The 576716-nt window shown below is 43.4% G+C and overlaps 1 protein-coding gene and 1 long non-coding RNA gene across 2 annotated transcripts; one reads left to right on the forward strand and one right to left on the reverse strand.

Moving 5' to 3' along the window:
* The first annotated feature begins 38912 nt into the window (after positions 1-38912).
* Positions 38913-370527, forward strand: MTX2 (metaxin 2). Its single transcript, XM_069225416.1, has 10 exons — positions 38913-39063; positions 120604-120651; positions 124759-124805; positions 274388-274460; positions 294260-294336; positions 307723-307815; positions 315194-315232; positions 315663-315788; positions 340560-340636; positions 370029-370527. Exons 1-10 carry the CDS (start codon positions 39024-39026, stop codon positions 370273-370275), a joined length of 867 nt encoding a protein of 288 aa, XP_069081517.1. The 5' UTR covers positions 38913-39023; the 3' UTR covers positions 370276-370527.
* Positions 370528-393416: 22889 nt separating this feature from the next.
* Positions 393417-417121, reverse strand: LOC138285466 (uncharacterized). Its single transcript, XR_011201596.1, has 2 exons — positions 417082-417121; positions 393417-396087 (listed from the first exon to the last, which is right to left on the reverse strand). It is a non-coding gene; the product is annotated as an uncharacterized lncRNA (long non-coding RNA).
* Positions 417122-576716: the final 159595 nt, after the last annotated feature.

The raw sequence follows: 576716 nt of genomic DNA on the forward strand, positions 1-576716 counted from the left end.
AAGATTGCCATGGTCATAATATGGCGGTCTTCTCCGCTGGGCCGGTAGCGGTGCAACCTCCACCGTGGCGGTCCTTGGACTGCCAAATTTGTAATGTGGGCCTTTGTTTATATATTTCTGTGTGTCCGTAATGGGGGTGATGTTGAGATGACAGCAGGACATCTCCACTTGGGCTTTTTAGGAACATGGTGTAAGCCACAGAGCAGGAAGGGCAGGGACTTGCAGGGAGTCTGGATGGGTGCAGGGTTACGGTTTTGGGATTTTTTTTAAAGGGGCCAGGGTCAATAATTCCCTTTCACCTTTAGGGTAAGTGCTGGGTGCATCCCAGGTAGCATGAGTCATTTAGTTAGCTTAACTATCCAGTTTACTTTCTTTAGTTGGGTGGTTGCAGTGGTGAACAGAGGCTGAAGTAGGTAGGGCTAGGATAGTTTAAGTGGCAGTAGCAGTGTAGGAATGCAGGGAGAGAAGACCTACTGTTATTTTAAATTCTAGAGCAGGCATGGATATTTTAGAGGGCCCAACAGGTGAGATGGTTGGCAGAGTGGGCAACCGCCACAAACAGAAAATGCTGCAGGAGGGGAAAGGAACAGGAGGAGACTGCAAAAAGAAACGGAGCCTGGGGTGAGAGGCTGTGTCAGGTAGTTTGAGATGTGGCAAGGATGGCAAGAAAGGAGCAGTACACACATTTGAGTTCAATAGGGTGACAGAGGCATCTGAAGTGGAGTAGGCATCTGGGCAGGCTTATTCAAGGTGCCCAACTGACACACCTAACAAGTTGTTGATGTGGAGTGTGGCACTGTGGTGGAAGGCAGCAGTATGAGATTTGAAGAGCAACAAGGAACGATGAAACAAACAGCGAGGCATTTTCCAAGAGAGGTAGAATAGAAGAGTCCATCAAAGGGGCAGGAGTGTAGCTGCAACTGGAAAAGTAATACATGCTTCTTGGTGAAAGGAAATATGGCGGCACATAGGTGGGGTTGTGGCAAACCCTGTGAGAGTCTTGTGTGGCTCTGTTGTCCCAGTAATAAGAGAGGGTTCAGTCAGGTGTGTCCAACTTTATGGCAATGTTGGGCGGTGCTGTGTGAGCGGCGGATGGGTCTTGTGAGGCCTCTCTCTCTAAGACTGTTTCACCTAAGATTCCTATTATTATGTTATATTAAACAGTTTGTATAGTGCACGGCTGCCCCAGCAATGGAACTTCCCAGCGCTAGGTCTGGACAGGATTAAAAAACAGCTGCCACAGAAAGTGCACAAGAGAAGGACAGTGCCCTATAAATTTCTAATGAGAGAAAAGCCAGGTTTTCAGGATCTTTCTAAAGTGCAAATGGTTCTCAATCATCCTAATATTAAGGGGTAGCGAGTTCCAAGCAGCATAAGCCTTGGCTATAAAGGAACGACCTCCAGCTCTTGCTAGCTTGACACTAGGTAACTTGGCTAAAATAAAATCTGTTGAGTGTAAAGTACGGGCAGGCCAGTACGGGAGAACCAATTTCAACAGAATGGGGGCCCTCATACAGTACAGAATTTGGTGTACAACTCACAATGTCTTGAAATATATTTGTTTCTCCACCAGGACCCAGTGTAATTTCTGTATGAGTCCGGACAGTGAGCAAAACGTAGGGAGTGAAAAAAGCTGTGGCATTTTGAACCAATTGGAGTCTTCCAATGACCGATTTGTTGGTGCCCAAATAAAGGACATTGCAATAATCCAGCCTAGAGAGAACTGCAGCCTGGACAATAGTCTGTTGCATGTTGGAGTAAAAAAAACAGAGAATAGGTTTAGGCTCCTCAAAAACCCAAAACAAGTACCGGCCACCAAACTGGCCTGGGTCTCAAAGGTCAGAGAATTGTCCATGATAACACCCACATTTTTTACGGAAGGTTTGGATGTGGGGGAACTCCAGATGGGTTAGGCCACCAATGGTCTTCCCAGAGATGGATGTCTTTGCTTAATAGAAATACTTCAGTTTAATTGGCGTTCAGACGACACAGTTACAATTCATCCATTCTGCCACTGCCAGCAGTCTTGTGTGAAAGTTGGCGCGATCAAGTGATGGGTTTCCTGTAAGAGAAAGTTCCAGCTGCGTATCGTAAGCATAAGAAATTAGTGTCATTCCAGTAGATTCAATGACTTGCTCCCATGGTTGAACATATACATTGAACAGGGTAGGGCTTAGTGAAGACCCTTGCAGAACGGCATGCTGTAGAACGTTTATGTTGGAGTGAAAAGGAGGGAAAATGACCTGAAAAGATTGTTCGGATAAGAAGGAGGCAAACCAGGACAGTGCCGACCCGCCTATCCCAATACTCTGTTGACGTTGTATCAAAATCTTGTGCAACACCGTGTGGAAGGCAGCGCTCAAATCAAGCAATATGAACACAGGTGTGTAGCCTTTGTCTAGAACACTACAGAGTTGTTCTGTGACTGCAAGTAATGCAGAATCTGTACTGTGCCTTGGCCTAAAGCCGTTCTGAGAGACATCTAGGATAGGATTATCATCTAGATATTTCAGCAGTATATTATTCACGTTTCTCTGTAACCTTCACCAGAAAAGGCAGCAACGAGATAGGGCGGACGTTTTCTGGCTAGGAAGCATCAAGAGATGTCTTCTTTAAGAGAGGAATGACCTTAGCATGTTTCCACTTACTTGGTACCTGGAATGAGGACAAAGATAGATTTATAACTTGTAAGCACAGTGGTAGTAGGAAGTTCGCTATCTTGGGAAACAGGTCAGGTTTTAGTGGGTCTGCAGCGGACCCCATTTTAACTTGATGGCAGATAGTGGTCAGCTCCTCCACATCCAAATGGGGAAGGGAGTTAAGTGACATAGTGGAGTTAATGTCCTAAAAAAGATGTTACGTCCTCTAACTTAGTGGAGGTGATGTCCGAGGGGAACAGTGCATAGATGCCCTCTATTTTACAAAGAAAGTATTCTGCGAGCTTCTTGCAGTGTGTGTTGGATGTGACAGTGGAGTCAACTGAGAGAACTGGGTTTAAAAAGCTATTTAAAAGTTTAAAAATTTATTTAGAAGGGTTGAGACTATTTTTTATTTCCTCAGCGAAATGGTCAACCTTTGTTTTAAAAATACGTTTGTGATAAGATTTAATAGCTGTCCTATATTGAACTGTCAAAAAGAGGTCAGACACCTTCCTCAAGAGCATTCCAGGATCTTACACTGCTTCTGCGCTGCAACAAGAGAATGTTTTTTCCTGTTCAATAACTGTTTAGTGGGAATACAATTATCTAAGGCTGCAGTAAGCCAAAATTGAAAACTGGTATAAGCTGACTCTACATTAGATTCGAACAACATACAGTTAGAACAAGTAAAGCCCCCCAATTTTTTGATGTCAAACTTATGCCAGGCACGTTTCCTAATTCAATCCAGAACGGCTGGGCTGGTACGATGTGGCTGGCAGAGATGAGATTTTGGGACAGGGTCTTGGTGATGGTGAAGTGTCAAGCACAAGTGGGGCAGGGAAGGTGTGGCAGGCTTGCCTATCGATGAGGCAGATGCAGTTAGATTATGATGAGGACCATGAGGATGATGAGGATATTGAAGAGGGTCCAACTTTTTGAGCAGGTGAGAAGCCAACACAAGAATGTGGCACGGGAGGAATGGCATTGGTGGTCGGAGTCAAAGCTAATGGTGGTGGCACAGCTGGTGTGTTTCATATGCCCGATATGAGAGCAGCAAGATGGATGTAATTCACAAAGAAAAAAGGGGGTCGTGGATGGATAGCTTTGGAGCGAGGCCCCATAATGAAAAAAGGTAGGCCACTTGTGAAGACGCATGAGTCGCAAGAGTCACAATCAATTGGTGTGGGTGAGGTATGTGAGGAGAACGAGATTAAGTGCAATTGAGAAAAGGCACGTCTGTTGTTGATAAAGGTATAACAGTGGAGAATGTGGCTGTAGTAAACGAAGAAACGGAGAAGAAGGAGATTAAGGGTTTGGAAAATAAGTAAGAGATCAAGGAGAATACGCATAATAGGCCAGTGTACATGGGTAGTGCAAAGCCTTTGAGGGCACATTTGATGGCAGCCATCAAGAAGAACGTTTGGAAATGTGAATAAGTGGAGGTATTTAAGTTATTGCACAGAGACGTTTGAGCGAATTAGGGTTCAAAGGCGGTATAATGAGAGTTTCCTAGGAGACAGAAGGTGTCTGTTATCACAGAGGACTGGATGGCAACGTTTTTTAACTATGCAAGTGTATAATGTGAACATTTTTCAGACAGCAGTGTGATACTATTTAAATGCATCTATGTTATCACAAAGGCACAGCATAGTTTTGGTGGCCTGCCAAGGGTCAGGTATGACGAGGAATTTAGAGCTTGCTTGGCAGAGGATGCAGAAGGTAAATTGGAGGACTTTTTGTACCAGTGGATGGTACCTATGAGACCAGCACCCACAAATGATATGGCCAATGGCCTACCATAAAATGTATTGGTATACTCAGGATCATCCCACCCTGGGAGGGTGGGAGGTGCAAATAGTGGCAAAAACGCACAAGGTGGGGTGAGTTGGGACAATAACAGAGGATACTGCATTAGAAAGGTCTGCAAGGTTAAACATGATTTGAGCCCCTTACCCCTAAAATTAAATGTTGAAATAACAGAATCCCAGCTCATTCATTCCAGAGACACTCCTTCAGTATACAAATGGTTACAAAATCTCTCATATATAGATATTTCTTACTCATTAATTCCAGCCACAAAATCATTAGGTTTTATCATTTAAAGAAACCTAAGTTGTCACATATCCAAACCTTTAAAATGTCTCACTTCAGCAACTATTTAGAAAACCCAAACCCATCATCATTTGAAACTAGTGAAAAACTTCATTCTTTCACATCTAAATGCTTACTTAGAGTCTTTAAATGCATAATTTGCATTATGCAGTTTCACCTAGAGCTCCACCTAAAGTTACTTGATTAGTTTCATTGTTTTATTTTCATCAAACTCAGTCATCTAAAATTTATATCTCATGTGCTACTTCTCACTTTTCCATAATTTCAACATTTCCACTCAATGTTTAACAAAAAAGCAGTAGCCTTTATTAAAACACGTATATGTATAGTAGAATATTTTATGAAGTGTAGTCACTTTCTCAATTATGTTTATAAACATTCAGCTATGTTTTCATAGTATGCCTACATTTTAAAATCAAAAATCTTACAAAGGGTCTTACCCTAAAGGTATCCCTCCCTATATGATGTATGAACTAGTGAAGACCCGGCACACTGTATCCCACATCAGGTTTTACCTACTTTGTAGAACCGTAATCAGACCTAGTTCATTTGTTTTCACTTACATTTAATCTCTTCCTTCTCTTACCCTTCACATTTTTACAACCACAATAGTTGGTTTTACCTCTATCCATACAACTTGTGCAACTCACAGAGATGAGTACACCATTCATTATTACACAAGATAAGAAACATTGTTCGGCGAAAGATAAGCCTCATCCGAGTCTTGCTGCCATCATTGTCTTCTTTCCATTCAATCCTTGCTTTATCATCTTGCTTGCTCAGGCTCTGGTCCATGAGAGACATAAACTGGAAGGGCTAAAGCGTCTGAAGCATGGTACTTGGTAGCAGTCACAGCTTACGAGGATTCCTGGGGTTGGGGGTGGGGCAAGACGGCCAGCCAAGCACACATGCGCTCTGAGGGGAGTGAACAGTGCACTCCCCTCTGCTTGTCACCCCCAATGCCCCTCCCCTTTCACAAGGAAAGGGTAATAAAGGATTTGCAGCTGCTGGCAGGGGAGGAAGGTGACGCTCCTCCGCCCTTATGGAGGAGCTGCCCCTGCTTGGTAGCTGTTTTTTAATCAAGCACTGAACACTATACCCTTTTTTCCACATTTCATGCTCCTTCCTGCTCTTCTCACTGTCCATATTCCATGAAGAGAGCGTAATAGAGAAGGGGAAATAAAAATCTTCAAGTACCTTCTGTAAGGGACAGGTCAAACTGCAGAGCCCTCGGGGAGTTTCTCTTTTTTCAAATACTTTAGATTATGATGCTTAGACAACAGTGTCACACCGGTCTAATATATGCATGTATATAATATTTATAAAGTGCTAATAGAGCTAAATGGCAGTGGACCGCTGTTCGGAGACAAAGGTAAAGATATCATCAAGGAGTGATTAAAAAAGGCTAAGAAGAATAAGTGTTCCCTTAGACGCACATACAGATTTTCACAAGACTGCAGCAATAAATGCCTCATATTTAGTAGAGACAGTGAGTTAATGAGTAGATAAACTCCTGCATATGTTTTAAAGTAAGAACAGATGTGCACTACGAATTGACGAAGATAGCTGGTACTTGCAGATGCCACATCTGAAGGTCTTCTCTTGAGTGCACATAATACAGCATATTCTAGACTTCACAGAAGATCAGCTTCTTGCGAAGTTCCAAATTTAATATCCTTTTTCCGTTCTTGAAATACTCAATACTTCCAATACAATATTTCTACCAGATGGAAGATTGAGGGAAATAATCCATGTGAGTTGTTGAAATTGGAAACTACTGGTTTTAAACACGCAAAGATTTTAAAGTACAAGGGATTGAAATTGTTGAGTCATGATTCTGTGATGAATGTGCCCTATCTGTATCAGTGTATATCACCACTTCATGGACCGCCTTACTCTGTCTAACCACTCATTTTATAATCAAGAGAAAAGGTAGAAACCTGTAATTGATATGGTGGTCAAGTACAAATTTCACACGGGTCTTGGGAACTCACATTTCCATAATATGTTGGAGAAATGAGCAGGGAGTATTGGCTTGGCTGGCTGGGCTGGGATGCTCCTTCAGACTTTAGATATACTTGTTCAAATAATATAGACAATTTCAGAACTAATGGTTAATGGGCAGCGCTAGAACTTATTTGTAATAGTTAATTTAAGGACCTGCCATTCATGCTTGTACTGTGAATAACCATTGTTTACAGTCTAATGTCCACTGTTATTGGAATGATATGTGCTCACAGTTTACTTCTATATAAATGCATTGTCCTGCCCTGTCCCTTTGACTTGAATGAATATCCTAGATTCACCACAACCCCTTGTTAGATGCTCCAGTGGCTGGAATATAATTACGTCGCCCCTCCAACCATCTGCAGCAGTTCACCGGTTGCTTCATATTTGCCTAGTTGTTAGACCTGTCAGCCTTAGGATGGTATTCCCCCAACTTTTGCCTTCCTCCTCCATTTTTTCAGATCTTGTTTTTGTTGGCCTTAGGACTCTGTGCACTTTACCACTGCTAACCAGTGCTGAAGTGCTTTGCCTCTTTCCTCTAAGCATGGTAACATTGGCTTATACCCAATTGGCACATTTAATTTACTTATAAGTCCCTAGTAAAGTGGCACTTCATGTGCCCAGGGCTGGTGGATTAAATTCTAGTAGTGGGTCTGCAGCACTGATTGTGCCAACCACTTAAGTTGATCTCCGGCCTGCCATTGCAGCCTGTGTGTGCAGTTTAGTCTGCCATTAATACATATAAATCATCCCTCTTGAAGGCCCTGGACAACTCAGTGGGCAGGGTGCAATGTAGTTAAAAAGTAGGACATGTGCTTTAAGTTTTTCATGTCCTGGTAGTGAAAACCTCTTAAATTTGTTTCTCACTATAGCAAAGCCTACCTCTTCCATAGGATCACATTGTAATTACCTTATTACATTTTATAAGTGTAATTTGCAAATGGGAACAGGTAACCAGTTCATGTTTGGTGTCTCTGAAATTGGAATTTAAAATCCTAACTTATGGTGAAGTTGGATTTTGAATTACAATTTTGAAAAAGCTGACATTTTCCTGTCTTAGCCATTTAGTGCCTGTAGTCTGTCTCTGGTCACATGTTTGGGTGTAGCTGACAGCTGAACTTTGTGTATTCCTCCTAGGTGGCCACACGCAATACGGAGCTATGGTGTGCCTTACTGCTAGGGTGAGAGGGAGGAGCTGGGCACCGTCCCACGGACATCTGAATAGGATGTGTCCTGCCTCCACCCAAAGTGCTGCATACCTCCTGGAGTTAGTCTGGAGCCAGGACAGGGAAGGTGGAATGCCTGGGATCTTCAAAGGGAAACATCTAGAAGATTCTGCCCCAGTTCAAAGGCACAAGTGGGTATAAATACTGGACCGCAGATGCCACCACTTCAGTACACTTCTGGACATGTACATGCTCTACCAGGAAGAAGGACTGCTGTGCTGCGGAAGGACTGCCACTTTACTGAACTGCACTTCACTGGACTACTGCTTTGTTGTGCTGTCCTGCTAGCTGCTGCCCTCCTGCCTGGCTGAGAAGGACTGGACCTACATCTCTTGAACCCAGAGTGACTCCAAGGGCTAGTTGGCTGGCCTCCTGAACTGAAGGGCCATACTGGGCTTCCAACAACCTTTCTTCTGCACCTGGACTCTAGCATCTCAGAGTTCATTCACCAGATGGTGCCACTGCAGTGCTGGACCTTTGGCAGTGGGCTTAAAGTGCTTTGCCAGCCTCTGTGGACCCAGCGGAACCGACCAATCTACTCTGCTGTGCGGCGCAACCCAGAGCAGAAAGGATGCACCTCTGCTGCTGCATGGATTAGACCCCTTGCAAAAACCTGCGTCACTGTTGCAGCCCACATCATATTTGGAACTGCCACTGCATGATGCATCCTCTGCGAAGGTCCTTGCATCTCTTGTCGATTGCAGCCTCGACAACGGTGCGCTCCACATTGTAGCCTTGCAGCTCCTCTAAACCGACGCATAGCCCTAATTGTGCAACGTATTCCTGACTCTCCACATCGCAAGCCCTCATTGACGGCATCTTCGACAACGATGCAACAGGATCTCGCAATGCAGGTTCGCCGCAACTTGGAACCAACACTTTGCTTCGGCTGGTGATGCATCATCATTGTGGATCTTTGTAATACTCAGTTAACCATGATTGAAAGTACTTTGTTCAGTGGGCCTAACTGGATCCGTGTAGCCGGCCCAAACTTCAGTGTGGTCAGCCTGAACTTATGACTTTGTCCCGGTCCGGCACAACCAGATATACACAGCTGGCGCTTCACACCTTTCTGTGCTATTTTTACTAACATTTTTAAAATCCAATGTCTCCAGTTCTACTGATTGGATTTTTGTTGTTTTGGTCTTGTATTATTTATTAAAAAATACTTCATTTTGTGGGCGTCTTTTGTGGTGAGTTTTTACTGTGTTATTGTTTGAAGTATTGGACAAATACTTTGCACATTACCTGTGAGTTAAGCCTGACTTTTCTGTTCCAAGATATCCGAGAGTTGAGTACAGGTTAGTTTAGGGTTGTGTGTGACTTCACCCTGAGAAGAATTATTATTGCTGCTTGAGACGGGTTTCACCCCATCACCCAACAACCCAATATCTTACAATAGTTATTTTAAAATTGACCACAGCTCCAGTCCATTGTTTAAAAAGGATTATACATGTATGCTACTAACCTATGTGCTTCATCCTTCCTCATCAAAAGAGGCAATGGTGTACATTATAATATAATCATTTCACTTGTGAAATGTAATATTACATACTTAAGTGTTTATTTTTTGTTTATTAATAGTAATTTGTTTTTGTATAGTGACTTCAGCCGTTTCCAAGCTTTACAAATAAAAGAAGTTACTTCTACTCATTCATCTTGTTAATTTACCAACCTGAGAGGGGCATTGAAGCCTGAGTCGGGCTTACCGGAATTTGAAATTGTGACCTAATGATCACTGTTCTGTTGCGCTGGCGAATGGTCAGCTCATTGAACCACTCCCACGCCCCCTCACCCAGCTTTTCATGTAGCACTACACGCGGCGGGTGACCGCCTCAAAGCACCGTAAATTCATACCTTCATTGTATAGGCCATTAGCACACTTGTTATTTACATTTCAGAAATACAAATGACATTTATGTATCATCACAATTACACCTGCTTTGAGGTAATATGGCCCTTTCTATGTCTTACAAGCGCACAAAGCGAGAGAGTTTGAGGAAACAAGCTAATGAGACAAGACTGACAAGGCACCCATGAAAATCAGATTTAATGGCAACTACTCACGGGCTTGTAAAAGCAGGCTCAGAGTGAGTGTTGCTTTGATGTATATTATGTTCTTTCATACGATGCCAGCTTCCTTCTTTCCCCAAGCTCCCCCTCAACAGTAGGTGTGGTGCAGACTTTCCAAAGCCCTTGTGTGGTCCCTATGTCTGCCCTACCCACCGCGCCCCGCAGCCTTGGGTAATTTTCAAACTGTGCTTCACTTGAAGGTGGGTCTCCGAATCCACGAAGAGCGCTCTCTTGTCTGACGGGGGCTGGTCCGCCATTAAGAAACAGAATAATAAATACATGGACTGTCACTGCTAATACCATCAGTCGTTTAACAATTAGGAGTTGGATGTGTCACATGGCCAAATAATTGTGAAAGTGATGCAAGTAATAGTTCTGGTAATAGCTAATTGGGTATTTATTTCCAGTGGTTAATTCAGACAGTTCTCATTTATGATTAGACCTGGCACTAGTCACAGAAATGAATTCTGCCCTCGGGCACCGTGGGTAGTTCATGCCATTATCTCTAATAAGTTGGCAGTTGTTCCTAATGATTGAGCAGTGGTAGCAAACACAATAGGTGGGGCCTTGGTAGAAACAGGCAACCTATAGTTCTCTAGCACAGACATTAGAATTCTGTGTATTTTATGCAAAGGTGACTGTTCACAAGATATATTATTCCTGCTTCTGTTGGCGTCCTTGCTGTTGGACTGGGCCCATAGTTTTGATTTTCATTTAGGCAGTTTTCGCTGAAGCCAGTGTCACAGATTAAAGGTGCGGGTTCATTAGAGATGATCACATTTGTTCCACGCTGTCAGTCAGACTTTACTATGATCAGTGGTAAGAGTGGTTGCTTAAATCTGTGGCATTTATGTAGCTTTGTGCCACTTTATTGTTGTTTTTATACTGAGTGCATGAAGTTAATTCTTTTTTAGGGCTCTTAGTTGGGAAAACCTGTCGGAATTATATGATTTCTGTTGAGATGATTCTGGTCACACTATCTAATATCCCCACTTATGTGGTTCAGTCAAAATAAGCTTTATTCGGTTTTTGAACAAACCATAAGAATGACATCTTAAAATCAATTCATATGCAAATATCAAAACCAAAGGTAATATGCAAAACAGTGCAAATAAAAAACAGTTTTTTAAAACATGAATAGAAGTCATATACACACACACAAAACGTTAAGAACGTTCAGGAAGTACATAAGCAAGCATGTGCCGAATACGGATGGGCAAACACAAATCTAGATGACGTCATTTCTAAATATCATAAATTAATAATCAAAACTATCCCTCAAACTCACAGCTGATTTAAAAAACTGACTACGTATAGAATGATTTCTCCTAGGAGCATTTAAGATACATAAAGGCTGGTTGGACTTGGGTAAAATTTGCGCGCATTAGTATAGGGATAATAAAAGCCTTTCTGGGGACCTCATAAAAGTTGCAAAACATGATGAAATGTACGGTGTCCTGCGGAGACACATTGTCGCCTCTCAGGACCTAAGTGTGTGGCCCTTAGAACTGCCCTGGGGAAATGGTACCAAATAATGCAGCAAGTCTATCCTAAACCTAGTGAGTAGATATTGATCATACATTCTCAGTACAACTGACAGATAAGGCTCCATAGTGGGAACTGTTTTCAGCAAGATTTTAACTTTTCTGCGTGATTAGGCAAAATACCTATTAGGGCTCTGTTACAGGTGTTGAGAGCCAAATGTGTCTCCAAGGTTGTTTACATGAGGTGTGGGGGTATGCCAAGCAGACTGCGCTGCAGATGATGGAAAACATCTTTCTGCGATGGCTCCTATGTGTCCCTCAGTATGCCCCTACTTTTTCAGTGCACAAAGAATTGGGAGTTAGCTATATAACAGACATTATGACATTCCACACTTTCTAACTGAATTCACATCTGGTTCAGGTCCGAGACAAAATTGAACAAAGAGATCATAAAGGATTGTTTGTCCCTTGACCATGCTCTCCACATCCCTTGGCTTAAGTACATCAAGGAATCTTTTCAGAATCTATGTAGGGCTGATCTTTTTAATACACCAGAGTGTACAGTCAAGGCTGATCGGATAGGCTTTAATACCCAGTTCCTGAGGGCTCTGGATAGAAAACAGATGTCTTAAATTTATGTGGCTCATATCTACAATCTGTATGGCGTGTTAACCTGCTGTGAGTTCTGGTTGTTTTTTTCAAGTGTTTTGGGGATTTATCATTGACCATGTGCTTTGTTGTCAATGTATGCTGATTTAGTGATAATCAAAATGTTGAATACATTTTTAAGTGTTGTTTCGTGTTCATTCCTTGGACTGAATGCAATCCTTCCTATATTGGTGGTGTGCCTACAATGCTGATGCATATGCAATACAAGGCCGCTGTCTATTTTATTCTGTTTATTGTCCAATCTTAACTGTATTTGTTGCTGGTCTCATGTAACATGGATGTTTGAAGATTAGCTGGCAAAATTAGTTTGTCTATTGGCTGTCCTTGATGAAATGTTATGCATTTGAGGTTGTCGTATAAACTGACTTATATTTATGCTATGGCCAGGCCCTGAACCCAACCCCCTGCATGCACTCAACCTCTGCTGCACACAGACTTAGGCTGTGGGCACCCAACCGACATGCACTGAATTCTCCCTTTTATTTCTTTTTAATGTTTTTTCGGGCGCTGTGGTTCTCTTGTGGTACCTGGCCTACAAGCTTCCACCTCATGGTAATATGGTGTTGTGCAAGCTTTCTCAGTGAAGCATGTATGGTACCGAGGTATATTGGGGGTGGCACCAGTTTCACACCCAAATACAGCAAAAAACAATAGAAAGGGGACCAGTCAATCCTTGCAAACGGCCTTCCAATGCACTGTAACGTGTTACCACAGTTTTAGTAGCTTTTGCTCCATTTGAGCCAGGCACAACATTTTTTTGTTAAAATCTGCAGATTATATAACAGATGATGGATCATGTCACAAATGCAGCAAATCCATAACAATGCAAAAAATGTTACTGCCACAAAATTTCATAATTCCAATGGCCTTGGCTATTAGGAAAACCTATATATATATATATATATATATATATATATATATATATATATATATATATATATATAACCCACTGGCGGTCACCAGTTGGTAGTTATAGTTAAGACCATGTTTCTATAGGAAAAGTATTTTTTGACTTGCCTATATCTTTGAATCATTTGATGAATCTTCATGAAATTTCCCCCAAAAAGTGTGCAGATGGTTCTTGTTGCGCATGGAAAGTTGTGGGGTGATCCGTCAAGCTGGGGCAGAGAAAAATGGGGGTGGTAAAAAAACGTGTATTTCTGATGTTAATTCCCATAGGAGTTTTGAACATGACTACAGCCTGAACCGCTCGATGGAATTACACCAAATTTGACAGAAAGGTAGCTTTCAGTATGCAGAGTATGCTTTTGCAATTTGGTGCATATCAGTTCAAAAGTTTAAGAGAAATGAAAGGAAATCCAAATTTGTATATCTATGGACACGGATCCTCATTGACGACTCTGCAAATAATAAGAGCTCATGCAGAGATCTGCAGAGCTCTGACTGGATGCCAACAATTCAACCAGGAAGTGTTGGTAGCCATCTTGATTCTCGGCTTCAGCTGAGTCTCTAAAAAAAGTGAAAAGAAGAGAGGGGCCAGGGGTCCAAGGAACAAAAAAGCACTTAAAAAAAAATTGGTGCAAATTTGCGATGTCGTGAATTTGAAGCAAACATAAAAAAAAAGCACAATGTGCTGTGCTTGTTTTAGTAGAGCCTTGGGGGGAGGGCAGGTCCCAGGGGCATGCAAAAAATTAAGGAGGGAGTGCACGGGCCCCCCTTCCAGGGCTTATTTATGCACTGAGGACTGCCACTTTCCCGGTTCTTCATTTCAATAGAATGCAGTGGGGCCGTGTGGCCCACTGTGCCCGGGGGACCACCACCTCCCTTGGCGCAAAATGAGTAAAATGTACTAGGGGGTGTCCTGCAGGCCCCTCACAGCCCTGTGGACCTCCACCTCCCTGGGGCTAATATTTTATGATATGCAGGGGTGATGCGCCCCAACCCTCACAACCCCGAAGACCACCACCTCCCCGGGGCAATTTTAAGAATTAAGGGGGAGTTACACGGCCCCCCGCAATCCTGGGGACCACCACCTCCCCAGGTCTAGGTGAAATGTTGGACGGGGGCTGCCTCCCTTCCCGCTACTGGAGGAGCCAATAATGGCCACACCCCAAGGGCCAGCTTCTGCTATGTTCTGGGACATAGCTGTTTGCTCTGACTTGGCGGGAGCTTTGACAGCTCCCGCCAAGTCAGAGCAAACACTCCAGTTCTAGTAAGTGAGAGCTGACAAACAGCTCTCGTTTGCTGGAAGTGGAGGTTTCCTCTTTTTCCCTGTTCACAGAGATGCGGGCATGGAAGCAGAAGCGGAAACAATTGCTTTTGCAGACAGTAAGCTGCACGTTTAACAGCTTCCTGTCTGCAAAAGCAATTCTGACTCCCGCAGGAGATGGTGACCTGGCTGGGATTGCGGGGTCCTTCAGACTCCCCCATAGTCCCATTGCATTCTGGGTGCCCTGTGGGGCATCCAGGACAGATGGCCGTGCCCCGGGAATGGGGTCCCTGGTGCCAAGATCAGCCGGGGAGATAGGTTGCACGGTCCCCCTCCCCAAAAAAGTAAAAATATATGAAGGACGGGCCATGGGGGATGGGTTCCCCAGGCCCAAAATCGGCTGGGGGAGGGGAGGTCACGCAACCCTTCTCCCCAACACTGGACATTTACCCAATGAGGTAGCACTTACCAATTAGAAAGTGCTCCAGTTGGATAGACATTTTGAGCAAAACTTTGGACTCTTCTTGGATAAACGAGCAGGTGAGCTTCTGTTCTGGCCATGATGCTCATTTCACAGAAAAAACCTCAACAGGAAGCACTTACAGATATAAACATAGGAGGTGCCCCAGTTGAAGCTCAACTTCTGGAAAGGACAAATGATCCTAACTCCTGGGCTTGATGAAAGCAAAGCAAGTGTGTTTACTCTGTGATTCCATATTCAAAGACTATCTGAAATCCTTTGTGGAGATGAATGCATCATTCATCTATTGGAGCGCAATTAGACACTCTCACACCGCCACATAGACCTTCTCACACCCAGACAGACACTCTCACAGCCTCCCTCAGACCCTGAGAATCCCTTTCACACCTTTTCTCACGCCCAGAGAGACATGCCCTACAGCCAACTCCCGCTGTGCATGGCCAAAGGCTGTGCGCAGCGTGGGGTTGGGTGGTTATAGGGGCCAACTCTTGCCGCGCACAGCTGAAGGGCATGCACGGCAGTGGTTGGATTAACGTATAGAAATAGTAATAGAATTACTTTACATTAAAAAAACATAGAAATTCAGCTGTTATAGTTATAATTATTTTAAGTAACTATAACAGATTTAAATTAGGATCCTAAATGGCAACATTTTCATTTTTGGCTGCAGTTAGAGGAAGAAGGTAAATGGAAGTGCGTTAGTTATATGCAGCGCCACTGGAATTATGTGGCAGGAAAAGACACAATTATGAGGCAGGGTTGACCAATTTATGTGGCAAAAAAGTCCAGTTATGAATTTACAACACCAATAGCTATAAATGAAGCAAATGAGAGACCTATTGCATTGTAAATGCTTGTTCTTGTTTGCATGTGCACACTTCCTGTAGTTTAAGTACCACAGTCGTGAAGCCTCACACCAAGTAGCACTCAAACTCTGTGTGCACCGCCTACCTCCTCTGCAGTGGAAGACTTCAGCACCTATGAAGAGGAGTATGTTACCATGCCTGCCTGGGATGTACAAGGGGGCACAATGTGTTACTGTGACAGATATAGCAGTGAGGGGTCTCCTGGATTTTACCTTGTGGTGTTATCAGGCTTGCTTTGAGTTTTGGAAATGGACATAGGATCTACATTTTACAGAAACTTTGCAGGAGACTTGAAAGCGTGGCAAAATGGGTAGGATAACCTAAGGCCTCATACGTAAAAAAATGAAGTTTGCTTCTAGTCTGGAAAATTGGCATAGTAGCTTCTCCAGAGGAAGGATGAAAAAGCATGGATGAGGTTGCAAGATGGGTGAAGTAACCCAAGAACTATGAAAGTCAGCAACATAAATACAATTGTGATGGAGCGGAGGCCAGGTTCTTGATAATAATGGTTATCTGCCACAGCATATTCTCTCTAAACCTGCTTGCCCTTCAGGGGTGGAGACTACAGTTATCTCAATATCATCATAAAGCTCCACATCACTATTGCTATCACTCAGCAGAAGAAATAAGTATTGACACTACTGGATGCAATGGATCACTGTACCATAGTTTGAAGAGAGGAATGCTGATTCAGCCAATCAAGTTCTTACTTAGACTTGTTTGAGTTGCTGAGGAAGGAATTGAGGCCATGTCACTAGAGATGAGATGAACCTACAAGCCCAGGATAAACTGAAATCATCACAAAACCACATGAGCCTTCATGAAAGTTTGTGTTTCGATACCTTCCCTATCTTGACTGAGAATGAATAACCTCAGGGAATAGTCATGGAAATCTACAGGTCTCAGCAATTCTAAGGTGCCAGCCATCCACTTGCATTGTTCCCTAAACTTTCAGTGAGGTCACTGACACTTCAGGAAATGGTTACATGTATTGTAGGCAGAATATAAAGGGCAAGCAAGCTAAGACACGTATGGCCTTGCTCTTCAAAGTGGTAATATATGTATTGTGTCTCTTTTTGTCTAATAGGGTCTATTGATGGCATAGCTTCCATTGGTGCGGCAGGTGGCACAGGGGCCCAGAGGCCTGAGGGACCCAATTATTCCTGGTGGTTATCACTGTATTTTATAACTCAAACAGCAGCCTTGCAGCCATTTCCTTCCTTGCCCTAGAGTCTGTTACACGCTGGCTATTCTATCATATCTGAAATTACGGTTCGAGGCTCTGGGTGAAGAGAAAGTCATTTACTAACAAGCTGCATATAGTAGACAGCACAGTAGCAGGTCAGAGTCAGCAACAGCTGCAATTGTCACAGTGCATGAATATGAAAAGTTGTCACAGTACACACAGGGCCAACATTCAAAGGCTGAGGCTGTGGGCAGCTGACATCACTAACACGATTACATGCCGTCTTTCATTCAAAAAATGATCATGATGTGATATATAAGGCAGGGTCCAAGCTCAGCAGCATTGAACTGATCTCAAAGAGTTAGCTGTGAGAAGTCTTAAGAGAAATTATGTACTTAGAAAGCCCCTCAATGATGAGGTCACTCTTTGCAAAACGAATACCAAGAACCTAGGGTTGGGACAGAAACCTTGGGGGATATTTACAAGGAGCATGTGCCGTTGTTGCATCAATTGTTTTGATGCAGTAGTAGTGGTGCTGTGTTAGCTCCGTTTTTACAATGCCGCACTGTTGGCCAAATGTGCCAGTTTTTTGGAGCCTGTGTAAAAAAAATGCATGGGATCCTGCTGTGTCACAGAGAAATCAATGTATGCAGAGTGGGTGTTCCAAGAAAACAGTGATATTTACAAGATTTTTACTTTCGTTTGGCGCATCTGTCAGATGCATCCTGCAAAGCCTGCAATGCGTCAGAATTCCTATACCTCTGAAACCCAGGTATAAGGACTGACGTAGTGGCTTTAAAACAGGAATCAGACCATTTGAGGTCACTTCATACTCTGGAAGAGGTCTGTTATTCACATCCCCACTAGTTGTAGTTGGTCTGCACATGTGCCAATCATGTTGTAGGACCCTTTGACCAACCTGGGACCATTCTCTGCAGCAAGGCTAAGTAATGCTGTGTATTGCTTGCAAGGGACAGACCAGGATTGTCACTTCTCCATGAAGGAAGGGATCCACACGTCCAGGTATGCATACTCCAAAGGACAACAGGTAAGTACATACATAACATAGGTAATACGTGTATTTCCACATTACATTACACCATATACTTATATTCACTCACATAACACTGTCACTCACTATGTCCCACATACTCAGGTCTCCACATACACTTAGGTAGACTCTGCTCACTGTAATGTGACACATAGCCATACTGCTTACACTACATCCAGGACCAATGTGAGATTGTACAAGGTGCTATTCCACAATTTTACAGTCTTTCCCGTTGGTCCTAACACATTAGGCTACTTGCATCAGTCAGAACTGAAGCAGCACCTCTGAATATTGATGCGTCATTGAAGTTGTGTCACGTGTGAGGCCAAGTTCAGCGATGTGCCACTTTTTGGGCTGATTAGCTACGGGAAAGTTCGCACAGATGCATGAGAATTTCTGACGCACCTTGGGTCCTTGTGCCTTGGTACCCTGTATTGTAAATATGGCGCATAATAGATTTTTGAGCATCATAATTATTTTTGATGCATTACTGCCTCAAGACACAATTTCTTGTAAATATGCTCCTAATATGTATAAATTAAATCTATGAGGTATATTATGCATACCAACGCAGGTGGTTATTATCTGTGTTCACTGTTAGGATCACTATGTTGTCATATTTCTTGTGTCTTATAGTCTACTTAGTAATAGCTTAATATTATGTATCACACAGGTATACCCATAAAATCCCTTTTAATATCTAACATGTGCTGCCAATTATTCAGATGTGGGACACTTTAAAATGCATTATATTATTACTACAAAGATAATAGACTGCTTCAAAGACATCAATGAATAGGCTTTAGCAGAAGAAATCAGAAAGAATTGGTCAGAACAGATGAGCAGCACAAGGTAGTGCTTGATATGTGGAACAACTAGCTAAAAGTCTGATATCCTTCCGATAGTAGACCTCCACCGGCAGTTAACAGGCAGTCCCAGTGTAATAAAGTGTACTTTACATTATGTTATATGTATTGTGAACAACTTACTTCTTTCTGATTTGGGTTGTACATCTACTTCAATACTTACAGAACACTTTAAAATTATATGTTTTAAAAAAGTATTACATTATATGTAAATATTCAGAAAGGCAATAAAAGAGGGGACGTTTAAATTGGAATTAAATTGAGATCTGAGAATATATTCTTACCTTTCACTACCTTTTCTCGCATATAAAGTGTCATCCATAAATCCCAAATGTATTTCAGATTTGATTCTTTAATATGACTTTATCAAAGATAATTTGTTCAAATGTTTGCATAGTCTGCAAGATTGGATAAAGGGGTCTAGTGAGGCAGAGAGCTATGGGCCTGATTACAACCTTGGCAGATATCCCGCCCGGCGTTTTACAAGTTCCATAGGACATAATGGAACTTGTAATAGGACGGAGGTGATATCCGTCACATTTGTGACGGAGTATCCAATCTGCCAAAGTCGTAATCAGGCCCTATATTTTCTAAATTGGCTATTTAAGTCAATTCTTGGGTTCAGTTTAGAATTCCTTTACTTGTTTTCTTTAGATTTGTGTATGTGCTTGTTGTTCCTGGTGGGGTTAATGTATAGTCCCTACTAAAAACAACTACTAGAAAACGTACATTCTTTATTCTGATTAAGGACCGACTGATTACAGTGAACTGGCCAGTTCCTTCGTCTGCTTGCAGTGTGCCTATCTTTACAGTGTTGTTTCCGGGTTCATGGTGCTAAACTGCATTAATTATTATAAAGGTTTAGTGGACAGGTCAAAGTTCCATTCTTTTGAAAACTAAAGTGGTTGTGGTTCTTTGGTACTGAATTTGGAAATGTGATTTAATAATGTTGTTTACCGATACATTTGCCAAATAATGCTTCCATTAGTAATTGTGGTGAACATTTGAGTCATGCAAAAGTTAATTTGTTACGCTGTTAATGCAGTCCTGTTTTTCTTCTGTTTTGTATTAATGGGGAGTTACGTTGATGTTTAATTTTGAAAGGTAACTTAGATGCCCAAACACATCTCCCATCCCACCTTCAAAACTAGTACTTGTCTGTAAGTAAAACATGAGTGATCCATCCATGCTAGCATCTCTGAAATGCTGGAGTGACTGAATAGAGGCAATCACGTGTTCTTGCCAGCAGCACGTACCATATGATTTATTTACCCTCTGCATAAAATAGTTAGGGTGATACTTTGAGTGCCCATGTTGCTCTAATGTACAAACAGCACTGGGATTACAGACATTACGAGCACACAGCACTAGATAACTTCGAATGAATAGAACTGAAAGAACATACACTTAAAACCAGATTAGCTCAGCAAAAGCGAATGCCTGCTATTGAGATCTGTCTATAATATGCATAATGCAGTTTTATTGACTACTTTAATATTGTTAAGGTAAGCATTGCTAAGGAAGTATATGTTTATTGTTTTTAACTCAATATCTACTTATTTTGGCCATGTGTTGGTAGTTGATATAGGTGCCGATCAATCTTAAAACATTGATATTGTGGTAGAACACACAATTCCAACTACTGCAGTGTAATCAACGTCAGCCACCCAAAAAAGCTCAGAGAGAAAACATGTGCTACATCATTTAGCCAGAGTTAGCCTCTGTGTGTAGAAATGGGATCACATAATTCTGACTTGGCAGTGTCTGTTGACTTCCCAGAGGGCTATTCCACTGATGGTTTTGCTCATAGAAATTACAGTGGTGAATTTTCGGAAGAAAGTTCCTGGTCTGGGTATAGGCACGAGGTTAGGTGTTTTCTTGCAGGTCTGGGCTGTGATGGGCTAACCTGTTCTGTAAGACCTATGCACATTTTTTAGATCAAAACAAGAAATGTATTATTCCTCTTTGAACCTTTGGTCACTTTAACTAAAAAGTACAAATATCTCTGCGTATGAAAGTTATTCATAGATTGCAATTAAAGAGGCGAGGGATAATGGAAGAAAATTAGGAGAAGAAAAATGGACTGATATGTGAAAATGCTGATAGCCAATGGCTTTTTTAGTGTACAGAGGATAAAAACATATTTTTTTCAGAGGACAAATAGGCTCTTTGAGGAAGAGACAATTAATTTGACTTTTAGATCAACATCAACCTCTCAAATTGCAGCTAGACAAGCAGGATAATAAGTATGCACCAGGACACAATAGCAAGTGGATATGTGAGATTTAATGTGGCTATGCGCATAGCGATGTATTTCAGAAACAAATATAGCTCAAAGTACAAATAAGGGTAGACTTTGACAGCAAATGTAATGAAAATCATCTGTTGCTCAGAAACGTGGAGCTGCCCAATGTTTATGAATGCAAGATCCTGTGTTACAAAAGGTAAGGAAGGTGTGATGCTATTAATTGTGTTTGTCCAATGACTTTGTGTTTCACCACTGCACATATTAGTTGCTCAATGTTCACCAGTAGCACATTATATGTTTTGTTCAGTTTAGCTGCCTATTGGCTTTGACATAGCATTAGCCATTACATTCTGTACTCAGTTTAGCTGCCTATTGGCTTTGACATGGCATTAGCCATTACATTCTGCATTCAGTTTAGCTGCCTATTGGCTTTGAAATGATATTAGACATTACATTTGATATTTAGGTTAGCTGCCTATTGGCTTTGACATGGCATTAGCCATTACATTCTGTATTCAGCTTAGCTGCCTATTGGCTTTGACATGACATTAGACATTACATTTGATATTTAGGTTAGCTGCCTATTGGCTTTAACGTGGGGTTAGATATTGCAGTTGAGACATTGCAGATGAGCTGTGTTTTTCCAAGCTGTGTTTTTCCACAAGATGGACCAAGCTGCTTCCTTCACACCAGACCTTAGCTGATAAGAGCACGTAGATTTTGTGTTTACCTCGCAATCCAGTCTGAGAACGGGGAGCTCAGGAGAATTGGCCTCTCTCCAAGGTTCTTCGGCTCTCACACTGAGTTTGCTTTTAAGGATGACTCTGGGCTACAGAGAGGTAGATTAAATCTGCTTGACTTCAGACAGGAACTAGACGTCAGTTGCCTGTTTCCCGTTTGGGTAGAGAATCTCTTTCTCGCAGTTGACCGGAGTTATCAACTTGCAGACCCCAGAAAGATGAAGCTGAGCTATAGGCCCTACGGTGATGAAGTTTGACTTTTATGCTTTGCTTTGAAGTTATGCTATAATAAATGTCTTCACCTATATTTGCTGTGTACATTGCAACTGAGAAGTACTTTGATATATTTTGCTTTCATTGCTGTGACTACTTTTGAACGTGTGCTTCCAATCAACTAATTTCGTCTCTCAGGAACCTGTGGGTGGGGAATTAATAACAATACATGTCTTCTTTAAACTCAGAAGTGCATTCCAGAGAGGTTCTGTAAGCTCGGTTATGAGATAAGAGGGAAAGCAGAACAGAAGGTGATGCTAGGAAAGTCACTAAAAGGACTCACTCAGGCAACATTTAGAAATTGGTGACCCATGTTTTGTACAATAAAAGAAAAGCTGTCTCAGACAACAGAAACATGAATTATGAGACGTGCATCCTTGTGAGATTTTGCTCTTAGAGTAAATGAGCCTTGGAGGAAATGAGTTGTTGAACACTTTGAGCACGCTGTATAAAATTATCATGAGAGTAGTTTGTATTGGGCCTTTTCATTTACAGAACAATAGAGATGGGCCATTAGAGCTCCTAGTCAGTCTGGAAGAACAAGAGGTCAATCAGTGTCACAGCAAAATTTGTTACACAGAGTACACTTATATTTGCACCTGTGGTCCAGAGAAGTGACCTCTTTATGATGTGGTGCTTGAATACCTAACGAGGGTTGGCAATCCTTAGTACACATTTTCTGTTTAGACTATAACAATATGTGAATCCTGGATTGTTTGGAGCATGATACTTGCCATAACATGCTCTGTCACTCTACTTTGGGACACATTTGCTTACAATTTCAATATAGTGCTGTTGTTTGTATTCTTTTCTGTTAACCACATCACTTATGGAAATATGAAATATGCACAGAAGTATTAACTAGGTACCTTGCTTGTTTTAAGCCTACAAATATTATAGACATTCATACACTACCTAGAAGCGTTACAAGGCACTGCCTATGGGCCAATTAATCCAAGCTACAAAATTAAGTGACGCTTATGTTCTGTGTGAGTTACGATTTGCCATGCTGGACTGTTTTATGTCAAGAACCAAGGACAGGTCAAGGACATACAGGTACCCCAAGAATCACATCTGCTTGTCAAAAGTCAGATGTATTAAGATCTGTTACTGGCCCTTGATTATCTGGATTACTTTGGTGAAAATCTTAAACGCTGTGTAGCATACCACGCATTTCAAGTTACTTCCTGAGATACTGTCCATGCTTTGTGCTCACTGGTCAATGAGGTCTGCCTTGCATATGGTTCACATTACTGTAGTGTTCTCCATCTGAATCAATACTGATTACAGATTGAGATGCTTAACCTAAGAAAGAGGTGTCTGTAATCACAGGTGCTGTTTCCTCGAATCTATGGGCCTTTTATTCAGATGATTTCTTCAAGTCTGCTATTGTAGAGAAGAAGCGGCATACAAAGTCATCAAGAATATATACAATATCTCAAAGGCCTTTTGAGGTTGTCCTCAGAAAAGGAAGGCAGAAGAGCCAAACAACCCCAAATGGAGGGACAGACAGGCCCTGCAGCTAACATATCTGAATGCCTCTCAACAGGGATCAAATTCTCTTCGGAGGGGTGATCGCAAGTCCCCCAATATGGTTGACGATTTTTGAGGGCTACAAACAACAATCTCAACAGTGGAATTGCCTTTCTTTTAATGGAATAGGGAGCAAATAGCTAATCATCCAGACTTGGAAAAGATGTGCACAAGTAAAAAAACGTAAATCTACCGAAGAAAACACCGGGAGATGATTGCAGGTAAACACTGGTTCTTTTATGTTTAGAACATACAACCTTAGCAGAAGTTACCAAGAATCCCTTAGAAGATTTACAGAATGAAAGCAATCCTCTGGGCATAGGCTGCCAAGGGACCTACAGTCCAAACGTGCTGCTTCGACTCTTTAAGGAAGGCAAAGTAACTTGCACCTACTTGGTGGCAGAGTGTGGATGGACAAGTAATTGCACACAGGATTCAATCCTCTACAAGCAGAAACCTGATCCTTTTTTAAATATCTTTTTACTTCTTGTTGCTATACAGAAAAGTATTTTATGTATGTCAGACCTGCAATATTCTTTGACAGAAAGATTACTTTTTTTTAAGGATCAACAGTCTCCACTTTCCTTTCTCGACTTTTGTGCAGAAACCTTTAGTTACATGAGTGATTTATGGGCAACGCCTTCTATTGGCACTACAAACGTCCTTGCTACCTTAAACAGGGTAGAGGATGTGCGCTGTTATTAACAGAAATTAAAAGCTGTGCCCCAAGCTATAAGTTTGTGGCATTCACTTGTTCGAAAAACTGTACTCGTTTGCCCACTGTGGAAAAAAGACAGTTTTCGATGTGCTCTAGGAAGGATAGTAACTGAGCTAAGATGTCTATGGAGTAGAGGGCTTCATATGTACTCCCCTTACATCTCTGAATGTTCGTGGTGGGTTAAACCTCTATCTTGTTTGATGTTCTCTACTTGATGCTGATACTACTGCTGGGTCTGAAGAAGAGTGTTGTATTCTGTATTTGCAGTTACTGAGTTGCTACTTCTTGAATATTTGCATTTGACTGTGCTTATTGTGTTCTTTGCTACATAACTTCGAATGCCTGTTTACTCCAGAGCTTGTATTTGCGAGTTCCAGGACTGACCATTTGGTCCATTATGATCCTGCCTGCGCTGCCTTCAGATAGGATTTACTTACCAACACCTAAATAAGTGGTGGATGAGGTCCCCATAGCCAAATATGGCCTGAGGTGGGGAAGTCACATGTGCACCTCTCCCCCAAAATATAAGCATTTGTTCCCCCCCGGACCTGGTCCACCTAGGGGGCTTAAAAAACACACAAGTGCAGGAGACCGTGCTTGTTTTTTTTTTAATTTAGCAGTGGATTTGCAAATCCTTCGTGAATTTGTGGCAACATTTCTTTTTTTACATTTTTGGTCCCAGGCGAGGTCCCTCTGGGACCCCACCACCAAGCCTAGCGGTCAGAGTATCCCTACCCCTTTGTATCTTTTTTGCATTTTTTCTTAGGACTGGGGACTCAGTCCCCAGTCCTAAGATGGCTGCCAACACTTTCTGGATGAGGTGGTGGCAGCCAATCAGATCTCAGTTTGAGATCTGTCTGCATCCGTGGTGCCTCTGTGCCCCTAGTTACACAAAGTTTTTGAGCATTAATTGCTCAAAAAGTACTGAATGGGTGTACAACAGAACATAAGCAGCACTCTTTCTGGACCTAGATCTAGCTGTGTCAAATATGGTGTATATCTGTTTAACAGTTTAGACTGTAGCTGTGTCTTAAGTTCCTATGGGAAAATTAATTGGCCCCCATTTAACGGACCACCCTGAAATCTTCCATGTGTACTGTTGGCTGAGGCAGTAATTGTTCTAATTTATATGGAATTAAAGATTTTGGAAGAAAAATAAAGAAGGTACAAGAATCTATGAGCTATTTCTATTGGATGTTTTTCCTTTAGGGTGCATCACTATGTTTGTAACTTTATGTTGGTCTGCTTTGCAGTAGTATCAATAAGCAGCCGATAGCCCAACATGTCTATTTTCTCTCCAGTAAAGTTTTCCGGATTAACATCTGTGGGTTCCAAAGGTGGACCAATAACATTATCAAACTTGTTTTCCCCTAAAGTACGAGCATCATCGCTCGTACTGTAGGGGAAAACAATTTTGGTAATAAATGGTGATCCTGAATCAGCAGCCACCTGAGAAGGAACACTGCTAAAATAAAAAATACATAAAGGTTTGTTCCTATAATGCTGCCTTTGATATTTAGAACAATACTTTTCTTTTTGTACTCCTTGCTAGTTTGCAATTTTTTCCTTCTGATATTTTGTTGGCTGAAGCTTTCCACTTTGAGAAGAAATAACTTTGGCATCCCTTTGTGTAATACATACATTGTCAGCTAGGAATGTCAAAGGGAGGTAGTATGTAAATAGGGAGTTATGTCATTAGTGGAATGTATTAGATCATAGTTCAGTATTCCATGTATAAGTAGGTGAACTCGGAATGTTAGTCATCATTCTACTGGTAGAGGATGCTGCTACCTGCATGCTTAGGGCTTGACAATAAAGACGATATATTCCTGGACATACCTCAATCGTGGATTATTTACAAGACTTTACTACAGCTGACACGAAGATCTGCTGCAGTGAGGTTTCTGCTGTGTGAACTATAAAAGAAGAAACAAGCAACAGAATGGGAGTATCAAGGTAAACTAAATTTTGCTTGCAGATCATAATGTTAGCCCATGGAAGGCCCAAAACCACGGAGAAAAGTAACACCCAACCCTGTTCTGCAAAAGACACTGCCCTTTATCAAGAGAGGCTACCCACAATTCTCAATGACTTTTTGCAGTCTCTTTGTCTAAAGCCCCTACCAGCTGTAGGCAAACCCATCTAGACCTCAGGGGGAATTAGGCCTAGACCCCGTGCTGGTCACACCTGCAAAGGGTTCACAGTTAATGTGGACATTACAGTTTGTCTGTTGGCTATTTGACTAACCGAGTGACTGCTCTGTAAATCCACTTCCACGGTGAAAGTACCACACAGGTGTTTTTTCGGAGTTAGTATTGAATTACTGCAGCCCTTTTAACCTGCATACTATTTGGTTGGTTCCTGTAGCCTAGATACAGACTGTCGCTGATCTTGGACTTTCTTGTATATGCCCAGACACCCGCACTTCTCTTTTACCATAATCATAAACATTTGCAAACAGCACTCCTGATTTAAAAATCACAGGAGTCTTTCCCCTGCTGAGTCACAAAATCACCATCTTGGGAGGGGTACATTGGGCAATTAGAAATGTTAAAACAAGTTTTATTCAAGCGAGGCTGCAGAGATGGGGAGGTGTAAGGCCAAAGCCAGGGGATAACCAGTACTTGATACAATAAGCAGAAAAATGTTTGGAATAGACAGACCTGACTATTGCTTCTAATAATAATTTATGCATAAGCGTCTGTGAAGAAGCATCCAGTTCTAAAAAGAAAATTAGTAGAAATTATTAAATCAATATGAACCTCAGAAAGTACCTTTAGAAAAATTACAAATGTACCTGATAATCAAAAAAATAGAAAATGAAGAATGACTATCAAAGCTGCACTGAAATATTGAATGATATTGTAGCACTTGTATAGAGATTTCCTTCTAAGTGATATGGCTTTAATCCAGTTACAGCATCCAGGACAGTTCCTGCTGAAGACATGAAAGAACTGTAACTACTGTGTCCTACTTCAGTGGATGAAGTTATGGTGCTGTGACAACGCATATTGTGCACTGCCAAGGAATGGATTCAAAGGATGATTGGTAGGTGACTGAGTAGGGTTGGCTGTGCTACCATGCCCTTGGAACTCACAAAACATCGCACTGCAAAAAGCGAGCACCGTAACTTAACTGAACTTTATCAGAATAAGGGCCAAGTTCACAAAAAACTGGTGTAACACACTAGTTGCAAACTGCAACCAGTAAAGAATTTTACGAACCATCCTATGTACTAATAGGTTGGTTCATAAAATTTTGAATTTTAGTGGATTGCAATCCAACCTACCTCATGTATATTAATTAGCTAAGTCATAAATTGCAACTCACTGTGATTGAACACCATCACAGGAAAGGTGGCCTGCTGCGGTCAGCAGACCATAATGTCTGTGAATACTATTAAATTAAGCAAACTTTGTTTTAAAAAAATATAGCTCATTTTCCTCAAAGGAAACAAAAGCTTCCATGGACCACTGCCTATTCCCCACCAAACTTTTTTTTAATTCAGGAAGGGGTGGTGCCTGGGGGATTTCTTCCCTTTTGCAAATGGGTTACCACCCCATTTGAGGTGTTGGTGACTTTTCAGCATTTTACTACATTTGGGCTGCAAAACATTTATACATAGCATACCGATTCATAATTTGGAAGGAAGACCTACAACATGCCCCTTCCAGATACCAAATCGGTATCCGTTCGCAATCCCATTTTAGGAATCAGAAAAAAAAGTCTTGTGTAAATTTCTGAAATACATACGTTTCCATTCTATCCATTTTTCTTTCTTTCTATTTTACCATATGAATTGGCTATCAGATGTAAATGTGACAAAAATATTATGGATGAAAAGGTTATCCCAAATAGCCAGTTTTTTCCTACTCATTTTGTTTTTATTTCAACAATTATTTTCTTTGAGAAAACTTTGAGGGATCTACTCTGACCCTTTGCTGAATTCAGAATTGTGCCTACTTTGCAGGATGTATAGCTTTCTTAGATCCTCCATGGGTTTCACAACTGTTTCTATCACACACTGCAAGTATGGTGAAACCACAAAAATTAGGAAAAATTAACTGCCTCTTATAAAAATGCAAACACTGTCGTGATATTTTTTATATATCTCTGCTTCTTCCTGAAGACTGGGAAATGGTGATCCGGCATAGCAAACCTTTTTTTTATGCCATTATTAGAAGAAAAAAACCTTTCTTGCATAGCACTTTTTCTTCATTCTTCCCGCAAATCCAAACTTTTGCTACATTTCAGCTATTTTATCGGTTCCCTCCAGGAAGCTCTAACATCCCTGGGCATTTTACAGTCTCTAGGATGTTGGCAAAACAGGCACACATTTGGCAAGGATAACGTTTGTGTAAAAAAAGTTATGAAGATTTAAGCACAAGCTACCCCAAACATGCAAAAAAGGGATTAGCATTGTGGTGAAAAAAAGCCCTAGCAGCCAAGAGGTTAAACAAACTATTTTGAAAAGTATTTTTTTTTCTTAAATGCAGACCTGTTCGTAAAGGAAAATAGGTTACGTTAACAAAAGTATTTATTTAAATAGGATCAGAAACCTGGTGGTCCGTTGACCCTTGCAGGCCACCAGTCCTGTAATTGCACCCAATCATAGTAAGTGACAATTTGCAACTTACCACATGAATATTGATCAAGTAGATTGGATTGTAACCCTTTTCAATTTGGAATTTCGTAAATACCAATTAGTACATAGAAATTTGCAAAAAGACAGTGTGAAATTTGCAGCCAGTTTTTGTGAATGGAAATTTTGATCATTATGCCGACTCTCCTGAAGGAATTTACATGTCTTTCCATCAGCAGTTAAAGACTTACCTGTTTAAGTTATATCTCCCAATATATAACACACAAACATCATGCACCTCCTACTAGGACACAGGTCAGTTCTTAAAAATATTTCGCAATTTTTGAACAGTATTTTGTGACCAGATGTTCGAACATTTGTCCCCAAGTTCTTTCAATGCTTTTGCATGAAGGACACATGAAGTTGGTTTAATTAGGTCCTAATTTTCGTTAATTATGTTTATACTTACATTTCAAATTATTTTTACAGTTTCCAATTGCAGTGCACCTGTGCTGATCGCTCCCATACTGCAGCCTTGGAGAATCCACCAGAGGAAAAATCGGCCTGGAAGTCTCTCTGGGCCACTAACAAAAGCAAGAGTCCATGCCCCGGTAAGTCAATTACACGTCTGGTTCCAAAACTAGGATATTGCTCATCAATTTGAAAAAATATAGGTTTTTCTTGGCTGCACTGATTACTTTGAGATATATATATATATATATATACGCACACACACATACACACACATTCTTAATCCTACAGGGAATCAAAACTAAGGAAATACAAAAAGTAAGAAAAAGGACACATGCTTTAGCACATGCCTCTGACCATACATTCTTCTTCATTAATGCTCTCATATTCTTCATCCTTGTCGAAAAGTGACCCACCAATTTGGCACAGTATTTCACCATGCACCACAATTGTGATTGCTCTTTAACCCCTTTACAAACTGCAATTTGGGTTTCAAAACATCAATGCAAATTGTATGTTCCAGATACTCCACTTCTGTACAACAAATGTACATTTTTCCATAGCAATAGTTGATCCAGCTGTTTTTAATATATTACACTCCTCAACACATTATCATATTCTCACAAATCCTTCCCCCTACTAAAATATTGTCCTGGAAGAATGTGACCGGACTCCTCCAAAAACAACCTTTGCATTTTACATTGCAAAACTGCTCATGCAGATGCCAGACCAAATAGCATCCTTAAAAATGTACATGCACCCCCGGTGGGTGATATGCATTTGATAACTTTATAGTGGAAAATACCTTTGCTTCCTCTATAGTACGCAACATTCTGTTTACATTAGGTAACAGATAGAAATCAATCCACATATACACCTGTTTAGATATCTTAAGCCAACACATATTCTCAACTTCCACTTTAAATAACTACAGGCCTAATTTATAAGTTGGCAGACGGCCTGTCGTTCTGCCAGGGGGTCGGAGTAAATTACTCCATCCCATGGCCGATGCACTCCTTGCCACATTAATAAAAGACCGTCAAGCAGGCGGACATTTATAATGCATTGTCAGGAACCGCTGTTACGGTGATTCCTCCCAGTGCATTTTGTTGATTGGTGCAGGGTTGTGGCAGCATCACACAACCCTGCACCCAACAGTTTTCTTTTTTTATTTTCAAAAAGAAAATGCCAAAACTGGGGTTTCTTTTTGAAAATAAAAAATGTAATGCTCCCTTTCCCATTGGAGTCGTCTCCCCAGGAGATGGTGGCATTAACAAAATGTTATTATCCCTTACCTCCAAGGTTTGCCTGACGGTGACAGACAGTAAAAAAAAAAAAAAAAAAAAGGGCAACATGTACGCCCATACTGATTGGTTGGGCAGACATACAGCCATTTCTCTCACTGCCCTTATTCCGTCAAGCCGTTGGCAGAGGTTTGGCTACAGCGGTGATGGAGTAGTCACTGCTGTAGACAAACCGATGGCCCACCCTCATCAAAATTAGATGGGTGGACAATTATGTTGGAGGTAAGTATACGGAGTATCTTTACCGTCAACATATAAATCAGCTCCTTATTTTCTCCATAAAATCTACGGCTAACTCCATCTTCCACATTTCTACATTCCTACCCAAGCCAATAACAATTTCTTCTCATGATTTCTATTCAAAGTTATTCTCAGTTTCTTTTGCTCCCTCCAACCTAAAATGATATTCATACAAAATTCCAGTTTCAACAGACCACAATAAGTAAAGTACAGTTATGAAAATCCATATGAAAATGCAAACTATGGTATTGTTAGAACAGCAGTTTAATTTAGTAAACAATTATGCACAAACAAGGCAGATGGTGGCCTTGAATCAGATACGAAATTGCATTAGGATACGCTCTGCAATCAGATGTTATCACCTTTCTGCATTGCACTAATATTTATTGCTCTTAGCACACCCATTAACCACTTCTTTTTTGTGAAGGTTTTTGACCTATTCAAGGAATGTCGCGGTATCTCTGTTCTAACAGTACTGCATAAAAGATTTGTGTTGATCTTTGCCACATTGGCTTTGGGGACCAACCCCAGTATGTAAATACTAAGGGCCATGTTGAGATTCAAATCAGTATACATTTGCATGTTTGAGTTATATTTCCCTAGTAGTGCATTAGCATGAAATCCAAGAACAGAAGGATTAAACTGTTCTCATAAAAAATTGCACCATCCTCCTTATAGTAATCTGGCATCCAGCATGTTACTGCCCTAGGGGAGAGAAGACAGGGCAAAATCAGAAGTTGTGTCCTATAGGTCAAAGCCTTTGCAGGCATTCCTACGATTTGAATGTTGTTGCAGTGGGACCTCCACTTGGCCTAGTCTCTTGTCATCTCAAAGTTCTCTCCAACATGTGTTTTTATAGGGCTATAGGTAAAGGCATGCGAATCACAGGCTTTTTTCAAGGTTGTATTCATAACTTGTAAGAGGAAGAATTCAAATATAACTGTGCTTCTCTGGTCACTTATGAGTTTGATCCTACATAGAAATTTGAATCCTTATTAGAAGATTCTTTTGGAATATACTCTTTGCTGTCCGCCTCGCCAGGAAGGATTTATTTGATTTCTTCCTCTTACAAGTTATGAATAGAGCTTTGAAAAAATTCTTGGCTTGCATGTCTCTATGGTGCAAAACAAGAGTTGGCAAATCTTGAAGTAGCTTTGTTTGTTAAAATCCTTCTTTCTGCATACGAGATATAGAAACATAAGAAAAATAAAGCATCTTCTTGTGAAAGGCAAATCTTGAAGACAGCTTTGTTTGTTAAATTCCTTCATTCTTCATATAAGATAAAGAACAATAAAAAAGCACCATGGTGTGAAAGCAACTTTATGGAATATATCTATTTTTAACTGAATGTCATCACATTTGGATTTCTATCACGTTTAATCTTCTTGAATTAACTTTATGAACATTTTGGAGGGCACACTCATCACTGTTTTGATTGAAAATAATAGGGAGGTGTTGTTGGACCATCCCTCATGAGTGGCACGTTTTCCTCCTTACTTGAATCAAAGATGATAATAAGGGTACTAACCCGCAGGCCAGGAGTCTGTTGGGCCTTCAAGCAGTATTCATCAAAATTGTGAGTATTGTGCTGCATATTGCCATGTTTCATTGTTAATCTAACTAAAGGACAATAACTAAGGTTTGCAAAAATAGATTACATTAATATTTTCCAATTAATCTGCACACATACAAGAAAGGTCTGAAAGGAGTTCTCTTGGACTCAGCCTATCAATAGGGGCATCACTCAATTTATCAGACTTTTCAGCTATCTCTACGAATAACCGCTCCGCAACGAGAAAATATTTTTTATGGGTTGAGTAAGAGATCTCCCGAATGTTATAAAAATGTTTGATTTGCACCATTTGGTGATTTAGCTAATAAAAAGAAAATGTCTTTCTGTGTACACAATACAATTTTGATTTTTTTATCATTTCCCTAAAATCACTTTTGGTGGTATCATTGATGTCAAATGTTGTGAACATCCGCTCCTCTGATGGCATCAAAAATGCTAATTAGTTCTCAAACCTGAGCGTTCTATTTACTCAATTTCAACTTAGATTAATAGGGAGTTAAATGTCCATTTTTGTTTGCTAAATCTCCAATTTACCTGTTACCAAATCCTACATTTATATTTACAGTTTGCTGGAATCATCTAATGGCCTGAACAACACTCCCAGGTGAGATGGGATTGTGTTGATGGGTGACAATAGACAGCATGTCAAACTACTGTGGGGCATCCCTTTTACATTACCATTGCAAACATGTTTTTGTTTTGTGAGCTGCAGACCAAGGGTGACGTGAGATGTGAGAGTAAAAGTTTTTCTAGCTATCGCGTCAAGAATTTTCAATTCCATTAAGGACACGGAGGCGAGGATTATGCTTTCTCTTTCTTTACTGAAAATTTACAGCAGCCAACCAATGTTAATTGAACAGAAAAACTACATCTCCCAACACTCCTTGTAGTCCATAACATGCCCAATTCCAGGCCTGGTTTCTTGTAAATGTCTCTGCCTCCTTAGTACTTTCTCTTTGTTTGCAATAATAAAATGAAGACAATCTGCCATCCACGAACTGAATTCTCTACGTCCCGACGGGGAACAACAAACTGTAGCCAGTGATTGAACTAGAACAACCATCCATCCTCAAATGCATTTCTAGAGTTTTCATGCGCCATTATTATCCAATCATATGAACGAAAGAATGTGCTAATAAACTGAAAATGATCACATGCATAGGTAAAAAAATAAATACATGAGAACAGCAGATCATGTAAAGACAACAAACTGCTTATCATTTAATCACATAATAGTTTCAAGAACATGAAAATGTATCTCTTGACATGGGTGGGATAATTCTCGCCTCCGTGTTCTTAACAGAAGTGAAAATTCTTGACGCGATAGCTATAAAATGTTTTATTCTATGTCAGGACCAGAGGCTTCGGATTATGCTAGTTCAAAACTGATCCACCACTGCAGATGCCACATCAACAATAGGCTTATGATAGAGACTCTTAAACGCACTGTCGTATGTCCAATCCGCGGCAGCCATAATATCCTCTAAACGGGAACCACCTGCAAAAGACTTAGAAGCTATGGCGCTGCGCACAGAATGCGCTCCAAATGTTGTAATGTCTATACCCGCTGCCCCCAATAACCATTTGACCCATCTGGCCAAAGTAGCTGACAACACTGGAGCAAGAGGACTCTGAAGAGATATCAGTAATTGGCCTTGTGCATCTCTGTAAGTCTATCAAGTACCATCCTCATAAGCTTTTAAACATTTCACAACACATAACTTTTGATTATGAGGAAAAGCTGGATATGAAATGCACGTAGATGCTGTCTTTGTGCATTTAGAAATAGTGAAAGAAACTCCAGAAGTAGTAAATACTCTACATGCCAAATCCAGGGCTCGAACATCAGACACCCTCTGACAGAAAATGAGACACAAAAGAACAGTGAGTTTAGCTGACAACTGTTTACAAGAGAGATCCTCATCACATGGCCAGTTTCTCAGAAAACGCAAAACAACTCTTTCTTGATTGAAGCGCGTTTCAGCAGAGGCAATATCAACTGCGCTTTGATGGAGTGTACTTGGAAACCTAAAAATGTGATACATTGAGTGGGGACTATAACTGACTTGTCCGAGTTTATTAGAAAACGCAGATCTTGTAGAACTTGAATAGTCCCAGACAGGTGCACTAGCATCAACTCCCTGGTTTGAGCCATAATCAAGATGTCGTCTAGATATATAATGAGACGAACGCCTCGTTCTCGTAGGAACTGCACTACTGGGCGTAGCAGTTTGGTGAAACACCAGGCGGCAGAAGACAGCCCGAAGGGAAGAACAGTGAACTCGTACCACTGGCTTCTCCTGCGAAATTGAAGAAAACGTTGATGTGGGGCAAAAACTGGCACTGTTAAGTAAGCGTCTTTGAGAGCTAACCGAACCAGCTAATCTCTGCCTTGCAAAAGATGTCTTAAGAGATGGATACCCTCCATTTTGAAATGATGGTACACTATCAAGGTGCTGAAAGATTTTAGGTTTAGAACTAACCGGTAACCCCAACCTTTTTTCTGCACCAAAAATATGGTGCTGACAAAACCTGCCGGATGGGGAACCGTCAAAACTATTGCTTGTTTGCGAAGGAGAGAAGCAATTTTGTCGTCTATGAAACTGCTCTCTGTTTGGGAGAAACAGAGTAGAAGAGGAAACTCTTCCTATTTGGGACGAGAATAAAACTAGAGTTGAACTGTCTGCAGAACCCAAGGATCCTTAGAGACGCGTTCCCAAGCGGCTAGATGCCACTTTAGCCTGCCACCCCAGAATAACCTCTGAAAAGGGAATAAATCTCACCTGATACTGTGACGTCAGTGGCAATGAAACTGCCTCGGTTCCCACCTCTGTAGGCGACCCCGGCCTCTCCTGGTCCGGGTAGGGTAGAATCCTGGTGCAGTCTGGTAGGAGCCGCAACGTCTCTGGGTATAATTTGAAGAGGCCTGATAGAAGCCTGGGCCTGACGCTCGGTCTCGCTATGGTCCAGCCCTGGTAAAAAGGCTCCTGCTAAACATTTGTTTCATTGAAGTTTGAGCCTTATCTGGGGCTGAAAAGGTGGAGACATATTTGCCCAAGTCTTTGGCAAATATTTTCCACAAAAGGAGGCCATTCACAAGGGTACCTGGTTCCGATGGGGCCAGTTCAGCCAGCTTAGGATCTATTTTCAATAAAAATGATTTGCGCCGTTCTGTGGATATGGTGCAGCTTGCATTGCCCAGGAGGCAAACTGCCCTCTGTGCCCATTCCAAAATAGCTTCCGGATCTAAAGCTTTACTAGAGTCTTTTGCCTGTACTGCCAATTCCAGTATCTTGGTATTGGGTCCTGATATGCCTAGGAGCTTATCTTGGCAGCCTCTCCAGGCCCGATCTAGGCCCTTCTTCAGTCCTTTGGTGAATTTTTTAAGGAAAGTGGCTACACTCAGGTCTAACTCCGGGGAATCTACCACTTTGCCCAGTAGGGAAGGGTGAGGACACTCGGAGCGTAAGGTGTTGCGCACATCTTTATTAAAACCTTTACGCAGGCATTCCTGTACATAGTGTGCGACTTCCATACATGGAACCCATTCGGTAGACCTCGGGTGTATGATGTCTTCCGAATCAAAAAGAAGATTCTTTTCAGAAGTAGATTCAGACATGGTATGATGGCTCTTGCGTTTGGTAGGCTGTTTGGATTCCGTTTGGTCAGAGTCAGAAGTATGTGAAGCGGAGAAATGGGAAACCTCAGTGCGGGGCACCGCCTGGGTAGGAAAAAACTCAGATGGACCTAAAGTGACCCCAGCACCATACTCGTGATCTTTTCGGAAAGAAGTAGCCATTTGCATAAAAATGTATGCCGAGGAAGTAGGCTCCACGGCGGCTCGCTGGGCAAAGCCTGCATCAGGTGACTGATTTTCTCTAATCATCGACTCAGAGGGGGTTCGCCCCATCAGTTCCCTTTGACCAAATCTCACTAGAGGATGAGTAAATGGCTTCAAAGCTTTTGTGAGGGCCTGGTTAACAGAGTCCTGTACATGGTGACCCAGGGCCTGTACTAGTTTCCCCTCCATCTGATGCTCATAAGGCATTTCTGTCTCATCATGGTAAAATTCATCCTCTTCTGCATAGTACACAATGTTTGGAAAAGCAAGAGGAGTGGAGGAGTTCAACAGGGTGGGGGTGAAGCCCCAGCAGGTTAATAGAGGAGACATCTCCTTATTCAGAGAGAGCTGATATCTGTCAAATCGACCTGAATCAAAGGTGGAGGGAGCACCTGCACAATTTCCCCTAGGCAAAAGCCTAAAAATGCTTTTGCGTCCCGTCGGGCGTTCAAGGGGGTGAAAAAATAAGTGTATGAGATGCTGCGCAGCACACGAGAAGATCTCTGCCTGAAATCGCGGTCAGAGAGCAGTTCACGCATGCGCCCGCATAAACAGAGAAAGAGGACAACGTCCTCTGCGTCCGGCACTCGCCCGGCTCCCCTGCGAGCTGGTTAACCTTGCAACACTTAGCAGGATAACAGAGCGTTCCGATTACAGGGGTACTCGGAGGATCATAAAATAGAAGCATGTCAGCACTCGCTTCACTCGACTGAAACCTTTCCTAATTAAAATGTAAACGTAGTCGTTGAACAAGCGTGACGGCCTCCAAGGGGAACAAAACTGTTCTCAAGCGAATCGCCGTTTAAACCCCCACTCCACAGTCATAGATGCAAATAACACAAGTAAACATAAAAGTTTTTTAACAAATAGCAATATAGAAAAGGAGAAATTATCTCTGGCTGCGAGAAGCAAAGAAAGAGGAAGGACTAAGGAGGCAGAGACATTTATAGGAGACCAGGCCTTGGACTGGGCATGTTATGGATTACAAGGAATGTTGGGAGATGTGGTTTTTCTGTCTAATTAACGTTGATTGGCTGCTGTAAATTTTCAGTAAAGAAAGAGAAAGCATAATCCGAAGCCTCCGGTACTAACATAGAATTTCCCTAGGAGGTTCAAAAGAGAAGTGTGTACAAACTACATATCAACCTTTCAGAACTAGTAAGAAAAATCTTCAGAAAAAAATAATCGGGAAACACGTTTCAGAGGAGACAGATTTTAAGCGGGAGAAAAGAAGGAAAATATTGTGGTCAAGAAAGGCATAAGTTTTCTATTTAAACAGGGAGTGTTAGCATGCATGTTATAAAAAACGTCTGACTCGGGAGCTGAGAATAGGACACTCCCATAACAATGAGGGTTATTCTAGTTCCAATGGCATAGTAGTTAGTTATCCAACAACAAGAAAGAGAGGGGCTAAAGAGACATGGGAGGTTAGGAAACAAAGTCCTGGTCCTGTGTATAGTACTCCCATCAAATATATAAATCAAAAGATATACACAGTTTCTTTGAAAGAATAAATTCCTATAATTCACAGGTTCCTGGAAGTCCAAATCTTTTGGAGCAAGAGCCCTCACTCACCATTTGGTGACATGCTTCATCATTGGGCTATGCTCCTAGTCAGGCCAGCACTGCAATGCCTGACGGGCCCCACAGAGGGGCTCTTTACTGGAGATCTTTTAGTGATGGTAAATAGCCGGTCAATGTGTGTACTAATGTAGGATTGGTATGCAAAGGAAATGCTGTTAAAAATGACTAGAGGCAAAACGTAATTTATTGAGATATCTGACCTCTGTCATGATTAAAAACAGGAGTGTGGGGAGGGAATAAGATAAGGTCTAAACTCCCCATAAAATAAACAAAAAAAATTGGTAGTTGTCACTAAAGCTCTAAATCTGGAGTATAGTGAAAGCAGGTACAGGATCCCCTGTACTACTCTTAAATCATGGTCAACATGTTTCTAGCTTGTTAGTCTATAGGATCTGGTGGATTATCCAGGACCAATAAACCTACCTAATCCTTAAATTATATATAACCCATAATCAGGAATATATCACATTAAGCACTTAGTGATTTATATAGTAGTTAGTTAGCCAGTATATTAATATTACTTTCAAGTCTGTGAGTGTCCTAATTTAGTTTTCGAAAGTTTTTCATCCAACACCCGCCCCCGGCAAACTCACTATTTTCGACCTCAGTGAGCCACTATATTAGATAAGTTTAAAAATCCGAAATTCATTTATTTGCATGGAGACGAGCGCTTTCCCATGCGTAGAAGTGTCACATACAAAAAATAGACACGAAAGGTCACAAAGTAATATACTGCAAATATGGAAATGTCACATGAAAAAGGAATCAAAACTTGGCAACGATATTTTACGTCAGCAGTTAACTGAAGCGCAGGATTGTTTGTTAAACGGTTCTCTGAGCATCCAAAGCCGGCAACCGCTTCGCTTCGCTTGCTATGGGCTGTTTCTATTTTCTTCCAGCTTACGCCCTCTACGTCCTCCCTCAGTGCCAGGCGCGCACATACGTCACATTTCTAGCATTTCCGGAAAGGGCGGATTGTAGGCGGGTGAGTTGTTTGCGCTGTGGGCGGTACTTCCGCCTTTGCAACCAGGTTCTGTGACCTCCAGCCTGAGTGATTGACAGCCGTCAGTGGCAGCACCCGGCGAGATGTCCCTTGTTGCCGATGCCTTCGTGTCCCAGATAGCAGGTACTCTTAGTCCCAGTGGCTGCTCATAAGCCAGCGTCCGAAACAGCTCTCCAAGCATCGCTGTACACAAGGAGCATACGTTGCTCCAGCACCTTCTGAATCCTACGTAGGATACGGGATAACAAATCCCGGACACGTGTTGCCCTGCTTGGGGAGGGGCTTAACCTTTACAAGTTGACTTATAGTGACACAAGACACTGTAACATGGTAAAAGCTCTCTTACTGTTCAGGAACAGATTCTGTCTCTTCGTGAACAGACATTCATTTTTCTGTTCAGGGACAGACGCAATAGCATCTTCGGGTATTCCAGAAAGCCAAGCCGAACATCATACCTGAAACCCAAAGATAGAGAGAGGAGCAGCATTTGCACCTGAATACAACATGAGTGCTAAATTCCCAGGCGCTATTTACTTGATATTGCACATTCATTGATTCATGAACCTTAAATCGCATATTTAGCTGTTAGCCAAAAAGTCCGTACTGGTATGGTATTTGTATTAATGTAGCGCTTACTGTCCGTGGCAAAGCCTGCTGTGTGCTGGGTTGGAACAGTGGAGTTTTTAACAACAAAACTATTATGTGGTTACTGATGTACGCCAGTTATATTGTCATTACAGTCCAGTCTTCTTGAATTCACATGCTCAAGGATCACAAAGTAATACCTGGTTACTGCAGTTATGGGCATAAATATACATACGATTGTTGCCATATTTGTCCAAAATCTCTGCCTGAGCCTGTTTTAACATTATTTGTGACTGTGTTAGGGGAGTACCATTTCTTCTCTCACTTTATCAGATGCATTCACCCATATATTCCACTCTGCTTTCCCTTCCCGATAACCTAGCGGTTGTTACATTAGATCATGTTCTCAACTTGTGAGCTTTAATGCAATCTGTGGTTTATGGGCTATAGAGTTTAGTGTTATGGGGTGGATAGAAGCAACGTGTTAGGGTCGTATGTAGGAAGTATGCTGCTTTACATTGACAAACAAGTTTTGCAGGTTATTGTGGAAGTAATCTCAAAGTGTTCCCACAGTGAGCCTCGGAACATAACGTGTCTCTAGATCTGTCACATCTCATCTGTTTTCCTAGACAAACACACAACTCGACTACTTTAGTGCATAGTTTTTTCCAGTTAGTGTTTATAAACGTGCAATGTAATTTTGTTGTATACATTGCAAATTAATTCACTCTCTGTAGTGGTGGTCTACACTTAAAAGTAATCCCATTCCTCAAGTGTAGATTACACAGGCATACACGGTTTCATATGCATCTCGTGTAGGCTAGCATATATTTTTAGGCCAGCACAATTTATTTTAATACACTTCTTAGAGAAGATTTTGGATCATCATCCCCTAGCAGCCAGATGGTTAGATACCACGGGAACACAGTTTAATCCATCCTTATAACTCACTTCAGCTCTCGATCATTGCAATGTTGCTGAGCCCACTTCAGAGTTAAGATACACATCTCTGTGAGACAACCGCAAGGGAAAATATTCTCTCCTAGTTTAGTGTATTCATTTGGCCATTGAAAACTAAGACGTTAACAGTGTAACTCCCAAGGTGCTATTTATGTGTAAGAAAAGTACAAATCCTTATGCATATGTAGTGGAGAAGTTACCGAGACTTCCAAGTTTTAGAGGGTGTAGTGACTGTTCTTATCTACAACGAATAATATTTTTTTCTGAAAAATATATGTCGTTGTATGTCTCTAAGGGACATTATGAAGCATATAGTCCAACTACAAGAAAATCTGCATGAGTAATGTTTGGCCACTGAGAGTATGATAGTCCTAGATGTTCAGAACTCCTGGGAATGTTTGTTTGTGAATCTTCAAAAAGTTGGAACTCTGCTCTGAATGCAAGAGGATATCTGTGCTAGTAGAGTTTTGACTTTTCTTTTAACTGAGCTTTGTGATTTTTGCTGTTAGTGTTCCCATGGTGTAAGGAATTAACCTTTTTATATTATAGAGATAAAATTTAAAAAAGTGTACCCCATTTTCTAATTTATACTATGTGACACATGTCATACTTATAAAGTATATATATGTAACTTCTTTACCCTACTGGAGCCTTCAACTCGGGCCTTTAATGGTGGAGCGAGTCTTTAATGGCCGATATAGCTCTGCTACCGCAGGCTATAAGGCTATTAGAATATTCTGCCTATAGTGGGCAGAGTTTTATAATTACTAAAACAAAGGCCTCACAGAGCCCAAGGGGGTTGAAATCCGCTCAGGCCCTGTGAGGCCTTTGTTCACAGCTGTTGCTCTGAACAACAAACATTGGACTGTTGATGCTTCAGGCTTCTAGAAGCCCAGAGCTACTCCACTGTCTCCAGTGGTGCCCTCAACATTCCAATGTTCTAATAAGAATTGAAGGACATTTTTTAGGAAACTAAACGTGCTGTTCGTCTTACAATTCTAGAGGGGCCTTATATTAGAAATCTTAAGGCTTAACATAAATGTATTCTAAACTCCAAAAATGACTTGATACCTGAAGATTGGATAAACATATTTAGAGTGATGCAAAGAAAAAGCGTGAGAACATTGGGAAAGGAGGAGAAAGGTTGTAGGATGCCTGTACCTATGAGTGCAGGAATTACCAAGTAGTGTGGCAAGGCATTTATCAGTACCTTGTGTGTGGCACAGTTCCTGATTTGGTTGTTGCAAGTGTTAATGTTGGTCTAGACATCACTGAATGCAAGACTGAATGTTTGATCTTAGAGGTAGTCCTACAGAGTCAATTGATCAAGTTTTTTCCCCCATCTATTTCCATTCACAAGGGCAATCTGGTGTTTTGGGCCTTTGTTTTAACTTTTTTTGTATCAGTAAATCATTTATCTCTAATGTATTCACTGAAGAGAATATTGTTCTAAGAATTCCTTACAGTATTTTTCAGATAAGGAAGGTCTCCTGAGTGACAGTCGGTGAGGAAACAAACCAGCAGGGGTGGCCGAGCCTGACGGCACCTCCACCTGGGGGGAGCTCCATGCTGGCTTGGGTCTGACTGCCGGCCGGGGGCGAGGATGCTATTTTGGGTGTCACTGACGATTGGGTCAGCAGTGGGGAGGTTGCCAGGGGCGGTTGGTCGCAACTGTTGCACCTGTAAAGCATCGGGCCTCATGAGACAAGCCAAAGGTGGGCGAGGCAGTGTCACAGAGGACTCTGATTCAGTGGCAAGCAGGGGGACCACGCATTGAACTGCGAAGAGAGATTTAGGTGGTAGCCGTTTGATGGGGCAAGTAAGAGGGATTATCTTTACCTGTGTGCCAAACCATGTGGAAATTATGAATACATGATGGTTTCTGGCCCTATAAGGACCTCCTCAACGTGATGCTAGGCAGAGCTCCTTGTCCCTGACTGTGATTGCTGGGGGTGCGTCTGCTCCTGGGACCCTGCCCCTTGCGTCAGGGATAAAAAGATTCTTGTGGTGCTCATATTTTGAAGATGGTTACGGAGTGGCCCCAATAACTGTTCTTGACGTTGTTCTCTGCTTCAGCTGAACGTTCCACACTGTAGAGCTGGTTTTCCAGTGGAAGGGTTGATTCCGGTTCTGTAGTACTCAGGGTTTTTTACCCTGAGTTTTTGATCATCATGGGCAAGACAAACACTGGGCAGTCTCCTCTGGTATTTAAATTGAAGAAAAATGCTGAGAACTCCACTCCCGATGGTATGCATTGTTCTGACAGAGAAGACACAATTGATGGCAAAACTCTCTTGCTGGCTGACGTTAAATCCTCACCTTTAGACATGAAGTCTAGCCCCATAGCAGTAGACTCAGTGCCACAAAAAGTGAGTGATGTGTGGGACCATCTTGACAAACAGCACACACACATCTAGTCTGCTGACCAACACATCTCCGACATTGAGGATGACCATGCACAACCATCCAAACTGGCGAAGGAGTTGTAGGAGGAACTCTGTCATATATGACTTAAGAATGAAGATTTGGAAGCTCGATCAATGCAGAAAATGTGTGAATACTCAGAATCCAACGCCACGGGCCTCACTGAAGATTACATTGACAACCTGTTGATCTCTCTGTTTAGCACAGGCAGCTTCTCATACACATTTGTGGTTGAGAGATCCTTGGTCTGATACCGGGGGCACCACAGCGTCCCATTATCGTAAAGTTCCTCAGTTATTGGGATCGAGATCAACAGCTGCACATGGTCAGGGAGGCCAAGAAAAAGGAACTTTGAGGGAATGCTTCTCTCTTTCTTCCTGGACTTCATGCAGGTGGTGAAGGATTCTCAAAATAATTTCTCCCAGACAAGAAGAAACTCCAAAACCGGATCATTCCCTATGCCATGCTTTATCCTGCACAACTCAGATTTACCTAGAAGGGCTCAAAACAGGTGTATGTGGACGCTCTTACTTTCCTTCAGTACTGTGTGTCACCTTGCGCATCAGGGTCGCCTCGCAAGAAGGGAATCAACACATCACCCCTGGATGAGGTCGAATGATAACTTCCTCCACTGAACTGCCGCACTCTGCTGTAAGGCATTGATCAAATCCTATCTATCTCTCTTGTTAACCTCTGTTGATATGTGGGTATGACCTTTTTAACTGTACTCTAGAATCTGCACATGGACATATAGCCTGTCCCACTAAGTTTGACACTGATAAATCATCACTTTGTTATGTTGTTAATTGTATATGCATGCTGGGTATTTTCTGCTAAATTCCACTATAAGTTGTTCTTGGTGCCCCCCTTTTTCAGCCACAGTGGCATCCAATTTTGTTATCTAGTCACTTAGCATAGTGCAGAATTTGTGCTTTACTGAGGCACATTTTCTGGATATCCACTGGGAAGTTGTTCCAGGTGTGGGGTGGTAATGGGTAGTTCATCAAAATAAGGCAGTGCTATATTTAACTCACCCTGTTGTATCACAGTTGATTTATACGCTTCTTACTTGGTTTCTTGTCTGTTATAGCTGGTTGCCAGGACCTAGACAAAAGCCATTACCAATGGTCACATGGAATGTGAGAGGACTCAATAAACTGCATAAATGCAGGCAGGTTCTTGCCTATCTAAACAGATATCCTGTGAACCATATATATATATATATTTCTTTTTTTACATGAGATGCACCTACCACCTAGCAGGGGGCACACCTTGGTCTCCACATGGGAGCCTCATAGATACATTGTCCCATATTCCACTCATTTCAGAGGGGTGGCTATGCTTATCTGTAAAACGGTCCATTTTCAGCATATCAGAACTACACTGGACTCTGAGTGTAGACTCATTATACTACAAGGTCTGGAAAATTTTATGCATGTTAACCTTGTACATATGGTCCAAATACGGATAGTCCTGAGTTCTTTCTTACGGTAATGAAACACTATGCGGAGTCAGATCCATGCACTGTTATGGGTTGGGAGGTGGACACAGTCTTAACTTAAACTTTACTCTCGACTGCTCAGATCGGGGTGCTCAGTGACAGACTAGAGCTCAGGAGGCGATTTTGGGGGGTCATGCAGCACCTTGACCTGGTTGATTTTTGGCAATCGAAGTACCTGACAAAATGAGATTACACTTTTCCCTTATCAGTACATAACCCTTCTTCTCGTATTGACCTTTTGAGGGGGTCGCAAGATATAGTAGGCTGGGTGATGGAGATAGTTTATCACCCTAGGACCCTATCGGATCATTCCCCAGTGGTGTTAACCCTCGATATGCCCAGTGGGTAGAGCCAGACATATTTTGTCATCTCCAACCTAAAAATATCTTTCCTGCATTTAGAGAGAAAATACACCAAACCATTGGGAACAATGTTGAGATAACTAGGGGATCAGTTGCAATGGTGGAAATCCTGTGGGATGCCGTTAAGGATGTCGTTCATGGCGGTGTATTGCAAAAGGTTAACAGGATCCTAAAATTGATCAGAGCCAGCCTTAATAGACTAGAGCATTGGTTCCCAACCTGTGGTCCGGGGACCCCTGGGGGTCCGTGAAGCCTCCTCAGGGGGTCCGTGAAGCCTCCTCAGGGGGTCCGCGACTGCTTGGAAAATTAAATAATAATAATAGATTAGGTCCCCAGCTTTCCGTAATGACTCAGTAGGGGGTCCCCAGATTCCAATAATGATTCATTGGGGTCCCCGGGTTCCAATAATGATAAAGTGGGGGTCCACAGATGTAAAAAGGTTGGGAACCACTGGACTAGAGCGCAAATTGCATACCCTGGAACAGCAATGTGATTCCACTCTGGATGTGTCCTTCTTAGCTCCTGTGCAGTCTAAACTGATGGGAGTTCAAGAAGGAGGCAGCCTGAGAGTTGAAGTTTTTGAACAAATACGTGTTACGGGGAGGAGCAGATCAAGTCACATACTGGGTTCGCTACTTAATCCTAATTGGACTGCCTCCCATATCACTCACATATAGACGTCTGAGGGACGTGATGTGCATGCTCCTGATACCATTATAGCCACGTTTGCTGCCTTTTATAAAGACTTACACACTTCCAAACTACAAGTCGAAGCTATTGATGTTCACAAATTCCTGGATAGGGCAACTTTGCCATGGCTGGGGCTTGCGGAACGTACCTTATTAAATCAACCAGTCATGATAGAAGAGATCAAGTCTGTGGTCAGGCAGCTTAGAAATGGAAGTGCTACTGGCAGTGATGGCCTCCCTGCTGAACTGTATTTAGAATACGCAGAGGAACTTGCTTATTTGCTCCTGGAGGTCTATGAAGAGGTATGCAAAGTAGAGAAACTCCCATAAACCATGAGGGAGGTGATTGTTAAATTGCTCCTTAGGCCTGAGAAGCCCCAGAGCAACGCAATTTCTATTGGCCTCTATACCTTACAAATGTAGATAGCAAGATTTTAGCTAAGTAACTGGCAAACAGACTGATGCCCTACCTGGTCTGGCCGGATCAGTCTGGTTTAATTCCTGGAAGATCCACTGGTGATAATCTTAGATAATTGTTTGCTCCCACACATCAATTGAACCCTGTTCTCCAAGTTTCAGCTGTTTTCTTAGGTACCTCAAAGGCATTTGACACTGTTGAATGGCCATTCTTACTGGTGATGCTGGCTAGAATGGGTCTCGGTGGGGCTGTGTTAAGGTGGGTTCAGCTCATCTACACTGATCCCCTGGCCCATGTCCAGGTTAATGGTGGGATATCCCAGCATTTTCTTAGTAGAAGTACGCGCCACGGCTGCCCATTATCCCTCCCTTCTATTTGCTCTTGCAGTAGAGGCTCCAGCCTGCCTCCTCGGGGAGTTCCATAGTGGGCGTGGGCTCCATCTGGGATATCGGTACACTTTGTTTTCCATATGCACAGATGATGCTGTGCTAATGTTGCGAGATCCTGACGTTAATCTGGGCCCTATTATTGAAGAGATAACACAATTTGGTCGGTGGGCGTGTTGTCACATTAATTTATCGAAATCTATTATAGGCCTTCCCACGAGTGCTACCACACAACCCTCCCTCTCTTATCTGCTGCAGTGGCAGACAGGATCTGTCCCCTATTTGGATATGTCCTATCATGTAGACACACAGATAATCCTTATAGAGAATTATGGGAAATATGTTGCTGGGCTAAGTGTGCAAAGAGATAGATGGATCTCCCACCCGCTCTCTCTAGCAGGCAGAAAAGCCCTGATGAAAATGGTAATACTGCTGAATTTACTCTACATGTTTCAGAATATACCCATTCCATTGAACTAGACCTTATTTGGCAAGCTAAATTTGTTTTTCATTCAATGGACCTGGGCGGGCAAACAGCTTTGCCTGAGCTGGAGTAGGATGTGCATGCCTTATGATAAGGGGGATTTGCAGCGCCTTATTTTGAAGTATATTATTTGGTAGCTCAGGTTCAGTTAATGCACCACTGGATACATAGTAGTGACATGCCCTGCATATCGCTCTGGAAAAGGGGCAGATGCACCCTCTTCCTACACAGGAGGTCCCCTACTCCCAGTTTGCTAGACCAGTTCAAAAGGTACACACAGTGAGATGCACAGCCTGGGCCTTGTCTAGGCCGGCTACGCTGTGTGGCATTTCTGTGATATATTTCCTATTAATTCCTATTAAATACTATTGCCCTCTCCAGATGGATCTCTCCTCTGCCATCATGATTCATATTAAGAAAAAAACATATAATTACATTGGGTGATGTGCTCATGAATCATGAATTTAAAACGTATCAGGAATACTTGGGAGACTCAGTGAACATACTCATGGATATCATTGCATACAACACACTTTATCATGCTGCACGTTGGCTTTACCAGACATAGTGTCCATCCTTCTGTCTACTCCATGCCCCATTAAACTAATCTAGCAATTGTTAAGTTCCTGCAAAGGGCATATCTAACCATGGTGATTCTAGCTAAGTATACTGTTATTGAGGACACTTAGTGTAAAAGATGTGATGTGTGGGGTGCGGATTTCCTCCATTTGGTGTGGAGCTGCCCGGGTATAGCCGCTTTCTGGGGCCAAGTCATGAATGACGTTGAGACCATGACTTAACCAAAATTTAGTCTCTCGCTTGACACTGTTCTTTTGGGACATGTTAAAAATATTCCTAGAGCATTCACAAGCTAACTTCCACTGCAGTCTTGTTGGTTAAACGTTGTGTGAGGATGTCGGCAAACCCACAGGTTCTAGATTGGCTTAGAAATATGTGTGTGTAAAGAATGGCCTGAAACTTACTCTGCTACTCTATCCAGTGCTGCAAGACCTAGAGACTTTGATGTTAGTTGAGGGATTTATCTCTGAACTGCCACTTTAGAGTTTGATTATTAGTGTTTCATCTCTGATGAGTTGATGCCGTTATATGTGGAGTGACCCTTCACATTGACTGTTGCCTATGGATTGTTGTATCTTGTACTTTGTTGGCCATTCTCACATTCACTCTGCTGATCTGCTGAATATTTGATTGCCTGTACTGTAGGCTTTATTAGCTATCATGTTTGACAGCTTCGGTCTTATTGCCTTGTACTGTTTTGCCTGCCTCTACAATAAACAAACAATTAAAAAAACTATTCTTTCATACGTAAATAACTTTGAGAATTGGGCTCTTACCATTTTGGCTTTGATAAGACTGCACTGTGCGTCTACTTGTAAAATGTAAAGGGCTATTGATCTAGGACCTGGTATATATTTTCAATTTTGGTAAGCAAGAGAATTGAGGCAGAGTGACAACAAGTAATGTGCCTAAGAATTACCCAATAGAAGGCCAGACTGTGTGTCTTTTGTTGATCTGTAGTTGGCCACCTAAGTTATGGACCTCAAATGTAATCCGTGTTTATTTACAGTAACGCTCTTTTGAAATCAAGTGAATAGTTGAAGGTAAACCTACCGAATCATTGCACCAGAAACGTTTCAGAAACTATTGTAAGAAGCATTTTATACATCTTATACACTTAAAAAATAGAACATCCAGAAGTCTCCTATATCAGAACATTTGGTGTAACAAAGGCGCTGTTATATTCAGCTCAGCTCTGATCAGAAATGGCCCTTACCAGACGCCATTCAGAAAGTAGCCTGTGACTATTCAAATAGTACAACCTGGTATGTTCAGCTTTTGGTATAATTAGAAAACTGGCATAATCAAAGCCTTTCTGATTCCCAAACCTGAACAGACAATTAGCACTGGCATAATCAGACAGTATATCACAAGAGTTCTGATATGACAAACTGGCATAATTTGTCACTTCACTGCATGGTATCAAATGGGGCAGGCTGCTTATTTAGACAAATAGATTTAAGAGGCATTCTGTCCCCTGAATAAGAAGACATTTTACAAAATGTCATCTTATTCATTTTTTTGCATTTATGTAGTACATCACACCCCTGACGAGGCACCAAAGTGCATTGGCGGTCTTGTAGTCTGCTACACCATGCAGGAGGGCTTAGTTGGGAGACTGCGGAAATACAGTGTGGTCTGTGGGAATTATATTTGTGTCATGTGTGACTGTCCATAATGGTTCTCTTATCCAGACTGTGATGGGACTGCATAGACTGCCTGTACTAGAGGAAAAACAAGTGAGGTATAGAACATATGTTCTTTGCATTAAATATAGTGCATTAAATGTATAACATAAAACAACATATCAGAATGCTGCAACGAACCTGGCTCAAAACCAGCAATAATCAAGACAAACTTTACCTACACAAACTTAACAGAATATACAGATCAACAATCAAAAAAGTTAAAAAAAGGTACTACTCAGACAGAATTCAAAATGCTAAATCTGCTAATAAAGAGTTTTATAAAATTCTCAATACATTTTGAGAACCTAAATGCATGGAAGGAACTCATCCCATTACTCAAGAATTCACAGACAAACTGGCAAATCATTACACAACTAAGGCAGACAAATTGGACTCCTATTTAAAACAAAGGAAAACCACCAGCAGCAACCCGTTTCCTAAAATCCCCTCCAGGAGTAAGGCATCCCTGCATCTGCACTTCTTCAAATTAATAGCACAAATTGAATTTATGGATTTCGTCAAAGCATGCAGGCCTTCCGGCAGCCCTTCCAACCCTTGTCCAGCACACATCTTCAAGAACATTCTTTTATCTACTTCTGCTGCAACACCTGTAAGCAGAATCATCAATATTTTGTTAACTACAGGAACTTTTCCTGAAGACCTGAAAAAGACATACTTATATCCGTTATTAAAGAAAGCAAACCTAGACCCACAGGACCCCAACAACTACAGACTGATTACAAATGGACCTTTCCTCGGGCAAACTGATAGAGAGAGCAGTATTCACCCAGATGTCACAATTCATTGACGATAACTCTATACTTTCAGACTACCAAACTGGATTTCACCCAGGAAGAGGCACTGAATCTGCACTCATCGCAATCTGGGATGCTCTTTAAAACACAGTTGACCGCAGACAACCAAACTGGATTCCACCCAGGAAGAGGCACTGAATCTGCACTCATTGCAACCTGGGATTATCTTTAAAACACAGTTGACCGTAGTGGAGTTGCTGCAGTACTTCTGTTGGACCTCTCAGCTGCCTTTGACACTGTTGACCATGACACACTAATAAAAAGACTCCACAAAGCCGACATAGAAGGAACTGCTCTCGACTGGATCACATCCTACCTTCAAAACAGAACAAATGTCATCTGATCTCCCCCTGTCTCATCCAAACTCTACTTCACAAAAACAGGGGTTCAATCATCTCACCTATGCTTTTCAACATCTACATGATGTCATTACCAGAATTGATCAACAAATTTCAACTCCCATGCTACAACTATGCAGATGACACACAAATGCTCCTTAAATTGAAACGCCCCAAAGCCATTTCAAACTCAAAATTTTCAGTTACCTCAGAATCATTGATCACTGGATGACTTAGAGCCATCTCAAAGTGAATGCTCTCAAAAAGGAAATACTCACATGTGGTGATTGGAAAAATTATGACCCACTATGCGCCTGGCCTGACGATCTGGGACCCCCTCCTCTAGTATATAAGGCAGTTAAAAAACTTGGAAGTACCATGGATTCCAAGTTTACAATGAATGCCCAAGTAGACAAATTAGCACAATCAAGCTTCATCCCCTTGAAAACTCTGCAACGCATCTTCCCCCACCTCGGATCTCCACACAAGGTCCAGGCTACTATATCCGTGGTACTATCTAAACTAGATTAAGCCAATGGCCTTTACCACGGATCATCTCTCTCTACTATGAAAAAACTACAACGCATCCAGAACTCGGCTGCCAGACTACTACTACATGTAAAGCCTCAAGCCCACATCTCCAGTGCCTTGAAGACACTATATTGGTTACTGGTTGTCATAAGACACACCTTCAAGCTGCTTTGTATCGCCTACAAAGCAATACATAGAACAGGACCAGTTTTCATCAGGAATAAAATCACCAAATACATTCAACAAAGAAATCTCTGCTCATGATTGGCACCCCAACTTAAAACACCACCATGCAAGAATAAGACTATCAGTGGTACATACTTCTCTGTTCAAGCTGCCAAACTATGGAATTAGTCACCCCAAAATATAGAATCCACAGATAATCTGGTCTTCAGAAGACTACTAGAGAGTTGGCTCTTTCCTTCATAACCACCATATCCGAACAGCAATGGACTACGTGTGCCTGTGTTGGTAAATATTTATAATCTGATTATGTTTATATATCTAGTTATGTGCATGTCTTTAAGAAATAGGAATAATTACTATTTCATAATAATAAAAGATGTACATACTGTTTAAAACTGTTTAACAAATGTTTATTTACTCATGGTTAAATGTATGTGTGTGTATATGTGTGCATTAATGTAAATACAAGTATGTATACAAAGTATGTGTACATGTCTGTATACTATATAGGTGTATATTATTCTGTGCATAACATGTTCATAGGTCATTGCATAGTTCTTAGATAAGTTGTTAGATTAGATACTTATGAATCCCTACTTTCATTTTAGCTATCACAATGAGCAAATGTTATCCTAATTATTTAATTAGCAAGCATTTCACAATGGAAAATTGAGGAAAGGTAAAATAATGCTAGGAAAGTACACAAATAAATTAACCTCAAATATTGCTAATCTTGAAACTCTGTGTTAATACAACACAATTTTAAATCTCAAAATATTATTTCCATTATTATATTCCTTACACATATATTCCCTTACTGTGTATTTACGTATCTATTTATTTATTACTCCTAATGTACAAGAGGAAGAAAACAAAATATAATTTAAAACATTCACTCTTGTAAACTTTACTCTGTCTCCCCATCACCCTTTACCCCTATCAATCTGCCCTCCATCCTCACTCTCTGACTCATTCCAGACCCATTCTACTACGATGATCTCCAAAATATCCCTGCCTAAACTCTTCCCTCCTCTACTGCTCCTGGCTCATCCGAATCTCAGTTTACTACTATGATCTCACAAACAACGCTACTATATTCTCCCATCCCTAACCCCTGTCTACAGACTCTTGCCTCCTCCATCTCTCCTTTATTTATCATGAGCCCCATCCTGTTACTATAAACTCCCAATTAACACTTCTGATTTCTTCCATCCTTCATTCTGTTCAAACCTACTAACAGACTCACATATCATTCTGCTCAAATCAACTCATAGTAATACTGTACTCATATTTCCCTATAGTAATCCACCACTAATCCTTTTGGTTTCTTGAGTAGCGTGCTACTCCACGAAAAGCGCTTTGATGCCTCGTCAGGGGTAGTAAGTGCTATATACATACAATTACAATTAAATGGTTTGAGACTGCGACTTCAATACTTTCGTAGCGAAAACCTCTAGCACACTTATCATCCAACCCATTGTGAATACAACACTCTAGTTGCACACTATGCCCCACTAAACCCCAGGAATAGAAAGCCTTCTGGCTTAAAGTATGTATTATTGTTAAAGACCATACAGATGTTAGCTTTACTATGCTGTTCAACACACGCAGAATTTAGATTACAGAACTGCTAGGGAAATATATCCTGGCACCAACATCCATACAAGTTCTCTGATAGAAAATATCCTAAAAAACACTTTTTTACTCCGAGCATTCCCTTACAACTCAGACCCCGTTTTATTGTTGGTTGTTAATTATGTTTTCTATTTCTCATATTTTTGTTCCTTTTTTCATTTCTAGACTTTGGTTTTTTCTTTTCTCTCTAGGCTTGCAGGGTCCTTTCTTCACATATCACAATCTGACTTGGGTTTATTGGCCTATGTTCTGTTTCATCTTGCTTGGTGCAAGGGATAATAATGAGGTATGGGATGTTTAACCTGCTGATTAAGAGAGATGCATATCTGATGCAGACCTCTTTTAGCCACTGACTAACCTCCTTTAAAACCCCAGGAATTGCTTAAGTAGGTAGCAAAGAGTGAAGAGCCTTCTGTTAATGATGTGTTTTTTGGATGAGTCATAATTATATTAACATTATAAAGGAGATGCACAGCTAAATTATGTCCAGAGATAAAGCAGTTTATCTTATTTTGATTGATTCTTTCCCTGTCAAAATAAATACCTTGTGTTGAAAATACAATTCTACTCGTCTACATTACATAAACCTATGCGTGAATACTGCACATGTGGATTTGTGCAATGACAAAGAAAATAGCTTGTGGTCCTCACGTTGTTTTTGTGCCTTTAACAGTACCAGCACCACGTGGTGTTCTAATATCCTTCTGTTTCATCCAAGAGATGTTGCTGATTCTGACAGGCAGCATTGAAATTTAGCTTTGGTGTTTTTGAAAGAGTTTATCATGTCAAATGTTCCTGCATCTGGTTTGAAGTAACAGTTCACATCATCTTTCTGCTAGGGCTTGCATCACATTTTGGCCTTTTGACTGCATTTTGTCATTACCTATCCTCTGTCATTGAATGGTATTAATAGGGAAATAATGAAACTGGATAAATAATTCACTCTTTATTTAAGCAAGAAAACCTAACATATAAAGTATAGGAAATCTTACCTGGCTGTAGTTGATTGGAGTAGTTGAATATTTGCAATGTGCCTGGCAAAAATATATCCTTCACCTTAACTTTGTAAGTGCTGAGAATGACCGTTGATGTCCTCAGCACTAAGTCTGTAGTGCTGCGGAGAGAGTGAGTTATCTTTGGTATTGAAAAAGAAAATGCCTCCGTTTTTTAAATCTGAAACATTGTTTTCCTCAAAATCGAAGTCAGGATGCTAGCGAACTGCTTCTTTTGCATCACGAGCTGGATTTCTTTGAGTTTTGCTGTAATGCCAGCGTGTACTGCACAATGTATATGTTCTAATGATATAGACCCTAATGACACTGGCGGTAAATTCCGCTTACCGCCACGCTGACGGCCGCCAACTTACCTCCCCGGTGGCGGATATCCATTCACCATATTATGTCACACACACACCAATCCGACAGAATTCAGCCACAAACACAAATCTGCCAGACCAAAGGTCAGTGCCGAAGTGGCGGTCCCAAAACCCATAACGTTAGGCCAACAAAACAACGGCCATCACATTATGACCCACGAATCACCACGGCGGACATTCAGCGGCGGTAAACCATTAGCGGTACATACCTCAGCGCTCAGAATGGACACCCACATACAAAAGAACACTACATTGACCAATATGAAAAATACACACCTGACAACCATACACACACCACACCCACAGCACTATAAAACATACACACACATTACCCACAACCCTTTATGAACAACAATTACTGCCAGGAGACTGAGAAGAAGAGCACAGAGACAACTAGACACACACCATATACACCCATACACCCCTCATGCACTCCGCATCACACACCCCACCACATTACCCAACACACCCTCAACAACACACATCACACAACATACATAGCACCACAAAGGCACCCCCGTTAAGGGTCATGGTGGAGGAAATTGTCAGGGTAGAGCCACAGCTGTTTGGAGCACAGGTACAGCAGATATCTATATCAAGGAAGATGGAGCTATGGCGGGGAATCGTGGACAGGGTCAGTGCTGTGGGACAGCACCCAAGAACAAGGGACAACATCAGGAAGAGGTGGAACGACCTACGGGGGAAGGTACATACCATAGCGGCAAGACACCAGCTCCCATTACAGAGGCCTGGCGGTAAACCCCCACCTACTCCCCCACAGCTCACAGCATGGGAGGAGCAGGTACTGGCAATACTGCATCCTGAGGAACTCGCTGGAGTAGCCAGAGGACTGGACACTGGTAAGTCAACATTTAACACTTATCACCCCCCATACCTGCATGCCAACACACACCCTCACCCTCACTCCCATCACTCCACACCATCCCACACACTGCATCTACACATATGACTAACCACAATGCCAAACCCTACATGTCATACCAATGCATGGACAGCCCTCCCAACCCTGCAAGGATACCCATCACTAAAGCATGCACACCGTAGGGAAACCAACATAACCACAATATGTCACCATACACAAGCAAAAGCTGGCAGGGCAACACCAACCATAGAGAGGAAGCTACGGAAGTACAAATGTCATCCACTTGAAGCATTATACATCATTTACATCCTCACAGGTACCCCAACCAATCTCAGTGGAGAGGAGGTGCCACCACTATAGAGTCCCCCAACAGAAGAGGCCCCCAGTGATGACAGCAACTCTGGACTTATGGATCTGGAGGACCTACCTGGCCCATCAGGGACCACTGGACAGCCGGTCACCCAAGCCCACTCATAGACCACCACAGAGCCCCCCCCATCAGGAACCAACACCACATCACCCACCCAGCGTACCCACAACTCTGTCCCCAGGACACGTCAGTCAGCAGTGTGCCCACCTGTACAGGGACTCCAGGCCACACCTCGCCCACAAGACAGTCGGGGACCTGGGGTCTGTGGCAGCGGGCACACTGTTCAAGGGACAGAGGCACAGGCCAATAGGGACACTGGAAGGACTGCTGTGTGCCAGGGGGAGGACAGGAGCAGGGAACCGGCTCTCCAGGAGGCACTCTCCGAGATCCTGGGAGCCTATCAACATTCCCAGGACACGATGGGCCAGATATTTGACAACGTGCAGGAGAAGAGGTGGCAGCAAGAGGGGACAGTATCAGGGTATCAGGGAGGACTTGCCATTAACACTACCCTGATCTTCATAGCAGGTGTGCTGGCAGACATGGCCAACATCATGAGGGAGGCAACAGCACAGCAGTGGGCCCCTACCACTAGCCAGTCAACTGAACAGCCCTTCACTTCCGCTGCCGCTAGTGGCCAGGAGGCCCCACCACAGGACCCACAGGCCACCAGCATCCCTACCCTTGCAGAAGGTGAACCACCCCGCAAATGTTCTCTGTGACCCAGACAGAAGCCAGAGACAATTTCCAAGCTCACTTTGTGTCCCACTCTGTCACCTTGACCACCTTGAACTGCCATTGCTCCCCTTCCTATGTCCCCTTGGACACTGCACCTGTGCTACAAACAGACTAGAACAATACCTTGGACTTTCCTTCATCATCACCCCATTCCATTGCACTGTCCCCTCTTTTTCTTAGCACTACAATAAGCACCCTTGGACAAAACTCGACTGCTAGTATTTCATGTATTGCAAATTTGTATTGATTGAAACAGCTACATCCATTGTAAAAGAACTGTACATCGTGAGAGCATAGAATGAATGACCTGTTGCTGGCTGTTGTTATCACATCACAACATTGTTGTCATATCACCAACATCTATAAATTGATAATCCTTAGGTGACAGTAAGTAGAGGAAACAAGTGGGTAATGCCAGCATGCCAGTGCCACACAGAATACAACAATAGTCATAGAAATGTGAAGTTGCACTGTCTCACCTGTGTGTCATTGGAAGTACTGACGGATCTCTAATGTTCTGTTGTCCACATCCTCATCCCCAACCTCCTCATCCTCACTGTCCTCAGGGTCCACTGCTGCCACAGGGGCATCTCCAGTCTCATGCAGAAAAGGTCTGACGGCCAGGTTGTGCAACATGCAACATGCCACTACTCTCTGGCAGACCTTCTTAGGTGAGTAGCACAGGGATCCACCTGTCAGATGGAGGCACCTGAACTTGGCCTTCAGGAGGCCGAAGGTCCTCTCAATTATCCTTCTGGTTTGCCCATGTGCCTCATTATAACGTTCTTCAGCCCTTGTCCTGGCATTCTTCACAGGGGTCAGCAGTCACAATAGGTTTGGGTAGACAGAGTCACTTGCAGATATTGAGGGACAACATTTAGCCACACACTACTCCTATTTGGCTAACAGCAGAGGCATATACCAACATATACTGTGTGGGGACCAAGGCTCACCAATAAGCCACACCCTGTGCCTCTGTAGTTGGGCCATCACATTTGGGATGCTGCCATTCCTCAGGACAACAGGCATCATGCACTGACCCTGGATATTTAGCATTGACGTGGGAGATCTACTGGTCCACCAGGGACATCATCTGCACATTCATGGATTAGAAACTCTTACGATTCCTGTACACCTGTTCATTCTGCAGGGGGGGACAAACGCAATATGTGTACCGTCAATCGCCCCAATAATATTGGGGATATGTCCCATTGCGTAAAATCCAGTCTTCACAGTGGCCAAATCTTCCACCTTGGGGAAAGCATTGTAGCTGCACATGTGTTTTACCAGGGTGGACAAGGCTCTTGCCAGTACGATTGAGAACATTGGCTGTGACATTCCTACTGCCAAGCCCACTGTCACTTGGAAAGAACTAGTTGCCAGGAAATGGATCGCTGATAGAACCTGCACAAGAGGGGGGATCCCAGTGGGATGACGGATAGCTGAGAACAGGTCCGGCTCCAACTGGGCATACAGCTCTATGATTGTGGCCCTGTCCAGTCTATAGGTGAGTATAATGTGCCTGTCCTACAGTGTAGCTAAGTCCACCATGTGTCTGTACATGGGGTATGTCTCCATCTCCTATTCAACTGCAGCGGTAGGTATCTAAGGGACACGAGTGAGTAGGCTGTCACAATTTGAACAACTATACCACAACAGCAGTCCACATTGTGCAATCATGTTTTGGGACAGTGTAATTTAATAGTATGTGCCTTTTTATGCTGTGATGCAGCAATTATCGGCCTGTTCACACCCCCTCCCCGAAATGGTGACCGCCTGTCCTGTGTGGAGGGACAGGTGGAAGTGAGGTAATTCTGCCGACATTGTGCGCCGTGGTGGTATGCGGTCGTGAACTGCCGTGCAATTCCTCATTGGATAATATTGGCCCCTATGGGGTAAGCCGGCAGTGACGGTATACGCCGCTGCGGACGTGACTGCCGTTTTCTATCTCAATCCTCACTTATTTCCTGACCTTCCACAGGAGAAGACCTACACTGCATGTGCTGCTGTGACCTATGTCTGGAACGTACCATGGACCGGGGAAAGGGCCCCAGCCTTCACTTCTGAGGAGTTGGAGCGACTGGTGGATGAGGCCCTACCCCAGCACGGACTGCTGTACGGGCCTCCAGACCAACAGGTGAGTACACTGTGGGCACGATGCGTGTGGCATGGATGCATGGAGATGTGTGTGAAGGCATCGTGTAGGGGTGGGTGGGGGCTGGGAGAGGGGATTGTTGTGTACACGTTGTGAGCTGGCCTATGTGTGTGCCAATGGTGTTGGGATTGGGTATGGTGGGCCATGTGTGTGATAGGCTGGACTGTTTGTTTAATGGAGTTCTCCTGTATGTATTATCTCTGCAGGTCAGCACCCAACAAAAGAAGGGATTATGGCGTGCCATCGCCAAGGACATGCTGACCCTGGGGGTCTACGGAAGGCAGAGCACCCATTGTCGGAAACGATGGGAGGACCTGAGATGCTGGGCACGGAAGACCGCGGAGGCCCAGCTTGGGATGGCCTCCCAACGAGGAAGTGGTGCCCGTTGGACCCTGACCCCCCTGATGGCCTGCATACTGGCGGTGGCGTACCCTGAGCTGGATTGGCGCTTGAGGGAATCACAGCAGCCACTACAGTGGGTATCATTACAACTTATGGCTGGTGGGGTGATATCCGGGTGGTGGTTGTGTGTTAGTGGGTGCCCCTAAGGCCAGGCCAGACTTAGTAGCGTAGGTCCTCTGAAGGGTATTTGTTGAATGACAAATACAGGTAACCTAGCTTGTTAGTATTTACTTCAAGGCAGGGCTGCGTGGGTCCCAGGTGTGCTGCAGTTGGCGGTGTGTGCTCCTCATCATGCCTTGGTGACAAGTCATTTCACTGGTAGTGCAATGCATAGTGCGTAGGTCTGTTCCCTGTGTGTGAGGGTGCTGTGTACGCCAACAGGGTGTTGGTGCAGTCATTGACCCAGTGTATCCTTTGTCTCTCTCCCCCCCCCTTTTCTTGTTCTGTCCTTGTGTGCATTAGCATCATCTGGCGGAGTGCATAGGCACCGGCGACAGAGGGAGCTTCATCCTACAGGACCCTGAAGGCAGAGTCCACCGACTCCGAGGGAACACAGGGGTGTGGAATTTATTAAAATATCTACTTGTCCAGGGGACAGGTTGCTTCTCAAATCTACTTGTCCTGTAAAAAGATCTACTTGTCCCTTTGGTGCCATGTAGTGTGGCGACAAATTATGCCTGCAATTAATAGCCTCTCTGATTATGCCAGGGCTACTACCATAGTAGGGCTTGAATACTTGGAGTTTCAATCCCTACTGTAGCAATTTCCTTATTTTGCCACCTTTCTGCAGATCTGCATACTGGGGCTGGAGGAAGCAGTAAGCAATAGTTCCAGGGCTGGAATGCCTTTGAGTCTGCAAACCTACTAACCTGCATGTTTTAAAGATTTTTACCAGCTTCTCTCTAATATTTTCCCATAATAAGAAAGGTTGGACATTTACTCCTGACAATGGCAGAATTAGAACTTCTTCCAGGGTTGGGAAGAAAGTGGCTGGAGGGAAAATTAACTTGCAAATGCTCAATAGATTTTCACATGAGCAAATCTACACATCGTATTTACCCATGCTAAAATACAGTTCACAAATATTTTATAGGGGTACGACATATACCATGGGTGCACTTTTGTGACTTTCTTTAAGAATTTGGGGCCACAAGTAGGTAGGTTCAGATTTGTGACCTGCAAATTGCGAGTCTCAAATCAGAATGTAGGATGGTGTCCTTGACACCATCTGTGATTTGCAAGGGCTTCGCAAATGCCCACATCATGAATAATCATGAGGTGGGTCGCAATTTGCGACCCCCCTCGCGAATGCTGGCCTGCTGGAGACAGCAGACCACCATGTCTGTGACTGCTTTTCAATAAAGCAGTTTTTTTTGTTTTTTTTTGTAATGCAGCCCGTTTTCCTTAAAGGAAAACGAGATGCATAACAAAAACGAAAAATGAAACGTTTTCGTTTCATTTTTTCAGAGCAGGCAGTGTTCCGCAGGACCACTGCCTGCTCTGAAAAAATGTTTACAGTGACATTCACAATGGGGGAAGGGGTCCCATGGGGATCCCTTCCCTTTTGCGAAAGTGTTAGCACCCATTTGAAATGGGTGCAAACTGCGATTGGTTTGCGCCCGCGTTCGTGGTCACAAAACAATCCTACATTGCACTGCGAGTTGCAATTAGGAAGGGAACACCCCTTACTAATTGCGAGTCGCAAACCCGTTTTGTGATTCGGTAACCAGGTTACTGAATCGCAAAACTGGGTTTGTGCATCGCAATGTGCTTTTTGCACTTCGCAAACAGCGAAAGTCGCTGTTTGCGACAGGCAAAAAGCTACCTACATGTGGGTCTTGGTCCCTAATTAGGTCTGGTGTTAACAAAGACATTTTGTTTTTATTAAACTTCTATTTCTCTCTCTTTCGGCTGGCTTTACTGTGAGTGATCGCATTCTGCTCTTCCACAAGGATCATATTGCCACACAAAGTAGTTTTGTTCAGTGTCAGGAACTACAGTGGCAATCAGTGACGTAACGAAACTGGAGGGTGCCCCTTTGCAAAGAACATGGAGGAGCCCCCTCTCCAGACTCACTCAGGGCAGGTGCTGTGCTGAAGGGGCCCCCTGGAGGGCGGCTGCGGGGCCTTTGTTATGCCGCTGGTGGCAACGTGTGCTTTAAGAGTTCAAAAACTTTTTTGGGGGGGTTTGCCAATGTTTGTTACAATGTTGAGGGCCTGGTAGCTCCCACAACAATAAAGTGTTACAAAAGCCATGTCAAGACACGCATTGATGAAACTAAAAGACTTATAAAAATATGTCAGATCAGTTGGCTTTGTCAGTGTTTGTTTATTTTCATGCTTCCCATAATCGTGTTGAAAATGGTTACACTGATTTTCCATTAGAAATATTTTTGGGAAATACTAGCATGCCTCAACACATTTTACTAAATGACACTTCATTTGCATATAATCAGAGAGCATTCTGGGAGCATTATACTTAGCCTCTTAGCCTAAACTTTTCAAACGTGTGTACACGTTTTTTTTTTTTTGTACTGGAACCAACGTCAGTAGTGAAGTGTGACCTTAAAACATTTATTTACAGCACGCACCCTAATAATGAAGGCTTTCAAATAATGAACCATAAATACAAGTTCGAACAGCATTATCTTTTGGAAACACATTACCTCAACTGCAGAGAGTTCCACTCTCTGTAAACAGGCAGCCAAAGGGTTCGTGCTGCAGGGGGTTGGGCCTACTTGTCCCAAGGACAAAGTAAACATAAAAACTTGTTGCCCTTGACCCCAAACAAGATGTCCCGGGCGTCGGGCGATAGGAATTCCACATCCCTGGAACAAGTGGGACGAAGGGTGAGGGGAGCACCACAGCGGAGACTGGAGGGGACAACACAGACTCTGATACCTCCTCCGATGGGTGCTTCCTGGTGGTGGCGGACACCTCTGTGACCACCCCAGCTGCAGGTACAGCCGCCATCCCCGGTACCAGCACCGCCCTCCCAGTAGCCCCTCAGCGAGTTGCCCGTGCCTGCTCACCCAGGAGGGGGGGCATCTCCTTCGCCCCAGGCACCTCAGGCCCTTCCCCAGTGAGCCCTGCGTCCCTGAGTGAGGAGTCTATTGACCTCCTGAGATCCATCTCTGTAAGGCAGTCAACCATTGTGAATGCCATCCAGGGGCTGGCATCCCGAATACAGCAATGCAGTGCATTCCTGGAGGGCTTTTATGTTAGTTTGGCAGTCCAACAGAGATTGATTCAGTCTCTGGCCTCCTCTCTGATGGCAGCCATTGTCCCTGTTTGTACCTTCCCTCCCTCTAACTCCCACTTCCCAGTACAATTATTCTCCTCAACTCCAACCCATCCCAAGCACACAGACAGACGAGCATGCGCACGAGGCAACACACAAAAGTGGCACAGGCAAACACAAGCACCACACTTCATCCCACAGGCACTCTCACAAACAACATACCGTTGCAGACACGACAACATCCACAGCCTCCACTGTCTCCCCCCTCCTTCTCCTCCACCTCCCTCCCAGTTACGTCCACACTCACTGCATGCACTACATCTACATCCACTATCGGCATCACCACACCAAGCAGAACACATACCACACTGGCAGCCACCGCCACAACATCCATGCACACGTCCCCTGTGTCCTCTCCCACTGTGTCTGTTCCCCCCTCGTTCCTGTAAAGGACACAAACGCAAGCAGTCAGACATCCACCAGCCGTCCACATCACATCAGCATACAGCCCATGCACCTGCACCCAAATCCAGCAGACATACACCTCCAGCAACCACTCCCTCATCCTCCACTCCCATCACTCCTCCCTCCTCCCATCAAACCATCCCTAAAAAACTTTTCCTTTCCATATTTGACCTCTTCCTTCCCCTTCCTCCCGTCCTGCATGTATGGGCAGAGTACCAAGGACACAGCCCAGCACCTCAACCAAACGGTCCACCGGGACAGTGGTAGCACCACCTACTCATGGTGGTAAGGGTATCAGACGTACAACACCGAAGGGGAAGGAGCCAGCACCACCAAGGATGAAAGGGAAGAGTCCTGCATCAGCTGTGAGGAAGGGGCAGAGTCCTGCACCAGCTGTGAGGAAGGGGAAGGGGCCTGCACCAGCCATGAGGAAGGGGAAGGAGCCTGCACCAGCTGTGAAGAAGGGGAGGAGCCTGCGCTAGCTTTAAGAATGGGAAGGAGCCTGAATCAGCTGTGAGGAAGGGGAAGGAGCCTGCACCACCAGGCAGAGAGGGGAAGAGCCCATTCACCCCTGCCAGGAAGGGTAAGGGATCCCCGACTCATGAAGAGGAGGAGATGAGGCGCTCTACTTCAGTGGAAGCTGTCAGGCTAACACTGCCACCACCACTAGCTCTCATGGGCCCCCACCACCAGCTGTGGATGTGCAGTCATTAGTGAGTGCAGGGGCAGCCCAGGTGCCTCCTCCAACAACCACCACCATGCAGCCATAAGTGAGTGCAGGGGCTGCCCAGGAGCCTCCTCCAACCACCACCACAGTGCAGCCATCACTGCCGGCAGACGCCATGTAGTCCACACTCCAGGGGCTACTGTACGGGCTACCCCCTCCAGAACTAGTGGGAAAGACACCCACTTGAGAGACTGTGGCCTTGCACTCCCCAGGACAAAGCAATGGGCATGGTCTCCCCGCCAGAACCAGTGGGAAAGACACCCACTTGAGAGACTGTGGCCTTGCACTCCCCAGGACAAAGCAATGGGCATGTTGCCCCCTCCAGAACCAGTAGGAAAAACACCCACTCTAGAGACTGTGGCCTTGCACTCCCCAGGACAAAGCAATGGGCATGTTGCCCCCTCCAGAACCAGTGGGAAAGACACCCACTTGAGAGACTGTGGCCTTGCACTCCCCAGGACAAAGCAATCGGCTTGTTGCCCCCTCCAGAACCAGTGGGCTTGTTCCTGCATCCGGCTGAGGTTCCACCCCCCTCCCCCGAGGTACTTGCCTGTTTGCAAACTGATGCCCCTGCAGTGTTCTATCCAGATGTGGTCAGGATTCGAGTTGGGCCTTAGACTGTGCCCTGTGGCCACGTGGGTCCTTTGAACATTGGACTGGGCAGTGTCCCTTTGTGTACATGTTTACATATCTGTTTCATTGACAAACCGAATTATTAATTTTTATGTTGCTCTGATTAGTCAATTCCTGTTGTCCCTGCATTATTCTGCTGTTTTTTGGGGACAAATTGTTTTTCTTGTGCAGCTGGTTGTGTGTATGGTGTGTGTGTGTCGGGTGTGTGTGATGGGTGTGTGTGTCACTCTCGTTTTTCTCCCACCCTTCCTTGTGTGGTAGGCGGCTGTATTCACCGTCGTCGTTGGTGTTCCAGGTGGAGCATAACGTAGAAGATCATCGGAAGAAAACATGCAGTTCGGGTTCCATGGCGGCATGATTCTCCCCTGTGTCTCCAATGGTGAGTCCTTTCACTTCCGAGCTCAGTTTCCTCCAGGCTTTTGTTGGGGTTGATACCGCCCCGGAAAAGGTGGCAGATTGCAGGGTCAAAATATGGTGGGTGGTACTTTGTCTTCTGCCTGGCTGTTGGTGGCTACCGCCGTGGTGTCTGTTGGCGTGGTTCATTGGCTGTCTATGGGAGTCATCACCGACATGGTCCTAATCTGGTGGTACTTACCGCCAGCCTGTTGGTGGTGTTACCACCACTTTATCACCCACCGCCAGGGTCGTAATGAGGGCCAGGGTCTGTTTTAACGTTTTATTGGTACTGGTGGGATCACTCTGCCCCTGAGTACCAATAATCATGGGTGAGGCACGTAGGAAAATGAACAATGCCCCCTTCTTCTTCCTTTCCATAGTGGATTCATGCTTGGGGATTGCACTGGGCACATGATCCTCCACTATGCAATCAAGAATGAGGCTTCCAGGAGGGTTGCGACCTCTCTGGGCATGGGCATGTTGTGCTCCCTGTCCCCCAGGCTCAGTTATTCATTCTGCTCGTCACTCCTGGGAGGAGGGTGGGGATGGGGATGTTCACTCTGTCTGCCTCCCATGCAATGGGGAACAAGCCCTTTAGGCACCAGAATGTTTATATGGCAGTATTCATTTGGGGGAGGGATGGCTGCTAGACATGGACCTCTGCTTGCTGTCCCAAACCCAGTTAATCTCTATGCCCTCCCTAGTGGCACCCCAAATCTGTCCCCACCTTGGGACAAGAAGCCCACTAGACACCAGGCAGGGCTCCAGAAATCTGCCTTTATATCTTAATCTTGTCACATTTGCTCTGTGTTCCGAGACAGAGGTCAAAAGTCAGTTTGTCTTCTTGCAATGCAAATACTTTTCCTTGTGACTGCAGAGTTCATATAACAATGCTTGGTTTAGTGACTGCAGAGTTCCAGGATTTTGTGATTTTGTAAGGTGAACTGTCTGACCTATGTGAAGTGAAATGCTTTTGGTATCAGGTTTTTCCTAACACACAACATTTGTATAACTAAGTCAACTTTACAAACATTTCAAAATATTTTTCCGTAGCTGTGAATGAACATTTTTTGTACTTATGTGTGATGAAAATGTGTTTTTTAATAGGATGAAAAAAAGTCTTAACACTTTACTTGGTGATGTGCAAATGATAAATATTTTCTGAAACCCAATTCTCACAGCTTATTGTTAATACTCTATATAGTTGTATCATTAATGCTGCAAGTTAGTGGGAAGGTTTTTGGACATTTCCTGGAAATTTACTGTCTGTATATGACAGTGTGCTACCATATCATGCTTTAGTAATTTGGGACCAGATGTAGGAAGGCTTTTGTGCCTCGCAGAGGCGCAAAAGCCCTTACGCGATGCAGAAACACATTTTGCGAGTCGGTACCGACTCGCAAAATGTGTTTCCGACTCGCAAATAGGAAGGGGTGTTCCCTTCCTATTTGCGATTTGCACCGCGATGTAGAGTTGATTTGTGACCGCAAAAGCGGTCGCAAATCAACTCGCAGTTACCATCCACTTGAAGTGGATGGTAACTCATTCGCAAACGGGAAGGGGTCCCCATGGGACCCCTTCCCCTATGTGAATGCTCACAAAATTATTTTTTCAGAGCAGGCAGTGGTCTGAAAAAAACCGAAACAAAAAGGTTGCGGTATTTTTTCTATTTGCAGCTCGTTTTCCTTTAAGGAAAACGGGCTGCAAAGAGAAAAAAAAAACTGCTTTATTTAAAAGCAGTCACGGACATGGTGGTCTGCTGTCTCCCGCAGCCCACCATCCTCGTGAGTGCCTAGACTCGCTATGGGGTCGCAAACTGCGACCCACCTCATAAATATTTATGAGGTGGGTCTTTGCGACCCCATAGCGAGTCGCAGAAGGTGTCTGAGGCACCTTTCTGCATACCAGTTTGCGAGTTGCAAATTGCGAGTCGGAAGGACTCGCAATTTGCAAGTCGCAAATTGATTTGTACTTACATCTGGCCCATACTTATTAAAAGTGAGTGTTTAAACATAAACTGAGAAACACTCCCGCTGTGATAGCAAAGCTATTAGTGAAGTAAGAGACAAGTCATGCATGGATAATGCATACCCTATATGTGGGCTAGATTTATTAAACATGGAGCAAATGTTTAGTGTATTTAATAAAACAAAAGATGATTTTTTTACAGCGGAATGTTGAACTCACATATTTGAAGGTGCACTCATGTGAGAATGAAAAAATAGGCGACTGTAAAATACAATATTTGGCTAGGATCACACAATTTGAGACCAGTTTCTGGGTCAAGTACATTTCAATTAGGTTGAGTAGACTATTCAAGCTGCTCGACCTGCAGGTGTGGTAACATTTTTATGATTTTTCTAGGCCTACCAGGGTTTTTCATGGCAGTAGTTTTTGTTGGGAGGGTGGCTCTAATGGCATGAACATGTGCTTTCCTCCTTCCCTGGACCTAGTAGTCTTTTTGCCCCCTCAGAGTGTGAATGGGGGTGTTCAGCACCACCCTACCCTCCCCCAACCCCCAACTCACTGAAGGAGCAGAAATCCCACTAGATGCCAGGGATATTGATATGGTAGTAGTTTTTTTTAGTAGGGGAACAGCTCCAAAGACCTGGGTTTGGGCTCACCCCACCCCCACACGCACACACATTCTGCGTCAGATTAGTCTTTCTGCACCACTCTTCCCCCATGTCCCCCGTGAGGAGGTGGGAGGGCATGGAGAGGTTCTCCCACGATGACTTCCTTTGACCCTGGTTGAATTCTTTTGTGTCACAGGCTCTAGTGGGGTTATGTTTTTATGTGCGCATTTGGGCTCGGTGGTAGGAATATTGTTGATCCTTCCTGATTCCGCAAGTTTACTTTACAAAAATGCAAGGAAAATGCTCAGTTCTAGGCAAAGTTTGTGGTTTGCAGGGCATTGTGGGTAAAAAAACATTAGGGTATCCACACGAGGCCCTGCACCCTGGACTCCCACAGGTGTCTAATTTTCAGAAATATCTGGGTTTGGTAGAACTCTTTTGGTGGGCACTGAGCCTGGGCCCAAGTACCCCAGCAACCCAATTGCCAAATCAAATCAATTTTTTTGACAGGAGATAATGGTTCCTCCTTAAGTTTTGGGCCCTTTCTGTCACGGGCACTAGGTGCTGTTTTCATTTGGAGACTTGGTGGAACGCTGGCTGATAAGAAATGTGTGGCACCATGGAGATACCAGAACTTTCCATCACAGAAATGTGAGGGAAATGTACTTATATATACAAAGTTTGAGGTTTGCAAGGGGTTCTGGGTAAAACAAAACTGCCAGCCAAGACACACCACTGTAGAATCGCCTATGTGCCTAGATTTCAGGGTTGTGCAGGTTTGGTAGGTTTCCCTGGGTGCCGGTTGAGCTTGGGTACAGATTCTGAAGCCACCAGCATTTCAGAAAATAGTTTGTTTTTATGATCAATTGGTTTTCTCTGCAAGTGTGCCTTCCAAATGTAAGCTAGTGTGGAAAAAGAAAGGCATTTAGGTATTAAACACAAAAATGGATGCTCCTCTTGAGGAAGATGTTGGTCTTACAGTCAACTTACGTAGGTTACTTAGGTTGTTGTACAAGCTCTTACAGTATCTTTGGGTGGAGGCATCATTGACCGGGAAAATTAGGGACATTTGAGATCTAGATATAATTTTTCCACTGTTTGCCTCAAAACTGCTTATTACTTCTTTCTGTAAGGAATTAATACACAGGAATGAAAACCTTTGAGACCTTTGGACATGAGTGACATCTACTTTTGAGTGTGGCTATAACAGAGGAAATAGGGAGCAACACTTTGATATCTTTGCACAGTGTGTAAAAACTGCTGAATTGTAAAAATACTCTCAAATACTGAATCCTCCATCCACTCCGGTTCCCCCTCCAACCCCTGTACACACCGCATCTACAACAAAGCTAGCCCTACCATCGCCCCCTCTACAACATAATCAACTCCTCTTTCGACTTCGCCACCTACCCAGACCCCTGGAAGCACGCGGATATTACCGCTCTCCTAAAAAAAAAAACAAGCCGACCCGGAGATCCTCTCCAACTACCGCCCCATCTCCCTCCTCCCGTTCCCCACCAAGGTTGCAGAGAAATTGGTCAACACTCGCCTATCCCACTTCCTCGAAGCAACCAACACCCTTGACCCCTCACAATCTAGATTCCGCAAGAACCACAGCACAGAAACCGCCCTCATCGCATGCACTGACGACATCAGGACCAAAGTCGACAAAGGCGAGACCGTTGCACTCATCCTCCTAGACCTCTCCGCAGCCTTTGACACCGTCTGCCACCTCACACTCCGCACATGCCTCCACAACATAGGAATCTGCCACAAAGCCTTAGACTGGCTCTCTTCCTTCCTCTCCAACCGAACCCAGAGAGTCCGCCTCCCGCCCTTCCACTCCAACACTACCAAGATCACCTGTGGAGACCCCCAAGGGTCCTTCCTCAGCCCCACACTCTTCAACATCTACATGATCCCCCTAGCCAACATTCTCCGAGCACACGGAATCACCATCCTCTCATATGCAGATGACACCCAACTCATCCTCTCACCCGCAACCCCACCACTGCCAAAACCAACCTACACGCGCTCTTCTAGACACCGCCAACTGGATGACCACTAACCATCTCAAGCTCAACTCAAACAAAACCGAAGTCATCATCTTCGGCCCCAACAAAACCACATGGGACGACTCCTGGTGGCCCAACGCCCTAGGCCCCGCACCCACCCCCGCAACCCACGCATGCAACCTCGGCATCATCCTCGACCCCTCCCTCTCCATGGCACAGCAAATCAATGCTCTAACCTCCTGCTGCTTCCACACACTCCGTATCCTAAAAAAATCCTTCAAATGGATCCCCACAGAAACCAGAAAGACAGTCACCCATGCACTCATCAGCAGCAGACTGGACTACGGCAGCGCCCTCTACGCCGGCACCACACTCAAACGCAAACTCCAAAGAATCCAGAACACAGCCTCGCGCCTCGTCCTTGGCCTCCCCCGACACGAACGAATCTCACCACACCTCAAATCCCTACACTGGCTCCCCATAGACAAGAGAATCACATTCAAGATCCTCATCCACGCACACAAATCCCTCCACAACACCGGCCCAACCTACCTCAATGAAAGAGTAAACTTCCACACTCCCACACGCAACCTCCGATCAGCCGACCTCGCCCTAGCCACAGTCCCCCGCATCCAGCACACCACCACAGGAGGCAGGTCCTTCTCCTACCTCGCCCCCAAAACCTGGAAAACCCTCCCCATCGACCTTCACAAAACCAAAGACCTACTGGTCTTCAGAAAGAACCTCAAGACTTGGCTGTTCGACCAGTGACCCTCCTTACCCCCGCCCCCCCCCCCCCCCCCCCAGCGCCTTGAGACCCTCACAGGTGAGTATCGCGCTCTACAAATTTCTTTGATTGATTGAATGCTCTTTGACATGACTTATGATTCTTTGATCATTTTGCATTGTCATAACTGAAAAAAAATGTGATTGTTATTTAATTTTCTTTTGAAAAGTGGGGCACAAGCACATTCTGAAATGTGTGCTGTTGAACAATGAGCCTATGCGTCGCTAAACTTTACTCAGGTTTCCAGACGCACTGTTCCATCCATTCCCAGAAAAGAAGTTAATGGATGCATTGTTCTCCTTATCACGAAGAGCCTAAATTTGAGGCTGAAAATTACATAAACCATACCCTACCGTGGTTTTGATATCAAGGTGGTGGCAATGTCGGATTTTTTTTCCGAAAGCCTGCAATCACTACAAATAGCCAATGCTTCCAGTTTTAGCTTGAATGCTGCCGAATTAGTCAGGAAAACTGAAGGGGCTTCTGATGATATCCTCCTTTGTTATTTACTGAGCAGCAGGAACTGCTGAGGTAGATTGTGCAGCTGGGCGGTGGCCTATTGTGATACACTAAAAGCTGTATTTCTAGTCTCTTTATTATCAGTACTAATGAACGGTGCTGCTTGTATTAACACCATTATCATTGTACAGTAATATCTCCATCTGTTTACCTTCTAGCTTAGAGTCTGGTCCACATAGTCTTGATTCTAAGCAGTGGCGGAACTGATATTGTGAGTTTGCTTTGAAAGGGGGTACCCTTAATTAAGAACCGGAACCATTTTCCACCTAAGTGCACTCCCCCCCACCCCCCTTTTTTTTTTGAACGAACGAGTAGATTGTGAGTTTGCTTTGAACGGGGGTACCCTTAATTAAGAACCGGAACCATTTTCCACCTAAGTGCACTTCCCCCCCCCTTTTTTTTGGAACGAACGAGTAGACTTGACATCCTTTATGCACATCTAGGAGGGCGTAGAAAGGGTGAGAGTTGAAGCTTCCCCTGGCACCTAAACACAAATGACTGTGCCAAATTCTCTCAAAGTGGTTAGAAACAAGTTGGTTCTCTATGTGGGGAGGCTAAACGGATACTTTCCTGTCCAATGCTCACTTTGATACAACAGAAGAGGTACAGCATTTTATTTTAAAAAAAGGCAGAAAACCATGCACAGCAATCGCAGTCTCTCAGCATAAAGTTGACGATTGAAGAGCCTCTACGGAAGCCAGAATAACGAGAGCCACACCATAATGGGGCGTACCCACTGTTCCTTGTATTTAGTTTACAAACACCATGTCCGTAGTCCGTAAATCTGCAGTTAATAGGATGACATGGTTGGATTTAAGAATAGTGTGGCCTTTTAAAGCACTCTGGAACTGCGGTATTGTGCATCACTCTGCACTAGTGCTTGCTCCTGGGTCTCCCTCCGAGTGGCCTCTGTCTCGCCTGCCTCGCCTATCCGCTTTCCCCAGACGGACCTCATCTTTCTCTTTTAAACCCGTCAGCGATTACAGTGATTATCCGAATTCTGAAGCATAACAGAACCCTCTCCGTTGGCATCCACAGTCATCCCTGGTCTCTGTCCCCTTGCTAGCTCATAAATGATCATCAGAAGTGTGTTTATCAACATTTATTTCACCTTGGAATAAAATATGTGCTATTAACCCAGTTTAAAAAAAATATTTGTTTAGATTGAGTGTCATTTAATGCCCCGGCATCGATTGCTGCATGTCACAGGTAGTCAAATGTGTGAAAGCACACAATGCCTGTTTAATCAGGGTGCTTTTTTGGCTGGGCCATGGGGTCAGTGGCCCTTTAAATTTGCATTTTTGACCCTTGTTAGGCTGATATATTGCTTCACTTTTTTTCTTTAAATTGATCTCTCATTTCCTTTGTGAAATTGATCTCTTCTTTGGTGTAGGTGGGCAGAATTGGCTGCTGTTCAGGCACCATATAATTACTGACTTAACTATACTTCCCCTATTGATCACTACTAATGGAAGAGCCATCTTTAACTGCTTTGCTCCCAAACCGAGTGCAATATTGATGAATTAATCATTGACCATGGTAGCAATATAGTATTCGGTTATGCTCGTGTGTTTTGATATTGAATATATATTTTCAGCACTCTTGCATATTCTGGATGCAAGTTTATAATTTCAGTCATGTAAACTGCTTTGTATACATTTATGGCTGCCGACTCAGACGACTGGAATATAGAGCATTACATATATAAATGAATATTTTGAGCCCATAGGTTAACTTTTTCCTAAAGTCTTAACCCCTGATTTGATCTTTGGGCAATGTAAATTAAAGTATCTAATCAATCCCATTAAACCTTTTCATAGTTAGAGTTTTCACATGACTTGATACTCATCTGCGTTTGCTACCCTATTTCACCCTTTTTAAAAGTATGTATTTTTGTGCACGGGTTCATTTTCTTTTTCCTCCCACAACACATTTTGTAATCAAGTTAAAAAGAGTGTTGCACACATTAATACTGTGGTTGATGACTGTGTATTTGGCACGCTGTTTCAGACATGCTTAGAGTACTCAAATGATGATGCTCTGCTACACTAATGTTACAAAAACACAACTTTGGAGCTACATGTGAGTGTCACCAGAAATCCCAGGTGTTAGACTTTGACCCAATGTGACTACTTGTGCCTTGCCTACTACTTTCAACTACTCAGGGCCATCTCCTGAGTCGTTAATACTCACTAATGTGAAATATGCATATTTTCTCTCCTTTCTTTGATTTTGTCAGGGGATTAAACATGCTTTCCATCATCCCCCTTCATGCATCTCCCGTGCCTGCCTACCTGCCTGTGTGAAAGCCAGTGACTAGGTCAAGCATTCTGCCTCAGAGGCAGGAAGAGAGCACACATTGGCCCCTTAAGACCGGGCTTTCTATTAGACACCTTACTGCCTTTTGTCAAATGCCTATTACACTATGAAGTCTCCTTTTGACCACAGAGAAGAGCTGTTTCCACCACGCCACCCCAGGAAGTAAAGGAGCACTGGTGTTTGCATAGCATTACTTAAATGTGATTGTTCTCGCCCTCATCCCAAACGTAGCTGCTTTCTAGAATACTTGTACATTAAGTGTCAGAAGGCCATGATATTGAGCCACTCGGGACATCGGGTATTAAGCACATATCAAATGGGGCAGCGGGTGACATATGGAGACTAGCAGCCGGTTTTCCCAGGCAGGATCTTTTGATCATTGAGCCATCTGGCACATTGAGTGTCATCACTGACATATAACCCTTGGTATACTGACCATCACCTTGGCAAAGTGACGTATTTTAAATTAGAGAAAGCCATTTGCTCATCCACCAAACGCCCAGCTTTTCTGTTTTGGGAAGAATGGACTCCACGTGGACTTGATTCAAGTAATGCCTAGTCGTTCGTTTAATAAGAACGTTAACCATCATTCAATATATGCTTAATAGGAATTCCTTACAGTCATCCTTTTTTAAATAGAGTATGTAGTATAAATAATTGTTGTTCAGGTTTCGACAGATTTGATCACCAGTGGTAATTCAATGAAAAAGGACAATTTTAGTAATCACTGGATCTTTTGGATAAGGAAATGATTTTGTTCAAGACTCTGTTTTAATCCAGTAGTATGAGTTTTTTTTGCTGTACTTTTGTGTTAGTGAGTTCCAGTATGATACATCTTTAAGATGTGACCTCTGTGCTGATTATTCTTTCTTTCACATATTGATGTGTTTCGACCTCTGGATTTGAGAAGATATTTAGCTTGAGGACTTCAGTAGGAGAATGATCCTGTAGTGTGAGGACATGATACTAGTAGACTCTAGACTAGGGTTCTAGGCAGCTCAGTTGCATTCACCTGCTTTGTCGCCCGCTTGCTGACTTCTGCCCAGTTTATGCACCTCTATCAAGCATCATCTTTGGTATAATGAGCCTCATCCTGGCATGTCGAGTGACACCCATGCCTCATTTAGTAGCCAGCATTGCATATGGAGGAGCCTACAGGTGATCTAATGTTCTATTTCCTTGTAATATATAGCAACATCACTATTTAAACACCATCTTCAGTACTGAAGCAGCAATGTTATATTATTGACAGCACCTGAAATATTGAACATCACTTTTTTACTATAGGCGGAACTCTGGAATAGGTGACCAGCCCATGTTATATATTAGCAGTACCATGTCAAGATGTCATGTACTGACCGCATTATGTATTACGATAATATTTCTGAGGGAAATGTATTTTCTGCTACAAGTATCTGGTGTAGCTTTCCCTAATTCTCTTGTGATTAGCTTTCTATAGCTTTTTACTGGTTTATGTTCGGTGATGTGAAAAATGGAAAACATTTACTGCAGGCACCACAGATATTGAGGGAGGGTGAGAGGTGACAGTAGGGATGCGGTTTTAGGAAGGACAGAGTAAATGACAGTCAACCTGTAGTTTGCCACCTTATGGACTTTAATTTTGTAAACTCTGGATATCTAAACAAGAAGAAAAGCTGTAAATTGCCTTAACTTACTTTATTGGTCACAAGCACACCTCGTTCACAAACACTGTCATATTTACACAGTTGACTTAAAAAATGGGTTCAAATCTGAAGAAGATACACTTGGTTCTGTTTCAGGATATAACTGTGCTCTCAGCAGGAGCATCACAAACACCAGGTTCTGCAAATTCCCCCCAAAAAATGTGGTGTGTAGGTGGGTAGCAAAAACAACAAGAGATGGACGGAATGCTGAACATTGTCAAACACTAACCCCCAGTCATAGATCTGGGTTTAATCCATCGTTCTTTTGCTCACCATGCCACCCCAGTTTGGACCCAGCCATATGCAAATCAGTCTTGACCCTGTTCCTCATGGGAACAGTCCAGACCGAACTGCCAAGCCAGGTCCTCACTGGACCGGAAACAAGCATCCTGGGACCGGTTTCGGGGTTTCACCCCTCATCAGCCAGGCTAGCTTGAATCCAGTGGCATGGGAAGCACGGGATAGGTGGGTAGCAACATTTAATTTTGGCATTACTAGACAGCATCATATCCATTTCAATATCATTTTAATTTCCATTTCGTTTTCCATTGCAGATGTTCACATCTTGATGTACAGGGTAATATCACAGTTAGCTCACAATCGCAACATTTTAGCATATGTATGGTATCCCGATTTAGTACCCCGATTTGTAGTTTCAAGTTCCACGATAATACAAAGTGAATAGGTAATCATAGTTGTTATTGGGACAGGAAAGGAGGAAGCCTACAAAATGTTGCACAGCTGCAGCCTCCAACCATTCCAGTGGTTTGTGGTATTGGCTTTTAAGAAGAAATGAGAAGTAAAATACCCACACAATTGCACACATATAGGAATGATAATCAAATCTATTTCGATAAATGACAGCTGGAAACTTGTATATGGACCATGCATTCAGCCCTCCAAGTACATTTCCTACTTCCTCGTACATAAACATAACATGTTATGTTGTGTATTATTGTAATCTTTTCCATACTCGACAAAATAAAATAATCCTGTGGATTCGAGGACCACTAGCATTTTTCTGTCGTAGCATAGATACTTTGACATTGGGTGTCTCTGTGCATGTATACATTTATACCTTGTTGAACAGCCCTACATGGGCACACCACTCTGGCAAACATTTGGGTCAGTCAGGCAAGGGACAGATTGGTCCCCATCTACAATTGTATGTGGAATTTGAGCTTGTGGAGTACTGAGCAGCCCTGTGTAAAAGAGGGATACCCCTGTCTCGGAGTCTTTTAAACTTATGCCTTCATGTCCTTCGCATATTTTACGCATAGCTGGTTTGCGTTTGTGCAATTTTGATCTCACACAGCAAATGGTGTGCTTATCCGTTTGTGTGTTGTGCATGACAATTCGAAGAATATTAATGGTTTCACCATTCTGACGGGCACATAAAGTAAAGCCTTTTGTGGATCTCGTTTTTAGACTCATCACCCTCCCTCTAAACATCTACTCGAGTGCTTTGACTAATAAACTGCTGAAATAGTGTTAGGGGAGTTGAAATGGAAGTAGTGGGTATGGGTTAAAGGCAGGTACACCTTCTAATAAAACTATCTTTCTACCCCCTTCCTGTATTTTTGATGAAACGCTATCCCTCCTCTTAAGAGGGCATTTCTGGTCCTGGCCATGGGAGCTGCTCTGGGGTAACTTCTAGCTGCATGCCTGGAGATCTAAAATGCAGATTGTGGGCAGACGTCTGAGAGAGGCATGCCTTGTTCAAGGAGGCCTGGTTTCCCAATCCCTTTCTAAATATTCTCCAAGGCACAAACGAGGTATGCTGTCCAGGGGGTGTTTAGGTTCCCCTGTGGTGATCTCTCTATCTGCTCCCAGAGCGTATCTGTGCTGGAGCTAATGGGTAAGGTCCAGATAGAGCGACGCCTTGAGCCAGGGAGCTCTAATCCCTTCCCATTTTCTATTTTTCGCTTGACCAAAAGTGATCCTTGGTGTCCAGGAGGCATTACAGGTTACCAAAAGGGAGCGGATTGGGAGGGAACTCACTAGATCAGCTCTCCCAGGGCAACTGGAATGAAGATGGTTGGTATAGGCCAGAGATAGGTACAATGTGCCAAAAATCTGTGCTTAGCAGTCTCTTTCTATTTTTTTCCCCTGGGGCAAAAATGACCATTGGTGTCAAGTGGCTTTTCGGAGAAGGGCAACACCAAATTATCTGTCCCATCTACTGCCCCCAAGAGGTTGAAATGCAGTGGTGGGTAGAGGCCCTAGGGAGGCAAGTCTTATGTCAGGACCTCTGCCCCCCCCCCCACTCCATTTCCATTTTACCTTGGTGTCTGGGGCCATTTGAGATCCTCCAAGGTCAGCAGGTTGGATGAAGGGGATTTTCTTTCCATGTATCCCTGCAAGGGGGCATGATGGGTAGAGACCAGAAAGCCAATCTTCTGTACTCCATTTCTATTTTTGTTCTTGATCAAAAATATTCACTGGTGCAGGGACTGAATTTCAGGTTCCAAGAGCAGGACAGGCGACCGGCTTTATCTCCTACTATCATCGGGAAAAAGAGGTACAGACATGTCCCTGCCACAAAGAATCCTGCTTTAGGATTGCAGCAGAATTATGATTGCTGAGAAGGAATCCTTTCGCCACATAAGATAAGATACGAATGATTAACGATCCTGCAATGAAAATACATAGTGTACATCCACCAATCTCAATGAATGAAAAAATACTATAAGTATTAACCCCTTGCACATAATCACTCAGGTAAACAAGAGGTCTATGGAAATGCCGTAATCTTTAGAAACCAGCTGCTCCCTTCTCCTCTGGAGGAACACTACTGTCCATCCTTCCTACACTTCCACCTTAATCTCTTCCCAAATACCCAGTTGAACTCGGTTTCAACTCATTGTCACTCATCAACATGAAGCTGTGTAAACCTTCATGATTGTACACTCCTTTATGATCCACATCACCACCCTATTAATGCAATGCTACTTAGCGTTTATTCCACTTATTGCTATTGGTAAGGGCAGTGTACTCTCTGTGTAGCCCTTTCACCCTGGGCCCCACAACTTTAGCAAACCCCCACACACTCTATCATTCTTCACCTTCACCAGTCCCCAACTTGAATACTCTCACACACCTCACTCTTCACCACTCTCCATTTCCAATTGATCCTCACAATTCAGCAACCAAGCTGGAGTCACTTTGGTATTAGGCTTTCTACCCCTCACACTCTCAAAAGGAGAAATCTTAGTTACACTATTTTCCATAGTACGATGAGGCCTCACTCTAGCTAGTATTTTCCACATCACTGCCAGCTTAAATCACTATAAGGATTGTTCCTTTTACCAAGCTTTTAGCCCTCTCGACCATGCCATTTGCCTGGGGGTTGTAAAGAGCTGTGCAATGATGTCTTATGCCACACTTCTCCAAGTATGACTTCATTTCAACAGAAATGAGTTGGGACCCAGCAATTCCCTTAACGTTCTGCGCTCGCAGGTACTAGCTTGAGATCTACATAAACCTGAATTTCTCCTGTGCAACTGTACAGTATCGCGTGGCGAAGTCTCAAAAATGCCAAAAATAAATATTGACTTTTTTTAAATGTTACTGCTGTGCCCTCAGCACCCGTACTCGCAGTCCATTTTACCTTGGTCCACAATGAGTGGCTGTAATGTCGTCCGTCTACTGGAACCATTAGGCAATGGGTTCAGGATCTGTAGCGGCGGCTGGCCAGGTCGTCGCCAAAGAATGTTGTGTCCATAACATGGAGGCAGAGATAAACCTCCAAATAGGTTTATTGGACACAACCTAAAACAAAAAGATCCTCCCAAGCCAGCCACAGAGTAACTGCCACCTCTCTCTCTCCAGGCACCATTAGAACATCATTATAGTTCCACATTCCACCCCTCAATCTACTACATTATCACAACATGCATCCTGTGGGTAGGGAAAATTATGTTTGTGGCCGTGTGAAGCCAGACATTGTACAGTGTGGCTGCTCTGCTGTCTGAAGGTCTTTGATTCAGTGGCAGTCATCCTTGGAGTTTCCAGTAGGACTGCAAGTCCTAACAGAAATAACTCCCACTTAACACTATGGCCTTCCGACGTTTGTGCAGCTGCCTCGGAAATAGGGTCACACTCCACACAGCCTCCAAAGTATTTTGCTATTGGGATTGGGGAGTTAAATTCCAGTATTACCCATAAATGAGAGAAAATGTTGCTGGTTTACATTGCTTATTTATGTATGCCAAAGAAAGTGACTGAAATTGTCGTGCTCCAGTATAGAAGCAGGGCAGAGTGTCACAGTAGGGATTTAAGGCATTTGACTAAGGGGCAGTGTGCAAGCTGTTTTTTACCATAATAATATAACATAAAATACTGTGGAAAACATTCTTCCCTCAAATTTACATAGCGGGAAACACCAGAATTCACTTGCAATGTGCCAATATTATGTACCTGATGAAAAAAGTATCCTACAAGTTTGGGATAGGAAAGGTGTAAAACTCCAACAATCTGAAGTCAATGTAGACTTCACATAGTCAATTGCTGCTGGCTACTAATTTTACTTCTTGCCAGAGCACAAATGTAAGGAAACCATATTTGTCACCATAATGTGATGTGTGCAGGACATTCTGGGTTAGCAATAATGACTTGATCTGGGTTAGCCATCCCATGGGTCACTAGTTTTCTGAAATGCCTTTACTTTGAAGGGTTCCCTTGGAGGTGACTGACCTTGGATCCATGTATTACAACGATCCCTGTAGAAATGGCCTTTTACATCTTTTATTCACAGTTAGACTAGTCATTGCTGTGGCCCCTTTAAGTCATGTATGACCAGCTGGCCAAGAGATGCGGGACAACTCTTTTTAACAGGGTAAGTGTAGGAATTATTAGCATAGCTTCGCATTTTGATGTTTTCATGTGCATTAATGTGGTAGATGTTTATTTTAGCCACAGTTTATTATTGTCTGACGTTTTGAGTAAGAAGTGGTGCGATGAGCACAAGCCATGTTTCCCTGGATACTCGGTTCTCTTGTTTACAGAATTACCCTGCTTGGGAGTGACCTATCCTGTGGCCAAACATGCTAGCCTGCCACTTTGGGAATATTCTGCCGTTTCTCATCTCCAGAATTACACTTGGCATGGTTACTGTTTAAGCTTATAAAAGATCAGAACTATTGGTTGATCAAGGCGTACTGGGTACATTTCTTATCAGATGGGCGTGCAGCTTGATAAAAAAAAATCCACTTATCATTTTTTTTCTTGCAAAGTCTTTGACTTCTTTTTCTAAGTGAATTTCCACAAAAACACCTTTTGCAAAAACACTCCTTATCGCATGGCATTGTGTCTCCCAAAATGTCAACTGGTATGATGACATCTATCCCTAACCCGGCAGCTGTCCCTAACCTAGGTTCTTGGCTACAATTGAAAAATGAAAAAAATAATTGATACTCCGTTTTGATTAATTTTATCTTTCATTGTCCTATTGGTACACAACCATTTATCGTTGTAAGATGCTACTTTCAGTGTTCTCATGTTTTTGATCAAACTATAAATGCAGTATATCTCTGAGCAAAAGGTTCTCTGGAGCGTAACATTATATTACTTTGGTAGATTGCTTTCGATACAGTAATTCAGAGTTATAAACATTGTTGCCTATTCCTTTTTAAGGCAAACCTAGCTATCTTGTTTGCTAACAACATCTTGGGGACGTTTGGAAGGCTTCCCTGGGAATACATTCCACTCATTGCTTAATATTGGCTTTGTAGTTTGTAACTCATATTTGCTTGCTTTCAATTTGCTGCCTTTATTTGTTTTAGGCTGTCCAGCTTGAGTTCTTTCCTCTCCTTGCCATCCCCTATTAACTATGTCCCTCCAACAGAACTGAATTTCTGTAAGCAGGCTTTTAAATCTTGTTCTTATCTTGTTAAATTTACTGTGCATTCAAAGACAGAGGTCAAAAGTCAGGCTCTGTTGTCCAGGGACCTTGGTGTTTACTATTCTTTCTTTGACTTCTAAGTGAGAGGATTAATGTGACAATCATGCTGGCCAGTTGGTATGCTGTACGAATTTACTTTTTTTCTACCACAAAACAATATTTAAATGAAAACTGGGCTGAAATGTCAGAAAATGGAAAGCACAAATGAAACACATTTTTGGTAATTCTTAAGTGTGGTGGAAACAAATATTTTAATGTGGTCAAAACTAATCAATACACTAGGTGATAAGGTTTCCACACATTGTTTGTGTGCTGCATACTTTTATCAGTAAACTTCATGTCTGTGCAAATGTAATGGTCATTTCAATTGAAGATGTTTTGTCTGTAATAGCAGTGCACTATTACGCCATGTGTACTCCACTTTACCCCACTCCATTTTACTCTGCACCACTCCACACTAAGCCACTCCATGCCACTCCACACTGCATCATTGCACTGTACTCCACAGTACACCACTTCACTCTAAGCCTCTCTATTCTACACCTCTGCACTCTTTGCCACTGCTCTCTATGCCAATCCACTATCACTTTAATCTACTCTGCGTCACTGTACTCTATAACAGTGTACTCTACGCCACTGCACTCTCCGGCATTTCACGCTACTTTGAAACAATCTACTCTATGCCACTGCACTGTACACCACTCTATTCCACTCTGCCCCATTCTACTCTTCCCCACTCCTGTATGCAAGTGCAATCTACCCTGCCCTACTCCATTCCACCCTACTCCACTCTTCGTCTCTCCACTCAGCGCTGCTCCACTCTAGGCCAATGACACTACACCATTTTACTTAAAACCAGTACACTCTATGCCACTGCATTCTAAGCCAATCTACTCTGCACCACTTTAATGCATACCACAATACTCTACTCTGCAATACCCTACTCTATGCCAGTCTACTGAACACCATTGCACTCCACTTCACTTTACTCCACACCACTTTATGACACTGCACTCTACGACACGCAACTCTACTCTACATCACTGCACTCTGACACTCTACTCTGCCACATTGCATTCTCTGGGTCACTGCATTGCGTGCTAGTGCACTCTCTGCCACTACACACTACACCACAGCACTCTACATCAATCCACTCTATGCAACTCTAATTTACTGTGTACCACTGCACTGTATGGTACTGCACTCTACGCAACTTTACTCTACGCCTTTCTACCCTCCACCACTCTATTTACACAACTTTACCCTACTCTGTAACATTCTGCTCTATGCTACTGTACTCTACACCTCTGCACTCTACTCCACTCTACTCTGCACCCCTCACCTCTATGCCATTGCAGTCTACTTCACTGCAGTATACCCTACACCACTCTACATGTAGTCCTTGCACTCTACGACACTCTACCCTGCAATTTGAAATTGGTGAATGTTATACATAAAACAGAAATCCTCAAAGCGAAAGTGGCTCTCCCGACACAGCAGGAGAGCCGATACTAGAATATTCACTGCACTCTGGAAAACTCGACCCATAATGCTTTGCAGGGCATTACTTTTACAAAGCATTTTTGTTCATAACTCAGCCTTAGGTGGTCTTAGGACAATGGGACCATCACCAAAACGTTCACAACAATGTGTTCTTTCTGTCTACACTAGGTTAGTGGGGGCTCCAAAATAATACCCCCTCCCACCATTGAGGACTTGTGGTGGCAGTCTGGACCAGTGCAGTGGTCTGCCACCACATTACAACCCTGACGGTCGGACCACCAGGGAACCACCAGCTCTGCTAGGATCTCAGATCCCGGCTGTCTGGAGGATGGTAGGGGTCCTAATCCGCTAGTGCAGCACTGCTTCCATGGGAATTACGATCCCCTTCTCCGCCTGCGGCATTCTTTTTTCATGTGATTATGCTCTCTAAGGGCTGACTGTATGGTTACAGGACCTTGTTTCTTCCAAATGATATTTTTATTGTGGTGTCTTCTAGGGGTTGTTCTGAGCATTGCAGTCAATATACTATAATATTTGTGGCACAAAAACTCGCCCCATAATGCTTTGCAGGGCATTACTTTTACTAAAAAATGTTGCTAATAACTCAGCCTTTGGTGCACCTACGACAATGGAACCACCTTCAAAACCCTCTTCCTGTCTACATCATCTCTGGGTCCCCACACTAGGTTAGTGGGGGCTCAAAAATGATAATCCCTCTCACAATTTAGTGTTTTTTAAGCTTTCTCGTAGTTGTTTTACAGCTGGGAGGAGTTTTGTTTTAAAGGCCTTGTTTGTAATATCATTGCAGTAGGCCTGCCAGCCCTAAAAAAAAAACCCTATAGGGGCTATGTATATGGCTACACTGCACTATTTTCCCCTGTTGTTTTTCATGGGGTTATCCCTTGTAGGGTCTAACAATATGGTTACATGACCATGTTTCTTACAAATTATATTTTTGTTATGGTGCCCTCTAAGAGCTGTTTTAAACATTAAAGTCTAATGCCAAAAGTGTATTTCTGATAATGGTTTATATGATAATTGTATATGTTTTAATAATCTCTCCTTATTACAGTTAAGATCGTAATTCAGGCCAATTTAACATCCTTATTACACTATGACTGTTTGAACACTCTTGATATGTTTGGGTGATCCTTCTGGTTTATTTCTCCTCTGTGGCTGTCTTGTGTCTTTTTTGAGGAAATCGTGTTTGCCAGCCAGCAACTCTGATGGTGAGGAGGTGAAAGTGGTATTCTATTGGAATTAGCATGGCAGATTTAAATTACGATGCTAAATGGTAACATTTGTATATTTTCCTGAAGGTAGAAAAATAAGGTAAATGGAAGTGCTTAGATATATGCAGGGCCACTGGAATCATATGGCAGGAAAAGACAAAATTATAAACTGGAAAAGCCAGTTTATGTGGCAAGATAAGTCCAGTTATGAATTTACAATGCCAGTAGCTCTAATTCAGACAAATGCGATACCTATTGCATTGCAAATGATTGTTTAACTTCTTTCTCTATACCATAGTATACATCATAGTTAGATTCAATTTTAAATCCATAGTCCCCATAAAGGTAACAAAGTGGGTTATCAGATGCTGGGCACCAATAGATGTGCTAGATAAGAGTACTGCATCACTGGCCTAGAGTAAAATAGGGGTAATTCGGGAGCCCACCCTGAGGGCATCTGCATTAATACTCTGGAGGTAATCATCCGTCCCTGCCTAATTCCCTAGGTCACCTGAAATGTAATTGTTCTTTCCCCATTATTCCCATAACAGAGACAAGTGGTTAGAGAGGGATACAACTGGAAAAGGTAACTTACGATATCCTTTGGAGCGCCGATTTCTGTCAACACCTGCCATAATTTAGCATGGTTCACCAAATGAAAGGCGCTAGAGAGGTCTGGAAAACATAGGTGAATATGTCCCTCCCTATCTAATGAATATTTACTAATGATAAGATGTAAATGTATTCCCTGTTTCACTGTGCCTATTTCTTTCCTAAACCCGAATTTTGATTCCGTCAATATTCTTTTTTTCAGGGCCCAAGTTTCCAACCTACCTAAGACCACCCTACTCTTATTTTTAACTGAAGAGTCCAGGAGTGAAATGGGGCGGTAGCATCTAGCATTGCCGCGTTCCCTTCCTTAAAAATGGGGACTATCACACTTTCACTCCAATATCTTGGGTAATAACCATTTGCAGCTGCTTTAAAAATTTGAGTCAAAATTGGGACACATAGCAATAAACTTGCCTTAAAGGTGTGCACTGGGTCCCCATCAGGCCCAGGAGCTTTTCCGTGAGCACTATTCTTTAAAGCTACACATAGCTCCTCCATAGTTATTCACTCCAAAGGCTCAAGAGTAATAGGAGTTTGAGGGCCCTAAGGCACATCCATAGCAGTGTTATCTGGATTGAAAATACTTGCAAAGTGTTGAATCCAATCATTAGGTGGCACAGAAATCCTCAAAGACGAGCTATCCCCTGTTTACTCACTTTCCCTTTCCGTGTCTGCCACGCAATGCAATGCATGGTGGCTACGATCAGAGCATCCGTCCATTTATTGTTATGTAGAGATAACAGACTGCAGCCTTAAGGTATTTTTCATATGGACCAAAAATTCTGTTGCCCATTCTGCAAACCTTTAGCGCTTGGGAAAGGAGCCATTGCTGCAGTGTCTGGTTTCATTAATCAATCAGGAATTTGTAAAGCGCACTACTCACCCGCGAGGGTCTCAAGGCGCTGAAGGGGGGGCAGGGAGAAGGGTGCTGGTACTGCTCGAACAGCCAGGTCTTGAGAAGTTTACTGAAGGTAAGGAGGTCTTTGGTCTGGAGCAGGTGGGTGGGAAGAGTGTTTCATGTTTTGGCGGCGAGGTGCGAGAATGATCTACCACTGGTTGTAGTTCTGCGGACGCGTTGGACTGTTGCGAGGGCAAGGTCGGCGGAACGGAGATGTCGGGTCAGGGTGACACAGAAGGTCCTGCTAAGCATACGGTACTCCATAAGGGTGGTGGTGGCCATGACCGCTGCCCTTCTACCTGACCTGCGGACCATCTGCCAGATTCTAAATGATTGTGTTAGATTGTATGGGAGAACATTGACCAATCAAGTCATATATACTATAGCTGAAATCAAAATTTTGTTTTGTTTGAGAAACTTACAGCTCAACAATGTTTTGCACAGCACATATTCCCAAGTTTCAGAAAAGGTCATATTTTGCCTGCTTTCATAGACTCCTCTATAGTATATTGAAACCCTGGTCATTTTTACGATCCCCATCATATGAGGGAAAAAGATTTAGATTTGACCTAAGTTCCATATGTGGTTGACAAGTTACGAAGGCTTAAACAGAACCTGTCCCAAATGACAAAAAGGGGTGAGCTCTAGTGGAGCTTCACTTAGTAGGAATGAAACAGTATGTAACTGTTGTCAGCTCTGAGGATGTTCCTCTCACTAAAATGATGATCCCCAGCATAAATGTGCATGGAGCTCAAGAACGAAATGATGAGTGAGTGAGTCAAGCTGACAGTTCAAATACACTATGTGGTCAGAACCTTGCAGCAAACAGTATCATCTCACCACTTGCCAAGAAAACTCTTAAAGCCTGATGGACTCTCAGCCAAATATCAGTGAGCCAGCGCTCAAGCCTGTATCTTTTGTTTCTCAGCCATTTATAACTTAATAAGTACATGTTATATAATTCAAGAGCTGCTTTATCAGTGGTGGATCACAGTCTTCATTGTTTTGATTTGCTGTGAAATTCAATAGTTTTAAGTGTGATTCTTTAAAGAATGCATTGCTGTTCATGACTTTCATCAAACTGAAGATGCCCTTGACTCTGGACAGAATTGAGCTGTGGAGTGCTTTACAGTGGCAAGGGATGCCAGAGTCTATGGTCGTGGCCCTATGGTGCCTACCCAAAAGTATAGAGGCCAGGGTTGGGATTGGAAGAGCCGACAAATGTACTAACAGGTGCCCAATTAGCATCAGGGTCCACTGGGGATCTCCGATTACCCCCTTACTGTTTAATTTGTTTGCAAATGTTGTAGTGGCATACTTATATGGCCTTTGCTAATATGAATCACTAATAATAAATGGCAAGATAGCTTGATGATGATTCAGTGCTTCTGACATTCGCAGAAATTGCAATGTATCACCTCTTGACTGGCTTTGAGACCTAATGGAAGTGAGAAGGTTTATTGGCTACTGCAAAAGAGGGCGACCACTGCACTTTGTGGAATCTAACGGCTACTGGGAATAAGAAGGGATACTTCCCTATTGAGAATAATATTGCTGTAGCTGATTGGATTGTGCATTTTTTACGTTCTGTGGTCTTTGACAGGAGGAGACAGTGCTTTACCGGCAGTTGAGATAGGTCTTCTTCTAATAAGCTCAAGTGATGTGACTGGTAACCTGGTGTAGCCATCCAATATGATTCAGGAAGTGAGCTCGGCAATTGTTTCCAATAAAGTGCCTGGGATAGAGGAGATACCGGGTGATCTGTTCCTGGCTGAGATTGATGTTTGGGGCCATACTTGCTATTATGAAAGGGATGTCGACTCCTCCATCCTGGGCCAAAATTATACTAATCTACGAAAAAGGTTCCTCTCTCTTGCCAACAAATTATAGACCTGTAAGTTATTTTGCAGAATCATCTTAGATAGACTGCTGGAGTGGATGGTGGCTAATGACATACCTCCTACAGGCGGGTTTTCATGATAGCACCTCCACCATTGACCAAGTGTTAGGCTCCATTTGTAGCCCTCATAGGGAAAGCTGCTGCACCAGATAGTCACCCGGTTGGATAAACCAAGCGCCGAAACTGGTGTCTTTTATGCTACAAACTGCGTACCTGCTGCATCATATTGAAGTCCCTCGGGTGGCCTCGCGACCAGAAGCACAAATTAAGCACTGAACTTGCGTCATTTTCTGACCACTCTGTTGAAAATACAAGCAATTGGGAGCAGTGAAAGTATGGTGTCCAGATTTTATAAAGGAGCCTCGTCTTAATGATAACCTCATTAAAATAGCTTTGGTATCACATGTCTCTTGAGGTCAAAAATCGTCAGCATTTTACAAAAGGGAGGAATGTGGAAAATATATTTCTACCTTTGTAAAATTTCAAAAGAACCATTGTGGTGGAAAATGAACAATTAATAGTTGTAAAAAATGTCCTTACAGTAGGAATAGAACTGAGAATACTATAATTCCCCCATTTTAGGGTTGAGCTGAGCTAGCATGCGCTTGCGCATGCGTATTGCTTGCGAGACGCTTTAATAGTTAGAAAAGTGCTCGGAGCCCCGTCCATGTCAGGTCAGTGTCTTTCATTGGTTCGTGGGCTTGCCTTTTAAAGTCTGCTTGCTTTCATTAGTGGAAGGCATGCATACATCATGCCTTTTCCGGTGGTTAGCCCTCCTCGAGCGCAGTGGCCAAGTACTGAAAACATACGAGGCTCGCTGTTTTCTGCCCGATTTGTGGACTACTTTTTATCTTTTTTCGCAGCGCGATCTCGCTTGACAGAAGTCGAGCGATTCGCATTAAATCGACCCTGTTACATAGTTAATTGCACTTTTGCCGGTTACGTAGATAATTGCACTTTTGCCGATAGGTTTCACTACGAGTGAACTGTAGCAGCGCAATCTCGCTCTTTTTTTCAATTTCATGTGGCAAGAAAAGTCCGGTTGGGAGTTTACAACTGCTAATAGCTCTAACTCGGAGAAATGCGAGTCCCGTTGTATTGCAAATGCTTGTTCCTTTATGGGACTTCATGAATCGTGCCAAGCACACATAGGGAATAATTTGCATTGCTATTTTCTCTGTGATTAACAACATCTCGACCATCTGTGCTACTTTGCAAAAGGAGGACTGTTTTAATTGTTTATTTTTGTATTTGATTTGTATTATTTGCTTACTAATGCATATGTTTCATATTTATGGTGCATAGGATGGTGCTTCTGATTTAGTTTGTTGACTATGTTTTCATATTTTATGTCCTCTTCACAATCGGTGCTAAACTGAAGCAATATTAAATAAAACAGAATAATTTCAAAAGGCTTTTTGGTGACACAGGATTCATGTTCTTGGTTGCACATTATTTTCATAAAATCGATATAAATTTATGGCTGTTGGGGGCTTCTCTCTGTTTCTTTCCCTGTAGACAAGATAGTTGGTCACAGATGGAGTACACTTTCTGCCAAACCCTCTGTTTGCTTGTCTGATTTGGAGACAGGCAGACCTTAGGTATTCCACTGATTCAATAGGGGCCGTGGAGGAAGGGCATTACCGCTCATCTTATTTAGGATGGATTGTGATCTGACAGTGAGGGGCAGTAAAAAAATCCATAGTGACCTCCACCCCTTAGGAGGAAAATGGGGGGGTCAATGTTTTTTCGTTTTTCAGAAACGAACTTCCACTTTCTTAGTTTGTTTCTGAAAACAAAAAAAAAACTAAAACGTCCAGTGGACGACCGTCAAAACCAACAGTGGCTGTCCACCAACATTTAGTACAGTGAAAAGAACTTCCATGAAGGCGTTTCCTTTCAGTGATCAACGATGACTGCAGGCCCGGCAGTCACCTCCAAATTTGTCAGACAGAGTACTGTTGAGATGGTGGAGGTAGTATCCTCCGCCATCCTGTTGAACACTGCACCGTTTGTTAAAACCTTAATTTGCCAGAAACATGTATTTGCCACCTCAGCTTCCTGGCGCTCCAGGGAATACACCCTATCAAAATAAATATCTACTTAAGACTTTGGAGGGAGCAGAATAGTTCCATAATCTCTGGCCAAATGGAGGAGCTCCATGTATCCAAGTTTGTCGAACTGAGTTTTAAAAAACTGATGGACATCTTCCACTGCAGTGTAATTAGTGCAACCTTGATGGTTTCCAGATGGTAAGGGAGAAGTGGTTACCTGGATGGAAGAGAGCTTGAACATTAGCTAAACATCATCTATGTACATAAAATATTGCACTATTATAGTGTATAGGATAGTAGCTAATGATAAGATAGATCCTAACTAATAACAGGGAGAGGACAGGTCCTTGTGGGACACCAAAGCTGATGTCTGTTATCAGACCTGATGAGGAGAAAAGTCCTAAAACATTTGAGTGCCATTAATGTCAGGCCTGTATCTTCAATTTGGAACGGTGAAGAGAATGGTCTACAGTGTCAAAGGCCACTGAAAGGTCCAAAAGAACCATGTCCCTGGCACCTGCAATGTCCATCCCCTGCGGAGGTCACCCAGCACTGAGGTCGCAAACTGCACTGTGCCGTGACCCATCTGAAACCTGCTTGAAAGGGATGTAATGTAATATTAGCCTCACTAAATGGTTATAGCTTGGCAAACACCAGTTTTCCCTAAATTTTCCTGAGGTATGACTACAACGAAGTTGGACAAAGGTTCATAGGGTCATCTGCAGAAGGAGAGGACCATTGCAGATTTCCACAGTCTTGGAATTTCAGCCTAGTTTAGCAAATGGTTAAACGAGATGACAAGATCCAAGGCTAAAAAAGGGCATAGGTGTTCAATTATTCTAGCTGAGTAGGTGGTAGAAAGAGAAACGTAGAGCCTTGTAGTGGCAATGGTCTCCGTTTTGTCTGTTGTAGTGGTCTTCTTGAAGCAAGACATTTTTGTGTTTTGGAGTGATAGGCGATATTAGGTAAGCCTTGCTTTGCTAAAGGGCAACAATTTGCTTGATCTGAAGCCTGATTTAGCCGATCTTTAAGACAAACAACATGGAAAACTCAATAAAGAGGTTCTGGGAGGGTGAATAAGGGCCTGCTGCGAAAGAAGAACCAAAATCATCAATCACTATGAAAAGTTCTCTTGACAGATTTGGGGCTTGAACAGTATACGATGAGAAGAATTTTTCTTAGCCTGACATATTTTTTATTTGTATATTGCTAGGGCTGTGAAATATGTAGTTGAGTCTGTTCCTCCTTTCTAATCTGTGGGTAAGAGAGCTCAGTTAAGAACCATGAATTACATCTACTCTGTGGTCTATTTTTTAAGCTTTACTGGTACCATTACATCGAGTAGATTGATCAGGTTATGATTTAATGTTGACATAGGAAAATTTATATCACCTATATTGATCCAATTAAAGAATTGCAGGATCGCATTCACTGCTTCCTGAAGGGGATATGACGTGCAGCAGTCTTTTTTTCTAAATCAAGTCATCTGTTTTAGTATTTTTAATCGAATGAGACTTCCAGATGATCTAACCTGACTAAAGGGACACACAGCCCTGGGTCATAGTGAAGAACTGAAAAGGCAAAACGCATAAAAAGGTATTGTCCTGAGTGATGCAAAAAGTGGCTATTTATCAGTTTAAGATTGAATGGCTCAAGATCATTGGAGAATCTCTGTTTAGCCCTTGCCGGCTAGTCCAGCTAGTAATGAAAGTCTCCCAATACAATAATGTTGGTGTTGGGCAAATTGCCTTATCTTCAGTTATGGCGGCAGAAATAGCCACAGAATATTGCTGAGGACAATAAATGAGGAGCAGATTCGGAGCGTTTTGGCCTATTTTACACTCGCATGCTAGCGATTCTTCTGTAGATCTACGAGGTAAAGAGCTTTGTTTGACTTGTAAATTCTAATTACATTGTACGTTACATTGCCCTGCATGTATAAGGCGCATGGCTTCCCCACACTAGCGCAAAACAGTGACAAAACAGCCACAGCACGTTAAATAAAGAGGTGAGTTTTTAGCTGTTTCCTGAAGCGCAATTAATTATTTTCACCTCGCAACAGGATTGGGAGAGACTTCCACAGCCTTGGAGCAAGATATGAAAGTGAATGTCCGCCACACTTTGATTTTTTTATTCTAGGTATAACAAAAAGATCCTGGTCTAGGTCTAAGAAACCTATAAGTAGATAGGATTTGATCAATTGGTGGAGAAGTTTGAGGCCTAATTTATATGTTGCACAATGAACCATGCAAAATGCCTTAAACTGGACTCTGCTGCTTATCGGCAGCCAGTGCAGAATTCTAAGAGCTTCCCTCACTGATTGTGATTTTGGGATCCCTAAAAGAATCCATGCTGCAGCGTTTTGGATAACTTAAAGTTTTCTTATCACCACCTTAGGGCTGCCTAAGTATAGTGAGTTGCCATAATCTAGATGGTATAAAATTATCCCCTGGACCACAATTCTTCTGGAGTCCCCTGGCAGCCACTTCAAAGTTTTTCTAAGTTCTCTCAAAAGACCAAACTGGTGCTAGCAATCGTATTGGCCGGCAAGGCCATCAAGAGCTGTTTATCTAAGGTAAAGCCCTGTTTTTTTACCTCTTCTTTGGGTGATGGATGTTTCACAAACCCAGTGGGCCAGCTGATTTGTTGCCAGAGAGATGGGTTATTACCTACCAGCATCACCTCAGTTTTCTCTCCATTTAATTTCAGGCAACTGCCCGCCTTCCATTCTGCCATCTTCTTCAGACTGCTGTTGAGTTTTGTTGATGTGGCAAAGGTATTGTGGGACAGCGTAACTATCAGCTGCGTGTCAGCCACATAGGACACCATCAAAAACCCAAAGGCACCAATAATGTCTGATAAAGGCTGAACGTAGATATTGAAGAGTGTGGGGCTCAATGATGAGCCCTGAGGGACTCCACATCTCAGCTGCTGAATGGTGGAGTAACATGACCCCTCACTGACTTGGAAGCCTCTTTCACTCAGAAAGGAAGCAAGCCATCTGAATGCACTCCCAGTGATCCCTATTCCTTCCATGCACTGCAATAGAATAGCATGGGATACTGTATCAAAAGCAGCACTTGGATCAAGAAGTATGAGTGCCGCAGATCCACCCTGATCAAGGACCAATTTTAGGTCTTCTGTCGCCCTTAAAAGTGCAGTTTCTGTGCAGTGTCTGCCTGGAAACCGAGCCGGGTCTTGTTCTGGTGGAGGATGTTATTCAGTTTCAGAAACACTGATATATTCCTGTTAATAATCTTCTCCAAGATCTTACTCGGCCCAGGGAGTAAAGAGATGGATATATAATTCTCCACTGCTTCAGTATCTAATGAGGGTTTCTTAAAATAACTGCATGCTTTCATTTCTGCCCGGTCTTCAGTGATAGATTATAGAGATCTGTCAGTGCGGACATCATTACATCATCACCCTTCAATATGATGTCTAGGGGGCCGGATCCAAAGGTGAGCCAGAAGTAATTGATTTAGCCACACCTGCTACCTCTTCCTTGTTTACTTGTGGAAAACTTAAGAGTTCGACTCCCTGAATCTTGGTGCCACTCTGTCCTTCCAAATTATCCTTCACACCTGATGCCAGAGAATCATGGATACTGGTCACTTTCCCGAGGAAATGTGATGCCAGTAGCTCACAGCGCTCCTCTGACGCGGCAGGACCCATATGTATGGAGTAACTTTTAGCAAAGATTTTACAATATAAATCTATTTTGTTGAATTTGAAGAAGAGCTGATCCTAGTGGCAAAATCATTTAATATATCAATATTTAATAATTTTGAATATTTAATTGTCAGTTGTCCCCCTATTTTAGGGCCTCAGTCATGACTGAGAATGACATAATTGGTAAATCCTCAAGTAGATGAACAGATGTATCATTTAGCTTGTTTCTGCTTTGCAGGTTAATTCAAGGTTGATTTGTTTACAGAGCTCTATAGTCTGGAGGTGTTGTTTAAGTGCAGATCTCCCTTTACATAGCATTGGAATAAAAGTGGCACAAAACTTGGTACTTGAGGCCCTCAGCACTCAGAAGGGGTGGACATTTTTTATGATATGTATAGGATCCAATACACCCTTTGCTGTAGGTTATAAGGATATTGATAGTTACCAAGGAGTTCCGTGACCACATAGAGGAAGTAGGCCGAAGGTCAAGGAACTCCGAGGTAACTTGCAAAATTATTATAATGTACAACAAAGGCCATTGTATTCCTTATAATATGTAATCACACCATCAACCCAAAAATTATGTAGCTCAGGATGTTTACAATGTGCAGAGAGCTTATGTAATTTTCTGTAGTGATCTATAGTGTGCAGAAGATAAACAACATATCTAATTTCTCCTGATAAGAGTTTATTTTAAAAAAACGACAGAAGAAAGAAAAGCCAGTTCTCGTTTTCCTTGTTTAAACCGCTGCTCTAAGTATGCTCTGTGACTGCCTTTCACCTTGGCTGCTGGCTCTGGCAGCAGGAGTTATGATTTCATAAGCCAACTCTACGAACTTAAGTAAGTTTAGAAACAAGTTAATTTCCTTACTACAGGTGACTAAAGTCCTAACAACTTAACTATAATTTATGGAATAAAGTATCCTGCCATACATTATAGGGATATGAAATTTACTGAGTAGTTCTGTGATAATATAGAGGAACGAGGTCGAAGTCTGAGTTCCACTGAAAAGGCATAGAAATCTGGACTGTCCTATCCTTTTACCGTTTGGCAGGGGGTATTTTATTTCTCAAAATACATAGTCGAACCGTAATTCTTCACACAGGTCACAGGGATTAAAAATAACAGAAGAATTTGTTGTTCAGAATTAAACGTACCTAAAAGGTGTTACCGATTTGTTGCAAAAAGATATTAGCACCTTTAAAAAATGATGTAGCTCAGAATGCGTGAAAACATGCAGAGGCCTTCTGTCTTCCATGTACTGAAATATATCTTTCAAAAGAAAACCTTTTGCCATTGCTATCGCTGCTGATCGCTCTAAATTTAAAAAAAAACAGATCAAAAGAAGGCAAAGTCTGTTGCAGTTTGCCTTTGTCTAAATTGCAGCAGTAATTTTGCTTTGCGACCTGCCTTTCACACAGCGTACTGGCAGCAGCCACTATGGTATCACAACCTAATAACTTATTACAGTGAACAAACAATGTCATTTTGTTTTTTACAGTTAACAGAGACTTCACAACCTAACTGCAATAAGGACATTAGAGCTGTCTTCTATACAGTTATTGCGAACTCCCATGTATTATAAGGAAATCAGAGATTGGCTTTTATACAGATATTGCAGGCTCCCATGTGTGATGTTATGAAACAGATTATCTGAGCTGATCATAGCTATTGTGGTGTGGGATGGCTTATAGAATGTACAAAGAATGGCACACTTTTCTCTACTTTTTGCGCAAGCAAGGGTAATCATGAGCTAATTAATTAGGTGAGATGGTGGCTCAAACGCCTTTGCTTTTGTAAATAATAATAATGTGACCATTATGGATAAGTCAAATGACATCCAACTAGGAATGACTGTATTAGTGTTCAGGTAACCGCAAAGAATTACAAATATGGTGAAGCATAGATGTGCAGGTGAGCCATTGCACAAAGCAATAATGGCCCCACAGATGTGCAGCTAAATAAGTGAAGGATGCCAGGGCGCGGACAGAACGTCTGATGGGGTGACTTGTGGGGCTCTCACCAGGTTCTGTTACCCAGAATCTTTTGCAAACCTCAAAATTTGGCCATAAAAACACTTTTTCCTCACATTTTGGTGACAGAAAGTTCTGGAATCTGAGAGGAGCCACAAGTTTCCTTCCACCCAGCGTTCCCCCAAGTCCCCCGATAAAATATGGTACCTCACTTGTGTGGGTAGGCCTAGTGCCCGCGAAAGGAAATGCGCCAAAACACTATCTGGACACATCAAAATTATCAAATACAAAGCTACCTGTTTTTGTGGGGGGATGGACTGGAATGGCGGACCTGCTTTTTTGGTCCTGGGCTCAGCAGCCATCTAGGGAAACCTACGAAATTCAGACATTTCTGAAAACACCCGAGGGAATCCAGGGAAGTGTGACTTGCGTGGACCCGCCTGTGTTTTCTTACCCAGGATCCACAGCAAACTCAATGATAGCTAAAAAAAAATCAAATTTTTCCCACATTTCTGTGTGGGATCACTGCACCGTGACAAATGTCCTACCACCCAACATTCCTCTGAGTCTCCCGGTAAAAATGATACCTCACTTGTGTAGGTGGGTCAAGACCCTCTGACAGGGAAGAGCCAAAAACATGTCAAAATTGAGGAGGAACCAAAGTGGGATCCAAAAGGGCAGTTTGAAAGAAAACAATTTAAGGCTAACAAGTGGGGAAGAATTTTTATCAGTATAGATGAGACAATGCTATAGATGAGACAATGCTGGGGAGGGGTTGGAATTTTGTGGATTCTTGCAGATTCCAGAAGGTTCGATCACAAAAATGTGGGAAAAATATATGATTTCCAGCAAAGTCGGAGGTTTGCAGGGCATTGTGGGTAAGAAAATGGTGTGGGTGCATGTGAAGCACAGCTCCCTGGACCCACCCAGATGTTTAGTTTTCAGATGTGTCCAGGTCTCGTGGATTTTTCTACATGGTAGCGCCAAAGACCAAAATGTGCAGCACTCACCATTCCAAGTGGACGATTTTGAGAGTTAGCCAAGCTCTCATGGCCCAAATGTAAAACCAAAACTCCAAATAATCAAATGTCCTTTTGCTTGCCATGGGATAAGATGCTTTAGTGTGTGGGGGGGGAGAGCTGAAAGACTGTTACCCCCTTCGGTTGGGGTGGGGGCATAACCATGCCCATACTGGTTGGTAGCCACCACCACACTATTTATTTTTTTCATTCCCTGGCATCTAGTAGACTTGCTGCCCCCCCGGGGTGTGGATCGGGGGTAATTCCCCTATCTGCCCACTGGTGGGCAGAACAACTTTGTCCCCATTTATTTGGGGTGGGGAAATGTTCATACCCCCACTTCTTATTTTGAAAAAAAATATCTTCCTTGGTCTCTGGTGGGCTTTCTGCCCCCCTTGGGGGCAGATGGGCCTTCCAAAAATAGGCTGATCGTGCGCTGATGTCGTCAGACGTCATAGGGCTGAAGGTTCAGGGGGAAGGGGCGGAAGGGGTAGCGATTTCCCCTTCCATCTCTGCCCAGGTGAGGGGGTGGGTGAGGGCCCCTATGTGCACCTAATGGTTACGTCCTGGGCACCCGAGGGGTTACCAAATGTTAAACTTTGCCAGGGCTAATCAGAAATGAGAAGGAAGCGGAGATCAGCAGGGGGCTTACCCAGAAGTCTTTATTGTTGCATTTCCTCAGGTCCTTTGTCTGATTATAATGGCCCTTCTACTCTGAAATTAGGGTTATTATTGGTGTGCTTTCACTCCCGTAGGGTGCGTGCTCGAAAGTTTTCTGTGCGCTGCAGGAAAACAGCACCTGGGCGGGCGCACAAGGAAGCACGTTACAGGGAACACAGGTTATATCTAGAATTTCCTGATTTTCAGTTAGAACTGATTATAACCAATAAAAGGCCACCGATGACAATATTTGTTTTTTTACCTGAAAATGGAAAACACATATATTGTTGCATTTTACTGTACTTGATGCTCTCTGGTGTCCGTTTAAGTGCAGCCCCTACTTCTCAGCTTTTTTCTGTGATGGATGCTCACTTTGTGTCCCACACAGAAAATTATAAGCCACTTAAAATACACATCACCATCCAAAGGTACCTGGACCCCATGACTTACTTAATTCCTTTTATTGGTAGTGTGGCTCAAGGTTAGAAAATACTCGGCGATAAAGGCTAGAACTAGAAATTGGCATAAAGTTGGGCCAGAGTCTTTTAGGAAAGAATTTAAGTTTGTATTTCCTTTCACAGATACTGATGTAGATAAGGTCCTTTTGGAATATCAGTTAGCCTTAAACTCAGCATTTGATAAAATAGCCCCTTGGAAAACTGTTTCTAATTGTAACCATTGCGCACTTGCTCCCTGGTATACACCTGAATTGCGCTCGGAAGAAGCTCGGTGTAAAATGTTTGAGAGGTGATGGCGCCATTCGAAAAATAGCTCTGATAAAGACGTATGTAAACTAGTTCTGTCTGCATATCACCATAACATAAAAAAAAAGCCTTCCAGGCATATATTTCTCATTAAATAAGTCAGGTAGGTAATTCCTCTAAGGAGCTATTCAAAATTCTTAACATTTTTCTAAACCCTCAGCCCTGCTCTTGTGAGATTGAACAATCTCAAGTCATATGTGGTTCTTTAGCGAATTACTTCAAGAGTAGAATTAACACTATCTATCAGCAGTTCCCTACTTTATCCATTCTTAATAGTGGGTTTGCTTCCTGCGTACAGCCCTTGAATTCGGATCCCACATTTGACAATTTTAAACCGCTCTTGCCAGACTCCATTCAGAAAACTTGGACAATTGCTAAGTCGGGGTCCCCTCCAGATTCCTGCCCTCCCTATATTCTAGTGGCCTTGTCTTCTCAGCTTGCCCCGCCATATGTTCGTTATTCAATTTGTCTATTTCTACAGGGAAATTTCCCTCTGCTTTGAAATCTGCTCAGATGATCCCCATCCAATAAAAGTCCTATATGTCCCTTATGGACCTTTCCAACTATCGACACATCTCCTTGCGTCCCCTGTTGGTTAAGTTGATGGAAAGTTAAATAAATGCTCAGCCTTTGGACTATAAATACTCAGCCTATGGACTATCCTGAAACAAACAAACCGTTGGATCCACCCCAATTGGGTTTCAGACCCATGCACAGTACTGAGACCACTTTGATTGATGTTACTGACCATATACGATGTGCCCTACACAAGAAAATTCCTGCATTGCTTGTATTGCTGGACTTATCCACACCATTTGATACTGTTTCTCATCTTAGAATGCTGCAAAGATTACTAGTGTTCTACATACATAGTAATGCTTTAGCATGGTTCAAAGATTTTCTATCCAATCTCTTTCCAATCGCATCCAGATGATTAACCTAGGGGCTTTCAAATTACACACCTTGAAACTTGAAAAGGGGGTTCTCAGGGCTTATGTCTTAGCCCTACTCTCTTTATCATCTATGTGGCCCCTTGCCAAAGTTATTAAAACATTTGGCTTTGAACCATTGTCATATGCTGATGACACACCGCTCATTATCTCTTGACAAAGATCTGAACAGTGTTAAAGCGCATATCTCAGCCAGAATGATTGCTTTTGCAGCTTAGATGACGTATAACTGTCTCCAGCTGATTGCCAATAAAACATATATTATGCTGTTTGGTGAGGCAGAACAACTGTGGACTCCTGACTCATGGCCATCTAATCTGGGCCCTGCCCCAACTCCTAAACTAGTTGTAAAAAATGTAGGTAGTCTACTTGATCAGTCGCTCACTATGACAGAACAGAACAGGGCCACTAGACCACTACCAGCACTTGATTTCACGTGTTGCGTCTCTTATAGAGAGTCTTTCCTCTTCTTCCACTTTCTGTGAGTAAGACCTTGGTCCAAGCATTGGTTATTAGCCTCTTGGACTACTGCAGTGCTTAACTAGCTTCTTCTAATGAGACAATCCTGAATAAATTGCAAGTCGTTCAAAATACAGCAGCTCATCTTATCAATAATCTTCCAGCCAGGACGGCCTCTTCTGCACTGCTACGTTCCCTCCATTGGCTGCTAATCCCCTGGAGAATTGCTTTTAAATTATGATGTCTTACACACAAGGTCTTAAATGTAAAAGGACTATGCTATCTTTCCAACAAGCTAATTAAATACCAGCCAGCAGGTTCGACAATACCTGGACCATCTCAAATTTAGGAAACTCTTTAAAATAGCGCTGTTTGTGGCCTGATTGATCCATTTTCTTTTTACGGCCTGTGTTAAGCTGACATACCCTTCCGAGGGTGATTTGTGCACATAATAAGTTAAATTAACATAACATGTTGGTTAAACTCACTGTCCCCTGCATGGTAGTGGTCAGCAGGTTCACAGCTGAGCTCTGAACATTGAGTACATCCAGGGTAAGCAACACCGCCATGAAGTTATTATCTTTTGCTGAGAGCATTGCAGTGTTTTGTTTTTCCCAAAGCTCTGGTATCCAGGATTGTGGCATCAAAGATCACTGTGCATATTAATGCCTCCAGAATCAATACCCTATTGTGCCCAGCAATCCTGCCCATTGCACCCAACAATCCTGTTCCTATATTGACTTAATGATAGTCTGAAAAGCATTTCTCTATATAAGCCACATCCTCTCACACAGAAGGATGAGGGGGTCAACATCTTCAGTACCCAGGGGCAGGCCCAAAGGGTGTTTGTGTGACGTTTTTACTGAAATTGTGCTGCTTTTAGCACATACATTATCTCAGAAAACCTGCAAGTTGGTGCATAAGCTGTAGACAGTACAGCTCAGGCACGTGAATAGGGAATCACAGTAATATGTTTCCTAGTATTTACTCCAAATAGGTCAATTTCAGAAAAAAAAGGTGCATAGACTGTACTGTGTCTGATTTGTTCATCATGCAGCCTCAGGATTATAAAGTTGAACTTTAATTCCTGCTTTCTCCATGACAAAGTGAAGCTGAGAATTTTTGGAGATGACTCATGGCTTTTTAAAAAAAAAATTATAAAGATATTTTTATTGATTTCAAACCGGTACAAAACCTAAACATGCGTATCCATCAAACCAAAATAACGGAAAATGAAACGTACAATTGATAAAAGCATTGTGATATGAACTCCTTCCTTGACACTGAACGATAAAACCTAAAGTAAAACAGTATATAATAAAAAAGTGTCAAGTACGAATTATAAAATGTGAGAACCATAAGGTATAATAGTGATTGGGACAACCGTGGTATGACCAGGGACCTGGTTCTTTCGGGGTTAAGTTTTGTGGATGCAAAGTATGCGTGGACCAATGTGTCGTGTGGTGTTGAGTTTGGAAAGCTCCGTCCTGACCTGTGGGTTATCGTCAAGTGAGGTAGAGGGGGTCAGAGGGAGCCCCTGTCTGGGGGTCACCCCCTCTGCGTGGACCCATCTGAGGTGAACCCTCCTCTGCAGCAGTCTCAGTCTCCCACGTGCCCTCCCACTTCCCCCATATCTTGTTATATTTGTTTGGGCATCCTCTGGCCTCATATACAGGTTTCTCTCACATCGCACACCAATCAACCCCTCTCTTCCATTTGGACAGTGTGGGAGCTACTCCCGCCTTCCAGTCCATCATGATGTCCCTCTTTGCCACCAGACACGCCACACCCACAAAGATACGGCCAGCTCTCCCTAAGTCCAGATCCCCCATAGCCTCCAGAAGGAGTGGGAGTGAGACTGCCCCCACTTCCGTTTGTAGAACCCCGGAGATCTGTCTCATTATTATCCTCCATTATGCTGATATAACGGGACAGTCCCAAACCATGTGGAAGAAGTCAGCGTTTGGGCTGGAGCATCGGGGGCAGGCAGCGGTGTGTCGTAGGCCCGCCCTGAAGAGCCTCACAGGCGAGAGGTACGCTGTGTGTAGGAAGAGTGTCTGAAGTACTCGAAATCGGGACGATATAGCTAGTGTCTTAGGGGCCATCAATGCGTCTGTCCAGTCTGAATCCTCAATCGGGCCCACCCAGTCCTCCCATCTCCGCCGAAGACCCGTAAGAGGGGGGGCTGTGTTAGCAAGTAAGGCACGGTAAAGCTGGGAGATCCCTCCCCTACCTAGGTCTCCAATCAGGGTTCTCACCTCCATAGGGCTATGTTCTGGGATGGTTTCCCCTGGTTTAACATGTACCGAGAGCGCATGTCTTAGCTGTAGGTATTTGTGGAATTGAGTGTTATTTAGGGAGTATGATCCCCGGAGTTCTGCGAAGGATCTCATGTGTGAATCCCCCCAGATGTCCCCAAGGGTAGATATCCCTATTATGTCCCACTTTCGGAATCCCTGTAATTTTGGGACCTCGATCAGGTGAGTCCCCCGCCACAGGGGAGTCTGTTGGGTAAGGCGTCCCCAACAACCTGTCACCCTTTGGGCCGCGCGCCAACCCAGCAGTACTATTTTTGTGACATCTGGAGTGTTGCGGGGAACACGACCCCCATATAGAGCGTCAAAGATCCCAGAGTGACCAAGTGACTGAAGTTCACATCTATAGGCAGGGTCGGACCAGCCACCACCCAGCCAGCCGTTGATCACTAGGAGGTGCGAGGCTAGGTAGTAGAGGTATATATTTGACATGCTTAGCCCTCCCTCACAGGTGTCTCTTTGGCATGTGGCTAAGGCCAGTATAGGTCGGGAGCTGTGCCACAGAAACTGATGAGCCACTGTGTCAGCCTCGACAAACCACTTTCGGGGAATTGGGTGTGGAAAGGTCTGTAGGAGGTATAGGAATCTGGGGAGTATCATCATTTTGTAGAGAGCTATTCTTCCCAACAGATTGAGGGGCAGGCTCGTCCATCTCTGGAGATCAGCTCTAAAATTTTTGGTGAGCGGCGTGATGTTTAGTTCCCATGCCTGTTCGGGCAGCAAGGCTATGTGTATACCTAAATATTTGAAGTTGTTCTTACAGATCGGGATATCACTTTGCCAATCGATGCACTCTCTAGAAGGGTGTAGGGGAATCAGGAGAGACTTACTGGGGTTCAGTGTCAGACCCGAGGCCTGAGAGAAAAGGCCCAAGAGTTCCAGGATCCGAGGACCGCTTGTGGCCGGGTTTGAGACATAGACGAGCATGTCGTCTGCGTATAGTGCCACTCTGTCTTCAGGGCCCTCTGGCCATGCCCAGCCCTCTATCAGTGGATCTTCTCGCAACAGCTTCGCCAGGGGATCTATCACAAGAGCAAAGAGCAGCGGGGACAGGGGGCAGCCCTGGCGAGTACCGCGACGAATGGGGAGTAGATCGGAGAGACCACTCCGTTCACCTTGACACGGGCCGTCGGTTTGGAGTAGAGTAATTTGACGAGACCTTGGAACTTTGGTCCAATCCCGTTACGTCGGAGGACTTGTTCCAGGTAAGACCAGTCGACTGTATCGAAGGCCTTTTCAGAATCTAAGAGAAGAAGGGCCAGCGGTGACCGAGACAGGACTCCACGGTGTGCCAGAGCTGAGTGCAGTCGCCTAATGCAGTGTATCGTGCCTCGGGAAGGCATGAACCCACATTGGTCAGAGTGTATTAACGAGGAGAGAACAGGCTTCAGTCTAGTGGCAAGTACTATTGCCAGCACTTTGCTTTCAGTGTTGAGTAGGGAAATGGGCCAGTATGCCGAGCAGTTGTGAGACGGATGCTGAGTCTTTGGAATTACCACAATGGTGGCTTGGTCAATCCCAGATGGGAAGTGGCCCACCTTTTCAGCCTCCTCATACATGTTGAGGAGGTGGGGCATAATATGTCGCTACATCGATGGTAAAGTTCTGACAGGAAGCCGTCCGGGCCAGGGGTTTTGCCTGAGGATAATTTGGTTATTGCCTCTGCTATCTCTGCAAGGGTTAAGTCTGCGTCTAAGACCTCTTGAGCTCCCTGAGAGATCCGAGGAAGCACGACATCCGTCAGAAGGGGAGAGTCCCTCTCTGCCAAAGGTCTGGGACGCTCCGAGTACAGTTGCGCATAGCATGCGGCAAATGCCTGTGGGATGTCTTCTGGGGATCTGACCAGTGTCCCTGACTCGTCCAGGATTTCCGGGATGACCCTGTCGGCTAGGGGCCTTGTGGCCAACCAGTACATGAGCTTCCCGTTCCTGTCTCCCCAGCCATATATACGGGCAGCCTTCGCACTCCAGATATGTTTTGCAGATTCATGTGCTAGGTGTTTGAGCTCTTCCCTAATCTTGGTGAGTTGTCTCAGTGTGGAGGCATGCAAAACTCCTGAGCCCTGGCGTTCGAGTCGTAATGCCCTGGCTTCCAAGGCCGATAACTGTTCGTCACGGGCGCGTTCCCGGATACGTACAAGATGTTTGGCATATCCCCGAAGGGTGGCCTTGCCCGCTGCCCATATCGTGCCCGTGGATTGCGCAGAACCCAAGTTATGTTCATAATATTGGGAAAGGTGTTCTCTGATTTCCTGGGTATATTCGTCCTCTTGTAGGTGCCAGGCATTCAGGCACCACATTGGGCGTCGGGTCGGGTCCAGCCCTCCCAGTCTGACATGGACAGGTGAGTGGTCGGAGACCCCTCGGGGCAAAATCCCTGTGCCCGTGAGGCTAAGCACATCTTGGGCCGGCATAAATACAAAATCTATTCTAGCCTGTGAATGGTGAGCCGTAGAGGTGTGCGCATACTGCTTTGTCCTTGGGTACCAAGTTCTCCACACGTCGCACATACTAAGGCTTTCTGCCCATCCATGCAGGGCGGTTGCCTTTGCGGTTCGAAAGGCCGAGACCCTCCCTGAGACATCCACTGAAGGGTCCACGACTGAGTTAAGGTCTCCACCCACGAGGTTGGCACCCCGGGGTAAGTTCGCCAGAACCGGGCGGAGCTCCCAGAGGAATCTGTTGAGACCGGCCGGGGGCGCATAAGCACAAACAAAGTTGCAGGGAGATCAGTGAAGCAGTCCGGACACCGCCACGAATCTCCCTTGTGTGTCGGATTTTGTAGAAGTAACAACTATGGCAATGAGCGGTGGAGAAGAATGGCCACCCCCCCTTGATCCACACGTAACGCCTGAATGGTAGACTTTATCATAACCCCCTCTCGCTAGCATGGGGCAGTGAGTGCCAAGGAGGTGCGTCTCCTGCAGCAGGACCACTGACGGGGCATATCTACGGTGAGTGTTAAACACTGCGGACCTCTTAATTTTGTCCAGCAGACCATTAACGTTCCACGACAGTACTTGAGTTAGTGTGGGCCAAATCTCCATTCTGTCAGCGCATCAGGGAATTGGGAACCCGGTAAGGGGTCCGAGTTCGGTTGTCCAAGGCAAAAAATTATAGAAAAAGCAAAAACAATAGCAACAACATGCAAAAGGAAACTTAATAAAATAATCTCTCTAAGTCTCTTTGTTAACTTCACACACCCCCAACTCCCCCCGACCCCATACTTTGACCCTGGAAGCATCTGTCGCCCAACTACCCAGCCTGGGTAACACAGCCAGTTGGATTGTTACTATATCGAAGTGATGGACACCTCCATGCAGACAGATTATTCAACCCTTAGACAATGAAAGTTAGTTGTGGCCCAGTGGCCAGAGAGCAGGACGGTGGACGGCCCCTGCTATATGTTTAAATGTATGTCTGGTGGCCTCATGTGAAGCCCTGTCCTCCCAGCAGGCTCCCGTGAGGAGCCGTTAATTATTATCCAAGTATGGGGGATTGGCTCAGGCTGTCGCCGGCTGATGTCTGCACCGGGGAACGAGAGCCCGGAGCTCCCACCCCCTTCACCTCTCACTGAGGGCCTGTCTCCACTCCAAGGTCCCGACCGGCCCGCTCCCAGACCCCCTCTTCTCCCCCTTTCTGGACCTGGTACGTTTGCGACCTCTCCGCGGGTCCAGTCGGGGAACAGGGTCTTCCCAAAAGCGCCCATCCCTGGCGGGCCCCTCCGGCTCCCGACCCCCTCCTCCGTCAACTAATCCCATGCCTCCTCAGGCGAGTTGAAGAAGAATGTTTTGCCGGCCATGATGACCTTTAGGCGTGCAGGAAAGAAGAGCATTTATGAAAGTTGCATCGCCCGTAGCTTCTGTTTGACTTGCTCAAAGGACCGGCAACGGGCCTGGACCTCTGGTGTAGTGAGGAAATACTAAGATCTTATCATTGTTCCAGCAGAGGTTGGTAACCCGTCTGGTCTCTGTCAGGATGTTGTCCCGGTCTTTAAAGTTTAAAAAGCGCGCAATAATGGGTCTTCTGGGGCCTCCAGGAGGAGGTTGTGGGGCCAGGGCCCTGTGGGCCCGCTCGATGGCGAACCATGGTGAAAGTACGTGCTCCGGCATCCAGTTTTTGACCCATTGTTCCAAGAACTCAGATGTTTTGTTTTCTTCAGCGCCTTCTGGAAATCCTATGATTCGGAGGTTGCTGCGGCGGGCGCGATTTTCCGCGTCTTCTGCACGCTGGTGCAGTTCTCCAGTGCGAGACAGCAGCTGGGTTACTTTAGTCCGGAAGTAGGCCAGGTCGTCTTCAGTCTGCGAAACGGCGTTCCTGAGGTCCTGTCTAATAAGGCCGACGTCTTCTCTGACCGCACCAATTTTAGTCTTGACGGCAAGATGCGAGGTCTGAATCGCTTGTAGGATGGCGTTTACCCCGTCTGGCGAGGCGGGATCCCCAACGGGGGATTCACCGCCGCTCCGCGTGGTGGCCGGCGCTGTGAACTGATCAATCTTTGGTTGGGAGGTTGATGGGTGTTTTGATGCTTTATCTTTGCCCATGGCTCAACGGGGGGGCCCCAGGGCCGCACCGGTGCCTCGCGCGGTTCCGCTCCTGAAGTTCTTTCTCCACTGGTTTCCAGGGACTGAGTTGGGCCAGAAGGGCAAAAGTTCAGACCACCAGGGCAGGGGGTGCCAGGTAGAGCAACGAGACACACCGCTCTGCGGTCTCCAGGGTGGACCGGCGGGCCCCGGGATCCCTCACTCCCCCAGAGGTAAGATCAGGGCGTGAAACGGGTCTTGCATTCAGCCCAAGAAGTCCACCTCAGTCCATCTCGGGCCAAAACCCTGGATTCAGTAGGGGCTATCAAACCCTTTCACTCTGAGACTGGATCCACAGAAGAATCCAGGCCAGCAATTTACAAGCCTGGCCCACAGGTTCAGGTAGATGACTCTGTTCCTCTCACTGCATCAGGGCAGGTCGCCCCGTCATCGCCCATCTCTGCTGACCTGATATCTTTTTCTAATCCAAGGGGGGAACCCCCAGTCATCTCACATAGGGCGGCCCCAGCAGAGAGAGGCCACAGTCCCAGGGGCCCCACAGCTGAAGCCCGCCGAGTCGTCCCCAATCCAGGAGAAGGGCGTCACTCCCCTGGGCGCCCCACCTGCAAGGAGCCTTGCGTTGTTGTTTCTGGGGGGCGGCCGATTGCCTCCCCCTTCCTCCAGTGTCTTGTGGGGTCCGCCCGGCCCCCGCCTCCTCTCGTGCGTGTCGGGGCTCTCCCACCAGACCCACGCCCCGGGGGCACTCCACGATGCCCGCGCACCCCCAACCAGGGCCCCCCGATGGCGTTGTGCCGCGGGTCCCAGATGGTCCGGAGCGCCCCTCTCAGGCCGAGGCCACTCTCAATGCAGTTGCGCCGCCATCCGCCTCTAGGTCGTCAGGTGTCAGCCCCACCCTCCGGGGGCCGGGCCGGGGATCCCTCAGTTCGGGTCCTCTCTTACCGGGTTCTGTTGGAGTGCGCCGGCAGAGAGGCCGCGCGCGCTCGCTTTGGCGCTGTTCTTTACTCGTCGTCCCCCGGCGGGGGACCGCCCTTCAGTCACCCAGGCCTCCTCTTGCCGCCATGCCGGTTGCCACGGCCGGGACCTCCCCACGGGATTACAGGCACTCCGCTGCCGCTACAGACGCCGCAAACGCCGCCTCTCATTCAGCGCCGGTCGGGGCATCCACAGGGAGGATCGCGGCCATCGAAGGTTGTCCAGGTACAGCGATTATTTAAGGCGGATGATGGAGGGGTCCAGAGGACTTTCAAAGTGCGGCCACCATCTTGACGCCCGAAGCCACGCCCCTGAATCATGGTGTTTTTTAAATGTTATTTTCATTTTGTGTAACAACCAGACAACGTATAATGACATGTCAATCATTGGCAAGTTACAATGAACGCAAGAGCAGATAGTGCAGGTGCTCAGTGAACATGGCAGTGGTCAGGGTTTATCAAAATACCACAATTGGTAACACACAGCAAGTCTCTGGTTAGCTGCTGTTGCAGGCATTAAAACTCCAGTGACCACAGACCCAGGGGATCTAGTATGCACCCTCCCTGCCAACCTTGCGGCGCAGAGGTTCATTCAGTAACGCCTCTCGGTCTGGCGTCGGTACCACACACCACATCATCCGTAATGTCACACACCAGAGGAGCATCCAGCCTGGCACTCAGGACCATGTCGGTGATGCTACTTCACTCACCCCTGCATCCGAAGATTCAGCCGACTGAGATTGCACAAGGAACACCTGATACGGGCCCCAAATATCTTTCACGTGGCTGCGGAGTGGCATGAGGTTGTGATAAGCATCTGATTGGATGTTGCGTTATACCATATCAGAATGACAGTCTCCCAATGTTAGGAGAGGACCCTTCATCCAACGCATCACCATCCTGAGCTATGCCATTAGTAGCCCCAGAGCAACATCTGCCTGCAAGCCTTAGGAACATCCCTATCATAACAGTAGCAGTGCCAAAAGGGTGGGTAGACCTGATAGCCTCGCCTGTATTGTCCCGCAACTCCACGATAACCACGAGCCAAAAACGCTGCACTCTAGGACCGAACCAAGCTACATAAAAGCAAAGCCCCCACAAGCCTCTCCACAGTGGGTACAGCAGGATCTCTTGTGCAAACAAAAACGAAATAGACGAGCTGGTGTGCTGTACACATGATTGATACACTTAAAATGTATCAGCCGGTGCTGGCCATTCATAAAGACGGACCGGACCACTGAACAGTAGGGATGTATGTCCATTGTTTGTCACTGATTACTATTACTATGTCCGCCTTCCAATCTAGTGTAACGAGCTGAAACATGGCTTGACACTTGGCAATATTACTTGTACCAACTCCTGTGACTACATTTAATGCAAACATACTAAGTTGTGCTTGCTCAATCACCCCAAGATAAGAAATTCACTGGAACTCAGCATGCTGCACTGAACACAAAGGTAAATTGCCTTGTGCCAAAGATCACCACTTTTGTCTTGTCAATGTTTAGCTTGAGAGAGTTGGCTTTCTTCCAGTTAGTGACTTCGGTCATGCAGGCAGTGAACTTTTTTCTTGTGTTAGAAGTCTTGTCTGAGAGGAGTAGGAGTTGAGTATGAATGAGAGTGTCATCTACGTAGGCGAGGCTGTTGATGTGTGCTTGGATGATATTGGCCAGAGGGACCTTGTATGTGTTGACGAGGCTGGGCGATGAGCATTGGAGGACTCCCAAGATGAGTTAGGGGGCTTACGAGGAGCAAGGGGCCAGGCTGACAGCTTGAACTCAATCTGTTCAGAAGGAACAGATAAAATCTGCTTGCTTTCATTAGTCGAAGGCACGCATATGTCATGCCTTTTGCTGTGGCTAGCCCTCCTCGAGCGCAGCGACCAAGTACAGAAAACATGCAAGGCTCGCTTTTTCCATCGGGCTCGGGGACTTTTTTTTCTCTAATTTACGAGCGTGATCTCGCTTGGCAGAAGTCGAGCGCTTTACATACTTGATTTCACTTTTTCGGGTTATGTACATAAATGCACTTTTCCCCGATAGGTGAAAAGTCGGGTTAGGAGTTTACAACACGATCAGCTCTAACATGAGCAAACGCGAGACCCGTTGCATTGTAAATGCTTGTTTAGGCAGTGGGAGCTGTTCTATTTTTCCAGTGTTTCATAATATCCATTTTAGCAACCATTAGGGCGATCCAAAGCAGTATCAGCTGTTGTCCAGATCTGCCTGTGTATGTAGCAGCACAATCTTTGGGTCATTTGGGATACGCCAGCCCAGCACTTTCCGAATTATGGAGAGCACCCTATCCCAAAAGGAGATCAAATCCCAACAGTACTAATCTGTATGTAGCAGGGGTCTCCTGCCTCCCCTCGACATCACAAATACCTCGGTGAGGGCACCAGCCCCCTTTTCCACAACCTACACCTTGTCCAGTATGTGCAGTGGAGTTAGTGCAGCTAAATAAGTGTCGACTGTTTTGCAATTGCCGCCTCCCATGTGGAAGTGAGATCTTATCTTTATTCCTTTTCTTCTAGCTGCCCCAGGTCCTATTCCCAGGCCTTCGCAGTTTCAGGAATGTGTTGGGGTGTTGAATTCCAAGGTTCTGTATTTCTGTGAAATCTCATGAGCATTTTGTAATGGCATGCGTGTCCTAAACCGTGCACATTTTGCTGTGTGCAGTGTCAGTGAGAAATATAAACTCACGATGAAGTTGAAGCCTAGTTGAGACCTACTTAGCGACGTCACAGAAATATAGCAATATACGTCACAACAATTTAGCTTCAATTGTAAGTGACTCATTAATAAACGCGTATAATTCTAACCAGAACATAACTTCCACAGTGTGTCATGTTAATTGCTCTGTTCTGATCTGTTCAGTACCAACCATCACCTTCTTCCACATGTCGTAATCTTGTAAACTTCCGTGATAGTTTTTCGAACCCTGTGCTTCAGGGACGTAGCTATACTCGCACCTCTAGGGCCACTGAATCAATAACGCAAGGCCAGTGACTTCCCAGCCAACATCACGAACTGGACGGCAGGAAGCCCATCATGTTGCCTTGTCCTTTTGTGAGGTTGCTACAGTCCACCCTTTTTCTGCATCACTGTCTTTACCTTTGTGCACTTGCATTTGATATCCCTACGCCAGTACTCTGCCCGGCGTGCAGTGAGTCCCTAGAGCCAACCATTTTCTCCGTGTCCATACAGATTCTTCCGATGCTAAAAGATGGTTATCCAACTACTAACAAATGCCACTAGAGAAGTACCAAATGCAGTAGAACATGTGACATAGACGAATAAAAGTGAAATAATGTCCAAATAAAAAGTTAAAACTAGAGCTCAGGTTGTGTCCAAGGTCACCATGGGCAAGATGTATCAAGAATCCATTTTGCGATTCTCTAATAGCGATTTTTACGAAATTTCAGAGTCAAATGGTATGTACCATATTTGTGATTCGGTAATAGCGATTTCTTAAAAATCGCAAATGCTATTACCGAATCGCAAGTAGCAGCACTGCCTCCATTCGCACCTATGGGCCTATAGGCCCATATTTGCAATTTTTTTGCATTTCTCAAATAGCAAATTCCTAACTGGAATTCGCAGTTTGGGAAATGCAAACCCCAGGGTGCTGGGGGCCTAAGGCCCCCTCTGCTGCACTCCAAAAAATGTTTTTGGACATGTAAGGCGCACACATGCCAAAGGGGCATGTGTGCGTTACATGTCAGTTTTAAAAATGCATTTTTAAAATTTGCACATGGTTACCACCAAGTTGAACTTGGTGGTAATTGCGATTCCTTAATGCCCAATTTGCATTAAGGAAAAGCTTGATACATGTGCTTAAGAAATCGCAAATAAGGATTCCTTATTTGCGATTTCTTATTTAGAGAATCGCGATTTGCGATTCTCTAAACGGGCTCGCAATTTTAAGGAATCGCTATATTAGTGATTCATTAAAATTTCATAGCGAATGCCTTTCATACATACATACTGAAAGGCATTTTTGCATTCGCAAACGGCCATTCGCACAGTTTGCGAATGCAAAAACGCTTGATACATCTAGCCCTATATTCCGAAAAACATAAACTCCTTTTAATCCAGCATATACTAAAAGTCAACTCATTTCCTCATGTTGTATCTTGCAACGCATACTGACACAATCACTGATTCCTCGGTTATTAAAGAATGTAATAAGATGAAAATGATTACAGTCAAACCCGGAACGTACATAATGTAATCTTTTAATAATCCTCTTAAAAAATCCAAAACGAAGAAGTGAAGTTTGGATCACGAATTTCTAAATATGAAGAGCAGGGACCCGGTGCCTATCCAGGGCTATATCCTCGGCTCTAGTCTGCTTAGGACAACAGTCTTAACACTACTTCCCAGTGGAGCTCGCATTAGCACCCATTTCATTCAGCACAAACGGGAGCCTTTGCGGGACCCGATGGAAACACCTAAAATACAAATACACACTGACAGAATGTAAATTCATACTCTGGTATTGTAACATAGTGGGCAAAGGGGAAGTTGGAGTTGTCTTTGATCCCGTTCAGGAATAGGAATGACTCAACAACTCTGAAAGAACCTTTTTTCGTTCAAGGAGTATAGAAGCGCTATATCAGTGCCAATAAAATTAAGAACATGGGCAGCTTGGTGGTAGCACTTTAAAAAAAAAATACCAATATCCTCTTTTTCTTTCTTGTATAATGTATTTGGTGTTGGACCATATGTGCTTTTTGTACCTTGGCTATCTTCTTTACCATTACACACATGAGAACAGTCTGAGAAGCCAACCTCCCATAAACTCACCCTTGGCCTCATCCTTGCCCGGCCTTCGATTCCGAGAGATTTAATGTAACCCACAGTGAGAACACAATCAAAATGCACAGATTCAAATGATAATATATGAACATGATTATGCTTGGAGTATGATTCGGCAACAGTTGCTGCTGCATGTTGTTTTCATTAAAAATTCAGTGCTATGACAGAAGATTTGAGCACTGGAATTACAGAAGAAAATGCCTGTACAAGGTGTAGGTCTGCAGATCTTTCCATGTTATGCCGACAGTAACAAATGATGGTAAACTGCCCCGGTGTCATAAGGTTGCATGTCGCATGAACCCCACACATATCAAGATTGATTGCTGCATTACATATTCCATTCTTGTATGCACATTTAGACTCAACTCTGGTTCTCACTCATGGCATGTATACGGTGTCACCTGTTTTTAATGATGGTCAGTAAATATTTAGCACAGCCAGCATGTGCATCATCCAATGTATCTCTAAAACAGAACAACCCTCAGCAGGCCCTTCAAATGCCAGAGTACCTGTCAGATTCCACTAGAATAAATGTATATATAACAGTCCAAAATCGTTTTTTTTAAATAAAAGTTAAGGATGTTTAGCAATAATTTAGAATATGTTTAAACCATCCTCGCCATTTAAATGATATTAATTGTGTCTGCTATTATTGTAAGTTTTAGTGGGCCAGAGGCATACTACTCATCCCTGCATGCCACTTCACGATTAATCAGAGCAGTTTGACTTTGGAACAAGCCGGTGTGTGGTTAGGCCCAAATCTTCTACGGTAACCATCTGTACCTAAAGATCGGCGGAGCCTGTGTGTGTATTTTAGTTTTCAAGCAGACACTTGGGGGCCTTTTTTTGATTATATACCGAGACTAATTGTGAAAGCAGTTCAGCATGTTTAGGAGATCCTAGGCACTTCACGCTGGATTAATTTGATGTATGGCTGACAGTCAAGGTAATCATCCTGCGTTTATGGGTGCTCATATGTACCACACAAATTTGCCTTATCTTAAAGCACAAAGAATGCATTTACAGTTATGTAAATGAAATATTAAAAACTAAAATTATGGTGTTACAAAATTGGATTTTCTTTTGGCACGGGTGTTTCTAGAACACGAAAAAACGTGTTTATATTTACTAGTGGACAAAATAGTTGGTGGAACAATCTTGATTTATGGAGTTGGATATTAAGGCAGGTGGTCCTAATTGTTGCTGCCTGTATGACATGTAAATCTGTGCACTTACATCTTAGAATAAAAACCCGTTTTCTGCTCCTGAACCATTCAGCCTACATAGAGGGCACCCCGTATGTGTTTTCCGCAGGTTTCTAGTTTTAGTTCCCCATTCATTATTTTCTCACACGCATTTCCTTGGGAAAGTCTACCTTGATTCAGTCGAATAGTACAAATTATATTTTCATTTTGTAAATCGGTTAATACCACACTTGGGACAACTATATGCGCTGAAAATTCCACGTGCCACACAATTAATTTACTGGTGATCTGTTTACCAACCTGAGATGGACTGATGTCTGAGTTTACCTTGATGTGAATCAAACGTGTGACCTGCAGATAAAGCTAATGTAAGTGGTGAGCATGAATGCACTGAGTTCTTGCCAGCTTAGGTTTACTACCTCTCTACCTGGAAGTGATGTCTTTGTTAAAGCTGGGGTGAAATGTCCAATGCCGCTCTCATCCTGGCTCCCAGAATGATGTCCTTCCTACAATGGACTCCATCATTAACAGAAAATATTACCTTATGTTAGCACCGTAATGCATGGTCAAACTCTTTACTCGCTTCACACAAGCTTTGTCAGTACAGTAGTCCTTTCACTTGGAAACTAGTGTGACATTGGCCAAAAGTATAAGTTTGCACATAGTGAATATTGGGATAGGAATGCCTCCTGCATAGTATACAGGCAAATTCCCCTGCTCTATGTGTCCGACTGCATGTGTATCTGTTGTCATGATTGTTATTTTGGCTGCATCATGCTCACACTCATCTGATCATGAGCTCATAATTCGAGGCCTGTCACTTGCTATGCAAGGTCCTGGACCTGTCCTCTGACATGGAGGGGTGCACCAAGCATGCCTCATAATGGACATGGGACTACTTTCCATGACCTGGGTATAGCACAAAAAGAAGTGCTGGTAACATACCATGTTATGAGATATATAGTGTGACTACACCTTTTTATCTGTGTTACTGATGGTGTGGCTTGTTATATAAATGAGCAGAACCTTGAGCTGACATCTTGTCTGTATGTCAAATGCATGTGTAGTGTGCAGGTAGCACTCGTGAAGTATTAGTAGTGCATGCCATTGAATCTGCTCAATGACATACTGAAGCAAGTAGGGATCCATTTTGGGTGCATCGGGTTTGGCATGACACTAATTGGCAGACGAGGACAGCTTCTACAGACAGTGGAAGTGTATTGCCTACATTCCTGCTGGAGGTTGAATATCCAGACACAGAAGTGAGGCAGATGGAGACAGACGACCTTTAGAAATTTAATAAGGATTTTTGATAGCTTCTAAATATTTTTTTTCTAACCAAGACTATTTGGTTGGTAGTAGGGTGAGAGCTGGGCTTGTGGTTTCTATTGAGGAACTTTTTAGATCAGGCCAGCCTTTTCTCTATCCCTGATTACTGCTTTAGAGATGCTGATGACAGCCAGGTACAGAAACCCCACACTTTTTTGTGCCCATGCTGTGGGTCCTTCAGTTTGAAGACAGCCCCAGTGCTGTGAGAAGCATCACTTTTGCGCAGCCTGAGGATAACGTTTGAAACACAACCACTCGAAACTGGTTTTGACATTGATGACACTGAATCCAAATCCCTTATCCAGAACATGCATTTAGTGGAACCCAAACCACCTCATTTTGTTTCAGTTCCAAGACCATCATGATCAAGTTAGGGAGTGCTTCGCAGAGTCCTCGAAGGGCTGCTATATGACCACAGCAGGTGTCTGCCTGTCAGCTAGTCTCCTACACTTTACGCTTGAGCAGCTGAGGGTCTGTCTACTTCCTTGAAGCTAGCATAGAGAGAAAAGGAGCTTGCCTGGCCCTACAGGAGGAGACTAGTATATAACTGGCTGGAGGGACAGCCTAAGAGCAAAACCAAACATGACTTATACTGCAGAGTGTACCCTGGTTTCTCAAAAGCTTACTGGCAGGAACCGTGAAAAAGCCTACGAGAATGCACTGGCCAAGTGCAGCCTGCAATTGCTATGGTGATTATCAGTGGCATGGCTATTATTATAGTGGTGATTTTGTTGGTTTGGTTTGATCTGCAGGTGCTGTGGTGGTAATGTCAGTCCTGCAGCTGCCTTAGTGAACATATCCTGGTCATGGCTACAACTACCCTAACCTACCCTGGTGATTGCATTAGTCCACATGATGTGCCATACCTGCTTTGGAGTCGGCCAGCTGCCCAAAAGGGCCTGCATTATTCTCACCACCAGGCACAACAGTAGCCAAGCCCGTATCAGAGTGGCAGTCACCAATCGATGCTTGACTGAACCCATATCGCCTTGTGAGAAGATACACAAGCCATGCACGACCTTCTTGGTGACTTCCAAGGACTGCCTCCAACTACCATGGTCTATGCCTGTGGGGGTAGACTTAGCCACAAGATCTACACCAGTCTGGCTCGAGAGACTGACATCCTACCTACTCACTACACTACCAGATTTAAGAACACCAAAACCCATGGACTGATTGATATTTGACATCAGAATCTGCATCTAGGCCTGATTGATGATTCTCCATAATTGCTGGGGAACCAAGATCATTAAGGGTCACTGTGGTGGATTATAGCATAAGGGGAGATCAGGGGGTTCAGAGCCCCAAGAAGAATGTGACCAGGAACACTGCCCTGTATACTGGATTCAATTGTATATTACATACTACTGCTGGGGGGTTCAAAAGTACTTTTGTTTTCTAAAAAGACAAGCACTGGTTTGGACATTGACGTTATTGTGTCTGCTGGATGAGTGTTGAATTCTGAGCCCATGCCACCCACATTACCTCCCTGAGAAGCCTGTGACTGTTCGCCCACGCAACTCTCAGAGTCAAGTTCAGGTGTGCTTGTACTTGTCCCAGTTGCAGAGCCCTAGAAGGACAGACCCCATGCCACCAGTGGCAAATGACCTCTACCACCGCCATTGTGGTCCAGTTGCCCGTGCCTGCCCCGTGACCACCCTCCTCCCCCATAAAGGAGGTCTTATTGTGGCTTTTCAAAGTTGTGTTCTTTCATGGTACCTATCACGTGAGGGCTAATCTGTTTGAAAATATCAACTTCCTCCCAGTGTTGTGTGATTGGTAACAGATAAGAGTGGTATTTCAAAGACTTTGTAATGCAAGAGAAACTAATGAACTAAGAGTGCTGAGGAGAAAAGAGATTGTTTCATTTTCAAATTGATAGAAGTATTGTTAATCATAATTTTCACTAATGCCTATTGTGAGCTTATTTCCCAGGTATCAGTGATACATGAGAAATGTAGTTCATGGAGCGATGGTCACTCTGGAACAGAACTGTAGAGTCCAGGACTCGATGGCATGTCTCCTACCTAGACAATCCTATCATAGCCCAGCATCACAGACGTTGATTTGACTTTACTTATCACCAAGATTACTTGTATAGAGGGCCAGTATCCCAACAGCTGGAAGGAGCGCTAGATCAAAGCACCTATGTTCACGAATTGTCAATTTGTGTAGGGCTGTTGGCCCTAGACACAGAGTATTACATCTGCTACAAAACTAAATTACATACATACCTCGTCAGAAATAAAGAGTACCAGATAAAGGAATAGCTCAAAATAAATGTTGGCAAATAAATACTTTATTGCATTATTGATATTTAGTTTCAGAGAGAAGAGGCCCACAAAGGATTATACAGTGTCAAATCTGGTTACCTAGAAAAAAAAATCAGGTGGTACAATCCAGTTTGACATCAGATCTTCAGCATCCTACCTGGTATCTGTTAGCAAGAGAAATAAAGCTTCATGGGGTGGCCGTGGTTTTGTCTACAGAGCTAGTCAGCTGTGGAATAAAATGGCACTCCATCTCCGGAATCAATCGAGTCATCAGCAAGTTTTTAAATTCCTGATTATACACATATTCTCTTCACTAGATTGTATTCTTAGCAGGTCCGGCGAAGGGGCGTTTTCATACTTGCCCCCTTGTAGAAATATTATTTCATGTAAGTTGATATCATCCTTAGAATGCTGTTATAGGTGTGATTTTTTTTTTAGAACCAAGAACCCTTCAGGTATTCGCCCGCTCTATAATTACCGCTTCATTCATTCAATGATTATGATTTTGCAATGGTATAGATTTCTGAATTTAAGGAATGTACTATTTATTTTCCAACAGTGGCCTGGAAGCTAGCAAGTATTGTAGGTTTCTAGATATACTTCTGGAAGACATTTGTGAATTTGCACTTATGACTATGCAAAGTACATTCTACTCCACTGTACGTAGTGTATAATTGTGCATGGAGAAATGCCATTACATTCACTCAGTAGCCCTGGCAGTGAAACATGCACTGGAGTAATATTTATTGTGTGCCTATTGCACTTGATGAAATATTGAACATGAGTAGATCGATTTATCAGTGCAGACTCGCCTTTTGTGAGTTCATTGCACTTATAAACCAAGTCACTTGCACATGTAGTTTGAAATTAAATTTACAAATGGCTATTTCAGTCAGGCCCGATGCATGTAGAGCCTGAGAATGGGGAATATATTCTTGAGGTAAAAAACATATTTTTGGTATAAACTCAACCCACAACACCTCCCCGTGTTTCAGGGTTTAATTTCAGCGCAGCGTGGTTGGTTGCATTGATTGCTTCCTCAATTGCTTCTCTTCCTGCTGGCCAATTGGCTTCACACATTCCTGCGTGCGCCTTCTCCCTCTGTGTTATTCTCTTCATTGGGTGATTCTGTCCCCACCTCCTTGTTGCTGTCTTCCTTGCTTGCTGCTTTTCCCCTCCTCCATTGCCCAGTCCTCCATGTGGTCTTTTGTAACATTCTGCCCTAAAAAAGTCTTATATTTCTATTTAGTGATAAGTGGGATCTGCCATATTTTTTGGTACATAAAAAAAACCCAAAACAAATGGTGCTTGTGCCTCATGCTAGTGCACATGCCCACATGAGTGCATGCACCAGTGGAATGAAGTACTGCCAGCAGCAGTCATGTCATTCTCCCTCTAATTTTTTCTAATGCTGCACAGCTGCAGGAAAGAGCATTTTTCCTCCCACCCCACCCTTTGATGCTGAACTTCAAGCCAAAACGCATTGGCAAAGGCAGTAGGTCTTAAAGGCAAGAAGCATTGGCCTTTCAGCCTCCCCATGTTTTGATTAGTTGAGTTGGATCCTTCTGCTGCTGCCATCATGACTTTGCATTACATTGCATGAGGAAATATTTTCTATCCCTCAATCTTTCTCTTTCCTTGTCCTACTAGTTCTATTTTCTTTCCGGCACCTGCTTTCTGAATTTAACAAGAATTTGCAAAGCAGGCAGGTCTCACCTTTGGGGCCTACCGGCTTTGCTAATACTGTTCAGTGAAGACCAACAACATCAGTGGAAAGCAATTCTTTTTGCTGGGGCTGTTTATTATCGGCAAAAAAAAAAAAATAACAAAAACTATTGGCTTTGCCAATGTACTTTAGCTGTGTTGTTCACCAGTATGGCTGCTGTTCAGCATGCATAAAGGTTAGTTGCATAAAGGAGAGTGACGTGGAGGACCATAGAGTGGAATGCCAAAGAGTAGAGTTGAGTGTTGTAGAGTAGAGTGGTAGAAAGTGTTATGCATTGAAGCGGCATAGTGTGGAGTTGAATAGAGTGGCATACACTGGAGTGGACTGGTGTAGAGTGCACTGGCAGAGAGTGTTGCAGACAATAGTGGCGTAGAGTGCAGTGGCATTGAGTGCAGTGGCATTGAATTCAACATCATACAATGCAGCGTCGTAGATTCCAGTGGTGCACAGTAGAGTAGAGTAGAGTTGCGCGGAGTGGAATGGAATGCCATGAGTCAAGTGGCGCGAAGTAGAGCGAAGTGGCATAGAGTAGAGTGGCATACAGTGGTGCGGAGTGGAGTGGAATAGAGCTGAGTAATGCAGACAGCAGGGATGCAGAGTAGAGTTGAGTGGTATAGAGCAGCATATAATGGTGCAGAGTACAGTAAAGTGCCACAAAGTGCAGTGACGTAGGGTGCAATGGCACAGAGTGAAGTACTGCAGAGTAGAGTGGAGTAGACTTCAGTGGGGAAGAATGCACTGTTGCAGAGAGGAGTGTCAGAGTGCAGTGGTGTAGAGTGGCGTAGTGAGCAGTGGTGTAGAGTAAAATGCAGTGCCAAAGAGTGCAGTGACATAGAGTACAGTTGTGTAGAGTGCATTGGTTAAGAGTAGTCTGTTGTTGTGTACAGTGGCATAGAGTGGAGTGGTACAGAGTAGAGTAGAGTGGCATAGAGTAGATTGTTTTAGAGTAGAGTAGAGTGAAGTGGTGAAGTGAAGTAGAGAAGAAGTGGGTAGAGTCCATTACGTATAGTGCCATAGAGTGTAGTGCGTAGAGTGCAGTGGTGCAGAGTAGATTAGAGTGGCGTACAGTGGATTGATGTAGAGTGTAGGGGAAGAGAGTTGAGTGCTACAGAGCAGAGTGCATTGGCACAGAGTGCTGTGTTGCAGAGTGGATTTGTGTAGAGTGGATTGGTGTGGCGTAGAGTCGAGTGGTGTAGAGCGGGGTAGCAAAGATTGCAGTGGTGTAGAGTAGATTGCCAAGGATTGCATTAGCATAGAGTAGAGTGGTGCAGGGTAGAACAGAGAGGTGTAGGGTGAATCGGCGTTCAGGTCAGTGGCCTAGAGTGGTGTGGTGCAGAGTGCAGTGGCGTTGAATGGGGTAACATGGATTGGTGGAGAGTAGAGTGCAGTTGTTTGAAGTGGTGCAGAGTGGGGTGGCGTAGAGTGGAGTATTCATAGTGTGGTAGCACACTGCCATTACAGACAGCACATTTTCAATTGAAATGACCATTACATTTGCACAGACATACAGCTCTACTAATAAAACTATACAGTACACAGATGAAATTGTGTGGAAATCGCATCAACTAGTGTGGAAATCGCATCACCTAGTGTAATGATCATATTAAAGTATGTGTTTCCAACACACTTCAGAGATAACAAGAAAATGTGCTTCATTTGTGCTTCGTAATTCTGATATATTCTGAAATACTTACAAAGCTCATTTAAATCTTGTCATATGTTAGAAGAAACTTTTTCCTACCACGCCATCCAGCAAGATTGTCACACAAATCATGTCACTTTGAAGTCAGAGAAAGAAAAGTGAACATGTGCCTTTGGAAGGCAGCACCTGTCATTTGACCTTGGGCTTTGAATACACAGCAAATGTGACCAGGTAAGAACAAGATTTAAGGGCCTGAAAACAGAAAGTGAGTTTGTGGGAGAATACACAAAACACGTCTTAGGCAATGGTAGGGATAAACTGACCCTTGCGAGGCTAAAGCAAATAAACAGCGAATTTAAAGCCAGAAAGCGTGAGTTACAAACTGCAAAGGCAATAGTACTCAACTAGCAGAATGCATTCCTAGCTCATCTTTCTGAAAGTCCCCAAGATGTCTTTAGTAAACCAGACAGCTGGGCTATCTGGTAGGATCAACCTAAAAACTGCAAACACTTGGCTGCTTTTGGCTAACATGTTGTTCTCTAGGCATGTGCATGCATACTAAGCATGCCCACGAATACAGAATTGTGCAACATCCTTTTCTGTTACATTTCTTTATTTACTTTTGATTCACAGATGCCAATTAGATCAACTATTGAAAAAATATTTTAAGTGCGGGAAGGCTCTTTTGTGGAGGACCAGCAGCAATTTGCTGCCAGGCCCTCCAAAAAACATATTTGAAAAATATATTTAAAAAAAATAAAAATGGTGGAGGTGGGGACGAGAAAAGTGGATGGTGGTAGTGGGTTGCCAGAAAGCAATGGAATAGTGAGCTGGGGCATGTGAGGGAGAAAGCAATAGGGGAGCTAGTGAAAAAAACACAAGGAAGACAGCAACACCAGGGGATGAGGGAGACTGTAAGATGGCACTCAGGGTAATATGGGGAGAGGAGTACATGGAAGAGTACAAGAGGCATATAGCTAGAAAATAGATGCACTATGATGGAGTGCTTAAGCAAGCAGAAAAAAGTAGTTGCTAAAAATGAGCAGTAGAAGGCACAAGACAACCAGTTGCGGATGGCAAGGATGTTATATTGCTGGGCAGCTGCACATATAAGGGGACTAGGAAAGCCATTAAACAAGAAGCAAGCAAATGGAAATGACAAAAAAGTCAACCAGTAGTAAGCAATGGGCAGGTTCTTCGCACCTGAAGAGTAAGCTCCTAATGTGTTTTTTTTTTTTTTTTTTTTGTAACTTTACAGCTTGCACTGTCTCGTTATCTTGACCTAAAAATGACAACAGCAGTTCATATTTTTCTAAATAAACTTAGAATTTCATCATAAAAATAAAGCTGAATGTTATCATTTTAATAATTACATAAAATGGTAAGCTTTTACCTCATAGATGACATTGCTGCTTTAAGAAAAGTTGTTGGTAGATCACTTCACTTTTTTCGACAATAGACGAGCCCAGAAGAAAAAGGCAACGAAAGTATCCTGGAAAATATACTTACCTCATTATGTCCCTCCTGTTCAGTAACTTTTTGTGGGCGAGGTTTGAGTGCTGTGGTGCTAAATCCTATATGATCCATGGTAATCTGGTCAAAAGGCCCAGTAACAGACAGTACTCCCGACTTTCGGCTTGTCACCAAAACTCTTGATTTACTATGTAGGGCAATTGTGTGAGGACAGTAAATATAAAATTGCGATGCATGTTGTAAACGCCTACTGGTGACTCTCCAGCAAAGGACCGATCATTACTGATTATACTCCAAAAGGTTGGTGTTGCGTACTATATTTGTGCATGGTCCTATTCCCAGAGCCACTGGAATTGTGTGATGCTGCAGCTTTTTCCGCATACATTTAGAATTGCTTGACCTGCCACATAACCCATAAACCATGCCATAAATTGAAGATTTTGACACAAAAATGCCATATGTGTTGCAGCGCCGTGGTGTGTCTCTTTTCAGTTGCAGATTGCTGTTTAGAGATGTTAAACAAGTATTAAGGAGGTAAAGCCTTTACCAAGACAGTGCTAACGTGTACAACTGACAAAATAGTAATGTAATACTGCAACATAATGTGCTACAGTGTGCCTCATAATTTGTTTTCAGGCCTCATAATTTAGTCAACTCTGCCGCATAACTTGGGCTTCCCCTGCCGCGTAACTCAAATGCGCTACCTGAGGGTATATCCATACATAGTAGGTAGATGTTTGTGAAAAGGTAACCCATTGCCCTGGCTTGCAACGTAGTTCTCTCAGTAAGCACTAAACATGTTTTGTGTGAACTGTTGTTGCATTGTTTGTATTGAAATAATTTGTTTTCCGAGGTACTGTGCTAAATTACTTCTTCATAAGCAAATTGTTTGTTTCCACAGCTGCAGAGCCATGGCCTGAAAACGCAGCGCTGTATCAGCCTTTGAAAGGTGGGTACAGTCAGCGGCACATAACGCAATGTATCTCTTTGTTCCTAGAGTCTATTCAGCATCCTCTAGCATAATTACCTTTGGAATGATTGCACATGGCAAGGAGTCATTTTGTCTTTAATCTCTTTTAGGGCATTTTTTGATAAATTGGTGTCTGTCAATAAAAAACCAACCACTCATGCCCCACCGAGTCCTCAGTTTATTATTGACTCATTACACTTGCTGCTGTAGGCAGTGTAGAATGATGCGGTTGTTGGCACAGTTGGCGGATTTACTGTACCAAGAGCTGAGGCAGCCGGCTTTTGAACTCTGGAGGTAAAGTGGGCTCTCAGTATGAGGGAACTCTTAAAATGTATAGGCGAGGATCGTGCAGGCTCCCTTTAGCAGCTCTTCATATATCATCAGATCACATTATGGCCCCCATTTGGGGCTCAGCAGCTTGCTACAGTTGTCAGAAGACTGCAAAGTAATGAAGACTAATAGGCAGCAGTCCTAGTCTTCTAAGCATGGAATTTTTATTGCAGCAAACGTGTCATCTTTCTTTTGTGTGACAGACCTAGACACAGTGTGTGATATTAACTGCAAGTAGGTTTGATATTATTCTGAATGTTTTTACGTTCAGCTGGAGAAAATCTTGCAGAGCGAATTTACTTAATTTTTATTAGGAGAGGATCAGGTCACAAAAATATCAGAAGGTGTTTTCTTTCCAGGCGGGATTTCTAATTTCATATCACTGATAAAAGAAGATGAATGACCTGCAGCTGCAGAGAAAATATATTCTGTATCTGTGTGTGGCTTGCTGGCTCGACCTGCCTTTTATTGTGATTTGTCTCTAGCTGCCTCTGTCCATCTGTCTTTTCTTGTTTCTCGCTATGAAAATATTAGATTGTTTATGACTGTCTTCTTTTTACAAACTCTGCTGTAATGTTTTTGTGTCTCTGAATGAATGAGTCTTCGGTACGTCTGTGTCTGGTGTTGGTTATCTGAATGGCTTTGTCTTTGACTCTTTCTCTAGCTGGATTTGCCTTCTTGGCTGGGTTTGCCTGCCTAGCTATGCATCTGTCCTGACTGATTAGGCCCCCGTGGATTGGCATACTGCCTGACGTCCTCTTTTTTGTCAGAATGGCGCTCTCTGTTTGCATTGGTCTGTCTGCCTTTATGGGTCTGTTTATGGGACTGTCAGCATGAGCCATTTTGTGTACCTGGGTCTACCAGCTGACGTTTGTTTGCCTACTGTATCTGGACAGGGTTAGAACTCTGTGGCAAAATCTCTCTCTGTCTCTTGCTCTGTTGTGCTTTTATGGGTGTTTGTGATCACTTTTTACTGTGACTGAATCAGCATAGGAAGTACTTCTATGGTGTTACTCTACATATTGAATTGTTGTATGGAACATTTTGATTAGGAGGAGAGGATGAATAGAACTTGGAAGAGATGAGTTTATTACATTTTTTTTTTTTTTTTTAAAGGGAAGAGGTGATTTATTTGCAGATGGTCACAGAATAGACATTCCGTGGCCACTGTGGTTGGACTTTGAATCCTCTTCTTCATCTTGAGCTGCAGAAGGATTGGGAGAACGAAGGTATGGGCTTGTGTGAGATAAGACAACGTCCAGGGATTTTTATTTTATTTTGAGGAGGAGTAGTTTTTAGAACTGTTTTAGATGTACTTGTTGGTGCAGCAGCAAGTGGCACAGTGGAAAGCAGTGTAAAAACTACAGGGTTTGAGAGATGGAGTTCTGGAGCTTTTTTCCCATCTACTGCTCTCTCCTGTGTTCAGGAACTACTTGGAGAAGTGGCAATTGGCGTTTTGGTATCTCAGATTGGAATAGACTTGCAAAGTTAATTCAGGAATTGATGCTTCATACTACTGTCACCATTGCCGAGTTGTGCTTCGGGGAGTGAAAGGGAGGATATGTCACCTTAGACTTTGTAAGTGGTGAGTTTGCTGACCACAGATTTCGACCTAGAGACCAATTTAGCTGTCCCCCCCCCCCCTGTTTTTGGTAAAATGAAGAAAGCGCTAAAGTACCTATATTTGCATACCTACATTACTTGGTCTGTCTTGTGGAGTCCAGAGTATTGATCAGGTTATTCTGAAGCTGGTTCCAAGTGTAGACTGGGGGTGTTAAGTTCTGTGATGCATGATCTGGTTGTCAGGTGTGAGGGGATTACGTTTTTGCAACATGTTACATACTTTTGTGCTACAAATAGATGCTACCAAACACACATTCTCAAAATCTTTGGTAGTCATGGAGCTGGCAGCCCCAAGAGACGAAGGAAATTCCCGTTTTGGGGGAAATGAGACACTTGAGGTACACGACAATCTTTGAGATGATTTGATTTAGTCCAGCATGAAGGTTTAGATATCCTCCAGCCATGGTATAAAAGTGAGATGAATAAAGCTTACACAAGGGCTTTGGGTCAAGGATGATGGAAATGGAATAAGGATAAAAACGTGAATATCGACCTAGGACCTAATTGATAGTTTACACTGTTGCTTTTTGTGAGACGTCTGCAAGAATGGGCTCCTGTGTGTAATGTCTCTAATAACTTCATGAGTGTTGCATGTTGTTGTATGTTTTAAGTCCTGAAGAAGGTGGGAAAGAACTTTAACATCACCTAAACACCACCTTTACTTGTAGAGGAAGACCAATGTGAATATGATATTGCTGATGAGGGGATCACATATTGTGCATTGATATAAATGAATAAGATCTTAATTCAAATTGTGTGTGCACGTGCTTTGTGTTTGTCATAGTGTGAGTCATGTGAAATTATTGATATTACTAAATGTATTATATTATCCCACTGAAATGGTGACATTGAAAAAATAAGAGACTTTAAAATTTTTATATACACTATACAATAAAAACGTGAATTTTAATAGTGGTGAAAGTATGTGGTTGGTATGAATACACACTCAGTATCTGGGATTTTCTGTCTATGGATCTTACATTGTAGATGGCTATATTAAGGCAGTAAAGGTGAGGCTGTGCTTTTCTGCTTGATAAGGGGGATTTGCCACAGCGTTTGAAGACCCCGAGCAGTTCAAACTTGTTTTCACCCTTCCTGTTTGGAGATGAGATCACCAAGGATGATAAAAATAAGATTTGTTTTCTTCTGCTTTTAAGGAGAGTATTTGGGTCTGCTACTTGTGGCTTGGGATGAAGTTGTGTAGCGGACTAGGCTGAACCACATTTCTTCAATGTTTATGGGGAAATCTTGCGTGGTTAAGTGTTTTTCTAGGATAATTTGGACGTGAGCATTTTTTGAGACTGAATAGGAATGTTGTTGAGTATTTCTGGGCTATATTTCTCAGCAGTGGTTTTAGCACGGAGTTGTGTTTTGGCGTTTGAGGGTTAATGCCATTTGAAGGAGAATGTGGGTGAGAGAGCTCATGATTAGTTAAAGACTGTGTTCATGTTGGCTGATGTGGCTAAAAGTTGGATTTCTGAAAGCACTCGTTGACTTTTACGTGTCTCAGTTTGTCTCTGGATCTGGCTGTATGTTGCTGACTGTTTTCTTCCTTGTTTTTAAAATGTCCGTCTTTTTTTTAACCTAGTGTTGTTTGGTTGTATTATCTAAAAAGCTGTGTCTACTGCGTTGTCGATCTGGTTAGCTCGGTAACGTCTCTAACGCCGGGTCTGTCTTTCTGTATACACGTGTCATTGCTTTTATCTGTGTTCCTTTGTATACGTCGATCTGGATGTCTAACTGGTTGGGATTGTCTCTCGTTCTAGACTCACTGCATCTTTGTAGCCTGGCCTGTCTTTGTTGATGCACCTGTGTATTGTGTGTAACATGTGTTGCTTGCCCTTCAAGGTAAGTCTGTCACTGTGGCTAAATCCGTGCCCTGTTATTGTGTCCTTCGCACTAGACATGACTGTGTGTGTTTCTCTCTTGCCAGGTGTGTTTTGCCAGCCGCCTGGTCTTTCCACTGGTCTTGCTTGTCCCTTTAGAGAGGGATCCCCTTCTCTTTAGCAAAGTGCTCCTTTCCCTATGTTTATATTCTTGTTTTTTGCACTTCATCTTTGACTAACTGTTTTCTTGCAGAAATCATGGTTTTTGCGTGTTGCAAATATCAGATTTTTTCTTTTTTCTCTTTAGGTGACCAGATCTTGTTGTCTGACAATGCATCCTCTCTTGCTGTGCAGGTAACACATTAATGACTAATAAACAATTGTTGTAGAGTGGGGTTTCACCAAAATGTTCGCCAATTTTATCATCGTAAAAAGTAGGCTTTAAAAATGTTTTCCCTGTTGTATGACCTGATTGTAAAAATGTGTTTTGTGTGAGTAGAATATTTTCTCTGCTGTGAGTGCTTATAAATATGGGATTGGAGAAATGCTCTCGGTTATTCTGCAGTTTCTTGCATGGTACACTTTCTTGCCACCTAGAAATACACTGTGAATTCTCTGGTGGTATTTAGAACTTGGATTTGGTGCTGATTCTCTTACAGTCCTTGACAGTGTTGTGGCATCACACACTCGCGACTTTATCTGTCTTTTTGTGTCTGACTATAGACATTTCATTTTCTAGAGGTCAGTATGTCATTAGTTCCGTAATGATTATAATAGCAAGTGCGGAAGCAGAGTGAGGGGGCTCTGAGTCAGCCTTTTTCAGCCATTGACTTTGTTGTGCTTTCCATAGTTTGCCAGCTTTGATTGGTTGTCCGTCGGTGGCATCCAGTGGCTGGTTCCATTGTCCCATTTGTGTGTCCAGTAGGTTCTGGTGATGGGCATCAAGTAGTCCTTTTCTTACATTGCAGGTGCTGCATGACTTTTAGCTTGTAATTGAAAGCCAGCGTGTGTTGTTTGATTTATTTACTTTGTTGTAATTTTGCATTTTAAGTGTAGATTTACATCTTTTTTGTTAAGAAAGTGTGTACTATTTGAATGTCTACCTCAGCCTTCCATAATAACACACTACTAATCCCCATTGTGAGTTTATTTGTATTGCTTTGCCATCATGAAAATATGTAGGATTTATGGCTTGTTTGCTCACAAAGTAAATATGTAAATGCACGTACACTTTCCTATGGTGGCAACAGAAACACTGCCTGTCAGAAGTACCTACAACGCAATATTTTGCCAGGTATGCTTATGCAGTCTGCTGATGCAGTATTTTATCAAAGGGTCTTACTCAAGGGTTGTTGTACTCAAGATGTGGCTTTGTAATGGGATTTTCTTTCTAGTTTTGGTGCGAGCAACACACACAAATTCACCCATCAAGTACCAAAAAAAAAAAATTTATGAATAGAGTGCCACGCTTACTGGCTTGGTCAATGCTTGTGTTTTGTAGCAAACTGAATTGCCATTCATTTTTTGGATGGATTAATATTGGGTTTGTGGCATTTGCCAGACTTACCTTACTAAAGGCAAACAAACATCTGTTCCTAGTAGTACATCCAGTGAGCCTTAAACCTTCTGGTCATGTGAGAAGTGTTTTATCTTGATGCTTATAATATTTGCGCTATTTGCGGAGACTGCCAACGGAAGTATTAGAGTTAATCTTATTGAGGTTATAGGTTGTATGTAAAGGTATGAGAACAGTATGACGTGTATTTGTATAGCATACGTTCACCCCTTGGGTCATCTTGGCACTGAATAACAAAAGTTTGTTGTTGCCTAACTCGATGTTACTCATTTTATCGAACCCAGAAGGACATAGCCCCATTCCCATGTGATTTTACCAATGCAAAGATAGAATATTATGCCTGGTCGGTCCAAGGGATAAAGTGCTACAAAAATTATCTTGTCCTGTAATCAAATCTACTTGTCCTTCTACTCCCTAAATCATTTAGTTGGGACAGCAACGTTGCTTTACTAATCTGCAGTCTCCGAAGTAAACCTGCCACCTGCTACTGCCCATCAGTAGTAAGCAACTGTGTAAAATCTCTTACAACAACCTATTCGCTTCCACATTCTTCTCACAATAGATGTTTTAACTGTCCCCTCTCCTCTCCTCTCATGTAAAATCCTAAACCCTTCCAATGACCAGGGGTGGATGGAATTTTTAATTCCGCAAGCGGAATTGTAGTAATCTAGTAATTCTGTGTTACTCCTGTAACATGGAATTACTAATTCCACCTTGTGCCAGCGGAATTAAATTAGGACCTCAGCACTGCCACTACACCTGTCAGTGGTCCAGGGAGCCGATAATACTTCTATGACATAAATGTCATTGCCAGCTCTGTTTCTAAGGTCTGGGCTCTGGAATATTCCTCTGCGCCTTCATTGGCTGAAGCACCAGTACTGCCTCTCCCCATCCCCCCGAATGTTGCTATGTGACCTGCCTACCAATAAGCTTTTCCCTGGGGGGGCGTGGCAATGACACCAGGCTGGATGTGACATAGCGAAACACATCATACAGGAGACGTAGAAGAGGGATTTACAAGGGGCTCCTGGAACAGAAAACAGAGCCTGAGCAGAGCTGCGGACTCCACATTCCCGCCAGACCTCTTTGCCTGTGAGCCAGGACTGAGAGGGGAGCTCCCTGGCTGCCTGAACCCCCTCTGCCTTTCTCCCGTTCCCCCGGATGCTCCTTGCCTCTCCAGCATGCAGCGGGCCCCACCCTCTGTTTGTACTGCTCTCTGTCACTAACCGCCGGAAGGGGCTGGTCGTCGGCTATGGGAACAACCCATGCATGCACTGTTGAAACCTGTCACCGACTGCACTTTCCCAGCCGTGCCCCTTGGGTGACTTTTTGGCTTAATTGTATGCGGCCGCCTCTCCATGTATTCACACTTTGCCCATGGCTCACAGACCCAAATGCAATATATCCGCTTACTGCTTGTGGAACCTCTTGCTGCCAAAGGCGTCCGTGGTGTAAGTATATTGAACAGCATTTATTATGTTTTTATGTAGAATTATATGTTACGATGTTGGTGGTGTTGAAGATGGTGGGGGGGTGGGGTGTTTGGAGGAATTTGAGGTGTTTATGTTCTCATTCAGCATCCCCTCTGATTTCATACAGCCTTATATGGAGGCAAACCGTCTTATTACATCACTTGCTGCAGTGTATGTATTGTGTTGATATCTTCAGGATCAGCATGGGACTGTGGAAGGGCAGAGTCTTTCCATGTGTCCAGTCCGAGATCTCAGACTTTGTTTTGACGAGCTCGTTCAAGGAAGGCAAGGGGTGCATTTTTTTCTGTGCAGGAACGCAGCCCCTCGCGTTGCACAACATGTGAGATCTGCAAATTGAATCCCGCTTTCCAGTGCCCACTGGCTTTGCCCCCTTTTGGCAATGTAATTCAGCGGAATGAAACTTGCCAATTCTGCCTACCACTACTCTGTACCACACTGTTTGCAGACAGTGAAACTCTCATGAGAAATACACCACAGAGTATTAAAAAGTATCTTCTAAGAACAGTGTACACTGGCAAAAAATGACACTATTCACTTAAAATAACCAAGGTCTAATGGTGATAAAGATAATACTACTCGCAGCCTTCACACTGTGGTGAAAACGTTATAGATAACCCACCGCCTGAAGCTAAAGAAGCACATGTACATAGACTAATACCTGGTGCACACAGTCCTCTGTGTTAAGTAGAAATTGTAATGGTGAGACATACTATTCTTAGTATGTAGTATGTAGAATCTTTGCCCTATTGCAAACTTTTTCTTCAAAACATGTGTGAAACATGGCAAACACAATTTGTCAACTGTCACCTGCACTCAGAGATACTCTTCAATGCAAAGATTTATAACATGCTCAATACCTCTACCGAGCTATGATATATTAAGAGCACATGCGTTTTGTAAATACATACACTCATTAGCTGGACACATGCTCTACAAAATTAGGTAGAGAGGTACTATGGTAGTACGCGCCATCATGTAAAGTATAAAGCAAACTAACTCACTCATTGGATGACGTCATCAGTGATGACATCAATGTAATTTGAGCTGTAATGAGTGATGTCATAAATGATGTCATAGAACATGTCATGAGTAATGTAATATTTAAGGTCATAAGCAGTGCATGACGGGGCGCAAATTATAGCTAGCTGTGCTAAGTATAACTGATTAATTTCTTTGTTTTTTTTTGTATAAAAGGTTAATGTTATCACCGACATATTCACCTAACTATAACGTTACTTTAACCCTTTCTTTCCAATTAATTTCTACTTTTTTTTTTTTTTAACGTAAAGTAATTTTTGATTACAATACATTAAGTCACCCCCCACCATGCACAACCAAAAGCCTTGTGTGGAAGGGTGATGACCACAAGGCCTAGCCTGCCTTCGGGCCCTGCAGGGACCACACCCCCCCCACACACACACACAGGCTGGCAATCCCACTTTGCAATGGTCTTTGGGTGTACGTACTGTATGGTTACCCGTAAGGTCGGTCTTGCAGCCAGGCCCAGTTACCAACTCCCCACTGGCCGCCAATCCCATGCTGCACCCAGCCCTTAGCCGTGTGCAGCGACGTGCTGGCCACAGGTCTTGGCCTGCTGCCAGGCCCTGTGGCCAAACTCCTTACCACCTTTGGCATGTGCTGCATAGGATTGACCTTCAGGCCCCGGGAACCCCCACCCTGTGGGGCAAAACATACTTATTATTGGGAGGGGGAAATGCAGCCCCTTCCTGACAGTTAATTGGCCCCATGGATCCTGTCCCTTGGGCCAATTACAATTAAAAGGGGAGAGGGGACATATGACCCCCTACCCCAATCCTCCTTGGGCCCCCTGGAACCCATCCCCTTAGGCCAAAATCTTAGTGGAGTGGGGATGCAGCACCCATCCCTTAGCCTTAATTGGCCCCAATGGATCCCATCCCCTAGGGCCATACCAACAAAAAAGGAGGGAGGCATGAAGCCCCATCCCTGAGCCTCATTAGCCCCTGGGGACCAAATCCCCCAGCGCCTTATTTATTTTAAAAGGGAGGAGCTGTGTGGCCCCCTTCCCTAACTGTCACGATACTCTGGCAACCCCATCACCCAGAGACATCCATTTTTTTTTAAAGTGGAAGGGGGCCACCTAGCCCTCCGCCCTAAGCCCCATTTGGGCCCTGGGGCCCCATCCCCACGGCATAAACTTAACATTTTCAAAACAGAGGGGGGCCATATGACCCTCCTGCCCTACCCTCATCAGGCCCTGGGAATTGCATCCATCAGGGCCTTTTCTTAATAAAGAAGAGAGGGTTGCATGACTCCCCTCCCTGAGCTCTATTAATCCCTGAGGACCTCATTCCCCCAGGGCCTTAACTTTTAAAGGGGAGGAGGGGTCACATGGACCCCCTCCCCTAGCCTAATCCCAGGGGATCCCATTTCCCAGGGTATTGTTTTTAATACAAAGAAGGGGTGGGGCAAATTGCCTGTGCCCAGGCTTCATTAGGTCCTAGGGACCCCATGGCTTTTGAAAAAAAAAAAGTTATTTGAAGTTGAGGGTGGCCTTGAAAAGGCCCTGGGGACCCCCTGCCTCCAGGGCTGTGTATATTTTAAAGGCAAGAGGGGACTGCACAGCCCTGTCCTCCTGCAGCCTTTTTTTGGCTCAAGGGACCCCATCCCCAGGGCCAGCCTTGAATATTGGTGGGTGCCCTGGTTTGCACCTAGGGCACCCACCATGCACTTGTTTGGGGTGGTGGAGGGAGAGGTCCAGGGTCCCGCAGCCCAAGGTGGCTGGCATTGCTTCAGCCCTCAGTGAACAGTTATTTATGCAGCTCCCACCAGGCAGAAGCGATTTGTTGATCTGTGCGTTTTAAAGCTCCACCCGCCCCCCATTGGGAGCAGACTTTGTGCTTGCTCCCGTTTGGCTGGAGTTTTTAAAATGCTCCCACTAAGCAGGAGCAAACACAAGTTTCTTTTCACGCTCTGGTGTGGGCAGGAAACCCGCTGTGTCTCTGGTGGGGGACCCCTGGGACACAGCAAGTGACCTTGTCCTGAGGAACGGAATCTACAGGGCCTTTTCAAGACATATTTCAGCCCTGTGGGTGGGCTCCATGCAGACTATAATGGTTCGAGGCTAGGGCCTCGCGTCCCTCTCCTTTAATTTATTAGACTGGACCCTGGGGAATGGGGTCCCCAGGGCCTAAAGAGGCTTTGGGAAGGGGGCCTTTTGCCCCCTCCCATAAAAAATACTTTGGGCCCTAGGGGTGGGCACCCAGAACCTATAATTGAAGAATGCGGCTGTGCCCACCATTTTGTTTTTTTTTTCTTTTGAATTTCAAGGTATCATAGTAAAAAATACAGAATTTGTTTGTTTTTGTGTTTTGGCTCCGGGGCGTCAATATACCCCCTCCCCCCACCCTGATTGGTTGGGGCGTAGGGAGCAGGGTATCCCTACCCAGCCCCTTATATTACTATTTTTTTTTTGTTTTTGTACTTCAGTACAGGAGACTAAGGGGGTCATTCTGACTCCCGCCGGCCGCGGTATCCGCAGGGCCGGCGGGAGCCGCCAGAATACCGCTGCGCGGTCACAAGACCGCCGCAGGTATTCTGGGTTTCCCGCTGGGCTGGCGGGCGACCGCCAGAAGGCCGCCCGCCAGCCCAGCGGGAAACACCCTTCCACAAGGATGCCGGCTCCGAATGGAGCCGGCGGAGTGGAAGGGGTGCGACGGATGCAGTTGCACCCGTCGTGATTTTCAGTGTCTGCATGGCAGACACTGAAAATCATGGTGGGGCCCTGTTACGGGGGCCCCTGCAGTGCCCATGCCATTGGCATGGGCACTGCAGGGGCCCCCAGGGGCCCCACGACACCCCATACCACCATCCTGTTCCTGCCGACCAAAACCGCCAGGAACAGGATGGCGGTATGGGGGTCGGAATCCCCATGGCAGCGCAGCAAGCTGCGCTGCCATGGAGGATTCCCCAGGGCAGCGGAAAACCGGCGGTACACCGCCGGTTTTCCGTTTCTGACCGCGGCTGTACCGCCGCGGTCAGAATGCCCTTGGGAGCACCGCCAGCCTGTTGCCGGTGCTCCCGCGGTCCATGACCGCCAGGGTCGGAATGACCGCCTAAGTCCCCAAGCCCTGTAATGGCTGCCAGTAACATTTTTCTGATGTTGCTGGCAGCCAGTGAGAGTGCTCGCTCCTGTGGGAGTCTGACTCCTGTGGGAGCGAATTGGCCTATGGGTATAAAAGGTCACTGAGCCAATCAGAACACTCCATTTTTAAATTTATGCTTCTACAAGACTATCAAGCCTCTCATGGACCCAAGCGTCCAGATTTAAAAATGTTTTACCCTTAATTTCTAAAAACCCACTGAACGGATTCACTAATCACAAAATGCACAGTTTGTGGCCCAAAATCTAGCTTCCTGACAAATTTGGTGTAATTCTGTTCAGGAGTTTTTGCTGGAGTCCTTCTTAACCTGTTCTGTGCCTTGGATGAGGTGACCTCGTCCAAGGCTACAGTTCCCGTGTGCCTTGGACGAGGTCACCTCGTCCAAGGCACACGGGAACTTGGGGGAGCGCTAGCGCACCCCCCCTGTACACCCCCCTCCCCCCCAAGGCGGGGATGGACGGGGAAGACCTTCCCCTTCCACCCTCGACCCCCCCCACCCCTGTGACAATCGCGCTGGATGGGGGAGGCCCCTGTGACAAATCAGCACGCGCTTGCACGCTGACGTCACAGGGGCCTCCCCCATTGCGCTGGAAGCATTTCTCTTTCAATCACGTGGGGGAGGCCCAGAGGGGCTTCAAAGGGAAGGAAATGTATTTCCTTCCCTTTGAAGTCTCTCCCAGGGTTTCAAAAGCCAGATTGCTTGCAATCCGGCTTTTGAAACCCCACTAGACACCAGGGATTTTTTGTTTTTTCAGAAAGTGACAAAAGGGAGCGACCCCTTGGGCAAGGGTCGCTCCCAGGGGGGGGGGGGGGGGGCATTTTTCGTGAAGGCCTTTTCTGCCCCCCCTGTTTTGTTTTTCGTTATGTTTTTTTTTTTTTTTTTAGGTGGGGAGCGACCCCTTAGGCAAGGGTCGCTCCCCTAGGGGGCAAATTATATTTAGGCCTTTTCTGCCCCCCTTGGGGGCAGATTGGCCTATTTTGATGAGGCCAATCTGCCCCCAAGGGGGGCAGAAACCGCTAGACACCAGGGAGTTTTTTTTCTTTGCATGAATTTCACGCAAGGGGAGCGACCCCTTAGGCAAGGGTCGCTCCCTGGGGGGGGGGGAGGGAGGAATTATTTTAGGCCATTTCTGCCCCCAGGGGAGCAGAAACCTCTAGGCGGCAGGGCAATTTTTGTTTTTGTGTTCATTTTTTTTTTTTTTTTTTAGAGGTGGGGAGCGACCCATTAGGCAAGGGTCGCTCCCCTGGGGGGCAAATTGTATTTAGACCATTTCTGCCCCCCTTGGTGGCAGATTGGCCGATTTTAGGTCAATCTGCCCCCAAGGGGGCAGAAACCACTAGGCACCGGGTATTTGTTTTTTGGCGCCAATGTCACGCAGGGGGAGCGACCCCGTAGGCAAGGGTCGCTCCCGGGTAGGGGGGAGTGGGGGTCAAATTTATTTTAGGGCAGTTCTGCCCCCCCCTGGGGCCGGCTGAGCTAGAGGCCAAAATCCACAAGTAGGCACTTTGCAAAAAACACCTCTGTTTTCTGTGAAAAAATATGTTGTGTCCACATGTTTTGGGCCATTTCCTTTCGTGGGCACTAGGCCTACCCACAGAAGTGAGGTACCATTTTTATCGAGAGACTTAGGGGAACGCTGGGTGGAAGGAAATTTGTGGCTCCTCTCAGATTCCAGAACTTTCTGTCACCGAAATGAGAGGAAAAAGTGTTTTTTCGGCCAAAATGTGATGTTTGCAAAGGATTCTGGGTAACATAACCTGGTCAGAGCCCCGCAAGTCACCCCATCTTGGATTCCCCTAGGTCTCTAGTTTTCAGAAATGCACAGGTTTGGTAGGTTTTCCTTCCAAATATAGGAGAGTATGTAAAAAAGGCATCTATTTGAGAAATGCCCTGTAAATCACATGCTTGTATGGTCACCCCAGAATTCAGAGATGTGCAAATAACCACTGCTCCTCAACACCTTATCTTGTGCCCTTTTTGGAAATACAAAGGTTTTCTTGATAGCTATTTTTTACTCTTTATATTTCAGCAAATGAATTGCTGAAATAATTGGGTACCTGGGGTTCTTCATGAACCTACAAGCCCTATATATCCCCGCAAACAGAGGAGTCCAGCAGATGTAACGGTATATTGCTTTCGATAATCTGACATTGCAGGAAAAAGTTACAGAGTAAAACGTAGAGAAAAATGTATGTTTTTTTTACCTCAATTTCAATATTTTTCTTTTTCAGTTGTTATTTTCTGTAGGAAACCCTTGTAGGATCTACACAAATGACCCCTTGCTGAATTCAGAATTTTGTCTACTTTTCAGAAATGTTTAGGTTTCTGGGATCCAGCATTGGTTTCATGCCCATTTCTGTCACTGACTGGAAGGAGGCTGAAAGCACAAAAAATTGTAAAAATGGGGTATGCCCCAGTAAAATGCCAAATTTGTGTTGAAAAATTGGGTTTTCTGATTCAAGTCTGCCTGTTCCTGAAAGCTGGTGAGTTTAGCACCGCAAACCCTTTGTTGGTGCCATTTTCAGGGGAAAAACCACAAGCCTTCTTCTGCAGCCACTTTTTCCCATTTTTTTGAAAAAAACGAAATTTTCACTGTATTTTGGCTAATTTCTTGGCCTCCTTCAGGGGAACCCACAAAGTCTGGGTACCTCTAGAATCCCTAGGATGTTGGAAAAAAAGGACGCAAATTTGGCTTGGTTAGCTTATGTGGACAAAAAGTTATGAGGGCCTAAGCGCGAACTTCCCCAAATAGGCAAAAAAAGGCCTGGCACAGGAGGGGGAAAAGGCCTGGCAGCGAAGGGGTTAAAGAAGTCTATGGAAAATACATGGGGATTTTGTGTTTTGGACCCTCCTTTTTTTCTCGGCCTACACTTGACAGATCACCCCTAAATTAGTCAACAAGTAGCTCCTTTTTGGACAGTTTACTGGAGATTAATTGAATGGGGCCAAAGTTATTAGCAACACAAAAAACGATTTTCCTATGGAATTGCTGATATAACTATAACTCCCTAGTGGCGACTGCCACTAGGTAAAATTTCTATATATCTATCTATCTAGATTTTATTCATTTTTAAATTTGCTAAACAGAATGTAAATAAAGAACTTGAACAGGATTCATTGTACATTATAGACATCCCAACCTATTCATGTAGTAAATTGAACAGTGAAATTTTTTTCTTACCAATAAGACAATTGTATCTGTCAGGGAGGTCATCTGTGATGCAGCAGGCCCAACTCCATTACTATAAAACTTGCAGCCCTCATCTATAAGTTTTTTTTAAAAATATGTTTTTATTGTTATTCAACAGTGAAGAACAAAAATAAAATTGCAGTTGTATTCCAGGATTACATAATTGAACAATTATTTTCGTATTCCAATGCCAATTCCTCATTTCTCCATACATTCTTAGCAGTGTAGATACGATTATGCAATTGGGTGAGGAATTTTGGAAACATTGTGTTCACAGGAAGTACAATAAAAAAGCATGACATAAAAAATGATAAACAAAAAACTGAGGGTTAAGTGAGAGAAGAAGAAGATAAGGTCGAGATCGGGGCGAGCACGCCCAGGTGGGGAGGGGGTGGGGAGGAGGGAAGGGCAGAAGGGCGCCGCCCGACACCCCCCGTTAACAGAGCCCTTGGTGGCATCTGGAGCAGTGCAGCATGTGCTCTCATTATGGTTTCAAATCAGGGCAAGTGATGGGGGCCCGATAATTGCTCACGCTCAGGGAGGAGACAGAGGAGGGACAGCCTCACAGGCGGGGCATGGCCACGGCAGCAAGGCCATCCAGGGTGAACAGTGTGCCCATGAGCATTCCCTCCCCTAATTTAATTTATTGCCAGAGAGCATCTGTAACTCATTGTGTTTTGTGTCTTGTATTCTTCTAGTTACTACTGTTTCAATTATTTCTTGCTGGTTTACAACTTTATTGCATTAACTAGGGTAGCCAATTGTGTCTATATTTCAAATATGACCTGTAGACTGCTAGGTATTTCCTGTCATTTTCATTTATTCAGGGGGGTCGATTATCATCTTTGCTTTCCATGGTTATCACAAAGGAGTTCCATGTGTCCATGCCTTTGACCTGGATCCCTTTTTCCTGGAGTGATTGTAGTGTCTGTGCTTCTGCTTTGGCCCAACGTAACAGCTCCGCTTGCCACTGATTGATACTTGGTGTGCTAGGCGCTTTCCAATGCATGGCTATCACCCATCTGTACATCACTAGTGCTAGTGCTATACAACTGTGCGTCTGTTTCCGTCTTTTAGATCTCACCCCTATTCCTAGTAGGCATAGTTCGGGCTTGAGAGATAACGGGATGTCCTTCCATTCGGTTAACAAAGTTATTATAACATTCCATGTGTGCAAAATTGGTGGACAGTCCCATGTCATATGGAAAAAGGTGGCCTCTGCGATTCTGCATCTGGGGCACCTCTGTGGTGTTTGGGGGAACATTGTGTGCTAAACAGTGGGGTGATAAATATGTTTGGTGTACATAATTAAACTGGGTCTAGCGGAAACGGGGGTTACGTGATACTTCATAAATCATTTTCATAGCCTGATTCCATGCGTACTGTGGGAGGGGTTCTGATAGTACCCAATCCCATCTATTTTTTGCTTGTTCCTGCCTATGTTCAATATGTGTGGTCAGAATTCTGTATGTTCTCGATACATTTATTGGGGCAGCTATGCTGTCTAGCAGATCATGTAGTATAGGGGCTGTTTTTGGTTCCCTGTTTCCACAGTTCCAGATTGAACGTGCCAAGTGTCGTATTGCACCGAAAGCTATAAAACGTCCTTGTCCCAGGTTATATGTATCAGGCAGTGCCTCATATGTTAGAAATTGGTCTTCGCCGTAGATATCCCCCACCGTGTGTATGCCCTTCTTGGGCCATGTATTCAGGCCTACCTTAGCTGCTATATTTGCAATTTTCGGGATGGCCAATAGTGGGATCTTGTGAGAGTACTGCGTATTTTTTGTCTCCTGTTAGTGCGAAACGTCCCCAGACCCAATGAGCTATGTTCAGTAAGGTGTTCTGTGAGACTTTTGAGCCATTTCTGTTCATCAGGTGTTGTAATATATCAGTGTGACTTAGGTCCGAGAGTATCGTCTGTGTTTCTACACCCATGGGGTTTCCGAGCCATTTAGATAGCCATTGCAACTGAGCGGATGCATAATATAATTCAAATCTTGGCGCCCCCAGCCCCCCTAGTGTAAGTGGCTGGTATTTTTTCGATAGCGCCACGCGCCGCCGGCCATTGCCCCATATTAAGTCTATTAATATGCTATTCAGTGGTCTGAAAAAGGAGGCGGGAAGTGCCAATGGGAGCGCCATAAAGAAGTACAGTAGATGCAGTAGTATTATCATCTTTGCTATGGCCACTCTTCCCATGGGCGAAAGTGGGAGCGAGCACCAGAAAGGCAAAGAGCCCCTAATGGAACTGATCACTTTTCCCAGGTTGCCGTCTTTGAGTCATGATACACATTTATTCCTAAATATTTAAAAGTGGCGTAACACCATTTCAGGTCACCCGGATTGGAGATTAAGCGGTTTATTTCCGGAACCGGTCGCATAGGGAATAGGCATGATTTTGACCAGTTCACTTTTAATCCGTATACAGAGCCAAATTGGTGCAACAGTCTCAGTAGGTCAGGTGGAGATTCGGTGTAATTTCGTAGGAATATTAGTGCGTCATCCGTGTATAGTGACACTATACAGTGCGTGAGTCCGTCCAGGATGCCCCAAGTCGAGGCTAATGTTCGAAGCCTAGCAGCTAAAGGTTCAATGGCTAGAGCAAATAATATTGGAGATAATGGGCAACCCTGTCTGGTGCCTCTTTCAATACTGAACTTCTTGGATATCATGTCACCTGTCTTGACTCTAGCTGTTGGGTTAGACTATAGTACCCTTACCCAGTTAATGTATGTCCTTGTGAAGCCCATGCGGTTGAGAGTTTCTATCAGGAAGGACCAACCCAGCGTGTCGAACGCTTTTTCAGTGTCTAGTGATACTGCTACTTGATTGTATTTGCCCTCTGGGGAGTTTGCCATGAGGCATAGTAGATTCCGTATGTTGATGAAAGTGTTGCGGCCCGGTATGAAACCGGACTGGTCTTGATGAACCAGATCCGGCAACCATGGGAGCAAGCGATTTGCTAGAATTTTACCAAGCAATTTGCAGTCTGTGTTCAGCAGCGATAGTGGCCTATATTAGCGAACATCTAGTGGGTCACGGCCTGCTTTAGGCAGTACTGCTATCAGTGCCTCGCGTAAGGTGTCAGGTAATTGACCGCACTTTAAGGCCTCATTTAGCATTGCTAAGTATGGGGTTAACGTTTGTGCCGGCAATGTGCTATAATACTCTATGGCAATGCCATTGCTGCCTTGTGTTAATTGTTGTAGGGCCTGTTGTATCTCTGCAAGATCGATCGGTTTCTCCAGGTCCGACAACTGAATAGCAGTTAGGCGATTTAATTTAATTCCCCCGAAGAACTCATTTAGCTGTTCTGTTGAAGGAGGGGGTGGAACTTTATATAATGTGCTGTAATACTATCTGAAGGCACTGTTTATTTCCACTTGAGTGTTTGCTATTATCCCTGTATCAAGGCGGATGGCTCCTATAGGGGGATTCCGATGTTCGTTCCTCATAAGCCATGCCAGAAGTTTTCCTGATCTATCCCCTTCTGCATGTGTACGGGCCATATCATGGCGATAACCGTAGTGCCTTAGGCGCCTGTCTGCCTCATTCCATTGTGTTCGTAATCTAGTGAGCTCCGCGTCAGTAACAGTGCCCTCTATTTGTTTGCACTCTGCAGTGCGAACGTCCTGTTCTAGTTTGCGGATCTCTTGCGTCAATGTATGTCGTACTCCTACTGTCATTGAAATACATGTGCCCCTTATAACTACCTTGTGTGAATCCCATTCAATTGCCCTGGAGCTCGTTGTCCCACCCTCATCTATACATAATAATTATATATTTTCATGGTTCTCCAACCATTAAATCTTACATTATGTGTAATGGTCTCATTTTCCATTATTCCTTGGGACATGTTTCCTTTGGAATATGGAATGTGATGAGGTAATGTTGAGGTCAAGGATGGAATGTGGGAGACGGTGGGAGTACGGAGAGAAGGGAGGTTGGATTGTGACTAAGCTGAAGGTGTCGTGATTCCTAATCTTTTATTGAAAAAAATAAACGTACAAGATGAAAAAGGAATTATAATGAAGTGATTATTACATTGGTGACGAGGGACTGCAGTGTGCAGGCGACCTGTGCAGGAGACAGGTCAGGGAAGACACCTTCACTCCTGGATTTATTGAGTAAACGGAAAACCAAAGGTAACAGTTATGTAGGAATCGGTAACAAACTGAACTTCAACTAATAGTAATAATTTATTACTTTTTAAAAGCTATTAATTGAAAATGTTAAGGAGTATTTACGGCGAAAACCTGAGCGTTTTAAAGTGCGTGGAACCTTGAACATTTTAAATTCAACAGTATTTCATCGCGTGCACCTCTCGTGCCAGGTTTTCTGTGAGTGAAGCATCGCGTGTCTACGCTCGAGTCGAGTGCATTCAGCGCGTTCAATTACATTATTACATCGTTCAACTAAGTCCGTGTTATGAACGAATAAACAATTCTAAAGAAACTTTCCGGAGCTGCCAAATGTGAATGCAATTAAAGCGATCCCTTTTGAAACCAGACACAGATAGTGAGGTGTCGCGTGTCTACGCTCGAATCGAGTGAATTCAGCGCGTTTAACTAAGCGCGTGTTATGAACAAGTGAATAAATCGATTTTAAACAAATACCTTATAAAGAAACCTTCCGAAACTCCCAATGGGTACGCAATTAAAGTAATCTTTCCAAAACCGGATGCAAACAGATTGTAGACACTGAAGAAGGACTATATTTTGCAATATAAGAAACTAACAAAGGACTGGATGATAAGGAATAATGAAGAAGGTTACAATTTTAAGTTGTGGTGAAACATAAGAAAAAGAAAAGAAGTAAACATAAAGACGTGTAAATAAGTAATTACAGTAATATATACTACAGCATAAATTAAATATAAGTTTAAAAAAAAAAAATTAAAATAAATAAAATATATATATATATATATTTATTATATATAATAATAGTAGAGAAATGGGAGACCAAGGGATATCTGCACCACCACCGTTTCTGGCAACTCCTGGAGACCCGCCTATTCCCTGGAAGCAGTGGAAGAAGATTTTTAATACTTATATGTTAGCCATAGGTAGTGACCGATATGCTCCCCCAAGGCGACAAGCTATCTTGTTACATCATCTTGGGATTGAGGGCAGAAGAATATATGAAAATTTACCAGAAGTATCTCTGGGAATGGGAGATGGACAACCTACTAATATCTTTGACATGTCTGTACAAATGCTCGATGAACAATTCACACCAAAAACTAATCTTGTATTGCAACGCCATAAATTCTTTTCAAGGGTACAACGGAAGGATGAAGATATTGCATCGTATGTAGCAAGTTTGAGAGGTCTAGCATTGTCTTGCGAGTTTCATCAATTATTAGATTCTCTAATACGAGACCAGATAGTGAGGTGTGCATATGATAAAAGGATAAGGGAGAAACTACTAGTAAAAGATCCGAATTTGGAGGAAGCTATACGAATTGCTAAAGGGATGGAACATGCGGCTGTGTGGTTAAAAGAAATGGAGGAGGTTCCTAAAGAGACAGAACCAGGAATCATAACAGAGATCAGAAAGAAAGATGATCCACGGGTTAAAGTGGAGTGGAACAAGCCGACTAAGAATTCTGAAACAATAAAAGCAAATACTGAGGAGAAACGTAAAGCACAGGAATGGAGAGTAATAAAGTGTTACCGTTGTGATGCACCTGGGCACATAGCGTCAAGTAGAACATGTGCAGCTAGGAATGCAATTTGTCGTACATGTGGTAAGAGGGGACACTTTGCCAAAGTTTGTAGGTTAAAGAGCAATGCAGGAAACAAAACCATACAGGAAGTTCAAGATGTGTGTGAGACGTTGGAAGATATCATTTTGACTGTAAATGAAAGAGTGTTGCCTGGCGAATGTAATGGAACATCTGTTCAAGTGGTAAGAAAGGAGAGTACAGATGTACTGGAAAAGCCTCATGCAAAAATATTGTTAGACAATGTATGGGTCAAGCTTCTAGTGGATTCCGGGAGTTTGTTTACTCTCATATCTAAAGAAGTATATGATTCTAAATGGATGGAATCAGCGGATAAAAACCTATCAGTTCCTGACATAAAAGCTGTGGGTTATGCTGGAAAGAGAATAGATATTGTTGGAATGCGCTGGATGTCAATCTCTTTTAAAGGAAGGACCGTTAGTGGAAAAGTATATATCACGGACTATGGAACAAATCTGCTGGGTTGGCGTAATCAAAAAGACCTTGGCATAATTTTAAATCCCAACGCAAAGGAACCGGTATTACTTACCAGCGATGTAGACATTGAAGTGGTATCGGAGTCATTGCAACATAGCTTGATTGATAAGTTTCCAGAGGTTTTTTCCGGAAAATTAGGTTTTCTAAAAGGATTTTCTCATAAAATCATATTGAAGAAGTACGTTACACCTGTGGTGCATAAAGTGAGAAATATTCCGAATTTAATGAGGGAAACTTTGAGGCAAGAGTTGGAAAAACTGTTGAGGGAAGATATCATCGAACCCATAGAATCTTCTGAGTGGTTAGCTCCGGTGGTTGTAGCACCGAAGGAGGGCGGAAAAATCCGCTTATGTATAGACCTTAGGGATCTCAACAGATGCATATGGGTCGACCGGCAACCATTGCCTAACATTGCTGAAATGTTGTCAGTAAGAGCAAATGGGAGTGTATTCACTGTTTTAGATATGTCTTCTGCATACCACCAGATAAACCTACATGTAGATTCGCGACATTTAACATCCTTTGTAACTCCGTTGGGGGCCTTTCGGTATAAGAGGATGCCATTTGGGCTTGCCTCTGCTTCCGCGGTATTTCAAAGGATGATGGAGCGAATCTTTGGTAACATGACTCAAATATTATGTTTTCAGGATGACATACTGATTGTGGGTGAAAGTGAATCCCATCATGATCTTTTGTTTCTGGAAGTGATGCACAGGTTAAAAGACAATGGATTGACAATCAAGAAAGAAAAATGCCAAATTCGGAAACAAGAGGTGACGTATTTGGGACACATCATAAGTAAGGATGGTATCAGGCCCAAAAAGAGCATAGTATCGGCAATTGAACATGCAACAGAACCAAGTTCAAGAGATGAGTTGAGATCATTCCTGGGACTCGCAGAATATTGTTCAAAATTTGTGAAAAACTTTACTGAGATTGTTGAACCACTAAGAATGCTCATGAAAAAAGGTGTAACATACAAGTGGGATGAGAGTTGTAAAAATTCCTTCCAAGAATTGAAAGATTGTATCTTGAAGGTTCCCACGCTGGGTATATTCGATGTAAATGGCAAGACTTTTTTAACCACTGATGCTAGTAATGTGGGTATTGGAGCTGTATTGTCACAGGTTAAAGAGGGCGAGGAACGTATAATTGGTTTTGCATCTAGAAGGTTACAAGGTGCTGAGATTTCATATTCTGTAATTGAAAGGGAGGCCCTGGCATGTTGTTGGGGAATTAACCATTTCAAATTTTACTTATGGGGCTTACCCTTTAAATTGAGGACAGATCACAAACCATTGACGTATATTTTTAAGGGAGGACGTGGACTTAAAGGTAGCGTTACGCCACGAATTTCAAAATGGTTATTATCTGTGTTGAGTTATAATTTCGTGGTGGAATTTGTGAGAGGATGTAAGAATGTTGTGGCAGATTATCTTTCCAGAGTACCCGAAAATGATGGGGAGCTTGTAGAGGATGGAATGGAAGACATGATAGGAACTGTTTTGGGTGAATTGGCTATAACGGCTCAGGAATGGGAAGATGCTATGAGAACTGATCCTGTGCTAAAGATTGTGAAGGAAAGGGTTGTAAATGGATGGAGGGATGACGGTGTGAACAATTGTGGTGACCTGGTTGAATATCTTAAAGTCAAAAATCAGTTAAGTACAGTTAATGGGAGGTTGCAGAGGAGGAATCAGCTTGTTCCTCCTGCTGGTATAAGGAAACACATTATAGAAATCACTTATCAGGGACACCTTGGAAGGGGAATGATGAAGAGAAAGGTAAGACAATCGTTTTGGTGGCCAGAGATGGACAGACAAGTTGAAGAAGTGGTAAAGGATTGTTTTGCATGTGCCAATAGTGATAAGACCAAGGTTCTAAGACAGGCTCCTCTAGCACCTGTAAAGTTTCCAAGTGGACCTTGGGAGAAATTGGCAGTGGATTTCATTGGACCAGTGTTTAAGTTAGGTGTGAAGTATAGGTACATACTTGTGCTAATTGATTACCACTCCAAGTGGTTTGTCACCAAACTGGTAGATCATGTGAGAACTAAGGAGGTTATTGAGTTCTTTGAAGAGGTGTTCTTGGAAGAAGGAATTCCTAAGTCCATAGTGTCTGACAATGGTGTGCAGTTTACATCATCTGAAATGGTTGACTACTTACGAAGAGTTGGAATCAGGCATGAGAAAGTAGCTCTTTTCCATCCACAAGCCAATGGTTTAGTGGAAAGAATAAATCGATTGATCATGGATAACATCCAATTATCCTTGGCCAACCAACTTCCTTGGAAAAGAGAATTAAACAAAATGATGTGGACGTATAGCACCACTCCCTATTCTACAACAGGATTGTCACCTTTTGTATCATTGAAGGGTAGAGAGCCTGGAGTATTGGAATGTCCAATATGGTTAAAAGGAAATCAAAAAGTGATGGTTGACAGGGAATCTATAAAATCCAGGGTTGAGAAATTCCAGGAGAAAAGTGCCTTACAATATAACAAAAGAATGTGTACTAAACGTTGTCATATACAGAAGGGAGATTGGGTGGCAGTAAGAAAGAGTGGGATTATTGTGAAAGGAGAAAGCAAATATTCTCCTCCGCAACTTGTGAAGGATGTTAGAAAAAATGTTGTGATATTAGAAAATGGCTCTACGTGGAGTATGGGACGCATTTGTAAAGTTAATCGTTAGTAGGCTTATAACGTTGAATGTTATTGCGTAGGATTGTTTAGTTATGTAAAACAAAGTTCAACATTTTTGTTATATTAAAGGGGGGAGGTGTGTAATGGTCTCATTTTCCATTATTCCTTGGGACATGTTTCCTTTGGAATATGGAATGTGATGAGGTAATGTTGAGGTCAAGGATGGAATGTGGGAGACGGTGGGAGTACGGAGAGAAGGGAGGTTGGATTGTGACTAAGCTGAAGGTGTCGTGATTCCTAATCTTTTATTGAAAAAAATAAACGTACAAGATGAAAAAGGAATTATAAGGAAGTGATTATTACATTAGCCTATCTGTCCTACCCAGTTTCATACGTGTTTCCTCTGCAGCTTCCCATCAGCTCATATCTTGCATCCATTCTACCGTTCTACCTCCTGAGGTACATCCCCATTCATTGATCTAATCTCTAGTCACCATCAACCTAACATATCAGTTAAGAATGTTACATTTTTCCCAATCTTATTGTTAGTTAATACAGGCAGAGTTTCTCAAAGCATGCCACTAGTGTGTGTATCAGTTGCAGCTCAACAGGGTTCACAAATCTCTGTCACTTTGGCCCAATGTCCTGCCACTCTGAGTCATTCACAGATTTAATGAAGGAATTCTGCATTAACTGTTTTAGATTTCAGACAAGTGTTTCTCTTTCTAGGGTCTGTTTTATGTAACACCATTGGGATGAATATATGCCCAATATAGCATATAGAATTTATACAATTTGAGCCTGCCATTTTTAGAAGTCACGTATATACTATCACAGACTTTGACCATTCATTAGCCAAGAGTTGCATCCTGCAGTCCTTTCATTAATTCTACTACATGATTAATTTACTTCCTTTCTTGTTTCTCTGTATCCTTCTTTACAATTGTGAAATCAGACCATTCCCCATATTCGTGCCAAGGTTTACGAATAAGGATTTGACAATTATTGGACTTCAGGAGACCCATTCCAGGAGTTCTTGGGTGCTTTCAACAATTTCCCATATTAAAGGACTTTTGAGCAGTTAGTCCTAAAATGAGTCTGTGCCTCATCGTATGTTATAAAACAAATACTCCTGTTCTGCAGGTCTGCCATTTTTAAGCACTTGGCCTGTTTTCATTTAACAAAATGTATTACACCTGAGGCTCAGCTAACTTTCTAGGTCCCCATGACTGGGCACCAGCAGCAATGTGATGTTTTGATCCCCAGTGCTGTAGTCAGTTGAGTGGACCTTTCCATCCACCTCATGATGTTGAATCAAGAATCGATGATCTATCCAAACAGCAACAAAATATAACATTTTCCTATTAGCCATCTGCAGACCCTCTCTTTTGTTCTGGCAGGATCATATAAATGTATTCACTTATCATTGGTATATAATGGGTTGATGTGTTTACTGTTTCTTATATTATTCCTATTGCCTATCATACCTACTCTTCTACAAAAACTTTTGCTAAGAAAAAGGAGACAAGGGACAGTCGTGGTGTGTACCTGTTCCCAATGGATAATGTTACTAGTCTTCTCTGATCTGTTACAAAACTTCCCACCTGACAACTTTTGGACTTCGCTCCATATGTTCAAGTACCTTAAACAAGTACTTCTGGTATATAGCTACCTCTCCCATCACATGGAACAAACAGCCTTTTTAGATTAAATTGTCTGCATACTGCTTTAGCCATAATCTCTTTCTGCTTGATATGTTTCAGGCAATTTATCTTCAGTTTATTGCAGCCTGCCTGTTTTTTCCCCTAGAATCTTACAATCCCAGCCCCTGATATACCTCCGTGAAAAAAATTGTGGTCCATAAATTTTCATTTTTGATTTGTGTTTTTGGATCATTAGAGAAGTAATTTAGCTTGGGTAAACTTTGCTGATCTGGGCCGAATTTTTCTGAAAGATTTTTTTTAAAAATGGCGGATGTTTTGCAATGATGATGTAATATTTCAGGAACCACAAGACCTATATGCCTAATTTTGGTGTCACAATGTAGGTTTTGGACATCCAATAGTCATGTAGAGAGAAAAAAAATAAAACTCCTCAGAGCAACTTTTCTGCCATTTTCCAATATGGTGGCTATAATAGAGGAAGAAGATATATGTATAAATGAAAGAAATAATAATGGTTTTTGATCATTTTATGTAAATACCAAACAATGTTTATGGTCTGAATGTGAAAAAAATAATGTTTATCACTCCTGTTTTAGACACATTTTCATAGTTCATGTTTTTTTTGTTTCGGCAATCGCTCATGGTTCATTTGTAGAATGTTGAACATTTTAGAAGAGCATATCGACTGGGACATCTTTTTGTAGCACAGGATTTGCAAGTACATGTATGTGTGAGTTCTGTGGGCAGAGGACATTTTGTAGGTGTTAGCACCCCATCAATATCTTCCCAACCAAATTCACACAGATCTTTCTCCACATATGCATGATCCAAAATATTTACACATCTTCTGATCAAGCAAAACGCTCTTTTAATGTGTCTACGCACAGAATATGACGTTGGTGGAAGGTCACTTAGCGGGACTGATCTCCTGAACTCACGGTACTCACTGTACCAAGGACCGTCAAATGTGTGACAGTCAGAACTCGTTTTCTACACACGCACAAGGTATTTTTCTACGTCTTTAAAGTCACATTTTTCTTCTGTCTCAGCAAATCTTTTCAGAAACTTCACAGGTTCAGCAGTTAAAGCTCCAAGCTTTGTTCCAGTTTTACACATAGAGTTATCATCCTTTAGAATATGTGCCTTGATAAAAACACTGGCCATCTCTGGGTCAAGTTTCTTGTACAGAATCAAAAGTGGAATTAAGTGCCTTTTCTCGCCTTTTCCATAACGTATCCATAACTCTGACAATCCTTGACTTATAAACATTGCAACAAATCCAAGTAGCACAATAATAACATCTGTGTCATTTGACAGTACAATTACTCAAGTGGAACCGTTTCAAACAGCCCTCTCAACACGTGGCCCAACACGAAGGTCAGCTTCCTCCAATTTGCTGTTAAGTTTTTTAACTTTATGAACCATACCAACTCCTCATTACAATCATTCCACTTGCAATAATTGGAAATTCTAGCATCAGCAATGTTTTGACAAGTTCATGTTGTTTGATTTTGCTGCCTAGATTTTATCAAGTTGCACAGGTATAGGTGTTGAATTTTTGACGCATGCAAACATTGTTCCACTTGTAGACATTCGTCTGATTCTTTCACATTCTTTGTCAGATAGTTCCAGATAACTTTTCAAAGACAATGTGAAGTTATAGCAAGGTGCACACTGACTTTGATATCTGTAAAACAGTCTGAACTACCTTTCCGAAGTTTTCCATGGCCAAAATCTTGACCATTCATAATTGTGATATATATGGAACAGCAACAGCAGTTTTCAATGAGGACACCTTTTCTAAATGAAATTCTTCAGATGAAAGTTTCGAGTTCTTATATGAGTTTGTGCTTTACTGGTTTGATTGCAGTATCTCCATCAAATAATGCATATGTTGGAAGAGGATCATGCAACAGAATGTCCTTGATAAATTTACCCCTTTCTTTTGCTAAATCCATCTCTATGTGCTTGCAAAAGTAGTTTTTTGTAATCTGTTTTGTAGTGGCTGGTTGGATGAAACTCTTGCTATGGCAGTTAAAGCATGGAAGTTTAGTATTAGTGATTATGTCAAACAGCTTTTTCCCTTTCAATACACGTCTTTCCTGCTTCAGTTCTGCTATAGTTTTGATCCATGTTCCAGGGCACCTAGTAGATGTCTTTATATTGTTATCCACATATTGTTTGGTCATGAAGTTGTGTAGTCGCACTGGCTCAGTCATTTCAAAGGGCTTTCTTGTTGCTGCATGAAATAAAGAAGGCTGTCAATATGTTCGTTAAAATGTTTTCCTCTCTTTCCCACAAGTTTGTGATGAGGAACAGTTTCACAATGGTCCATTCATTTTGAATTTGTGATCGCTCTGAAAACATTGCAAATAGAAAGGGCTTCATGGTAAACTAGCTGCCATTGAGCAACATATTTACTTTTCCATGTCTGACCAACAATTCCCTTGGAGCTATTCTTTGATCTCTGGATCATATGTTCTAGTTTCATATCTGGAGCCACAGCATTGCACCTCCCCTCTCTGTCTTTTACCACAAAATGTCTTTGGATGAATTTTCTGTAGAGGTATGGTTTTTCCACCTCTAGCTTCTTCACTGGTAGTTTATGCAGTCGAATTTGCCAAACACAGTAACAAGTGACTGCACAGTTTTTCACGTGCACCTCCAAGTCACCTTCACGATCGGCATGTAACAAGTTTTTCACAAACCTTATCATGTGTACAACATTTCCCAAGTACTTGCAAAGTTCTGATATTTCTTCACATTCTTTGACAAATTCTATGAACTTGGTTTTCAGGTTTTCTGATTTTGAACTGAGTGTATTGAACATTGCCTTGCTTCGCGTTATGTCTTTTAAATGACTTGCACTCTGGGCCTTGTTCACTTCTGAGATAAGATATGCAAAACTTAATTTGTTATTCTTGTTCCAGAAGACATAATGAGTTCTGCTCCATACTGACTGGACAGTTTTGCATCCAAAGATTTCAGCCTCACTAAGTGCATTGTCTATGCCACATCCACTGAGGTAACTTCCTGCACACCACAACACAACTTTTGTCATGTGAAAAGTACCCATCATTGGATAAAGATCATCAAATTCTACTGGATTGCTCATAAAACAGTCAGCTACAATACATAAAACACCTTAATCACAGAAGATTGGCAAGATAGGCTGGTCCTCAAGTTGAGCACACACATTTTTACATTTTCTTAGAGTTGTATATAATGTTGCGTAGTTTGTGACTGGAAATGATATTACTGGTAAAAACAGAACCACCTTCAGTGGGATGGTGTTCTGGGAGATCAGAGCATGAATTCCAGCCTACGGAGAAACTGGCTTTTTCTTCATCCTTCAGTCTGCACCTAATAAGCGTTATGATAAGTTCAGTTAAATCAGCTTTGCGGACTGCAGCATCAGGCAGAAGAAGATCCATGTCCTCAGCCACTTTCAAACTTTCTGGTAGACTGGGATGAATTGATGGCTTGTAGTGATTTTGCACACATTGGCAAGGCAGTTGGGTTATACGTTTGTAGCTTTGTTTGTTTATGCCTAGAGCTGACACAGCTTGTTTTCCAGCAGCTACTTCATTTGCACAGTCTTCAAAAAGCACCATGGCAGTATCATATGCGCTGGATGTTACAGACAAAGAAGAGCTGTCTTCAAAGTGAAAATTATCATGAGCAGCAATTGTAAATCCTTTTTTGGTAAAGTGTCCTGGAAGTGGAGTGCTGTCGGATTCACAAGATTTTACAGCATGAGCTGCTAACAAGTTCCTGCTCCATACTATGTCATTATAAGTGGTTGATACACCAATCCTATTCATTAAAGTGATTAGCTCTCTACTTTTGCACTTGTCATAAATTGCGCAGGCAGTCATCATGTGTAGTGGAGTTTTCTTTTTGCTGTGATGTAATTCTTAAAACATGATTTGGAAAAGATAGTACATTTGCACAGCATAAGCCTGTCAGCTCATGGGATTGTCTTCCAATTCTTTGCTTTTTTCTTCAAAGCTGTCATCAATGTTGTCGGCTTCTGTTCCAACTCAAGTACTTTAGTTTGTAACAGTTATGCTTTGCTGATTTTAAACAAGGATGTGAAAAATGTTAAGACAACATCAGGCATTCTTGTTGACTCCCATGATTTGCGGAGCTCTTGGGGCATCACATAATTTGTCATTAAATCCAAAATCTACATCTTTCAGGACGTTTCTTAAAATGGTTCCTGCTGATTTTACTGATCTTGGCAGAAAGAACTTAAGGAGTTAACTCAGCTGAGAACACCATAAGTGGCTCATTCTTTTTGTTAGGATGTCAAAAACGAATTCTGTCATTGTACAGAAAAATCTTAATTTCATTATTATGGATCGATACAGTTTCATTAATGTTGACCATTATTTCTCGGATCTCACTGAGTGTGAACCCATAGCCAGCACTCAAGAGTGGCTTTAAAACTTAATTTGCTTTTCACAGAGTGCAAACTTAACTGAAGGCTGGCGGCTACATTGCTGCTGGGAGCTCATTGTACACTCATATTTTCGAATGTGTGCATGCACGCAGTTTGGGAGGGTGAACAAATCCACTGCAAATACATTCATCTCGGTGTTTAAATCAGCTACTCGGCTGAAAACTTAATCTTGGAGGAAACTAGCTGCAGATAAAAACATGTTTGCCCTTAGAGACTCACATACTCTGTACTTTGTTCTTTCATCAGTCCCTTTGGGCGTTGTTCTGGCTAATCCACAGACAACATATTGAAGATACTCTGCTTTCTGATCAGTTGTTGGAGGTGGACAAGGGTAGCCATTTACTTTCTGAGTGGATGGGCATTGGGTTTGATTGTCGTCGCTTTCTCAGACGACTTGGATTCTCATTGTGATTCACTGGTTTCTTCTATTTTTTGCCATTTTTTTCCAGGCTTTTTCTATTGTATATGGATTGTAGCACTTGCTGCTACTATGATAAAATATTTGATCCTCCTCATCTATCTGTTTAAATCTTTTGTGAACTTTGTCTTGCTGTATCTCTACAACATCACAAACTCTCTACTGTCCAGCCGCAGTTAATGTTAGCTTCTCTTTCGATTAGTTTGGCATATGACACATTTTTCTTTGTTGAAGAAGTCCTCAGATTTTGTAGTTAGCAGCACTCTGTCAGGAGTTAAAGATCCTCTGCTACCACCAATTTGCTCATGTTTACGAATTCGAATTGACGGAAAACCTGAAACAAAAATATTAAAATAAATTACCAATATGATGGCTAAAACACATCATTATAGAGCTGCCATTTTGGAAAATGGTTGTAGTGTTGATCTGAGGAGTTATTTTCTGCCTCTGTAAGACTACCTGGCCCCCAAAACCTAAGTTTTGACACCAAAATGATTTTATAGGTCTCGTGGTTCCTGAAGTATTACATTATCACTGCAGCACATCCGCCATTTAAAAAAATATCGTCCAGAAAAAGTTGCCCTGGGTTAGCAATGTCTACCCAAGCTAAATTACTTCTCTAATGATACAAAAACACAAATCGAAAATGAAAATCTCTGGACAACAACTTTTTTTACGGAGGTACGTCATGGGGCAAGGACTAAGATTTGATTCCGGGTATATTCTGGACCGGTCTGACTCTTATAAAACTGTGAGCAGCTTATCCATCAGCAGATTTGTAAAATTCTGAAGTCAGTCAAGCAACACCCGTTGTCTGTCCCATTTTTAGAGTTTCTATGGCTTACCTACTTTCTTATCACATCTCCCTCCCAATCTTCCTTCTGCATCTGTTAGCCATGGGAGATGACATGTCGTCATTCAATCACTAATCAGCAAGAGATTCACCATGTGTGAATCTAATTCGTACAGATATTTTAAAATATACTGCATTTAGGTACTCTTGATGTAAATCTTATTGCCAGGCTTGTCCCTAAGTTGTCAATGGGTTTTTACATTGTATAAGTCACAAAAACATTCAACAGGATTTGCCTCCTTCTTGATGTAGGAGCTATCCATACATCATCATCTGCTATTTTTTTTAAGTGTCCTGCATAGTGGTTAAGTGTTGTTGCTCTTGTAAACGCTCAGCGAAGAGAAGGTTTGAGACCTGCATCTAGTTCTCGAGCCTCACCATCATTTCCTTGTTGTGTCATAGGTGTTTTCCGTGACTCTGGATGTTAGCCACTTTACTGAGTGCAAAGTCCTTTATAATAACCTTAATTTCTTCCCTACTAAAAAATATTGCCGATCAATATCATTCCAGACTTCCATTCAAACAGTCGCACAAGGAGAGAACAAATTAGACATACCCCTTGTTTGGCACCAGAGCCATGTGGTTGACTCAGACGCTGTCAAATCATGAGCTGCAGTATCATACACTATATAAATACTCATATAAATGTATAACACACCCTTATGTGGACTGCCTTGCATCATAATTACCATAAATCAAAATCAACTTTTCTGGCCAAGCGGTGGACAGCTAATCACCCATTGCCTAGTCCGTCCTACACATAACACTCTTCAATGATCTCTCAAGAATGAATGCAGTTTGCTTTCATATCACTCTACACAAACACTTCTAAACCAAACATTGAGCAAACTCTCTGTTAATCTCATACAATCAAACATGAATATACAATCTTACAGAATACATTAAAGGACTTCACAATTTCTCAATAATGGCACCTAGGTAGAGCAATTTTTACAATGCTATTGAAATTGTTACTGGTGCTAACCAAATGCGAATAACATAATATAACAAGTAACTTCAGTTCTGCCCACTTTCAAAGAATGTTTTCACTAAACACTAGTTCAACAAGAAGTCCTCTAAAACAGTATCTTTATAAAATAACATTACACATAGATGTGTTAAATTTATAATTTTGGTTTTAGAAAACTCTGTTTTTAAATTAAGCATTTACTCTTCATTGTTGTCTTTTATGCTCTTGTCTGTCCATGACTGCTCTCTGTACAAAGGACACAAACTCCCTGAGACTTCATAAGACTGAGTGTACTAAAGTACTAAATGTATTGGATATGCTGTACAACCGTACAAAATACCTGGATGGTGCTTTATGTGTATTACCATAAATTAGTGATTGTCCCATGATGTTTAGAAGGATGTGTTACCGACCTCATTCCATCAGATTTTTTAGCAAGTTCTTGGTGCAAAGGCTGATTCCCAACTGGTGGTAAATTGACCTTGTCTAATGTGCCCCCTCTTAGCGGTTAATATTTGAGGCTGCATTAGTGTATGAAAGTCTTTAAAGACATCCTTTTTTTTAATACCCATCCCTGCAATGGTTTTATTTTTGATAGTGTAAATATCATTGATGAAATGTAATCCACGTGTTTGTAGCTGCTCTCAATGTTTTAACTGGCTGCTGTTATCCCAGACCACAATTCGCTTTTCAATAACCATTGGCATCTCTATATCTAAAGTTAAACAGTCCATTCGGTATTCTCATTAGTTATGTATGACTCTTACTGAGCTCCTCTACTGCTATGATGTAGCAACGGGTAAAAACAAACATTGTGTCTCACTGTCACTGTTCCTCTCTCACAAAGGAGAGAAGAGAACACAGGTTTGGAAGGTTAGGAAGAGGGTCATTAGTCTGGGTGGTAGGGGGCCAGGTATTTTACATTTGGGGGTGGGGGAGAGGTCATGTTATGTATAGCCCCTCCATTACTCCTTTGCTCTGGTCTAGCAGGGTAGATGATTTTGGGGCCTTGCGTAACATAAAGCTGAAGATGGGGGAAAAGTTAACAACAGCAATCTTTTTCACCTGGTTTCTAAATTACCTCATAGACAATATGAGCTTCACTCCTGTTGCCTATCCCATATGCTGTCACTTAGAACCCCTTGGTGAAAAATATCCCAATTATTCAGACTACCCTTCTATAGTTCCATATATTGGATTCCCAGTTGAGAATTGCACATAACTGAGTTATTGCATTATCCTGTTACAGCCTGTTTGTTATCTCATAGCATGATTCTGACAAAGATGCAGGTGAATACTATATAAAAAATACTATTACATTTAAAAAAAAAAAGTTAAGAGAAAATGTTCTTAAAGTGATACATGCAGTGATCAGGAGCCTTCAGAGAGCTAATGCACTGACATTTTGACAGGCTCAATGCATGTGTATAAATGACATCAAATAATGATAGATAGGAGCATCCATGGGTGCTCAAATAATGATAGATTGGTGCATCCATGGGTGCCCAGTCAGAGAAAGTTTAGTCAGAATTCATGTAGATGCTTATATTCTAAAGAGTCTATGACACTGTCAGATTAATAATAGTATGATGGCATTACGTTAGTGAGATGCAGTCCAGAGAACATAATGCACCAGTCAAATTGTCGGTGATGGACCACGGTAAGTCTCTGGTGGTTGACGCCACAGAACTTTGAAATACCCACACTTGCAAGCAACCATCCTAGTTGAGGGCTCATCTCAAGAGGTGGGGTTTCAGGCTCCAGCAACCAGTTGTGGGGTCTCCAACTCCACTGACAGGGAGAACACCCCACAGTGAACAGCCCTGAATTAATAAAACATTTTGGACGAATGGCGAGTTGGCTTATAGTATGTTATTGGGATTTGTAAAGCACATGGCTTCCCCCTGAAGCTTCCCCGTGCTAATATAACAGTTCAGGGCACACTGGCAGAATTAGAAAAAACAGGTCTACACCTGTTTGTGGAACGTCTCAAAGAACGTACATAACTTTAAAGGGTAGGCAGACAGTTCCAAAGTTTAGGGCCGAGGTATGCGAATGTGCACCCAGCTAGGTCCCACCATCTTGTCTAGCCAAATTAAGAGCTGCTAAGTTCTGGTTACTCAAGCGTATAGAGTGACTGGGGGAAAAGGTCGAACTAAACACCCTTAAAAACTGAGGTCCTGTCTTTCTGCCTATATGCATATAGCACAGCCCTTTGAACTTGATATGCTTGTCTACAGTTAGCCAGTGAAGGTTGGCAAGCTGAGTGGAGACAGAAACCTGCTTAGGTACGTGGCACAGGAGCCGTGCTGGCATATAGGGATGATTCATCCAGCCACTTCAAATCTCCTACATGGAGGTGCTACTAAAGCATAGACACTACATTAACTACTAGTAGGTGTGACACTACACTTTAATTTAAAGTTAGTGTAAGATTTCTTTATTTACTTGCAGTTTTATATTATTGAGACTGGACCTGATTATGTGGCAGAGTGCATTTCATAAGAACAGGTACAGACAAAAGCTTTTTGGGTTTGTTTAAATTGCATTTTGCTAAGATTTTCAGGCACAACCAAACAGCACATGTAGCTTATGATTAATAATTTTTAGTCATATGCATTCCAACGACTATATGATGCAGGTGTAGCAATTTTGCCTTTTTCTGCATGTTCACCCCCACATATCTGCCTTTTTCAGGACCATATTTTTGCTTACCTTAGGACTGTGCACTTTATCACTGATGAACTGTAATGAAGTGCCTATGCTTCCCCTTCAAAATGTGCTATACATTGAAACTCTCTGTTTGGCCTATTTAACATCCATGTAGGTTCTTTGTAAATGGTCCCCAGAGTGCACCAATGGCATTGAAAGTTAAATTTAATATGTGGGCTGCATTGTGTATTTACATCACCCCCATGTGACAAAACCGTATTTCTGCCAGGAGCAGCAGAGCACCACTGTGTAACACATAGCACGGAAAATGCATTGCTGTGCAGGAAAAGCCTATTTTTATATATTCATGACACCTCCTGAAGTGTGCCTTGTTATCCCACAGAGCAAGGTGCTAATATATAGAAATCGGGCACACTTTATGTTGGGGTTGATGTGCCCTCAAAGTGAAGTAAAACCCCAAAACAATTTGCTTTGTAGACCTGTCTGAACTTATCCCTAATAGTTCTAGTTGGAAATAGGATCTTTATTTTCCACCTGTGCTTAAGAAAGACCTAGAAACAGTCGTCAAATGTATTACCTGCTTAGTTTCTAAAATCTGTCTTTATGGTGAAATTAGATGTTAGATAACTTAAGCCTAAAAGTAACTTATCAGGTAGTCGGGGATCTTGGAATGGATATGAACAGTTGGCAGAAAAAAGGGCAACTTTAGCACAACTTCATTTGACTAAGGGATGCCAAAGAGAGCTTCTTTGTTTCATTATTAGATAGGCTCCAGTTGAAGTAGGAGGGAAACAGTTTTGAGCCTGTCAGGTAGGGGGTGACCAATAAGCTGGAGACCTGCCTGGTAGTGGCTGGATCTCATCGTCTTGAAACATTGGTTCCAGGTTAATTTCACAGTAAGGAAGAGGAAGTGCAGCAAAAAGAGGTAAGGAGGGAATTGAGAGAAAGGACTGGGGTGTAGAATTCCTTCAGTCATTGACTAGTACACAGGATAAATATGGCACCTACACCACCACTTCCACAAAATATTCCTGTACCGGGAAGACTCCATTCTCCCAAGAAGAAGGTCCTGCTGGAAGAAGAAGCCACACAGGACTCAAGGACTTGTGACTCACACAGGCACATAGGGACTGGAACTGCTGTCCTAGGATCAAGTGGTTCCTGTTACCTGCTACACAGACACAAAAAAACAGAACAACTCTTGACTCCGCAAGAGTCTAACTGGCTAAAGAGGACTAGATCCTGCAGGAAATCTGGCCGGGGAGAGGCCTGGGACCCAGTAGTTGCCCTAAGGTGATAGGGGCTGCAGAATTGACCAAAAGAAGATTTTCAAACAGTTACAGACTAAAGGCCTGATTTAGAGTTTGCAGGCTGGTTTTTAATGCACTTGTAATATGGCGGACGGGATATTTGAAATGTTTGTGACCAACCAACCTGTCCACCAAACTCTAAATCAGGCCCTAAGTCTAAAGGTAAAACCTTTGATTGGGACAGCCCACTTGGGGTATCTGACCTCCACTCTCTACTCCATTGCGATGGACCTGATATTGCACCTAGGTCCTGGTCCACCACAAGCTGTTGTGTTTCTGCAGAGCTCGAGTTTTTCTAGCCTCTTTTTGTCTTAAAACTTGAATAATCAGTTTCTCTGGTTCCTCTTAAACTATTTAACTATTTTGAGGTTGGTGTCTTTTTGCTCATTATTGTTTCTCTATTTTTCCTAATTTTTGTTTTTTTAAAAGTTTATTTTGAAGTTTTAAAACCATGCAGAACAGTGACGACAAATACACAGTTAGTTTGGCTGCAATTGACTCTGACCGCAGTTTACATCACTAGTGTTGCATAACATAGAAAAGCAGAGTTTAGTGTGCGAACAACAGGTGAATCAGAAGCAGAGCAGTTCATTTAGAGTAGTTCTTTCTAGGGCACCAACAGGCTACTCCTCTTAAATCACCCAGAACCCCATTCTGTCGATCCCACAGTCCATCAGAGCTAGCCCTTGCCCGTTCCACACATCTCTTCAGAATGTCCACCAGTTCCACATCATGTCACGTTTACAGCTATTGATTAGCTTCTTTCATCCATATCAGACCCCACGTCTGTCCTAATGTGCGCCAGGTAGGCCCATGTGTGCATTGTACCTTCTTAGAAACAAATCTCCCTTATTATGTAATCCCAGTCCCCGTAGTGTTTTCGCTGCACTTCCTTCCTGTTCAAGGGGGAACCACATACAATTCTCTAACGTGATTCTAGGTGAGTAAAGGAGTGAACCAGCCCTTCTCTCCAGCTCCCTGTGCCAGGAGTAGGCTGTTAAGTTCAAGGTGTCTAGAACATTATATCGTGAAGTGGGCTTCGTGAACAGTGTCTGAGGGAGTGACAACATGGAAGTGGGGTCTCTTTCAAGCTAGAGGTGTGGTAGATCCTTTGTCCCGTACCACCTATAATGTCCATACATGCATTTCTCAGCATAATAGTACGCCTCTAGGTCTAGGGTGTTCAGCCCTTCCATGTCGCAAGGCAGGGTAAGCGTATTCCCAGTGACTCTTAGCTGCTTCCCAGCCCATGGCAGCCTATTTAGAGTTGTTTGTAAGGTGTGGAACACTAACCGAGGAAACAGGATCCGAATATTGGCAAACAGAAACAAGAAGATTGGCAGCACCACCAGTTTTATTATGGCTATTCGGCCAGTGAGCGAAAGTGGGAACTGTATCCAGCAATCCACTGCTTCCAATAATCTTTGCACTGCTGTACCACTGTTTACCCGTTTGACTACTAACAGGTTTGTGTGCACCTGTATCCCCAGGTAGCGCACCACGTCCATAGTCCACTGCTTTGGGTACTCCATGGGCACTGGTGTTGTTGCTGCAGTGAGGGGAAATGTTAGCAACTTGTCCCAATTTATACTCAAACTGCCAAAAAGCCATACCTCACGGAGAATTGGTGTGTCAGGGTGTGCTCCGAGTTGCATATATAGAGAGTATCAATGAGGTAAGTTGAAACAACCAGGTTGTAATGTGCAAATAGCAGACCCGTATGGCAGTGGTATTCTCTGAGGGCACAGACTAATGGTTCGGCCACCAAATCATATAGCAACGGTAATAGGTGCATCACTGCCTAGTAACTCTGGTAATTTTTATGGGGTCTGTAACCGCGCCATTTATCCATATATGCGCTGTCGGTTTACCCGAACTAAGCACAGAATTACTTCTCCTATGCCTGTACGCGCAACACCGTGAACATGAAGACCCATTGTACTGAATTGAACCCTTTTCTCCGTTGAGGAATACAGCTGCTGCCTTCATTGCTGGGGTCACTCGCACTAACAAACCCAATAAGGTCCGTAGGGTATATGATAGTGATATAAACCCAGACTGTTCTGGGTCCACTATTCCCAGGAGCAGAGGTGCCGGCCAGTGGCCATTATCTTAGCATATATTTTGGTATTAACATTTAAAAATGACAATAGCCTGTGAGATTGACAACTATTTCCTGGTGTACCAGTCTTTAAAAGGGTGACCAGCAGCGCTTCCCGCATCAAGGGTGGCACGTAACTATCCTCAACAATTTCCTCATAAAAGTTATCAGGTGGGAGATTAATTTGTCTTGAGTCGTCAGTTTCCAGTGCCTTACCAACAGGCATAGCTTTTAAAGTAGCTATAACCTCAGCGGGACTCAGTGGGGCCTTGGGGTGTTCTCTGTGTTAGTTTGAGAGTCATTTCATGGTGTTATAAGCAAGGTAGTCCACTGTGGCATCTTCCTCCTGTGCAGGTCTTAAGGTATATAAATTTGCACAATGCCGGCAAAATCGGTCAGATGTTTGGTCAGCTGCAAACAGTGATGTCCCCTGCTCATCACGAATCATCGAGGGCGGAGAAGTGCAACCAAAGTGGCACCCGGTCTCTCTTTCCCCATACACCTTTGCTGTGGCATACATCCCCAAATGATACATTTTGCTTTGTGCAGTGTTGTGATAGTCTCCCAACTTGGCTTGGATGTCGCCAATAGGCTATGATCTGTCGTCTCTAAGTGTCTTTGCTCCAGTTACCCAATTTTTATCTCCATCCTCACTAACCTTCCCTAAAGGGAATGAAGGATGCCTGCGTGTTTAGAGATAGTGACTCCCCTAATGTAAAGTTTAAATGTCTTCCATACTGAGGCAAATTTGGGTACAGAGCCGAAGGCAGGATCACCAGTTTCATTATGGCTATCCAGCCAGTGAGCGAAAGTGGAACCATATCCAGCAATCAACTGCTTTCGGTAATCTTTGCACTGCCGTACCATAGTTTTCCCGTATGACTGCTGAAGGGTTTGTGTGTACATGTATCCCCAGGTAGCGCACTGTGTCCGTGGTCCACTGCAATGAGTACTCCATGGGCACCGGTGTTGTCGCTGCAGTGAGGGAGAATGTCTCTGAAAATCATTGCCTTCCCATCAACTATTACTTGCAGATGTGCTGGATAAAGCATGCTATATTCCAGTTCAAGTTTGAATTTGGCTGTGATGAATTGTTTTTGGGCCTCCTGGACCTGCTGTGTGAAATCTGGATAAAGCGCCAATTCTGTACCCTAGTAGCGTAGCACTTTGAGATGTCTTGCCTTACAAAGGGCCGTTCTGTAGTCCCTATAGTTGAGGAGCCGCACTACGATGGGGCAAGGCTTTGGTCCCGGTACCGGCTGTGGTGCCGGTGATCAATGAGCTTGTTCTACAGCAAATATATCTGAAAGTTTTTTTCCCCAATAATCAGTGAGGAGTTTCTCCAAAAACCTTTCCATGTTGCCTATATTCGTGGACTCCACAAGACCCACTATGTGGAGATTGTTGCAACGGGACCTGGCATTGAGGTCTTCCGTCTTTAATTGCAGGGTAAGTATCATCTTGTCTGATTGTCTCTTTGCCACAGATATGGTGACCTGCTCGTCCTCTGCTTCCGAGACTCGTCACTCGACCATGTCCAGGCACTCAGTATTCTTGGTGAGATGTTCTGACATTCGGTCCATTTGAAAGATAGGGCATCTATCTTACCATCTAGTTTAGAGAGACTGTGCTAAAATGCAGTCAGAATTTGGTGCAATTTGCCACTAGCCTTGGGCTCTGCCTACTCCCGTTCCGAATCCACTGCCATCCTCAAGGGCTTTGGGCATTCTCTTAGTGTTGAACTGCAGCTTTCACTGGGATTTGTCAGTTTTACCCATATTGGAAAGTGTGCAGCAGGCCTTATGCCCAATCTCTGGGAGTTTGATTCTATTGATGGTGTGCAGTCAGTAAGACAGAAAGCGGGGGCCACGGATACCAGCCGGAGCAAGCACTTGCCTTGTCCGGGGTTTAATCATTCCCAATGTGCCTGTGCCTCAAGGCCAAGGTCTCTACTCCTTCCATATAGTCCACAATGATGCAAGTGAGCGGGGGCATGTATCAGGCCTCTAAAGTTGCGTGCCCAGCTCACTAAGTCTCCCTCGTTCGTGGGAGTTGTGTGCCTTCACCCCCTGCAATGGAGGACGCCACTTGAGTGCAACCTGTATGTGTGGATTTTAGGGGTGCCAGGCGCCACTCTCTATTGACCCTGAGCTGTGCCTACATAAGAAGCACTCCAGCTGTCTCACCAGTCGCATGAAGGCCTAAGCGCTGTGCGATATTGTTCTCGTACATACATACTGGCCCACCATTATGCGTGCGACATCACAAACTGAGGGACATGCACCTCCAACTTAGCCTCTCTCAGTTCCCCTTGTGCATCTCAGTCACTTTTCAGGACAGACAGTGTTTGTGTGTGTGTGTACATGTGGGATTAAGCCTGCTGATTTGTTAAAGGGTCAAATGCAGGCCCAGGTCTTGGTTCTTCAGCCTCTCTCCCACCCCTGAGTTGGCCCCCGGTCAGCGCTCCCAGCAGGAGAAGAGGCAGAGCACTCCCAACATAGCCCAACTACCCGCCATCACTGGCTGTGGGCAGTTGAGCCCTCCTCCCCCTGCAGAAGTCCATTCCTTAGTGTGTGGCCCCTAGAAGTTCACACAGCATCTGACCTCTGCGTATGCTCCTATTTCACTGGAGTCTGGGCTTTCAGGAAGCACACCGCACAGTTCTGTATGCAGGCGGGGGTCCGGTGTTCCTCCTCGGCCCCACCTCCAATTTGAGGAGGATGCCACGTGTATCGCCACTGTCTCTGTAGTAGGGCGAGGCTTCACTTTCTCGCATAGGCCTCACTCACCAGCCAGGCTGTGTTGGGCCATCTTACATGATTCTGTCACTGCATCAGCCCTGACTGTATCTGCTCCACAGGCCCCAGGCAGGACTACGGTAACCTCCAGGGTGATGACTCCTTGATGCCCAGACCTTCCCCATTTACCATTGAGTGTGGGCCATGCCTGTTGTCAGCTACGCAACTGTGAGGCCCACCGGCAAGGCTCCACTCCAGTCCAATGGAACAGGGGACAACTCTTCCTCATGGCTAGATATGTGTTCCGTACACAGTGGGCGGTGTGCAGACGAGTTCAGTGATCTTTGAGCTGCATATGGCACCACGATGATTAAGGATAGAATTACGGCTGAAGGATCTTACCTACAAGGCTCTGCCCCCTATTTTTCTCAAGTTGGTTGGGAATTCTGTGTTATTTTCTTTACCTTGAAATTGTTAGTACTGCTTGAACTGAACACACTTCATGATGGTTTGGCTGCTGCTTTGGTCATAGCTATTAGTGGTTGGATATAACTTGTTTTGACCTAACCAGAGTGGTTTATTGAGTTAGTAGGGATGATCTCTCTCCTGAACTAATAACCCCATTTCTGCTCAAGACTTCTAGTCACAGATTCCTCATCTTTTGAGTATGTGGCATGTATCACACTTGAACCTGAAACTTGTCAAAAGTACCTCTGTGCTCCGGTATGTGACACAGTGTTGCTCTGCACTAAGCCGTTCCACTCAGGAAATGAAGTGCAGAGCTTATGTAGGTGCCACTCCTGTGTTCGGATGTCAGTTCTTTTTTTTCCACACTACTAGACATGGGTCTGGAACTCTTTCTCATCTCTGAGACACCTAATATTTTATATTAATTTTTTCGTGGTGCGCAAGGGATGTCACCCCTGAACATGACAGGTTTAAAGCCCTGTAAGAAATGTCCTTCTCAGATCCCCATGAGTTGTGCCTGTGGTGCTTGGGGCCCAGTAACGACTCCACGGCCCGCAGTGACTGCATGTCAAATAACCCGAAGGCCCTCTGGGACCGCAAGGCAAACCTTTGCCTCGCCAAGCACAAGAAGACTCCTTGACCAGTTTGATCTAAGTTGTGGCCGAAGTACAAGGTTTGGTCCAGATCCTGTTCCCTCTACAGGAGTCACTGATGCCACTCCATAGGCTAGTCTTGGTTGCACTCGAAATCTTCTGGCAGTGGCCATGGTCAATAGGCTGTCCAGTCCACTGCCCACCCTCCTTCCAATCCCAATGGCTAAACCCCTTTTGTGTACCCTTTGGACAGCACTGCCACCTGGTGGGAGGGTTTGCTCCATCGATTTTCCCAGAATGGGTAACATCAGACAGGTGGGTCCTGCCGATCATTTGTATGGGATATGCCTTACCCTTTCTGTCCTCTCTGTCGCATCTTCCACCATCCCTCCAGAGACTAACGGAGGACCATAGACCACTGCTTCAATTTGCGGTAGGAGGTGCAAGCCTTGTTGGTCGAAGGTGCTGTCAAGAGTGTGACAGCACCAGAAGTAGGACTTGATTGTTATTCCCACTTGTTTCTGGTGCCCAGGAACAACAAAGGCCTTTGTCCTATCCTAGATCTGTGCCCTCCCAACTCGTTCCTCTAGAAGGAGAAATTCAGGATGGGCACTCCAGCCCAGATCTTGCCTGCCATCGACCCTACAGATTTGATGGTGGTCTTGGACCTGCAGAACATCTACTTACATATACATGTCGGCTGTGGTTGAACAGGAGCATTTTTAGTTTTTTTGTGCTCCACTGTGGTCTCTCCAGCACCCATCAGGTGTTCGTAAAAGAGATGGTGGTAGAGGCAGCATGCCTTGGGAGGTCATTGGTGCCAGTCTTTTTCTACCTGGACAACAGACTATTGAAAGTGGACTCCCCCCAGGCGTTCGTCAACCACCTCCAGAATATGGTGAAATTCCTGTCATCTTTGGGGTTCACTGTCAACATGCCAAAGACACACTTCACTTCTCATGCGCTCCCGTTCATCTGAGCCATTCTGGACACGGTTGAGGTCTGTGTCTTTCCTCTAAAAGGAGAGTTCAGGACATTTTGGCTATGATCCTGATCTTTCAGCCTCTGTCCTGGACTTCAACAAAGTTGACTCTGAAATTGCTGGAAATGGCCTCCTCCATCATGCTGGTCAGGCATGCAAAGGGTCATCTGTGGGCTCTGCAGTGGGATCTGAAGTCTCACTGGGCCCAAGTACCAAGAGGACCTCTCTGACCACAACGGATTTTGGAGAAGACTGCAAAGGTTCTGCAGTGTTGGTTGCTGGCATTTGATTGGCATTTGATTGGGTCAGTGACAGACCTGTCTCCCTACCCACCCAGAGGGGATAGTGTTTATCGAGCGCCACTTCTTGGCTGAGAGGGCTACCTGGGAGAGGCAGAGGTCGGAGGCCTCTGGGCTCCGGTGAAGTTCAGATTCCAAAACAACCTTCTGTAGGCTATCCACTTAGCATTGAAAACCACTGCCATGTGGTATTGCAACAAACAGGTTGGGGTAGGGTACTTGACACTGGGACAGGAAGCTCTGTGCCTCTGGGAATTACTGGAATCACCAAGAGATCTTCCTAGTTGTGAAGCACCTAGCAGGCTTTTTGAATGACAGGGCAGACAAACTCGGCCGTTGATGCCTAGCTGGATCAGAAGTGACAGTTGCACCCAGAAGTGACGCAAGGTCTCTTCTTCCAATGGGGAGAGTCTAGACCCAGCTTCTTAGACACCATTGAGAATGTGCAAATTCAGCAAGTCTGAGCTGGAGTTTCTAAAGTGTCTCTCGTTTGGAGACGTTTTCCTCCCCTCAAGTGGAACTCTGGACTCTTGTATGCCTTTCCACTGATATCACTCATGCCCTGAGTCATGAAGAAGATCAGGAGCGACCGGGCCCAAGTCATTCTAGTAGCCCTGGTTTGGGCACCAAGACTGTGGTAACCAGAGTCCTGAAATGAGCATCTGTCCTCCGATCAGGCTGCTGTAGCAGCAGCGGATCAGGGTTCCCCTAGCCTTCACAAGCTCACCTTTCCTGCTTGGAGACTAAGAGGCAACAGCTGAACTTCTTTGATCTTCCGCCAGAGGTGGTTGATGTAATCTCTGCAGTCAGGCATCTCTTGACAAAAACTGTATACACCTGTTGTTTTGAACTATTTGTTGCTTGGTGCAGCACGAGGCAGATAGACCCTCTCTAGGCAAAGTTATCTAATGTTTGGTTGTGTGTTTGGTCCGTGCCCCAACAAGCTTTACTTTAGGCACAGTTATGGGGCATCTTTCAGCCTTTTTGCGGTTGCTGGATCAGCCCTCTCTACATAAATCACTGTCTGTGATCCGTTTTTTGAAAGGCCTACAAAACCTTTTCCTGCTACACTGGGACTTAAATTTGGTTCTCCTTTACTTGATGTGTTCTCCCTTTGAACTTCTTTGATCTGCAATTAGATAGTGTCTGTACCAGAAAGAGTGTTACCAAAGGTAAGTAACTTTTTAATTAATTCAGCTCTAGTTTAATATTACTGCTCTCTATATTGAACTGCTTTAGCAGAGTTGTTAGATAAGTAGTGGGATGTAGGGAAACCGTTTTTATCATATCAAATGCTTAAAGATGTAGACAATATCAGCATCAGTCAGACTATTAGCCAGTACTGGAGACTCTTGTACTAATGCCAACTTTTGCATCCAGTGAGCGGGCCCAGGGCATAAGCAGGTGGCTTGCCTCTAGCTCATGCTCCCTGTGCCACAGGCTGGAATTGGCCATTTGATCAGAGCCTTGCAGCATTTTTAAGGCTCCTCTTTAGCTCCTGCTTTGTGAGGGTACGTCCAGGCCCTCACGGATAAAGCTATTTTTATTAGTGGCACCCCAGGGTCATGTGAGTCAATTTTGAACAGATGTTTGGAAGAATTTAAATTTGACGTGAGTGCGGCGGCTGAGACACTTGTGAAATGTAAGTAAATGTACCAATTTAACATTGAACAATGCCCCCTGTACGCACACGCCCACTCAACGCCCTGCCACTTCTGCTCACCAATGGTGGTTGGGGAACTTTGACAACAATGAGACATAATGATTGCCCTGAATTTGAGAAAGCAAGTAAGTCAAAGACTTCTTGCAGGTTTCATGGTCAAATGGGTGATAGAGCCAGGAGGTGCATGAAGCATTACTCTCCCGCACAAGACAATTTTGATGTAGGCTTTGACCATTTGGTTGCCCCAAAAATGGGGAGCAAACCGTTGGAGTGTCATTAGAATAGCTGAAAGCTTTTGCCTGTTTGATGACTGTTGGGCTTCAGAAGGAGTTCATTGACTTGTAGTTTTAGGCCATACAGAGTTAGACCCACCATTACCAATGACTGGCATATGTGGTCTGGATTAGAGGTATGGGAGGGTAAAGGGACACACCTGCAGCAAGTGTTCTAGGGTGTGGCAATATCCATTGCTACTGGGACCTGAGTCTTGTAGTTCTTGGATTTTGGAACCCAGTAAGATAGGTGACAAAGGCCTGGGGTGATGCTGTGCCCAGTGAACCACAGCCATGAATCCAAGGATTCTGGTCAAGTTGCAGATTAATTCAAAGGTGCCTGACAGATTTCTTAGAAGCACCCGTAGATGTTTCCTTGCTTCTGGGGGAAAACTCAATCTTAAGCTGGTCCTGAAATGGGGTTCCAATGAAGAGCCTTCCAGACCCGACACCAGATGTTACTTGGAGGAATTCAGAAGGAACCCCAGCAGACCTTGTTGGTGTCAGATTCCATCTTAGTAAATAAAGAAACGGAGATTAACCACTATGGAAAATGTTGCACTTCTAACAGAGAAAAATATCTAATGGTGCCAGGTCCCTTTGTAAATACTCAAGGGGCTGATGGAAGACCAAATGGGAGCCTTTGAAATTGGTAGTGACAATCGTTCATGGTGAATTTCAGTAAATGCTAGCTGTCTTGATGTATCTGGACATAAAAGTAAATGTCCTGTAAATTGGGATTCACTAGAAAATGTCCTTATATTAAAGGAATCACAGATTGAAGGGTAAGTATTTTGAAGAGAACATGCTCATTGAAACTATTTATCCCATTTTAGTATATGAGTGGACAAAGTATTTGTCTGGATTTAGAACCAGGAAAAGAATGGAATGCACTCCCTGACACTATTGAAGTTGAGGTACCTTAATCATAGCACCTTTGGACAGAAGGGATTCTGTTCTCCTCAGGAGAACAAAACTACTATTTTCTACTTTTGAAATCATGTTTTACAGTGACATAGTGATGCTTTTGGTGCTGTTGAGGAAGAAGCTGTAGTTTCTAGAAATTGTCAGGAAGACAGCCTACAGTCATTTCCAATCATTTATTAAGGTGTTTGGGTGGGCAGAGAGAATCTAGAATGAGGAGAGAGCAAAACAAAATGGCTCAGAATCTATTTAAGCTTGAAAGTCTTTTGTATAAGTAAATTATGTTGTAAGCCAAATGGCTTAGAACCTAGTAAAGACAAATTAGTTATGAGATTTTATTGCCCTCCTCCAAGAATCCAGCATTTCTGCCATAAATGGTGGTGAGCGACTAAAGATGCACCTGAAACTAGATTATATCAAATGTACAGTCAGACAAAATCTATGTTGACAAACAGTGATGTAGGGTCCTGTCCTGTCTTAAGGCAGTCAGAAGGAGGTTGAAAGTATTTGAAAAATTACTGTGCAGCATAGACAGCCCATTGCTTTTCAAAATTAGAATCTTTATAAGATTGCTTCAATGATTCTTCCACTTCTTTTATCTGCCAGGTCCAGAAGTCATGCTTCAGCTGAAGTTTAGGAAAAGTAGGAACCCATGCAAAGGAGAATGGTATTCACCTTCGGCATCTGAAGAACTCCTCATAGTTGGATATTAATTAGCAACAATTTGAAATCTATGGAGACCCAGTTTTATAAGTGTCTTTTCACTTCTTTTAGTAAGATTCCTTTTAGAATATGGCAAAAAGTATTGGCGGCGAGCAAGATGGTTGCTGAGTAAACGGTTGCTGGCTCCTCCCCCTGGACACCGCGCAGATGGATGTTGGAGCACAGTGAGCGCGTCCGCACTGGATTGAGCTGCGTTTTCGCGTCTCCCGCGTCTCCTCTTCCCCCTGCTGTTATCAGCAACGGCCCGGCTTTTGGAGGTATTTGCTACATGGACATAATGGCGCACCAAATGAGAAGTGTATTTACGGCAGCTGGTGGTAAATCTTTCTTTTTTACATATTGCAGCAATGCTAACTTTTTAATACAAGTTGTGGTGGCATAGATCAAGAAGTAAAGACATCTGAATGCAGGGCGGGCTCAAGGGGACTCCTGAGGGGGCTAGGTCAAGCCCTGCATGGATACTTAGCGCTGCATTAAACGCGCTGTGGAACTGTTAAAGAGAGAAGTTGGGCATTGGCGAAAGTCGGTACGAAGGATCGGCGAATTGATTGGAGTCTGGCCTTGGTTTACGGGGATAGAAATGGTGCCAAAAAATGTAAGGAATGTGGCAGATAAACCTGAGAACGCACGCCAGGCGCGTATGGCAAACTAGGGCAGCTGCGGCCACCCTGCCGGAAAAAGGGCTACAGGAGGGTCAATAAAGGTAGGCTGCAAGGTCAGTGCTGGGGCTGGGGCCATGAGAGACGGGAAGGATCAGATTAGAGGAGCCCAGCCCGATAATAAGACAAGAGACAGACTACAGAATAAGATACAGCCAAGCATAACTGACTTTCTGGCCTATGGGGACCCCTTTCCCCTTCCTAAGGATGTCCCTACCATCACGGACGCCCCGGGGGGGACAGGGCGCAAGCTGTGGGAAAAAGGACTTATGTGCTGACATAAGGCTTGCTGAGGGTAGCCTGGACTCTAACAACCCACAGGATTGCGGGGAAGGGCAAATAGATGAAGCTTAGAATTTGGAGTGGCAGACAAGGCAGTCTGAAAAACTCACTGCGCACAATAATACACAAGAGCAAGAAGAAAGGGCAAAAGAAACCCACAACTTGGTTAAAGAATGTCCTGAATCGTGGGGCAGAAAAGGGAAAGTGCGGGAGAAGACAAGAATCGCAACGGGGTGGATGTGGATAAAGACTGGAAATTTGAGACCGGAAAGCCAGAGAACGATGGGAGGAATATTGATTGGTCAAAGGATGGGGGGGATACATTTTATTTATTAACGGAAGAGTCAGAAGCAGCTAGCAGTGGATATGATCTGAAAGAGGAGGATGGCAGCGGCTCATCAGAGGCTAAGAGTTTGTCCCCTGCAGCGGGACTCACGGTGAGGCCGCAACGCCGACACCGCAAGCGTATAATGTCCAGAACCAGCTCCGCTGGCATTGCAGATTCTCCCGAGGGGTGCGCGGCGACGCTCAAGTGGGACTACTCAGGAATTAGACTGTTGCAATCTGCGAGAGATCCTAAGGCCCCCAGAGATACGGTTCTGACTCCCAATCTAACCGCGGGTGAAAAGTGCCCAGATGAGCAGATAAATAATATGGCCAACACAGACACAAAAATGTTACAGTTGATATACGGTACTGTAAGGGAACTGCAAACAGAGACACGTGCAGAGAGCCGTAGAGCTTGAGTGGCTACCAAGCAATTACAGGTCACAGTTGGAAGATAGCCAAATCCTGCTCCGAAATTGAAGAGAAACTGAACTCTGTGGAGAGTCGAACCTCAGTGGTAGAGGGAGAGCTGGTGGCTCTGAAGGAGCATGTAGACACTCAAGGTGGACAATTAACAGATGTCATGTGGAAGCTGGAATATTTCGAGAATAGGCAGAGGAGAAATAATCTACCTTTTTTGGGGATAGAGGAAGGGACAGAGGGAAATGATATTAGGGCATTTATGAGTAAGCTGCTACGCAGTGCCTTTCCAGAGTTTGTAAACTGGGACTGGGAGACAGAAATCCAAAAAGTCCATAGATTTCCTTTGGGCAAGCGAGCGGGGGATCACAACCCCGGGTCCAAATACCCCAGGGCTGTCCTGGTTTTTTTTGGTAATTTCTTGCTGAGTCAAGCTATATTTGAGAAAGCTCGCCCTGGTGCCCCTCGCTGTGCCGAGAATATAACCTTCTTTGTATGACCTGATTATTGTCACGCCACAGTGGAGCGTAGGTGGCGATTAAAACAGCTGATTAAGCCTTTTCAAGACAGGGGAGGGGAGGCTTTCTTGTTCGCTCCCGCAAGGTTGAAAACAGTGGTTAATGGGAAAGTTAGGATGTTCACATCTGAAATTCGAGCAAATGAATATTTGATGGATTTGAAAGTATAGGCGGCGCTGGTAAAAGATCAGAGAACTAGAAGCTGGGTGGGGGAGTAAATATGTGTGGTTGAATGAAGAGCGGTTACTCGGGGAGGGGATTTTGACCGGCATCATCAGTTACCATCATTCAGGCCAGTGGTGGTCTGATTGCTCATTTGGCAGGGGGATTTGAAAACTCTCAGGGCTGATATATATTGCTTACAGGAGACGCACGTAGAATATACCAGTAGAGGGATTCTGGGTTCACTTGTCATGAGGATGGTAGTCTGCACTAAACAGAATGTCAAGACCAAGGGGGTGCTGATCTTAGGTCGGAGCAACAGATTAAAGTTTACGAGGCAGATAGCAGATAGAAATGGAAGATGGGTGGTAGCAGAGTGTCATATTAGGAAAGGTTGCTTCACCCTGTGTTCTATAAACGGTGCAGTAACGGATGATCCCGCTGCGATGGACTTTCTGGCAATGGAATTAGCGGAATGGCCATCCCCTTATATTCTCTGCGGTGATATTCATTTTAATGGATCCTGGGATGGGTTAAGAGATTTGTTCGATCCCACTCCTAAGATGTATCATGGTTGCAAGCCTCTAGTATATAAGGCTGTGTTTGGGTTGCAGAAGGAATTCGGGTTAGTGGATGCCTGGGTAAAGTTATGTGCACCGGACCATGGGTATACGTATTATTCGGCTCCTCATGTGAAGTTGGCTCGACTAGATTATTTCTTAACATGCCCTGAATTATCAGGAGCCAGTATGGAATTATACCCACGGTTAATGGCAGACCACAACCCATTAATATTGGAAGTTGATCTAGATGGCTTTGAGCATAAGATGAGGAAGTGGACCGTTTGAGAGAGGGCTCCTTAATGATCCCGAATATTGTACCTATATGAAAAATTGGATAAAGGAATTTTTGGTGTTCAATCAGGGGACTGCTCCACTTGATATTATCTGGGACACCTTAAAGGCTGGGATACGGGGGGAAACACTGAGTTTTAGTCTCAGGAGACAGAGATGTGCTCAAGCTTTGATTAAAGATGCATATATAAAACTCAGACTAGCAGAAAATCAGCTGATATCGGTTACTGAGAGGGGGAAGACACGTATAACGTCTTGGAGCAGATAGTCAGCAATAAATGAAACTTCAGCAAAAAAAATCGCAGAAAAATACCTTGCCAAGTGCACCGAAAGCTAGGAATACGGGGAGAGGTCTGGTCGCCAGCTGGCAGTACGCACATGCCATAAGGCAGCATCTGGGGTCATCCGGGAAATTAGGGATCAGCAAGGACGAATCATAGTAGATACTGACGGGATTAGGGAGGTGTTTCAGAAGTACTATGCTGAGTTTTACAATCCGGCACCCTCATTTTACAGAAGAAGCAAAGCTCGGATTCCTAAGCACTATTAAGATCAGCAAACTCCCGGAAGAAGATCAGTTGATTTTGGAGGAGGGCATCAGTAAGGAGGAGCTAGAGGCAGCAATGCAAGAGCTCTCCATGGGGAAAGCTACTGGTCCCGATGCAATCCCTCTTGAATTTTACAAATGTTTTAAAGCACTATTGTTACCCCTGATGATGGAATTATTTACCCAGGTACAAAATGGTAGTAAAACTCCCCCATCCTGGGATATGGCCGATGTAGTCGTTTTTTTGAAGAAGGGAAAGACACCACAGAACCCGGGCTCATATCGACCAATTACAGTGATGTAAAAATGAACTCAAAAATGTTTGCAGCTCGGCTCTCTATGGTCATCGAGAAACTAGTCGTACCAAATCAACATGAGTTTATCCCTGGAAAAGATACCGCTGAACATATTAGGAGGGTTATTACGCCTTTAGATGCTACGGAGGTGACAGAAGAACCTATGGCTGTCATGCTGTTAGATGCTGAGAAAGCTTTTAATAAGGTGAACTGGGATTATTTGTGGCAGATAATGGAAGACTATGGTTTTGGGGGGAAATTTCTCTCTGCAATTAAAGCCATTTATAAATCCCCTGGTGTACGGATACAGCTAATGGGAGGGCAATCTGATCTACTAGGCAGGGGTGTCCATGCTCCCCATTGCTATTTGCAATATATTTAGATCCCTTGCTTAGGCAGCTAGAAGGGAATTCTACTATTTCGCCAGTTTGCAGGTTTGGATGGGACACAAAGGTCTTGGCGTATGCTGACGCTATAGCCATTATAACCTCCAATCCAGATGTAGCATTGAGAGAAATAGAAGGGTAGACAAGTAAATTCTGGAAGTTCTCTGGGTATTTATTAAATAAAGAGAAAACCCAGCTATTGGTCAATAGACATGAGACCACACAGGATACTCGTCGGGTGGATCCTGTGGTGTATTCAGGTATCTATATTGTCCTGAGGGTAGAAGAGATTGTCAATATAAATCTGGACCCAATATTAGGAAAAGCAAAGCAGGACTTGAACAGATGGAATAATCTGCATATGTCTATAATGGGAAGATGCAATATGGTTAAACTGATCCTTCTCCCCAAACTGTTGTATCTTTTTCGGGCAATCCCACTGGCTTTTGAAAGCTCACAGTTTAAAGAGATGGATCTGTTGGTGATGAGATTTTTGTGGGATATGGCAAATGTAGAAGGGTGAGTAAATTTATGTCTTTACCCAGGGAAAAGGGGGGTATGGTCTCTCCCGAACCTGAAATTGTACCAGCTGGCAGCGGCTTTTCAATATATGTGCCCATTGTTTGGGGGGGAAACACAGTAAGACGGGCAGAATACTGCCCAAATATTTATGAACTACTGACTGGTTCAATAGCTAATGTGAGTTTGTTGGTCTTTATGGAACCTGGGTACTATAAGAAAGTACGGTTTAAGGTACTGGAAGCCGCCTATAAATGCTGGCGACCATGGCGGAAAAAGGCTGGACTTGGGAGGCTTAATTTCTGTACGTTAATAGACAATAACCCGTCCCTGCCCATGATATTTAAAGATTATTATTTTGCAAAATGGGCCCTTCTAGGGATACGAAGGCTAGGAGATTTTTATGATGGGCCCGTGGTCAAGTCATTTGAGGATCTCCGGGAGCAGTTCGGACTCGAGTGGAGAGATTTTTTTAAATACTTGCAGATAAGAGATTTCTTGAACAAAAAAGCTGGAGGGGTACAGTGGTTTGCAAAAAATCCTCTTTTGGATAACATAATTGAAAAGTCTAATACATCAATAAGATCTATCTACTCAACACTTATGTCGGAACAACCCAATGATCTTGAGAAATACAGCAAGAAGTGGGATGGCAAGCTCAAAAAGAGTGGCATCAAGTTTTTCGAATTCTTGGAGCTTGGATATTCTATGTTATTGTCTTCATCATTACAGGCACAGCATTATAAGACATTGTATGACCTATATTATACCCCAGCCCAAATAGCTAAACTGGGTGCATTGGGGGGGGGGGGAATACATTGTCCGAGATGCGGCGTATCTGGAGTAGATATCATACATATGTTTGCTACGTGTGGTAAATTGATCACGCTGAAAGAAGGGGTCCAGCAGGTGTTAAAGGCGGTAGTAGGATATGATATAGAGCTTACCCCTGAAATTGTGGTATTAGGGATTGCAGAGAAAGGGGGGGAAACACATAGGGCTTTTATATTTATGGAAATGCCGGTATACCGATTGTGGATTTCATCTGCATGGCTGGATCCATGGCCCCCTACTTGTCAACAGTGGCTGGGTAAATGGCTATCTGTTTATCATCTGGAGGTTGCTTGTATGAACAGAAGGGAAGGCGCTCGAGGAGAAAGGGACAGGTGATAAGGGCAGTTTCGAGAATGGGTTCGGACACATTAATGGCCACTTGTGGGGTTGTATAAAGTTTTTTTTAAGACTAATCTGAATTGCTATGAATTAGAATATGATTGTTCTGTACTTTTTTATTCCTTTTTTGTGTTGTTTCTTTTTCTGTTTAATTGACTAAATTCTCTGTTCTGTAATGTTCTTGGAATGAATTTTTTTCTTTTCCAAATAAAAAACAAATATAAAAATAAAATTAAATAGAATATGGCAAAAAGGGCATGAATGATCAGGACGGGAGTCCCAGTGTGCATAAAAATAACAAACATCTTTGAGGCTAGAATTTCCAACTCCTGCATTTCTCTGATATGATTAAAAACTTCTCCCTTTGTGTTCCTTGAATATTTACCTCCAAACGAAGGGTCCAAATCCTCATTCAAATAAAGGTGTCTGGAATCATTCTCTCACTAAGGAGTTTCAGGGACTGACTCAGAGACATTTGAAATTAAAAAACTGTAACTCTGTCCTTGATGCAGAAAACAGATGCTCAGAATCACCCACTGCCTGGAGACTGAGTCATTGTAGACATCTGGTGTCTTCTCCGTACACTTTGGCAGTCCTCTCGTGAGAAGTCCAAGGTAATTCAATGCACAAAAAGATGACCCACAGCCCTCACATTCAGAGAATGCACAGCAGAAATTCTGGTAACACCAACTATAGTGGGGAACCTTGACTGGTTCCAGTAGAAATGGAAAGAACACTTTTAATCCCAACTAAAGTACTAAGGATATCTGTCTCAGGGGCAGTAAGCCCCATGCACATTATCACGTTACATTACACTTGTTGCTACTGCTATGGACTCATTAGCTTGTATGAATACTTACAGCTTGGCTACTTTATCTCTATTTCAGCATCCAGCAAAAGTAACCATACCGCTCCCCTTCACTTGTACCATGCTACATCTCTTACTTGTGCCATCTGCAGCCACCTTCATCTGCACAGAACCCTGACTGCCCCAGCACTGCCTTTACAAAAATATTAAAGCACAACACACCTCTTAACACACCCCAGACTATATCACGTGAAGGCCGAGATGGTGGTAGCACTGGAGAAAGTGGCTGCACACACCATGGCAGTGGGTACTGGGCAACCCTTAACTTTTTGCACTCCTGCCTGAGGAAAATTATCAGCTCTTGCTGTTTTTATTATTATAATTATCATTATTATAATATTAATAATTATTATTAATATTATTATTTAAGCACCAAGTCATTGTTTCTTATTAAGCAAACTCTTGTTTACTGGCAGTTAATGTGAGGTTTTCAAGCACTGGGGCACTGGGTACCCTCCTCCTAAGGAAACCTTTGGCCATGGCACTTTTTTGTTTAGTTATTTATTTCAAATGAAGCATTGTAGGCACAATGTGTTACTCTTATATCTTTTCTTTATGCATGGTCAGTGTGAATTTTTCAAGCCAGGAATACATTTGTTGACTGTTACACAGAGGGGTATTACTTTGTAGCATGTTCCTGCACGTTTCCTTCACTCTGGAGTAGTGTGTGCCTCTATTTTGGGTGATCTGTGAAGGTGGAACTGCAGTGGCTGAACCTTACAGCAACAAAAATTAATGGAGCGATTCATTGTTTTATTTGTTTTGGTGGTATGAGGTGATGGGCACCCGGACTTATTTTTTTTCACCTTAGACTTATTTTTTCTCATTAGACTCTGGTCCACAGCAAGAGAATTAAAGGCAGAAAAGGAAAAAAGGAAGAGGAAGAGAAGGATAAACAGTGACAATGTTAGAAAGCAATAATGAAACATAACCTGGAAGAATGAGACCTAGAGACATAACTTTTAGGATGGTGGAAGAAGGATGCATGAGGGGACCAATAAGAGGCCTATCACACAGCCTTGCAGGAGACTGGCTCCTAAGGAAACTATGGGTCCCTGTACTTATTTCTCTACAATGTAAACAGTGGTGTGATTGCTTGCCAACGTCTCAGTCATTTGGGCTGCTTTCCAGTCCATTATTTGTTTGGTGCACACTCAGGAATGGGAGTAATCATATTACAATCATCTGTGGTGCTGTTCCAATAAGAGCAAGGAATCACAAGTTGCCAGGCTACATCTTCTCTTAACTGGATAGTGCAGAAACCTGAGACTTTCTCTCAGGTTTTGCAGGTGGAAATACAATTGTGGTTGTGATGATCTGGTGAATAAAGGTGCAAATAAAAAAAACATTTTTGATTCTTCAGGACTGGCCTCAAAGGAGGCCCCAGAGAGTCTGGTCGGATGAGTAATATGGCTGTGGGTTCCACTGAGCAAGATAACATTTCATAAACATCAGTTTAGCTATTTCCTTGCCTGAAACACTTTTTCAGTTTGCAGTAGATCTGGAATTCATACTGAGTGACAGTTGTGGCAGGCTTCTGCTAATGTAATTCATGAGTGAAACCAGTGCATTGAACCCTGAACTGCACCTTCCTGCAATTCAGAGGTCTCAGACTGTGGGGTGAGTTTTGTGGAAGAATATTTGATTTTCTAGATATCTTGTTCTTGCACCATTGACCTATTATTTACCTCCACACATAAAGGAAGAGCCCAATTTATTATAGTTCGAATTTTCTCAAAATATCTTGCTATTAAGACATACAGCTGAGTGACACATCTTTTCACATGCTGAAAAATCTGCCTACTGAAACTCTGCATCACTTGGAGATCTTCGATTTCTGTCCCACTCATTTGCCATACATTAGTCTACATATTGTTTGCCTGCATCACCAATCAAAACCAAAATTTTACCATATATTACACTATATAGTCCAGTTGTAGAGAACACGGTTTCTTTAGAAGAATAGGCAACCTGTGGACGATCACTCAATACTCTGATGGTTGGCAGAAGACCAGTACCTCGGGGTGAGAGGTGAGGCCTATACCCCCTCCAGCGTGCTGCATTGTAGTGCTTGAAGTGGGCATGTATGCTACCATTGACAGTGCATCTCTATTGCCTTTCACCCATTGAGGCTAGTGGTCAGACCAGCATTGTTATTGGGCCTCAAAGTGGCTCACACACCTGGGCTAAGTCTCGATGCATCCTTTCGTAAGGCCTAATGAGCCAGCCTGATTATAGCAACTTTTTGTAGTGGAGAAAGATGCATGTTCACTGGGAGCCTCCGAACTGTTACATCAGGATTGTGGAGGTGAAAATGGCCTGCCCTCTCTTCCAGGCTGGCTGGCACTGCCCTGTCCTTTCTTTCATTAGAGTATCTGAGACGTGGCTATTGTAGCCCAAGATCAACTCCTTGCATGTGCCTGCGGGTAATGTAGGAAAGTTTGGATGTGAAGGGCTGCTGGCCTTCTATCCCTGGTGCCTTCGCACTGACTTGTCTCCCTCATACTAATCCTTTGCAGACTGTAAATCGCTTCTTATAGCCCTCTTTTTATTAGCTACTATGCTTGGATCAAACACAGTGGTGGATGGGGTGTAGGAGCATTAACCGACCTACTTCCACTTACCATTAAAGTTGACTAATGTTGACCCATGGCATAGTCCTCAATGGAATAGTCATTTCGTGGTTCCCCTTATCATGCCTTTTTGATTTTTCACTGCTGAGACATGGTACATATGCACCAATGACCTAAGGGATGCCCCATTTTTCACTTGTGATTGATTGTCATCTGCATTTAGAAACTTGCCTGGTGGTCTTAAGGGACTAATAGTTGAATTGTTTTCCCCAGTGGAAACTGACATAATCTGGAAGGACAAAGCCGATGGCCAAGCATACGAGGCCAAGATTGATAAATACGTAAAGCTGTCTTAGGATTCATTCAGCATGTGGTCCCTCTCGTCGAGACAGTTGTGTAGGACTTAGGCCTCAAGGTATCCTGAAAGCTATCCATGATACCTCTGTATCCTTATAGGAGAAAATTGACAAAGTGGAGCTTGGCATCTCTCTCCTCAGGCAGAATCTCTGAATTGTGATACCTTATATCATAGAAGCAGAGGGATGCACTTCACTTTCAGAAGACACCGTCCGTGGACTACAGCAATACGTACACACCTGCTGGACATTGCCAAGCCAGTAAAGGAGTGGTTGTGAGATGCGGCAGGGGAGCATGCCATTATAACGTCAGAATTGTTGCTGTGCTTGAGGGGGTAGATGGAGCCTGTTTTGAAAAATCTCTCTTATCATGGTTCACAACTTGAGATCCTTCTGAAAGTTCTATCTCTGTTCTTTATCATTGAACGATCCCATAGGATGCTGCTAGCAAAGTCCCTCTAACCCCCGGTGCTCCTGTCTTGACAAATATTATTGGCAATTCTCAACTTTATGCTATCCTTGGCACAGCCAGCTAAATGAACAAATATTCCAAGACTACCCGTGAGATGCTGTTCCCAAACTATACAAGAGTAATCCAGCAGCAAAGTACCTCGTTTATGTCAGTGAAGAAGACTCTCCAAGCAGTCCATTCCAGATGCATGTTGCTATAACCTGAACAACCGAAAGTAAATCATATTGGGAAAGCTCTTTTTTTTTTATATTTTCAGTTTGCAAAAAAAGAAATAAACAGAAGAATCAATAATTCATACATCTGCTGTTGCCGGCATAGCAACGTGCAACATGCAGTTGTGATCCGACATTGAGCATACAGTACATAGTAACACGGTCCGTGTACATATATTATTATCCTCTCAAAGGAATGCTTTTGTTTTAAACTCTGATGGTGGCTTGAAACTGGCTTGGAAGAGTGAGGAGATGGATGCGATTTGAGCCGGGAGCTGCGGTCATCATTAGGAGATGGTGTACTCAGCAGGGCAGGGGTGCTTCACATGTTGATTCAAATCAAATCATTAATATTTATAAAGCGCGCTACTCACCCGTGCGGGTCTCAAGGCGCTAGGGGAAAAAAAAGGGGGGGGGGTTACTGCTGCTCGAAAAGCCAGGTTTTTAGGAGTCTCCGGAATGCGGAGTGGTCCTGGGTGGTCCTGAGGCTGGTGGGTTGTGGAGGGCTTTGTTTGCGTGGGTGAGAAGTCGGAAGATGATCCTTTTGCTGACTGGGAGCTAATGCAGGTGTCTCAGGTGTGCGGAGATGTGGCTGTTGCGGGGTACGTCGAGGATGAGGCGGGCCGAGGCGTTTTGAATACGTTGCAGGTGTTTTTGGAGCTTGGCGGTGGTCCCAGCATAGAGGGTGTTGCCGTAGTCCAGGCGGCTCGTGGCGAGGGCGTGGGTCACGGTTTTTCTAGTGTCGGCGGGGATCCAGCGGAAGATCTTGCGGAGCATGCGGAGGGTGAGGAAGCAGGCGGAGGACACGGCGTTGACTTGCTTGGTCATGGTGAGAAGAGGGTCCAAGATGAAGCCGAGGTTGCGGGCGTGGTTTGCGGGGATCGGTGCGGTGCCGAGGGCCGTGGGCCACCAGGAGTCGTCCCAAGCGGACGGGGTGTTGCCGAGGATGAGGACTTCCGTTTTGTCAGAGTTCAGCTTTAGGCGGCTGAGCCTCATCCAATCTGCAACGTCCTTCATGCCCTCTTGTAGGTTGGTCTTGGCGCTGGCGGGGTCCTTGGTGAGGGAGAGTATAAGTTGGGTGTCGTCGGCGTAGGAGGTGATGATGATGTCGTGCTTGCGTACGATGTCGGCGAGGGGGCTCATGTAGACATTGAAGAGTGTCGGGCTGAGTGATGAGCCTTGAGGTACGCCGCAGATGATCTCGGTGGGGTCTGAGCGAAACGGAGGGAGGTAGACTCTTTGGGATCGGTTTGAGAGGAAGGAGGCGATCCAGTCCAGGGCCTGGCCTTGGATCCCGGTGGAGCGGAGGCGGGTGATTAGGGTGCGGTGACAGACGGTGTCGAAGGCAGCCGAGAGGTCGAGGAGGATGAGGGTGACTGTTTCACCGTTGTCCATCAGGGTTCTGATGTCGTCTGTGACTGAGATGAGGGCGGTTTCAGTGCTGTGGTTGGTTCAGAATCCGGTTTGTGAAGGGTCGAGCAGGTTGTTGTCTTCCAGGAAGGTGGTCAGCTGTTTGTTGACGGCCTTCTCTATTACCTTGGCGGGGAAGGGGAGGATCGAGATGGGGCAGAAGATGAATGCTGCATTGAGACCGACCAAGAAGATGATTGGGGATGAAACTACGATGCTAAGAACAATTTTGCAATGAACTACTAAACTCTCTAAGCAGATATTGCTCCTTTTCTTAGTGATGCTTTGGCCAGCTACTGTCCTGTCTGCTGTCTGGACATTGAGTTGAGTATTCATTTCTGCTCATGCTGTATTTGCTACCAGCCACTTCTCTGAGGTTGCATAACTGAACGATAATTGTTACTTTACACCCTGTACCTCACTGGCTAAGGGTTTGAATTTATTGTGAACTGTATGAATGTTTAGCCTGTGAGTTATATGCTGAGAATGTGACTCACCGCCTCCAGTGCACATGCTAGTGTGATCGAGGTTCAGAGGCTTTGTCCTTCTGAGTAGGGGATTGACTATGTTATTTGTGGTCAGTATGTTTCTTTGCATTCTGTAACTTATTGCCAGTGTTGCAGGTGTTCTGTGTGCGGCTGGTACTTCTGGGTAGAAGTGCGTGGTGATGAGTAATTGGGGGTGGGGTAGGATGCTTTTTTGTGTTTTGATTCCATGTTGTAGTTCTGGAACAACGGCAACAGTTATTCTCCATGTCATCACCGTATAGCCCACACCGATGAGCAATGCCATTGATGATCCCCAGAGTTTATGACCCTGGATTGTATCTTGATTTAAAAATGGAATGAAGGGGGGTGCTGTCCTTCCGTTTGGTAACCATCACTCTCTCGCAGTCCATGTGTTGCTAATCTAGACTAGATTAGGTTTCCCCTTATATGACCACTTGACTGATTTAAGAGACATATGATTGATGGACTGTTTTGCTGAACTCTATGAACGGAGAAAACTTGTTACCTTTGATCTTTCTATTGAACCTTACTAATGCATTAGAATATGTTTTGATTCAAGTTTTGGTTAGATTATGTTTTGGCACCTTATAATAAAATAATATGAAATTATTTTGATTTGATTTGAATTGTGTTGAATTAATCCTATGATTTAGTATTGTAACAAATAGGGAAATAAAAATCACCAAACGTATAACAAGCTGTGGTTATTCCTGACTGGATGGTCATGGGGTGTTGTGTTCTTTTGATTAATTGCTGATGAATACTAATGTTTATTGAGTTGTATATTGATTATTAGAGTACCAGCCATACCCTAGCTAGGATACTCCATGCAAATCAAAAGGTTCATTGACCTATGCACATCCCTTTGTAAGTTTACTTATTAAGGACCAAGCGCGCTAACAGACTGTTGCTAGACCTTGATTGGGGAAAGGAGATAGATAATCAAGTTTCTCTCTTTGCGGATTACCTATTTTTGTTTACAAAAGACCCCAACTGAACACGTCAGAGCCTTGTGAAAATACTACATTTCTTTGGGAGGGCCTTTGGGTTTGCATTTAACTGAGACAAAACTGTCATGTACTGCATACTGGATGGAGACCGGGGAAATTGCATGGCAGTTCCAAATGAGAGAAGCGACTGATAGTTTTAAATCCCAAAGGGATGCATATCACACAAAACCAAAAACAAATTCTGTGAATTCGATGCCAGTACTGACTTCCTGACATAAAGATCTCACTTGCTGGACTTCCTTTCGATCTTTACGCTTGTTTGGATGGAGCTTTAAAAAAAATAGCTCTACCAACCTGTTATATGTCCTCTAGCATTATTAACTCAGTATTCCTGCATAATTTCTTTAGGCAAATACATAAATGTATTTATATAATTATTTAGACTGGGGGTACACCACTGGAGGCTACTGATAAATATGTCAATTTTTTATGTGATGGAATACTAGCCATGTCAGATATTCAAATATAGAACTAGGCACCCTAGCTGGTGGCGATAAATTACTGGGTTTTCTGCCAGACAGCCCTGCCTTCTGTCTAGAACGGTGGGGCTGTTACGGTATCAACCTGATTTCCTTGCTTTATGGTAATCTTGTGGTCTTCTGCCTACATTTCCCTCTTGCCAAAGAAAGTATCATTGAACTACTTGAATAATGGTTATGTGATGGGTGATATAGTATCATAGGATAATCTACGAGTCGGGGTAATTTTGTTTTTAGGGACGGGGCAGGGGTAATTTTGTATTTAGAGTGGGTTTTTAGGGCTGGGGTGGAGGGTAGGGGTAATTTTGTTTTTAGGGGTGGGGTAATTTTGTATTTAGGGTGGGTGGGGGCGGTTTTTAGGGGCAGGGATGATTTTGTATTTACTGCAGGTGGGGGCGGGGTGGGGGCTCGGGGTAATTTTGTATTTAGGGCGAGTGGGTGGGTCAGGTTTTAATGGGTAGGGGACGGGGGTCGGGTTAATTTTGTATTTAGGGCGGGGGTGAGGGTCGGGGTAGGACGCTGTCAGGTAAGTGGGCCTGGCAGAGGGTTAGGGTAGTGTTTAGGTGCAGGGGTGGTTGGGTTATTTATTTACTTTTTTTTTTTAAATGGCGGGGATGGGGGTCGAGTGACAATGGTTTTTAGAGCGGGGGTGGGGAGTCGGGGTAATTTTGTATTTAGGGTGAGTTTTTAGGGGCATAGGGGGGCCGGGTAATTTTGTTTTTAGGGGCATGGTAGTTTTATTTTTGGGGGTGGAGTCGGTTGTTTTTAGGGCGGGTAAGGGGTTGGGATAGGTTTTAGGGCTCAGGCTGGGTGATGGGTATAGGAGTAATTTTTATGGGTGGATGGAGGGGTCAGGGTAGTTTGAATTTTTAGGGCGGGGTAATTTTGTTTTTGGGGTGTTTTTATTTATTTTTTTGGGTGGGAGTCAGTTGTTTTTAGGGCGGGTGCGAAGGTCAGAGTAGGATTTAGGGCTCAGGGTGGGTGGGGGTATCGGTGTAGTTTTTAGGGGCAGGTGGGAGGTCGGGTAGTTTTATTTTTAGGGCATATAGGGTGTTGGGTAGTTGTATTTTTAGGGCAGGTGGGTGGTGGCATGCGAAAACCACGCATGCTGTCCCACACATGCCTTTACTAGGCATGCCTTTACACATGCGTGGTAAAGGCATTCGTGGAAACAATGTGGTCGTTGTTCCGAATGCGTTGTTCAGGCATGCGTGGTTGGCGCATGCATTGTTCCATCATACATCCGACAGGGCCGTCTCCCCATGCCGTATATGTCGAGAGCAAACTGGAGATTTCCTGCATGTCACGTTGGGTTGTGTAGTTTAAAAGTAATACTAATGAGAGATCTCCAGATTCTTGTTGACTGCCCTGTGGTGATGTATAGTTCTCTCACCTAAAATTTCGATTTTGGAGAGGAAGACTTGAACACAAGGGGACCACACCATTCATATTGTGGGACTGTCGCTCATCAACAGAAATATTTATTAATATAAGCGATCAACTACCCTTTCCTCATCTCCCACTTCAGCAGTACTTGTAGGGCATGGGTAGGTGCTGTTTTTATGAACATATAGTACACAATACCAAGGGATGCCTGGGCAAACATCCTAAAATTTGGGGTTCATGTCCAGAATATTTCACATTTCAGAGAGAAAAGATTGGGACTTACTATTTTAAATTTTTTAGCTATCTGTTTTACCAAATACAAAGTCTGCTCCATTTACATACTTTTCATTACTAATATAATCTCTCTCCTACGTTTACGTATCTATACATGCTACTGCCATTATTAAATGCCAACATAATGTTTTTAGATAAATAAATAAATATCCAAATGATGAAAAGGCTACAAAGTAATAGAGTGTGCATGGTACTTCAGATAAATGTTACTCACTTTGTCACTTTTTGCCAGGCTAAAGGAGAGTCAAGTGCTCCTGTATTTATGAGGATATTTTATACTGTTGTAACACGAAAAAGTCATTTTGGTCAGACTTAGACACTTTTGCGTTACTGTTGAGTTAATTTTTCCTAAACTACAGAGAGCATAACATGCTCTCACTTCCATCCTTAAGGACTGACTAATAAACACATTAAACTTGCACTAGGATCCTTATTGGGTGTGTTATCTTTAAAAATGCGTCCGGTTTCATGGAGATTGTTTTAGGGTATTGTCCCAGCATTGTATTAAATGTAGCCACAGTGTACCTTAGCAGGTACTATCTTCACAATTTTGACTTGCAAACAGAATTATTGTTGGAAAACTTCTGGTGGTATACAAAGTCATCTTAGGGAGCGGCGCCTATATCAACCTGTGAGAACAAATTCAGAGCTGAAGCCCAAGTAGAGGCCTGATGCATGGAACGGTTTTGTCTGTTCTTTATCTATGGTAAAAATAAGTCGATACATAATACCCTAGATTCTGTGATATTAAACCTTAATGAACTAGACTGCCACAGTGGTACCCTGATATACGTAGCTTCTTACCACTTTATTCCCACAATATAATAATGGTATACTTGGTTAGTATTGGATTGTATTTTAAAAAGTATTTTAATTGGAAATTTTTATTCTTCACAACCTTACTTATTTCCCGAGTCGACCTTGCACCCGGTTGCCTTTTTAAGACGTTCAACTTAATAAGTCTGGCAACATGCACACACTTTCTTTGGATTTGTCATTTTTTTATTTACCATATTTTATTTATTTATTTTCACGTTTTGCACACAACAGTACTACACTGGGCGTCACCCAAAGGATACTATTGAAGAAATAGATATTCTAAATGCCAAAGTACTCCCACCAGTGCCCCCCCCCCCAAAAAAAAAAAAATTCTCATGATACTTGTGGGGGCTTCCCCTGTCTTTGTAAATGATTTTTTATAAACTTTGCATATTTGTCACTACTTCTCAATCCTTATTCTCGTTGACTTCCAATGTTTACAAATGTCTCTATTTGCACATTTGCCATCTTTAAGGTTGATGCCACAGCTATTATGCAGACCCTTGCTCTCAGGCAGCCTGTCGTTCAGCTGGTAGTCACATATGATAAATTACGTGCTGCATGTAGATCCCTCCAGCTCCTGGTTCTCCTCTGAGCTGGGGTGGCCATGCCTCTTAGAATCGTATGTCTTCTGCCCCTTAGAATGTGGGCAGCAGCGTGGAGACTCCTCAGCCTCCCCCTTCAGGAGAAGATTCTTGCAGAGGGCTGTGCTTCACGCTAGGCTGGGTGCAAGCACATCTGCATAACTTCAACTCTGTTTATTTTAAGGTGATATTAGGTCAATCTTCACCTCTGCCTTTAATACACTCTCTCCAAAACAATATGCAGTTTCATTGAATCATTAAACCCCAATTGCCAGAATAAAATAAGCTGTGTTTTGACCTTATTTTTTCCATTGTGCTTTCACCTCTAAAAAAACATAAAGTTGTGCTTGGAAAGGGCCTTACTATAAGATAAGACTTAATACAGCAAACTGCTGCTCCTGTGCGTCCTTACGCCTCCACACACTTAAACCGCTCCCCTCTAAATTATAATTTTAAATGCAGACTGAGGTCTCCTCATCCACCAAATAATATAACTTATTCTTATAGAGAGCGAGTTACACCCGCCGTGTGAACTTGTTTAATTTTTGAGTCACGATATCAGTGATCACGAGAAAACCTCTCGTCTCTGAAGTCACCGAGAAGCGGTGCTGGCGCTCAACACTATTCATCATTCCCTCGCGTCCGCCATTGTATGCTTTTAATTGGTAGGCTCCAGATGCATTATTATTTTTCCTGAGTTATTGATATGCTGTTAACTCATGAGCGTCGGAGCGTAACGGAGCAGCACGGGAGTTATGAAATTCATCAATAGCAAGGGGGGCGGTGGAAACAGTGTTTCCTATTCAGCCCATATATTTTCGCCAACCTGCTTGTTGGTTTTAATAGATTCCTCATCCTCGAACCAGAAAATGTTGTTACAAGAAGAATGGGCGCAGAAAAGGCGTTCTGCGTGTGAAATGCACTTCCTTATTTTCGGTTTACTGGCTTGTTAATTGTCAGAAGCGCAGAGGGGAAGAAAGGTTGACATTTTTTCATAGCAAAGACTTGCATTGCTCACTGAATGGGCTTGATTTCCCCCACTTTCCTTTGTCAACGTGTGTCCCCCGAGTTTTACTGGTTTGTTATCACCTTTTTGAGATGATTTCGAAATTAGCGTCACTAGGTTAAAGCTGGTTCGTGTCACCTTTCTTGATCGGCCTGTCAGTATTTGGCCAAGTTTTTTTTTCTCACACGGAAGATAACACAGATTTGTTTTTACTAAACATGGAAGTCACGTTCTTGACCACCAATGCCCCCTGGAAACATGCCACGTATTCATTTATCTGTGAGTAAAGCTTGCAATCTATAAAGCGCAACGGCGTTTTTATTTAGTAAATAAACAAGCATAGTGCAGCCTGGTGGATGGGACCACGCAGTTTCTATACAAAACTATCAACTTCTTTTAATGGTGACACAATTACAAATATTGGATGGGTGGTACTTTGTAAAAACGAGCGTAGGGATATTTAAATAGTCACATATCCACAGAGTTTTAGCACAACACTGGCTCTTTGAGCTAGCTATGTTTCCCAGATTGGATTAAACGGTCAATTCAAATACTTTTTTTTGTCTAAAGTGAGAAAACCTTGACCCTCTAGTAATGTGGGATTGAAATGCACATAGTCATGGACTAGGCTGTGTGTTGTATTTCGGTAAATCGTGAACAATCCAAGGCACAATATGATCTGTATGCATTGTTGTCCAGTTGGCTGTGGATTATATGTGGTTAGCATAGGAATTGGACCGAATCTGAACAATATGACGACGTTGGATAAAGCATCAAAGTCAATGTTGTAGATTATGAAAGAGGGCGAATGCTTGCGGATACCGCAAATGAGGGGCAAGTGGTTGAGGAAATTGTTTGAGGGTTGCTGACAAGGACAGATCAAAGAGGAGGGAGAAGAGCCTGTAAAGCGTTTGTTACTCTGATGGTGAATATTTTGCAGTTGTTGAAGGAAATCATAACGTTTTATACTGTCGGTTATGTCACCATAGCCAGTATTTTGGAGGCAATCAGCTTTTGATCAATCTGTGGAGGGAATAATGTAATGGTCCTGCATCACTGAGAATGTAGTGACATCAGTGATGGAACATTCAGAGATGGTGGGGTTTGGCTTGTATGATAGTTGCTGTACGGTAAATCCATGAATATCTGCGCTGGGGAGTTTGCCTAATAAACTTCACATGTTATGGCAATAGTGTAAATGCGATACTTAGTTTACCACTACTTTGTGGTGACGATTTGACTCCTCGGCGACAGACCCACCAGCTATATGTGTGCGGATACTCAACTTGTCAAGATTGTGCAGGAAGCTCGTGGTCGGTGCCTCTTATCTGCATATGCTTCCCTATTTCCCTTGGGCATTGATGTATTATGTCCTGTGCTCCGGCTGCAACTCCATACATACAACAACTTTCACTGGCTCGGTCTGGAAGCTACGCAAGTGTTTTAAGAGAGCAGAGCGTGCCTCAACCACATCACAATCTCTTTTGCAGGTGCATTCCATAGGAGTTTAGAACATTGGTTTATAGGCGGAATGTGGCAACCTGTATTTTTCTCTGGTGATATTGCCTCATTCAAAATTATACATGCTCATGCAGTGCTGAGATTCACTGTGGGAGCAGCTGCTATCTTTATTGGTATCTGTTGTGCTTGTGTCACTCACCAGTATTTCAGAAATTGGATTCCTTAGCTTGGGGGACTTCTTCACTTTGGAGATTCCCACAGTCCTCATTGAGTAACATGATTGAGTCAACCTGAAAAGAGAACATAAAGATGTAAATGTGTTAAGTTCTATTTCCTCATTTGCACAAGGTATCTACTGCAGTGTAGATCACAGTGACTACTTTTGTTATTTAAGTTTATTTTGAATGTCGAAGCGCAGGCCAACGGTGACTACTTTTTTATTTGTTTATTATTTTCAGTTATGGAATTATTTACAGTATTATATAGTGTATTTGTTTTTAATCTTATTAGATAATCATAACTTAGCAAGATGTCACATAACCTGTCTTCTCCACCTTGTTTCTTATCTTGTCCTGGTGAACCGGTGATGCGTTGGGAGGAATGGTTTTGCAGCCACTTTATTGCATTTGTTGGGTAAAAGAGGTTCTGAGGCTACATCACACTGTCCATGCTGGTCAAGTGCAGGAAGATGTTGATAACCTGTCGTTGTGTGCTAAAAATTAAAACAACGGGACTTGTATTTTGGAAACAAAACGAATAAGATTTTAGAACATTCTAAATTCTTTTCAAGGGTGCAAACAGACGGTCAATCAGTAGATTTGTTCGTGACTGGATGGAGGTAATTTTTTGTGAATTTATGCATTTACTGGCAACCAGGATGAATATATTTGAGATCAAATGATGATGCATACTTCTAAAAACAATATTTAAAAAATTGTGTAATGCCCATAATCCAAAATTATAAGAGTCATTTGCTATAGCTGGAGGAAAAGGGTTGTCATTAAAGAGTGTTCGAGTTATGAATGACGGTAAACTAGGCAGTGATTAATATGGAGAGTTGTTAAAGGAAAATGAGACTAAACCTAATCAGTTTAATGTTGCAACATGGAAATCTACTGCAGGGAAAGGTAGTAGTATAAAGGCCAATAGCAAGAAAAGTCCAAATGTGTGCCAAACAGTAGTTGTGTCTGTGTGGTAGCACTACTCATTTGGCTATGACATATTGTGTCGGGCAAGGAATTATGCACTTATGAGGTGTAGGAAGTTGGATCACTATGCATGTGTTTGTAAAAGCTCTGGATTTTCTAGTAAGACTGTTGGCGTAGCTGGGGAGAGACTGAGAGTGCAGGTAACTCTGATGATGACAGTGAAGCATATTTTCTTGCATTTGTTGATGAGACATTTGTCATGATACCAGTAATGAATGCTTGTTAACCATTACTGATGATGACAAGGAGAGACATTTAAAGATAAAATAACTTAAATGTAAGATTTAAATTAATGACAATGTGTTTCAAATGATGGTGGATTCGGAAGCTCAGTGCATTATAATGTCTTTGGAAGATTTTGAAAGGTGCTGGGCTTCCAAGTCAAAGTGTTTCTATGATCTTGATATTAAGTTGAAAACACACAGGGTACATTTTTTTGATCTTCAAGGTTTCTTTATTGCTCATATTGCTTACAAGAATAGGAAAATTAACAGTATGGTGTATGTTGCTATAAGTGATGTGTCTCTGGATTAATTCACCAAACTGCCATGGGTTTGCAACTCTGTTCTGATGTCGCAGAACAAAACCTCCTTGTCAATTCATCAGTTAAATCTGAAAAGGGGGTTCAGATGTTTCTAAATGTTTTCCATAGGTTGGAAAATTCCTTAGTTCTAAAAATATAATTGTATTATGCAGAGGTTGTCAAAGTAAGAATCATATGGTACCTAATTTGCATTTTGCTGGGAGAGATTCTGCCTAGGCAGAAATTTTAAAACGTATGGATGTTGAGATAAGAGAAGAAATTGAGTTGTCAAAATGGATGGCACCCATTGTGGTAGTAAGCAAACCTGATCAATCCATTAGAGTGTGTGTTGATCTTCTTGACTTAAGTAATTCCATTTGGGTGGATAGACAACCTTTACCCAACATCAACAAGATGTTGATCACCATTGGATAGTGTTATTGGTTTTCCACTATTGACTTATCTTCAGCATATCACCAGATTGAACAGCACCCGTCATTGTGGCACTTGATGTCATTCATCAAGCTGTTTGGAGCATATTGATACAAGCGAATGCTGTTTGGCTTGGCATCCGCATTATCAGTGTTCCAAAGACTCATGCAAAAACTATTTGAGGGTGTTAAAGAAGTTTGTTATTTTCATGATAATATTTTAATTGCTGCATTTATGTGGGTGGCTAGGCACTTTAGAACATATGTATGGGCATACTATTTATTGTAGGGATTGACCATAAGCCGTTAATTCATTTGTTAGCTGCTAAAGGTTCTAGTTTTGGATCACTGATGATTTCTATCTCATTAGCAAATCTTGAGGAGCATAATGTTACCACACAGTATGTAGCAGGGAATAGGAATGTTTTTGCTGATGCCTTATCGAGAATCAAACTATCCAGTACATTTTGTAACAATTCTAGTGATGATTATGGATGGGTAGGAGCCATAGAGTATGTGCATATGAAAACCATATCTTCCAAGGAATGGAATGATGACTTTATGAAGCATGCTGAATTGACATCATTATCTAAATGAATTAAAGAGGATTGGCCACTTCAGGTATATGGGCGGCAAGGATAGATCAATGTAAAAAAATGAACTGTCTGAAGATGAATGGGGTGCGCAACAAGGTGGAAAGTTGATACTTGCTGTACTGTTGAGGAATAGAGTGATGAATTTTGGATATCAAGGTCACTTAGGCAGGCATAAGGCCCAAAGAGGAATCAGGGAGTTATTTTGATGGCCTGGTATGGATAAGGACATAGCAAGGTTAGTCAAGGAATGTTAATTGTAAATAACAGTGATAAAGTTTACGAAATGCATTGTCAATCACTATAGCCAGTGGATTATCCCACAATACCAGGGGTTAAGTTGGATGAGGGTATCATGGGAACAATCATGAATATGTCCAGGCAATGGCTGATTATTCTCCAAGTGGTTTAAGTTTGAGTTTAAGTTTAAGGAGAGGTAACTAGCAAAACAGTTTACGTTTTATAGAGAATGTATATCTTAGTGAGGGGTATTCTGAAGAAATTGTGACAGATAATGGCCCACAATGTTTCTCCCCAAAACTCAATTAAACTTTTATCACAAAGGAATATTGTGCCCTGCAAAATTGTAGTATATAATCCCAGGGCCAGTGGTCTGGTGCAAAGGGTAAACCGTATAATTTAAACAGAGTATTCAGATGACATCAGTTAATGGTATAACAGTTATTGACCTTGTGAAATGAATGATGTGATCATCGAGAACTAGTACTTACTACTGGATAATCACTTTTTAAGTTGTTGAAAAAAAGAAAACCCAATTTGGTATTTCCTTGAAGCAAAGGGAATTGCTGAGAAGTGTGATATTGATTAAACCAAGTTGAACGAAAGAGTTATGTCTAAACAAGAATTATATAAAAGAAATGTTGGTGAAAGGTTTGGATCAAAGGCTTTTATGGTGTCTGTGGGACAGAGAGTTAAGCTAAAGTTATCATGGTGTGTTTGCAAAGGGAGCTGTGTATTCCCTGAAGCTAAAGTGGTGAGGAAAGCTGGAAGAAATTATGTTGAGTTAGATGGTGGCTCAAGATGGAACAAATGTAGGTTGGTCAGGTGTAGTAATGACAGAGAATCTTCTGGTAGTGACATAGAAATAGGAAAAGATACCACCAAGGAATATTTAGGGAGTAGTAGAGAAATTAAATTGCCATCTCAATTCAAAGAGTTTGTGGGTACAAAATAATTAAACGTGTGGGGATTTTAAATGTGATAGGGCTCTATATATCCGTTTGTAAATTCCATGATTGCTGTTATATCATTGATTATTTTCGGTTGTGTATTTTTTTGCATTGTAGATATGTTTTTTGTGTTTTTTTTAGTTTTTTTTTAGTTTAGGTCATTGTGTTTTGTATGTTCAAATCTTATAGTTATTAGTTCTACATTGTATTTGCATGATTATTGTATTTTATGTTTTGGTATATAAATATTTTATTTTATGTGTTAAAAAAGGATGATATGTGATGTTACTGCATCACTGAGAATGGAGTGACATTAGTGATGGAACAATCAGAGATGTTGGCCTTTGGTTTGTGTGGGAGTTGCTGGATAGCGAATGCATGAGCTGCTGTACTGGGGAGGTTGCCTAATAAACCTCACATGTTATGGAGATGTTGTTTGTACCTTACATGGATTACCACAGATGGCCTGGCTTTAAAGGAAAGCAAAGAGTGTGAAGTGTTAAATTATCAGAGATGTACTCTGACAGCCTTTTAAACGATCATGCAAATGATGAGGAAGTGAGAGATAAGGCAGTAATTATGGGAGCCAGGTGGGTTGAGTTGTGGTGTATTCAGGAGGTGGATGATGGTGCCATATTTTTGGTCAGCTTAGTTTAGGCTGAATGACAAGGGTGTTTTGGTGATGTGGGAGAGCACCAGAGAGCAACATTGAGCTCAGTAATGCCTTTCATGGTGGAGTAGGCTTTGATATTAAGGTGTTTTCTGGAGGATTGTATTATTTTCTGGGTGTGGATGCGTGTCTCTCAGAAATAGAGGTGGGTGAGCCACTGGAAGCTCGAGCCTGAACCCGTGCTCTGGCTGAACTTCAGGTCCTATTGGAATCTCGAGTCCATGGCAAGCTGAGCTTTCATATGCCTTCTGCATTCCCCCCTCACTGTTCTACCCTCAAGCACAAAGAGATAAAAGCAAACCATTAGCATTTAAGGTAAAAGGTATAGACAGATACTCATTTAGTGGCTGATTTGTATAAAGTGAAACCAGAAAACCTAGATTAATTGCGACTTCCCCACTTAACCAAACTGTGTGATCTTTGGAATATATTTTATTTTACCAGTCCTTCTTTTTCGCCACTATCTTAAATGACAGCACCCTCAGATAGGTGTGCTCTGAATCCCAGCTGTTCAAAAACTATTGTGTTTTATATAATAGACTGTAATGTTTCTCTATCTTCAAAAATCCGGACCACATACAGGGTTGATGTGTCAATTGTCTTGCCGCATAGTTCACTAATGGCACTGTCGCCAGCGGGGTAGTGCAATCGGTCTAAATACTTGTTCAAAAACAGTTCAGTCCAGTAAGGAATGTAATAATTTCAAAGGTTCCAAATGTAAAAGAAACGCACTTTTTTCAATTTTGATTCGACTTCATAATATTTTATGTGATTTTTGTTGTATGATTTACATAGCAACCATTTTCAGAGCTCGGATTGTGTAAACCCTTGGCTCTTCTCGCCTTGTTAATTTGTTGGTTCTCTCACCTGTAGTCGGTAATAAGGTAGGAAAAGAAGGAATTTGTTTAAAATGAACTCTTGTTTTTTTAAAAATCTTTGTTGGATAGTTTGTTACAAAGGACCTGTGTTGCAGCATTTTGATTTTTGTTGTGCCCGATTGGCTGCTTTTTTGAGAACATAAAATATTTCATTTTGTGGGTTCACTGTTTTCGAGCTTTTGGGAAACAATTGCATGTACATTGTGACATGTTTCAATATTTTGTAAGCACAGGATAATTGTATGTATCTGCGCTTCACCTACCAATTACAGGATGATCGCTATTTGCATTCAAGGGATTTGGTTAAGAGTTTGGCAGCTACCAGTTTTGGTGTGAACATTTAAGCATGTGTTTTTCAAGGGAGAGTACTTTGTATAAGCGAGGTATAAGGTTGTCTAAAACTTAAGTCATTCTGTTAGCTGAACTTAGCTGTAGCAGTGTAGGGGTCGAGGTTGCCAGCACAAAGGGGGTGTTTTAGGCAAAAAAATGTGTTGAGGGCATTGAGTGTGAGTTTCGTCCAGCCTGGACAATGGTTTTGGGAAGTCTATCCAGGTATGTTTTTGTTGGGTTAGTCGAGTGAGTACAAAATAAATGAGCTTTGTATTTTATTTTTAAAATTGGGTGAGCAGAATATGTAGCGGTGATCAAGCTTTGGCACATCTTGGGTGCACTGTTTGGCCAAGACTGCGGTTGTAGCCAAAGATAAGTTCCTCAAGAGCAAAGACTAAGGGCTGTTTAAAAAGTGCTAGAGTTTATGATAGATGTGTCCTCAGCCCTTGTGTTGCAGGTACAAGTGTCAAAACCTTGGCTGAACATTATAGAGACCTCGGATATTATTTCCATGAAGCCATTAGTAAATCAAGTGCATGGTTTAGGTGTTTAGGATAATGAAGATTGTGAGGTTTGTGGGATCCTGCATTTTAGCAGGTGGTCCCAATGGTGTTGAATCTAGATATGATGAGATTGTGAGATGTCTGTATGAGGTTCAGATGATTAAGATGGATGTCTCATCCCGATTGTCATCTGCAGAAAGTGCTGTTAATGTGGTAGATATTTGTTTCTGGTAGAGTGACTGACTAAATTGAGGCTGCAGGTTTTGCTTGCTTGTACTTGGTAAACATTGTGATGTGGGTTTCAGCATCTTCGATGAAGTGTTGAAACTTGAAGCCGTTGACCTGATTAGACAGCTTAAGGTGGATAGTGTGATCAGGTTTTGAGAATTGATAAGAGGGCAAGGTATAGCTGAATTCGGTTGGTTAATGGGCAGGAGGTGCAGATGTAGTTGAGGGCTGTTATGATTTCATGGGGGGCCTGACAAAGGCTGTGACTGGGCTTACAAACACAGATGAGCTTGCTATGGTATACCACTGACCCCCCTGCAGCATGCACCTGCATTATGGCCACTCTGTACTTGTCTTTTCTTCATTGCAGTGAGTGGCTAAGCAAGTCTGTTCATGTGGTGGTTCCATTGCCACTGTTTGTACTCACTGCTACTGGGAGAAGACCGGAGGCTGGCATGAGATTATCTAACTGGATCGTGAATAATAATTTGAATTTCTGTTAAATAGGCACCACATTCTATTACCTCCTTGAGCACTGCGTGGGCTTCGGGACGTCTAGAGATATATATATATAGAGAAACACAATTTCAAGGATTTAACTACTTAAAGGTTGATTAGAGTTGGTGTGTACAAGTTATTTAAAGGCAGATAATGAAAATAGCCTCTTCCACTAGTCCGCAATTCCATTACTAATGTAGCATTCTCTAAGGAATAGATAGTTTTTTCTGAGATCAGTTGTTACATAGTGGTGACCTCTCAGTCTGGCAGGTTTCACTGCTCCTCCCGAAATCGACACTTGTTTAGAGTGGTCAATCGCACCTCTGTTATTGATGTTACACAGGAACGTTAGTCATCGTAAAAAAGGAAATGTTCACTACTTTTGGTGGCTATTTATTATCTCATCTATGCTGTTTCTCTGGCCTTCTTTTTTCAGGCTACCTCTCTACACATTCACAGCAGTTTCCTTTCTGTTCAAGGGTTATCTCTTATCAAATTATTTAGATCACCTCCCAAGATTAATTTTTAGGTTGAAGGTTGATTGTGAAAACACATCTTGTGGACATTCTGAAAGTTTCCCTTGGAATGCATTCACCCATTGCTTACCATTGGGTTTGCGGTTTGTAACTCACATTTTCTAGCTTTCTTTTTACTGGCTTTATTTGTTTTAGACTGTTCAGCATGTTTTTGTTGCTCTAGTGAAACAAACTTTGTTCACTGTCACTCCTTGTATTCTTCCATGACTCCTTGCATATTGTAATTTTGTTCTTATCTTGGCACATTTGCTGTGCTGTCCAAGACAGAGTTCAAATGTTGGGCTGTGTCTTCCGAGGGTCCTTGGTGTTTGCTTTTTTCCCCCCTGACTTCAAAGTAAGTGTATTTAAGTGACAGCCTTGTCGCGTACTGGGAAAGTAAAGATTTTTTTTCTAGCACACAAAAAAAATGTAAATATCTGTAAATGAACTGTGCAAATATTTCACATTATATCAGAATTATAAAAGCACAAATGAATCAATTTGTTTGTAATTCGGAGTGTGGTGCAAACCAATATTTGAATATGATCAAAACAAATCAGCACAATGGATGATGCCATTTTCACACATTATTGTTTGTGCGCAGTATAGTTTTATCAGTAAAACAGTGTATGCAAATGTAGTTGTCCTTACAATTGAAAATGTGTTTGTAATGGCAGTGTGCTACCACACCATGCATAATCCACACTACACTACACTACACCACTTCACTGTACAGCACTGTATGCCCCTCCACTCTACAACACACTACTCCATGACTTGACTTTCCTCTCTACCACACTGCACTCAGTCTGCCACTTCACACTGGGCCACTTTATGTCACTCCACTGTAAGACACTCCATGCCACTTTACTCCACTCTACTCCATGACACTGTACTCTACTCCACCATATGGCACTCCACTCTGTGCCCCTCCACTTCATGCCCCTCCACAATACATTCCTCCACTCTGACATCCCACTGTACTCCACTGTCCACCGGTCCACTCCGCGACACTCCACTTTATGACACTCTGCACCACTCCACTCTGACACTCTATGATACTTTATTCTACTCTATTCTACAACTCTACTCCACTGAATGCCTTTACACCACAATCTACACCACTTCACTCTAGGCCACGCAACTCTACTTCTTGGAACTCCACTCTAAACCACGCCAGTCTACACCACTCCACTTTGTGACTCTACTCCACTCTGTGTCACTCCACTTTAAGACTTTGCTCCACTCTACTCCACAACACGCTACTCTACGCCATTCTATGACACTGCTTTCCATGACACTTTATTCCGGTCATCACCTCTCCACTCTACATCCCTCCACTCCACAACACTCTTCTGGTTTGTGACACTCTATGCCACTCTGCTTCACTCTTCGCGACTCCACTCTAAGCCACTCTCCTGTATGCTGCTAACCTTAAGCCTTGCTGAGCAGCAGCTTCGCTGGTGTACAGCGTGGCTAAAACACACTGTAAAAGCCAACAGCGTTTGCGTAACGATACCTATTGGCTTTGCTAGTGCTTACTTCTAAAATTCTCTGATTGCCTTTCCTCCTCAATTGACTATCTGACCTCATGCTGCATCCCTATTGTCTCTATCTGTCTTTAACTGCACTATTACTTGACTTGACTTTTCTAGCGCCCTTCCTGTTAGATGGTCTCTGACTGTTCCAACTGCCTTTTTCTAGCTGTTTCTCATTTCTCTCCAGGACCCCCTCTCTGTTACTACCATGTTCTTCTTTAGCCTTCCACCCAGTGCACCCAGGCTCCCTGTATTCTTCAACTGATGCTTCAAAGTGTTTCTGTAATCGAATGAGAGCTGTTAGCCCTTATCTGAAAGATTCTGTTCACATTTCAAGTGCCCATTGGTTGGTCATAAAAAATAACTTAATTTAGATTCCTTTTAACTAGACGGCTGATTGGAAAAAAGCCTAGATAAACTTATTTGTGAGAATATCCATAATCCAGCAAGCAGATTGCTTATATTTATTGACAGAGATGCTACCACCCATAACAAGTCTCATTCCCTTCCATACGTTTCCACATAAAGATATTCTTCCTTTCGCTCTCGTTCTCTTTCTCTCCATTCTTTCGAAAAGAGTTTGCATCTATAATTATTTTAACTGTGGCGGCGCATCAATACAGTGTATTATTTTATTTCTTATTAGTTGTTCTGCCTTGTATCGCGGCATGGAACGATGTGCATTATAGATAATCTGATTAAATATCAAGCACCATTCATTCTTCCTATTTTAAAAACACATATTTGTAAGAACTGAAACACTGTTTTACCAATCTAATGCAATAGGACAACACAGACTCTAGTTATGCTTTTACTTTAGTAAGTAGCTTTCGAATGGCTGAGAGCGCAAAACCCTTAATTATTTGATCCCTTATATAAAAACTTCCCCATTCATTCGTCAATGCTGATGCTAGTAATGTATCCAAAACTTTGACTTCTGTTTTGAATGCACTGTTTTTTGCTTGGCGTTCTTGCAAAACCGCACATGTCATTTTGATGATGAATTAACCTCAATATTTTAGGATTACTTGTTTTCCTTTCCATATTCTTTAGCTTGACAGCTGATTGTAGCTATGACTATAAATATAAATGCTAAAATTATCTGATTGAAACTTTATGGAATAAGTTTATAATGTGCCTTTTAAATCAACCACTAGCAGCACGGTAGTCAAATCGTTTCTGATGTTTTATAAGATTAAAATTTATCATTCAACTGCGCATGAATTAGGACCACAGTCTCCAAAAATACAGGGAGTGCAGAATTATTAGGCAAATGAGTATTTTGACCACATCATCCTCTTTATGCATGTTGTCTTACTCCAAGCTGTATAGGCTCGAAAGCCTACTACCAATTAAGCATATTAGGTGATGTGCATCTCTGTAATGAGAAGGGGTGTGGTCTAATGACATCAACACCCTATATCAGGTGTGCATAATTATTAGGCAACTTCCTTTCCTTTGGCAAAATGGGTCAAAAGAAGGACTTGACAGGCTCAGAAAAGTCAAAAATAGTGAGATATCTTGCAGAGGGATGCAGCACTCTTAAAATTGCAAAGCTACTGAAGCGTGATCATCGAACAATCAAGCGTTTCATTCAAAATAGTCAACAGGGTCGCAAGAAGCGTGTGGAAAAACCAAGGCGCAAAATAACTGCCCATGAACTGAGAAAAGTCAAGCGTGCAGCTGCCACGATGCCACTTGCCACCAGTTTGGCCATATTTCAGAGCTGCAACATCACTGGAGTGCCCAAAAGCACAAGGTGTGCAATACTCAGAAACATGGCCAAGGTAAGAAAGGCTGAAAGACGACCACCACTGAACAAGACACACAAGCTGAAACGTCAAGACTGGGCCAAGAAATATCTCAAGACTGATTTTTCTAAGGTTTTATGGACTGATGAAATGAGAGTGAGTCTTGATGGGCCAGATGGATGGGCCCGTGGCTGGATTGGTAAAGGGCAGAGAGCTCCAGTCCGACTCAGACGCCAGCAAGGTGGAGGTGGAGTACTGGTTTGGGCTGGTATCATCAAAGATGAGCTTGTGGGGCCTTTTCGGGTTGAGGATGGAGTCAAGCTCAACTCCCAGTCCAACTGGCAGTTCCTGGAAGACACCTTCTTCAAGCAGTGGTACAGGAAGAAGTCTGCATCCTTCAAGAAAAACATGGTTTTCATGCAGGACAATGCTCCATCACACGCGTCCAAGTACTCCACAGCGTGGCTGGCAAGAAAGGGTATAAAAGAAGGAAATCTAATGACATGGCCTCCTTGTTCACCTGATCTGAACCCCATTGAGAACCTGTGGTCCATCATCAAATGTGAGATTTACAAGGAGGGAAAACAGTACACCTCTCTGAACAGTGTCTGGGAGGCTGTGGTTGCTGCTGCACGCAATGTTGATGGTGAACAGATCAAAACACTGACAGAATCCATGGATGGCAGGCTTTTGAGTGTCCTTGCAAAGAAAGGTGGCTATATTGGTCACTGATTTGTTTTTGTTTTGTTTTTGAATGTCAGAAATGTATATTGGTGAATGTTGAGATGTTATATTGGTTTCACTGGTAATAACAAATAATTGAAATGGGTATATATATTTTTTTGTTAAGTTGCCTAATAATTATGCACAGTAGTAGTCACCTGCACACACAGATATCCCCCTAACATAGCTAAAACTAAAAACAAACTAAAAACTACTTCCAAAAATATTCAGCTTTGATATTAATGAGTTTTTTGGGTTCATTGAGAACATGGTTGTTGTTCAATAATAAAATTAATCCTCAAAAATACAACTTGCCTAATAATTCTGCACTCCCTGTAGAGCTGAAGTTGTTTTAGACTGGGACTAGAAACTACAATGTATTGGTCTTTTGTTGATTTGGCAACATTTAAGCAATGTTATCCAAAGTGCAGCGCACTCTGAGGTAGTTTTTGACCATGGTGAAAATGAGGGCCCTTCTGCACCCCAGTTTATGACTACCTCAAAGTACCCTCCTCCATGGATAATATCGCTATTGTAAATCAGACCCTTAAAATAATTTCCGTCCATCTGACCACCCGCCACATACAGCAAAAGTTAAGGTCCCCAAGTCCATGTGTATATCCAACTCTGACTCCTGCACTGACCAGGTCCATGCTTCCCGGAGCGGAGCCAGTGCTATATTTGTTTGCTAGCCTAGAGAGGGAGACAAATGGGAGGGGTCCGAGGTCCCTTATGGTTATCAGCTCCCAGATAAAGAACAGGACAACTGGTACGAGAAACTGGCAGAGGCCAGTTGGTTAGATATCTCAGCTGATACTGGCCTGGTTTCTCCTCCTATTGTGGGTACAGAGGAGCGAACCTCATTTGCAGTGGTGGTTTGCAGGGAGGCTAAGATCTTGGACCTTCAATTGCCCAATGAACATCTTGACAGAGAGGTGCTTCAGCCAAGAAGCTCTCATTTTGAAGCACTACTCTCCTTCCAAGAAGCCGTTATAGACGTCCTACTCAGGGCTTGGTCCAAGCCATGCACAGGGGCTCCTCTGCATGGGACAATTGCCCACCACCATCGCCTCACCCCTGAGGACCCCAGTTTTCTTACCCAGCACCCCACCCCTCAGAGCTTGGTGGTCCAGGCCTCCATGTCCAGAATGAATCCTGGCTCGTTCCCTACCACATACCGAGCTCTCCTCTAGGTAGAAGGTTAGGCCTATTATGATAGGATACATGGACATATGATACACTTTGTCTTTCTATGCTAATACAAGGTGGTGGGGGTCTTCATAATCATGACCCTCGTTTGTACAATTCTATCTCTTGCACTGTTCATTATCCTAATCATTGCAGCCCATACGATTTACCGTATTGTATTAAATAAAAACTATTGAAACATTACTGCATCTTCGTTATTGCCTGTGTTTGGTTGAGACATGATATATCTGTGAAAAAGGGGTAATCTCAGTTTAACCACAACACTCCGTGAGATGTCATACTTCTGAGTCCATGCGTAAAGGCTGCCACAAATCACCTTTAACTGTTTGGGTTGTTGGTGAGGTACTGCTAGTGAGCTGGAAGGGTTTGGACTACAGTTGCAACGTGTTGTAGGATAGGGTTAGTCGCCTACAAACATAAGTACTGTCATCCTTGAACCAGACTGATGGTTCAAGGATGACAGTACTTATGTTTGTGACGGGTACTTTGCTGGTCAGTCCTGCAGGGACTTTCTAATTTATTTGGTCTCAGTCCTATCTTTGTGGAGGTATGCTTGGATATCTATTTTAAGTTAAGGGATCTGCAACTAGATGTCTCTATCAGATGAACAAGTTACCTACCTTTGGTAATGTCGTATCTGGAAGAGACTCTGTCTAGTTGCAGATTCCCTGTTAAACTTACCATCCTCCCTGCACTGTGAATAATTGATTATGGTGGTACATCTATAATATATACACATTCTCCACCTACCTTGCTGATCTTGGCTTTTGGCTATGTAGCCATACCTTGTATAGCCACCCATGTGCTCCAGTAAGGAATGATGATAAAATGGTTCTTTGACGCTGTCCTCCACCCCCCACTAGTTCAGCAAATTTGCTAACAAGATGGGGCAAGCCACTTTGTGAAGCAGTTTAAAGAAGGCCACAAATTCAAATGTAGATTGTGAAAGCCCATTATCTGTGCCAGCATAGCCATTAACAAGAGTGATGCTACATTGTGTGTCATTGACTTCCCTTTTCTAAATTTTGTCCGGGAAAAATTAAATTGTGGAAAAAATGTAGTCGTAACTTGAAGGCCATGGTTTATATATTCCTCAATCAAACAATCAATCAAACAAATTTCTTAAGCGCACTACTCACCCAGTAGGGTCTCAAGGTGCTGGGCGGGAGGGGATTACTGCTCGAAAATCCATGTTTTGAGGTGCTTTCTGAAGGTTAGGAGGTCCTGGGTCTTGCGTAGGTTGGTGGGGAGGGAGTTCCAGGTTTTGGTGGCGAGGTGGGAGAAGGATCTGCCACCGGAGGTGGTGCGTTGGATACGGGGGACTGTAGCGAGGGCGAGGTCGGCAGAGCGGAGCTGTCGAGTTGGTTTGTGGAAGTTGATTCGTTCATTGAGGTAGGCTGGTCCAGTGTCGTGGAGGGCTTTGTGAGCGTGGACAAGGATTTTGAAAATGATCCTTTTGTTGCTGGGCAGCCAGTGTAGGGATCTGAGGTGGGTGGAGATGTGTTTGTGGCGAGGGAGGTTGAGGATTAGACGTGCGGCTGCATTTGGATTCGCTGGAGTTTTCTCTGAAGCTTGGCTTGGTCCCTGCGTAGAGGGTGTTGCCGTAGTCCAGTCAGCTGCTTATGAGGGCGTGCGTGACGTTCTTCTTATTTCTAAAGGAATCCATTTGAAAGTCTTGCGTAGCATGCAATGGGTGTTGAAGCAGGAGGATGATATGGTGTTCATTTGCTGAGTCATGAAGAGAGATGAGTCCAGTATGATGCCGAGATTGCGCGGGTGGTGGGTGTTGGGGGTGGTCCAAGGGTGGTGGGCCACAAAAAGTCGTTCCATGCTGTCTTGTTGGGACCGAAGATGATGATCTTGTTTTTTTCAGAGTTCAATTTGAGGTGGCTTGCTGTCATCCAGTTAGCGATGGCGAGGAGTCCGGCGTGTAGGTTGTTCTTGGCGGTAGATAGGTCCCTCGTGCGGGAGATGATGAGCTGGGTGTCATCAGCACATGAAATGATGGTGAGGCCATGGGGGCTGATGATGTTGGCGAGAGGCGCCTTGTAGATATTGAAAAGGGTGGGGCTGAGGGAGGATCTTTGGGGGACCCCACAGATGGTCTTGGTGGCTGTAGACCGGAAAGGAGGGAGGCAAACTCTTTGGGTTCTTTCGGAGAGGAAGGAGGTGAGCCAGTCCAGGGCTTTGTGGCGCATTCCGGCGTCGAAGAGGCGTGTGCGGAGGGTTTGGTGGCATACAGTGTCGAAAGCAGCGGAGAGGTCTAGGAGGATGAGGGCGACGGTTTCGGCCTTGTCGAATATGGTCCTGATGTCATCTGTACAGGCTATGAGGGCGGTCTCGGTGCTGTGGTTTTTGCGGAATCCAGACTGGGAGACGTTGAGTATGTTGTTGTCTTCTAGGAAGCGAGACAGTTGTATGTTTACTATCTTCTCTATGACCTTTGCGGGGAAGGGGAGTAGAGAGATGGTTCAGTAGTTTGTGAGGTCTTCAGGGTCTGCTTGGTTTTTTTTGAGAAGAGCGTTGACTTCGGCGTGTTTCCAAATATCTGGGAAGGTTTCGGTCTCGAAGGAACTGTTGATGACGACCCGGAGCTGGGGAGCGATGATTTTGCTGTCCTTGTTGAAGATGTGGTGGGGGCAAGGGTCTGTTGGGGAGCCTGAGTGGATGGAGCTCATGGTTTTGCAGACTTCTTTGTCGTTGGTGGGGGTCCAGGTGTTCAGTAGGTTGGTGCGGCAGGATGCTGTGGTGTTGGTTGTGTCGGTGATGGTGATGGTGGGTGATGACGATGTGAAGCTGTTGTGTATGTCTGCGATCTTGCGGTGGAAGTAGTTGGAGAGGGAGTTACAAAGGTCTTGGGGGTGTGGAGGATCGATGGTGCAGGATTTGGGTTTGGTGAGTTCTTTGATGGCAGAAAGTTCCTTGCTGTTGTGTGTGTTGTTGTCTATGTGTTCTTTGTAGAAGGATCGTTTGGTGGTCCGGATGAGTTGGTGATGTTTGCGCATGGCTGATTTGAGGGCGGAGAAGTTGCTCACTGATGGTTCTTGGCGCCAGGCTCTCTCGATTTTTCGGCATTCCTGAGCAGTGGCATGATACCGACAGGGATTATAATTAGTGAGATACTTGAGACTACCTTTTTTTTGGATCTTTGATGGAAAGCAAACCGAGCCAAACATCTTTGATTAACCATAGAAAGCAACAACTGCACTAAAAGACAGGCCAAAGAGAAAAGCCTACCACTTTTTTGTTAGGCTTTTTGGTGTTTAGAAACATGTTTTTTCCATGAACACCTAAAAATATTTCAAGATGCCCATAAATCTGTGTTCAAACAAAACTGATTGTATGAGAGTATTTTTGCCATGTTAATGGGTGGGGGAGTATCCCTGCCAGCCGCTAAGGTCACACAAATCTGCTAGTAGTGTTTGGCCTATGACCAGTTGCTGAAAGGAGGCAATGAGTGATCAGCACTATGTGCCCTAACATACACATAATGCTCCATTTCATTGCTCTCAGCCGAGCAAAATGCTTTTTTCCATTCACACGTTTGTATTTTTTCCACAAACTGTGCTGCAAGTAAACGGATTTGCAAGTTAGCAAATTTATACTCCATATTTTACAACTTAACAGAAAATGGAATTTGAATTGTTGTGTATAGAATGAGAGGCATGAGATGAAAATCTCGCAATCCATTTTTCTTTACAGAATAATAGCTAATTCCTCACTATTAGATATATCAACATAATAGATATCGCACCGTTATAGTTGAGCCGAAAATGCACTTACATCCCAGGCCGTACAGCTTCCTCGTGTGAGGGCCACATCGTTCATGCAGCTCTAAGATGAAATTACAGCTGAATGAATAGCATCTTCATTTATCTTCAAGCTCTCCTCTGTGCTACCAGGGAATCCACTCTTTCAACATTCTCCAGGAATTACATTACGCCATTATAAGAGTCTTCTGCAGCAGTGCAAAACGGATTGTTTTGGAAAATGATCTTGGCTCGGCTATAAATTACATCCACAGGTGCAAAGGAATTTGCTGTTTTCTTTTAAAACATTAAAGAATACAATTACAGGCTTAATTTATGTTCGGATGCACACGTGTCCATTACCATAACGGAATTAGGGCTGCAAAGTGTCACTCAAAGAATAATCTAGGACCGTTTTCATTTGTAACTGATGACACATTATTTCAATTACTGGTTTTGCCTCCAATTTTCATGGAAGCAATTCGTTACCTCAAAGATTGATTGGCCACAGTCATTGTGTATCATTTAATATTAGTGCTTCCCTTTAGAAAGCGGCAGTATTTCTATTCAGTGGTTGTAAAGATGTTGCTCATCCGGCAATATTGGAAGTATGTAACCTTGAAACCTCTTTGCATATTTTCCGTCTGCTGTGCTACATGCCATCCCGCGCTGTAGTACGGACCTTCAGGGTATATAGACAATTGCATAGGGCAGGGAGCTAATGAACGCAGAGCAGGGATCTGTATATAGTCTTAAGGTCACGCATTTGAATCTTGGAAGGATCCACAAGCAAAATGTCCTACCCGAGGTCAATAGAATAGCAATCCTTCCGATAGGTAATAAAAAAAAAAAAGAGTTTTTCTTTTTGTTTGGGGCACCCCAGTGTGATTATCAAATCTGTAACATTGTAGTTGGAATATTTTGAATATCACAGTCGGAAGGGTCAGGAGCTGGAGTTTACAGCAGAGACGGGTGGAGAATAATGGGCGTGGGCTGGAGGATATTTGCAGCAGTGGGAAGGTAAACGTATTATGTTATTGTATGATAACTGTGGCAGCATCTTTATTTCAGTGATGCAGTCAAAATTCTGTGAGAAGATCTAAACCCTCATTACCATACGTGTGGAAAATACACCATATTCAAGATGCCTTGTAATTTTTTAGGTTTGCTGAAGAGTGGGGTATTTTCCGCATGTGGTAAATAAAATTGCCCCAGAGTGAGGTATGTACCATGTGTGGTAAATAGCTTCTATTCTGAATGTTAAACTTGTAATTTGTAATTTATTTATCAGTGTGTTCAGTTAGTTAAAACCATTACACAGCCAGTACGTGACAAAAAAGATAATAAAATACAGCACAAGGATCGGTTTTACGTTATATTCAGATGGACTGCGGAGAATTACAGAATTGCTTGCTGACTACTTTTGCGTACTTGTCCTGCTCGTTCAATCTCTTGGAGTTGACACCCTAGTTTGTCTAAGAATTTTAGCAGCCTGCAGCTGAGCTGCACATAGTCTCCTTTCAATCCAGCCAGAATCGCAGGTCTGCACCTGTGCAGCCCTCATTGAAGCCAGACTGGTCGTAGAAGCTTTTTACGGTCCATTGTAGTGCTTTTGCGGAGACATATCTGGTGGACCAGTGTTTCTGGAGCCAGCCCGCAGAGTCGACAGGTGCCCGTCATATTACCTTGCGTCCACCTGGGGAAATGGGCGTATGATGGAAGGCAGCCCATTTGGTATTTCGTAAAAGCTGCTTTAGTCCGTGGGTTGACTGCTGCCCCCAGGTAGGATGGTGGGACAGGAGTAACATATGATGACAAAATGAACCAAGCGTGGCTTCATTTTGATAAGACTTCTTTGTCCAGTTGCTGCGAGAGAGATTTGACTCTTGCTTTCGTCACACGCTTAACGAGCTAGAGCGAGTTGAGTTGAGGCAGTTGGTCTACCAGGTCCAATGCCGTCAGAGAGCCCTCGAGATAAAGACAAAAAGGAGAGTTGGAGTCTGCAGCCATTTCGGCCCAGATAAGGGAACTTAAAGAGCCTTCCCTTGCTGCCTTCAGTTTGTAGCTTAGGTTAATTTAATTCCCCTTTCCTTGCTAGAGACTGTCTGACCAGGCCAAATTCTAGGCAGACCTGGGCTGGTGAATCACGATTTGGTAGGCTGAACAGCCTCTTAAAAAGCTTGACGATCATATTGTCCAAGTGCTTTTCACCTCTGCCCCTCAAAGCTTTGCTGCCATATGTGATTGTTGGAATTAATTTTGCTTGGATGGCCTTTAATAGCTTTTTTAACGCGGTTAAATGCAAATGTGAGTGAGATGGATTTCTGGCTTAGGCATTCCAGGTGGGGCTTAAAGGAGCTGTTGCAGTCAAGAAGAACCCCTAGGTAGTTATATGTGTGCACTGTTTCAATTTTGTTGTAGCCCAAGTACCACTGGTGCCACAGCCGCGCGGTCATCTTTAAGGGCATGATCTTTTGATTTGCCCAGGTTAATCAGAAGAGCATTTCCTTCTGAAAATTCGGCTGTTGCGTTGAGTAGCCTTTGCAGACATATTCTGGTGTGGATAAAAAGAATAAGCTCATCAGCGTACATCAAGCATGCTATAGCAGTTTGCCTCAACCTTGGTGGGTGCGAGTTCACAATGTCAGCCCCGCCGGTAAATCGGCCAAAGAAAGATTGAAAAGACGAGGTGCAAGCACCCTGAGAGGTAGGAATTTTCCTGGAGAGGTGCTTCCAGTCACCCAATTTAACCCTCACCCAGGTACCTGTATGGAGAAGGGCTGTTGCTTTCAACAGGTGGGCCGGAATGCCCCATTTCGCAAGCTTACACCATATTTTACCTCTGTCTACTCAATCAAACGCTTGTTTATAGTCTATGAAGGAAAGGAAGAAGGACTTCTTGGTGCACTAACATTGGTCAAATAGTAGTGCTCCAGCCATAAGATTGGCAGCCGTGCCTTCCTCTTTAGAGAACACGGTTTACTTGAATGGGATCAGGTTATTGGCAGCAGCCAGGTTTCTAGCTCCTCTAGGAGCGTCCCTGCAAAGATTTTTGACTCAACATTTAAAGGTGCAATCAGTCTGTATTTTGCTGGGTCATTAGTCACACCTCCTTTGAAGATAGGGGTGATGATTGAGCCTCTCCCAGCTTGCGGAATGGTATTAGTGGCGTATTTAGTTGTAAAGTGCAGAGAAGTGATTTACCCAAAAGTCCGGGTCCTCTTTGTACAAGGCGGCAGGGATACCATTGGGTCTTGGTGCTCCCTTGCTTCGACATTTAATGATTCCCTTCCTCGTTGTTTCTGAGAAAGTGAGAAAGAAGCTTCGTGGATGGTTTGTAGAGCCGGTGGACTGTGAGCTTGTGTTTTTTCCTGGGGCTGGGAGCCCTCACCTACAGGACCCTCGGCCAGGAGACCAAAATGGCAGGAGAGATATTGATACCAAGTGGACTCAGAGATGTAAATTGTGGAGCGGGTATGTGTTGCAGAACTTAGGCTGTTTATATGCTTCCAGAACTGCGCATGCCTGTTTGTCTTTGATGCATGCAGGTGTTTCCCTGCTAGCCCGGCTGCCTTGTCTCTTTGATGTGCCCACAGGTGACCTCTATAGGCAGATCTGGAGGTGAAGACCAGCGCTCTCAAGGCCTCATTTCTAGGGTCTTTCTGAAGAAGGTGAAGGGTGGTTTTTAAATTCCATTTAAGTGTCTTTGTGCGCCTTCCGGATAGCTTCTTCAGAGAGCTCTGTTCGCAGTAGATTAATATTGAAGTCGACGCTTAGGATGAGTTCGGGGCAAGGAACGTTGTTAAGTAGTTCTTCAATGTTCTCTTTCAGTAGACGTGCAGCCTCCAGTTTGCAAGTTTTCTCCGGAGGGATGTAGATGTTCATTAGGGTTAGGTGGGGGGTGGAAGACTATTGTGTTGTAGAAAGAAAAACTGTCATCAAGTTTTTGCACATGGCTGAGGACATGTGGTGGTGCCCCTTCATTGCTGCGCTGGAATATGTAATGAGGCTGCCACTCAGGCACCCAAAGCGGGCCCTCGTAGTTTCTGGGACGTGATAACTCACGAATCCCAGGATTGTAGGTGGAGAGTCCGTCCAGGTCTCCTGCAGTATTATTATTTGGAATGACGTTATGTAGTTAAGTAGGCTCCCGTCCTCCAGTGTGTCCGGCAGCCCGTTAATGTTCCAGGAGCATATTGCAGGATTGGATTTATCCTCCTGGTTGCCGGTGTTTGGATAAATGTTAAACTTGAAAACGGGGATTAACATACAGAATCATTTTAAAACACCAACTCCTGCATGTTTTGCATTTTGTTGGGCATTTTTCCCTCGAATCATTTCAGCAGGTTTGACCTGCCGGTCAAGCAAAAAAATATGAGTTTGTGATAATTGCATGCAACTCCTAATTCTGATTGTATTTCATTATCATGGGAGTTAATCTCTTAACTCGTAAAGATAATATCAAACTCTCATGATGTGGTGGGTAAATCAAAAGTGAGGAACAAAACATCTACCTCCTTATGTGGTAAAACTGAAATGGCCTTATGTTCTATAGACACCTTACCCACTGTGTATGACCCTTGATCAAGGGCAATCATCTTGATTTAAGGCAGAATCGTTAAGTGTGAAGGGAAATGTTTATGGCAGAACATCCACATTTTTTTCTCGAATAGTTTTATTGTAAAATTTATAAAATGTCGTTTTTAGATCAGTCCTGCTTTAAGCGTTTATGTATGCTTTTTGTTGTGCTGCAGAGTCATCAGTGTGATGTAGATTTATTTGTGAAGCTCAATGTTTGCCTTAGTTATGAGCCCTTGGGCCCATGGACTGTTTGTTGTGGGTGACTGGGCTGGGAGGGTGGCAAACCTCAGGCAGGGGAACAAGTGGAGAATACAAGATTCATATTGATGCAGTACATGCTGATCTTTGGGTTTTCCATACGTGGGGATGAACCATGTGAATGACTATTGAAGCTTACAGAAATACAAGAGGAGGGTGTAGCTGAGGGGTGCAAGGCACATCCAAGTGGTGAGAACTGTTTGTGGAGGGCCTCGTTGTAGTGGTGTTATGCAGTGGAAGAAGCCAGGGCCTTTGGATACATTGAAGCTGAAGTATGTAATGCTTCATTGAAAGCAAGATGGTTCAAGATGATGCAACTAAGAAGCTTGAAGGTGGACAGCTTCAAATAATTTGAGCAGCACTATAGACACATTGACACTTTAAGCAACCCTAACCTATTTTAGCTGCTCTCTTTGTTTAAACTGTTTCTTAATATATTTCCTGTTGCCTACCTTTGAGCACCCAGTGATCATTGTCACACTGAGTAGCAGTATATGTCATTAGGCACACCTGCCTGGCACATTAGAACAAGACAGGTTTATTGAGCAGCCTTGTTATATTTGAACAACATCACTGGCACCCTGTGAGAGTAAAGTGGACAGAGCCTGACTACCATGCATCGGTGAGACGTATCAGCTTACAGTGGCTTGTTTATGTGTGTCATGCCATCATTTATACAGGTTAAATGGCAGGGAAGTGTAAGACTCGTTTCTCTTTGTGTGTTGGTCAGGTTCCTACTGTGGGGGCAGTATGCCCCATCTTTGCCTAGTGATGGGTTTAGGGAGTAAAGTTGTGTCATTAGGTGAACTCTTCAGTTTTTGCTAGTTGGATCTATCTAAGATTTCGTTTAAACAGTTTGACATTAACCCAACCAGAGGTGTGTGGCACTATTGCAATTGAAATAGGGAGGAATTACACAGTGCACTATGCAAATTTGGGCCAATAGACAACCAGGTTTTTATTTAACATATTAGCATATCAAGTTAGGTCTGGCTTTTAAAGACTGAGGGATAGAGTTCCAAGGGCTAGAACTGAGGACTTTGAAATTCCTGCTAACTCATGAAACTTATTCAAACTTGAAAACAAGAACAACAAAGACTCGGAGATGAAGTCCATTTTCTTATTTGTTCCGCGAAGAAAGTAGGTTTCTAGTTGTAAAAAAAACAAACAAAAAGAAGATGCAGCAGGCAAATAGTCTTGAAAGCAGTCCTTTTATTAACAGGTAGCCAGTAAGATCAAACACTTTGTTAGGTACTTTATTCAATTTATGGCGATCAAATGAAAACAGAGCTGCCAAATAGTTTTCAAATATTATTTCTGGAAGATAGTGTTATAATATTCCATGTGGGATACAAAGGCATCCATAACAAGAACTCTGTGACATATGCCAAGAAAGGGAATATGCCTTCAAAGGCTTCTCAATTGGAAGAAACAAACCTTGCTCACCCCCAATATGTGGGGAAGAGAACCTTAACCGCATAAAGCCAATTTTAAAAGGTTATAACAAAATGGAGCTCTGTACAGAACTTTGTAATTGAGGGGTGACTGTTTTCTCTGGAAGTTTGGTAGGTAAGGAGAGAGAAAGATGGGTCAGAAAATACTTGAGAGAGGAGTTTTCTCCTGCTCCATATTGTGAAATTGGGTGGTTGGAAAGGACCTGTTCTGAGGATCTCAGCCTTTAGTTTTCATCAGCCAAAGTTCTGGGGCAGTGGAATATTCTGGGGGTCCAACATAACTAATGGCCTTTTCCCAGAGCAGAAGGCCCTTTCACAGGTTAGTTTGTGCAAGTGATGTTAGTCAGGGAAAGATATTCCTCCCTGAATCTTCACAGCAAATGTAGCTTCTGTAGCCTCTTTCTGCATGCTTAACAGCTTGCAGGCTCACAACCCACTTACTTACCTGAACATGTTTCTGGAAATCCCCTCTACACCCGGAGGGCTATCCCACCCAGTCTGAAGACTACTGCTTTAGATAGATCTGTTAGTGGGAAGATGTCTTTATACATCAGCATTTTAGACAGAGGTTAAACCAAATGGGCAACTCCAGTTAGTCCAAATGTAGTGAAAGGGGAATCATGCACACATGTAAATCAGCACTCCCCGTGGAACGACTCTTGGTGGCCATCAGAGTTTGGACTAGCACCCACCCCCACCGGCCACACACTCAACCTTGTCATCATCCTGAACAGCAAGCTCACCATGAAAAACCAGATCAACGCAGTCTCTTTCACCTGCTTCCTAACTGTTCGCATGCTCTGTAAGATCTTAAAATGGCTCCCCATCAATACCAGACGAACTGTCACTCAAGCCATAGCCACCAGCTGGCCGGACTGCGGAACATACTCTATGTAGGAATCACCACACACCTCCCGAAGAGACTGCAGACCATACAGAACTCAGCGGCCAGACTCATCCCCAACCTCCCCAGACAGAGCCACATCAACCCCGAACTCAAGAAGCTCAGAAGAGATGTCAATTCAGGATGCTGATCCATGCCTAAAAAGCCCTTCAGAATCAAAGACCACCATACCTCAACCAAAGACTGAACTTCATCAACCTTCACCTACCTTTCCCTCATGCACACCGCTCGCATTCGCTGGAGGAACAATGGGGGATGCTCCTTCTCCTGCCTCACAGCGAAATCCTAGAACAACCTAGCCCTTCACCTGCAGACCTCATCCTTCCTTCTGTTATTCAGGTAAATGACTCAATACTTGGCTGTTCGATCGAACCCCTTAGCAGCAATGCTCTCAGTTCCTGGATTCCCTTGCAGGTGAGTAGCCGTGCTCTATAAATGTGTTTTTGATGTGGTTTCAACTTTGAATTTAAACAAATGATTTTCTTTGTCTTTAAACTTGCAAACTTAAGTAATGTATACCCTTTTTCCTGGTTCTTTTATACCCTATGTGTGGTTACACATGAAATTGTGTGGTGAGTTGTACAAGCAGAGCTATGACATTGCAAAATCAGAATAAAGACCAACTCCTGTGTGCACATTTGTGTTTTACATTGACGATACAATGGTACGTCATTATGTTTACAGTCACTAATTCAATTATGCTGCAATTCTCAACCTATTTACTCTCATTTTGTTCTTGGTACTGGACTCAATGAAACAAGAGTAGTTGAACCATGACGGTAAAAGGTATTTGGTGTTCTTTTGAAGCGTGGTGTACATTGAGTTTATTTGTTCTGCTGGAACAGTTTATGGACAGTGAGAGGTTTCCTGTGGTATGCAGTGCTTTGAAAATACGTTACCATGAGCGGTTTGTAGGAGCATCTGACTTGTGTTAGTTTATTAAAATGATTCAACAGAAGACACCTTTGATTATTTAACAAGAAGCATCTTTGATCAACGACAATCATTTTTGGCGCTGAGCAGCTTTGTTCCAAGGTTTGTATCTTTAAACCGAGATGAATATTGATTATCAAATCTAATCAAGGTCGTTCAGCCACTTAAAATAACAAGGTGGTGGCATCTCCTTCAGTCTTTTGTGTGCACCAGTTCCCATTACTTAAATTCGCCTCCAGTAAAGGTGGAAATATAAAGTGGAAAAATAAAGTTTTTGTCCCTCTCATTTAGTTACTTTTAGCAACAGGTAATTATAGTTTTTTTTCATACTTTATGGGCAAAGAGTATCTCTCTTTAATGCAGTGAGTGCAGTGTCTCTGAGGCCCAAGGATGTGAGCAACCCACTGCACCCAAATTATGGCTATTTTTTTCTTTTGACTACATAGTCAATGAGCTCTATTCCAGCGGCGCCCGCCTTATATCTCAAGGGGAGAGATGGGGTGAGGGGTTGGGGGGGAATAAATAAATAAAATAAATATATAATAATAAAAAGTACCTTTTTCCCGTGGTCGCCGCCGCGTCCTGCCACGTTGCTCCTCTGGTCTTCTTGTGGTGTCCCAGCCCGGTTGTGCATACAGCCAGGCAGGGGAAACCTAAGTGTGCATGTGTGTTTGGCCGGGCTGAGATGGCCGGCAAACACACATGTGCACTTAATGCACTCTCCCCTCCTGCCCCCCTTCCACCACCACAGCCACACCCCACCCTGAACACACTGCTGGCTGAGACAGCAGATGAAAGATAAAACGATAATTAAATATCCTTTTATCTTTCATCTCCTGGCTTAGCCAGGGGGGCGACTCTCCTTCACCATTGCAAAGGAGCTGCCCCTGCTGATTTCTTTTTCTGGCGTTAATGCCCGTGGCCCAATGCTGCAGCGTTGTTGGGCTGTCAGTAGTCTATAAATATAGCAGGGCTGCCAAGGGCCTCAGCTCCCCTGTATCAAAAGAGGGCCATAATTGAGATGCATTGAGCCTCTCTCCTGTGGCATCCGTGCCACTGCACCTACTTTACTGCTTCACTAATGCCTGGTCTTCAATCCACCTGCATGCATGCCTCTTCCGTCCACCTGCTTACTCTACCTTTTTCTGAATGTAACTGTTGCAAGTTCTATTTTTATCTCTGCCTTCTTCCTTTCTCAGTTGTTCCTATATGTTTATCTTAAGTTCTTTCTCCCTTTTCTGCCTCTCTTTCTCTTCCTCCTGTCAAAGTATAATGAGGAAAAATACGTTTCTGCCCCCAAAAATAAACACCACTGGCACAAACTAAGCACAAGGTACAATTGTATGTACTTTTTGCAGTGTCAGCAAGAAAACCCAAAGAACGAAGCTGGGGATGGAGTTCCTGTTTCTACAGCAGTAAAGGATCTGTTAAGTGTTTGTGTTGCCATGTGTAGTGATTTATTAGAGGTGAAGCAACATTGCAAATAAGGTAGCTGTATAAAATCAAAACACCTCATTTTGATGTGTTTCTATCTTGTCAAAATCTAGTAAGGAGGGTTGTAGCCAAGAGCTGAGACGAGTCTCATTAGAAAACTCAGACCAAAGCTGTGCCTTGTTAATGTCAGCTGTCTGTATACATCGCATAGTTCTAATAGAAACTGAGGGGTAATCTTGGTCAGAGAAGGTGGCAGACGTGGGAGACAAACCTGGGAGACATGCTGCTGAACAAAACTGCTTTAGAAATGCTTCCTGTGCCGGCACAGCAGACAACACGCATACAAAGATATGCAGTTCTCTTCCGTGGACTTCCCATCTGAGCAAATTGTTTTACATTGTGCAATCCATTACAGGTCAAATTGAGTTTTAAAATGTTGACCCTTTGCTTTTACAAGCCCATATTGAAAAGGATTGTGGATTTAGTAAGTGTTTGAATCATTAGCAGGATTTTGTTTTATTGATTTACACAATTTAAAATTGTGACGTTGTAGCAGGTAAACTAAAAACCATAGGCTTGCAGTCTTGACAAACCAGAAATTCCTTTTCTATGCTACAGTCAATGCGCGCATCAATTTGATTATCCGTGGTTCATAGGTATGCATCATTGCATAATCGTGGTGCTGTACTGTAAAGTTCAAAGTAGTACCACAGCCTATAAATGCCAGCACTCCCTGGTTTAGAAGGGAAACACTCATTTATAAGGAAATAAAGCTTTTTTTTTTAGGTTTCTCCTTCTACAGGTGGCTTCGCTCCAATATAAGTTTCAGGAAATTAATTTCACCGATTTCTTTCCTATAAATCTCCCTCTATGAAGCATGCAGTTTATTACAGAAGTAACAATCGAAAGGATGGAGGCCCCTGTTCATTGTTCAAAGTAGGGTAGTTATTGCTGGTGAGTGCAGGAGGTAGATTTTAACTGTCCAGTGCTTCAAATGTTCAAAATCAATGGCGTTCACTGAGATAAAGTGAAAGCATCAAGCTCAATAAATGCTTCTTTTATATATCTAGGAGATAGGGAGCACTTATCAAGGACTTTATTTCCATTGCTTGATGTACGCCTTTCTATTTTTAATAATGGTGGAAGTGTTAGTAATGGTAATGGTGGAAATAATATTAGAATAAGTAACTAGGGAAAAAGTAGGAGGCTTGTGTTTGGTACAATAGGACTTTTATGCGAGGGATGGAGTAGTTGGTGGAAAATCAATGGAATGTAGTGATGTTGCCCAATACATTTAAAACAGCAAGTAGAGCTTAGTGACTGAAGTTGATCACTTTGACATTACAGCACTCCATGGCGTTGTAGGCATATCAATTAATTTTACTGTGTTTCTGATTGCAGAAATTTGTGAACTTGTTCTGAAATGTAACAATCTGTAATGCATGTGAAGATCCCCACGGATGTACACAATCTTTATTCGTATCCCAACACGCAATTGATCTATAACACTCTCTCGCTCCCCAGCTATGCCTGCATGATGCAAATGCCTGGTGGCCACAGGCTTGAAAGTCTATGGATCAGCTATACAGCATCATATTTTGCTACCCGATCTAATAGCTCCTATTAACCAACATTGTTGCTTATTTTAAAACGGTGGTAGAAATGATACAGTTTGGGTGTGGATCTTTATTAGGTAAACATTTCTTTAAAGAACATGTGTATTTAAGTTTTTTAGTAGGTATGTCTTCATGAATTTAAAAAAGGTATTTTAAAAATGCATTAGGGTCAATTCCTCATTTCCTGCAGCTCAGTCTGTAGGAAATGTTTTCTACACCACACGTTCTGGGCCTGTTGTATAGCTTACAGGTGCACCTCACTTATCAATACAGAATGTTGAAGAAGTGGGAAAATCACAATAGGACACAGGCAAATCAAGCAATCAACGTCTTTAATATTTAAAAAACATATATCCTCATTTAAAGTTTTTAGTTTATGGAAAAACCCGTAGTAATGTAAATTCATATGTATACCTGTTGCTCGTCTGTTAGGGCGATAGGATGCCAGGATGTGAGAGCTACATAAAAACATAGCAAATCGGTATTCCATTGTTCTAAATGAAAAATAAAAATAACAACTATAGAAATCGTCTAGTCTTTTAGCAGATGTAAACCTTTAGCATACACAAGTGAAACCACATACTCTGAAGTTAGTGGTAGGAGACATGTCCTGCACTAATCAAAAGGTATAAGTACATAAATAGGACGTTCCTTTATTTACCACCCCCGCAAAGGTATTTACGTTTCATCATGTAATTAGACAAACAGTAGGGAAGCAACAAGGAAAATTGGCTTTATTTACTTCTGTTGTTTCAGTTTGTCATCACTCAGTTTGTTATCCTGAATTGCAGATGCGATCCATGAGTGAGTCAATGCGTACATTACCTTTGATGGATATTTATTAATTAATTTGCTGAGTAGAGTCTCTGCAGGGGCAATTAGTCACTGTTTGCTGATGTAGAGAAACCGGTTTGTTCCTTCTATTGGGAGCTGTGGGAGAGTGACAAGGAAGGCGGTGTGGGCAGACAGTGATGTCCATAGAAATGATTGACACTCCTTAAGATCAACCATATTTCTGTAGTTGATTACAAACCTTTGGAATGCCACAGATTGGCATTAAGGGAATAATGCAGGTCACGGACATAATAATCACAGGCTATAGTTCTGATCATTCACCTTTTGACAGCTCAGTTGCATAGCCTCCTTTAGTGTTGTCACGCTGGCATTCGGTACACATTGAATGATCTGTGTTTTATGGAATATAGAGAGCACTGCTGTATTGTAGAATACTGATATTGCAAACTCTCATTTAGCTTACAGGTCCCTTGTATTTTCATGACAAATGATCTGTATGTGATGAGACACCAATGGTTAAGTAAGCCAATTGAATGTGTATCTATGCTATCCGCTGTCTGAGTGAACACTTGACTTCAGGCACTTGGCCTTTGAAAAACCGGGCTATCACAGAGCCACAAGCAACTGGTTCATAAAGAGTTCCAGCTTTATGTTTGGGTAAACCAAAAGTATCTCAGAGCTGTGAGTAAAGATGTGCTGTAGGAAGGAGAAGAAAGCTGAAGGAGGTGATGCAAGTTGGTGCAGATCATGTCTCCTCTCACCAAAGTGCCACTTGTTGAAGTCAACTTTTAACATTCCAGCCTCCTGTGCTGGAATAATGTGCTTAAATAAGCAAGCAGCACTGTCTATGTGTTTGTTGGCTTCCCGGAAAGTAACCTGCCTCAACAACTTCTTTCTTGTTGTCATTAACATTGCAGAGCTACTCAACCCCACTGGTCAGATATCTAAGAGGGAAACACACCCAGTGCTGAGATCGCTAGGTGACCATCAAGTCATAGAGTAACGTTGAATCAGTTCCTCATTCCTTCGAGGTCACTATAGGGCATACTGATAGATGAACTAAAATAAAGATCTTGGATATTCAGCATGAAGAAAATGTGAATCTGCGGTAGCCAGAACTCTGTTAAAAAGATCGTTTCATTATATGTCTACAAGGATTCATTTACAAACAAACATTGTTGCAGTAGTTCCTTGGAAAATCCCACAGACAGTCCAAGAATTACTTTTGCAGTGTCCTACAGTGTGAACGTGTCCCAGAATTGTAAGAGTGCTGTACAATACATTTTCCAGATTGCAAAATAAGTTGGTAGAGAATGTCAGTGTTGGTATATACATGAGAATAAAATAAAGCCAAACACACAGAAAAGATGATGGGAGAAATGTTTTTTAATAATTCAGCCACTGGCAATAGCTCTGGGTAGCATTTAAGCCAATTGTGTTTCACTCAGCCTAGACCGAGGCATACCTTACTCAAATCAATACTGACCGTGCGCCTTATGTGAACAGTCGATCTCGAACTGCCAAGCAAGGTCCCCTTCAGAAGGGATCACAAGCAACCCCAGACCGGTTTCGGCTATGTTAGGCCTCATGACTGAGGTATCGCTTAGATCTTCTGGCACAGAGAGCAAGGAACCCACGTCTGGGGTCAGCCGTGGCCATTTAAAGCATTACACAAAACACTCAAAAGGTGCCACAGGGTCTAAGCTATACCTCCTTGATTAGGCCTAGCAAGGCCAAAGCTGGTGTGTTGTTGCTTGTTTTCTCTTGTGGATGGAGGCATTTCAGGGTGGACTGCTAAGCATGAAGAGCAGGGTCCATACTGATTTGCATAAGGCTGGCCTCTGTTTGGTGTGGCTCAATGTGCAAAAAATGAAGGGATGGATTGCTGCCCAGAGCCATTGCTAGTGATTTAAACTAAAGACTCGTCCTAAGTTTGTATCTTAATTTAACTATTGCAGATAAACCAATTATTACATTAACAGGCATTTTGATGCTATAGCAACTTACAGAATTTTCTGAGCGAGATATTTACCTCTTTAAGTTTATTTTAATTTAAGTATCATTTCTTGTTAAGACCTAGGGGTATACAGTCTCTATTTATATCGTGTGTAGTCTAAAGATTTTGTGTGACTGAGGCATTTCAGCTTCTTCCCAGGAAGGCAGTGTAAAGGCTGCTACAGAAGTTACATTCTGCATCAGTGGCGGCAAATCATAGCGTCTCACACAATCAATTCGGAAAAGGCTCAAGAAAGAGAAACATTGTTAAATGTCAGTGTAGTTGAAATCCCGGGAAGCAAACACTTTGTTGTGTGCCAATAAATACAGAATGTAAAAAGCACGTTAAAGTAAGGATTAAGAAGAACATATTCATAAAGAACATTTTAGAACGAAGGAGTGGTGGATGTTTCTCTGTTAAAAGTGATCTTGCTAGCATTTTAACGCACTGCCCTGCACATGCCGTGATATGAGCACAGTGAAATGGTTACGAATCTGCACACTTATGCAATCTTTTCCCCGCATATGTGCCCTCGCTTCTGTGATGTCCTACCAGAATAGTATCAATGAAATGTTTAATTGTTGCTTAAAGCATCAGAGCTCCTAAAAGCACAAATCGTAAACAGAGCTGCCCGCCACAGGGATGATTTGCAAGACTCGTCGTTGATGACATTTTATAAAATGATTTCAGTTCGAGATGTAAATGGAGATCAGCGTTTGTGAAGGAGACCTTGCCATAGGTATACCAACAGGGGAGGCATATTTTAACACTAATCACAAGACAGCGTTGTGCAAAGATTCTTTTTACCGTATGGGAGAGGGGCGAGATTTTCATTACCAGAGAGCCTGCATTCTAGAGTAGATATTTATCGTGCATCACTGTAATTTGAATTCTTAAAGGCAATATGCACAGAATAAGAGTAACAACTGCTGATGACTGCCTCAAGAGCCAGAGCGCTAGATGAAAGGTTTACATGGGCTCATTAGCCTGATCCTTCCTTGCACCTTTGGACGATTCCAAATGTGGATCGGTCCAGTCCAGCAGCCCGAGTCAGGTTCCTGCACTAGGTGTTCTGTTTCACCCTGCACTGTACAGCAGATAGCTAGAGACAGTGGCTGGTCTTGATAGCAGCACTGCCTAGGACTGTACTAGTCTTCTATGAAGTAACGTTTTGCAGCCTGTGCAGCACTTCTGGGCTTGAGTTGCTAGTTCAGAGGCATAATGCACTAGATGGATGTGTGCCCCCCCCACCCCCCACACCCACCCCCCAAAGCCCATGAAACCAGATGGAGACCTCAAGCTCTGGCTCTAGAGTTGGTCATGCCTTGCATTCGATAGCTCCAGGCCAGGCTACCAAATTTCAAACCTTGTATAATTTCCTTACTTGTTATACTGTTTGATAAACCTGTAATTCTAATCACGTGGCATAAATTACACATCAGTTGCATCTATTGAAATCCAAAAGAACAGTCAAGTAAAGCAATATGATTGCATGAACTCACAAGAGAAGAGTGGAAATAGTGGACGAAGGGTCAAAAGCAAGTGAATCTGAACAGTGTGTGATCAACTGACTGGTGTCTTTTCTCTGGCTAGTGCAAAAAGTGAGTACTTTGATCTCATCCGATTAGTTATACAGATTTAAGTAGGTTACTGTTTTTTGAAGACTGCATTGAAACCATGTTATTGTTGGTGCACAGCATTTTGTTTTCTCTTATCATTTTAAAGGAACCCGAGGTGGCATAGATCACAAGCTAAGTGAGAACAGTGGTATACTCCTTGAATACAAACATTTTCCTTGAAGTTGGCAGATGACTTGATCCCTGGCATGTAATGGCTTGATCCCTGGCATGTAATGGCTTGATCCCTGGCATGTAATAGCCTGATCCCTAGCAGAAAACTGCGGTCAAGGGGATTTTACAGATGAACATGATATTTTATGCCCTTTATTTGTATACAGTTGACATGTAAAATGTTGTAAAGTGTTTTGTTTAATGACCGGCTCTCGCTGGTGCACTCATTTCTGTTTTTGGAAAGAGGCCAACCAAGGTTTATTGGAGGAAATGCAAGGTCCTATTTTTTTCATCAGACATATTTACTCTGAAATTGCTTCCAATCTCACGGCCATCCATGGTATTAGTCTTGGATCAGTTTAGCTTCAGTTTTTTTTGTTACACTCTTTGTTTTCCTGCAAGGAGCAAATGTCAGGAAGTTAGAAATATAGTGGGCGTTTGGTCGATACGTTCGTTGTTTGAGATTCATGTGGAAACATTCATCATTTTACACACCAAATCGCTTGAAGGGGTAATCTGTAGTAATTTCATACATTTTATACGAACAGTGAATGTAATCACAGGTTAATTCTCTTTCCTTTGTTTTCTAACACTGTGTACCTAGAGTAAATTGGCAGCTGTACAGAAAAAGACACCGGGTACCCTGAGGGGAAAATATGTTTCTCTCTGGTTAGGCTCCCCTGCCAAAATGTTGTGCATGCTTGCTCTGTGTGAGAAAGCAGGCGCAAGCAGATTCTCGAACTGGGGTTCTCTTCTATGGTTAGAAACACGATTTCACATCGTGGAAGACACTCCTCCCATTGCACCGGATCAATGGCAGCATCTTACTCATTTTGCTGAGCTTTAAAAACACTGCATTAATCACCTAAGTAAAAAAAAACAATACATTTTAGCACTGGAGCATTTTTTACGTCTGGTTTTTGAGAGCACAGCCGTCAAACAGACCTATTGCTAACAATATACGTATAGTGCGTTTTGGTCCACCCCTTTCAACCATTGGCTTTCTTCAGCCTCTCTCAGCCATTCCCAGGGACATTGTCAATCAAGTCTTGGCCTTCCAGTTGGCTCTTTGAATGTATTTTTCCACCTCTACTTCGTCCTTGCATGGAACTGTACGACGGACTACTTTACAATTGTACACTCTGTCTGCACTTAATGGCTCCCTGTTTTGGGGCTTGCTCTAATGGGCTAATGTTGCATGCACTAGCACTTCAACCGCAGACAATAACCCCAGCAGCAAGGGTTACAAATGAATGAAATGAAGTATTGGTGAGGAGGGAGTTAAAGAGAATGGAGTGTAGCAGGTTGTGTAGTAGAAAAATGGATATCACCACAGGTTTTCCATGTCCACAATATGTCAAGATTATGTGCAAGCTATGACATAGATGTCATACCACTTATGTAATGTTTAAATGCGTTAAGTCTTGAAGAGGCCAGTAGCACAAAACTAGACTGAATCCAGCATTTTAGTACTCTTAACCCTCTTACATTTTCTGTAAGTTTCTGTTTTTTTTTTTAATATTGCGCAAACTTGACCCAAAGGTATTGGACCGCTTTACACAAGAACCACTTATTACAGAAAGACACATTCACGTTTTTTTCAGCACAGAGAGATCAACAGATTTGCCCATACTTCCAGGATGTTGAACCGACGCTGAGACTCGAGCCTGGTTGCCTATTTACAAAGTTAGTAGCTTTAGCCTTAACACCACATCCTCTGTGTATAACCAAATTTGCGACAGTGACTTACGAGCTTAGCCCAAAGGGTTGCTGTAATACCGATATTAGCTGCTACTGGAGTCTTTCCTTTCCCTCGACCTATTCTGTAGTAGCCCATTATATGTGGTGCCAAGGTAAAACCCAAGCACCATCACAGAAGGGCCTCAGATGTATGTATGCCCCGAATTGCAACGTCCGTTTACTTCTGCTGTTGTATACTGATGTTGGCTTCCTCAACCAGTGAACGTGTGTCAGTTATGTAAATGGTCTTACTTCACAACACAAGTGTTGCCTGTCAACCTGTGATCTCTGGGGAAGGTGAAATGCTGAAGCAGCTCCTCTATCTTCATCACCTTTTAAAGAGCTTGTAAGGGAGTGAAAGACAATCTGCCTTCTCTGATCTGAGCCGTACTTGGATAAACTAATATGTCTCACTCTTAACTCCCACTCTACGACTCAGAAATCCTGTCCAGCACTTAAGTGTTATTCTAACATTTAGATTACAATTGGTTTTGATCTCTATAGATAATGAAATGGATAGTAAATGTATGTTCACATTGTGACTCGTGTTGGCAGCATTTTCCCGCTATCCTGCTTTGAGGGTGCGTGGCTGTAGTGGTGGAAGTAAGTACAGCAATATATGAAGGTTCATGGGGGATGGCAGAGGTAAGCATTCTAATATTGATCACTGAAAAATCTATGTGGCATAAAACTTAAAAAGAGAGCCTGCAGTACCCAGGAGTGTCGTCTGTGTCCAGATTGGTTGCACAAGAAGGACAACAGCCTCCACCAAAGGATATCGCTGAGACCAGTGTGGAGGGAGACCAGTAGCCCAGGTTCAGCTGGCCTTCTACTGGCTCAAAGAGGACTTCGAGATACCCCAACCTCTGTGGTCAAAGTCTTTCGACCTGTGGACCAAGGAGCAACTGCAAGATTATCTCCGTCCATGGCTCAGCACCCAGAGCGTCCTTGAAAATCCTCAATCTCTGCATCCATAGCATCAGGACCACTCCATTGAAGTCTATGACGGTTGTGCTGTAAAGTTAAGAACTGGACTGGAGAACACTTTGGTGGCCAGGTAGCTGGCCAATTTCGCCTTGGTGGACCCCCTTAACCTTCTTATTGGATTTACTCACCCCAGTCAGGCCAGAGTAGCTGAAAACAGCTCTTTCAGACTTTTCATAAGTTTACAGATTCTACGGTTACCAGTGCTTGTTTGTGGTTGAACTGAGATTTATGTTTTTTTTTTTTAATCTATATCTCTGGAATCCTCCGGTGAATTTTGTCAATCTTGGACTCTAACAATTCATAAAAATATAATCTATTTTTATAAATTGGTGTCAGATTTTGTTTGTGTGGTGTGTCTATCTTATTTGGTTGTTTGGTGTGGCTAAAGGCTTTACACTAGTACCTTTGTTTAAGCCTTGCTGCTCAAAGCCACAGCAGTTTGAGCTAGAGGTTTAGCAAACAAGCCTTACTGGACCCAAGACAGTTTTTGTGAGTGTAATATAGTGTACATACCATATAGTACACCCAAAAGCTGACACCCATGCATGAGGAAGATACTGCTCTGACAAAAACTGAAGAAAGCAGGGCTAGCAGATCAACGCGTTGACACATGGATACATCTGTAGTGCTGTACGAAGGGAAAGGTCCGAGATCCCAGAGGTGTCTCCATAGCTGAATCAACATGTGACCCTTAGGGTCTCGTAAAACTTGCCAGAGTGTGAGTAGAACGCAAACCTCAAGTGCATAAAGAAGATCAACAGCCAATGAGACAATGCCCACAGGGGGGCACCTACCACTGCAACCCGTGGTGGGAAACTAGATTGGGTGTTGTTTTTTTGTTTTTTTTTAAACTGGACCTGAGAAAGGAACTCAAGCAGCACAAATCCCATAGCTGTGAGTGCCATGTCTCCGGCACAACTCCTCAATTGGAGCTGGCTCTGGCACTCCTGACCCAAGACAGCAAATGCAGGTATCTTTTGTAGAAAATCGTGACCACCTCAATGCTACCTGCTGGCGCACAGGAGGATTGCTGGAAAAATTCTCCTGGTCTAGATCGCGGGATATTCTAAAGGTGAGGAACCGGTGGTTTGATAGCTATCTACCAAAAAGAGTGTTACAGAAGGTACTACTTGGTCTTTACGGAAAAGGTGATTACATGAAGCTGCTCAGGAGGACTGGGTGATTAATTAAGAACATACTTTTAAAGCAACTAAAGTCAGTTCTAGGGGCAGGGTGCTGGGCGAGTGTAGAGATTGCTTATTGAACTGTCTCATCATTCTTTTCTCTGGAACCAAACTCGGAAGAGCATTGGTGTCTTTTAAGCTTCATAGTACAGTTCCTTTCATTACTGTCAGGCACAAGTACAGGAAATTTGAAGATTACCTATGTTTTGGTTAAAGACAACTATTTCAGCCACTGTGACGTGTTTTGGTCTTGCGATAAATGGAAAGATATACTTTTTTAAACTACCCCTTATTTAATGAATGAGGTTTCCATTTTACTTATTTTCTGTTCAAATCAGGCACTCCCTTGAGCTCCGAGCTATTCGTAATAATACATTTGTATTTCTCTGGCTTTGCTTCCATTGCTTTTATTGCATTTTTGGTCTTGCACTTCTTCATATTGCTTGGTTCTAATGCTATTTATGAGCTGTCTTCAAGTAGTCGTTGTGTCAAAATAAATCACATTACCCTTTCTCGATTCTTCAACCTAAATCCATTTGCTATCCTGCTATGGAAACAAAACCTGTTTTCCTGATTTCGGTATTTTGTTTTCCTTTTCCTTCCACAATTCAAATAATTCTGGTAATTTTTTTAAAAGAACACAGGTTTGCTTTACATTCTCTTGTGTTTCCGTCCTGGTTATTTCAAATATACTAGCGACAAACACCAGAGGGTGATTTAGAACAAATATTTATTTCCGTAAAACAAACAGAAATAAATCACAGGGCATGATGGGTGATGTAAGAGATCACAAAAGAATATTGCAAAGTAAATCCTCAGTGGTTGTACTTTTCTGACAAATTATACCCGTGGTAGAATTTCCAGGTAGTTCTGTTTGTCTGACCTTCACTCCACATTTTCTTTTAGTCACCAGGCTTTTTACACCTGTTAACTCAAAGCAAGAGATTGACAGTTTATACTTATACTTAACCCTAGCAAACTTTATTGCATAAGCAGTTTGTAAACATAGCTACATCAATGATTGGTGGCCCTATAAATCTTATTACAGGATCCAAATCCACGTCTGTTTCAGATCACATCTGGTCAAATGCATTTGTTGTGCAAGGGAAATTTCAAATACCTTGGCCTTCCGCCATGGCTTTTTGAGCAGCCAATCTGTACTGAAGGATCGTCAGACGAAAGCCTGTGCTCAATTGTGCTAATCTGTACCAGCAAGGGGACACCTGAAAAAGTTGTTACCTATCTAAGAATGGAAGAAAACCTATTGGTAGCACTAGGCGATTCCTGGGGACCTGTGATTTACAGAAGGTGATTTAGAGGGACCTGTGGATATTCAGATAGTTATCTGAGCTCCGAAATCTTTCTTTGTGATGTCTTAGTAAAATCATCTTGGTCAAAATGGATTTCTTCGCGATAAACATGCCTAAAAACTTGTAAGTAGTTCAGTCTTCTTCATAAAATTGGCCAAAATGAATAACCACTATGCAAAGTTGTAAGCCGGTGGAATGTTAGTAGCCATAATGAGTCCTAGAATCGCTGGCAGAGACTACAAAGATTTGAAGACTAGGCTTCTATAAGCAGTCAAGTGCATTTCTGCTTGTTGTTTTGGGTTATACCTTATTGCAGGAGAATGATGCAGGTCTGAATCGCTCTCGTAGGGTAGAGTAGGGCAGTTCAGAAAGCCACAAGTGCAGAGACGTCAGCAGGCCGCACAGCTATGTTTTATAGTGTACTTGTTTATGAATAGTTTAGTTTGTATGACTGGTGTTTTTATATTAGTTTTGAACGCTTCCTCTAATTTAAATTCATTCCATTTTGTTTTTATTTAGATGTAAGGAGTTTAATTTTGGTTTGCTCTTTTGGTATTTACATTTTTATGATTGAAAATGCAATAGCTAGATTTAGAGACAATTACCAGTAATCTATTCCAGAACATCATATTGGTTGACATCTTTGTTTTGCAATTGAAACGAATTGATGGATCTATAAAATCTCTGGTCAGAGGGTGGGTTGCCATTCAAAATATTGAAGTCAATATAGATATGTTTCTGATATTATCAAAATCAGTTGAACATATTCCGGGAGGATGGGGATATCATCCTGGGAGGGGACTTTTATCTGGCCTGGGACCCGTCAGGCTGAAATGTATCCACCTTACAGGGAACTGGCACTGTGTCAGCAGCCCTTAAGTTTGAAATAACAGATCTGGGCTTAGTAGACGCCTGTAGGGACTATCATGCGGATGCTAGGGATTACGCGTTCTTTTCTCATGTCCATCAGCCATATTCAGACATTGATTACTTCTTTCTCACACACCCTCTACTAATGGAGCTATACTCCTCCCTCATCTCTGACATTTCAGTCTCTCACCATGCACACATAGAACTGACCTTGTATAGGTGGAAGGGTGGCTCTCCGCCAGTCCCGGGTTGGCGCCTTCACCCATCAACACTAAGAGATCGGGTGGACGTCAAGACAATACCCACTGCTGTATTTAACCACTTTTACTTGAACGCCCACCCCGGCATCTTGGCGCATACTCTTTTGGATGGGCTTAAGGCCACCAACAGGGGTGAAGTTTCATTCATCTCCATCGCCCGCGTGAGGGAGGACAGACTAGTGTAGAAAGGTCTAACCGCAGAGATCAAAGTCTTGAAATGCCAGGACCAGGCCAACCCATCCCAGTGCAACAAACAGCAGCTAGCCCTTCTGCGTGATCACCCTCCACACCAATAAGGCAGAGTGTATTCTCCTTGCACTCAAACAAAGGTACTAGAGGGGGCAACAATGTGGGGACGCTCCTGGTGTGCAAGATACAGCAGCAGCGTGCATGTGCCCACATCCCAGGACTACAGACGCCACTGAGAAAGTGGGCTCCCTCTGACATTGCTAAACGACAGGCCTTCCACGATTTCTATCAAGTTTTATACACCACTTCCACTCCCCAGACCATCATGATTACCTGGCTGGGTGTCACTGGGACTAACTCAACTCTGGACTTACCCTCACTATGTCTGAGATCTCTCTGAAACCTGGTAAGGACCCAACATTATGAGCCTCATACCTCCCTATAGCACTTTTGAACAAAGACGCAAAACTCTATACTAAAAGTTTAGCTAGCAGACTAGAGCCCTATCTCCCCAGACTTGCTGACCCAGACCAGGTTGGTTTTATCCATAATACGCAGGGTGCGAACAATATCCACCACCTGGCGCACCTAGTGGAGAAGGCCATTCAACATACCATTCCTGCTTGATGCAGAGATGGCATTCTATTGGCTCAGTTGGCCCTTCCTACAGACTGTGATCCAAAAGATTGGCCTAGGTCCTAAGATGACTGACAGAATTATGGCCTCCTACCCATCCCCAACTGTGAGAATCTGTGTCAGTGGAGGCCTCTCCCAGGCCATTCACCAGGCAGTTGGGCCCTAGCAGTGGAACCTCTGGCGGCCACCATCTTGCAGTTGGAAGATACAGTGGGTATACCCTTTGGTGGGAATGTCCACAAGGTTGCTCTGTTTGCTGACGACCTGCTGTTGACCCTTGAGCAGTCAAGGAGGTTGCTACCAGCACTGGTCTGCACACTCTAAGCCTTTCAGGCGGTGTCAGACTTCTCGAGCAATCTGACACCGCCTGAAAGGCGCTGAACCTAACTATCCCCCAGATGGACCTGCCATCAGTCCAATCGCTTACTTCTTTCCAGTGGGACCATGGATCTATTCAATATCTTGGCCTACACCTTACCCCCACACTCACGACCTGGTTGAGTGCCAACAGGTCCATCTGTCGTAAATCCGTTTTGGAGAATCTCCGCTGCTGACAACCCCTTCAGGTGTCCTGGCTGGGACACCTCAATGTGGTCAAGATGTCCCTCTTGTCAAAAATACTATGGCTGTCTTTACAACCTCGGCGGTCTTTTAACAAGACTGCTGAGGGACCGCCGTGCGGAAGACCGCCAGAAGTGGCGGTTTGCCGCTCTGCGTATTATGACTGTCGGCTGCTCTCCGTCCTTTGTACGACGGAGAGCCGCCAACAGCCATACTGGCGGTTGGCGGGGAAGTGGAGGTTGCTCCACCTCCACCGCCACGCCAACAGAACACTGCCCAGCGAATCACGTTCTGTGATTCGGAGCGGCGGTGTTCTGTTGGTGTGGGGTGTCCGCGGAGCAGCCCCCATGGCTCCCGTCCCCTCCCGGAGGATCGACGGACAAGTTAGTCAATCGTCCGTTAGGGATGGGGGGTGTTGTGTGGGTGCATGGGGGTGTGCGTCTGTGTATGTAGAGGGGGGGTGTGAGTGTGTGGATGCTTGCGGGGGTGTTGCTTGTGTTGGGAATGAGTGCGTGTATGTCTGTATGGATGTGTGCGTGTATGTCTGTATATGGGTGTGCGTGTCTGACTGAGTGTGTGGATGTAGACATGTATGTTGGTGTGTGTGCGTGTATGTGTGTTGGTGGTGCCTGCGTGCGTGTCGTGTGTGTGTGAGTTATGTGATGTTGGGGGTCGGGGTGGGGAGGGGGGCCCTGCCACCTTTGGGCGGTTGCAGGGGTGGTGGGGGGTGTAGGGGAGGGAGTCGGGGTGGGAGTGGGGGGTTGGGGAGACCCCTATCAGTGCCAGGGAAAGAAGTCCCTGGCACTGATAGGGCTTACCGCCATGGATTTCATGGCGGTTCCTACCGCTGGAAATCCACGGCGGTAAGCCGGGTCGAAATACCGGCAGCGGTATTGTGACGGCTGCCGGGCTGGAGACCCAGGTCTCCAGCCCAGCGGTCGTCTCCGCCCTGGAGGGCGGAACGGTGAAGCGGCGGATGACCATGACGGTAACCGCCATGGTCATAATACTAAAAAAAAGACCGCCAGCCTGTTGCCGGTCTTACCGCCGCTTTAAACCGTCCGCCAGGGTTGTAATGACCCCCTATATCTCTTTCAATGCTTCCCCACGCCTATTCCACAACACAAGACTCTGTGCCTCCAACAAGAAATCCGCTCCTTCATATGGGGGCAGAAGCGACCTAGTTTGTCTAACAGAGCATTGACTCTTCCTCACAACCGAGGAGGATTGGGGGGCCCCAACCACCTCAAAGGGAAATGGCTTACAAGGTCATGACATACTGGTATCTTACCCCGATCCGACTACACATGATCTTTCCCTCAACCTCTCCCTTATGCTGATGCTGCTCCTGAACATCTGGTGATTATATACATATCTGGTGGTCATGCCATGGCATCACCACCTTCTGGAAAGAAATCCTAAGCCATATTACGGGAACAATAGGTTACCCGATCACAGACTCATTTACAACTGTACTACTTGGCTCCTGACCTCATTCCCTGCAAGTGATGACTCATGCAGAATGGCACCTAATCTCCCAAATGTTGGAAGCGGCCAAACAGCTTATTGCATTACACTGGAAACAATCTGCCACCCCTCCCACTACCCTATGGTTCTCACATCTATGGCAGGTCGTAACCATGGAACTGCTATCTCACAGATTAACCCTCTCTGAGGGAAAATGTACTCGCATCTGGCAACCACTTATACAATACCTCTCTCAGTTGGAATATACCTGCTTCACACTACCTAGGCTCAAAGCTCTCCAGCTCTTTCAATGACAGAGACCCCAGCCACCCTCCTCTGCCCCTCCCTACTCTGATTCTTCTTCTTGCCCTCTCCAGGGACATTAGGTGCTAGTAGAGATCTGTCTTTGGCTTAGTGCAACCCTTATTTTTTGCTCTGGGCACGTTTTCTTCTGATATTTTGCCTATTCCCCCATTGTTACGATGTTTGTGGTGGGGCTCTCTGTTATTGATACATTGGTACTCCTCCACTACTTCTAGGTTACTCCTCCCACTTACCCCCTTGTCACTATGCATGTACATGAATATTGTTCTCAATAATTGGGTAACTGTGGTCCTGTTGTACTGGATTATTGTGGCATTGCTGTGTTCAAGGTGCTAAGGTTTTGCTGTTATCTCTTAACTACAAAAACTTTAACAAAGAGATATTTACAAAAAATTAGTTTAACATAAAAACAGTCAGTTCACATACTTTGACCCCTCCCGCATTGACATTAAAGCCATCCTTTAGACATTCACAAATGCTTAGTTAAACACACAGTTGACACATGTAACCAAGCCAGTTACAAACATATGCACAGCAAAAGAAGAAGTTAATTTTTATTTATTAGCATTTTCCGTTGTCTTGGCTTTGGAACAGCACAAATACTCAGAAAAAAATGTGGGTATGTTTTTGTAATTCGTCCTAAATCTTAACGCTGCTGGAACCAAAGATCAGTTTGGGGAGAAGAAGGGAAATATTTGAATAAAAACCTTGTATACATAAGAGAGGGGAAGCTTTAGCAGCTTTTAGTGTATGAAAATTCAGCTGCTGACAAGATGCCCAATTCTCTTTAAATGTATTTGCAGTAGCATCACAGATATTATTCTATACCGTGATTAGGTTCCTCTGTATGTCTATGTCACTTGGAATGAAAAGTAGAAGGAAAAACTTGTCCAACTCCTAATGCCTTATTTAAGGCTTAACAAAACAAAACAAATGCTGAATATCTCTGCCAAGTATGAGTTAGCCCAGAGAGTCTAAAATATCTGCTAACCATTCGACCATTTTATCAGCTGTTTGTAACCTGGGCAAAGGTGAACTATGAGCCCGCTTTGAAAAAGTGTGTGCAGTAAACATTAATGCCCAATATCTTTCTGTAAGAAATTGGATTAATAATTGTGGTCGGTGACTACCCATCTCAGGGAATAATCACAGCCCTTGCAGGTGAACCCTCAGAGTCATGAATGAACCTAAGCTAAACCCTCTGGTACCATTGGCTCAGAGCAGACAGGCTTAATAGAACACTGTGTAACTTATTTATGCAGTGCCACAAAAAAAATGTGAAACAATAAATATCCCAAACTGAATTAGAAAATTAGTAAACAAAGGAATGACACAAAATTACAAAAATCCAATAAACGTTTTAGGAATACTGCCAAGAAGCACAAAGTGCCAAAGATAGTCATTGGTTGCGGTAGGCCGGAACCTAGGCACAATTTGATGCTGGCTGCAATAGAATGCAGTTCAGATACGCCAACCAGGTTTGTCCTGGTGAAATATTTTACTTTCAGACTTAGTCCTTTCTGTCCCAGTCCACCACAGGGATACACTTAGAAAGCTGGTTAGCTGACCAGTTGTAGAAAAAGGCCTCTTGTAGCTTGTAGTATCATTGTAACTTGAACGGGAGGTCAGCCTTTTGACTCTTAGAGTTCACTTCTTTGTCCTGGGCACAAGAAGGAGGATGTCCTTTACTTCAGAGCTCGTTCCAGGTCAGAACAAGCAGGCTCAGTCCTCTTCTGGTCTTCCTCAGGTCCAGAAAGTGTTCGTTAAGTAGGTCCATGGAGATGGCACATTGGTGCCTTACATGAGCTAGCGGTGAGAATGACTCCTGGGCATGCTTTTACTAATGGGGTAAAAGCATGTCTCTGCCTCCCATTCTCATTTTGGGGATTTGCAAGATGGTGAATGTTGCACCCACACAGAACACTGGTTCTAAGGGTTGTGTGTGTTTGGAGGGGTGGGTATGCTATAGTATCCCGAGTATCCTACTAAAATCCAGTTTAAAGCAGCCACTGCACCCCATGTTAAATCCAGAGACAGAAGTCTGAAAGAACAAAGGTTTCCAGCTACCAGATAGTGGATACACAAGAACTATCTTGGCATTCTGTTCCCATCCTTTCAAGTGTGCCTTCAATATTGTATCTAAACCCAGTGACCTGTGAAGCATTATTGACCACAAAAATTTCAAAGAGGATGCTCACAGCCCCCATTTTTCTGAGCACAAAGGAGCCATGCACAAAGGAACCATGCCTGTCCCTTCAGTTTGACCTGTCAATCACCTTGACCTGTTGTGTGACTCCTGGGAGGCATGTCACACCTTTTTTACTACTGTTCAAGTGCTAATCCAAACCTGGGAGAAGTTGAAGAGCAAATGCAAAATTAGCCTTTATGAACTTCAGGGAGAGAAAAGGTAATGTTCTAAAAGTACTTTTAGTAGTTGTTTACTTATCTTTCTAGCTAGTCCCATTCCCACAATACAGTATATGGGTTTTAATCTGTGCTCTGTACATTGGACAACTAGGACTACCAGAGGCCAAAATAGCTTTTGGTGCTAGCCATTGTGACAGCATCTTAACATTAAATTACTACACTTCATGCTTTTATATACCATGCCCCCGGCCTGGCTGAGTAGAAGACCTACATGGGGAAGGCTTATAAGTATTAAAAAAGGAAGGTTTTGACCAATCAAAATGGTTTATTTTGACACGTTGAATTGCAACGTTTGCACCACTACAGTCACAGTACAGTGATAGGCCAGAAGCCAACTTATGCACTGCCACTATAGAGGATTGCACAATAGGTGCTGCAGTCCACTAGTGACATTTAACTTCCGGGCCCTGGATACTTATTGTACCATATACTAAGGACATATACATATTTTGAATATGCCATTTAGGAATATGCTGATTTTACCATGTTTAAGGGGGAGCACAGGCACTTGACTACTGAGTAGGGGTAAAGTGCACAGAGTTCTAAAGCCATCATCATATAGGGTCTAGCAAAAAAGTGAAAAATCGGGGATAACTATTCAGAAAAGACTGATTTGCTACGCTTTCAATACAGTTATCAAATCTGTCAAAAAGATTAAATTCCAAAGTTATAGCTGTAAATATCCAAAAGGCCTAGCATATAATGAGTTATGCAGAGCACAAACTGAACAAACAAGAACATTTTCTGATGGATACACCTATCTGTGGATTCCTCACCTAAAGAATTCTCCCCTCGCGCTAGCCCTCAACGGAAATTTCTTCTAGCTCTGCACGTCGACGATGACGTCACAATCGCCCGACTCCACGCGACGCCACATGACGTCATCCAGGCAATAAGAAGCCCTCGTCGACGTGCAGACGTCAGTTCCCTTTTTTACGTGCCCGAGTAACGGTTAATTCTTCGAGGCTCACAGGGAGCTACTGTTTCCAACGACGGTTACGATGTCGCAGCCTAGAAAATCCGGCTTTAAACCTTGCAACCAGTGCGGGGGTCGAAGTCGGTTACCGACCCCCACGAAAACTGCCTCTGGTACCTTCGTTCCGACCATGAGGTCGAGTCATGCGGCTCATGTCAGCGCATGAACCCTAAGGCACTTAAAGAGAGGGAGGCAAAATTGTTCTTGGCTCGGTCCAAGAAGAAGAAGGAGAGGCGTCATTGGAGGGAGTCGTCTTCGAGATCCTCGAGGTCTCGTCACCATCATAGTGACTCTCGGCGCCGTCACGGATCTCGGCGCCGATCGAGCAAGGGACGGTCCAGGTCAAGATCGGCTTCTCCGTCGGCTCGGCGTCGTCCGATGTGGGAGATAAGCCCGACGTCACCCCTCCGCCTCCTACGACCCCGACGTCACCCGGGTCGGTCTTTGAGGTCGAGCCTCCCCAGAGGCCTGAAGGTTCTCCTAGCCAGGAGTTACCTGGACCCTCCTCGGCATCTAAGCCGGCGCCGGTGCAGCAGCAGCAATATCCGGCTTTCCCGACTCCGGGATCGGATCCTGCAGCGTTTTTAAACGCAATGTTTAACATTTTTGCTTCCATGACGCCGGGTGGAAGTCATGCAGGTCCGTCTGGCCCTCTGGCCTATGATTTGGGTGTTCCGGCGTCTTACAGATCGACGCCGTTCACCCCATTTTTATCTGCTGCACCTGAAGCGGCGCTGATGCCTATGCAGTCGCCCAGGCTGACTACACCTGCTACGGCGCCGTCGGATTCGCCTCGGATCCGATCGACGTCTAAGAATCCTTTAGAGCCGGAGCTTCCGACTTCGGACGGATCTGAGGTTCGGCGCCGACGAAGATCTTCGGCGTCGGCCGACGCCTTATCGACTCCAGGCTTGGAGTCAAGACTTAAATCAAGACGTCTGGCTCTTCGACTTTTGGAGGAAGAAGAGTACACGAGACAACACCTGGAGGAAGGTGAAGTTGTAGAGCCCTCTGGTGACTTCCAGGGGCTGGATATGGCTAGTGGCCTGGGCACTACCCCGGAATGGGATCTAGCTTCCCCTGGAAAGGTCACCGAGGAAGCTGCTTCATTCCACGCAGTCATTCGGAAGGCTGCAGACTTTTTGGATCTTCCCCTTCCTACCACGGAGGTCAGGAGAAATTTATTGACAGAGGTTTTACACCCAGCTTCTGCTTCTGCTGAGCCTCTTTTGCCCTTCAGTGAGGCTCTGCTGGACCCCATTAAGGATATCTGGCTGAAACACGTGTCCATTGCTGCAGTCAACAGAGCGGTTGCTCGTCGATACAGGACAGCGCCTGGGGATCCAGTGTTTCTCTCCAGACAGCCAACTCCGGAGAGTCTAGTGGTGCAAGCCTCTTGTTCGTCCAGATCCTCTCCTGGCTCGTTTCCTGGGACCCCTGCGGACAGGGAGTCAAAAAAGATGGACCATACTGCAAAAAAGACATTTTCATCTTGCAGTATGGCCCTAAAGTCTTCCAATGCAACTTGCATACTGGGGCGTTACATCCATGCCCTTATGGAAGAGGCGAAGGGCCACCCTAATTTGTCCCAGGAGATGTTGCAGCTATTGACGGATGCTCAGGCGGCTGCGACTCAGGTGATCCAGTCGGGATTGGATACTTCGGACTCAGTGGCTAGGGCTATGGGCACGACCATAGTTTCTAGACGGCAGTCTTGGCTACGGTCATCTGGCTTCTCGTTGGACGTGCAGGCCACACTTCTTGATCTTCCTTTTGATGGAGAGAAGCTCTTCCGCGCAAAGGCTGACTCTGCCCTGGAGCGTTTTAAAGAAAGCAGAGCTACTGCTAGATCTTTGGGACTCCAGTCGTCAGCATCATCCTCCTGTAGAGGCTTTTGGAGGTTTAAAGGATTTGGACGTGGTTCCTTTCGTGGAAGATTGCAAGGACCACAACAATCTGCTTCTACCCTGCCATACAGATCCTTCAGGGGCAGGGGCAGAGTCCGTACGAGAGGAGCCACCTTGCAGCACTCTGCCTCTTCCTCTTCCTCAGGGGGGTGCAGCAAGGAAAGCAGCCGTAGTCCTCCTCCACTCCCTGTCCACTTGTCTCCGGTAGGGGGGAGACTTGCCCATTTTCTTCCAATGTGGGAGGTTATAACATCGGACTCCTGGGTCATCGACATTGTGAAGAAGGGGTACGCTCTTCCCTTTCGGGAATTCCCTCCTACCTTCCCTCCCCGCCCATCCTTCTGTTCGGAAGACCATCTTCTCCTATTACAGCAGGAGATATTATCCCTGTTAGCAAAAGGTGCAATAGAGTTGGTTCCCGAGCAAGAGAGGGGTCAGGGTTGTTATTCAAGATACTTCCTGATTCCCAAAAAGGATGGTCGGCTGAGACCGATTTTGGACTTGAGGATTTTGAATTGGTTCCTCAAACAGGAAAAATTCAAAATGCTGATCCTCTCACAGGTTCTTTTGGCGTTGAACGAAGGAGACTGGATGGTGTCGGTCGATTTGCAGGACGCGTATTTTCATATTCCGATCCTCAAATCGCACAGGAAGTATCTCCGGTTTGTAGTGGGATCGCAGCATTATCAGTTTACGGTCCTCCCTTTTGGTCTTACTTCAGCACCTCGAGTCTTCACAAAGGTGATGGCGGTGGTAGCAACAGAGCTCAGAAGAAGGGGGATAGCTGTGTTTCCCTATCTGGACGATTGGTTGATCAAGGCCAAAACTCCGGAGCTCGTGCGGTGCCATCTCCAGTCGACGACTCAATTGTTGTACGACCTGGGTTTTTCAGTCAATGTACCCAAATCTCACCTGGAGACCTCTCAACACCTCCTGTTCATAGGGGCAGTATTGGACACGACATTGAATCGGGCCTTTCCTCCACCCCAGCGGGTCCAGGATATTCAGGCATTGATTCCAATGTTTCAAAATGGAGCGGTAGTTCCAGTCCTCAAGGTCCTTCGACTGCTCGGTCTGTTCGCTTCTTGCATACTGTTGGTCACTCATGCACTCTGGCACATGAGGGCTCTTCAGTGGTGCGTCCGCAGGCAGTGGTTTCAGAACAAAGGGGATCTCGAAGATTCGATAAAGATCTCCAGAGACACTGCAGTGGATCTTCAGTGTTGGGCAGCGGTCGACAGCCTGTCTCAAGGAAGGCCGTTCTCGCTGCCACCTCCAGTGGCCACAGTGGTAACGGATGCTTCCACTCTAGGGTGGGGAGCTCATCTGGGGGACCTGGAGATCAAGGGCCTTTGGTCTCCAGGGGAACAGAAGTTACATATCAATCTGTTAGAGTTGCGGGCAGTACGTCTGGCACTCAAGGCCTTCCTCCCTTCCATTCGCGGTCAGTCAATCCAAGTTCTAACGGACAACACGACCGCGATGTGGTATATAAACAAACAGGGAGGAGTGGGGTCGTATCTTCTCTGCAGAGAAGCTCTTTGTCTCTGGTCCTGGCTTCAGGACCACAAGATCTGCTTGATTGCACATCACTTGGCCGGAGTCCTGAACGTGCGTGCAGACATTCACAGTCGACGCAGCTCGGTCGACCACGAGTGGCGTCTTCATCCAGATCTAGTTCTGTGTATCTTCAGGATGTGGGGATATCCGCAAATAGATCTGTTTGCCACTCAAGAGAATGCGCAGTGCCCGCTATTTTGCAGCCTCCAGTATCCGGTGCAAGGAGCTTTCAGATGTCCTGGAAGGGTCAGTTACTTTATGCGTTTCCCCCCATACCCTTGATTCCTCGAGTTCTCAGGAAGATCCGCCAAGACCGAGCTCAAGTCATACTAATAGCTCCGAATTGGCCGAGAAGGGTGTGGTATTCGGACCTACTCCAACTCTCTCAGTGCCCTCCGCTCCGTCTCCCTTGCAGGGTGGACCTCCTCTCGCAATCGCAGGGGCAGATTCTACATCCCCACCTCCAGAGCCTGCATCTTCATGCCTGGAGATGAATGGGGCAATCTGAGTTCCTTTTCTCTCCCTCTAGATGTGGTGGAGGTTATTTTATCGGCCATGCGACACTCCACCAAGTCAATCTATGCTAATCGTTGGGCTAAATTTACAAGCTGGTGTGGAGAGAATAGTTTAGATCCTTTAAAAGCTGGTTTATCTGACATTTTGTCATTTGCACTCCATCTGGCACAGAAAGGTTTTGCAATTGCCACTGTTAAAGCTTTTCTGTGCCTTCCTGATCAACCATCCTTCTTTAAATCACCAATTGTTTTAAAGTTTCTAAAGGGACTCACTAATAGGTATCCACCCACACCATTCGTTATGCCTCAGTGGGACCTTAACTTAGTCTTAACTTTTCTTATGGGGGCTCCGTTCAAACCAATGCACTCTTGTTCTTTACGGTTCCTAGTATTCAAAACTGTTTTCCTGGTGGCCATAACATCTGCCAGAAGGGTTAGCGAGCTTCAGGCTCTCACTGTGGAAACCCCATACCTTTCTTTCTTTAAGGAAAAAGTGGTGTTGAGGACAAGGCGGCTTTCCTACCGAAGGTTGTTACACCCTTTCACCTGGGGCAGTCAATTACTCTCTCTTCCTTTTACCCTCCACCTCACCCATCCAAGGAGGAAGAGAGGCTCCACCGGCTGGATCCACGAAGAGCTCTGAGCTTTTACGTCGCCAGCTCGAAAGAGTTCAGACAGGATGAACAGCTCTTCATTGGATATGTGGGGAAGAGGAAAGGTAGAGCGGTCCACAAGAGAACGCTATCCAGGTGGGTCATTCTATGTATTAAGATCTGCTATTCTTTGGCGAAGAGGGATCCACCTGTGGGGCTTCATGCCCATTCCACCAGAGCCAAAGCAGCTTCATCAGCTTTGGCTAGAGGTGTTCCTGTGGCTGACATCTGCAGGGCAGCGACTTGGGCGTCCCTCCATACTTTTGCCAAACATTACTGTTTGGACTCTGAGGTTAGGAGGGATGGCCATTTGTTTGCTCGGTGCTGCAAGATCTCTTGGTTTGACCATTCGGGCACCCACCACCGGAGGTTATACTGCTTGGGGACTCTATTCTTTAGGTGAGGAATCCACAGGTAGGTGTATCCATCAGAAGAATAAGTTACTTACCTTCGGTAATGCTTTTTCTGGTGGATACAGTAACTACCTGTGGATTCCTCACGGTCCCACCCGCCTCCCCGTTGCCTGACTGGTCAAGCCAAGATCTCTTTGGGTGCGCATCCTTGATCTTGTATATATGTGTATATAGCTGTTTCATGCATATAGTTGTATTGATTGTATATACTTTTCCTTTGCAAATTAAGATAGTGAAAAGGACATTTTGGACTGGGATTATACATACATATATTTATTTCTCTCTCAAATTGAGCATTCATAACTGTTATTTATATTGAGTTTTATAATAAATGTTTTATTATCATTTATTCTGGATAAATGTGTACTCTTTAGGTTTAACCTGTTCGCCTCTATGGCACGTAAAAAAAATGGTGATAACTGACATCTGCACGTCGACGAGGGCTTCTTATTGCCTGGATGACATCATGTGGCGTCGCGTGGAGTTCGGCGATTGTGACGTCATCGTCGACGTGCAGAGCTAGAAGAAATTTCCGTTGAGGGCTAGCGCGAGGGGAGAATTCTTTAGGTGAGGAATCCACAGGTAGTTACTGTATCCACCAGAAAAAGCGTTACCGAAGGTAAGTAACTTATTCTTCTTGAACATCAGAAGGGGCAGTTGTCCACCAGAAGATTTTAATACTAAATCCAATGTGGTCTTAGGTCTGTGACTACCAATGTGTGAGACATGACACATTTGCATTGTATCTAGCTGTAACTCTTTAGTTGGCACAAATATGACTAACTGATAAACTATAATGAATTGTGTTGAACTAAAGGGGTCTTTATTGAAACTCTTCTAGTTTCTTTGGAACTGTCTATTCTTTAGGTATCTTAACTGTGTTTAAGAAGATTGAACTATTCCAGCCACACGTTGAGTCCCTATTATAGTTTTATAATATGTGAGTGATGTCTCTAGATAGCCAGATAATCAGCCAGTGGATTATTTGCACCATGAATATAACTAATGGAAAACTCATACTATACAAACAAAATATCCATCTAGCTTGACACATGTTGCTGCACTGAAGTTTTTGCAAACTGAAAATTCCAGTGACCAGTTTGAATTTCATAAGGTTCTCTTGGGGCCATGGAAAGATGTTTCCATTAAGTACAGGCTATTTTCATGAGTAAATGTTCTCTTTGATAAACTATGAAGATTTGTTCTGATTGTGATCAAGTGTGAGGCAAACTAGAGATAAGATGTTCTTGTTCATCATTTTCTTGCTCTTGTAATAAAACTGCATCAGTTTGCTCTCGCTGAAGCTTCTGTTGCCACAAATTTTCTAGAAATGTCATGATGACATTAAATGAGGTTCTGAGTAAACATCAGTTTTAGTGTACAAAAATAGTTTCCGCTAGATCGGACCATTCTTCATGTTTTCCTTCTTTAGCTCACAATTGATATCACTAGTTATCTCTGCACAGTTCTTAACAAGTTGACAAAAATATTTGCAAGTCCTAAGAAACTCTGAATGTCTTTCAAGTTAGAAGGTAAGGGCCATTCTAAAATAGTTGAACTCTATTTGGAATCCATGAAAATGTCCAATGCAATTAGTCTAAAGCCAAGATTTTCAACTTTTTTTCTAGAACTTGCGCTTCTCAGGTTAAATCTACAAATGTTATCGAAGTCTTAAAGTACCAAACTCAGATGTTCCTGATGAAAACCTAGCAAATCAAACTGACCCAAGGCAGGGAATATTGAATCACAAAGTTGTTGAAAAGTTGTATGTTCATTACACAATCCAAATGGCATTATTAAAATGTCCAAATGGGGTGCAGAAGGTTGTTTCCCAATCATAGCCTTCCTTTAGTAATAATAAATAGTAAGCTTCTCGCAAATCAAGTTTGGTAAAATCATGCTTTACATACTGGTTCTAAAATATCCTTTCCAGGAGGTAAAGGATCCGTATCCTTTATTGTGATCTTATTTTAAACCTCTCTAATTGATTGTGGGTTAAAGATCTTGATCCTCCTTGGGAACGTAAAACTAAGGTGCCGAAGCAGGAGATGAGGATGGGACAGTTAGCCTGTTTTATAAATTCTCCTGCAAATAAGCCTTCATCACCTTCTTCTCTTTTTCAAGTTAAAGTAAATGTGTCCAAAAGGAAGAATGGCATCAAGCTTTTTCAATTTAACACAATGTTATACCCTGTGATGGGGAAGTGACCAAATCTTAGGCCTAAAAGAAGCTGGAAAATAGGTATGGTACCGCAGTGGTACACGCAGATTGAATGTAAAATTGTTATTCTCATCACTGAGGAACCAATAGCCTGACAAACCTGTAATTACAAAAATATTGTTTAAGTAGACTAATTGACATACAAATTACGTCTCTTTTACAATGGGATCCCAAAAATTACTGCATAATTGGGAGATACTAAACAAGTGTCAAAAGATAACCCTACAGTTTGATCTCCAAAAAAGACTTGCAGTGTAAAAGAGACTGCACCTAAAACGATTGGTGAGTCATCAACAAGTCTCATATTTGACATTCCTTGGTCAGTGAACACTCTACAGGAGGTGCTAACAATGCAGAAGTAATGGTTGCTTTTCCTTCTTCATTTCTTGTAGCAATTGGTTGATCTTATTCATAAATGATGCAATATAAGGAAGGCAATGCATTCCTGTCCTTATTTCTTTCTGCAGAGAGATTGAATTTATTATATATTATTTTGAGGGCACTTAGTACAAGTTTGAGTCATACTTCCAGCATCACCTCAATACAGACACAAACCAGGCTTTTGCAGGTGATCCTTTTCATCTTTAGTTGAAGGTCCCCGGATTACCTCAACTTGCTTAGTAAAACCTTTGAAGAAGCTGATTATTAAAATTTCTTGCCATAGTAGTGCAGTTTCTCATTTATTTCTTTTAGTTTCGCCTGTAATCTGTAGTCAATTAACAGTACTGAATTAGTAAGTTTAGACAAGGACAAAGGGCGTGACAAATGAAACAACCCATCCTTTATTTCTTGTCTGAAGCCACTTTGAAAAAGAGTTGCCCATGTTTTTGCAACCCAGATAGTTTCAGCTACCAATAGACAAAAAACAAATCAGAATATCCATTCCACCTTGCAGAATAGTGCACAAGTCCATGTGTTCAACATCATCTTAAATGCACATAGAAAAGCATAAGATGTCCCTTGGCAAGCATCTGAATTTAGTACTAAAGGAGTTCCCCAGGCCAAGGCTAATTCTGTAAGGAAACTAATCAAGTAACCCACGTTTGATTGATTGTGGCTAAATTGTGCAGGGCAAAGCCAAAATGCACCACAAGAGAACATAAGAATTTACTTAACATCACTGAAGCCTCAGAAAAGCTAAGAGCACTCGAGAAGGCTACTGGGATATCTGTATTCCACAATATCAAGGTCTATTATAAAATCAGATTCTCCATGTGTAATTGTTGTAACTATTGAACTAGGATCTTCAAATGATCCATCGTATTGGAAAACCCAAGGAGTCATTGGTGTCGAAATCTGTCAAGGACTGGATGCTGCAAATTGCCCTTTTAATTCCTCAAAGAAAAGCGAACTCCTCCCACTAGCCACAGTGCCACCCTGCACTAGATAGTATATGTGAATGGTTTCAGGTGTCTCCTTAAGAGAGTCACAAATAGGAGGGAAAATACATTGTTTGCAATTGTGTTGCTGTTGATTTTATATAAAAAAGAATGTACAGTTGAATATCGAAGCACAGCCCCCCCGATATAACAAACATTTGCGTTCAAGACACAAAGAAAGCTAACGTGTTTCACTCCCAGCGGCAGGCACTCCTGGGGCTTTTTCAAGGCTAATATATTCTATGCAGTACCAACACAGAAATGAGAGAAACTTACATTTTTATATAATCAAAAGCCAAAAATAAAGGTCAAAATAGAACAGAGCATAACAAGACCATATGGCATGCATTTTCATTTAATTAGAGAACCAAAGATGGTGGTCAAAATGGAACAAAACATTGACTGATCATTAGGTCTCATTTAGAGCCCCTTTGAGCTACCCGGCATAGCCAGCACAGTGTTGCCTTTTTTTATACCCTCTAACAATTCATCTGCTAAGGCTGGATTTCTGATATTGTACATCCTATTTTTATACATTATACGCAGGGTTGCTGGGAATTTAAGTTCCGCTCCCACCTTTTTTAACTCTTCCAATCATTTTCCCAGCTCCCACTGCATATTCAACGTCATTCTAGATAAGTCCGACCTAATCTCAAATGAGAACTCCTCAATTTTCAGAGAACCCAATCCCAATGCCTTCTCCAATATTTTTTCTTTCAACTGATAAATCTGGAAATTAACCAAGATCTTCCGCAGCTTTTCTCTTTTAGGATCCTTCCTAAACGGATTTCTATAAATTCTCTAAATATATTTTATAATCTCAGCCTCACTTTCTTCCATAGGCACTGATTTTTTTTTTTATAAGAGACGCAACATATTTTTTTTAGGTCGTCGCCTTCCACACATTCCGCCACCTTTAGAATCCTTAGATTATTCCTTTTTGAGGAATTTTCCAAGTGCTCCAATTTATCCTGTAAACTACGTTCACTTTCCTTTAGTAATTTGATTTCCTCCTTGTTCTTACTCAATTCTTCTTTAATAGTCTCCATTGACTCCTCCAGGGCTTGAGTCCTAAGGGCCAAAAGATCAAATTTCTTCTCCAAAGACTCACAAGCTGACCTAATCTCACCTTGGTTTGCTTCTGAAACTGCAAACCCTTTGGATATATTTTCTGTCAATGCCAAAAACATACTATCCAATTTATTGAGATCGGGTCGCTCCACCGTCCCCAAGCTGCACCGAGAGGGAATAGGGGGGGAGATCCCATCACCCCCGAAAACTCCTCCGGGCTGGAACGAGTAGATAGTTCCAAAGTCCTCTATACTGACCGTAGCCCCTCCCTCACTAACGCCACAAGAAGCCACCTGAGAAACCTTGTCAGGTCGGGGGGATACAATACCCTGCTTCACCATACCTCCATCTTCTGAGAAGCAAACCACTTGGCCCTTCTTTTCCATCTGGACACCAGAAGTAGAAACAACCGACGGTAGAGCCCTAAAATATGCCCGCACAGATGGAGTCACTTTAATTTTACCAATGCTTGCCTTTTTTTCTGACCAGAGTTGGCTCTTCTCAAGTTCTCCCCAACCTCCTCCCTGGAAGAACTTTCAGCCTGATATCCACCTTCCATCCTTCACCCCCTTCTTGTCCTCCTCCTCCTCCTGGGAACAGGCTTAAGTTTTTTTATATAAAATGTATTTTTGATGGCCCCCTCCTTCTTGTGGGCTCCTCTCTTACCTATAGCCAAAATTGATCCTTTTACCGGCTTGGAGGAAGAGAGAAGCAGGCTGGGATCCTCGTGGAGCAAACCTGTCCTGCAGGACACCGCCTGCTCAGCCACCAGACTGGTGCTGACTGTGCCCACGGTCCCCCAGAGAGGAACGCGCGTAGCTACCTGCCGGCTCTTCCTCAGCTCCAGGGTGGCGCGTGCCCAGCCCGCCGAAGCGCTGCCATTGATGCTCGTGGGGCTGAAGCCCCAATACATTGGCCCTCAGGTAAGGTCCCATCTCTGCTGCGCCTTTGCTCGAAGACAAAACTCTGCGCTCTGCATTCTCCGGGAAGCTCGGTTGGACACTCAGCGCGCGGCACGCCTGCCACCCGCCATGTTCCCCCGACCCCGGGTTGGGTGGGAGAGGAGTGTAAGGTAGTGGTTCTAGGGGGGGGTTGGGGATGGGGCTCGCATTGAGGGTGGGTTGCTTGGGAGGAAGTTATAAAATGTCCTTATGCATCCTTGGTCACTTACGCACAAATGTATAGGGGTTCAGAGGGTCAGAGAGAGGGGGCGGGTTTATTGCAAACAATGTCTTGGAATGTGAATGGTTTAAGGGTAAAAGCTAGGGCAAGAAAAAATGTGTTGTTACTCAGGGAATGTCCAGCACACATAATAGTTTTGCAAGAGACGCATTTAACTAAGGAAGAGATGTTTAGCTTGTTCCCTAGTCACAAATGGATTCAACACTATGCTTGTACAGATCAAAATGTTAACACTAGGGGGGTAGCAATTTTACTTAAGCGTCTGGTAAACGTGTCATTGATTGGAACTAAAACAGAAAAGTCAGGTGGATGGCTTTTGGTTACCCTTTAATTGGGGAGAAGGAAATTCACACTGGTGGGGTTTTATGGTCCTAATTGTGATGATATAGAACCTCTGCAGAGGGGTTTTTCGAATCTCTTCGAGTGTATGGATCCGGTTATTATGGTTGGTGATTTTAATGTGGTTCTGGATAATAAGTCAGTTCTAGGTCAGTGGATACTTCAAAATCTCAACAATATCTTAAATTAATGATGAATGAGTTCCAAATATGCAACTTATTGTGATTAAGAGTAGGGGAGCTTTGGGAATTTTCTTTTCATAATAGAAAGTACGGCCATGCATCACAAATAGATTATTTTCTAGTAGATAAATCGGTGTGTGCTCTAGTAAAAGATATTACTTATTCTCCTGCACATTTGTCTGGTCATGCAGCAGTCATTCTAAGAATGTATTGTCCCCAAGAGACGAGCAGGAGAAGGTGGACTCTCGATAGAACTCTCTTGTTAGAAGAGGATATTATAGGCCGGCTTAGGAAGGACACAGAGGAATTCTTTAGAATTAATCAGGGTTCAGCTTCTTTAGGTGTAGTGTTGGATACTTATAAGGCAGTAATGAGGGGACGGATTATAAGTGTCGCTAGTTATAGAGGAAGACAGTATAGGGTCCAGTTGGAGGGTATTGAGAGGCAAATACGGGTGTGTGATTTGGAGCTAGAGAAGGGGGGTGATGTGGAATTTTTGAAAAACAAGAGAATGGATTTGCGGCAGCAGCTGGAGTCGGCTCCAACAAGTCAAAATTGATAAGAGATAGGAGGTAAATAAGCAGATACAGTTTGAGACTGGAGAAAATATGGGGAAGCTATTGGCATGGAAAATGAAGAAAAACCAGGTCAGGGGCAATTTATATAAACTTGTGGATAGTTATTAGGGGGTTAGATTGACGTCTCCTGATGAGATAGAAGAGGCCTTTTTAAAGTTTTTTTTCCTCTCTATATAGGGAGGATGGGGAAGCAGAGTTGGAGGCAGCTGAGAATTGGTTGGATATGGATATCCTTGCCAGGCTCACGCTGGATAAATTGTCATATTTGAGCGGCCCAATTATGGTAGGGGAGATAAGGACTGTTCTGAAAAAGAGTAGTAAAGGGAAGGCGGCAGGACCAGATGGTATCCCGGTTGAGTTCTATCAGATATTGGATGACTCTGTAATCCCTCAGATGGTTCAATTATTTTTGGAGATTTTTGAGGAGGGCGTTTTACCACCAGCTTCATGGCGGGAAGCTATTATTTCTCTTATTCTAAAACCAGCTAAATCTTCAGTGAGGTGTGAATCATATAGACCAATATCTTTGTTGAACACTGATTATAACATTTTTGCTAAGGTCTTGGCTAATAGGCTAAGTGGTGTAATTGGTGAACTAATACATCCAGATCAAAAAGGCTTTATACGGTATAGGTTTATGTAAGAGCAAACATTTAACCTAATTGGGGCTATTGACTTAGCTACTACGTATCAAGAACTGTTAGCAGTTATAGCTTTGGATGCTATGACAGAGTTTGATAGGGTTACTTGGAACTACCTAAATTTAGTTTTTTATGATATAATTTGGGTACTAAATTTTGCCGAGCAATTCGGTTGATTTATCAGGTACCAGAGGCGAGGGTGTTGGTGAATAGAGGACTTATGGATTTATTTGCGATTACTAGAGGTACTAGACAGGGTTGTCCTCTTTCCCCTTTGTTGTTTGATCTCTATATTTAGTCCTTTGCAAGAAGGATTAGGCAATTTTCAAGAATTTCTCCCTTTAGTAGTAAAGGATGGGTGAAGAAGGTTGCTTTGTTTGCTGATGACCTCTTGGTTTACACTTCAAATTTATTTGACTCTTTCCCGGCATTATTGAGTTTAGCAGAGGGTTTTGGGAGGGTTTCTGGTTATCGTATTAATCCGGATAAAACAGAAATTATGATATAGAACATGGGGGCCGGCAATCGCCATACCACAAAATCTATGAGATACTTAGGTTTGGTAATAGACCAGGAGGTGGAGCGAATTGCTGAGGTTAATTTTAGGGCGGTAGCAGTAGAATGTAGTAAGTTAATGTTAAGATGGGCACATCTGCCTCTTACATTGATTGGGAGGGTAAATTTGGTCAAAATGATGATCCTGCCTAAGTTGAATTTTCTTTTTAACTCCATCCCATTATTAATGGATAGTAAGCTCTTGAGTACGTTTCAACAAAAGGTCAATTTGTTTGTTTGGGCACAGAAGGGGTCTAGGATCGCTTGGAAGAAACTGCGTAGGAGGAAGGAGAAAGAAGGCCTCACACTTCCTGATTTACAGTATTACACATGGGCATTCCATCTGAGGAATGTAAGAATGTTGTTTAGTGATCCAGATCACTTGGCGGTTGGAGAAATGCTTAATTGTATGTTAACAACAGTTAAAGGCACAGCTATCTACTTTTTGCCTAAGTTTGGGGATCCCAAGTTTTTTAAGAAAGTGAGACTGAAGATATTGCAGGATGCGGCTGAAGTGTGGTATAGGGTGCGGCAATTGGCAGGTATTGAATATTATATTTTTTGGGCACAGTTTGGGAGTCCCCGGGGACGCCGGAAGGTCTTACTGATGTGCTAGCTTTGCCGCTTAAGAGAGCGGGGATCCAATACTGGGGGGAGCTAGTTGATAGTGGTTTGTTATTATCTTGGAAAGATCTTATGGAACAGACTGGTCAAAGTTTATCAAGGCTGAAATATATACAATTGAGGAATTGGTCTCAGAAAGTTACAACTAGGTTGTGGTCTGCAAACCAGTTTTTAGACAATATAATAAATAACCACGCAAGTTTAGCAAAGGTCTCTAGTTGGTATTGGGCCCTGGTGGAGGTGCAGGATGGGGACTTCAACTTTCCGCACTTTCTTTGGGGGGAAGTTATGCCTGCAAATCAAATACAAAGAGGGTGGGGAGACTCAATGCGTATTGAGTATAAAGAAGTTAAGTTAGCACCACTATTGAGGAACCACCTTTTTACCTTGCATAGGGTCTTTTTTACACCAGCGAAGCTATCAAAGATGAGAGGAGGAGACCCAGTCAACTGTGCAAAATGTGGCTTATTGAGAGCATCAGACATTCATATGTTTTGGGATTGCCCATTGGTACAAAGCTTTTGGGTAAAGGTGTGTAAGGTTATTACGAGGGTTGTGCAACAACTGATTTTGCCAAGTCTCCCTTTAGTGATTTTAGTGTCCTGAACAAAGGTGAAGTTAAGAGTAAGTTGAAGAGAAGAGTAATTTGTTTTGCGATAATTTTGCCTAGTCGGGAAATATGTTGTAAGTGGACTTCCTCTTTCCCTTCGTCATATACGGACTGGTTGGGGCACTTAAGGGAAGGTAATAATTAAGGATGCAAATAGGGAAGGGAAGGTGGAGGAATGGTCACGTTTATGGGTCACTGCTGTACAGGACAACACTGCTTAATAGATATTTTTTATAAATGTAAGTCTTGTCCGATGACTAAAGGCTAGGTTAATTGAACTCTCGAGTGGTCTGTTATAGAGATTAAATGAGAGAGACCCAAGCCCCCTCCCCTTCTTGGCATCATGGATTTGTACATAAGTGAGATTGTTTACTCATTTCGACAACATGAAGCTGATCCAATTAGGGGTGTATGAGGACAATGAAAAAAAAAAGAAATAAAAATGGAACAAAACATGAAATACAAGAGCATAAGACAAACAACATACAGAAGAAAGAGACGTCAAAATAATTGGACATGTTAAAAATGTTATCCGATTGTATGAACCATATCTTCACATAGTTTCTGGCAAATTGCCTTTAGAAGTACACATCTTCAGAACCTGTTTCATCATAGTTCGTCTTTGCATACAGTGATTGGTTTTTGATAATTCCTAAAATTATTTTGTAATCTAAGTGATAATGGTGAGAAATTGGGCACCAAAGAAGAAACCATATGTGAAATGTAGTATCACCCTAAAGACTAGAAGGTGGTACAGAGAAAACATTGAGGATTCAGGTTAGAAAAGTGAAGCTTAGTGCTTACCCTTTAGCAGTAAAAGGTGAAGTCTTCAATCTGTAATGGGAGATATAAGAGACAAATGAAAAATATATTTATCATATGAGGTAATTGCTCCCACTCATGTGGGCCCGCAGAGAGTAGTCAAGTGGTTGTGTATTCATAAGGTCCAAAACATGCACATCACGGCACGCATCCTTATTGGCAAAGATTATTGGTGCAACCACAGTGAGAATTGCATGAGGGGCAGTTGTGTATTCACAAGACCCAAAAAGCATCCACCACAACACACATCTTATTCGGCAAGGATTATTAACATAACCCCAAAGGGAAACAAACTTTGCATAAGGGGCTAAAACACCAAATGTAACGTAACCCTGATCAGACAGGGGAGTTGGATAGAGGGATGTGTGCAAGGTAATAATCAGTTAGAGAAGCATTAGGGGCACGTACTTCAAAAATGTAGGGGAAAGTCACTTTAATAGGGAGTAAGGCAGGAAGAGGTCAAGCCACAGCCAATGGACAGCATCGTAGACGCCAAAAGTATTAGTGAACAAATGGTTGAATGCCTTTTAATACGTAAACTGTGTTTACCTTGCAAAAAATAAAACGGTCGATAAAAATGCTGAGATTGCTCTTCTGCGGTCACTGAACTAAGACGCCAGCGCAACTCATTTTAAGGTGTAGCAAAGGAAGTACTTAGGGTAGTTAAAGTTGGATGGTAAACTTCCATGTAGGTCGCAAAAGGAAAAGACAGTCCAGAAGAGTTCAGCCATCTTGAAATGATCATGTAAGGTAACAAAGATATGGGGGAACAGTCGATAAAAGCTGATCCGGTGTGTTGTGGCATTCATACACTAAATGGATTTAAGATTCAAGCTTGATTAAAAAAAAAATATATATATATATATATCTGTTAGAGACTTCAAGTTGCTGATTCATTACCTTAGAATTTCCCACAGGGTCAGACAGGATTCAGAAATTTTTCTTCAAGCAGTAAGCTGTCCGGTGGCCTAGGTTGAATCCACATGTACTGTGGGCGTTGTTTTTGCCATGATGATGTTGTGGTAGTACATAGGCGCCACCCTGGTGCGCTGACATCCATTCTTTTCTTTCCGCACCAGCCTACAAGCAGATCTGGAGGGGAGGTACCGTTTTTTGACTGATTTAGACCATTTTGTCGTGTTTTTTTGCATGTTTTAGGTGCGTCGAGGATGTCATGGAAGACCGGTTTCAAGCTGTGTGACTCCTGTCCCAGCATGTTGTCGATGACGGATCCGTACCTCGTGGGTTTGTGCAGTCTGGAGCGCATGCAGCACCTAAAGTCATGTTCCGAGTGCCGGGCAGTGTACCTGAGGAGCTGTCCCTCAAGCTCATGGCGGCCCATGCTCAACTCAGCGTTGCTTCCGGTCTCGATCGAGAGGAAAGTCAGGAGACCACTCACGGATCCATCACCACTCTCCTTTGACCCACTCAAAGTGCTTGGGAAATTCGAGTCACAAGAAGAAGTCAAAGAAGAAAAAACATTCTTCAACTTCACCCCGTCGCTCAGACGATGCTCAAGGTCTCCGTCTTCAGATCCTGTTTCTGTGTCGACTCCACACCTCTCTGAGGTTCCGAGAGCCGGAGCCACCACTGCTCAACTCAAAGAATTCTATGAGGCCATGCGCCTCATACTGGGGCACACCGATCCCCCTGACACGCCTTTGGGCCCAGTGGGGTCAGAGGGGGGCCCCCTTGAGTTCTGCGTGGGTGGCTACGGCCCTGGCTCCGATGGGCCCCTCAGGATACGTTGTTAGATCTTTGCCAATGGCGGCCATGCTCCCCGGCGTTGGCAAAGACGTTGACACTTGCGACGTCAGTCGGGCCCACAATCGACATCGAACCCATATTGATACTGGACTCTGACCCAGAGGTGGACCGATGTGGCTTGATGCCTCTTTCTTTGACGGGGCCTACATTCCACAGGTTGGAACCTGACACTTATTCTTATGGTTATTGGGAAAGTGGTGCGGGGATTGCTGGACCCTTTAGAATTCCAGCTGGAAGACCCTGAAGTGGACTGGACACAGGAATTGGGCGAAGCTAGTGGTCTGCATACCTCTCCTGATGCTGGCATCCTCTCTCCCCCTACTGTGGCTACAGCGGAAGGGGTGTGAGAAGGGCAGCTGAGGCCTCCGAACCCCTCTTATCTTTTAATGAAGCCCTAACTGATGTCCTTCTGGGTACCTGGTGCGAACCCAGCACAGGGATTCCTGTGAACAGGACGATCGCCGCCGTTATCAGCCTGTGCCAAACGACCCTAAATTCCTTACCCAACACCCTACTTCTGAGAGCCTTGTCATCCAGGCTTCTTCTTCATTGGACGCATTCTCATCCCCGCACCCCTGGATAGGGAATCAAAAAGGCTGAATCAGCTTGGGAAGAAAATGTTCTCTTTCTCAAGTTTGGCATTGCAGTCTGTGAACACTGCATGCCTTTTGGGCTGCTATTCCCATACTTAATGGGATATGGTGGCACAGGTGCTGCCGCATATTCTGGAGGAGGCCCTGGCCGTTCTCTCCCAAGCTGTTGCTGACGGGAGGGATGCAGCAAGGGATACAGAAATTGTGGAAAACCAGAAAGGGAGCACCCTGCCTCACACACCAGCATGTGCCATTCCCAATGCATCATGGTAAATGCAGTCAAAGTTAATTTTATATCCATAAAGTAAACTGTAGTTTTTCAACTTAGTAGGTGCAGCAAGTGCTGTAAATCTCTGGACACGTGTTTCTGGGTTCAGCCCTTCATCAGCAGAGAGCAGCTTTGTTTGTGGGGTTGCTGGAAATGCTGCCAAAAGTCCTCTTAGGTTTATGTACCACTCACTGGCACGAAGGTGCTCAACCAGAGCTCGTCAGCTCATTGGCTCAAGGGAGCTTTCTTAAACAGGAAAACCAGAAAGGGAGCTCCCTGCCTCACTCTCCAGCATGCAGTCAGCCCCAGTGCAGCATGGTATATGCAGTCAAAGTTTGTTTTATAGCCATAAAGTAAACTGTAGTTTTTCACCTTAGTAGGTGATGCAAGTGCTGTAAATCTCTGGATCCGTATTTCTGGGTTGGCATTGAGGGCTGGACACAACTCACTCACTGGGCAGATCAGTTGCATCGACAGTGGCCTCACAGCGTCACGCCTGGTTGAGGACATCTGGCTTTTTGGGGGATGTTCAACAACCTTTCCTGGACATGCCCTTCGATGGTACCCATCTCTTCGGAGACAAAGCGGACACAGCACTTGAGCGTTTTATGGAGTCCCGGGCTACGACCTGGTCCCCTGGCTTTGCATCTGCTCGTCACCCTCCACAGTTCGTTTTTCGCCACTTTCCAGATCTGCGTTCATCCCCCTCCAGCCGTCATGCAGCGCATGCTGCACAGTCTCTGCGTGGCCACGGACGCAGGATCCCACATGCTCATAGATCAGGGAGCCAGCGGTCCACCCAGCCCACCACTGCCCCTGCTGCAGCTTCCAAACCTTCCTAGTCCGTTGCTCCATCCTGGACAAATTGGTGGCAGGATCTGCCATCACCTGCCCCACTAGTAATCCATTACGATGGATAGGTGGGTTTTGCAAATATTCTGAAGGGGCTACTCCCTCTCCTTCAAGGTTACCATGCCACCATACTAATATTGGATGGCAGAGGATCACCTGGCACTTCGAGAAGTCAACGGCTCTCTTGGCCAAAGGAGCCATAGAGAGGGTCCTGTGCCAGAAGTAGGTTGTGGTTGTTATTCCCGCTACTTTCTGGTGCCCAAAAAGGACAAGGGCCACTGCCCTATTCTAGACCTCCTGTCCTTCAATCTCTTCCTCAGGAAAGAGAAGTTCAAAATTCTCACTCATCTGTGCCAGCTAGGTGTTTCAGGCTTCCCTTATTTGACGACTGGCTGTTGAAGCGGGTACGTCTCCCACCTCCAGACTAAGGCGAACTTCCTGCATTTGCTGGGGTTCACTGTAAACATGTCAAAGTCATATATGACTCCCTTTCAGACGTTCCCTTTCATCGGAGCTGTTCTGGACATAGTGTGGTTTTGGTCTTATCCTCCCAAAAAGTAAGTCTAGGATATGCAGGCTGTTATACCGATGTTATGGCCTCTACCCTGGGTTTTGGTGAGAATGACTCTGAGGCTTCTGGGCCTCATGGCTTCCTGCATCCTGCTGCTGACACATGGCAGATGGTGTATGCAGGCTATGCAGTGGGACCTGAAATTCCAGTGGGCGCACCCACCATCTGTGGAATCTCTCTGACGTGGTCCAGATCCTGGAGGGAACTGCGCAAGATCTGCGGTGGTGGCTTTCAAATCGTGATTGGGTCAGAGGCAGATCCCTCTCCCATCCCCAGCTAGATCTCACAGTAGTGACAGATGCGTCACTCCTGGGATGGGGTACCACATGGGGAGGCGGAGATCAGAGGCATCTGGTCTCTGGCAGAGTCCGTGCTCCATATCAATCTGCTGGAGCTCAGGGCGATCAGGCTTGCATTGAAAGCATTCCTTCACTCTCTCCAAGAGAAAGTGGTGCAGGGTTTCACGTACAACACACTGCCATGTGATACTGCAACAAGAACGTCTGGGCATATTCCTGGTGGTTCATCATCTGCTAGGCTCTCTGAAAGCCAGAGCAGATGAACTCAGCCATCGATGCATGGTCAATCACGAATGGCGTCTCTTTCCGGAGGTGGTGCAAGGTCTCATTCAGCAGTGGGGAGAGCCTTGGTTAGATCGGTTCGCCTCCACAGAGAACAAGCAATGTCAGCTGTTTCGCACGTTGGTGTTTCCAAGGTGATACTCGCTCAGCGACGCTTTTTGTTTCCAGTGAAAGTCAGCCTCCTTTACGCCTTTCCATCAATACCACTTCTGCCCAGAGTTCGAAGAAGATCAAGAACAACTGGGCCCAAGTTTTTCCTGTGGCTCCGGACTGGGCACGAAGATTATGGTAGCCAGAGCTTCTGAGCATGGCCCTCGATCATCTGATATGGCTGCTGATTCAGGAGGATCTTCTGTCACAGCAGGAGGGGATCGTTCTCCACCCGAACCTGTGCAGTCATCGCCTCCTTGCATGCCGATTGATGGGCAGCAGTTAACAGCTTTCTACTTTACTTCCGAAATCTTCAGTGTTATCTTGGCAGCCAGGCGTCCCTCCACTGACATGGTATACGGCTGTCGTCTGAACAAATTTGTGGCATGGTGTACCAGCAAGTCTGTTGATCCCCTTTGTGCAACTCTGAGGCTCTACTGTTCAGCAGGGCTCCGCTTTGGGCACCCTTAAAGGCTACCTGTCTGCCATCTCTGCCTTCCTCAGACTGCCAGATCAACCATCCTTATTCAAATCTTCCATCATTGGTAGATTTCTTAAGAGACTCAACCACATGTTCCCACCTGCCCCATTCATAATGCCCCAGTGGGATTTGAACCTGGTACTTACATACCTTATTTTGAGCCACTACATAAATGTCCTTTTAGGCTCCTTACACTGAAAAACGTTTTCCCTATTTCCATCACCTCTGCTCGCAGATTCTACCTGTCCATCGTGACAAAGTGGTGCTTCATACTAGGGCCTCCTTCCTCCCTAAAGTGATCACAGCCTTTAATGTAGGCCAATCCATAATTTTTCCTAATTTTTACGCACCTCCTCATCCTTCTCATGAAGAGGAGAGACTCCACCGTCTGGATCCCAAAAGAGCATTGGCATTCTACCTCAATCGTACCAAAGATTTCTGGGTAGACGATCAACTCTTGGTAGGTTATGTGGGTGCAAAGAAAGGATGGGCGGTGCAGAAGTGGATCATGGCTCAGTGGGTTGTCCTCTGCATCAAGATGTGCTTTGGCAAAGAAGCAACCCCCTGCAGGTTTGCATGCTCATTCCACCAGACCAACTGCTGCAACCACAGCGTTAGCACGTGGAGTGCCAGTCCTGGACATCTGCTAGGCAGCCACGTGGGCATCTCTGCACACGTTCACAAAGCATTACTGCCTGGACTTTCAGGTCCGCAGAGATGTCTACTTTGGCCGTTTGGTCCTGCAGGACTTTTTAGTCTGATCTTTGTTTGCAGCCCACCACCAAGGATGGTATTGCTTGGGTATCCATCCTAAGGTAAGGAATCTGCAACTAGAAGTTCCTATCAAGTGAACAAGTTCCCTACCTTCGCTAACAAAATATCTGTTAGAGACATATTCAAATTGCAGATTCCTTACTGATCCACCCATCCTCCCTCCTTGCGAACTGATTTCTAGGGACAGGGTCTTCTTTTTTAGGGCCCTAGTTCTGGCGCATCAATATCAGTATTCTTCATGGCTCTGCTTTCCTGGTGTGGAAAGTCGTGAAAAGAAATTGACGTCAGCACGTCTGGGTGGTGCCTATATACTACTGCAACGTCATCACGGTGAACCCGGCGCACCCGGAGTTGACCGACGACACCTAACAGTGCGTAAGAGTACTGCTCAAAGAAAAATCTCCGGGTCCAGTCTGACACCTGGGGGAAATTCTAAGGTAAGGAATCTGCAACTAGTATATGTTTCTACCAGATACTTGGTTACCGAAGGTAGGTAACTTGTTCATTAAATTATGTGAAGGGAAATGGTTCAGAAACGCGCATCACAAAGAGATTATGCCATAATCAACACTGTGGTATGTATATAAAGACCATGAATAAAGTGATTGGAGGGCAGGGAGTCTTCATCAGTGAATCTGTAAACTTTAGGGGGCAAAAGGCATTTGGCCATCATAAAACCTGTGCGGCATAATGCGGAGCAGATGATATTTATACATGACAGTTTTAGGGTCAGAAGTGAGTTCTCTATTTCCTCCTCTGGAGTGCATTTTTAATGTGCTGCAGTCCAAAAAAGAAAAACATTTTGTTATGTGAATGGTATTCTTGATAATGTTCTGTTAGTGGGAGGGCCACCTCCACTTTATTAATGTTCGATAATGTTCCAAGATCCTGATTCGTAGAGGTCTGATGATGCTCCTGACATAAAACTGTTTGCAAGGGCATATAATAATGTAAATGACCTAACAGCTGCTATTGCATTTAAGCCAGGTATTAATTTTGACTAATTTCCTGTGAGGGAGAGAAACTCAATTTTTTCGTTCAGACCAAATTTTCCAGCTCCACCGTTTTGACGTGTTTTTTTATCCACTAATTCTGATTTACACGGGATTTAAGATTCCACGCTCTTTGGAAGTCCATTTGTGGGAATTCCGAAATTACTCATTTAAATGAAGGATTATTCATTAATAGGTACAAGGATTTTTAATTGCTTTCCGAATATACTAGTGGCCAATCTGGAAGTCTGTTAGAAACCTTGTCTTTGTTGTATTTTTGGAACTGGTTCATTGGTTTCTAGAATGAAGCATGTCATCTTGGTTTTTTAGTTTCATATTCATTTACACATTCGAGAAGATGTATTTTGTTTTATAAAAAAGCATCTCCTCAAATAAGAATGTGTGCCCGGTCACAAACAGGGCTATCCGGCTTCCTGCATATATTGTCTTGGAAGCTCTCAAACATCTCTGCATTCTCAGCATATTGAGAAAAGCATCTTTCACCACAACTTCGTGATTTGAGTTGAGGGAGGTCAGCTGACAATTAAGGTTCTTCCTTCATTTCTCAGTGGATGGTTGAGTTCTGCTTAGTTTTGAAGGGCTGTGGTTTTAATGTTGAAAAGTGCATTTACATCTTTTGAGGTGTGGTAGGAGTTTCAGAGGCAATAAGTTCTTCTTGGGGGGCGTTCGTGAGGAGTTCATTGAAAGAGCAGAGCTTAACTTTTTCTGTTTTTGGTGTGAAGGATGTTCAAGTGGATGGTGAAATTGTCCATCCAGTTTAAGAGAAGGTGGGCGCTTATTTTAGGCGAGTCTGACAGGCTGAGGTTGACTGAGTTGCCTCTGGTTGTTGGTTGGTTCGATGATGAGCTGTTCAGTGTGTTGAAGAATGTGTTGAGGGATTCCTTTGTTGTCTATTGATTGGCAGATTGAGGTCTCAGAGAAATGTAGGGTTGGTGTGCTAAATCGGCATATGTGATTTGTTCTGTGAAGTTCTTCGTGAATTCATTCTCAAAATCAGGCGGAAGGGAAGCTATGTGGGAGAATGATGATTTTGAAAGAGTAAGATGTCTCTGCACACTGGGTCTCTGAGTGTGCAGGCCCAGGAAGACCTGGGGATGGTCCATAACGTGTATTGCATGGCGAAAATAGTTTTTAATACACAGGTACCTGCTTCTGAAATAATATTTGTGTATGTTTTCATTGTTTTAGTTTTCACCTCTACAGCTCGGGATGTAGCACGTGTCCCTTAGTCAAAACCCAGCACTCAGCGAGCTGTTTAAAGGCTTAATCTGAATGCTGTCAAGCGCATGTAGTGCTGATCACCAAGGCTTCCCGATCCTACTCCAACTCATGTCTCTTTTGACCAGCACCCCTTCATTTCCCATATTTTTATCCCATTTTTGCAGCTTCTTACTTATCCCTGCTTCCTCCATTTGCTTTCGTATATTTTCTTCCTCCTTTTGCCTACCGTTTCTCGCTTTCGCTTTCTTTCTTCGACTTTGAGCCTGAGGATGGGGATAAATACCATCTCCCCTACCGAGTGCTGGCGCCAGCTGCCTGCAGTGAATGCTCCGCATTCGCTCTCAGTCGGGGTGCTCTTTTGAGAAATGAAACTCGCCCATGGTATGAGAGTTTTGTTCCCTTTCACACTGGGTTGTACTCTCCTATTTAGTAAGTTTTTGCAAGCAAAATCTCCATCATAGTTAACTGTCATCCCTGACAATGGCGTTGTCCAGGTTCACTGCTGCACTTGTTATAAACAACAAATTACAGTTCAGCACACCCCAGGCTGCAGGGAGTCATGAGGCGGATTTAGTGCGCTGCTGTAAATGTGAATCAGCAGAGTAATAATACTGGGCAGAACTCCAGTTGCTAATAAAGCAGGAAATAAAAACAGCAGTGAATTAAGGAGCTTGAGCTTGAGTTTGATTTGTAATAAATGAACCTGGTTCTGCTCGAGGAGCCACATGCCGAAACGTTTAGTAATGCTAGTGATCCTTGCAGGCAGTTGATATATAGGTGTTTTTAGATTGACTATTGTACGGGCATTATAATTTTATTTTTTGAGTCCATGCAAAATACTGACTGAAAAATATTTCAAAATGTCTCTACCCGTTGAATTACGTAATAGCTTTGAAGAATTGCTGTACACAAAGCCGATGTGTTGAAATTTAATCTGTAGGATCAACCCTTGCAGCTCTGCTGTCCTTATGGCCCTCCATTCAGTGGGATCTGTTCAACCCTGCTCGCAGTCAAGTTGGTGTCGTTTAATAGTGCTGGAAATATGGAAAGAGCATAAAAGTGTTATTAATTGGACTAAATAATTCTGTGGTTTACTTGGTGTTCGTCAGCTTCCTATTGAGAATTATTGTTTGCCTGACCATTAAGTATTTTAGTGTTGGTAACCTGGAGGAAATGGAGAAAAAGTTGGCAGCCAAACAGTGAGGACATGCTTATTATGTATCAGGCTATAAAAATGAGTTGGTTTGGATAGTTCTGCTGGCTTTTTGAAATCTCTGTGCACCTTCTTGAAGTTAGCTGCCAAAATATCTCTTACCCACTATTTAAGGTATTATCTCGTAACCACGTGGATATTTCCTGAACATAAAATTCCAGCCTGTCTTGTTCCTCCTTAGCTTTTTGTCTAAGATTTTTGACAGTATACCTCAAAAAAAGAGCATTTAAATGTGTTCTGCCGTTTCACATGTATGGTTGAATTCTACATTTTCCATAAAGAATTTTGACACTGAGTTTTTACTTTGAGCAACACTTCTGAGAGCCATAAAAGTTTCCTGTCTCAGGTCCATCTTGAATTACGGCTTCCAGTAGGATCACTTACTATTAGCTGAATTGCAGAATGATCAGAAAAGATCTGAAAGATGTAATACCTCTATTTCTCTTCCGGCCAGTGTTTTATCTGAATAGAGTACATTAGATGAAGAGAAGTGGCTGTGCTTCTTAGAACGTAATGTTTGAACTCTTTGGTTACCGGCCCACTGTATGAAAACATCACCAGGAACTAAGTCATGGACAGTCTGTCAAAACACCAAGCACCTTTGGAGGAATGAGGCCTAAATCTCTCCAAAACATTGGCTGATGATGTGTTGAAATTCTCAACTGTAGGATGGCGATGGGAAGTCGAAACATTTAGCAGAGACTGGAGAGAGGGTTTGGATCATCAATATTGGAGACATAAAATTATGCTATAGAAAAAGTGGTGTATTGGTGCCATTTTCTGTCAAGAATTCACCTTCCAGAATCATTACTCCAATAAGCTAATATAACTGTTGGTGCTGCCAGTATCTTGGTGCGGGATCCCGGTGTGTTAATGAATTAGTATTAATGGTTTAGGAGATTGTTACATGAGCTACCACAGTTTTACCCCATCCCTAAATGAATGTTATGAATTTGCATATCTGCCTCTGTCCTGCTCCTCTCTTACCCGGCATCATGCAAACAGATAGTTTTAGAAGACTTATACGTCCGAAATAATTCTCTTCTCTTTTGAGGGTTAAAGGAACCTACACATTTCTGTATTTTGAAATCTTTTTACAAAGTGCCCATTAAAGTACATGGTTCTCAGATAGGCTGCGGCATATCAAGCGCCTGGATACCCTATCGGGTGATTAGCCACGCTTTCTAAATCCTTATTGATTGATGTCGACAGATGTGGATTGGATTAAGAGTAACCTGGTGGTAGTAGACTGGTTGATAAGAAATCTTGCGGGGATCAAATGGTGGACATGTTGTCTCATTGTTCAGTTGCTCATCTTGGAACCTAAAGAGCTGTGTTCTGACTTCCAGCTTTGACATTTGAGCGGAAGCACTCGTTTTTAGGTAAATCACTTAACTTCCTGTGTCACTAACTGTTAATATGCGTTTATTTTCATTGCTTGTGACCAAGAGTGCGGATGCAGACTGAGTTCTTTGTGATTGTATGTTCTGGAAGAGGAATGAGGGCAGAAGCTCACGCCAGTGTCAGTGCTAGTATGAATGGTCTTAAAAGCTTTGTGAAGAGAGTCCAGGGGCATCTTTATAATTACAGGTGAGTTGTAAAGTGATTGATCTCTTCCCTGACCTCCAACACAGTTGACTATTCAGTATTTGGCCTGGAGCAAGAGCTGGAGATGTTGCGGTTTACACCTGGAAAGATTTGTTAGACATGAGATGGGCCCGGGGAAACATCGGTTGATGGTTAAGTTTGCCCTTAGAGAAAGGATCTGCCACCTGGGGGTTTCAAACAGAAGCTTCAAGTACATATAGACTGGGTGAAATGAGCAAGGCTGCTTGAGTAGCTGGAGACTAACCCAAAGAATTTCATTCCATTCTTTTCGGCTTTGATGCCAGAGTATGCACTGTAGACTTTATATGCAATGTAATCAGAGGAGTATGGTTTACCTTTTGGACCATATTTGTGACTATGTTACCGAAATGCCACATATTAAAGCTCAGCAAAGGAAATGTGGGGCTGGCACCTATTTTCGAGAACCAAGGAATATTCCAATAAATGTAAAAGAATATTATTTTTCACTGTAGTAACTGTAGAAAATGTTTTGATATGTATATTTATATTGAAAATAGGACGCAAAGGATTGTATTTTCTTCACAAGTGCGAAGTCCAGTTACATATTCCCTCACCTTCTAGCACCTCTTAACCCAATCCCAGACACAACTGTGTTTTGTGTGTGGCACCTAATGTTCGAGATGTCCCTGCTGCACTAAAAATGTCACAGCTGTTCCTTAGTTCTATGTCCACACTATATCAAATTCCTATAATACATAAAATACCAATACATGCCTGCAGATTGTGCTGCAGAAATGAAAACGATGCATCATGCATCTTGAGACGGAGATCAACCTACCTCCTGTTGTGAAGATGGATGCCGAAGGCAGATTGCACCCAGGGTGAAGAGGCAAAATACGTAACTAAGGCACTGTGATGTGCAGTGCATCTCACTCTTTCTTTGGACATAAGTTTAAAATGCCTTTTAAAGCACATTGTGGCTTACAAAAAATGCTAACCTAGTTGAGTTTGCTGAGGTGTGATACTAGTTTTATAAGGAAAAACCTTTGAGGGTCTATCTGATATTTAGTAATTCTTCTAGTGCTAGTTCTTAAGACTCGTTAATTTTTGGCTAGAGAATACTTTACAAGCCTAATGTCTGGAAAACATGCATTTCCAAGAACTATCTACAGTTGTATGTCACCTTTGTTCACAATTCTATTGTAAAACGAATGAATGCTGTTTACAGATGTGTGCGCGCACTACATTGTTCTTGTCTTCACTGGATTACCACTAGCCATACTTATCACACATGGGAAAACCTTGGCAAGCTGGAGGACTGTGATACTTTAATGATTGGATAGACAAAGAGATTACTGTGCAAGCAACCCTGAGGAGTCAGCTGACTCAATGTGATTTGCTATTGTGGAGAAAGTTACTCCTATGTACTCAGCCATATTGAATCATTTTCTCTTCAGGCCTGCCTGTGAACCCTGCGTGTTATTAGTCGATATATATTTACAAAGTTATGCTGCAAAACAGTTTTGAGTGACAGGATTCTCTGTACATGCTAACTATCTGCAGTACATATCAGGAGGGAAAACCTACTTCATGGCAGCTTTTGGCTCTCCGTCAAGCGCTATTAACAGTTTAGTGGATAAATTGTCCATGAAGGTATATTCCTTGTTCTCTTAGATGGAAGGGGTTGGCTAATACCTTTGTAAGAAAATATATGGTGAAATAAATGAACAGGCTCTTTATCTGCAACTATGGATATTTTGGTTTTGTAGGGAATACCTGATACCACTCACCTATTACTTCCCTGAAACCCTTGTCTCTTTGAAGTACCTGTTTGTCATATATGTTGTGCTTTGGACCTAGAGGAGCCAATAGGTCGACCCCAAAGGAGACTTGTCCAGAGCAGAACATGCCATGGTAAGGTCATAGGACATGGTCTAGCACTGTTCTGTTTCATCTTAATCTGTATAGCAAGCTGCAATTAAACTGGCAGTATAGTAAAGATCATCACATAACTACACCCCTGTGGAAACCCAAATGCAATGATTGATTTAAAGGGGTCTCTGTGAGGCTTCCAAAGGAAAATAATGGGTTATGCTTGATCATTTTACTTCAGTGGTCTTCAGATCACAGTATGGGTAGCCGTGTAATATGGCTGCACGTTAGTGATACCAGAACATTCTAAACCTTTAACCGCTTACCTGCTGAAGCTTTTCTTCAGCGCTGAGTATCTTTTTAGGTTTCGCCTGTATGCGCACATGCTTGCAAACTCTTTTGTTAGTTAAAAAAAATACTTAAAAGGGGCTTGGAACCAACCGCTTACTTACCTGAACTTACCATTGGCTTACGCCAATGTCGCTCTGATTTACCTGCTTCGGGTTGGCCAACACATCATCTTCACGTCACTTCCTTCTTCTTCTTTGCCAATCTTGAAGTCGACTTGCCTATAAATCAAATACTCCTTCCAGTCACTTCCTATTGGACACTGGCCAGTGTTCTTCCTCTGGCTGCAATGTTGAAGGTACTTCTTTTTTCTTCTTGCGTGCTTTGTTCTTTCTTTGCTGACATCTTCAGTCTTCAATGTCTTCTTCTCTGTCTTTTCTCTTCGTTGCCATCCGTCTTCTTTTTTCCTTCTGCATACCGTGTTGTCTTTGTTGTCTTCTTTACCACATACCGTCTTCTGTCTTCTCACGTTTGCACTCTTCTCACGACTTCTGTCTTCTCACGCCTTCTGTCTTCTGTCTTCTGTCTTCTCCTGTCTTCTGTCTTCTCACGTTTTCTGCCGCCTTCTGCGGTCTTTTGTCTTTTTTCTTCTATTTTTTTCTTCTAACATGCTTGTCAATATGTTTCGCTTTTGTATTTTTTTCTATGTAACTGGCTTACAAATATTATTATTTTTTTATAATAATGTTTGTTTTTAATTTAATAAAACAAACATTATTATCACATTTCTCTAATATTTTGAAGCCAGTTACATAGAAAATAGACAAAGGCAAAGCCTATTAGCTTTGCCAGTGCTTGTTTTATATTTGGTATACTTTGTGCTTACTCCTTCATAAATTTCTGTCCACATGAGGTATTCATGCTAAGTGTGTGTCCTTTTTCCAGCATCCCATGGATTCTAAATGTTCTTAAGATTCTAAAGGTTGTGAATTTTTCTGATGGGCACTGAGAAAATAGCCAAATTACTGCTAAATTTAGAGGTTTGGGGAAAAATAGGACCTATTAGATGCAAGGTAAGGAACTACCAAGCTGTAGATATGAGGCCATGAAGGGCTTAGTGAGGGTTTTTCCAGGAGACATTACAGCTTCAGATTAGAAGCACTGTGATAGGTAATGAATATTATGGAGGAGTTGAAGAGGAAAGTAGGTTCTATTAAAGATTTAGAGGCGAGAGCAGTGGTTCATGGACTGAAAACATCAAATGAAGTGCTTGATGGGTTGGCTGAATTGATTATTGGGATGAGCTCTGCCTGTAATGCGGTGCCAGAGTAAAACAGGATGAGTCTGGAGTGCAGGACGATGAAGGTGGTGAATAGGGTGATGAGGGTTTTACTAACAGTAGTGCAGTTAGATAAGAAGTATAATGCAAAGTCATGTGCTGAGAGTGAATATTTAGATATAGCTGTGCATGGTAGTGATAGTAGAGTGGTCAACTTGTACGTCTCTGTGGTTGGGGTTGAAGTGATTTGATAAAGCTCTGAGAATAGCCAGATTTTGCAGTGCCTAATTGTTTTATTGTGTTTGATGTCTGTTTGATGTCTATTTGGATGTGCACGTCTTTTTGCACTATTCTTAAGGGATACTTTGATCTAATTTGGGTGACATCCAAGGCTGTGGGTAATATGCGGCAGGAGAGAATGTTCATTGGGGTAGTATGTTCCAAAAGCATGCTTAAGGGCATTAATAAATAGGTCTACTAATGTCGAGTTTAGGAACTGGTAGATCATTATGCAGTCAGTGAGGAATGCTAGGAGAGAGTCTGAAGAATGTTTCCATTTGGCGATGAGGGAGGTAGCAGTTAGTAGGTGCACACGAAGACTATTCAGCAGAACTTCCAGGACGGCATGGTTAGAGTGGGACAGGATAAAAACAGGTGAGGAGTGAGTAATTTTTTCTGATAGCCTTAAATCCATTGGATTTCACCGATTACCGGGTGCCAATTTATTACAAGTCTCGATTTCATTATTCAACCGTAGACCAGCTTTCAAGACTGGTTGCTTTTTGCTACTGTTCTTTCTGTAAACTTGTTTACAAACTCGCCCACCCCATCAAAGATAGTAACAGGAGACTGACAAGAGTAGAGAAATTTGCAGCTTTATGGTGTTATATTTACTTCTATTACAAAAACTGTTGTTTTTAATTCATTATTGTGTGACAGAAACTAGTTTTATGTGTTTCATGTGATGTTGCTATATAAAATACAAAGAGTAATGGAAAAGGAAAGGAATATTTCATTCAGCATTTACCTTCACCAGCGGATCAGTTTTTATCAAGAGATGTTTGGACTGATTTAAAGGCCAGGCACCAGGTAACAAAACTAATGAGTAGATTAACTCAATGCTGCCTTGTGGTGATAAAATACAAATGTACCAGTGAAATGCGGCATTTAATTAAAGTATGGAATAAAATGGAATTTGGCAACACACCTATGGTAAGAACATTTTGTGGTTAGCTAAACTCAGAAAGCTTCTAGCAGTTCCAGGGTATGTTCTCGCCTGCTGTTTAGCTTAATGTTGGCAGATTTATTTGTTTGACGACTTACAGGATGCAGCACGTTCAGATCATACTGAATGTAAATGTAAACTGAAGGATATGTTTTGTAAGAGGTATATTCATGGGATACAGTTTTTTCCATGCACTTGGCTTTAGGGTTTTGGGGGCACACTAATTGTGGGTTTACCCAGCAGGGGCTCTCTGTGGATGTTTTATTTTCCCTAACTGTGGTGTTTGGTAGTGGATTAAGGGGTGATTTTATAACCAAAGCACCATAGCTTTGAGAGTCAGAATTGTGTCATGGGGCATTTCTAGGGGGATGTTTGGGTTTTACATACTCCCACCAAAATGGTGTCAGCTTTGGCAGTGTTCTTTATAGTCTTTAAAGTTCCATTGACCTTTGTATGAATTTCAGAGCTTGAACCCTTCCCAACCTGTGTGAGGCCCAGTCAGTGACCTTGTGTTGCTCTTGTTTTTGATAGTTTTTTTGTCTAGAATGTATTGTTCCTTAGCTAGGTTCTAATTAACCCATATTCATGCTAATCTCTTGTAACCATGTCCAGTGTCCTTATCTGGCCTCTTCTTCACCCTTGTCTGTTCCAAAGTGCACTTTTATGTTTCTGTGTTACCTTTCCTGTGCCTCCCAGCCCCTAGTTTTCTCTATCTCACCTTAACTGCTTTTTCTTAGGTTCTCTATCCACAAGACTCCCTGCTGCGTGGCTCTTTGCTTAAATTGCTTGTCCTTGAGGCTGTCTGTTTCTGTGATCCCTGGGTTAGCTTGATTCACCGATGGATGGATGCATATTGAAAGACGACAGCTATATAGAATTGTAGGCAGATATTCACATACAAACAGATACATCAGTGAAGCACCAGTGTAGCTCTGCTGTCTATGGCAAGTGATAACTACTGTCTGCAATAACACACGGATAAATGAGCTGAGCAACTGAAAGCTCAACTCTGTGACAAGTAAAGGATAGCTCAGTTGTCTGCATTGTGCATGTGGCCACTGTGCTGAGTAAAGGTTAGCTTTTCTGTCTGTGATAAAATGGTAGCTCTGCTGGCTTCACTGAGTAAAGGAGCAGTCAGATGAACAAACGATATCTCTGCTGTCTGACAAAAGAGAAATGGATCTGCTGGATGACAAGTGTTAGATAGGTCTGCTGTATTTCACAAGTGATGACAAACTCCACTGCCTGCACTGAGACCGGGATCAATCAGCTAAGGAAGAAATAGCTCCAGCGCTGTGTGACGAGGTGGGGGTCACTCTGTTGTCTGCACTTGGTAAGGTATCCTTCTTCTGAAAAGGAGGTAGTTCTATCTCTGACAAGTGAATTTATTTTCTGATTTTCTGGTCTCTACCCTAATGTGTAACTTTTCCCTGTTGTGTTGTTGTGTCACAGAGCACTTCTAAGGAATACTGAGAGACAGGCCTTCCTGCTCCCTCACGATCATAATTACATTTACTGGAAAATCCCCAAGTTATAGAAAGTGCAGGAAGGCCTGAGATACTTGGGAAATTCAGTCACTAAACCTCTCATTACTCTTAGAGATCCGGCTTGTAGGAAGATGGGGACGCCAATGCAGATGTATTTGCATGAATGTTAAGGTTCAGGCAGTGGGACACCTCGATCCCCGGCTGGTACACCATCAGTGCCAAATGGTGCCAAGTGCCCAAGGCTGCTAGTGTCACTGCTCTGGTAAGGCACCCTGTTCCTACCACCTCAGCATGCCGCCTATTTGGACACTTATTTCACTCTACCGTAGGAGAGGCCATTCCCATCAGAGAAAGTGCTTTTCCTGACTTGTGTTTAGCCTTTCTGCGCCTTGACCTAGTAGAACATGCACAGTCCCAAAGTAGCCATCATTGTCTATTCATCACCATCCCTTGTGTCCCCCATGAGTGAGTGAGTGAGTAGATAGTTCTAAAGTGCAGCATAAATCCAAAGGCATCTAGGTGCTGAAACTAACTCAAATAGCAGAGTGAAACGGACAGGTCACCAAAACAGATGCATTTTCAAGTTTTTGTAAAGATGCAGTGGTCTTCAATTTCACAAAGCGAGAAACAGTCAGAACAGAAACGAATTTCCTCCATGCCTGGAACCTCTAAAGCAAGGAACCAGAGAAAAGAAGAAAATTGCTGGAATGAAGAAGGCCCTTGTGGTGTATGGCTAGCGGACAAGGTTTGCAGCAAAATCGATCCGGTATCATAAATGCTTTGTGAGCCAAGCATTATGCTGATTCTTTTTGGCTACTAGCATACAGTGGAGCTTAGGGAAGCATCAGAAAGTCTGCTTCAAAACAAGCTGTACTGGCATGTTCTGCCAGCTGTGGAACTCACATAAAGCAGAAGTTAGGAGTCATGAGCAGCATACATTTGTGTAGTCGGAGCATAGAGATGATAAGGGCATTGTCAACTCAGCCGTTTAGCTCCCATAGGATGAAGGGAAGGATTTTTCTCAAGATTTTCATTTGACAGTAGCAGTGTGCCTCTACTGCATTCTGGGTAGTCATCCCAAATTGTTTCTCAAACCACAGACCTGTGCTCTGTGCCATATGAACTGGATCAAGTGGAACACCCACACAAAGAAGTCAAGAACGTTGGGGCCAAAGAGGACCCCTGCCCAGGAGCATAACTTAGGATTTAGAGGCATTAAGTCTTCTTCATCCAGTGTAGGATAGTGGTTAGACATTGCAATACCTTGTCCTAGGTCTTTTCTCTTTTGTCTTGTCAATTTGGTATCCTGGGCATAAGAGAATACTTTAGACCTGATTAAGAAGGCCAAGGGACAGAGTTTTTAAATGTAATGTGAATGGGGATTAATGAGGTTCCACAGAGAACTCTGTAGCTGACTAGATAATATTTGGGATGAAAAGAAGGAAGACTCGGGACTTAAGTCTAACTATCACCCCGAAAAAGATGGAACGTTTCCTCTAACATGCAATCTCCTTTTAGCCTGAAATCTCCTATTGTCACCTTATAGCTTCCTTTAAAATGTTCATTAGACGCAAACCTCATTGTTAGAATATCTGTCTAACCCCATCTATTACTCTAGAGTTTTCTGAAGGGGTACCCAATTCATGCTTGGGTCCTCACTGAAAAAGTTCTTCACTCTCACAACCCCATGTTGCGAGCGCAAGGCTGAAGACCCTCAGCGTTGCCATGTTGACACCTCACTTAAAAACAACTTAAAACTATCTCTTTTGCTCGAGAACATTTGTACCTTGTTCAAGTTTCAAGTTTTTATTTCTATATGATTAGGAACTCTAAACGAGGTCCACATAAAAAGACATAAGAATTAAATATATAAATAAACGATCAAATAGCTTACCCAACAAACAAGGGTTCCACCCATAAAGAGCAACATGTTAAAGATCTCTACCCCTTACTTTAAAAGAAATCCCAGAACATCCCCCACCCTACTACCTTAAGAGACAGCGCATCATAAAACACCATATTTAAAATCTGTATCCTTAATATAAATATAAAAAGCTTTTAAAGAAACAAAAAATTCTAAAACAGAACAATTAATTGAGCGGATCATACAAGGCTTGAAGAAACTCTGCTAAAGACAGTATAGAAAGCTGGAGACAAATGGGTCTTAGCCATTTACGCCGAAACATAATGAGGGATGGGCAGGCAAATAAAACATGATTTAAGTCTTGGGTGCCACCTAAACAAAAGTTACACTCCTTAGCCGAGCCATACCATTTTGCCAGAAGAACATTTAATGGTAGCAATCCCTGGCGAAGCAACATCCAAAAACGCCTAATCCCATGTGGTAGATTCCATGCAGTATACGGTTGTGCTTTTTTTTTTTTTTTTTAATATTAAGGAGTCTGCTAAAATGTCTTTTGTGCACAACGTTCTATGTCCAATCGAAAGCTTAAAGACCACGTAGCCTCTTTCAAGCCAATTTTCAATTGAGAGGGAGTAAAAGCCGGGACCTGATTGCAGTCTAACTCCAGCCTTTCTGAGGCGTAGGAAAAATTCTTACTTATGGTATAGCTGAAATTATTGTTTGCCAGAATTTCTTTCCTCAGCATGGACCTTAAGGTATTATCCTTACTCCTTGCGAAGCAAGCGACCCAGTGTATAGCCCCTGCTGAGCCCTGAACAAACACACTTCTTAAACCTAGTTCCAGCCTTAAGGCCACCATTGAAGTAGCTTAATTGACAGACACAAATTTACTAAGGGTTTTGCCTTCCAACAGATTAAAAAAAAAACATTTAGAGACATCGATCAATTCCAAGCCATATAGGAGGGATGCTGGAATTTATGATCGATAGACCGCTAGAAGGTGCGCAAAGTGCCTCCTCCCAGTGGCAATATACAAGGCCCCTAAACCCCCCTGCTTGACAGCCAGCTTTGGATTTATTATTTTCTATGTGCTCTTTATCGCTAAGATTCCCACAGACTATTTTCTCTAAAAAGGTATGAGTTCACAATTTCAAGCTTTTGAGTACCTAGGGACCAGTGAAAATTAGGGAACTTATTTTTTTTGTTTCCATGGAAGCATATAACCTTGCTCTTCCAAACATTAACTTTTAAAAAGAGGGCCTCAGTATACTGTGACAAAAACTGAAGACAGTTATTTAAGCCTTTGGGGGTTAAGTCGAAAATTATCAAATTAGGATATAGTAAGCAGCAAACATAATTCCCGACGATTTGCGGGTGAATGCACTTGCTCTGGGATAGGTAAGAGGGGAGATCTGAAATATATAAAGAGAAGAGCAGAGGCGCCAATTGATTTAATCCGTTCAGGGTGGGTATCTCTTGGGATAAACCTTTGTCTCACCCTAAAAGTATTCCACACCAAGTATAGGAATGAAGCGCTCTCACTAGCTCAAGAAGAATATTAGGCATCCCCAAGGGGAATAATATTGTTCTCATCAGCCCAAATAGTTAGTCTGGAAAGCAGACATTTAGCAAAGCGTTTCCCCACTGTGTCCAGGAGGGCGATCTGCAGGTAGTTGGCTGGACAGTTACGGTCTCCCTTCTCAAATAAAGGCAAAATAATACTGCCGACCCAAGAGGGTGGAATACTTCTGGAAACATCTTCTAAAAACAACAGATCAGTTCTTACTCCAGGAGCAAATATCCTGTTTTATTACCGAAATGGGTAATTCGTCAGGACCCGTAGCGGCGGAGAGGTGCATAGCTCGAATGGGCAGATCTCTCTCCTTTACTGTAGGAGGATCGATGGATTGTGACCCTTTCGGGAAGCTGAAACAATTCAGCCCCATTTGATACATAAAGGGTGGCAATAAATTCAAACCAACGAGCTTCAGCTATGGCTACAGGGGAAGAACACATTCTTGACTCGCAGCCTTCGACCAACCAATGACCAAAAACGTCTAGCCTGTCCCTTTACCGCTGCTTCCCTGAGGTGGAACCAAAGCCTGTCACCAGAGTCTCTTGCGAGACAGGCCTTCAAGTGCCTCCTTCTTTTTAACAAGGCCACCCTGGAGTTCCTTTCAGATGAATATTCTAAGTACTGAACCCTAACCAGCCGATTTATTTCCCTATTCAGGGCAAGTAATGGATGAGGATTCACCTTATGTCTACTTTTTGGAGATCTTAGAGAGGAGCTAATTAACAGCTGCTTCATAAATTTCACAAAGTTTTGCAATGCATTCCCCTCCTAGTTTTTCCAGTTCTGCAACAGCAGGCTGTAAGATCTCTAACATGCCTGAGATCCTTCTGTGATCCCACTGGGTCCTCCCTGTCTTTTTATCAAACATGGTGATTGTCCCACCCAACTCCCAAGTCCCTGTCATCACCATGTTCAATTCCAACGAGAAGAAAAGCTAACAGAGGTATTTATAATCTTTAAGTCACTTAGCAGTGAGAAAGAGGAGTAACCTAGCGCCAGGTAATCTAATATTGCCTTTCCCCCTGGGGAAACATGCGTAAAGGAAACTGGAGAGTCCGATGGCTACCTTCCATTAGCTATAATACAATACTTTCTCCTGAGGAGATCAAATAGAAGTTTCCCTCTCTTATTTGTTCTTATCAAGAGGGGGAAAACACAGGATGGAATTTGCAGGTCTTGCTCTCTCTCAACGTCTCTCGACGTCGTGGACTTGGCGCAAGATGTGATTGTAAATAATGCAGTTTAATCCTCCAACTAGCACTGCAGAGGTAGGATACTCACCATCTAGAGCATTTTTTTATATAGTCAGAAACCTTCTGCAACAAAGCATCATAGACCACTTTGTGGGGGTATGTAGGCATTGACCAGTAACAGGGGGTAGAGCCCCGGGTCGGATTATGGACCTGAAGGGTTAAGGCCATGAAAAAGTTGCTGGGATCTTTATAACAATCATATTTCCACTTAAGTTTAGTTGACAGCAAGCAGGCGACTCCCCCTTTAGCATGCCCCCTTCGACAAAGGGTGGCCTTACAGTCTAAGACATAATAATCCTCCCACAGTAAATCCCTATCGGACCATGTCTCCTGGAGGCAAATCAAAGCTTAAAGAACTGAGTAAAAGTAACTTCCTCCTACTATATTTTACCCCTTCAGCATTCCATGAGACAATTTTTAGGCCAGTGCCAGTTAAGGGGTTGAAGCAGGAACCTGGACCCCTGCAACCTGGTTTAGGGCACTCGGGAGCCAACCCCACTCATCCAGACCATTAATGCTTTTTTGCTCAGGGGCAATTGAAGCTTAAGTTAGGTCCTTCAAATCTACCTTGGGCCTAAACTCACACTGGACCTTTGAGTTGGGTGATACCTGTGACAAACAACAAGCTTTGTTCTTTTCCACAACCCCACTGGTGCCAGCCCGGTTCAAACCCAGAAAGGGAATCACATCAATCTTGCGACACTGCAAAAAATCAGCATTTTGAAGGACCAGCTTAGCCAAACGCTAAAAGCAAAAGGAAATCAATCCTTTACTTAAAAGCCACATTAGAATACAATAGAAAAACAAGGTCCATGTCATGGCTTTGGATTGACCTCAATGAGCTACACTGAGAAGCAGTTTAACAGTGTACATGTATCCAAAATTAAATCTTCATCAAAGATTGGAATAAAGTATTCTATATATGTGTCTGCATTGCATCCAGTTGCAGGAGTGCCTTCTGAAAATACAGGGCCATAGGGGTCTCCCTTCAGCCTGAGGAGCGAAAATATCGGAGCTGTTTGGTTCAGTGGGGGAGGCAGACCAGGGGGGTTATCAAAGAAAGGCTTACTCTCCGACTCCCTGGCGGCTGCTCCATTAGTCCCACATGTGATCCCAGTTGCAAAAGAGAAGGAATAAATCATGCTAGATGCCTCCATTCATTTTTGTGTGGAGTTTGTTGCCTCAGAGAAATGTACTTTCCTTCTGCCTTTCTTAGTGATCCTTCAAACTGGTCTTTTCAAACCTTTAGATTTTTTCCTCTTGTTTTTCACTCCCACTATTAGCAGTGGAACAAGTGATTCCGGAGAACAATTCTTCTGATTAGACAAGGCTTTAAATATTGGGAACACCTCCTGTTCAGTCTGATTAGACTTTGCCGACCATTACTCTTGACCAGGGAGGGGTCAAAAATTTAATTGTATGAAGTCTACTGGGCTATCTAGCGGTGCCCTTTTACTGATAGTCTCTTTGCACTGAGATTTACCATCCTGCATGCTCACTTCCACGCCAGAACGCACCATGGGATTCTCCAGCACATTTGATAGCAACAGGGGGGACAGACAGTGATCCCGAGTGGCCTTGATGCAATCTCCTGTTTTTGTTATCTTTAGACAATTCCTTTAAGATGGCTGTCAGAATTGAGAATACAGTCAAATTTCTTCAAAAGTTTTAAAATTGCGGAAAGCAGATTTTCCAAGCTGTAATGGGAGAACCCAACCTCTTGGTCTGGTGATTGACTAGGTAAATTATGCATACTTCCAGAACTGGGGTCACAGATAGGTGAGTGTACACAAATTCTTGGGTGGACGGGTTACTACTAAACAGATGGAGACCAGTTGGTTGAACCATAGGCACAGGATCCCCGGGTGGCGAGGAGTAGTCATTGATCTGATACCCATATCTCCTACAGAGGTCTAAGTCCAAATCGGGTCAGGTGAAGTCTTAAAGCCCAGTGACTTAGCTCCATGCCAGCTGTCATGCCAAGAAGAATGACAAGCTCTGTCTCCTCCTGAGGGATTTTTTCTTTTTACCATAAAGTAAAAATGTGATTCTGGCCCTTCACCCATGAGGCCGGGTTGACCTTATTCCGAAGGGAATTGGATTTCGTTTTTGTACATGTCCTTCCTGGGAGCAAGCGCCCTGAGCAAATTTCTTTAGGGTCATAATTTATACTTCTCCTCCAAACCACCAGAACCAAGTCAAAGCAGAGGGGTGATGAAGAAGTCTCTCAACTTATTCAAAAGCAATATGCAATATATTCTTAGAGGCCAATCCGCCCAGCTTCGAAGGTCCTCCCTTCTCTTCTCCTCTTCGGGCTGGTCCAAATTCGCTCTTCACTAAGAAGTGGGGCAGGCCACTTCCAACGCACTTCCAGGGCACCCAACAGCTTCGTGTCCGCCAACAGCCGGAGGCAAGTGGAGCAGGACAGCAATGCGTGGCAAGCCACACTGGCATAACGCCAGCTGCTTCTGCTCCTAGCAGGCTGCCTCCAGCCTAGTCCATCCCACTCGCCACAGGTGCTCCAAGCTCCAGGTTCTCCAGGGGTTCCAGATACAGCTCCTCTCGCCCGGAGCGCACTCTGGGGACCGTTTTGCTGTTTTCCCGCTAAATTTCCAGCCCACTCCTTGAACCAATGATGAGGGCAGGGTGCCGGTGGAGATGCACTGTAGGGCTGAGTAGGATGATCGCCAGCGCCGCAAGACCACTGACCCCCACTCTGCACCCCTATGCTACTGCAAAAGGGCGGAGAGGGCAAGCAGCTTTATAAGAAGGGCCGGGTCAGTCCAAACGTTAATGCGGCGGCAGTAGGAGAGGGCGACCAAGAGCAGAACACCAGACAGCCGGAAATGCAGGCAGTGAGACACACCCCTTCATCTCCCTGCTTCTAGCGGCAGGACGCCGAGCCAGGACAGCATGACAGCAGTCGGGCCGGCGGCAAACACTGTCAGGGAGACTCCCTCCTTTTCCCTGCTTCCAGTGATGGGACGAGGCAAAGGGCGGAACCGGACTGGGCTGGGCAGGTGGGTCGGCAGATGGGTTGGTGGACCAGCGACAAGCGCAGTACGGCCAGAGCAGCTTGGACAAGAATCGGCCAGAGCGGCAGAAGCTGCTCGGCTGACACTTCTACTTTATCCTCTCTCCACGCTCTGCACTCCCCATGGCTTCCCAGCGGCCTGCTCTACGCTGCCTCTTCCTGGCAGCGTCTGCTGCTCCTCTGCTCTGGTGCTTGACTTTCTCTGCTCTCTGTGTGAAAAATTCCTAAAGACAGTCCGTTATCTGACAGTGACACCCGCTATCTGTTAGTACCTCATTCACATTCAGGCGCTCCTCAGCCAGCTTTTCCTCCAGTCCTGAACCTGCAGACACTGTCATTCATCCACACTCGATTCAGGCTTCCTAAGTGAACTTATCCTTTCTTTCTGGCAAACAAGATACAGTGTTCTCCCAATTTCACACGCTAACTTTGGCATCCTGGTGGAGCACCCAATCACTCATGTACAACAAATGGCCAGGTCTTCATGTGCACTCTCTTATGCTGTAGGGAGGAGATCATGCACAGATCACAAAACCACTTAGTGAAGTATTCCTTGATGGGAAATTAGCAAGTTTTATAAGGGACATACATTCAGTCACTTGCTCATAGGAATGATTAGTTATTTAAATTTATTTTGGTTGGAAATATTAATTTCTTTAAAATTGTGAAAAAAGTGTGAATTTGATGGGTGGATATCTTTTGCATACTGGTACGTATTTGCGTGCCTTGAGGGTTCTTATAGAAATACCTCCTGTGTATTGGAGGTCCTGCAACCAAATATATGGGGGTTAATTTGTACTGAAATATAACAACACCAGAATAAGGATGCTTGTTTCTGGTCCTGGTAGGGTCTGGCCTGGCAACTCGGGCAGGACTGTTCCCCCTGAGGAGCAGGGTCAGACTGATTTGCATATGGCTGGGTGCAAACTGGGGTGACGCTGCAAGCAAAATAATAATGGATTAAACCCAGATCTGTCACTGGGAGTGAGTGTTTGAAAAGGCTCAAAACTCTGTTGATCATTTTATTTTGTTGTGTTGCTATGTGCACCATAATTGACTAGGGTATGCCCAGACATGGGTCCCTTGCTCGCATTGCCACTGGGTTAAAACTAGCAAAACTGCTCCGCCGAGGATGCTTGTTTCTGGTCCAGGGAGAACCTGGCCTGGCAGTTCGGGCTGGACTGTGCCCATGGGGAGAAGGGTCAAGACTAATTTGCATATGGCTGGGTCCAGGCTGGGGTGACGTGGAGAGGAAAATAACGGTGGTTTAGATGGATTAAACCCAGATCTGTGACTGGGAGCGAGTGTTTGAAAAGTTTCAACACTCTGGGGGTTATTCTAACTTTGGAGGAGTGTTAATCCGTCCCAAAAGTGACGGTAAAGTGACGGATATACCACCAGCCGTATTACGAGTTCCATAGGATATAATGGACTCGTAATACGGCTGGTGGTAAATCCGTCACTTTTCCGTCACTTTTGGGACGGATTAACACCTCCTCCAAAGTTAGAATAACCCCCTCTGTCCACCATTTTATTTTATGTTGTTGCTTTGTGCGCCCTAAGTGGCTAGGGTCTGCCCAGATCTGGGTACTGGATTCAAGCTAGTCTGGCTGATGAGGGGTGATACTCCGAAACCGGTTCCTGGATGCTTGTTTCCAGTCCAGGGAAGACCTGGCCTGGAAGTTCGGGCGGGACTGTTCATATGGAGAGCAGGGTCAAGACTGATTTCCATATGGCTGAGTCCAAAATGGGGTGACGTGGTGAGCAAAATAATGATGGATTAAACCCAGATCTGTGACTGGGGTTGCGTGTTTGAAAAGCTTCAACACTGCGTCCATCATTGTATTTTGTGGTGTTGCTACTGAAACATAACACCCACTGTGTGATTAGTTTGTTCATTTTTTTCAGTGGTATTTGGCAGGAATTTGTTTATTTCCTATTCTAAATCCATTATTCCACAAACAGGATAAAGGTAAATCCTCGTTTATTTTGTGGTAAATACATGTTTCTTCTCCTTCAAATGGACAGAAACAGTGACAGTCGTGCCACTAACCTACAGTTTCTGTTTGTAAGACTTGAGAGCCTACAGAGGGAGGTTTGGTTTGCCTATTATGGTGGGTAGTTATCCTTACAATGAATAGAGCGCTGTGTAATGTGCGTAATTTGTTTATTAAATAATATCTCCCTGTAGTGAAGGCCTCGCATATGATGCTATTGGCTATGATACATGAGAAATAAAAGTGGGAACACATCCAATTTCTATTTAATCACATAGTTTGTCATACTTGCTGATTATTATTTTGATCCTGAATAAAATGCATAAGATTTATCAGTGCTGGTGTGCATCTGCCTTGCTATCGCTCTGTTTGTCTAGTCTCACACTGTGTGTGTTAGCACATTGTAATTGTCTGTCATGGATATATATGGTAACAATTAGGCCAAACTCTATATTAGAAAGCAAGTTTAGCAAGGCAGTATAATTTATAAAGATAATTTTATGTTTCTGTATTGCTATCCGTTTACACATCGTTTTTATTCTCTTCCCTGGTGTTTAGGCCTTTTTACGAATGTGCAATCTGCCAGTCCAGGTGCTTTGCAGGGCAAATGCGGAATATATGTCCCCATCTGGTAAGTGTGTGTATACCTGTGTAATGATCCTGTAGCACTGTGGCATACTTTGCAAATAATTAAAGACCCATGCTCCTGTGTATGAAGCGATTTCAGCTTATTTCTGTGCCTGATTCTCCCAGGATTTATGATGAGGGGTGTTATCAACCTAGGGTGTAATTTCATTATTTTCCTTAGATGTGACCAGTTGAGCAGTGCTGCGAATTGCCACAAATGAGACCTGTTTGAGTCACCTGTGTTGTCCTGTGGGGTTGCAGAATTTGTGTAAAGGGTCACATATGTGACCTCAGTAGCTGATGGGATGGCCAATGTATGCTGGAAATAGACAGCGAGAAAAGACAAAAATGGTGAGATAAAGGCCAGCTGACCAGCGTAAGGAGTTCCCCCAATTTATCACACTCCGGTGCCTTGAGGCATCTAATCGAAAGGCAGAACCTCTTTAGCACAACCTTACACAAAGCACTGAACCGTGATCAGGGTTTTTAAATGGCAGGCACTGAAGCCATCGACTTCTGAAAATGTCAGACATGCTGCTGGAAGCCAGCTGCCAAACCTTTTGGCCAGTAGTGGTCACCTTTGGACACACATGGATCAGAACTACAAGCCTAATGAAGCAATCCTCTCCTAGTTAGGATTACCTGATTGGAATTACGAGAGATTCTCTTCTTTAGAAAGTAATCGTGACCGTAAATGCAGACATGCAACATCTTAATGAACTGCGTTGTGATCAGTGTCTATGGGAGGTGTTCTGCTTGCTACTGCTGGTATGTCACCTCTGAACCCCCCCTCCCATTTAATGTCTTGCTTACACTGTATTAACAATCCACAGTCTCAAATATAATAAAAGTACTATGGAAGAGCACCTTATTGCCACTTCCTGTTTAGAACATTAACCATTTAGGCCATCATTGCAAAATTATCTAAATCCATGTACTCTTTAAGCAATCCTTTAAAGAAAAAAACTTCCTTTCATCAGTACCCAGCCTTGTTAGCACAAGCATTCTGACCCACTGTTTCACTAAACATGAGTTAAAGACTTATTAATGCCAGATTTCTTATTAAGAATGGTCTGTCTTTCGATGTTCTGCTACTAGACTAGAATCTGGGCTACTTCTTTGACAGAGGAACGTGGTAGCTTCTCTCTCTTGTTACATCGTACAAAGAAACTCATCAACATAGCATATCCCATTATAAGACAAAACATTAAATATTTAAGCAAATGCAGTATGTTTCAGCAAACTGAGAGAAAATCACTAATTTAATTGAATATCGAGATACTTGATGAACTTAGCCAAATATTTATTTTAAACATTTTATGTCATTATGCGGATAGTAGCTATACATAAGCATAGATAGTAACCCTCCTCTTCCCAACAGGAGTCTCGAGCATATATATGATACAGTAAGAAGGTGCATATACAAATACAAAATAGAAAATCCCTAAATATAGATCGGGATGCTTATCTTTTATTGTCGAACAAAATTATGAAACATGAGTGTGTAATCAAGGAGACCTTCCCCTCCTCAACCAGTTCAGCAGTCTGTTCCTCCACCCAAATCAAGGAAGCCTGATATTCAAGGATTCGAGTATCTTAGTCAGCATTCTGCCAGTTCCTCTGTGACTTTGTTGTCACGCCTTGTCAGTTTAATCTGTTGTTTGTCCTCCAAACCCCATTCTTGTAGGTCTTTCTGCCATTTCCTAAATTCAGGAGGCTGTGATGCTGCCCATTGGAACTCTGTGTGGCAGTTTGCATCACAGTACCCAGTGCTAAAAGGCACAGTCTCATTTTCTGGGCTTTCTTGACTGGAAATATACAAAGCAAACAGTTTTTTCATCGATACCTTTAGTGTTATCCCAATAATATTTTCCAGCTCTGCAGTTGGTCCGAAAACGTCACAACTCGCAGGCAGTTCCAAATGACATGTATAAAGGAGGCCCACCTTCCCCACATCTCCTGCACATGGCCCGCCTATGACATTAAATCCGGGCCAGTCTGTTGTTTAGGGGTTTGGAGGAGATACACTTGATGTAAAAAGTGAAATTGGATTAACTTGAAGAAGACATTTGGATTGACCCATTCGGCCTGCTCGCAGGCCGTCTGCCAGTCCCCTGTCAATATGGTTCTGGATTATCATCTACCCACTTCTGGTACGCCCTGCCCTTATTCCCCCTTCTGTCAGTGACAAGCAATAAGTTTGATCAACCTGTGGCACTCCCCTAATTCCAAGAGCTGCTTCATGACCCTGTGTTCTAACAGGGCCTGAGGGAAAGCCGGCCAAATATCACGCACCATGCGTGCTATCAGTGCATATTGCAAGAATTGTCAGGCCCCATCCCGATTTCCTGACATTGTGTTATGGAGAATAGTGTGCCATTCAAATACAGATCTCACTCAGTATCACAGCCACCCCTACACCAATCACAAAGGAACATGTCCCTCTGCACAACCCAGAATCGTTGCAGCAACCAGAGGGGTATGTTGAAGGCAAACTCGGACCTCTTCGGTACTCGCACCACTTCTCTATGCCATATCTCACCCATGTGTTGTACCAGCTATGGCATCTCCATCGGTACACTTCATCCTCAAAAAAACAATTCAGGGAGTGTATAGTCCCCAGGGGTACCAGCCAGTAGAGATTTTTCCTAATTTGGGCTGTACGCAAACCAACGAGTGGCATGCTGCATTTGGGCCACCGCAAAGTATAGAAGGATGTCTGGCAACCCCAAGCCCTAAACCAACCAGGTAAATTTTGATACATCCATCTTCACCCTGCTATGTTTGCCTAGCAAACCAAGTTACCAAGCAAAACATCTAGTGTGCGCAGTATTGCCATGAGAGTCAGGCACATGGTGTTCTGGAGGGTGCAAGGGCATCTGGCAAAAACACCATCTTTGCCAGTGATCCCCAATCCTGCAGCTGATCCTTCAAACAGGAAGGAAGACTCAAACCGCAAGCACAATAAACATAGGAGAGAGTGGGCATCCCTGTCCAGACCCCCTATACAGGGTCCATGCATCAGTTTCTTCAGGGTCCATCCTTCTGTTTGCACCCTAGCCCATGGGTCCGTGTAAAATAATTGAACCCAGCCAATAAGGTTGGGACCAAATCCCAGAGTTTCCAGAACTACCCAAAGATACGTCCAGTTAACGGACTTGAATGCACATTTTAGGTTCAGGGTGACATGTCATCGGAATCGGCTAGGGCACTCCTACTAGGAACTAACTGCTGAGGGTTAAACAGTGTGCTTCTACCGAGGATGAACCCTATCTGGTCCTCGTGCACAAAGAAGTCAATGACTCCCAGTAGCATGTTAGCCAGATCTTTACTCAATAGCTTAACCCCTTCACTGCCAGGCCTTTTCCCCCCCTCCTGTGCTGAGCCTTTTTTTGGCTATTTGGGGCAGTTCACGCTTAGGCCCTCATAACTTTTTGTTCACATAAGCTACCCATGCCAAATTTGCATCCTTTTTTTCCAACATCCTAGGGATTCTAGAGGTACCCAGACATTGTGGGTTCCCCAGAAGGAGGCCATGAAATTAGACAAAAAACTGTGAAATTGTAGTTTAAAAAAAAAAAAATGGGAAAAAGGGGCTGCAGAAGAAGGCTTGTGGTTTGTTCCCTGAAAATGGCATCAACAAAGGGTTTGCATTGCTAAAATCACCAGCTTCCCAGCTTTCAGGAACAGGCAGACTTGAATCAGAAAACCCAATTTTTCAACACAATTTTGGCATTTTACTGGCACATACCCCATTTTTACGATTTTTTGTGCTTTCAGCCTCCTTCCAGTCAGTGACAGAAATGGACGTGAAACCAATGCTGGATCCCAGAAACCAAAACATTTCTGAAAAGTAAACAAAATTCTGAATTCAGCAAGGGGTAATTTGTGTAGATCCTACAAGGGTTTCCTACAGAAAATAACAACTGAAAAAACAAAATTTGAAATTGAGGTGAAAAAAACTGAAATCTTTCTCTACGTTTTACTCTGTAACTTTTTCCTGCAATGTCAGATGTTTTAAAGCAATATACCGTTACGTCTGCTGGACTCTTCTCGTTGCGGGGATATATAGGACTTGTAGGTTCATCAACAACTCTAGGTACCCAGAGCCAAAAAATGAGCTGCACCCTGCAGTGGGTTTTCATTCTATACCGGGTATACAGCAATTAATTTGCTGAAATACAAAGAGTAAAAAATAGCTATCAAGAAAACCTTTGTATTTCCAAAATGGGCACAAGATAAGGTGTTGAGGAGCAGTGGTTATTTGCACATCTCTGAATTCCAGGGTGCCCATACTAGCATGTGAATTACAGGGCATTTCTCAAATAGATGTCTTTTTTACACACTCTCTTATATTTGGAAGGAAAAAATGTAGAGAAAGACCAGGGGCAATAACACTTGTTTTGCTATTCTATGTTCCCCCAAGTCTCCCGATAAAAATGGTTCCCTCACTTGTGTGGGTAGGCCTAGCGCCCGTGACAGGAAATGCCCCAAAACACAACGTGGACACATCACATTTTTTGACAGAAAACAGAGTTGTTTTTTCCAAAGTGCCTACCTGTAGATTTTGGCCTCTAGCTCAGCTGGCACCTAGGGAAACCTACCAAACCTGTGCATTTGTGACAACTAGAGACCTAGGGGAATCCAAAATGGGGTGACTTGTGGGGCTCTGACCAGGTTCTGTTACCCAGAATCCTTTGCAAACCTCAAAGTTTGGCTGACAAAACACATTTTCTTCAGATTTCGGTGACAGAAAGTTCTGGAATCTGAGAGGAGCCACAAATTTCCTTCCACCCAGCGTTTCCCCAAGTCTCCCGATAAAAATGGTACCTCACTTGTGTGGGTAGGCCTAGCGCCTGCGACAGGAAATGTCCCAAAATGCCCCAAAACACAACGTGGACACATCCCATTTTTTGACAGAAAACAGAGGTGTTTTTTGCAAGCTGTAGATTTTGGCCTCTAGCTCAGCCGGCACCTAGGGAAACCTATCAAACCTGTGCATTTCTGAAAACTAGAGACCTAGGGGAATCCAAGATGGGGTGACTTGTGGGGCTCTGACCAGGTTCTGTTACCCAGAATCCTTTGCAAACCTCAAAATTTGACCCCAAAAAAAAGTTTTCCTCTCATTTCGGTGACAGAAAGTTCTGGAATCTGAGAGGAGCCACAAATTTCCTTCCACCCAGCGTTCCCCCAAGTCTCCCGATAAAAATTATACCTCACTTGTGTGGGTAGGCCAGGTGCCTGCAACAGAATAAGGACAAAAACTTGTGGAGATAGAGGGGATAGCACAGTGAGTTGATAAGGACATATTCTTCTTTTATACTTCTTTAGGCTGACTCTGCTTTAGGGACCCACACAAGTGTGGTGTCATTTTACTTGGGAGACTGAGGGAAACGCTGGGGAGTAGGAATTTTGTGCTGTAGCGATGATCGTACAAACGAAAGTCAGGAAAATATGCTTTTTTAAGCAAAGTTTGAGGTTTGCAGAGGAGTCTGGGTAAGAAAATGTTGGGGGGTCAACGCAAGCCACACCTCCCTGGACTCCTTGGGGTGTCTAGTTTTAGAAAATGTCTGGGTTTGGTAGGTTTCCCTAGATGAAGGCCGCACCCAGGACCAAAAACATAGGTGCCCCCTCCTCCCCAAACACAGGTAGTTTTGTAATATATCATTTTGATGTGTCCACATACGTCTGTGATTTGCCAAACACTAAAATTGTGAAAAGAAACGCACTTAGGTTATGTGAAAAAGACCCCTCACCCACCAACCAAGTTGGTGGCATGCTTCATCATCGGGGTCCCACCCGAGGCACCTAGCGTGTCACAGGTGTGCTGCGATGCCTGATTACAGCAGAGCAGGTTTTTCATTTTTACCACACACACTGCTTGGATTTGGCACAAGGGTGAGTGATGGTTCAGTGGATCAAATTTTATTAACAAGAGATTTCACAAAAATGAAATGCACTGTTAATAACTGAAAGGCCAAAAACCTGAACCAGTGACTCACAGCTCGTGAGCTGTAAAGCCACGGCAAGGCACCAACCGCTTTACAGTCCATTCACACACCTTTCATACATGACATGTACAAGACCATTCACGTCGCCAGCCACGGGCCCAGCACATTACAACACTTGCATCGACAGACAGCGCCACTCAAGGGCCCATCACTTACATACGCCCACATGCCTGATACAACAATCACACCAGCTGATGGGAGTATGTGGACTGGTGTTTGGCTGGCAGTGTGTTGCAGTAGCCAACAGCAAGTCAATATGTACACTATGTACACCCTTTAAACAAAGAAACCCCTAACTAATTAGAAATAATTACAAAACTACAAACACAAAAGCTCTAACTAAGTACATGACAAAAATGCTAACCATGAAACTGAACACATGAAAATACAAAACAGACGTAAGTTTACACTCATGTTTGTTCCCAGTAATTCTTCTGGGTGTGGTAATTCATAAAACAACCACCCACACACAGCCCAGGCTTTGAAGGACAATCTGGGCAGTACATTTGAGTCTCCCTCTGGATACCTCTTCGAAAACACACTCTACATTTCTTTGCTGGAAAGTCTTTTTTGGGTGTGGGAGGAATGTGCTCAGCAAAGTGGCGATCTTTCAATCTAGCCACATCCTCCACCACTGCTTCTCTAGGAACTCTGGCCTGTTCCACCACAATAAGGCTCTCTATCACTGACTTCTGAAATTTCACAAATGTCATCTTTGACTCTGGAGACCTATCCTTAAACACAATAAAAGCATTACAAGTTGCTAAGTGAAAGAGGTGAATTGCTAACTTCTTATACCAAACGTAAGACTTACGAATCGCAGTATAAGGTTCCAACCTTTGATCAACTCTATCTACGCTTATTATAATCTAAAATGCACACCGGTGTGCTCACTTCAGCAACCTGGCCCCAAACAGTCACGGGGGAAGTACTCTCATCATGGATGGTACTTAGCATGTAGACATCCCTCCTGTCTGAAAACTTCAAAGCTAGCAACTCATCATTCCGCAAGGCACTGCACTGTCCCCTCTGAAGTTTTTTTACAGAAAAGCTCCCTTGGATAGCCTTTCCGGTTACAACGAATTGAACCACAAGCAACAGTGTCCACTCTAAACAATTCCTTGAACAACTGCACTCCAGTGTAAAAGTTATCTACATACAAATGGTGACCTTTGTTGAACAGTCGTCTACCAAGTTCCCACACACTTTTCTCAGTAACTCCAAAAGTGGGAGGACAACGAGGGGGGGTCAATACTGGAATCCCTACCAGCGTAGACACAGAAATTATACACATATCCTGTACTACTTTCAGACAGCATGTACAATTTAATTCCACATCGTGCCCTCTTGCTAGGAATGTACTGCCTAAAAACCAAACGACCCTTGAAGAGGACCAAAGACTCGTCCACAGCTATTTCTTTGCCTGGAACATAAACCTCTGAAAACCGATCTACAAAATGATCAAGGACAGGCCTAATCTTAAAAAGACGGTCAGAATCAGGGTGATCTTGTGGCAAGGCTAATGCATTGTCAATAAAATGCAGCATCCTAAGAAGAAACAAATACCGATTACGACTCATTGTTGCAGGAAATATAGCTGTTGCCATCAAGGGACTAGTAGACCAATAAGAAGCCAGTGACGGCTTCCTTATCTACCCCATCAAAAGAGTCAAACCTAAAAACCTTTTCATCTCCTCCAAATTTGTGGGAGTCCACTGGGCAGCTCTAGAGTGTTGTCCGTCAAATACTGCTCCGCATACAAATTAGTTTGCTCAACAATCTCTTCCAAAAACACATCATCCACAAATAACTCAAAGAAATTGACAGGCAAAAAGTTCTCAGTATTGACTCTACACCCTGGGAGACCAGTAAAGGCAGGCAACTCTGGCTGCTCCATGTTTGGGGCAACCCAGAGTTCAGGTCTTCTAACGGGAAACCTTTCAGCCCCAGGTTGCTGCACTAATGGCACATCAGTGTCCTCCTCTAAAACAGGCCCTTAATCTGCACTGAGTGTGGCTTCCTCATCAGAAGATTCCTCTCCGACAGAAACTTCACTGCCAGAATCCCTCACTTCCTCCTCGGCCTCAGATGCAGAGTCCGTCTCATAATCATGATCAGACAGTGACTCAAAAAGCATACCAGCCACCTGCTGAGCGGTCATCCTGCAGCTAGCCATGATCTTTCCTACGAAAATTAAGTGGACAAATGCACCACCAACAACCAGCACTGTGTAAGATAAGTAATAAGGTGTATCTTTATTAGTAAGAGTTATAAACTCAAAAACTATACCGCTCACTTGCCTGAAAAAGCTTGAATCACCAGCAACTACTCTGCACAGACACAGCAATCACCAATGATATCCCACTAAAAAGAAAGAAAGAAAAGCAAATTAGAAATAAGACAACACAAATATCATTGTGCACAAATCTAAGGACAATTTCACACAAACCTGCATTTAGTACACCACTTACAAACATGTCATTCATGCATGGCAACAATACTCCTTTGGAGTAAATTGTTTTTACTTACCTAAAACATGCAACTATGCAAACCGCAGGTCAACCACCGCCAAAACCGCAATGAGCCACAGCAAAGAAAGTAAAAGCTTTGAACTAGAACAAAAAGGAGGAAAAAAATGATCACAAATGCAAATACTTCATCAGTTGACAAACATCCCACCATCAAACATTTAGAAATTGGTGCCTAAGTGGATTCTGCCATAGGGGCAGATGGGCCTACTAAAAAATAGGCCTATCTGCCCCAAGGAGGGCAGAAAATACCTTTAGTAGTGTGTCCCCAGGGGGAGCGACCCTTTCCCAAGGGCCCACCCCCAAACAAAAAACAAAGCACACACACACGTACTATCCCTGGTGCCTACGTGGCTTCTGCCCCCTGATGGGCCTATAAAAATAGGCCCATCTGCCCCCAAGGGGGGCAGAAATGGCCAACAGTTCAATGCCCCCCTTGGGGGGCGCCCCTTGCCCAAGGGGACGCCCCCCACATAAATAAACATATTTTTAAAAATCCCTGGCGTTCTAGTGGTTTCTGCCCCCCTTGGGGGCAGATCAGCCTAAAAATAATAGGCTGATCTGTCCCCAAGGGGGGCAGAAATGGCCTTGGTACATGTGCCCCCAAAGGGGGGGGCGACCATTGCCCAAGGGGCTGCCCCCCCTCCACTAACACACACTATCCCTGGTGTCTAAGTGGTTTCTGCCCCCCCTTGGGGGCAGATGGGCCTAAAAAAAAAATAGGCCCATCTGCCCACAAGGGGTGCAGAAATGGCCAACAGTTCAATGCCTCCCTTGGGGGAGGGGGTGCCCCTTGCCCAAGGGAAGGCCCCCCCCCCATATAAATGAACATATTAAAAAAATCCCTGGCGTTCTAGTTGTTTCTGCCCCCCTTGGGGGCAGATGAGCTAAAAATAATAGGCCTATCTGTCCCCAAGGGGGGGCAGAAATGGCCTTGGTACACGTGCCCCCAAAGGGGGGCGACCCTTGCCCAAGGGGTTGCCCCCCCCACACTAACACACACACACTATCCCTGGTGTCTAAGTGGCTTCTGCCCCCCCTTGGGGGTAGATCAGCTTAAATATAATAGGCAGAAATGGCCACAAGAAACATGCCCCCAAATGGGAGCGACCCTTGCCCAACGGGCAGCTCCCCAACGCAAAACATTTCACAGTAAATAAAAAAAAAGAAAATCCCTGGCGTCTAGTAGATTCTGCCCCCCTTGGGGGCAGATCGGCCTAAACATAATAGACCGATCTGCCCCATGCCCCCAAAAGGGAGCGACCTTTGCCCAAGGGGCCGCTCCCAAACATGTAAACATTTTATACAACAACAACAACAAAATCCCTGGCGTCTAGTGGATTCTGCCCCCCTTGGGAGTAGATCGGCCTAGAAATAATAGGCCGATCTGCCCCCAAGGGGGGCAGAAATGGCCACTATAAACATGCCCCCAAAAGGGAGCAACCGTTGCCCAAAGGGCCGCTCCCAAACACATAAACGTTTTAAAAACAATAATTAAAAAAAATCCCTGGCGTCTAGTGAATTCTGCCCCCCTTGGGGGCAGATCGGCCTACAAATAATAGGCCGATCTGCCCCCAAGGGGGGCAGAAATGGCCAACATAAACATGCCCCCAAAAGGGAGCGACCCTTGGCCAAAGGGCCGCTCCCAAACACATAAACATTTTAAACATAATATAAAACAAAAAATCCCTGGCGTCTAGTGGGCATTCCTGCTGCCCGATTGCATTAATGCTCAAAGAGACACCGGGGGAAAGGAAAAGCCTTTCCTTTCCCCCGGTGCCTCTTTGTCCCAAACCCCCCACCCGCCGGAGGAGAAACTTACCTGTTTCTCTCTTCGCCGCACTGGAAGCAAATGGCTTCCAGTGCGACCGGCAGTGGGTAATTACAGGGGGGTGGGCGTGGGGGTGGAAGGGGAAGGTCTTCCCCTTCCATCCCCGCCTTGGGGGGTTGGGGGCGAACCCCACAGAGGGAGCGCTAGCGCTCCCTCCGGGCTCTGTGCCAAGGACGTAATGGTTACATCCTCGGCACAGGAGCACTGTGTCACGGGACGTAACCATTACGTCCGCGGCACAGAAGGGGCTAACATCCATATTTAGTAAGGAGATTGGACAATTGTACAAGACCTGGGTGGGGTCCTTTCTCCCCTTGTGCCCCAAGACTGTCATAGCCTCCTGCATCATAGACAGTAACTGGCCAGTCTCTCTAGCCTCATCAAATAGGTCAACAGTTGCTCCAACAAGAGTGATGGCATTTCTAGTTGCAAATCCACTGGGAAGTCATCCAGCCCAGAGGCTTTACCTCTGATTATTCAGCTTGGGCACACCAAGGAGGTCCTGAAAGGTCTTGTGCCACTCCGGCTCAAGCAGCGGAAGACACACCTTTGCTCAAAAGTCTCTGACCTCCTGCTCAGTTGCTGTAAAAGCTGTACTCCCTCCTTCTCCAAGTAGTTCTTGCAGGTCTTTAATGTGCTCTCTGGACTGCTCCTCTCTTCCATCACTCCTTTGTAAAGATAACATATAAGGGTGGGGCTTCTCCCCGTTTAACACCCACACTAGAAGGCAGCAATACTCGTCCCCCCTCTCGAAATAGCCTGTGCCTGTAAAGTATATAAGTGTTTTTTTCAAGCTCAGACCAGGTTTCTTCAATCTGATGTTTTGTATCAAGCACCCTGGATGCTTCACAATCCGTGCCTCCAAACCAGCCAACACTTTTTCCGTATCCAGCAAGGCTGACTCCTGCTGTTTCCTTACCCCCAAAGATCTGTGATAAACATTCTCTTCAAATAGCAACTTCATAGGCCTCCCACTCTAGCGCTCTACTGTCTGTGGACCCCTAGTTTTTCAGGAAGTAGTATCTAGTAAAACAACTAGTATGTACGAAGAAGGCTGCATCACATAATACCTCTGTACACAAACTCTGCAGTGGTATTGGAGGAATGAACAAGCATTTCACAATACAAAAAAAGAGTCAGGGAATGGTCTGTTAGGAATCTATTCAAATATAGGGCAGTGCCAAACAACTCCATATCCCTCTGCTTACTGAGCACAAAATCTATTCTGCTACAGGTATCATCCACTTGAGAGTGAAACGAATAGATCTTGTCAGTAGGGTGCCAGTATCTCCAAATATCCAACAGATCAGATTCCATGTATATTTTCGAAAGGGCCTTCTCCATTCCAGGTTTCAGTCATGGCCAAGAGGGTTGTTTAATCAAATCCCCAGTCCTGTACACAGTTAAAATCACCTACCCATATAATTTGTGCAAAAAGAACAGATGATGGACGGAATGCTGAACAATGTAAACTTTCACCCCAGTCACAAAGATCTGGGTTTAATCTTTTGTTTATTTGCTCACCATGCCACCCCAGTTTGGACCTAGCCATATGCAAATCAGCCTTGACCCTGTTCACCATGGGAACAGTCCAGCTCGAACTGCCAAGCCAGGTCCTCCCTGGACCGGAAACAAGCATCCTAGGACCGGTTTCACAGTATCACCCTTCATCAACTAGGCTAGTTTGAATCCAGTGGCGCAGTGAGCAAGGGACCCAAGTCTGGGCATACCCTTCCCACACCCCAACCTTTCAGCTTCAAGAGATGTACACAAAAAGATTTTACTTGATATTTACAATCTGAAAATTCTGAGTAATGTATAGGACTTTTGCAACTACATTATGCCACGGTAGTAAGCCTCACTTTATCATAGGTAAACATTATGATGTACTTGCGGGATTCTCAACACCAAAGAACAGGAATTGCTTAAGCTTAGTAGGATATCCATAAAGTGTTCCAAATTGTAAAGTGAGGTAAATAATCCATTATGATGTTCGAAATTTCAGATGAATTACAGATCATATTGGCTAATAGCCTAACATGCCAATACCTATTTGTTATCTTTGTGTTAAAAAGTACAGCTCTTCAATGTAAAGGCACCAATGTGAATGTTAGATAGGTGCACTTTATTTTGTTCATTGCCCTATGTAAATGTGTTCACACATTGATACATTTGTGAAATGCATGAACACATTAAAATAGTTAATGTTATATTTTTGTGTATTTCATTTTGTTGGGATACTGTAACCAGAGTGTTGAGTGACGTTGGTCATTGCACACCCGTGGATGGTCGGGAACTGAATTCGAAGAATGTTGTCCTTTTTGCCCAAGTCGTGCAACACACTTTGCGTTGTATCGTAAACTTCTCTTTGTCACAAGAGTCATAGGTCCAAAGCTTCTAAAGCCGAACTTTGCACTTGCCACGCAGGAAGTTGCTCCGCTAAACTACGATGGGGCGTAGTGGGGGTGGGGGGGGGAGTGGGAGTGTGCAGTTTAGCAGGGCATTGCTTCACTGTGCCTTTTTTCTGGATGTTCCATCCTGTTGTTTTGCTCTGAAAATGTACAACTGTCCACAAATACTAAATCTCACAACGAAACAACGAGATATTGTTTTTCTGCAGATTGAGGGCAGCGGGAATTGAGAAGGGGGCATATATTTGTGTCAGTCAGTACTTAACAATCAGTTAAGTGCAGCCAAATTGCAGCAGTAATTGATTCTAGGGGCAGTTGGTGGCCATGTTGGTTAATTTCCCCCGACTATAATTTAGTCCCCAGTTTAGGTGATAGATAAACCTATCAGTCTAATTAAAGACAACCAAACATTTCCAGTTTTTGTTCGGGCAAAAACAGCTCTTCACGTTGAAGGCAAACATTGCCACACTGCTTCATGCCATTTATCCTCTCACAAAATATTTATGTAGTACCTCAGATGCGCTCGTTACATTACGCTAATGTTCCCCCTTAGTCCATTTGTATTTTTTTTCAAACTGCAAACGACCTGTTTTATTGCAGTTACAAATTAGATTGGCAGACAATTGTAAAACAAAGTAAATGGTAAAATTCTAATTCACAAGAGCTGAAAGTAGATTGGTCCCTGTTAAACGAGCTAAATGATTTTAATGTGGATCTAGCGCAGCCCCTTCCCCCTTTCATGATAAGACGCGTTTTGCTAATTGAAAATTAGGGATTCCCCTGAGCAGATCCTCGTTGTACAACGAGGAGTCAAATCTCTGTGGACTGTGGTAGATGGTCCTTTCAAGTCCCTACTTTTTCCTGGACTGTTTCGTTTAAGATTTAGTAAAATAATGCTCAGAAATGCGTTCATACAAAGTCCTTTTGGAGGTGATGTAGGTTCCAGAGTACATTCGCTTCTTTTGTGATATGCTGCTCACGGGGAATGCAGATGAAGCCTTTGTCTGGCGCAATTTACCCCATCCGTTACCCTTAGGCTGACTGTAGCCCGAAGGGGAGGATCTGTTGAAGGGGATCTTTGCTGAGCCTGCTGTTCATGTGACCTCTGTATGAACTGCAGCTGACAGCAGGCTGCCTGCTTGGAGGCGAAGGAGCCTGAGGCACAGAGGCGAAGGATTTGTTTCGTGGGAAGATGGGGTACATAAGATTTGTCAATTCACATAAACTGCTGAACGATTTGTTTTTTTCTAAATTCGCGTTTTCCTTTACATAAAGTTCAAGCTTTTTTCTGTCTTCATTTGAGAGCTTTTTTGTATTCCTCACCCAACAAAACCAATGTATCGATATGGTAAGGCCTCATTAAAATGGGCTCTTGACCCTCGGCATTAGGAAGGTGAGGAACAGGACAAGCTTTGTTATAAGGAGGATAAGTATCTATAGAAGTACAGTGGGTAGAAGTACCGCAAGTATAACCGCTAAATCAGTTGTTTTTATTAACCGTCGCTTAAATGGGATGTAAACCCTTCTGGCAATTCTACACGCACATCTCCAGTTCAAGAGCAAGGCCATATTTACACAAGGCGCTCAGGCTCAGCACCAGACCAAGAAGTGCTTTTTGTGCACTGGCAAACAATAACGATTTGAGTAAGACATGCTGCAACTGCGCAGTTTATGTTGCACTCCCAAGTGCAGCCGACATACAAAATGTGCATTCACTGAGGGATGCACTGAAATCTGCACCTAACATACTTCCTTTCTCCTATCGCAGTCCTGAACAGGCACAGGCCTGTCCAGGGGAAGTCCCAGTCCTGAGTCAGGGCCTCTGATTACATGTTGCTTGTAGATGCGAATGTATAAGAACAGGGCGTGCATGCCAGTTTCCTTTAAGCCCTGGCGTTAGTCAAGACTTTTTGATTTTTCTAAAATCATTTAATTTACTTAGAGGGGCTTCTAGCCAGTCCATTTCATATGTTGGTCTATTACAGTGTCATTCACCTTTTTTCTTCCACCCACCTCAGCAGAGGGTATAGGGCAGTGGCTTAGCCCACCTCAGCCATTGACTAACTTCTCACTGTGTAATGACGTCCTGCTCCTTCACAGTGAGCACTCCTCATACAAAGTGGTTCCCTTAAATCCAAGTGGTAACTGTAGCAATATTTTGCTTTTTGAGAGCAAAAATGTATTTTGGTTTTAACTATTGTTTTTAAATTACGTCGACCTGGGCCTAGAAGCTACCACAATATTGCAAATTTGCAAAAATATGACAAAGCATTGACAAAGCTAAAGGTAGGCGACCAGCGTCAGTTGTATTGGCTTCCCCAATGCTTGTTTATGGGCATGGGCTGAACATGTAAGTGCAGTATTTACAGTTGCACCGAGTCATTCTCTAGCTGCAGGAACCGAGTGAATCAGGACCTTGGGTGAAAAAAACAAACATGGCTGCATGATTGTGACTGCATTTTGCCTTGTGCACTTTTGGGACTGCTTCTTTCTTCCTTTTTTCGTACACCGTACACCAGGCCAGAATGTTTAATTATTTTGTATTGGCGGGGCGTGGTCAGCAAGATGGCCGATCGTTTGCACTAAACCAGTGCACCCGACCAGCTAATGGCATCCTGAACCATCTTCTCCACACTGACGAGGATTTGAGCCCCAAATAGCCTGTACACCACAACTGACATCAGTGAACACAATGTTTGTATTGTTTTGGACCCCGAGTCACCTGTTTAACAGCCTTAGGCAGGAAGAAATGATGAGGCCTAGAGGCGCTGGCCCACGGTCGTGCAAGTTGTGGCCTGCCTGGGGACCCCCAGTAGTGAATGCAGCAGTGGGTGCCAGGCCCATCGGCCGCATTGCACAATCAGGCGATTACTAGAAGACAGACCTGGCCCTCAGCAGTGATGAGCAAGGTCCGCCTGGCCTAGCCACCCCGATGAATTGATCTGAGCAAAGCAGACCCCCGGAGGCATGGTGACTGGCACCTACAGTGTTGTGGAGGAGGTGCCACTCCGTCCCCCTCTCCCTCATCCTGCCATCCCCTCCCGGGACAAGATGGGCTGTATGCCTGAGGACAGCCAAGACCGCAAAACAGTGCCCATCAGGAGAGACATGATCCTAGGCTGGCTGAGGTGACGAGGGCTGGAGTGCAGGGGCCCTGAGGTTCTGGTGGGATCGGAGCATGGACAGGTGGCGAGGCGGAGTTCGCACCTCACCGGTGGCGAGGGGCGATCTGAGACTGGACTTGTATGGAAGCTGGATTTTCCTCCCCCTCCCCCACTGACTAAGAGAGATCTTCGGAGGGGCACTGTGTTCTGGAGGTTGCTGCAGTCTTCCCCCACCCAAAATAATTGCAGAGCTGAGGGCTGGAGAGCTGTGGTCTTGACATCTGTGCTGCACATGTTCCTGAGTACCTCATCTAGGGGCCGTGAGGGTGCCTCGCCCCCCACCAGCTTGGAGCCGGATAGGTTGTACCCCGCCAGGGTAGTCATCGCTGCTGACTCTAGGTGGTGACATTCGTCCCGTGGAGCGTGATGGTCCGGAACAAAAAGATCACACTGTTCAACAAACCACCATGGACCAGTTTGCGGCCCAAAGCTCAACCGTAGGCCTGCAGGTAGTAGACCAGGATGGCCTGCAGACCCCACAGGGTCCCACAAGAGTGCAAATCCTGGCGCCATTGAAGCCTCCAGCGCAGTGGTACAACGTAAAATTGAAGCGATAGCCTTGGATGTACATTTATTGCATGCTGACGTCTAAAAAATGTCAGAAAGGTCAGTTGAAACTTAGAAAAAAGTCAGTGCACTCCAGTCAGAAATGCGAACCCTCAAAGCCACGGTGACGGAGCTGGAAACTCAGACACGCAAGTTGGAACTAGAGGCAGAAGACACGAATGGGAGAGCCTGTAGATGCAATCTACGCTTTGTGGAATTTACAGAAAAAAACAAAGGCTCCCTGCCGGAACTGTTCCTCGAGGAATGGATTAGGGTGCAGCTCTCAGACATTGGATTGTCCCAATTGTTTTTAGTGGGATGGTCCCAGTGGTTGTTGGAGCTTTCTCCCCCACAAGCGGGTACTCCTAGAACTGTTTTCACAAAGATACTTAATTACAGAGACTGTTATGTCATTCGACAGTGGGTGCGCCGAAGGGGAGATCCCACCTTTGACAATCATGTGATCTGGATATTCCCAGACTATACTAGGTCAGTCCAGCAACAACAGCAGATCTTTACTGGGGTCAAACAGAAGTTGAGAGCAATGGGCCTCCAATATATGCTGTTGTATCCGGCCAAACTCCGAGTATTGCACGGTGGCCACACACATTTCTACGCATCACCAGAAGACTTATGGGACTGTCTAAGAGTCGCAGTGATGGCAAGATTGAGCCAAAGGGCCAGGGAGGCGACCGGAGAGCGACATTGGGATGCAGGAGAAAAAGCAGGCTGCGGCGGCACTCTACTCCGGGGCCCTGGTGGTGTTCTGAAAAGATGGCAAGCTGGACTTGGAGCAGCAGCGACAAGGAATGTGAACAAGCCAGGGCCCTGGTGGGGTCGGTCACATTGGCAAATCAGCCAGGAGCAGTTCAGATCAGCTGGAGGACTCCCCGCCCACTGTCGCTGAACTGGCATAACATCGACCTACTCTCTGAAGTCACCTTCCTGACTGGTGGGGATTATTTAAGAGTCCTTTATGAAGGGTGCTCCCATCCCTGATGGGACACTGGGGGCAACTAGCCTTCTTTAATGGGCAGGGGTTGTAGATCTAGGCCTTAATAATGTGACTGGTTTACAGATCATCAAGATGCAAAATGTGAAGTTATGTTTAAGGGGCTCTGCTCCCGGGGGGAGATCACCCTGCAGGCTGGGATTTACATACACACTGGATTGTTGGTGCTTTCGCCCCTTTACCCCTACCAGCATATCTGATCCCACAGTGACTTAGTGGGATCTATCCCCTGCACACGGCTGACTGTACGCGATGTGGTTTGCCCCCTACCAGATTTGTCCACGTTCATGGAGTTGCAGGGTCCTACATCCCTACTGTATGCAAGTCACAGAATTGGTGACCGGGATAACGGGGGTCTGTTTGGCTCACACAATTCAATATTGCCTTGTGGGCCTTCTACCACTCCCTAGGGAAGGCAGATAAAATAATTATAGATTTGCTCTCCTAGGTCCTAGATGCCGTATAGCCATTCATTGGGCAACAGCAGCACCCCCGACTCATGACAGATGGTGAATGGATATACTGGAACGTGCGATTGCGTAAGGGGACACGCCTCCGACGTGTCTGCACGGACACGTGGAGAGAGACCTTGCAAGATGGGATGAGATGGTGGACCGAATCGGGGTGACCTGAAGGCTACCTGGTGGGTGACTCCCCTCAGAGCCATATGTGCCGTTGGTGGTGTCTAAATATTTGATGTGACTATGAGCGAGAAAGGCAAAATCGAGATGGTGGATGGCTATCCTGCTTCACCATGACATAGTCCGTGGGGGTGTTCGCACCACTTTCCCCCTCTTACCCTTGATCTTAGCTTCCACCCCCACAAGACCTCAGACACCACCCCCCACACTCCCACCCCAGGGTTGTACATAGTACTCCTGCTTGAATACCTTTGAAGAGCGGCTACTTCTATCCCTATACACCCACTGTTTCATATTAAAATATTTCAAATAACGTCTTGTTTGTAAATTTAATCGTATGCAGAGCTACTGTAATATGTTCTGTTGTCTAATGTCTGAAAGCGTTAATAAACATGTATTAACAAAATTCTGTAAAGTATTTTGTGTAGTGCTGTATGCTGCGAAGACTGTTTAAGGATTTCCACACTTGTTTCTGGGAAAATACTAACAAATATTTTCATCCAAAGCCTTTACTTTTGAGGACCAAACATCATTGCGTCCGTAGAACGTGTTGCTTTCTCTCATTAACGGGATCTGCTTTAAATTCCCCATTGCTTCGGAAGTATCCCAGACTACTTTTAAAAGCCTCTGCAGCCTGCGTGAACAGCCATGTTTAAACTCTGTCACAAGCACGGATACAACTCCAGGCTCCATTTCTTTGTTTGTGCAGCTCAAATCAGAAAATATAGTTATGTTTCTATCTTTGAAGACATTTTGCAGCACCCCTGTTGTATTTGAATCGCCATTGTAAGGTGAGTAACATCTCCCGGGTACCATGATGACCGCTTGTGCACCACCTTCATCATGTTGGGTTTTTTCGGTGTTGTAGTGTAACCCTACATCAATAAACAGTACAACCAGGCAAAAAGCTCTGTGCAGTGCTACAGATGGATACATGGCTGCAGCTACAAAGCATCCACTGCCCGGAGTCTTTAAAGTCTCTTGATTATCCACCTCACTCTCTCCTCACTTCCCAAACGGTGACAAGAACAGAACTGTGACAAGTCATGCTGGTTGCCTCATTCTCTATGTTGCATGCATTAATGGTTCCATTTGTTGTATATAAAAAGCAGATAATTTTGGTGATGTGTCAATAGAAGTCTAAAGCATTTATATTATATATGCTTTTTTGCATTTATCACTTTTCACAATATAAAACAGTGAGTTAACTGAATAGGGATATTATCGTATCCTTAGGCCCTTGATCTGAGGTGGCCTTGAATTGTTGTTGGTTAAAATGCGCAGAGGCAAATGTTGTTATTGGCGTTCCTGATTATTTGAATAGGGACTCGCATGCAGTTTCTGTCTTTCAGACCGGTAAAACTGTATATTTTCCCACCTTTGTGACATATTTTGCCCACAGAAAATTCTCCACCAGAATTTCCTCGTGGAATTTGCAAGGGAAAAAACCCGAGTCATTGTGCAGTTTGTGTTCAACTTTGAATCCAAAATTGCCACCGATTTCAGTTTGATCTTGGCAATCGGTATGTGGCTGGTAGTTGTCAACTGACCTTTAATGTGCATTGTTGGCTCAAAAGTGTTTCATTACCGACCAGTACCCCCATTCTTAGCCTGGCAACTCGTTCATGACATGCAATCTTCTTATTTTCATACCTACAGGCAAAGTGCCATTCATTCATGTAGGAAACCAAGTGGTCTCAGAGCTTGGCCCTATCGTCCAGTTTGTAAAAGCAAAGGTAAGAAAATACTTGATCTATTAGTGCATTACTGTTGCCGTTTTCTTTCTAATAGTGTATTAGCAAAGGAAGCCTTCTGTTTCTGAATCAAAGTGTTATAGTGCTCATGTATCTGGGTTGTAATACCCCATCATATTTGCTGGTAAGAATATAATAATTGCGAATCCATTAAACTGGCTTTCTCCTTGTATTTCCCACTCCAAAACACTGAAGAGATAGCTGAGTAGCTCATAATTGGTGCATAGGCAACATAAATAAAATTTTCTCCTGTGTTGCATATCTGTATATTGTTTCACATGTCATCCAGTAATGTACACATGCTATGGTTTATTTTTAGAAATTAGAGACCAAGGGCCAGATGAAGGAACATTCCGAATTGCGACCTGCAAATTGTGAGTCAGAAGGACTTGCAATTTGCGAGTCGCATTTCGGAATGTTGGATGGTGTCCCTGACACCATCTGCTAATCGCAAGGGGGTCGCAAAGGCCCACCTCATGAATGTTCATGAGGTGGGTCGCAATTTGCAACCCCCCTGCGAATGCCGGCCTTCAAGGGATGGTGGCCTGCTGCGGACAGCAGACCCCCATGTCTGTGACTGCTTTTTAATAAAGCATTTTTGTTTTGTAATGCAGCCCGTTTTCCTTAAAGGAAAACGAGATGCATTAAAAAAATGAAAAATGAAACGTTTTCTGCTCTGAAAAAATGTTTGCAGTGCCAATCTCAAGGGGAAGGGGTCCCCCCCCTTCCTAATTGCGACTCGCAAACCCGTTTTGCGATTCGCTAACCAGGTTACCGAATCGCAAAACGAGGTTTGTGCATTGTAAAGTGCTTTTTGCACGTCGCAAACAGCTAAATTTGCTGTTTGCGTTGTGCAAAATGCGTTGTACATCTGGCCCCAAGTTTTTCTATAATTTTCTGATAAATTAACAAGATATTTTTTCACCACTTGGATTGGGAAGTCTTTCCTTTAATTTTTATAGTCGTGTGAGTTCAGGATAAAAATGTGTGACCTTAGGAAACAGGAGTTTGTTATAAAAGTCACAAACTAGGGGCTGGCACTCTTTATTTCATTTCTTTTCAATTGGGTCCCTTCCGTTTCATGACCAGTTAAAATGTTATACCTGATTTCTTAGAAGCTATGTGGGAATTCCTTTTTGACATCAAGTCAGTCTAATATTCATGCCATGGTATGATTACTTCAGAGTGGGAGCGGATGAGGGAAGAATGTAAGAGGGTGTATGGTGACAGAGAGGGGAATAGGGTCCAGAAAGAGAGGAAGAAGAAGAAATGATTTAACGTGTTATGAGAGATACTTCCACAGGCCAGAGAGTCTCAGTGAAACAGAAGGTTACTTATGTTCCCCCAACCCCGCCCAAACAAAATTTAAATTCATATCTCTTTTGCAGTCTCCAAAAAATATTTTAAACTGTGGACCAGCAACTGAGGGAGAAAGAAGATGGCCTGGAGTGAGGGAAAGAGGGAGGAAAGCAGGGAAGTTATGGGAGCAACCCAGTACTCAGGCCTGTGGGTAAAAGATGTACCAGGTTTAGGATAGAAGCACTTCCTAACATGGTGATGGCTTGTTCCTAGCAGTTAATATAATCTTTACAATTCTCAGAACCCCTGCCAAGTTCTGTAGATGGCTGTTCTGGTTAGGTTCATTTGAACTAAGGAGCGGTGTCTTTGTTTTGGATAAGTTAAAGATGTAAAACTTCAAGCCCTTCTGGTTTAATACCAGGATTTTAAAATGTCATGTGGGCATCAGCCGGTGGAAGAGTTTTGATAGAGAGTCGTTCTTAATGCCAGCTTGCATCAGCTCTGTTTACAGGATTTTCAATTGCTAGACAAGGTGTTTTGCTTTTAAATGATTGGTCTTTGTGAATGGTGCCGTAAAAATCCACCTATCCAGTTCCTCTGTCTTGTTGCATTGTTGACCATGCTGAAAGTAGCAGTTGGCTCTTCTGCATGTTGCATAGCAAAAGTGCCTGCTTCCTACTCAACTCCAAACGAATGAAGTATTGGTTTTAACCAAGCTTTTCCAAGCTTTTCTTGGGCTAGAATTGAAGAGGCCAAAAAAGACCCAGAAGATATACTAGTGTTTCTGTTTGCCATACTTCACAAATACATTAGCATGAACTTCTGTTTAAGTAAGCCCAAGCTCATTTCGTGGCTGCAGTTTCCAGATATTCCTGTAAGATAGTTTAGACATCATGCAAAGCCTTTTCGCTGTCCATTATTTTAGTATTATGCTCCTCTTAATTCTGTTTTGTAATTAGAACTCATGGTACACTGTTCAAAGGATTGTAGGAAAGGACAGAGGGGTCCCCTGGTAGCCACTAGGAAGCGTCCCCTCCTCTCCCCAGGGTGTATTTGGCCAGACACATGGTGTAGTCCATTCCTAGTAGACACAGATACAGGATTTTCCAGTTCACAGGTATACAGTTAGTTTTTTAGCATTGTATTAGAAGATAGTTTTTTTTACAGTAGAATTTGAATGCAGGCCACACACACAATACTGCTCTGTCACCAAAGCGAGATTACATACCTTTTTTGGGTGTCACTGAGTAATATTCAAAATATCAGTGCAACTACGCCAGCAAAACAGTACAATTAAGTGAGTCGCCTGTTAAAGGTATTGAATTTGTCTGTGTTAGACCTAGATAGCAACTGTGACTTTTGCAAACAAACCCTAAGACCCTCTGTAGCCCCAGGCACCCCATGCTCTCACAATTCAACTTATATTAGAATGTCTGCCTGAGGGGAAACTGGAAAAAAGGAGCGATAGCAGCAGCCAGCATGGGAGGACCAAGTTAAACATATGAAATGAGAAATACATTGACTATCATCAGTAGCAAATATTTATTATCAGCAAGAAAAAATAATAAGTTAACAATTCACCACCATTAGGGCTGTTGATGCTGCTTAGCCTTGAAGGTAGTGGCTATTGGTTCCAACATAGATGTCCGCACAAATGGATTTTGGATGAAGCACTGAGAAAAAACAGGAATAGGAAGAACAAAGTCCAACAGAATAAAAGGACGTACAACAAAAAAAGAAATATTACGTGGGCGGGAAAGTCGTATGTATACTATAGAAGGAACAGGTATAGCAGACCTACTCTAGGCATTGTCAGGTAGTGTACTGTTGTGATCATCCTTCTTTTATTTTTCCTCCCTGTATAAGGACTCAGACGAGGAAACAGAAAGACTACCTGTTTTGTGGCCATCATCATGAATAATGTTTGTGTCCATAGTTCTCAGGCAGATGTTGCATTGATTCTGACAAGAGGAAGACGGGGTCTGTTCTGTGTTCCTGCCCTGTCCTAAGTGTAATCACCGTAGCTGCCAGTCTTGTGGTGTACTGACATGAAAATTGTGCACACAGCTATAGCCCACGTGGTTCTGACACACAGCACTCGCCACATGACTTCCGAAGGACCCCCTGGGAACTGGCAAGCAATGTCCTGCAAAGGGTCAGGAGTGTATTATGGGTATCAATTAATTTTCAACACCAAAATGAGGGTGATATATGTGCAGTCGTGCGATATGGGTAGCAGGAACAAAAAAAAGGGTGGATATGTTTGTAAATTATGGGGAGGGGGAAGGAATTGTAAAGCTCAGAGGGCAGTAACACTGGTCGAACTTGTAATGTGTTCAGATCAAAAAGCAGGCAAATGCAAAGGGAATGTTGTGAAAAAGATGCACTATAATGCAGACTTAGGCTGTGGCGTTTTTATGCGGCTTAAAGACTGTTTTGCATTAGAGTCTTTGGGTTATCACCTAAAAAAATAGATTTTATAGAAGATGTGGGAAATGTATTATTTTAATTTGCACGGTGCCTATGACTTTGGTGAGAACTGAGGAGAACGTAGATACGCCTGTACTTGCAGGCTGCTGGTCTCATCTAAGGATCAGGTCCTACAGGCCTCAAGTTTCTAAAGTCTATGCATGAGTTGATCATCTATTCCAGATATCTTATTTGCCTTCAGGTAAATGCAGTCCTTTCTATTCTATTCTTAATATTATTCTTAATCTACCACCATCATTCAAAGAGCAAAACTGGGTTGAATTAATACTTTTGCATGAACTTTGAAAAGTTGAAGGCTCTAAAGATTTTTTTTCCTCCAAAATGAGCATTTAAAGTGCACTGGGCAAGAAACAGTTGACAGAATTTGATGTAAATATGGATCCAAAGACACTGCCACACGAAGCCTGAGGATTAGAATCTATTTACCCAAATGAGTTTTGGGGGAGTTAACATGGAGAAGTTTATCTAAACCGCATTAGATCAGCAGGCATACTCTCGCTTTTGATCGCTACCCCATATGTCTCTCCTCCCTTTTTAGGGTCGAGCCTGCTTTGCATGCGCTCGCGCATGCGTATAGCAGGGAGACTCTTTTGTATTTATAAAAGGGCTCGGAGCCCTGTCAACTTCACGTCAGTGCTTTTTATTGGTTCGTGGGCTTCCCTAATTAAATCTGCTTGCTTTCATTAGTCGAAGGCACGCATGTGGCATGCCTTTTCCGGTGGCAAGCCCTCCTCGAGCGCAGCGACCAAGTACAGAAAACATGCGAGGCTCGCTGTTTTCCATCGAGTTCGTGGACTTTTTTTTCTCTAATTTAGGAGCCCGATCTCGCTTGGCAGAAGTCGAGCGCTTTACCTACTTGATTTCACTTTTTCGGGTTACGTGCATAAATGCACTTTTGCCCGATAGGTGAAAAGTCGGGTTAGGAGTTTACAACGCGATCGGCTCTAACACGAGCAAACGCGAGACCCGATGCATTGTAAATGCTTGTTATCTATGTCTTGAAATCTGAACATTGTGTTATACAAAAACACTACAGCAAATCATGACTGTGATTCTCTCATAAGGTGACTTGTGTTTAGAGCTGGGGTCCTTACAGGGTAATAATGGTCACAATATTTCTGACTAGATTTTTAATGCTTAGTAGTTGCTGTTTAGAAGTTATGACTGTAAACATGTACAACAGAGACTGTAAAAGACGACATACCTGAGGCAGGTGGGAAAACAGTGCAATGCCTCTTAACAGCACCGAGTTAGACCAGAACCCGGTCACACCCTCAGTAGGCCGAAGCCAACCACTGGACACTGTTTCATGTTTCCTAGCTCATTTTGTTCAAGGTTTTTTGATGTGTATTCTAGGCTTGCACTCATAATTATACCATGATAAAATTGACTGTGAAGTCCCAAAATGGAAAACAAAAGTGGATAAAGCTAGGAAATCTGATAATTCATAGACAAACTGGTGCCAACAGTACACACAGCCTTACTAAAATGTTTTACCAAGTAAAGCGAGGCAGAGGGTTCAAGGTAAGCTATGCTGTGGTCGCTCAGTGTACTAATGCATTCACTGCACAGATACATGTGTGACCTAGGCCACAGGTTAGAATACAAGGAGATCCACTCCTCCTTTCATCTTTCAAAGGACATTAACATAAGTATTACTAAGTTGGTTTATAATAAACATGTTATCAGTGCACAAATACCCCTTGAACTGGTTGTGAGCATAACACAAACCTGCTATGTTAGGTTTCCTACCTGAGTTGTGTGTTAGGAATTCAGTTCGACTTTTTCCTCGTTCACCACTGCATCTTCTTTCCACTCCTTCAGTTCCATCAGAGATGCTTGAGGCACACTCTCCTGCTTTCATTCCAGCATTTCACTCACTCCTGTAGTCTTTCTTCCCAGCTTTCTGACTCCGCTCTTATGTCACTCCTCCCCAGTCCTTTCCCTCCTTCTGCCTCAGCTAAGCAGCCACTACACTTCTTCATTCCTGGTGCTTACTTCCTCCCCAGCCTTCTTTCCACCTGAATTGCCTTCTCCATCCCTTAGCCCGACTCATCTTTCTCTCCTTCTCACAAACTCTGCTTCTTTCACCAATGACTTCTTTCCCTTAGCACAGAAAACCCTCCTTCACTTCTGCCCCTCTCTTGCTCCTTTACCCATTTTTTGTTTTCCTCCCCACATTTAGGTGCGGCTTTCTATTCCAGTTTATCGACTTCATCCCATCTATTCTTCCTCTCTATTTGTTCCAAATGGTTTTCCCTTTCTTTTGTTTACATTATTTCTTTGCATCTGTTTTTCCTTCATTGTCTGCAGCTCTCCATTCCCTCCTAGAGCCCTTTTGTACCTTTTCGGCACCTCTGGGGCCTCAGCATCCTGACCTGTGGGTGTCCATTGGAGTTCACCTTGAGAATTAGGGCCTGAATTAGATATCTAAATCAGGCCCTCAATGTCTTGCTAACCAAGGTAAATTTCGACTAGAAAACTAAATTTGCAGGTGCGTGGATGTTTGCGGGCAACTTGACAGGTCCAGGCTATAAAGGGAAATACTGCGCATTCCCCTACTTTGAGCCCTTTTGAAATGAGTGAAAAACATTTGCTCATTAACGATGCCAGTAAAACAGTATTTGCTCACAGCCCGGCGGCCCAAAAAATTAAAAAATAAACTGCTGCGTTTACGTCTCAGACAAATATATTGGAATTAATCTCCTTGGTCACAGATCGGGAAAGGCTGTATTGTCACTGGGGAGAGGACTGGATTGTCTCGGTGTGGTGAGCTATATCAGGGTCCATTTTTATGAACACAATCCTTAATAACATTGGGGATTGAAGAAAGTGGACTAGCTGCAGTTCTCCTGACATACCAGCCCTACAGTTCAATATGTGCAAAACTGGAAAGTCACAAGGTTGACCTGCCTGTACCGTTTGCACTAAACGTGAAAGACAAAGGAATAGAGAGACGGATACAGTGAGCATCTTCCGTCAAGCGTGAAGAAAGCAATTGTTGCTGTGCTTGAGTTTGTCGTCAAGTTTTAAACTTTCCCTCAAATATAATGGAATGCAGCAGTGTGATGACTTTTCCCTTCTATACTATCAGATACACCTTTATGGAAGCTAGTACTCCTGACCCAACGATCCCACTGTCTGTTTTAATATCACTGTAGTTCTCTACATTTGATTCGAGAGGCCATTGTAAATACATTAGGTTGCAGTCGTCTGGACTGCTATAATGGTATTTAATTGGTACTTCCCAACTGTGCAGCTAAGTAGTCTTCAGAGGGTCTAAGAAGCAGTCTCCTGCCTGCTCACCAGAGTTGAAAGAGCAAACCACATCACTGTTCTCCCTTAGGGCTCTTCATGTGTTGCCAGTGAATAAAGGAGCTACATTTAAGGCCCTATGCATCACTCACTATACAATCCGCTGTCAGAATTCCACGCTTCCTTTGCATAGTTTTCTCTCAGTCACTCTGTACTTTAAGGCAAGCAAAAGAAATGAATCATTTTTAGCTACTGGGGCAAACTGTGCTTATTTCACTGAATTTGATATAACCCTTTTGAACTATTTTTAATTTTCTCTCTGTAAAACTGCAGAGTAGGAAAGTGAACAAAATCTGTTGTCTCACTCTCTTACTTCGTAGTCCACCTTATCGTATAAACCAGTCACTTGCACTATTTTTCTGGAAATCTGTGATCAGAACTTGTTCGTAGAGTAAGCAAACAGAGGGTGGAGAAGCTGACAGCACACAACCTGTTTCTAAGCTCTCTTTGCCCCTGCAAACCAAACCTGCTGTTTTTTCATAGAGGAAGCAGTTGGTAACCTCCCTTTTTAGGTCCCTCCTACCAGACATTGCAGCTGTCTGGTTGCAAAAACATATTGTAGGCTTTACCAAGAACATAAAGGGGCTTAACATTTGTTGGCTTTCCTGTCCCAGTTTGGCATATTTGAGTTTGTTCCTCCCTTGAAGCATATCCTCTTTCATCTCTTATCAACGGCTGGCTTCTATGCTTTCACTGCTTGCTTTTCAAGCACTACTTTTTATTTTGTGTTAAGCGCTCCATTAGAATGCATGTGTGTACTTCTTTCCCCCTGCACTGCATGTTGCTCTTGGTTGCCTGTGTGCTTCTTCCTGCACCCACCCCATGTCTCATTTGCGCTCACTTCTACCTTTTTCTTTCTTGCCCATATGCTTCTCCCCTGTCTGCTTCATGTTGCTGTCTTACCTATTGCTTGTCCTCCCCACCCTGCATGTTGCTTTGCCCCACCTGAAACCTCCTTCTCTGTCGCCTATTGCTTCTGCTTCCCACATCTCCATGTTATTTCTGTCCCCCTGCCCTCTATGTTGCTTCCCTCCCACCCGTGCCCTCCTTCACAAATATGTGTTGCTTATCCTCATCAAGCCCTGGCATTGCTTCCCTCACCTTGTTGCTCACCACCTCACCTGTGCTTCAAAAAACGCATTTTTACATTTTTCTTACTTTTATTTGCTGATTCAACTCAATTCGGCAAATTAAAAAAAAAGTTAAAAACTCCCTTGCAACTGCAGTTAGACAGAGTCCAAGTTACCCCTTTTTCATTTCATTTTTTAGGTCTCAGCCTACCAGACACCACAGCTGTGTGGTATGGAAAAGATATTTGGGGTGTTTCGGAAAGTTGACAGGGAATACATTCTGCCTGTTGCTTGTCATTGACTTTGTAGTTTGTAGCTCACATTTTCGTGCTTCCAATTTGCTGACTTTATTTGCTTTAGGCTGTCCAGCTTGAGTTCGTACCACCCCACGTGAAAGCTGTGTTTACTGTATTCTTCCACAAACTCGTTTTCTGTAGTAAACAGGCAGCCAAATCATCATCTTATTTTGTCTCATTTGCTGGGCATTCAAAGATTGATGTCAGGCGTTGTCTTCCAATAGAGCTTGTGTTTACTTTGCTTTCGGTTGACTTCAAAGTAAGAGCGTTTATAAGGAAAGCGGAATGCAGATTAGTCTCTGCATGGAGCCCACTAATGTCTCCATAGTGGTGGTACGCGCTCTTCATACCTATACCTCGTTTTAAAAATTATTCATCCTGCATGCAACTTAGTGGGATCACACTGTTAACTTCATCCGCAATTTTAGTCAAGAGTTGGCAGTGCATTTTTTTTATTTCAACCGTAGAGACCGTATGGATGTAGTCCACTTACTGACTGTAAGCAGTCACAAACCGAGATACCTTTAAGATGCTACTGCATGGACAGGGCGACTCGTTCTCACTGTTTGTCTGCATGCTAAGGCGGGGGCTACTCAGGCACTCGGAGGTTGTCTGCTTGACCCGGATAACTGTCTTTTCAGTCTCTCTAAGGTACAGGCTATGCCATCTCTCACCGGCGATCATCACCATCCTATCCAGAATCCGCCTGCCATGCCTTTCTCCTATCCCCAAACCAAGGGTTGAAGATAAAAGGACCACTTTTTAATTTATTCTATCACTTTTCCTAGAATCTGGCCTGCAATACTAAACAAACGGGAGTTGTTGTTACTTTATTCATTTCTATAGCACTGTATGCCTCCACAAATGCGCTTCAAAGCTTCGTCTATAATAATCGATTGCATCTAACATGTCTGTGAGATAGCTGGCGAGTTAACCACCTGTTGCTGCTTTCTGCCTACAGCCTGGGTTACCGGTTTAGATCCCAGCAGCAGGGTACACTCAGCCTTTCATGTTTTGTTGGTAAAGAAATTCAGTTACCGAACCGGTCTACGCAGACATAGGCGGTGATCTGCAGGTGCTGAGTTTGAATTGCGGCGAGACAGACTCATCCTTCCATCTTTATTAGGTTGGTAAATTGAGCGCCCCATATCAGGGAATAGTAACGAACACCTTCTGGGTACAGTGCTTAGGAAAGGCAGTAGTGCTGTATTAAACCCTCTTTAGAAAGAAGCTGTTTTGCTGTAGATAAGCTGAATGTATCTGAGATTCTTAAGGATCTGCTACTTAAGGGTGTCATAAAGTCAGACCAACGGGAGGGAAGTATACTGTTCAAAACACAAGAAAATATACAAATATGATATTATTTGCAGATGTATTTAAACTGTGAAGATTTCTAACATTTTGTGACTTTGTAAATAAGAATGCATACCAATATTTTTTGTAAATAAAGTTTGCTTTCTGCGGTCTGGCTCTGTATTCAGATATGTAACCCGTTACCTTTACAGTGCGCATACAACATACATACAGTAAACCGTTATGCCAACATTCCGTACTACTCACATACATTCCTTCAGTCGCCTTCAGTCCCTCAATCCTTCCATCCCTAATTAAAAAAATAAAAATAAATAGGCATTACCTTAATGTTAAATTATATAAATTACATAAACTAAAAAAAAAAAAAAAAAAAAAAAACTTTGACATTCACTAAGGCAAGACCTATTGTCTTTACCAATGCTTATCTCTACTTTGGAGTCCGAAAGGAAATAGGTGTTGGAATGCTAATTCAGTAAGTGTGACTGCTCAGCTTGGGATGGAGAGCATCAGTGGAAGTGAGACATGGAGCCCCCGAAACAGGAAGTGCCTGTGGACTGTTCTACTACACAGCTTGGGAGCGTGCAGCAGAATGTGCGCGAGGAGCAGCAAGTAAGAGACTGCCGGGAAGTGCTGCAAGCCTGCGATCAGCTGTAGTCTGTCTAGTGCTGGAGGGCACCACACCATTGTCCTACACGTGGATTTGTGAGTGTCAAAAATGTTAGAACTATATCTATTAAGCTATGCTATTGGTCTGCCTATTTTTGGTTTCCATTTGTACTGGTAACTTTGATATTTGACTGCGAGGGCACAGTGGCTGGTGGTGTCAGTGGGTCTGTTCAGCCCCACCGGCCTTACCAGCCCATTGTTCTTATCACGGTTTATCACTTCAACGTCATCTTTCAGTGTTCATATGTACCATTTGTTTTAGTTTCTCCGTTGCCACTCTCCAGTGCAGCATCCCAGTATGTAGCTTAATTGATCTTTTTAATTTATGATACCTTCCGTAGCATTTATTTATTTAATAGCTATATATTTTGTGTGACTATGTAGCCTAATGGTTTGGAAGAATCTGTGAGCGTTGAGAAAGTTAGATTCCAGTCAGGGGCGACGGCCACCACCAGGCAGTTCAGCGGCAAACAGGGATGTACAGTTTAGTTTTGAGCTGTCGCCTTCGGATGCCAGCTACACATTAAATAATATAGCATGAGTGTACTTTTAAACCCTATTTTTAAAACTTCTTTGCAATTGTGTTTGAGACATACATAAAAAAAACTTTGAAAAAAGCATTGTATATAATCAGGTTGACAAATCTCGACAAAGTCACGGGCATACTGACATGTAAAGTAGCATTTTTCCGATACTCTGGTGAGAGCACCATTTTTTAATATTTAGTTAAAAATAAAATAATTTGTTTACATTTATTTTACCGTGTCTGAGTGGCTCATCTCTTGAATTGATTACTGATAAGTTCATATTTTGGGGCATTGGTTCTCCGCTCATGCCCTCTCTTTAGATCGTTATTGGATTGCAGCAAAATACAGACAACCTGTTTATTTGGGTGATTTGCCACTGGCTATGTCTGAATAAAGCACAGTGAGAAGCGAGAAAGAACAAGAAGATAAAAAAGAAGATATATATATATATATTTGTGTGTAGTTTTATAAAATAGCACTTAATCAGCAAGTGTAATCCATGCTAGACCAGTCTATCTCAGAGCTTCACCTGGCCTTGCAGTCCCCCACAGAAAGTTTTGATTCTGCCATGTTTATTGAATCTATTAAGAGAAAGTGTTTTGGGTTAAGACAGAATGACACCAAAGTCCTGTGAAAACAAAGTCATCCACTTTAATCCATGCCAAAATGCAGGGGTACTGATCCTCCGACCTTTGGTCAGTGCTGCATTCATTCGAGAGTTGCAAGTCTGCAAGGTAATGGAGTGACTTGATGATGACTCCAGTTGTTTTTGCAACTGTAGCAGTAGGGCAGCCATTGCATCATGGAAGTGGCAACGGGACAGTAAAAAAAATTAATTGACATGAAACGGACAGCGCGGGCTGCGCATTATAACATTTTTTTTTTCATCATGTTGGTTGAGGGGAAGGGAATAAGCATGAGGGACAATGAGAAGGTGGGAGGGAAATAACCAACACGGCGTGGGGGTTGGCAGGGTATAAGCAACAGAGTAAGGAAGGGGAAACAGCAATAAGCAACGTGGACTGAGGGTTGGTAAGGAAATATGGAACACAGATGGGGGCTGAGGGGTGTGAGAAGGGAAGAAGCAACAAGGGCCTTCCACTGCTGGCGCAGTGACTGAGACAAAGGAAGAAGAAGGGGAAAAAAAAATAGTTCCTCAATCAGCATCAGCAATGGAAGGACCTTAATCAAGTTGAAGCTGTCGGTACTTGATCCCTGTTCCAGCTGCAAGCGGAGGAAGTGAAGTCGACTCCAGCTGCCCATTTGAAAGGTAGCAGGTGTGAGTGGCAATGAAGCCACAAATGGAAAGTAATTGGCAGGAGACAAGCCCCTTTACTGTATACAATACCCCTTTCAGTAAGACCACGTATGTGTCATTAGGTACGACCTAAAAAGCAGGCAAAACTTAACACATTACTTTACTTCACACTATATTAGCAGTGGTTTAATATCCACAGGATTAAAACATCAGACATATATATTTCAATGTAATTTCTTAGATGTAGAATGAACGGAGTTTTAGTTAATATTGTTCAGTGAGAGAGATTGAAAGTAATAGTTTTATCTGCTGAGCCATGGGTGTTGCTGACATGAAGAATGACACTTCCTTTATCTGGTCTTAGTATAGGCTGAGGTTCAAGTTAATATCAGGATTTAGAAGGGTTACGGAATGCCTTGTGCAGGGTGTCCTAAGGCTAACCTTCTCTTACCAGTTGTTGATTTAACAATCATCTCGTTGTGGTGGGTAGTGATAAATGCCTTCGAGCTTGGCTGTATGTAGAAACGGGCATTAACTTGGCGGGTAAGCAGAGACAGGGCACTAGTGGGATGTTGCCTATAGCTGGGGGCCACTGTCCTAAGAATTGCTCTTCAAAGAACTAGCCAAGTTGACCGATTTGTGATTTTTTTGTGTTCCCAGAAAGACTGGATCGAATTGCTCTGATACTGAAAATCTTATATGTGCAAGTGCACTCAACCTAAAATGGTGGGTCTGTGGTGGAACAGGATTCATCGGATAGTGATACTGCTCTGAAGTATGTAGTTTCGTCGGAAACTATTGGCAGACAAAAATTACTTACAATCGCATTCCCACAAGGCGTAGGCACAAAGTACTAACGTCAAGTGGTTCCAAAAGACAGCCATTCTTTTTCATTGCAAGCAAAATCGTATCACCCCGATAGCAGTATAGTGGACAAAGGGCTCCTAATTCGCCAACATACATTTTCCTGAAAGCTGACCAGTTGCTTCCTTCTCTCCAGTAAGCTGTTTTGTATGTACTTTGACAATCTTAAAATACTCAAAATGTGAAGAAGCTCCGAAAATGGCATACCCCGGATGTTTAATCTCTTGTGTGTTTTCATTTCGCTGATTCGTACATTTCTTTCTCCTTAGGGCCACTCACTGAGCGATGGCCTAGATGAAGCCCAGAAAGCGGAGATGAAAGCCTACATGGAATTAGTCAATAACATGCTCCTGACAGCTGAGGTACATTATGATTTCACCACGTGGCATTTGGTTTCAAGGGTAGACCAACAACAAATCACTTCCTTGGCACATGCGGTACTTGACTTTGACTAGATAGCACAAGTGGGATACTAGGGAAAGTGGGTGGTGTTAATGTAATCTTTCCTGAAGGCTGAATGTTCTTTTTTTTAAAAGCATTTTTTCATTGCATCCGAAAAAATTAAGCTCTGTAAAGGCTGTCAAACAGTGCACTATTAGTAGATGAAACAAGTAAAATCATGTGTTCCGGATATCGGTGGGATGATTTCACCCTTACAAAGGTCTAAAGCTGTAATTGATTTTCGGTTGCTTTAATTCTTAATCACATCTTGAACTAATCAAACAACGACTTTGTTAAAATTGTCTATCTTTATTTGTTAGCCAATTCTATCCACATTCTGAGCTGCTAAATTGCAGAAGTTGCCTTGTTCACTGCCAGCAGCCTGCTACTTAAAAAAAAAGTGTCTGTGACTTACGACTTGCACGTGTCAGCCCATAAGATGGCTCAGTGAGTTAAGTTTAATGCTGACATCTCCTGTGCTCAACAAGTCACGAGATTGATTGGTCTCTTGGATGCTGTCTGTACCTTTTGGATAAAGGATCTTTTGGGACACAAATATACATCTTCCCTAATCCACAATATAGGCTAACATAGTACAAGCTCTCAATATTGCCCTTTCATATAGGTACATTCTCACGCTTTGAGCCATAGAAATCTAAAACACTATCAGTGTTTCTGTATTTGTGAAAACAATTTTATTAATTTTGTATAGGTTTAAGCTTTGAATATGAAGTTGTCAAACCTTAACCATCCTCTCAGAGTTAAGCAAGCTATATGAGATTAAGGAAAGGCATGAATACCATACTTTTCAGGAAAGCATACTTTCAAGGTTCCTGACTGTGAAGCTCCATTCGTCTTTCTTTTCTCGCAAGATACTGGGCCACAAGATGAAGCAGAGTCAAGAAGTTGAAGCAAACTTTGAGAATCTGTTCCTGCCCTCTGGCATTGCAGATTAGTGGTTTATTCTTACTATACAGGGCAGGGCGTCCACATGGCCTTAACATCAGATCATCTGACTGGACACCGTCTTTACCCTTCAAAATATCATCCTCAGACCTGCCCTTGGTCAGCCATCGTTCTTCATCCATAAGTCTTCTCTACCTCCAAAAGGTTTATAGCAGGCCTAGTGTGAGAAAACAGGGCTGATTGCAGAGGCCCCCTAACTTTTTGCCCCCATTTTCCACTTTTTGCTGGTGTTTTCCGGACTCTGATGGTGCCCTGGTTACTGCTAACCAGTCCCAGGGCCTGTGCTCTGTGTAAAATCAATATGCAAATTAGGCTTATTATTATTGGCTAAGACAACCTACCTATAAGTCCCTAGTATATGGTAGGGCATGTAGGTTTAGGGACCACAGCATAGGTAGTGCACTGCTGAGGTGCCCAGTGTCATTTTAAAGGCAGGCCTGCCTTGCTGGCTGCTTTTAAATTAAAGTTATATGCAAATTCGACTTTGGAATTAAAAGTAGTTCCAAAATCTTAAACTACCTTATGTGTGCATATAAGTCACCCCTAAGGTGTGCCCTATGTGCCCCTAGGGCTGGGTGCTATGTAACTATAAGAAGGGACCTTATAAAAGTAGTTTTATAAGCCCTGGTGAGGTAAAAACAGCCAAATTCATTTTTCCCTCATTGTAGTAAATGGCCTTCATAGGCTAGAATGGGGATACTTTATTTTAATTTTTAAAGTCCCCTTAAATGATGGATACCAAGAGTTTGGTATCAAATTAATTGTTATAATAAATCCCACAACCTTCCAGTTGTTGGATTTAATATAACGTGTTCAGGTAAAGAATTTTAAACTTTACCTGAAAAGTTGCCAATTTCAGCCCTGCATTGTATTTGCTGCTGTGCTCTGATTGGCCAGCCTCTGGCAGCCTGGCCAGGCTGCCTTGATGAGGTGTGAAGTGGCCTGGCTTCACACAAAGAGATGTGCCTGTGGGAGGGAATTTCCCCTCCGCAGATGGTGAGGCAGGAAGGGGGAGGGCTGCCAAACTGGTCTTCAAAGGCAGAGAAGGACATTTGGAACAACCCAGCAACACCCCCACATCCTGCAACCCCAGACAACTAGGTGCCCCCTTCATTAGATTAGGAGAGGGCAGGAGAGGGGTGTGTTTATGATTTTTAGCCACACCAGTGGGTGGGCTCAGCCATATGTAACCTCCAAAAATCAGATTCAGCCATGATGGATTTTTGAAGAATGTTGCCTCCTGGGATTGATTTTTTCCACACTTCCCAGGAAGTGGTCACCACAGGGAGAAGGACCCTGCACCAGGATAAAACTGGCAGACCTGTACCCACACCTCAGTTCCCTACCACATCCCTACCAGGAAGAACTACAGAAGAAGAAGGACTTGCCCTGCTGGACCCCTGGCCTGCACCTGGAACCTACACTCAGAAGGACTGCACCAGCTGCACACTTGGGCTTCACCACAAGAAGGATTTTGCCTGGCTACAACTGGTTCAAGGAGGGACTCCCTGTTTGCTACAGGTGAAAAATTGCTAACCAGAGTCCCCTGCAACAACTCCTGAAGAAATCAACCAGCTGGCCACTGCCCAGTGGCCAAAAAGGAGTTTGCACCAGGTGCATTCTGGGAGATGTAGTCCACACCCCCAAGGATCATCTCAGAACTTCTGGACCCTTGGGGTGAGCTGTGGACCCCAAAAGAACATTAAAGGAACGTCTGGTAGAAGCCCCAGAAGTTTGGAGAAGTTTTGAAAAAAATCTCCATAGAGGGACCGACCCGCCGCGGCAACTCTAGCCGGCTTGCCTCAACCACGACCCGGCCTGATTTGCTCGTTCGTCCCGGTAAAGAAAATCTCCAAAAAAGAGACTAAATCCGAAGGTAAAAAGTTGACCGAGACCTCCCAGCCAGCGTATCAGAGGAGGGCTCCAGGGACGTCGGATCAAGATCCAGGCTTACCCCGGTCGAAGGATTTTCACCTCGAAAAAACAACTAAGTCTGAAGGTAAAAATCTCCACTGAGGATTCCTGCGACGCGTATCCGGAGAAGGGCTCCAGGAGGTCAGATTGGACTGGCAGGTTCGTCCCGCTGAAGAAAATCTTCAGAAAAGAGACCAGGGGCCAGATGTAGTAAGCGTTTTGCATGGCGCAAACTGCGAAAATCGCAGTTTGCGCCATGCAAAACGCGAATTGCGATGCACATTCCCATTTTGCGAGTCGGTACCGACTCGCAAAATGGGAATGCGACTTGTAACGCAAAATGGGAATGCGACTCGCAAATAGAAAGGGGTGTTCCCTTCCTATTTGCGACTCGCACCGCAATGCAGAATTGCTTTGTGACCGCGAACGCGGGCGCAAAGCAATTCGCAGTTACCACCAGTGTCACACTGGTGGTAACCCATTCACAAAAGCGAAGGGGTCCCCAAGGGACCCCTTCCCCTTTGTGAATGTTGCCATCAATGTTTTTTCAGAGCAGGCAGTGGTCCAATGGACCACTGCCTGCTCTGAAAAACTGAAACCAAATGGTTTCGTAATTTTTTTGTATTGCAACTCGTTTTCCTTTAAGGAAAACTGGCTGCAATACAAAAAAAAAACTGCTTTATTTAAAAAGCAGTCACAGACATGGAGGTCTGCTGTCTCCAGCAGGCCACCATCTCTGTGAGTGCAGGGAATCTCAATGGGGTCGCAAAATGCAACCCACCTCATTAATATTAATGAGGTGGGTCTTTGCGACCCCATTGAGATTCGCAGCCGTTGTCTGAGACACCGTTCTGCTTCCGATTTTGCGATTCGGAAATTGCGAGTCGCACCGACTCGCAATTTCCGAATTGCAAAATCGGAATTTTCTACATCTGGCCCTAAGTGTGAAGGTAAACTTTTGACCGAGGCCTCCCACGAGCTGTAGCCGAGCAGGGCTCCATCGCGGTCGTCCTTAAACTTTGACTTTGCCCCGGTCGAGGTGCAACCAGATGACCCGATTGGCGCTTTTTTGTTTGTAGGCGCTAAAAAAAACAATAATTCTTTAAAAATTCATATCTCCGGCTCCCCTTATCCGATTTCATTAGTTTTTGTGTCATTTTAAATATAAAAATATAATCTATTTTTATAAACTGGTTTCGGATTTTTAAACTGTTTCCTGCGTTTTATTTAATTACTGTTTTGTGATATTTGAATGCTTTACACTCTGTCTCCTAAGTTAAGCCTTGTCGCTCATTGCCAGGCTATCAAGGGTTGAGCTGGGTTTAATGTACTGAGACCTCACTGGACCTAGGTCGAGGTTAGTGGCCTATTGCTAAGTGTAGGTACCTACCTGCCCTTACCAATAACCCATTTTCCAACACCAAGGTGAAATTTTAATTGTGAGAGCTTTGTGCTTTTTACAAGAAATGTCTGAAATCTTTCCATGTTACATAAATACGCAGCAGTTTCAGGCAAAATGAATAGATCAGAAACCCGAGAACAAAATGAGAACCAAGCATGCAAGCACCTGCTGTTCACGTTATATATGTTTTTTGCACTTTTCTTTAGCATGGAAACACACATAGCGCTCGTAGGCCAATGAAGAGGTATTATTGTCAGTTAGTCCTTCTTCCCTTCCATAAGGGCAGTTATCTGTATGAAAATTGCACACAAGATATGTCCTCACATACAAGATGCCACAGGAAATGCATCCAAGGCTCATGCAGTTTCTAAGGTCTCATGGTGAATGTTGCGAAAGCAGCACATTCGTCCAGTTTCATAATTCCTACAAGATCTTTTCTGCTAGATCCAGATCTCCACTGGTGAAAATAACATTATCAGCGTAAGAAAAACAGAAATTAACCGTGATATGATTAGGTCAATCTATAGGATTGCAGTCGTGTAAAAAAAATTAGGCACAAGCTTTAGCCAGAAGTGCTTAACTGTCAGTTCATTTTGGGCAGCACCCTTGTCTTTTTCACTGTTCTTTAGAACTTTCCCTGATATGTTTCTTTACGATTCAGGAACATCGTCCTTACGACAGTTTGGCCCCGATTCTTATGTTGAAAGCTGCCATTATTACTTCAACTTTCATGAAGATGTCATGTACAACCCCATTATTGATATCTACTTTCTCTAGTGCTAGTGGTTCTTAATTGTGGTTCTATATTGCTTTGTTTCTTTTCCAGTGCATACATTTGCAAGTGATTTAGGATCTTCTGTAGATGTGATGCTTTGAATTATTCCCCATCATTAGATTTTGAATCCTTAAACAGATATTATATACACCTGTACACACTTAGTATACTATTGCCTGTAGCCTAGCCACTTCCTTACTGTGGTCCGCACAGCAGCCAGTCAGATGGAGAGGTTCTACAGGACCGCAGAGGACTCCATGCGTGAGATTTTTGACTGCACAGTATGTGAAGAAAGTATGAGCTTCCTAATTCCAGCATTTTCTGCCACTCTTTTCCACACTTTGGAATGCACATTACCACATTCATTCATCAGCTGCTTCTGTGTCATTTAGAAACTAACCTTTACATTAATTTGTTTCCCCTCTAAAGTTAGGCCACCACCGAGTTATCGCCATCTGGGTTCAACTTACCATATCTTGAACCTCCTGTGAAAAAGAAAAAGTCACCTTTTAGCCTTTGCAAAACATGTGACCTCTAATGATGTGTGGGGGAACACGGTCTGTCTGCAGCCGAAGCATATTCCCCTGGATTGCAGCATCTCTCACTCACTTTTGCAAAGCTTCTGAGAATAAGAGAAAAAACTGCTCTTTCTCCTCAGAAAGACTTCTTCGTCTGGAGAAGAGATGGTCAGGAGCACACCTCTGCTTTGCACCTCCTGCTTATATTCGAAATTAGATGTAAATATGTAGTCATGTGGTTGCTGCACATAGTGATGCAAAAGGGTGAACACTTCTTAAGTGTCCCAGCATTCCTCTGAAAAAATAATGTCTTTCCTTCGAAAACACCCATTTTGTATCTTGCACAATGCAGAAAAACAAAACCTTTGCTGCCTAAATTCAAAATCTGTCTCACCAGCAGGAAAGCCTTACTTTTTATCCATTTTCATTTTGTCATCAACCTAACACCAATCGCTCTACACTTCTCTTCACACGTACTTCATTGATAAAGTCTCTGCTGTTTGCGAAAGGCCCCAAAGATGGCATCCTTGTCAATCACAGGACGATTCACATTGTTGGTAACATCATTGACAGCCATGTCAACAGCCAGAAGATCAACTATGTTAATGACAATGTTCATTTGTCCACATCTTGTTGACAGCAACTGCCCATTTCTTTGGCCTGTGCTGTATGCTTACATCATCATACCTCTGACACGTGTTACATCAAAAAAGTGCTGTTATGGCTTGTTAGATCCAGTAGGAAGGAGGAAAAGGAGTAGGAAGATGAAATGTCTGCTTATTAGGCTGTTTGGGATCCATGACAGTTGTAATCCACATTCTGTCAAAAGAGATTACAATTTCTTCCTACTGTCCTTCCACTCTCACTATTACCCATGATCACCTTCCTCCCCATGTTGGTCACGCTTTCTTTCAGCTGTGCTTGAAGGCTTCATTGTACACTGGCTTGTGTTTGGTTTTATAGAGTTCCTTTAAAAAAAAAAAAAAAGTTGTGTACTTGTTCTGTTGTGATCATAATGTTTTTGTACAGTGGCCATTTAACATCATCTATCACTAACAGAAATACGGAGTAACATTTTGGGATAAGAGGCGGGTTTTGGTTGAGGGAGTGATCTGTTTGTGTGGATGAATATGTAGAAAGTGGGTTTTTTCATTTTGCGTAGTCTTTTTCGACAGATATTTGTTTTAGCCCAAAACTAACCACTTCTGTGTCCCCCTTGGTACTCCTCTGTAATCGTTTCAAAAGTGCGAGAATCTATTCATCATCATACACAAGAGAACACAAAGTTACTTACCAGTAACAATAACTCTCCTGAGTCATATACATGTTTTAGTACCTTTCTCCTCTCTCCTCCGTTCCATCCACTATCCTGCGGGACATTTAATTAACGGTTCGGCCTGTAACTGCAGTAAGGCAAATGGCAGGATAGTTCAGCCTTGTTGGTAACATTTAGGAGCAGCACACAGTGATGGCTTGGCCTCTCAGCGCCAAAAAGTCTGCTGTACGACCCCGAAGTGTTTCTGGAACCCTCGTCTGGCGCCAACGACGATTTAAAATGTGACAACGTATTGAATGCCCGCTAAAGCGAGGGCTAGATTTTCTGTAGACCTTTTCTATGGCACTGTCAATTCCAGATACCAGAGTGAGCTGTAACTATTTGTCTACATCATGCATCTGTAGAGTAAAGTTGTAGCTATTACGTATTGTATTTGTTTTCATTGCAGCTACATATTCAGTGGTGTGATGAAGCTACAGTAGAGGAGGTGAGTGGTTCTGCAGCATTTATATTTATTAAAATTTAATGAGAAAACACTTTTGCTCGCAACGGCAAGTCCCTACTCATAAATGAAACATTGAGGTTTCTACCATTAGTGGTACTGTTCTTTCACTTAGTTTGCTTGCACATGCGTTTTACGGAAGATGTTGTTCATAAACCCGGTGTAAAGTGCATCTATTATTATGACCGAAGTGCTTTTCCTGGGATCGGACACAACAAACTTTAAACGGTCCATGGCTGATGCTAATGTTTCATAACAGCATGAAGTTTTACACAAAAGTCAACAACCGTATCCTACGAACTAAAAAGATAATATATATATATTTTTTTAATGGAATGGATGCATATCCTCTTTGAAGGACAATGTATTGAACTGCTGGTTCATGTTATTTATATTTGGCTTGTGTTTCCCACAGATAACTCGACCGAGGTATAGTTCTCCATATCCTTGGCCTCTCAACTATATATTGACCTATCAGAAGCAGTTGGAAATTAGACGCAAGATGAAAGCCATTGGTTGGGCTGGCAAAACTATAGAGCAGGTGAGTTTCTCACTCATTTCTTTTGAATACAGTAGTTCCTTCACTTTGGGAAAAGTGTTAAATTGGCCAGTTGATATTAAGTTTGAATACTGTTATAGATTAAAACTATATTTCTGTTCAGAACTTGAAATACCTCTTGTTTTCTTTTAATGAGGTCATGGCCACGTGGCCCCAAACACTCTTCCCAACCGCTTGACTTGCAATCGCTGTGCTAGCTATAAGTGTGCATGATATTGCAGGGCTTTTTGAGTCAGGCACGCTATCTTCAGCTGGATTCTGGATTCAAAAGGAAGCCATTGTAGAATCATGAGCCAGGGTGTATTATGATTAAAACTTCTCATTCCTGTTACCATTCTCGCTGCAGCATTGAAAGTTGACTTGAGTGGTGAAATTCGTGACTTTGGTAATCCTGTTAGGGTTACACTGCTAACTCTGGCTATGTCTACAGATTGAACTGCAATCTTGAATTCTGTTGGCAAGATGAAAGGTTTCACCTTCTTGAGGAGTTTGCAGTGGAGAAACACACTGTCTGTGATTGAACTGTGAACTGTGCTTACAAGTCGGTGTTCTTATCTAGTGATATCCCTAGGGATTTTGTTTATTCAATAATAACAGGATGACATTTTAGGACATCAAGGTGGTTGATCCAATCTTTTATAGATGGAAAGTGTAGGGTGGGGCGATGAGAAATAATTCAGTTTTTAGGGAGTTCAGTTTGAGGTGGTTTCATACCAGCCAGGATTGGATTTTTACTAGCTTGTGGTTTAGTTGACCGATATCCTCCAGTAAGGATATCTTCAAGTAACGCTGGATGTTATCTACGTACATATGGTATGCGAGGTCTGCATGTCTAAGGATCTCTGTCAGTGGTTTCATACAGAGGTTGAAAAATATTGGAGAGATGGTGAATCCTTGATGGACTCCAAGTCTAACTGGGATGTGTGATAGTGAGCCAGTCAATCGATCTTAGTAGTAGTTTCCTTTATTTTCTTTGTGGCATAGAGGCCATCACTAACATGGAGTGCTATATTAAGTGAATGTAATGAAAAGTGAGCAAAACGCATTACATCCTGCTATAAGAATAAATAAAGAATGTTCTATCAATCATTATTTATTTTTTATTTATTTGGACAATTTTGTATAGTTCAAACATGACCCAAGAGTATTAGAGTGCAATACATAGAAAACCCATTATCTGTAACATAGAATTTTAGATTTAGAGCACTACGCAGAGAAAACCATACCTTTATTCTATGTCTACTTAAATGGCCTACAAAAATCTCAAAAACATCAAGTTCATCTTTTCCACTTGCTCTGCTGCCTATGTGCTTGCGAAACTGAAAGATCGCTGTGGGTCCACAAAAGGCACCTCATATGTCAAGCAGTCCAGGTATCCGTCCTGGTCCGGACCGATATTGTAGGAAACTGTTTCTTAAAAGCCTTTTGACCTCTTTCTTGAAAGTGATGGGGGATGGGTTTGATCAAAACTCTGACGAGGGAGTTCCGTAGTCTCAGGGCAGATCAGGAGAAGGTGCATGTTTCTCATTTTATCTGAATCTAGGAAGTTTGCAGCCAGAGAGAACTGGTGCTCCGAAGAGAATAGCTGCCTTCTGAGATTGTGAGCTTTTGTGCTAGGCATAAGGGTGCATCATATTGCAGGGCTTTTTGGGTGAGACATGCTATCTTCAGCTCGATTCTGGCTTTGAAAGGAAACCATTGTAGAATCTTGAGCCAGGATGTATTATGATTAAAACATCTTATTCCTGTTTCCATTCTCGCTGCAGCATTAAAGTTTATCTTAAGTGGTGAAATTCATGACTTTGGTAATCCTGCAAGGATTGCACTCCCTGGTAAATCCTTGACAAACTCCAAGTCTAACCATACCGACCTCTCCCATATGGTAACTTTGGGTTCCCTTATTACATTTAATAAGTGGTAAGCTTTGTTTGGGAGCAAGTAGAAGTGTTATGTTTGGTTTCTAAAAATTGTACTTTAAAATCAACTTAATTGGTTAAGTCACAGTTCTGGAAATGGCACTTTTAATAAGTTCACATTTTCTTGTCCTAAACATTTGGTGCCCGCAGCCTTACCCTGCTTCACATATTTAGGTGGAGTTGGCAGTTAGCCTTTGTGTATTCTTATCACACAACTGATATGGCAGGAATTGTCTCCTTGTATTTGTTCAGGGGTAATTGGGCACTTCTCTGCTACATGATAATTACCATGACAAAACATGAAGGTATTGGTCAGAAAGGCCTCCCCCGCTTTTTTTGTGGCATGCTTCATTGTTGGCCTGTCTTTCCCACCTTGTCATTAGGGAGGGAGATCAGAAGATCACTGTTCTGGTCACCAGTGGGGTGCAGTTAATGCTTAAACAACCTAAAGAGTAAACCCAGAAATTTCCTTTCTTATAGGGTACACTTGGTTAAATTAAAATGTGAGGATGGTACCAAGAGCTTATGTCTCGAGCATCACATCAAAATGTAGTTGCCAACATGTTTGGGCCTCATCTGAATCCCTCATAGGATGGTCTCGGGCTGTCATCAGGGCAGTCCAGGTACCCCTAAAGTCAGTCTCTCTTGCACCTCTCATGTGCATGCTAGGTAAGAGTAGGTCTTACCTGTCAGTGTACCGTCTTCACCTTGGGATAAAAACAAAATTAAAAACATGCTATACAGTTGATACTCTGTATTTTAACCATCTAAAATTATTTCAAAGCAGGATCTATTCCATAAGCATGCTTCGATATCTCAGCCAGATGGACAGAATGCTATCCTGTATTGCACTTGCAAGCACCTATCATGATGCACATGACATCAAATCATGCTCAAATATATGTGTAAAACAGATCATTGAATCATGTAGGTTTTACAGTTACTTACATAACTATTGAAAACAGCTTACATACAGTGTAGGTGTGATACACAAGTCATATTTTATTGTCACTATCTTTTGTCATGTTGAGTTCCACTAAGTGGAGTCTTATGTGTCAGCACTTAAGTTGTGTGTATCTTTACATCAATCTGCACATGGTTGATAAGCCAGTGTATTCTCCTAGGCAGATATGGGTGTTCCATCATTGATTGCCTGCTCTTGGTGTATCGTAAGGCTGATGTTTAGAGTGACACAAAGCTCACTTGCTGTAGGAAAGTGCCCCTTTTTGACATAATCACCCCCACTTTTTACCTGGCATATGATGCAGTTTTGACTGAAAGTGCACTAGGTTCCTGCTAATCAGGTCCTCAGTGCTAGATCTTTCCCTAAAACTGTGTAATTATTCCCCAGTTGGCAATACCTTTGGCACCCCTGTAAGACCTTAGTAAATGCTACTACTGGTACCTAGGGCATTGGTACCAAAGAGTGTCCTCAAGTGCAGCATGTATTATGCCACCCTCAGGGACCCTTCAGCTAGCACTTGTAAACTGCCATTGCAGGCTGCGTGTCTTGGTGCAGGGAAAAGGGAAAACATGACATGACACACAGTGAGTTGACAGGGAAGCCATTTTAAGTGCATGTGCTTGACACTGGTCAATGTGGGTTCTCACACTGCATGATGGCTTAACTGAAAATAGGGATGTTGGGTATCAAATATCTTGTATTAATACACCCACACTGATTCCAGTTATGGATTTATTAACACACGCACCCAGAGGACAGCTTAGAGGTGCCCCCTGAAAAACCTACCATCCACCCGTGTGCTAGTTCATACTTTCAACTAGCTTGCCACAAACAGATAGGTTTCTGACCCCAAAGGGTGAGAGCCTCTGCTCTTGAGCAGTCAGGAACAAAGCCTGCTGTTGCAGGGGTGTTGACACCCCCCCTCCCAACAGGATGACCTGCAAATCTGAATTCCAAGGCAAGAGACTTCAAAGCAGCCCACCGCCCTTGGTATGAAGATCTGAGTTACCTTAGAAGGAGATGCCAACCCGCCTACCACAGGGCCAATTTGGCCCTGGACATGCAGGAAAATTAGTGGTCAGGAAGGTGTGTCCATTCTCAGGTCATTTCCACCCCTACTGGAGCTGCGTGATGTGGACTGGAAATTTCAAAGCCTGCCATGTTGGTGATAGCAGAACTAGGACCTTTGGGGCCGGGTATGTCCACTTCCCACAGAAAGATTTCATATATGGGGCATAGTGACCCCAGAGTTAAGTAGCCCATGGCTACTATCCTAGACTCCCCTAACATCCCTAAATTCAATATTTAGGTGAGCGACTGGCACCAGAACATCAAGTCCTGCTGGCCTGAAGCAACAAGAAGGACACTCCAGAGATGCAAAAGTCAAGAACTGAAGACCGACCAGTGACTGACTGAGCATCAACCCTGCCAATCTACCTGCTGACTTCGACAGATGCGACAAAGGCACATCGTCTTACAGCTATGTGTGCATCCAAAAGCCTGGGAGGAATGTCAGCCTTCACCCTAGCAATAGGAACTCCTGCGGAGGAGCAGAGCTGCTTCCCTGCATCCTGCAGGCACTGAAAGAAGAACTGAGAGGACTCCGGACTACCAAAACCTGACAACGGAATGCACCACTGCACCCGTGCCCCCTATCCCAAGTGGAAAAGGGCCAATGGTCCGAACCTGGACCCCAGACCTCCCAGAGACAAAGTCCACCTTGTGTCTCCCCACTGTGACCTTTCCAATGATGTCTGTAGCCTCTTTGTGAAGGCTCCCCTCTATTGTGAGTGCCCAAGAGACAGACAAGATGCCTCAGGACACCTCTACACCCATCCTCCCTGGACCAGGGAGAAGAGGACCAAGGGTGTCCCCACGTCTCTCAGCCTCGTGAGACCTTAGCCCGCTTGTTTGCTTGGTCGGAGTGGACCTCAAGTCCATGCCTGCAGCCTTTTCCTGCAGGTCCCCTCTACGTGACTGATCCGATGACAGAAACCAGATGCCTAAGAACACCCCTGCAGCCCTGGCTTCAGGAGAAGAGAACCAAAGGTGTCCCCACGTCCCTGAGCATCTCAAGATTTGAACCCTCTTGTTGGTTCACCCGGACTGGTCCCCCAGTCCTTGCCTGAAGTGCCGTTCTGACCGGACCAATCCCCATTGAATTCAGTGGGGCACCCAACGCTGACCTGCACCCGACCGCTGTCCAAGATGACTTGTTGGTGTGGCCAAGCAACCTACCTCATACTCACCTTAAGTCTAGAAGGTTGGTCCTGTAAGTCACTGCTGAGTCCCTGTTTGTCGTATGTGTTTTTCCTCCATAGGTTAACATTGCAGCTTCAGGAAATTTCAAGTGTCGACTTTTCAAATCTGTAAGAATGTCTTATGCAAACCATGCTTACTTGATCGTATTGACTTTGGTGCGTAAATATATATAAAGAAACTTGTTATTTTGTGTGCCTACTGCAAAAAGTCTAACACTCCTCTCATATGCCTGAGGCTGCTGGACCTCACTACCTCCTAAGAAAGCATCTTGGGATTGTTAGAGCACGCCCCTGCCCACTAGTAAAGGAACCCCTGGACTTTTTGCACAGTATACCTCATTTTGGTATACTATATAAAGAGCCAGCTTCCTACACTTGCCATCTGTGCATACATCATATTAACTAAACGCATGTCAGTATGTATACCTACGATTGTTTATACATGGTTATTTCATTGTGGCTGTCAGGCCAATGCCTTTTCTTCTAAATCTTTGTACAGGTTTTTTCTCGTACTGAATCTCAATTGCTATCCCACAGATGGAAATGCTTCTGTATACTTAGTGTCATTCATCAATAATATAGGCCAAAGTTTTAGACTTTTCATTCTTACTGCCAATTAGTTACAGCCAGTACTGCAGTCAAACCTTTATCCTTCAAAGGTGAATGCTTCCATACACTCAGCGTCACTCTACAATCATAGTGGCCAAAATTCATGGTATTACACAATCAACAGTCTCATTAAACATTGCGTCCTCGGGTGCACCAATACTCCGTATTATGTCATCGGAGAAGATCATAGGAGGACTGGCAGCTGCCATAGGCTTTCAGAAGTAATCTGAACCTTGACGAAGTAAGGCGGGGATCGGGTGGTTTGGGCCTAATAATTTCTATCCTCTCCAAAATAGAACTTCATAATAGACTATTATGCTCCCACACAGGCTGACAACAGGGCAGGGAGGCAGGAAAGTCCAGAAACTTCTGTGGGGGCTAAACTCCAGAAGTTTTTTCCTGCTTCAAAGTTGGCATCCGGTATAAAAAGAGGACCCTCGGCTTTAGTATTCTCCTCGACCTGTGGATACTACAGAAGAAGGACTTCCCTGTTCACCTGCAGCACTGGCCCTGCATCTGGGCCTCCGTGAGGCGTACCCTGTTGTCTGAGAAGGAAAACTGGATCTCTTCCCTTCATCTCAGGCTGACGTAACTCCAAGGTGCAGCTAACTGATCACTTGTTCTGAGCTACAGGGACACAACAAGCTCCGGAGGCCTCCCTGCAATTGCCCAGCTGACCTGCTGCAGAGGAGCTGCCTGGACCTGCCTGAGCCTTGCTGACCTCTGCTGAAGTGAGTTCCTGTTTCCCAAGTGGAGCCTGTCCAGGTCCTGGGCACTTGGCTGACCTCCTCCCGGGAAAGCTTCTCCCGGCCTAACTGAAGGTTCCACCAAGTCCAGCGTGCAGCCCCGCAAGGCCTCGATGTACACCTGCCAACTTCATAGGAACCCGCACTAAGTGATGCAAAGCAAGATGCAGACTCTTTGTGGTTGAAAGGAAAATCCAGTGTCTGCAATTTCTGCTTCCTCAGAGTGATGGCACAGTTTGGTATCAGTTTTCTCCCATAGTTAAACCAACAAGGCTTCTAATCCAATGTTATTCTGTAGAAGATGATAGGGAGCATTATGACCGCCAGGGTCGCAGTTGTGGTTGGACTGCCGCCAGTGTTACTGTCCGACCGCCACATTATGGCGGTCGGACCGCCAGCAATGCCAGATTACGAGCTTTCTTTGGTCTGGCGGTGCTGGCGGTCCTAAATTGCCAAGGCAGCGCTACGCTGGGCATTACAAGTCCCTTTACTACCAGTGATTACATGGCGGTAGCACTGCCATGTAAAGGCTGGCGGAGACAGAGCGCAGGGGGCCCCGTGAACTGTGTTCACTGTCTGTTTTGCAGAGAGTGAACATCATGACAGGTGCTGGTGCACCCTACGCACTACAGCATTGCCGCCGGCTCTATAATGAGCTGAAGACAATGCTGTAGGCCATTTCCTGCTGGGCCAGTGGATGAAAACACAGTTTCCACCCGTTCACCCAGCGGGAAACTCTTAATGAGGCCCCTGGCAGCAACCTGCCCGTCGGGACTTCGGCAGACGGCCTTTTCCGTCCGCAGAGGTCATAATGACCCCCATAGTGTTTTTGTACTTATTGATTAGATAGAGCGCATGGGTTTTACAAGATTGTGGAAGTCTACAGGCCTGTTCTCTTGTTTGAGAAGAGGCTCATTCTTCTGGACCATCTGCACCTTCTTAGAGGACAGACCTTCCTCAAAGACCTAATGAAGTAAGGTCAGGCTTCTTCATTTTGCCTCTTGTAGAATCAGTGCTGCTTGGTAGTAAATTCAAAGTATGAAAGTACATACCATAGAATGTGTTCCTTTATAGAGACACAGATAAATGAAATGAAATGATAGTGCTGAATATAGGTTTCTGATTTGCTTTCTTCTTCTTTTCTCCTATTTTTGGTTTATTACCTACTGGCAATAGCCAGTAAGTAGTTATAGTTAGGACCAACTTTTACCATAGATTAAGCATTTTTTGTTTGGCTAATAACGTTAGTGCTGTTTGACAAATGCTTACACAAATTTCCATAAAAGTGCCCTTCTTTACCTAGTTGTGCATGAAAAGTTTCAGGATGATCCCTCAAGCAGGGGCCAAGAAAAAGGTGGAGTGCGGGGGTCCCATTCTATGTCTATGGGGATTTCGCAATCTTTGGACCGGGCTGCAGCCTGAACCGCTTAACAGAATTACACAAAATTTGTCAGGAAGCTAAATTTTGTTCCGCAGATCGTGCTTTTTGTGATTTGGTGTCAATATGTTTAGTAGTTTCGGAGTTATTAAAGAAAAAATATATCCACAGATCCAAAGCCTTATGGGAGAAAAAAAAAACTCACACACCATACCCCTGCTGTGCATGGGCCGAAGGGGTTGGGTGCATGTGGTCGGGGGCTGGCCACAAGCCAGTGCAAGTCAGTGGTTGTATTAACGTACAGTATTTATATATTACTTTAAAATGAACACAGAAATCCACTGAAAAAAGCAAAGGTCACCAGGACGTTCTAGTTAGGTTCACGTTTTACCCACACACAAGCATAGAAATTCACCAGTTATAGTTATACTTATCTGAAGAAACTATAACTTGTGCCGGGAAGTAACTTTAAGCTACGAGTTATATTTGTTTTTCCTTTGTAAAATCAAATGAGTGTATGGTGTCAAAATGTGCCTTTTAAAGGAAATTGATTTATCTGCTGAACATTCCTTGCTACAGACATGTCAAGTACCTGACTTGTAATAGTGGATCTTCGAAAAATCTGTTTTTTAATTGTTCATGTGCCCTGAGACTTTCAGTACCAACCAAATGCTCAAGTTTCTCGCAGTTCTTCCTGTCCTACAGCATGTGCTGAGCTTTTTTTACTATGAATATTGATATGTTCAGTACTTTATTTTGCTGACGTTAGTGTGTAATCCTTGCTTCAAATCGAAGTCACTTTAGTGACATCAGAAATGGTGAGATGTGATCAGTCCTTCTCAACCGCTTGGCTAGTCTGGTAGCAACACATAGGCCTGCTTTAAAAGAAGACGCTTGCATTTTCAGAATTCCTTAGATTGGAGGGGTACTATACACCAGCTTTAAGAGCACAAGTGATTTAACCACTTGTTTGAAATCCAGATCTGGTATGAAAGCTTTAGATCCACATAAGAGTTTCTTTACAAGTATTGTTCCTTTGGTCAGTAAGTTCATGTTTGCTTGTATGCGAAGGTTCTAGTCTAAAATGAAACCAATATGTTTGGTGCATTGCTCAGTGGAGGCTGCTGTTCCTTTCTGTAAATGTATAGAAAAAATCTGCGATTGAAATGGATCATATAGGAGAAGAAGTTAAAAGGAGCTCTGTTTTGAGCCGATTTTGTTTAAAACAGTTTTTTCTCACCAATAACTTGGACTGTGAATTCTGTATCTTTAGTGAAACAAATGGGCTATAAGGAACTGTGTGTTGTCAGTAAGTATGTGATGTAAAATGTTATTAGATTGGTTGAGAAAAGAGGGAGAGGTTTCCAACTTCAGACTAAAGTGCATACGAGAGGGAATTGAGCCTTGGGGATCCCTTTGTTGTAGCAGAGTAGGATTGGGAGAGAGAGTTGGCGGATTCCTATACCTTTACAATGGTTTTCAGGTATGACAACCACCCGAGGTGGGTGCTATTCACCCCTATTGTTAGTTGGAGGATCTTCGAAAGAGCTGAATAATTTTCTGTATTAAATGGCATGCTAGGTCAACTAGGACCAGGAGGCAGTAATGCACTTTGTCCAAGATGTGGAGTGTGTAAGCAACTATTTTTGCATCCTGACCCGCAGCGTGAGTGATGCTTATCTAAGAGGATGTTTTCCTCTTGCAAGCATTTAAGCTGGAATTATCTGCAGCTGTTTAAGACTTTAGTTAGGAAGGGTAAATTAGAGACCGAGAAGTTGCTGAAATCATCAGACTGTTTGCAGATTTTTGTTATTACTGTTGATAACTTGGCCTATTTTTAAGCAGGCTGTTGCTTATCATATAAGCACAAAGGTGTGAGTCTAGTTTAACCAGGTATAAAAAAGGGGCTGGGGGGGACTGATGTTATGTTATTTGTAAAACACACTATCATCCTCTAGGGTACTTGTTCACTGGGCAGATGTGTTCCTAGAATTGCCTATGGTAGTGTGGTTAGTTGAAAAGCCAAGTCTTAAGCTTCTTGCGGAGTTCAGGAAGAAAGGAGGCGCCTCTGATGTGGATGGAAGTGCTTTTCATGCTCTAGGAGAGATGTAGGAGAATGCCTAGCCTTCTGATCTGGTTCTGTGTATGTGTTGGAGCAGAGCAGGGGTGTCTGGGTGGTTGGTGGATGGAGATGCTCCTGTTCAGGAAGATGGGGCCTAGGTTCTGTAGTGCCTTAACATGTGTGTATGAGGAGTTTGAAATGAGCATGTTTGTGTATCTGGAACCACTGGAGCTCCATAAGGTCTGGTCTGATGTGAATTCTGTGTAGGTGGTTGAAGATGAGCCTGGCTGCCAAGTCCTGGCTGGTTCTCTTTGAGAAAATGGATGGGTTCTGCGAAATGGCAGAAATGCTATTTCTTGGCAATGATTTTATGGAGGTTTTCAGGGAAGGAAGACCAAGTGGTTTGGTCTTACTTACAGGGAAGAAAGACCAAGTGGCTTTATATTTCTGTATTGTTCTGCTTTTTCCTGAACATTCATATAATGTGTGAAACAGAGTCCTATCTTTTTTTTAACCTTTTTTACAAGGAAGGTAGGTAACTCCTCACAGCTTTCTTTGGGAATGTAGTAGGCCACTTCTGACAGGCAGGAGAGTGGAGAGTGTCACAATTTCAGTAGCTTATTTGGGCAGTTTTTAGCTTGCCCGCTCCACCTTTTCATATGGCTTGCATCTTTGTATTTGTCTTTCAGTTTGTAGATGCACCAGAGAGGTAAGGGAGGAATTACCACACCAAACTCATTCAGATCTTTTAAGTGCCAGTGCTTTGATCTGTATTTTACTTTTTCCCTGGATATCATGTCTTATGATAACTGTTTTGGTCTCATTAAACTGGGCTTTGAGTAGGGAATGCCTCAGTTCTAGATACAGGACCTGAGTCGATGAGTGGTGAGTGGGTTGAGGTGAGAGAAAGGAGACTGATGATGAGGGCCACTGCCATTAGATCTGATGGATAATGGTGAGTTGATATGTGGACAAGAACAATGCTTGTGAGAGAGGGTAGATGTCCTTCCAGGAGGATGGGTCATAAATTGAAGATTATATTGTTCAGTGTTATTGTCTGTAACTTGAATAGCAATCTTGTGTTACTAAAGATAGAAACTGATAGACTGGTTCTAATGAACATGGAGAGGACACATCAAGTGTCGGTCTTATTTATTTTTATTGTTGCAGGAGATATTTAAATTCTACTGGATTTGCAGTCCAAAGAGTGATACTTGGTGCACAAAAGATAAGATTAGGTTTGAGGCTACTATTGCTTGTGCTGTGATATTGGTCCACAACAAAGCTTTTCAGAATTCTCGTAATAATGTGTGTGTTAGGATTCGACTACATTTTGAAGTGATTGGAAGAATAAATGACTTTGAACTTTTTGGAGCCTGCTTTAAGAAAGCAGTTGAAGATGGATAACAATTTGGAGTATGTCATTTGTAAAGAAGAAGTTGAGGTATAAAGACAAAGAGGTCTGGTTTAATTGTAATGCCAAAGTATCCGTATCCCAGTTTAGCCGAGATTTTTGTTGCCAAAAGGGGATTTATTTCAGTTTCTCTCTTGCGTCAAACATCTACTAATGAATGCAGTATTAAAAGGGTAAACTCAAAATAAATGTAAAGCATCCCTATTATATTTTTGTTTACGTTGTCTCTCTTCCTGTACCAGGACTAGAAGGAAGGGTGCAAATTATGTGATTTTTGCTTATGCTCATCATGAGCTGGCAGTCTAGTATGTGAGCATGGATTGTGAACATAAGTGTCCGAATACTGCCTTGTCTGACATACAAAGGTTTTAAATATAACAGGTAAAACATACCCTACTGAGTACGATTGCAGGCGAGATGCTGACAGATTCGTTAATGCTGACAGATTCGTTAATGCTGACAGATGTGTTGTTTAAATGTTCTTTGCAAGCTAGTGCTTAACTTCAATTTATACAGTACCTAATTTAGCAGGCTTACGTCGTGTAGTCTTACCACACACTCCTAATATTCTGTCAAATAGGATTGTATCATTCAGTTGAGTAACAGAAAGTAAGGTGTGCAAGTCTCACATTGGTGATCTGTAAGGGCATAGTTGTACTACCTCTTGGAAATATTGCCCACGTTTTAGCAAGATATCTCTTAGCTGTAATTACTGGCTCTCCAGCCACTGTAATCAGGCTCAAGTTCTGTTCAGACCCCTTAAGGGCATTTCTGTTAATACTGTACCCTGGAATCATGATGTAGTGCTTTCTCTGCACCCCTTGCAATTAGGCTCAATTTCAGTTCATAGCCCTTAAAGGCATGGAGTTTCTACAATGTTGTGAAATTATGATGTAGCGCATTGTCACCTTTCAGTTTTTCAGAGCCCCAGGACTAATGTTTGTTTGACATATTTGCTGGTGGTGTGTTTGAACTACTGTTACAACCTTAGTGTTAATATGTCAATGTCAGTAGTGGTTTTTAGGGTATCAACGTAATCCTTTAATTTCATCAAGCTGCTGACTTGTCTTATCTGACCTTATGTGTTTCTTTCATAGCATACTAGGTAAAATCATAAATATTTACTTTCAGTTAATTTTAACTGTCTTTATACAGTTGGGCTCGGTTGGTCAGCATGCGTTCTGTGGCTAGAGACTTTTTCACTCTCTGTTTAGTATTTGTATGTAGCGGTAAGGAGAGCTTCTTTCTGAACTCGGCATCACTGAATATATATATCATGTACTACCCATCTTTACTAACATTCTCTAAATAGCCTAGTAACTTTGTCATATACTGAGGAGGGTTTTAGCACTCACTGTAGCTGCATTTCCCAGAATCGGTGTCTAAGCCAGACCATATCCAAATTAAAACTATTTCTGATTAAAGGCACCTTACATCTTGACTTATCAATATTTTGACTGTAAAATGTGTGTGTTGGCTTATTTAATTTGATAAATATCTATGGAATATGCAGAAAATCCACAGAATTGTGTGTTATCCATCCATTGAAAGTTCTTCAGCACCTCTTGAGGGATAGGTCTTCAGTACCTTATGAAGGGTGTATACAGTATACACTGCAGTAGGAGGCATTGACCCATGTTGCAAGACTTAGTTACACCTTTTTCCAACAAACTTTGGTAAAACCATTTGGCCTTGTTTGTGGCAATTGGTAGTCTGAACGCCACTCAAGTAAGTCACTGTGCCTTTTTGGGGGCTGATTTTTAAAGTTGGTGAGTGGATTTAGAAAAAAGAACGTTTTACTTTTCACTTACCTTATTTTCGCACATCAGGTTGCGTCGTATTTCATTGCTTTCCAGTCCACCACGGTCACCATTTGAGCGGAGAAAGCAATCATACTTGGCCCCAATTCCTGGTTGAACCATCATTACTGAAGTTGCAGTCTAGTTGTTAATCTCCACTCTGCTATTTAAGTTTGATGGCAGCAGGGACGCGCTGCAATAGGTATTCTCAAAGCGACTCAAACAAGACACTGTGTCTTCCTATTTACGGCTTCTGAAAGTCTTAACAGTTTTCTGTGTAATATCAAGTCCTTACCTAAACACGCCATCAAACTCTGGGACTGGTTCTCCTCCTGGGCTCCTGATACTGGTTTTCTTACTGAAACCTGGATTGGTCCTTCCTCTTTACCAGCCGTTTTTCTAGCTATTCCTGATAACTATCACATTTTAAGGCTTGACAGAGACAGCAAGCCTGGCGGAGGCATTACTATATTTTACAAAGACTCAATGAAGGTCACTGTTATAGACAAACAAATGACAGACTGGGTTGAAATATGCACTTCTAAAATAAATCTTTCACATAATGTCTGCTGGTAAGCCGCATTAGTTTATTGACCACCAGGCCCCCAGCCCCCCAAAAAAGATTTCAAACATAATTTAAAAGAATATATTGCGACACACATTCTCGCTTCACAGCGCTTCCCTTTGCTTGGTAATTTTAACTTCCATGGTGAGGATTCTTCTAATTCAGAAGTCGTGCAAATTATGTCGGATTTAGCTACACTAGGCTTACAGCAGAAAGTTAACAGCCTGACCCATATTGCAGGTCACATGGTTGGTTTATTATTTACTAACTCTCAAATTCTTACATGTGCACCGCCTCTATCTCTGGTCTGGAATGATCATCACCTGATCAGTGCTAAAAGTAATAGTGTCAACAAAGGGGTATCCAGACCTTGGCACAGAGTTAATCACGAGTCCTTCTCCAAGGCATTTGAGTTTTACCTGATTCCTGAGGCCTTAGACTTGGACAATGCGGTCGTTGAGTTTCATGGAGGTTTAAGCCGTGCTCTTAACCGAATTGCACCACCGAAAATATGTGCAAAAACTAAGTGCAGAATTCATGCAGTCTGGTATTCAACTGACCGGTGCCAGGAGAAATCCACTTGCTAAAATAAGAAAGATGGTGGCGCTCCAGTAATAACTCCAGTGGCAAGATAGCTTACAGAGCAGCTCTCACAGGTGTTCAAGAAGTGTTTAACAAGCCTGTAAATCTTATGTTACTCATCAAATTGACCAAGCAGGGAACTCACCCAAAAGACTCTAATAAAACCTGAACAAATTCACTAACCCACGGTGTGCAAGAAATTCAGGCACCTAAAAAAATATGCAATTTTTTTACGGTTTTCTTTGAAGAGAAATAAATCTTATTTATCAAAATTTCCATTAGGCTCCCGATTTTAGTGACATAGATTTAATTTTGGAGGCTCCCCGTCCAATAATTTTTGCGGCTTATCAAACCTTGCCTCATTCACCTCTGAGGAAATTTATACTGCCAAAGTCAGTAAAACCTGGTTCTGCAGCTGGCATATGCCCCCCCTAAAATTGTTGCATTACTCTCAAAGCAGTTGGTGCCAGCAGTATGTTATTTGTTTAACCTGTCAATCAACAAAGAAAAACCCCTCAAGCATGGAAAGAGGCTCAAATTAGACCTATTAAAAAAAAAAAGGCCCATCTCGCCTCCTCTGACTTGATAAATTATTGTCCCATTTCCCTTCTTCCTCTACTAGGCAAAGTTCTTGAAGGACTAATAAATAAATAACCCACAAGCTACAGCGAGGAAAAAAATTGCTCTCAGTCTAGGTTTCGATCATGTCACAGTACCAAAACTGCTTTAGTAGATGTCACTGATCATATTAGGTTAGCCCTTTACTCTGATGCTCCAGTCATGCTTTTGCTGTTGGATCTATCTGCTGCATTTGATACGGTATCCCACGCGAGGCTACTACAGAGACTGCTAGATGTGGGAATTAATGGGACTAGCCTAAAATGGTTCAGATTTTTTTTTAAATAACAGAACCCAAACCATCTCATTAGGCTCTTTTAAATCACACACCGTGCAGATTGATAAGGGTGTACCCCAGGGCTCCTGTTTAAGTCCCAGGCCTTTTAACTTATATGTTGCCCCTTCGGCGAACATTGTGAAAGTACATGGCCTGGAGTTGCAGTGCTATGCAGATGACACACAGCTGGTAGTTTCTTTTAATAACGATCTAGAAAAAAACAAATAATGTTTTTCCACCGGAATGAAAGCAGTTGCTGTATGGATGTCTAGAATTGCCTACAACTGAATGCTCATAAAACTGAGATCACGCTGTTTGGGAAATCCCAGCTGCTTTGGGTGGCAGATTGGTGGCCTGAGGAACTAGGCCATGCACCTTTCCCCATACAGTTAGTGAAAAATCTCGGAGTCCGTCTGGAGTTTGAGCTAATTATGAAAGAACTGATTGTACCCACAGTTGGCACATGCTTCCATACGCTGCGCCTTCTGAAGCAAACCTCTCCCAGAAGCTTAAGTCCTACTGCCCCACATGATGCTCGGATCCAGTGACAAAGCCTTATCTACAGTGTCCTGCATTAAAAAGTCAAGAGAAGGTGGCAAATCTTACTCCTATTTGGCCCCTGTATATTGGAATAAACTACCCTACGACATCAGAACGTGCACATACCACCTTCAATTCAGGACAAAGCTCAAGACAGTCTTTTCTAACAATTTCTCGCCTGTTGACTACCTAGGAAGTGCCGAGTTACCCCTGGTTGGGGTGATTTGTGCGCAATATCAAGTGAATTTAACATAATATAACACAACAGTGTCCTTTAGCCATGATGTACAGCAGCACTCAGTTGTGTAGCATGGCTAAAAGTAAGGAAAAAGGCCCTATGAGGCAGCCAGCGGTAACCATGTCATAGCACTTTTATTTTTTTATTGCTGGTATGAGGGACGGCAGGATTGGAGGTAACACGGAAGGAGGATGCTGCAAAGAGGGCGCCGTGCTGCACAACATGGCTAATGGTAATGGCTCCAGAAATATAATCCCACTTCTATATATGTGGCCTCAACCAGTTTCTGGGAATTCAGCCATCCTAGATTTTAAAAGGATTCTGCCGGATACTCTGAGCAAATGCAGGTGTTGAGGTAGAAAATAATATAAATAGCGAATACCCTCATTTACCGTAGATCAAAACCTATTTAAGAGGAGACATGCAGACCTTTTTAATCATGTACTAATTATTTTAAGCATATTCATAATTGCATCAGCTTATAAGAGGAACAGTTGAATCAATTTTCAAACAAATCCACAGCAAAACAGAAAATTGTTTTATATCTGCTATCAGCATGTTACAGAAACATCCATATTATCTTATACCAGTGCTAGATATAATTTCACATTCCAATACCAGTTTTTCAGATCATGATAACACATTTTTAGACAGGATCGTGATTTATGAATAATTATAACAGCAACCAAAAAGTGATTTATTATATATGTTGACAAAAAACAGACTCTGCAGGCATCGCAGCACTCTCTTAGGCAAGCCAAAGCGTTTTGATATCCATTTCAGAATTCAGGTTTTTTCCAAGATCTTCATCGGGGCCAAAGTTATTCTCGTACAAAATAGACACATATGACACTTCCCCCTTGTGTGAACTGCAACCACTCATATGGATTTTCCGCACAAGCCTTAAATCAATGAATGGTGTCTTGTATTGAATGAAAAAAGAGAGTCCTGTCACCAGAAACCACCCATTAATTTATAAAAACTCTCACCAACTTAATGGATCAATATTTGATGTGGAAAAAAGACAAGAGGAAAGGTCGGTGTATTACCATTTAGTCAAGATTGAAAATAGTTAATATTAGAAAAACCATTTCTCGGCTGGACATTGTCCATACCTTCACTCATGTGTGCCTCTTATTTTCAGCATCTTCTTATCATGGCACAACCAGCGTAACTCCAACCGTACACAGGTGGTGATCATTTCCTGTGGGCTGCGCTGCCGTCGGATTCCTCCACCGCTGGAAGTTGTTGGTCATCATGCGCAAATGCATAACTTTCAATGTTACGCTCATCTTAATTGCTTCCAGTGGGATCCACTCCCATCAGACTACTCCTACGCTGCTAGTCGATGACCCAGTTTCTATGCTGCAGAAGACCCAACATTTTTTAACACATCCGGTCACCGGTAACAAATTCCGGATTACGTCATTGCATGTACAACCTATACCTTATGGGAAATAAAGTCCCTGGACTCCCAAAAAAATGGCTTTTCTTATACCTCCCCTGCAGCTCGGGGCCCCCAAGGAAATGGTGCTCATATATATATTTCAAACATCCCAAACATTTCATTGTTTCAGTTAATCATCTCTGAGAGTGTACATGCGGAATTAAAATGTCTAGTTCACAACCTCCGCTGATGCCCTTTTAAAGTTGTGATGTCAAAAAAACATTTTTTGAGAAATCATTGAAGACTGACAGGATAAAAAGCTCCAACATAAACATTCAAAAAATTTGATATACATGATGTTTAAAATATTTTGGTATATGTTCCATCCCTCAGGGACACTGTCTCACCATATAGTCTCCATATGACACCATGACCCGATCCCTTTCAGATGTTATTGATCTAAGATAATTCATTGAGGCTGGTTTACACTGCATGTAATTTCAAAATCATTCGTAGTTGACATTTTAATAATGCCGTCTCTACAGCACTGCTTTTAGTGGATACTTGTTTAAGGACACTCCAGATCATCTCATTCTTATTGTGGTTTAGATCAATGGAGCGTTTAATACTTTTTTTTTTACGAATCCTTGATTTAAGTTGGATAATACGTGTTTTTATTTCTTGTGTAGTCTTCCGTGTATATGCCTGACATTTTATAATGAAAATCACATTCTTTGTGTTGCAATTCGTGAACTCCAAATGAGAGATTCTTTGCTCATTATATACCATTCTGTACCTTCAATATTTAGTGAGCATACTAAGCAATTGCCACATTTATGATGACCTTTAATCTGTGGCAAGCAAAGCATACCAGGAAACACTGTTGGTTCCTTGTTTGTTTCTGTTTTAGAGTGTACAGTCATATCTGGGATATTTTTATTGTGCCCGAAGGCAAAGAGCGGATCACCTATTCTAGGACATTTACTTTGTATCCTATGCCAATTCTTTTTGATGATCTTCTTAATATGATTCGTATGAAAGTTATACATTTCTACGCACATCTGCCTTTTATTTTCCGCTTTATGCCTCTCCGTCAGTAGTGCCTCTCTTGGGGTGTGCCATGCCCTTTTTAAAGATTTCTGTAGAAGTTTCTTTCAATAGCTTCCCTTTCATAGTTTCTCAAGAAATTAATTTACATGGTTAAAGAAATCGTCCTTCCTGTTGCAATTTCTGCAGCTTCTAAGAAATTGGCTGTAATGCAAATTATCCTTACATTGATGGAAGTAAATGGGGAGTAAACTCGATTGTGGAGTTCTTGCAAGATACATTGATATTTTCTGAAACCCTTTGTAAACAAGGTCCATTCATACATTTAAGACACTACATATATCAGCAATAAAATTGGTGATCGAAAATTTGACTCGGAAAATTATATTTTCATAACTATGTATTTGGGAAGTTTATACACCAACAAACCACAGGATACCGCAATGGAAACTTTGGAGTGTTTTTTGGATGATAGGTCATGTCCCCACCACGGTCCCAATTTACTTTATATTACAGTTGTCAAAGTTGTGCTTGATGAAGATTTTTTTTTAATCCAGTCAACAGTGCTACTATATATCCAGATTAAGGGGAGAGCAATGGGACGTCCCTTCACACCTGAGCTGGCTGTGCTGGTTATGGCACACTATGAGATAAACGGATGTACAGCAACAATCCATACTGGGAGAAGATCCACTTCTGGAAAAGATACATTGAGTATGTATTGATGATTTGGAGGGGTGCAATTGAGCAATTAGTAAACTTTCATCTATGGATCAATTCACGTACCCATGATATTAAGTTCATGCTCCAGTATAGTGATCATGAGATCAACTTTCTGGATTTGACCTTAAAACACCAGAAAAGGTAGAATTTTCACCACTGTATATAACAAGGCCACTGAGAGAAAACAGTTTCTTCATTACACAAGTTTGCATCCCAGGTGTATTTCGTGATTAGTCAGTGCACACAATAATACAAATCATCTTTGTTCAGGTTCATGAGATTCTGAAATTTGGACCATGCAAGGGATTGTTCTAGCTTTCAGCCAACATATTGTTCATCCGCAGTGCAGTGCGCCTATTCATTCTGTCTGTTCATGCTTTTTTTTTGATGGATTAAATGAATATTTTATTTGACTAGCAAATTGTTGGGGCTGCAGAGATTCAACATTTGCAGACTTTCCTGTTTTTACAGTAGAGGAAACGTCTACTGCCCAAATAACTATGTGTGCAAGGCTACTTTTTAGGTATGTCTTCACATGTATGTTTTTACTGTAAAAGTTTTTCAAATGCTGCTGCTGGTGGGGGAGATGCGCCTCCTCTATAGCAGAGGAGCCGCCTCTGAAGGGGAGTGAAATGTAACAGCAGCTACGGGGCATGGCTAATGCATAATGAGAACTACTGTTTCAATTACTCACAACAAATGCACAAACACTGGTTCGCTAGTAGTACCTGTGTTTTTCTAAAGCTTGACAGGCCGGCACTTTTGAATTCCCTCATTCCTTTCCTCAACAAGGAGCAGAGGGTATTTAACTGCCTAGTGCGCCTTGAGACAAACAGCTTGTCTGTCTGTGCTTTAGCAGTAATAATAGCTTTACATAGAGAGACAATTGCACTCTTACTAGGGCCACTGTTGTCACAATGATCCGAAAACGCTGTCCTTCTTATTTAATGTAATTTCTCTATGTCTGTAGTAACATTTTGGATCTACCTTATTCCTTTAGTTTCATTTGCTACTTTAGTTTCCATATTCTACATTGTGTCACACTCTTTTCTAGTCTAATATGTCTGTAATGTATTATATTTCCTGTTTTGTTCGTGTTCTCGGTTCCGCTTTAATCCAGCTACAGCCACAGATGTGTACAAAAAATTTACATATTTTTTGTTTTAAACAATTAATTGAATAAAGGAATCCGCCTTTCCCTCTTAATTTAACAGAGATTGACATAGAAAACAATGTATCGGCAGTTTATGCCGACGTATTTGTTAACTGCAAATTAATAGATATTCTGTGTGAAAGAACACTGGCGCAAGAGATAACTTGGCCATTTCAGAGGAGTGACCAGACATGCCAGGAGCCAGATGGGGTAATTGTCAAACCCCTGACGGTGGCATGAGTTAACAGAGATTAGCTATCTGGCCCTCTTCTTTAAGCACTACCACCACTAGCTTTCTCTGGGGAGGGGCTGCTGCCTAGAAGTAGGAGTCAGACATCTGCTACATGAAAGGTGTTGAGAGTTCTAGTGGTTCCCCGAGTACTAGTGAGGGAATATTACTTGTTTTTTTAGCCCTAGTGTGATGGACAACTGACCTTGATAAACTGGATAAATGTCAGAGAGAAGTGCAGATTTCTATTTGTGGGGAAAGTTCCTGATTATTTTGATGACCATGTATAAAGATTTTATACAAATTGGTTAATGCTAGAATCACATTGCTGGCTTCATAATTTCACTTAAAATGTGGAATGGTACACAGAAATTAATCTTGATGAGTGAAGAACATCCATCTAAACGAACAAACTGTATGAATTCACTTCTGTACGAAGTGTGCACATTCCATTTAAGAACAGAAAGACATCTTGTAAACCCACTGCTCCTTACAGACGTTTTCCTAAGGTTGCAATAAGCCATGGTCTGTCTGTGATGATTTAATGTCCTGTAGAAACTTGCATTCTGTTTAATGATGTGATTTATAAGGAGCAAGTGATCCAGTGCCCAAGGCCCTATGAACTTGCCTCATAGGATATCTACAACTCACAGGTCCTGTTTTCAGTTGAGACTTATGTACAGCAGTTTCAAATCCAAATGTGAGTCCCTGTCGCAAATGTCTAGTTAGTCTTTCATCTGCCACTCTGGGGATGGGAAAGGAAATGTCCTTTTACTCCCAGGAGGGCAAAGCCAGAAAAAGTCCCTCATTTTCAGTTATCTGACTGTCTTCCAGACTTGATCTACCTTGTCTCTGGAAGATGAGGTTGCAGCATGGTAGCTTTTCTTCCTAAAAGTGCACCAAATGAGAGACAAAATAGTGAATTCCATCCCATTTGGAAGAAGTGGTAATCTGCCTTAATGACAGGTGTCATTTGAATTAACCTGTATTGCCAACAGAGTTAAAAAATGCTGCAGAGTGACCACATTTTAGACATGTCTGATATCTGTTTTTCCACAGGGGGCTGCAAAACCGCATTCTATGTTTCTCTGTAGAAGGGGTCATTGCTTATTCCCCTTATGACTGGGTTTGACTTACTGGGTTTCTTAAGTGCTCTTTGAGACAGGTAAAGGCCACGTCAACAGCTGCCCAGAATAGCATACTATCTAGTTATCCTTTGAGTTTTGGGTAGAGCATGCAAGGTCTGCCCATTTGGCATGACCATCAAATCACGTTTCTGTACATTGGAGACTGGAGGGAGTACTGTTATCATGAACATATACTGTAGTTGGTGTATATAAAAACATGAACATTTTCTATAAAATTTAGCATCAAAATCCATTGTCAGTACGAGGGTATAGATCATTTACTGAAGAGCTACATAAAATCGGCAAGCATTTTCTGGAACAAGTATCAAGAAAGTCCTTGGTACCTGGATAAGAGCACAGTGAGAAATCGGGGGTAGAGGTTTACTATAAGTGAGCATAGGGAAAGGAGGTTAAGGCAGCGAGTACAGGTAACGAACGTTAGAGCGGGTAAGAAGGAGCACACTAGCACTTAAGTCTTCAGAAAGTGGATAAACTGAATTGTGAGTCAAGATTTCCAGTCAGGGTTGGTAGTTGAGGTATCCAAATATAACTTCAAGGAGAGCTGGGCGACCAATGGTAAGGGAATGCCATCTGTCTGCGCAAACCAGTTGTCCCAAGCTAGCAGTAAAGCATGACATTTGCGGGCTGGAATCATTGTAAGTGGGGGAGGACTCCAGATTCAGCTGGCTACTAAGCCGTAACTGTATGTGCAGAGGAGAAAGGGGAGATGGAGCGGTCCAGATAGTAACTGTTCCTGTTAGGGGGAAGCATGAGAACTGGCAAGTAAGCCTTCCACTCTCACGTACCGTATTTCTAGGTGTCAATGGAGATACTCGAGTTGGCAGGCAGTCCATGAGCTTGTATGGTAGGGGGAAGTGGAGGAAGTGAGGGAGGGGAGAGCTATCCTGTGATGGCCCGCAATGGCACCATTCGGGTGTCTGTAATAACAGAGTGGGTGCTGCCAGCTCAGATATGTTACATGCTCTAGGGAGGGAGCAAGAAAAAGTAAAAGAAAGGAACCTAGGAATGCAATTAAAGAGCAACTTGCTGAGCCAATAGGAAAGCAAACCAACGTTTTGATTGGGCAGTTAATCTAATAAAAGAAATCAGTTAAAAAGTAGGATAGACATTGTAACTGTGAACCAGGATCAGATCTCAGTCTTTAGCGCACCATCTTTTGATTCTGGGCAAATCACTTCATTTCCCTGTATTTAAAACACGAAAAATAATATATTCTGGTGGTCATGTAAAGTGGTCTAATGTCATAGGCCAGGTTTGCACTACATACAACTGCAAAATAATAAAACTGGAAATTAGCTTGATTCTCCTTGATTTAAAAATATGTTTCAGATCGATGTGGACTTCAAACCAATGTTTTAGTTTGTTTGGATGGGTTTATGTGTTTTTTAAGTTGTCCTTCATATATTGTTACTGTATCACTTTGTTTTAAAGATGTTTAAGATATGTTTTTTATAATGTTAATAATAAAACATTAACTTATTGACCTAAATATATATATTTTAACAACTTTTGATCTCACTAAGAGTGGTCTAGTAAATGGACTGGGTTCCCCAACCCTGGAATTACTAATACCTGGAGTACTGGTTACTCTGGGAGTGGTGAACATCCGACTCACTAAAGTTGGATCCTGAGAGTGCACTAAGAAATAAGGAATTAAAGTGGAATCAGTAATTCTGGATCCACTTCCCCTTGTAATTCCTCTTTTTCACCACATTTTTCCCAAGAGATTTTGGCTGATTTCAGCATCCGAAATCTCCAGGCGAAAGTAAAGAGATCCGCAGTGATCCCGCTGATCTCATAATTTCAAGGAGGACGGTTACTGCTGCTCCCATCTGCATTAAGAGGCCCCTCGTAATGTTAGCCTTTGTAATTTTGGATCAATGTTCTATATTCCATTCCACATATAATTTCTGGTTGAGGAATTGAATACATTAGTTAAACCACACATGCTCAACAGTATCGTAGAGGATTTCGTGGCTGACATTTGCCACCAGAAGATGCACAGTCCACTTTCTCACCTGACTTGTTGATTCAGACATCTAGAGGCCTATTCGCAAAGGCATTTTGGAGTATGTAAAATCATACTCCTTTACGTACTCATATGCCTTTGTGAAATTGCCCCAAACCATCTGAAATGTGAATAAAATAGAAATTCAGTGACTATTCATATACAGTTAGTATGAACAGAATGGACTCTACTCTCTTTCACTTTTATGAATGGGAAGGGGAACATTTTGGACTAATTCACAAAGGCATGTAAAAGTAGCTAAATTAGTACTCCTGTACGACTTCCCTTATTCATAAATGCTTTTGTAAATCGACCCTAGTCTGCATCAGGGGGTCTTTAACTTACAGATAGAATTGGGCACCCTCTGGCTTCTCTAGGTCTCACTGTACCCTGCCTTTCTTCATCCTACCTAAAAGCCCCAGTTCACTGGAAGTCTTGAACCCAAAAGAAGGAAAACATTCTCTCCACTGCACTCCATATGGGAGCCTTTTGACCATATAGGACACACGTTACTTGTATTACCAGAAATGTACCACGGTGTGGTAGTTCTTGAGGGCGCTCATCCCGACAGACAACTACAAATAATGTGGGGTCCCTCGACCCAATGTTTGCAATAGTGATAAAAAGATGGAAGCCCAGTTAAAAGCCCCACAGCTCCTTTCACGTGGCTTCTCAACTACTCTGGAGCTTCCTTTTGCCAAGTCGGTCTCTGCCAACAAATAAGTTCGCAGGTACCTGGTATACAAAAATCATCATATATTTAAATAAACATGCACAGCAGAAGTGTACCCAGCAGATATGTTCGCAGGTACCTAATATACAAAAAACGTGTACTGAAAAGACTTATTTTCAAACGCTGCGTAGATAAAATTGACCATAAATTATCATGATCGATACACATAGCTAAGCAGTTAATTTTTTACGGTGATTTCATTGTTTGTGTTTTGTTTAGTTTGCTTGCCTTTACAAACCAACGTCCAGCTCTGAATTATCCTGCGAGTGCAAATACATAAAATGTGCACAATGCTTCAAGGCTAGAGTCATCTGCAGTATTAATCCCTTCTCTCTCCACTTGACATTTTACATCAGGTGTACGACGATGTGGACCAGTGCTGCCAGGCTCTTTCCCATAGGCTAGGCACACAGCCCTACTTCTTCAATAAGCAGTAAGTCCTTTAATCCAACTTTACCTTTTTGCATTGAACAAAGTAGCCTGTTATCTTCAACTTCAAAGAAATACCAGATAAATATATCACGACTGACAGCCTGTAATTTGTCTTTTAAAAAATGATCCCTTGCCTACAGATTCATACGAATTGTGCTTTCCCTTTCTGTCAATTTTTCTTTTTAGATAAGGTTTGTAAATGAAACTGTTTGTGGTTACCAATTCACCGAGTCTCTTCTACGGATATTTGTGTTGCTTCTTATCAATGAATGATATGCAATACCAGTTGCATTACTTTGATGCGTCTTGTTGTTCTAGTCCGGACATATTGGAAGTGGATGGCGCATTGGACTCTTGAGAATACAATATAATTTATACTTGTAACTCCGATGTGAGCACTGAACATATGTGGTAGGGCTCCACTGAGTGGGAGGACAAGCACTCCCCCCTATGGCTGTGGGGTTCTACTGTCTGCATGCCAAAGCACTCCGCCCCATGGCTGTGGGGCTCCCCTGAGTGCAAGGATAGGCACTCCACACCCTAGCTGTAGTCCTCCCACTAAGTGTGTGGACAAGCACCCATCCCCATGGTTGTGGGGTTCCCCTGAGTGTGTGAAAAAGCTGCACAAAGTGATGCAGTGGCCACCCTATGAATGCAGCTTAGAATATATATGCTCTCTTTGTACATCCAAAGCTCTGGAGCTTAAAATTAAGATTGATGATACTCAGCATAATTACTCTGTTTATCCCCTCCTATGCTTAGTCCTTGCTTTGTGTGGTGGGTGTACCATGCAGAACGAGCATCTTGTTGCCCAGCCTGGCCCTTTTCTAAGTGTGATCCCTCTCCTGATAGGCTTTTCCCTTCCTTTGGATTTTATGATTATGAGAAGATGGTACTCACACCTAGTCACCCAACTTCTGTGTAAAACGGCGAAGCTCCTCTTTTCATATGTGGACTGGAGAATCGAAGTATTGAACATTACCAGTAAGTAACGCAATGTCTACTTTTCAGATGGCATCCCTCTTCTTAAGGCCCAAAGTGTGCACTTTAAAACAAAATCGCATTAATTAGCTCTTGTTCAGGCTGTATTTACAACCAGAAATTCTGTGATTCTGATGGTATTAAGTAAACAGGACTCTCTCTGTTTTTTTCAGTGTATGTCTATTTACCAGATTAGCATTTGAAAATTAATGTTTGATAAGTGTATAAAGAGTCTTCCAAACCTATTTTAAAACTGTTAAAATGATTTCAGCAGCAGTCCTGTTCTGTTGCGTGGACATGCGACAGAAATGCTGGCGATGGGTTGGTTATACTAATCCGAAAAGGTGGGGATTATAGTGTGATTCAGTATTTGTCATCAGCTCGGAAGTTCATTGCTAGTTATAAACATTGCCGAAGAGGGCTTCCTCTGACTTTAATCTTAGAAAAGGCACAGCCTAGGCTCAGGGCAGCTTCTCTCATCCCAGTTCTCCTTGAAATTGAATTTGCATGGATACAGTGCTTACTACCCCTGACAAGGCATTGGAGTGCTTTATGTCAAGTACCACACTACACTAGAACCACAATTTAGTGGTTCATCCATTGGTTATTGGGATTAGTTTTGTGTTTGCAAGGATGCCATTCCATACATCTTTTCCCGTTTCTTTGTGGTACATTAACGAATTGCGTGTAATCGTAAGTGAAGGCTATGGAAAAAACATAGAGTGGATGAAATTATCAGATATTGTTAGGTTGAAGGGATATGGTTTCAAAGAAAAACAGAATAAGGCAGATAAGCATGTGACAGAATAGTCTGTATACTGAGGAGGCATGTAGAAGAGAATGAGATGGTCATTCAAAAAAAATAAAGGAGAAATGTTAAAATTTAAGTCAGGGTTAGCATTTCGTGTAGCATTTTAGGAATATTGGGAATGGAGTTATTTTGCAATAGCATTTAATCTTTGGACGTAAACCTGTAGAAAGACACAATAAACTATTTGCTGCAAGACCCAACTACAATTTTTAATTGTGCTCTAAAATAATGTGAGTTTTAGCTGTCTTTGTGGAGACACTCGACCTTAATAGAGAAAGGCAGATACTTGCTTCACCACAGAAAGTAAGTGTTGAGAACCCTTTATGAGCGGCTGTCAAGCGGTGTGTCATTCAATACTATGAAGTATTGCTACATTTTATGCACTATCCATAAACTACGCACATAGTCATATGTAGAGACCAGCCATCTTAATCTATAACAAGGTAGTTGGTAAACATGTTGCAGCAATCATCGTTAGTAAATTCAGTGCATGATTATCTTTAGCTAACTAGGTTTCATGTATTCCCAAATGTAGCTTTAGGTTGACATTGGGATGCTGCGTGTTTATAGGTTTAATTAGTTTAACTCCATGTATAATGTTTTTTCCTTTTACTGTATTTAAATCGTTGTAATTTCAATGACTTTATTTTAGGTATTTACTTTACTTGCTTTTAAATGTAACTGCACATCAGCGTGTGTGGTTCAGAATTGTTCATGTTAAAAAATAAAAAAAAACTACTGCTTGTTCAATCGGTAATTGCATTTCTCAAAGTGTAGAGGTTCCCTTAACTTCTAAAGGGTATGTGTTGTGATGGAAAGTCTTTTCCAAGATCTAAGCCCTTGAAACCCAGGTTGCCATTTCCAAGGATTAGATTTCAAAGAATTTATGCTTTTCCCATGCCTACACACATTCATGATGTGTAAAAATACTAAATAGAATAATGTATCAGCTATCTTTCTAAGACACTGTGCAGTGATATGAGGCCGTGGAGCCGGTGTGACGTTGTGCTAAACAAAAACGTGCATCATTACATATATGGCTGCAGGCAATAGTGACTACTACGTGTGATGCTAGTAAACACTTTCTTACCCACCCGTCTGCTGGTATTTACTTTCTTAACACATCCAATTACTGAACTAACAAAAGGCACCGCACAGACAGGAATGATTTATCTGAAGTAAATCTTCAAGTGAGAGAACTCTGTGAGCTTTGTTGAGCCATACTCGTGAAAAAAGCTTTTTGATCCCTCACTGACAATTTGGCTACTTCACCAAAGTTGACTTTCAGAGATCCAGATCGGTCTTCCCTTTTGAACGTATATGCCAGCTTTATCAGATTCAGAGCTTGACTCTACCAACAAAGACAGCATGGTTTGCTTACACTAGTGGGAGTACGACTGCTACAGAAAGGAAATTCTGTCTCAGTGGTCACTGGGCAGTCACTGCTAGGTGTTTTGACTATGGGATTCAAACTTCACAATAATCCATTTACGTTCATGTACAAGACAGACAATTAAGAGGTTACTACCCTAAAATGGATTTCGTCTCTTTCAATGTTAAGCTCTTGCAGGACATTCGATCAGTGAGCTTCAAAGCTGTTAACTAGTGCCAGCTTCGGTACCTTCAGGAACCCATTGAGAGCTTTTGTCTGACCTGACGCTTCAAATGAACAGGTAAACGCTCTCAGCAAAACTGTGGCGACTCCCCTCTGTGTTTTGGAACGCTAAGGCCAAAGTACAAAGCCATAACAACTCTATACAAAATTCACCAATATGCATCTGACATCTTTGTTTTTTTTGCTGCAGTCAAATAATCAACTGCAAACTCAAATGAATATTTCAGGTCCTGAATGCCAAAAGAATTAAATAAGTCAACATGTACTTTGCTCTCTATCATTGCTGGAACATTCATCCTATGTGGCTTCCTGGACTTTTACTCATCCATCGTTTTGTGACTGGTTAGGTTGCACAGGATTGTCTTGGTCAGCTTTGAACCATCTTGCCAGAGAAGTATCAGTTAGCAGCAGTAGTCCTCTTATTGGCTTGATTCAGCACAAATCGTGTTTGAAGAGAACGTGTGGTTCATCTTGGACAAAACAGCTTCAGAATTTGTAGCATTCTTCGCTGTGGTAGTTTTCAGTCTTTCATATATTTTCATGTTTTTCTTTCTCAATTTAAAGCTATTATCATATGACATCAGCCATGGTCATTGCAGACATAAGAAGATCTCCATTTTAGCATCTGTTCCTTGAATGCTTCTAATTGGGTCACCACAGACTAACCTCCCTGGATCAGAATCCCCAATCTTCCTCTAAAGGTTCACCTGGACCCTTGCGTCTTCCTTCCAGTTTCTACAGTGAAACATTCAATCTGATTGAATCCAAGTTCATGGACGATAAGTATTCCCTGGAGACTTGTCCCAGAATTACAGAGTCAGAACCACCTCATATAACTCTGAAGAAGTGTACTGTCAGCCCAACTCGTTTTGGACAGAACACTCTTTAAAAAGACTAGAATTATACGCATAATCTTGAGATCATTGTGTTGCATTGGAACTGTATTTATATAAAGCACATCATACCACCAACATGGTGTTGAAGGGGATGTACCGCCGGGACACTTGTGCTGTAGAAGTGGAATTTGATTGAGTCATTTGTTCATTTGGGGACAAGTAGTGCACTGCTCAGTCAGAGTGCTAAGGATGGAAAATGCCTGGCTTACATATTACTGGTATGGTTAGTGTTTTGATGCTTTATGTGAGGATGAGAGTTGTGCCCTCATCTTGTCGTCACACTTATGCTTGAAATTGAGTTGAAATAGCATGCAATAGGACAATTAAGAATTAGCATGCTAGTGCATGGATTCATTGAAAGTATGTGATATGTTATGTTATATTGATTTGTATAATCGCACTAATCACTGAGAGGGTAACCAGGCACTTGGTTATGTGGTCCTAAAGGTGCTTATATGAAGAGCCAATTCTTTAGGTCTTTGCGGAACTCAAGGAGTGAGGCAAAGGCTCTGATGTGTAGAGGGAGTTGTTCCATGTCTTGAATGCGATGTAAGAGAATTAGCGACCTCCAATTTTGATTTTGCAGATGCAGGGACTGTGTGAGAGTGAGGCAGAGCGTAGGTGTCTAGTAAGTTGGTTAAAGTGTATGCAGCTGTTTTTGTATTCTGATCCTGTGTTGTGTAGGGCTTTGTATATGTGCATGAGAAGTTAGAAGTGGCTACGCTCGTGAATGGGGTGCCAGTGAAGCTTCCTGAGGTGCGGTGTAATGTGGGTGCAGCTTGGGAGGTATCTATACCTTGTAAAGTGCTGATTGCATAGCTTTCCTAGTGCTCCAAGTAGTCTATGTCCGATTCGGAAGAGGACGATGAAGTGACTCACGGAGGTTATGTGTATTTTGTTCGACATTGCTGTATTTTTTAGAGGTTTGTTTCACTTTCTTTGTGGTTTCCAGACATTTATTTAAAGAGGTGAGCCTTCCTTGTGAATTTCAGGTTTTCAGACCTTTGGCAAATGCCAAAAGCAAAATACCCTGAACTAATAATGCCTTTTTTAATAACTTTTTTTGTTTTTGTTAGTATCTAAGAGAACATATTTGACTGTCTTGGTTCTGTTTGGAGGGAAGGTTGCTTCTTTTCTGGGTGACTTGAGCACTCTGGTCAGAAGTTCAGTCTTCAGTGGGTATGAGAAAGTAGCTTCTTTCTAGCATGGTTACCTTCACTTTTGGCCTGTTTGTGAGTGCGTGTCAGTGTGTTTTTACTGTGTCACTTGGATCCTGCTAGCCAGGACCCCAGTGCTCATAGTTTGTGGCCTAATGTGTGTGTTGTCAGTAGTGCTTGACTGTGTCACTGAGGCTCTGCTAACCAGAACCTCAGTGCTTATGCTCTCTCTGCTTTTAAATTTGTCACTGTAGGCTAGTGACTTCTTTTTACCAATTTCAATTGGCACAGTGGACCCCCCTTATAAGTCCCTAGTATATGGTACCTAGGTACCCAGGGCATTGGGGTTTCAGGAGATCCTTATGGGCTGCAGCATTTCTTTTGCCACCCATAAGGAGCTCAGACAAAACCTTCCACAGGCCTGCCATGGCACCCTGCGTGAAATAGGTCACACACTATTTCACAGCCATTTTCACTGCACTTAAGTAACTTATAAGTCACCTATGTGTCTAACCTTCACTTGCTGAAGGTTAGGTGCAAAGTTACTACATGTGAGGGCACCCTTGCACTAGCAAAGGTGCCCCCACATAGTTTAGATCCATTTCCCCAGACTTTGTGAGTGCGGGGACGCCATTACATAAGTGCACTACATATAGGTCAATACCTACATGTAGCTTCACAATGGTAACTCCAAATATGGCCATGTAAGGTGTCTAAGATCATAGAATTGTCCCCCCCATTCCAAATCTGGTATATTGGGGAGCCAATTCCATGCATCCTGGGGGCTCCACTCTGGACCCCCAGTACTGCCAAACCAGCTCTCTGAGGCTTGCAATGCAGCTACAGCTGCTGCCACCCCACAGACAGGGTTCTGCCATCCTGGGGTCTGAGCAGCTCAGTCTCAGGAAGGCAGAACAAAGCATTTCCTTTGGGAGGAGGGTGTTTCACCCTGTCCCTTTGGAAATAGGTGTAACTGGTTGGGGAGGGGTAGCCTCCCCCAGCCTCTGGAAATACTTTGAAGGGCACAGATGGTGCCCCCCTTGCATAAGCCAGTCTGCACCGGTTCGGAGACCCCTTGTCCCTGCTCTGGCGCGAAACTGGACAAAGGAAAGGGGAGTGACCACTCCCCTGTCCATCACCACCCTAGGGGTGGTGGCCAGAGCTCCTCCAGTGTGTCCCAGACTTCAGCCATCTTGCTTTGCAAGGTGTGGGGGTACTCTGGAGGCCTCTGAGTGGCCAGTGCCAGCAGGTGACGTCAGAGACCTTTCCTGATAGGTACTTACGTGATAAGGTAGCCAATCCCCCTCTTAGTGCTATTTAGGGTCTCTCCTGTGGGTTCTTTTCAGATTCCACTTGCAAGTTTCCAGCAAGAATCCTCTGCAACTACTACGTCATCCTCTGACCTTGGATCAACCGCAGACTGCTCCAGGAACCGCTGTAACAGCAACAAAGTATCCAGAAGGGCTACTTTTTCTCTGTAACTTCAGCTCCAGCCAGCGACTGCAACAGTTTCCATGGTGTGCACGCTCTGAGGACTCCCTGTCTTCACCCTGCACCAGAAGGACCGAAGAAATCTCCCGTGGGGTAACGGAGTCACTCCCCTGCTCACGCAGGCACCTTCTAAGTCAACAACCGGTTCTCTTGGACTCCTCTCCTGGCGATGAGCGTGCTCCTTTGAACACAGAGGGTGGACCCCATTAACACTGACTGTCCTGAGGTCCTGCTGTGCCAATTTGGAGGAGGTAAGACCTTGCCTTCCCCCAGAACGACAGTACCCCTGTGCACCACATCTTCTTCACCTCCTGAGGCCTCTGTGCACTATTTGCAAAAGTCATTCGTACACAGCCTGGCCCAGGTCCCCAGCACTCTATCCTGCGACGCTCAACTCGCTGAGTTGTTCTCTGGCGGCGTGGGACCTATCTTTGTACTGCTGCACCAACTGCATTTTGCACCTCCTTTGTCCCCGTGTCCTGGGACTCCCGTGGGTGCTATCTGGTGCTCTGAGGGCTCTCTGAAGTGCTGGGAGCCCCCTCTTACTCCCCACACAGAGTTTAGGCCCCCAGGTCCCTCCTGGGTCCAGATAGCGCCTACTTGATGCAAAACGCGACTTTGCCGGAACCAAGGCTTGTTGCCTCTGAGCACTATTTGCAAAATTCCTTTGTGCAGAGCCTGGCCCAGGTCCCCAGCACTCTATCCTGCAACGCTCAACTCGCTGAGTTGTTCTTCGGTGGCGTGGGACTTTCCTTTGTAGTGCTGCACCAACTGCATTTTGCACCTCCTTTGTCCCCGTGTCCTGGGACTCCCGTGGGTGCTATCTGGTGCTCTGAGGGCTCTCTGAAGTGCTGAGACCCCCTTCTTCCTCCTCACACAGAGTTTAGGCCCCTGGGTCCAGATAGCGCCTACTTGACGCAAAACGCGACTTTGCCGGAACCAAGGCTTGTTGGAGGAATCCAGCACCAAAACTCGTCTTCATCCAACTTCACAACGTGGGACATCCAGTGCATCACGCAGGAACCCTCTGACATCTTCCTAGGGTGCATTTCTGCAGTCTTCGTCCAACCGGGGACTCTTCTTTTGCACCCTCTTCTAGGTTGGCAGGGGCTCCTGTCCTTCCTGGAACTTCTTTCGTCTTCGGAACTTGGTCTCCTTCCTCTGCAGGTCTTCAGGTCCAGGAATTCACCATTTGTTGTTTGAAGACTTGGTTGGTTCTTGCAATAACTCTAATCACGACTTGTAGTGTGTCCTAAGGAAACTTGAAGTACTTTACTTCTGCTTTTCTGGGCTCTGGGGTGGGGTAATTTACTTACCTTTACTGTATTCTTACTCTCGCAGCGATTCTGCACACACTGCTCTTGTCTAGGGGGGAATTCGTAATTTGCATTCCACTTTCTTAGTATATAGCTTGTGTTGCCACTAGACCTATTTTCTCCCATTGCATTCTATAGCATTTCCTATTGTTTGCAGTATCCTGTCTAATTACTTACCTTATTTTGGTGTCTATGTATATATTGTGTATAATACTTACCTCCAGAAGGAGTGTTGCCTATAAGAAATTTTTGGTGTCACTCAAATAAACTACCTTTATTTTTGGTAACACTGAGTATTGTCTTTACTTGTGTATGAGTACTGTGTGATTATTAGTGGTATTGCAGGAGCATTGCATGTCTCCTAGTTCAGCCTAAGCTGCTCTGCTATAGCTACCTCTATCAGCCTAAGCTGCTAGAACACTGCTACATTTCACTAACTGGACCTGGTGTAAGGTGTAAGTACAAGGTGCCCACTACAAACCAGGCCAGCCTTCTGATGTGTAGAGGGAGTTGTTCCATGTCTTGAATGCGATGTAAGAGAATTAGCGACCTCCAATTTTGATTTTGCAGTTGCAGGGACTGTGTGAGAGTGAGGCAGAGCGTAGGTGTCTAGTAAGTTGGTTAAAGTGTATGCAGCTGTTTTTGTATTCTGATCCTGTGTTGTGTAGGGCTTTGTATATGTGCATGAGAAGTTAGAAGTGGCTGCGCTCGTGAATGGGGTGCCAGTGAAGCTTCCTGAGGTGCGGTGTAATGTGGGTGCAGCTTGGGAGGTATCTATACCTTGTAAAGTGCTGATTGCATAGCTTTCCTAGTGCTCCAAGTAGTCTACGTCCGATTCGGAAGAGGACGATGAAGTGACTCACGGAGATTATGTATATTTTGTTATACATTGCCATATTTTTTAGAGGTTTTTTTTCACTTTCTTTGTGGTTTCCAGACATTTACTTAAAGAGGTGAGCCTTCCTCGTGAATTCCAGGTTTTCAGACCTTTGGCAAATGTTAAAAGCAAAATACCCTAAAATAATAATGTCTTTTCCGTGTCTTTTTTGTTTTGTTAGTATCTTAGAGAACATTTGACTGACTCGGTTGTGTTTGGAGGGAAGGTCGCTTCTTTTTTGGGTGACTTGAGCACTCGGGTCAGAAGTTCAGTCTTCAGGGGGCTGTCAGGTAGAGCCCAGAGCATGGATACTGTCTCTTTGTGGCTGCAGTTGTGCTTTGATTTTGCAAAGATGTTTATTTCCATTTGTTTGGCCCTCATGACAAAAGAAATGGATCCAAGTGCCACTGCCACACAGCTTCCCTTCCCACTTGTCAAAGCGTTGCAGGCACATGAAAAGCTCGGGCGGGACGTGTTTGACTGTTTGAAGTGCACCATTCTCTCTTGAGGGCTGTTTTTGTTATGCACGGGAGCCGTGATGGAGGCAGGAAGGCAGGCTCCCCCAGTGAAGCCTGTCCCACATTCAGAATGCGGAATACTTGGAACAGGAAGCAACGAACATACTGCTGGGAGTCGAAGACCTCTCTTTTTATTTAAAATGTTCTTCATTTGCCGAAAACGTATTTAATGTGTTCGTCGCGGTATCGCTCTTAGACTGGCAATTAAAATGCAGAAGTTGTACATTAAGCATACATTTTTCGTTCTTTTTTCGTGGTGGTTCGAGTTCTCCAGAGTTGGGCAGCTTTGAAACCCCCATTCCCAAGGTTTTCAGATACAACCATCATCACAAGATCAATATGTATTAGATTTTGTCCATGTGTTAGAAATGTATGTTCACACACACTGTCAAATGTTGCTGCAGTCCGCCCCCTTCGTAGGTATGCGAGGGTACTTTGCATCTGTAGATGTCTTTGTGCAGTGCTGTGTTTTCCTGTACAGATGATTGGCTCCCTTTTTCCAATTCTTCAATTGTATTGAATACAATACGCAATGGCCAACCTCTAGTGATCACACAGCAGAAAAGTGAGGGAGGTAGTTTTCAAAACTGCATTATTGCGAACTGAAATTCTTTAGACATTTTGGAAAGCGCTATGTGACCCATTGGGTTACATCAGAGCACTTAGATTCTTAAAGAAGAAGCATGAAAGCGTGAGATAGGGATGTTAAATTGGATGAGTTAAAAAAAAAAAACATATCCATTGTTCTTTAGTCACAACTCGAGAAACTGTGGAAAGTAAAAGGCAATTCTAAATAGTTTCGTTTTCAGATGTTTCCTGAACTATTTGTTCAGGAACTCCACATTAGTGTTCAGAATCCACATTAGTGTGAGGTTATTCCTCATTCTACATCCCTTTATGTGTCATATTTCCAATTGATCATGAGATGATGAGAGGTTCTTGGTAGGTCCATAGTGAGTTGTGGGTTTATCTAGATTTTCCTGACCTTTGCCCCAGGACCTCCTGTGTCCTATCATCAATAGGGAGTCAGTGGAGTACTTCAGAGAGGTGTAGGACTTCATGTGTCCATACTTGTGCATATTTAAGTAAGTCCTGTAGCCTTTGTATTCTGACATTGAGTTTCTTGAGTAGGCCAGTCTAAATATTACAATAAAATACATTTGCCAAGACCTAACTTCTTGTCAGTTCGACCCTATGATCAGTTTTGAGTAGTCCTAGAATTTTTCAGACTAATGACAGCTGGATATTAGTACCTCCTAATTACTGTGTTGACTTGAGTGGTAAGGAAATGCTCAGGGTCGATGAGAATTTTCTAGGGCTTGACTAACACCAGTTCACATCTAAAAGACCTTTTGCTTATTATTGTTGTAGTGGGGTGAAACGCCTCTGAGCGTTCACCAGAAAAGGTGCCATAAAATTTTTAGAACTGCCTCCCCCTTTGGGACTTAGCCTGGCTCACCAGGCACGCCAAACCACATAGTGCCTGTATAGCCACCCCCACCAGGATGGTGCTTAAAATATGGGACATACTCGCATACAAGAGGGGCTTCACTACCTTTCCGTCCCCCAATACACTGATCACTCACAACCCAGACTTCACTCTGAAGCTCGATCCCCACACATTTCCTAGCTGGGAAGTGGGAGACTGTAGGACGCTAAGGGACCTCTTTGTGGGATTGTGGGAGCCATCATAAAATCTTTTGAGCAAGGCAAGTCTGACTACCATCTTCCTGAAACATCATTACTGTAGTACTATCAGCTGCGGCATTGGGCGCTGCATCCTTCTACACTCAGGGTGCCACTCGAGCATATACCCCCTTCGAATAGCTAGTAACAACCTTTGATAGCTCTAGGAGACTGATTTCCAACATCTGTCAGGTGCTCCAACACTCTGTGCCCTGCCAAGCTCACACATACCAAACCCACTGGCAGGCAAGTACTACAAAGGGCATATCATCCAAACAGTGGTAAACTATCTGGTGTGGTATCCCCAAGTCCTATAGAAGCCTCTCCGTAGTGATATTTGTGTGTTGACCATTGACTTCGTGTTGCACCACTTTGCACTTGCTTTAGCTGCCCACCGTCACTGTAGTGGTCACCAGTTAAAGACTCCATTTTGTGTTCCGCTTAGCCTCACTGCCACATTAGAGGTGCGAGTAGTTTTCCATACAAACATGTTATGCAACGTGTTTTCTATTTCTACATGTTCTCTTTCTCACCAAAGAGCTAGGACATATTATCACTGAAGAGCTAGTACATAATATGGAGGAGGTAGTCAGTCAGCATGATAAGGATGTACCAGACTGGTGTTTATGGTACAGCAAGGAATGGTTTGATTTTGGCCTATTCCCAACGTGTTTCTTTCAAAGCTTACCTAAACTAGCCAGCATTTTTGAATATTTCTTCTTGATGGGAGGGTTTGTTCCAGAAAGCCCCTTCTCCAGTTCTTTAAGATATAAAAGATGACCCTGGTCGGTGTTGTAGATTCCGAGACCTCAGTCAGGATTTTAGACGTCGAATGCCTGACCTCTTTCCTGTGAGGGTGGAGATCTCTTTCTCGCAGTCGAACGGGGTCATCGTCTTTCTGGCATGAGAAAGATGAAGCATCTGGCAGGCCCTACGTGATGCATTTTTATTAATTATTTGCTTTGCCTTATGTATGAATATATATCCATATATCAATATACGTGTTTGTATCCTTGCATGTATCTATTTGCTGTTTATAGATTGAAGATTCTTTATACATGGTCTTATGTTATTGTTCCACATTCTGAAAGTACACTTTTTACTATTAAAGCCTTCCTTCACAAATCTTGCAAAAAGCTATAATAAATTTCTTCTTCAGATTAAGAAGTGCATTCCAGAGAATCTTTTCTACTCCTTTCAGTGTGTATATTTTGACTCAGTCAAAAGTAAAGCAGAACGCTCTCCCAATGGGAAATGGCCTAAAGGCTCATGCTCCAGTTGTATTACACTCAGACTTGCCTTTCCACCATGTACCCTTCCGCATCCCTCCTCTGCTGGCACTGTGGAACAGAGCCCAAAGACAACTGCCACATCTGGTGATCCTGCTCACTCATAATCACATACTGGAAGAACATCTTGGGACACATCAAGGGCACCTGCTCCCTACCTTCCACATCACACTTATACTAGGCATCCAACCCCTCACTTTAGAAGCAATGACACACACTGATTGGCAGCTCATAGCATTGGCCTGGAAAAAGGCAACAGTGCCTCCAGTTGCCCAGTGCTTCACATGTCTTTGGCACAGGATGGCAATGGAACAGCTTTCCCACAACTTGTCTCGGCTGGAGGCCAAGTTCCTATGTGTATGGCACCCATTATGTCAATATATTAACCACCTGGAGTTTACCTGCTTTACTCCACTGAAGCTTAGGCCCTGTAGCTCTTTAAATAAACTGCTTATAGATAGCTGCCTCCCTAACGGTCTCCCTTCCCCCCACCCCCATTGTCAGTGGGGACCCTTCACACACTGCTTCACGACTCTATCCCTATTCTGGAGTTCCTCGTAAAGTGTATTGACCTGAACTCGATGTACGTTGTGGTTCCCATGTTTTTATTGGTTTACAACATGCCTTACTGTGGGGGATTCCCCTGCTTGGCTTCCTTGCTCCTTTTTTTGCCTATTACTGTGGCGCATTATTTGCGTCTTGTGACACCTAACTGCTGTGCAGTGCCTTGCTTTGTATATTATTGTGATATTTCACTGAACCTACATCGTACAATGGTTTGCTTTGTTATAAACTTTCAGTAAAAAGATTTCAAACAAAAAAATTAGAACAAGATGATCCATATTATATCATAGGCACCACAATGCATTTACCATCCCTTCTGACTATGCTTCGCACTGTCATTAATAATTATATTTTAACTTTTGCAACTAAAGAAAATTGATATTTAAAGGGAGTGAACAAGTGATTAATGTGTACTGGATGTGTGGTCGTCAATGTGGTCCGAGACGGAATGGGCTCTTAGTCTTCGAGTCTGTCTTCACAAGAGTCCAGGCATGGAGAAAATCTCTAAAATTGTTATTTTTTTGTTTCTGTAGTCTAAACATCTTACATATATGTCTGTAACACATTACAGAAATTAATTCACTGACGGGGAGGATCTTCCTTAGCAACTGAGGAATATCAGGGCAAAAATGCAGTAAGGGGAAAGGTCAATCACATATGCAGTTTGAGGGCGTACAGACCGTTTCGAGAAGTGGGAGTTTCAAAGCAATTGGAGCTTTAGTTTTTTGGAGCCTCCAGAAATTAATACGTTACGGTTCTTACATTGGTCCTGCCGAGCCTGTTGCTGCCCTTGTAATGGGACACAAAGTAGGGTCCACTGTCGCCATGACCTAGGTCTTACCCTGAAACTGTATCTCCTTGCAAGTGGAGCACGTGCGGGTAAGACATCTATTCCCTTTTGAATGTTTGCTTTAGAAGAAACAAATTAAGGAAGGCCCAGGAGCGCAGGGCAATCAGTGAAGGCAGGTCCTGGTTTTCTTGAATAAATAATCACTAGAGTAAACAACAAAGCATGTAACCAAAGACATGTAAAAATGATACATAGCTAAACAAAAAAAATCAAAGTCTAACCTATTGCAAAATATTGAGATCTGTTCCTGCATTTTTGTGGTGTGGAGTGACGGCTGTGAAACTCGCTGCCTCCTGTCCTGTGTGTACTCTGGTGGCCAACATGCTCTGTTACAGTCCAAGATTTCATCTTTCTCCTGGTGGGGATGTGGCTGCTGGAACTGAAGCTCGTTCTCTGTGCAAAGTGAGCAAGGGACGTGAGGAATGGGCGCTTTGACCTCTCCCAACCAATGGGCTTCTTTTGCGGATCTGTAAGAACCACGGTGGAATAAAATGGATTCTCTGCCCAAATGGGGAATCAATGGGGATAAGAAGAAAATGGAATGCAAATGCTTGCTCATGCGTGCCATGAAGAATGGGGAATACAAGTGCAGCGCCATAGTTCGGAACTCACTCGTTGGCAGCTTCTGTCCATGTGGTAACAGGTTATAATCATGACGTGGGGCTTAGCTCATAGACCTGGGCATCAGGAAGGCCAGTGCCTTGTCACGAACCCCACGCTTTGGACACACATGCTGCACACTGAATGAAGCTAAATTCAGGGCTACTCAACTACGAGACTGAGTTCCACAGGCATAACAGGTGAGCAGGCTCCTTATGACTCTGGCTCAGATTCTTGCAGTGACACAAGGCCCAATCAATTGGCAGGCAGAATAGGGGCCCATTGCATGACATTGCTTTTTAGAGTGGATATGCAGGGACAAGCATTAAGATGCGTTAATCTAACCTGCCTCAAACCAGTTCTACAACATTAAATAGTGGATCCACATCACCTGTCGTGAAAACATGTATAAAATGGGACCAAGACTACCCCACTTGTTTTCCAGTTCAAAGTTATTCTTGACCAAGGAAGGCAGTGCTCCCTCAATTACGCCGACAGCCATGTGGGCAGGGCTGGTGTTCTGCATGGCAGCCAGTCATAAGAACTCCCTTGTGCTGTCTGGCATTTCTGCCCCAGGCTACGAATTACTTGTGTTATCACTGCCTGCCAGTGGTGTTCACTTGTGAGGAGCTGTCTTCACTGGTGTGGAGGCCGCAACTACCAGAGGTTGAGCACTCATCTTCAGTGGCCTGAAATCTGCAACTGCTGAAGATATGTGTGCACCTACATTGGCCAGGAAGCCACAAATGCCAAAGACAAGCACCTACCTAGCAGGGCTGTCACACTGTTCAACACCAGAGGCCATGTAATGAGTGGGACTGCTGCATGATGTCTAGCCTCAGCGATGGTGACTCCGAACATGCTTGACACATCAACCAGTTCCATCAGTCCACAGCTCTGTCGGAGAGGTAGCACGGGGCTCAACTTGCAGGAACTAAGTGGCTATGCCCAACTTGCAATTCATTGTCTATAGCTGTATCTTTGCATAAGCTACTATAGGCATTAGGTTCTTGGCTTGTGGGTTGGGAGAGGGTACCATTGAGAGTGTACTCATTCACTAGAACTTTTAAGCGAGGTCGCAACCCTTTGACTGAACCACCTCTAGAATTTGAAAAATGGGTTTTGATGAGCGATTACTGTACTGTCTATTTAACTAATGATGTGCACAGGCATGGGCAATACATTATTGTCAGGTTTTTTTAAGAGCTTTATCAGCATTTTCCATTAAATTCAAAAGATTGTTTCACATCGTAGTAAAGCTTCATATTCACGATACCAGTATTACATGTATCATACTTATAGCACACTACATCGCTGTACATTAAATCCATGCATTATGTTTATGGTTGCAGTAATGTACGACACAGGTCCAAATGTCCAACTTCGCCTCTAACAATTGGAAATAACAGTTTCCCCCTCCCATTGTGTACCTGTGGAGAAACATGTGCCGGCCATTCTTTAGTGCATTACGTGTTTTGCCACTTGTAGAATTGCATGGCTGGCAAACTTCCTCTCCCTGGAGACAATAATAGCTGTACCTGTTGGTCTTGTGAACATTATGGGTGGTATGTGGGTCACGTGAAACAAAGCTGGATGTCCTTGCTAATTGGCTTTGTGTTGCATTATCTCTGTGTTCGGCATAGGTGACTACCAGGTTATTGTGTGTAGCTCGCTCTCCTCCATGTGATACATGTGGTCTGTGGTGTAGCTATAACATTTGGCATTACTACTAATCAAGATGGGTTATCATTCGTGCCTCCCCTGTCGTCGTATCAGCTCATCTCATTTACCTTTAGTTGTTTTTAATGTTATCCGGTTCTTTCTTCTCTGTGAAGTGCTTTGTTTCAGCCCAGTGTGCAGCTCCTGTCTCCAGCTTTCAAGCGTAGGAGGAGCAGAAGATTGCCATCTTATTGTAATATGTTGTATAGCAATCAATGGTGCGAGGTCTGCAAATTTGTTAGCTATTTTATATTCCTTGGGCCTTGAGTACATCTCCAGCAGACAAGGCTCCATAATTGTCATGTCTTTTCTGCCCATGACTTGGCCTTTGGTTTCTGTGATATCTTGCCAATAAGTGTGCAGTGTTAGACCTTTCCAGAGCATGTACTGGAGATCGGCCATGTCAGATTTGCACCTGGGGCAGTTAGCACATCTGTCTGGATATTTTTTGGGCTAATCCTATGTTGGGTAAGGTATGCTCTATGTTATAGTAAATTGGCAATACCTAAATTGTGCATGTGAGAAAACAGGGCTGATTGCAGAGGCCCCCTAACTTTTTGCCCCCATTTTCCACTTTTTTAGTGTTTTCCTGACTCTGATGGTGCCCTGGGTACTGCTAACCAGTCCCAGGGCCTGTGCTCTGTGTAAAATCAATATGCAAATTAGGCTAATTATAATTGGCTAAGTTAACCTACCTATAAGTCCCTAGTATATGGTAGGGCATGTAGGTTTAGGGACCACAGCATAGGTAGTGCACCCATAGGTGCACTGCTGAGGTGCCCAGTGTCATTTTAAAGGCAGGCCTGCCTTGCTGGCTGCTTTTAAATTAAAGTTATATGCAAATTCGACTTTGGAATTAAAAGTAGTTCCAGAGTCTTAAACTACCTTATTTTTACATATAAGTCACCCCTAAGGTGTGCCCTATGTGCCCCTAGCACTGGGTGCCATGTAACTATAAGCAGGGACCTTATAAAAAATAGTTTTATAAGCCCTGGTGAGGTAAAAACAGCCAAAATCGTTTTTCCCTCATTGTAGTAAATGGCCTTCATAGGCTAGAATGGGGAGACTTTATTTTAATTTTTAAAGTCTCCTTAAATGATGCATACCAAGAGTTTGGTATCAAATTAATTGTTGTAATAAATCCCACAACTTCCAGTTGTTGGATTTAATATAACTTGTTCAGGTAAAGAGTTTTAAACTTTACCTGAAAAGTTGCCAATTTCAGCCCTGCATTGTTTTTGCTGCTGTGCTCTGATTGGCCAGCCTTGAGCAGCTTGACCAAGCTGCCTTGATGAGGTGTGAAGTGGCCTGGCTTCACACAAAGGAATGTGCCTGTGGGAGGGAATCTCCCCTCAGCAGATGGTGAGGCAGGAAGGGGGAGGGCTGCCAAACTGGTCTTCAAAGGCAGAGAAGGACATTTGGAGCAACCAGCAACACCCCCACATCCTGCAACCCCAGACAACTAGGTGCCCCCTTGATTAGATTAGGAGAGGGCAGGAGAGGGGTGTGCTTATGATTTTTAGCCACACCAGTGGGTGGGCTCAGCCAGATGTAACCTCCAAAAATCAGATTCAGCCATGATGGATTTTTAGAGAATGTTGCCTCCTGGGATTGATTTTTGCCACACTTCCCAGGAAGTGGTCATCACAGGGGGAAGGACCCTGCACCTGATTGGAGAACCAGGACCCCCCTGCTTTTCACCCAGGAGAAAGGATAAAACTGGCAGGCCTGCACCCACACCTCAGTTCCCTACCACATCCAACAAGGAAGAACAACTGAAGAAGGACGACTGCCCTGCTGGACCCCTGGCCTGCACCTGGAACCTGCACTCAGAAGGACTGCACCAGCTGCACACTTGGGCTTCACCACAAGAAGGACTTTGCCTGGCTTCAACTGGTTCAAGGAGGGACTCCCTGTTTGCTACAGATGAAAAATTGCTATCCAGAGTCCCCTGCACCAACTCCCGAAGAAAGCGACCAGCTGACCACTGTCCAGTGGCCAAAAAGGAGTTTGCGCCAGGTGTATTCTGGGAGTTGTAGTCCGCACCCCCCAAGGACCATCTCAGAACTTCTGGACCCTTGGGGTGAGCTGTGGACCCCAAAAGAACCTTAAAAGGACATCTGGGTGAAGCCCCAGAAGTTTGGAGAATTTTTGTAAAAAAGCTCCATAGAGGGACCGACCCGCCGCTGCAACTCTAGCCGGCTTGCCTCAACCGCGACCCGGCCTGATTTGCTGGTTCGTTCCAGTAAGAAAAATCTCCGAAAAAGAGACTAAGTCCGAAGGTAAAAAGTTGACCGGGACCTCCCAGCCATCGTATCCGAGAAGGGCTCCATGGACGTCTGATCAAGATCCAGGTTTACCCCGGTCGAAGGATTTTCACCTCGAAAAAACGACTAAGCCCGAAGGTAAAAATCTCCTCCGAGGATTCCAGCATCGCGTATCCGGAGAAGGGCTCCAGGAGGTCGGATTGGACTGGCAGGTTCGTCCCGCTGAAGAAAATCTTCGAAAAAAAGACTAAGTGTGAAGGTAACATTTTAACCGAGGCCTCCCACGGCCTGTAGCCGAGCAGGGCTCCATTGCGGTCGGCCTGAAACTTTGACTTTGCCCGGTCGAGGTGCAACCAGATGACCCGATTGGCGCTTTTTGTTTCTAGGCGCTAAAAAAAAAATAATTCTTTAAAAATTCATATCTCCGGTTCCCCTTATCCGATTTTATTCGTTTTGGTGTCATTTTAAAGATAAAAATATAATCTATTTTTATAAATTGGTTTTGGATTTTTAAACTGTTTCCTGTGTTTTATTTAATTACTGTTTTGTGGTATTTGAATGCTTTACACTCTGTCTCCTAAGTTAAGCCTTGACGCTCGTTGCCAAGCTACCAAGGGTTGAGCTGGGGTTAATTTACTGAGACCTAACTGGACCTTAGTGGAGGTTAGTGGCCTATTGCTAAGTGTAGGTACCTACCTGCCCTTACCAATAACCCATTTTCCAACAGTGCATTGCAGGACACTTTTTCCTGGGTACTCCAGTGCATGGTCCCATTCCTTGTCAAAGAAATTCTGTTCCTTCACAGTTTCCCGTTTGTCCTTAATGTCTGGAAGGAGACGCCTGTGTGTTCAAGAAGGATATCATCCTATGACTTCGCCTCATTGTTTAAAGCGCAGTAATGACTAATGACAGCATGTGTTGGAGTCTCATCCCAAAGAATGTTCCATCCCTTGGTAAGAACATGTACCACCTGCGTAGCTGGCCAGTGGGTATTTCCCGAACATGAATAAGTGTCTGGAAGGCCATTAGAATACCATTGTAGAATAAATGACCAACCAACCTTTGTTGGTTGGTCCCCGCTTTGTCCCAGTTCTGTAAGTCTCTAAGGGAGCTGATGGAAAACCCTTTAATAGTATCTCCGAAGGTTAAGCTGTAATCAACATGGCATTGCCAAACTACTTCTCAACCTCTCTAGTGCTGATCTGACCCAGAAAAGGGAAATCTCTCTTGTGCTTGTTGGGGCCAAGCACAAGTGCTTGAATTGCTCCTTCTCATATTTGTTTAGGCGTGAAACCTGTTTCGTTTACATGGTGCTCTGCAAGCCGCAGCACCTCCAAATGTAGCTGCACAGCTAGTTAATACCCTCAAAGGCTGGCACTCCCATGCCTCCCCTAAGGAGACGGTATCTTTAGTTTGGTCAACCCTTCTCTTCTCCGCCCAGCTCCTCAAATTAGGTTATCCAATACTGTGTTGAGCTCTTTAACTATTGCTGCTGGGATCAAAATGGTAAGTGGGTAAAATAATAAAGCAAACATGGGATCACTACCAGTTTAAAGATTGCTATTTGACTGCCACTGACAGTGGCTTATGTTCAGAAGGCCATCTGAGATCTTAAATGCCTTATCACATGGCAGACCTTCCCCTCTATTAGATTGACTTCCTTATGATAGGTGTAAGGAAACAGTCTTTTTGCAGGTTTCTCCCCACTTTTTGCCCCATTTAGATTACTAGCTGCTGGTTTTTCGACTTTGAGAGTACACTAAGGCTTGCCAACCAGCCTTCAGTGCCAGTGTTCTAACCCCTTACAAACTGTATGTCGAATTGGCTTTCCACAGTTGGCAATTACTGACATAGTTAAAGTCCCCTGTATATGGTACCCAGGGTATCAAGGGCATTTAAGGCAGATTGTCAACCCAGGGTTGCAGCACTGATTGTACCACCCTGTGTGTGACAAAGTACAAAATGTCTCCTAGCCTGCAACTGCAGAATTGAAGAGCTGTGGTCACACTGCTAGTTCGACTTTGACATTCAAACTAATGGCAAAGCCACCACTTCCCTTAACAATACATGTACGTCTCCCTTAAGGAAGGCTTATAGAGTCCTATGGCAGGGAACTGTATATTATTAAGTAGAACACAATACATATTTTCTATGTATGTTGAACACGATACATATTTTCTATGTATGTTGTAGCAGCAACACCTCTAAATTGTTGTTTTGCTGTAGAAAAGTTAGTAGCCCCAATGGCTAATTCTGGGTTACCAGCTGGCACCCCAGCCTGGATAACATCTGAATGGGACTACCTAACTGTGTACTGTAAGGTATCAAATTAATTGTGACAGTAAACCGGACCTGATGCCCAGGTCGAATTTATTGTAACTATTTAAATAATGCAACTTTTTGAAAGTTGCCACTCTGTGACCCAGCTGGTCCAGTAGCCTCAGACGGGCACTGGCCAAAAGACAGCTTTCTGCCTGCCTCCCAGGCTTAGAAACAATAACAGCCCACTGCAGGAAGAGGTGTTGCCTCCCCCTCACAGGAAGCCACCTACGGTGTTAGCCCAAAAGGCAAGCTTCAAAGGAGAAGCCGTCTTTGGTAGGCAAATGGGGATCACACTCCTGAGGGGTTGCCCTTTGTTCAGGTAGACAGGCTGGCGACAAGGACAGAGAAGGTAAACCAGTGCCCAAACTGGTTTTCTCATGGGCATGAGGCCCAGAGGTAGCCACACCTCTAGTTTGTGCTACCAAGCTCCTAACAGCCAAGCAAGGGTACAGACATCTTAGAAGTGGGTAGAATAGTCCACTCTGGGATTCTTAAGTGCCCCACATTGCCGAAAAGTTGTCACCAAGAGGGAGGGGACCTGGTGGCTTATTGATTAGTGAGCATGCTATCCCTTCAGGGCACTTCCCTGGGATACATATGACACCCCTTGTACCCTGATATTGTATAGAGAAAGGGAGACCCCTTTACAATTGATTTAAGGTCTGGGATCAGGTGGAAAATTGACAATATAAATAGCAAAGTACCCCAAACAACCTGTATTTCTTTTCCAATTGCTTCAGGTACCAAGTCTGGGACCAAACCCAACAATTTGACTTTTAATGTATTTTCATCTTTTTTATTTTTTTCATATTTCATTGATATATATTTATGTATTTTTTACTTTTCCACATATACTCAGAACATATATATTTCTACAGAACATCAGATCACTGCTTCTCCATTTGTTCTGACTGTTTATACAGTGGTTACATCAAATTCTTACATAAGTATGTTTGCACTTAAAAAAAACTAAAACATTATAGACTGTTGATTGGAGAGGTTATGGGTTAGTATTAGGCACAGGCACTTTACTGGTGAACAGAGAAAGGACTGGAGCAAGATCTGACCAATCTACGGTTAGGTGGAAAAAGAAGTACAGACTGGAGATTCGTTAGGTTATAGGTTTACATTAGACACAGGCACTTTTCATGCGGACGGAGCAAGGAGTGGCGTAAGATCAGACCACGAAAGTTCCAGGTCTGACTACTTGCTTAATATTTATTATAGAGTTGAATGACATAATATTATTGAGGTTTGCTGTGTAACAAGAGATTTCTGTAGCTGAGGTTAAAATAAGGTCTGAAGAAGTGCACTTTTTTGTATTTTAAATGAATGTATTATAATTGGTTTTGTATTTGTATAGAAATGGTATGCACTGTTTTTAATTAACTATACAAATAAAATTTGACTTGACTTGACATTACAACATTTTTACATGCACCTTAGTTATATACCATCCCATCAATCCCCTCATTTCTTTTCACAACACATCCTCTCTTATTCCAATTCATACACATCCTCGTTGCATTCCACATACACCACAAATTACAACAGGATAAGATCTTCAGTTTCAACCGATGTTGTGCTGCGGACTAGGATCACTCTTAAAAGCAGTTGATGCATATTTTGGTGGGTGAAACAATACTTCTACATCCACCTTCTTCAGAACCCACTAATGATGGATGATTTTATTCTTGTTGACCAATGGAAGTTTTTGTTGGAGTTTTTTTTATATTCTTATATTGACAATTGTTTGTCTCCTTTATGATCCTTATCCTAATAGGGATACTTACACGCAGAGATACCTTATCTCATCCTCAGCCAACGGTGGAATCCAATCAAGTTGTCTTTTGTCCTCACATACTTTAGACACAGTCTCTTCACTCCTTATAATGTATTTGTAGAGGCAAATCCTTTAAGAACTTATACACACACATCAAGCAGGAAAACTCTTTGGTCTTCTTTCCTCCATTATAAAGCGGTGCATGCCATAGTCCCCCGTCCAAATGGAAGCAGAACTTTTCACCCTGAACCACAGATCACGTCAAAAGTTGAACAAGGGCCAAAGAAGGACAGCCTTGCTTACACCTGGGCATAAAAAGAGGCTGCACCGACTGCTAGACTTCAACTGCTGCACCTTGGGCAAGTGAAGTTGGGACTGTGCCTGTGGTTCCTGGCTCAGGGAAAAGTCATGCCCCAGACCAAAGCAGTGACTCCAAGGGTCAGTTGGCTGACCCACTGGAACCATCTTCAAGGACAAAAAAGCTGAAGTAGCTCAATTGGCCAATTCAGGAGCCACTTCAGAAGAATCACCACTGGCTGACACTGGGCGTCCCTCAACAGCCAAACGTTGCACCTAAGTCAGCCGGACTTGGGAGTGTCGTCCGAGTCCAGATTGGTCGCCCAAGAGGGATACTAACCTCCACCAAAGACTTTTGTTGTGCCCGCTGTGTTTTCAGATTGGTAGCCCAGCTGCTGCTGACCTTCTACTGTCTGGAAGAGGACTTTGTGGGTCCCTGACCTCTGTGGCCAAGGTCACCCCACACAACCTGTGGACCAAGGAATCACCACAAAGGCACCCTCAGACCGCAGAGCAACCGGAGCATCTTTGAGCATCTTTTCATCCTGTATCCCCAGCATCAGGGCCATCCGATTAAAGTCTATGGCGGTTGTGCTCTAAAGTTTGGAACTTGACTGGAAAACGCTCTGGTGGCCAGATAACTGTCCAAATCTACCCCATTGCACCCCTCCTCCCCAAACCTCTATCCTGTTGCATTTGGTCACCCTAACCAGGCCAGAGTAGCTTAACTAACTCTTTACAAACTTTGCAAAAGCTTGCAATCTTTAAGTTAACCAATGCTTGTTTGCCGTTGAATTAAGAAGTGAAAAATCCTTAAACATCTGTATCTCCGGAACCCTTTGGTGGATTGTGCTCATTTTGGACTCTATAAAATTCATAAAGATATAATCTTTTTTTTATAAATTGGTGTTGTGTTTCTTTCATAATGTGTGACTTCATATTTCTTTGCTTGGTACTGTTAAATGCTTTAAACTAGTTCCTTTGTCCAAGCCTTCCTGCTCAAAGCCATAGCTGCCCAGGGTTGAGCCTAAGGTTGTTCAAATAAGCCTGACCACCAGCTGCTGTAAAATTTTCCTTGTCATTAGCCAGTGACGTTTCTGTGACATTTTTGTGCCAGAAACTTCATTGCCTCCCACAAACAAGATGTTTGCTTCTAAAGACATCTGTAGCTGAAGTGGTCTACTTTTTCACAATGGTGTAAAAAAATATGTATTTTACGTTAGCCTGTGTGGTGATGTTATGGTATAGTGAGGCCTTTTTAATCTGTGTAGAGTATCAAATCATTCCAAATATCACTGGTGGGTTACAATGGTATTGGATTTTTTAAGGCTTAAGTGTAAAATGTTAGAGATTTGATTCAGGTGAACATGGTTCTAAGTGAGTGGCTACTTTATCAAGCTGCAATTGCTAGATTAATATGCATGCTATTTTCAAAGGTGACTCTTTCTGTGGAGGTTTGCTTTTAAGGCTGCATTTGCTCTGCTCATTGGAGGTAAATAGACATTTGCGTTACAGGTGGCAAAGTGGTTTTCCTTTTGTTTGTCCACAAAGGGCATACACAGGGTTATAAAGAATAACTTGTTTTTCAACGGCGGGGGCTCTGCTATGGCGGAGGAGCGTCACCTCCCTGCCAGCAGCAGCAGCTGCAAAACCTTTACAAGAAAACCATAATAAACTTTGTTTATTATGGTTTTCTTGTAAAGGGGCAGGGCCACGGGCTGTGACAAGCACTGAGGGGGAGTGCACATGTATGTTTGGCACTGTGTTGCTGGGCTGGAGAGAGCAAGCACAGGCTCCCTGTCTGCCTGGGAGCGCCCTGGCTGGGCACTCCCAGCCAATCGTAACGCTGCTCTGAGCAGCGTCAGGATTGGCCGCAGGGCAGGCTGGGAGCCTGTGTCTGCCTCCTGTGACCAGCAAGAAGGAGCGGCGGAGCCGCTGCAGCAAGCCAGGTAAGTTTTTATTTATTTATTTTTTATTTAATGTTTATTCCAACCGCGCGCCGCCCCACCCATTCAGCGCACAGCAAGCTGCGACTGTTGTTTTCATAAAGCACTATAAATAAGAAATGTTCATATCATACAATTTAATGTTATTCACTTACTGACTAAAGAAGGAAGTCGGCCTTGCTGCTATTCAAACTTTTGACATTGAGATTACTACAAATAGCAGCAACCATTTGTTTACTGAAATCAAATATAAAACGTATATTTTGACTTTATATCTGGTTATATGATGTCATTATAATACCTTTCTTCACATTTACAGTATTGGGGACTGATGTTTTAGATATCCCTTATTATGTGAAGTGTTCTATGTTGAATGATACCTAGTTTGACCTTTTGTTTTACATGGTTTGTACCTGTGTCCAACTCAGGTCTGTGATGTGGTTCTGTGGTTTTGTATACAGTTTTTTTACTGAGGCATCTTTCTGGTTTGTATATGCTTTTACAAATTTTGTTGACTACGATTTTTTTTAAACTGAACTACTGATGGCTCAATTTGTGGTGAAGAGGCTGAGAAGAACTTGAGGTTGATAGAGTAGGGAGGTGTCAGGAAAGGTAAATGTTATTCATATTTGTAGAGCTCTTTGTTACTAGGAAGGGCACCCTGGCGCTGAGCAGCTGTGAGCCTAGGCACACCTATGACCTAATGGAACAGCTTGAAAAGCTGTCTCTTCAGCTTTTTGTGGAACTCAAGAAGTGAGGAGGAGGCTCTTATTTGTAGCAGCAGTTTGTTCTGTGCTTTAGGAGCTATGAAGGAGAACACTGGACTTCTGGATTTTGTTTTCCCTATGTGTGGAAATAGGAGTCTAGATGAGTGGAGGTGTCTGGAAGGTTTGTGGGGGTTTGTGAAAGCATATGCAGTTGTTGAGGTATGCTGGGCCAGTGTTATGTAGTGCCTTGAAAGTGTGGGTGAGAATTATGAATTGTGCTTGTTTGTGAATGGGGAAACAGGGGAGTTACTTCTGGTGTGGTGTGATGTGAGTGTGGTGTGGAAGGTTGAGACTGATTATGACTGCTGAGTTCTGAATGATCTGCAGTCTTCTGGTGAGTTGTTTGTTTGTCCCGGCACAGGGGTGTTTCCATAGTCCATCTTGCTTGTGACCATGGCCTGCTTGATGGTTTTCCGGGTGCTGATTGGGAGCCATTTAGAAATCTCCCTCCACATTGTGAGGGTATGGAAGCATGAGGAGGTGACGGCACTGATTTGGGTGGTCATATCTAGTTTACTGTTGATGATCCCGAGGTTCTTAGCATGGGTGGTGGGGGTGGGTGTCAATCCTAGGACCTTCGCCACGAGGTGGAGTTCCAAGGTGATGTGCTCGTCCCAAAGATCGTGATTTTGTTCTTCTCGATGTTCAGCTTTAGATAGTTGATATTCATCCAGTGGTGATTTAAGTGATGCAGGATTGAACTTGTTCCAGGTACGCTTCGTATTGTCTGTGAGGGGGAGAATGAGTTGCATGTCATCAGCGTAGTAGAGGACATTGATATTGTGAGAATGGATGATGCTGGCTTGAGGGATCATGCAAGTGTTGAAGAGGGTCGGGCTCATGTAGAATCCTTGTGGAACTCCGCAGATGAGGTCGTGGGCATCCAAGGTAATGGTGCCAGGCTTGATTGACTGTGTCCTTAGAGCTGGAAGGAGCTCCATCTGAGTGCGTGTCCTTGATTCTGATGTGTAGGAGTTGGATGAGGATGGCATAGGAGACTGTGTCAAATGCTGCAGAGAGGTCCAGGAGGATGAGGGTTGCTGTGTCTCCTCTGGCCAGTGTCATGGCATGTTATCTGTGGTGGCAATAAAGGCAGTGTCCCTGCTGTGGTTATGTCTGAAGACAGGCTGAGTGGTGTTGAGCAGTTGGTGGTTGTTCAAGTATTCGGTGATGTGTCTGTTGTTGATTTTCTCTAAGACCCTGACCTGTAATAATAGCAGGGAGATCGGCAAGCATACTGGCAAGTTTTGAAGGGTCTGCAGACTGTTTCTTGAGTAATGGGAAGACAGTTGTGGGTTTCCAAGCATATGGGAAAGTCCCGGAAGAGATGGAGGCATTCAGACAGGGTGTGAGCATTGCGCTGATGGGTTCCAGACCTCCGGAGTAGGCATGGTGGGGCAGAGGCCCGATGATACCCCTGTGAGAATGGACTGAATGATGGCAGTGTATTTTTATGGGGTGTTGATGGGCCATATGGTTAGCAGCAGTTCTTTAGATAAGATCAGGAGGCATTTAGTGACGTCTGATGGGTCCAGATGCGGGTTGAAGTAGCTGTAAATGGCAGTGATTTTATTCCTGAAGAATTGAGAGAGATTGTTGCGGAGGTTCTGCGAGGGGGTGATTGAGTTAGAGACAGCCGATGGTGAGGTAAAATCTAGTCTGCAAGACACTATACGTTGGTGTTGACAAGTAGCCAATGACGTAGAGTACATTGAGGCAGTGGGGTGAGTTTATCTGTGTGAACACGTGATTGGGAATAGTAATCTTCACAGTGTTCAAATTCTTCCCTCCGGCTTTTAAAAATTGTGTAATGCCTAATGGCCTTTTCTTGGAAAACAGTGGCTTTTCATCACCCTCAAATGTCTTGAGTATGATCCCACCACAAAGAACTGAGTTAAGATATTAACAAAAAATAGGTTGTGAATATGCGTGTGAAAAGAATTAAAAACATGTTCAAATTTCTGATTTTTTTTTTTTTAAATGTATACAGTAACTGAATATACTTGCATTTGAAAACATTATAAAGGATCGTAAGAAATGCCAGCAAACGGCTCGTTTTTAAAGATTCACTCTTTCCAAACTAAAACCCACTGTTTGTTTGAAATATTTACTTAACGCACACACTTAAAAATGAAGTATCATCAGGCCTAAAGTCATCTGGAACCGAGTAATCTTTATCAAACTATCCACCTGCATCCTGCGCGCCCCCCCCCCCCATGCTTTCTTTCTATCGGACATCCCCTGCACACACTCCCCTCAGAATCACAAGACTTGCTCCATACTGCATTCATGCTTGTATGACAAAATGAAGAAGCAGCGGTAAATCCAATAAGTTTGAGATTTGTATGGTGTGTGGATTGGGCTTGTGCATGTTGTATAAACAGCAACTACTGGTCTTGTCAGTGCTTGTTTGGCCAGCAACACCGGGGTGGGAGGGCAAATAATAGCACTCCGTCTGAAAAATTAAAATACACTCAAAAAATTGTTGTATTCTTTTTGGTTTCGTCCATTTTTAGATGCTTTTGTACTTGTTTGGTCCCCGCTGCTATAGGCCGCTCTCAAATTGATCCCCCGCCCCCCAATGGAAAGAATGGTGATACTAAAATAGTCAAATGGGATTATCCAAGATGAGGTTAACAGAGTTCAAGCCAGCGACTGAGGGCTTCCAAGCAGAGGAAGCAGGTGTCGGTAATAGTCTGACCCAAAGCCCCTTAAAGTAAATAATGAGTGCAATATATATACCAAGAATGGCACAAGCACCGTAGATGTTAATCCTAAAAAGGACACTAATGTTGAACAGTTTCCTCAAATCGTTGAAAGAATGAGCCTGGAGTCTGATCTCTTTCTACTCGTGCGGTATCTTGGAGCACACAGGGGTCCAATGATTGGCTCTAGATGTCCTCAGCTTTAGGTACCCTCTGATAAGCACCTCTATCTTTTCTTTACACCTGAATATGCGTGTGCAGCTAGCGTCGATTCTGTTGCGTTTTTTGTCTTTTAAAATAAACGCACTCGTGCCTTCATCTGGTTAGATAAGCATGAAAACGTGTGGTGTACAGTCCATGCCCCCGTGTGCTTTACTGCCACACTTTACTTTTCTGCCACAGTATTCTCCTACTTCCGCAACAGTCTCCGAGTGAGTGTCTAAGTGATTGAGTGACTGTGAACTGAAACTTTTACAGCCTCTTTCATGTTCAAGAAAATTGTTCATTTTTATGAGAAAGTTTTATGTTGTTCTGTCTAGTTCTAAGAAGTTGAAATATTCGTGGAAATTAAAGGCGTTTTGTGTTTGATTTTACAATGTACACTAACTGTTTATTTAAAAATGCTGTTCTTTTAGTCGGAGACAGGACAAACAAAGATAAGTAATAATTCGAGCTGTGAGTTAAGCGCTTGTTAATAAGACTTGTATGTGACCTGCAGGTCATAGGTTCGAACCTTGACAGTGCATACTACACACTCCAGATATGCATAAATAGAAGACCGTTGTATTTTAGATAATAGTATTGTTTAGGAAACAGTAAAAGCGGCGGTTTCAAGCGCTACACAAAAGGAGATGGCTCTTGCTCAGTTGTAGAACATGTTGGGGGTCGTATTTATAGCACGCTAACGTGTGTGGGGTTTCTTCTCTTTCTCTCTAGGCCCACCGAGCTGGACGCACTGGTGTTTGGACATCTGTTCACCATCCTCACCACCCAGCTGACAAACGACGAGCTGTGTGACAGAGTGAAGAACTACAGCAACCTGATAGCGTTCTGCAGAAGAATAGAGCAGAAGTACTTTGAGGAGCAAGGCCCCGCCCTCTCCTCAGGCTCCTCCTTCCTGCTCTCGCAGGGAGCTCTCGACCGGGTCGCGTCTTCTGGCTCCTCCTTCATGTTCCCAAAATGACCCTTCTCTGACATGGGTATATTCAAAATTAAAGTTTGCTTTGGTGCTTAATAAGTTTTTTTCCAGAACTACTTTCGAAACTAAATATATTCTGCAGTTTGTTGCTAACATGCAAATAAACGATTGCAAGAAATGGCATATGTAGTAGCGATTGCGCGGCCCCGTTTCCCCGCCTGTATTCCATCTCATGCAATTCAAAGCAACGTTGGAACAAACCTGTATCTGCATATAAATAAATCAAAGTCAACTGTGTCCCAACTACATTTCCTTCTCTTTGATGTCCAAGACAGCCGCTGGCTAATCCCTATACATATGTGGCAAGCGCTGTTCCCAGAGCCAACCACGCAGCGAACTAAAAAGGGCTCCATTTGCATGACACGCCAAGGATTACCATGTTGGCTACACGGCTCAGCTAGTCGTGGTGAAGCCACTTTCCCGGTCCGACAAGAGGCCACTCGGGAAATCTGCGTGTTTACAAGGTGATTAGCCTCTGTAACAGATTAGCATTTAAAAGGCGTACCTCTTCTATCATCAGGCTGGCAAAGAAGGCGATCTAAGCAAAGATGCCCCCTCCCCTGAAGAAATCAGGTGTTTATCTGATCTGCTGGTTTAGCCTAAAGGCACACTTCCTACATTTCAGTTTCAGGTAACTTGAGACGTGTCGGGCTGTTGATCTGTTTGCCTAACTTCAAGCCACTTGGTGTTTACTTATTGAGCCGTTTGCTCGGGTATTTGTTTTGTGGGGCACAGAGGAGAGCGCGTGTGTGTGGCATGTTAAAACTTATCTTTAAAGTACGCATTTTACAGCCATAAGATTCTTTTTTTCGGAATGCACTACCTTGCACGGTGACCATTTGCACATTGTGTTCCTATGAGTTTTTTGTGGCTAACATGTAATTATCTTGCATCCCCCTAGTGCCTAATCAACAATGCCCCCAAAGGTCACTCTGGAAACTCAGTCATGGGCCGCACAGGTCATCATCAGGTTACGACCTGACCCCGGTATTGACCAGCAGATTTCCTAACGCCATTTCCTGACATAGTTACAAGTTGCCAGCAGGAAATATTGATCGATTGGTGATTCGTGTAAGTTAATCAAATCCAAAAACAATATTTCAAATGTATGTCGTAGGACGACAGACACGTATCCATGACCTTTGCCTACTCATTTGTATCCAACAATAATTGCAGATTTTGGTCGGTAATGTGGTATGAACCCCTTTGTATCGTAACTCAGGAAAAATGTGCAAAGGTCACATATCGGTTTGTTGTAACGCCACAAGTGCAAAAAAATAAAACATGTCATTTATTGCACGTGAGGTGCTTAGTGATTGGCGCATATGAGGTTCGCAACACCAGGAAACACGGAATACATAAATGAGAACATCATACACTATTTAAGAGCGAAATTTGAAAATAATTATGAAAACTGTATCTGAGACCTGCACGGCGAGGGAAAGATGAAGGCACGCATCCAAGCGAAACATTCCCAGTTGACCAGGTACGAATGGTGTCCATTGGATCCTTACAAGTTGCTGGCACTTGTATTTTAGGGCATCTAGTGAACTCCTACATAAAAGATGCCAGTTGGGTCCATCTGCCTCTTGAAATCGGCAACTGATGCGTGTTGGTTTTAGTTTCTGTTTTTATCTAACCATTGGGATGCTCCTTGTTCTATTTCTGATTAACGTTTGTAATACAGAGTTTAAAAACTCCATTACACAGCTCAATATAGTTTCTGGACTACGCGGGGTAGGACTAGAATATCCCCTTAACGCATGGGACTCAAAAACCTATTCTGCATGCCAAAAACAGTATTTAGGGTTACAGAACAGAAGCCCATCACAAAAGCCTCACATCAGTTTACTGATGCGTCTTATAATGAAACAGTCAAATATTGGTAGTGAGACAGTTCCTAGTGATAATTTTCAAATTCAGTCAAGCCATAGACAAAGAATATGTTTCCAACTTTTATTGCAATCTAAAATACATTCTGAAAATAACAGAAGTTGTTTTTTATATTCTCAATATACAGTCCCTCATTTTCCTGATAGCAACGGTTTTCATGCAGATACCACTCGTGTTTAGATTCATGAAGCACACATAGCAATTCCATTTTTTCTTCTAAAGTTGTGGGTTGTAATCAGCTTCTCTCACATTCAGCAAATTTACAAAGTGAAGTCAGTCCCCAATGGCCTTTCATATTTTTTGAGACTATTCGGCTTGCTACTAGTTTGCTTGATTCCCCTTTAGCTTGGGTAGTTTATTCTGTTACTCGTTTTTTTGCTTTAAGCTCTGCGTGTCGTGTCATCAACCATTTGCAGTAGTTGACAACATGACACTTGCCTCTTTATTTTTTATTTTTTGGGAGAACTATCAGCTGAGGCCTTTTTGCAGAAAGTGCCCCGGGGGTAAAGTGGACGTGCGCACTGGCTTTGTGCGCACTGGGACACTTTGGTATTATTACATTACAGAAGGGGCCACAGATGCTTGTATGGCCCCTTCTGTAATACTGATAGTGCTGGCACACCTGTAGCACCATCGGAATCATGAGGGCAATCCTTCTTTTGAATGGGGGCATGGCCTCATGCAAATGAGTAAATCATTTTAACTCTGTGTCCGCGCTGTATTTCTGACTCATGCACCGGCAAGCATACTCTCTGGATGCCCACTGACAGTAAGCCACAAAAAGGTACAGCACGCTTATTTCGCCCTCCCTGAGGCCAGCCCTCTAGATGGGGTTAAAGGGGCTCCCATGGACCCCGCAGACATCCCCCTGCTGGCAGGTGGAGTTACGCACTGCACCCACCTGCTAGGGGAATCTCTGACCCCTCTTCAAAGTGCGGGTGGGTTGCTGTCTGCACAGTAAAACAGATGATCCCTATTTCACTTGAATGTGCTGCCCTGGGGCTGCACAAGTTTGCAGCTGTCCTGGTGGCGGCGCATTCTTTATAAAGGGTGCACTTTCCCTGTTTGATACTGGGATACCCGGTTTAAAGGTGCGCTGTGGAACAAACGGAGAGACTGCGCTCTTTTAATAACATGGAACCTGGTATGCACCTGCACTCTCTGTGTACTACCATCTGTGTGACGGGACATCCGAACCTCCTGGCTTAGTTGCAGAGTAAGATGCACCAATCCCGTAGGAAATTAGGGCCACATGTACTAAAGTTTGAAATTGCAAGTTCCTAATTGTGATTTCATGGGAATCCCAATTAGGAAATTGAAATTTAAAATGTATGAAACTCTTTTGAGTTTCTTTTGCGATTCCCAGTGGGTCACAAAAGGACCTACCTTATGAATATTAATGAGGTAGGTGGTAATTTGCGACCCATTAGAAATCGCAGCCATCATTGGAATGGTGGCCTGCTGGGCTCAGCAGACCACCATGTCTGTGATTGCTTTTAAAGCTATTTATTTTTTTGTAAACACAGTCCATTCTCCTTAAAGGAAAACGGGTTGCATTTTAAAAGCAAAAAATGAAATGTTTAGATTTAAAAGTAGGCAGTGGTCAGTGGGACCGCTGCTTGCTCTTAAAAAATATTTTCCCCACCATTCTCAAAAGGTGAAAAGAGGGAGCTTGTGGACCCATTCCCATTTGCGAATGGTTTACCACCAACTTTCTGTTGTCGGTAAAATGCAAATGTTTTGTGACCGCATTCCGGTCGCAAAACTTTTGTCCATACCTTTCCCATTCGTCATTAGGAAGACATGCCCTCAAGATGCCCCTTCCTAATACCGAATGACAAAACCCAAATGGCGATTTGGTAACAAGTTACCAAATCACAATTTGGGCTTTGAACATCCCAAAAAGCATTTTTCTAGTTGCAAACCAGCCGATTATCTGAATCGGCCTGTTTGCGACTTTAAAAATGCTTTGTATGTGTGGCCCTTAATTCTTCCAACATTAGAGCACAGTGTAAGGAGTAAGTCTTTTCAACCTTGCAAGGTCTGAGTATTTTTTCTGCCAGTGAGATATTGAGGCATATCCCATAGATCCTCTCCATCCCTCATCAAGGTCACCTTCTCCATGCCAGTGGTGTTGATACCGCTGTAAAGGAGAAAGAACTGGGTTGCAGTACTGCTTTTTCTACTACTTTCAAGCCACTACTTTCCGCCTGTCCATGTTGTCACAGTAAGTAAATTCAAGTCATCTGTTATTCACAAGTGAGAACATTTCTAGAGTGTAAACCTTTGTTTGACAGTACTTTCCTCCTTCTGTTCACTGTTTCTAAAAGTTTTCTGGAGTGAACCAGACAACTGTCCACTCTGTTGAAGAATGTTGTTCTGCCGTGGTCGGTCTTTTCAGCTTCCTCAGTCACAGAGCCAGGCCATACCGTATCTGTACTTGTTGCCTGCACTCAGAATGCATGCTTCTTGTCTATAAGCTCAGGCAGGTTTGTGACTATTGTGAAATTGTGTCTGTTCTTTACCAGTTCTTAATAGCCAGTATGTGCCTTTTAAGGTTATGATTATTTGTAGCCATGCAGTTGTGATCAAAACGTAAGGAGAAAGAAAATGTAATGCTAGTATGTTCACTTTCAAACAATACTTTTTTGGGGGGGTTGTCTGCAGTTTTTTCTGTCTTAGTTGCCTTAAAATTTGTGACCGAGCAATAGTTTAGATTTAGAAACTGGATATGTGGATGGTGATGTGTTTGCTGTAAGAGGACATTTTTCAGATTGATGGTCTTTTTTCATTTGCCTGCATGGTTGTGGAACACGGAGTCAGGGTCGCTTGAAAGGACTTCTCGTCTTTAAAGGTCTGGCAACAGACAGCTTTGGGTTTTTGGGGGATTTCGTGTCCTCAGTTCTTCAAAAAATTGTAATAAGAATTACAGAGAATGTGAGTGGGATTTCTGCCAGCCATGCCACTTTAGACAGGGCCTAGTCTTAAACAAATCCTTCTTTATCTTGCTCCAGTAGGAACAGTCTAGCCCAAAGTGCCAGAACAGGTCCCCTGTGACCTGGAATCCAAGCAACACCGACTGATTTTGGTCTATTTGGGCCTTGTCAGTAGGCTACATGGTTCTAACGTCATAATGATCACAGGACCCATTTCTGTGAGTACGCTTCACACTTGGGGCAGCACACTGGGGAACAGAAAGAAGTTCCTGTCTGAGGTGGTGTAGTGGGCAAAAAAACTATGGACTGGGACGCGACCAGGGGTTGAGATTAATCAAGCTTTCCACCCATCACTTTATCTCTTTTCAGTGTGACAGCTTTAGTTCGGGTATGCCCAGACGTGGGTCCCATGCTGACTGCCATAGGACTTGAGCTACACCCTACTGAAGAGATCCAAGTAGGCTGTAACCATTTTTGGATTGCTTGTGTTTCTGTTCAAAGGGAATCTAAACTGTTAGTTGGCACAGGATTATTCACACTAGAGCAGGATCCATACTGATTTGCTTGTGACTGGTTCCTGTCTGAGGTGATATGCTGGGCAAAGAAACTGTGAACTGGGATGTGGCCCCAAATAGTTATCAATGGCTGAGTTAATTTAAGCATTCCACCCGAAACTTTGTTTCTCCCTTTTTCTGTATTTAGTTTATACCCAGCTCAGATAACCACTGCTCACCCCCTTCGTAGCTTGGTACGAGCAGTCAGGCTTAACTCAGAAGCAATGTGTAAAGCATTTGCACATAACATACAGTAACAGTGAAAACACTGCAAAAGGACACCACACCAGTTTTAGAATAATAACCAATATTTATCTATTTAAAACAAGACCAAATACGATAAAAATCCAACATACAGTAATAAAAATATGAATTCTGCAAGATTTACTCAAAAATACAGTTCCTTCAAGTCAGTAGCTCCACCTGGGGCTATCACAGCGTTGTGATCAACAAAACCAACAGTTCAGGCCTGCTGTGGCGAAGCGGGCCAGCTACGGTGTCGGGAAGACCAGCAAACAGTACCTTGGATTTGTAGGGCATCGTGATGCTTGCAGTGAGCTCCGAAGAGGGGCTTCAGTACCAGAGTCAGTGCAGGAGTCGTCTGGCTCTTGAAGTCATACGCATTGCAGATCGAACTCTGGGCTGATGAAGTCAGGAGCGCTGGCGTGGATGGCGTCGGGGCTGTGGTGCGAAGCGAGATGATGCGACATGCGGTGCCCACAGGTCACGGTGCAGGCAGCGGCTCGGTGATGGTGTCCAGCGGCATTGGTGAGTCCAGGTCTGTGGTGTGAAGCATGGCGGTGCAACGTGCGGTGTCAGTAGGCTCAAGCCAGTGGGACGAAACGGTGCTTTGTGACCCTCACGAGCGGTGTCCACAGGCTACGGTGCAGGCAGGGATGCCTGGTGACAACACAGGAGTCAATGGTGCTGGCATCAGTCGACCAGAGCTGCAGTGTGGGATGGGACGGTGCTTCGTGCTCCTCATAAGCGGTGTCTACATGCCACAGTGCAGGCAGTGGTGCTGGTGTCAGCAGGAGCGTCATCGTCTGGGAGGCCCAGGCTGCGGTATGAGCAGGCAGTGCCAGAGTGCAGGGCCCACTGGTCGCGGTGCGAACAGCGCCTCAGTGTAGTCGTCTGATAACGGCATCGGTGAGACCAGGGTCATAGTGCGAAGCGTGGCAATGCGACATCAGGTCACAGTGCAGGCCAATGTCGTCGTTGGCAGTGTCTCTGTGGTTTCTCCTCTTGAACAGCACAAAACACACAGTTCCCAGTGCTGCAGGTCGAAGAAACTGAAGTATTTGGTGTCCCCGAGACTTCCAACAGGAGGCATGCTCTACTCCAAGCCCTTGGAGAACTTTCTGAAGCAGGACACACAGCAAAGTTCACCCTTTACTCTCTTTTCAGGCAGAAGCAGCAACTGCAGGCCAGTCCAGCAAAGCAGCACATCAAAAGGACAGTACTCCTCCTCCAGCTCTCCAGCTCTCCAGCTCTTCAGCTCTTCTCCTTGGCAGAGGTTCCTCTTGATTCCAGAAAGATTCCAAAAGTCTGAGGTTTTGGGTCTTCTTCCTATACCCCTTTCTGCCTTTGAAGTTGGCAAACTTCAAAGCAAAGTCTTAAGTGTTTGTGAGATCCTTCCTTGTCCCGGCCAGGCCCCAGACACACGCCAGGGGGTTGGAGACTGCATTGTGTGCAGGCAGGCACAGTCCTTTCAGGTGTGAACGACCACTCCTCCCTCCCCTTTAGTTCAGATGGCTCATCAGGATATGCAGGCTACACCCCTCCCCCTTTGTGTCACTGTCTAGAGAGGTGCAAAACAGCCCAACTGTCAAACTGACCCAGCCACAATCCACAAACAGGCAGGGTCACAGAATGGTTAAAGCAAGAAAATGCAGACTTTCTAAAGGTGGCATTTTCAAACAGACAATTTAAAAACCAACTTCACTAAAAGATGTATTTTTAAATTGTGAGTTCAGCGACCCTAAACTCCACATTTTTATCTGCTTTCAAAGGGAATCTGCGCTTTAAGGATATTTAAAGGCAGCCCCCATGTTAACCTACGAGAGAGATAGGCCTTGCACAGTGAAAACCGAATTTGGCAGTATTTCACTGTTAGGACATATAAAACACATTAGTATATGTCCTACCTTAAACATACACTGCACCCTGCCCCTGGGGCTACCTAGGGCCTACCTTAGGGGTGCCTGACGTCGAATTGGCAGTTTAAAACTGTACATACAGACACTGGGTGGCAGGTCTGAGCCATGTTTACAGGGCTACTAATGTGGGTGGCACACCCAGTGCTGCAGGCCCACTAGTAGCATTTGATTTACAGGCCCTGGGCACCTCTAGTGCACTTTACTAGGGACTCACCAGTAAATCAGATATGCCAGTCATGGATAAACCAATCAACATTACAATTTACACAGAGAGCATATTCACTTTGCACTGTTTTATCAGTGGTAAAGTGCCCAGAGTCCTAAAGCCAACAAAAACTGGTCAGAAAAATTTGGAGGAAGGAGGCAAAAAGACTCGGGATGACCCTGCAAAAAGGTCCAGGTGCAACAGATCCCATGCCACTCTACACCATTCTACACTGCAACACATTACGCCACTCCATTCCACTCTATTTCACTGGATGCCTTTCCAATCTATGACACTTTAGGACACTTATAACACTTATCTCTACTCCATGCTCCACCACTTTACGACCCTCCATTCCACTCTACGCCTTTCCACTATATGCACACCCATTCTACGCCCTTCCACTGTATGCCACTCTACATCACTCCACTATGCGCCACGCCATTCTGCTCCACTACACTCTGCCATCCTACACTGTTCTGTTCAACTCTACTCAGCAATACTGCATACTATGCCACTCCACTCTGTGCTGCTCTTCTCTCCAACACGGTTCTCTGTGCGAGTACACTCTGCCAGTGCACTCTACTCTGTACCTCTCCATTATACTCACCTGCACTCTACACCACTCAATTCTACCCCACTCTAATCTGCTCTGCACCACTGCACTCTACATCACTCCACTCTTCGTCAGTCCATGCTACTGCACTTTGCACTGCACCACTACACTTTACTCAACTGCATTCTACTCTGCACCACTCTACACTGCTGCACTATACGTCAGTGCAGTGTATGCAACTACACTCTATGCCACTCTACCATGCATCATTCTATGCCACTGCACTCTACCCCACTCTACTCTGCTCAACTCTATGCCACTGCACTCTGTGCCACTATACACTGCTGCACTCTGCGCTACTCTGTTCTACTCTGTACCACTCTATTCTTTGCCAGTGCACAATACCCTGTTCTCTATGCCACTCTACACCACGGATTTTTATGACTCTACTTTGGACCCTTACACTCTCCCCACTGAACTCTTTATCACTGTTCTCAATGCCACTACACTCTATGACAATGGACTCTACACTACTGCGCTCTACCATGCACCACTCTACTCTACGCCATTGCACTCTACTGCACTATACATCAGTGCACTCTATGCCATTACACTATGCCACTATACACTGCATCACTCTACTCCACTCCACAGCACTCTATGCCTCTGTACTCTGAAACTCTACACTACTTTACTCAACACCACTTCACTCAGTGCCACTCTACTCTGCACTACTCTATTCTATGCCAGTACACTATACACTTCTGCACTCTACACTACTTCATTCTACACAACTCTACTTTGTGCACTCTACTCTACGCCACTTAACTCCGCTCTCTGCCACTCCACTCTGTCATTCTATACTCCTCCACTCCAAACTTTGTTGCTCCACTCTGCTGCTCTACTACACTCTTTGCCACTCCACTCTACACCATGCCTTACCACTCTGACACACCACTCTGACACTGTGCTACTCCACCCTATGCCACCACTCTCTGACACTTTACTCTATGCCATGCCACTCTGACATTTTACTCCACCGTGACAATTTACTCCACTCCATGACACACCACTCTGACTTGCCTGACTCGCCACTTTATGACTCACCACTCTGCGATACTCTATGGCACTATGCCACTCCACACTACGCCACCACTCTGACACTTTACGCTAAGCCACTCAACTCTACGACATTGTACTCCACTCTGACATTGTACTCCACTCTGACGCGCCACGCAACGACTCGCCACGCTACGACTCGCCACGCTACGACTCGCTACGACTCGCCACGCTACGACTCGCCACGCTACGACTCGCCACGCTACGAGATGCCACTCTATTGCTCGGCACTCTGATACCTCAATCAATGCCACACTGAGCCACTCCACTCTCCTCTACGACGCTAACTTTAAGACATACTGCACAGCAACCATGCTGGTGTTCAGCTTGTCTAAAACGGATTGGTTTAGCCAATAGCTTATGCACAGGTAAGACTTATTGGCTATGCCAATGGATGTTTGTTTAGCAATGGATGCTGTATGGCCTCTGTTTTGAAGAGACAGAGCTATTCACTAAGCAGGTTCATTTGATTTACAATGCAGTTAAGATAGGTTGTTGGATTTACACATTTCAAAATTCATGAATTAAAGATGTTCCCTTCGTAGGCCGTCTCGCAATAGAGACTGGGTTTCTTGACATTAATTTCTTTCATATTTCCTCTGTAAAATAGCAGTTACCTTCGGATGCCTAAACAAGGCCACAAAGTATGATAGCCTCAGCAGACCTTCAGGAGCAGAGACTACATTTCTAACTTTTATGTAATTTTAAACTTGAGTGGCATGTTAGTGTGGGTGGGGGGGGGGGCACTTAATACAATTGCTTTTCATTGCTCAACATGACTTGACTAAGAAACTTCCGTGTCACGTAGTTTCTTGCCGATGGCCAAGTTTTTTAGGTTGGTGGGGGGCAGAGGGGCAGTAGTCGGGGGGGGTGTTTTGAAAGACCCAATAATAGTCTTTTTGGAAGCTTTCCCTTCCTCACAATATTTTCTTATTTTTTTCCAGTAATCTTTGTATTCTTTCTTCATTTCATTCTAAAATGTGGACCTCTGAAACACTTGAACCATTTTCTAGTGTTCAAGTATTTATGTAGAATGGTTTGTCAACTAGACTGTATTGTCAGTCTGTCTGGCTATACAGTCTGCAATACGCATGTTGGTGTGTCAGCTTTCTGAATGTCCCCAAGATGTCTTCAGTGAACTAGACAACAGTGCGATCTGATTGGGTTTGACTAAAAAGCCATAACCCAGCAACTAAAATGTTGTTGCATGGAAACTAAATACAGAAAAAGGAAAGGATGCAACTGCCATTTTTAATTCCTGATAATTCCCCACAGAGCAAGGCAGGTGTGTGTCTGTTTCTTTGTGTGGCAGTTACATTGCAACTGAACTTTCTCTCTTCCTTCTCCTTCCTCACATCCAATGGGTACTGTCAGAGTAGGAACTAGATAGTAGAATAAGAAAGGGAAACAAGAAGGGTGAAAACTAAGTTCAGTGTGTGTACTGCATGATGCAACAGGCATCTGGAAGATTCTGCATGCATATTTTTCTTGGTATCATATCGAAAGTTTTGGAATATACATATTCCCCCTACACTCTTAGCACCCTGAGAACATGCACCCTGATTTGAGGTACATGTGTTTTTGGAATGGGTTATGGTCAGTGCTTAATTTGGAAATTAAAACGTCTGGTGCTCAAAGTCCTCCTTTTAAACATGCGGCTGCTGCAATTAAATGTGCGAGCATGCAATACTGAAGCAGCGTAATCCTGAAGCCATGTCGAGCCTCTTCAATCCATTTACAGCCACTCCCTGCCCTTTCAGCTCACTCTTGCAGTTTTCTGTTTTCTCCCTTTGTGACGCTTTTTCGTTTTCCTCTTCCTCCGTCCACAGGAAATGCTTGAGGCAGAAAAATAAGCGACGGCCCTCAAAAACAAGTGCCGGTGCAAGCACTGGGTAAGATGAGATGTACTCCTTGCTTACGTTACTAGGGGATCCTCATCTAGGGTGACCAGAATTTTAAATCCAAAAACTGGGACATTAAAAAAAAAATGGAAAAGGGACTACAATTTTATTCCAACCGAGTACGCAGAGTGACAGTGGTCATCAGCATAGAACTACAAAGAAGGGTGCTAGGAACACAAAATGCATTTTTTAAAGCCAGCATCATGCCTGTTAATTGAATTGCTTTCTTATGACAGCTGCTAACTATTCCTGCTTTGGAACACATAAAAAGGCACCTACCACGGTTTTCAGTCAACCCTCTGAAAACCGAGACATAAGCTACATTTCCCAAAATCTGCCGGGACAGCAGGAAAAAAACTGGACTGTCCCATCAAATCCAGTACTCCTGGGTCACCCTATCCTTATCTAGCCTACTTATGACCAGCATCTCTGGATTATTTTTATCTGACTTTGCACTTTATGGGAAAGGAATATCTGATAGGGCAGACTTGGGTGTTGACGTACCACCTTTTTAGGTCAAGCGCGCAAGCACTTTGACCTGTTGTAAGTATTGTGGGCTTTTAACCATGCCTGTCATGCCCATCACTTTCACTCGTTTGTGGGCTTGCCTTTAAAAAAATCACTTGATGCCGTTGGTAAATGCTTTACGTTTGTCCCGCTTTGAGGCTGTTTTTGTCACACCTTGCAGACTGCCCCTGTTACATGGATTATCCCACAATTGCCAATATACTAAAGGATGGGCAAACTATTTCTCTTGTCTCTCCCCTTCGTGCTGCATGGAGGCCATGGCGCTCACAGAGTGAACAGGCACAACAACGTGAACTCAATCGGCGATATTGCAGCGCTGATCTCATTGTTGTCAATTACCTAATCAGTCTCATTTCTTGTGGTTCTCCCTTTAAAATACTTGAAATTGGTGAATGCTTTACATAAAACAGAAATCCTCAAACAGAAAACGGCTTTCTCGGCACACGGGAGAGCTGATACTACAATATTCACTGCATTCGAGAAAACTCAACCTATAATGCTTTGCAAGGCATTACTTTTACAAAACATTTTTGCTCATAACTCAGCCTGTGGTGGTCCTAGGACAATGGGACCACCTTCAAAACATTGCCCACAATGTCCTCTTTCTCTCTACATCATCTCTGGGTCCCCACACTAAGTTATTGGGGACCCCCAAATAATAACACCTCTGAACATTCAGTGTCTGTTTAAGCTCTCTCGTGGCAGGAACTTTTGTTTTACAGCTGGGAATAGCTTGGGTTTTAAGGGCCTTGTTTGTAATATCATTGTTATAGGCCTCCTACTCCTGAATATATGTTATGCACTGTGCCCGTTAGGGGCTAAATATGTGGTTACACTGCATAATTTATTGCCATTTTCTTTTTGTGTGGTTATGCCCTCTAGGGGCTAACTATATAGTTACATGAACATATTTCTTACAAATGCTATTTTCATTGTGCTGTCCTTTAGGGGCTGTTCTAAGCATTATAGTCATATCAACATATTTAAATATTCATGGCACATAAACTTGTCCCATTATGCTTTGCAGGGCATTACTTTTACAAAACATGTTCCCTCATAACTCAGCCTGTGGTAGTCTTAGGACAATGGGTCCACCTTCAAAATATTGACCACAGTGTGCCCTTTTTCTCTACACCATATCTGGGTCCCCACACTGTATTAGTGGGGACTCCAAAATAATAACCCTCATTATTCATTATGTTTTTCAGCTGTCTCATGGCTGGAACTTTTGTTTTACAGCTGGCAAAACTTATGTTTTATTGGTCTTGTTCCTAATATCAGTGCAATAGTCCTGCTAGCCTTGAAAATGTGTAATGCACTATGTCCTCTAGGAGCTATATATATAGTAACACTGCATTACTTTCTCCCATTTTTTCATATGATAATGCTCTCTAAGGACTGACTGTGTGGTTTCATGACCATATTTTTTTCAAATGTTATTTTTATTGTGGTGTCCTCTAGGGGCTGTTCTGAGCATTGCAGTCAGCATACTATAATATTCCTGTCACGAAAACTCACCCCATATTGCTTTGCAGGGCATTACTTTTATAAAACATTTTTGCTCATAACTCAGCCTGAAGTAGTCCTACGACAATGGCACCACCTTCAAAACGCTCTCTCTGTCTACATCACCTCTGTGTCCTCACACTAGGTTAGTGGGGACCCCAAAATAATACCCCTCCCCAACCACCACCACCTCCATTCAGTGTCTTTTAAGCTTTCTCATAGCTACAACTTTTGTTTTATAGCTGGGAGAAGTTTTGTTTTAAAGGCTTTCTTTGTAACTTCATTGCAGTAGGCCTGCTATCCCATAAATACCCTCTAGGGGCAAAGTATACGGTTACACTGCATTACTTTCTCCTTTATTTCCTGAGGCTGTCTATCCCCTCTAGGTGCTAACAATATGGTTACATGACCATGTTTCTTACAAATTATATTTTTGATATGGTTCCCTCTAGGGGCTGTTTTAAGCATTACCGTCTAATGCCAAATGTTTATTTCTGCTAAAGGTTTATATGATCATTGTATATGCTTTAATAATCTCTCCTTATTACAATTATGACCATAATTTAGGCCTTCTTAACATCCTTATTACATTATGACTGTTTGAACACTCTTGATCTGTTTGGGTGACCCTTCGAGTTTATTTCTTCTCTATGGCTGTCTTGTGACTTTTGGGGGAAATTGTGTTAGCCAGCTAGCAACTCTAATGGTGGGGTGGTGAAAGTGGTATTCTATTGGAATTAGCATGGCAGATTTAAATTAGGTTGCTAAATGGTAACATTTTCATTTTTTGCTGCAGATAGAGGAAGAAAGTAAATGGAAGTGATTTAGTTATATGCAGAGCCACTGGAATTATATGGCAGGAAAAGACAAAATTATAAGGCAGAGTTGACTAATTTATGTGGAAAGCAAAGTCTAGTTATGAATTTACAATGCCAATAGCTCTAACTCTAGCAAATGCGAGACCTATTGCATTGCAAATGCTTGTTACGTTTGTCCCTGACTGCCAGTGTTTTCTTCTGTGGAAAGTGGGGCATAAATTAAATGCAGTGGATTGGTCTTGATCAGCCAGGTTGACTTTCGAGCCGTCTAGCCCTTGCAAAAAACATTTTTTTTCCAGGGACTGCATATCATTGTCATTACTCTGTGACCTCCTGGATTACTGATGGTGGGTACCTCTTTGGGTACCCACCTCATCTGTGCACAGCTATGTAATGAGTGAGTACATCAAGAAGAAACTGACCAAGCACGGACAAAGACAGTGCAGAACCCCACCCCCCAAAAAACACAAAATGATGGACAGCATGAAAGAAGCTGCAGATTGAGCACAGTCGAATCCCAACAGTGCCTAATGTGGTCTGGAAGAACAAGACAAGTCACGGCATAATAAGCTCAGGAATACAAGCCTTGATCCCACAATGAAACAAAGAAAAAAGTGGTAACAATATAGGGAAGAGAGGTGACAACCCTGCTTCCAAAAATAGACCGAAAAGCTGTGATACACAATGCATATTATCAGGCTCTCAATGCGCTTCATTGTACCAATGGAAAGGAACTTCCTGAAAGGAAATATTCTCCATCTTTGTCTGGGACGATGTAAGAAAAAAAAGAAAACTTATATGCCACGTTGGTTTAGAAACATGTGTAAGGGAAGTCCTACATCTTCACATGTTTCTGAATAAAGAGACTTTGTGATTCTATGTCAGGACCGGAGGCTGAGATTATGCTTCTCTTTCCATGCTTTATTTTTTACAGCAGCCAATGAAAATCATGGAAAGTAAAAACTACATGACCCAATATCAGTCATAACACGTGATAAACCATAGAGGAGGAAGCCTATAAAGTGTTGCATCATACCAAGCCACTCCTCTTTCTTTGCTGCTTCGCAGCCAGATAAGTGTGATTTCCTTTTTCTTACTGTTATAATTAAAAGTGTTGGAGCGGGCTTTTCCCCTCCTTATAAGCGTCCTTTGGAACGCTTTTCATCAGTGGAGTGGGAGCGAGGACTCGTGCTCTCTGCGCAGTCCTTTTATGCCGGTGAGGTTCTTTCCTTTCTTTCATTTTATGTTTTTATGACCCGCGCTCAGCGTGATCGCGTTTTATGGGTCTACGTTTTCCTTTCTCTCCCCTTCTTCACCGCGTGTGCACTTCGGATGCGCGTGTGAAGCCATTCCTCCCCGAACGTCCTGTTCTCGAGCCCGATCGCTCTGCCGGGCCGAACTTCGATGGTTTCTTCCCCCCGGGGCGCCAATTAGTTAACGCTCGGATCGGAGCATTGCTCTTGGAATTTCTTCATGCTCATTCGGAGCGCTACAATTAAATTGTTTATTCTTCCCCGGGGGGTCTGATTACAGCGCTCGTACCGGAGTGCGTCTTGGGATTGTGTCTTTTTATTCCTTCTCCACGAGGGCATTACTGGAGAGGCCCTGCCTCGTGTGAAATAAGCGCATCAGCGCTATTAAGCCCCTCGTCACGGGGACATTATTAGAGGCGCTGCCTCGTGAGATCAAAGCGTTTTCAGCGCTTTTAAGACCATCTTTTGAGTTCCTCCACCGGCTCAGCTCCCATCTACGTCCCAGTGCTTGGACACTGGGGTTGAAACAATTCTGATTCAGGCTGGGCCTGGTTCAAGGGTGTTTAACCCCTTCAGGGCAGCTCCCTCCACATCTAAAAAATGTGGATATTTTGATTACTACCCTGATTTATTATTTTATTGGTTATACTGCTCCCCGGGAGCTCACTTCTGCTGTATCTCAGTATGGCTGTCTATGATGACCAAGCCAAAGAATTGTACTATATGGATGATACTGCTGGCTCGTTTGACCAGGACTTAGTGTATGCTCTAGACGCAGGTGTGCGTCACTCAGTTAATCAGGCCTTGGCTCAGGCCATTCAGCCCATCAAGCACCATCTCTTGAGCTTGGTAGATCAACAGGCTTGGGCAGCCCCCGTGAGCGCCCCTACCATGGGAGATCCTTCCTTTGCGGCAAACCCGCAGCCTGCGAAACAGCCTTCTAACCCGCATGCTGCGGATTTCCAATCCCTTATAAGGAATATGGCAAGAGAGCATGATTACAATGCGGGATCACAAAAGAAAGTTGTGAATGATCCAGCCTCTTCTTCTTCTTCCTCTGAGCACTCCTCCGAGCAGGAGGATGCGCCTCCTCGTAAACGCAAGAAGAAAGCTCACCACCAGGAGGTTCCTACCCCTAAGGTGTTGACTTTTGAACCAGAGGACATCGTACACCCCAGATCTTCTCTGTGGTTACCACCCCCTGAGGTGCCGGATTATGTAGAAGCCCATATTAGACACAGATTTGATAAGGATATTCGTTCTAGATTAAGATCTGAGTGCCCCAGACCTGATTTTCCCTCCAAGGTTACCGAGACTCCAGAGTTGGATCCTACCCTAGTAACTTTCCTCAAGAAATCCGCTAAGGATCCTAAGAAGGGTATCGATCGCACCTGGTGTGGATGCCAAGATAAACTTTTAGACGTTTCCGGACCTCTAACTAAGATCCTGGAATTAGCCTTTTTAAGCCAAGGAATCGGGTGATCCTATTAACCCAGATATTCTGGTAGGCTGGGCTCAGAGAGCTCTATGTTTCTTCCGCAATGCTAATTGCGCCATCTCATCTGAACGACGCAGATCGGTTTTGATGAAGCTAGATCCCAAGCTGGCGGACCTCGCTGCATCGGAATCAGGCCCTGTGGCCCAGGGTTTACTTTTTGGTTCGCCCTTCATGAAGGAACTTTTTAAGTTCGTATCCACCTACGCCAGTCTAGACAAGGCACAAGGATCCATCCGGAGAGTGCTAGGTCCACTTTTTCGAGGGGCCGGACGCTACAGAGGGCATGCCTTCGGCCGTTTCAATCAACAAGGCCCCCATCGTGGATCCTTCCAACAAGGAAGAGGAGGTTATCAGGGTTACGACTCCTCCTTGTCTACCTTCTACCCGTCAAGACCTAGGTATGGTTGAGGCAGATTCCGCAGAGGGAGATCCAAAGGACAACAATCTTTCTCCCAGGAGTCGGGAGCCACAAGTGAGCTTGGTCTTGAGTTCAGAAGTAATTTTGGGGGGCAGAACTCAGAAGTTTTTGGAGAATTGGCATCTAATTTCATCAGATGCTTGGGTCTTAGAGACCGTGCAAGGGTTCAAACTAGAATTTTACGAGTCCCCTTATCAGACATGCCTTCCCAAGCAGGGATATTTTTCCCTTCAAGAACACAGTCTTATTTCCGCAGAAATTTCGGCTCTGCTCAAGAAGGGTGCTGTTATCAGAGTTCCCCATCACCCTTCAGGTTTTGTCAGCCCAGTATTTCTGGTAGACAAGAAGGGTGGCGGCTCACGCCTAGTTCTAAACTTAAAAGACTTCAACGTTTTTTTGCTATATCGTCATTTCAAAATGGAAGGTATCCATTTACTGAGAGATGTTCTCCAAGAGGGAGACTGGTTAGTCCGCTTAGATCTAAAGGACGCTTACTTGACCATTCCTATTTTTCCTCCACATCGGAGGTTCCTTCAGTTCTGTTGGGAGACCGAATATTACGAGTACAAGGTTCTCCCCTTTGGTCTGTCCTCCGCCCCTTGGTTTTTCACGAAGGTTATGCGTCCAGCAGTGGAATTCTTTCGCTCCCAAGGGGTCAGGTTAATTGTGTACCTAGACGACATCCTAATCATGGCCCAGGATCGGGACCTTCTGTTAGATCATCCCGAATGGTCAGTGTCTCTTCTTCAGAGTCTGGGTTTTATAATCAATGCCCAAAAATCCGTTCTGGTCCCCTCTCATCGGATAGACTTTCTGGGGTTCCAGATAGACTCGTTACAGTCTCTTCTGATTCTTCCTTCCGGGAAGATCCGTTCAATCAAGAGAGAATTGAAGTGTCTATTATCCAAACAGACTGTTTCCTTGAGAGCGATTGCTCGCATGGTGGGCCTGCTTTGTTCTTCGATTCAGGCGATATTCCCGGGTCCCTTGCATTACCGAACCCTTCAACGATTGAAGATTTCTCATCTTCAGAAGGGCCTCCGTTATGCAGATCAAGTTCCCCTGTCAGAGGAGGCCCGTGCAGAGATGCATTGGTGGCTCGATCATATGGAAGCCTGGAACGGCAGAGCCATATTCAGCTCTCTCCCGGATGTAGTGATAGAGTCCGACGCCAGTCGTTGGGGCTGGGGAGCCCGGTGCGGCTCAGTGTCCACGGGAGGCAGATGGTCCAACTCAGAGTTGAGTCTCCACATAAATTGCTTGGAACTCCTAGCAGGCTCTTTTGCAATCAAGAGTCTTTCTCCCATCAGAGCGAATTGTTGTATTCTCCTTCGCATGGACAATATCTCGGCAGTGAGATATGTCAACAAGTTGGGGGGAACTCGTTCCCGCATTCTGGCGGAGATAGCCAAGGAATTCTGGCACTTTTGCCTTCAGCACAGGATTTCAGTGGTGGCGGAGTACCTCCCTGGGACCAGCAACTTAGTGGCCGATTGGAACTCTCGTCACCTGAGAGACTTCAGCGATTGGAGGTTACATCCCAGAGTTTTCCGAACTCTCTCTGCGAAGTGGGGCCCCTTTTCGATCGATCTGTTTGCATCTCGCCTCAATCGGCAGATGAAACGTTTTTTCAGTTGGAGGCCAGATCCGGAGGCATCAAGGACGGATGCGTTTCTTCAGGACTGGTCTCGGGGAACTGAGTTATGCATTTCCTCCCTTCTTAATGATACCCAGGGTTTTGGCCCAGATCAGACGTCAGCAAGCGGAGTTAGTCCTGGTGACGCCACTTTGGAGATCTCAAGCATGGTTTCCGGTAGCAATGGAACTGAGTTGCGATCATCCGATCCTTCTTCCCTTCCGGGAGAATCTCCTCCAGGACCCTCAGGGCTTGTTACATCCATTGATCATGTCAGGCCAGCTATCCCTGATGGCATGGCATCTTTCAGGGAAAGATGGGACATCCCAGGACTTTCGCAAGAGTCTTCTGAATTCATTGCGGGTTCCTGGTCCTCCATTACTCACAAGAGGTACGCTTCGGCGTGGAAGCGATGGAGTGCTTGGTGTAGTCCTAGGAGTGCAGATCCTTCTTCAGCAGGTTGCTGTCTGGTCCTGAATTTCCTTTCCTCCTTAGCAGCGTCAGGTCTGGCATACCAGTCTATTAATAATTATAGGTCCGCTATTTCAGCAGGGCATTTACCAGTGGAGGGTAAACCCATCGGTGAGTCTCCTATTGTGTGTAAATTAATGAGGGGTATCAGGTTAGCTAATCCTCCTCGCCCCCGTTATTCGTCCCTTTGGGATGTTAATGTTGTCCTTCGTTTTTTAGAATCCTGGCCTGCTAATAGATTTTTGTCTAGGAAACAGTTATCAGCTAAACTCACCATGTTGTTGTGTTTGATATCTTGTAAGAGAGTATCAGATGTTAGAGCGCTAGATTTGGCTGGGAGAGTTTTTTCTCCTGAGGGAGTCTTTTTCTCCAGTTCGCATAGAACTAAATGCAATCTGAAGTCCGTGTTTTACCCCTGTTTTGTAGACAACCCCAAGCTTTGTGTGGTGCAGTGTCTTAAAGCTTACGAGGTGAGTACAGAATAATTTTGTTCTGATATGGAGGGTCAATTACTCATTTCCTTAGTTAAGCCATATCATCCTGTTTCCTCAGCCACTCTCGCTAGATGGATGCGTTGGTTGCTGAGTGAAGCAGGCATTGATGTTTCTAAGTTTGGTGCGCATTCTGCCAGAGGAGCTATGGCATCAAAGTCTTTGGCTTTGGGCTCTCGTTTAGAGGACATTTTAAAGGCAGCAGATTGGTCTTCGCCTTCGACTTTTAAAACTTTTTATTATAAACCTATTGTTGATATAGCCTCTGTAGTTGTGAATCAGTTTTGAACAAGCATAATCTGAGCCTCCGGTCCTGACATAGAATAAAAAAAATTCTAGCATTCGCGCTAAGAATTTTTCAATTCTATTAAGGACACGGAGGCGAGGATTATCCCGCCGCACTGTATATATATGATGGTGGAGTGTCATGTTATTTTGTTGCTATTATGTGCAAGTTACTGTACGTCAGTGCTATCCCACCCTATTGATTAGTTGATATAAGTATTTCTTATGTTATTCAGTTTTTATGGCCTGGATTTTTTTCTTTTTTTTTTTTCTAGGAAATGATGAGAAGTAGTGCGGTCTGCCGCGATATCGTTCTTCTTCCAGTCAAGTGGGATGCCAGTTCTTCTGTTTTTCAGGATTTTGTTTGCAAGTTTTTGTTAAGACTTTGACTTTTCTGTTGCGAATTTTGGACAAAGAAAGAGGAGTGGCTTGGTGTGATGCAACACTTTATAGGCTTCCTCCTCTATGGTTTATCACGTGTTATGACTGATATTGGATCATGTCGTTTTTACTTTCCATGATTTTCATTGGCTGCTGTAAAAAATAAAGCATGGAAAGAGAAGCATAATCCTCGCCTCCGTGTCCTTAATAGAATTGAAAAATTCTTAGTGCGAAAGCTAGATTTTTTTTTATTCTTGTCCTTTCTTTATTTCTCTGAAGAGTACACTGGGAGAACAAGTGAAGGGGCCACGCTCAGGAACACACTTGGAAATGCGAAAATTAAGAGCAGGTGGATGCATATTAAACTAGTGTGCCAGTACATATTGCTTACAACATATCCTTGTTAATGAGATTTAATATTTATAATCTAAAATGATGTATTTGCCGCGGCTACCATTGGTACCTATTGTGTAAATTGATGGTTTGCTGTTTTGTTTACTTTGCTGCTTAAAGCGGGATATCATGAAAAAGAAGCACCCCCGATGTTGAAATGCAGAAGGATTCCAAGATGCGGCTAATGAAGCCTCTTAGGATCAGCTGGGCTGCTAGCAAACGCTTCATTTCCTGCGAATCTCTCTCCTTACAAGCAGAGCCGAGCTCCCAGGGCTCTCGCAACAATTATCACCCACTTGTTCTGCTGCTTTCGAGCTTTTTTCATTAGTCAGGTTGAGAAATTCATGGTATTAATCATGACTGAAGTTGTTATTTATCACCTGCCGGGTGCAAAATAATAATTTTGGCACTAGTGGGGCAGCGGGCCAGAGGTACCAAATTAAGTAAAACATCTCAACAGAAGCAAGGATCATTTTTCTGATTAATGAATTGTTATAAAGGGAAAGTGCTATCATTATCCTGTCCTACCTATACAAAGTGCAACGTACGTTATCCAATGTGGGCTACCATTGCCCGGTGTTGATGGTCATTGTTTCACGATTTGTTTGTATTCATGAACCTTTTTCTTCCTGATTATATGCTAATTTGTTTTGCTAGTGAAAACACTGACTCAGACACGGACAAACGCGCGGGCATTTTTAAAACCCTTATATTATCCGCGAAATAGCTACCCATATAAGTGGCTTCTTTTTTTTAAATTGTTGCAAAAATATTATTGATTTTTAAATAAAGTATGTGCTGTTTACATTCGGCGTTTTAAGCCAAAATGTAGCTCGTGTTTCTAAAGCGCGGGTTGCTTATTTTTTAATTCCATGTATACAGCCTAATCCTAAACTGCCATTTTGGAGTCACATTTTTTATTGCGTACATTTATTTTCTCAATGTTCATTGACTAGACTCGTGGTGTTATTTTTTTAAGGGGGTAAAAGTACATATAACCCCGTCTTCAGCAAGGCTGATGCAAGCAATTGTGTTCCGTTTTAAAAGGGGGGGGGGGTGGTGTGAGGGTCGAACAAGAGGCAGCACCAGTGCCCTTTCCAACCCCTCTTTCAAATGCATTCATTTCTCGGGATCAAATTGCTCTTTGGTGGTATGAAATCTCCCCGCGCACCAATCCCGGCAGGTCGGGAATGGCGACCCTGCTTGGAGCAGAGCTCGAGTCAGATATTCGCCGCAGAACGCTTCCGCCCGGCTGCCCGTCAGAAGCCATCTTGCTGCGAATGCCTCACGCGGCCGGGAGTGCAGCTTGTGGAACTGATGAGGTGAGCAGCACTGCACAGCAGCTCGCTGCCGCTAATCACAGGACTGAAGAAACACATACATCATCTGCCACATAGGTTGGCATTTCAAGTAAAAAACCTTCACATTGTGTAAGATGTTGGACAAATGATGACCATATGCATGTTTGTCTCGCTGCAGATGGCTCGGCCTCCTCGGCTGGGGAAAAGCTGAGCTAGCCTTTCCCCCCCTCTCCATCTCTCTCTCTCTCCACAGACACAGTTTAATATCGGTGACACAGTTTATGTCCTCTGCAAAAACAATAATGGAGAATAAGGTGACATAAATTATTTGCAAATCCTTTGACATATGCAGGGCATTGTCCTTGCAATAATCACCAGCAGTCTGTCAGTTTAAGATATGAACCGTGCCACAGCCGCTTTGTGTCATTGTGCGAAGCTTTCACATGGTGTATTTTCACAGATTTGTTCTTCTGAGAACTGCTGCAGCACACATCAAATTGCATTATGTTTAGTCATACGCGGTAAACATGACCGCGATTTAAAAGAAAGAGAACCGCGAGTAGACGGCAGCCCAGCGCGTGGATCAATTGGATTATATATATATATATATATATATATATATATATATATATATATATATCTCATAGTCAACCCTACTTACTATTTTTAAAGGGCCATTTTAGACAATTTAGCATAACTCAAAATATAGAAATGCTCTTTTAAAATGTATTATATTCATTTATAACACTCTTGTATAGAGCAGAGAGCAGACGCGACTTACGGGTATCGGAACGGTTTCCATAAAAGCTGTGTCACATGATCAGTTAATAAAAAAGAAAATACAGTTTAATTGGGAGACATAAGGTACAGTTATGCAGACTCAAATCAAGGATAGAGAAGTAGAAAAACAAGTGTCTGTTATCTGGAAAAGTGACCTGTACTTACAGAAATACTCAACGAGGCAACCAACGTGGAATCTCAGGTTTATGATGTTACCAGAATCAAAACTTGACTATCAGAAAACAGGGCTTACCAGAAGAAAAAAACCCACACACCAGCTTAATAAAATATTATGCCTAATTGTACAAATATTGTGAGTGTTTCTATTAATGTATTTTACACATTTCTCGGTTACTTTTTTGATTTAGAGCCACAAAAAGCCACCGTTCAAATATGGCCGCACAGTGAAAAATGATTATGCTACATGTTCTGCCTTACCAATTCAATTTCCACAGCGGCTGAAGGCACAGCCTTTGTAGTGGCTCAGTCTGTGGTAGTAGATAGAGCCTTTGAAAAACCTCAGGAAGAGGCTGGACGCTAAACAAAAGAGGCCACAAAAATATCTACTGCAGCGCTGGCTGGCCCTTACCACTGATGCTGTAGCCATTTAAATGTGTTGTGTTATTTGTATCCATATTATTATTTTGAAAGTGTGAATAATATACATAGTTGGCTGTTCGCAAAGATTACCCACATGTGCAGTTATTATAGGAGGATACAGTTTTCCAAAATATACTGTGCTGGGATGATGCTTTGATCAGCTCAGTTGTGTTACAGGACTTGTAGCTTCATATGTTTTAACATAAAGTGCATTGGTCACTAGTAAACATTTTCGTAAAGCAAATTAGAGTTGGTTGATCTAGAGCACTAGTAGATTTAAAGTTAGTGCACAATCCTATTTCTGTGCATTTTCCAAGTATGATGAGTTCAAAATAGAGTTTGCAGTGAGAAAAGGTACAGCAGAAGAACAGCAGCGTTTCACTTGCTAATCCAAAAACTGTTAAATGAATCACACACTCATACAGAATTTGGTAGGCACCACCACCCCTTTAAGAATGACTTTGCTTTGTTCTTTACACTCCCCTTGAGTGGTGTGGCTTTTGTGCTTAATGAACAAAAAATGTAATTTTAATGGCGCATGTACATTCCCAATCTTTTCTTGATCTGCCTTCTCTGTCAAATGTAGCTCTCACATGATCTACCTTTTCCCTCTTGAGATTCAGCTGGTATTTGAGGTAAAGCAAGATTCTCCAACACCGTGTCTTAGCTTGAGTACAGAAACTGGCCTGACCTGCCACACATCAGGTGTGAGGAGAGCAGACATTCATTTACTATTTCTGGTTTATGTTCTTTTATGCAGGGGTGTCCAAGCGTGGAATGGAGGAGGGTTTACTTTCGGTACCCTGTCATTTTTGCTTAGCATGTCACCACTATGATGGTCCAGAGCATTTGATTCCTTCCTGACATAGTGGTAGGGATAGTGACGAGTTAAACACATTTCTTAGGTGCTAGGATGTGTTTACTTGGTTCCACAGCTGCTACTTCTTCACTCACGTGTGTGGGATCCCCCAATGCTCCAAGACCCTGAGTTTCTCAGGCAGCAAAACAGGCATCGTATCAATGCATGTTTACTTTTTCAACCACCAAGGAAAGCACAGGGGCAGCTATGCCAAACACCAGCGTGGAAGGGAAACCCGTCTCACATCACTATACAGACAGTGATCTTCTAAGTGGACATTTTGCAAACCAAGGCTTTGGCTGAAGGCCCCTGCATAAGAAATCATAGGGATGTGGCCTGTTTTCAGTTCCTGATTGTTTCAGACATATGAGCATAAAGGGGGACCCCCTCAGATTTCTTTTAATGGTCGAACAAACACATGCACAACCCTACAGAACGGTTGTGCGATTGGAATGCCTCTGTATAACAGTCTCCATTTTCTTGCTCCTCCGAAAAGCATGCAAGTCTGCCAGTTTTTTGTAGCAATAATGGAGGAAACGAGAACCCACTGCTGGTGCCATTTAGCTTTCAGGAGAGAAGTCGGACTATAATGAGGTGCTGAAGTACAGCCCATCACTGGTAACTGTTCCCAAAGGAATATCACATACTGGGAGCATTGCACAGAAGCTGATGAAGAAGTCTTCAGTTCCACCATAAGAAGAAGCAGGTGGCTACTCCTCATATAGTCCAGTTATTTTGGAATGCCAACTGCACCTCTTTGGAAGTAGGGCTAGGGAGCACACCTCTGTAGCTATCCCACCTTCAGTCCTCAGTACATTGACCAGCCCTGGGTGGAGAACCTATAGTGCACTTAGAGCATTTCCAGTTTAGTTTGGCTATGATATGACCGGGAACTGCTGAAGAACTGCTGCAGTAAAGAGAGATTCGGGCATTGTACTTTGCTTTCCAGTACCAGACAACTGCACTGCTGAAGGCTTCTTTAAGGATACCTCACTTTATGGAATACTCACTCTGTTACAGGGGCACAGCTAATCATAGTGCAGCAGGTGTAGTGGCACGGAGGCAGGTTTGTAGGGTAATATCTTTTACTACCCAACCAGGGGCATGAGAACCAGTTTTATTCTTTCCTTTAGAGCCATGCCACTCTTGATACACTGGTGCCGTCTTGACCATCCATTTCTGTACCTTAGATGACATCCAGAAAGATCTCTCACTTCAGGTGCCCAGTGTTTAGAAAACAGCTACGCGTAGTTTTCCTGTAATAAATAGAGGAGTAGAGGTGTGAGAGCTATCAAATTAATAGGGAGAGCAGAGCTGGGCCAAGGGGGTGGCTTGGATCTTACAGCCTGTTCACGAGTTAAGCCCTTAAAATATTTCCTATGTAAATAATACACGAATCACATAAAATTATACAATCTCTTAAAAATTCAAAAATGTATTTCTTCACATGTGGAAGCTTTGACATTAATAGGACACATTATAATTGTGCACTGAAAAAATAGCACAATTAAGGGATTGGGTGAGCCACTCTAACCTGACATTGTCCAACTTCATGTCGTCTGACTGAGTGCTCACTTAGAAATCTAGTTTTGAGTCTGGGCAACTGTTTTTCACATGCGCTGCAATAGTGTTGTGCACTTATGAAACGCAATGTACTTATCAAAATATTAACTTTCATTATTAAAGCTGCAGTTCTTACACCGGACAGGCATTAAATTGTCAGAAGATTCCTTTTTCCAGTGTTTTTTTTGTAAATTTTGTTTTTGGGGGGGGGGGGCAGGCAGGCACCCAAGCGTCTGATATGAAACACTTCACTCCTGCTGTTCCTACTTCCCTGCTAAAAGTTACTGGGATTTTATGGCAACACCTGAAGCTCTAATTATGTACATACCCCTTTTAATCAACTTCTATAAGCAGCACAATACCATAGCAACTATAGAAGCCTGAAACCATACAACGTTCTGCCTTAAAATGAAACCTCTTTTAATGCTGCTTCTGGAAAGATAAGTCGCTTTTCTGTTTCTGATTTGGTGTGGCCATGTTTGTGGGTCTGGACCTGTGAGATTGTATTTGCATGTTTTGATCTGGACGGACAGTTATTTCGAGACTGGGAGTGGAGTTCGTCAGCTGTTACTTTCATACGTGATGCTCTTGTTTACTTGCGTACTGAAGCACGGTGAGCATGAAGCTGAATACCCTCTTCCTAGAATCGGGGCTGTATCCAAGTAGACGTATCCTGTAGAGCACATTTGCTTCAATTAGTGTGATGCTGTCTCCAGACTGACAGTAGAACTACTGTTAGTTTTAGTCCTGTTGGCCAGATACAACGTGCTTAGATATGTTTACATTCTAGAGCTGCCATTTTGTTATTTTCTTAATATAACGTTTTAATAGTATATAGAGCAAGTGTAATCCACAGCACTTTTATAGCAAGCATATCTGCTTCACATGTATATACACAAGGCACTAAAACCTTTTTGTATCCTGTGTCAGTACTTCAGCAGATCCCCAGTGAATGTAAATGACAGTAGTGGTGGGCACAGGCCAGGATCAGAGTGATATCAGAAGCTGGTATAAACACACACAACATATGAGATAGATAACAGGCAATGACTCATCCTCACCTTCATCCCTTGCATGTAAAGTTACAAGTTCACGCGTGTTTAAAACATATCTTCAGATGGATTCCCAAGAGCACCAGACGCACAGTCACTAAAGCCTAATCACCAGCAGGCTTGACTACAGCATCACACTCTGCCGAAATCCCCAACCACGTCCTCCATCGCCTTCAGACAATCCAGAATGTCACTGCTAGACTAGTCCTGGGCCTTCCTCCCCCTTGCGCACCCACAGCACTCACACACACACACATCTCCTCAGCGATCTACACTGGCTGCTTATACACAAACACTGCCAATTCATACTCCTCACTCATGCATGCAAGACACTGCATGACATTGGACCAGCATACCTCAACTCCCTCGTCCACTTCCACAAGCCCACCAGGCACCTACAGTCTGCCTCCCTCTCTCTAACACACACACACCACACATTCACAAAAGCAGAAACAAGTGCTGGCCTCCTCATACCTCACACCCTCAACATGGAACAACCTCCCCCTACACTTAAGGGCCTCCTCCACACTTCTGGAATTCCGTAAGAAGCTGAAAACCTAGCTCTTAAATGAATGACCCTGAAGATGATCTTCACACCTGCTCCAGGGCCTGGATACCCCTTGGGTGATTAGTCACACTTCACAAATCAATGTAACATAACATAACATCTTAAGCAAAGCAATCTGGCCTAAGATGGACAGTGGCAAGGAAACCAACGTCTTTAAGTCTTGGCTTGTCCTGTTAAGCAGTAGAGGTATATTGTTGTCCCAGTATGCCTACAGAGGAGAAATATATGTATCCCCACGTATTTCAATGTGTCACGGCAAAGCTGTGATAGCTTTCCTCAGGTGTCAGTTCCATCCTTGATAGAGACCGCTATAGAGTAGGACCAATCAACTACAAGACTAGAGGCAATGCTGAAGAGCTCCAGTATTTTCATCACCCGGTCTCTGTCACTGAGTAGAAGTGGAGGTAGAGCAGGATGTTATCTGTATATAAAGATATTAAAGCTGTCATTTTAGTTTGTTTTGATTAATGTGGTACTGTTTTGGTTATATTAGCTTTACAGTTGAGGGAATTAAGTAGGTTAGGCAAGTGCTGTTTTTTGAGTAGAGTTGTTGGGGTTAGTAGTTTAAGTAATTATCAACGCCATCACCAGGATCAGTGGTTTGTCAAGGGAGGAAATCAGACAGTTGATTACTAGTGATGTGAGGCTGGTTTTTGCTGGAGAGATCAACAGATACGAAAAAGGCAGGGTAGAAGACGGTTAGCATAGATGACCCAGGGTATGAACAGTTTTTTCTATGTCAGATTCAGAAAAATAGCATGGTAAATCAAGGCAGACTAATAAAAGGAGCAAGCTGGTAGCACAACAGTCTACTTAAAGTAAAAATCCTGTGATACAGTGTAGTGTACATTGTCTGATAATAGGAGAATCAACCACAGATCAAGGAATTTGGCAAGGGAAGGCACCTTCTAGGGGTGTGGCCAAGATGGCGGTCGGGTAGGATGCCTAGTGAATAGCTCCGTCTATGGCCCACATAATATCCTGCATATTCCTGCCCACCCAGTGCCCAGGTCGCCTGCAGCGACTACCAGATGCTAGGCAGTAAAGAGGAGCTTGAAAATGGTGTGATTGCCGCCGGAGATAACTGAGGCGACCCAAAGGTGTGACTCACGCTGGGCCGAGCGGGCCGAGGCGACGCCTTCACTACACACCAAATAAACCTCGAGGTACCCGAAGACGGGGCCGGGCGCGACCACGTGATGCAAGTCAAGTTAGGTCCAGAGGAGGAGAGCAGACCGGAGGCACGCTTCCTGAGCCTGGGCCGCAGGCTCGGCTGGAATCCCCAGCGGAGTAGGAGGAGTGCTGTGCACAAGGCCGGTGGAGAAAGGAGCTTGAGGTGGCACAGAAGATCCTACTGTGACAAAATCGGAACGCCGGAAAAGGAGAAAACGCGCATGAATGTCGGAGGCCTGGTGATGCGTCCTACTTTGCAGAGAGACACTGGGGTTGGGACGGACATCAGCACCTCGGCAGCGCGTTGCTGGACCTAAGACGAGGTTACTGGGGGCCTCATCAGATCGATAAGCGGGAGAATGCACGCCCTGCTTAGGGGCAAGACCACAGGGAAATACAAAAGCCCATGGAGAGCGGCCCTACCAAACCCAGAACCCAGATGAGGAGACTCCCGCGTGACAGAAGGGGCTAGCACGAAAACATAGCGACTGCTCCTGGACACCCTGACCACAATACACTGCCAGGTGGGAACAGTGGTAGACACCATCTAAGAGAGTGTTGGTGCTACCTGACTAAGTGCACACACAAGGCAGGGGCCAGATACTTGTAAGTGCCCACTCCCGGCACTGGTGAAGAGGGAGTCCGACGTGAGTGCAAACAGTATGTCTTAGAGGCACTGTGACCCCAGGTGAGAGACCTATGCAGCATTTCATCCCTCTGATGGCAAAAGAACGGATTATCCCTTGTGTGGAGCTACCCCTAGAGATCTCCTGATGGACAGCACAACTTGTCTCACAGAAGGCAATTTACATACCTCACAGGGTGCCTGAAGGCTGCACATGGAGAGACCGTACTGCTGGCCAAGTCTGCTGTGGCGCTGAACTCAGTGTCAAGGGTGTCTAAATCAATTGCACTCCGCACAGCAGTCACCAGCGCCCCACTGGTTAACCGGCGACACGTTGATTGTGTGCTGCAACAATATGGTGAAGCCTAAGCTCTCCAAACCCCAGCCACAAGATGGCCAAACCAAACTCACTCCTTGCTGATGCCAGAAGACGCCATATCTACGTTGAAACAAGTGGAATCTACGCTCACCGCTCATTCCTCGCAGTTTTCCTCTGGTACTGTCACTAAATTCTTCTCGATTGACAGAGCACATAGGATTCCGGGAAGGGCCCCCCACCTGGGGCTCCACCTCACCCACTAATTGCCAGGTTTCTAAATTACCGTGATCGAGACCTGATCCTACGGAGCTTTCAAGCACATGGCCCATGGCATTTTGAGGGCTCCACTGTCACAGCCTATCCGGACTTTACTGCGGAGGTTCACTGGCGGGGCTTCTATGTGAAAATCAAGTAGCGACTATGGGAATTGAACATTAAATAAGCACTGCTGTTCCCCACTAAGCTCTGAGTGGTGGACGAGGAGAAGACTCTTATTTTCCCTACACCTGATAATGCATGAATGTATGGACATGGATGAATGCTAAGGGGTTTGCACCACAATCAGTGGGTGGTATGGATGCAGGTGAATGGCTACTAGTAACTACACATCGTCGCTGACGTAATGGATCAAGACACAAACCCACCAAAACAAAAGCTGCGAAGGAGAGGGCTAAAGCACTAGAAGAGACCACGCAATATACAGCAAATACCTTTGCTATATTCCAGGAGAAACAGCACTCTGGTTCGGGCTTGAACACAGGGAGCTCCCACTCCACCTTACCAGGCCTGTTTAAGGGTCCTGTCATTTCGTCTCACACTGCAGACGAACTGTAACTGATTCACTCCAGGCCACCTACAATATCTAACCATGCCATGAGCGCCCAATGCAGGAACGAGCATTGCTGCAATGAATAGGAGCGCAGAAATGAAGAGCCAGGGCCGGACACCTGCGGGCTGCAAGGAGCTCTAGATTGACACTTGAGCTGGTCCCACCGCTCCCCCTGACCACTACTGAGAAGCTGGATGGGATTACACTTTCTAGGGCTGTGGCCGAAGGGTGCGACTCTGGCTGGAACTTTATGTCCTGACCCAGGTTATCCAAATGGACAGGTTTAGTCTCTATTTACTATTGGACCTACATGTGCTGTAATGTGAGGCATCGTGGTGGCATGGGCATAGACCTACCGCCTGAGAGGTTACTGTTAATTGTTTACTGGTTAGTTCAGATTATTTCATTTTCGCAGAGGATGAAGGGAAGAAGGCAGATAAGGGCAATGGAGACACAGGGCAAGAAGGTCTAGTCCTCACACATGCAGAGCAAGAACATTACATGGGATTGCACAGCAGGAAGGGAGGACACAAGTGGGACGTTTTGCTCCAAACTATATCGTAATGGGGGATCACACCACTGAGGACAGGCTAAATTACACCCTTATTACTTGGAATGTCAGTGGCATTGCTACGTCTGCTAAAAGATACAGAGTACACTCCTATCTTAAAGGGTACAAATTACCATCCTGCTGGAAACTCATCTCACTGAAGGTGAACTCTCAAACGTAAGTCTAAATGGTGAGGACAAATAAATGGCACGTCTTATTCGGCTTTCGCCAGCGGTGTATTAATCTGGGTAGCACCAGGGGTACCTTTCATATCTCACACACATACAGCAGATGCAGGAGGCCGAAATGTCATTGTGTAAGGGTTCCTAGACAGGGCACCCTTCGCGATTGTGGGGGTTTATGCCCCAATTTGTGCACAAGGGGACTTCTTCAACACACTTACACCAGCGGTCTTTGGTGACCCTCTGACCCCGTGCCTGTGGGGAGGGGATTTTAATTGCATTCCAGACGTGGAACTAGACCGATCGTTAACTCCGCTACGAAGGGCGGCGAGTAGAGGGGTGTCCCAACAACTGGGTACATGGATTACAAGCAGGGGGCTACATGATTTATGGTGCCTCAAACACCCATTAGAGAAGGAATACTCTTTTTATTCCCAAGTACATGACCTACACACCTGAATAGATTTGTTGTTGGGAACGATCGCCATGGGACAAAAAGTAACAAGGGTAGAATACCTTGCCAACACCTTATCTGATCACTGCACGTTACTACTAGTCCTCCAATGGGGAGCACCACAGATGGAACAATGGCCGTTACACAATCCGCCATCAATGATGTCTTTCGAGATTACTATCACACACTATATCAAGCGCCCCCGCGCCCCACACGTATGCAAGTGGAGGCTTTCATGTATGAAGCCCCTGTGTCCCGTCTTTCCCTAGCATAGGCAGCTGCACCAGAAGAACCTATCCAGATTGAAGAACTATGTGCAACTATAGCCCAAATGGCCTGAAATAAAATGCCGGGTACAGACGGCCTACCAAGAGAATGCTACGTGTCCTATTCAGCTCATCTCACCCAACCATTGCTAGAAGGTTTTCAAGAAACATGGACACAAGGAAAGCTACCGACCTCCCAATGTGAGGCGCTGATAGCGGTCTTACCCAAACAGGATGGGATCCCACGGACGTATCCCTGCTTAATCTTGACTGAAAAATATTGGTGAAAATACTAGCAAACAGACTACTTCCTTTTATCAAAACACTGGCCCATGAGGACCAAGCTGGGTTCATACCTGGCCTCAGCACCTTTCTCAACATTAGACGCCTTTTACTCAACATGCATCAGACCCCTCTGAGGCGCATTGCTGAGTTGCGGTGTCACTGTTCATTGAGAAAGCATTCAATACCATTAGCTGGGAGTTCCTATTCATTGTCCTCTGACATATGGGCTTTGGACACAAATTTTGGAAATGGATCCACACATTGTACACCAGGCCGATGGCAAGAGTGAAAATGGGACAACTTATAGCCAACAGCTTTCCGATCTCCAGGGGCACCAGACAGGACTGCCTACTTTCCCCTCTTTTATTTGCCCTGGCTATGGAACCCCTAGCTTGCCACCTGCGCGCGCAAGCGAGGGAATGGGGGATTCTGGATAGGGACCTTCATCACGTCATCTCATTATATGTGGATGAGGCACTAATATATCTCAGTGACATACATACCTCTTTAGCAGATGTGATGAACCTATTAGACACCTTTGGGGAATTGTCCGGTCTAAAGGTGAACTGGTCAAAGTCATGCTTGTTCCCACTGGCTCCGATTCCAAGATGCTAATTCTGCCCAGGCTGCTCTACTTTTTTGCATCCCTTCTTATTTGGCTCCCCAGGAGTTATTTCTGGGAATTGAACCGCCAACTACTGGAACTAATATGGGGACAAGGTAGGTGGCAGGTAGTCTTAACTGCAATCCAGCGCCCACTTGCTGAGGGAGGAATGGGCCCCAGATTTTGAACGTTATTATGCCGCAGCACAACTGCAATGGCCCCCTACACTGGCTCAGTAAATGCCAGAGCGAAGAGCCAAAGATGGTGAAGAAGATAATAGGTGACACTCCCATGTATGTGTGGTTAACAGACAGTACATGCCAACCACAGAGGGGATCTAGCCTAATGGGCAACGCTCGAAGATGCTGGGCTCAATTTGTAAGGAGCACACCCGCGTCCCTCCATACTCACCCCTGATTCTCATATCCCAGATGCCGGGAGGACCCCAACTAGCTGCGCTACATGACCTGACACCTTGGACTGCAGAAGGAATCACAACACTAGAGGATCTCTGAGGATGGTACTATAATGTCCTACACGGACACCATGGAGATTGCAGCCTTGCGACCAGGCCACTTCCTGACCTATCACGCCATCCGCCAACTAATACATGAAACATGGGGTACAGGCGATGCAGCACCACTGCAATCGCTGGTCTTGCATTTATTGCTCTCAGACGTCGGCCAGAAAAGAATTATATCACTACTATACATAGCACTACACACCAACACCAGCATGCTCATGGAGGGAGCACTCGCTAGGTGGAATGCTGTCTTCCCACAACAACTTAGGATACCAAAATGGGTGGTGCATGACGTCATGTGCTGGAGGTATCTCGTAATCCCCGATTGAGATTCACACAGCTTAACTACACTCACCAAGCCCACTTATCCCCACACTGCATTGGCCACATGTTCCGTAACTCAACACCTCAATGCCCACGATGCAGGCTAACAGCAACAGGATTTTATCACATGATATGGGAATACCTCCCCGTGCTAAATGCATGGCATTCAATTACCACCCAGATAGAAGAGATCAGAGAGCACCCACTAACTTCTACTCCTGAATCATGCCTATTAGTAATACGTCCCAGAACTAAGACAGACAAATATCTACACAGATTCATTGATTTGGCACTCGTTTTGGTCAAAAGGCAAATAGCCATGCAATGGAAAGCACCCACGCACCGGATACAATTAAGTGGTTCCACACAGTCTCGAGATGGGTGAAGACGGAGGCGAGAGTCTTGCACTCGTTGAGGGGCAAGGGCCAACTACATATGGGCTGTGAAAGCTGGGACACACTGGTGGCAAAATGGGAAGCTAAAGATGACACTTACCTAACGTGATAAGGGTCACATTGTACTAAAACATATCCTCAACCATATTTTCCCACCTAGTGATGGAACAGTGTCCTGCACATCACAAGTGTAGGGCTCAAATACATTACAAACTGCACCATAACACCCTGCATGTTGAATTCCGTAGAACAATTCTTCTTATCCCCGTACACATTAAACGCGCATTAGCTTATCTCTTCAACACCGTTAGACTTATTGAAGTCCAGGCAACAGGGTGAACTGCTTCTATGGGATTGTAATCTAAACTGTATGACACTTATGCATTCTGTTGTGTTTAGACGATTGCTCCTCGATGGAACGTACCCTACTTCCTCTCCCAGGACATTGTTCTGAAGTCTGCAAATGTTTATATTTGTTGTTCAATAAATCAATAGAAAGATTTTTTTTTTTTTTAAAGAGAAGGCACCTTCTGGAAGGGAACTAAAAGTTAGTGAAAAGACATTTATATATCAGATTAATTTTTGCAGAATGTTTTAGTGTTGCATGATTCTCATGATATGGATCTTTTGGCAATAGGGATGTAAATAAAGATGTGATCAGGGACCTATCCATAGGGTAGAGAAATATTTGAACTGGAGAAGGGTGGTCCATTGTCCCAGATCTAGAGAACAGTGGCCATCGGAACCATGTGGGTAAATAATTACGTAACCAAATAAGGAAAACTCTAGCGGCAGAGACAGAAATATTTTGCGGTCTGAAAGCTTAATACCGGTAATAGCTTGCCAAACCCATGAATCAACCTAGTCCAACCTTTGTATCTAATTAAAACTAGCAACTGAAACATGATCTTTTAAGTAAGCTGGGTTCCTTGAGAATCTTCTGGTGCTTTGACAAAGCTAGTCTCTGAATTCTCAGAGTCCTTCTCTCGGGTATCCATGCTGTTTTTCTTCCAAAAGTTGTTTTCATCTTCCACACTCTCACTTCCTTTTCCCCCTCCTGCTAGCCTTCTGTCTGTATAATGAGCTCCTAGTCATGTCTCAGGGTCTTCTATATGCTGTGTTTACTGTGTTTCTAAATTTCTTTACCACTTTAATCGTTTTTCTAAATTTAGACCACACATTTGTCCCTTACATGTACACCAATCTCTCTGGTAGCTTTCCTATCATCATAGCATTCTTTCCTCTTTTCTATAAAGCTAATTTCTTTTTTTGGGGTAGCAAAAAAACCAATGAACGTTTGACATCATTAAGCATTTCGTCCAAAACTTTTTCTTTTTGATCTTTTTCCTATCATCATAGCATTCCTTACTCTTTTCTATAAAGCTAGTTTATTTTTTCTCTGTTTATCCTCTATTGATACCATCAGACTTCCTTTACACCACCTCATTTATCCAGGAGCGGCTCGCGGCAAGTAGAAGGGGCGGGCGGGGGAGGGGATGGAAAGGCTATTGAAACAATTTTTTTTTAAAAGCACTTCCCTCAACACCACTCCGCTCCTGCTTCTCCTCGTTGCAGACAAAGGATCCCATTCTGCCGTGCAGCCAATCCTGACACCGCTCAAAGCAGCATCAGGATTGGCTGGGAGCCCAGCCGGGGCGATCTGAGGCAGACTGGGAGCCTGTGCAGGCTCTCTCCAGCCCAGCAACACAGTTGCTTATGAAGGAGCTGCCCCTGCCTTTATCTTGGAACCAAAGTGTTGTTCGGATTTCAACCAGAAAACAATTCAGAAGATGCATTACCTGTGGTTTTGCGTGGTACCATACAATATAACATTTGCCTCTTATGTAGTTCCTCCGCCACTCTAAACCATTAGCTCTTGCTCACTGAATACCTTTCTTTACTGTTTTTGGCCTCAGGATTACAAAACACATTTTTATGAACTACTCTAAATCCAGTTAGATTATCGTGCAGTTCCTTGTAGCAAATGTCTACCTCGTTCTCTGTTAGGATAAAAGAGGCTAAATCCTCACTTTGAAATACCTTTTCCAAAAACCTACTCGCACCCTTGAACTGATGTTTCACACACATTGGAACACCAGCCACATTGAAAACATATCTATCAATGCAAAGACATATGGTTTGGTGCGTTCGTCTTGAGTAGGCCAGTCAAATCTAAGTCTACATCATCTCAGAGGCCCTTCAGAATACTGTGGTGAAGCCTTGGTGGATGATGTCTCTTGTGAATGTTATCACTATCCTAGCTTTCTCTTCAGTGTGTTATTATTCTCTCTCCTTCTAAGTCTAACCCCTCCTACCAAAAACGAAGTCTGATCCTCATTTAATTTTTACTGAATCCTAGGGCTTTAAGTAAGGTGGGTTGTGCCCAGTCTCAGACCCAGCAGTAATTAAAAACTGACCTTAAAACATGTCCCTACCCGCCCCTATTCATATCCTTAACTTTACAGGCAAGACTTCAGGTTGAGTTCTCAACAATGATTGTAAAATTGGAATCCATATCAGCAATGCAGCCCCTGTTTACATCTCACATATTTTACGTCCTTAAGAATGTTGGCTTTTTCCAGGTGCTTTGTTTCTGTAGTTTGTGTATGCAAAATAAGATTATTTTATGTTGCATTATGTGAATTCCGTCACCTTTAGGTGTTAGAGTGTTTTCAGGGTCTGAAGGGATGAACATTACAGGGTACAATTGAGAGCTCTGGATTTAAGAATAAAGGCAGTGTCAGTTTCTCACACTGACCACCAGTGGGTCATAAAAGTGCTAAGACAACATGCTTGTCCAGTTCTTGTCATCTCTACAGAGCAGTGGTCATATATGTGCCAATTGTAATTACCATTTTGTGTGAAAGCGTGTGAAGTCGGCATACACAGCTATTCTAATATTGTCATCACGAAAGGAAAGGATGATATTGTTTACAGGTGTGTGCTTGTGTATGTGTGTACAAGATAGAGAATGGGCATAGTTAAGGGAAGGTGATGGAAGCACATGCAGAAGAACAGAGTGACAAAACAGTGATGAAGAGGAGCAGAGATGACGAGATGTAGATGGAGAATTTCAGAAAGAGGGTGCAAGTGACTAACATAGAATGAGCGACTGCAGAGGAAAGTGGTATGAAGGAGAGAACATAAGTAATTAACATAATTCAAGACCATTACCTCGTCCACAGACTTTATAATGTTTAATTCACAGCCTCATATTGTCAGATTTGAAACGTTTCCAGTTCTAATTATTCACTACATTATTGTTGTTACTTATCTACGTTGACACTGCTAACAAGCATTGGCTTGTTTTAAATATACGTTCATTATTGTATGATACGTCTGAAAGGAATAACAGAAAACTCACAAGGAGGCTCCCAAATACTTATCAGATGACATGACAAGCATAGCATTCTGGTTCGAATGGTTAAGGCCAAGACCTTAATTGCATATGCAATGCCTCTCGGAAGTGTTTCATAGTTAGGCTTCTTTGGCGACAGCCCTTTTTATGACCCCCCACCTCTTTCACCCTACATAAATCTGTACCACTCCGAAATGTCCTCATGTGCTTTACTAACCAATTTGCTGTTCAATAACTCAAGATATATTGATTTTGTTTCTCTGAACAATAAGTTTTTTTTTAGACAGCTTTTTCTTCACAAAACCCAACACTTTCTCCCAACATATTTTTGTCCCCCCCACCCACCCAGCCTTTTCCATCATTTGTTTGGTAATCTCCGACAGAGTAATATCTTTTTACATATCAACTTTACTTTCCCCTTCTGATATTATCCTGCTGGTAATCACAAAAACACTCTGTTGTAACCAATGCTCATCTTCAGCACCCTTTTGATTCAATACTTTGGTGCCTAACTTGGACATAATGTTTTGTCATAGGTGTTTTATTCTACAATGCGGGTGTATTTCTGCAAGTCTAACCCCTCTTTTGGAAAAAATCTTCCACAAGTTTGTGGCTAGATTTTACAGCCAATACTTCAACCATTTTTAGGTCAAGCATAGCAGCGACGTGTTGGTATGTATCTGGGAGTTTAACATGCCCACCGCACGGCCATCACTATTACTTGTTCGTGGGCTTGCCTTTCAAAAATCCTTTGTTTTCGTTGGTAACCACTTTACGTTTGTTCCTCCTTGGGGTGGTTTTGTAACCGCCTTGGCCATCGACCCTGTTACATGGATAATTGTACTTTTGCCGATAACTTTGAATACAAGTGAACTTCTTTTTCCTTTTTGTCTCTCTCCTTGCACGAATGGCCGGCACTTTGAATCAGCTCACTTATATCAACTGTTTTACTTTTTATTTTCAGTTTGTGTGGCAAGAAAAGTCCATTTAGTAATTTACAAAGCTGATAGCTCTACCTCGAGCAAATGAGAGACCCATTGCATTGCAAATGCCTGTTTAATTTGTTCATAACCTAATGAACTGTTAGCGCTTCCTCCTGTATTACAGAATAGTTAAATTCCACACCTATTAATGATCAAGAAGCAAATGCTTCTGTAATTCCATGTTTATGTTCTCCCTACTTTGGGCGTTTTCCCAGTGGGCTGGAAGGGTGGGGGCTGGCTTTTCAGCAGTGCTACAATATCAGCCCCTAGTAGCAAAAGAACAAAATCAGCAGTGCTTCATCCTAACTACCCCTTCCCCCTCCCCCACACATACACACACACAACCTCTCTGCGTCCTAGGGGCTGGTCTGACAAAATTGCCAGGGCTGCTTTGGGTTCCCAGTCCGCCCCTGGATCTTGTTCTCTCCCCAGATCTCTATTACCTGAAACTCATCCTCACATTTCTCTTCCTAAATAGATATCATATTTTACTTAAGTAAGTTCCTCATTGAATTAGGCTTTTATGACAGTTTCTCCACGAATCTTCAGCCATGCCTGGAAATCAGAGTAACTCTTCTTTGTTTTACGGCAATGTTAGTTTATGTTGTCTGTGCCAACTCTATTTTCATTTTGACTCCTCTTTCAGATATATAATGTCCCAAATAATACATCTTGTCCTTCCCAAAACAACATATTTCAGTCTGCAACATTAAAACATATTCTTCAAATCTTGCCAGTATCTTTCTAGCTCTTGTATTATATTCTTCTTACTATTTTCCAAAGATCGACAAATCATCCTGACAGTACCTACTCCCTTCAATGTCTCCCAGAACAGAAGTCAGGGCCTTTTGAAGCACCGAAGCTGCTGAAATAAGACCAAAACAGATCTCTGAAAAATGTATATGCTCACATTGATGTTCTAAACATTGTCAAGTCTTGCGACTAAATGTGAAGTTTGCATTGATGATATGCAGAAGCAAAATCAAGAATGGTAAAAATCTTTGCACCTGCTATCATTTACAGCATTCTGTGATGTTAGGTAGAAGATATGTATCTACAGCTGTATCTTTATTGAGATCTGTGCAGACTAATTTCACTGCTTGGCTTTCTCACCACTACCATAGTTGTCAACTATTCAGTGGCTTCTACCAGCAATATGACTACTGAGTCACAGATCATATCCAACATTGTTTTTATAAACTGAATCACTGACATTGACCGATAACCATCCAACTTTAGAAACTAGATGTTTGGCCACTTTACACAATTTGATTTTATGAATATATGACTTCAAAGAGCCCAACTTCTTGTCACTGCAGCAGGATATTTTTTCAGAATTCATACATTCCCTCTCAAGTTTGTGGGATGAAATTAAGACCCATGCACTCTCCAAATTCTTTCTGGTGGGGTCTATCTAAGATAGTGTCTCCTTTGAGAAAGACACATACCTTGCCTGCTACCATCCTTCCTGTGAATTCCAAAATTGCTTGAAAAATCCATTCATCTTTTAATGTCCTAGCCTAATAGTTGTCTTAGTCAACTTAATCACACTTTTGAACTGCTGGTTGTAAACATCTTCAGAAATTATTGATAATCTCCAGCATGCATCAAACATTTCATTTTTTATCTTCTAACAGTACCTGCTCTGATGAGTTCCCACCACACTTGCTTCCAATTTGCAATACAGTCTCATCATAAATATTGTTGGTTTTCTAGCCTGCTGAATAACTCCTGCAACCTCTACATCTATTACAAATGGCTTTCACTGTGGGACAATCTCTGCTGCTGGCCGAGTGATCTATTACTCCCTACCTAAAGCATTGTCCACTGGTCTGGTGAGCAGGTAATGTCATGTCTGAAAAGCTAATGGAAATTCACTGGTTGATTTTTGTCCATGAACCCTTGGCGAATGTAAAATATATGCAGTGAGTGCCATTTGCATTTACAGAGAACAAGACTCTTGAAGACCCTGCATGGGTTTCTGCAGGGAAAGAAGCATTTAAACCAGTGCAAATGTGCAGGCTTAATAGAGAGGGAAGTGTGTGAGCTCACCAATATTTTCGAACAGCACAGACTCTGTGTACATCAGTTTACAATAGACACACCAATCTCTGTCTGTTACGGGGCCATATAAAATTTGACAGAGGAAGCACCTGGTGTTAGCGGCCTTTCAATCGTATATTGCTGGATGTCCCTGCTAACCTCTGGGACACTGATTAGCTTTAGTACTTGTATATCATCACAAGGGAAAGCGTGTTTTGTTTCACCATTTAGGCACAATAAATCTGATTCGCAAAGTCTATTGTGTACCTGGTAGGTTCCTTCTGTCAAAATAATTTGGATGTTTTTAAGTGTTTGATTTCTTCTGCTGCTTTCATCATTGTTTAACAGGGGCATGCAGATATTATTCCATAGAATTGGTGCATATCTTGACCTTGTCCCTTCTTTGTAGGAACGAAGCTCTAAGCCTGAAATGTGCTCCCAGCAGCAGGGACTGATGAATTACTGTTCACTGATCTGCTTGCTTAGTCAGTGATCGTCAACTCAGGCATTTCATTGGTCCAAATCCTGAGAGATAACATCAGTCTGATAGGCCTAGCTGCTATGCAAGTAGATTGAAAAAGTATTCAGTGGAGTAAAATCTTTGCAATTGCAAAATGTATATCGGTGCACTGTGTGCACTGCCTACCACAAAAGCTGGGATCTAGTCAAAGATTTTGAATTTTAATTTGGATCTTTGTAACACTAAACTCCATTATGACAATGATGTGCAAGAAAGAAGAAAGGCTCATCACTACGTTTGTTCCTACCCAGTTTCGGATGCTACATTTTACCCGAGTTCAACAGATTTGAATTAGAAGGACTTACCACCTCCTTGTGGAAATGTACCTCTGGTCACTGAGAGTATTGTATCTTTTTTTGTTGAACGTAAAGTGCACAATGTTTGATGAACTATCTGTTTTTTATGTCTGACTGTAGAAGAAGAGTAATGATTGTAGGTTGATGACTGTTCAAGGAGTTTTTTTAATGCTGTTTTTTCTTGATCCTGCTTACAATTCTAGTGATTGTATTGTGCACCCATTATAGCCAACATATGTTTTAATGATGCCTGATAACAGTGCAAGGCATTAGCCTACGTAGCTCCAAACATGACCCTTTCATTAACAGAAATACATGGGTCTCTTACCAAAGGACTGCTCCTATTATACAGTCTTATGTAGACATGTCCGCTGTGCATCCTCTCATTTATGTTCCTTCAGAAATGGGCAAGTCTGCCCTTACCCACTAGAGTTTCAACTGCAGTAATGGCTACAATGTGCTAGATTTCAACAGCAAACGAAGAATCTAGATCCAATGCCGCATATCAACTTCTTTGTGGAATCCTAAACAAAAGCTTGTGAATTTTGTTTACCATTTAAGCACAATGTACTCAATTCCCAAAGTCCATTGTAGACCTGACTTCTGTTTCTCTCTGGTCAATGTAAGTCTACATTTAGATAACGAAATTCATTGAGGTGTTTAGTTAGGGAATATTTAGGGCCTGATTTAGTTCTTGGCTGATTTAGTTCTTCCCATCTGCCAAAATATAAATCCCATTATATCCTATGGGATTTATATATCAGCGGACAGGATATCCATCACCGTTGTGACGGAGTAACCCCTCCGCCTAGAACTAAATCAGGCCCTTAATGTGCATTATGCAAAGTTGTTCCTTTGTTATTCTGTCTGCTAGGAAAGTGTAGAATAACAATATTCCGTTCTTTAAAATCTCTAATGAACCACTGCTTAATTCCACCTGCTCAGCATGGTTATTTTTTTGGTGATGCAAGGAACGCCCTGACCGGGCTCTGAGATTGGGGCTAGGATTATAAATACAATAGCAGAATTGTTGATTTCTTATATCAACTTCTCTGGCCTTGGCTACTTCTCATCTGGGCAGATTTCCCTTTACTCTCAGTCATCATGTAACCTTCCTCGATGCTTCACAGGACCAATCCAATCTAAGAGCCAAACTAGATCTAGTACAATGTCATCAGTGTGAGCCCGAAATCCTTTAAATTGGGCAGGTCACATGACCATGCACTACTTTTCCACCTCATTATTATAAGTCTGTCACTCAAGAAATGTCTTACACAAGTATATAAATGTCTGGTTACTAAGCCTTTTTTACATTGATTTTGCCTACAGTTGCATCAGACCATACAACTATTTAGTACCATACCATAGTTAATATACTAACCACTGATTTTTTATGGCATTTAGGTGCATTTGTGCCACAAAAGGAAGTGTAAAGTTCACCATTACCCATACACAGGTCTTCTGGTTTTCAGTTGAAGCCAATTGTAACCACTTAAACACCATCAAAGGTAATATTTGCTTTTCACCAGAAACCAGAAAAGTGATTTTGCTGCTGTTTTAGTGCTTTGACACCTTCTGGTGTCAAACAGTTTAAGTGCAGCCCTACCACTAAGTTCTTTTCTGTGTAGATGTTCCCACTATGACCCACTGTGGTCATGGTAAACCACTTACTATACCTGTGCCATTCACAGGGTCCCTGGATCCTCAGAACTTATGTCACTTCCATTTGTGAGTCTGAGTCAACTTATTCCATTTCAGGTCACCGTATGTTGCTGGACAGTTTCCATTAGGTTCGTGTTGAACTCAGAACAGTGTGTCATTTCATTGCAAGCGGAATCTCCATGAGGTTATATTTCATTGACAGCGTTTTCCTTTCTCTTAGCTCTGGTATCAGGATTCTATGTACAGATAACTCCAGAATGAATGTCCTCCCATAAAACATTGTACCAAAGACTCCTGCTTCTAGGTTTACTAAATGATGATCTAAAAAGAAAACCTATATGAACCGCATGGTTTCTCACATAATGATCAGGGGCCATATCATGAACATCTTCAGTGCCGATTCGTAGGCCCAGTTGGGGTTTGTGCACCAGTTTTGCCATTATAGTGCTGCTTTTAACACATACATAAACTCAGAAAACCTGCAAGTTTCAGTATGAGCTGTAGACAGTACTGCTTGGAAACATAAAGAGGCAATCATTGTAATGTGTTTCCAAGTATTGGTTGCAAACTGTGCAATTTTAGTAGAACAGCTGCATAGACTTATTCTGACCCTGCACACTCAAGTAGGACACATTTATGACGCATTCCCAGGATCACCAAGTTCATCTTGTGTTCCTACTTCCTTCATGTCAAAATGAGTCTTCAAATTTATGGTGCTGAAACAAGGCTTGACACTTAGCAATATCACTTGTATGCCGTATGACTGCATTTGATAGAAACATATTGAGCTGTGTGTTCCTTTCCCCTCCATACTCCCCACCTCCACAAGATGGAAAAGGCGCTACAACTGTGCACGCTACGCAGAACACAAAGGTGAAGTCTTACTGCAGTTCTCACACATGCTCAGCAGGAACACAGCCTGACTCTGCTTTCAAATAAAAAAGTTCTCATAATTTGTAAAACTCCATGCTAAATTGTACTTATGCTGATTTTCACATAAGCACAAAATGCCATAACTAACTTAATTCATTGTGTGAACTGCACAGGCAAATGGCTCAAGGCATCTTGCAGATTATTAAGTTTCTTTACTACCTCTGCTGCTTCTCTATACAACAAAGCAGTTTGCTATCAACAAATTCCCTATAGAAGCGTATTAATTCCTTATCAGTCTTCTTCTCCCTTGTGACCAGGCAGAGTAGAAATAAGTCCAGGTCAGACACTAATAATACATGTATTAGCCCTGTTCTTTCTTGGTATCTTGAGACAAAGGAAAGGACAGTGTAATACTGACTTGCAATAACAGAGCACTAAGCACCCCACAATATATATTTCAAGTTCCAAGTAGAAAATCTTCATTCAGCTGATATTTTCCATTTCTTTAAAGTACAGCACAGGAGGATAACATGTTAAATGCCCCCTATGAAGCTCTTATATATTACAATCCAATATTAATTAAATAAACACATATCTCCATCCGTGCACAGGCTTGACATGGTGTGAGATGTAGCTACTGAAAAGAGAGGTTTGGGTACCAAGAAATCAGACAAGCACTCGGATGAAACAATGAGACATGATTTGAAAGAGCAGATACAAGGAAAAGAAGCAAAGAAAGCAGTTAGCAGCAAGAAAGAGTAGAGGAGTTATTCACAATGCGAATGAAGAAGAAAGGAATTAAAACACATTTTTATAAGCACTTTAAAAACACAATTGCCATGATTTTCTGCAGAACATAGAAAGAGTAAGTAGTGATAACAGATTTTACACTTTTTGAAAACACCGAAAACAACCCATCAGAATTCACAACAAATACAAATTGAAAACCGGAAAGCCGACCCACAACCCTCGTTTACATGTAACCTTGGTTTATATTTTCATTAAGAGTCTAAAGCACTAAAACACTCCGGTAAACATAAAAAATTATATCATTTATTGTATATCATATATTTTAAAGATAGCATTGTACACTATAAGACATATCTCATAATTCCCTTATCTGATTTGCAATGGATGAGTATTATACACATTAAAAGCACCTAGTGCCTAATTTAGAATTGTTCTGCATTATTTGACATTTGTAGATTCCCACGACCTTGAGGAATATGAAGAACAGATCATTTCAGTCATCCACAGCGCTTTGACCTGATATGTCCTCATAGACCACCACCATGGCCAAGAAACGTTAGGAGAACATCAGTGACAATTTGTGTACCTGTCCTTTACTTTTATTCCCATTTACCTAGTTTTGCCTTGCTTCATTTGCTCTTTTCTACCCCTTATTAAATCTGTCAATATTTTCAGATTTGTGCTTGCATACATGTTGGTACTTCTAACCAAATCTGTTCATTTTTAAAGGGAAGATGAAATCCAGGATGCAGGATGTCCTGCTGGAATCTGAAAAGGTCACAGCTTTCCAATTTTACCAAAGATCCAAGTTTCTTCCTGTAAAACGCTTCTTTAACTCGCCCTATAGTTAGCACTTTTTATAAATGTTAGTTACAACAATTTGCCAGTCCTTCGCCTCAGAGCCATTAACAAAGGGTTCTCCGTGAGGTACCAGACCCCAGCAAACTGTTGTAATTTCCCATCTTGAACCTGTATCTGAGTGTGCAGTGCCTCCTGCGCCACAGCAGCCCCTAATAATCACACACACAGAATAACAGCAGCATGGACGATTGAGATGAAGACTTCAATAATTTAAGCATTTCTGAGGAACTTGAGTTCCACTGGATTTCTGAATGAACTTGCAGAAAATACCGTGCTAGTCAACTTCATTTAGGAAGTGGTGTATGACAGTAACGCGCTCACAGGAAGTCAGCTTTCTTTGTGTTAGGCATTTAAAATAGGAATGGCAACTGTATGAATATGTATGGCAAATGTAATTAGTGTATTCAAAGCACTAATCAAAAATAATTCAAATTGATGCCTCCTTCTGAGCAAAATGCTGTAGAAACACTATGCTAGACCATGCAAAGTTTACAGTAGGCAGACAGGATGTAGAAAATCAGCCTTGAGCTAGTTTTCATTCAGATAGTAGAGTCCCTGATATTATTATTGAGATATCAATGTAGGGCAAGGCCATGATATGCCTAGATGTAAAGTAAAAAAGACAGAGATCATGGAACAGACAAAAATTAATGGCATATTAGGTCTAGGGTGAATTAAAAAAGTAATTGCAAAAAGGTCAATGGAACTGAGGTAAGTGTATGAGCCGGGATCTATGAATGACAGTTAAGTCATCCGGTTTGTTTAAAATTACATCATGACTACAGAATGGAAAAAATGGACAGCGGGTACGCGTTATGCAGACTAAAAACGTAAGATGAAAATTATATGCGGACTAGTGTAGCTGAGCGGGCTACCTCGATGTGCAGGAGTGTATACACGAGCAAGTATCGTGAAACACTGGTGTTTCCATGGTAGATGGCCACCAATGGAAATGTATAAAGAAATAGGCACGTCTTTGTAGTGAAAGGAACACAGTTAGCTAAAATCCAAAGGACGGGAAGCTGTGAAAGTAAGAGCCGATCTGCACAGAACGCTTAGAGCAGCTCGGTGTAGTTACGCAAAGCAGGTAATACGAAGTGCAAATGACTACAAAAGAGCGAACAAGAGAAACAGGTAGTTCCTAATTGTTAACGTGTGAGACAAATTACAATAACGTGCACGGGAGGATTACCTCCGAAAGCCGGTTCACGACTCGCAGTTGAAGTGAGGTTACGCGTGGTGTGTAAGAAATACCCTTTATAAAGAAGTGTCACAAACATTGACAAAGGACAGTTAAGAGAGGAGAAGAAGAGAAAGGAAAAAAGGCGGGTGCCATATTGGAATGGCTCCGATCCAGCCGAAGTGATATGCATTCCGGTCAGTGGTTTCATGGAGGGACAGCAAAGGTCAACGGATGGATTAAAGAAAAAAATATATATGATGATACGTCATACAGGCACAGAGCATGAAATATATTTCAAGAGTACATTAAATGGCATAATATTTGTTATGTAGGAAAAACATAATGATAAGAACATGTACAGGAAAGCACAGATAATCATATTTGTACAGTACAGTTCTGGTATGGTGAGAAACATATGAAATGTATACCAGGTAGAAGAATATTTTCTTATGTCAAGAAAACAACATTAAAATTTACATTGCAAGAGATGTTGAGAATAGGTTGGCTAGATAATAGTTTTTGTCGGACAAAGAGACACTGGTATTGACATAAGTGATGAATCAGAGAAAGACATGCAAATCCTTTTCAATGTTAAGTCCCTCCTCCACAGCCCTGAGTTTAATAATCCAACTACTTTGAGACACCTCAAGATCAAGGTTTTGTTGCCACCCCTAGGTGGGTTGTTCACCACATCTATCCCATGTGCAGTAATGCCTAAGATCTCTCGTTGTCCGTGGGTGATGTTGTAATGTGTTGCAAAGGGATAGTTTGTGTTGTTTGTACGAATAGCCCTAATGTGTTCTTGAATTCTCTCTTATAGGTGTCTGATTGTACTATCCACATAGATGTGTCCACATATGCATATTAGACAGTACACAACAAACTTAGTGTTACAGTTTATGAATTTACAAATTTTGTGCGTGACCAGTGTGTTGTACTGAAAGTTGAATATCTTGTCTTTTATAAAGCAGCAAATATTGCAATGGCCACATTTATAAGAGCCGTGCGGAGGTTGGGGTAGCCATCTGTTGGTGTCTTCTGGTGGTGTGAAGCTATGGCAAAGGTAATCCTGTAAAGTGCGGCCTCTGCTATAGGTGATACTCAGTTTGTCAGTGCGGCCTTTGTGTAGAGTGTTGTCAGCTAAAAGAAAAGACCAATGTTTCTGTACAATTCTGTGTACCTGTGTGCTCAAGGCATTGTGTGTAATGATTAGTGATAGTTTATTATGAGTGTTCTCCTTTTGTGGTGTAGTTAGTAGATCTGCTCGTTTCATTTTCTTAATTTTGTTGCTGGCTTGTTGGAGAAGGTTAGGGTGGTAGCCCCTCTGAGAGAAGCGTTGTTTCATTTGTTGGAGTTCTTCTAGAAAAACATCATCCTCACTGCAATTGCGTCTAATTCTGGTGCTCTCACCAAAGGGAATGGCTCTGATTTGTGAGATCGAATGAGAGCTAGTAGCATGCAGCAAGGCATTGCAGGCTGTAGGTTTTTTTAAAAGCTTGGAACAAATCCTGTTGTGTTTGATATACAATGTTAAGTCTAAAAAATGGACTGATGTTGAACTGTATTCATGAGTAAAATTGATTTTGTACATATTTGAATTGAGATGTTGAAAAAATAAATTAAGAAGAGGTGTATCACCAGACCAAAAAAGAAGTATATCGTCAATGTATCTACCCCAGCATAGGATATGTTGTGTCAGTTCAGAAGGGCAGTCTTTCCAGAGATGCATTTTTTCAAAGTAACCCATGTATAAATTAGCAAAGGACGGTGAGAATTTTGCTCCCATGGCTACTCCTTGTATCTGACGATACCAAGTGCCATTGTGTAGAAAGATGTTATTGTCTAAGACAGTTTGAATGAAATCCATCAGCATGTTAGAATGTTCAAGTAAGGTGGCATCACGTGTGTCTAAAAAATGTTGGATGGCGATCAGTCCTTCTGTCCTGTTAATGCTAGGGTATAATGAGGCGACATTTAGAGTCACTAGAAAATTGCTGGATGTTTATCGTATTCTTCTGTGTCTACCAATTAGACCTACAGCCTTGAAAAAGTCCATGTGACGAAACACGTGTCGGCTGTTCACAGATCATACTTTGTCTACAAGGAATAAAACCTCCTTCAATCACTACACAGTGTCTGGACTCTGAACTTTTTTTCTCCACTTTGGACTGACTTTTTGGACTACTTTGGTGTGCCCTGGCATTCTTTGACTTTGCTCCAGCTCTGATTGGTGATCCGATCAGTGCGCCGACACCCGTGGTGGTTGGGTGTTTGTACCAGGTTGGCACCCCCAACAATTGCTTTGAACTTGAACTACTGAGTCATTCATGTGAATTCGGATGTGCGAACATTTAGCATTAACCACTATTTCTGTTTGTCTTTTGTATTTGAGCTACAAGAACGCTGTATTTTTTATTTCAACTAAACTCGAAGCCCTGGCAGAGTTTCCACTAAATCTCTTTTGGTGGTACTTTTTCCATCCGGTTACTAATTGTATGCTGGTGGCATCTTAATTGGTGGCAGATAGCTGTATGTAAAGTACCGTGAGAAACTTAATAATTGGGATTCTAAAGCCACTCGTCTGGCCAAGATGGAAGCGTTCTGCTGACCACTGTAGCCTGCCCTGGGAGCTTTTTAACATTGAAGCGTGTATAAGTGTGGGAACACCAGTGCCTTGGACAGAGAGCGAAAAGTGGAGGCTCCGGTGATGGTAAAAGCGGTGCTTCCTCATCTTTTACCCTCTAACCTAGCTGGGAAGTGTCACAGCCCCCTTGACTGCGATTCTTAGACTGCTGATAGCATTGGCCATTTCTAGTGCACTCTCGGGGTGAGAACCTGGATAACCAGGAGGGTGTTCTTTTGGATGGATGTAACTGGGTGATGGCTGTAGCATGGAATGAATGCCCCTCGAGGGCAAAACAGGCAGGAGATATGACTGGGGGAGAACAAGCAACATACCCCTCGAAGCCAGATGAGATCTCTGACACATGACCCCTTGTGTTTGGAGACAAAATATCACAAACCCTGCGATATTGCTGAAACTAGCAAGGAATCTTCTAACGTGCTGCCGATCCTAGGTTTTGAGGAGTGAGGCTGCAGGTACTTATCTTATTGAAAGGACTTTCAATAAGGACTTTTATTTAAGTAATCCTGGCTGACGAAGAGTACTTTTCTTAGCCCAAAAGAGGAGTGCATGTCATGGGCAGGATTGCATCACCTTTATAATCTAGTGAGGATCCAGAGCTCCGTCACAATGAAAATACTCTGCTGTGTGAAATCAATGCCAGGCACTACTAAATAGTGGGTGAAATCTGAACTATTGAGATGGCTGCAACGACTGTGGAGAGCACATGAAGGGTTTGGCCTGCAGGATGGCAGAAGAGGAGATGGAGCAGGAGACCACGAAGAAGAGGCTTCAGACCCTGGAAGAACAGGTGGCAACTTCAACTGATGCAGTGAATAACTGAGAGGCTTTGTGGGTAAATGTAAATGAAGGAGTCAAATCACTGGAAGCAAAAACTGAATGCCTTGATAATATTCAACAACAAACACAGCTGTGAAAGTGCTCTGAATTCCACTATGAATCCAGGGTGACACTTTGGAAATGCTGGAAACTGTAAGTGCTGTGTTATGTGAGTTGCTTGGAATGCAAATCTAGATACTATGTCCATTAGTTCAATTCTCAAAAAAATCTCAGAGGAACAATATGGTTGCTGGGGAAACAGTGATGATTAACTGTTCATCTGCTGATCTGCACAACAGTTTTACAAGCTGCTAACAAAAAAGTACAGTGCTAAGGGGTTGGAATGGCTCCTCTTTGTTTCCTGAGCTAAGCTCAAAGGCACACCCAGAAGAGGGCACTTCTGGATGTGAAGAGAAGCCTGAAAGTAAAGGGTATGTGGGCCCCATGCTCGCTATGCCACCGGATTCAAGCTAGCCTGGCTAATGAGTGGTGATACCCTGAAATGGGTCCCAGGATGCTTGTTTCCTTTCCAGGGAGGACCTGGCCTGGCAGTTCGGGCTGGACTGTTCCCATGGCGAGCAAGGTCAAGACTGATTTGCTTATGACTGGGTCCAAACTGGAAAGGCACAGCATGCAAAAAACATTATGGATTAAACCACGATCTGTGACTGGCAGTGAATGATTTGTCCATCATCTCTTCTTTTAAGATTGGAAAATGTGCATCTACTAAATATGTTGTGATGGTACAAGCCAAACAATTGGGTTGTATGACAAAATATTTTGAATAGCAATATTGACATGAATATTGTGTCAAAGAATTGTTTACTAAACTATTGTGCTTCTATACTTAGAATGTAAATGGCAAAAATATGTGTCAAAATATCATTCAAGAGAATATTGCTCAATAAAGGAAAGAAAAAAGTATTTTTTAAATAAATATGGACTTTAAACTTATTTATTTAAAATTATAAAATAGTTAAAATAATATAATGCAAAATAATAGCTGTAATTAGATATGTACATGCTTATACATATGTAGGTAATTATACATTAAAAAATATAGATAACAATGACTAAACAATTTTCAAATCCATTTAATTTAAAATATTAATCGTAAGGTTAAAACAGGCAATATACATATATATATATATATATATATTCAACAAGAATATCTAACCTAATTTAAATATTAAAATGAGCATATAAAACTAGTCTCATTGAATACTTTAAATGTACAAATAATGAACATATTTCTTTTAATTTTACAATATTTTAACAATTAAACAAATTCAAAATATTCAGTAACAAAATAAAATTGAAAACCTATATATATTACAAAATATTAAATATTAAAAAATTGAAATACAATATTTTTTCTGAAAATAAAATCATTTGAAAGGTTAAATATAAAAACACATAAGACAAAAACAATAATGTAAAAAATAATTTATATAACTCCGGTCTAAGAAACATTAGAGAAAGAATTTTACTTTTGAAGGGTTAGATTTACTTTCCTGCTCCAATTTAAGAAAAGGTAGGGATAGCGTTGGACTTCGGTCGGTTTACATTTACTACTCCTACTCCACTCTAAGCAACAGTAAGGAAACGCTAGACTTTGGGGATATTTGATTTACTATTCCCACACTAATCTGAGCAAAGGTTGTGAAAATGTTGGACTGTGAAGAGGTTAGATTTATTATTTGCACTCATAATCATTTTATAGAAAACATTTAGGGCCATATGTACGAAAGCTTTTTCCCATTGACACAGAATGGGTAAAATCCTTTGGTACATCTGGCCCTTAAATACTGAAAAACAGTAGTTTATTAAATCGCATTTTATATAAAAACACATACTATGTAAAATAAATAACTAAAATAAAAAATGTGTTTGGAAAAATACAATTTTACATTAATTAAAATTAAATGTACTTACCTCCCTACAACCCAAAAAACATTAAAATTAATAAAGAATATATCAATTAATTTTTTTTCATTGAAATATTCCTTAAGTTAAGCAAATAAAATGAAAAAATAATTACAAATGTATTAATAATTCAAATAAAACATATAATATACACAAGAAAATATTGCACATGTAGATAATTATCAATTAAATAATTAATTGATGAACAATTCATTACAAAATATAACTTCAATAGCTTCCCACTCTTTACCCCTGCAAAACCAGCAACTACTTCTAAAATATAATTAACTAATAAATGTATAAATATACTTTTTTTAATATACAATAAAAATTTGTTATTAATTATAATGTATTAAAATCCCCGCCCTACTCCCCTACAATAACAAAAATATAAAAATTTAAATATGCATTAAAATGAACAGTCAACTTAAATAACAGTTAAGCACTTTACATAATTATTAATCAATTCATATTTAATGTCATTGATAATGATACCAAAATATGACTCCTAAAATGTATAAATTATTATATATTAAATAAAAGACTAAATGTATTCATTACAACAGTATTAAAGTAAACAATATTGAATACAACAAAATTCTTAACAATTATACAACAAAAAAATTATATTCTTACCTTTGAGATTCTGTCCACAATATTTTGGTAGTTATGATCGTTTAGAAACAACATTCATGTCACAAAACATTTTTCTTCAACATTTGTGTCATTCACCGATTAAATGAGAATACACTGAACTGAAAGTCTTGTTCTGTCATGAGAACAACCTTACAAGAGCTTGATGCCTCACCTTTCCATGTCAGTCAGGCTACTGAGAATGATATGACAGGTCCAATTCTTCATGTATACTGTAATAGAGAACCACTTCAGAATCAGACATGGTTTAACTCTGCAGTGAGTTTGTTCAGGTGCTCTGCTTATCATTCCTAGGATGGTGCTACTGGTGCCCCCAGTCCAACTTCACTCCTCTTCCCGGGAAGTACCCCTGAGACCCCCACTTTCATCCCATCTTGGTGGGTTGTTCTGCTCCCACCCCTCTTCCATCTCAGCTGGCTTCTTCACTCTCTGTTCAGTGATAACAGTGGGGCTGCAAGGATTTGCCTTTTGCCGTACTTGCTGTTAGACCATGTCAGGCTGGTGCCGCCTCCATCAAAGTCCCTCTTCCTCAGTCTCTGTCAGGTGTGCCTCACCTACTTCTTGTCAATTACCGGCTAGCCCACCATGTATGCCTGCAGTTGTTGGAGCCTCCTCAGCCATTCGGCCTCATCTGTGGACTCTTCTGTGATTTTTCCTGGGGCCCCGGGAAAGGCACCAACCAAGGGCACAGGGTATGCCACTTCTCTGAATATGTGACATCGCCTGCAACAGTGGTGGTATCGAATACACTGACATGTTTTTTAGGATTTCGGTTGACTAGGCATTGAGATAATTAAGATTGGAGCCTCCATCTTAGGTCACTACGCCACACCTCACCACTCCTCCTATCTCCAGGGATTGCTGCTTCTGAGTGTACCTTCACAGAGTGTATTTGCTCATGTTGGTTAACAATACCTCCAAGGATTGTATGTCTTTTTCTTCTGGGTAGACCGCCACATATGTGCATCCTGGCTGCTTAACAGTGCTTCCATTGATGGGGTCTTTGTGCATGCAGAGTGTACTCTATATAACAGGTTCCCTGTGAATTTTAGCCCCGTCTTACAATTCTTACCACTCGTAAAGTTGTAGGTATGCACTGCTGTGTCGAGTCTCACGCTGTCTGCAACACATCATACTTATTCTGTGAATATAATTCTACTGCACCATGTTTGAAGCATTACCATGCCTCTCTACTGCATTTCTGTTTTTATAAAATAAATCAACACAAATTTCTGTTTAAATACCTATCTGCTACAATGTAACAGGGTTTTTAGAAATTCAGATGTGTGCTGACGAACATCAAGAAATAATTGAGTCTGTGGAGATAGTGGAATTGTGTGAGGCCTATCTTGTTTTTCCTCTTCATTAAAGTTCCAGATTCTTAAGCTACCACAACTAAACCATTCACTCAGAATCTAGAGTGTGGCTGTCTCCTTCCTAGAACAGCCATTGATAGAGGAGTAGTTGCTGGCTAAATAAAACACAACTTGAAGTGCCTCATTGTGTTGCCGAAACATGTTACTACTATCTGCGGCTTCATTGGATAAGAGAATCAACTTGACATGTTCAGCAAGGATGTAATCACCTCTTGATCCTTGTGATCTAGACAATGCAAAGTGTTGACTATCATTCTTTGACTCATCTGGAGGAATGTGAAAATGTTTCACATTTTTGTATGATCAGTCACGACGTTAGAACGAATGTGTTGAATCACTTTCTTGTTCTCTTGGACTGGCAGAGATACTGTTGAGCAGTCACTTCCTGTCTTGCCGGAGGCATGTTATGGTTTTACCTCTGCCTAGACCTTTCCACCTCAAATTTAACACTCTTACAATCACCTATTTTGTGTCACTGTTTGAATCTAGGTTCTGATAGGCGGCTAATCTCCATATTTTTGCAATAATGTCTCCAATGTATACCTTTTAGTATTTCCTATAATTCATGTCGATAAGATTGTGACATCAGCCTGGCCTTGACGCATAATCTAATGTATGATCAATGGACAGCGTCTTTTGGCCTGAGACCTTAGCAGTAACAAGCTACTTCAACGTGCCTCATTTTTTGTCAAAAACCTTAAAAAGAGTTTTTTTACAGACAGGTTTTAATGCTCACTACCTCTGCCCTAGTATATATATATATATATATATATATATATATATATATATATATATATATATAATAATTTATTGAATCTTGGAAACAAGTGCCTTGAAATGAGACCATCTTATGTTTGGCACATTTATAAGCTTTCCAGACACTGATAAACCAAGAAACGAGAGAGCAGCCTTCCAGGCGCATTTTCCATGCCAACATCTTAGGTAAAAAAAAAAAAATCTACTATCCTGCCTCCGGGAGGGATGCAAGGCCCACTGCAGATCCAGATTGTGCACGGACATCGAACCAGACAGAATCTGGGCCCAAGCGCAGTAGGTCTGAGCAGTTCATCTCCTGCAATCTCAGCAGATGCTTTGGGACAAAGGAGCACAAGAAGGTCACAGAGGTATTTTGCATCCATTTCCATATTCAGCTAAAAATAGAATGCAGGTGCTCTGACTAGTTCATAGGCGCCTTGTGTGTATTAACGTCTAGCACCACGTGCCCACAAGCTGTCAGCTGTGATTACAAAACCGCTCTGCAAAACGCAGCCATGCAAACAGATGCCATTTATTCGAGCTCACCTATAAATCGGGGGAGAGCTGCGGAGTGTTCTTATTTTTGCAGGTTGCCTTGCTGACGTAAGTAACAGTCGACATGAAAAAAGGACAACATGACTCTCCTGAAAGTGTATCCCAGTGCCAAACGCGCTCAGACCTCTCCTATAGAAAGGCCCTCTTGAACACCTTAAATTCGCACATTTTGTTTTAAAAATTGAAAGGAACTTCAGGCCACGTTCAAAGTGAGTGTGATCAGTTCTGAAAGTATTCTACGAATGAGTCAGGCCAATGTGTATCTGTGCAGTAGTTTCTCGCTATTGGCAGTATTGATAATACCCTCAACCTAGGTCATGAAGAGAAACATGACCTTTTTAAGTCAACCAAGCCAAAAGTTTTATCACCGGCAGCTAACATTTTCTTTTTAGTGGGACGTCAAACAATATAGATGTGTTGCACTGTTGGCAATTACATAAACTTATCCCTAACCTCCAGAAGTGGCAGCAGGCCCACAATCTGTCTTTTATCTTCTGCTGACACACACTAGCCTGCCTTTGCCTATTCTGACAAGCTGAAATGGGAAAAATGTGGATGTGAACAGACAGCTACATGGACGGGAGCATAAATGGGCAGTTTTGTTCCATAATGTCATTCTTGTGCAAGCATTCCCCACCCTTTCCACCACCGGCTGCCAGTCCACAGCTGGTGTGTTCGTCTCAGTGTTGGAAACCCATTCTCAGGCTTTTCATAACTATAAGGATGCTTACTTTTTCAGTACACTTTGATTTATAGATTATTGTATAGATCTGTATTTCCATCAATATAACGTGCAACCCTGTGGGGTTTCGGCACCTTCACAGCTATGTTTTGAGGATTCCATCACAGACCGGATGGAATCTATTCCTCTTTGATTGACATGGATCATGAACAGTGTGAGTATGGTTAATATTCTGTTTTCGAGTATATTTTCGGTGCCAGACTTCTGGCCTCCCATAGGTAGATGTCCAAGTGTTTGGAAAGTTTCTCGCAATACATCTTGAATCCTGCAACAGGTGCACTTTGCGAGCCATACTCCTACATAACTTTTGTGAAATTCACCACACTGCCATGAAGAGGCATTTCCACATTCAAAAATGTGCGTAGTTTACAGTTGTCCCAATGGAAATGTCTCTGTTTGTGTGCAAATACACTATATTTGTTCTTTTTTCTCCACGGGGAAAATGTTTTCCCTATGCAGAAGCCTTTTATTCTACCAGCCCCACCAAATATGGGGGGTAATCACTTTCCCATTTAAACAATGGCTACAGATGTACTCCTTCCCTCGACAAGAATTTACACGGTGGTAAGGGGTTGTGAAAAAAATGTAAATAACTATTTGTTAGTGCCCACTGACCTGTTTTTTTTTGGTATTGCTGCACTTGAACACTCACTGCCTGCCCCTGGCAGCAGATTTATTCACATACATTTTTCCTCATTATTTTGTTATGGACCTAAAACCACCTTTTGTAAAATACAAAACTCTCTTTACACTTCCAAGCTTGGTGCTTGTGTAAGCTAAGCATATCCATGCTACTAGCTTTGTGAATGGGCGTTTGTGGGGTGTTGTTGAATACATTTACCACAGAATCGTGGAGCAGTAATTGAGGAAAGTGTCCTGGGACTATAACATACATTTGAGAAGCTCGTGGGCTGCAAGCATACCTAAAGCGAGTTTTTCTTCTGCCACATCATACCCATGTCTCAGCCCACCCATGCTCGACGTTGGCACCCTGCAGTTGTGCAAGGCAGGGTAAGCATCAGTTTAAACAAGCAGCTATGGTTGTTGGGCAACGAAACATGGTCCCTGGTAATTATGCTGCAATTCATCTTGTTGATGTTCTTCAAATTGCTGTAATCAACATTGCTTTGAGACATCCGTGCCCTTAAACTGCACAGTGGCCAGCTTTATTAAGTTTGTTTACAAGATATTTTGCGACTGGGTAAGTACACTTGTGTATACAGGTGTGTTTTTCAGCAAAACTGCGAGGCTGAAGTAGCAGCGTTTTTTAATTTGATTTCCTAGTATGTTTAAGGGCAGAGGACGAAAACGGTTTATCTTTCAGTCAGCAAACTTGTGAACAAGGAGTAAACACACAATGCATAACCTCGTATGCACCCAAATGCATCAGGAACCTAGAAACATGGTCAATGAAAATTGATTTTGCACATTCAATTGTACCATCACAGAATGAATGAAATGCTGCTGTTCATAACCATCTTTTCCTTTGTGCAGAACAAAACAATGCAAAGCTGTGCGGGTGCCATTGGCCCTTCTATTCTTAAAGGTAGGGGCAGTCTAAATCTACAAGGGGCAGATTTCCTAATTCCCCACAGATGTCATAGTTTTCTGCAGATTTTGAACATTTTACTAATTTCTGCAGATTTTTTAACTTTTGGAACTACCCTAAGAATGTCTATGTCTTCCTGAATGTTCAGGCTGAAAAGAGAAAGCTGATGATATCAGAAAGAGAGGAGGAATAAGACTGTGGAGGGGGCAGAGAACAGCGGCCAGAGCGTTGGCTTACCACTTACTAGCAACACGGATGTTAACAGTTATTTTAACCGCAGCTCAGATGAGTTGCGGGTTGGCTGAGCAGTTGACATAGGTGATGATGTAGAAAGGGCGTCATGGGCCCTAATTCAAGCATAGCATATAGGCCATTTTGTCAGGTACTATAATTGGGGTGCAGTGTCCCCTCATACTCTTGGGGCCACTGCAGCGGTTACACACATGATAGATAGGTTCACGGGCACATGCACAGTAAGTCTTTGCGAAGAAGCCATCCAACCCAGCTCACTTAATCATCCAGTGACCCATCCTCCCCATCCTCTATAACTGAGTGCAGCAAGCGTGTGTGGGATGTTAGATACACAAACATGCAAAGAGGGTCCTGAGGCTAGGTGTATGTATGATTGTATGTATACACGCAGAAAGGCACTGAGAGATGTGTGTAGGCAACATTTTTGGGGCGATGGAGATCTAGCTATCAATCTATAGCTGAGGAGAGATGAGCCTGAGAGGAACAGGAAACTTTCATATTTCAATAAGCCTTTTTCAAAACACTGAAAACGTTGGAAATAAATATTTTGAGTGTCCTCTGTACTTTTCTCATTATTTTTTGCCTTGTTTTTAAAAATATTAACATCTTTTTCACCATCAGTTCTGTAGATGTTATCCTTTTTACTCTGCAGAAAGTGAAAAATGATTCCCTGTAGGTTTTCCCATATTTTCCCGAGTGTTAGAGGCTCACTCTTTCTAGTCGCCATTTTTCTTCATTTCCTTCATTTAGAGCTAGTGACTATTAATTTAATATCAAATTAACAAAATGACTGCAACACCACCCATTTCCCCTGTCCCCTTGGCTTTCTGCCTGTCCCTGGCTGTCCTATTTCCATGCATGTGATACGTAGAGCACCACAAAACCCGCTTGGTGCAGTGTGAATCATTGAGATCCGAGCATGACAAAACAAGCTGCCACCCTCCTATTCTTTCTGTGAAAACAATCCTTAAGTTCATTAAAGCACTCTTAGGAAAGCAACCGCAACACTTACAACTAGCACTAGAAACAGACTGTGGGCTCTTTAGATTAGCATTCTACCGGTCTGCAAAATGCTTCCAAGCCTTGTCGTAAGTGCTACATATACCACCATACATAATTACTATAACTATAACTAGAAACACAACTGCAATGGGCTCGTTGATGGATTGGCATCAAACAAATTAGGTCTTAGTTCATACACTGTGTAGGTAACTAGAGGTGAGCGAGCAGTCATGGCACGCGGAAGGGGTGGAGTGAGGCAGCATAAACAATAAACATTAAATTATTATTTTTTTAAAACACTTACCTGCACGCCTCTGTGCCGCTCCGCTCCTCTGTCTCTTTTCCCTGCGGCCAATCCTGACGCTGCTGAGAGCAGCGTAAAGATTGGCTGGGAGCGGCCAGCCAGGGCTCTCCCAGGCAGACTGGGAGCCTGTGCGTGCTCTCTCCAGCCTGGAAACACAGTGCTCGGCTGGAGGGAGCACACTGCCCATGTGTGTCTGGCCGGCCCGAGGCGGCTGGCCAAACATACATGCGCACTGAGGGGGAGTACTGTGCACTCCCCCTCACTGCTCGTCACCCCGCTCCTTTAAAAGAAAACAATAATAAACACAGTTTATTATCGTTTTCTTGGAAAGGTTTTGCAGCTGCGGGGGGTTGATGCTCCTCTGCCCTAACGGATGAGTTGCCCCTGTGGGCGAGCCACTAAAAGCTCAGAGCAGATGCTTGGCTGTGGCTCAGATTAAGGCCCTCTTGATACATCCAGCTCAAAATTAGTAGAGCTTTAGTGGGAGGACACTTGGCTTAGTATCTACAAATGTCAAGTGTTTAACATGAAGAACCAAGAATGAATCTACCCTCAGCCCTGTGTCGTGTGAATCCTGACAAATCTTCCAGAGTCATTAAAAAAAAGTGTAGGGTAGTCTGTGTCTTTTTGTGAAGCACTCACATGTCTGTGGACGAGGTTCCGCGCTATATAAAACTGTCAGAAATAAAATGTGGAGTCTGCCTGTTACCCATGCTCACTCTCATCTTCAAAAAATTAAGGCCAATGCATTAACTTTTGGTGTCAGAAAGAGATACCCAACCAGTGGCTGAATTGCACAGCGTGAAACTGGAAATCTGGGTAGGTCCCTAATTCCCTGCTTGGCCAAACTGTGTGAACCTAGGCAAATACTTTTTCACTGTGCCTCTTTTTTTCATCACCACATATCAGAACATATTTATACACATAAATTAATAAACTATAATGTTGCTTCCTGTATAATCAGTACTTCGGCCACACATAGGGTACACATGACAACGGACGTGCCCCTCAGTTCACTAATAGTGTTACCATAAAAGTAACGGCAGATATGTTTCTCCGTTTCTGTCTAAATCTTATCACTTTTAATAAATACTTCTTGATACTACGTCATATTATGATGTACTCCAGTGTGTTAAAGAAAATTGTTTTTTTTAAATTTTGAAGACACCTTACCATATTCCAACATGTAGTTTGTTGTATCATATATATGCCAAATATTTTCAGAGCTCAGCTAGTGCACAGGCTCTTAGAGCCAGATCCGACCCTTAGTTTGGCTTTTGGTCCCCTAACCCTGTTAATTTGTTGTAGCCCACCTCTATATGTACCTAGGCATTAATTGCAGTGAGAGGTGGTGTGCCTTGAATCCTATCAGTCAAACAATCAGACAGTAAGGGGGAAAAGCAGAAACAACGGAGCTTTCTTGTGCAAATCCACGTGTGAGTAGCTCATGCAGCTCGGATTTTGGTACCTGTAATCTATAACTTACAATGAGCAGAGCTACAAGTACCAAAACGGAATTGAAAAACCTTGCCTGTCCCTGGTACTCACTCGTGGATCTCGGAAACTTAAGAGTTTTGATTAACTGCAATTGAGAAATAAATTGGTCTCTAGTTCTTGATATTTGTGTTGCACAATACAATTAATTAGCATAGAAAGCCTGATCAACCACTGAATGTGGGCTATAAAAGTTTGGGACGAGTAAGGCGATAGAATTTCAAGTGGAGAGGAATTGTCCCTTTCTCCTCCTGATAAAATGGCGCCCACGCATTGGCACTACGCGTTTACCATGACGTAACGCCGACTAAGCATCTCTTGGTCCTCTCGTCTGCATGATAGCGCTTGTACTAGGGTGCTCAGAAACAAATGTAACACGGCGAGTTGGTGCTATATTAAAAAGGTCAGATTAAATGCATATTACTCCATTAAACGTAAGCCTCTGTATAGCTGATAAAAGCAAATGGTCCTTTTAAACTTTGGGCAGTTTGAATTCAGTGATGTAGAAGCTTGCGTCTGACACTATCGTTCATAAAGTCCATCCATTCGCAAGTGTTTGTGAGAAGCTGTGGGTTGCAGCTGCTGCGCTAAAATCACAGTAATCGTAGCATTTTATCCCCTTCCCATCGGAATGAAGTGCAGTCCATTCTTGTACCCGATCTGAAACCAATAACAAAGCTCTTGGTGCTCTTTCTCAGTTCTCACACAAGAGTTTCTCTTATTGTTGGAGATGCATTTTTCTTTATCACCTTGCCACATCACGTTGAAATTATTAGCCTGCCCTCTGCTGCCTCTGCCGGATAAACGTGGAAAAGCATGAACTTTGGGACGCACAGGAGCTTCTTTAAGGTTTATCGTTACGGGCTTCCTGTGCATTCGGCAATGCTCCTGCTGCTCGGCCCTACACTGTCCGGTACAAAAATGCTTTTGATGTGGAGGAGACTTCAGGGTAGGATCGAATGCTCTAGTAGAGCCGTGCACGTAGTTCACCCCGCCAGTACGCGAGTGCTAATATACTGACACTATGACACTGATGGGATTTATCTGGAAAGACCGTCCACTAGTTTATGTCTTAAATGTACGACAAAACGAAAACGACCATAGCAAAACACCAACATAAATTTTGGTTTCCTTGTTAGGCGTTGCTATTTATGCTGCAGTATATGACTAAACCTCGAGCATGTCCCTAGTGTATACATGTTTTTTTTTTTTAATTGTTTGAATAATAAGAGTTAAGTACCATACTTTCTTTGCTGGATGACTAGATATCAGGCTTTGTTAGTGCAGTCCAAATAGCACATCAATTTTTCGATGCTTGTGTTGCTATTTTTAAATATTTTACAAAAAGTAAAGCTCAGAGGGTAATACCCTACCTCACAAAAGAGGGGTCCCCCAAGGATCAATCATCTCACCTTTGCTTTTCAACATCTACATGATATCTTTACCAGAACTGATCAATGATTTTCATCTCACATGCTACAACTATGCAGATGACATACAAATACTAGTTAAATTAGAATGCCCCAAAACATTGAAAACTCAGAAATCTTCAGTTGCCTCAGAGCCGTTGATCAGTGGATGACCTGGAGCCACCTCAAACTAAATGCCTCCAAAACAGAAATACTAACGTGGTGACTGGAAAAGTTATGACCCACTGTGCGCCTGGCCTGACGATTTCGGACCACATCCTCAATTATCCAAGGAAGTTAAAAACCTTAGAATGACCATGAACTCCAAGTTTACTATGAATGCCCAAGCGGACAAATTAGCACGAACAAGCTTCATCACCTTGAAGACTCTACAACGCATCTTCCCCCACCTCGGATTTCCACACAAGGTGCAAGCTACTATCTCACTTGTACTATCCAAACTGGATTATGCCAATGGCCTCTACCATGGATCATCTCTATCTATTACGAAAAAACTACAACGTATTCAGAACTCTGCAGCCAGGCTACTATTACATCTAAAGCCACAAGCCCACATCTCCCCTGCCTTGAGAGCACTACACTGGTTACCCGTTGCCAGAAGATGCACTTTCAAGCTGCTTTGTATCACCCACAAAGCTATACATGGAACAGGACCACTTTTTATCAGAAACAAAATAACCAAATACATTCAACAAAGAAACCTCAGCTCAAGATTGGCACCCCGCCTGAGAACACCACCATACAAGAAAAAGACTATGGCCCATATTTATACTTTTTTAGCGCCGCATTTGCGTCATTTTTTGACGCAAAAGCGGCGCAAACTTACAAAATACAACTGTATTTTGTAAGTTTGCACCGCTTTTGCATTAAAAAGTGGCGCAAATGCAGCACTAAAAAAGTATAAATATGGGCCTATAGGTGGTACATCCTTCTCTGTTCAAGCAGCCAAACTATGGAATTCATTACCCCCAGCTATACGATCCACAGATAACTTTCTTGTCTTCAGAAAACTACTCAAGAGTTGTCTCTTTCCTTCATAACCACCATATACAAACAACTATGGACTGCATATGCCTATGTTGATAAATAATTTTTTCTGATTATGTGTATATTCTAGTTATATATAGTTTTTTTTAGAAAATATGTATGGCTACTATGTCATAACAATAAACTACACACACACTCTTTAAACCTGTTTAACTAAGTATATTTACTCATGGTTTAAATATGTATATGTATGTACATATCTGTGTGTATTCATGTGTGTATGTATGTATGTGTGTGTGTGTGTGTATATATATATATATATATATATATATATATATATATATATATATATATGTGTGTGTGTGTGTATGTTATTCTATGCTTAACATGTTAATAGGTCATTGCATAACTCCTAGATAAGTTGTTATACTAGACACTTATGAATCCCTGCTCTCATCTTATATCACACTTATCTATCACTTATCTATGTGTGTGTATATATATATATATATATATATGTGTGTATGTTATTCTATGCTTAACATGTTCATAGGTCATTGCATAACTCCTAGATAAGTTGTTATACTAGATACTTATGAATCCCTGCTCTCATCTTATATCACACTTATCTACCCATCACCATATGTCATGTCTCTATCAATCTATCTTCCATTCCCACTCTGACTCATCCCAAATCCATTCTACTACTTTCATCTCCTAAATAACTCTGCCTAAGCTCTTCCCTCCGCTTCTACATCTAACTCACCAAACCTCACTTTACTACCATGATCTCCCAAACAACCCTAGTAAATTCTCCCTCATTTATCTCACCCTGCTACTATGATCTCCCTAAACCCTTCCACAGACTCTTCTCCCTTCCATCCTCCTTCACTCATCCCAAGCCTAAATCCTATTACCATATACTCACAATTAACACTTCTGGATTCTTTCCTCCTCCACCCCTCCATTACTCCAGTCAATCTAACCAAACTCTCATATCCGTGTCTCAAATTAACTCATAATAATACTAAAACTGTACTCATATTTCCCTATACTAATCCATCACTAATTCTTGTTGGGTTCCGGAGTAGCGTGCTACTTGCCGAAAAGCGCTTTGATGCCTCGTCAAGGGTAGTAAGCGCTATATCAATACTATTACAATACAATTCAATACAATAATATAATTATACAAAGACTGTTTTAAATAGGTGTGGACTCTAAGACAAACTGCATATTGTACAAATCCATAAGTATGCCACTTTCTGAGGGTGTTTACATGCTTTCACGCTGGGAATAAACAGTTAAAAGGCCTTCATCGGGATGGGAACAGCCTCACAATGAGTAATTTGTACTTTATTCCCAAGCAACATTAGAGCTTTCATTACCAGAGGCCCATAAAAATCCCCGTTGTTTTCATTCCACCCTGATCTACTCTTATCAAGCCTGCAGGTCAGTCTAGGACAGAGGTCTTCAATCTGGGGGTCGCGACCCCCAGGGGGGCCGTGGAGTCCTGGAAAGGGGGTCCCGCATTCCCACAGCAATCCTCAAAATGCCTCAGATGAACTTTGAGTCTCCTGTGCTGTGAAAGCTGCACAGACAGCTAAGGAGGCCTTCCCAGGGCGTCTGCTTCCTGAATGAAATGCAAATGTGCTCTACGAGCTCATCTGCAAATGTAAAGGGTTTTATCTTTATCCTTTTTGTAGTGGCCTATCTTATACTGTGTGTAGTGCAAATATAAAATAATGCCTCACATATTCACAGTGCTTTCTGTCACAGGCTGTGACCTCATGGCACTAAAAATACACAAGTCACTATTCTCAATTGCACTAACCAAGATTTAGTTCTGTCGCTCTCTGGTTACACGCAGACCTCTGCAGTGCATTAACTAATAGAGGTTTCATAATGCACTACAGTGCATTTAACAATGAGTAACAACTTTTTTAAATGTATTTTTCATTTAAGCTGGCTGTTATTTTATATGTAGCTACCTGACAGTGAAAGACCTAAAAAAAAACGTAGAGAATATTTTGAGTTTATTTATGGAGGCTTGCGCTGCTGGAGCATCACTTTTTTTTGATGCTCCAGTGGCACAACTCTCTCAGTCATACCTATGAGGTGACGCAAAGCCTTCCTGAGTGGCTTTGAATGGCGTTGTAGATATGGAGAAAGGCAAAACAGCCTCATTGCCTAACTTTGCGTCGAAGAGGCATTCCATGGGAGTAGTGGTGGGTGTTCCCATGCAACACGCATGGATTTTGACACTGCCCCAGATTTACAAAATCACGTAAACTGGAGCAGTGCCAAAACCTTACGCCTCCCCAGAGCAGGCGTACTGAGGAGAAATGTTTTCATTTCTCCTTGTTTTTTTCCTCTTTCCATGCGTGTTGCTATCTGCCGCACATATAGAAAGAGGTACAATACCTCTCTGGATTGTTTTTGTGCCGGAAGGTGTCCCTTCCTGCACAAATACAATCCTGCCTATATTGGCGCTAGGCAACAATTGTGCGCCAGCGCGGGGGGAAAGGACAGAAATGCACTGTATTTCATAAATACAGTGCATTCCTGCCCTTTTGTATTGGCGTGGGGCAGTGTAGCAAGAAGACTTGTGGCACTGTCCTATGCCAAATCCTCATAAATGAGTACCTTTGTTTTTAGTCACACCCTTGACCACGCCCCCACTCTCACTGACCTTTGGTTTGCTAAACACTGTTTAATATTATTTCCTCACAGTAAAAATGATTTGCTGTGGGAAATGGGGACGTTTATTATTGTTGTTGATGATGAGGAGTACCAGGTTCTAGAAATTTTTATCAGAAGGGGGTCCTTACACCTAAATCTTTTTAAGAGGGGGTCCCGGCATCAAAAAGTTTGAAGACCTCTGGCTCTAGGAGGAATGGGATTGTGAGTTTTTAGGGAATTTCATGGGGAAATTGGAGTTACTGTGCACATTTCCATCTGTTTTTCCCAGTTTTCCACCTGGACGCTGTCCCTTCTAGAAGTAGATGGAATAGCCTTGTAGAATACCATGCATGCCACAATTTTAGAAGAGGAAAGTGGGAGATATTAAAAAGTAATTGGGATACTGTATATCCCCCACTGACTTCTATTGAAGGAGAGGCAATTTCAGGTGGGAGACAGCCAAAATAAAGCCGTATTTAGCATACAAAAATCGGGAGTCCCCTGCCTGAATCGGGTCTATTGCCGTGTATGGAACACCTCTGAGCAGCAGCGTTTCTGCCGAACTAGCTTTTTTAAGTGTGGACCTAGATGGGTCTACATACCATTGCAACCGAAGGTCTTACCAAGGTACACAAGGTGTTGTGGTTAGAAACCTTAACCTTGCACAGTGGTGCACTGGAAGCAGGGTTGGCGTGCGTCCACGTGCACCGTATGAAAGCGTGTTGTATGCTGTGCAGGAAAGAGCGGCAGCCATCTGGATTCTAGATCCAGCAGCTCTTGTTAGGCCAGATCTGGCCCAGTGAAACCTGCTAACTCTGTCCTGGTATATTTTGCAGACACCAGAGCCTAACCAGCAGTTCTGTGAAGGGAAACAAAGACATTCAGCTTGTTGTCATTTCACAAATGCTTAAGAACAAACTATGATCGGAAAGCAGGTTCTTGACGTTTCTAACCCGGTATTTAAGAGACAAGCATGCACTAAAATTTCTAGGTGTGTCTGCCTGTATGAGTTAATTACAGTTATAACGATTTAAATTATCCATTATATGTTAAGAGCGTTTGGTCTAGAGAGAAACATAGGCTTTATGTGTTCTATAGTCCGTGGGGTCTACAGAACACAGTCGTTTTGGGCACTAATATGTTTTTGTGAACCCCTAAAGAGACTTGCTTTAGCAACTTTAGAATAAAGAACGGCTTAGGAAAATGCCAAATGTATGCCTTGCAGTTTACATGCAGCTCCTTGATACTGGTTCATAACTCACTGTGCTGTATTAGACCTGCAGGTAACACAGGGATCTCTGTGACAAAAGCAGTAACCTAGTGAGCTCTCTCCAGCGAACGCACTAGCCAGCATAGTTGTTTTACTGTTATTACACCCTAGAAATTGGGGAGTACTCAAACATGTATGCATCAGGTGACTTACCCTGTAAGAAAAGTTAAAATACAGCCTGTTTGTAAACAATTAAGTAAACAAAAACAGATTTACTATCACATTTTCCCTTGTTGCCAATTTCTTTGAGGCAGATTAAAAAAAAAGTTTATATTGATTGTTCCATGATTCCTCGTGACTCTGCCACTTGTCCCTCTACCCTCTCTGTGCAGCCACACCTTAGCCCCCAAGTGCTCCCCCACACCCCGATTTATGGGATCTTGGAGTATTTTTCCCAATTTCCAGCACTGGGTGTATGTTCAGCGCAACCCCTGATATGGCTGCACACACGTTATATCTTGTGAATTGTAATGTCAAATACCTCCTCATCTGTAAAGACAGAGCAACCATCCCTCGTTACAAATGTTTTATCCATTCTATCTTTGCTCTCAGAGTCCCTTGTGTTGGTATCTTCCGGCTCAGGGGGTGCAATTTACGAAGAGCACCCCCCCATCACACACACACACACACTTGGTTAGGTGCATGACGCCCTGTCACGGAAGCCCACTGGGCCACACACAAACATAAGAAATGCAGCACACAGACACAGGATGAGTTATGATTCTTGTAGAGGGAGGGGCAATAGGCTCGTATCGTCGTTCGTTAGGAGCATTATGTCCAGAATAATGCATCAACACCATATGCTTCAAAACTAATGTATTCTTTTCTTGTCCCCATTATAAAAAGAAAATTAGTGAAAAAAGAGGCACTCGGGGCATATTTATAATGCCCTAGCGCCACCTTGCATCACATTAAGTCATTATTTTTTATGTTAATGTGGCCCAAAGAAGCCGAAATCCCCACACCTTATTTACACTCTGTAACCCTTTGCGCTACATTATGCCTGCGCCAGCCATAATGTATGCAAAGGGGGCATTCCCCCAGTAGGGGAGCTGGAAAAATGGCGCAGAGAAATCTATGAGATTTCCTTGCGCCAATCATTATGCCAATTTTAACGCCTGCTCAAGATCAGGCGTTAAAAAGGGGCTTCCATTCTTCAGAATGGGGCCCTATGTACTCTGCAGGAGTAGCGCCAATATTTTGGAGCTACTCCTGAAGAGCACATAAATAGCGTAATGAAAAATTACACTATTGCCCCCTACCCTGCACCATAGTGCGCCATATTTGAAATACGGCACGCACATGGTGGCGGTAGATGGGTGCTAAGGGGCGCAGGGAAAGTGCCACTGCACAAGAGCACACGGCTGCATGTGGGTGCCCTTTCTGATCACTGTCTTATCTCTAACCTTACCTCTCATAAGCTAAGTATTTGAGGAGGGCCAGAATTTAGAGAGCACTGTTCTGAACTGTAGGGTGGATGATGGTCCCACGATGTTCAGAAAGTGTAACCCCTGCACCGCAGTGACATCAGACGTCTGCCCTGCCCATGACACCATCGGGCACGGGCTGCAGACAGACCCAGGGTGACCCTGTTAAGACCCACAGGTGTCAGATTCCAACACGTTCCCATTCTTCCCTTAGTAGAGGGAGCAAAGGTGGTGTAATCAGTTAACCCATCCATCCAGCTGCAACCATGGGTGACAACCGCTCTGAAAGAGACAAAAGAACAGTCTTTTCAGCATCATATCACTGCATTGCATGAAGGTTACGCGATCCTAGGACTGAACGATACCATCAGCCTAATTAAAAGCATTAATTACACGATTTTCCTTTATTTTCTTAAATGTCTGTTTTATTGTTCTTTCTACATTCCACTTCAAGGGCGTTTCTGTTTTACAGACTACAACAAAATCTAGTAACAAGGATTACGCTGTTCCTTTTAAGTTCATGAAAAGATAAAAATCCATGCAGGGGCGTTTTCACCCAGCTGCCCTTATTCAGAAAATCTGTACCGGGGTCTACAGTGGGTGCTACTGGACGCAAAGGGGCCCGATATGTGAGAGGCTTGTACTTAAAAATTAATAACTGCCAAAACTTTATTACTTCATTAGGAAACAGTCGACCAAAGGCAGTTGTACGGGTGGAAAGCTGTAAAGGAACGAGCCCCGCACGCCGCAGCATGAGGCTGCAGAATCTGACCATTGTTTGATGGGCAGGCAATGCAGTGCGTTTTAAGGTTGAGAAAAATAGTGTGAGCATTTCCTGCCAAAAATAAAATGAGATTCTTTGTCCTGTGCCCTCTTTATTCATTTGCCATCTAGATGGGAAAGAGGCAAGAAAATATAAGTGCAATAGTCGACGGACCTCCCTCTGGAAGTGCTGTGCATGAATTTCACAGGGGGCGAAATTTGATAGCTGCACATTTCATTTTCCACCACTGTCAATATATTGCTTAATTGGGGTTAACGAAGCTGGAATAAGGAATAACCTACAGTTATCAGCCCTTGAAAGCCCCATTACTGCTGTTTTTAGGTTATACCTGCACAGCACTTGCAAAGTCTGTTGTATTAAAACATTTTTTTAAACAGGCTTTGAACCCACCCCATACTTACATGAACGTACCATTTTTTTATTCCAACGTTGCTCTAATTTACATGCTTCTGATTGGCCCGCAAGTCGTCTGCTTTCAATTTCTGCTTTGCTGTCCATGCAGTGGTGTGGAGCCTCAACCAAGTACAGCTTCCATTCACTGGCCTCTGGCTACTGGTTGTCACCCCTCCCCCCCCAGCCCAGTAACATGCATAAGAACACACCACACCCAGAGCTCAGAATTAACATCTTTACTCTTGAGCGTACAATATGTAACTAACTCACAATATCCCATAACTGTTAGGAGCACATCCTGACACCTTCCATATCAGTTGCATAATTTCCTTCATAAGAACACCCCTAAATACGGAGTCCTAGCAAGTACAGTTCTAAGACACTTCACTGGTCACTGGCTACTCAGTCTGCAGGTACTTTTTTTCTCTCCATTTAAGAATGAGCACCCCATACGCGTGCAATTGTAGGTAGTCTCTCTCTTCCCAGCTTGTTGTCGCCCTCCTCCCCCACATTCATTCAGAGGTACTTTTATTTAATTTTACTTCTTGCATCTTCCGTAAACACCACATCTTTAAATTAAATTACTTAATCTCCCCGTGCTTGCCTGCATTTTCACCACCTCCTGCCTATTGATGCTTGACCCCTCCATTGCTGTAAACAGATCTCTTCCTCCCCCCGATCCCCTCCTCCCCCAACTCCGATTTCCTAATTTCTTTTGCCCACTTTTAAAAAGTGCAAATAACACCCCAAGGTATTGGAGCTCTTTACGTGAGCACCAGTTACTTTACACAAGGACATATTTATTGTTGTAGGAACGAGGAGAATACGTGATTTTCCCAGAATCACAGGCTGTTGGGCCGATGCCGAGAATCAAACATGGTTTCCCACTTCCATAGTTGCCAGCTCTGGCCCTTACACCACACCCTCTCCCTGCCTCAGCCTCAGTTCAACATGTTGTGTTTATGGGCAAATCACTTATTCTCCATGTGCCTAAACACAACCTGCTTTTCCCATTTTTTTTGCTGGTTTATATAGCACAAACACTACTTGAAGGTATTGGATCGCTTTACATGAGCACCCAGTATTTTACCAAGGAGATATTTATTATTGTGGGCACAGGGAAATTAAGTGATTTGCCCAGAATCATAAGCTGTTGAGTCAATGCAGAGACTTGAACTCTGCAGCTCTGGCCCTTAACCACATCCTCTCCCCAGAGGATGTCTAATCCTCTCTCTTGCCTTGTCTCAGTTTAACATTTTGTGATTAGGCACAAATCACTTAATGTCCCCATCCCTAAACACAGCAAGCATTGCCAAACTCAATAGGTTTTGTCTATGTGAAATCTACTGGTTTTGACAATGTTGTTTAAGACATATTGCACAGCTGGCTGCTGCACCACATGGCTTAAATGTTTTTTAAAAAAAGAGCTATGTTGCAGACAACATGGACAGCGTCACAGACCCTTTTTTAACTTTAAAACGTGCTACACAGCAGCTAGCAATGCTGTGTAACATGTTGAAAAAACATTAACACAACCAATAGATATAGCAGACGCAAAACCTATTGGCTTTGCCAGTGCTTGTTCCTTCTTTGCTACCTCTTTTTTTCCTGTGCAGATTTGGACACGTATTACTTGGTTAACTCTGTTAAGGAAGAAATATCAGGAGTATTCAAATTTGGCGAAACGTGTAATTCAATTTAGTCACAAAAGCCCATCTGAGCCAGATTTGTCAATAAAGGCTAACTCATATTGAGGGCCTATGTGAAACCTATCACTGTGAGGACCACAGAAGTTTGCGATCAGTGGCAGCAGAGCTGGAATCCTATAAATTACATGCAGATGGTTTGAAGGTACTCACCAGAGGCAGCTGCAATAACCATGTTGTGCAGCTTCTGAGTACGCATAAAAAGATAATCCATAGTTGGTAACAACCGAAATGGCCTGATTAATTTCAAGTACTCTTCACTACTCTGAGTCCAGGTCTTCCTTGTCGCAGTCCTAACTGGGTGAGTGCGAGTCCTCAGCTGTGATACAGGCAATTCTTTTGCTGCTCACCTATGGATATTTTTGAGGGGTCCGTACTTTTTCTGTTACTACTCATGGTTTCCTTGCTCTACTACACGTAAACCCTATCATGCTAATAGGAAGGCCTAGAGATACAAGGCGTAGGATAGTAGCAAAGTGGAAATTAAGAAAGAATGGTCAAATGACTCACAGTAGTAAATCAGGCATTACCACCCCACTGAGTCTTAGTCATCAACATCCTCGATGAATGAGGATATACCACGCAAAATAAGGCCTCCTGACTGCATGGGCACTGGAAACCAAAGAAGAGCCATGGCAATACCCATTCACAGGAAGGAAGCCATATTAAGGAATGAAAGCACCGGAGAGAGACAAAAACAGACAGACAAACCATCCTAATTAACAGACCAAAGGATGACTCAAAACAGCTATTCAAGCAAGAAGACAGCCACATAGCCAGCCCTTAGGAAACTTGACAGAGAGTAAAGGTGGAAAAATACACGAATGGGACACTGTCCACAACTCCTAAACAACTGTGCATGCCAGGAGACAAGCAGCAGGGAGGAAAGCCAAATGGCAAGCCAAAAGTACCCCAAAAAAGTGGTAAGGACCCCAAGACAAGCACCAGGTGTAGAGCAGAGTAAGCCAGAACAATCAAAACTAGCAACAAGAAAAAGACACCGACCAGAAAATCCAAGGGGCCAAGAGGTTAAGTATAACGATCACAAGACACAAGCAATCAATGCCAAGAGCAGCAAGAAAAAGACAGCACCACTGACCAAGAGAATGGACCACAGACCGAACCCGAATGACGAGAGGTGAAGTTAGGCAATTTAGGGTACAACTATGCACTTTTAGAGTGCAGCAAATCCTAGCCATAATCAAAGGGGACACCAAATCACCCAACAGAAGCAAATCCTCAGCTGCTGGGTGTAAGACAGAAAGGCCCAAGACCCAAAAGGTGTCTCACTAAAAATTGTAGGACTGAGCAGGCAAGGCATGCTTATACCGAAGAAGCAAGCCTCCCCTTTTCTACACTCTCCAGGTACAAAGCAGTGACATGCGAGCAAAGTGCTCCAAGCCCAGAATGACAAGGGATTGTGCAGGAAAGTAGCAGGAGGCAGGCATGGTCAGGGGCGGCATGGTGACTGGGAAGGGGGGAGCCAAGACAAAGGCTAGGTAGTTGCTACAAAAACAAGCTCTTGCAAGCCAATACGTCTCAGCAATGACCGAGCTATTGGCAAAGTGAATGGTATGGGTCACATAGGAGAGTGTGTTGGTCCAGGTTTTAAGACTGTGGGTGGGTGCTTATTTTGGGATACAATAGTAAGCTGTGTTGCTGAGGTTGAAGGCAGTGAGAGTTTCTCTCAGAGCCTGTCGGTGAGTCAAATAAAGGTATCCAGACCATAATGAAGAGGAAAGAGATGATGTGTAAGATATACTGATTTCAGCTGCATTAAAAATGACAGAATAAAATGAAAAAAAAGTATATCCAAATACGTGTTTGTAGTATCTTGTGATGTGCCGGTACGTGCAAAATGTCTCAATTAATGCAAAGTGTCTCCACACATTCAAAGTGTCCTTCAAGGTGATGATGAAAAGTTTATCACCCTGATTTTAAAGGCGAGACTGTATCTGTTCACTACTGGCAGCCACGCTGGTGAATATTCCTGCGATCGTTTTACAGGTTTCATGGCTTCCTTGACTCTTCTTTGGACACTGTGGTCGAGCAGCCAAGGCCCCGTCCTATAGATGAAGGAGTGAATGTTAATTCCAAATAAAATAAAACACAATGCTATGTTTGTCTTCGGATGAAGGGATTAATTTGAAAATTAACAAGACCATAAATAACACAACCTGTAGTAAGGCACATCCTTGCTCCCGAGTGGTGTACTTTCTAACTACAGTTACTCCCAATAAGGAAGGATATTCATTTGTAGGGTCACCTCACGCTGTTGCAGTTGAATTGTGCAGCACTACACTACACTAACGATACACTACAGTTAACATATGAAAGTTTTCTCATCAGTTTAAGCGATGGTCTGGAGAATGCATTCGGTCAAGTATAGTTTAACTGGGTAAAGCTCCACTAAAAATACAAAGCAATTAACTAACCTGTAGTTGCAGTGCAGACACATAATGAACAATGCACATGTGCAATCTCTCATGTAAAACTAAGGAGATGAAGTCCGAGCGCGGGATGGATGATTCAAGTATGTCACTTTGTCCCTTTTGGCTTCGGGACTGGTGTTCAGGCTGGAGATTTCTTCTGCTTCAAGATTTGTTTCTGGAGAAGGAGCGCTTGTGAAAAGCACTCTTAAAGAAATAAAAAAAGAAGTCCAGAAACAATGCCTTAAAATGGCTGCTACATATGTTTAGGAGTAATTGGTCCATGCTCTCGGGGAGGGCTAAACCCTGGAAGAGGCATACCATGGACAAATGGGGAGAGCAAGTAATTGAGCGAACCTGGAGCCAGCAAATCGGGGGCCTATGGGCGGGCTGATGCCCACAAAGTGCATACAACAGGTCTCTTTTCGAGATAGCGCATGTACGCTGCCAAGAGCCGAGACCTAACGAACCAGGAGCTGCAATGAAAAACAGGCAGAACCACTGGACATGGTTGAACCAAAAAGCCAGATGGCACCTAGAGTGAGAGAAAGCTCAGAGGGACAGATCACAAAACAGGAAATCAAGCCAGTGAACACACCACACCCTGTCCAAAGAAGAACCATCATAGAGAACCAGTTGAGCAGGAATACTATCACGTCAACAATTCATCAGTAGGGGAAAAATAACAATTCTCATGCAAGTTTCAGAAAGGCCAATTCACCTTATGTACTGAAAGGTTTGAAAAAGTGCAACCTCACCACGTTTCGCCAACCCTGATTTCCAAAGAGTTACATTTAACTCAAAATTAGAATTATGACGTTTCTCTTGAGCTTTTTCTGTGTTCTAAGAGTCACATAGATGCCAAGAACTACCACCAGAGCTAATTTGGGCTGTGGCACTAGGTAAATGTCAGAGAAGCAGTAATTTAAATGAGGTCTTGCTGAAGTTACATTAAAGGGAGGCATATATATGTATATATATATATATATATATATATATATATATATATATATATATATATATATATATATATATATATATATATATATATATATATATATTTAGTTCAGGCCCTCAGCTCCGCCATTGACCACCCTGCTCTTGGTGCTTGGAGGTGTTTACTTTTCTCACACCCTAGTCGCACTACCATTTTCCATCCATCCTTCCCACCACGTTCATTATTTATTATTTGTTGAGGGGCCTGACTGCTGCAGTTTGCTGCTGGGTTGCTCGTTTCCTAAAATATGCTTTTGCACAAATGTAACTGATTATTTATTTACTCCTCAAACATTGGCTTCCCCCATCTTAGAACACTAAATTAAAACAACAAAATGGCAGCCACTTCATGTTGCTTCATGTCACGCATCATCGCACCTACATCACCACACATGCAAGATGATGCGTTTGTGTGCACGAATCATCACACTTTATCATACATGCGCATATGTGTGCATGCGTTGTGAAGTGTGGCTTGAATCTAGGAATGTGAGTAATATGAAGTCCATTTCAGACTTGGTGGACATGTGTGCACATGTGTCTTGGCACATGCATCCACATGCCAGTCCAAACAAGGATTGGCAAAGGCAATATCCTGGCTACTGAGACCTACTGGCTTTCCTAATGCTTGTTAACAGAGAGGAGAGTAGTCTTTACTCTGAGCCAAATCGTTTACGTCTTTTAAAGAGCTTGACCTGCCTCCCACCTGAAACAAATATACCGGCTATGAAAAAACAAAAAATATTAGGTTTGAGAAGAGGGCAAATAACTCTCCTCCACATCTCCAGCTTCCTCGTAAGTGATATATTGGTAAGTGTCATGCCTTTTCATTTCTTTTCTGAGCACTGAAACAGGCCTCTGTATTGCACTGCTCTGATATTTAAATACCATGCAATGTGAAGGACCATACATTTATTTCAGAATTACTACAGAGATTAATACATCATATTGCCAACTCAGCTGCTACAGAACTAAACATATTCAATTATTAAATGCTACACAGCTCGATGATAAAAGGCATGGTGCGGAAACCTAGCAAGTAAGCAACAAGATATATATATATATATATATATATATATATATATATATATATATATATATATATATATATATGGGTACTTGAGGGTCCTGCTATTGAGTGAGACCCAAAAGGAAGCCTTCAAGATGTAATGCAGCACATTTACGAATTACCTGATGCAAACTCAATTTATATAAGGATGTAAATCATTTCCAAACAAGTGTAAAAAAATAAAATGCTGTACATAACAAAAGCCGGATAGGACACAAAACATAAAGCTCGCCTTTTAATATTCCAGTATATGGTAGCCAACCATATCGTGTACACCATTTACAGAAGATATGAGCCTACATTTCAGCAGCCCATCTAGGTTCTATTACTCTCATCAAGGTCAGTAACATCAGCCAACAAAAATATTGCTTCCTCTACATCGCTTAACATTACATCCACAAGGTATGTATATAATTACTACGCTTAATTCCATATTTTCTTACTTACATTTAAACGCTTATGTGTACGCCTTCCGCCGGTGCTGCAAGGGTACCACCGGGCCTGGCATTCAATTAGGCCCTACTCCTATCCCTTCACAAAAGCCCAACGCACATTCTTGTGTGTTTTTTTTTATTTTCACGTCACGAGTGATAATGTTATATGAGGTTATAAACATGTACAATGGGGGCTTAAGTTACAGTTAATAGACTAAATTATAACTGTTTCTTATATATTTTTTACAACACCGCACTTTTGACCATTTGTTTTTTTCAGTAAAAAAAATACATATATATATATATATATATATATATATATATATATATATATATACGCACACACTGGAGATGTGGAATGAAGCATTGGAAATCTAAGGTACCTATATGTATGCATGCACTTTCACAACATTTTGGTTCTTGATATTTAGGCCACAATATTTTGGCACTGTGAAATATTTGTACTTGTTGTTTGCACTTCTTATTCTGACATTCAACTGCAATTTTGGTATCTTCAAAATATTTTAAGCTCCTCCATGTGAAATGTTTGTTTTTCTCCTCGTTCTCTTCCATCTAAGGGTATAACCACTTCTAAACATATGGGTTCAGAAGAAAACAAGAAATTATTTTATTACCATGGGACAGAGATTTTCCTTAAGGCTCATGTCTGAAGAGTGAAACAACAAGATGGAAAACCGCAGGTAAAGTATCTTTGCTTTATTTTATATCATTTCCAAGTATTGGTGCTTCCATAAAGTCTCCACCCAGTGGGAGTGCCAAACTACCGCATGAGTTCCAGAGTACTGCCTTTTTAAATATATGGAGAACACCCCAGCAAGCAACAAAGCTCTGAAGATCCTTTTTTGCCCTAATTCACCTCAGGCTATGCCCCTAAGATATCATATTACAATTTGCATCCTTATCTTAGGATAGCCGCCACAGAAGCAAGGTTACTTGCTCATTCTTTGGTGTACCTCGACTTTCCACCAGGTATCGAAATGCAGAAGCGGCAATGGGAGTAATCATAGGACAAACTTGTTTCTTCCAGCGCCCATGCACTTCATTTTATCTACCCATACTGTTGCACTCTAACCATCGCACTAGTGGCAACCAAAACATATACCTTCTACTGTGGCGGCTCGCAGGTGGTAAAAGGAGAGGGGTGGGGCGTGGGCAGGGGACCAAAAAAACCCTATAATAATAAATAAAAAAACTTACCTTTGGTGCCGAGCTTCGCTGCACCGATCCTCTCCCCGACTAGGCTGCAGGCACAGGGTTCCAGCCTGCCCTGCGTGAAATCCTAAATGCTGCTTTCATGCTGCAGGTAGCATGAAAGCAGCGTAAGGATTCGACGGAGAACCCAGGCAGGGCTCTCCGATGCAGAGTGGAAGCCTCTGCCTTCTGTCTGCAACACAGCAACGCAGTGCCTGTGTTGCTGGGTTGGAGAGAGCCCAGTGTGCATGTGTGTTTGGCCGGCTGGAGACGGCCAGCCAAACATACATGCATACTAAGGGGGAGTGCTGTGCACTCCCCCTCGTCCCCATCAAAGCCCCATGGCCCACCCCTTTTACTATAAAACGATAATAAACGTAGTTTGCGTTTTATTGTAAAGGTTTTGTAGCTGGTGCTGCTAGTGGGGTGGCGATGCTCCTCAGCCATAGCAAAGGAGCCACCCCTGACCTTCTGGAAGCCAGGTCTATATCATCCATTTTCAGATTACACATGATCAAGCTATATTAGTCAGCATATGTTGGTGGAGAACCGTTTAACCACTTCCTACAAATTTCCCTTTGTGTTAGAAGGTAAATTATCAATTTATTTCTTTCTTTACTCAATTTTGCCTGGTCTTCCAAAGGCCCGAAGAGATTAGGGAAGGGCTTACCTTAATATTTATACTGAGGATACTATCACAGCCTTACCCACATTTTCACAGAAATTGCGAGTCTCAGAACATTCTGCAGAGATGTGAATATCATTCGCCTTCTCTAGCCCACATTTTGTGCAATTCACTACTACACTTTTCCCTGTTTTCGATAGTCTATGAGACATTCAATATGCTCTGTGAAGGGAAAACAAGCAGTTTTGACAGTACTACATAGTAAGTTCACTGATACGTACCATACATTATTTAACTACATCCTCGGAAATTATTGTCCCATCTGGTCCTCTGGCAGTACAAAGCCACTGTCCGCTATGTTCAACACCAACCAGTACCATCCCGTGACTTAATTCCTCGTTAGGTTCCATTTTATTAAATTTTCTTCCAGTTCATTAGAGCTCTCTGTCTCCACAGTCAACAACTGAGACTAGCTATTTAGTTGTAAGTATGTAAACTTTGATATTTTCCCATCCGTCATCCCATAAAGCTCGTCCCATGATAGCATCTTACCATCCTGAATCAGTTTTCCCCACCTTTGTATACCCGCCTCCTTTATAGAAAGTGCTAAACTATCCTTAATGAATTCTGGGGTGACTGGAGAGTCCCAAATAGTTGCTAACTTGCTAAAGTATGTCAGACTGGTAGCCTTCCTAATATGGCACCAAAGTTCGGGCATTGCTTGTAGTACCTGAAGCCTCACCTTCGTGTAATACTTGGGATCTCCAAATAAGTATAAGAAATGTGTGTCCCCACAACTGACATCCTTTAACATAGCGGTGAACATGGTGCCTATGTCGGAGCTGTCCAGGCTATTTAGCAAAATTCTCCCATTCTTTAATCGGTGTGCCTATGCATAATATTTCAAATCTTGAAGGGCAAATCCTCCTGTCTCTCTTTTCCTTCAAAGCTTATTCCAGGTTCTGAATATCTTCGTAAAATGTAGTCCCCAATAAAAATATTTACTTGAACTTAATATTCCATAAAATGTAAGAAACTTGATGTATTGAAATTAGCTACATGGTTTAACCGATCTTTGGACCTTTGTTGGGTCCCCATAAACTCGTGCCCTCTTGGTTGTTTTATTTGAGATCATCAAATACCCTAACAACTGGTCAACGTTTCCAAATCTAGATGATTAGATTGGCGGGTCACCAAGTCAGTGCCACAGCTCATACAGCCACCAGAACTTGCTCAACTAGTCCACAAGACCAATAAATAATAAGCAGCCCTAGACAGAGATATCCCTCCTTGCCATTTACAGCCTCTTAGTAAGAAGTATCCCTGCACTAAATAACATGGAATTATATACTATGCCTTGAGCTTTATGAAACTGATACAAAAGTGACAGTGTTCACAACCTGTACTCTACACAGAGTGATACGGCTGCAATGTTTTTATTTAAGGGTCTCGTCAATAAGTTGATATAGGTATGGTTGGGTTCTGATCCAAAGCTGTCACAGCACTATTGAGATGGCTCTGCTTTTTAGGTGTACTATTAATCATTTAACCCCTTCGCTGCCAGGTCTTTTCCTCCTCCTGTGCCGAGCCTTTTTTTGGCTATTTGGGGCAGTTCGTGCTTAGGCCCTCATAACTTTTTGTTCACATAAGCTACCCACGCCAAATTTGCGTCCTTTTTTTCCAACATCCTAGGGATTCTAGAGGTACCCAGACTTTGTGGGTTCCCCAGAAGGAGGCCAAGAAATTAGCCAAAATACAGTGAAAATTTCGTTTTTTTCAAAAAAATGGGAAAAAGGGGCTGCAGAAGAAGGCTTGTGGTTTTTCCCCTGAAAATGGCATCAACCAAGGGTTTGCGGTGCTAAAATCACCAGCTTCCCAGCTTTCAGGAACAGGCAGACTTGAATCAGAAAACCCAATTTTGCAACACAATTTTGCCATTTTACTGGGACATACCCCATTTTTAGGATTTTTTGTGCTTTCAGCCTCCTTCCAGTCAGTGACAGAAATGGGCATGAAACCAATGTTGGATACCAGAAACCGAAACATTTCTGAAAAGTAGACAAAATTCTGAATTCAGAAAGGGGTAATTCGTGTAGATCCTACAAGGGTTTCCTACAGAAAATAACAACTGAAAAGAAAATATTGAAATTGAGGTGAAAAAATCTGCAATTTTTCTCTACGTTTTACTCTGTAACTTTTTCCTGCAATGTCAGATTTTTTAAAGCAATATACCGTTACGTCTGCTGGACTCTTCTGGTTGCGGGGATATATAGGGCTTGTAGGTTCATCAAGAACTCTAGGTACCCAGAGCCAATAAATGACCTGCACCCTGCCTTGGGTTTTCATTCTATACCGGGAATACAGCAATTCATTTGCTGAAATATAAAGAGTAAAAAATAGCTATCAAGAAAACCTTTGTATTTCCAAAATGGGCACAAGATAAGGTGTTGAGGAGCAGTGGTTATTTGCACATCTCTGAATTCCGGGGTGCCCTTTCTAGCATGTGAATTACAGGGCATTTCTCAAATAGACGTCTTTTTTACACACTCTCTTATATTTGGAAGGAAAAAATGTAGAGAAAGACAAGGGGCAATAACACTTGTTTTGCTATTCTATGTTCCCCCAAGTCTCCCGATAAAAATGATACCTCACTTGTGTGGGTAGGCCTAGAGCCCACAACAGGAAATGCCCCAAAACACAACATGGACACATCCCATTTTTTGACAGAAAACAGAGGTTTTTTTTCCAAAGTGCCTACCTGTAGATTGTGGCCTCTAGCTCAGCCGGCACCTAGGGAAACCTACCAAACCTGTGCCTTTCTGAAAACTAGAGACCCAGGGGAATCCAAGATGGGGTGACTTGTGGGGCTCTGACCAGGTTCTGTTACCCAGAATCCTTTGCAAACCTCAAAATTTGGCTAAAAAAACACATTTTCCTCACATTTCGGTGACAGAAAGTTCTGGAATCTGAGAGGAGCCACAAATTTCCTTCCACCCAGCATTCCCCCAAGTCTCCCGATATAAATGGTACCTCACTTGTGTGGGTAGGCCTAGCGCCCACAAAAGGAAATAGCCCAAAACACAACGTGGACACATCCCATTTTTTTTACAGAAAACAGAGGTGTTTTTTGCAAAGTGCCTACCTGTAGATTTTGGCCTCTAGCTCAGCCGGCACCTAGGGCCAATCTTTCAATTCTAGGAGGCACTAACCTTGTCGATCCTGCGAACATCGATACCAGAGGCTTGTGATCAGTGTGATCAGTGATGATATGGCATTCCTGCCCATATAGATACAGATGAAAATGCTGGCATGCCCATCGAATGGCCAACGCCTCTCTCTCGATCTGGGCATAGCGAGTGTCCACGTCTGACAAAGCCTGACTTCCATACGCCACAGGCACCAACTCCTGACTCCTGTGCTCTTGCAGCAGCACAGCCCCCAATTCCACTGGACTGGCATCCACTACTACCTCCGTCCGTCACCCGGGGTTGAAGTAGGCCATTGTAGCCTTGTCCAGCAAAGCCCCTTTGATCGCACTGAAGGCAACCTCTGCCTCCTGGGTCCAGTTCCACTTCATCTTGGTCCTGGTGAGTTGTAGCAACGGTTCCGCCATGGTAGCCAACTGAGGGATGAACCGGCCACAGTACGTGGCCATGCCAAGAAAACTGCGTACCTCAGTGACATTCTGTGGTACGGGTGCAAAACGGATGGCGTCGGCTTTCTTCGGATCCACCTGTAATCCCTTGCGGGAAAAAACATAGCCAAAAAAGTAAATCGAGTTTTGGTAGAATGCACAGTTCTTTTTGTGCAGCGTAAGACCTACCTCTGAGAGCCGTTGGAGTGTTGCATGCAGTCTGACATGGTGATCCTCCAGTGTTTCCGAAAAGATGAGGGTATCATCACTGAGGTTGAGTACACTGACGAGGTCAGACAGCATTTCCCTTCTGGCATTTTGAACTTCCTCTGCTCCGGAGGACACCCCAAAACTCAGCCTCTTGAATCTCCTCAGCCCTACATGTGTGGAGAAGGTAGTAATGTTCCGGCTTTCTGGATCTAGTTCTAGATGATGGTACCCTGAGTTGAGGTCCAACTTCTAAAACCACTGTGCCTCATTCAGATCCACCACAAAGTCGTCCACGGTGGGCGTAATGTTTCTTTCCCTCTTTATAGCTCGGTTGGGCAATCTCATGTCAACACGGAGACAGATGGCACCGGGCTGCTTAGGCTTGGGTGCTATGACCAACGGCAACACCCATTGTGTGGGGCCTGTGATTTTCTTTCTATCACCCTCTGGTCTTCCAACACCTGTAACTCTTTCTCCACTGCTGGGCAAAGGTGGAACAGCACTCTTTGGTGACACAGCGCTGTTGGCGTCACAGCCGGATCAACATGTAGTTTGAATTGCTTCCCCTTAAGCTTCCCAAGCCCTCGAAACAGTTGAGGAAAGTCCTTCAGCATAGAGTCAGCATGGGCTTCATGGACTTGTTGTGCAAAGAAGACTAATTCAAGATCTTCCGCTGTGTGACACCCTAGGAGAGTCCCGCGATCTCCTTCTGCAACATGGAACTTGGCTTGGGTCGAACAGCCCTGGCTCGTGATGGTCACTTCGATGGCTCCCCTCAAGGGTAGAGGGTCACCCCCATCGTATGTGTATATCTTGCTTGTGCATGGTTTCAACACCGGTCGCGGTGACAGATGGTCATATAGCGTGTCATCCATCACATTGAAAGATGCCCCTGTGTCAATGAGTACCACTGTCGGTGTCTCCTGGATGTCCACTGTGCACATGGGGGGGTGGGCGTCGCCTTTGGTGTCCTCTACCAGTGAAGGAGATGACAAACACATCTTCTTCCTCATCCTCAAGGTACCATGTGGTTTCTCCTTCGCGTTGCCCTCCTCTCTGGCACCAGTGGTCTTACTGCCGCCCTGTTCTCAGTCACCACAGTCTGTTTGGATCTTCCACCCCGGCACACCTTTGTGAAGTGATTAATTATTCCGCACTTGTTGCAGCTCTTCTCTTTCGTGACACACACTCCTGGCCTCCTGTGTTCCAGCCCGCAGCTGCTACAGTCGCCTTGACTGGGCCTCGTTGGTCGTAGCGGACGCTGTGGCTCTTGATGTGTTCGCAGGGCCTCCACTTGTTCCCGTTTGACAGTCACTGGGTGAGGCGTTCCCGCTGCAGCCGCCAAATGACTTCGTGCCACGGCCATGTCATCGGCCCGACTGGCTGAGAGTTTGTGACAGCGCTCTGGAATAAAAATCTCATCTAGTGATGTGCCGGGCTATCACAGTATGAGTTTTCACAGCATGTTGGATCGGCACCCCTGGATGACCTGTGCTCTTATTTCTTCATGCTGGTTGAGGCCTACACTGGTGCTGGCGAACTTCCTCAGCCTAGCATAAAACGGATTCTGTATCATTTTGTTGAGCCTGTCGAAGTTTGAACCTCTCATAGTCTGGGTTCAACTGAGGGTCAAAATATAGGTTGAGGGCAGCAATCACTGCGTTGAAGTCATCCGCTGCTCTAGTGTTGGGGAGTGTGCTAAAGAGCTCGTATAGCTCATCCCCTCCCATGTGCAACATGAGTGAGCGTCGCACAGCACCACCCGTCTCCCTCATGGCACAGAAATAGTTGTCCAGCATGCCAAGCCAGTGACGCCACCTTGGTGCAACTGTGGCAGGGTCTGACACTTGACTAAAGGGGGATAATGCCACCACTGACAAATGGGTTCCCTCAACGTGTGGTGGTAGCTGCTGATCCCGGTGTTCCTGAGAGGAACTCATTGTGCCTCACTCTCCGCTTAGGGCCGCCCAGTATCTCTGTCCTTCCTACAGGTTACAGGATGTGGCCCCTTTTCCCTTTATATTATATATATATATATATATATAGACATATATATATATATATATATTTTTTTTTTTCCTGGACTCTTCTTTTCTACCACCACTGTGATATATGTTATTTTTTTCCTCTTGTCACCTTGCCGTGGATCATGTGTCAGCCTGTGGGGCTCCCTCACTGAAGCCGAGTCAGCCTCCCAGCCGCCCGCTCAGTGCAGGGCAGGCACGCGCTGGATCAAACGTGCCTCTCCCCGGTGGGGCCTTCTGCCGGCAGCAGGCATTGGCCGGGGCAAGGGCCTTCCCCTACACTCCTCCTGCCTCTGCTTCCACCCGTCAGCCTCCGCACCTGACGCCGATGGGTCGACGGCGGAGGGGCTCGTGCGACCCTCTGAGAGCTGTTTGCTCCCGGGATCACGACAAGGCGAGGACTGCCGTTGCCGTTAAGAGAGCCGTTATCAAGCGAGCTAGGCCGCGTTAGAGTGCCGCCTGCACTCACGGTAGACAGCGCTATCGCTTCCTCGGGGGTACACACCGCTCGCCCCTGGCCGTTGCACTGTATGGGTCCGGTTGCTCCTCGTCACCAATGTGGCGAGGCCGTCGATCCCCGATTTATGCTAATTTATTAACTGTTGTTTAAGATGCATTCAGTGCTTAGTTTGTAAACGAATAAGAGCCTATCGCTGTCAGTACCTAAGGTTGGGGGTGCCGAATACCAAGACTGTCAAACCTTAATTACACCTTAATACAAATCCTGCCCCTTTACATCATTCTTTCAGATACTTTTTCAACCCTGATTTGTCTTTGTTACTGTTTTCTGTCATTCTCTTCCTCTTTCTTGCTTCCCTTTTTTCTGGGTTCTAGTTCCCAAAAATGAGTGCTCTGATTTAACAAGAGTTGCAGTATACCTGCATAGTATAATGCATTGCATTAACTTTAGTATAATGCAGTGTCCTCCTGCGTTAACAGCAGCCAGTACCATGTTCCTTGAGGTAGAGTACAGCCAAAGTGATAGCCAAGTGGAAACTTAAACTCGCAGTGCTCAGAAGTCCCTAACCAATTATTAATCAAACATAACAGACAGTACCTTTTAAATGTGACACTACAGAAACACATTGATTTACTGCACATTACACTGTCTTCAGAGCCGTTTTAAGGCATAGGCAAAGTGGACAATTGCCCAGAGCCCCCAACATCCAAGAGGCCCCTGTGAAAGTGAAAATTTTCTTTATCTTACTTTTGTCTATTTATCTTATGAAATGCACAAAATGTGATGGGAAGAATGCTTGCAATTTTTCTAACCACTGGCGTCCAAACACATTTTTCTTTTGCTCACCATGTCACCTCAGTTTGGACCTAGCTATTTGCAAATCAGTATTGACCCTGCTCTTTAAGGGAACAGTCCAGTCTGAACTTCCCGGCCAGGTCCTCCCTGAACCAGAACACAAGTAACCCAGAACCAGTTTCACCCTAGTTATGAAATCATCAGTGTGGTACAGCTTGGTTCCAGTGAGACAGTGTGCCTGCGACCCATGTCTGGACATGCCAACTTAGGATAGTACATGGAGCAGACAAAAGGTGATGGGAAGAATGCTTGCAGTTTAACCATTAACAATCGCTTCAGGTAACATCCCAACCCATTGTTCTTTTGCTCATCATGCCACCTCCATTTGGATCCAGCCATATGCAAATCAGTCTTGACCCTGCTCCTCATGGGAATAGTCCAGCCTGAACTGCCAGGCCGGGTCCTACCTGAAGTGGAAAACAAGCAAACCAGGAACCTTTTCACCCCAGTTATGGGCTCATCAGCTGGGTACAGCGTGGTTCTCTATCTCAGCCTTTAGCATATTTTTCAATATTGTTTGGCATCATTGGGGCTTGAATGAATAGAAAATGTGTAATAAAATAATTGAAATTGTTCTGGACAGGTATCATTAAAATATTTCTTGTGCAGGGCCCCCAGAATCCTCAAGATGGCACTGATGGTAATGCATATAACCCACTTACTATCCCATTGGGTACTTGAGTTAGGGTAGTACTGTGCTGTACATGCACGTGTTTTGATAAAATCCTGCTGTATGACGTAGTGTGATAGCATGCTTTATATGTGCAATATGAAACAATATATATTTATCTGCTTTTTGTTTGAGTATTCTAATAGCATTTTTCTGATTAATGATACGCTTTGTAGTCATAAACATGATGTATTTTTACTGTTATATTTTATGATTTTTTTGTGAGAACGGTAATAAGGTTATTTAATTATATTACCACAATTCACATATTCATAGCAGTTTGGCTGTACTTAAGTTTCAATCATTTCACAAGTAGCCGTGTCTCTGTGCGGAATAAACTAATATATTAGCCATAAATCTGCAGTTTATAACCATTACAGCCAAAAATGATTAGGCAGGTCCAGTCTGTTGGATTATTGTTGCTGTGTTATTTCCGAATTCTGCAGTGTCCCTTACACAAGATATCAAAAATGCAGACGCAGGAGCCTTTTACATAAAGAATGTTTGTGGCACATATGTGTGCCATTTTCCCTACCCTTTGCACTCTAGATCTCAGAAACGGTGCAAGAGGTATCAGTAGTAAAGGTAACACGCATTGGCAAACTCAATAGGTCTGATGTAAGTTGCCAGCATTTTGGCTTTGTCAATACTTGTTTTGTTTTCTCCTTATTGTTACAAAACTTTATTTTTGGGGAAGCGGCTGGGCCCTTGCTAACCTAAAAAGAAAACAAGCATTGGCAAAGCTAATATGTCATGTCTTTTTGGCGATCCTGAGCAGTATCAGTTATTAGCACAATGTTTTTGCTGATAATGCGGCTGCTGTTGACAGTCATGCCATTCTATAGATGCACGCGTATGTCACTGTGCATGCTTGTACCTACAGAATGACACAGACATAATTTTGTTTAGCTTTTTGTTGACTGGTCTAAGATGGAGGTCCCCCTAAGGTTAGAAAAAGAACCATGGACGAGGTAGTGTGGGGCAACAGAGGGTAAGGTAGAAGGGGGAGCAACACGGAGTGAGTGGAGGGGATACATTAAAAATGAAGCCAGAGAAGGAGAGAGTAACAAGGAGGAGACAGCAACATGGAACATGGGGTAGGGAGAGAAGGGTGGGAGAAGATGTTTGATGAGCGCAATACTGAACAAGCAAGGGGGATGGAGGAGGAAGCAAAAGAGGGAGATAGCTGGAAAAAACACATGTACTGTGATGCAGTGCCTAACCAAAAATAAAGTAAAAAGAGGTTCCCCAAAAGTGATCAATGAAAGGACACAAGTCAGCCTGTCATGTGGATAGTAATGATGCTGTGCTTCAGGGGAGGGACAAACACAAGATGGAAAAGGAACGTCATCAAATAAGAGAGTTACAAAAAACACAACTAACGATAATGAAATGGTGGCCTCTGTAAGTTCTTGGTAAGTTCATAATGGGTCTTTTGCAACCAGTCAGCTTGCGCTATTTGGTAGGGTACACCTAAAACCATTGGCTAAAAGCGGAAATATTTAGGTCTCAAAAGTTTACATTGGTATACTAGATCTTAGCAATTAAGGGAACTACTTTGTTTGTATATGTGCTCCTTATGAATAGGAAGAATGGCGTCAGTCACAAAGAAATTAGATAATGACTAACTTAGGGTGACTCAAGCTTTCTGCGTTTGCTCCTGTGATGTTTTGCTCCCCTACCAGCAGCTCAGATTTTCAAAATGGTGCTCATTGCTCTCCTCTGTTGCAGTGAGCTGGCTGTTTCGCTTCACCTTATGGATGTGCCAGGTCTACTATAGCAATTTTCACATTAAGAAGGGTGCTTGAACCTCATTGTGGAGTAAGAATTTGCCCACACAACAATTATGTGCATGACAAGTGTTTAATTTGTAATTTGTAAACAAAATAAAATAAAAATAATAAGGGCAGGGTCCTAATGTTTTTCGTAGGATTGTGCTGCTGGCTTTGCAGAAATTCATAGTTGCTGAATATCAAGGCTGCTTATTTTTGATTCCATCTTGAGCCTCTCATTTTCACTATCCTGGACGTTCTCCTTGTCTCACTTTTGCGAGTTGTTCTGACATTCCTTTGTCCTTTTATTATGGTTTTATTGTCCTCCTTTTCCTCCTCCTTTCTTTTTTTAAGTCTTTCTCTCTCCCTCTTGCTCTGGGTCAAAGTCTGAAGATGACAAATAAATCCAGGTACCCACCACCTGCAAAAAGACTTCATATTAAGCACTTGTCTCAGGGGTAAATCTTGAACATGTCGGGGGGCAGTATTGTTAGATTTTTATGGGATGGCCAGAGGGGTCAGGAGTCTCCATGGTCCTCCTGTGAACACTAGCGTAACAATACTTGAGAGGGGCCCCGGCACAGTACATGTCGGAGCCACACTCCATGCTCACTTCCAGGTCATGGAATTGTGCTGAGGGGGGCCCTTGAGCTCTGGCCCGACCCACACTGTGGGAGCTGAGGGGCCTTTGTTACACCACTGCCTATGACCAGAGGTCTATTTCTCTTTCCTCTGCAACACTGACACTTTTACAGGCGACCTTTTTCTGAACTGTGCTCTATGTATACATGTGTGCACAAACATTTGTTTTGCCTTGTCTTTCAGTTTGCACACAACACAAAAGAAGTACCACTCAATCACGATTTACAACTGATTTCTTCCAGGTACGCCTTAGAACAAATGGCTAGAGCAGGAATATAGGGAGAAAATACAGTTGCAAAAATATATTTGCAAATTATTTCCCCCTAAGTAAAAAACAAATCAGGTCCATATTGTGCACATTCGAAAATTGTAGCAGGGCTTTTTGCATCTCTTTTTTTCTACGCTGCTCTCACTGAAATATCATGCTTCTCATAGGGTAACAAATATGTGAATTAATATGTAAGCCCGTGCACAACGGTATGAACATTATGTATAAGCTCACATATATAATGATAGAAAGACCACAGCAAATCATGTATGTGGGCAATACGGCCACAAGCAGAAATGTCAACGTTTTATACCCATATAGATGCTTAAATATGTCCTTGGCACATTAATGTTCTAAACGAGCCACTAATTACCCCACGCTGGTAAAAAGATATTTCGGTACTTAAACAAGAGCGTCAACAAAATAATGTAATATCTAGGAGTACAACATGTCAGAAAGTTATGGGTGGAAACATTTGTATTGGTGGGTATAGACTGCTAATTGTCTGGACAGGGCTTGCTAAACACAAACATAAGCCTTCATTTATAGTCTGGTATACAATTTGTTACACTAAAGAGTATGGCTGAGGAGAAGGATTTACCTCAGATAGAGCTTGGTGAAGAGATGTTCAGAAAATATTTTGAGGAAGGGTTAAAAAGCTCTACTAAGGAAGCAGGCGAGGCCACAATAACCAAGAGGAAGAGGAGTGCCCCTTCAGAGGAGGGGTACTTTATCTCTGACAATGAAAGACCCACTAACCCCAGAAAGGGTGGTAAAGCCCTACACAAAACAAGGCATCTCGATGGGCCCAAAGACACTGGATCAAGAACAAAGTGGGATGACACCCTGTTCTCAGCACGTGGTAGCCTGGGTGCTACAAGAGACCAAGGTAGCCACAGCGCTACAAAAGATGGTGCCAGTAATGGCACAAGAGAGCATGGTGTCCTTCATGGCACAATAGGCAGCCAGGACTCGTTCAGCCTGGATATGTTTCATGCCAATTACAATGAGAAGGGCTTTGATGAGTTTGTCTTTGACACTGAATTGGATCCAGATGCCCTGTGCAGTCTGGATGAAGATTTCAAGCTACACTTGAAGGATGCATATTTCACAATCTCTATGGCAGAGTTCACAGAGATACCTCTGCTTCAGATGGGAGGGAGTGTTGTACCAATTCTGTTGTCTTCCCTTTGGTCTTTCCTCTGCTCTATGGTGTTTTACCAAGGTCTTAAACCTGTTGTGGTTTTTCTGAGGGAGAGAGGAATTCATTTGATCATTTATTTGGACGACATTCTGTTGATGAGTCAAGTAAAGACAGATCTTCTCGATCATTCGAATATGACAAGGGAACTCTTGGAGAGCCCGGGATTTATTGTCAATGTAGAAAATTCAGTTCTGGTTCAGTTCTGGTTCCAAGTCAGTCATTGTAATTTCTATGTTTTCAGGTAGATACCCTAAAAGCTCAACTTCTTTTACCTCAGAAAAAGATAACCAAATTAAGAAAGGAGGTCAGATATATTTTAGGAAGAGAGGTTGTGACTATCAGAGAATTAGCAAGGACCAATGGTATTCTGTCCTCCTCAATTCAGGCTATTTCGCCAGGTCCCCTACATTACAGGGTTCTCCAAGGATTGAAGACAGTTGATTTACACAAAGGTGTTTGGTAGGAAGATAGATACATAGATAGATAGATAGATAGATAGATATATAGATAGATAGATAGATAGATAGATAGATAGATAGATAGATAGATAGATAGATAGATAGATAGATAGAAAGATAGATTCCCAAGGAGTTGTTCGGATCTCGCATGGTGCTTGAACAGCCTAGAGTGTTGAAATTGCTAAGCAATGTTTGGAAATGCGCCAGAGTTTACCTTAGAGACAGATGCCAGTTCTTCGGGGTAGGGAGCCCTTCTGAGCAATCTAGAAACAAAGGGACGTTGGTCAAGTTTAGAGAGTTCTTTACACATAAATTGTTTGGAGTTGATGGCAGGACTGAATGGTCTACAAGCTTCAAGGCTCACTTGGCAAACAGTGTGGTCCTGATTCGCATGAACATCTCAGCAGTCTCCTATATCAATCTCCTGGGGGGATCAAGGTAGTTAGCAGAATTAGTGAGAGAAATTTGGTATTTCTGTTGGGAACACAGGATTAGCTAGACAGTAACCCATATTCCAGGTAAATTGAATCTGAGGGCAGATTGGAATTCTCGTCACCTCAGGAATTTTAGCGATTGGCAGTTGAATCCAGAACATTTCAGGGGAAATAAGGAACTTTGGGGTCCAATAGATTTAGATCTTTTTCCCAGCAGGCTCAGTTCTCAAGATTTTTCAGCTGTAGGCTGGACCTGGATGCTCTGGCAGTAGATGTGTTTTATTCAGGGAAGGGTTAGGCCTTTCCACCATTCACCATAATCCAGAGGGTACTCTGGAAGACTTGGAAAGAGGAGTGAAAATTAGTGCTAGTCACCTCCTTTTGGAACTCATAGGTTTGGTTTCCAGGGGTGATGGAGTTAGCAGTGCAGGAACCTTGTTTTACCCCAAAACATAAGGGTTCACTGATAAGCCCAGATGGAGAAGAACATCCCTTAATGGTAGAAGGAAAGCTGGACTTTCTTGTTTGGAGAATATCAGGGGTTCTGCAGGACTCTAAGGTCTTTCAGGAAAGCTAAAGATTTACTGGATGAGTCATGGGAACCAGGACTAGGAAAGATATTTGGGGGTTGGTTGTAGTTGGTGCGTGGAAAGGATTCTGGACACAGTGGAGGTGCCTGTGATGGTTTTTGCAAATTATTTAGCTGAACTGTTTCAGTCAGGGTTATCTTACAGGACAATTAATTGCCATAGGTTGGGTGTTTTGGGTGGCCACGCTTTAATAGGTGACACCACGACTAGGAATTAACCACTAATCTGCAGGATGATGAAGGGTATATTAATTAAAAGACCCCCTAGGCCTTGCTATACTTCCTTATAGGTAGTTAATGTAGTTTTCAAACTTTTTGACTTATGACCAGGCAATTGTTATCTTTCCTTAAGACAAATTTCACAGAAATTGGCAACCCTTCTCTGTTTAATATTGTTGGGTTTCTGATGTTAAAGTTTTTCAAATTTGTAACAGGGTTTATTCATCAGATGATGTTCATTTCGATATTTGGAAAAGAACAAAGAATGTGTCTGGCCATGTCTTCTATCCTTTATTCCAGGATTGCCCAAAGCTATGTGTGGTAAGTTGCATGAAAGTATATGAGTAGAGAATGCTGGTGTTTAGATATCATGGTGAAGATCAACTTTTGATATGTTATGTGAAGCTGCACAAAGCAGTTTCTACTGGCACTATAGCCAGGTGGATTAGAGCAATAATGAGTGAAGCAGGCATAGACCTATCACATTGTGGTGCTCATTCAGCAGGACATGCAATGGCCAGTAAGGTTTTTTGGGCTGGTGGTACTCTCTCTGAGATCCTTAAGGCGCCAGACTGGTCAAATCCTAACACTTTTGCAAATTTCTATTTGAGACCAGTGAAGCATGTAAGTAGTTTATTAGTAGATAGATTTAAACATGTATAATGATAGCCATCGGTCTAGTAATAAAATTATGAGTCTCCAATTAATGTGCAGAGAGAATCTTGATTTTATTAAAGACAATGGAGGCTATCATATCCCACCCACCTCACCCTGTGTTCTTCTTTGTCGTTGGGGTGAGGTATTTAATTTTATTTATTTTGGTAATAAAGTAGCAAGTTAAAAAAGTAAAGGAGGAGAAAGAACGAAATAGTGAGCCGTTGTATATACTCTGTTTTTTTGGAATAACAGTTTATTTTAGGCTATGGTTATCTTATTTTAAGCTTTTTAAACTTATCCTTTTCCATAGGAAATAATTCTTAAATGGATAAGACCCCAAGAGTTTGTCTGGATGTCTTGTGATGGCCTTGTCACAAAAGTTCCATGTCACTTCATGTTCAAGTTTTTTCTGCGTGTCCTATCCTAAAAGAGGAAGATGGTTGTTGCAATGGATATATATGCTATGCCATGATTCTACAATGGAATATTTTACTTTATGATGTATGTTTGTTCTTTAAAAGGCTGCATGTTGGGGCAGCAATAAAGGATTTATGCATAATGATAGCCTCCATTGTCTTTAATGAAATCAAGATTCTCTCTGCATGTTAATTGGAGAATCGTCATTCTCTTTAATGTTGTAATTCAGTGGATCATGATTAATGTATAATTAAAGACCTGTAATAATGCCTGCCCTCTTTATCTTGCTCCTTGCTTTCATCAAACATTTGTTAAAGTCAGTAAGCATTTAATCACACATTTTATTACACTTTTTTAAGGACTCTAGACCAGTATATTGCTACATAGAATCCCACATATTACTATATTAGGCAAGGATTTTGATGTTGTGTTGGTGACCCTGTCTAACAAAAGCTAGGGTTATAAGATTTGCACTTTGATAATTCTTGTTAACCAATTTTAAGAAGGGGTGTATTTTGTTTTTACCAACTGTAACTTTGTGCATATTTGTAATATCATGGTTGTAATACTGATGCTGGCTTTGTGGGAAAGCTTATGTTGAGCCCAGTATGCCTGAGTTGTTTTTGGTGAGAAGCCTGTGACAAAGGATATAAGCCTTTAGCTATATGCCTGACTGGTGCATTAGGAAAAGTATGCAGATGCTGTAGATTTAGCAGTAGGCCTGACTTATTTATTTTGAAACACATATGGTACAGTCAGTAGGCCTGTAAAGGCTGGATAGTTATTATACCTTTCTAAAACCTGTACACAGATATTTTGTTACGTAGGCTGTTGCAGGCAATCTTAGTAGATAAGAGATTGGTGTGAGGTACCCCATTCAACAAACTCTTGCAGAAGAAGGTGCATCCTGTAATATTTCTAGCTGGACTCTCTTAGAAGGAACTGAAAGCTTTAGCAGTCTGCAGTGCTCTTGTAACAAAATACATAAAAAAATTATTAATGTATTATATACATACCTAAATATAGACAATTACATTCTTAAAGGGGCTTTGGGTCAGCCCTCTTCTGCCATTGTATTTTTTGAGTGTCATGCACATTCTGCTTCTGCCTGTGACAGCATGGGGAAGATGCCATGAGCGCGATATTATTGTGCCTATCTACCTGGAAATTAGTGCACTTCACTGCCAGGGCTGGTGGGCAGGTCCTTGTGTTTTCCATTTTCTTCAAGTATAGTTCCACTCTTACTTCTGTTCTTCTTTTTTATTGTGCACAAAGACTGCATTAAGCTACCCTTGTACCCCTAGTTTACAATAAGCTACATACACCTCAGTGGCTAACCAGAGTGTGTTTAGGAGACTGCTTAATCTGTGTTTAGGAGACTGTGTTTGGAAAGTGTATGCACTAGTGTTTGACTTGAAAAAGTGACATATTTGAGTGCGCGACAGGCAGTATTTCAGTGGTTTTGAAATTGTCCATTCCCTGAAAAGTAGAATCTGCTACCTTGGAAATGTGGATTGTGCCTGTCTATATCCAATGAGATTTTCAAAAGAGCTCCCTCGTCCCTGCCACTAGAGCCTGGGCTTAAGGTAACTTTCCCTTCTATACGTTTCTATTGGTTGTTGCATCTGTTGCCTGTGATTGGTTGCTAGGGCTAGTATTTCTATTGGCTTAAGGGCTGAGGGTGTGTGTTCTGATTGGCTCTAGGGCTAGAGTTTTTTACTGGAGTAAGACTCAAGGGTTTGCATTTTGATTGGTACTAGGGCTACGGTTCCTATTGGACTAAGGGTTTAGGATTAGCTGTTAGGGCTAGGGTTCTGATTGGTTAGTTTGGCCATGTCTCCTTTTGGCTCTTAGGTTTAGGGTTAGGAGTCTGATTGTTTAGGGTTAGGGCGAGGGTTCCATTGGCTGATAGAGCTATTTAAGTATAGGGTTCAGGGTATCCCAGCCTGGGAGTCAAGGCTAAGGGTGGCGAGGACAAGAGCAGTTGCCTGTTTGAGCCAGGTCGGGCCTAGGGCCAGAGATGCTGCCCAATTTTTCATTTTTCACAAGGCCTTAATCCCTCCACATCCTCCAACATCCAAACACAATATCAGCAAAAGCATTCTACTTATACACCACAAACAAACCTCACACAGATCTCAAAGTCTTAACAACCACTACAAAACGACACAAACCACACCTATACACTATTCTACCACAACACTATGGCACCTTCATTCTCACACAAAACACAACACTGTCCTATACCACTAACACACCCACACATTACATCCACAACACAAGGCCACATTATACAAAACTTTAATGCACCCAGACACATGCTCCCTGTTCACAAAACACCTGCTCTAGCCTCTACTTACTCAAAACAAACCCCTTTTTATCATGATGAAACCTATACTCAGCCTTCCATCACAATATCCACAAACTCCCTCCTCCTCTTTTTACCAATTACATACAACTATAGATTCCTTACACTCTAATCTACCACACATATTACCTCTTTACTCAAAACATACACATTTCTCCCAAACACATCACCACACCCCGTACTTTTCAAACACCACTCACCAGCACTAGTGCACATACAAACCCTTCACAAAAACACTACATCTTTATCTCCTATCACTACTCCACAAAAACAAAACACACACACACACCAGCACATCAGCATCACAGACACTTTCGAAATACTTTCTGTCACACCCACTCTCACCCTCCTGACTATACAAATAATACAAATCCTAAACCATCTTTACTCCAAAATTCACATTCTTTACCAACACCTACCACAAACACCTAGCAAAGCAACATTCATTCACCCTCCTCTCATCCATTGCACAATTTAGAGCCTTACAATATGGCCCACATGCTCCATCACCACACCTAACTCATACTCCTTCCACCCTAAACAGAGGCAAACAAAATATACAACATGCCATTCTTCACAGTTTCTCATCCCCGTATCTATTACACAACAAGGCTACTCTACAAAAACAACACAACTCACTATCTCACTCTCAACCACCATCTCCACCACAAACACACGCAGATCCAACTAAATACCTTCTAAGCATGCTGTACGAGCAACACGATCTAGAAAAACAACACTATTGGGACCCTGATACAGTTCATTTCAACACTATTGACACACCTGCTACAAGTTCAAAATATACTGATAACTCCTCTACAGAACAAAATCACACCACCACCAAAACATAATCTCTAAACTGCCTACTCATAAATGCCTGATCACTCTCTAAAAACAAGAAACATATCTAAGACCTACTCACTGACACACAACCTGACTTACTCTTCAAATCTGAATCATGGTTGGGAGATGACATGGCCCCAGTGTTACATGAAGCTGTTCCTCCAGGTTATCAAACCATCACACAAAACTGTATAGGCAAAAGAGGAGGTGGACTAACTGTTATATTCAAACAAGCAATAAAGCTCAGCAAAACAGACAACATCCCCATACAAGGTTGTGAGGCCCCCCTCAACAGATGCAACCGTACACCAACTTCCTCCTGTAACTTCCTCCTCCTTTACAGACCACTACCTAGCAATTCTACATTCTCAGACATATTTCTAGGCACAGTTTCAAACCTTAAAACACTATAATCCATCTTATGCATTCTTGGAGACGTAAACATTTGGGCCCATATTTATACTTTTTGACGCTAAACTGCGCTAACGCAGTTTAGCGTCAAAAAATTTAGCGCCGTCTAACGCCATTCTGAAGCGCCATGCGGGCGCCGTATTTAAGGAATGGCGTTAGCCGGCGCTAGCAGACCGGCGCTGCCTGGTGTGCGTGGAAAAAAACACGTAGACCAGGCAGCGCCGGCGTAGGGGGAAAATGGCGTTAGGGCGTCTTAAAATGGGGCAAGTCAGGTTGAGGCAAAAAAATCGCCTCAACCCGATTTGCGCCATTTTTTTCGACGCCCAGACGCCATTTAAATGACTCCTGTCTTAGTAAAGACAGGAGTCATGCCCCCTTGCCCAATGGCCATGCCCAGGGGACTTATGTCCCCTGGGCATGGTCATTGGGCATAGTGGCATGTAGGGGGGCACAAATAAGGCCCCCCTATGCCACCAAAAAAAATTAAAAAATATAAAAAATTATACTTACCTGAACTTACCTGAATGTCCCTGGGGTGGGTCCCTCCATCCTTGGGTGTCCTCCTGGGGTGGGCAGGGGTGGCAGGGGGGGTCCCTGGGGGCAGGGGAGGGCACCTGTGGGCTCATTTTGAGCCCACAGGCCCCTTAACGCCTACCCTGACCCAGGCGTTAAAAAGTGGTGCAAATGCGGGGGTTTTTGACCCGCCAACTCCCGGGCGTGATTTTTGCCCGGGAGTATAAATACGACGCATTTGCGTCGCCGTCATTTTTTTAGACGGGAACGCCTTCCTTGCATCTCATTAACGCAAGGAAGGCGTTCACGCAAAAAAATGACGCTATTTGCCCATACTTTGGCGCTAGACGCGTCTAACGCCAAAGTATAAATATGGCGTTAGTTTTGCGCCGAATTTGCGTCGAAAAAAACGACGCTAATGCGGCGCAAACGGAGTATAAATACGGGCCTTGGTTTGACAAACCCAATATGCCCCATCCAAAAGCTATCATCCCTGGCTTAGTCACATTGAACCTACATCTGATTGTACACAATCCTAGATATCATTTTTGCAAACCCAGAACTAGTTACTGTTCAAGTCATCACACCAGTCACATGGCTAGACCATCATTTGGTAACTTTCCAGCACAAAACACCACACATCAACACACCCAAGACCACCTTACATACATCCACCTAGCGACCATGGAAAAAACTCAATTTTGAACACTTAGAAACACAACTAACAGCCAACACAGATCTAGAAAAATAAATTATGTTCAAAAACTTTACAAATGGCTACAGGAAGCTTTCGATCTCCTAATACCACTAAGAAAAACAAAACAGGACAAAAGAAAACAAGCACCTTGGAGAAATACAGAACTAAAAAAGATAAAACAACAGATCAGAAGGCTGCAATAAACCTGGATCAAATCAAACAACATTCAAGACAAACTTTAGCTATGCAAACTTAACAGAATATACAAATCAACAATCAAAAAAGCTAAAAAAAAAAGGTACTACTCAGACAGAATTCAAATGCTCTATCTGAAAATAAAGAATTTTATCAAATTCTCAACAAATTTTGAAAACCTAAATGCACGGAAAGAACTCATCCCATTACTCAAGTTTTTGCAGACAAACTGACAAATCATTACACAACCATGGCAGACACATTGGACTCATATTTAAAACAAAGGAAAACCACCAGCACCAACCCATTTCCAATAATAATCCCCTCAAGAGTAAGCCAACCCAACCTTTGCACTATTTCAAACAAATATCACAAAGTGAATTTATGGATCTGGTCAAAACAAGCAAGTCTTCCGGCTGCCTTTCTGAACCTTGTTCACCACACATCTTCAATCTACCTCTGCTGCCACACCAGCAAGAAGAATCATCAATAATTCTTTAACTACGGGAATCTTTCCTGAAGACCTTAAAAAGGTATACATACACCCGTTATTAAAGAAAACAAACCTGGGCCTCATGCCCACAAAAACAACAGACCAATTACAAATGGTCCTTTCCTGGACAAACTGATAGAAAGAGTAACGTTGCCCAGATGTCACAATTCATTAAAGATAACTCCATACTTTCAGACTACCAAACTGGATACTGCCCATGAAGAGGCACTGAATTTGCACTCATTGCCATCTGGGATGATCTTAAAAACACAATACACCTCAATGGAGTTGTTGCACTACTTCTCCTGGATCTCTCAACTGCCTTTGACATACTTGACCATGAAACACTATTACAAAGACTCCATGAAGCCGGCTGAATCACTTCCTACCTTCAAAACAGACCTAATGTCACATATTCTCCCCCTTTTTCATCCAAACCCTATTTGACAAAAGCAGGGGTTCCTCAAGGCTCATCTCACCCATGCTTTTCAACATCTACATGTTGTCATTACTGACAATGATCAATGAATTTCAACTCACATGCTACAACTATGCAAATGACACACAAATACTCCTTAAACTGGAATGCCCCCCAAAAATTGCAAACTAACAAATCTTCAGTTGCCTCAAAGCCATTGCTCAGTGGATGACATGGAGCCATCTCAAACTGAATGCTTCCAAAACAGAAATACTCACATGTGGCGATTGGAAAAATTCTGACCCACTCTGCGCCTGGCCTGACGCTCTGGGGCCACCTCCTAAACTAAAAGAAAGTAAGAAACTTGGAATTACTATGGACTTCAAGTTAACAATGAATGCTGAAGTGGACAAATTAGCAAAAGCAAGCTTCATCACCATGAAAACTCTGGGATGCACCATCCCCCACCTTGGATATGCACACAAGGTGCAGGCTATTGTCTTGTACTATCTAAACTGGATTACGCCAATGGCTTCTTCAAAAACTACAACTCATTCAGAACTCGGCTGCCAGACTACTTCTACATGTAAAGCCACTATCCTACATCTCCCCTGCCTTGAGGACCCTACATTGGTTACCGGTTGCCAGAAGATCCACCTTCAAGCTGCTTTGTATCACCCACAACGCAATACATGGAACAGAACCGCTTTTCATCTGGAATAAAATAACCAAATACGTTCAAAAAAAGAAATATCCACTCAAGATTGTCACCCCGCCTCAAAACACCATCATACAAGAAAAAGACAATAGGTGGTACATCTTTCTCTGTTCAAGCGGCCAAACTATGGAATTCATTACCCCCAAATATAAGATCCACTGATAACTATCTTATCTTCAGAATACTACTCTAGAGTTGGCTATTTCCTACATAACCACCTTATTCAAACAGCAATGGCCTGCATATCCTTGTGCATGTAAACATGTTATAATTTGATTATGTGTATATTTCTAGATATGTGTATTTCTTTGTACAAATATGTATAATAACCATTTTCTCTTTAGGTCTGTTTAACCCCTTCTCTCCCCCTCAGGTGCAAGGCCTTTTTTTAGCTATTTGGAGCAAGGCACGCTTAGGCCCTCGTAACATTTTGTCCACATAAGCTACCCACGCCAAATTTACGTCCAATTTTTCCAACATCCTAGGGATTCTAGAGGTACCCAGACTTTGTGGGTTTCACAGAAGGAGACCAAGAAATTAGCCAAAATACAGTGACAATTTTTTCAAACAAATGGGAAAAAAGTGCTGCAGAAGAAGGCTTGTGTTTTTTCCCCTGAAAATGGCATCAACAAAGAGTTTGTGGTGCTAAAATCACCAGCTTCCTAGCTTTCAGGCAGACTTGAATCAGAAAAAAACAATTTTTCAACATAGTTTTGGCATTTTACTTGGACATAACCCATTTTTACGATTTTTTGTGCTTTTAGCCTCCTTCCAGTCAGTGACAGAAATGGGTATGAAACCAATGCTGGATCCCAGAAAGCTGAACATTTCTGAAAAGTAGACAAAATTCTCAATTCAGAAATGGGTAATTTGTGTAGATCCTACAAGGGTTTCCCACAGAAAATAACAACTGAAATAAAACAAATATTGAAATTGAGGTAAAAAACAGCCATTTTTCTCTATGTTTTACTCTGTAACTTTTTCCTGCAATGTCAGATTTTTGACAGCAATATACTGTTACATCTGCTGGACTCTTCTGGTTGTGGGTATATATAGGGCCTGTAGGTTCATCAAGAACCCTAGGTACCCAGAGCCAATAAATGAGCTGCACCTTGCAGTGGGTTTTCATTCTATACTGGGTATACAGCAATTTGTTTGCTGAAATATAAAGAGTGAAAAATAGGTATCAAGAAAACCTTTGTATTTCCAAAATGGGCACAAGATAAGGTGTTGAAGAGCAGTGGTTATTTTCACATCTCTGAATTCTGGGGTGCCCATACTAGCATGTGAATTACAGGGCATTTCTCAAATAGTCATCTTTTTTACACACTGTCTGATATTTGGAAGGAAAAAATGTAGAGAAAGACAAGGGGCAATAACACTTGTTTTGCTATTCTATCTCCCCCCAAGTCTCCCGATAAAAATGGTACCTCACTTGTGTGGGTAGGCCTAGCGCCCGTGACAGGAAATGCCCCAAAACACAACGTAGACACATAACATTTTCCCAAAGAAAACAGATGTGTTTTTTGCAAAGTGCCTACCTGTGAATTTTGGCCTCTAACTCAGCCGGCACCTAGGGAAGCCTACCAAACTTGTGCATTTTTTAAAACTAGAGACCTAGGGGAATCCAAGATGGGGTGACTTGTGGGGCTCTCACCAGGTTCTGTTACCCAGAATCCTTTGCAAACCTCACAATTTGGCTAAAAAAACACTTTTCCCTCACATTTCAGTGACAGAAAGTTCTGGAATCTGAGAGGAGCCACAAATGTCATTCCACCCAGCATTCCCCCAACTCTCCCGATAAAAATGATACCTCACTTGTGTGGGTAGGCCTAGTGCCCGCAACAGGAAATGCCCCAAAAGACAACATGGACACATTACATTTTTCCACAGAAAACAGAGGTGGTTTTTGCAAAGTGCCTACCTGTGGATTTTGGCCTCTAGCTCACCTGGCACCTAGGGAAACCTACCAAACTTGTGCATTTTTGAAAACTAGAGACCATGGGAAATCCAAGATGGGGTGACTTGTGGGGCTCTCACCAGGTTCTGTTACCCAGAATCCTTTGCAAACTTAAAAATTTGGCAAAAAAACATTTTTTTCCTCACATTTCGGTGACAGAAAGTTCTTGAATCGGAGAGCAGCCACAAATTTCCTTCCACCCAGCGTTCCCCCAAGTCTCCCAATAAAAATGGTACCTCACTTGTGTGGGTAGGCCTAGTGCCCGCAACAGGAAATGCCGCAAAACACAAAGTGGACACATCACATTTTCTCAAAGAAAACAGGTGTTTTTTGCAAAGTGCCTACCTGTGGACTTTGGCCTCTAGCTCAGCCGGCACCTAGGAAACCTACCAAACCTATGCATTTTGGAAAACTAGACACCTAAGGGAATCCAAGATGAGTGACTTGTGGGGCTCTCGCAGGTTCTGTTACCGAGAATCCTTTGCAAACCTCAATAGTTGGCTGAAAAAAACACTTTTTCCTCACATTTCGGTGACAGAAAGTTCTGGAATCTGAGAGGAGCTACAAATTTCCTTCCTCTCAGCGTTCCCCCAAGTCTCCCGATAAAAATGGTACCTCAGTTGTGTGGGTAGGCCTTGTGCTCGCAACAGGAAATGTCCCAAAACGCTATCTGGACACATCAAAATTATCAAATACAAAACTGCCTGTTTTTGCGGTAGAGGGCACCTGCGTTTTTGGTCCTTGGCTCAGCAGCCATCTAGGGAAACCTACCAAACCCAGACATTTCTGAAAACTAGACACCGAGGGCGTCCAGGGAGGTGTGACTTGCGTGGATCCCCCAATGTTTTCTTACCCAGAATCCTCAGCAAACCTCAAATTTAGCTAAAAAATCTCATTTTTCCCACATTTCTGTGTGGGATCACCGCACCGGGACAAATTTCCTACCACCCGACGGTCCCCTCAGTCTCCCGGTAAAAATGATACCTCACTTGTGTAGGTGGGCCAAGGGCTTGTGACAGGGAAGAGCCAAAAACATGTCGAAATTGAGGTGGAACCAAAGTGGGTCCAAAAGGGAAGTTTGAAAAAAAACATTTTTAGGCTGACAAGTGCAGCAGAAATGTTATCGGTATAGATGAGACAATGCTGGGTGGTAGGAATTTTGTGGATTCCTGCAGATTCTGGAGGGTTCCATCACAAAAATGTGGAGAAATGTGTGCTTTCCAGCAAAGTTGCAGGTTTGCAGGGCTTTGTGGGTAAGGAAATGGTGCGGGGTGCATGTGAAGCACACCACCCTAGAATCAACTAGATGTTTGGTTTTCAGATGTGTCTAGGTCTTGTGGATTTTTCTACATGGCAGCGTCCGAAGGTAAAAAAAAAGTGCAGCCCTCACCATTCCAAGTGGGACGATTTTGAGAGTTACCAAGCTCTCATGGCCCAAATGTAAAACAAAAACCAAAAATAATCAAATGTCCTCTTGCTTGCCATGGGATAAGATGTTTTAGTGTGCGGGGAAGAGCTGAAAGACTGTTAGCCCCTTCAGTTCGGGTGGGGGCATAATCAGGCTTATAGTGGTTGGTAGCCACCACTTCACTATTTTCTTTTCTTTTTTTTATTCCTTGGCGTCTAGTAGACTTTCTGTCCCCCCGGGGTGTGGATCGGGGGTAATTGCCCAATCTGCCCACTGGTGGGCAGAACAACTTTTGCCCCATTTATTTGGGTTGGGGGTATGGCCATACTCCCAACCTCTTATTTTGAAAAAACAAATCTTCCCTGGTCTCTGGTGGGCTTTCTGCCCCCCTTGGGGGCAGATGGGCCTGCCAAAAATAGGCCAATCTTCCCCCAAGGGGGGCAGTTATGGCCAACAGTAATGTGCCCCCATGGGGAGCGACCCCTGTCCAAGGGGCTGCCCCCCAAACAAAACACACACACACACACCAATCCATGGTGTCCAGAGGTTTCTGCCCCCTTAGGCCGATCTGCCCCCAAGGGGGGGCAGAAATGGCCTAAATACAATTTGCCCGTCAGGGGAGTGACCCTTGTCTAAGGGGTCGCTCCCCATACATAAAAACATAAAGTAAATACAAATATATATATATCCCTTGTGTCTGGAGGTTTCTGCCCCCCCGGGGGCAGATCCGCTTAATTATATTAGGCCGATAAAGGCCTAAAAATATTTTGCTCCTCCGGGGAGTGGCCCTTGCCAAAGGGGCCCCTCCTCTTATGCGTTAGTATGAAAAAAATAAAAATTCCCTGGTGTCTTTTGGTTTCTGCCCCCCCCCCCCGGGACAGATCGGCCTAAAATAATTTGGCCCCCCGGGAGAGACCCTTGCCTAGAGGGTCGCTCCCTAAACATAAAAAAATAACAATAAACAAAAAAAAACTATCCCTTGTGTCTAGTAAATAATTTGACCCCTGTGGAGTGGCCCTTGCCCAAGGGGGCGCTCCCCTTATGCGCAAGTATGAATAAAATAAATTATCCCTGGTGTCTAGTGGTTTCTGCCCCCCCTGGGGGCAGATCGGCCTAATAATATTAGGCCGATCACCCCCCGGGTGGCAGAAATGGCACAAAAATCATTTGCCCCCCTGGAGAGTAGCCCTTGCCCAAGTATGAATAAAATAAATAATCCCTGGTGTCTACTGGTTTCTGCCCCCACCGGGGGCAGATCGGCATAATTATATTAGTTAAAATTAAATTGTTAAAAAAGCGTGCTGTATGGAGAAAAAAAAACACAACAAATTGGTTTATGTTTTCAATGCATCTATGAAATAGATAGTTCAATGTGTGAAGATTCATGGTACATTTGATATGTAAAATATACTCTCATACATTGCAATACAAGCATTCCATAGAAGGCAGAAATGATACACAAATTGGCCAGTAACATGAAGTTATAGTTAACAGCCCTCGGGGCAGAGACAAACCCTACTCTATGTATGATTCAAAGAAGTGTTGACAATAGGTCTTGTAAACATTCCTATTTGACATCATAAGGTGACCAAGGAGTCCTATGTGCCCTTATAGCAGGGTGGGATGTGTCACTGGAATGGCCCTAGACATAAAATGCTTGCCCTTTCTATGTCAGTGGGAGCCGCCTCCTGGATGATCCTCTTCGAGCCAGTGGCAAAAACAGCTTGCCACCTCTTTTGCCTCACACAACTCATTTGGGGAATCTAGTTTAGGATTTTATAGGCTCCTGAAGCTCACCTAGAATGATGTGGACCTACATGTGTATGGAGTCACTGACTTCTTCAAAGAATTCCATCTACCCCTTTCACCCTTCTGAGAGAGACAAGAAAATGAAAACCTAATCAATGTAAAGGAAAACTGTATGAAATGGGCCAGTGCTAAATGTCGCCCTAGAACTTTGTATTATTTTGTCTGCAAGATATAATTACCTTACAGTAGCAAGGAAGGTTACTCAAATATACAAGACCATTTATCATCCTCATTCACCACTGGTTGCTCTGATTAGCCAGTCAGGATCTTCACTTCAAGTTTCATGTCCCACCCTTATGCTTGAAATCACCCCAACAATTTTTTATTAAGATCCTGGCTCCTCTGATAAAATTCTCCAAGCACATTTCTGAACATCCTTATTAGACAATTGGATGATGCACACCAGCTTTGTCCCGAAGACCAAGTTAGTCACAACAGTGGTTTGTGATTTCTTGAGGAAACACAGGTTTCTTATTAGCTTGAGGAAATGTTACATGGTGCCAGGTTGGATCTGCAATATTTTGTTGCCATCTTCAGAGCATACTTAGTAGTGGTATTCCATCTGGAAGCACAGACAGACAAGCAGAAGCTGCACCTGCCTCAGCTTCTTCAGAGTGCTTTGCCTTAAGTATAGAGATGGATTTGAATAAAAGAGATCTGGTAGGAGTATAAAGGCTTGTGGCCTGGCCCATATTCTGTTGAAGCAGAGGGATTGCTTATTTTAATTTCTCTTTCAGGTTGCAACAGTCTTCGCTGTACTTTGGGCAAGTTTTCATCTAGGGGAACTAGCTTTCATGTACTTCATCAGTGGGATCCGAATGTTATGTTATGTTATAGGACTTTTATTAAGCACACACATACTCCAAGGAGTCTCTTGGCACAAGCGAAAGAAAAACTGACAGAGATGAGGAGTCAAGATTTAAATAGCAAAGGTTTTTAGTTTTCGTCTGCAATATGGAAGGTCAGTTATACAGCACACCTCCTGAGGCAACAAATTCCATTGAAAGGTGCATAAAAACTTTCACCAGCCCACACCTTCCTAATAAGAGGCATCACTAATGAATTAGTATTCCTTGAGTGGAGAGTCCGGTGAGGGTGGTATAGTTTAAAAAGTGTTGATCAAAAAATGCAGGGCAGATCCAAACAGATGTTTATGCGTAGTAACCATAGATCTGAAGATGATCCGTTTGTGGATAGGATGCCAGTAGAGCTTAGGCAGAATTATACTAGATGAGCAAACCAAGATGCTTGCACAATCACCATGGCTGGATATTGGACTGATTGTAGTCTGCTGCGTTGTTTGTTTACCAAATCATGACATGGGTTACAGTAATAAAGTTGTGACAGAATCACAGCAAAGATGACACTTCTACGAGTGTCTAATGATAACAAAGATAGAAGGAGCTTATGTCTCTGCATGGCCATGTGGCAGGCTAAGATAATAGTGTAAATTTGAAGACTGAACTCGATTTTCATCATCAAATTTCACCTAACGATTTTTGATAGTAAGTTTAGGATTAGGATCCTTACCAAGATCTTCAGTACACCAAGATGTTCAGATGTAAACAACTGATGGGTGATCCAATAAACCATAGCCAAATGGGATCCCTCCATCTGACTTGCTCCATTTATTCTAACCACCAAACACTCTTATCAGGGATAGGGTTGCTCTGGGATGTCTCTCCACCCAGGAAGACAATCCTGGAACTGAAAGGATCTATATATGTGTTTATTGGCCCTGAGGGCATTTGACGTATTTGATTGTTGCAAAATGATGGTGATGCAAACCAACAGGTCACAAAATCTCTGGTGGTAGTACTGCAATTATCCTGGCAATCTGCTGTCGCTGAGAGCAGTTCACATCAGATGGCAGACAGTGATCTGGCAGAAAACTTGAGGAGGCTTTCTTCCTCTTCACTGATGCTCAGGCTCTCTCAGAGGACATGTGATGCTTGGTGGTTACTTTCCTAAAGTGGATTTCTTTAAGGAGAAGGACAATGCCTTGCTTATTATATAGTATATCTATTCTCTGCTAGTGGATGGCTAATAGGGTGTAGGTGCCCTTGTGTGCCCCATGGTCAACATCCCTGCTATAAGACTTGCTGCTGTTGAGTGTTAAATCTGAAACTCTGATCCTTGTCTACCTAAAACCCTTCAACTGGCCCCAGAGCCAATTGCTGACTTTAAGTAGAATGTGTTTACCTTCATGCTGCAATTAGGAGTCTTTCCTACCCCATGTAAGTAAGCAATCATTACTCCGCTACTTAAAAAACCCAATGCAGATCCTGAAGATCGGAAAAAAGTTTGTGTTATTTCTCTGCTACCACTCCCAGCCAAGATACTTGAAAAGTTTGTTAACCAGGAATTGGTTACATTTAATAAGTCGTGCAACATCAGGAGTTTCAAGAGTGGACATAGTACGGAGTCTGCTCTTGCGGCTACAGACAGCATTGACCACCAGGTTGACCAGTGACCACCAGGTTGACCAGTGTGTGGCGGCCATTCCAGTAATGCTTGATTTGTCTGCAGCATTCAATACCACCTTGCTATTATATATGATCCAATGTCTGTAGAAAATCGGTGTAGGTGGGTCCGCACTAAAGCTCCTTCATTACCAACAGAGTACAAATTTTTGGCTGTGGAGGTTTCAAGCCAGAAGCCTTTGGTCCTCCTTGTGCGCTGCTTCAAGGCTTGTCCTTGAATCTGACTCTCTTTAATGTGTATGTTGCTCCACTGGCTTAACTGATGCGCTCTTTTGGATTCCAGGTGCTGTCGTACTTAGATGAAACCCAGATCATTGTGTCTACTTCCCATTTAGCTAAGAAGTTCAATCATTCTTTATCTAGCATTAGTAAGTGGGTGAAAGAAATTGCCCTAAAACTAAATGCTGACAAAACGTAAGTATTGGTGTTTGGCACTTAAGAGTCAATCTTGGTCAACATCTGGTGGCCGGAGGACTGCAAACCTCTTTCCATCACCGGTCAAATCAGCTAAAAATCTGGATGTCTTATTCGACCTGAGCTACGATAGTCACTCACTCTACTAGCACCCACTTTCTTACCATCACGACCCTGAGAAAGGCTGCCCAACTTATCCTTAGAATCCCGAGGCACATCTCAGTCAGAGACAGGATTCGTCCCCTTCACTGGCTTACGGTCAGAAAGATGATTATTTTTTAAGGCCCTTGTATGGTCTTTCTAGCTCTGCATCAGAAATGTTCTCAAGGTTCTCTCTCTCACTGGTACATCTCTAGTATGCTTCTCAGATCCTTCTTCTGCAAGAAGGTGTTGATTCCCAGATTTTGGAAGGCCAGATGGGGAGGCTGTTCCATCTCGGTGGCTGCTGCCAAACTGTGGAATACTTTGCCTGCCCATATCTTTGAAGCTGACTCACATGCTGTGTTTAAAAAACCCTTTGAAAACATAGCGTTTTTATCCTCCCATATACATGAGCCATCTCTGGAACAATTTGTGATGGCTTCAGAATGCCTTCCTATAGCGCCTTCCTATTGCACTTTGACACTTCAGGGTATAGTGTGCTTTATAAATTCCTTTCATTTCATTCCATTTCATATGCTTGTCTTTCTTCTCTTTCCCTTGATCTCAAGAAAAGGGTTAGTACTGATAGGGTGGTTGCCCAAGAAGTACATGATTGCCCCATTTTGGAGCAAGACAGTGTGGTTCTCTTTCCTAAAAGCTTGCCATATTCCAGGAGTGGGTGTCTCCAGTCTATCTGTGTCCCCTAATGTTCCAGGCACTTCTCCCAAATGCTTCCCAGAAAAAGTATCGCTCCACTTGGAAGTTAGAAGATTGGAGTTAGAACTACAAGAGTTGTTGGTGGGTAGCTAGTCACTGTTAGGAAGGCAATTTAGGAAAGGTAGGGGTTGTCAGTCTTGGGATTGTGGTTCTATCCAGGCCTTGTTCATTTTCTCGGATGGTTTCGAGGTGGAACAGGCATCCTCAGCTTGGACATTTCAATGATCTGCCAGCACGGCTTTGAGAGGGCCTTAATAAAGATTTAAGGTGGTGGAAGCTATTACTTCTCGCTCTCATGTTTCTATCCCATTTAATGCTCCTCTGTGTTCTGGAATCTAAATTACCTTTCTGCGAGCCCGCAGGATTATCATTTTGAGTCCTTTGACTCTATCCTTCCTCAGCCTTTTCTAAAGTCTTGCTTTTGGCCATAGATAACTCATCATCTTGCATGGGTGAGCTTGGATCTTTGGTTTCCAAGACACTACTCCTGCACATTCTTCTGGATAAGCTGTTACAGCGGCTCAATCCTGAGTTTGTTCCTAGGATTCCCTCCCATCTCAAGCAATATGAAAGTATGTTCATGATTTTTTGCACAGCACGAAATGGTTCCAAAAATATAGACCTGACCCTGAATTATTGACATGTCATATCTTTGGCCTATCATCTAATTGTTCAGGAGAGGCATGATGGTATTATAAAAAGATACACTAACAAAGTAGTCTCTTCTCTCGATGTCTTCATCTCTTTTTTGTCTGGAAGTTGGTGGATATTAGCATTGGGTACGATTTGAGAGTGTTGCAATTATTATGCAAACTTATCAAAAAGATGCAGGGTTTGGCTCTGTGGTGGTCGTTGGATGAAGAATAATCTGGTTCTGGTATATCCTCACATTTGATCAATACCTGGATGAGGGCTGTGATGGAGAGATACAGTTTGAGTTACTAATTGGTAGTCCATCTCCCTTGCCAAATTCCTTACAAATGACTTTAATTGTTTTTAAGCTTGGGTAGCCAGCAAAGGAGGCAAACAGGGAAATGTTCCCTGATTGTGAGGGCATAGACCTGCTTGGTTCCGATGACAGGCTTTTCTACCTGTTGTTCTCTAATGTTGTGATGGCGTAGGCCTGCATGATTCTGGTGGCAGCCCATTCTAAGACATGGGGGGTCATTCTGACCCTGGCGGAAGACTACCGCCAGGCCAACGACCACGGATGCACCGCCAACAGGCTGGCGGTGCATCCATGGGCATTCTGACCGCGGCGGTACCGCCGCAGTCAGAAACGGAAAACCGGCGGTGTCCCGCCGGTTTCCCGCTGCCCTGGGGAATCCTCCATGGCGGCGCTGCAGGCAGCGCCGCCATGGGGATTCCGACCCCCTTACCGCCAGCCGGGCTCTGGCGGTTTTGACCGCCAGAACCTGGCTGGCGGTAATGGGTGTCGCGGGGCCCCTGGGGGCCCCTGCAGTGCCCATGCCACTGGCACTGCAGGGGCCCCCTAACAGGGCCACACCAAGATTTTCAGTGTCTGCCAAGCAGACACTGAAAATCGCGACGGGTGCAACTGCACCCGTCGCACCCCTTCCACTCCGCCGGCTCCATTTGGAGCCGGCATCCTCATGGAAGGGGGTTTCCCGCTGGGCTGGCGGGCGGCCTCCTGGCGGTCGCCCGCCAGCCCAGCGGGAAACTCAGAATTACAGCGGCGGTCTTTTGACCGCGCAGCGGTATTCTGACGGCGGTACTTTGGCAGGCGGCCTCCGCCGCCCGCCAAGGTCAGAATGAGGCCCATGGTATTTAAGGGTGTGAAGCCTTAGGCCTGCATGAATTCGGTGACAGTCTCTTCTATGTGGTGGTATCTAAGTTGGCATCGGCCTGATGATTCTGGTGGCAGTCCACTCTATGTTGTCTCTGCTGTGATACTGAAGGGTGTGAGAGCATTATCGTCAATTCACCAAAATGCCAGGTGTAGCGGAAGTGACATCGCACACCCATCGTACTTTGTCCTTAAATTTCTTTCTCTCACACGTGCTTACACATGCACACACCTACACACACACTCTCGTGTAAACACTCACCCACCTGCAAGCACGCACACAACATACATCTAAAAGCATGTTTTTAAATTTGAGCTGCCACTGTGTTGCAAGCACTGGGTCGCAAATGCAGTGTTAGGGGTCGCAAGGGGCAAGCCGTGGGTCGCAGCTGCAACCCCTGACGACCCCTAAATGACGTCCTTGTGTGAGGGCACAAACCTGCCTGATTCTGGTGGACAGAAGTCTGTCTGCCCGGCGAGGTGCACACAGCTCTAGTTTCGTATGGCCTGAGACAAAGAAGATGGAGGGGTTGTCACGTGACAACCAGCAAGTGATGGTGCCAATGTGGGATCTCATTTGTTCGTCTGTGCTTGCTGCTGTTTTACTCTTGCTCAGTCATATGGTTATGTCCTTGATTTGTAAACAACACTGCAATTAATAAAGCTGCATTTTCAAGCAGACGTGGAGGCTTGGCGTCCCAGTTTGCACTTAATAGAAGCCATCACATTTTCAAAGTTCCAATAATTAATCCCCTGGTGCAAGGCTAAATCGAAAGTTGACAGCGCCGTTTCTGTCTGCGAGCCCGCCATCTGGAGCTGCCTCCTGCTGACTTCAGAAAAATGACCCTTCTTGTTGCTTTTAGAAATCTTTTAAAAACGCAACCTTTAATCGAGCAATTTGGCTAGTCTGTTTAGTTTTAGTCAGATGATATATATGCATATATTTCAATATATTAGCACGTTCTAGGGTGCGTTATTACAGAACCTAACTTGGAAACGACTACAAACTCCGAAGCACTGTTCTACAATGTTACAAATGTGAGTATGGCCACAGAGCACTGAGACGATTTATATATTCTCAGGAACATTGGAATTATGCGGTAAAATAGGACCAAATTATATGGCAGTGTGAACTACATTATGCAACAAGAATATTGAAATTACGGAGTGTAATGCGGAATGTTCTGTAGCAGTTTTATTTTGCCATTTAGCAATTTTAACACACATTAATAGTGCCCAGGTTAAGTTTTTTTTCTCCTCATTATTACGAGGATACACAGCAATCACCCATTAAAAGATTTTAACTTTTGCAAACAGTTCACCAATTCGATGCATTGGAGCTGGAAACATTTTTGTTGCAATATTCAAATTATCTGACTAGCCATTAGCAATATTTTTGTAGTTGCCATTCAAAACTCAATATTCCGGTAGAATACTGGAGTTTGTGGCAAATGAAATAATCCAGGATTTTGCGGGAAGTACCCCAGCCACAAATTTGCATAATTTCAGTCTCCCTGTTTACCCACTACAGAAAATCAGAGATACTAACTGCTCAGTGGCGGGTGGTGGATTATGGAAGTGGTGGGGCCTAAAGGCACTATCCAGCACTCTGCCTCGGGCCTTGCCAACCTCCGGGCCAGATTTACAGATTGTGCACAAACAGCAGACATCCGTACACAAACAGTTGCAGCCATACGCACATATACATTCAGACATACATACACACATGCACTCCCCAGCATACAGAGAAACACATACTCAAACATTTAAACACAAAAACGTGTCTGGGACAGGCCCACAGTTTCCAACTTCCCTGTCTGTCTCCAGCAGTCGCAGGCAGACCCACAAGCTTCCACCCAATTGGATGCTGGAATAGGGTTGAAAGTACGGGGGTAGACCTTTTATCTCTATTCTAGCTTCTGATAGGGCAAGAGGGTGTATCATTGACAAGCCCTTAAGCGCCATTATCTGACAGGCTGTACCGTGTGATGCTAGTGCAGTATTTAAGATATGTATTGTGCGTGTGTGAGGCCGGGTTGTAACAGCTACCACCTGACATATGTGTAATACAGGGAGAGGAGCCTTCTTCTGCTGGCATGGTATTGTTACAGCTTTTACATGCAAGCGATTTGTGAGATTGTTTTCATATAAAGGCTGCAATATGCTGAGCAGCAGCTGAGCAGCAGTGGCAGATGATGGTAGAGGGTTGAAGCCCTGTCGCCGCATACGCGCAGCCGCTACTGCAACTGCTTCTCGCATAATGATATTACTCAGTGTTGACTACTTTCTGCTTCTTGCCGTGGTTGGAAATAAAAGGTCTAAAGACCTTGGGTGGAACGCTGTTCGTGCACACTATTAGGTGTAATTTGGTGCCTGATTATTATTTTATTGTAATCAAAGGGGAATCATTTATGAAAAAAGTTTTTGCCAGCAAAAGATAATACCTTTACCACATTGTTGATGCCTTCTTCGAACGGGTGGTACCTCGGGGAAAATCAGGCACAGAACTCTTGAGTCAGCACTGCATTTATTCATTCAGAAATGTGTGAAAATAAAAAAATAAGCACAAAAAATGTTGGTGATCAATTTTTCATTTTGCTCAAAACTTGGAATTATGGAATGATTTCCAGGCATATATTTAACAAATGTATATGTTATATGCTTCATTTTTAGCTTGAGCATAGCAGCGCGCAAGAGCTGCTTCGCCTACGTGTTGGTATACATCTGGGCTTTTAACCACACCCATCGCACGCTCATCACTATCACTCGTTCGTGGGCTTGCCTTTCAAAAATCCTTTCTTTTCATTGGTAACTGCTTTACGTTTGTCCATCCTTAGGGCGTTTATTTTTACCGCCTTGGCCATCAACCCTGTTACATGGATAATTGCACGTTTGTCAATAACTTTGACTGCGAGCAAACTTTTTTATCCTTTCATCTGTCTCCTTCAAGCTCAGGGAGGCACTTTGAATTGGCTTGCTTATGTCAACTGTTTTACTTTTTATTTTCAGTTTATGTTGCAAGAAAAGTCTAGTTAGTAATTTTCAACGCAAATAGCTCTAACTCGGGCAAACGTGAGACCCATTGCATTGCAAATGCTTGTTTTCTTTGTGAACTTTGAAAGGTGCTTTTTTGTATTTCTTTTGTACAGTGAAGTGGTGAAATATGTAGTAGGCTAATTGCCCAGAGGGTTGGTTTTGTGCCATACCTCTTGATTCTACAAATCAGAGCCAGATTACTAAGATTTTGCATTAGGATAGCACCACTTTTGTGCACGACTGTTTAAATGAACCTGCTGGCCACTAGGGCATAGGTCCTTGGAGCCTGCAGAAGGCTCGAGGAGGGGGGTGCATGCCCACTTCCCACAGAAAAAGGTTGCCCTGACCCCCTGGTTTATATTTTCAGGAAGATCTGCAGTCCCATTTAAAATAAAACTTACAATTTTGGCCACATAGGGGGTCCCACGGGCAGGATACTCTGTACCCATGTATGTGTTTTAATCTCTTTACAGGACAGGGGACTGAACGAATTCTGGAGTCCTAAAATGTCCACTGTCATATCTTTGTTGATGCAGTGGCAGCCAATCAGATCTTATCTTTTAATCTTTTGGATCCGTGGATCATTTGAGGTTAGAAATTAAGTTTCAAAATATAGTATTACCTGAATAGTGGGTCCCACAGGAGTATCACAGTACTCACGTAATAAAGCAAATAAATAAAAGAGCATTCTGATTGGGTAAGGGGGATTTTCCCCGCCGGTCCCCTTCGTACTGTGTTACCGGTCCTGTGGTACTGAGAAATCTGATTGTCTGGCCACAACACCAACAGAAATGTTGCAGCTGCCATTTTAGGACTAGATCCCCTTGTCATGAGAAAAAAATAGAGTATAAGGAGGAATGAACTCCTGCCCAGGGGTAAAAAAAAAAAAAAAAAAACTCATGCTGTGGGTTTGTGGTGTGATATAGATATCACAAGGCCAGTGGTGAAATGGGAGCACAGGATCTTTGTTATCTCTCTCTCTCTCTCTCTCTCTCTCTCTGTCTCTCTCTCTCTCTCTATATATATATATATATATATATATACACATATACACACACACACATACATACATGTGTATGTGCGTAAACCTTTTTTGATAAATATTTGTGGTATTCCGTGTTTAATGTTACTACTTACTACCAGTAATACATATATACATACAGTAGCATTAAACACAGATTATCACAATTGGTTGTTGCAGTACCAGTGGTTATCTATAAAATGGATAATCTGCACAATTCTGACAGTAATTTGTACCATTAGGATAGTAACTTTATTTAAATCATTGTTTAACTATATATTTAATAAGATAAAAGGTTATACCAATCAGTTAGTTCAGTGGGATCGAGCGAACAATTTGCTTACATTAAAGAGCATAAAATAGCATAACTTTGGAACATGAAATATAGTGTTTGTAGTATATTCATTGAGATGCTCATGTGCTATGTGGGTAGGTGAGAGAAAAGCAAATGTGTGGTAGACAAACATAAATGTAATAGATATATAACAATTTCTAAATCATAGGTAGCAAGACACGTTTGGAAAGGAAAGCACACAATTTTATGTGTTTCTTACGAATTCTAAAGTTCCAAAAAACAAGAACAGTGATCACAAAGTGGTAAAATTAGTACAGCAATAAATAGTGGAAAAACGTATGACTATAGAAAAAGTAGTATGAATAAGGTGATGAAGAGGACAACAGACTGGAACACCTTTAGGTGATCTTCCTTGTGTAAGCAAACAATATTCTGAACATATCTCCCTAATGACAGAGAGAGACTGTGAAAGGGAAGCAAAAGAATTTGAATAAGGTTTGAGTCAAGGCTTGTTTTAGATGTTAGAATAAAAGATACTATTCGTCTGATGTTAATGACGGAAAATAGGTAATTGTATATGATATTTGTTTTAACCAAGCTTTCTCTACTATATTTATTCCTTAGAACAAAACAACACGATCCCTTAAAATGTGTACTGACTTTCTAATACTTTTAAAAGCTAATAAAGATACCAATCCAACATTCATTGTTACTTTTTAGAATATTTTACACACTCAAACTGTAAACCGGGGGGATACTGAGGATCAATTAAGTTAAATTTGATATTTATATATATATATATATATATATATATATATATATATATATAAAGGGAAAATAAGTATTTAATGAAAAAAGAATAGTTTTGGAGAATTTTATTTGCAGTGATATTATTTTTCCTGTTTGGTGGATATACAAATGATGCATCTATGAACTTCAGAAATTGCAGTCTAAAACAAGGTTGAACTTCAATAATTGCCTCCCTTAAGAACCAGAGTATAGATTGGAAATCTTTAAAATGTCTACATGACCTACACATGTCCAGAATATTAACATTGTGCTGACAATAATTAGGTACTCAGCCGACTCAGCCTTAATCCAGTCATTACTGTGGACATTTACAGTGCTGTTTAATGTTGTAATTAAAACCTGTGAAGGAGAGAGAGGTCAAAATAACGCTATCCACCGATATGAATAAATATTATTTATTTTGATGCTCTGCATTTCATTGGTCTTTATTGTTGCAGTGTTACTCAGTTCCTTAAAAACTAACTTAGGCTGTAAACAAGGACATCAATTCAGAAAAATGTGATGGGTGACAGAAGTAACATAATGCAGTGTGACTCTCCTAATGAAATGACAGGATTGGCTCTTTGTCTCACCCTTCAGCGTTTAGCAGACTCCTTTTTCTGTTCAGGGTTGTGTAGGAGCTAGGAGCAGAAACTACAGAAAACAGCAACAATTCCTGGAGCTCTGTGTACTGTCTATCTCTGTGTGCTTTTATGACTTTTGAGACTTGGGGTAGCCTGGATATTGTTAGGGGTATCAAAGGGCAAGTTAAGGATTGCATCTGCTGCTACCACCTACCCCTAATTGCCATACATGTGTATAACATATAAATTATTCCTCCCATCCTTATGTCCTCATCTCTTTTGATAATGCCAGAAACCTTGGACCTCATTGCATCTCAATTCCTTTATTTCAACTGTAGTGCAAACCTTCGATTAAGATTGTACAATATCAAGAAAAATCAACCTCACTTCCAATTCCACACCACCAAGCCATACGTAAAAATAATTTTGACATTAAGGGCCTCATTATGAGTTTGGCGGACAAGAGACCGCCAGACTCATGGTGGCAGTCATGTCCACCGCCGCTTTGGCGGTCCGACTGCAAAATGACCCCCATCTACGCCGGGAACAATCTTCCAGACGGGCTGACGGTGGTGCAGGTCGTAATCAGCCAGGGTGGTGCCGAAGTCAACGCCGCCCTTCTGATTACGACCTGGACCTCCGTCAGCTTTTTCATGGTGGTTTGACCTCCATGAAAAGACTGGCAAACCACCTTGAAAAGGCTGGCAGAGAGCAGGTGCAGGGGGCCACAGGGGACCACTACAATTCCCATGCTTGCATGCTCAAAAGCATGGGCAGTGCAGGGGTCTTTCTGCCCAGGACCCTCGAAATGCACACTGTCTGCTGTGCTGACAGTGTGCATTACGAGGGTGCTCAATCAATCAATCAATATTTGTAAAGCGCGGCTACTCCTCCGTGAGGGTCTCAAGGCTTTGGGGGGCGGGAAGGGGCCTTATCCGTAGAGCCACGTCTTGAGGTTCTTCCTAAAGATGGTGAGCGACGAGCTTTGTCTGAGGTGTAGGGGGAGGTTGTTCCAGCTCTTTGCTGCAGTGTAGGTGAAAGATCGTCCTCCTACGGTGGTTTTGTAGATGCGAGGGACAGTCCTGTGGGCGGCAGCATTGCCACCGACTCGATTACGAGCCAGTGACAATGCTACCGTCACTTTCCCACTGCGTTGATGTGTGGAAACCTTGGTTTCTGCCCATCAGCCCAGCGGGAAAGTGGTAGTAGGGCCAGTGGGGAGGTCACCAGTAAGGCAGCAACCTCCCCATTGGAAGTTCGGCAAACGGATCTTTCCATCCACAGAACTCGTAATCAGGCCCTAAGTATGTTGGATTATTGTAATATCTTGCTTGTGGAATCCAAAAGTACTCTTTGTCTCCATTGACTAAGTGATCAACTTTGCAATAGATAGGATTTTTAATCTTGCAAAGCACCAGTCCACTTCCCACTCTCAGCTACAACTGCATTGGGTACCCACTAGTGACAGAGAATAGACAAATATTGTTAATTCAAGATGATTCATCGTCTATCCCTATTTCTTGCCAATTACTTCACTCATTGCTCTGTGTTCTGCTAACTTTCAGCTCATATTGTTCCACTCCCTTGTGCCTCATCCCAAAACTGATCACTCCATTTACTTGATCCCATTCGTTAAAATACCCTTCAGGCTTTTCTTAAATCCGCTCCCCTCCACACCAGCTTTTACAGCCACCTTGAAGGCTCACATTCTCATTCTAAATAATCCATTTACACTGACACATACCAACGCCATGAGCTCTGAAACTATCTTCCAGTATACTACCATGTTAGGTTGCATGAGTCAATGAAACTACCCCTATGACTTTCTTACATTCCCAAAAATGCCTTCAAACTCAATATGCATAAGCTTATTAGGTTTGGATTCTGCTTTAATAATATCACCTTTTCCACTCATCACTTCTCAACACTTCACCAAATTGTTGATGCGTTCACCCAAAACTTCCGATTTTGTCCTAATTTCATGAGATTTTGCTATGCACTTTGTTCCTTTTTTAGTGCTCTTGAATCTTTTCAAATACATAAATATACAATTCACTGTTGCAAGATTACTCTATGGTTCTATGTCACTTATGTTGAATCTGTGTCTTGGTTCCTTCTATGCAACTAAACACGCAAAGGAGAAACATTAAACTGAGCAGCATCTTTCCTATGTTCAAACACAGACTAGTGCTTCTGAGAAGGTGACAACATTCATGACGGCGTCAGACATCTTGCTACTATAAACTCACCAACAAGTGGAGACCCCTACATACAGAACCTCTGTCATGTTGTTCCACTCAAGAAATTTTTTTTTGTCAAATTCTAAGGAAGTTCGGTCCCCTTATGTTTTGAGCCATCCTTTTAATGATGAGTTTTTTTCTTTCAAAATTGACTCTTAAAAATATGGGAAGAAGAAAATAGGTTTATTTAAGTGCATTGCCCTGATGTCTCTGACCTTCTATGAATTAGTATGAAGTTGCTAGGCAATACAGGGAAATACTTTCAGTGACACAAAATACAGTTAGATTATTTAGTTAGAGCCAATTAGTTCGTTCCCTAAAAGTTGGGGAGACTTGGACTGAATTATATACAGAGGGAGTTGTTACTGTTGTGAAAAGAGGTTCGTTCTGACCAGTTTCAATGTGTAAATAGAAGTGAAAATTAATAAACAGGGCAGAAAGTTTGTGGTGGAAACCAATATAGGATAAATATTCTTTAAATGTTTTTCTTTTCTTTTGAAGAGCTGTGTAGAGTGAACAACCTACTCCCAATAATGACGTGGCACTTATCAGTCTGACCCTACTTCATCATCCACACCCCAACATACCCGTCTGTGTCTCTCTATTTGCATTAAACCTGAACAATTCACATTGCTGCCTTAGAGTCAGAGGAGATATTTCACACGTTTACCTATGGTAAAAAAGAACAAGGAGGCAACTTGACACTCGAGAAGGAGTGGGTATATGGCATTTGTTTGCAGACTGAGGCTTTGCTCTTTGGTGGCCATTGTCTAGGGGTGCATGTGTGCGCCCATCACTGTATTACTGTCTTTATCCTTTCACTATGAGTGGTCACTTCCGGGTCATCCTGGGAAGTGGCTATATTGGCATTGCCTTGACACTACTTCCGCAGTTCTCTCCTGTCTTCTCTGCTCCCAGCTCATCGTATCCCTTTTCATTTTTGGTTCCTTCCTAGCTTCTTTAGCAATTATTGCATGCTTGCTCGGTACCCCACTCTCGCTATGTTTTATTCCACAGTTTCCTCCTCATGCTTCTCTGTCATCAAGATTGGAATCTCGTGTACCTTGGGCTTGTTCACTTAGAAGGCAGGTAAATAACTACTGAACCACTGTTACTGTGAGTTCTCTTATTGTTGCTCACGTTCTTGTCATTTTTGCCTCTAGTGGTGCTGTTGGTACCATTGACGAAATTGCTGGGCTCAGGGACCTGTACATTCTACTCCAAGCACATCAGTATATCTCTCTCTCACTTAATACTTTCCGGGGTCCTTGCGCTGACCCTATGTCCTCCAGGATTTTCTCCGAGTTTAGGGAAAGGTAGGGCTTGACATTAGATTCATTGGCACCACGGAAGGATGCATGACACCACTTGTTTGTTAGTACTAATGACAGCTAAGTGAGTAAGGCTCAGTTTTTTTAAGGTTAAACACCTGCCATAGTGAATAAATTACATTATTAAGGATGTTGAGCTTCCTGTACAATATAATGGAGACTTTGTGAGATATGTGGACAGCTTTCAGTGGGATGAAAACAGTGGGAGGGTTCAATCAGTGGTGTGACCTAAGATGAATGACTTGTAAACCTTTCTAAGACGTGTGGCCCATATAATTAATCATGTGGCTTAAAACATGTAAACTTAAATACTAAGGCTCCATAGGTACCACTTGACCAATGTTCATGTGCCTCTCTGTAAGCCTTATGTTATTACATCCTGTCATATAACATAGTAATGAAGGTGCAACCAAAATAAGCCAGACCTATTGGGTTTGCCAATGCTTGTTAGCAGTATCCAATACATTAATAACAACGAATTTGTTGTGAATAATTAGAAATTAACATGTTTTGTATCTGAAAATGTGATAGTGAAACATCTCTAAGATCTGCAAAGGGGGGTAGTAGTCTACAGAGTCTCTCAATCACTCCTGTGTTTCCTTTCTAACCACTTCCCCTTTCAATCTCTCTGTTAAACACTTATTGCATTTCATATCCAGATCTTTCTCAATTCTCTATCTGCATATCTCACTCCTCCTCTCCTCCTTTGTAGCGCTCTCTTTTCACTCTCTCCCCTTCAGGGACTGATTTGCAGCTTCTTTACTTCACTGTCCCTCTTCACGCACAACGCACCCGCACACCTGTAAGCTCTGCATTTTCTTTCACTTTTGCTCTATCAATATTGTGACACTGTATACCTCCTTCACACACGTTTGCATAGAATCACTATTACAGTTAGCACACGTGACCATTGCTTTGTGAAATCTACAGTGTAGCCAAGAAATGGATGATCACTTTTATGACTCACTTACAGGCACTGTAAGAAACTATAATTCCCTCTTGCCTCATCCTTCAGAGCACTCAATTACACCCCATCGAAAACACCAATCCACAACCTAGACTCACACAGACACCTAGAGGCGACTTAGTTTACAGTATGCACCAAACAAGAGTAATATGTTGCAAGAAAAAAAACAGAAACGCAAAATGCTGGAGAATGCAATCACTTCTCGGGAATACAAGATTAAGTGATATGTAAACTGGGACTGCAACACTGACATGGATTACCTTAACTGCCTTTACAATCATTGTTCAGAAATTGATCAGCGTTTTTTATTGTAAAATTGAAGACATGAATATAGGGCCCAGTAGGGACACGTTTTTAATGTAAGGTTTTTGTTTTAGGACAGGAGAGGCCACCCCGTTTCAAGCAATAGCTATGTTATAAAAACGTACTTTTTGAACTTGAATATTTATGCTCCACAGAAATTCTGGATCTGTTGATAAAGAGACCCCAGAAGTGAAGGATCAGCTGATACTAGAATTTAATATGTCTTTATTTCAATCCTAAAGCAATCCTGCAACTCATAAAACAGAAAACAACGTTTATTGACCTCTATAGATATATTAAAACATTGTATAATTCTGTTAAATCATTCATATTTGTCCTGAGGCGCATGAAAAGTATAATGAATCTGAAACACGTCAACATGAAAGAGGAATTTATGAATAAACATTCAGGTATAGAATTAGGGTGGTTTGTGAATAAAAGAAAGATAGCTGACGAGTTCGCTATGAGTTACCCTCCTCTTTCTGCAACTAATGCACACAATACAACTAAATTTTGCGGTGAATAAAAGTAGTAGAACAATTAGAGACATAGGGCCTTATTTGCGTGGCCCGTGGCGCAGGGCGGTGCAGCCAGTGCCTTGCTGCATCGCCCTGCGCCACCGGGAACAGGCAGAAATGCACAGTTTCTAAAAGATACAGTGTATTTCTGTCTTCTGCCCCTGCGCTGGTGCACAAATTGCTGCCTAATGCCAATGCAGTCACCCTTGCACAATGGTGCAAGGATGCCTACATTGTGGGGATGATTGTTTTGCAGGAAGGGACACATTCCTGCACAAAAACAATCACAAGAGGTTTTTTCCGCTTTCTATACATAGAAAGAGAAAAAAAAACAGGGAGAAATAAAGATATTTATCCCTGTTGCATCACTCTTACGGCACTCCTGAGGTGGCATAGGAATCTGATGCATTCCCAGACTTTTAAGTCTAGGAATGCATCAGATTCCCTTGGGTTCCATGGGTGTTGCGTGCGAACACCCAGAGCAAAACACCCATGCAAATCCCCCTTTCACGAATCCAAGGTGGCTTTGCGTGGTCTTGTAAATATGGACTGGCACACTTCGCCACCGGAGCATAAAAAAATGTTGCTCCGGTGGCACAGTGTGCCTGCCGTTAGGGCCTCGTAAATGAGGCCCATATTTTTTAGATTTTCTGAGGTACATGTTATGTTATTAAAATGTTGTGTTTTAAACCAAATAAAAATATTGTAATTGATGTACTGTTGTAGGAGGATTTCTTGACATCCGATTTTACTGACTCAAAGGATAAAAGAATGCTCATTGCAGGAGGTATGGTAGCAGAATATTGTGGACTAACTTTCTTCTGGCAAAAATATTGTGTCATAAATAACGTTATCGCCACATAGAATAATGGAAAATCTGCACGGAGGGAGATGATTTTTATGTTAACTATTATTTGGACATAAATAATGTCAAATGACATTTTTGTCAAGGATATTCTGACATACAACCTATTATTTTTTTTTTTTAAATCAGAAGGTGGCAAAAAGGCAACCCCCCCTTTGAGCTGTGCTAATACTAGTCATAAAGGACATTAGAACTGAAGCAGAAAAGGAAAAGAACGGCAGTCAGATCCCGGAAGGAAAAGAGGTGCAGTGAAGACCCTATAAAATGCTGTAAATCAGTGGTTCCCAACCTGTGGTCCGGGGACCACTGGGGGTCCGCGAAGACTTCTCAGGGGGTTCGCGACTGCTTAGAAAATTACAAAATATTAACAAATATTGACAAATTAGGTCCCCAGCTTCCAGTAATGACTCAGGCAGGGGTCCCTGGATTCCAATGATGATTCAGTGGGGGTCCCTGGGTTCCATGAATGTTAAAATGGGGGTCCACATAAATCAAAAGGTTGGGAACCACTGCTGTAAATTATCAGGCGGTGGCTATAGATCAATGCCAGAGGTTGGGGCAACTATGGATACACAGAATCCAGGAATCTACTACAGGCGTTCAGGAAAAGTAAAGAATTCAGCCACTGTGCTGGTTTGTTTACAGTTATTAATAATGGATTCAATTTAACTGACACGCGAATTAATGCCTGTATTCCTGAGTATTTAGTCATGACATAACAGGAAGAAGTAAAGGCCATAGCTTCTATAAGCATTCAAGGCAGCAATAAAGCTTGCAGGAAAGCCCCTTGGTCCATCATTGTGCTGCCTGCGTTAACCAGGCAGGGTGAATTTTGTGCCGTGGCAGTTATTATTCTCCCCTGTAATTTGTGGTCTTGGTCCTAATTACCAACCATTGCCGGAGGTTTTAACCCCGCTCTTTCAGTAATAAGGGCTTGCTGCCAGACTGCTTTCTTTCAGTACCTGCTAAGGCTGGGCTCTGGCACAGAGGTGTATTGTTAAATTTGCAGCTGCAAATATGATTTAACTTTAAGCGAAATCTGCAAACCTAGGTGGCGCTGCCGTGGCGGTTGCCACTGAATCTAGCCAGCGCAACCTCACACATTGTGATGTTCTGTCCAAGCGCTCCGTGTACCTACGCCATTGCAGAATTCCACACCGTGTAAACGTCGTTAGTTTCTATACATGGCACACAGTCAGAATAACCAGTAAGTAGGTATGGAATCTTGCGTAAATAACCGCACCTTAAAAAAATTGCCCTGACACTTTGTGTCAGGAAACTTCGGGTGTAATTTACCTGAAGAAAAATGATTTCAAAGAAGTGAAACGTGTTGTTGGTTGTGCGTGCTCTGACACTACATGTTGCCCTCATTCCCAGTGACGTAACAAAACTTGAGGTGTCCCCCTGCAAAGTGCATTGAGGGCCCCTCCCTCAGGAACAGTACTGAGGGGACCGCTTAAAGCACCTCCTGCACCGCGTGGGCTGCTGGGGCCTTTGTTACGCCATTTCTCATTCTGACACCATTGTCTCAAAAGGATGCGGCCGTGTAAAACTAATAAACACAGTACTGTATCAATATTTACCGTGTGCAGCGTCAGTAAGGAGTATTCCACCTTCCTTGCAGAATCCTACGTGGTCGTCTTCATTACATCCTTATTCTTACCAGAACCCCAGCGACAGGAATGCAAACATTCTGGCCTAACATTATGGCTATCTGCAATGCAGTCCAGGCTAAACAACCAACGAGACTTTGATTATCAGACATTACACACTGACCCACTGTCCTGCTCTCTATTGTTTTGCGGAATGCGTGGGCGCAGAGTTTGCACAGATTCTAGGGTCAGACACATTGAGGGAACAAGGGGGCCTTGGTGTCAGATGGCATAAGGCACCTTACATTCTGCTTTCCGCTGAGCGCGAAACAAAAACAGGAAGCGGCCTGGACTGATTGAAACCATGTCAGTCTGCGGAGGGAGGCCGCGCGCGCACAGGAACCTCACAATTTGCTCGCGCTAGGCAAGCTGCTATTTCCTCAGCCAATTGCAGCTGTCTTCATATCAAAGATGTTCTGTTTATAGACAGAAATGTATTGATGCCAGAGAGCGGGAAGGCCGCATGATATATTACCGCTGGCAAGCTGATACCCTCCGAGGGTTACCGCTGGCTCTAATTGAAGCAAGGCCCGGGCTGGTGAGTCAGGGGTCCGAGGAGCTGGTGACAATAGGGAAACAGTCTCCAAAAAAACTGCTTCATTTGAGCGATTGCCACACGATGGCTGAATTAATGGTCAGGAAATGAGCTATTATGATTATTACATCCTCGGCGCTGCCTCATAAACCTGGGGGTGCGCTTTCTTCTTTTTTTTCTTTTTACTTGAACTTAGTTAATCACAGAGAGCTAAAAATGCTATTTTATAATGATTTATTAAATTAATACACTTGCAGATCACCCAGATGAAAATGTATTAAGTTAGTTCAGTGGGAAGATTTTCTGTAAATCTTGTCAGCCGCTGAATTCCATACTTTCATTGAGGTGGGCTGTGGGTGCTGTCTTTACAGTTATGTTTGAATTTGAAGCAGAAAGCCACTCCAGCTTTGAATGATTGTCACTGTTAGCCAGTGTGACCTGGACCTTTGTCCGGCTTATTGAATTGTTTTATAATACGAGGTCCACATGCATTTGAAGGACATAAAATTGAGAAGAGAAAATCAGGCCTTCATTTATTATAGATTGGCATGGGTGTGTAACTCATAACAGAGCGTCAATTTTCTTACCATTTTAAAGGCGCATGTATGCAGTGCTAAACTACGTTGTGTGTCCGTGTGCCTGCACAAACTTTAGTAAATGTGTGCTAAAGAATCATAAATTGGGTTCTTCCAAAAAAAACTGGAAAGCAGATTGTGCAATTTAGTTCCACTGTTTGAGCTGCAGCAGAAAAGATCCAGATGAAGACCAGTTTTGCGGGACACAAAAGGCGTGCAGCATCAGATTAGAATGGCATACAAACTGGCAATATTCACTGAGCAGCCCAGCCAGACATTTCAGAGAACAAGTGTTACCTACAGCAGTCCCAAAAAGATCACTACAAAACACAATGCTCACACGCTCACAAAGCACTGCACAACACCGGACCAGAATACCTCAACAGATGACTCTCCTTCTACAACCCGACCCGGCATCTCTGCTCCGCCGACCTCGCCCTTACAACCGCCCCACGTGTCCGCAGAAATACAACCGGCGGTAGTTCATTCTCATACCTCGCCGCCAAAACGTGGAACACTTCCCACCAGTGCTTAATTTGTAAATAAAAACATGCTGGTGCCCAAAGCCCTCATCTTAAACACAGGGCTGCTGCATTTAAATGTGCAAGCACGGAATACTGAGGCAGCGTAATCCTGAAGCCATCTCAGGCCTCTTCAATCCATTTAAAGCCACCCCCTTCCCTTTCAGCTCACTCTGGCTGCTTTCTGCTTTCTACCTTTAGGCGCTCTTTGATTTTTCTCTTCCTCCGTCTTTCCCATATGTGTCTTTTTCTCGTAGCAAATGATTGAGACAGAAGAATAAGCGGAGGCCCTAAAAAATAAGTGCCGGTGCTTAGCACCAGAAACAATAAGCACAAATTAAGCACTGCTTCCCACCCACCTGCGCCAGACCAAAGACCTCCTTACCTTCAGGAAACTTCTCAAGACCTGGCTGTTCAAGCAGTAGCAGCACCTCCCCCACACCTTCTCCCCTCCTCAGCGCCTTGAGACCCTCACGGGTGAGTAGTACACTTTACAAATCCCTGATTGACTGACTGATTGAAGGCAATGGCACTAAAATCACCTGACACAGGGTTTTAAATAAGGGACACAGGTGAACATCTCCCTGGATGGTTGGCACGCAATTTTGTACAGACATTTGTTAACATGCACTCAGAGCATCAGAGAGATGTGCATACAATGAGGAGCATGTAAGACTGCAGAGAAAATGTAAGGTGGTTATTTTTTTTACTGCGCCACAAGAACAAATGGATTCTCTTTTTAGGCAATTGTAGACTTCTTCAAGTGAAACACTGTAGATGGGTACATCTCCCTGGTGATATGTTCCTCATATTCAGGCCTTAATAAGAGTTTATGTTCTGGAATAATAGGACCTATTTTAGCTTACTAGGGCACAATAACCAAAGCAACTATCATTTTCCCTCCTTAGAAAGTGCAAACTACAGAGGATCGTTTTATATTGTGCAAAACTGATGACAAGAATGCTGAATTACTGACCACTGGGCCAGTGAGTAATGGTCATTTTTGGACCTGAGTAGACTTATGGACCTGAGCCGCACTAGACAACATATATGGAGCAGAGAAATATTACAGAAAGACCGGCATTCATGATTAGTTCCAAGGTCAGTAATTCTAGAAGCAACTGAAAATGGCAGTTTGAATGTCGACTCTCTCTTTTGGTGTTGCAACAAAAGTGCATTCGAAATATTGACCTACAGATATATTGTGACTAACTTACAAAATATTATTAAGGTAGAATTAATAATAGTAAATCTGGACTTACCTCAACTTTAGTTTGGTAGTTGGTATTACAGTCACAATATAGCCATAGGTCAATATTTATACTGTGATATTGTGACATACGCTTCTGTGCCTTTAAAACATCAGTTGTCTGTCATGGAACTTTCAGCGAGGGCCTTAATGGCAGCTATGGACTGCTTACTGGTGAGTTAAATTGAAACACTTACATTTCCAGCAGCGGTCTTACTGATTGAACTATTATAGATTTTGAGGGTGGCTGAGATAAAGGCTTATTCAATCAACTACATATTGTGTCAGCAGTGAGATCGACTTAGGTATGTCTTAGGTAAGAGAAGTCGTGGCCGCTAGTGGAACAGAGTTCCTCCCTAAACCATACTGTACCAGATCACTTTCCCCAGGATTGTCTATGCGGGCCCCTCTAGAACATTTTAGGCCCTTTTCAGGCATAGAGCTGGTACTAGCACAGTGACTACCTTTACATTAATTACAGATACTTATACACCTCTCGGTAAGTTTCATCACGTGGACCCTAACATCTGCTCTGCCCTGATGACACAGCAGTGTCTGCTAGAGTATGTTCACACTATTCCCCAGGCTTGAAAAAAAAGAACCATCCTGTGTAAACTCAATCACTCCAGGTTGTCTTTGAAAATTCAGCACATATGCTTGTAACCTGTGTCTACACCCACAAAATACAACCACTCCTAGTGAGCAGATAGCCCATTGTGCCATTGAATGTGGTCATATAGGAAGGTGATTACTTCTCAGCAAGAGCTTATCCTGCTTGGCTACTCATCTGAATATCCTGTGATTTTTCTACAAGTAGCTACACGATTTCACTGTATCCTCTCCCAATCAGTTGCTTAGACCCAGAGCCAAGAACCGTTCAGATAATAATTTTTTTTACATTTCTTACATATTCTAGAATCTCAGCATAAAGTTTATTCTCTTGATCAACCAGTGTTCAAATAGTTTGACTACTACATCATTAAAAAGTTAAGGAGAAAACATTTTCCTTCAGTGTCCATTGTACTCAGGAAGCAGTGGAGCAGCTGGGAGTTAGTGTCTTTTATGTCTAAGACTACTTAAATGCAGAAGGCATATTGCTTTACAACCTGTGCACACCAGTCGGAAAAAAGCCACATCAACAATATTGAAAAAAGTGAAGGTTACGAGAAGGACAGTGATCAAGTGCATTGCCCAGGAGGAGGGCGTTTAAACACTTTTACACGTTCTACACAGAGTGAAGCCTTTTCTGATAGCACCCTTGAGGTTCCCAGCAGCAAGCGTGGAAAGGCACTACAATGCGCACAGATGGCAGTACTAAAACATAATTTAACATTTGTTTGCTACCCTGAAATCTAGGCGCCACTTGCTGCATGTATGAAGGTGACACACGTTATCCTACATGCAATTTCATTCGCTACATTTGTTAAATGTATTTTTTTTTGTATTTTTTATATAGAGTTTCAAATAGTGCTGACAAGAACTGGCGAGCACTGAAGGCAGAAGAGCTATTCAGATGATGAGGCGAAGAGCCAAGTCTTCAGGGCTTTGTAGAGAGATGGATCTTGGTCAACAGAGGTTGAGGACGAGAGGCCCGTCGTAGTGAAGCACAGATGGGAAGTAGCTGATGAAACAGTAAGCAGCGAATCACTAACAGGCCAGCACCCTTGAGACACAGAGGGGGTCATTCCGACCCCGGCGGGTGGAGACCGCCAGAAGACCGCACCGCGGTCAAATGACCGCGGCGGTCATTCTGACTTTCCCGCTGGGCCGGCGGGCGACCGCCAAAAGGCCGCCCGCCGGTCCAGCGGGAAAGACCCAGCAACGATGAAGCCGGCTCCGAATGGAGCCGGCAGAGTTGCTGGGGTGCGACGGGTGCAGTGGCACCCGTCGCGATTTTCAGTGTCTGCCAAGCAGACACTGAAAATCTTGCTGGGGCCCTGTTAGGGGGCCCCTGCACTGCCCATGCCAGTGGCATGGGCAGTGCAGGGGCCCCCAGGGGCCCCATGACACCCGTTCCCGCCAGCCAGGCTGGCGGGAAGGGGGTCGGAATCCCCATCAGCGCCGCCATGGAGGATTCCTTTGGCCAGGGGAAAACCGTCGGGAAACCGCTGGTTTCCCTTTTCTGACCGCGGCTTTACCGCCGCAGTCAGAATTGGCCAGGAAGCACCGCCAGCCTGTTGGCGGTGCTTCCGTGGTCGTTGGCCCTGGCGGTCAGAATGACCCCCAGAGTGTGTAGAGGGTGGTAAGGGGTGAGCTGTGTTTCAGAAATGTGGGAGAAGCCATGAGGAGAGCCATATACAAGAGGCAATGTTTTATTTAGGCATGGACGAAACGGGAAGCCAACAAGGGATTAACATGTGCCAACCTGCCGGAGCCCCTAATCATTCTGGCAGCTGCATTCATTGAAAATACTTTTATAACTGCTTTCGGGATCTGATTTAGAGAGAATAAAATAACCACGTCTGATGGTATTATTGGCTGCTGTGGCAGATTTTTTTCATCTGATATACGTCATCGTCTTATTTTCTGTAGCATTTCAGTTGAAAAAACATACTCAGGTAACACTTCTTATCAGAAGATCATCATCAAAAACAGAAATGTAAGCTTTTTCTTGTGCAAAAAGAAATAGAATATGGTTCCATGCTACAGTCTATATTTGGAACAATACATTCAATTCCTACACTATCAGGGGCTTTGTATTTCACTTTTGTAAGCAGTTGGGACACATTAATTGGCAATGTGATTCCAATTACAGGAAGTTTGAGTTCTGCAAGTCGTAGTCATCCACTTCCTCTTAAACTTCACTGGAACACTTACTAACCTTTAAATAGTTTGCTTTTCTCCAGAAAAATAATTTGGAATCCTCCGCTGTGAAGAATGTGCATTTGTATTATGGATGATGGAGAGGGGTGTTGTGCCCTGTGTTGCATGGAGGTGTGTCGTGTATATATGAATGTGGTTTTGCATGTCTGCCTGCCTCACTGCTTCAGCCTAGAGTGAGCGATACTGGTGGTGGTTGAGGTTGTGAGTGCTGACCTGGCAGCCCATGTACAGTGAAGGGCTGAGCAGGGAAGTCATCCTGATCCAGGTAGGCCATTATTTATTTCTTTGTTTAGGGATTCTGTGCAGTAGCTACAAAATATGGCTCAAATACAGCGGCAACAAGACAAAATCCTGAATACGGTCAATTACAATTCAGTGGGGTATGGGGGAAACCACATATCCTTCATTCTTCTAACCTGAGGTCCTTCGCTCAATCAAACAACAGATTAAATAGTTCTGTTTTGCGCAGTTCCTTGAAATCAAGGTTGCTCACTGCTGCCATTAGGCACAGGTCTACAGCATTTCATATTGTGGGACCAAGGTCCCAATAATTAGCAGTTATGTTTTTACATTTGTCAGTTGGAGGATCATGTAAGAGCTTGTTGACCAAAGATTTCTGGCAGCGGTGTGGAGGACTACCTGCTATTGCAGGAATGTACGCCCTTTGTTTCGTGAAATTGTGAGGCATGGCGTAGTGTTGTTAACATGATCGTTGTCCTGACTGGTGGCCACTACAATGCTTCCAGGGGTTCTTTCACCTGGTCATAAATATGTAGGATAAACTGCACCATGGCAGGCTGAATTTGAAGTCTTTGTGGCATAGCCTGGAAATAGTTCCCTTTTTGTTTTCCACTGCCCAGTGTTGTTGGTTGAAACCAAGGCTGTGGCAAGATGTGAGGACATGTAATTTCCCTTTATGATTTTCCTGCTTTATGAGTGAGGTAAGGGGCTTCAGTCCTCTTTTTGTTTTCTCCCTCATGGGCCGCATATTAAATAGAGTAGACTAGGGTTCTGGGTCCCTGGAATATGCAGGATGGTAAGCTACAAATATCAGCCACTTCATCTGTGTAGTGGAGCTGCAGGGAATTTGGCCTCAGACTGTAGTCACTGGGTGTGTCAATGCCAGGTAGGGAATCAATGGTTCTACTCCATCAGTAGCCGTCATAGAGTGAAGAGGATGCAGGAAGGTCTTGAAGGTAGGATTGAATCCAGGGTATCTCCAGGGCAGGAGGAAGTGTGCTCAAAAGATCAAAGTATCTCTTTCTAAGTCAGGGGGTGTGACCTTATGGTGTCCATAAAGGCAGAGTTGCCGGACGCCAGCAAATCTTTATATTGACAAGGAACCTAAAGGGTTACTGATCAAAAGTGAATGCAGAGGATTCCAGCCTCCCTAGTAAACACACTTTCAGGCTGGCTTGGAAAAGGGCATTGTCCTCAATAAAGCATGGGACCCAATCACTTTGTTGGGACAATCCAGGTGATGTGGCAAAATCAACCATGGGGTGTATCGACGCAGAGGGAACTGTGTCACTGTCTTGGTATCTTTGATATCAGCTGCAGAGAGTGCTGAGTTTCTTTTATAGCAATCACATGTAACAGCTGTGCTTGTAAAATGCCAGGCATGGTGGCAAAGTGAATTCATGTACTTCACCAGTGCAGTAATCCCATTATGGTGTTCCTGAAAATTGTGTGTAGTGTGGTGTTCGGATTGTCAACTCAACTCAGCTATGGGTCCCATTGTTGGGCTGTCCTTCTCTGGTGGTTTGGATCTGGATTAAGTTTTTGGTGTGTGAGGATATTCTTCAACTCTGTGGATTAGAAGGGCGTCTTGAATTATTGTTGCATATTCGAGGTACTAGTCTTTTATTTCACTTCCGTTCATTGTGATCTTCCTTGTCACGAGGATTAATGCAATCTCCGTTTATTCCATACAGGAAGGAGGTGATATGTGATCTGAATGTGTATTTGACAAGTCTAAGGCATATGTGTTTTGTGCGAGCAGCTTGGTATTTTTTTGTATTCTTTGATTTGTTAGTTTGTCTTGAGGAATGGGATGTGGAGCAAGCGACTTTAATCATTCGATTTCACTGTGGAAGGAGGGGTGTTTTATCATGTGCTGTCTGTAGAGTATCGTGTTTTATGCTGCAGCGTGTTGTGTGTATTTTAATATGTCTTTTGAAGCACTCCTACCGTAGGCAACCTGGCTGAGGTGTTGTGGACAGACTGAGAATGATCAACAGCGTAAGACCTTGTGTTTCTTTGGACGCACTTCTGTGTTTTTGCCATTTGAATTGTTTGGTGGTGGATTGCTGCTGTTGTCAGAGTGAAGGGTTCTGGTTGATTTACAGTGGGGGCAGTGGTGGCTGCCAGCAAAATAAATTGGAGGGGCACAAAAAACTACGACGTACACATAAACATAACATACACGAATAACACACATAACATACACTCATAACATACATACCAATATAAATATTTTGAAAAAAACACCCACCTTACTCATTGTCCTGCAGCACGTCCTCGAATCATGAAGCCAGCAGCCAACTCCCTCATCCAATCAAGCTGCTGTTTTCATGCAGCTAAGCAGCATGAAAAAAGTGTCTTAATTGGCTGGAACGGGCCGCCCCCATGCTCCAAAAGGCACTGTATGCCTGTGCCTTCTCTCCAACACAAATGTCGAAGACAGCCGGGTTAGAGAGGTTTGAAATGCGCATGTTGGTTTGGCCATAGCAAGGTAGCCGGCCAAACCATCATGTGCACGTCAAAGGGGCAACTCCTTACTGCTGCCAATCATTGGCAGCAGTGATGCACTGGCCCACCCACCCTTCCACTTTGTTTGCTGGCAGAAGGCATTAAAAAAAAATTGTAATAAAATCTTTATATTACCATTTTTTATGTTTCTGCACAGCAGTGCAAGTGTCTTGATTGGGTGAGGGAGTACGTGCTGCAGAATGAGGACATGCCGCAGGACATCGAGTAAGGTAAGTATTTTTTAAATATTTATATTGGTGTGCATGTTATGTGTGTATGTTATGTGTGTATGTTATGTATGTTATGTGTGTATGATATGTTAAATGTGTATGTTGTAGTTTTTTTGCGCCCCTCCAATTTATTTTGCTGCCAGCTGCCACTGCACATAACCCTTTCAGGGCCTGCTCTAGGGCAGTGTGAATAGTGCCACCGCACCGGGTGTTGACATCGGGTGGGGGTGCCATGTTTGCAGGTACAGTATGGTTTTAAAATCCCCTGCTGCAGCGTTCCTTGTGGCTAGCAATTTTCAGGGAACAATAAAAATGTCAAGATAACTCTGGTGATTAATGTTCTGCCTGGAGAAAGATCGAAGTTTTGAGGGGCACAGATAAAGGGTGGTAGTAAGGCAATCCATGGTGGAGGTGGTGTTTGGGGGGGGGTGCCAACAAACATTGTCGCACAGGGTGCCACCACTGCTAAGGCCAGCCCTGACCCTTTTCCTACCGCACTACATGGGAACAGAAGCAACACAGAATTAATACAGTCACCTTCAGTCTAAGATGGCATACATGCAATAAGTGTCTAGTCTGTGTATCCTGTGTGAGTGCCCTAGACTCGAACTTCTTGGAAGATGGTGATATCATTGCGTATGTGGGTACATCTGCCTTGATGGGCATGGTGGTCACTAACAGGGCAAGATGTTGTGAAGTGAACAGTGACCTGAAAAGTAGAGTTGGCACAGTGTTAACCTTCGGAGTTCAATAATGTGGTTGTGAGGGGGTACCAACCAAATACATTAGCTACACTAAAAAAGTTAGTGTCTTTTCATGGCCACATGTTGGTTTAGTACCTTAAAAATGAAAGAAATTACATAAAACTTGTGTTGTGTGACTGTTAGTATTCAAGTAAATATTTACATCCATTGACAATGAATTCGCTGAAACCCTGTGGCATAAAGAAAATGATGGAGACCCAGTGCAAAAAATGTCGAGGGGCAACTGAGATTCCCACCACCCACATCATAATTTCTTAATCATAAGAGTGCCACCCCCAAACCCAACCCACTGCCACTGTGTGTTACCTTGAGGAGGGACTGCTGGGAGTGGCCCTTTGAGGCATTAAAAGGCCAGTCTGTGCTAAAGGAGGTAAACGGAGGCGTCCTCTGCAAGGATTAGAGTGCAGTATGAAACATCTGAATAATGAATAATTTAAATGTATGATTTTGTAATGAGCTTACACCCTTAACTTTCATAGTGAAGCTTTTGTTCACGTTTCTCAAACACTCACCATTGATAATGAGAAGGTGTCTTTTTTGAAATGATGAAACCTGGGAACTCGGGACAGCTGAGGTGTTTTTTTAGAGAGAAGGGACATGGAAATAGACCTCTGGTGTGCCTACACTCATTATATGTTTATATAAATCACTGTCAGGAACTGAAATCGACTGAGGTAGAGGTATGCCTCGTAGATTCCCATTACAGCCAATGACAAGAAAGCGCAGCACGAGCTGCACAATGTGTCAGTCATGCGCAAGGAAGGAAAGAGATAAAAAACAAATTGAGATAAATGTGCACTCACTGCAGAATTCAACATTTTTAATTTCTAACTATGCTGCATGAAATTGCGTTATTAAGCATCTCATGCATAATTATGCAGATCCTACCTAAAATATGGTAACGGGGGAGATTAACTATAGTAAAGATAAATAGTTAAAACATATGTCCTAAAGAGTTTGTTCCCATACTTGGTGCTTTGCTTTAGGACGAGTTAAATAAGGAGTATGCAACGTGTGTCAAAGACGGCTAGTTGCATGCCAGGTTTTCAGGATAACCATTCACTGCAACTTCTAAGACTTCTGTTAATAGTCATTGCAAATTCTTCTTGTGTGTCTGTCCTAAAATATGGCCTGGATTATGCCTACAAGAACACTCCTAGTCTAAACGGACAGAATTTGCAGTAATCACTGGTATTGCCAATCTGTTCTTCTAGCGTGGGTTTCCAAACCAAAATCGGGGGCTCCCAATGAGGGAGGAAGGCAATTATCTACAAAATGATGCTTGCTCTACTGGTCACTAATGCTATAAGAAGATACTCATAAGTGTCTTGGTGTATTTGCTGAGATCTCCGTTAAGGATATTCTGGCTCCCTTCCCCTTCTGTTGCCACTGGATAGCAGGCTGTGGAGGAACTGGTAATGCTGGTGTGCATGGCTCACGCTCAAGTTCTTATTTTAGATTATTAGTTTGCCTTCCTCAAGGTAAGCTAAAACACCCAAATAAACTTGCTACAGGCATAAATATTGCAAAATTATTGGTTCTATAACAGAGGACCATTGCATCAATACACAGTGTTTACATAGATCATAAAAAGGTGTGGGTCCACACTAGACAAGGTGATGGACCTAGAAAAATCAGATGGCTCTTGCAGATTACCTGCATGCAACAACCCTGAGACCAGGCGATGGAAATGCGTGGGGGCTGAGGAGCTGAGAGAAGGACGCCCTGTCATCTTTTGCTTAGAAGGAACATCAAGTCATTGAAGAAGGGAAGCCGAGCCTCTGATCACTGAATATTGCCTCAAGTGCTTCTACACTGTGGTACAGATGCCACCGTGGGACCCAATTATCCCACATTACTATGATGGCACACAAGCATGAAGATTGGCCCATTTGAGTCTTCTTAAGGGCTCTTCCTTTTCTGCACCACACAAACAGACACAAGACTGAGATTAACATATTTTTGTGATATGGCTCTGAACTGCAAATGTTTACCTAGAGATGATTTTCCAATTATTCCTCCTGTAAGCAGGCCACTTTCTGTGCTTTCAATCTGCTAAAGCTTTTCTTCCAATTGTGGTTTTGCACCTGCCTTTAGAGTTTCTCCTAACACCCAACTTCCTTCGTTCACACACATCTGTGTCATCATCATTCAACTATCTCCTTCTCATTATATCTGAGATCGTATAAGCCTTCTTCTCAGCTCATACACCCACCTGGTTTAATTATCTCACAAACACTCCCTTTTAAAGACCAGTCTACCGTACCTACTAAAATCTCTTTTAGCTTATGAAATGCCTATTCAGTTTGCTTACAATACACTTTACCATCAATCTTTATAACACATTTTATTGATTTTTCAACAATACAATACAATACAACATTGTACACCTAAGAGGAAAAGATTGGCATGTCGTCACATATACCACTCTTGTTAATCATTCTTAGTTACACTGTAATATCAAACGATCTCCCATCTTTCCTGATACCACCCCTCCCACCCTCAGCATCCTCTGAGTGCAGCATCTATCGACATGGTGAGGAGGGTCCAATCAAATTAGTACCCAGTTCTGTCATAACATGTGCCTGATCATCGATATTTGTGGCCTAGTATGCATCAAAGGTGTCCTGGGCTGTGCAGTATGGCTATTTGGGGTTCATAGTAAGACATGTTTTACCAGCTCTTGGCTTAAAGGGGGAGTTTACAGATCATTGGGTCATTGATGGGCATGTGTGGGGGTGCTATTGTGTGATCTGTATTCCACGTCTCTTATACCATCTACTATATCCTCCCATGCTCTAGAATTATGAATTTTGCCAATACCCCGCCAAGCTTCTCTAATTAGCAATGATCCCTCGCATCTCCCCCACCTTTCTAATTCTCATATCCATGCTGCCAGCTGGGGCCCTTTGGGTCTTTTCAGTGGTGCGTTAGCTCCCTTTTAGCCAGTAGTAAGGCCAAATCTTGGAATTTACTAGTGATTCTGTTTTGCAGATGTGTGCGGGAACTAGTGGAGTAGGCAGGGGCCTAGTGTTGTGGGAACTGCTTTTTCTATCAGCGTCGTCAGTGTTGTGGTAACCCCATCACAGTATATTGTAAGTGAAGGGCAGGCCTGGAACATATGGAGAAAATTGGCGTTCACCTCCCCACATCTCGCACAAGCAGCATCAGTAAGACCAAAAAATGTATTCATTTTTTCGGGGGTGAGCGTAGGACCTATAAGTTTAAAACTAGAGTTTCTAGATATTTTGGGCATGCGTTCTAAGATGGATTCCCATGTGCTTTCTGGTATAGACGTTTCCCAGTCTCTTAACGTGTGCAATGACCCTAGAGCATCAGCTTCTATTGCTCTATATAGACATGAAATGGCCTTGTATGTTCCACAGCTTTTCTGCATTGTGGGCTCACGCCTGCCGCTGTTCCAGTGGCGGCAGATAGCTGCCGTTACTGATCTATGTAAGAGGAAGTGTCCCAGGGGAAGTTCTATAGTTTGCTTAAGCTCATCAAATGTAAGCAAGGCTGAGTCCCCATATAATTGTCCCATGTTGATAAGACCTTCTGTGGACCACTCCCGGGTTCCCCGCCACTTCCCTTTATGTGGCAGGTCTATCAGCAGGTGAAGCGGTATCTCTGGAGAGTATGGAGATCTAGTGTTCGACGTTCGCAGCAGTCAAACCCAGCATTTTTGGATGACAATATATTCCTTTGAGCCAGGGTGCATTGCTGGGCCTATCCTCCGTAGCGTTTTTATCAGAGCCAATAGTGTGGGGACCAGTGTGCTCATTGCCCTGCCTGATTTTTGTCTGCTCGCAATCCATTGGGTGTACCACTGAAGCTGTGCCGCTAAATAATAGGCTTCAAAGCTTGGGAGTGCTAGTCCCCCCGTCCCCGGTAAGCCGCTGCAAGGTTGCGAAGGCCACCCAGCGTCAGCCACTTCGACATATAAAGGATCCCAGCACGGCATTGAGTGTGACAAAGAAGGACTGTGGGATCCATGGGGGAGTGCTCCAAATAAATACAGGAACCAGGGCAGCACCACCATTTTCAGGAGTGCTTTGCATCCTCGCACCGTTAGTGGTAGTGTTTTCCAAAACTCTATGGGGGTCTTCAGCTTTCTCATTGCGAGCTCTAGATTTCCCTCAAAGGTGTCTGGTAGATTATGATAGGTTCTTACCCCCAGGTAGATTAAGCATCTAGGTTCCCAATACAGTTCATTGAACATCTCAGCTGGCTGTAGTTCAAGCTTTAGAGGGAAGAGACTTGAGTTTTACCAGTTGACCTTTAGTATGGACACATCCCTAAAGTCCTGTAGCAGTGCTTTCGCCCCTACCAGGTCATTGTGGGCATCGCTCAGGAATAATAGGAGGCCGTCCGTGTAGAGCGCTATCTTTTGTGGCAACCCCCCCATCTGGATTCCCCTGTAGTAATTATCTCCTCAGGCCAAGTTTGCCAGAGGTTCCATTGCTATTGCAAAGAGGAGAGGTAAAAGGGGGCATCCCTGCCGAGTTCCTCTCTGAACTGCATAGCTCTCCGAGATGGTGTGTCCCGTGCGGACCCGAGCTGTTGGTGACATATAGAGTAGCTTTGTCCACCAAACAAATCCCGGCCCCAAGCCCATACACAGCATTACACCATATAGATAATTCCATTCCAGGATGTCAAAGGCCTTCTCCAAATCTACTGCCATTACTACCACCTCCTCCTGCTCCTGAGCACAACTTTCCATTATGTTAAGGATTCTCTGTATATAAAGCCTGCTTGACTGGGGTGTATGATTTGGGACATGAGAGGGAGAAGTCTGTTAGCCAGGACTTTGCTTAATATCTTATAATCTACATTGAGCATAGATAACGGTCTGTAAACTGCCACATCCGTTGCTTGCTTCCTCGGTTTCAGAAGTGGTATTACTGTGGTATCTGGGAGGCTTCCTGACTGCTTAGCCGCCTAGAAGACATACACCAGTCGGGGAGCCAAATCTGCAGCATAGACTGCATAGATTTCAGCCGGCAATCCATCCGAACCCGAATCCATTCCTTTTGCGAGTTCCTTAATTGCTACGAGAATCTCCTGCGTAGTAATCTCCGAGCCCAGAGTCTTAGCCTAATCAGCCATCACCCGGGTAAGATTGGAATGTGTCATAAACTACTGTATCATGGCGCTGTCTAGGTTGAACTTGTTGGCATGAAGCTTTGTGTAATATTGCAGGAAGCGATCATTGATATCTGCTTAAGAATAAAACGATTTCCCTGTTGTAGCCTGTATTTCAACTATAGTGTTCCCTGCTTAGATGGGTTGGCCAGCCATGCCAATAGGGGGCTGTCACCCTCTGCATGTGTTTTTTCTATGTAAGCTATATAATTGATGGAGCGTAGCCTCTCAGTCTGTGTTGCTACTTTCTCTCTTGCCCCCAGCAGTTCCTCCTGTATTTCTTGGTTTTCTGGGCATCTTTGTTCTACCTCTCTAATGTGGGTTTCAGCCTCTCTAAGGTTCCTGCAACAATATTTTCCTAATCCCCTGAACCTCAAATAGGCAATATTCACAGAACACTAATTTAAATGCATCCCATTCATCTTGTGGGGTTGTGGCAGACTCTGAGTTATCAACAAAGTAAGTGTGGATTTTCCCCTTAAGGGCAGCCTGGAATGGTGGGTCTTCAAGTACTTCTGGAGCTAGTCTCCAAGTGGATATTCGAGCTAAAGTGCATTAATAGTGGATTATGATCTGATATTGTGCGTGCAAGATATTCTTTATCATGTACCTGTGGTAGTATGGCAGCTGCGCATAAGTATATGTCGAGTCGCACATGCAGTTCATGCATGTGAGAAAAATAATAGTAGTCTTGGGCCTGGGGATATCTGTGCCGCCATGCATCCACTAGGAACCATTGCTTTTGCCAATCTGCTAGTCCTCTGGCTTTTCGATGTGTGGAGTTTCACATAAGGGAGGGATGCAATCTTTTCCGAAGGGAGCCAATGATGCAATTAAAGCCTCCCCCAATAATCACGTCATACATTAGGTAAGCGGATAACTGGGTCTACAGCGTTGCCAAGAATGTAAGCTGGTCTGTGTTTGGCCCATACACATTAACAATGGCAATATCTCTTCCATTAAGTCTGCCTGAGATAGCCGCATATGTACCCTCCGAACCCACCAAGGTGTTGCAGTGTTCATATAGGACCCCTGCTCTAATCCAAATTGGTACACCCATAGCAAAGGCCGAGTATGTGGTGTATTACACTTGTCCCCAGCATCTCAGCTGTAATGCTTCCCCCTCTTTGTGTGTTAGATGTGTTTCCTGGAGTAGGGCTATGTGGACACCGTGGCGTTTTAGGTATGAAAATATTTTATATCTTTTTGTTAGGGAGTGTATACCCTGGACTTTCCAGGACATCATTTTATATTTTGTTTCAGGTGCCATATCAATGTGTTGGTCAGTGTACAGTCCTTCTCTGCCCTCCTAACTAGGTTTCCCAATAATGATGCCCACTTTAGAGATGTTGCAGTATCAAGTGTGCTACCTTCCCCAACAAACAAAAACTCCCAACTCCCTTTCCCATGGACAAGAAGCAAAACCCCTCCCATCCAAACTGAACCATAACTAGCCATTCAAGACTGTCTTGTGGGGAGACTTGTCGTAGTGGTACCTGCGGCCAGGTGCGCAGGCATTCATCCGACCTTCAATGCAAGTGTAATAAAGTGTGGCAAAAGGAGTATAATGGTAATGCATTATCTTAAATAATATTCATCATAGAATAATACTTCATGACATAAACATTCCCCCAGTAGCTGTAGGTGAGTCTTAGGAGAAATAGTTTGCTGTTCTGGGAGTGATTTCTGGCAGGATAACACTTGTCCTTGCAAAAACCAGGGATCTAGGGTCTGAGTCAGATTCCTCTACTTCTTCTTCGGGCTGTTTAGATAGTGTAGATGGGACGGTGCTGGAGCCACTCAAGGATGCCACTGCTTCGACTATTCTCCGCCTCTCACTTTGCTTTTCGATAGTCGTGGGTGCCCCTGATGTCTTCAGAAGTTTTCTCTGGTGGGATTGGGGCACCACCGCAGTGGGTTTGCCCGGCCCCCCCTTGGCCCAGCACATGGCTGTTGCTCAATCCATGCCTAAGTTTCCTGTGGAGATCATAAAGAACCGAGAGCCCTCCGGGGTAACCACCCGTAGTTGTGCCGGAAACTCCATGGAGTACGATATTCCCTTTTCCCATAGTCTTTACTTTGCTTCCATAAAAGCTGATCGTTGCTTGTGAGCTTCTCTGGAAGAATCAGGAAAAGTCATTATTCTGCTGTTCATGAGGGTGATAGTGTCTAGTTGTCTGGCCTGTCTTAGGATATGGTCTCGATCCTTGTAAAATAGCAGCCGTGCTACTACCTTCCTCTGTGGCACTCCAGGTGGCAATGGCCGCTCCGGGACCTGGTGTGCCCTTTCTAGTGCAAAAAAGGTACAGAGACCTGTTGGAGCCACCTATGTGTGCAGCCAGTTCTCTAAGACTGATATCATGTCACTCCCCTCCGATCATTCTAGTAGCCCAACTATTCGGATATTGTTACGCTGTGATCTGTTTTCAGCATCGTGCACTTTGGACTCCAGGGCTTTCATGCATGCCTCCTGTGTAGTAAGTTGCGCACAGGTAGCAGCTAATTCTGGACCCACCTCAGCTAATTCTCTCTCATTGTTGGTGACCCTTTCAGCCAGTCTCCTGTGGTCGTCCTTCAGGAGGCCCATGTCTGAACTCAGTGAATCTATTTTAGTCTCTAGGGCTTCTTGCAAAGATGTATTAACCTGCAGTATTTCCTGTAGTGATGGGGGAGATATAGGGTTCTCAGTTGCATCAGATGCAGTTTCTGGCAGTGCTCCCCCTGTGAATCCATCACGAACCATGCCGCTAGTTTCTATTTTTCGCTTCCGGGAGTACTTGCCCATGTTTCTGGTTCATTGGTGTGTCAAGGGGGTCAGATCTATAATCCCTGCAGCTCTCTAATCTCAAGGCGGTAGACTGGTGATCTGATGATTATGGACCAGCTCTCTTTGATTGGGAAGCAGAGGAACTCTGGGGGTCCCTGGTTGTGCCTTTCCCTTGGGAACTAATTTTCAGACTCACTTACGGCTTTCCAGTAGTGAGCTGCTGCTCTGATGGTTGCGCTAGCTGTTCCTTGTCTTCCTCCACACCTGTAGGACCAAGGTCGCAATGGGATCAGGGCGTCCTTGCTTTGCTTTCTCTGGTTTCACCTCCTTCCTTGTCTCGCACCTCACACCTCATGCTTCAAGCTTCACGCTAGGTTCTTCGGAAAGTAGGGCTGAGTTGGTTGTTATCAATATTATCATTTCATCAGTGATTCTGCAATCCAGCACACATCTAATTGCAGCACCACTGACAAACAACAGTAGCTCCTTGCGACTCTCCCCTTTCACGATGAATCGGGTACCCTCTCTGTCATCTCATCAACCTCCTCTTTTTCCACAGTGAGCGATCACCAAACAGGCTCCTGAGCAGTCCTGCTAGTGTTCAAGTTCCAAGGTTGCCCCCACGTATTCTTATCCTCAACTATGTGGGCATGCCTTCCTAGTGGTTGGTTTGCAATCGCTATCAGTCCCTGCAGCGTTTCTGTGTTTCAGCACCCATCGCCCCCATACATAGTCAGAACTCCCCCATGCACTCACCCTTATGTTGCAGACTATTGTATGTGGTGGTATCAGCATGTCAGTGGGCCGTCGGGGGGAATTTGCATTACGATTCACAGTTTCTTCCTTGCAGTCCCCAGGTCCGGTCAGCCCCGCCAGTTAGTTCACAGGCCCACATGCCCTGCTCTCCCTCCTGGCTGGCTCCAGCTGCATGCTTCTGCTTGCACAGGGGGCCACGGCCTCAGCTTGCTTTCCGATCCTCAGCCTGGATAGCCTACCACTTGCCGCAGGGGCTGCTTCACTCATCGGGGCTCAGTGCGTCTTATACCTGCATCGGCTCACTCCACAATTCCATTCAATTTTATTTATTTATGTTTTGGAACTCAACTGACATCCACATAAAAATAAACAATAAAACACTGCATTTGTCCCTACCACACTTTACACATGAAATCTAGTTGGATATGTTTAAAACTCATACAGTTAAAAGTGCTCAACTTTACTTTTTCCGAACATGCGATTGCACAATACTGTAGTCCTATATAAATTGCAAAAAACTAAATTGTGCGAATGCGCACATCAGTGCAATTGAAGCAGATTTAGTGCAAAAGTACTAGGGCAATTTAAGTGCATTACCTTCCATGTACAAATGTGCAGGTACGATACTGAGTAAAACAGTGGGATAAAATATATACACAGACAGTCTAGTACGTTGCCCTTCTGCCCGTAATACAGCGAAAATAATCATGTGCACAAAACAGGGTACTCACAAACTGTACCCAACTCTTCATAATGTGCATCTTATTAAGGTGCTTCAATGCAAAAACCACATATAGATCATGGGGTTAAAACTAGTAAAAAACGTCAAATACCTTGTTCATCCTCACATCAGAACCCATCATTAGGCATGTTATAGGGCACATAGATACTAGGTGTAATAAGGTGCATTATTATAACAGATCCACCTAATTATTTTATTTCATACCGCACCCCAAAGCCAGTTTACGTGTAAATCGATGAGCCTACTTTACAATACGTATACTTAGAATAGATATAAAAAAACCTTTTTTTAAAATTAAAAATTCTAAAGCAAAATAGTTCATTGGGTGGATCATACCAGGCTTGGAGAAACTCAGATTCAGACAACAAGGAGCGCTGAAGACAAATAGGCCTTAACCATGTATGCTGGAATGAGGCAAGAGATGGGCAGACAAATAAGGCATGGATTAAATCTTTAGTTTCAGCAAGATGAAAATTACACTCTTTGGCCGAGCCCTGCCATTTTGCCAGTAGCGTATTCAAAGGAAGCAAACTCTGGTGAAGCAGCATCCAAAAACGTCTAACCCTGTGTGAAATGTTCCATGAAATATAGGGTTGTGTTTTTTTTATTACTAGAGAATTTGCTAAATTCATGAAAGAACTTTTTTTTGCAAAGCTCTCAAGGTCTAGCTGAAAACTCAATGACCACGTTGCCTGCTTCAGACCAGCTTTCAAATGCAAGGGGGATAATTCCAGAACCAGGTTTCGGTCCAACTCCAACCTTTCAAGAGCGTAGGAGAAGTTCTTACAAAGAGAGTTCTTGGCATTATTATTATCTAGAAAGAGTTCTTTCCTTAGCACAGATCTTAAAATGTTTTCCTCGCTCCTTTTAAGTGAAATGGCCAATCGTATAACCCCTGCTAATCCTTGAACGTACACACTTCGTAGCCCCATTTCCAGCCTTAAGGCCACCATGGAATCTGCAGTGTTAACAGACAAGAGTTTTCTAAGGATTTTACCTCCAAACGGATTCAGGACCCCCCATTTATTTAGAGATATCAGTAAATTCCACACCATACAGAAGGGACGTGGGGATTTTAGCTCGATATACTGATAAGAGGTATGAAAATGCCTTCTTCCTGTAGCTATATATATATATATATATACGGCCCCCAGACCTCTTGCTTGACAATCGGCCTTCCATTTATTAGAGGCAATATGAGCTACATCACTAACGTCCCCGCAAACTATTTTCCCTAAAAAGGGATACGATTTCACAATTAAAAAATGTGCTTTCCTAATGACCAATGGAAGTCGGGAAAGTTCATCTTTTTTCCCCCAGGAAGCAGAGAACCTTACTTTTTGAGGCATTAATCTTCAGAACGTGGGACTCGGAGTATTTTTACAAGAACTGGAGATGATTCTGTAAACCTTTAGGTGTTAGGTCAAAAAGTATGATGTCATCAGCATACAACAGACAACATATTGGATACCCTATTTGCGGGGGAAATCCCTTTCTCTGAGACAGGAAAGAAGGAAGATCTGAGATATATAAGGAAAAAAGCAAGGGTGCCAATTGGCAACCTTGCTTTAGTCCATTCAGAGTGGATATCTCTTGGGATAAACCTTTATCGCCCCCTAGAAGAATTCTATACCAAGTAGTGGAGTGAAGAGCTATTACTAACTCTAGGAGAAACAAAGGCATCCTATGCTCGCCAACTTTTTCCATAACAGATCTCTATCCACTTTATCGAATGCAGTTGCAAAAATCAATGAAGGCGACGTATACCACCCCACCTCTCAGTTTCACATATTTTTCTGTAATAACTTGTAACACGGCAATGTTATCCAGGGTACTATAACTGCACCTAAACCCTGACTGTTCCAGGGGAATAATGTTATTCTTCTCTTCCCAGGAGGTGAGTATGGAAATCAGACATTTAGTAAAGATTTTACCAACTGCATCCAAGAGGGCGATCTGCTGGTAATTGGCAGGACAGGTTTGAACACCCTTTTTGTATAAACGTACAATAATACTACCAACCCAGGAGGGAGGAATGCTTCTGGAGAGGCAGCACCTTCTTAAAACCACATATAAGATCTTCCTCAAAGTGCAGATATCTTGTTTTATTACAGAAATGGAAAGTTCGTCAGGACCCATTGCAGCAGAGGAACTTGTAGAGCGGATGGCAAGATCTATCTCTTTTACTGAGGGAGAGGTGAAAGAGTGCATTCTATTACTTTCAGGGGCCTGATACGGTTCTACCCCATTTGAGGCATAAACGGAGGCAATAAATTCAAACCAGCGGGGTTCAGCGATGGTGACAGGTGATGATCGAAGTCTAGACCCACAGCCTTCCCCCACCAATGCCCAAAAACACCTAGCCTGACCCTTTACTGCTGCCTCCCGGAGGTGAATCCAAAGTCTATCACCAGATTGTTTTGCGAGGCGGGCCTTCAAACGCCTCTTTCTCCTTAACAAAGCCACACTGGAATTCCATTCCCTTGAGAAAACTAAATACTGGGACCTGACCAAGTTATTTAGGGCCAGATGTAGCAAAATTTTGCGAGTCGCAAATGGCCCGATTTGCTATTTGCGACCCCGCAAAATTGGAAATGGGATGCAAAAATCCCATTTCCGACTCGCAAAATGCGAGCTGGTACCGACTTGCAAAATTTGCGACCCCATTTTGTGACCCGCAAATAGGAAGTCGCAATTTGCGAGTCGCAAACCATATGCAATAGCAACTCGCAAATTGCGACTAGTCGCAAAAAGCCCATTTTGCACTTCCAATTTACCACTAACTCAGAGCAGGTGGTAACCATTACCAAAGTATAAAAGGAGACCCAGAAGGCATCTGGGTTACTCAAGATGGCGGAGATATACCTGATAGCAGTGAGGAGGAGAGCCCACGCAGCCCAGCAGAGGAGGAGGAGGAGCCAGAGACAGGAGAAGATTTACAGAACAAGGCAGACACTCTTCCAGCAAACTGAGGAGGAAATATATGACAAATATAGACTTAGCAGCGCAGCTATACTAGATTTAATAGAATTACTCAAACCACAGCTAGAACGCCAGACTGTGCGCGGTTGCGCCATCCCTACGCATGTGCAAGTGCTATGCTCACTGCACCTCTTGGCCTCGGGTAGCTATCAGGGGGTCATTGCTGTGGCAGGTGGGGTATCCCAAAGTGCACTATCAAGGTTCTTCAGGGCATTCCTACATGCCATACTCACACACATGTCCCGATACATATACCTACCCAGGAATGAGGCAGAAATTAACAGCACCAAGTTGGACTTTTACCGGATTGCCAACTTTCCCCATGTCATAGGGTGTGTAGACGGGACACATATTCAAATATGCCCTCCTGCAAACCTGGAATATCTGTTCCGCAATAGGAAGTGTACCCACTCACTCAATATTCAGGTTGTGTGTGACGCCCATTATGTCATCACTGACATGGTTGCTAAGTTTCCAGGCAGTACTCATGACTCCTACATTTTTAGGCACAGTGGGATACACCAATGCCTGGAACGTGGGGAGTTTGGAGACGGATACCTCCTAGGTAGAGCTGCATACACCTTGTAGACATGCACACAGATCTGTGTGCAAACCAACCATGACTTGCTAACAGTGTATGTTTTGTGCCCAACAGGTGACAGTGCATATGCACTACGGCCATGGATACTGACTCCGTACTTAACACCCAGCAATGAATGTGAGAGGCGATACAACAGTGCACATAAGAGGACCAGGAACATAATTGAAGAACCTTCTGACTGCTGAAAGCAAGGTTCAGATGCCTCCACCGAAGTGGAGGTGCCCTCCAGTATACCCCCATAACGGTTTTCAAAATAGTTGTCGCATGCGCTATCCTGCACAACATTGCCACCCGACGTGGGCTACCTCTCACCCCTGCAGACCCAGATTCTGAGGATGAAGAGCAAGAGCAACCACATCGCCATCATGGGGATAGGAGCATCGCAAATCAAGGCAGACTGAGACGGGAACACATTGCAAACCAATACTTTGGAAGGTACGTGCCAACTTCTACCATACTCACCAATAGAACAAACACTCCATGTGTTAAGTGTAACGAACAAATGATTTAATATGTGCAAAAAAACAAACTATATACAAGGAAAAACTGTGCAGGGACTTCAAAAGTCCAGCTGGCATGGGACACATTGCCATCATGTGCCCCAACATCAGGGACAGTGTTTAGCTCACACCCTACGGCGTGCTCGCCCAGCTTGGCTGGTACTAGGTGGGTCAGCAGTGCTCTGCCTTGTACTCCCACTCCGTAGCACCCTGGTGTCACCGGCAGAGACACTGCTGACAGTGGAGCCCTCCTCACTGTCTTGTGGGGTGTCACCTGTACCCCTGGACACCTGCCGTGCCTCCATGAGGTCTATTCCATGGGTGATCCGGCCCAGTCCCCGTGCCACATCACCTGCAAAGTGGCCCATGTCAACCTGGAGGCTGACTGTTCTCCTAGACAGCCCAGTTGTGTTCACTGCCAGCCGTACGATAGAGGAGGCCATCCTGTCCAGCCTTTGCAGCAGCTGGCGGTCCCTGCGCCACGCACCGTCACTCTGCGTTAGCAGTCCAGCCACCAGTTCGCGCATTGACAGGGCAAGGTCACCTGTGTTGTTCCCAATGACCTCCAGTTGTGAATGCACCTGCTGCATGCTGTTGGCATGGTTCCTCTCAAAGCGCTGCAAAACCCCACTAATCCTCCTTACCTGTTGGTTTTGCAGGCGCTGACCCCGTAGCAGTTGGGCCTCCATTGGTGTTGTGGAGGAAAGCCCTGACTCTGTCTGCTGCCCTGCTGTCATCATCATGCGTCGCCTGCGCAGCGGTGGAGGCCCTGTGATGTCCGATGTGGCACTCTGGCTTGTACCTGGTGCAGGCTCCAAGACCACTGTTGTAACAGGTGTTGCCAGAGAGGGGATGGTGTTGGTGGTGCAGGTGGGAGTGGTGGCTGGTCCTGTTGTCTCCTCTCGGGGCTGGCTGACCATTGGCACCTGGCTGCTTTGGCGGGTGGGGGTGTCTTGTGGGAGACCTGTGGGACATGGGGAAAACACTGTCAGTGTCTACTATCAGTTAACAACTTCCTAATAAACAATAGCCTATGAAATGCCTACTTGCCTACATTGCCCATAATGCATCATTCTGGTGTTTACTACTCTGAAATGGAGCTATCTTGGTTGTGCATGCCCCTGTGTACATGGTGGGTGGGGGTATGGCATTGATGGGGATACAGGCATATCACATGGTACTCACCGGTTGATGGTCCGGGCTCAGAGGTGTCCAGTTCTCCAAATCCAGTAACAGCCTCCGGCTCCAGGGTCTCCTCAACCCTTTCCTCCAGGGGTGTGGGTGGTGGTATGGTAGATGGTCCCCCTCCTGTGCCTCTCATCTCCCGGAGCCTTTCTGCCACCCTCTCCTTGGTCCGGGAGCGGAGGTCGTACCACCTCTTCTTTAGTTCGCCAACACTCCTGTGGCTGACCCCAGGGAGTTTACCTTCTCCTGGATATCCTGCCAAATTCGTTTTTTTTCAGAGTCTGGCACATTGAGGGCTGCCTTGCCAAACAGCTCATCATGGTGCTGACAGCACTCATCCGTTAGCACCTCCAGCTCCTTCTCTGCAAACTTGAGCTTTCTCTTCCTGGGAGTGTCAGCCATGGTTGCTGGTGCTCTGTTAGCTGTGCTGCAGTTAAAAAGGGTGTGGTCCTCCCTCCTCCCAGGTGTATTTGTAAACTTCCTGGCTGTGATGTCATCATCATGTGCCAGGAAGTGTTTTCCTGAGTGTTCTGGAGTGGTTTCTGGAGTGTTCTGCAGCACCTGCTTTCAATTTTCAGCACAGTCGCAATTTGCGACACCCACTCGCAAATTGCGAGTCCATTTTTTGCGCGGTTGCAAAAAGCGACCTCGCAAACAGCGGACTCGCTATCTGCGGTGTGACTCCGGGTGCGAGTCGCAATTTGTCCGCGCACTTTCTACCTGCATTGCAATTAGCGACACGCAAATTGCGAGTCGCAAATGCTTGCAAATTGCGAGTCGCTAATTTTTTCCTACCTACATCTGGCCCTTATTTCCCTGTTTAAATCAAGTATTATTTTGCTTAGGTGCAGGTCGTAGTACCTGCAATAGCACCTGCCTATCATTCCCTGTTAGGGGACTTTAAGAGCCTGCAGATCTATTAGGGGCACTTTAAGAGCCTGCAGATCTATTCTAGATCCAAACACAGTATGTTCAATGTGTTTAAAATGCTCAGGAAATAAAGGACGATTAAAGGTCTGATTCACTACCTTATCCCCAGGGGCACCAGCGTGACTCAAGAAAGCAACTACATCAATCCCACAACATTGCAAAAAGTCAGCATTTTGAAGGACCAGATTCGTCAAACGTGTGGCGCGAAATGTAATCTTAGACTTAAATCCTGCATTAGAGACCAAAAGGGAAACAAGAGCAATGTCATGGCTTGAAATATGTTTCAATGAACTAGACTCTGAAAAACATCTTAACAGAGTGGTTCTATTCAGAGTTAAGTCTGCATTGAAAATTTAAGTCTGCTATGTGGGTGTCCACATTATGACCTATTGAAGGAGCTCCTTTCCCAGATGAAAAGAAATTAATGTCATTAAGGTCAACCACTGGCCTTGGATGCAAAAAAGGTATAGCTGTTTGATTCAAGACTGAAGGCGTTCCCAAGAGATCGGTGGGAGAAGGATCAATTTTATACTCCCTTCTGGGCTCCTTGGAGGAAACACTAGGCCGTGACGGCAGGAGCGATTGAGGGGACATAGAGGATAACTCTGGGTGTATTTGAGGGGAAACTATCAACTCAGGGAAATTTACTTTCCTTCTGCCTTTCTTATTAATACGTTAATTTGATCTTTTCGATCTTTTTGTTCTTTTCACACCTTTAACTTTGATGCCCTTCTTTTTTCCTTCTCCTATGGACGATAAAGAAGGTGATTCCATGGGACCATTCTTTTGGTTGAAGGAGTTTTCAAAAATTGGGAATACCTTCAGCGCATACTATTTGGACTTCGCTGATTGTTTACACTTAGCCATTGGAGTGTCAAAGACAAATCAAATAAAATCTACTGGGCTGTTCAACAATGTCTTTGCATCACAGTATCTGTTGCACTGAGGTTTACTGGTTTGTGTACTCACATCCACTCTCAAGCATACCCTAAGAGTCGCTAGGAGACGCCCTAGGGGATTGCTGATCTTTTAATATCTGCAAGGGGACAGCTCTGATCCTCGATGGATCTAAGATCAAGTCCCCCTTTTTGTTGTCTTTAGCCAATTCCTTTAAAGTTGCTGTCACGGAGTCAAGGATGCAGTCTGACCCTCCTACAAATTTCTCCAGAAGCTTTGAGATTGATGCAAGTAGATTTTCCAGGCTAAACAAAGAGGCCAAAAACCTGACCTCCTGTTCAGGGGGATGAATGGGCAGGATAACACTTACTTCTAGAGCAGGTGTCATGGACAGGTGAGAATACACGAGTCTTGTAGAGAGGGAATACTATTAAACAGATGCAAGCCTGTGACGGAGGTATACACTTGGACCTGGGGTCCCCAGGTGGAGAAGAAAAATCTTGAGCCTGGAAACCATATCTCTGACATAGATCTAGATCCAAATCAGGCAAGGTAAAGTCTTGGGGCCCAACAGCTGCAAATGCTATAGATAACAGGGCACCACCTTCTTGGGGGCTTTTAAGTGCCATGTCAGCTAGTGGCAGTGGACTGACTGACCGGGCAGATGAGGAGGGAGGAGAAAGACGAAGCTGTAACCTGGACAAGTTCTGAGAGTTCTGAATGCACTGGATATTCTCTATGATCTCTATAGAGGGCTCCAGGTAACCCTGTTCTAAGTCCTTGACTCCTCTTTTCTGATTTTCTTCCACATCATAGGACTCCCTTGAAGGCTCCCTTAAAGACCCCTTAAGTGGCTCCATGCCAGGTGTTGTATTAGAGGGGGCAGCTCTGTTTGATTCCTCAAGTGGAATTTTTGCTTTTCCCCAAAAAGTAAATATTTGCTTCTGTGTCGGCCCTTCAGCAGGACTGCGGGATTTGCTTTATTCCAGAGGGGGTTGGATTTAGTTTTTATACATGATTTTCCTGGAAGCACCCGACCTGAGTGTAACTTCTTCATGGTCATAGTTAAGCTACTTCCTCTGGAATTCTCCAAGTTGTTTAATCTTTAAAAATGACATGGGTGCCTTGCAACTCGGGCAAGACAGGCAGGGCAATTCACCTCCGGCCATCAGCCTCTTCACCTACTGGCCAAGGCCCAGCTGATAGATCTCCTGGGATTTGCTATGGGCCACTGTGGGTGCTGCTGAAACTGTGTCTCAGCTGTGGCTCCTGCTCAATCAGGGACCTCCAAGGTGCTTAAAAGCACTTCAGTCCACACTGCTGCTGTTTCCGAATTCCTGGGCTTCTGGGCTCCAACTCCAGGCTCCTGGCCCCCTGGTTTGGCACTATTGGCAACCTCTAATCACCACCCAAAATGCAGGCTGCGCTTCAGCTCCCGCGCACTGGTTGCTGCTCTCTTGGCAGGCCGCTAGGAGAAGCGCTACAGCCACTCACCGCCACACTCCTCTGACTTTTCGGGCACCATGGGCACCACAGGTTCCCCGAGCTCCTTGCTTGCACCTCGGGTGGTTGCCGTTTCTTCTGTCTAGCGCTGTTGCTGTCGCCACGGCTGCAACCGCCTCTCTACGTCTCACAGTACCTTGCTCCTTGCTATGGATGCCGAGCCTCAGCTCCGGCCCCTCGGCACGGCTCAGATCGCACCTCAGCCTCAGCCTGGCAGAGCCCAGTAGGGGCCCCGTAGGGATCCGGGGAGCTCAGCAATCAACCGTCAGCTGTCAGCCGACCGTTCACCGACATGGACAGACAGCGGGTTCCGGTTCAGCGGTTCTGAGAGCTTCATAGCATTTTTGACTCCACCTATGAAGGTCTTCCCGGAAGTTGAAAACAAATGTTCCCCAGTTGGTATATGCCTTAATTGCCCCTCAGAAGTGGCTGCTGCAGTCAGGACGGAGGCTTGGTAGGACAAGAATGTGTAGAACTGCAGTTTGGTGTCACTGTTAGTGGACAAAGGTGCTGAACATTGCTGCCAGTCAGTCTGCAATGATGTGTTTGGTGACTTGAGCAGGGCTGCCTGGCAGAGGACACCAGGATCAGTTAATGTGTGCTCTGTTGCTTCAGCCACATAGCCATAACCAGCATTGAGCCTATTCTCTTGTGTCACTGGTGGATCCAGGTCACCCCAGGTCCCGCCTGTCTCTCCCTCGAAATAACGCATCAGGCTTTGCAGAACCTTTAGTGAAAGAGTCAGAAACTTGCTTTCTCGTCTCTAGCAGCGCTGCCAGATCTTCACCTTACTCCCAGCATCCACCATGTTGAAGGTAGCGTCTTCTCTGCTGCAGGGGTCTCTTTCTGCTCGTCCTTCGCCGTTCAAGGTGTTGCTTCAGCTCTGGCACCTTTCATCACCCAGAGGTCCGCAGGGGTTCGTACTCTGCTGCTGTGATTCTTGGCCCAGGTGTAGGACCCCTTCAGCCGTTCAGCCGATCCAACTGCTATCAGCTTCTCATGGACCTCCTTCTTTAATGGTGTTGTCGTCCACTGCAGCAACCCGATTTCTGAGCTTCTCGATCCAGTGACAGCATCGATCTGCGTTGGTTCACTAGTCTCACAGGTACCCGCATGTCTTCAAGCACGCTGACTCCAGCAGTCAGCCATTTTAGGTGAAGCATCGCTTTCCCTCCCGTGGCCTCGGACGATCTTGGCTCTGCATTATTCGCCGATTGGAGCCCTCAAAAGGATGGGCACGGTCTTAATCTGTGCGGGGTTTTGCCTGGGGGAGCTCGTATTCTGCAGGATGGGGGTCAGCTGGGACCCAGCCCACCGGAGCGCTCAGGTTTGCATACTATGCAATTCGTGGAAAGCCAGGCCCTCCATACTTTACAATCATTGCTGGCACTTGAATTCATCGGAAAGTCACACCAGCTGCTCTACAAACAGAATTTGCCATATTCTCTCACGCACCACACAGCTACCATGGGGGAGATTGATTAGACCTCCTTTTCCTCAGCAGTCTATCATGATTATCCATACATCTCTACAACATACTTCACCATCTAGTCTAGAATCATAATTCATCACTGCTCCTACCCCTTGAATGCCATGATTACCCAACATCTTTTCTGAAATTGGTTAATTCCTTGATGTTCTAGACATAGGGGCGGCTCCTCCACAAGGGCAGAGGAGCGTCACCCCCGCTAGTAGCGACAGCTGCAAACCTTTTCCCCCAAAACGTTGTTTATGATCATTTTTGGGGAAAAGGGGCGGGGGCACGGGTTGACGAGCAATGAGGGGGGCTCAGCACTCCACCTCAGAGCGCATGTGTTTTTGGCCAGCCGCCTTGGGCCGGCCAAACACACATACGAACAGGGCTCTCTCCAGCCCAGCAACACAGCTGCTGGGCTGGAGAGAGCCTTCACAGGCTCCCAGTCTGCCTGCAGGTGCGCTGGCTGGGTGCCCCCAGCCAATCCTGATGCTGCTCTGAGCAGCGTCAGGAATGGCGCAGGGAGTGAGGAATGGATAGAGCGGCGCACGGCGGGGACGTAAGTGTATTTTAAAATTATTTTATTATTTTTAATTTAATCCCCCTCACCCTCCCTCTGGAAATCCCCCTTCCCCCTGCGCGCAACCTGCCCCTACTGCGTCACGCGAGCCGCGACTGGACACAGTGTTAGTCTATCCAGCAAAACCTTCTTGAAATTTACAGCTAATCCATCCAACCCTGCAAACTGTCCTCTTTTGACAATTGCCCCTATCTAAAGAAATTTCGGGATTGGCTGGTTTTAAATTGTTTGACTGCATTTCTTACTTGCAAGACCCCAATTAATACCTTCCGATCTGACATTAAAACTTGCACTAAAACTGCACTTTGCACAATGTGTAACTTCGCCAACTCTCCATACCATAAGGAAAACTGTCTTCCTTACAAATACTCATCCACCTTTCATCCGCTTTTAATACAGTCAGCAATGCTGCAGCCCTTGCTATACTCACCACTTTGGGCATAAGTAACCAACCACTCAACTGGATTTCTTCCTATCTCTGACAGATCCTTTATTATCTCCTGGTGTTCAAACCTCTTTAGCCCTGTTTCACTGGCAGTTGGCGTTCCACAAAGTTCTGCCCTGGCTCTACTTTTCTCTATTTAGACAAAACACCCCAGAGAAAACACCTCATCAGCCAGGCTCTGTTATCATCTGTATTTCAATGATACCAACATTTTATTTTTTCTTCCCAGCATTTTCCACTCAGGTTTAACCCAGTCTCCAACTGCTTCACAAATATTTGTAATTGGATGACTAGCTGGCACTTTCTGCCAAACCATGACAATGACGAACTTGATTGTGCCAGCCTGTGATGCAATTCACAACACACACCATAAATCAAGCCACCCTCTAGGTTTTTTTGTTGGTAGACAGACTTGTTTTCATATGTCATTGGCAAAGTAGTGTACTGAGCATTACAGCCGAAGTGAGTTATGTGGGTGTGTGTGTGTATTGCACAATGTAACTAGTGAATTTCAGGGCTTTTTTCAAGCTTGTGTTCACTGACCTCTGGGGTGCCAGTGAGTTTCATAGGGATTTTATTTCATTTAATTTTGGGTTTTGAATATATGATGATTGGCGTTTTGCCTCATGATGGTGAGTTTTTGTATGAGATTGTACATGCGTAAATGGTTATTGTGTGAAGATTTAGGGTCGCTGTGTTGAAAGGTAGCTGTGTGGTAGTATATGACTGTGGGTAAGACCCGTCTGCCAGATTTGGATGAATTTTGACATCCCCTCACTAGTTTTAACTTGCTAACTGCTTGCCTAATGTCATTAAGATTCATTCTACAGTGCCTACATTACTAGCAAATTAAATATGTTTGCCCCCTATTGAGATTTGCTACACCAACATATCTGCCAAAATATGTGCAGATTCAACAATTTAAGCCATCATATTAAAAAAACTAACAGCTTTTGTGCACCTTCTCAATTTTTACTGTGCCCCTCATTGATGGGTCTGCATAAAATTTAACATACCAACAATAAGATAAATGTATGACTGTCGGCCAGATTTCGTGTTGATCCCTCCAATGCTGCAAAATAGTAGACCTTTTGACCCTTCACATTTAACTTTGTTCCACAGTCTTGATTTGCATTTGCACAGGGCTTAATTTTCTAAATGTCTGCTAAAACTGATATGGATTCATCAAATAGAACCAAAGCTATTAGTGAATGAAACATTTATTGGCCCTGTTTATCTTTGCTCCCATCTTGACAGATCTTTTCATAATTCCCCCTTTAACTTTAACCTCTTTAAGGGTTCGGCACCAAACTTGACATACTAATTAAAATCTAATCCAATTAAACTTTTGCCAAATGTTGCGTACAACTGTACATCTTTTCCCACTCATTTCTAATTGAGTTTCTCTCTCTGTAAAGGATTTTAAATGAATTTAAAAATACCACAAGTAAGATCCACATACTGTCTGCTAAAATTTCTAAGTTTGCCAAGAATCCCCTCAGTGGTTTTTGCTGCAGTGGTGAGCAAAATGTCATATGGGAGCTAAAGTGCAAAAACATGCGTTTATTGACCCTTACCCCCTTCCAGTTTTTTCCCCAGCACCAAACTGTACCACAATTGACATGCTTGGCCTTAGCCAAGTAAAGTTGGGTGAGCCAACAAATTACTAGAAATAGCAGAGCCACACTCAAGTCAAGGTTCTGGTTTAGCTGTAAGAGCCAATGAATGAGTCAAGCCAATGACAATGTTTGGCAAGTAACTCATGCCACAAACATCATGTAAAGACATGATCAAGTCCCTTCAAAATTCGAAAAAAATATTTTTTTTAGCATGCTGAAGCGCTTCACCTTAATAGATCAGATTGCAGTTACAGACATTTATTAAATGTGTAGTGAATTTAGAAAGAGTCATCTCCCCCAGCTTGGCACTAATGTAATTAGCGACCTAAGATGAAGGGCAGTTCCCATGTACTCCACATATATGACCTAGAATCTTGTTATACATGGAATAAGATTATAGTTTATTTATTCAAACACAAAAGAAGTTTATGTTTCCTGACAATACTGAACCCATATATTTCAGTGTGCTCTCATAAGAAGAAAAAAGGAGGCACAGTGATATAAAATATTTGTCTAGGATCATCCACTTTGGTCAAGTGGGGAAGCTGGTATGATCACTATTTTTATGGTTTTACTTTGTGCAACTCACCCACCAGTTGGGTATCTCTTTCTCTCTCTCACATACACTTAGAAATTGACTGACCTGAGGAATGCTGGTGTGCAGAGAAGGTTTCTTTGCACACCAGCATTCCTCATATTGTTTGTACACACTTTCATACCTTTACTGCGCCACGTGGACAAATACCTTTGAACTACATGAAATACTGTTTTCAAGGTTCTTTCTTTGCATCACAAGAGCCATTCCTATGAACTTTACCTATAAACTCACTCATTTCCTAGCAGTATGCCTACTCATATTCATTCGGATACCTGAGTTAGAAGACCCGGACCATACTCTTACTCTTTAAATTTTACTAGCCATGAAAACGTCCTCTGTGGTGAAACATTGGTCAGATGTAATGGCAGGCATACTATTGGCTGTAGTAGAACAATACATTTCTATGGAATTATCTCATATCTCTTGGACCTACTTCTACCAATTAATCTTATACTAACATTTCTGTTTGATGTGCTCCTGACAAAAACTATTCTCTCCAGTCTCTGGTAGCAAATTGCATATTATAACACTTTTTCTCCACATCTCTGGAGTGGTCTTAGATTTAGCCATACTAACGTGAGACGTGTGGCTGATATATATCACTATCCCCTTTCTGAAGTTGGTACATAGCTGTTGTTTAAAAATGTAGAACTATAAATCAGTGATACTTTTACTTTATTGCATTACTTTGCACTGGGTTGCCTCTTCTGACTACCCATTCATCCCCATGCGCACTTCATGAATAAGGATTTTTCCCAGAACAATAGGAAAATATAGTCATATAGATATTTAGTAGTTTTTGGTTAAAATCTAGTTGTGATCATACAATACAGAGACAATACAATACTCTTTAGACAACAGCTGGTGGACAACATTTTGCAGATGTTAACATTTTTCGTCTGTGTAGCATAAAGCAGTGATGGGACAAAGTACTTCCATTTAAATATTTTTCATTTATACTCTGATGCATTTTACATTTCTATTCTTTGTGTGTTTGTTTCAGTGTTGGCAGCATGGTATGTTGTCAGAAGGCTAAAGTATTTTTATTATAGTTTGAAGGCTAGCTTTGAAGTCCCTGCACAGTGGGGCACAGAGGTAAAAAAGACATAGGTAATTCCAATACGTCTGGCTTTAATATGCTATTGCATGCAAGCATAAGCTCGTGTACAAGTGCACATTTGTACATGCTTGTTTATTGCACTTTAAAGCCAGATTATTGACAATTCCAATACTTGTTTATTTGGATGGTGGTGCGTTTAATGGGTTGATGCGCAGTCCCCCACACAAAAACGTTAAAGGAAATAAATACAATAGACCTGCTTTACCCACTAGGGGATAAAGAAGAGCCTAAAGCCAATATGATAATTAATGGTCTACCTTTTGTGAATTTGCATTTGTGTTTCTAGTGTGGGCACATACCAACAATGCCCACATATCGTGCAAACAAGTAAAGAATGTAATCAAAAACCCATGGTTAGAAAAAAGGCTAGAAAGCCATGAGGAAAAGGCTACTGACTGCTTTCTGACTGTGAAGCTGATTTAGATAAGTAAGATTTGTGACCAGGTGAGTGGGGTTTGCTGGGGTAGTCCCAGTTGTTCACCATATGTGCCAACAAATTTCAGTAAATTTTGCACGTCTCAGGTTTCAGTGACAGTTGACTGAGCACGGAGGGAGACAAGGTTTCATGGCTTCCAGTGAAGCAACAGTTGGCAGCCCCTAGCAGAAAACAAACTTAGTTAAACCATATGGTACTGTTTTCAAACGTCACACTTAGTCTCCCTAGTAGCTCACTGTCCCCATTTTCTCTATCTGTGAGTGCAGTCAGTTAAGTCATCCTTTGCACCTAAGCAAAATTTAATTTCTAGTTCTCTGTTGGTGGAATGTTCCAGTTTTTGGATTTCAAGATCTGTCCACCATACCTACCATATAATAAGAAGAGAGAATATGCCAATTACCAGATGACAAAAATGTTTGAACCTCTCAAAAGGAGGGATGACTGAGAGTTTTGGTCATTGGTGGTAATGGTTAAAGGAATGCTCCTGAGCTAAAGCGGAGTCTCGAATTATTTAGTTGAGAGCTGTAACTCAAATGGAGGGTCCTATATTCTAAGAGCCTAGATGCAAACATATAGGAATGAATACATTTCAGTATAATGAGAAATGAATTTTTAATTTCACCACTATGATGCAAGGTGAATCCTAGAAGGAAAAGGTGACCCCGGACAGATCCATTCTGCTGGACATAGTGTCTGTTCTATAGGGGTGCTCTTCAGGTTCAGGTGGATGAAGGGGGCAGCACTTTCCATACCGGACATTGAAGGGGTGGCAAACCTGGCACTGAATACACTAATGGTTACTTCAATGTGTTTGTATTAATTGCCTTGTGGTTGGTGGATGTTTACAAAGATTTTTCATAATATATTGTTTATGGTGCATATCATTTTCATAAACTCCTATACTTTGTAGTATAGTATTAAGTATGGTGTAGTGGGTATATAAAAAGAGGCTCCTATTTGTCACACTGTGTTTCTTTTTTTTACATGAGAAATATCTTTGAATTAAACTGTTTCTTTCAACAGGTTTACATCCACAAATTGCATACAGAAATTCTCAACCTGTTATAACCCTTGAAATCCTGCATGAAAAACTGACATCCCATCACTTATGTTTTTTAAATCTACCTCTGCTTCTTTCTACCTTCTATCTCCCTCTTCTGTATACAAGTTACTCTGCAAATCGCATGCCTAACTGCCTTAAAGCGCTTTGGAAACCATAAGTATATTAATTCCAGCTAGCAATAGTGCCTCACATAGCCCCCTCTAATAATCACGTCTATGTCAACAATTACCAAAAAGAAAGTAGATAGAATGCATGGAATGAGCATGGAAAACTAACCCCAATAACTAATGGACTGACCACTAACTAGGCTCTGGATAGTGTGTTACTCACAGTAAAGCGATGCGATGCCTCGTCAGGTGTAGTAAGCGATATACTAATACAATTTATAACAATTTATTATAACACCTGCCAAAATTTAACAAGAACTGTAATCTCTGTGAGATAAACACTGCACCACTTTAACTCCAATTACATAGAGGTTACAATTTAACGGGCCACTTGTAATCAGGCGCATAGATCTGAACTTCACTTCTGTGACCGTTTTTGGATTTAAGTACCCCTTTTGGCCTCTTTGTGATGCATCTTGATCCTAAGACTGATGATCCTGCTATGCCTTATGTAGCAATACCCTGGCTAGCTTAGAGCAGTAGTAAACAGGGGTGTTTTGACTAATGTTTTTTTGTCCTGATCAGACCCGCGTGATGATAACTACTAGGAGTGAAACATTGACTAATATCCCACGTAACAGACCCTACACAAAATGGCCTTTGATATTGATTGCCTTTTCCTTTTATAACAAGTGATTTAGCTGTGGTCTTTGCATCTGTTATCCTCCACAAATCTCACTCATATTTCACTCATACGGTACTGTATCGTCAGAGCTTATAATATTGATGTATTCACCTTTGACATCAATAGGGGTGCTGCAGAAATTAACATATACATACTTGCCTCTGATACACCTGTGTTACTGGTGCCTGCTGACTACCCATATAAATATATTGTGGTTTTGACTTCTATTCACTATTGCCAGTGCATAATTTATAAAAGAATGAGTGCCAGTGGCCAAAACTCTGATGAGAAGCCCCCAGCCGATGCTATTAAATGATTAAATGTCCGCGGGCCAAATTCTGTGGGCCTCATTTACAAGGGCATTGTAGCACTGGAATGTCACTTTTGTCCAAAGTTCCGGTGGCCACTTTTTGTGACTTAACGCCGCCTTGTAAATATGGACCCTTTACATGCATCACTTTTTGTGAAAGGGGATTGCAATTCGTGTTGCTGTAGGCGTTTCACTGCAAAACCCATTGCATTTTGATGCCGCCCCAGATTTACAAGAAACCGTAAACCTGAGGCAGCGCCAAAAACGAATGCCACTCTGGGGGTGGCATTAGAGTGGTACAATGAGGAGAAATACTTTTATTTCTCATCATTTTTAGGTCGCGCGCACAAGCGCTCTGACCTGTTGTAATCTATCTGTGGGCTTTTAACAATGCCCATCGCACACGCATCACTATCACTCACTCATGGGCTTGCCTTTCAAAAATCCTTTGTTATCCTTTGTAAATGCTTTATGTTTGTCCCTCCTTGGTGCGGTTTTATTATCGCCTTGGCCATTAACCCTGTTACATGGATAACTGCACTTTTGCCGATACGTTTGACTGCAAGCAAACTTCTTCTTCCTTTTGTGTCTCTCCTTTGCACTCATGCTCATGGCGGCCATTGAGCTTTGAATCAGCTTGCTTATGTCAGCTGTTTTACTTTTCATTTTCAATTTATGTGGCAAGAAAAGTCCAGTTAGGAATGTACAAAGCTAATAGCTCTAACCCAAGCAAACGCGAGACCCAATGCATTGCAAATGCTTGTTGCTTTTTCTATGTGTGCTGCATTCTGCAGCACAAATAGAAGGAGCAAATCACCATTAATGCTTTTTTATGTGCAGGGTGAGTATTTATGTGCTTGTTTATGTCCCTTCTTGCACATAAAGCATCATTAAATATTGACAATTTGTTACTTCAATGTGTGTTGCAGAATGCAGCACACAAAGAACTAGCAAATTGCCATTATTGATTTTTTATGTGCAGGAAAGGATTCCTTCCTGCACATAAACAATAATTCCCTGCAACACAGGCACCCTTGTACTATAGTGTGAGGATGCCTGCGATGGTGCTAAGCAGCTAATTTTAGCACCAGTTCTAGAGAAAACACGGGTGTGCTGTATTGTAGTGAATATGGTGCATCCCTGCATGTCTGAAATGACGCAGCCCAGTGCTGCTAAATTTGCTGCAGCTCTGTGCCTCTTCTTTGTAAATGAGGCCCTGTGGCTGTGTAATCTTGAATCTACCTCATGCCGCTTTAACTCAGTATGAGACACTCCCTGCCCCTTTGTTTCACTCCTGAAGGTTGCTGCTTCAATCAATCAATCAGTATTTGTAAAGCGCGGCTACTCACTCGTGAGGGTCTCAAGGTGCTGAGGGAGAAGGGGAGGGAACTCATCCGAAGAGCCACGTCTTGAGGGTATTCCTATAGGATGGTGAGCGACGGACTTTGTCTGAGGTGCAGGGGTAGGTTGTTCCAGCTCTTCGCTGCAGTGTAGGTAAAAGATCGTCCTCCGGCGGTGGTTTTGCGGATGCGAGGGACGGTGGCCAGGGACATCTGGGCAGAGCGGAGGGATCTGGCGGGGTGTGGAAAGAGACACAGTGGTTCAGGTAGGCTGGTCCTGCATTGTGGATGGTCTTGTACGTGTGGGTGAGAAGCTATAAGGTGATTCGCTTCTCGACCGGTAGCCAGTGGAGGGTCTTCAGGTGTTGGGAAATGTTTTCTCAGTGAGGGAGGCCCAGAATGAGTCTGGCGGTGGCGTTCTGGATGAGTTGAAGTTTCTTGATGTTCCTAGTTGAGGCGCTGACATAGAGGGCATTGCCGTAGTCGAGCTTGCTCGTGACTAAGGTATGGGTGACTGTCCTGCAACAGTTTGCTGGTGTCCATCTGAAGATCTTCAGGAGTTTGCGGAGTGTGTGCCAGCAGGAGGAGGTGACAGCATTTACCTGGCGGGTCATGGATAGGGAGGAGTCGAGGATGATTCCTAAGTTGCGGGCGTGCTCGGTCAGCACGGGGTGGGCTCTGAGGCCACCATGAGTCGTCCCAAGCTGAGGTGGTGTTTCCAAAGATGATGAGCTCTGTCTTGTCGGAGTTGAGCTTGAGGCAGCTTTCTCTCATCCAGGTGGCAACGGCTTCTATTCCTGCGTGAAAATTCCTTTTGCCCGTGTCTGGGTCTTCGGTGAGGGAAATGATGAGTTGTGTGTCATTGGCATATGACATGATGTTCATACCGTGGCTTTTGACAATGGCAGCAAGAGGGGCCATGTATACGTTGAACAGTGAGGACCCTTGAGGGACTCCGCAGTTGACTCCTGTGGGTCTGGAGGTGTCGGGTGGGAGTCTGACCCTCTGCGTCCTCCTGGAGAGGAAGGAGTGGATCCATTTCAGTGCTCTTCTGCAGATTCCGATGTCGTGGAGTCTGGTGTGCAGAGTGCTGTGGGAGACTGTGTTGAATGCTGCTGAGAGATCCAGGAGTATGAGTGCTGCGGTGTGGCTGCGGTCTAGGAGTAATCGGATGTCATTGGTGGCTGCCAAGAGTGCTGTATCTGTGCTGTGATTTCTTCAGAATCCAGCCTTGGAGCTGTCTAGGGAGTTGCTGGCCTCGAAGAAATTCCGTAGTTGTGCTTTGATTGCTTTCTCTTGTACTTTGGTGGGGTAGGGTAGCAGCGAGATGGGCTGGAAATTCTTTAGTACTAATGAGTCGGCTGAAGGTTTGTTCAAGAGAGAGCGTATTTTGGCGTGTTTCCAGTCCTCAGGGAAGATGCCCATGCTGATGGAGCAGTTGATTGTGTTATGAAGCTCGGGCGATGGATGCGCTGGCTCTGATGTATATGTGGTGTGGGCAGGAGTCTAAGGGGGCTCTGGAGGGGTTGCTATTCCTGATGTTGACTGTCTCCTCTGTGGTGAGCATGGACCAGTCATGGATGGTCTGGGTGGGTTCTGGGGAGGTGGGTCGGTCGCGGGTTCCGGTGCCAGGTGACAGAAAGCTGTCGTAGATGTCCTGGATCTTGTGGTGGAAAAAGGAGGCGAGTTTGTTGCACAGGACCTGTGACGGAGGATGCTTGTGGCTTCGGAGTGGGGATCTGTGAACTCGTTGATGACTGAGAAGAGTTCCTTCCAGTTGTGTGCGGAGGAGTTGATGCGCTCCCGGAGTGCGTCCTTCCTTGCGTTCTTGATTTTTCATCGGTGGGTGGTGGTTGCGGCTCTGAATGAGGTGAGGGCTTCGCTGGATTGGCTGTTCCTCCATTTTTTCTCTAAACATCTGCGGGTACGCTTTGATTCTTGGAGTTCCTCTTTTGTGATGATTTTCCCCTCTTTCTCTTTCTCATTTTTCCTCTTTTGTGTGTTTTTTCCTAGCTTACTCTCTGTAAATGTCCAATTAGGAAAAATATTTTCCAGGCCCCAAAATGTTGTGCCTGTGGGCCCCACTGGCTCAAATTAGGCACTGAGGTCCTCATTTTGAGTTTAGGAGGCAGCGGAAGCCACCTGCCAAACTCTTTAGGACGGAAAACCACCACTCCGGTTTTCTGCCCGCTGGTCCTATTACAAGTTTCCTGCTGGCCCAGCTGGAAACAGGCCACAACACTGACGCTGGCTTGTAATCCAGCTGCGGCAATGCTGTGGTGCATAGGGTGCGACAGCAGCCATTGTGCTTTTCGCTCCTTGTAATTAGGGCAGTGAAAAGCGTACCGGGGCTGTCCATGAGGGCCCCCGCACCTGTCTCCACCAGCCTTTGCAGGGCAGTGGAACCGCCATTCAAAAGCCGGCAGAGAGGGGACTCGTAATCCCCAGAGCAGCGCTGCCAGGGGGATTCAGACTGCTGGCACTGTCAGGTTGTCAACAGGTCGTAACCTGGTGGTGCTGGCGGTCGGACCGAGGCAGCTCTGCCACGGTCATAATGTGGAGGCCTGACCTCTGCTTTGGCGGTGGTCTGACCACCATTGCGAGTCTGGCGGTCCCAGGCCCGCCAGAATCACAATGAGCACCTGACTATTGTATTGAGAAATTAAACAAAGGTCCTTCCTGTTGAAAAATACCTATGATTTCTTTCCTGGTGTGGATTACCTGCAAGCATTTCGAATAAATCTTAGAGAGCCATTGCTGCATGTTGTTGCAGACTTCATCCTCATCCTTAACATCAGTGTTTCTATCTTCTATATACAGCCAAGCTGAAATACAGACAAGAACAACTGGTTATTGTTCCTTTTTGATCAGTTACAATTGTATTACAATTATGTGGTGATATCATTTTCGACTTCCTCAAGATGGAATAAGGGCCTCTCAATACCTTAGTTGGCTTATGCACAAAAACTTTTTAAGGTTCTGAACCTACCTGATCTGTTTGATGCACCACACCTTTTAAGTAAAGGTGATAAGATGATTGCAAAGAGCCGCTTTCTAGAGTTCTGTCACTCCCAGGGATTGCATGAGTCAAGCAAGATTGCCATCAAAGAGTACCTTACGTTCTTTGTTACTGAGGGGCGTATACAGTATCTTGTAACACCGCTTACATGATGGAAAGAATTGTACTGATTTGCTTTAGAGCTGGGATGGTCAGCGGCTTCTGAATTTCTCAGGTACTTGTTATCTCTTGAGATTGCCGGCACCGGCTTGTCCCTGCGATGGTCTGTCTTAGCAGACTACGATGCATTTTATGTTTTTCTCTAAATTTTATAAAACCGCTTTCCTTCCATTCATTAAGCCGAGTTTAAAATCTTTGAGGCTCGGGAAGTGCAATGACGCAGTTTTTTCAACCTTTAAGTATCTATGATGTCTGTTATACTGTTTGTGCCTTTTTAAAGCAGCGTTGAGATGTAGGAAACGGATGAATGTTAAGTGCAATAGTGGTTCCTTGTTTATTGGCGGAATGTAGTAGGAGATGCAACATGTTTACTGCATGTGGTGGGTTCTTTTATTGTTTTTCTAATGCTGATTTGTCATAATAGCAATCCTTCTTGTATGCATTATATGCATGTTTCTTTTACCTATGTATCTTTTATGGCTAGGTTTCTGCCGAATAAAGCGTTATGAAAAATGTGGTGATATAAGAATTGGATTACAATTCTGGTTTACATACCTCTGTCATGGGAATCCACCTCTTTGCTTGACCCACTTCTTGACTCTGTTCTCGTGCTGAATGGATAGCGCCTATGCCAGTAACCGTCCGCTTTCTCACAAATTAGCCACTGTCTCAGGTATGCATGCAAGCGTGCATGTAATGTGATTTACTAAATGATGTTAGTTTCATAATTTCCCCGACTAATTCTCTCCTTCTTTCATGCGGAAGTAAATATAGACTAATAACCAAGGCTAGAGATCATATTTTCCATTTCTTTTTTTGTATGATCTTTCTCCACTTCAATATTTCTGTGGCTATATTCATCTTAATACTGGTGACGATATTGCACGTAAATGTTCCGGTCTTATACCAATAGTACTCATATAGATAGCTCAAACAAGCTCCGCCATATTGACTTCTCAAACATTGAATGCAAGCCCTTTGTGAAACGTTACTAAAACGAATGTAAGAATGAGTAAGTGAAAATGATATTGCTCTTTGAACAAATTGTCTGTCAGGATTATCTGGAAGGGTTGAAAACATAATGATGATCTTTTCACCTGCCAAGGAATCCACGAATCAGACGTTCAACAATTAGTACTGCACTCTGATCACTAAAGTGGCACTGGCAAACCACACCCACTGCACGCCCATCACTATCACTCGTTCCTGGGTTTGCCTTTCAAAAATCCTTTGTTATCATTGGTAAACACTTTACGTTTGTCTGTCCTTGGGGGAGTTTTGTTACTGCCTTGGCCATCGACCATGTTACATGGATAATTGCACTTTTGCAGATAAGTTTGATTGAGAGCGAACTTCTTTTTCCTTTTGTGTCTTTCCTTGGCTCTCATGGCGGCCATGGTGCTTTGAATAGGCTCGCTTATGTCAACTGTTTCATTTTCAATTCATGTGGCAAGAAAAGTCCAGATAGGAATTTACAGTGCTAAAAGCTCTAACTCCAGCAAAAGCGAGACCCATTGGACTACAAATGCTTGTTAGGTCTGCTGTTAGCCAAGATCTTTTGGTTTTACTAAGATTTTATCAATAATATACTGAATTACAGAAGTGTATAGCCATCCCTCTTCAACCAGTACGCTGTTGTTGTTTAAAACACATTATTTTTCTGCCCACTGCAAAATGTATGCAAGGGTCAGATGGCTAACTTCCCCATGAGTGATGGCAAGGTGCACATCCGCACACAAATTATTTCCCTGCAGGGCTTTCTATGACCAAAAACATATAAAACAAAGTTTTCCTATTATACATTACTTTTCATATTGTTGAAATCCCGACATCTCCCTCAACAACAAAGTTTCAGAAAAACCATGATAAAACAAGCATTGGCAAAGCCAAAGTGTGGTAACCATTGCCAGACCTATTGGCTTTACCAATGCTTTGCACTTTTTCTTTTCAGCGAATACTGACAAACAATAACCCTAGAGGAGCAAAGTTAAGAGACCGGGATTTAAATCTTTTGATGATGCTATTCTTCTTACATCAAGCATTTTATACTTAGTCTCAAGGCCCAAAAATGTTTCCTTTTAAAATTTGCCTACTGAGACACTAAGACTCCTGGTGAATGCAGACTAATTTATTGGATTATTTAACATGCCTCTATGTCTGTACAGGTTGTTCTCCATCTTATGGGTGAGTAGTTGCGCTATACAAGCACTGACTGATTGATTGATTGATGTGAAAAATTAAAGATAGCTAACTAAAAAAATGTAAAAGATAACGATTTGTGGTGGGTGGAGTGAATATAATTGTCTCACTTCTCTTTTGAAACCAGAAATTGTGAAAATGTGTTGTGACTTTGGATTGTGAACACATGCACCTCATAATGGAAACTTCATTTGTATTTCACAGAGAAGAACATCCACTCACCATTAGATTGCCTGAAACATGTAATCAGAAGATTGAGGAGTGCCGCTGGCTGGGCCTTTTATATAACAAGGACCGTGAGATGTAAGGAATGTAATCTTTGTTGCACAATACTGTTGTCAGAACCCCTTTGAGAGGGCCACTGGACACTCTAGGGCTGCTGAGCTTAAACATTGTGAGTTGAGGCCTTTTATTCCTGATGTGCTGGGGCCCGACCTGCTCTGGATACTGAACAACTGGGCCAAGTACCCCTTATGTACTTGACTCTCAGGATAGCCTGGTCCGAGCAGTCCAAGGCTCCCTCAGGGAGGAGATGTATGCAGGCTAGGGAACCTGGCTCACAACTCAAAATATGCACAGCAGCAGCAATAAATCATTGTTCAACCAGTGTCCAGCCAAATTCGTACTTTTATGAAAAGAAGAGAAGTGTTTTATTTCTACCCCTAGCCACACAAATGAAAAATTGAATATTCACAAACAATTACACAGACTTCCCCTGGGGACGGAGCTCTGGTGTCTCTGTGGCAGTTCCCTGTCCCATTCACCCCTTGTGTTTAGCAATCATGGCTATTCCCTTTTCACTTCTGGTAGCATCCAAGGTATGCCTCACTAATAGTCCAAGTCTCAAGAGTCCAGTATGATTTCAACTTGAAGTCAATAGTGTTCCAGCGCTAATGCGTTAATTAGGCAGCAAGTTCCCCTGGGACTGATTGGCCTGAAACCAGTCTTACTCACACTGGCAGGTGTAAAGTGTTTGGATTTCCTGAGTGCATCCCATCCACGGGCACTTGCAGCAGCTGCAGCTAAGTTCAAGAGAGTTTGCTACATGCAGCCTAGGTGGCTTCACTCAGCGGGAGCACAGTTTCTAGCTCGCAGTCGACCTCCTGAAGCAACCAGAAGCTCTCTGGCAGCTCCTCCTGTGGAGTAAGAGTTCTATTTGTCTCCTGGTGTGGGATGGTTGTGATTATCCTGTCTTGTGTCCCTTTCCTGAGTGATGGTGCACAGGTTCTCCCACTGCATCCTCACTTCTTAGGTGAGAGGGCAGAACAGGTTGCAATCTTGGCTGCTCTCAGTGACCCCATATGACATAAGGGGTCATTGCAAATCATAGTCCATGGGCTCCTGCCTGATTGGCACTGTGAAAGTCTTCATGGCAACCCCTCCTGGCAGACAGGTTGCCAGTTGCTACCACACAAGGCTACGGCCTTTACCACACAGCAGTCTTTTCCACTGCATTCCCTCCTGGCATACAGGGTCAACGTCTGCTAACGCACAAGGCTGCAGCCTTTTCCACGTGGCAGTCTTTTCCACTGCAGCCCGTCCTGGCACACAGAGTCACAGATTCAGCACTATTCGGGGCTCTGGCTTGAATGGTGCAGCTCGACACGTGGCTCAATGTAGTGGCCCTCTCCTGGCATTAGGGAGTCACCAACTTTGTCCTGCACACACGTAACACCCGATTAGTACAGCAGCCATCTTCTCACACCTCACACAGAGAGTTCACTTAGCAGGGCTCCCTGCTGAACCTTGCTACCTCCAACACTCTCCTCTTTACAGGACACACTGGTCTTGGCAAGCAGGCAGGTGCTGGTTCTCCAGGCACCAGTGTAGATGGTCTTGGAATCCCTGAGTGATGTCCCCTTGCCCAGCAGGGAGACTAACGGGCATTGTCCCCCAGTTCTGGTCACAGGCAGAAGTGATGCAGAGCTTCCCATTCTAACACACTAACAGAGCCCAACTGCCTGCTTGGCAGATGACAAATTTTGGGGTCTCAAATTTCCCTTCTTATAGTTTATTTCCTGACACCAAATGTGATTTAGGATCTGAGATTTTGAAGTTGCTGCTGCTTCTTCTGTAGTGCCACTCCTCTGCTCCGTCTTCCTCTTGAATAGCAGTCAGTCACAGCAGGAGTGTCTCCAAAACTGATAGCCCCACAGCACAGGTCATGGGAGTGACTAGAGTTCATACCTCGATGTCAGCCACAGTGATATGTGCATCGAAGGGTTAGCCTAGGAGCCTCAGCCCTACTCTTCTTGATTCTCTTATCATCCCCATCTTCTTCTTGAGATGTACGCCGGCCCCTTCCTGATGACCTTTCACTGAATCAAAGAGCACCCTTTGAAATGTACATGGGGGCCTTACTCTCCCCTGAACATTGTGTGTCCGACTCAGCTTATAGCAATGCAGCAATACACATATCTGTCTGAGGGTTGTTTCTATGCCCAGCACTGTATCCATCATGTACTGTTCCACTCATAGATACACTAACACCCAGCACCTGTATTTATCCTGCACGCATTGCACAGCACTACATCCTTTCAGTACTGTACTACTCATAGGCACATATGTATATACATTCACCATGCACAAACTGCACAGTACTGCATTATCTCTCTATTATTTCCTTCCCAGGCCCACATACACCTATCGCAGATACACCACCCCTGCGCTACACAGCACTTCACACCAAATCGCTGTAGGCTAAGAGTGAGTTAAGCACAGAGCAACAGAACTTTAAAAAGGGGTGAGCCTGTTGGCCTCACTTCAGTGATACAGGTTAGAAAGGACCTGTTTACTCCTACCGATCACTACATGGTATGCTGCCACCGCTGAGCTCATGCTGCTTAACTCCTTGAGAAGGCAGTAGCCTTCCACCACTATGATAGTAGCATTTTGGGCAACTCCTCCTGGTCCATCAATAATTCATTCGTGAGACAGGTCTTTGTCATGGTCCACACGCATGATCCAAGCTGGTCTGAGACAACATAAAATTGCATTAGGGATCCAGACATCAGTACAGTTGGGCACACAGGGCAGAGACGCATGCCCATTACCATGTAGAAAACTTTTCCATTCTAACAGCTATCTTTAACAACATGAACCCAATGTGGAGTGGCGGTAAGTTCAGTGGCGTACAACGCAGCATTGAAGAATGCAGCAGCACAGATTAGAGTGGTGCATAGTAGAGTGCAGTTATGCAGCATGGAGTGGTGCAGAGTTGAGTGTCACAGAGTGCAGTGGCACAGAATAGAGTGGTGCAGAGTACAGTAGAGTGGTGTATAGTTCAGTGGTGTAGAATGCAGTGGCATAGACTAGAGTGGCGTAGAGTAGAGTGGCATAGAGTGGTGCAGAGTGGAGTGGCATTGAGTTGAGTGATGCAGAGGGCAGTGGCACAGATTAGAGTTGAGTAGCATAGAGTGCAGAGTAGAGTTGAATGGCATAGAGTTCAGTGATGTAGAGTGGTGCAGAGTAGAGTAGCCTAGATTGGTGCAGAGTAGAGTATAGTGCCATATAGTGCAGCGACATAGAGTAGAGTAGTGCAGAGTAGAGTGGCACAGAGTTTAGTGGCAGAGAATGCAGTGTTGCAGAGTGGAGTGTCAGAGTACAGTGGTGTAGAGTGAAGTACAGTGGCATAAAGAGCAGTGGTGTAGAGTACAGTGATGCAGGGTAGAGAGCCGGTGTGTAGAGTGCAATGATTATGCGTAGAGTGGCGTAGAGTGCAAAGGTATAGAGTGGTGTGGAACAGAGTGGCGTAGAGTGCAGTGGTGTACAGTAGATTGTTTCAGAGTAGAGTGAAGTAGTGTAAAATGGAGTGGTGCAGGATAGATTCCACATGCGTAGAGTGGCATAGAGTGTAATGGCATAGCGTAAAATGGTGTAAAATGCAGTGGCATACAGTGGTGCAGTGGTGCAGCGTAGATTAGAGTGGAGTACAGTGGATTGACATGGAGTGAGGGGAATAGAGTTGAGTGTTACAGAGTGAAGAGCATTAGCGAACAGTGTACTGGCATAGAGTGCAGTGTCGTAGAGTGCAGTGTTGCAGTTTGGTTTAGAGTACAGTGCCATAGAGTGGAGTTGTGCAGAGTAGATTGGTGTGGCCTAGACTGGAGTTGTGTAGAATTCAGTGCGTAGAGTGGAGTGGTGCAGGGTGCAATGGCATGGAGTGGTGTTAAGTGGAGTCTTGCAGAGTAGAGTGCAGTGGTATGGAGTGGGGAAGAGTAGAGTGGAATGGCCTAGAGTGAAACATTCATGGTGTGGTACACATTACAGACAAAACATTTTCAATTGAAATGACCATTACTTTTGCACAGACATACAGTTTTACTAATAAAACTATACATTGCACAGAAAATGTGTGGAAATTGCATCACCTTGTTTAATGATTTGTTTTGATCATATTAAAGTACTTTTTTCCAACACTCTTTAGAAATTGCAAAAAAATTGCTCTATTTGTGCTTTCCTAATTCTGATATATTCTGAAATACTTACACAGTTCATTTAAATGTTGTTGTGTGCTAGAAAATAACTATTTCCTACCTCCAGTATCCAGCAAGATTGTCACATAAATCCTCTCACTTTGAAGTCAGAGAAAGAAAAGTAAACAAGCCCCCTTGGAATACAGCACCTGATATTTTACCTTGATCTTTGAATGCACAGCAAGTGTGACAGGGTATGAACAAGATTTAAAAGCCTTTTAACAAGAAAGTGAGTTTGTTGAAGGATACAGAAAACATGGTTTAGGCAATGGGAGCGACACACGGAACCTGGAAAGCCTGAAGCAAATAAAGCCAGCAAATGGAAAGGTAGAAGGTGTGAGTTACAAACTACAAAACCAATGGTAATCAACAATCAACAAGGGGAATGTACTCCTAGGTCACCTTTCTGGAAGTCCCCAAGATGTCTTTAGCAAACCAGACAGATGTGCTGTCTGGTAGGCTGTGACCTAAAAAAGGACATCAAACACCGCCTGATATATTCTATTAAGAAATGTTATTTCTCCAAATAGTGAACAAGTGTGACACTGTATCATAAAGGCTTTTTCAAGCTCTTCACACTGATAGATGTCAGTCTTGTTTCTATAGTCCAGTAAATCTTTTCATAGATATCCATGAAAATGATGGCGAGTGACTGCTTCTTGTCGTGAAGTGTTTAAATGAGTCCATGGGAGAATGATTGAAAGTCACGCCACACTTACTATTGGCATGGGTCCTCTATTGCTTTGTATTGTAATTACATTAAATAGAGCTTAGTACCCCTGACAAGGATTTGAAGTTCGTAACAGTGAGTAGCAAGTTACTCTGGAGCTCAATGTTAAAAGACTGGGATTTTACACCGGTCATGCTATTCATCTAACTGCTATTTCTAGTTAGTAGAACAAAATATAACCAGTGAGTGCATGGGTACACAATTACAAACTCAGATCGAATACGATAAAGGTTTAAGGCATTACAAGCTTCAGAATTACTCTTTCGTGCAGTTGTTCATTATCACAATAAAACAAACACATATTCAACATAAGACTCCGCATCACTAGAAGATAGTATTGGGCTTTCAGTAAGAGGGATTGTGGAGTGAAGACGTCCCTGCAGGTTTTTTGAAGTGACCCAATAAGAAAAAAGTGGCCTGGAATAACGTAAGAGACGTTCAAACTATGCTCCCCGAGTCTCCAATGCTCCCCGAGTCTCCAATATAAGTGAGGTCATTTTGTCACTAAAGAAAACCATAGGCTAACTCTGGTTATGAAAAAAACGTTTTCCCATTCAACGCATGCTTCATCTCGCATAGAACATAATAAGGCATCTAGACATTGTTTCCTGGTCGCATCACAGGTCACAAGTTCTCTTTGTCTTAGATTTCCTATCTGGACCACTATTTTCCCTCAACTAGATTGGTAACCAGATGGACCATTTGTTGAGAGCCTCACGGCTCTTGAAGCTTCTATCAGAGCGGCAGGGAACCTGCCCAAAATTTCAACAGACAGTAAAATGTGGAGGAGCTGTTCCACACATCCCGATCAATAGAGGAGTGTGCCCCCAGCATTGTGGCTCGAGGTGCATTTGCTGAATAGTCTGCATAAATTATTTTGTTTTCTAGCGGTTCTCAAAATGTTAAAGCTTTTCTGCTTCTGCTCCCAACCTGTGTCCTCATTGATCCAGAAAATTCACATCCACTTCCGTCTTGGAGATACGAAACATAGGGGCATATTTACTAAACGTTCATGCAAGAACAAGACACCAATGAACATCGCCATAGCTACTAAGTTATGACGCTCTTCCAGTGTCATGTTAAGGATTTGTAGGTCTCCTGTCAAGACGTATTTTAGGACCCATGGAAGGCACAAAAATAGTTTAAATGTCTCACCCGGTACTCAAAAAATCCTTACGATGACTTGAGGTGGAGAGACACAGTCAAAGGTGGAGATAGGCAGATAGTGAGAGAGGTTTAGATCAGAAATAGAACAGACAGCGGTCAAAGAGAGAAAGTTTACTTTCCCAGGGGGTGCGAGGGGCAGAATGGGAGGAGGGCCTTCGGAGCGTGCTGGGCCTTGGGAATTGCCCACTTTCCCCATGCCTTAAAACATCTCTACGGTCTTCAGCATTCTACCTGTGCTGGTGCACTTAGTGCTCCGTGGTGCAAGAATGCCTGCGTTACAGGCAGGATTGTTTGTGTGCAGGAAGGTCACTTTCCTGCTCAAAAACAATCCTAAACAGCAATTTCCTCTTCCTGTGCGTGATGAAGAATGCATCAGGCATAGAAGGAGGAAATAACAAGAAGAAATAAACATATTTGTTCTCGTTAGACCATGGTCAGTGTGCCCTATCATTTTAAAGCAGTCCCATGTTTACTGATTTGAGTAAATGTGGGATTCGCCAAATTCCATGGGTGGATGCACGGAAACGTCAATGCTGCACTCATGGAATGCATACCACTACAAAATTTAACTCCGTGCAGTGGAAGCTTCTGGGTTGCGTTACATTTCTTTACAAAGTCACACAAGGTGGTCCAAACCACCTCTTGTGTGGCTTTGAAAATCTTAATGAAGCCTTTGTGTTACCTTGCATTGCCTTGCACTACGCAAAACCAATGCAAAGGCTTAGTAAATCTGGGCCCGAATTTGCAGTTTTCCATAGATGTCACTTTTGTTCTGTTCAGTATGATACTTGTTGCAACACTCTCATTAGAGGTATTAGCACTGTCTCACCACTAGTTAGGGTACTGATGGAATGAACTCGCAGTTCTGTCTCTCTATTGGGTGTAAGCTTAGGAGTGAAAATTTGTGTTTTCTTTGACTCTTTTTAACTTTTTCCCTTTAATGGCATCTCGAAGCCAATGGGTCAGAGATCCACAGTGGAAAAGTGGGACCACACCAAAAGACACTCCCCCCATGTTTACAGCTCCATATGTCACTTTAATATGGCGATCCAGGCAACCTGTTCTTCCTCTCCATTTTTAAGGATCTCCTCTAATCTCCACTGACCCACCGCAGTGTGGCATCACGGAAGTCTCCTCCAGGTCTGGCATTTCAGATGGCCTAATGTATCTACCCTCTCAAAAGTGAAATGTCTCCAATGTTCTGGGGAGGTGGATTCATTTATCAAGCTTTCAAGCTTTGCCAGCTCCAGCCCTGGAACTTGTTATACCCCCACCCCTCCCGTACTTTTTGAGGACATCTCTAAATCCCCTTCACCATTCACCTCATATCAGGGCCGTAAACCTTCTCCAGGCCCATCCTGCAGCCTTACGGGAGGAGTCATGATGCAGTTTGAGGGGAGAGAAGACTCTCCAGTGCCCAGCTGGCCTTACACCCCGTGCTCCTGAGGCCATGCACTTCTGTGCCCAGAACATAGGTTTGTGAAGCTATTCGCCCAGGATTTACTATAGATAAATGCATCTAAGTTTCTGTCAAGCCAAGGCCCGTCCTTCTGGTACTTATAGTGAACACAAGTGTTGTGTATGATTACACAGTGACTGATTGATTAATTCATTATTACTTTCACTCATTTGATCAATAGTTCTGCCTAGGTGTGTAATTAGCACAGGTTTTCTACTCCTGGTGTGAATAGATCTCACTGACGACTAACGTTGTTTTAGTTTCTCTACATTACCATCCAAGTAGATCAATCTTGGTTGCATTTTAAATTGACATTTTTTATGTGAATAAATTCAATAGTCCAATAACGTTGTTTTAGTTTGCGTGCATTAGCTTCCACATGGATCAATCTTAGTTGCATTTTATATTGACATTTTTTATGAGAATAAATTCAATGGTTGACTAAGGTTGATTTAGTTTCTGCAAATTCCCACCTGTATGGATCAATTTTGGATGCATTAGAAATTCATGATTTTCTTACTAATTTACAATGGTTTATTTTCAAATAATGTATGTAATGAAATAAGATTACATTGAAATATAAGGCTCGTCTGTCAAGGACATCAAAGGGCACATCATAGTCTGTCAAACCCATCAGACTACAGGTGGTATGTTTCCAACGCCATTACACTAAAGAAAGAATGTTATGCTGTTAAAATCATCATGAAGCAAACAGTGTGCTGACACAGAAAAGGACATCACATCACAGATGGTATCCTGCCATGCCCATTACAGTACTTACACCATGCGGCCCAGGCCATAAGGGTGCCAACATGTTTCATCCAGTGCTTAAGTTTAACCGGTGGTTTCTGGTGTTCGGTACTAGCACTTAATTGTCAACACCAGCATTTATGATAGCTGCCACATGGTGGCGCTGTTTGGGTAATTTTAAGATTAACTGAACAACAGTTGTTGATTCATTCATTATACATTAAAACTATTGCCGCTCAAGCTATTCTGCTAGCTTTGGGGGCCTCAGATAGTCTGAATTGTTACACTTGTAGCAGTTTTGCAGGTTTTGTCGTTGGCATCGCTGGCAAGGGCAACGGGTGGTGCAAGCTGCATTGACTTTTTAACGAGGGCCCTGGCATTTTTTTTTTTTTTACAAATCAAGCACTAGTTTCAACATAATCACAGAACAAAGATATACTGCCAAAACCACCATCGTCCCAATGTTGTGCAGCCATTGTCATCATGGTACTGGCAATATGCTTCCAAGAGCATCAAAAAATAGCATGCTGCCCCAGCCAAAGAAATCACGGTGCAGAAAGTGTTTTGGCACCACACAGATGAAAATTCTGCCATGGATGCTAGCATACAGATCCTATGCTGACATTGCCATAGTTAGTACTCTCTGATGGTAAAGGCATCACAGTGTCCGCGGTCTGCTGCACAGGCTACCCCGTACATGCACTATGCGACCAATGACATCACAGTTAAAATAGTATACCGGCGAGGCCAGTTCAGCAGAGGCTATATGCTGCCAAAGCATCGCAGGACAGATGGTGCACTGCTGAGGTCATCACAGCAGCACACTGTGCTGCTGGTGTTATCACAATGCAGACTGTAGGCTGCCAAGGTCATCTCAGTTCACATGGTATGCTGCCGATGCCCTTACAGCACAGTGCGATGCTCGCAAGGCCGTAGCAGTGCAGAGAGGAGGCAGGCAAGACCCCCACGGGGCAGGCAGTACGCTGTGAAGTCCATGCCAGTAAGCAAGCGTTGCTCAGACCATCACTTAAAGAAGCTGCTGGCAAGGTCACATCAGGGCACACAATATGCTGTTCGGTATATAAGAATATAGACGGCGTATTGACATTACAGTGCACAAGCTATGCTGCTGTACCCATCACAGTGTAGTGCTACATTAGCAGGGCAACCAAAGGACAGGCAGAGAATATAGCGCCACGTTCCTCCCAGTACAGATGGTATACTTCTTGAGGTCATCGCAGTACAGCTTGTATACTGCAACGGTCAATGAAGTGCTGATTATGTACTGTCGAGACCACTGCAGTGCCCACGGCCTTGCTCTAAATATCCTAAGGAGCCCATCGATGTGCAGATGGTACACTAGGGAGACCATTGCCCTTTTCAGGGTATGCTGTGAGGACTGTTACAGTACAGGCGTTGTGCGTCCAGGTTTATCACAGTAGAGGTGGTGCACTCTGGAGGGCATCACAGCAAAGGTGGCTTGCTGGTAAGACCATTGGTTCTTCACAATGTGCTGTCAAGGCCAGGCAGTGGCATAGCAGGGCAAACTGGATGACTCAGCACAGACGGCACACTGCCCTCGGCATGACGATATGATGCAGAGAATATCACCAAGCACTCGGTACACTACCCTGGGCATGAGTGTCAACATGGGATGCTATAGAGGATATCATCGAAGATGGTATCCTGCCCTGGGCATAGCAATCTACAGGTCCCTTAACGCCTGCCCTGACCCAGGCGTGAAAAAACGGCGCCCATCAGGCTGTGCGGCATTTTTTAAGGCCCACCCCCTCCTGTGCGTCAAAATGACACCAGAGTATAAATAAGGCGCACAGGCCTTAAAGTCATTTTTTGGAAGGGAACGCCTACCTTGCATATAATTAACGCAAGTCAGGTTCCCCCTTCCAAAAAATGACGCACATGGTGGGATTTTGACGTCCGTGGGGTCGGGCGTCAAAGTATAAATATGGGGCAGGGTTTGCGCCGAATGTGCGTCAGAATTTTTGATGCACATTCGGTGCAAGCAGAGTATAAATATGCCCCTAGGTGTTACTGCAGTATTTGTAGCGAATGTATCCCAGTACAGCGTGCGCTACAATGAGATGAGGATCATTCTGCATTGCTTCCTAGTCACCCAAAGGAACCACGATCACTCTGAGGGGTTTTGAGAACAGAGGGATGGACACAAAATCTCAGCGATCATAGTGTATGGTTTGAAGTCTTCTCTAACACAGCTTCCCATCCCACCTGAGAACTAAAATCCTTCTCTTTCAACAGATTCTCCAATCTCTTAGAAATGTTTGGCCATTAATCAGTAACCTACGCCTATCTGCTGCAGGTTTGCCCCAGTAAGACGACACATTTCCCATCTAAACATTTCTTCCATAGTTAGTTATAGATATGTTTGAACTCGCTCACGCCGGAGCACTACTGTTTTGTTGCGCCCCTATTCTGCTCATTGATTTAATGTTAGTGCTACTGTTTTGTTGCGCCCCTAGTCTGCTCATTGATTTAATGTAAGTGCTACTGTTTTGTTTATGGCCTATGTAAAGTGTTATGTTAGTACCTGCTATAAGACTGAACACAAATAAACGTAAAAAATCTTTGAGAACACTTGCAATTGGCACTTAATGTCTAATGGGGGATTCGGGGAGTGTGCTCCCCCCCCTCCTCGGGTTTCTATGACAGTTCGCAGTCATTAGCTAATAAGGAAACATTTAATGAGGAACTTCCTACGGTTTTTCTAGTGCAGTGCTACTGGGAGTTCAGGACAGGAGGGCAGGGAACTGCATGTTCCCACATCATGCAACAGGCAGTCTAGCTTTGAGACAGTAAAAAATGGAGCACACATGGTCGATTTTAAAACCTGCATATGTGGGCCTTGCGAGTTTGGCACAGATGATCTTCATGTAAAACCGTAAAATTATCGGGCACCTACCATCTTTTGCAGCAGACATGTTGTTGTCATGGGTGGGGTGAAGCTACATAATATGAGTTCACCAGCATTATTCTCGTGACCTACTTTTAAACACTTCCTGCATTTTACACAATTTAATTAGCGTCAAACGGTGTAGTTCTCCCTCACGTGTAGATATATTTCATTCTTTCAAAGTAAGTTAACACTGAAGTTTTATTAACATACAATGGAGACATATAATAGGCTTGCAATTTCTACATCACTGAACACATTCGGGGTCCCTTTGTGAAAAAGTCCTTCTGCGTTTTGTGGTAGTAAAGTTCTACTACTAAGTACAATAGGCAATTCACAAATCTCAGTGTAAATCTCTCCTCTCCTATCTTTTATATGGGGAGATCCTCACAGATATGTTTGCTATTTAGTAATAAATGTGGGAGGGACCGGGGAGTGACTGGGAAAAAAGGCATGCATATTACTCAATAGGAGGGGCTTAGCTCACTACAACCCAAAAGGAACCAAAGCACAAGTGAATGTACTCCAGCTCAGAGCTACCGTTAAATCCAGCACCACCTATAGCTGTCCACTGGCAATGCAACACCCTTCAACAGAAACAGGCATTGAGAAAGCCAATACGCCTCGCCTATACAAGTGTTATTTGTTTTGGCAATGTGTTTTTACCATGTTGTACACCAGTGTAGTTGCTATTCAGCATGGTTAAAAGTTGGTGGTGTGGAGTGTCGTAGAGTAGACGTATCGTAGAGTGGATTTGTTGGTGTGGAGTGTCATAGAGTGGAGTGTGGAGGGTAGAGTGTTTTAGAGTTGACTAGAGTTCAATAGTTCATTGGCAGTGTGGTAGACTGCAGTGTCATAAAGTGGAGTGGCATAGAGTGGAGTGGGGTGGAATACTGTGGAGTGGGTTGGAGTGGACTGATGTAGTGGAGTTGATTGGATTTGTGTAGAGTGGAGTGGATTGGATTGAGTGGGGTAGATTGGATTGGGGTGGACTGGAGTGGGGTATACTGGATTGGGATGGATTAGATTGAAGTGGGGTGGATTACATTAGAGTAATAGGACTGTGGTAGGGTGGACTGTATTAGAGTGGGATAGGTTTTAGTGTGGTGTAGTGGGCTGGACTGGAGTGGGATGGATTGGATTTGAGTGGAGATGATTGGATTGGAGTGAGGTGCCCTGAACTGGGGTGGAGTGGATTGGAGTAGAGTGACGTGGATTGGAGTAGAGTGAAGTGGAATGGATTGGGTTGGGTTGGGTTGGATTGGATTGGAGTGGGGTGGATTGGAGTGGAGTGGGGAGGACTGGATGGGGTGGGCTGGATAGGGAGGACTGGATTGGAGTGGATACATTTAAATGGGGTGGGGGACTGGATTGGGGTGGGGTGGACTAGAGTGGGTTGGGTTGGAGTGAGGTGGGTTATATTGGGGTGGATTGGAGTGGGGTGCAGTCAAGTGGAGTGGGGCAAGATGAATTGAATGGTGTGGTTTGGATTGGAGTGGGTTGGAATGGAGTGAGGTGGAATGTAATCGGGTGGACTGGATTGACAAAGGTGAGGTGGATTGAAGAGATTTGGATTGCAGTGGGGTGGGGTGGATTGGATTGATTTGGGTGGATTGGATTGGGGTACGGTAGGATGCACTGGATTAGAGTGCATTAGGTTGGGGTGGGGCGGATTGGATTGGGCTGGTGTTGATTGAATTGAGGTGGATTGGATGCGGGTCGGGATTCGGAGTGGGGTGGGAGTTGGAGCGGGGTGGACTGAAGTGGGGTGGAATTTTGAGAGTGGGTTGAATTTGATTAGGGTGGATTGGATTGGAGTGGAGTGGACTGGATTTGAGTGGACTGGATTTTGCAGGGTGGATTATGGTGAATTAGAATGGAGTGAGGTGGATTAAAGTGGTTTGGAGTGGGGAGGATTTGGAATGGGATGGATTAAGGTGGATTGGACTGGATGGATTGAAGCGCGGTGGGTGGACTGGACTGCAGTGTGGTTGATTGGGTTGCAGTGGATTGGATTTGAGTGGGGTGGAATGGATTTGAGTGGGTGCATTGGGTTGGATTGGACTCGTGGAGTGGATTGGAGTGGGGCAAATTGGAGGGGGGTGCATTGATTTGGATTGTGCGTTGCAGATTGGAGAGGGGTGGATTGTTTTGGCCTGGAGTGGGGCAGATGGGAGCGAGGTGGATTATTTTGGATTGGAGTTATACAGATTGTTTTGGATTGGAGCGGGACAGATGTTTTTGAAATGGAGTGGGGCAGATTGTTTTGGATTGGCGTGGGGCAGATTATTTTGGATGGAAGTGGGGCAGATTGTTTTGGATTGGAGCAAGCAGAGAGTTTTGGATTGGAGTGGGCAGATTTTTCAGATTTGAGCGTGGCAGATTGGTTTGGATTGGAGTGTGGCAGATGGGAGTGGGCCAGTTTCTTTTGGATTGTAATGGGGCAGATTGTGTTGGATTGCAGTGGGGCAGATTGGAGTAGAGTGGTTTGAGAGATTTGGAGTGGATTAGATTGGGATGAGTGGGGTGGATTGGAGTGGGGTGGACTAGATTGTTCTTGGGTGGATTAGATTGGTCTGGGGTGGATTGATGTTGGGTGAGGTGGGGTGGATTGGCATTGATTGGAGTGGGGTGGATTGGGGTAGACTGCACAATTATGTGTTAAAACATAGTTTGGGAAAGTACACATAACAAGGAAATAATGGTACTTTGCAATACAACAAGATAATCGTCATCATTTGAGAACAGTGCCCACCAGCAAAAACAAATACATGTGTGCAATGTGAGAAAATAAGACTTGGCAAAAGAAAAGAAAGTTAGTTATAGAAAATAAAATTTTGCAATTTTTGGTTGTCATGCTGGGCATGATTTTGTCAGTCACACTCCTTCTGTTTGCGGGACACTAGAAGTTAAAAAAAACAAAATAGTACCTCAGTCATGTTGGGAGCAGCGGATGGGCACTGATTAAGTTAAATCAGTCAGTGCTTGGTCCCTACTCCACAGAGAGGAATGGAAATGATACTAAGGCTTCAGTGATGAGTTACTAGGCTGTAAATGAGTGTGCCAGGCAAGCCAACAAATAGTAACCAACTGGTGGTCTCCAAGCCCTTTTTTGGTAACATAAGTGTTTCGCAAGAGAGACGCGTGTGCTGGCGCATGCTCTCACAAACTCAACCCTTAAAAATGGAGGCAGGGCATTAGAATAAAACCAGATGGGAAATAATATTAAAGGAAAATACATTATTTAAAGTTCTTAAAACTATAGCTAAATTTAATTTAATGTTAATAACTGGGGTGGTGATCTCTCAATGGTAAAATGTATGAAAACGTGAAAACATTTATTAAACTTGAGAAAAAATTGTAAACTCATTTTTATATTGGATTTAAATGTAAATTAATTATATATACTTTAAATGTAGAATCAAATTTAAAAAATTGCTACAGAACTATTACCTTTATTTAGAATAAATATTCAATTAATTTAAATATATTAATTTAAATTAACATTATTTTTTCAAATTTATTAAAAAACACTTAAGTAAAATGTTTAGATTTATTTATTATGTAATATAAATTACAAGCAATGATGTGTAGAATTAATTTCAAACACTATTTTTATTTTTTCAAACTTAAAATGATATTTATATTTACATTAAAAAAGTTACTAAAATATTTGATTACATAACAATATGCACTTTCTAATTTAGTTTTCATTTTTTAACATTACATTCATTTTGTAAATAGGTTTAAAAATTCAAAATATTGAATGTAATTTAACATTATTTGCTATGGCGTTCTGTTTTAAGTCCTGCTTTCCTTATTGTCGAATGAAGGGTGTTACAATGCTGATTGCTGGCCATACTTGCTGCTGGACTTACTGCTGCTCTTTTTTACCAGTAATACATTACACCGGTATGTTTGGTGACACCTTCAGTTTCAGGGGATGGAGGCATGCCAGTCGGCACTTTAGAGTAACTTTAGACTTGTAAATGGTAAATAGCCAAAAAGTTACTCAGAAGTGTAAGAGTAAACTTACATGTATTACTTACAAGTGTAAGTTACCTTTGTAACAAATAATTCACAATCATGTACCAGCTTCTAGCACTTCTAGAAATCTAAAACAAAAGCAAATATCTGGTGTATTCTCATAAAAAATAGGTAACCCTGAAGACGGATGAATGAATGATTCTTCTTCAGTAGTATTCTAGGTTGCTCCACAGCAACTTCTTGCCTGTTTAAATCTGCTTGCCAAAGATAGAGGCTGATGAAGCTTTCTGAATCTGGGTTAGAGCATGGGCAATGCACATGGAAGAAGGAAGGAGGCGCTTGGCTAGTCGTTTTATGCTTCACAGAATTGTCATTTCCTAGGGACACTCATAAAACCTCCAGTGTGTGGTGTGACTGTCACAGAAAGAGGGGCACCACCAGAAAAGGTCCTCCATGACAAAGCCTAACTTTGGCCCACCTGCTGATGCAGGGCTTCAGACTATGGAGAGCAGGCTATAGGACACACCTATTTTTTTAGTGCCATCCATAATGGTGTGGATCTTTCAGTGGTCTGTAATTTGAACAGAATATTTGGCTCTGAAAAAATATTTCCTTGACTGATAATACATGTTAAGAGCTGTGTTGCTGGATTTATTGATGGGTTATGGGCAAGGTAATTGGGTGTGTGTGATTATGTTGCAAAAAGTCAACTGTTGGTGGAGTTTACATGAAAAATAGTATTGCCTTCATCACAGCCCTTTTTATGTTTCCTTGGAGAAGATAGAGTCAGGGAAGAAGACCAGCAGTTTACTGAGACACTCTTGTATAATAGAAGTGGGAGCTCATTTTTAGGTCTCATCTACAAGAAGCTTTAGGTGTCTGCTGTTATTAGACCAATTGTGTACAATACCATTGCGAACAGTGGGCATCGGCCAGCCCATTGCTTATCGTTTTTTGGCATACTTGTCAATCTCATGCATGTTTCTTATTCAATGGATCTCATTCATCTTCCCTTTTTTGTTCCTTCTGCACCAGCATAGCTTCTTTACAATCCTTTTGATTGGATCACTGGCATCATTCCATTGGTTAAATGCAGGGAATTACTTTGTCCTTTTGCTTCCAGATGCTTTCCCTGCTCCGCGTTGTCCTGCTTGGATTATTCTTCCTTCCTCCAGCTTCTCATTTGCTCTTCCATTTCACCAATTTGCTTTTCACTGCTCAATGGTGTTTAGTTGCCACAACTCCCCTGCTTCTGTTGGTCCCCTCATCCCATCCCATTTTTCCTATTTTTTTTCATTTAGGTGATGCCGAAGAGCATCAGCAGCAACCTTTAGCAACTTAAAGCAATGGGGCTAAATAGAAAATAGATTCACTTCTTATAATGTTGGTCCAAATTTTTTAAAAGGTATTTGAATAAAAAGTGCCAAATTCAAACTGAGGCCATGCCACGGCTGATAGAACTTCATGTTCTATTGAGTGATTGCAATTATCAAGCATTTGATCTACAAACCTTCACACTTCTAGAGGTCAATAGCTACATAAATCCTTAACAGACAGTTTTGTCCATTCAAGTATTCTATTCTTATCTCCCTTATTCACTCCTCCTTTGTTTCATTTCCCATTGACTCGTTCATTTACTCACACATTCATTTATTCATTGACTCACTCTCACTAACCAGGGCGTGCAATCTCTGGCCTCTTCCCTGGCAATGTGGAAATATTTGCCTCTTCTAAGGTTGACAGTGGTGCACTAGGCTTTGCTAAGTATTACTATAACACTGTCCTTGTCGCTTCGTTGACAGGCACAGTGACACCAGTCCATTCTTTCATGCATTCTCTTATTCATTCTGGCACTTTCAGGTGCTTTAAGGCTAGCCTATCATTAACTTTAAGTTTCTTCTAGAAGTCTCTATGCAGTTCCTAGAGTGCAGGTATCCATATTAACAACCCCAGAATAAACTTTGCATCATTAGCACTATTGTTGAGAGTTTCAGCAGAGAGATCAAAGAATAAATAGATGTGGCTATGTACAGTGGAAGGGTTGGCTGTCAGAGGCCAGGCCCTGTGCCCTACCCCGTCACAGGATTCCAATTACTCTGTTAAATAAAACCAGAAAACACTGAAATATGCCAGGTTTATGGTGTGTTGAACAAAATGTAAGTTTTTCCCCCCACAAGCACTGCTTATGACCTCACATATTACATTACTGATGACATGATAAATTACATTGCTGATGGCATCACTGATGACAGCTCAGTCATAGGCTCTCAGGAAATTGACTCACTTCCTATGCTCCAGTAAGGCGTGTACCCTTCCCTCTGTAAACATCAAACCTCCACTGCACATGATCTTTAGCCAAGGCTAGGGCTAGGGCCTGCAATCACCCTCCACAAGCAATCAAGTCCTACCATGCACAAACTTTGGATATTCACAGTGGAGGTTGTCTGCAAGCCGTTGTGTAACATGAGACCCTGCATCCATCATACAAAAGGGGACTAGCGGGAAGCTTGTCCTATGGCCAGACCCCACTCTCAACCCATTGCATGTGGCCAACACCTGCTGTACATGGACTTCAGTCATGCCAAATGGGGAATGGCAGTGTTGCCTCGTCTGTGGCCAGGCTCTTTGCCCACCCTTCCATGATCACCTAACACCCTACTCATCCTTCAGTCTTTCTCAGCAAAGGTTCACCAAATGGTTAATTGTTCAAAGATGTTCAGTGGCTTGTTCTCCCCAAGTGGTCTACCACCACTGCACTCATCTGTTGCGTGAATACAAGTAAAAAGACAATGCCATCCATCACAAGTGCTTCAATTCTGAAATATTCAATTTCTTTTACTTGATTTGAAAAGCTTGAAGACAAGCTTATGAATCCAACCATTGATTTAGTTTGCTATATCACTCCTTATTCACAAAACCTGTGGCACACTGTCAGAATCATTTGGTTGATCTCATTAGTAATTTCAACAATGATGCTGTTTAAATATAATCAGTAATGCCATCAATGATACAATTTAACCTGGCATGAGTGATGTAATATTTAAGAGGGGTGTGAGTTATAATCAGTTCACTAAACTATAACTTGTGTATTTCAGCATGTTTTGTTTTTATTTGTTAACTTGTGCATCATTTCCACACCTAACTATAACATCACTTTAACTGTTGTTTTTTTTGAGTGAATAAATCTATCTCGATACATCTATATATGTGTAGATCTACCAACCTGGAAAAAGGTCTTGACTGTTTGCAGTGTAGTCCAATTTCTATATCTATGTCCTTCCCGGTTTTTGATGCTGAAAACCATAGCTAACAACAACCGTTGTTAGGATGCCTGCAGTGCAGAAATGTTTTTCGACATGCCATTGGTTCAGGATTGATACTAAAGGCTTGATTACACCGCAGTGGCTGATTGCATTGCAGGTGCAAACTCCCACTAGCATCTGATACAGGATTTCAACTCAGGCTGTATTCTTGGTCAATAGTGCAAATCTTTGATTTGAGCACGTTGGAACATGTTTCAGTATGCACGAACTAGAATTTCACGCTTCATGCAAAGAAAATAAATCTTTGCTAGGTTTTCTCTGCGACAACCTGTGAGAAAATAGTGTGGGGTAAATATTTTGTACATGGTCTAATAATACAATTAGTGCATGAGCTGAAACCGTCATCCACAGGCCTGGAAGTAGGGGCTCAGGGTTGCTGCAGCACCCTCCAAAATAACCATGCTGGAGTTCACAACCTGAATGAGGATTAAAGATGACTTTAAATGTTGTTTTATCTTGTCATATTTGCTGTACGATCAAAGACAGAGGACAAATGTGAGTCTAGTTTTCTGACAAATTGCTGCTTATTCTGTTAACATGGGATTAGTGTTTACTTGACTTTCCCTCACGGCAAAGTGTGAAAGTGAGCTATTTGACAAGTGATAATCTAGCTGGTGTGAATGGAAAGACTGTAGGATGTCGTTTTCTCACACACAACTGAATTTAAATACTTAAAAATGAACCATACAAACATTTCAAAATAAATAAACAGGAAAGCAAAATTAAGCTTTTTTTCTAATTCTAAAGTGTAATGGGAACAAAGATTTTAATGGAATCAAAACAAATAAAGGCACTTGGTCATGTGCAAATGACATATTCACAGAAACCCAATTTCCACACATTATGGTTTGTACGTTATATAGTTTGATCAGTACAATTGTATGTCTATGGAAGTTTAGTGGTAATTTGAATGAAAAAGGTTCTGTCTGTAAATGACAGTAGGCTACCACGCCATGCTTTAGTAATATATTTGTGAAAGTATGCTCCTAAATGCAACACCAGCTTATTATTAAACTCTTACCACTCTACTGCTGAATGGGCGAGGCTCATTTGTGAAACTTGTTCTTTGTGTGATGTTGGGATTTTTCAGAAGCCCTGCGAGTTCAGTGACGTAACACTGATGTCGGAACCCCTAGTATGGAAATTGTTCCAGCACCACTGCGTCAAATTGAGAATTGCATCCTTTAGCCCAAGAACTGCATTATCCCCGTAGGGGTCTGATTCACAAAGGTAAGCTTCCACTTTTATGTAAGTTTACGATTTTTTCGTACTCACAAAGGTATGTTATGGGTAGTAACTTTACCACTGGGGAGTCTCCACACTCATGGCGGAGACACCATACATAAAGATAGGAGTCCTCTCATTATGTACCGACTCTCCAGTCGTAAAGTAACTACTCATAACATACCTTTGTGAACACGGAAAAATCGTAAACTTTCACCAAAGTATAAGTTTGCCTTTGTAAATCAGTCCCTTGGTTCCTAAATCCTTCAGTAACTTGTATCAACACAAAAACGTATTCAGACTCGGAGACCTTAACCTCCTGTTGGAAGACTATAACTCTGTGGCAATGGTTTCTGCCCTAACTGCCCTTATTGAAGAAACACAGACGCAGAAGATTTCAACGGGACACCCGACTTGCCTGCATTAAAAAGCCTGTAAGCATTTGTGGATTGTAATCGTTTGAGAAATAATAGATAAAGCTTAATGAAGCTTTCCTTTCAGTTTACCTTCCGCATGTTGTTATTAATTTAGGTAACATTTTCTGTTGCAAATGTTCTAAGAGATTTCCCAGTAATCCGATGTTTAAAGAACACATTTAGAAAGCTGGATTAAATAACTTCAGTTTTTAAACGCACCAATTTTCAGTGTAAAATGGAAGCAATAAATCAGTAATGATGTCGGAACAGACTCTTGAACAAGCAAAGGGGTTATAAATCAGACACAACGATCGACTTCTCGGTGTTGGATGCCTTATTTTATTTAACATCTGTGCTACAATTTTTGCTCCCGGCAAGGATAACTTTTACACCTGTCTCACCCGAGGGCAAAGCTTTCTTTCCAGCTGCATTCTTTGGCAGACTGAGGAAGACGGATGACTTTCTGGTGATAAGGGATGGAAGGGACCAAACTAATTGCAGATGTCTCATCATTAGTATGTATGTGTGCTTCCACCAGGGAACGATTGAGTCTGCTCTGCCTTAGCTTAGAATAAGTACTGGGTTTATTCGGTTTTCTGGGCACTTCCAAATTTACTGGGCCAGATTCACAAAGTCAGAAACAGGCCCCCTTAGGGTTGTACAATTAGTGCAAATTTCAGATTTTCTTGGAATTCACAAAGATTTACAACTTTACCTTTCAGAAGATGCTGCTTTTGCAGTTTCCATGGAGTGGTCACATGCATAAATATTCAGAAATGCTTTATGAGTATTTCCAAATGATCAATGTTACCCATATGTGTCCCTGATTTCCGCACTACTACACTTTAAACGCCCTCAGTTGGCATCCCTCTATGTGTGGGTCATGCTGGAACAGTCACACTTATTGGTCAGTGGGTTAGTTAAGGTGTTGGGACATATCTTGTTCATACCAAGATCCATGTGCCTCCCATGTTATGTTATGTTCTGTTATGTTTTGCAGATTTGTAGAGCGCACTTTCACCCAGGAGGTTATACTGGCAATGATCAGTTAGGTGTCTAGGCAAACATATGGCCTATTGGGACTACCTGAAAAGCCAGGTTGTCATCTTCTTGCGGAATTCAAGAAGTGAGGAGGAGGCTCTTATATGTAGTCGCAAGTCAGTAAGTGCTTTAGGAGCAATGTATGAGAAGGCTCAACAGCTGGATCTGGTTTTCCATATGTGTGGAATGTGTGCAAGTGGAAGCCTGGACGGGCGGCGGTGTCTGGAAGATTGGTGGAAACTGATGCGATTGCTGAGGTATGCTGGGCTAATGTTATGTAGCATTTTGAAAGTTTGGGTGAGGAGTTTGAATTGTGCTTGTTTGTGAGTGGGGGACCAGAAGAGCTCCTCCAGGTGTGTTGTGATGTGAGTGCGGCGTGGGAGGTTGAGAGTGATTCTAGATTCCAAATTCTGAATGGTCTGCAGCCTTATGGTGAATTTTATGTTGATCTCGGCAAAGAGGGTGTTTCCATAGCCCAGCTTGCTAGTGATGGTGGCTTGCGTGTCAGTTTTCTGGTGCTGATTGCAGCTATTTGAAAATCTTAATCAGCATCTTCAGGGTATGGACTCATAAAGTGGTGATCGCATTGACTTGCACAGTCATGTTGAGTTTGTTATTGATGATGAGCCTGAGGTTCTTGGTGTGGTTGGTGGGGGTGGGTGTTGGTCTTAGCTCTGTTGGCCCAAGAGTGGATGTGGAGCCCCACAGCAAAGTGCTCTGCCCAAAGCTCATAATTTTGGGCTTGTCGTTCTTCACCTTCATACAGTTGGTCTTCATTTATGCAGGCATTGATCCTGGAGGCTGCCACGGCTTAGATAAAATCCTTCACAATGACAAAGATGTATTTGCTTCTGTTGATGTTGGCATTGATGCAGTCCACCAAAGTGGCATGTTTATGGGCCGGATCATTTGGTGATAGTACTCGCAGTGGTTTTGAACTTGCTGCTGTCCAGAATGCCCTGGTTCATTCTGTATTTGTGCTCCAGTTGTTTGCAGTGGCATTTCATTAATTTGAATTCCTCATTGTACCAATGAGCCTATGGTCTAGACGTTATTGCATTGCTGTATTTAAAAGGGTCCAGGGAGTCAGCACAGAAGCTGATCCAGTTGTTGAAATTCTTGATGACTTCGGGTGGCTGTTGCTGTGTTCATGTCAGTGGGTGTGGAGAGTGATGTTCCAATCCATGTCAGTGATGCTGTTCCAGTTTTGGTGGGCTGGTCTGGTGGTGGTACATGTGGATTGGACCAGGACGAGGATGCTGAACTTGACAAGGCTTGGTCTGTCCAGTAGTCTGGTGTGGACTTGTCAACTCAGATATTGTTGAAAGTGGTGAAAGTAGTGTCCAGGAGGTGTCCAGCAGCATGGGTAGGTCCCTCTGCGCATTGGGTGTGGGCCAGGTTTCCAAAATGTCAATGAGTGCTTTTGAGTTGGGGTTGGCTTGGTCTTCCAGGTGGAAGTTCAGGTCTCTGAGTGGGTCTATTTGCTACCGTCAAATCAAGAGTGAATGGTGAAACAAATTATGGGATGGTATTGGTGGAGGTGGTCCCTTTGGTGTGTAAATGAGAGTTTCTGCATGAAGAATCATGTATACTCACCAATAGGACATAGTTGAAAAACAACTCATTGGTTTTTACTGTTGATAATGCTTAATAATACCTGCAGCCTGATTTGTTTGTATGTTGAATTTTCTCATAGTTCCCCTGATGAAGGGTGTGTACCAGAAATGCATTGAGATTTAACGAATTTGTTTTAAACAAAAGCCTATCAAGTTTGATTTCACATCATGAAGATTATTGAATGGACTTTAGATTCAATGAAATAACGAATTGAAAAAATAAGATATCGTTCTTAAAGAACTGTTAAATTAAGGTTCCATTTCATGCACAAATTGAGCCTATTCTGCCCTCAAAGTGTGTGTTGGGATTAGTGCACAATTATTTGGCTCTAGCTAATTTTCAGAATTGTTAGCGGGATCTGGGCAGGATCCCATCTAACACAGCACCTTTATCAGTTGATAATTGTTCAAACCAGATTACTTTATCGAGGACAGTGTGTGCGATAGTATTCCTTTTTCATGTATTCCTTTTTTCATTTAAATGAGGGTGCCACTTACTGATGAATTTGGCTGTGACATTGTGCTTGAACAACAGGTATTCAACACTGGAGAAACACATGTCCATAAAGGTGGTACAGTTGAACACATTCTTGCAGAGGATGGAAATTCCATCTCTGGGATTGTGAGGTGTGTCTTGCCTGGCGATCTTGTAGCCAGGGTGAATGGTTATGGGGTTGGTGGAATTAGCGGAGCTTCATTCTGCAGAATTCCTCGTAATTGCATTAAAATTATGCAGAATTCCATGAAGTAGCAGAATGGGCACCACAATGTGAAGTGCATCCCCCTCGGTGCCCTTGCTTAAGTATGCAAAGGCACCAAAGGGTATCTAGTCCAGTGCATACTCCCTGTGCCCTTATGAGGGGTATGCAGTGCAGTACAGTGCATACCCCTCATTGCCCCTAAATAGGTATGTAAGGCACCGAGGGGTATCCACTTCCAGTGCATACCCCCTGGTGCTCTTACAAATTTATGGGGTATGCACTGCAGTGCAATTCAGTGCATATTCATAAGTATGTAAGGGCACTGAGGGTTATGCACTCCAGTGCAGTGCATGCTCCTCAGTGCCCTTATGTACTTAAGTACGAGCACCAAAGCTTATGCACTCCAGGGCACTGCATACCCCTCAGTGCCCTGACATACAAAAGTATGTAAGGGCATGGAGGGGTATCTACTCCTGTGTATACCACTCAGTGCTCTTATATACTTATGTAAGGGCGCTGAGAGGGTATGCAGTGCCCCAGGGCCAGTTTTAGGGCTAGTGACGACTGGTGTGACAATCTTTTTTGACACCCCCATGACCTCCTTCTTCCCTCACTACCACCTTGCAAAAGTGCCTCTCATCTTTCCATAGCCCCATTCTCACATATATTTTGTTTGTTTTAATGCACTGATAAAGGCTGGCTTTACAAATCCACTCACCTGTCCACATAAAAATACAGATTCAAAGCGGTCCTGGATGGCTGTAGTACTTCAAACAGAGCTGGAAAAGGGAGCAGCCCTTCTATGTTAAAAAATCACGGTAGATAACAGTTTAAAGGTTTTTAAACAGAGAGGGACTGCTCCCTCTTCTAGCCCGGTTTAAAAAACATTACAGTGCTGACTTATTTCTGCTGGCGGACCAGCAGAATTTATTAGTAATCCGCGTTACATAAGTAAGAGGAAATTACTATATTCCTCCAATCCTGTTGGCAGAATTAAAACTTCCCTTGCTCCCTAGTGGTCAGGTGCCAATGCAGGATTCAACCAGGTTACCCTGAAGAAAAGTAGGTCAAGGGAGTTGTTGTGCAGCAGGTTTCAGATCTTTGTGGTGTGTTTCGTGAGTGAGCAGGTGTTGAGGAGCATACATGCAAGTGTAGAGGAAAGTTGTGTGGGTTGTTGCTGGACTGTGTTAGTGTGAGAGTTTGGGGTGTTGGGTGCAATTGGTGTGGGTGTAGTGAGTGCTGGGTGCGGTTAAGCGCACGAAGCCCAGGAGAACACTCCCTTATTGTTGTATGGTGTGACAAAGCAAAAGAATGGCAAGGCAGAAGAATGTGGAGGAGCAGCTAGAGGTTGATGGCACTGAGGGTTACTGCAAGGTAGCGGGAAGAGAGGGGAAGACCAGGTTTCCTGGTGCTGGGTGCAGTCCAGGCACTGAAGGTGCAAACAGGCTTGGCCTTGGAGGCACCTCTGGTACACCACTGAGACACTCTGGGGGTTATTCTAACTTTGGAGGAGGTGTTAATCCGTCCCAAAAGTGACGGAAAAGTGACGGATTTACCACCAGCCGTATTACGAGTCCATTATATCCTATGGAACTCGTAATACGGCTGGTGGTATATCCGTCACTTTACCGTCACTTTTGGGACGGATTAACACTCCTCCAAAGTTAGAATAACCCCCTCTGTGTGTCCACAGTGTGTCTGCAACGCAACTGTAATTAATTTCTGGGAGGGGAAAGGTGTGAAGTCACTCCTGGCATATAGATGAAGGGGAATCCATTGATGTCACTTCCTTTGCAAATGGATGATGGGCAATCCAGCAACATCACTTCCTGTGCAAATGAATTGAGGACCCATAAAATAAAAAAACACGCTCAAAAGATGACTGGGTTCCAAAAACAAAATATTAAGTTATGGTACCACTGTTGTAGCAGGGCAAAATGTAAAAGGACAACGAAGGCTAGTACAATATACATTCAGCCAACACCAACATACCTCTCCAGTAGCGTTCATGCTTGTGTATGCACATGCACACACAGATAAATACAGACACACACATATGGGTTATAATTCCAGTTTAAATGAGGTTTATTGAGTTGTAATCCTATAGTAGGTGGTAGTAAAATCCCATGCTGGGATGGACTTTAAAAATACATTCTTGGTCACAACATTAACTTGAGGGAATAATGATAGTTTTTTGCAATAGCTGATTCCAGTATTTTGACAGAACTTGAAGAGGTGAAAGTGATACTCTGAAAAGGAATCGAAATAGGGAAGAGGACTCCACATTGTTAAGATCTCGCTGCACATTTGCCAATGGGTTTGACTCTGAGTGAACTTCTGTTTCATTTTGTGTGTTCCTTCACGCTCATGGTGTGGTGTTTTAAATCGGCTCGCTTACGTAAAACTGTATTACTTTTCATTTTCATTTTATATGACAGTAAAAGTCGGGTTAGGACTTTACAATGCTAATAGCTCTAAGTCGAGCAAATGCGAGGCCCATTCCATTGCAAATTCTTGTTAAGAATGTAAACACATGGCCTTTTCTCCTGCATCTGTGGGGCACTCATCAGCATCTGATGCTCTGCATTTCAAGGGAACCTGGCACAGCCATTACACCAAAGGAAAAAATAACTTTTTCTCCTAATTAAGGAAAACTATTTTGTCATTCTATCTTTAATCTTAAAACAACTCTAAAGAACTTCACAAGGCTTCACACGTAGTAACATTTGAAGTGTCCTTGTCACACAGGACAGTGTAAGCTTGCTTCCCTTCTTTCTCCCACACTAAGTCTGGGCCGGGCGTAGGCCTCGTGGGTGCACACTTCTCTTACACAGTGAAACAGCAAGTACATGAACTGAATGAAGTATGGTATGTGTTTTTCTGGACATTAAGATGCATGATACCTGTTAAAGAGGGAGGTTTTGTGGAAGCATATGACAAGGATGGAGGACTAGAATGGCCATGTGTTGGTCGGGGAACCGAAAGCAGGAGTTGGGGTCAAGAGGCTCTCGGGAAGTGGTGTTTACCTGTAACCTGGATCTGTAGGGGCCTAAGCGATGGCCTTCTTAGCAGCAACATTCAGGTTTGTCTACAGAGTACACTTGGGCCTAACCAAAAGTTACCCGTTAGTTACAAAAGCAAGATTGCGCAAGGCAATTGCCTATCCTCACAGCATGGTCTGACCCCTAGTGGTTAGGCAGGGGGTGCAGCCACTAACCGCAAGCAAGCATGCTTAATTTGTGAAATAAATAAATACATAAATAAATAAATAAATAAATAAATAGATAAATAAATAATGAGTGCTGGGGTCCAAAGTTTTTCTTCTTAGGAGTCGATCGACAGAATGCTGAAGGCTAGTGTTGCCACATAGCATGGCTTCTTATCATTAATTTCATCTAATCACTCACAGTTCAAGAGAGCCAATGACTGAAGTGGGTTGAACCATTTTCTCATGTTAGAGGTAGTGGTGACAGCTGTGTGTAATGGATGAAAAGGGCTGACCCAGATTCCCTATATGTATGTTTATGTTTATTTGTAAAAAAAATTATAATTAGGATTTTTTATTACGTAAGGCTGAATAAAGCTCTTTTGGTCACAGGACTTGATGTAAAGGTGACTCTTGCAACAGACAAGGTAAAGCAGTAGCCTCAAGCAATCATCCCTAGATAGTGCCACAATAAAATAACAAAAGGCCCATAAAGACTCTTTAAAAATATTGGTGGCCTATCTGTGCTCCAAAGGCAATATTCTATTTTGACTGCAGTGATGACAATCTTACCAAGGTTCCTGGCCACAGTATCTGTCAGTGCGCACAGAGGTGCAATACCCACCCGGGCAGTAGACCATGGTCTCAGCAATGACATCATTAATTCTCCAGAAAATGTGTGAGAGACCCATACCGTCCTCATAGAGGCATGATACTCGTTCAGGAATAGTATGCTGCTAACTGATGCCACAAGTGTGCTAATGAAAAACAGATTGTTTTTTGAAGTACACAGAAGTAGGGACAGGGGTCAGTAAGACTGACTTGGTCAGTAAGACTAGGAGGTGTGAACTTCAGATTTTCTGACAATCACACTGACAAATCTTGTTAATCATTATGTGAGAAGCATTGCATGAGGGGGGGTTAAGAGCCAGTGGAAAAGCAAAGGAGTGTGGATTGTGAGGCGTATTTAAACAAACAGTATTTTCTAAAATAACCATTTTTATGACCTTCAAAACAGAGATGAGAGTTTATGTGTATTTTTGTCTGAGTGAGTATTTAAAAATCCCAGGTGAAATCCAACAGACACCTTATCATACCCGACTCAAGTATTGTGTACACAACTATTTATTAAATAATACGTTTCCGGGGGGTGTAACACCACAAACCTTCCCCACCTCTCCCAAAAGCTATATCCCTGGGCCTGGACCAGACCCAGAGATCTGCTTCAGCGTTGTTCACCCATCTGGAGGGTGCCTGGTCTAGTATTTCAAAGTGGACTGTTCCTTTTTGGAGCAAGATCAAGGCCGATTTGCATGTGCCACGTCTCTGCCAAGAATGGCATACTAGGCAAAAAAAGGGGAATGGAGTACAGCCCTAAGCGTTCGTGAGTGGTTGAGATCAATTCAAGCATTCCTTCCATACCGCTGGTTTTTGTTGCCTTTATATGTGAGTTCTGTAATGCTCTTTCTTTGGTATGATCTGTGTTTCTTTTTGGATACGGGCCTCTTTCCATTGGAATTACAAAATGTGTGGTAATATGTACCCGGTAAATACTGTGCCATGCAGTACCCTTGATTTGAGGGTGCCTTATTGGTGCACCAAAATAAAGGTCCAACCGAAAAGAGGTCTATGTATTGTAGCCATCGTGCAACCACTTGTTTCTACAGCACAGTGTCAACTCAGATTATTTCTGCAGTGCCCCCTGCCTGTTATTAACGCACACCTTTTTGGGCTATTGAATGTCTCCTCTATTGGTAGATCAATACTCTTCAGAAATGAATGCCAGTCTTCTGTAGAACAGTTTGTACATGTGCGCAAATGCCTTAAGTTTTGCCACCATTTGTAATACACTCACATTTCCTTTCACTAGTGTTTCAGCATGTAACCTTCGACTCTCACTCTTTCCACTCACCTGCTCTCTCTTCCTGTTTGGATTTTGGTTGCAAAAACACAAGCAACATAGATATATTTTTAAGCACCTCTTCTGACAGTGTTCGCATCTACTCAGTGCTGTGCGTCACATTTCTCAGGTGTTTTCCCTGGCCTCGATCCGAACATGTCTGTGCCCAGAAGAGACACGGCTTGTAGTCTGAATGTGAGCGTGTGGTTCATGGGGGAAATAGATCTGGCACAGGATGTTGAGTTAGATCATAGAACTACCTGCCATATGGTGCTGCTACCCTACCCTGGATACCTAGCGAAAGTTCTTTCCTAGAAAGCAACATCAGTCACAAAGGCAACCCATGGGATGGTACATGTCTACGACCCTGCTGACTGCTGGATGTCCTCCATGATGTCTTTTACATAGTGGTGATCAGGGCCCATCAGAAGAGCATTGTATTGTTTCTAAACTTTTATACCATGCAGGTTCATCACCTCGTTATAAAGAGAAGTTGAGAGATAAATTCAAAGTTATAATAACTTTAAAGTAATTCAGTCTGTAGCTTGCTGAATTTCAAGTTCTTTTGCGGTTGTCTGTCTTCTTTAGTTGTACATCAGGGATCACAACTCCACTTGACATTCTTGCAACTGATTCAGATCCACCACTCTGCAATCTCACCAGCCATACTCCTTCCGAGACAAGCTAGCATCCAATAATTCCTATTCATATTTGTGCTCTATCCAGCACATTATCACTTGGTGGGCATAAGAATCCTTCTCTGCCACCCTGTTAGAACTGGGGTTTCTGGTTGTCAGAGTATGCACCCTGTACAAGCCGGAACCACCACTTCTAGACAGGGTAAGCTACATACACACTTAGAGATAACCTGTGCTCACCCTCTGGTAGTTTGGCACAGAGTAGGCAAGCTTATCTAAAGAGGAAATGTGTATTTGTGAAAAACACAGACAGTCACAGAAACACAATGAAAACACCACAAAAAGACTGAGTGCAGGTTTAGAAAAAATAGAGAATATTTATCTGAGTAAAATGGGGCCAAAACGACAAAAATCCAACCATTAAAATCAGAGATATGAACTTTTAAGCAATAAACCAAAAATTGAGGTTAGAAGTCAATAGTGCTAAAAGGTTACTTGAGGTCATAATAGACTGGGATAAATTCACAGTTCACTCTGACTGTGATGGAGGGCAGGCCGGCTACAGGTCTTGTGCAAAGCCTGCTGAAAGACTACCTTGCTTGGAGCAAAGCATCGAGGAGCAATGCAAATGTGAGGGATTGGATTCGATCCACGCAGTCCGGTCGATGCGTCAGTGGGGAGCCCTGCAGTCGGGTCCAACGTTGGCATCGTACTCCATTGAGATAAAGGCAAAGCGGTGCCGTTGATCCACGCTGAGCATCATCATATGGCCGCAAAGGCTGTAGAAGCGAAATTGGATGTTGTCAAACAGCATGGAAGGGTGATGCGTTGGCTCTGATCAGCAAAAAGGTGACAATACTTCAGTTTTATAGTAAAACAGCTGCAGAAACAACTTCTGAGGCCCAGGACTGGAGGGGGCACATGAAACAAGGGTAGGACTCACAGATGACAGAGGTCAGCAGCAAAAGCAGAGTTGCAGGCAGTCTTTTATGTCTCTGAGACTGCAGGAGAACAGGGGCAAGCCAGCATCCCCTTGGAGTCTCTCTGGGTCAGATGAGAGGGTCCAGTCCTTCCTCCAATGGCTAGAAATCAGCAGGCAGCAGGGTAACCCATTAAGCCACACTGCTTGGAAAGCAGTCCAGAAGTGTGGCACTTCTGGCAGGACAGCAGTCCTTACTCCAAGCAGAGGTCTTCCCAGATCCTGTAGTGTGCTGATTTGGTGGGGTCAGATACCCAGTTTGTATACCCAAATGTGCCTTTGAAGTTGGGATGGCTTCAAAGAAGGGTCTTTGGAATGCATCGAGGTCCTCTTTTCCGAACCCAGGCTCCAGACTACCAGTAGGGGTAATCAGTCCTTTGTGACGGGGCAGGCACTTCCCTATTGAAGTGTAAGTGTCAGCTCACCTCCACCTTTCCTGTTGAGGAAGGCCCATAAGAATGCAGATGAATGCAGATGAGTGCTCAAACACACCTGACCTTCCTGTGTTGTGGCTATCCAAAGGGAATGCACAATGCTTAGCAGTCACCTATGCCAGACATGTACTGGCTGTCTAGAGGGAATGCCCAAAGTATAGGTGTCACCTTACCCAGACATGTGTTGGAGATAGGCTGCAAGGCACACAGAGCAGTAGGAGCAGAGAAATGCCCACTTTCTAAAAGTGGCATTTCTAAAATAGTAATATTAAATCCAACTTTAATTACATAGAACCCTGCACTATGGGCTACCTAGGGCCTTCCTCAGGAGAGACCAGTATGTAATAAAAGGGGAGTTTAAGGCTTGGCAAGCAGCTTAAAATGCCAAGTCGAAGTGCCAGTAAAGCTGCACACTTAGGCTCTGCAGTGGCAGGCCCGAGATGTTTAAACAGCTACTCAAGTGGGTGGCACAATCAGTGCTGCAAGCCCACTATTAGTATCTAATATACAGACCCTGGGTATATGGTCTACCACTTTACAAGGGACTTACAAGCAAATTAAATATGCCAGTGGTGGGTACACCAGTGTATGAAGAAGCACGTGCAATTTAGCACCATTGAACAGTGGTAAAACGCTTAGAGTCCTAAAGCCAACAAAAACATATAGTAAAAAGTGGAGGGTAAATGGCAAAAAGTTTGGGGGTGACCCTGCAGAACGCGTCATTTCAAACACACCTTCTTTACCTTTGAGTTATCTTTCTATCTCTATCCCTTAACCATGCCGATTCAGGCCTTGAGTTACTGTGTATTGTATTTTCACATATCCCAGGACTTTGGCTTGATTCTCCTTTCCTTGACAACTGATAATATGGCATTTGTAGTGGTCCTCCTGTGTCGGGGTTCATAAAAATGGCTCCTGTAATAAGTAATATTATCACTATGTATTTTCATTCTTGTCTCCTTTTTAGGCCCAGCCTTGCCAGTAAGTAATTCCTTCTTGTGACACCTCGCACTGTCTGCTCATCGATACCAAAATTAATCCATGGCTCCTTCCAGGAACTGGAACCTCTGGTCACCTTCTCCCAATAACAGTCCCTTCATATCTTAGTCCTGGCTCCTTCACTCTCCTCCAACTGAGGCCTTCATTGTTGTCTTGTTCTCTTTCAGCTAGGTTCTGGGCCTTTTATGCTGTCTATCCTGATAATGATTCTACTCTCTAAATTGGTTGAAACCCCATCCACAGGTCGATTTGTGGACCAAAAAGTATTTATTCTTGCTCTGATTTAAGAAGTCCAAATCCTTCTTAAAAAAAGGAACAAGAGCCTTGACAGCCACATGTTTTTTCTCACACTTGTTGACAATATCATATCAAGTGAAACACCAAAACAGACCACTTACTTGCATATTTTTCACAATTTGCCATTGACTGATGTGATAGACAGAGTAAACGAATACATGAGCATATTGCATTGCCAGCTCTGTGTTTGTAATTTCAAGATATAGCTTTATGCTGATTTTCAATATATGTGTCATGGCATTTTCTTTAATTAATTATGCATTACATTAACTGTCCTCTCAACTGTTTTTGAAATCTTTCCCACAGGGATCATTGTCTCATTCACAATTCATTATCCCAGGTTCATGTCCTATTGCCATGGGGTACCATGGCTTACATAGCACATGAAGGGAGCTGGGCAGCTCCCTTCACAGCAGCTACGTTTTGCAAAGCATGAGTTTCTTTCCTCAGAACAAAAAAATTACATGGCCCAATGTGCACGGATTTTTATATCTGTGCATGGCGGCCATTTTTGCTGGCTGCGCCCGCCAAGCTTCGCATATTGGACGCACTCAGGTAATATGTGATGGCTGCCCGCTCTCAATATGTCAGGACGAACGCTATGTTGGCAGCCTGTTGGCTGATGGGCCACTAAGTCAAAGGTTTAGACTGGCAGAGTCAGTGGAAGCTCCGCCAGTGTAAAACTGATGCTTCTTCCGACTCTAAATAGAGCTGGGGAGACTCAAGTTTAACACAGCGATATTCAACAGTGTGCCTGTTCTGCTAAGCTCTATGGAACATATATTACAAAAATTTTGCTTCATGATTGCACCACTTTTGTGGTGCATCCACGACTCAAAATGCTAGTACATATTTACAAAGCTATGCAAGGGTCAATTTGCGTTGCCTTGCCTGGCTTTGTAAAGAAAATGTAACGCAATGCAGCTGCATGTGCTGTATTACATTACATTTCATTCTGGGTGGCGTACTATAGGTGGAACAGGGCGTTCCCATGCATCTCCCATGGATTTCATTCAGTCCCAGATACACAAAGGTGTGTTTTTTCCTCTTTCTGCCTTTTAACTGATTTTTGTCTCTGCTTTTGCCTTTTTCTGCAGTTTTACTGTTTTTTGTCTCTGCTTTTGCCATTTTTGCAGTGTTGCCCTTCCCGCTCTCTCCCCCTTCGGTATTTCCGCCGCTGCGTCCCTTGCATCCCTGCCACCTCGCGCGCCCATTCGTGCACCGCTCCCACCTCCCAGCTGCCCCTCCCTCCCACCTCCCCTTCTCAATGGCAGCTGCGCCAGAGGCAAGCCCGTCTGCGCCCGTCCACGCCTTGAATTCACCCAGCGCCAGGACCCCTGGTCCCCGCGACCGCCACAATGACCAATGCCATTACACCGCCAGCACCCCCCTTGCACTCAACACCGGGAGATCACACACCTGCTTCCTGGCCGCCCCGAAGCACACCCAAGGACCCTTCACCTGCCGGAACTGCAGCTTCACCAGCCTCCAAACCACCCGCTGAGACAGATCGCAACCACCTCCGATGCATCCTACTGAACACCCGCTCCGCACGCAACCATGCCATCAAACTCTGGGACCTGCTTGACACCTCCGCCCCGGACGTCGCCTTCCTGACAGAGAGCTGGATGAATGACTCCTCAGCCCCGGACATCGCCATAGCCATTCCGGATGGCTACAAGATTACCCACAGGGACCGCACCAACGGAGTCGGAGGCAGAATCGCCAGAGTCCACAAGAGCACCATCAGGGTCACGACCTGCACCGACGACACCCTCAGCACCACCGAACACCTGCACTTCCAGATCCACACCAACCCCAACACCACCCTCAGAGGAACTCTCATCTTGAGACCCCCGGACCACGGCCTCAGTTCTGCGACTCCATCGCCAACATCATCAGAATACATCCTCCTCGGAGATCTGAACTTTCACCTTGAGAATAACAACAACACCAAAACCACCACCCTGATTGACAACCTCACCACCCTCGGACTCAGACAGCTCGTCACAACACCAACCCACTCCGCCAGCCACACGCTGCACCCCGTCTTCTCCGCAAGCTCCCACGTGACCTTCAGCCACACCACTGAACTCCCCTGGACCGACCACTGCTGCATCCACTTCACCTTCCGGAAACCCACCAACCACCGCACCCAATAGATCCCCCGCCGCAGCTGGAGCAAAGTCAGCGAAGCCCAGCTGAACTCCGGCCTCGCTCGAAACCCGCCTGCCGAACCTACCGACCCCAACCTTGCAGCCTGCAACCTCAGGTGCTGAATCGACGACTGCCCCAACACCCTCGTCCCACTCAAGAAACACGTCAACAGAGGCACCTGGTTCGCCCCGGACCTCCGAGCCTCCAAGCAAACCTGCAGGAAGCTGGAGAAGAAATGGCTCTGTGAACAGACACCGGACAGCCTTGCAGCCTTCAAAAACGCCATCCGCAAACACCATCACCTCATCAGATTTGCCAAAAAGACCTCCTTCAAAGACCGCCTTGGCAACAATGCACAGAACAGCAAGAAGCTCTTCAACATCGTGAAGGAACTCTCCAGCCCCAGCTCTAACACCAACGACCTCCCACCGTCGCAAGACCTGTGTGACTCCCTCGCCACCTTCTTCCACCACAAGATCACTAACATCCATGACAGCTTCAACAGCCAGACCACCCTGACAACCACCGACACCTCAGCCTCTCCACCCACCATCGACTATGACCCCCAGCTCACCTGGGCCAACGTAAACGTAGACGACACCATCAAAACCATGAGCACTATCCACTCCAGCTCTCCGTCAGACCCATGCCCACACCACATCTTAAACAAAGCCAGCACCACCACTTCATCCCACCTCCGCAAAATCATCAACATCTTCTTCGAGACCGCAAACTTCCCTGAGAGCTGGGAGCACGCCGAGATCACCACCCTACTCAAGAAACCCAAGGCGGACCCAAGAGACCTCAAGAATTTCCATCCCATCTCTCTGCTCCCTTTCCAGGCCAAGGTCATCGAGAAGATCATCAACAGACAACTGACCCACTTTCTTGAAGAGGACAACCTCCTGGACCCATCCCAGTCAGGGTTCCGCAGCAACCACAGCACTGAAATGGCCCTCATCGCTGCCACCGATAACATCAGGGCCCTGCTTGACATCGGTGAAGCCGTGGCCCTCATCCTCCTGGACCTCTCTGCCGCCTTCGACACCATCTGCCACCGCACCCTACGCGCACGACTCCACAATGCAGGGATCAGTGATAAAGCTCTGAACTGGATCACCTCCTTCCCCTCCGGTAGAACCCAGAGCATCTGCCTCCCCCATTCCGATCCAAAGCCTCCAAGATCATCTGCGGCGTACCCCTAGGATTGTCCTTCAGCCCAACACTATTCAACGTCTACATGGACCCGCTCGCCCACGTCGCCCGGCTGCACAACCTCAACATCATCTCCTAGGCCGACGACACCCAACGGATCCTCTCCCTCACCAAGGACCCACTCACCGCCAAATCCAACCTCCACGAAGGAATGAAGGCCGTCAATGAGAGGATGAAGAACAGCAGACTGAAGCTGAGCTCAGATAAGACGGAGGTCCTCATCCTCGGTGCCAACCCCTCAGCCTGGGACGACTCCTGGTGGCCGACCACACTGGGAGCAGCCCCGACACCCACCGACCATGCACGTAACCTGGGCATCATCCTCGACTCAACACTATCCATGACCAAGCAAGCCAACGCCGTCTCCTCCTCCTACTTCAACATCCTCTGCATGCTCCGCAAGATCTACAGGTGGATCCCCACAGAAACAAGAAGCACAGTTACCCAGGCCCTCGTCAGCAGCAGACTCGACTACGGAAATCCCCTCTACCTGGGAGCCCCGGCCAAACTCCTCAAATGACTGCAACGTATACGAAACGCCTCTGCACGCCTAATCCTCGATGTACCCCGTCACAGCCACATCACTCCCCACCTGAGAGACCTACACTGGCTCCCCGTCAAACAAAGGATGACCTTCAAGCTCCTCACCCACGCACACAAGGCACTCCACAACATCGGTCCAGCCTACCTCAACAGACGACTCACCTTCTGTGCCCCAAACTGCCAGCTCCGCTCTGCTGACCTCGCCTCCGTCCCTCGCATCCGAAGAGCGACCACTGGAGGCAGATCCTTCTCCCACCTCGCCGCCAAGACCTATTACACCCTCCCATTGCTCCTACGACAGACCAAAGACCTGCTGACATTCAGGAGACTTCTCAAAACCTGGCTGTTCGATCAGTAGCCCCACCACAAACCCCCACCCCCCTGCACCCCCTCAGCGCCTTGAGACCCTCACGGGTGTGTAGCGCACTCTACAAGAGTTCTGATTGATTGATTGATTGATTGAACTTGGGATTGCGTGAAATCGCTATGCCTCCCAGAGGATGCCGTAATAAGGAGAGAAATATTTTTTTCTCCTTGTTGTAGAAAGATGAAAATGTCTCAAGAGATTGCTTTTGTTCAGGAAAGTATACCTTCCTGCACAAAAACAATTCTCCTTGCAATGCATGCACACTGGTGCAAGAGTGCCTGCATTGGTGCTAGGCTGTCTGATATGCACCAGTACAAGGAAAAAGAAGACATGCTCCATATATTTGTAAATATGGAGCATTTCTGCCCTCTCCCTTGCGTGCAACGCAGCACAGCAACTTTGTTTGCTGCCATGCGTTGTGTGAAAGTTTAGTAAATATGTATGCCTCCCATTTGTTAAATGTGTTATCAATTACTCTGCCCAAGAATTCAGAATACGTGCCTTTCATATTCAGCTTTCTTCTGCATTCTAATTGTGCACAATGCAAAATACATAGCTGTGACTTACTGGTGTGTTGAACAGTTTGAGATCTGCTGTAAGTCTGTTTCCCATGTTTTACGCTTTTACGGTGTGGTTTTCGTGACGCGGTGCTTCGTGGTTTAACTCCTGCACTCAGGACTTGCATTTCCTTCTGCAGGTGGATCTACACTCCTTCCTTACTCCATATATATTTTAGCTTAAATCATCCTTACATGACAGCCTCAGGCATCTGCCTGCACATGTGTGACTTTACTAAAGTGCCAGGGTTGCACAGTACAATTAAGAATCACTAATAATTCAAAGTATACTTCTTTCTGTAAGAAATCTTTTGAACCAGAATTAAAGCTGTATCCTTTTGTGCCCAGTAGGACAGTTACCTATAAATGCACATGCGTATTAAGTGCATCCCCAAAGGTTCTTTTCTGGTGGTATGGCCACCCTTAGAAAGGGCCAATTGATGCAAAATCCACAAAACATTACATTGGATTGTGCATGGTCAGACTACCTGCTCAGAGAAACGGGACAAGGTTGAATGAAGGTCATTATGAACAGGTTTCTCGTTCTCTGAGCAGCAAAGCCCTCGGGCTGCTACGGTTGAAAGAGGGGCTGGGTGGTCTCGGGTCAGTTGCCCTATTCAAATCTGGGTTTTGCTCAGGTGACCAAGAATAGCTGAGTGCGTATTTTTACACGACTGACGTCGTTAACCAAACGCAGCCCACTCAGACTGCAGGCTAAGGCTTTTGTTAGTATGTTTTGGTTCATGTAATGGAATCTGTAAAACTAGCAGCTTTGAAAAGCCTGAAAACAGGTTACTATAACAACAGATCAGGTAGAGCCTGTGCGCCCTTAATGTGAGGTGAATGCAGCCTTTAACGAGAGGCAAGAACACTTTGATATGAGCTGCAAAAATGGAGCGTGGAGGCAAAATGCATTTTTAAATCTACCCAGACACAGCTTTAGCTGTTTAGCTAGCCCCATGTTTTAAAAAAAAATCTCGATAAAAATTCATACAAGTATCGATCTGTGCAGTTGACATCAGTGATGTAATCAATGATTCCATTTTAGGTCACGAATGATAAAATATGTGAAGGTATTACCAGTGCATGACGGGGCGCATGTTACTCACGCGAGTACCTCCCCCCGCCCCACCCTCCCGTCAGCCTTGTTTGTCAATTGTTACCTTCAAATGCATTTAAGATTTTAGATTTTTCTGACAGTCACCACAGAATACTGCAAGGAGCAATATGTCAGCCCACTTCAGACATTGTCTCTCTTCACTGTGACTGATGGCGTTTTGAATACGTACCCATCCACCTAAAAAGTAGTCCACTTAGGTGCTTTTATTTCTGCTTTCATTTCATATGATTTTTAAATGTGTTTTTTGCGACGGAGTATATGGTACTTTTACAAACGTAGGTATGCCACCTCAAGACAGCAACACTTTACTACTTTTCTACTTCTAACAGCTATTGCATACCTTTGTAAACAAAAACTGGCAAGTCCAATACGCCTGTCCTGCCAACCAGGCAGATTTTTCTCTCTGCTTATTTTTTGTAAACCTATGTAATACACATTACAAATTTAAGCGAAATAAAAAGTAAAAAATACCATTATGTGAAAATGGTGTGCATATGCTTACAAAAAAGTTAAAAAAAAAAAGGCTTATCACAAAAACAAACAAAAACATTAAATGAAAGCTGAAAAAGTCGAGATTGAATCACCATCCTTTGCACAGAAGGGGGCTGCATTTTAGACGGATGTGTGTTTGTGTATAAGACTGAAATGCCATCACTCATTGTGAAGAGGACCAGTGGTTGTGGTGGGCTGTCTCACTGCCCTGTGCTGTATGCTTTGCTGGAAGAAAGCAAAATGTGAATGAGAGTTCCACAGTCCACAGTGATTACAACCTGGACCGCTGTCACTCTGTCGGCATCTTGGATCCTGGCGGGGAGGGCGGTAGGTTGGCGGGTCTGCCCGTCAACCTTGTAATGTGGTGGTTGGACCGCCACAGCCATGGCAGTCCGACTGCCACCACAAAGTCTGGCAGTCTTGTGACCACCAGACTTGTAATCCTCCCCTCAATCTTAGAATCTGCCCAGGAGTCCTTAGACTTAAGAAACGTTTTGAGGCGATGCAGACTTAACTGTTCAGAAAACTACATTGTTGGGGTCTGACTCACAAAAACACTAAACCACACAAGTGAAACTCAGAAATATGTCAACTGAGAGGAACTCTATTGGAAGTTAAAGAATCCCACAGACACACATATACATCCTCATATCGGAGGTTGAGAATATTCCTTTCACAGGCGTTAAATCTTGGATCACATCGAGTGGCTTGCTTTGCCATGGGGTTTGCTCTTGAAGCAAAGGCTTTTTCCCAAGTTTTGCGTAAGTGGAGCTAGTCTATCCTCCCAGGGCTATAAGGAATGCACAAAGATTTAACATATAAATAATTCTATATTTTATTAGTAGTGCCTCTCCTGACATAGTGTATTTGTCCACAAATGCAAACTCATTCTGATTGAACCAGAATCTCTCAGAAAAAACGAAAAGAGTGTCAGTTTGTGCAGGAAAGTGCCCCTTTTTTACATGGTCACCCACACTTTTTGATTGTATTGGAAGCAGTTTTGACTGAAAGTGCTCCTTTTTCACTAAAACTGTGCAACTGTTCCCCAGTTAGCAATTCCTTTAGCTCCCTGTACTCTAGGGTCCCCAAGGACTGTAGCGTCTATTGAGTCACCCTCAGGGACATCCCACCTAGCATATGTAGACTGCCATTGCAGGCTGCATGTCTTTGTGCAGTTAAAAGTGAAAACACGACATGACACAGAGGGGGTCATTCTGACCCTGGCGGCCGGTGGCCGCCAGGGCCACTGACCACGGGAGAACCGCTAACAGGCTGGCGGTGCTCCCA

Source organism: Pleurodeles waltl, chromosome 3_1 (assembly GCF_031143425.1).
Source record: "Pleurodeles waltl isolate 20211129_DDA chromosome 3_1, aPleWal1.hap1.20221129, whole genome shotgun sequence".
Classification (NCBI taxonomy): Eukaryota; Metazoa; Chordata; class Amphibia; order Caudata; family Salamandridae; genus Pleurodeles; species Pleurodeles waltl.

Bases quoted from the DNA above. Each gene is read 5' to 3' on its own strand.
- MTX2 (XM_069225416.1), top strand. From the start codon at position 39,024: ATGTCCCTTGTTGCCGATGCCTTCGTGTCCCAGATAGCAG. The intron at 120,652-124,758 runs GTGGGTACAGTC...TTTTCTCTTTAG, and splicing joins GCTGTATCAGCCTTTGAAAG to GTGACCAGATCTTGTTGTCT. The intron at 340,637-370,028 runs GTAAGTCCTTTA...CTTTCTCTCTAG, and splicing joins CCCTACTTCTTCAATAAGCA to GCCCACCGAGCTGGACGCAC.